This window comes from Homo sapiens, chromosome 15 (assembly GCF_000001405.40).
Source record: "Homo sapiens chromosome 15, GRCh38.p14 Primary Assembly".
Lineage (NCBI taxonomy): Eukaryota > Metazoa > Chordata > Mammalia > Primates > Hominidae > Homo > Homo sapiens.
Genome location: NC_000015.10, coordinates 24088494 through 24662934, shown reverse-complemented (window position 1 = coordinate 24662934; position 574441 = coordinate 24088494). Strand labels below are relative to the sequence as shown.

General features: G+C 38.7%; 7 long non-coding RNA genes across 10 annotated transcripts, besides 3 other annotated features; 4 read left to right on the top strand and 3 right to left on the bottom strand.

Annotated features, from left to right (window-relative positions):
* Positions 30186 to 30692: an enhancer, noted in NCBI's record as "NANOG hESC enhancer chr15:24877390-24877896 (GRCh37/hg19 assembly coordinates)". NCBI's record gives its function as "activates a minimal SCP1, AML or CMV promoter by ChIP-STARR-seq in naive H9 embryonic stem cells {active_cell/tissue: H9 hESC(naive)}" and the evidence as "EXISTENCE:reporter gene assay evidence [ECO:0000049][PMID:30033119]".
* Positions 75155 to 104778, bottom strand: PWRN1 (Prader-Willi region non-protein coding RNA 1). The gene is made up of 9 exons (NR_026646.1): positions 104614 to 104778; positions 96135 to 96279; positions 94753 to 95038; positions 93126 to 93152; positions 92807 to 92903; positions 88122 to 88425; positions 87932 to 88028; positions 82605 to 82708; positions 75155 to 75368 (listed from the first exon to the last, which is right to left on the bottom strand). It is a non-coding gene; the product is annotated as a Prader-Willi region non-protein coding RNA 1 (long non-coding RNA).
* On the bottom strand, positions 120514 to 561255 carry LOC105370733 (uncharacterized). Of its 4 annotated transcripts, XR_007064539.1 has the most exons (10): positions 561014 to 561255; positions 550646 to 551577; positions 549710 to 549901; positions 548017 to 548158; positions 545938 to 546364; positions 539527 to 539638; positions 538264 to 538360; positions 536304 to 536388; positions 519030 to 519115; positions 512440 to 512480 (listed from the first exon to the last, which is right to left on the bottom strand). It is a non-coding gene; the product is annotated as an uncharacterized LOC105370733 (long non-coding RNA). The 4 variants fall into 4 exon arrangements; XR_007064538.1 differs by lacking the exons at positions 512440 to 512480; positions 519030 to 519115; positions 536304 to 536388; ... (5 more) ...; positions 550646 to 551577; positions 561014 to 561255 and adding exons at positions 286197 to 286720; positions 287090 to 287331; positions 296626 to 296716; ... (4 more) ...; positions 315618 to 316509; positions 319209 to 320036; XR_007064536.1 differs by lacking the exons at positions 512440 to 512480; positions 519030 to 519115; positions 536304 to 536388; ... (5 more) ...; positions 550646 to 551577; positions 561014 to 561255 and adding exons at positions 120514 to 121355; positions 127129 to 127238; positions 128983 to 129240; ... (2 more) ...; positions 171308 to 171469; positions 184362 to 185235.
* Positions 176232 to 176732: an enhancer, noted in NCBI's record as "H3K4me1 hESC enhancer chr15:24731350-24731850 (GRCh37/hg19 assembly coordinates)". NCBI's record gives its function as "activates a minimal SCP1, AML or CMV promoter by ChIP-STARR-seq in naive H9 embryonic stem cells {active_cell/tissue: H9 hESC(naive)}" and the evidence as "EXISTENCE:reporter gene assay evidence [ECO:0000049][PMID:30033119]".
* Positions 184880 to 185379: an enhancer, noted in NCBI's record as "H3K4me1 hESC enhancer chr15:24722703-24723202 (GRCh37/hg19 assembly coordinates)". NCBI's record gives its function as "activates a minimal SCP1, AML or CMV promoter by ChIP-STARR-seq in naive H9 embryonic stem cells {active_cell/tissue: H9 hESC(naive)}" and the evidence as "EXISTENCE:reporter gene assay evidence [ECO:0000049][PMID:30033119]".
* On the bottom strand, positions 214968 to 221808 carry PWRN3 (Prader-Willi region non-protein coding RNA 3). Its single transcript, NR_130780.1, has 4 exons — positions 221735 to 221808; positions 219944 to 220187; positions 218302 to 218442; positions 214968 to 215357 (listed from the first exon to the last, which is right to left on the bottom strand). It is a non-coding gene; the product is annotated as a Prader-Willi region non-protein coding RNA 3 (long non-coding RNA).
* LOC102725165 (uncharacterized) lies at positions 277525 to 286222 on the top strand. Its single transcript, XR_007064541.1, has 3 exons — positions 277525 to 277619; positions 285159 to 285223; positions 286086 to 286222. It is a non-coding gene; the product is annotated as an uncharacterized LOC102725165 (long non-coding RNA).
* LOC102723749 (uncharacterized) lies at positions 319437 to 322180 on the top strand. Its single transcript, XR_007064540.1, has 3 exons — positions 319437 to 319597; positions 321240 to 321304; positions 322045 to 322180. It is a non-coding gene; the product is annotated as an uncharacterized LOC102723749 (long non-coding RNA).
* LOC105370732 (uncharacterized) lies at positions 469265 to 520249 on the top strand. Its single transcript, XR_931993.3, has 3 exons — positions 469265 to 469385; positions 474946 to 475179; positions 520169 to 520249. It is a non-coding gene; the product is annotated as an uncharacterized LOC105370732 (long non-coding RNA).
* PWRN2 (Prader-Willi region non-protein coding RNA 2) lies at positions 492987 to 498158 on the top strand. Its single transcript, NR_152824.1, has 2 exons — positions 492987 to 493162; positions 494040 to 498158. It is a non-coding gene; the product is annotated as a Prader-Willi region non-protein coding RNA 2 (long non-coding RNA).
* Positions 561256 to 574441: the final 13186 nt, after the last annotated feature.

Here is a 574441-nt window from a genome sequence, read left to right as displayed (position 1 = left end):
TTCTTAAAGTCAGGACTAACTTTTATAGCTCTTGTTTTCCCCTCAGTATCTAACTAGAAGATGCCTTCTATCAACATGTGTAGATTTATTTTAAGTAACATAAGTACAAGTGTGTTCCCATTTCTCTCTGGGAAATGAGGCTAAATTCCACAACATTCAAAGATCAAGCCCTTAAATTTCTTTGAACCTAATGATTTACAAATGGGTAGCATATCTTCCCTCCTGCTTCACCACACTCTAAGATGGTTCTTTCTAAATATGGTCATTAATTATTAAGTGCAAAGAAATCATGAGCTAAAAAAAAGAAATTGCTTACCAAAAGAACTTTCATATCTTTCACTTTCACTTCATTGCATACCATATTTAAAAAGCCCACTCAAAATGGATAAAAACTTAAACAAAATACATGGAACTGTAAAGCTAATAGAATAAAACATAGGGGAAAATCTTCATCACATTGGTTTGGGCAATTAGTTTCTGCATATGAGCTCAATAACATGGGTAATAATAGCAAAAATAGACAAATGGAACTGCATCAAACTAAAGACTCTGCACAGCACAGGAAAAAATTAACAGTGAAGAGACAACGTACAGACTGAGACAAGAACAACTCAATAACAAAGAAGGCAAACCAACAAAAAAATTCCAATGATCTGAAAAGACATTTCTCAAAAGAAAACATACAAATGGTGAAAATGAATATTAAAAATTCTCAACAACTCTGATCATCAGGAAAATGCAAATTAAAACCACAATGAGATATCATCTCACACCAGTTATAATGGCTATTTTCAAAAAGACAAATGCTAACCAGTGTTGGCAAGGATGTGGAGAAAAGGGAACACTTGTACACTGTTGCTGGGGAAGTAAATGATATTTGGAAAAATGGTATAGGAGTTCCTCAAAAACTAAATAGTAAAATTACCATATGATCCAACAATCTTACTTCTGGGTATATATCCAAAAGATTTGAAATTGGTACGTGGGAGAGATATCTGCATTCCCACGTTCATTTCCGCATTATTCATAACAGTGAAAACATGGGAGCACCTAAATGTCCATCAATTGAATAAAGAAAATAAAAACTAAACAAAATTTAATAAAGAAATACTATTTTGCCTCTTAAATGAAGGACATTTAGTCATTCATGACAAGGATGGAATTGAAGGATGTTATACTAAGCGAAATATGTCAGGTCCAGGAAAACAAATAATGTATGATGTCATTTATTTGTAGAAACCAATAAAAGCTAATCTCATAGGAACAGAGAGTATAAATAAAGGTGATTACCAGAGGCTGGGGAGTCTGGCAAGGGACAAAGAATGGGGAGATGTTGATCAGAGTGGAATGTTTCAGTTAGACTGGAGAAATAAGTTTTGATGATCTATTGCGCTACATGGTAACCACTATTGATGAAAGTGTATTATATATTCCAAAACTGCCAAAAGCATAGGCTTTTTAATGTTCTCATTGTACTAAAAAATAAGTTGGTGAGGTAATTGAAATGTTATTTAGCTTGTTAAATCTTTCTGCAGTTGTGCATAGATCAGAGCATCACACTGCACTTTATAAATATACACAATTATTTGTCAGTAGAAAAAAAGAAAATGGTGCATACTAGGCATGGGAAGGAAATCTACACAGTTAGCCAGGAGCATCACATAGTGCCAGAAAGTAAGAAAATGCTAATCAACAACACAACCAACCAAACAAAAAAAACTAATTGCAATGGTGTGGATGTTTCCGAATGAAACAGGAGTCTGCTGAAACTCTTTCCAGTGGTCAAACTGGAACAATTCGAGGATGAAAATAAACAAAATAGTATAAGTAAAGTTTAAAATAAATACCCATAATGCAGTGATATAAATAAATGAGTGAATGAATATACAATAAATAGAGGCAGACAAACTGTCCATGCTGCAAGATTCCCAGTAATTTTTATAGATTCTCTGCCTGTGAGGACATAGATGATGACTCCCCACTTATTAACTATGTGCTACCCAGTGACTTCGTTTCAAAAAATGTAACATGGAAAGGGAAAACAGAATAATTTTATAGTGGAGAAGTCTAACAAAGGGATCAAATTAACAATTAGCATGAACAGCAACATGTTCACAGTGTGTGCCCTTATGTGATGTGATGAGAATGGCACTTTCTCTCTGTGATTTTCCTCCCCAGAACCCTTAACTCCAGTCTAATCATGAGGAAAATATTAAATAAATTTCAAACGAGATATGCTAATATTATGAAAAACAAGGAAAGTCTGAGAAACTGTTACAGCCCAAGGAGCCTAAGCAGACATGACATCTAAATGTGATCTTGTATATTGGATGGGAACCCAGAACAGAAAATGGAAAAAAGTGAAAACTAAGAAAATTGGAATGTAGATGTTTGTAAATGATAATGTGTAACATTGGTTTGCTAATTGTGGTAAACGAGACACACTAATGAAAGAAGTTCATATTAAGGGAAATTTGTGTCAAGTATATGGAAATTCTTTGTACTATCTCTGCTACTAGTCTTTAAATCCCAAACCACTCTAAAATAAAAGTTTCTTTTTGTTAAAATCACAGCTGAGATGAATAGATCATTAGCAATGCTGTTTACACTCCATGAATGCATCTCCCTAATTCCATCCTCTTTATACTCTGATGGGAACTAGTGTTTTGAATTCCCTACTTATCATTCCCTTATTTGTCATTATCTTTCTCTATGAGTCTGTATTTCTAAATAATATATCATGTTGGTTTTCTTATTTTCCATCTTAGATAAACATAAGTGTCTAATTTAATCCATATCTCTAGTCTAATCATGAGAAATCATCAAACAAACTTATATTGTGAGAAATTATACAAAATGCCTGACTGGTACTTTTCAAAAAGGTCAAGATCCTGAAAAATAAGTGAAGACTGAAAAACTGTTGCAGATTGGAGAAGACCTGATGTGTCAGGTAGACCCTAGGATGGAGCCTGATTACCCCCACCTCTTCGTGTACACAACCTGGTGTTGTAATCCCCTCCCAGTGACTGTGGTCAGGCAATGTGGCTTGGTTATAAACAGTAGAATACTACAACGTGATGGGATGTCACTTAGGTGATTACGTCACATAGATTGTGGTTTCTATCTTGCTAGTAAACTCTCTCTCTCCCTAACGGCCTTGGTGAAGCATGCTGCCGTGTGAGAGAAGCCGATGGGGAAGGATTGAGCGCAGTCTCTGGCCAATAGCAAGCAAGGAACTGAGGCCTTTGGTGGAACAGCCTGCCCTAGACTTTGCAATATGCATTTACAATGAATCTAAGCCCCCTTTTAAATAACAGTGTATAATTTCACAGATAATGTGATTATAAGAAAATAATCTTATTTCCTTCCTCCAGTCCATTTTGTTATTGCTGTAAAAAACAAGGGCAACAAACAGAAAAGAGGAAAATAAGGTAGATATTAATCTAACTATTTCAATGAGCATTCTAAATGCCAATGGTGTAACTGCAAAATTTAAAATAGAAACTTCCAGAGCAGATGAAAAAAAAAAAAAACATTATATGTTGTATATGATACAAACATATTAAATATAATGACCTATAAATTAAAAGTAAATAGATCTAAAAAACCCTAACAAAACTGTTAATGCTAACAGTAATTAAAAGAAAGCAGGAGTAGCCATATGAATTTCACAACGAGCTGACTTCAAAGCACACCAAGTTATCACAGATGAAGAAGGGCATTACATAAAGATAGATTAATTCTCCAACACGATACAACAAGCCTTAAAATCTAAATGCCTAAAAACAGAGTGTCAAACTATGTGAGGCAGAAACTGATAGAACTGGATGGAAAAATAGATAAAAAATTATTGTTGAAGACTTTGACACTCTTTGTCAGAAATGGCCAAATCCCAAAGGCAGATTTTCAGTAAAGACCTAGTGAAACTGGACAGCACCATCAATCAAGTGGACATAATTGACATCTATAAACTACATCATCCAACAATGGACAGTGTACACATTCTTCTCAAGCCATTAGGGGACATTCAGCAAGATAGACCACATTCTCTTAGATAAAACATACCCTAACAACTTAAAAAGAACAGGAATTATGCAACATCTGCTCTCAGACAACAAAGTAATTAAACTAGAAATCAGTAACAGAAAGGTAACAGAAAAATCCTAACATACAAGGAACTTAAATAATAAAACTTTGGAGTAACCTATGGTCAAAGAAGAAACCTTAGCAAAAAATTAAATATATTTTGAACAAACTTTAAATGAAAACAAAACTTATCAAAATGTATGAAACACAAGAGAATTTAGTGGAAAATTTATGGCATTGAGAGTTATATATTAAAAATAAAGCCAGGCATGGTGGCTCACACCTGCAATCCCAGCACTTTGGGAGGCCAAGGCAGGAGGATCACTTGAAGTCAGGAGTTCAAGACCAGCCTGACCAACATGGCAAAGTCCTGTCTTTACTAAACATACAAAAAATAGCCTGGCATGGTGGCAGGCACCTGTAATTCCAGCTACATGGGAGGCTGAGGAAGGAGAATCATTTGAACCTGGGAGTGGGAGGTTGCAGTGAGCCAAGACTGCACCACTGCACTCCAGTTTGGGAGAAAGAGTGAGACCCCATCTCAAAGACAAAATAAAATAAGTAAAAACAAAGAAATATAAAAATCAATTATCTAAACATCTTACTTACAAACCTGAAAAAAGTACAAATTAAATACAAGGTAAGCAGAACAAAAGATATGATATTTTACAGGTAAAGAACAAAGTAAAAGGTAATGGGACTGAATTTTTCAAATGAATATGTGGCTTAGTTTCCAAAACATAGAAGTTTCCAAAATTAACAGGAAAAACAGAACCCCAAATAAAATCCCTGCTTAAGGACATGAAGTGGTGACTCTCTCCTAAAATGAGGGGATACTAATCTTAAGAAATGATTAACCAAAGACATACAAAGGGGGTAATTTCATTTGCTTAATAAGCCAGCAAATACTTCAACTATGAATAATTCACCAGTAAAAAATGTAGGCAAGTAGGCTCTGTGCCATGGCTCATGCCTATAATCCTAACGCTTTGGAAGTCCAAGGCAGGTGGATGGCTTGAGCCTACGAGTTCGAGACCAGCCTGAGCAACATGGTGAAACCCTGTCTCTACAAAAAAAAAAAAAAAAAAAAAAAAAAAAAAAAATTAGTTGGGTGTGGCACACACTTGTAGTCACAGCTACTTGGGAACCTGAGGTGGGAGAGCCACCTGAGCTTGGAAAGTCAAGGCTTCAGTGAGCCATGATTTTGCCACTGTACTCTAACCTGGGCAACAAGAATGAGACCCTATCTCAAATAAAAAAATAAAAAATAAAGAAATTTAGAAAAATAACTATTACTATATGCAAAATGCAAAAGGGTAGAAAGAATAAAATCAAAATACATGTCACACTCTGAGAAACACAAAAATCATGACGTTTGTATGAGTATGAAAGAAAACATAAGAAGACACACAGACACAGATGTGTGAACAACATGTGTGTTCCTTGAAAATATCTCCCCTGCATTATCACCCAGTCCCTCCATGGTCTGCCCTTTCTGCTCAGACCTTCTCACATATGACTGATCCCAGCAGTCCTTCCAGTCCACCGCCCTCTTCTCATGCCCTGGCCTGTGCATTGATACACCTTTTCCTCTTCCCTTTCCCTCCCCTGTCTGCTGGACTCACTGCTCCTCACTCTCCAGAATTTCCTCCAATGCTTCTCCTTCTAGAGGTCTCCCTTGTCCATCCCATGCCAGGCCTGAAACCTGTCCTTTTCATTCCCAAGGGCAGTTCTTCCACCTGTAGTTTAGATTTCTGTTAAGTTTCCTGAATCCCCACCAGACCAGAATATCAAAGAAAATTGAAACTTTGTCTGTGTTGCTCCCTGTGAGCCCAAAATGTGTGGTGAACAAAGATCAACAGAGAATATTTACCTTTATTTGAAATTTTGCAAATGCATTCATGAATCTCTCAAACTCCTCACCCATATTCTTGTCTACTTTCCAATAAATTCCAAGTCTCTTCCTATCTGAAAAAATTTTGAACTTGAAGATGAGCCTGTTTCTTTTACTCCCTTCTGTTCTCAGGAAAGGATATGAATCCTGACCTCCCCCCGCCCACCTCTTCTTCAGCCTGCCCATCCTTGATCCACTGTAGAGACCCTCTCATGGGCCCAGCTGCTTCTACCTCATCTGAACCTCTTTTTTTCTTTTGAACAGTTTTGTCCCCTTGACTAAGAAAGGTCTTGTTCTTTGAGAGTCAGGTATATTAACATGGCTCAATTGATAAACATTTCCAAATACATTTTAGTTACATACTCAAATTTTACGAACTTTGTATGTAATCTTTAAATTTTTAATCACAATTACTGTTAGTCTGGTGGCAACCAAAACATAGTTTACATTGCACACAGATGAACTAGTCCTGAAATCTTCTGTTGTCACTTTATGTTACATAAGATTACCAGTATAAAAACATGCAGAATGTGTGTCAACAGGAAAGGCGGAAATCACACAGACAATAATGCAGCCTTTTAAAAAACTTTTATTTTAAGTTCAGGGGTACAAGTGCAGGATAGTTACATAGGTAAACTTGTGGTCGTGAATATTTTTTGTACAGATTATTTCATCACCCAGGTATTCAGCCTAGTACCTATTAGATATTTTTTCTGATCCTCTCCCTCCTCCTACCTTCCACCCTCCCATAGGCCTCAGTGTGTGTTGTTCTCCTCTATATGTCCATGTGTTCTCATCACTTAGCTCCTACTCATAAGTGAGAACATGCGGTATTTGTTTTTCTGTTCCTGCATTATTTTGCGAAGGATAATGGCCTCCAGCTCCATCCATGTTCCCGAAAAAGACATGATCTCATTGTTTGTTATGACTGTATAGTATTCTATGGTGTATATGTACCACATTTTCTTCATCCAGTCTATTATTGATGGGCATTTAGATTGATTCCTTGTCTTCGCTATTGTAAATAGTGCTGCAATGAACATGCATGGTCGCAGCCTTTTTAATGAAGAAATGTTTTATTGCCATGAGTCTTCTCGCCTCAGAAGGTAATGTCTTAAGATATTCATATCTCTGTGTCAAAATCTAATTAACAACTAGAATCAGAATGTCAAGATATTTGTGAATTCATTTAGGGATATTTTCAATGTTGCTTTCATCTTTATGTGAATAAAAATCATGCCTTTATAATTCTAGGAGGGTTTTTCAGTAAGTATAAAATGAAGCTATTATGTGTAATAGTCTAATTGACAGTGATATCTTCTTTTCCTTTAGATACATCTAAATTTTTGATTCAATGATATGTAGAGACGTCCTCCATCAAGACTCCTACAGGCACTGTGCATAGATTGATTCTAACTTTACCTTTAGGGTTACAAATGTGAGTTTATTGATTTATCTTTCTCTGTGGGTTCCATTCATAATGTTTCATATTCACCTTAATACTGTCATCTGGAAGCATACAGCCAAGAGTATATCAAGCCATTCTCCACATTCAGTGGTAAAATTGAGAGAGAGTAATCATGCCAGCTCTCATACAGGTGGGGTTGCAATTACTCCACCAACACATAGTTTACAGAACTTCGGAAATACTCCAGAAACAAAAGGCAAAGACCCCAGGAGAACCTATTTGAGTAAACTTGACCTTGAATCCTTCATCTTATTCCTGTCTGCAAAAAGACAGATGCTTTTACATAGCATGGCTGTCTTGCAACAAGCCCAAGGATGAGTGGTCATTCATTAGAGTTGTCAGAAATGACATGTATATATAGACTGAACCACCTCATATGACCCTCTCCTGGGTTTTCTATGTTATTTTGTTATATGTGGCCAATAAACTGAATATAATATGAAATAATGCAAGTAGAGCTTTTTATTTATACGAGAAGAACACAATCATTATCAAAAGAAGAAGATAATGTTAATGTATATCTACTCTGTTTGCTTCCCTGGTAAACATCCAGTTTGCTTTAATTCAAGAATCATCTTGCTTCTGTCCTTCACTATGTACATTCCACAGGCTGTTTTATTTGCATGGAGTATATTGCTCTTCATATTCGGTAAAATTTTGGTTAATGGTGCCTGGTTCTAATGCAATCACAATGTATAGGCAAAACATGTGTTCTTGACCAAGATCTGGCCTTGAAATTATCTTGATACAGTGTTAAATCACAGAACTCCTCATTACAGCTGTAGCTGGCAAAACAAAAGCTACTCTGTTAATTTGGAGTAAAAACATCCATAAACTATCAGTTGTCTTGCTCTATTGGTTTCTAACATCTCATAAATCATGAACAAATGCAGCCACTTGAGTAGAATTTTTAGGCTATTTGATTGAAGATTTTATTATTTGTATAGCATATATATGCTCTTGAGTCTCAGAGACCCCCCTCTGTAGAAATGCTTCATTCAAAAGAAAATATGTGCTTCTCAACACTGTCCTGTTGGCATTAGGGCCCTCCACACTGTGGGCAAATTCTCATCTGCTGTGGAGTCCTGAATTATGTATACCCTCTTCTTGCTGTTGTGTCTTCGTGGTTTCAGGTGAGGAAAACACTGTTCAACTTAGGGCGAGGAATGCCATCTTCACTAGCCAGGACACTCAGCCATCTATTCACATATAGACTGTGTCAGACAAGTGTCAAAGGTCCAGCCTAAGACAATGAACATCAACAGATTGGCTAAAATAATAGGCAGGTGGGTAAATTATTGACTTAGTAAAGGTAAATAAAAAGATAAAAAAGCATAAAAAGTCACAAATTTTAAAATATTATGCTAGTTTATAAGAAAAAAATAAGATTGCAATTCCCTTTCTACAAGACCACATGACAAAAATATTGGCTCTCTGGAAATGGAAGTACACATTTCCTGAGTGGCATTTATTATTTCAGTGAAAGCCAAAAACAATTTTATTAATCACTAATAAAAAAGTAGGAAAATAATACATATGTGTATTATATGTTAACTGTACAAGTAAATGTCATATAGATTTTTTTTAAAATAAGGTATATAGAATCATGGACTTCAGCCAATGTCTATAGCTCTTCAGGAAGAAATAAATCAAATATGGTAAAGTTCATACTTGCATATAATAAAATGGCTGGTCTCTGAATTCAGGATGTGAGTTTTAGTTTTTCTGTAGCCTTTCTCATAATTTTAATTGATTGATTTTGGTTTTTTTTTCTAATATTTGTCTTTTGGTTCGGGGTATATATGCAGGTTGGTTACATGAATAATTGCTTGTCATTGGGTTTGTTGAGCAAATGATTTCATCACCCAGGTAGTCAGCATAGTACTTGATAGTTTTTTTGATTCTCACCCTCTTCCCATCCTCCAACCTCAACTAAGCTCCAATGTCTTAGTTATTCCCTCTTTGTGTCAATGTGTAGTCCATGTTTAGCTCCCAATTATAAGTGACAACATGTGGTATTTGGTTTTCTGTTTCTGCATTAGTTTGCTTAGGATAATGACCTCAAGGTGCATCCATGTTGCTGCAAAGGATATGATCTCCTTCACTTTATGGCTGCATAGTATTCCATGGTGTATACGTACCACATTTTCTTTAACAGGTCCAACATAGATGGGCACCTAGGTTGATTCCATGTCACTGCTATTGTAAATAGTGCTGCAATGAATATAAGCATGCATGTGTCTTTATGGTAGAACTATTTATATTCCTGTGGGTATACAGCCAGTAATGGGATTGTTGGGTCAAATGGTAGTTCTAAGTTCTTTGTGAAATCTGCGAACTGTTTTTCACAGTGGTTAAAATAACTTATATTCCCAGCAGCAGTGTATAAGTGTTTCTTATCCTCCATAGCCTCACCAGCATCTGCAATTTTTGACTTGAATAATAGCCATTCTGACTTGTGTGAGATAGTATTTCATCGTGGTTCTCATTTGCATTTCTCTAACAATTAGTGATGTTGAGCATTTTTTTCATATGCACTTTTCCCTCTTCTTTTTCTCTCCCCTGTTTGCTTGATTCATTCTTCAGAATCTCCTCCATTGTTCCTTTTCCTGGAGGCCTTCCTTGTCCCTTCCATCACAAGTCTGATGCCTGTCCTCTCAGCTCCCAAGGGAAGCTCTTCCACCTATGGTTTAGCTTTCAGTTACGTTTTCTGAACCCTCACCAGACTGAAATATCAGAGAATATGAAAAGGTTGTGTGTGTTGTCCCCCTGTAGTGGACAAATAGCAACACAGAAGATTCACCTTTATATTGAATTACACTGATGAATTAATAAATCTCACAAACTCCTCAACTATATACTTGCCCACTTCCCAATAAACTCTCTATTTCTTTCAATCTGAAGAGGGTTTTAACTCGAAGGTGAACATGTTTCTTTTCTTCCTTTCTGTTGTCAGGGTAGGATGTGAGCCCTGTCTTCCCCTCAGCCTCTTCTCCAGCCTCTTAGCCCTCTCATGGGCCAGGCTACTTCTACATCTGCACTTGTACTATCCCTACAGACAGCATTACCCTCTTTGACAAAATAAAGTATTTTTGTGTTCCAAGTTTCAGTTCTATCAATTTGTCTCTCTGAATAAATATTTTCAAATCTTTATTATTTATTGCATTTTACCTATTTTAATCATGTTTTGTTTTCAAGTTTTACAATTGCTGTTAGCCTGGTAGTAGCCTTGACAGTTTTTAATGTCTACACATGTATGAACTTCACCTGAAATCTGCTTTCATCTTCTGGCAAGATGACCTACATCAAAACTGGCAGAATAAGTGTCAACAGGGAAAGTGGAAATCACACAGACAATGGTATAGCCTCCTTTATTGAGAAATGTTTTATTGCCATTAGTCTTCAAGCCACAGAGGATGATAAGATATCTATGGCTCTGTGAAAAATCTGACCTAGAACAATAAGAATCAGAATTTCAGGATACTGTGAAGTCATTTATGATCTAATTACAATATTGTTTTCATCTGTGTGTGAATAAACTTGTTCCTTTATAATTCTAAAAGGGTTTTTTCAACAAGTGTAAAATAAGTCTATTGTGTGCATAGTAGTATAACTGACAGAGATATTATCCTTTCCATATCAGAGGTACATAAAGGTTATGGAAAGGATTCCATACCCTTTCCATATTGAAGGTACATATTTATGGGATACATGTGAATATTTGGTATATTTGCATAATCAAATCAGTGTAATTAGGATATTCATCACTTTAAATACATTATGTAGTAAGGAGCATATCAGTTGAGACATATACTGTATGTCCCCACAATGAGACTCCTACAGACATTGTGCATTGGTCAATTCCGACCTTCTCTTTAGTATAACACATGACAGTTCCCTTATCTGTCTTTTTCTGTGAGTTTTACCCACAATACTCCTTATTCACCATAATACGGTTAACTAGAAGTATACAGAAAGGGGGAAGAGAAATGACTGAATAGGTGCAGGCAGAATGAATCAAGATGTTGTGGAGGAACTGGTAGGGATTAGATATCCCTCACCCACATGTGAAAACAACAACAAAAAAAATATAGAGACACCTGAGAACTGTCAAACAATGACATGAGCTCTTCTATTGCCTCAAGTTACTACTTCAAGGGAGTTTCCAGGCTGTGGTGTGGCATGGATTTGGAAGACACAATGATAGGAGAAGCTGGATCTGAGAGTCTGGAGAAGATTTCTGATGTAATCAAGCCGTTCTCCATATCCAGTGAACAAATGGGAGAAGCATTTTTGCCATCTTCCATCTGCCATCATTACTGAGAGATGGATCATAGAAATATGGGAATAGATTAGAAGAAAAAGGCAAAGACACAGAAGGAAGCCATTTGGATATACTTGGTTTTCAACACTTTCATTTCATACCAGACTTCAAAAAGACAGAGGCCTTTATATGATACAGCAATCTTGCAACCAGCCCAAGGATAAGTGAACATTCCTTAGAAATTAGATGAATGAAGTGTGTGAGTAGACTGAACCACCCCATGTGACACGAACTTGTCTTTGCTATGTCGTCTTGAGTATGGCGAATAAACTCACTACATTGTGAAATAACGGAAGTAGAGCTTCTATAGGAGTAGAACACAATTAGTTCCAACAAGAGGAAACTGGTAAGGCTTATCTCTTCTATTTGTTGCCTAGAAAACCTTGTTTCTTTTAAATTTGGGAACAATCTTGTCTTTGCTCCTCACTACATAAATGTTACAGTCTATAGATTTTGCAGAGTGTAGGCCTGCTCTTTATATGCAGTGAAATAAAATTAAATGGTGCCAGGCTCTAATATAATTATTTTTTTCAATATTTGCCCTTAAAATTTTCTGTGTACAGTATGGAAGCCCACAGATAGACTGCTGACACACTTGGGAAAACAAATGCCCATCTATTAATGTGCAGTAAAAGTATTACTGTGAAGTATCAATGTCCTGCTCTGTTGGTTGCTCATGTTTCATAAACCTCGAATATCTTTCCAGATATCCCCATTTCCAGAATGAGAAAATTGCATTACTTGCACAGGAATCATATTCTACTGAATCTCAGAGAATCACCCAGGGATGCTTCCTTCACAGGAGAATGTGTTCCTCTGAAGTTAATCATGCTGTCATTAAGACCCCCCAAATTGTAAGCCCTAGTTAAATCATAGTCTGTTTGTTGGAGTTCTGATTTTTTCTGATCTCTTCTTACTTCGTGTCTGTTGGTGGTTTAAGGTGAGACAACCCCTGTTCAACCCAGTTTGAGGAGTCCTATCTTCACTAGCTGGGACACTCAGCCATCTATTCACATATAAAGCAAGTCAGAGGAGTGTCAGAGTTTCAGCCTAGAACAATGGACATCAGTGGATCAGTTAAATAATAGGGAGAAGGATAAATTATAGACTAAGTCAACAAAATGAAAATCTAAAAAGTCAGGAGTGTAAAAATATTTTAAAAGTATTATGCTAGCTGAAAAAAATACAATATTGCAATTCCCCTTTTACAAGCCAATATAAAAATGTCTGCTGACTACAGCACAGGTATGTACACATTTTTAAGGCAGCACTATTTTACATCATTGAGAACTGAAAAAAATTTTAGTAAGCACTCATTAAAGAGTAAGAAGACAAAGCATGTCTACACTGTGGGTGATGAGTACAAAGAAATATCATGTACACAATTATGAAAGTGATGTGGAAGGAATCATGGACTCCAGCCAGTGTCTATAGCTATTGGGAAAGGAGCAAATTAAAAAATAAAACATGAGTGGGCCAGGCACAGTGCCTCACGCCTGTAATCCCAGCACTTTGGGAGGCCGAGGCAGATGGATCACGAGGTCAGGAGATCAAGACCACCCTGGCCAACGTGGTGAAACCCCGTCTCTACTAAAAATACAAAAATTAGCCAGGCGTGGTGGAGTGCACCTGTAGTCCCACCTACTCGGGAGGCTGAGGCAGCAGCACTGCAGAGGCTGCAGTGAGCCAAGATCACGCCACTGCACTCCAGCCTGGGCAACAGAAGAAGACTCCATCTCAAAAAAAAAAAAAAAGCTTTAGCACCATCCCCTTGATGCTGTCCTCACCACAGTGAGTGATTTCCTGAGATATTTGGCTGTTAAAAGAGTGTGGCTCCCGGCTCTCTCTCTCTTGCTCCTACTTTCACCATGTGACAAGCCTGCTCCCTCTTCACCTTCCACTGTGACTGGAAGCTTCCTGAGGCCTCCCTACGAGCTGAGCAGATGTCAGCACCATTTTTACTGTACAGTCTGCAGTTCCGTGAGCCAATTTAACCCTTTTTATTTCCATAAATTACCCAGTCTCTGTTATTTCTTTATAGCAATGCAAGAATGGCCTAATACGAATATAAAAGTGACAGAAGAAAAAATAGGTAAATTTCATTTTATCAGAATTAAAACTTTACTGATTCAAAGTATGGAATCCAGACAACCCAAAGAATGGGAGAAATGTGTGCAAATAATATGAGCGACAGGAGACTATTGTTTGAAGACATAGAACACTTACAGTTTAAAAATAAAAAGGGAAATATCCTAATTAAAAGTTGTGTAAATAAACATTTCCCAAAGAAACTATACAAATGTGTAATAAGAACATAAAACTATTTTCAACACCTTTGGTCCTTAGTCAAATGCAAATCTAAACCATTAAGAGATATACTTCTGAAATCTTAAGCATATTCTTAAGAAATAGAAGCCAGTTAGAAAAAGAGTATATACTGTGTAATTCCATTAATATGATATTATTGAAAAGATGAAGTTATAGAGATATTTAAAAAATAGTAGTACGGTCTTGAGGGAGGAAGGTCAAAGAGGTGAAATACAGATTTTATTTTTAAGCATTAAAATTATTTTCTATGATGCTATAATAGTGTGGTAATGATACTATTCTTCATATCCCGAAGAACTTTACATCAGAAAGAGTGAAACTTTACAAAAACAATAAGCATTATTTAATAACTTGGAGGATCCCAGGGAACAATGCAGACAAAATAATATAATTGTGTAATAAATTTATAAAGATGCCTTATAAAGAGCATGGGGGCAAATGGGACTAACCCAAGAAACCTAGAATATAAGCTTTCCTGTCTAAAGGTCAAAGGATTTGTACATAAGTACTCTAGTTGGTAATGTTCTTTCCCATGAGGGTGTGAATTACCAATTCTGAAACCACATTGCATGTATTTTGGGACTCACTGATTACATAAAGTTGGCCAACTGTCTCACTGTTAGAGTGAGAGGTTACATAGCAAGTAGTGGGAATTGGTGGAAAGATTAATGTTTACTAGATTATATTCAAGTAGTGCTGAAGACATTTGTAGAAATTCATGCTTAATTCTAGCCAGATATATATGGACAAATGTAGAAATACATGTATATATTCAGTACCCTATGAATCAACCTATCTATTCATTCACTTGTGTGTAGCCTAAAACTCTAATGGTGACCAAATTGGTTCTGTTAACTTAATCATACCATCTTTTTGGAATCTTAGTGGTATTTTTGGTGAATGGTATTAGAAATAATATCATATATACATATATATTATACACACACACACATATATGTGTATGTGAGAGAGAGTTACTATATACACATATACATTTCTTTGTTCTCTCAGATGACATATCATAGAATCAATCCATTCCTAGCGGTAAGGAGTATACCCACTGCCCCAAACTTTGTTTCTAATATCGTTCACCAAAAATTCAACTAAGGTTCTTTGGGAACAAAAAGATGGTATGATTAAGTTAACAGAATCAACTTGGTCACTGTTAGAGTTTCAGACTACATACAAATAAATGAATAAGTAGATTGATTGATAAGGTAATGAATTAGATCATGTGGTGCTGGAAGCAATATAAACATATGTTTAATTTCATATAGATATGTATAGATGTGCTGAAATATTTATGCAAACGTGTATATTTATGAGTAAACACAGATATATTTCTTTCCTTTGTCAGCTGACAGGGCCTTAAATCAACAAGATATAACAATGTTTATAGCATATGCACCTAATAACACAGTGTAAACTATAGGAGGCAGAAATTGATAAAACTGCAAGAAGAAAGAGAAGAATGTCAGGAGCAATGAGTATACCCGGTGTCGAGATCTTAGTTTGTGATTTCATTTTCCACTCAAAGAAACTAGAGTTTCATGAAAAAAAGTGAATACTAGGCTTGGGTGGGGAATAAAACACAATGAGCCTGGAGCATCTAGTAGTGCCAGAACTAAAGAAAATGTCAAACCACAACACAAATATCCAAGTAACCAACAGTAAATTAAACGCTAATCATGAGGGTATTTCAAAATGAGAGAATCTAACTGAAAGACATTCCAATGGCCATCATTGAACAATGAGAGCAATAAAACAAATGCATTAGCATAGGTAAAATTAAAAAAAATCCAGGTTTTCATATTAATATGAATAAATTATTGAATATTTAATAAGCAAAGAAGAATAGACACATGCTTATGGTGAGGGTTCTAAATAACTTTTGTAGACACACTGCTCATAAGGAGTGGAGCATGATCCCCCACTTCTTAAGTGTGTGTTGCATATAGTCACTTTTTTAAACATTAAGTATGGAAAGGGAAAAAAAGGTGTTTTTAGAGAAATTTGATAAAAAACTACTCATCCAGGTGATTAAATTAACATAAACCACGATATAGCATGTAGATAGCATGTTGCCTTTGATATAATGTGGGAGAAGGGCACTACCTCTGTGATTCTGCAATCATCAGAGATGATTCACAAATTCAGGGCAATGATCAGAGAAACATCAGAGAAATTCCAAAGTAGGAATGTCAATGTCATCACAAACAAGGAAATGGTGAGAAACTGTCACCATCTCTGTATCTAAGGAGACAGATACTAAATGTGATATGGTACCCTGGATAGAATCCTGGAACAGAAACTGGATATTAAGTGAAAATTGAGAACATCTGAATAAATTGTAAATTGTAGTTAAAGATTATATACTGTATTTTTAGTTTAATTGTGAATACTGTCCTGCACAAATCTAAGAGTTTAATAATAAAAGGAAACTTCATTGAGCATAAGAAAAGTCTCTTTTACTATATTTGCAATTGTTCTGTAAACCTAAAAATATTATCAAATTTAAAAGTTTCTCTGCTTTAATGTTTAGCTTAAAAATCATCACATCAGTAATATTGCTGATGTCCCTTTAATGTATCTCCTTAATTTCATCATCTTTAACCACTGAATGTAACTATTATTGTGAATTCAGTCTTTGGCATTACCTAATTTTCTTTATTATTTTTATCTCTTCGTAATTTGAAAGACTATATTGTTTAGTTTTTCTTGACTTTAAACTTAGATGAATGTGTTTAATTTACTACGCATCACTAGTCTAATCATAAGAAATTATCAGACGAATTTATATTGTGGGTCATTCTACAAAATGCCTGACCAGTACATTTCAGAAGAGCAAAGGTCATGAAAAATAAGTAAGAAACTCTTGCAGAATGGAGAAGACCTAATGTGATGTGCAGATGCTAAAATTTTTCCCAGTGGTCCTCACCTGTAAGTATACATAACCTTGAACTGTAATTCACTGTCTGTGTGTGTGGTCAGAAAACGTGACTTGCCTGCTGTGAAAATCAATTTATTGATTTTCTGCCTGGAAAATTTGCAATGGTGATGGTATGTTACTTGAATGATTATGTTACATTAGATTATAATTTCTGTCCTGCTGGCTGACTCTCCCTTGATGGATTTTTGTTGTTGTTTTGAGACGGAGTTTTGCTCTTTCACCCAGGCTAGAGTGAAGTGGTGCGATCTCAGCTCACTGCACCCTCTGCCTCCTGGGTTCAAGTGATTCTTCTGCCTCAGCCTCCTGAGTAGCTGGGATTATAGGCGCCTGGCACCATGCCTGGCTAATTTTTGTTTTTAGCAGAGATGGGGTTTTGCCATGTTGGCCAGGCTGGTCTCGAACTCCTGATCTCAGGTGATCCAACCGCCTCGGCTTCCCAAAGTGCTAGGATTACAGGCGTGAGCAACCGTGCCCAGCCTTGATGGATTTTATGAAGAATTCTTCCACTTGCAAGAAGCTCACTCGGGAAGGAATTTAGTCAGCCTATTGTCAGTAGCCAGCAAGAAATTGGGGCTTTCTATGCAATAGAATTCCATATAGCTTGCAAAACTACATCTAAAATTGGTCTAAGCTCCGTTCCTGAAAAGATCATACTGCTTCACAGGTAGTGTGAATACAATAAAAAAAAATCCTAATTTCTTTCTCCCTCCCTTTGTTCAAGAAACTGTTATCTGTTAGAATAAACAAATGGAAAATCATTAAAACAACACAAAATAAAACTGATATATAATTTATTTGTATAGCCACCTCTGAATGCCCAATCTGGCTGTAGCAGAGAACAACACTGAGCCCACAATATGACACCATTCTCTGAGGTGATCAGTTAGACACCTGAGGGTAGGTTGATTACATTGGACTGATTCCATCATGGAAGGGACAGAGTTTTGTTCTTACTGAAACAGACACTTACCCTGGACATAGATTTATGTTCCCTGTATGCAAAGTTTCTTCCAAAAATGTCATCCTTGGACTTACAGAATGCCTTATCCACTGTCGTAGTATTCCACACAGCATTCCTTCTGACTAAGGAACTTACTTCAAACTCAAACAAGTGTGACAATGGACTTTTGCTCATGGAATTCACTGGCCTTACCATGCTACTCATAATCTTGATGCACCTGACTTGACTGATTGGTGGAATGGCCTTTTGTTTTTGGGGGTTTTTAAATTTTGTTTTTAGTTTTTAATTTTTGTGGCTACATAGTAGGTGCATATACTCATGAGGTACGTGAGATACTTTGATATTGGCATGCAATATATAATAATCACATCATGGTAAATAGGCTATCCATTCCCTTAAGCATTTATCTTTTGTGTTACAAACAATCTAGTTATATTTTTTTGGTCAGGTTATTTATTTCTTCTTTTTTGATGCAGGTAGTTATATCTATAAATTTCTCTTTTAGTACCACGTTTTCTGTATCCTGTAAGTTTTGGTATGTTGTGTTTTGATTATCACTTGTTTCAAGAAATTTTTCAATTTCCTTCTTCATTTCTTCATTGACTCACTGGTTGTTCAGGAGCATGTAGTTTAATTTCCATATGTTTGTATAGTTTCCAAAATTCCTTATGTTTTTGATTTCAAGTTTTATTTCATTGTGTTCAGAGAAGATGCTTGATATTACTTCATTTATTTGAATATTTTAAGACTTGTATTGTGAACATATGGTCTGTCTATACTGAGGAGAAGAATGTGTATTCTGTAGCCATTGAATAAAATGTTCTGCAAATATCTAGTGAGTTCATTTGTTTTATGGTACAGATTAAGTCTAATATTTCTTTGTTGATTTTATGTCTGGAAGATCTGCCTAATACTAAAAGTAGGGTATCAAAGCCTCTAGCTATTATTATATTGGGATCTGTCTCTCTCTTTAGCTCTAATAATATTTGCTTTATACATCTGTGTGCTCCAAAGCTGGAGATATAGCTATATTTATATTATCTATATATCTATATTTAGACATATATATCTATATAATAGACATATATATCTATATAATAGACACATATATCTATATATAGACATATATCTCTATATAGACATATATATCTATATAATAGACATATATATCTATATATATAGACATATGTATCTATATATATAGATATAGATAGGTATATTTTTACAATTGTCATATCCTCTTGCTGAAGTGGCCCCTTTATTATTATGTAATGTCCTTGTTTGTCTCTTCCCATAGTTTTTTTTTCTTGAAATCTATTTGTCTGATTACCCTAAGTTACTCCTGCTCTTCCTTGGTTTCCATTGGAATAACTTTTTTCCATCCCTTCATTTTCAGTTTATAGGTGAAGTGTGTTTCTTGTATGCAACAGATCACTGGGTCTTCCTTTTTTTTATCCATTAAGCCACTCTTTGTCTTTTCACTGGAGAGTTTAGTCAATCTACATTCAACGTTATTGACAAGTAAAGACTTACTCTTGCCATTTTGCTATTTGTTGTCTGGTTGTTTTGTGTTCTTCTCTTCCTTCTTTTCCTTCCTTCCTGTCTTCCTTTTAGTGAAGGTGATTTTCTCTGGTGGTACGCTTTAATTTCTTGCTTTTTTGTGTATATATCCATCATATGTTTTTCTCAATTTGAGGTTACCATGAGGCTTGCAAATACTATCTTATGACCCATTGTTTTTAAACTGATAGCAGTGATTGCAGAAACAACCTAACAAGCAAAAAGGAAACTAATAAAAACTCTACATTTTAACTTCATACTACACTTTTTAACTTTTGTTATTTTTCTTTATGTCTTACACATGCAGTCTATGTCTTGAAAAATTGCCAAAGTTTTTATTTTGATTGGTTAATCATTTGGTCTTTCTACTTATGAATAATTTACACACCAAAATTACAGTGTTACACTATTCTGTGTTTTTCTGTGAGCTTACTATTACCATTAAGTTTTGTACCTGCAGATAATTTCTTACTGATCATCAGCAGTGTACTGGAAGCTCAGGTGAAACCCTCAGGCTCTTTGTTTCTTCCCCAGACTGAGGAAAGCAAGGGCTGAGCCATTGCTGTGGCACTGGCACGGGGGCTGTCAGTTGCCACTGGGAGTACTTCCCCAGGGAAACACAGAGCCACTACTAGTGGGTATGCTCAACAATGGGTGGGGAAGCTGCTCTGTGGTCCTGAGCCAGGGCCTTGACTGTTGAAGAGTTGGGGGTGGGAACTCGCAGGGAAGAGAAATTGGGCTCCTCTCCATATGGTGGCTACAGTGTGCTGGAGATGCCAGTGTAGTGCTTAGGCCATTTGTTCCTTTCTCTGCCTGAGGGCAGTTAGGGCAGTACCACTGCAGCTGCAATGGCAGAAGGGTTGTGGGCTGTCTCTGGGATTTTCTTCAAAGAGAAATGCAAAGCTGCCAGATGGAGTATTTTTTCTAAGATGGAGTCATTTATGTCAATGGTGTTCTACACAGGACAGGAACCTGCAGGTGGGGTAAAGTGGGGAATTGGAGTAATGGAGAAAGAGAAGTGAACAGGAACATCCAAGTCCATGATACTGTCAGTCAGCCTGCCTAGGGTCCTCTCTGCCTGTCTTCATCCTTGTCCTCCCCACACTCAAAGCCTCCTGATAGTGCTCATGTCTATCCCCAGAGGGCAGCGACCATCCTCAATTGTTCTGTCTTCCTGATGGGCAGACCACATGGGCTAAAGTAACATTTCAAGAAACTAGATCTAGACATTTAAAGTTCCTCTACACAGAATGTATTCCTCTCTGAGTTGCTGCTACATCACTGCCTGAGCTGCCCTCTCTCACTGGCTCAGTCCCTCCATGGTCTGCCCTTCCTGTTCCTGCAATCCTTACATTTCACTGAACCCAGCAGTCTGCTAATACCACTGCCCTCTTCTCACACCCTAGCCTGTGCTACAGACACACTTTTTTCTCTTCTCTTTCCTTTTTCCTGTTTGCTTGCCTCACTTCTCATTCTTCAGAATCTCTTCTATTGTTCCTCTTCCTATAGAATTTTGGTTCAGATTCAGAACTAGAACTTGAGAGAGTTAATAGTGTCTGTCTGCCTCTTGAGATGATGTGAGAATTGAGTGAACTAATATACATAAAATGTGTAGTCTAATCATTGTTCAGTAGTACACATTACATCAGCATTTGCTAATAGTGACTGCTTTTTCCAAGTACTTGCAGGAAGTATCATGTGCATCACGTATAAATACTTCATTATTTTATGTCACAAGCATAAAACCAGTGAAAAACTATAGCACTTATCACTTATAATTATCATTTATCACTTATAATTGCACAAGTAGCCAATGAGTAAAGTGACCACAGTGCCAGAGATGAAGATTATGCGTGTTCACACCAACAGGGACTTTCACTCACCAAGGCCAACCTGGCTACGGCTCCCTCTGACGGCTCCATCTGCCAGCATAATTATCTCATAATTATTGAAAATAACTTTTGAACTTTTATAAATGTGGCTATTTGTCTTAAAACACTCCTATGATCATATGTGATGGAATATAAAAGCAAAATACATGAATGAAAGTATTCCAAAATTTCTCTCAGTCAGGCCAAACTCTTCTGAATCACTTTTTAACTCATCTTGTCCACGAGTATTCCTCCATTATCATCATCTGTTAATTAGGACCTTTGATAATGCTACACTTATGGTGAGGGTCATATCAGACTTGGAAAACCAAGGAATACAATTATGTTAGTTGGTTGTTTCTAATGTTGCTAGGCAAAGTGATGAAGAAAAAACAAATTTTGAGATCCATCTTGACATAAGTAGGCTTAGAGGTTCTAAGTGTGCTCTAAGTGAAAATGTAACCAGCAAAAGGGTCCAGCTGCTCACCACTTACAGAAAAAAGCCAAAACAACAAGAGCAAGCTGTGACAGAAAGAGAGTGGGCTTTATATATGTGCTAGCAAAGGGAAGAGTGGGTGGAATTCTTTCCAAAATTTTCCACTTTTCAATTTGTGGAGGGAATATGGAGTTTTTTAGAGAGAGGGGTTTGGAATGCATGAGAAACAAGGAACTAAGAGGTGTCAGGTGATGTAACCCACTCCAGTGACTTGTCTTGAATTATTGTTCCATCTAGCAAAGGGGCCAGCACCATGGTGGGCTCAACCAAGTTACAAATCAATGGCAGTCACTCTTATAGTTAATGTTTAGCCAGGAGTGGGTTCTGGCCTTGAAGTAATCTTTTGTCAGAAAGGGAATTCCGGAGATGTCTGGTCTGTATCAGGACGCAGCCTCTGAAGCTCCTAAAAAAAATATCAGATGAGAGAGCATGGTATGTGCTTAACGAGCATCTAGGTGAATAAATGTGCATAAGGCTTGGGAGCATAAGCCAAGAAAGGGAAAGGGAGCGGAGGCTCACAGCACATTCTGAGACTGTATGTCAAGACGAAAGAAGACGTATTTCTAGTTTTTCTCAAAGCCACATCTTGAGACTGGGAAGAAAGGAGGAACAAAAACATTCTGAGGCTGTGAAACACATCTGTAGTTTGTCTCAAAGCTACATTTTGGGACTGGAGAGAAAGGAGGAAAGAAAAAAAAGTTTTAAAATGCAGTTTGAAGCTAAGTTGCTCTATTACAAGAATAATCTCTCCTGTAGCCACAGGGCCAAAATTGCTAAAATCCAAAGACAAGCCCAAATCACACAATTGGCTAAATTACAATGAAAGTTGAACTCCTGGTCTAGCAAGGGACCTACTATCAATTGAGGGCATTAGTTGGGAAAGAATGGGATCTTGTAAATTGGAATGGAAACCTCTGAAAACACTGATGAGGCTGGAGACATTGAGCTCTGAAATTCTGATGAGTCTCCAAGATAGCTAAATAGGAACAGCTCCAGTCTACAGCTCCCAGCATGAGTGACACAGAAGACAGGTGATTTCTGCATTTCCAACTGATTTCTGCATTTCCAGGTTCATCTCACTGGGGCTCGTTGGACAGTGGGGGCAGGACAGTGGGTGCAGCCCACTGAGTGTGAGGCAAAGCAGGGCGAGGCAAAGGGAAGGGGTGACAGACGGCACCTGGAAAATCGGGTCACTCCCACCCTAATAATGCGCTTTTCCAACGATCTTAGCAAACGGCACACCAGGAGATTATATCCTGCGCCTGGCTCGGAGGGTCCCATGCCCAAGGAGCTTCGTTCATTGCTAGCACAGCAGTCTTCAGATTGAACTGCAAGGCAGCAGTGAGGCTGGGGGAGGGGCGCCCATCATTGCTGAGGCTTGAGTAGGTAAGCAAAGCAGCTGGGAAGCTCGAACTGGATGGTGCCCACCGCAGCTCAAGGAGGCCTGCTTGCCTCTGTAGACTCTACCTCTGGGGGCAGGGGGTAGCCTAACAAAAGGCAGCAGAAACCACTGCAGACTTAAATGTCCCTGTCTGACAACTTTGAAGAGAGTAGTGGTTCTCCCAGCACGAAGTTTGAGATCTGAGAATGGACAGACTGCCTCCTCACGTGAGTCCCTGACCCCCGAGTAGCCTAACTGGGAGGCACCCCCCAGTAGGGGCAGACTGACATCTCACACGGCCGGGTACCCCTCTGAGACGAAGCTTCCAGAGGAATGATCAGGCAGGAACATTTGCTGTTCAGCAATATTCGCTGTTCTGCAGCCTCTGCTGCTGATACCCAGGCAAACAGGGACTGGAGTGGACCTCCAGCAAACTCCAACAGACCTGCAACTGAGGGTCCTGACTGTTAGAAGGAAAACTAACAAACAGAAAGGACATCCACACCAAAACCCCATCTGTATGTCACCATCATCAAAGACCAAAGGTAGATAAAACCACAAAGATGGGGAAAAAACAGAGCAGAAAAGCTGAAAATTCTAAAAATCAGAGCACTTCTCCTGCTCCAAAGGAACGCAGCTCCTCGCCAGCAAAAGAACAAAGCTGGACAGAGAATGACTTTGAAGCCTTCTTCTCTCAACTCATCAGACGATCAAACTTCTCCGAGCTAAAGGAGAAAGTTCAAACCGATCGCAAAGAAGCTAAAAACCTTGAAAAAAGATTAGATGAATGGCTAACTAGAATAACCAGTGTAGAGAAGTCCTTAAATGACCTGATGGAGCTGAAAACCATGGCATGAGAACTACGTGACGAATGCACAAGCTTCAGTAGCTGATTCGATCAACTGGAAGAAAGAGTATCAGTGACTGAATATCAAAGGAATGAAATGAAGTCGGAAGAGAAGTTTAGAGAAAAAAGGGTAAAAAGAAATGAACAAGGCCTCCAAGAAATATGGGACTATGTGAAAAGACCACATCTACGTCAGATTGGTGTACCTGAAAGTGACAGGGAGAATGGAACCAAGTTGGAAAACACTCTGCAGGATATTATACAGAACTCCCCCAACCTAGCAAGGCAGGCCAACATTCAGATTCGGGAAATACAGAGAATGCCACAAAGATACTCCTCGAGAAGAGCAACTCCAAGACACATAATTGTCAGATTCACCAAAGTTGAAATGAAGGAAAAAATGTTAAGGGAAGCCAGAGAGAAAAGTCGGGTTACCCACAAAGGGAAACCCATCAGACTAACAGCGGATCTCTCGGCAGAAACTCTACAAGCCAGAAGAGAGTGGGGGCCAATATTCAACATTCTTAAAGAAAAGAATTTTCAACCCAGAATTTCATATCCAGCCAAACTAAGCTTCATAAGTGAAGGAGAAATAAAATCCTTTACAGACAAGCAAATGCTGAGAGATTTTGTCACCACCAGGCCTGCCCTACAAGAGCTCCTGAAGGACACACTAAACATGGAAAGGAAAAACTGATACCAGCCACTGCAAAAACATGCCAAATTGTAAAGACCATCGATGGTAGGAAGAAACTGCATCAACTAATGAGCAAAATAACCAGCTAACATCATAATGACAGGATGAAATTCACACATAACAATATTAACCTTAAATGTAAATGGGATAAATGCTCCAATTAAAAGACACAGACTGGCAAATTGGATAAAGAGTCAAGACCCATCAGTGTACTGTATTCAGGAGACCCATCTCACGTGCAGAGACACACATAGGCTCAAAATAAAGGGATGGAGGAAGATCTACCAAGCAAATGGAAAACAAAAAAAGGCAGGAGTTGCAATCCTAGTCTCTGATAAAACAGACTTTAAACCAACAAAGATCAAAAGAGACAAAGAAGGCCATTACACAATGGTAATGGGATCAATTCAACAACAAGAGCTAACTATCTTAAATATATATGCACCCAATACAGGAGCACCCAGATTCATAAAGCAAGTCCTTAGAGATCTACAAAGCGACTTAGACTCCCACACAATAATAGTGGGAGACTTTAACACCCCACTGTCAACATTAGACAGATCCACGAGACAGAAAGTTAACAAGGATATCCAGGAATTGAACTCAGCTCTGCACCAAGTGGACCTAATAGACATCTACAGAACTCTCCACCCCAAATCAACAGAATATACATTCTTCTCAGCACCACATTGCACTTATTCCAAAATTGACCACATAGTTGGAAGTAAAGCACTCCTCAGCAAATGTAAAAGAACAGAAATTATAACAAACTGTCTCTCAGATCACAGTGCAATCAAACTAGAACTCGGGATTAAGAAACTCACTCAAAACCGCTCAACTACATGGAAACTGAACAACCTGCTCCTGAATGACTACTGGGTACATAACAAAATGATGGAAGAAATAAAGATGTTCTTTGAAACCAATGAGAACAAAGACACAACATACCAGAATCTCTGGGACACATTTAAAGCAGTGTGTAGAGGGAAATTTATAGCGCTAAATGCCTACAAGAGAAAGCAGGAAAGATCTAAAATTGACACCCTAACATCACAGTTAAAAGAACTAGAGAAGCAAGAGTAAACACATTTAAAAGCTAGCAGAAGGAAAGAAAAAAACTAAGATCAAAGCAGAACTGAAGGAGATAGAGACACCAAAAACCCTTCAAAAAAATCAATGAATCCAGGAGCTGGTTTTTTGAAAAGATAAACAAAATTGATAAACCACTAGCAAGACTAATAAAGAAGAAAAGAGACAAGAATCAAATAGATGCAATAAAAAATGATAAAGGGGATATCACCACCGATCCCACAGAAATACAAACTACCATCAGAGAATACTATAAACACCTCTAGACAAATAAACTAGAAAATCTAGAAGAAATGGATAAATTCCTGGACACATACACTCTCCCAAGACTAAACCAGGATGAAGTTGAATTCCTGAATAGACCAATAACAGGTTCTGAAATTGAGGCAATAATTAATAGCCTACCAACCAAAAGAAGTCCAGGACCAGACGGATTCACAGCCGAATTCTACCAGAGGTACAAGTAGTAGCTGGTACCATTCCTTTGGAAACTATTCCAATCAATAGAAAAGAGGGAATCCTCCCTAATTCATTTTTATGAGGCCAGCATCATCTTGATACCAAAGCCTGGCAGAGACACAACAAAAAAAGAGAATTTTAGACCAATATCCCTGATGAACATCGATGCAAAAATCCTCAATAAAATACTGGCAAACCGAATCCAGCAACACATCAAAAAGCTTATCCACCATGATCAAGTGGGCTTCATCCCTGGGATGCAAGGCTGGTTCAACATATGCAAATCAATAAACGTAATCCAGCACAGAAACAGAACCAAAGACAAAAACCACGTGATTATCTCAATACATGCAGAAAAAGCCTTTGACAAAATTCAACAGCCCTTCATGCTAAAAACTCTCAATAAATTAGGTATTGATGGGACGTATCTCAAAATAATAAGAGCTATTTATGACAAACGCACAGCCAATATCATACTGAATGGGCAAAAACTGGAAGCATTCCCTTTGAAAACTGGCACAAGACAGGGATGCCCTCTCTCACCACTCCTATTCAACATAGTGTTGGAAGTTCTGGCCAGGGCAATCAGGCAGGAGAAAGAAATAAAGGGTATTCAATTAGGAAAAGAGGAAGTCAAATTGTCCCTGTTTGCAGATGACATGACTGTGTATTTAGAAAACCCCATAGTCTCAGCCCAAAATCTCCGTAAGTGGATAAGCAACATCAGCAAAGTCTCAGGATACAAAAATCAGTGTGCAAAAATCACAAGCATTCTTATACACCAATAACAGACAAACAGAGAGCCAAATCATGAGTGAACTCCCATTCATGATTGCTTCAAAGAGAATAAAATACCTAGGAATCCAACTTACAAGGGACGTGAAGGAACTCTTCAAGGAGAACTACAAACCACTGCTCAATGAAATTAAAGAGGATACAAGCAAATGGAAGAACATTCCATGCTCTTAGATAGGAAGAATCAATATCATGAAAATGGCCATACTGCCCAAGGTAATTTATAGATTCAATGCCATCTCCATCAAGCTACCAATGACTTTCTTCACAGAATTGGAAAAAACTACTTTAAAGTTCATATGGAACCAAAACAGAGCCCGCATTGCCAAGACAATCCTAAGCCAAAAGAACAAAGCTGGAGGCATCATGCTACCTGACTTCAAACTATACTACAAGGCTACAGTAACCAAAGCAGCATGGTACTGGTACCAAAACAGAGATATAGACCAATGGAACAGAACAGAGCCCTCAGAAGTAATACCACACATCTATAACCATCTGATCTTTGACAACCCTGACAAAAACAAGAAATGGCTAAAGGATTCCCTATTTAATAAATGGTGCTGGGAAAACTGGCTAGCCATATGTAGAAAGCTAAAACTGGATCCCTTCTTTACATCTTATACAAAAATTAATTCCAGATGGATTAAAGACTTAAATGTTAGACCTAAAACCATAAAAACGCTAAAAGAAAACCTAGGCAATACCATTCAGGACATAGGCCTGGGCAAGGACTTCATGTCTAAAACACCAAAAACAATGGCAACAAAAGCCAAAATTGACAAATGGGATCTAATTAAACTAAAGAGCTTCTGCACAGCAAAAGAAACTACCATCAGAGTGAACAGGCAACATACAGAATGGGAGAAAAGTTTTGCAATCTACTCATCTGACAAAGGGCTAATATCCAGAATCTACAAAGAAAAACAAGTTTACAAGAAAAAAACAAACAATCCCATCAAAAAGTGGGCGAGGGATATGAACAGACACTTCTCAAAAGAAGACATTTATGCAGCCAACAGACACATGAAAAAATGCTCATCATCACTGGCCATCAGAGAAATGCAAATCAAAACCACAATGAGATACCATCTCACACCAGTTAGAATGATGATCATTAAAAAGTCAGGAAACAACAGGTGCTGGAGAGGAGGTGGAGAAATAGGAACATTTTACACTGTTGGTTGGACTGTAAACTAGTTCAACCATTGTGGAAGACAGTATGGTGATTCTTCAAGGATCTAGAACTAGAAATACCATTTGACCCAGCCATCCCATTACTGGGTATATACCCAAAGGATTATAAATCATGCAGCCATAAAGACACATGCACCCGTATGTCTATTGCAGCACTCTTCAAAATAGCAAAGACTTGGAACCAACCCAAATGTCCATCAATGATAGACTGGATTAAGAAAATGTGACACATATACACCATGGAATATTATGCAGCCATAAAAAAGGATGAGTTCATGTCCTTTGTAGGGACATGGATGAAGCTGGAAACCATCATTCTCAGCAAACTATCGCAAGAACAAAAAGCCAAACACCACCTGTTCTCACTCATAGGTTGGAAGTGAACAGTGAGAACACTTGGTCACAGGAAGGGGAACATCATACACCGGGGCCTGTCATGGGGTGGGGATGGGGGGAGTCGGGAGGGAAAGCATTAGGAGATATACCCAATGTAAAAGACAAGTTAATGGATGCAGCACACCAACATGGCACAAGTATACATACGTAACGAACCTGCACATTGTGCACATGTACCCTAGAACTTAAAGTATAATAAAAATAAAAAATAAAAAAGAAAGAAAGAAATTCTGATGAGTCTTGTTTGTCAGAGGAAGTGGCCTCCCGCACACATCCCCATGGCAGTGGCCTTCCCCCCAACAGTGTATGTATAGGCCCTTTCACCTCTGTCTGGGGAAATTAACGCTGCATTGCATGAGGAAAAAGTAATGAGCTTCCCTGAAGCAGTTGCCAAGGAATACAATGTTGCTTCTCTTCAGGCCCTACTCCAGCCACATTTTTTGCTTCCAGACCTATAAGACTCAAGTCCTAGCAGGCCATAAAGGTAATATATGATGCATGACCCATGAGAAGGTGCACCACACTGAAACAAACTACTTGAGTTTTCTAATTTATATAAGCAGAATCTGGGAACATTTGTGGAAATGGATTTTTAGGGTCAGTGTTGAATACAGTAAGAAATTCTTCTTCAAAGGTTTAGCCTTCTTAAATTTCCTTGTCCTTTTTTCCCTGCTTTCAAAGCCAGACTTCCTTACTCTCTGTGTTCCCCCTGCCCTGGTAAACAACTTTCCTGCTGGTCCTTATCTATAGGGCCCACATTCCACATCTGCTACCCACTCTGTGAATTACCCCTCCCATTGCAACAGCTACATTCGCCGAAACTGATCTTCCCACCTTCCTACTGGTATAACTGCATTCCTGCACTTTTCAAGTTAGCCAATTGGGTTTAGCTTACATTGTGTGATCCAACTCCAGCCAATGGAGGCAGGACACAGTAAACAGGGAATGAGCTGCATTAGAGATAATAAAAACCTCTGCTTTCCTCTGTTTGTGTGTGCTCTCACGGTGACCAGACCTACGAGGGGCACCCTCCTGCAGGAGTAAATTTGCCTTGCTGAGAAAATTTATATGCGAGTGGCGCTATTTTCTTTTATTTTGCAGCACTGAAAAATCTCCTTCTAACAGTCAGAATAATGGTGGAGGGAACATAAAGTTGGATGAGGACAAGTTTATCGATATGAGCTCACTAAGCAAATATTCTGCTTCAAATGTCACAGCTTGGGGATTTAGGAATGGTGTTAGCAGTTTGTTGCAACGTTTGGCTGAATTCTAGTTCTAAGAGTGGTTTACCATGAACAAGTTGGAGATGCTCTATCTCTCTTTGTTTACCTTTGAGGAAGGAATTTAGAAACTCGGGGAGAGTGAAATGCTAGAGTGGATTTGTCACTGACCCACACAGAGAAGGTCCAGAAGACATACTTTTTAATGATACTTTGAGAAATAGATTAGTGTGGGAAGCCCCAGTGTGTCTTAAGAACTCTGTGATCTCTCTTCCCTGTAGGCTAGATCTTATAATGGAAACCACAGACCATCACTTAAAATATTTAAGTGCAATGGAAATGTTGGATCTCAGGGGGCCTTGGGGCCAAGTGACAGCAATCAACCTTCAAAGGCTAGTCGGCATTATTATGTAAATGAGCAGCAAAGGCAAAGCAACAATCAAATTGTTCTGACTCCTATGTATCTGTGATGTTTGCTAGTTAGCCATGGTGTTCTTAAAAAGTAAATAGATAGAAAGCTTTCTAAAGGCTTACTTGGTCTGAAGAAGCAGAAAAAATTCAGCTCAAGTAAGCAAAAGTCTAACTGGAGTCATAAAAAAGCACAGAATCATAGCCCCACATTCAATTCTCACACTTCAGCCAGTTTACAGTCCCAGAACTCCTTGTAAGAAACAGCAGCCAGGTCTCCTCAAAGAAGGATGCAGGTACACTACCTACATTTTATACTGTTAATTTTTCTTCTATCCTTCCTTGAAGAGATCTATTATACAAGTTTGTACCACAGTCTATCCACAAAAAAAGGGAAGAGGCAAAAAAAAGTGAAGACAGTTGTTTCCATGTGAATGTCCACCAATGTGTTATCTCAGCAGAGGACGTCTGCAATAATCAAGTGGATGGGATAATGCATTCTGAGATACTTGTTATCCTCTTTCTCCAGCCACACTTGTCATTGCACCACAGGCTAATGAATAAAGTGACCATGGTGTCAGGGATGATCATGCATGCTCACACCAACAGGACTTTCACTCACCAAGGCCAACCTGGCTGTGGCTCCCTCTGAGTGGTCCATCTGCCAGCTGCACGGACCAACACTGAGTCTCTGATATGACACCATTTCTCAGGGTGATCAGCAAACTACCAGTTTTTGGATGATTATGTTGAGTATCTTTCATCAAGAAAGGGGCAGTGTTTTGCCCTTACTGGAATAGACATTTACTCTAGATGTGGATTTTACTTCCTTGAACACAAGATTTCTGCCAAAACGATAATCTGTGGACTAACAGTATGCTTTACTCATCATCGTTGTATTCCACACAACATTAGCTCTAAGGAACTCAAATCACAGCCAAAGTATTGCAGCAGTGGGCTTATGGTCATGAAGCTCACTGGTCTTACTGTGTTCCCCATAATCCTGAAGGAACTAGCTTGATAAATGGTGGAATAGCCTTTGGGACTCACAGTTGCAGCACCTTCTAGGTAACAATACTTTTCAGGGATGGGGCAAGGTTCTCTAGAATCCTGTATATGCCGTGAATCAGCAACCATTATATAATACTCTTTCTCCCCAAACCAGAATTACAGATTTAGGAATCCAGGGACAAAAATGAGAATGGCACCACTCATATTACTCTTAATGTCTCCCTAGTGAAATATTTACTTTCTGCTCCTGGAACAATATGCTCTGCTGGCCTAGAGGTCTTAATTCTAGAGAGAGGAATGTTGCCACTAAAGACACACCAATTAGTTCATTGAACTGAAGGTTAAGACTGCCATTCAGCCACACTGGGCTCCTCATGTTATGAAATAACAGGTGAAGAAGTGAGTTGTAGTGTTTGTTGGGGTAACTGATCCAGACTACTAGGGGAAAATTGAACTAGTACTCCACAATGAAGGTATGGAAGAATATGTCCAGAATACAGGAGATCTCCTGGCACCTGCTGTGGCTGGAATATTTGTCTTTCACCAGACTCATTTTAAAAGTTAATCCCCAGTGTGGCAGTATCAAGTGGTGGGACCTTTAAGAGGTGATTGGATGGATAATGAGTGTTCTGCTTTCCTAAGTGGATCGTCTGTTAGACTAGGCAGATGGACAAACATGAACAGAAAAGGCGGCCCTGAGAAGTGCAGTCCTGGCAAAGGAAGCCTTCGAAACTTCACTCCACTAGGAACCAGTGCCCACTGTCAATCAGAAGAAAACAATAGCCACTTCTGGACTTGTGGTTAGGCTTATCTGGCCCTAAACTGGGACTTACCTGGACCTAATGGGAGGTAACTTCAGTAGGGACTTTCCCCAGTAGCAAGCATGTGCACTTCCCTCTTGTCACCCTAAAAGTGGCCTTTTGCTCATTATAATAGTAAAAAATACACCCCTGACTGGAGATTTAAGATGCTAATATGACATGCGATGCATGTACGAGCACATTTGGCCACAAGGCATGTGCACCCAGGAGACCACCCAAAACATGCTTGCTAGTAACAGCCCTTTATACACCTTTCATGAATAATCATGTAAGACTCCCCATAAAGCAGCTTCCCCAGTGCTAATATTCGCTGTCTCCTTTTTCTAGCAGCCTGTCCTGACTCAGCTTTCAGAGTGTACTGCCGCTTTAAATACACCTTGTTACTTTTTTTTTTTTTTTTTTTTTTTTTTTTATACAGAGTCTCGCTCTGTTGCCCAGGCTGGAGTGCAGCTGCAGGATCTTGGCTCACTGCAACCTCCGCCTCCTGCTTTCAGGCGATTTTCCTGCCTCAGCCTCCTGAGTAGCTGGGACTACAGGTACACGCCACCATGCCTGGCTGATTTTTGTATTTTTAGTAGAGACAGGGTTTCACCATGTTGGCCAGGATGGTCTTGATCTCCTGACCTCGTGATCCACCTGCCTTGGTCTCCCAAAGTGTTGGTATTACAGGCGTGAGCCATCATGCCCGGCCAAATCTTGTTACTTCTTACCTCTCTTGCCTTAAATTTTTTTCTGTAAAAAGACAGGAAGTGAGGACCCCACACTTCCCAGTAACACATCTATTTATGGATTAATGTGTTAATGGATTAGTGAGTTATCAGGTCAGGGCAACTGGTGGCTTTATAAGAGGAAAAGAGATCGGTCCTACCATGCTCAGCCCTGAGCCAGGTGACACCTGCATGATATGACCTCAGGACTCTTTAGGGAGTCCTCACTACCAAGAGGCTTTCACCAAATGTGGCCCCGCATTTGGTGACTTATTATGAAGACTTATAAGCCTTCATAACTGTAAGAAATACATTTCCTGTTTTCATAAATTACCCAGATTTTGTTGTATTCTATTACATGCAACAGAAAAGAGACTAACACAGAAAACGGGTAATGGGCAGAGGCTGGAAGACTGGAGAAGCAGGCTAGATAAAGCCTACATTGTTGTAAGGGTTAGATACAAGAAGACTAGGAAAAGTTTGGGAGTCCTTATAAATTGGTCAAGTGGTTGTGACAAGACTGCTGTTGACCAAAAAAGTCAAACTCTGTAAAATATTTAGAGAGATTTATTCTGAGCAAAATATGAGTGACCATGGCCCATGACACAGCCCTCAGGAAGTCCTGAGAACATGTGCCCAAGGTGGTTGGGGTACAGCTTGGTTTTATACATTTTAGGGAAGCATGAGACAGCAATCAAATATGTTTAAGGAATACATTGGTTTGTTCCAGAAAGGCAGGACAGCTTGAAGCAGGGTAGGGAGTGGGGGGTGGGGTTACAGGCTATAGATAAATTTAAGCATTTTCTGGTTGACAATTGGTTGAGTTTTTTCCAAGGACCTGGGATCAATAGAAAGGAAATGTTCAGGTTAAGACAAAAGACTTTGGAGACCAAGGTTCTTTTGAAGTCTCATAGCCATTGCACTTAGAGATAATAGATGACAAATGTTGCCTATTCAGACTTTAAAAGGTGCTACACTCTTACCTAATCTATTCAGAATTGGAAGGGCCTGACAGACAAAGGTCGAGGTATAGAGATTATACCTCGATATAGAGGTTAATAGAGATTCTTTACAGATATAGATATAGAGGTTATAGATATAGATTATATTATATTATATATATAGAGGCTAACATATAGATATATATTAACCTCTATAGATATAGAGGCTAATAGAGATTCTTTACAGACGTGAATTTTCCTCCACAAAGGATGGCTTGCAGGACCATTTCAAAATGCAACAAAGAAACATGTTTTTGGAGTAAAATATTTTGATTTTCTTCCTTCTTTTGTAATGTTATGCCACAGTCAGGTTGGAAAGTAAGTCACGATATACAGGGTCAAATAAAACCCATCTGATGAGAATTTATCATTTGTAGGGCATGACTCCCCAGACCTTTTAGATAGGAATTTGGGCAAGATAAAAAAATCAGAGTTTAGTCCTCACTGCTGATAGAAATACTGACATAAGGGCCATTCTGACAAAATGTCAGATGAAACTAAAAAACAAGATATTAGTAACTGCAGTAAAGGCCATCCCTGTTTTGATTGGGTAAAGAACGGCTGACCTGTATCCGTGACCAAGGGCTTTGTGAGAGGCCTAACTACTTAATGATGAACTAGGGAATCTGGAAGAAGAAGTTTCTAAGCAGCAAAGTGTTCAGTCCATCGTGTGTTTACTTCCAAATGCTTCATGTGAACTGATAGAGAAAAGAAAAAAGACAAGAAAACAATTAAAAAATGTTGTAGCCTGCCCATGTGGTAGAGAATAAAAGAGCATTTCCAGGAGAAAAACCCAAGTGTTTGGCAGAGCCACAGCTTGCCAGAGATTAGCGTGGCTAAACGGGAGCCAGGTGTTAATAGTCAAGACAACGGGAAGGAGGTCCCACAGCATTTCAGTCATTTTCAGGCTGCCCTCCCATCACAGGCCCAGGGGTTCTGGAGGACAGGATGGTTTCTGTGGACAAATGAAGGCACTGCCCTGTGCCAAGTCAGGATGCTGCTCCCTGCATTCCAGATGTTTTGGGTAAAGTAGCCTCAGGTGGGGTTTGTGCCCCAGCTCTTGGATGTAAAAGTCCTAAACCTTGGAGATGTCCCTGTGGTGCTAATTCTGTAGGCTTACAGAAAGCAAGAGCTTTGAAGACTTGGCAGCCTCCACAATTTTCTTTCGATTTCTTTGCAAGCCTGGGAACCGAGGCTGAGACTTGTCACAGGGCAGAGCCACTGCAGAAAGCCCCTAATAGAGCAATGCCAAGTGCCAACGTGGGCCTGGAGCTGCTACAAAGAGTTCCCATCAGGGAAATCCCTAGTGAAGCCATGGAAATGAGGTCACCACAGACATTCCTCACTAAGTTAATGATTAGTGGACTAGAGGAAGTAGTACCACTACCAGGACCCCAGAATTGTGAAGTCACCTACACTATGTAATGCCTGTCTGGGAAACCTTTAAGTACAATCAGTAAAAACAGCTGAATGAACTGCACCAAGAAAATCCATAAAGGTGATGCTGCCTGAGACATTGTGGGGTCCAACCTCCACTCCAGTATATTCAGGAGGTAGAACATTAAGTCACCCATTTGGAGATTAGTTTTCAGTTAAGGAAATGATATGGGTGCTGTATTAGTCTATTCTCATCCTGCTAATAAACACATACCTGAGACTGGGTGATTTATAAAGGAAAGAGGTTTAATTGACTCACAGTTCAGCATGGCTGGGGAGGCCTCAGGAAACTTACAATCATGGAAGAAGGGGAAGCAAACACGTCCTTCCTCACATGGTGGCAGGAAAAAGAAGTACTGAGCAAAAGCGGGGAAAGCCCCTTTTAAAACCACCAAATCTCATGGGAACTCACTCACTATCACAAGAAGAGTAGCATTGGGTTAAGTGACATCATGATTCAATTACCTCCCACCAGGTCTCTCCCATGACAGTGGGGATTATGGGAACTACAATTCAAGATGACATTTGGGTGGGGACAAAGCCAAACCATATCTTTCCAGCCTTGGCCCCTCCCAAATTTCATGTCCTCATATTTCAAAACACAATCATGCCTTTTGAACAGTCCCCAAAAGTCTTAGCTCATTCCAGGATTAACCCAAAAGTCCAAGTCCAAAGTCTCATCTGAGACAAGGCAAGTCCCTTCCACCTATGAGCCTGTAAAATCAAAAGCAACTTAGTCACTTCCTAGATACAATGAGCGTACAGGCATTGGATAAATACACCTGTTCCAAGTGGGAGAAGTTGGCCAAAATGAAGGGCCAGTAGCACCTGCAGCATGTGGGAATTATGGGAACTACAATTCAAGATGACTTGGGTGGGGACACAGCCGAACAATATCAGGTGCCAAGTGGAAAAGTGATGGGCTTGGGATGGTTAATTTTATGTATCACACTGACTGGATTAATGAATACCAAGAGAACTGGTAAAACATTACTTCTGAGTCTGTGAGTGAGGAGTTTGGTGTGTGCGTCATTTGACTGAGGGGTAAAGATCCACCACCAAGAAAAACAAGCACCATCCAATCTCCTTGAGGCTAAATACAACCAAAAAGGCAAAATTTTTTTCCTGTCTCTCTCTCCTGGAGGAGGGATATTTCTTTTCCTGTCCTTGGACAACAGAAATCAAAGATGTCTGCCCTTGAAACTCAGGGCTTACTCAGATTTTTAGGCTTTTGGCCTTAAATTGAGAATTACCTCAAGGGCTTCCATGGTTCTGAAGATGTGATGTTGGACTGGGCCACATTACCAGCATCTTAGGGTCCTAAGCTTACAGATGACCTGCCTTGGGACTTTTCAGCCTCTATAATCACATGAGCCCATGCCTAATAAATTGCCTCTATATCTATCTATCTATCTACCTATCTATCTCCATCATCTATTGGTTTTGTATCTCTGAAAAACACAGATTATACACCAATAAATGCTTCAGCCTGCTGGTCCATCATGCATTTTTCTCTCTCTTTGCTCCCCTTGACCCCTGCTGTTTGGGAGTGTTTGTTTCAGAGAGTTCTCCCCTTCCCATTGGCCCTCCAAAGAATGCTGCCCTCTTCTCTCCAGGATCTGTTAGTCATAAACTGAGGGATATTTCATGCCTTTTGTTGTGTTGTCTCTTAGGTGTCTCACTTGACCAACATACTTGGACCTCACGTTTTTGTCCCCCTCAGTACTCTTAAAGAATGTCTACCTTGGTAGGAATAAACTGAACATGGGTCAGAAAGGAGCCATAAGGATGTATTCCAATATAAATGGGTATTCTGTGAGAGAGAAACCTGGTTACAGGTCAGACAATTAGACATTAGGCCATCCACCAGCATAAATAAGCATCCCATGAAAAGCATACCGTGAAAATTCAGTACTAAACCCTCGAGTCCTGTTGGGCAGGGCTATAGTTTATAGCCATGATGCAGAGAGAAACCTCAAAAGCAAACAAGAAATGACAGAAATAAAACAAATATGGTGAGATAATTAGTCTATAGTTCAAGTTATACATTGAGGAGGAAGATAGACATGGCACTGAGTTACATGAAAGTTTGTATTGCTTTCTAAAAACAGAAAAATCTGTAGCAGGAGAATTCCAGTCCTAATCAAATAAATATGAACAATGATACCTAAAAATTACAGTCCAACTCAAATATTTATTTATTTGAGACAGGGTGATGCCATTTTGCCCAGGCTGCAGTGCAATGGCTATTCACAGGTGCAACCATAGCAAACTATGACCTCAAACAGCTGGTCTCAAGTGATCCCTCTGCCTCATGCTTCCTAGCAGCTGGGACCACAGACACGCTACCACGCCTGGCCAGATCCTATTCTTAAATCCAGAAAAGTTGCATAACTATAAATTTTTCTTTCTCAGTTGTCTTTATGATCATATAGATGATAATCATACAAACCACTTTATAAATAGTCAAGGCAAGTGTAGATGCATTATGGTATTCATAAAATATTCTGCTCTGGGCCAGGTGCAGTGGCTCACGCCTGTAATCCCAGCACCTTGGGAGGCCGAGGCAGGTGGATCACGAGGTCAGGAGATTGAGACCAGCCTGGCTAACATGGTGAAATCCCATCTGTACTAAAAAATACAAAAAATTAGCCAGGCATGGTGGCAGGCGCCTGTAGTCCAGCTACTTGGGAGGCTGAGGCAGGCGAATGGCATGAACCCAGGAGGTGGAGCTTGCAGTGAGCCAAGATCATGCCACTGCACTCCAGCCTGGGTGACAGAGTGAGACTCTGTCTCAAAAAAAAAAAAAAAAAAATTTTCTGCTCTGCCCCCTTGTTACTCTGGCAAACTCTAGTTTCGGATAATTGAGAAAATAAACGGGCTTTGGTACTCCTTAAATAATAGAGTAAATGAAAAATAAATTCATATAATTCATAATTTATAATGTTTACTATATTTGCACCCAGAGGTTAAGGTTCCAGGAAGAGTCAATTAAGTTTAGACCAAGTTATGATGTCAGATACTCGAATTATGTCTCTACTCTTTAATTTTGAAATAAATTTATATTTACGGAAAGTTAAAAAATATTATATAGGATTTCATCTACCCTACAACTTCCTTTAATGTTGACAACTTATATAACCATAGATAGAATATGTATGAAAACATGGAAATTGATAAAGGTATAAAACTACTAACTAAAGTACAGACTTTATTCATATTTTACCAGGTTTTCTACTGATGTCATTTTTAAATTTTTGGATTCACTCCAGGATAACACATTACACTTACTGTCAGATGCATTACTTATTTATTGCACCATAGCCAGTTGCCACATAACTCAGAGGCTAAAAAAACCACACATACATATTACTCACAGTTTCTCTGGGTCAGAAATCCAGATGTAGATGTTGCTGAGGACTCACCTGAAGGATCAGCTGGGGAGGGATCATCTTCCAAGCTTATAGTGGTTGTTAGGAGTCAATTGTTGCCCAGGTAGAGAAGACCTCAGTGGTAACTTTCTCTTGACCCATTAAAAACTTAATAATGATCCTTCATTAATTCTTCATAAAAGAAAATAAAAACAACAGAGGAGAGATTACTGCCTAATGCATTCTATGAGGCAGATTACTCTGATATTACAACTAGACAGAGATATTTTAAGAAAGGAAAATTGTAGGCTGGGCATGGTGGCTCACATCTGTAATCCCAATACTTTGGGAGGCTGACGTGGGTGAATCATCTGAGGTCAAGAATTTGGGACCGGCCTGGCCAATATGGTGAAACCCTATCTCTACTGAAAATACAAAAATTAGCTGAGTGTGGTGGCAGGTTCCTGTAATCCCAGCTACTCAGGAGGCTGAAGCAAAAGAATTGCTTGAATCCAGAAGGCGGAATGTGCAGTGAGCCAAGACTATGCCACTGCACTCCATCCATCCTGGGCAACAGAGAGAGACTCCATCTCAAAAATAAATAAATAAATAAAGAAGAAGAAGAAGAAAGGAAAATTATAGACCAATATGTCTTATGAATACTGAGGCAATAATCCTCAAAGAAATAACCAAATAATTCAGGTTCCTAAAACACGTTTATACACTCTGACTAAGGGTACTTATGTCAGGATTGTAAGTTTGATAAAATATATAAAAACAATTAATGTAATACATTTTATTAATAGATGGAAAAACAAAAGCCTCATGATGATCTCCAAGGATATGTAACAAGCATTTGAAAAATCCCAAACCTACTCATGGTAAAAACATGAAAAAATTATGCAGGAAAGGGAATGTTCTTTACTTGAAAACAGACATCCATGAAAAGCTCACATAACAACACATGGTATCAAGAAAGTCTCAGTAATTTTTCCAAGATTAAAAACTCAAAAAGGTTATCCATTACCACCATTCTATTATAAATTGTAATTGAGGATATAGTCAATAAGTTACGCTAGAAAACTAAATATAACACTATCAGAATTAAATGAATCAGGCTGGGTGCGGTTGCTCGTGCCTGTAATCCCAGCACTTTGGGAAGCCAAGGCAGGTGGATCACCTGAGGTTGGAAGTTCCAGACCAGACTGGCATGGTGAAATCCCGTCTCTACTAAAAGAATACAAAAGTTAGCCAGGCATGGTAGTGGGCGCCTATAACCCCAGCTACTCGGGAGGCTGAGGCAGGAAAATCACTTGAACCTAGGAGGTGGAGGTTGCAGTGAGCTGAGATCGTGCCACTGCACTCCAGCCTGGGCAACAGAGCAAAACTCCATATCAAAAACTAAATAAAAGAAATCAAACTGTCTCTATGTGCCAGTAAAATGATCTAGTATATACAAAATCCTAAGGAATCCACTAATATAAGATTAGAACATAAAATTCAGTAATGTTGTAGCATACAAGGTCAATAAAAAACAAATGCATTCTATTATACTGCAAATCAGCTGAAAAATGAACCTCAAAAAACAATTCCACTTAATATAGCTGGGAACCCTGTACAAGGCAACTGTACACTGGGCCTCATTCCTGGCCCCCAGTGATTTCTGAGGAAGGGGTGAGTTGAACAGGCAAGGAGTGATCTACTCTTACTACGGCCATCTGGAATCCTGGCAGCAACCCATGACCACCAAGGACACTTGAGCTTGCAGGAAGAGCTGTTTAGAGAGGTAATAAGGGTAGGACTCCAGCCTGTGTAGAGCCCAGAGGGTTTGTTGCTGGAATGTCTGTAGCGGAGCACAAGAAGGGATGCCCATTACCCAAGGCTCACCGTGCTCCCCTAGGAGACTTCAGTCTTAGGTCAACTGTTGGACTTGAACACAGCAGGGTGATCTTGCCTGTGAGATGGGGCTATTCCAATCTCAGTGACCCCTATCTGCTGGTTTCTCCTAGAGCCCCAGCTTGGCTGCACTCGCTTGTAGTGCAGCCTCACATCCCTAACTAAGCTGCCTCCCAGGGGCCCACATCATACCTGCTTCACTGCAGCCTGTGCTAGACTGTCAGGGAGCTCCAGCAGAGTGTTCCCTGTTGACATACACCCAGTCCACCCACACCCAAGGCTGACTACAGCCTCCCCCATGCCACTTTACTGGCATGCACTTGCCCACAGTCACCTTGCTACCACTTTGCCAGCACATGTGTGCATGTGGGCAGACCTCACCTTCTCTCCTCCACCTGCCCGTGTGTGCACATGCACCTCTCTGGGCCACTGCTGCTGGCATGAGTACACCCCCTGCCTCCCCTGACTGTGTTGCCATTGCTGGTGTGAATGTACCCATGGGGGCCAGCAGTCCAGCAACCACCAGTGCCCTATCCCAGCTGAGGCATGTGCTCTTCAGTGTGCTGCCACTGCTGCTGACATGTGCAAATAAGCATGGATTCTACCATCGCCACCCTGATAGAGTGCTTTAGCCAGCACCACCCATTGGAGTGTTCTGGCCAGTTGTTCGTAAATATCTTGCCCTTCCAGTGCAGCAGGTTCCTAACTTTGACAGGACAGAGAACAAAGCTGGAGGCTGGATATCAGCCTCACAGAGTTAGAGCACACATCCCAGGAGTACTGAACTCAGCCTAAAATCTTCCAGAAATAAAGCCAATTGACTTACCCCACCATATACCACAATCAAATCCCCAGGGGCATCAAAGAAGATAAAAGCAAAATAACTCATCCAAAGGACAATAATTACAAAGACTGAAGGAACATCAGCCCACTTCCCAAATAATGGTTCTTAACCAGGTTGAAATGGCTGAAATGACAGAAATAGAATTCAGAACATGGATAGGAACAAAGATAATCAATATTCAGAAGAAAGTCAAAACCCAATCCAAGGTTTCCAAGGTATAAAATAAAATGATACAAAAGATAAAAGACAAAATTGGCATTTTAAGACATAACAAAACTCATTTGATAGAGCTGAAAAAAATCACTTCAAGAATTTCAGAATATAATGGCCACTATTAACAGGAGAATCAACCAAGCATAGAAAAGAATCTCAGAGGCTGGGCGTGGTGGCTCATGCCTGTAATCCCAGCACTTTGGGAGGCCAAGGTGGGTGTATCACGAGGCCAGGAGATCGAGACCATCCTGACTAACACAGTGAAACCCTGTCTCTGCTAAAAATACAAAAAATTAGCCAGGCATGGTGGCAGGCGCCTGTAGTGCCAGCTACTCAGGAGGTTGAGGCAGGAGAATGGTGTGAACCTGGGAGGCAGAACTTGCAGTGAGCCGAGATCACATCACTGCCCTCCAGCCTGGGTGACAGAGCGAAACTCCATCTCAAAAAATAAAAATAAATAATCTCAGAGCTCAAAGACTGGTTCTCTGAAATACCTCAGATGAAAATTTTTAAAAAGGTGAAAGAATAATATACAAAACCTCCAAGAAATATGAGATTATGTATAGAGACCAAATTATGGCTTATTGGTGTCCCTGAAAGAGAAGGAGTGAAAGAATGCCACTTGGAAAACATTCTAGGATATTATCCAAGAAACTTTTCCCAAACTCGTTAGAGATATCAACATTCAAATTCAGGAAATTCAGAGAAATTCAGTCAGATACTACACAAGACGACCATCCCTAAGACACTTAGTCAACAGATTCTCCAAAGTTGAAATGAAAGAAACAATGTTAAAGGCAACTAGAGAGAAGGTGTAGGTTACCCACAAAAGGGAACATTATCACACTAACAGTGGACCTTTCAGCAGAAACCTTACAAGCCTGAAGAGACTGCAGGAAGTGGGGGTGAGGGGGTGGGGCAGGATGTATATTTAGCATTCTTAAAGAAAAGAATTTCAACCAGGAATTTCACATCCGATCAAACTAAGCTTCATGAGTGAAGGAGAAATGAGATTATTTTCAGACAAGCAAATGCTAAGGTAATTCATTACCACCAGACCTGCCTTACAAGAGACCCGATGGGAGTGCTAAATATGGCAAGGCCATTACCAGTCACTACAGAAACACACTTAAGTACATAAAGCATTAACACTATAAAGTAACCATACAAAAAAGTCTGCATAATAACCAGGTAACACAATCACAGGATTAAATCTATACATATCAATATTAATCTTGAATGTGAACAGGCTAAATTCCCTAATTAAAAAGTACAGAGTGGCAGGTTCAGTACAGAAGCAAGACTCAACTGTATGTTGGCTTCAAGAGACCCACTTCAAGAGACCACACTCAGGCTCAAAGTAAAGGGATGAAGAAAAATCTACCAAGCAAATGGAAAATAGAAAAAAGCAGAGGTTACTATTCTAATTTCAGGCAAAAAAAAAAAAAGACTAAAAAAATAAAGATAAAAAGACAAAGAAAGGGTAAAGGGTTCCATTTAACAAGAAGATCTAACTATGACAAATATATATGCACCTAACACTGAAGCACGCAGATTCATAAAATGAGTTCTTAGAGACCTAGAATACACTTTGATAATCACAAAATAATAGCCACAGAATTCCAAACCCCACTGACAGTATTAGACAGACCATCAACTTGGAAAACTGATGAAGATATTTATGACCTGAAGTTGACACTTAACCAAATAGATCTAATGAACATCTAAGGAACACTTCACCCCAAAACAACAGAATATACATTCTTCTGAACACATGGCACATACCCTAAAATTGAACATACACTCAGTGATAAAACAATCCTCAGCAAATTAAAAAAACTGAAATTATACAAACCACATTCTCAGAATAGAAACCAATACCAAGAAAATTACTCAAAACCATACAGTTACATGGAAATTAAGCAACCTTCTTCTGAATGATTTTTGGTTAAATAAAGAAATTAAGGCAGAAATCAAGAAATTCTTTGAAACTAATGACAGCAAATATACAACATACCAGAATCTGTGGGACACAGATAAAGCAGCATTAAGGGATAAGTTTATAACATCAAACACCCACATCAAAAAGTTAGAAATATCTCAAATTAACAATCTAATATCACTCTTAGAGGGACTAGAGAAACAAGGACAACCAACCCCACAGCTAGGACAAGACAAAAAATAACCAAAATCACAGCTGAACTGAAGGAAGTTGGGATGTGGAAAACCATATGAAAAACCACACAAATTTAGAAGTTGTTTCATGGAAAGAGTAAACAAGATTGTGATATAGTTTGGATATGTAACCTCGCAAAATGTCATGTTGAATTGTAATCCCCAATGATGGAGATGGGAAATGGTTGGAGGTGATTAGATCATGGAGGTGGTTTCTCATGAATGGTTTAGCATCATTCCCTTGGTGCTGTTCTTGTGATAGTGAGTTATCACGAGATATGGAGCATCTCCCCTTCTCTATCCCTTGGTCCTTCTCTGACCATGTATGATGCCTGTTCCTCCTTTGCCTTCTGCCATCATTGGAAGCTTCCTGAAGCCTCCCCAAAAGCAGAAGCCACAACTTGAACCATAAGCCAATTAAACCTCTCTTCTTTATAAATTACCCAGCCTCTTTATATCAATGTGAGAATGAACTAATATAAAAATTGTTACTGGGGAGTGGGACATTGCCATAAAAATACCTGAAAATATGGAAACAGCTTTGGAACTGGGTAATGGGCAAAGGTTGGAAGACTTTAGAGGACTCAGAAGAATACAGAAAAATAAGGGAAAATTGGAAACTTCTTAGAGACTTGAATGATTGTGACCCAAATGCTGATAGTCATATGAACAGAGATGGCCAGGCTAATGAGGTCTCAGGTGGAAATGAATAACTTATTGGGAACTGAAGCAAAAATCACTTTTTTTATGCCTCAGCAAAGAACCTGGCCACATTGTGTCCCAGCCCTAGGGATCTGTGAAACTTTGAACTTAAGAATGACGATTTAATGTATCTGGTGGAATACATTTCTAAGTAGCAAAGCATTCAACATGAGACCTGCCTGCTTCTAACAGCCTGTGCCTATGTGTGTGAGCAAAAAATGACCTAATGTTGGAATTTATATTTAAAGGGGAAGCAGAGTGTAAAAGTTTGGAAAATTTGCGGCCTACTCATACGGTAGAAAAGTAAAGCCCATTTTCAGGGGAGGAATTCAAGAAGGCTGCAGAAATTTACATAAGTAAAAAGGAGCTATGTGCTAATAGCCAAGACAATTGCAAGAAGGCCTTGAACACATTTTAGAGACCTTTGTGGCAGCCCCTCCCATCACAGGCTTGGATGCCTAGGAGGATAGAATGGTTTCATGGGCCAGGTCCAAGGTCCTGCTGCCCTTTGCAACCTCTTGTTACTGCTCCCTGCATCCCAGCTGTTTCAGCTCTAGCCATGGTTTAAATGGGTCTAGGTCCAGTTCAGGCCACTGCTTCACAGGGTGTGAGCTATAAGCCTTGGTGGCTTCCACATGGTGCTAAGCCTGCAGGCACACAGAGTGCAAGAGCTGAGGCTTGGCAGCCTCCACCTAGGTTTCAGAGGATGTATGGAATGTATGGAAAAGTCTGGGTGTCCAGGCAGAAGATTACTGCAGGGGCAGAACCCTCATGGAGAACCACCACTAGGGGGGTGCAGACACAATATGTTGAGTTGGAGTCCACATGCAGAGTCCCTGCCTAGTGGAATCGTGAGAAGGGGGCCACAGTCCTCCCGAATCTGAAATGGTAGGCCCACTGAAGCTTGCACGTTGTGCCTGGAAAAGCCACAGGCACTCAACACCAGTCCACGAGAGCAGCCACAGGGGCTAAACCTTGCAAAGCCATAGGGGCATGGCTGTGAAAGGCCTTGGGAGCTCATCCCTTGTATCAGTGTGCCTTGGATATGGGACCTGGAGTCAAAGGATATTATTTTGGAGCTTTAAGATTTAATGACTACCCTGCTGGGTTGCAGACTTTCATGGGGCCTATACCCTCTTTCTTTTGGCTGATTTCTCCCTTTTGGAACAGGAATGTTTACCAAATGCCTATAGTTCTACTGTATCTTGGAAGTAACTAGCTAGGTTTTTTTGTTTGTTTGTTTGTTTTTTGACACAGTCTCACTCTGTCTGCCCAGGCTGGAGTGCAGTGGCACGATCTTTGTTCACTGCAACCTCTGCCTCCTGGGTTCAAGCAACTCTCATGTCTCAGCCTCCTGAGTAGCTGGGATTACAGGTGTGTGCCACCATGCCTGGCTAATTTTTTTTTTTTTTTTGGTAGAGACAGGGTTTCACTATGTTGACCAGGCTAGTCTCAAACCCCTGACCTCAAGTGATCTGCCCACCTTGGCCTCCCAAAGTGCTGGGATTAGAGACATGAGCCACTATGCCCGGCCTAAATCATTTTTGATTTTACAGGATCATAGGTGAAAGGGACTAGCCTTGTCCCAGAGGAGACTTTGAACTTTGGACTTTGGAGTTAATGCTGGAATGAGTTAAGACTTTGCAGGAATGTTAGGAAGGCAAAATTGTATTTTGCAAAGTGAAAACATGAGACTGGGGGTCCAGGAGTGGAATGATATGGTTTTGATGTGTGTCAACAACAAATCTCATGTCAAATTATAATCCCCAATGTTGGAGGTGGGGCCTGCTCGGAGGTGATTCGATCATGGGGGCAAATTCTCATGAATGCTTTATCACCATCCTTTTGGTGCTGTTCTTGCAATCGTGATGTGAACGTATTAGGTTAGTGGCAAGTAAAGTCAGATTAAATTGAATACTGTTTCAATTATATTAATACCAATGACTAGAAAAAAGCATTGTAGTACCCATTTTGCAGAAAGTGTGGCAACAAATCTAGGTCTAGCAACAATTTGGAATCAGTTTGGTGATTGTGTTTAATTGCAGCTCTCCTCTTTTCCTGCAGTCCAATAAGTATTTGCATGTCCATTGGCCACCATGTCCTCATGGGAGACAGTGGTGTCATTAAGTCTAGTGCTCACTTTGTAAGGTATAACGTTTGTGTCATTTTCTTCCTTATCCTTTAAGAGGCTTAAAGTTATCTGATTAAATTTAGAGTGGAAGTTGTTCTTATTGACTTTCTTGTTGATTTAAATTAAAATGTGTCAGGCTAACAGGCTGTTGAAATGCAATCATTTTATCCAAAGTTTTAAATTATTTTTATAGTAGTCAGTTAAATCTCTCTATATATCCTGCTGCTATGGGATTATAGAGTAGGTGAAAAGTCCATTCTATATCCCATTTATCTGCCAATGCCTGTGCAATTCTTCATGCAAAATGAGTTCCCTTATCACTTTCAATTATTTTAGGATTCCACAGTGAGCTATCATATATTCTAAGGCTGAGATGGTATATTTGGCATATGGATGGCTAACCACTATTATTAGGTTAATCTCTGCATATGTATCAACCATTGTTACTGCATATTTTTATGGCTGGGATAATTTAATGATCCTATAAAATCTATCTGGAAGCACAAGTTGAAGGTGCTAGGTTCGTACCTATCTATGGATGTAGAATAGCTCTACTTTAGATCAGCTTTACACTGCTCACAATTACCTTTGGCCTTTTGAATTTTGGTGCCATCTTGCTTTCAGTTTCTCATGCCCACCTGTACACTGAGCATGCACCTAATCTCTTTTTTCCTTATGTAGTTATAGTTGTGTTTATGGGGTGTCAGCTGCTTTTGTTGTCTGTTTAACTTTAAAGTCATCTCCCTATTTAATTATAATTGTTTGGTACTTGTGGTATTTCCCATTCTTTTCTCATTTTCTTTTGAGTTGAAGATGTACTACTGAATATCATGAGTTTTCTGATTTTTTGTGTAGCTTTAATTGGGGTATGTTTTGTGTGTTAATGGTTATGATTTCTGATAATGCATCTACATGGTTATATGATTTTGTGGTTTCTGAATTATCTTTTTGCTGCACCAATATAAGAATATCATAATTCTGTTTCATAATTCACATAGTTCCTCCCAATAAAATTTGGACCATATACTTTTATAATTATTTTTTACATTATTTTCTTTCCATGTTTGTAACCACCGGATTATGCCATTTGGAACTGTCATGAGTCTGCAAAAATGTAAATTTTATTTTGATTTTCTGATACCGAGTGTCTGACTGCTAGAATACCTGCAATCAGTTCTGCATGCTTTGCAGAGAGTAATTGACCTGCCTCCTTCAGGATTGTGTAGTCCTGGGGTCTGAGTGCTGCTTTTTCCATTGGGTCGGGCCTTGGGTCACAGAGGCTGATCAGTCTGTAAACCAGGTGTTGGGCAAGACATTTAGACAAGACTAGGCCCAATTTTCCTAGATTGGCATGGATTGTCCCTGTGCTTGGAATACATTCTGGCAAGCCTATTTCAGTCTTGACAGTCTCCTCTGTAAGGAGACCTGGTTGACCCTTAAAGACAGTGTCTCCACCTTGGATTTACCATTTCTATGTAAGCAATGTTGATCAATTTTATCCAGTGAAGGAGAGGCATGTGGCATCTAATTGTAATGTTGTTGCCAGTCAGAGGCTCCGTTTCTTAAGGCTTCATGCCTAAGCCATATGTATTTTCCAAATAGGCTGAATTTGTTCTTAGAGTATGGGAATTTTATTGTCCAAAATCCCACTGGTAGGAAGGTTTTAGAACTTGGTTTCTTTTTACATGGTGACCATGGACCGTGTTCTACATTCATCACTCATTAGAATTCCAACCAAGTTGTGAATCAGAAGATGCACAATGCAGAGCTTGGGATGTGGTAATGTAGTCTTTGAGTGATTCAAGTGCTTATGCTTGTTCTTGTCTCTAGGGGAAATTTTGGGATTTTCTAGTTATCTTATATATTGGTTTTAGGATGATGTTTCAAGAAGATATATGTTGTCTCCAATTACCAAATAAACACCTATTATTCTTTGTGCTTCCTGTTTATTGGTGCCCTAAGGGCTTTTATCATTGTGGTCATTATTTTTCTCCCTTCTGACAACCATTGTACTCTTAAAAATTTACGATTAGTGTCTGGGCCTATGGTTTTCTCTATATGAATAGTCCATCTCAGTGATCTTAAGTGTGTTACTAATTGTCATGTTTCCTGTTTAAGATTCTGCTGGTCATTGTTTCAGCATTGTAATGTAATCTATGTATTATATTATTAGTGATCTGTATTTTAATTGGTTTATATGTAATGATAAAATGGAGTGAGCTATTTAAATATCCTTGCATTGAGCTTTTAAATTGGTATTGTTTGCCTTCATAGGTGAAAGTGGTATATTCCTGGCTTTCCTTGTCTATTGGCATGACAAAGAGCATGTCTGAAATATTTATGGTTACATAGTAGTTTCCATTGTACTCAGTGATCTTATTAATGACTTCTTCGACATCTGGTAATTTCCTGTCATTTTAGTTGAGACTTTATTTAAATTTTTCTAGTCAATAGCTACCGTGATTTCAGAACAGGCCATAATGGAAAAGTAATTTGAAATGCCCATTGTAATAATATGTTCTTTGAGGATTTCCAGAATTTTGCTGTTATTTTTTATATCCTCCCTTTAATGGGTATTGTTTAGTATATGTAGCCTGGTGGGTTGTAGACAGTGTTAGAGGTTTCATTTTAGTCTGTGATAGGTTAGAGAATTTTCACTCCTTTAGTTTCTTTTTTTTTTTTTTTTTTTGAGACGGAGTCTCACTCTGTTGCCCAGGCTGGAGTGCAGTGGCGTGATCTCGGCTCACTGCCAGCTCTGCCTCCCAGGTTCATGCCATTCTCCTGCCTCAGCCTCCCAAGTAGCTGGGACTACAGGTGCCCACCACCACGCCCGGCTAATTTTTTGTATTTTTAGTAGAGACAGGGTTTCACTGTGCTAGCCAGGATGGTCTCGATCTCCTGACCTCATGATCAGCCTGCCTCAGCCTTCCAAAGTGTTGGGATTACAGGCGTGAGCCACTGCGTCCAGCCTCCTTTAGTTTCTTAATAGGCTGCCATAGGTTAAAAAGTTTTGGAATCCGATGCATTCCCATTGTGTTTTCTAATTTTGGTGAACAGTATAAAGTGCAAGCAATAAGTTTAGGTAATAGATTGTATAGAAGCAGAAATTTAGGAGCCTCCGGTTTTTTGGTTGTTTCCTCAAAGTACTTTATATGGACGTTTGTGTCAGAGTGTGCTGCATTGTATCTAATAAGGCTTATTTGAAATTTGGTGTCTAAAAGAAATGTGTATATATGTGCATATTTATTTGTATAGCTATTGTATATCTGTTCTGTTATCCTTAGGTTTGAGCGTTTTAGCCCGTACTTGGAGGGATTTCTAGTTGTTTAATTTTGTCTTTTGTTGTTTCTGTTTTTTAAATTTGTTGGTTCAGACTTGGACGATTGGAAGGTTGTTTTTTTTTTTTTTTTTTTTTTTTTGATGGCATTTCTCTCTTGTCCTCCAGGCTGAATTGCAATGGTGCCATTTTGGCTCACTGCAACCTCCACCTCCCAGGTTCAAGCGATTCTCCCACCTCAGCCTCCTGAGTAGCTGGGATTACAGGCGCATGCCACCATGCCTAGCTAATTTTTGTATTTTTAGTAGGGACGGGGCTTCGCCATGTTGGCCAGGCTGGTTTTGAACTCCTGACCTCAGGTGATCTGCCTGCCTCAGCCTCCCAAAGTGTTGTGATTGCAGGCATGAGACACCGCACCTGGCTAGATGTTTGGAAGATCTTTACTCATTATTTTGGCATCTGGGCTGGGCCTTAAATGGCCCTGTTTCCTTGTGTCCTTGGTTGCCAATTATTTTGTTTATGCTGTGAATTATTTTGTCTGGCTTGCAAATTTGTCTGCCTTGGTTTATTTTGCAAAGGTAAGGTAGGTCAATTTTTAATGAGTTTTGAGACTTTTGTATTGAATAAAAAGAATTTCAGTCCCTTCCTGGGTTTATTTCTTGGTGCTTTTATTAAGTTTGCTATAAATATTACCTTAGGGGTTCCTGAAGAATCTGCTAAAATTTGAACATTTCTAGTCTATCTTTTATGGTTCTCAGTGCTGAGACTGTTAATTTAGGAGACTTTCAGGTTAGGTGGTACTCAGAAGTGATCTCTTCACTTGAAGCTACAATTTCAAATGGGTGGCATATTCGTTGTATCTATCACATACCAATTGATGTGTATTGGTAGCCAAAAATGGCGAATTTTCTTGTATTTCTGTGTGCCTCATATCAAATCATTGCATTTGAGCCCATCTCCAAATATTGTTGGGTCTAAATATGGTTGGATGGATCTCCAGGCTAATGTGATTCACTACCAGAGAGACAGGGCATGCCTTGGGTGATTTTTCATCTTTAGAGATGGGTTTTCTGCTAGTGTAGTGATCTGATGCATTTCTGTGCCGGACAGTACTACAGTGTTTGGTCCATTATTCCATAGATGGACTGGCCAGTCTGCATCTGTGGTTTGTCTTTGGCAAGAATCGGTTCTTATTTTTGGAATTCTTCTCTGGTGTATTCTTTGTTCTCACTGATATACTGTGGTCTGTGATTTCCATGGTTACAATCTGTGATTCTTTTTCTAGTTGTTATGGGCCTTGCCACATAATCTCACCAGGAACCACCATAATCTACTGAGTCCTCTGGATGTGGGTGCTTTGATCCCAGGGATTCACCATTAAATGTGATATATGAGAAGAATTTACTTTCCTTAAAATTATATGAGCTATCTCTTTGCCCTTCTGGTGATTCCTGTCAATACACGAGATGTTTACATGAACAGTTCAGGAATTTCTTCCCTTGGGGTATTGCTAATCAAAAGTTTTACATTTTTAGGCTTTCTCATGACTGACCATAGATCCTCAGGGGTTTGTACAGTAAGAGTTTTCCTGGCTTCCAAAACTATTGGGCACTTAGGGTCTTCAATGCTGAGAACTGTGTTTGGCCTATGAGTCCTCTGGCATGCCTGCTCGATTTCTGTCCTAGAGCCCATATTATGCAATATTAGTTGCAAATTTATATAGTTTCTTAATAATAAATACTTTACTTTATCACCTTAACCAACCTCATACGTGGAGGTTATGCAATAATTAACTTTCCTTTCTTTCAACCAAGTAAAAAATTTGTTTTGCCAACCTCTATTGATAAGTTCCTGCTCAGTATGAGCCCTTGGGCTCCACCAGCTTCCTAGCTTAGCATCAGCCAAGACCCTGTCAGATTTTGTATTTGCATGACATGGGTGGGTTCCATCCCATCACCTAAGGTTTTCCTTGGGGAGCCAGGCTTTCAAGACTAAGTGAGATTATATCTCTTTTTAGACAGTGTGGTAGTTTCTTTGGCCAACTGACTCGATTTCTAATTAAGGTTTTATGAGAGTCCTGGCTTTAGAAATCTCCTTAATGTGGCCAATCATAGGTATCTGATTATAAATGCCAGTTTATTTTAGTTTTGGGAATTTGTCTAACTGTGGAAAACAGTTGCTGACTATGTCAATTGTTGTGAGTGGCACAAGGTCAGACATAAGCTGGTCCATGAACATTTGTGTCTTTCCACAAGGTCAGATATTCATTGATGCTGTTCCAATTGTAAAAGCCACAAGCTACATGGAGTTCCTAAGGAGGCAAATCTCCTTACTATTATCTATTAATTCCATAGTCAGAGCCATGAAGTCTCAAGCCAATCCAGAAGTCAGTCAGTATTGCAACCCATACATAGTAGTATACTAAATCAATAAATAGGTGTAATAGATGAAAAATCCCACATAAAATGACACAACATCAAAAGAAAAGAAGATAGAAAAAGGGGTTAACAAATCCATTCAAGAATAGTGACATGAACAAGAAGAGTGTCCTGCACTAATCCAGAAGGTCTTCAATGTCTTGAAAGTAAGAAGACTTGATTTGAGCAGAGGCTTTGTTGGCAGATGTTAGATGCTGATCATGAGTGGAAGCAAGATTGTGTATATGGAAACAACCATGTCCAGATGATTAAGTCCTGCTTTTTAAAAATGGTCCTTGATTCCTCTTGTGTGGACCTATAGTAAAGGGTTGTGCCTTTATTTGGTTGGCTGTAGTCTCTATTGATTAGGTGAACATCTGGTTCTTTCTGGCATGATATGTCTTTTGAAATAAAAGATGGAGTCTTTTTGTAAGATGGAATCACATATGTAAATGGTCCTCTATACCTGACAGGAATCTGTACTTGGTGTGAAGTGGGGGGTTAGAATGACAGAGAAAGGCAGGCAAACAGAAGCATCCAAGTCCATGACACTGCAAGTCGGCCAGCCTAAAAGTCCCTGCCTATCTCCTCCCTTTTCCCTCTTGAGACAAACCAACCCTGGTAATTCTCAGGGACATCCCCAGAGGGCAGTGACCATCCTCAATTGTTCTGATTTTCATCCTAACAGAAAGACCAAGTGGGCTAGAGTAACATTTTAAGAAAATAGATCCAGACATTTAAAATTACTCCACACAGAATGCATTCTTGGAGGAGCTACTCCTGTCTCATTTATTGACCTTCCCTCCCTCCCTGCCCAGTCCTTCCATGGTCTGCCCTTCCTGCTCCTGACTTCTCACACAACTCATCCCAGTAGTCCTTCAAACCCACAGCCCTCTTCTCATGCTCTGGCCTGTGCCATGGACACACTTGTTCATACTTTCATGTTAACAAAATGGCTGGGCTTTGTGTTCCAGAAAGGAACCTCAGTGTACTGTCTACAGGAATCAATGCTGTCTGTGTCTTTCACAATTAGAACAAACTACACCCATAACAGAGACATACAGAGCTCTGTAAGCATGAGATTCTGAGCAACTTTTGTCTCATCATTCCCAGAAAACTCCATTCCTCTCTTTTACAACTAGAGGCAGTTCAGAGAAAATTTCTGAAAAGACTAAAACAGAGAATGTGTAAAATCTTTCTTTACTAAAAGAGTAGTATTCTCATTCAATTTAGAAAAGCATGCTGCATGAAAAGATGAAAATAGTTGAAAATATATTTCGTAATATAATTATGAATGAATCATTAGACACAAGATTAAAGGCATTAACACACAATACAAAAGTAGAAATGTGGCTGTGGATAATGTTTCCACAGTTTTTTTTTTAAATTAATTTTTACAGAAATATTAAAGGTATTTGCATGCAAAACCTAGAACTAAGAACAAATATTTCAAGGAATTGTCTGAAGTAGAAGCTTGTCATTGATCAGAAAGCAGAATGATTGTTAAATGGCCTCAATTTTTATACAAAGGAATGGAAATCCTTAAATAACCTTAGAAGGAAGGAAGAAAGCAGTTGGGCCTGCAGACCCACAGTGAGGCTATGGATTCAGCTCTGCCTTCTCCTCCATCACCCTTGGTGGGCATAGTCTGAAGGAGGAGGATCTCACCTAATAGGTCCTCTGCACTTGCGCAGGAGTCACACAGGGATATCTGTAGACTCCTGCCCTGTTCACTATTGCTGCTTACAAAGAAATTTTCCTAGACTCCGGAAAGCAGAGAAATAAAATCAGGAGGCATGAAGTTGAATGAAATTCATTTAGAATATACTAATAACACAGGGAATGGTGTGGGGGGTTTTCTAAGATGCACAAGGACCTTAGAGACATAAGCATGAACAGCATTGTTTTAGAGTTCTGTTCCACGAAAGGGACATATATGCAAAGAAGCCCCCAAATGCTGAAGGAGCCGAGAAACCAAAGGATGAAGCAAACAATCCAGTTTGTCAATTTTGTACTTTTGCAAGGAAAGGCCTGCAACAATCATGTGGAAGTATCTACAGATATTTCTGTCCCAAGCTTACTGGCAGTGGTCCAACTTAGTCTATCTCCCAGTCCCTCACAGGAGTGGCTGTCTAATGTAGATGTCCAGGTGTATGTGGGAGGCGGTGGGGGTGCAGGCAGGAGCAAACTAAGCCATTTGTTACCATTGCCACTAAATCTGCATAGCATAGGGGCAAGTCCCTTCCCTTTGCTATTTGCCAGCCCACTCATGCACTGTGATGTCCATTGTGTTTATGTACCCAACCAGCTAGCTCAGAAGATTGAGATATAGTGTTCTAATTTTTGCTAGGGTATCAGCTTTCACATTACCTGGGAATGAATCTGACTAGTTTCCTAAAATATGATACACAATTAGGCTTGCAGTGGGTTCTTGTAACCTTTCCCAAATGTCTTTCCACATAGCAGCTCCCCACACGGGTTTTTTTAAAGTCCATGCTATTCACCCAGGGCCTATTCAGCAAGCGAAGTCATAAGACCCTTTAATACTGCCCAACTATCTCTACAGAGAACAGTCAGCCATGGCTCATGAGTACAAGCCAACTGTGCAGCTCAGAGTTTTCCCCATTGACTGCTTTGCTGCATTCCCATCTCAAACCCAACAGTATTTGTCTGCAATTGCACAGTTACTGCCATACATACACAATGGTTACCCTGGCTACATCCATCTAAGTGCCAAGTGTTTTCAGGAATAGGGGCCGTGCCTTTGTGTACCATTAGAGCCATCTCCAGCGGGGGCTCCACAACAGGGGCAGCACTGGTCTCATAGTATCCTGGCCCTAAGAGAGCATGCATCTCCCAAGGGACCCATGGAGAGGACATTGCATTGTTGCAGGTATGCATGCCACTTTTGTGAAGTGGCGCCTTGAGAGATAACTAGTACAGGCTTGAAAAACAACCCTTCCATCCAGCCCTTAATAGAGAGATCTGTTCTCATTGTTACTGGCAAATGATCAGTTACAGGTTCAATATGCTAGAAGGCTTTACACACTCCCAGGACCTGCTGTTTAATTTGAGAACGGTAGGTTTCAGCATACTCCCATAAGGCTGTGACCAGAATCCTAGAAGAACTGCTTTGCTATGCTGAACATGCCAGAGGATCTCTCTTGTCCCTTCAGGATTTATGGTCACACCTAAAGATATTTGTATCCCAGTAAGAAGGAAACCTAAGGCTTGTGCCCAAGCCTCTAATATTTTAGCCTTCTCAAATGCTTCTTCTAGTTCTTTATCCCAGAACCAACTAGATCCCCTCTTAACTAGTGAGTACAGGGGATGCAAACATTGAGCTAAATATGAGATGAAAGCCCACCAGTATCCCAAAAGATCCAGGAAACTTTGTATCCGTTTAACTGTTTTTGGCATGGAAAATTGTTGAATTTTCTCAATGACTAAGCCTGGAATAGGTGTGTCTTACTTGACCAAGTGACCCTGAGGAATTTTGCAGCCAGTTCTGGGCCTTGTATCTTTTGTGGGTCGATGGCCCAACCTCTGGATTGAAGAAGGGTGCACAAAACATCTCGGTGTTGCTGTAGCAATGACAAGTCTTCAGAAGTTAGAATATTATCGATATAATGCCTGTGAGTCAGGATGAAGGGGTGCTAAAGAAGGCAATAGCTAAATCTAACACAGCATGATAAGTGCCTATGTTTTGTATTATTTGCTCAATAACTTGAGTTATATTTGGCACAGCAGTCCAAACCCATTGGTGGAATCCCCCCACAGATGTTTGTAGAGTTCATCCTAAAAGGACATCCATACCCGAGATGTCTTCTGAAATAAGTGAGATAAAGACAGAAGGAGAGTAAGCAAGGAGGGACTCCAGACAAAACTAAGGAGGAGAGGGGTTTGTTTCACTCAGATTTTTTACCCCACAACCATGTATAGCTCCCCACTTGCCAGGGTGTCTCTCTGGATTTCCATGAATTAAGATACAATCTGCACCTGTGCCCACTAAAGCGAAGGTTCTTTTTGTGCTTTTTTGGACTCCGAAAGTCAGCTCCAAATGGGGCCTCTGGTTGCCCCCTATTGCTCTTACACAGAGGCAGCCCTGACCCCACCCACGATCTCCAGGCTGCAGAGGAGTCCACCCCTAAATGCAGAGATTGGTGTTCTTTTACCCAGAATTTCTTCTTTTCATTCTCCCTCTTTTGGTAGGTAATAGGAAGGGGTCTAAACTGTTGATTGGGAGTCAGGACTTTCCAAAGGCCACCAATATGGCATTGGGTTGCCCATGCATATTATCTTTGTCTACCCCAGCTGAAATCAGATCATACCACATTTGTTTCCTACTAATCCTAATGGCCTTTTTGACCTCCCTTTTTCAGTCCAGTAGACTGTTTCTCCCTTTTTCTCATTTCTTCAGTAACCAGTCAGAGCTCATCTCTTTCCTTACTAGTTTCTCCAAAATCACAAATGGCTTTCCCCATATCTTGTCCCCCACAAAAGGGGACATGCTATTCCTAGGGGGCACTTTGTCTTTTTTTTTTAGCTTTACTCCCATTTAGAGAGATACCATTCACACCAGTGTCCCATAGCTGCACCATTCATATACATAAAGCTTTGTCTTGGCAGCTGTTTAAAAGTTTTGGCTGTGTCCAATAATCCTGCCCAGGCCTGTGTGTGTTTGAATTTTGCTTTCCACTGCATGAAGAGTTTCACTCTCAAATGGGAAGAATAATGATCTTCCTATTTTTGAGTTAACCTCTATGTCATCATCTAGTTGGTTCCCAAGAATTCCAGGTATTTGCATCCCAGCATGGTTTGACAAGGACAGCCCATAAATTCAGCTGGCACAGCTTTCTCTCTCCCAGACATACAAAGTGGCGAGGTACGGTTTCCAACTGTGCCTCTTGAGTTTCAAGCTTATCCAGAAAACCAGACATTAATGAAGATGTGGAAGTTCTCACATCCCTTTCTCACTGTGATTCTCTTCCCAGCTTCCCTACACTCGCCTCAGCTGCACCTGTGCTTTTGTGAACACTCACATAGAAAATAACAGTAGCAAACTCACTGCTGTCACTGTGCAGCAACTTTTGTTACCACAGTGAGCCACACTTTTTACTAACAAGCTTTCTAGACCCTGCAGCATTTTAGGGGTACTCCTGTTTTCACAGTAGTCCACAAGCATATAGCAAATGGGTGACACCACCCAACATGAATGAGCAAGGCTACCCCTGAAGTTTCCTCTGTGACTGCTTCTTTTCCCTTGTGTGTACTTTGGTTTCTTGACTGCTCCTTGCTGACCATTTGTTCTGTGAAAGGGCCATATGTACAAAGTGAGCGTTAAACATCAAAGGGGCCGAGAAACCAAACAAGGAGGCAGAAAATCCAGTTTGTCAGTACTGGTTAATTTACTGGGGGAACTTATAGGCAGAAGCACAGCCTTAGGTGGCCACATTACAGGCAGATGTTCACACTGTTACTCTGTAGACCCAGGGCTAATACTCCACAGAGAAAAGGTATACATGCTTCAGCAGGACAATTAAAAGCAACCTTCCAGAACACACAAGGATGCTACATGTGCCATAGCCTAAAATTCATACAATAACATCCAGGTTGACATGATCTTACACTAAACAAATAAATGAGTAATCAGAAGGCATTTATGGGACTGGCATTAATCAGAAGTCAACATGGTGGATTAGTATCCAAGACGGGTCACTTTTGTCTCCATAAGTTCTATAACCTCCTCTTTTTTCAAAATACAACTGGGAATATTGGTGTAGGTGCAAGGCATGGAAGTTTTTACTCTCCTGTCTTCAGTATCACAGTCATGAAGAGAACAGTCTCTGGAGGGAAAATTCTGGGCTCTGGAGAGTGTGAAAGGAATTCTTCAAAAAATGAAAGAGTATAGTATTTGAAGACAGATGTAGAAATCAACTAATGAAAACAACAACAGAGCTGAAAAAATGACACATGCATATATAAACAAAGTCAAAAGTAATGAAAAAAGATGAATTTTAAATATGCATTTCAGGATATTGAATATTCATCTGGAGAAATAAAATTTACTTTTAAACTCATTTTATGCACAAAATCAATTTCAGGTGGCTCATAACCTATATATGAAAAAGAAGAATTCATTACAGTATTCAGAATTTAATTTAGGAAAATAAATTCATTACAATAGGGTAGGTAATCTTAAAAAGCACCTGGAAACTATTTAGCCTATGAGAAATGTTATTCTAACATAGTTGATGTGAGTAAGGACACCGTGTCAAGCTCAAGGTTGTTCTTTTCCTTTCCTGTAGGGATTTAGCTCAGATTCAGAGCTAGAACTTTCAGAAGGTAGTAGTGTCAACCTCTTGAGATGTTGTATGCTATTAGTCTACACATTTTGGGTATTGTGTAAACTAATAGCACATGTGAAAGGAAAATAAAATATAAAGACATCAAACTCACTATGCTCAAGAGAAAATTAGGCTTGGGAACTGAGTCATGCAAACAGACTTCCTTTTGTCCCCAAACAGAGAGCTGTAATTATACATGTTTACTTAATCTTTTGCAAAATGTAGATCTACAGAACATGACATGAACGCATAATTGACTTTCCCTCCACTTCTCTATTTTGAAACATAAAATGTGGATTCAATGGGTGCTAATTAATGCCTCACAAAAAATGTAACCACTTGCCTCACCGCCTACTCGACTTTTTCCTTTTTTCCCCCCTTCCCCTACTGTCTACTTTTTCCCCTTTAAATACTGAAGTCATCAGAACCCACTTGGAAAAAGCACAGGCCACAGACCCTACTGTAACTTGTGTTTCTTTTTCGTGGGTGCATCCTCAACCTTGGCAAAATCAAACTCTAAATTGATTTAGACCTGTCTCAGTCACTATTTCCAGCTTCATCCATGTACCTGCAAAACTCATGAAGTCATCAAGATATAAATTCTCTCTTACTTCACCTAAGAGTTGTCCCTTTAGAAATGCAAAGTTAAGGTCACCTAGCCAACAACTGTGTAGGGCAATGAAATAGGTAGTTGAAAAAGATTGTTCATCTAAAGGAGGTGAAAGAAACTTCAAATACAAACTCTTCATAAATCTCTACGATCTGCTTCTGACTATGCGTATGTCTATGAATTTGTAAGTGTCATATAAATGTGATGATTCACTAGCAAAATATATAAAAGATTTAATTAATTGGCATAAAAAGTGTTTAGCTCCAATATTTTATCAGAAAAATAAAAAATAACTCAAATGTCTTTTAGTTCAAATGACTTTAATAATCTTTAGTAAATAAAGCTAATTTAAAAATTATTGGCACAGAAAAAATTCCGCACACCTACAACCAGATGATCTTCAACAAAGTTGACAAAAACAAGCAATGGAGAAAGAACTCCCACGTTCAATAAATGGTACTAATGTAACTGGCTAGCCACATGTAGAAGATGGACACTAGACCCTTCTTCATACCATATGTTTAATATTAAAATCAATTCAAGATGGAAAAATGACTTAAATATAAAACCCAAAACTATAAAAACCCAGGAAGATAACCTAGGAAAATAAACTATTCTGAACACAGATCTTGGGAAAGATTTCATGATGATGACACCAAAAACAATTACAAAAAAAAAAACCACCACAAAAATTGATGAATGGAATGTAACTAAACTAAAAAGGCTCTGCAGAGCAAAACAAACTATCAACAGAGTAGAATGAGAGAAAATATTTGCAAACTATGCATCCATAAAAAGTGGGCAAACGGTTGAGTGTGGTGGCTCTCACCTATAATGTCAACACTTTGAGAGGCCAAGGGAAGAGGACTGCTTGAGTCCAGAAGTTTGAGAGCAGCCTGAGCAACATAGTGAGACTCCGTCTCTACAGAAAAATAAAATTAGCCAGGTGTGGTGGTGCATAGCTATTCAGGAGGCTGAGGTAGGAGAATCACTTGGGGGCATGGGTGGTTGAAGCTGCAGTGAGTCATGATTGCACCATTGGGTTCCAGCCTAGGTGACAGAGTGAGACTCTATCTCACGCACACATAAAATTTTTTAAAAGTGCAGAGGACATAAACAGACACTTTTCAAAAGAAGACATACCCATAGCCAACAAGCATAGGAAAAAATGCTCAACATCACTAATCATTAGAGAAATGCAAATCAAAAACCACAATAAGATACTATCTCACACCAGTCAAAATGACTATTATTAAGGAGTTAAAAAATAACAGATGCTGGGTGAGGTTGTGGAGAAAGGGGGATGCTTATACACTGTTGGTTGGAATGTTAACTAGTACAGCCACTATGGAAAGCAGTGTGGTGATTTATCAAAGAACTTAAAGCAGAATTGGCATTCGACCCAGCAATCCCATTATTGGGTATACGCCAAAGGAATATAAATCATTCTACCATGAAAACACACGCAGGGTATGTTCATTGCAGCACTATTCACAACAGCAAAGACATAGAATCAACCTAAATACCCATCAATGGAAGACTGGATAAAGAAAATGTGGTATGCATACACCATGGAATACAATGCAGCAATAAAAAGAATAGATCATGTCCTTTGCAGCAACATGGATGGAGCTGGCGGTCATTATCCTCATCAAACTAATATAGGAGCATAAAACCAAATACTGCATGTTCTCACATATTATAAATGAGAGCTAAACATTGAGAACACATGGACACAAAGAAGGGACCAAAAGGCACTACAGCTTACCTGAGGGTAGAAAGTAAGAAGAGAGAGAAGACTGAAAAACTACCTTTTGGGTACCACACTTATTGCCAGGACAATGAAATAATCTGTGCATCACACCTCCATGACGCACGCTTTACCTATAAAACAAACCTACTCACGTACCCCGAACCTAAAATAAAAGGCAAAAACATAAAATTTTTGGTAAAAATAAAATTTAAATGTCTTTAGAATTATTTAAATATTTTGTCTGAATAGTCAAGCAGGTCAGATACTGTTTTAGCTAGATGCTTTAAGGCTGTAAACTGCTCCTGTGATATTGGTAATAATTATTTGACTTGTCTTGCTTGTAGCCATAGTAAGTCCAAGGGATATGTGGAGTTCTTAGCCCAACTGTGCCCTCTGACTGTACTGGGAAGGGTGAGACATTATCTGCATCTCTGCCTTTTGTCCTGGGCTTTGCATCTGATAATAAACAAAAAAAACAATGCTTACTTCTTAGGTTTTTCACTAAAAATCAGAGTTGCTGACAGTTAAAATTACAATTAATATATGTAGTTAAATCTACTAGATACATGCAAAGTTTTAGGGAAAGTAAGATGTATTTTCAGAAAAAAAATTATACGACAGCATGTGAATACGTGTGTGTGTTTTTTTTCACAGAGGGTGTGTTACAGTTGTCTTTAAGCTCTGCTGTCCACGGGTGGCCTAAGTGTTAATAGCTCAGTGGGCCCTCTGCCTTTTCATGTGAGGTGGCTGCCCTCCACCAGCGAGGGCAAAGGGCCAGTGTGACAGCCTTCTGTATACACACTTGAGGCTCCCTAGGTCTTGTGTGGCATCCAGGAAAAATGAGGTTGCACAAACAAATTTAAGGATGCTAAATGTGGGGGATTTTATTGCTAATAAAATGGCTCTCATTGAGAAGGAGAGCTGAAGAGGGAACGGGGAGGCAGGTAATCTTCCCCTGAAGGCTGGCCATCTCCACCTGAATTCTTATCTGAAGTTATGCTATCGAGCTGTCCCTCTGAAGTCAAGCTGCTTCTCTTCTACATCCAGCCATAGTCCCTGATGTCCAGCTGCTTCTCTCTGTTGGCTGAGTCTAGGGTTTTTATAGGCACAGGATGGGGTGGGGTGGGCCATGGGTGGTTTAGGAAAAGGTAACATTCAAGCAGGAAAACAGGTATATAAGTTCGCACTTTGGACCACAGTCTCAGGCTTTTTTGCTTGAGGGTGGGGCTTTACTAGGGACCTCTGTCTGCCTAGAATTTCTCTGCCTTTTGTTGCTATCACAAGCACCTGTAAGTATCATTTGCATCAATTATAAAAATACAACATTATTTTATGTCACAATAAAAACACAAAACCATTGAAAAACTGTAACACAGAAACTTTTTATCACTTAGAAAATACATATATATTGAAAATAACTATTTTGAACTTACATAAATGTGGGTAATGGTCTTATATCACTCCTATGATCACATAAGATAAAAAAAGAAAGGAAAATAGGTAACAAGTGTTTTCTAAAATGTCACATACTTAGATCAAACTCTTCTGAATCACTTTTCAATTCACCTTGTCCATGATTTCTCTTATGTTAGCATCATCTCTGATGACTAGAAGCTTTGCTGATGCCACACTTATTGCGAGAGTACCATAAAACTTTCTGTTAGATTATTTTTCTGATCTACCAATATCACTCTGCAAGTTCTAATGTTTAACGATATCACCAGAATGTGAAAATGGAAGTGTTTTTTACACCAAGTTTATATGTGTGCACAAAAAAGCAATCAAATTATGCCTGTCTTCTGACCAATCGTGTTTTTAACAACATTAATTTTATGATACATCTCTATTTGAAAGATGTACAAATATGCCCTTTAAAACAAATAAAACACACTATTTTTCTTTGTGACTGCCTCTTTCTCAGTATAAAATCATGGTGTCTCATCTTATGTATTCTGGTCTATTACTGAGGAAAAGTTGAACAACTTGATTTAACTTCTACCCCAGGATTAGAGATATCAGTGTTATTAGTGAACTACTCAAATTTCTATTTTAAATATTGCTGTGAATTCTTTTAATTTTATAATGCCTAGTCCTTCATTTTGGATATAGGTTTGACTTGCTAATACCAGAAACGAGGTTTAGAAATCCATGGCGTTTCCATTTTGCACACTCCTCTAAGTCCTCAATGTAGTCATTCCAGATATCGCCTTATAAAACCTCCCCCAGGTGACTACTGCATGTAGAACAGCTGGACACAACCCTTATCTCACCCACACTGACCCCTGTGGGAACTGCACAGATATTCTGCAGTAACCACCTCTCAGGCACAGCATGAGTCTTTGGAAATCATGCTTGCTTGACCTTAACTCACCAATTTGAACCCCTCATGAGAAACCTGCTTAGGTAACACTCCAAAACCCAATTGTGATATTTCGTTTTTGGAGTCAACTAACTGTATTAAGGAATACCTAGAACACTGGCAAAGAATTACTTCTGGGTCTGTGAGGGTTTTATCATAAAAGTCTGATATGTGAGTCAGTGGACAGAGTGGGGAAGATACTGTGATGGATCAGGGACCCCTGTGAGGAGGCTTTGGGTTCCCCAAGCAGGGAAATAAAGGAAAATCTCAAGTTCCTTCAAGGAAAATCCCCGGTACCTAGCTAGCACTAAGAAGTACATGAGGAAAGTGATAAGCAAGAAGGTAATAGTAGCCCAAGGACTTTAGAGTCAGGAGACGTTTGTTTGGTTCCCTGTGGAAACCAAAGATAACATCTTAACATATATTCCTGAGTCATTTTTCATAAACCTAGGCCCCCATCAAATGGATCTGCTGATATGTAGACCTCAAATAAGGGGGACCTGAAGACTGAACTCTGACTGCCATTCTTTTTCCTTAATTTCTTCCTGAGGGGCCTAGAGGGAGTCACATCCATGAGTCACAGCTAACATTTTTTTTTTCTGCTGACCCCAAGTTTTAAAACAAAGCTTCTCTTCTTTAATCAATTGCAAGTTAGAAAATCCTTGAATCTGCCTATGACCTATGAACCTCTGTTTGACCCCTGCTTCAAGATATTCCACCCTTTAAGGCCAAAACCAATGTGTAACCTCCATGTATTGATTTATAATTTTACCAGTAACTTCTACTTTACTGAAATTTACCCTGCTATTAAAAACCCTTATGTACAAGACATTGGGGAGGTAGAAATCTAAGCATTAGCTGCCTGATCCTCCTTGTTTGACACTCTTCAATTGAACACCTCTTTTTCTCCCACCGCAAGTGTCAGTGTAGATATCTGTGTGAACAGACCTGAGTTGGGTTCTGTAACAATCCACCCTCTATGTGGGTAAGCACCATCCAGTGGGATGGGGGCTCAGATGGAACAAAAAAAAAGAAGTGAGAATGATTTTGCATTCCCTCTCCCCTGGAGCTGGTACATTCTCTGCCTCCTGCCCTTGGACACCTTAACTACTGGCTCTCTGTCCTTGGGATTCCAGGACTTACTTCTGCAACCCTTCAGGTTCTCAGGCCTTTGACCTCAGACTGAGAATTACACTGTCAACTTTCCTCATTCTGAGACTTTCAGCCTTAGAATGAGCCATGCTACTACTCCACCATCTGCCAATCTATGTATCTATCCTATTGGTCTGTCTCTCTGGAGGACACTAACACAGATTTTTTTTTTCTTTAAACCATGAATGGCTGTAGAGAGCCAGAATCGTAAGGATGTTTTATTTATTTGTTTTGGGGATTTCTAAAATTGGGTCTCTAACCTGATGATAAGTAAAAATGCTGAAGACTTCTAATAGTATGGAGACCACTGATAGTCCACATCATGAACTGCTTAAGTGACATGCAAACATCTGCCTTTGGCACTCCTAATCAACCATTGGTAACAGGCAAGGCATTTAGTGACTCTTGATAGCATATCTTCAAACATCTATGGAAAACTAAGGACTCTGCTATTAGTGTTGCTGAGCAAAGGGAAAAATAAAAAAGAGAAGCTAAAAGATTCAAATTCAGAATCCAGCTCCACATAAAAAACAGAGCTTCTATCTATGCTCTGAGGTTAGAATTGTATCTCCTGTAGTCACAGGGATGAAAATGCTGAAAATCAAATGCAATCCCATGCCATGCAATTGGCTAAATTACAATGAAAGTTGCACTTTCAGCCTAGCATGGTGTCTACTGTAAATTTAGAGCACTGTTTAGGAAAGAATGGGACCCTGTAAATTGGGTTGGGAACATTTGGGGAGACCATGTTGAGGCTGGAGACATTGGGCTCTGAAATTCTGATGTCTTCTTTGCCAGCAGAAGTGGCCCCTTAAACCCACCCCCTTGGCAGTGGTCTCCCCGTCTTCATTGGTATAAGCAGTTCTGTCTGAAGGGATTAACCCAGGCTTAACTGAGAAAAGGTAATGGACTTCCCGGAGGCAGTTGCCAAGTAATGCAATGATGATTCTCCTCAGGACCCACCTCGTTTTCCTTCTAGACCTATCATTAGTCCTGAGTTCCAGTAGGCCTTTAAAGGTGATACACCTTATATGTGTGACCCATGGGAGGTTCATTACAGTCCAAGAAAACAATTTCAGTTTTCTAATTTGTATAACCAAATCTGTGGGACTCGTGTGGAAAAGAATATTAAGTGTTGGGATAGTGGTGGAGGAAACATAAAGTTGGATCAAGCCAAATTTATTTATATGGGCCCATTATACAAAGATTGTGGTTTTAATGTATGGTAGTTAGAAAGGGCTTTAACAGTTTGTTTGATTGGTTGGTTGAATCATGAATCAAAAGGTGGCCCTCCTTCATCCAGCTGGATATGCCTGATCTCCCTTGACTTAATGTAGAGGAAGAGATTCAAAGGCTTAGAATGAATGGGACTCTAGAGTGCATTTGACATTTGAAATTCTACTCAGCCACACCTGGAGGGGCCAGAAGACACACCTTTCACCAATGCTGTGAGAAACAGATTTGTGAGTGGAGCCCAAGCATCCCTAAAGAACCTCCTGATTGCTCTTCTCTGTAGGCTGAATCTTATAATGAGAACCACAGTCACTCAACAGGAAAATTTAAATGCACTGGGAATAACTGGATCCCAGGGGTCCTGGGTCTATTCGGTAGCTGCCAACCTTCAAAGTCAAGATTGGCATAGTTACCATCATAGTCATCAAAGGTAAGGGAATATTCAGGTTAGTCTGACTCAAGTAGATCTATGGTGTTGGCCACATGGTGTTCTTAGAAATGAAATAGGTAAGAAGCCTAAGACTTTCTTAATCGACCTGAAAAGACTGAAAACATTTAGGTTAAGTGAACAAAAGTCTAATTCAAATCATAAAAGTAGAGAAACATAGCCCATACTCAATCCCAGACTTGAGCCAGCTTACAGTCAAGAATGCCTTGAATGAAGTGGAAACTAGGTCCCCTTGATGAAGGACCAAGGTATACCATGAAAACTTTATACTGTTAGTCTTCTCCTATCCTTCCCCAAAGGAACCTACAACCTTTAACCAGGGTAAATGTGTTTTATGGAAATGAATATAGTAAGAACTTTTAGGGGACTACTAGACACTTGCTCTGAACTTACATTGATTCCAGAAGACCCAAAACATCACTGTGGACCACCCAGTCAGAGTAAGTGATTATGAAGGTTAAGTGATTAATCAAGTTTTAAATCAAATCACAGTGGGGCCAGTGGGTCCCCAAACACTTACTCTGGTGATTTCCCCAGTTCCAGATGCATAGCTGTAATAGACAAACTTAGCTCCTGGCACATTTCCCACACTGGTTCCCTGACCTGTGGAGTGAGGGCTAGTATGGTGAAAGCCTAAATGGAAGGCACTAGAGCTGCCTCTACCTAGGAAAATGGAAAATCACATTCATAACCATATACCTGGAAGGATTGCAGAGATTACCACCACCATCAAGGACTTGAAAGATGCAGGAGTTATAGCCTCCTGGATGAATCCATTCATTCATGGATTTACATATTAATGGATTATCATGTGAGAGCAACTGTTGGCCTTATAAGAGAAAAACAGACCTTCACTAGCATGCTCAGACCCTCAATCAGCTGATACCCTGCATGGCCTAAGGACTCTTCTGAGAGTCCCTACCAGCAAGAGGCCCTCACCAGATGTGGCCCCTAAACCTTAGACTTACCAGCCTCCACAACTGTAAGAAATACTTTTTTTTTCTTTACAAGTTACCCAGTTTTTTTTTGTATTCGTTTACAAGCAACAGAAAAGGGACTAATATGGAAAACTGGTAACAATTAGTGGGGCATTGCTGAAAAAGAATACCTGAAAATGTGAAAGTGGCTTTGAAACTCAGTAATGGGCAGAGACTAGAAGAATCTGGAGAGGCAGAATATAAAAAGCCGGTGTTCTTGTGAGGATTTAGAAGATAAGAAGACTAGGAAAAATTTAGGAGTCCTTAGAGATTGACAAAGTGGTTGTGACCAGACTGCTGATAAAAATATGGAAAGTAAAGGCTATTCTGACAAGATTTCTGATGTAACAAAGAAAAAAGTATTAGTCAAGAACTGGAGTCAAGAACATCTCTGTTAAAAATTGGCAAATAACTTGGCTGAACTGCGTTCATGGCTAAGGGCTTTGCGAAAGGACTAACTTCAGAGTGATGAACTGGGGAATCTGGCAGAAGATATTTTTAAGGTGCAAAGGGTTCAGGCTGTAGTGTGGTTACTTCTAACCACTTAAGGTGAACTGGTAGAGAAAATGTAAGTACAAAAAAAATTGTGGAAAACTGCAGCCTGGCCATGTGGTAGAGAGAATGAAAGAGCATTTGCAGGAGAAAAAATTAAGGGTGTCAGAACCACAACTTGCCAGAGATTAGCATGGCTAAAATGGAGCCAGTTGTTAATAGACAAGACAATGAGAGAGAGGCCACACAGCAGTTCAGTTTTCTTCCAGACAGCCCTTCCCATTACAGGCCCAGTGGCCTAGGAAGACAGAAGGACTTCTGGGGACAGGCTGGCTGGGCCACTGTCCTGTACCACGTCAGGGTGCTAATTCCAGCTGCATTGGCTCAAATGCCCAAGGTGATCTGGCTCTGAAAGGTATAAGGCCCAGACCTTAGAGGTGATCATGTGGTGATAATTATATAGGCTTACAGAAATGAAGAACTGTGGAGTCTTGGCAGCCTCCACAAATTTCAAAGGATTTCTTCAAAAGCCTGGTAGTCTAGAGACTTGTGATAAGGGCAGATCTACTGAAGAGAGCCCTCTATAGAGGGATACCAAACACAAATGTGGAACTGGAACTGCTGCAAAGAGTTCACCAGGGGCCGGGCACGGTGGCTCACGCCTGTAATCCCAGCACTTTGGGAGGCCGAGGCGGGTGGATCATGAGGTCAGGAGATCGAGACCATCCTGGCTAACAAGGTGAAACCCCGTCTCTACTAAAAATACAAAAAATTAGCCGGGCGCGGTGGCGGGCGCCTGTAGTCCCAGCTACTCGGGAGGCTGAGGCAGGAGAATGGCGTGAACCCGGGAAGCGGAGCTTGCAGTGAGCCGAGATTGCGCCACTGCAGTCCGCAGTCCGGCCTGGGCGACAGAGCGAGACTCCGTCTCAAAAAAAAAAAAAAAAAAAAAAGAGTTCACCAGGGCAATGCCAAGCGAAGCCGCGGAAGTGAGGTCCCTGCAGAGAGTCCTCATATGAGTAATGCCTAGTGAAGCAGAGGAAGTGGTACCACTGCCAGAACCCCAGAAGTGTCGAGTCTGCATGCAATGCCTGCCTGGGAAAAACCTGAGGTAGCTGACTGCAACCAGTACAGCACCCATGGGGACTCTACCAAGCAAAGTCATAGAATAACACTGCCTGATGTTTTGTGAGTCCAACCCTCACCCCAGTGTGTTCAGAAGTCAGATACAGAGAATAAAATATATTCCAGGTTTAACATATAATGTTGACCCTGCTGGATTTTGAACTTGCTTGGGACCTGTTACATTTTAAATTTTGTCTATTTCTCTCTTTTGGAACATGTACATTATTCTTATCCTGAAATCACCTTTAAAAAATTATGAGAAAATTATTACACCCAAAGAGATATGACCTAACTGACTCCATCTTGTTTTTAACTTCCAAGCTGCCCTTGTTCATTCCTAGGCAAAGGCCAAACTAACTTTAAGAGGAATTTAGTTTATAGCTTAGCTTTGAAAAAAAGATAATAAAAGCCCCTCAATGAAATAAACCTGCTCATTGCTTGGGGACCAGATGGCCTTTGTAAAACCAAAAAATTAAGCACAAGAATAGAAAGTATGGCTCAGGAGTCACACAGCCAGAGGCGACAAGATTACTAACCTCCCAAATTGTTCCTAGAGATAACAATAATATCGTAAAACCTAAGATTGGTGTTTGCAGTATTTTTCAGACCCAGCATTCTGATGAATCAGCTGGTACTACCCAAACCAGTAACCTGGCTCATCTGGACTTGTGGCCCCCCACCCAGGAACTGACTCAATGCCAAAGGACAGCTGTTGCTCCCTGTGATTTCAACCCTGACCCAACCAGTAAAAATTCTCCATTCTCTAGCCCCCTGCCCACCAAACTCTCTACATAAAACCCTAGCCTCTGAATTTTTGGGGAGGCTGTTTTGAGTAATAAAAAACTGTGGTCTTCCATTAGCCACCTCTATGTGTATTAAATTCTCTCTCTATAGCAATTTCCCCGTCTTGATAAATTGGCTCTATCTGGGCAGCAGCGGAAATGAACCCATGAGGCCATTACAAATTGAGGAGCTCATCTGGGATAGCCCTTGTGGGTACCTGCCCATGGTTCTGCAGCCCCTCACCAGTGGCAGACTGGAGGCCAGCAAGTGTCCGCCTAGGTCTCTTGAACTAAAGACTGCCTCTGGCACACTCTCTACCAGTGAGCTACTGTTGACCATAATGCATGGATCAAATTGCAATGGATAGTTCCTGGAAGACACCTTTTAACCTGGTTTGGTGAGTGTTCCCCTTCTCCTGATTTGTTGGTCCCCTTAGAGGCATTGCAGCTCCATCGTAGAAACTGTCCAACTCTTTCTAAGTTTGTAGAAAGAGTCTCTGTTGACCTTCAAGGCAAAGTAGCCAGGTCAAGGGGACTGTTTATCTCTCGCTAAATTGTAGGAAGAGTCTCGGTTTTGGACGACTTATCCCCCGTTAGATGGAAACGGGGGACTTGTTGGAGGAATACTCTTCTGGTTTGGAATCTAGTCAGATGTGTTGGTTTGGAAGGCCCTCTGTTTTTCTTTATTTCATCATGTGTGTTTGTATATGGGGAGATCTCTGAAGGAACTGCTGATAGCAGTCTTGCTTAGTTTGATCACTCACATTTGGTGAGCCCTTAAGGAATTGTTAGCAGGAGCTGAACAGAACTAACTCAGGGTGACCATCCACACTTTCATCTTGCCTGGAGACCTCCCATTGAAACTCCTGGTCAGAAGTCATCCCTCCCCACTTTGAGTGGATCACAGACGACAGGGGACAATGGGTACAAGTTTGAGCTTCGCCAGGTTAATACCTGGGTGCTAAGTGGAGTGACAAGTGTTTGTATTTTGTCATATGCATTTTGCTCCGGCCAAAATGGAAGATGTTAATTTGGTTCTCCTTGCAGCCCACTGGGTGGCATATTGCAAAATTGAGAGGCTTTTGCCTATGGTTTCATTAAATGAAAACGGATTTTCTTTTGTAACATAGCTTAGCCCCCGCCACAGCTATGGTGCAGCAAACAGGCTCATCAAAAGCATCTCCACTCTCCTGGAAGCTGCAGAGAAAGGGAACCTGGAAAACTGGCAAGGAGGCAAAAAGGGTAAGAATTACTAATTAGCCAGGCATCTGGCCACTCTGTGCAAACCAGTCAAATTAATGGGAAATATCACTGTTTATCTCCTCTGCAAGGTTTGCTTAATAGGGAAAAATATTTTTTTTTTTTTTTTTAGTTTTTTGGTCTTTCTATATCAATCTGTCATGGAGAGAAGTACCACAGGATAGAATGTGGGCCTAGGACTCCCATATGCCTGGTGTTCAAGCTGGCCCTGCAGACAGGTCAGTTACAAACTTTGCTGTGGGTCCCTGATAAAAAAGATGAGATTTCCCTCTTGTCTTTGAGAAGTTGACTTTGTAACCCTTTAAGGGTACTCTTCCTTGGTCTTCCACATACGGAGGGTGGGAATTTTGGGGTTAATGCAGGCAGTTAATCTGAAAGGACACATAGTAGTAATGTCACGGCTAGACTTAAAAATTCTCTGGAAGAGTTAAAATCATTTGCAAGCTCAGAGCTGCCTCTTCTAGATTGTTTCTGGGAAAATGAACAGTATTGCCCCACACTGCAGCCAGTAACTATGGTTTTGCCCTTTTATTGCAGCAGCGTGGGTTTGATTCTCAGGTCAAATAATAAGTCATTTCTGGTGTGATATTTGGAGACTTTTCACCACTTATTGATTATCTTTCTCTGCATGGACATCTTCTGACTTTCTGTCTTGAATTTTTCTCTCTCTGAGCTATCTTTGGGGATATCCTAAATCTTTTAAAAACTGCTTGCCATCTCTTTAAGACACCTCATGCATCCATGGTTAAGTCATAATCTTAGTTAAGGCTTATGGCTTTCACATGGGAAGTTACCTTTGGTAAAGTTCAGAGCCAGAAATACTGCCTGTTTGTTTCAGCTAGAATCTATTAATAGAAGATTTATGACTTTTTGCTTGAAATGCTGATTATTTTTGCTTTGGCTTTCACAGTAAAGAAAATACTTTTCTCTTGAGCTATTTACAGCTTTTAACAATTGAGTAAGGTAAACTCTTGTGAGCAAAATGTGGAGCATCCTTCTTTTTCTCAATCAGATTTCACCAAAATTTGAAAACTATTTGTGTATATTCTTAACATATGCAGATACAGTTTTTACATAAGTGCAATAAGAATCTGTTTATCTGTTTTCTTTCGTAACAGAACACAAGTGGAGACACCAGTTATTTTACCAAAGATATGGTTATATTTTATCAACAGAATGGCATACTTTCAGATATAAACAGAATGCCTTAAGGAATTAAAGTTGATGTATAGAGATGACAAAAGCTCCTTGTGGAAACTGCCCTCATAACTTGTCTACACAGTCCTTGTATGGGGCTCCTGACTGGTGGTAAGTAAAAAATCACTTTTTTAAAATCCTCAATTTATCTTGGAACCTTAAGAAAAGAGGAATTCACTCAATCTATATAGCTATTTGTAGGCACAATATAAATTCATAGGTGGACTCAAGGCTTTTAATCAGCTGGGCGTGGTGGCTCATGCCTGCAATCCCAGCACTTTGGGAGGCCAAGGCGGGTGGATCACCTGAGGTCAGGAATTCAAGACCAGCCTGAAGAACATGACCAAACCCCATCTCTACTAAAAATACAAAAATTAGCCAGGCATGGTTGTGGGCGCTTGTAATCCCAACTACTCAGGAGGCTGAGGCAGGAGAATTGCTTGAACCCGGGAGGTGGAGGTTGAGTGAGCCAAGATCATGCCATTGCACTCCAGCCTGGGGGACAGAGTGAGACTCCGTCTCAAAAAAAAAAAAAAAAAAAAAGTCCAATCAGAGATTCCTTCTAGAACAAGGTTCCAGCAATGCCAAATTAGAAAGAGCCTATATGGCAAATAATTATTCTGGTCGTATTTTATGCAAATAATCAGGCTAAGTATAATAAGACTAAAACTTATTTTGATGGTAATTGTGTCCTACTATAATTTGTCCTAATAAAAATGGGGACGGGTTGGGCTGCAAATTTTCCAGTTTTATGCCTGCTTCCCTTTTAAATGTGTTTCAGTTTCAAGTAATCTCTTTGTTCACGCATAGGAACATAGAATTTTAGCAACAGCCAGGTCACATGTCAAACGCTGCTTAGAAATGTCTTCTGCCAGATACCCTACATCATCTCTCTCAAGTTCAAAGTTCCACAGATCTTTAGGGTGGGGCAAAATGCCACCAGTCGTATAGCAAGAGTGACGTTTTCTCTGGTTCCCAATAAGTTCCTCATCTCCATCTGAGTCCATTCAGCCTGTACTTCACTGTCCATATTACTATCAATATTTTGGTTGTGACAGGAAAATAAATCTTGGCACCCCAAAATGACTAAGGTAAAGGGAAAAGTCACGCTGGGAGCTGCTTAGAGCAAACCTGCCTCCCATTCTATTCAAAGTCATCCCTTTGAGGCTCTCCTGAGACAAATGCATATCTGATTGCTTCCTCTCCACTACTGTTTATGTAAAAATACAGATTCACAGAGCCAGACTAAATTGTGTATTCAGTAGAAGGCTGATCAAGGACTCAAAATAATGCAACCTTTTTGTCTCTTACCTACTTCTAACCTGGAAGCCCACACTTCGAGGTGTCCCACCTTACAGGACCAAACCAATGTACCTTACACATATTGATTGATGTCTCATATCTCCCTAAAATGTATAAAATGTAAAAGCAAGCTGTACTCCAGACCACCTTGGGCACATGTCTCAGGACTTCCTAAGGATGTGTCATGGGTGTGTCCTTAACCTTGGCAAAATAAACTTTCTAAATTGACTGAGACCTGTCTCAGATATTTGGGGTTCACACGGTCAAAACCATTCCACAAGTCTCTATGTTGTTCCAAACTTTCCCACATCTTTCTATCTTCTTCTGAGCCCTCCAAACTTCCAACCTCTGCCTGTTATCCAGTTCAAAAGTTACTTCTACATTTTCAGTTATCTTCATAGCAGTACCCCACTCTCTCAGTAACAATTTTCTGTGTCAGTCCATTTTCACACTGCTGTAAAGAACTACCTGAGACTGGGTAATTTATGAAGAGAAAAGGTGTAATTGACTTACATTTCTGCATGGCTGGGGAGGCCTCAGGAAACTTACAGTCATGATTGAAGGCAAAGGGGAAGTAAGGCACATCTTACATGGCAGCTGGAGAGAGAGGGGTGGAGTTGGGGTGGAAGTGCCACACTTCAAAACCATCCAATCTCATGAGAACTCATTCACTATCAAAAGAACAGCAAGGGGGAATTCTGCCCCCATGATCCATTGACCTCCCACCAGGCCCCTCCTCCAACACATGAGGATTACACTTTGAGATGAGATTTGGGTGAGGACACAGAGCGAAACCATATCACGGCAGCTCTCTAAAAACAGAAAAATCTAGATAATTTCAGCCCTAATCATAGAAATATAAGCAACAATCTCTGAAACTTGTAGTATAAATCCAATTATTTATTTATTTATTTATTTTAGAGATGGGCCTTACTGTATTGTCCAGGCTGGAGTGCAGAGGCTATTCACAGGTACAATTTTGGTGTACTACAGCCTCAAACTCCTCGTGTCAAGTGATCATTCTACCCGCTCTCCCTAGAAGCTGGAACTACAGGTGTGTGCCACCACACTTGCTCAGATACAGTTTCTAAATTCAGAAAGTTGCATTTCTACTTTTTTTCTCTTTCCCATGGTCATTCTAATTATGTGGATAATTATCCTGCAAGTCATTTTATGATTAGTTACTACAAATGTAAATGCATTATAGTTTCCATAAAATCTTCTGTGCTGTTTACTTGTTACTAGACTCAATCCTACTTTTGGATACTACTTGAGAGAATAGATGGGCTTTGGTGTTCCCAGAAGAATAGAGTGAATAAAATAGAAACTAATATTACTTATATTTTATAATAATACTGCATTTGCATCATGAGTTTCAGGTCCCACAAAAGCTCATTTAAGTTAACAGCAAGTCCTGATCTCAAATATATGAGCATGTCTACACTTCCTATTTATTCTAAAATAATTTCAGATTGATAGAGCAGTGCTAAGCTCTTACATAAAGTTTTATATATCCTTCAATTTCCTGTAATATTAATATCATACATAACCACAGAATATCTATGAAAACTCAGAAATTGATAAAGGTACAAAACTATTAACTAAAGTATTGTCTGTCTTCATATTTTACCAGGTTTTCCACTAATTCCATTTTTCTGTTTTTGGATCTAATTCAGAATAACATATTACATTTATCATCAAGTGTATTATTGTTTATTGAAGCATAGCCTATTACCATGTAGCTTAGTGGCTCAAAAGCAGCACACATTACTCATAGTTTCTCCGGGTCAGGAATCCAGATGTAGATGATGGCCTGAGCTGAAGGATCAGCTGGAGAGGGATCATCTTCCAAGCTCACATGACTGCTCAGCTCAAGAAGACTTCGACAGTGAATTATTCCAAACCTTTAAAATATCAATAGCAATTCTTCACTAACTGTTCTCCACGAAAATATAAACCACAGAGAAGAGATCAGTGTGCAGTGCATTCTATGAAGCCGTTTCCTCTGATGCCACAACCAGAAAAAGACAGTCCAAAAAAGGAAAACTATAATATGCTTTATGGATACCCAGGCAATAATCCTAAATGAAATACTTTCAACATAAGTCAGGATCATGAAACAGGATTGTATAGTAATACCAAGGGTATTTATTTACTGAGGATCACAAATTTGGTAAAGCATATAAAAGAATTAGTGTAATACACTACATTAAAAAAAACACTATATGATGAAAGCCTCATCACGTCTAAAGATGCAGAATAAGCACTTGACAAATCCAAGTCCAACACCCACTCACAGTAAAAATACTCATTAAGTTTTGCATAGAAGGGAATGTTCTTTATCTAAAAAGGGCATCTATGAAACTCTCACATAACACCACAAGGTATCAAGTAAGTTTCAGTAATTTCCCCAAGATTAGAAACACAAAACGGTTATTGACTCCTGCGAATTCTATTAAACATTATGCCTGAGGATGTAATTGAGAAAATTAGGCTAGGAAAATAATATAAGTCTTCCAGATTGAAAAGGAAGAAGTCAAACTATCTCTATTGGCCAGTCACATAATCTAGTGTATGGAAAATCTTAAGGAATCCACTAAAATAAGGTTGAAATAACAACAAAAACAAAAAGTTCAGTAATGCATTAGCATGCAAGATCAGTGTAAAAAATTGTGGTCTAACACAATACAAATGAATCAAAAAATAAAACTCAGAAAATGATTTCATTTAATATAGCACCAGAAAGGAAATACATTTGAAAATAAATTTAACATAACAACTGCAAGATATATACAGTGAAAATTTAAAAAGATATTGAAGTATTAAAGAAATTCTAAATAAAAAATAAATTTAACATTACAACTGTAAGATATATACACTGAAAATTTAAAGAGACATTGAAGTATTAAGGAAATCCTAAATAAAGAAATAAATTTAACATAACAACTGCAAGATTTATACACTGAAAATTTAAAAAGATATTGTATTAAAGAAAGAAATCCTAAATAAATGAAAAAACATTAGATTTTCATTGATCAGAATGCTATTAAGTATTAACCAAGATGCTAATACTTTCCAAATGTATCTGCAGATTCAATATAGTCCCTGCGGAAATTCTAGCTCGCACTTTTTCTTTATTTTCTGAAATAATTGGATCACTGATTTAAAAATGCATAGGAAAATGCAATTGATCCAGGACAGCCAAAAGAACATTAAAAATTGTTTAAGAAATACAAATGGTATTTACAAGAGTTCTGCCCTTACAGAGATGGAGGATAATTCTCTACTTCTTAAGTATGTGCTTTTCATAGTGACTTTTTTCAAACAAGTACATCATGAAGAGGGAGAAGAATCATTACTTTTGTAGTAGAGAAAACCAAACTGAACTACTTCATCCAGATAATAAAACTAACATTAGCAGTGATAAAGTGGCTGGGTCACTGTAATCCCAGCACCTTGGGAGGCCAAGGTGAAAGAAATATTTGAAGCCAGGACTTGGAAACCAGGCTGGGAAATAGGGACATTATATCTCTACAAAAAAATAAAAATGTATTAGCCATGTGTGGTGGCACATGCCTGTAGTCCCAGCTACTTGGGAGGCTGAGGCAGGAGGCGGAGGTTGCAGTGAGCCGAGATTGCGCCACTGCACTCCAGCCTGGGCAACAGAGAGAGACTGTGTGGAAAGGAAGAAGGAAGGAAGGAAGGGAGGGAGGGAGGGAAAGAAGAGAGAGAGAGAGAGACAGAGAGAGAGAGACAGAGAGAGAGAGACAGAGGGAGAGAGAGAGAGAGAGAGAGAGAGAGAGAAAGAAAGAAGTAAGTGATACTGCATGCCCATAATATATAACCCTGTTATAATTTCATGAGAATAAAACTTTCCTTTAGTGGTCTTCCTCCACAAACCCCAGAACAGCCATCTAATCATGAGTGAAACATCAGATGAATCCCAAAGGAGGGATTTCAATGACATTAGAAACAAGAAAAATCTGAGAAACTGGCACGCCCAAAAGGAGTACACAATACCTAAATGTGTGGTGTCCTGAACACAATCCTGGAACAGAATATGTATATTACGTGAAAAAAGGACATCTGATTAATCGTGGATGTTAATGAATTATAATATACAATATTGATTCGTTAATTGTGACAAATGTCCCATACTAATGTAAGAATTAAATAAAAGAGAAACTGTGTGTTGGGTATAAATAAACTCACTGTATTTATTTCTAACCATTCTGAAAATCCAAAACTATTCTAAAATAGATTTTTTTAAAGTACACCATTGAGTTTAATAAGTAGAAGATTATCAATATTGTTGCGTCCCATGTATGCATCTCCCATTTCCATCCTCTTCTTTTTATTTTATCCCAGTGAAGGTTACTATTATTTTAATTTTTCATTTTGCCATTCACAAATTGTTCTTTTTAAGTTTTTTTCTCTAACTTTGCATTTGCAAATAATATCTTGTTCGGTGTTTCTTGTTTCACAAGTAGATAATAATGTGTTTCTGTCTGTCTATACTGCTCAACAAAATTATGAGAAAACTTCAGAGAAATCCAGACTGTGATACATTGTACAAAATATGTGACCTGTTCTCACAAAGGCCAAGGTCAGCAAAAGAAGTGAAGATTGAGCGACTGTTACAGATTGGGCAGGACCTAATGTTGGAGGCAGGCTCTAAGATGGTGCGCAGTGATCCTCACGACTTGGTGTACACAACCTGGCATGCTAATCCTTTCCTTGTGAATTTAGGGAGAACCTGAGACTTGCTTTGAGTCAAACGAATACTACAGTGTGATGGATGTCACTTGGATGATCATATTACATAAGACTGTGACTTCTGTCTTGCTGCAAAACCTCTCCCTTGGTGGCTCTGATGGCACATTCTGTCGTGAGGGAGAAGCCAGCATGGGAAGGAACTGAATGCAGCCTCAGGCCAACAGGCAGCAAGGAACTGATGCCCTTGCTTCAGTAGCTTTCCCTGGTGGTTGCAATTTACAGTTGGCACTAATCTAAGCCCCTTTCATTTAGGAGTATATCACTTCAGAATTAGAGTGACAACCTTGTATTAACAGAATACTCCTAATTATTTCCTCCTTTTTCTTGTATTTTTTCTTTTGTCCCTTGTATCTTTCCTTTCATTTCACTTACATGTAAAAAGACTTGTGCATATATGCATGTATATGTATATACATATGTGTATATGTACCTTATGCATATATAATCATATACGTATTTGGTATTTTTATTTTAAACAAGCTGTTATGGCCGGGCATGGTGGCTTACGCCTGTAATCAGATCCCAGCACTTTGGGAGGCCGAGGCGGGCAGATCACGAGGTCAAGAGATCCAGACCATCCTGGCTAACACGGTGAAACCCCATCTCTACTAAAAATACAAAAAATTAGCCAGGCATGGTGGCGGGCGCCTGTAGTCCCAGCTACTCTGGAGGCTGAGGCAGGAGAATGGCGTTAACTCGGGAGGCGGAGTTTGCAGTGAGCCGAGATCGCACCACTGGACTCCAGCCTGGGTGACAGAGTGAGACTCTGTCTCAAAAAAAAAAAAAGAAAAACAAGAAAAAACAAGTGTTATATGTAAGATCAATTAAGAATATACAAAATAAAAGTTTTTATTACCTTGGGTAACCAATAAAATAGTATAAAAGAAATATGTCCTACATGCTAAGAAAGAAAAGATGAAATCATATGAAATGCTGAATGAAAACCACAAAAGGAAGAAAATGACTGGATGACATTTAAAAATAGAAACAAAGGCAGTGCAAGAACTAGAAGATAGTAACAAATACAGTGGATATGATTCCAACTGTATCAATAATCACTTTGAATGTCAGGGTTCTTAAGGTACCAGTTAAAAAACACAGATAGAGTAGATGTAAAAATAAGGCCCACCTACATAAGAAAACTAATTTAAATATAAAGACACATGGATTAACAACGAAGAGATAGAATAAACATAACATACTCCATTAATCAAAGAAAACAAGTGTACATATATTAATTTCCAACAGAGCAGACTTTAAAGCAAATAAAATGATGAAGAAAAAAGACAGGCATAAGTTAAGGATAAAAGGGGTGATTCTCTAAGAAAATATAACTGTCCTCAATAGGTATAAGCCTAAAAATAGTGTGTTAAATTAGGTGATGGGGGAATCTAAGGAAGAAAGAGATGAGTCCACTATTATCGTTGGAGACATCAACACTCTCTATCAAGAATCAACACATACAACAGGTAAAATACAAGCAAGGGCATATTATCACTCAACTATACAATCAGTCAACTCAATATAACTTATATCTTTAAACTACTAACTCCAACAATGTGAATAATATACATATTTCCCCAGCCCATAAGGATGCCTCTGCAAGACTGGCAAGACTGACCATATTATAGGACTTAGAACACCACTTATTAAATTTAAAAGAATAGGACTCACACAATGATTGCTCTCAGACCAAGAGAAAATTAATCTAGAAGTAAGTAACAGAAAGGTAACTGAAATATCCCCAAATACATGGAGATTAAACAACACACTTCGATACACAACATGGCCCAAAGAAGATATCTCAAGATTTATTAAAAATATTTTGACCCAAATAGCAATGAAAAAAACTTAACGAAATTAATGGATGTAACAAGTAGAGTTTAAATGAGATTCTATTGAATACATATGTTTGAAAGAAAGACCAAATTTCATCATCTAAGTTTCCACCATAGGAAAGTAGAACAAGAGAAAATCAAATGGAAAATAAGCAGCAAAAAAGACATACTATTGCAAGGTAAGTAAAAGCAAAGTAAAAGATAAAGCAACAAGATTGTTTAAAAGAATATTGATAGCTTAATAGTTTCCAGAACATAGAAGTATCCAAAATTAATAAAGAAAACACAATAGCCCTCACACAATGCTTGCTTGCAGATGTGACTGTCCCTTAAAAAGAGCAGATACTTTGAAGCATGATCAATAAAGGCATATTAAGTGAAGTAATTTTATTTACTAAGTTTTAAAAGCATAAATGTAAACAATCCACCCCTAAATATTCAGGTTGATAACAATTACTATAAATATGAAAGGGGACTGGACACAGTGACTCATGCCTGTAATCCCAACAGTTTGGGAGGCCAAGGTGGGCAGATCACCTGAGGTCAAGAATTTGAGACCAACCTGGCCAACATGGTGAAACCTGATCTCTACTAAAAATACAAAAATTAGCTGGGCATGGTGGCAGGTGCCTGTAATCCCAGCTACTCAGGAGGCTGAGGTGGGAGAATCCTTTGAACCCAGAAGGTGGATGTTGCAGTGAGCCGAGATTGTACCATTGCACTCCAGCCTGGGCAACAAGAGAGAAACTGTCTCGAAAAAAAAAATATATATGTGTGTGTGTGTGTGTGTGTGTGTGTGTGTGTGTGTGTGTATATGTGTGTGTGTATATACATATGTGTGTATATGTGTGTATATATGTGTATATGTGTGTGTATATGTGTATATATGTGTGTATATATATACACACACACACAAACATATACACACACATATATATTCCCATATATACATATATATGGGAATAAATTCATATATATCACATGTTAGAATCTCAGAGACATGAGGACATCATGAAGTTTGTATGAGAATATCAAAGAACATGTAAGAGAACATGCAGAGACAGGCATGTGAACATGTGTATGTCCAGGGGGAAAAGTTGCCTCTGGATCATTACTAGTCCCTCCGTGATCTGCCCTTCCTGCTCCTGCCTCCTCATTACTGATCCCAGTGGTCCTTCCAATCCACCACCCTTTTCTCATGGCCTGGCCTGTGCCACAAACACATGTTTTTCTCTTCCCTTTCCCTCCCCTGTCTGCTAGACACACTGCACCTCACTCTCAAGCATCTCCTCCAACGATCCTCCTCCTGGAGGCCCCCCTTGTCCCTCCCATCCTAGGCCTGATGCCTGTCCTCTGAGGTCCCAAGGGCAACTACTCCACTTGCAGTTTAGTTTCTGTTAAGTTTTCTGAATCCCCACTAGGTTTAAATATCAGAGATTTTGGAAGCGTTGTCTATTTCATTCCCCTGTGAGCCCCACACATGTAGTGGACAATGAGTAACACAGAAGATTCTCCTTCATATTGAATTTCACCAATGGATTAACGCCTCTCAAACACCTCTCACCTATAATCTTGTCTACTTCCCAAGAAACTCTATCTCTCAATTTGAAGTAGGTTTGAATGTGAAGATGACCATGTTTCTTTTGCTTTCTTCTGTTCTCATGACAGGGTGTGAGCCCTGACTCCTCCCCCACCATCAAGCTTCTTCTCCAGCCTACCCATCCGCAATCCACTCTAGAGACCCTCTCATGGGCCCTGCTCCTCCTGGCTTATCCATACTTCTTTGGTCCTTTTGGACAGTGTTGTGCTCTTAGTTTAAATAAAATATTCTTGTTCACCAAGATTTAGCTCTATTTATAAGGCTCCTTTGGTGAATATTTCAAAATCTTTATTAATTACCATATTTCTTCAATTTTACTATGTGTTACTATGTGTGTGAGTCTTTTTGTTTTGTTTTGTTTTTTGCTTTTCATCACTGTCACTGCTAGGCTTGTGTTAGCCATGACATGATTCAACTTTTCAGCACATGGATGAATACATCCTGAAATTTTATATTGTCACCTTCTCATAAGATCACCATCATCAAAACTACCAGAATGGGTATCAATAAGAAAGGTGCAAATCCCACAATGGTACAGCCTCTTTTTTATGAAAAAGTATGGCTTTCCCATATCTCTTCATGTACACAGGGTGTTGTTAAGGTTTCTATAGCTCTGGGTAAAAAGCTAATTCAGAGTAATCATAATCAGAATACCAAAATATGTGTGACTTAATTTATAAATTAATTTCAATATTACTTTCATTTTTATATGAATAAAACTTGTAAATTCAAAATTCTAAAACGACTTTTTCAGTAAGTATAAGTAAGTCTATTATGTGTATAGTAGTTTGACAGAGATATTATTCTTTTAGATCCTTCTACATCTTTGATTCATCGACATACAGTGAATGTTCCCAACGAGACACTACAGACATTACATATTCACCAATCTGACTTCCCCTTTAGTGATACAAAGGCCAGCTCACTTGTCCATCTTTCTCTGTGAGTGTGATGCACATTGTTCCTTACTCAGTTTCATATGGGCAACGAGATCCATACAGGTGGTGGTACAGTAATGATAGAGTAGTTGCTGGAAGAATGAAACAAAACATTGTGGAAAAATTTATTGGGATTAGATATGGCTTATCACATGTAAAAATGGACAATCTTTCTGGAATGATGGACTGCAAGACAGTGCACATCTAACAATGACATCTGAGAGATGTGAAACAATGATATGAGGGTTACTATTGCCTCAGGTTACTGCCTGGGGAGAATTTCCAGGATATGGTGTAGCACGGACTCTGGAAAACACCCTGAGTTGAGAAGATGGAACTGAGAGTCTGGGGAACAAAGTGGCTGAATTTCATGAAGCCATTCTCCACGTGCAGTGGTAGGAATAGGAGAGAGCACTCATGCCAACACGCATGCAGGCTGGACTATGGTGCCATCATTACTCCACTGAGACACAGTTCACAGGAGTACAGGAGTGGTATAGAAACACAAAGCAAAGATACAAAGAGAAGTAATTTGAATGAACTTCACCTTCACCCTTTCATCTAATTTCCTACTGCAAAAAGACAAAGCTTTTAATGACTCAGTGATCTGGCAACAAGTCCAAAGATGAAGGGATGGCTATTGCTTAGAAATGAAGCAAATGATGTGTTAAGTAGATTCAGTCACCCTACGTGGACACCAACCTGCCTTTCCTATGTTATCCTGTTAGTTGTTGCTCATAAAATCACTGCATTATGAAATAATTAAAATATAGCTATCCACTTACAAGAGTAGAGCATGTTCATCATCTAAAGGAGGAGAAACCAATAAAGCTTTCCACCTCTATTGGTTTTCCTTAAAAATCTCCAGTTTCTTTAACATTTGAACAATATTTTTCTCTGCTTTTCACTACGTACATACCACAGGCTATATAGTATAGGGTTACTCTCTACATGCAGTGAAATTAAGTTAAATTGTAACTGAGTACCCCATTTTTCTAAAAATTATCTTTGTCTTTTTTTCCCCTCTATGTTCACCTGTTACTTAGCTCCTTAGAAATGCAAATGTAACCTTTTTCCCTCCATCCTTTCCACCAGGGAGATAACCAGCAAGCATTGCCAGCTTATCTAAGTATGTGCTTGCTTAGAAATTACAAAATGTTGAACAAAAACAGGCATGCTTCAGAATTCTCCCCCACAAGGAGATTGTCTCAAGACATCAGTTAATCCACAACCCAACTCTGTCTTTAATGATGCTGGCCAGGCTAACAGATGACCCACGATTACAGATAAGTCCTCTAGCAAGTCACGTAGACCCTGCACCTCCATGCCCCTTCTGCATGCCCTGTATACCAAAATTTCTCCTTACAATCCTGCTTTCTGCCCAGAAAACTGAAGTGGTTCCTTGAGATATGAAACTGGCCCTTCCCCTTGCTAAAATCCGGAATAAAGTCACGTTCTTTTTCCAACCCTTTGACTTATTATTTGATTTTACAAGTGGCCACTGCCCAACCTACATTCTGTAGCACAATGGTACCTGACTATAATATAACAGATGAGGGACACTTCTTTCTATTTTTTTAACCAGGATCTGTAAATGAAATTTTCTGTTTATGCTATTAAAGCCCATAGACCCTGACTACAGCCACACCTAGCAGAACAAGTGCCCATCTGTTAATACAGAACAAAAGTCCCGATAGAATATCAATGTTTTTCCTCTGTTGATTGCTCATGTCTCACACGTCTTGAACAAACGTCTCCAATCTTTGCCTAAGTTTTGACTAAGACAACAAAAGTAAAATCTAAAAAATTCACAAGCATGAAAACGTTTTGAGACTATTAAGCCGGATGAAAATGATAATAAATAAAAGATTGAAATTCCTTTTTGTAAGCTAATGGCACAAAAACATTTTCTGATTACAGCACATGAGGTACACATTTTCTAACTGGTATTTTTTACATCTCTGAGAACTAAAAATGAATTTAATAATCACTCATCAAAAATAAGAAAATAATTCATATCTAATAGAATCTAATAGAATGGGTGATCCATACAGAGAACTGTCAAGTACACGTACATGGAGGTGAAGTGGAAGGAATTATGGAGTCCAGTCAATGTCTAAATCTTTTGTACAAGGAGAAAATGAAACATCATGAAGTTCACACCTGCACGGTTAAGAAGAGGTTGCTCCTTGCATTCAGATGTAAAGTCTAACTTTCCTGCCACACAAATCAATACCTTGTTGACCTTTCACATGTACAGCAAACTAAGCCATAGAATAGAAAGTTTGACAGATCTTTTTAAGCATAAGAAGATCTTCTTAATGTGGGACAATTTTGCCTTGTGGCTTACAGAATAGTTTCTGTCCTTCTTTTTAACCAGAGCTATTTAAGAGAAAATTTCTGGAAAATCATAAAATAGAATGTGTATCATCTGTCATTTCTAATAAAGTGATATTAACATTCAATTTATGAAAGAGCAATAGAAGTAAAGATGAAAATAATTGATATGGTTCATTGAAAAATAATTATGAATGCATTTTTAAAATAGAGAAATAAAGGCCTTAAATCTACAATACAAAAATAAATATTTGGTTTTAGATGATATTTACATGACCAAAAAAAGAGAATATTTATACACAAGTGTTTAAGACATTTGCACAACAAATTAAATCAAAATCAAGGAGAAATATCACAACGTAAAATCTAAAGTCTTAAGGTGTCATTGGTAAGCAAGCAGAATCATTTTTGAACAAACTCAGCCTTTTTTAAAAGACTTGAATTCCCTACCTCAACCCACAACCAAGGCAGGGAGCTGCTGTCCTTGTGCATGCAGAGCCCCCAGAGAGGCTCTGAGCTCAGAGGCTCCCCTGTGAACCTGCCTCTGTTGGGCATGGTCTGGAGGGGGACCCTGTTCACAGGATCATCTACAGCAGGGCAGGAGGGAGCCAAGGCTGCCTCTCCAGGTTTTCAACAACATTGGCTGTTGTCAAAGATACTGAATACATAAAGTGGGTAGTGGTGTTGGGAGACTGCCTAAGATTCACAAGGACGTAGAGATTTCAGAGTCAATGGCAACGCTCTAAAGTTGTATATCCACAGCCTCATTCAAGGTACAGCTGAAAGGATTGCTGTAGGTGCAAGGCATGCAGCTCTGAACTTCTTTCACCTCATTATAGAGCAGCTCAGTGGTTAAAAGAACAGGCCCTGGGCCAGGCACAATGGATCATGCTTGCAATTCCTATGCTTTGGGAGACTAAGGAGGGTGGATTGCTTAAGGCCAGGAATTCTAGAGCAGCCTAGGCAACAAAGACAGACCTCCTCTAATAACATCATTATATTATAATTACTGGAAAAAAAGCTGTTTTCAAAACATATATATGTGGATATTTCTCGTCTTTTGTCACTCCTATGATTACATGGGATGGAACATATAAGGAAAATACACCAACAAAGGTTTTCCTAAATTTTCTCCCATTCAGATCCAACTCTCCTGAATCACTCTTCAATTCATCTTGCTCATGGTGTTACCCATGTTATCATCATTTGTGCTAATCTGAAGCTTTGGTGATGCTGCATTTCCTGTGATATTCCTATGTTGCTCCTGCGAGTTTCTATTTTCAACCTTCTGAAACCTCCTATGCAAGATTTGATGCTGATGCTGATGATATCACCCAAAAACGTCGACAGGAGGTTTGCAGACCAAGCTCATACACAGGTAAATGAGGACAATCACTTTATGACTGCCTTCTCATCAATAGTGTTTTAACACTTTCAAATTTAAGATGCATCTGCATTTGATAGATGTGAAAATGTGCACTCTACGATGAATGGAATACACTGTGTTCTCTGTGACTGCTCATTTCTCAGTGTTAAATTATGGTGGCTCATTGGCTATACTCTTGTTTGTTATTGAGGAAATATGCTTAAATCTTATCACATAAATTTATAAACTGCATTTATATTCTACCTGGAAGCTTCACCGCTGTCCTCCATTAGGGAAGTCCAGTTTGTCCACTTCCAATTAAAGTGAGTGTCCAGAGAGGTGTTATAAACTGCATTTATAATTTTAGACACATTAGAGTTGTTAGTGGAGTACTAGAATTCTTATGTCACGTATGGAAATATAGTTCTATGAACCATGGTTTAAGAAATCCATTGAAGACAGAGATGAAAATTGTAAAGAGCTACTTGAAAAATTCACTGGCGTGGTAGCTCTCTAAAGACCTGGAAAAAGCTGTATTTTGAAACTTTAAGCTTTAATCTTAGAAATATGAGCAACGCTTCCTGTAAACTTCATTACAGATTCCATTATTTTAGGTGTAACATTTGTGTATCTTTTTCTTCATTCACATTTGTCCTTTTAATCACATGGCTGGTGATCGTAGAAAGCACCTTATGATTAGTCACTGTAGAAGTGAATGCATAATGGTCTTTATAAGATATTTTGATCCGTCCCCTTGCTACTCTGGTCAACTCTACTTTGGGTACTTGGATATTGGAATTGGTTTCGGTGTCCCCTCATGAGTACACTGAGTGATAAAAAAACTCATACAGTCACAGTTAAGGGGGTTGACTGAAATTTCACCTGGAGTTTTTGACTCCGGGAAGGTTGAATTAAGTAAACACAAAGTCATGTCATTACATATATGAGACATTCCTTCCTTGAACTCAATCTTCTTATCAGGTTAGAGTGTGGAGACAGAGCACTGGGTTTGCCTCATGATGTCGTCTAAAAATGTGGTTTGTTTACAACAGCATCTTTTGTAGACTTGTGGTGTCCAGACCAGCCTCTATACAACTGTTGATTTAGGATACTGTGAGAAATCATATCTTCCATGCAGTTAAAGTTTGTCTAGGGACTCAGTGCTCAGCACTTTGTCATCTGTGCCTGTGACATCCTGCTATTCAAGATTTATGGATGTCAATGGGAGTTCAATATGTAGTTCCATGGCTTTGTAGGCCTTTTAGGCATGGTTCCTGAAAACAACTCTGCTGCTACTAAGAAGAGTGCAATGGCCTCTTAATAGGAAGCTGTGTGGAGAATTAGTGGGCAGCCAGTACACATGCAGAGTCATCAGTCAGCCTGTTTCTGTCTCTCAGATCACTGCATGGAGGGTTGGAGATATGCTATATACTGTTATTTTATTTTATTGTTTTTTTGCCTACTGAGATTTCTCTTCTTGTGCCCAACATGTATGTATCACTCAGTAGCATTCACCTGCAAAAACTCTGTTATAAAGTTTTATTCCCAGGCCTCTGGAAGCAGGGACTGCCCTAAAGCAACTTATTAGAAATATTTTTTGTACTCTGCTTACCTGCTATCTTGATGGCTTTAGGGTTGGCCAAGGGCAATATAATTCCACCATGTGAGTATCAACAGAGTGCACAGTCCTGCACAGTTCCTGATGGAGCCTGTAGAATGAAGAGAACTAAATTAGAACAGGTTTTCTGAAAGGTTTGAAGGTAAAGTTGACCTTGGGTTACTTGAAGAAGAAATCCCCGTACCAAGAAAACATGATCCTGAATGCAGAAATATGATTTCTGTTCCCTGTCACTGAAATTTCTTATTCTTGCCTTATATCATCTGGAAGTCATGTCTTCCGAAAAGGTTAGTGGGATCCTGAATACACTCTGCTAAATGCTGTCCTAAAATGAGGCTTTCTGGGATATGTGAAAAACAGGCATCTTCCTTTCAGGAAGTGGATGCTGACGCTCTAATGACTAGGTAGTGGGGAAGGAGAAAGAGGATGAGTCCTTGGAGCTTGATGGTACCTTCCTGAAGGAGTGGCACCTGGGTTTCGAATGTTGCCTAGAAAAGAAAAGAAAAGCCAGTTTACTATTCTCTCCCTACATGCCCACTTGTATCTGGAGGCAAAAGTTTTTTGCTGATGTCTTTACTTGCTTACTTTTCTTAAAAAAATAATAATAATATTAAAAAACATATTTATTTTGAAATAACTGCAGATTTACATAAATGCACATAGGTAAGTACAGACAGTTTCATATACCATTCAGATAACTAGAATGTTAATATATATTGTAACCATAGCATATTCATGAAAACTAAGAATTTAACTGTTTTTCAAGACTATTAACTGATCTACAAACTTCCTTCATATTTTACCAGGTTTTCTAATAATCATATACTTATCTATTCCAGGACCTAATCCAGAATACCACCTAACAATTACTGTCAGGTATATTACTTACTACTTGGTGCATAACAAATTACTACATACCTTAGTGGCTCAGAACCACACACATACTACTCACGGTTTCTCTGGGTCTTCGGTCTAGATGTAGGGGATGGCTCAGGCTGAGGCTCAGCTGGGGAAGGGTCTCCTTCCAAACTCACATGATTGTTCTTAGGATTCACCTCCCTGCCCTCATCAGGAACTCATTGATGTGTTATTAAAATCACTTAAAATTAATACTAATTTATCAAAAATATTTCAAAACAATACAATAATAATAAAGAAGTAGAAAATAGATCACTTCCCATTGTATACTATGAATTAGTTTACCCTGATTGAACAACTACACAAAGACATTTCAAATAAGGAGAATGAAGACCAATATGCCTTATAAATACAGAGACAAAAATCAGCAGCGAGATATTATCAAATGAAATCAGCAACATGTAGAAAGTATTATAAACTATGGCAAAAGGTATTTACCTCAGGAATGCAAATTTGGTTCAACATATGATACAATTAATGTCATACACTATATTAATAAAGAATAAAAACTACACAATCGTCTCAGAAGGTGTGCAACAAGCACTTGAAAATTCCCAGATTCAGTATTATAAAAACATGCAGCAAATTAGGCAGATAAGAGAACTTTCTTCATTTCAAAGGGCATCTATGAAAAGCTCACATATCATCATAAGTAATCTGAAAGGTTCACTAATTTCTCTGATATTAGAAAGAAGTCAAATATTTCCACTGTTGACACTTGTTCGCAACATTGTACTGGAGAATGTAGACAGGGCAATTCATTTAGAAAAATAAATATAACGTTTCTAGTATGGAAAGGAAGTCAAACTCCGACTGTTTGCAAATGACATGATCTCATGTATAAAAAGTCCAAAGGACTCTATCAAATATGTTTAGAATTTAAAGATGAGTTCAAAGAAGTTTGCAGCATATAAAATATATAAAATATTTTAAATTTCTCTATACTAGCAATTAACAATCTAAAAACAAAACTCAGAAAATCGTTCCAATTAAGATCACATCAAAAATACTTAGGAATAACCTTATCAAATTAAGTATAAGATATGTACACTAAAAACTACAGAATGCATATTGTTAGGTTGGCAATATTTTCCAAATGGATCTATAGAATTAATGCAACTTCTCTCAAAACACCAGGTGGCATTACCTTCCCCTAAATTCAGAAGTTTATCCTAAAATTATATATAATATAGATCATGAGCAGCCAAAACACTCTTGAGAAGGACAAAAAGGGTTTGCATAGTAGACATATGCTTCTTGATTGCAAAACTTACTACAAAGTAATAGTAATCAAGATTTGTGGTACTAGTATAGGGATATATGTATTGATCAATGGAGTAGAGAATATAATACTGAAAAATGAATCCCTACATTTATGGTGAAATGCTTTTATACTGTGGCCAAATAAATTAGGTATGAAGCAATATTTTCTTGTCAAATGTTTGTGGGTCAAGTGGATATCCACATGCAAGTTAGACTCTTGCCTCATACCAGAAACATAATTGACTCAAAATGATAATCCATCTAAATATAAGAGCTAAACAGGGCCAACCCATAAAAAGGAACACAGGAATACATCTTTGTGGTCTCTGGTTAAACAATGTTTTAAGATATGACACTGAAAAGCACAAAGGAAAGAAGAAAATATAGAAATATTAAACTTCATTAGAATTAAAATCTTTTGCAATTTAAAGTCCACCATCAAATATAAAGAGGCACCCAAAGAATGGCAGAAAATATGTGAAAATTGCAAATTTTATAGGTGATAATGGTCTATTATCCAGAATATACAATGTCTTACAACTCAAAATTAAAAAGGCAAATATCCCAATCAAAAATGGCAAAATCTTAAATAGCCAACTCTCAAAAGAAAGCCATAGTCATATCCAAAATCACATGAAATTATGCTCAATGTCTTTTGTCATTATGAGGTAGGAGACTGGAAGGACTTGTTTTCTGGTTTCACAACCTTGATGACCAAAATAAGATCTGCTCCAGACAGGATAAAGGGAAAAAACTGACAGAAGCGTGTACATTGTGGTAAATGTGATCCCTGGCAGTCTTCATTTGTCACTCATATGACACTCCTACCAACCACATAACTGTTTACAAATTCCATGGCTACAGCTCAGAAGTTACTGCCCCTTTCCATGGAGACAACCTAGAAGTCACTGCCCCTTTCCTGCCTCAATTTGCATTGATCTGCCCCTCAATTTGCATATAATTAAAAGTGGGTTTGATTGCATATAAACACAGTTGCCAGGAGGCCTATATGTTGCCAACTCTGAACACACTGCTTAAGAGTTAGCCCTGCTCTGCTAGGAGCAGTACCATTCAATAAAATATTGCAGTCTAACATCACCCACTTGCCCTTAAATTCTTTCCTGGACAAAGCTAATAACCCTCTCAGGATAAGCCCCAATTGTGTGACTCACCTGTCCTACAACAATTAGGTGAAGGCAAATCTAAAAACCATGAGGTGTACTTCAAAAATCTAAAAAGCATATTGCTAAAAAATATAAGTTGGAAAAGGTAAAATACTGTGAAAAGGCAAACTTGTGACCTCCTAAATAAGGTTTTTAATTTGCATAAATTAGCTACACTCTTTGTGTTACAAAGTTCTTCAGGATTTGGAAAACATTATGATGTATCCACCGTTACAGTATCAAAGAGGAATTTCACTGCCCAAAAGAAATCTTCGGTAGTTCACTGATGTCACCTATATCTCTCCCAAGCCCCTTGTTACCACTGAACTCTACTATCACTACACTTTTTCCTTTTCTACAGAGTCATATGAATGGAATTACACAGTATTTTGACTGTTTCAACTTGTATTTTTCTACATAGCAATATACCTTGTTCAGGTAGCATGATTAAATTAACAACATCAACTTGCTTGCAGGGAGTGCTAGATTACATACAAATGAGAGAATGAGTGGATCCATTTATATGGTGCTGGATTAGGTCATATGGTGTTGGAAACATTCGTAGAAATTATAAAATTACCAAATTACCCTGGAGCACAATTAAATTCATAGACTGGAGCATATAATAGTGACTGAACAAAAGAAAATGCCAAACAACAACAAAACCAACCAACCACACAACATCAAACTTTAATTATGGAGGTATTTCAAAGTGATACAAGAGACAACTTAAAAACCTTCCAATAGCCAACACTGGAACAATTTGTGCAATTAAAAAAAAAAATAGCGGCCAAGCATGGTGGCTCATGCCTGTAATCCCAGCACTTTGGGAGGCCGAGGAGGGTGGATCATCTGAGGTATGGAGTTTAAGACCAACCTGGCCAACATGGTGAAACCCTGTCTCTACTAAAAACACAAAACTTAGCCAGGTGTAGTGTCTCATGCCTGTAATCCCAGCCAGTCAGGAAACTGAGGCACTAGAATCGCTTGAACCCAGGGGGCAGAGGTTGCGATGAGCTGAGATCGCACCATTGCACTCCAGCCTGGGCAACAGAGAAAGGCTCTGTCTCAAAAAAAAAAAAATAGCACATACGCATTGTAAAATAAATCTCCATATTTAGATAATGATATAAATAAAAGATGCATGTATAAATGAATAAATTAATACACATGAAATAATTGGAAGAGAGTAGGCACATGTTTATGGTGAAGGTTTAAAGGAATTTGTAGACATTCTGCCAATAATGAATGTCTACTCTGGTTGACAGTTTGTACCCTTGTTGAGTTTGTACTCTTGGTACGATATGATGAGAATGGCAGTTTTTGGCAAGGCACAGTGGCTCACACCTGTAATCCCAGACTAGCCTGGGCACCACATTAAGACCCCATCTCTATAACAAAATAAATATCACTTGAGCCCAGGAGTTTGACTCTGGCCTGGGCAACATGGTGAAACCTTGCCTCTACCAAAAATCTAACAAACAACAACAACAACAATAAATTAGTCCAGCATGGTGGCACATACCTGTAGTCTCAGCTACCTTGGAGGTTGAGAGGGAAGGATCCTTAAGCACAGAAGATGGAGGCTGTAGTGAGCCAAGCTCATGACACTGCACTCCAGCCTGGGAGAGAGAGTGAGACACTGTCTCAAAATTAAATAAATAAATAAATAAATAAAAATGACACTTTTCCTCGTGATCTTCCTCCCCTAAACCCACAAATCCAGTCTTATCATTAGAGAAACATCAGACAAATCCCACATTAGTAATATTAATGGCATCAAAAATAAGGAAACTCCGAAAAACTGTGACAGTCAGAGAATTCTAAGGAGACATGACATGTACCTGTGATGAGGTATCCTGGATGAGATTCTGGAATAGAAACAGGACATTAAGTAAAAACTAAAAAAAAGTGAGTAAAGTATAAAGAGTAGTTATAGTGTTATAAAACTGATTGGTTGTGACAAATGTCCTACATTAATGTAAGAATTTCATAAAAATGGAAACTTCGTGGGATATATGGAAATTCTATGTACTACATTTACAACTGTTCTGTAAACCTAAAACCATTCTTAAATTTATAAGCTTTCTTTATCTTTAAAGTCACTGCTGACCTTATAAAACAACATGAGCAATATGTCTGATGGCCCTTAGTGCATCTCCTGAGCTTCACCATCTTCCTTAATCACTGAAAGTAGTTATTACTGTGAATTACTTGTTATCCTCTAGTTTGTGTTTATTATATTTACCTCTATGTTTATATTTCTAATATCTGTAATGTTTATTTTTCTGGTCTTCAAACATACATGCATGGTTTTAATGTATTTATGTCCCTAGTTTAATCATGAGAAATCATGAGACAAATTCATATTGTGGGAAAACCTACAAAATATCTGACCTGTACTTTTCAAAAAAGTCAAGTTCACAAAAAATAAGTGAAGACTGAGAAATCTGCAGATTGGAGAATACTTGATGTGTCAGGTAGACCCTACGATGGTGCCCAGTGAACCTCACCTGTAAGAAATACACTGCTTACGTTATTTCATGTGCTCTATTGAGTGGCCTCCTCTGTGTCTCTCATGACCAACACACCTGAACTTAACATTTTTCCAATTCAGAGTTTTCCTAGAAAGTGGTTGTGTTGATATGAATGTAGTGGTCACGGTTCTGAAAAGTGCCATAAGGGCATCTGACAGTATTTAAAAGGTTACAGTAATCCAACCTCAATGCCCATCAATCAATGAATGGATAAGGAAACTGCGGTATATATATATATATATATAATGGACTACTACTCAACCATAAAAAGGAATGAGTTAATGGCTTTTGCAGCAACCTGGATGAGATTAGAGATTATTATTCTAAGTGAAGTAACTCAGGAATAGAACACCAAACATCGTAGGATCTCACTCATAAGTGGGAGCTAAGTTATGAGGATGCAAAGGCATAAGAATGACACAATGGACTCTGGGAACTCAGGAGAAAAGGGTGGGAAGGGGGTGAGGGATCAAAAACTACAAATAGGGTGCAGTGTATACTGCTCAGGTGATGGGTGCACCAAAATCTCACAAATCACCACTAAACAACTTACTCATGTAACCCAAACCACCTGTTCCCCAATAACCTATGGAAATAAAAACAAATTACAGTAAGAAGGATGCCTGGTCAAGGATTGGACAATTAGACATTGAGTCATCTACCAGGATAAATAAGTATCCTATGAAAGGTGCACTGTCAACATCCAGGACCAATATCCTGGGGTCCTGTTAGACAGCGTTATAATTTGAAGCCATTGTCCCAAGAGAGACCTCAAGAGAATATTAGATACTACAAAAATGAAACACAGAAGTAGAGGTAATTTTATAAATCATGGCTCAAAGATCCCATGGAGAAGGAAGATAGAAGTGGTAAAGTGTTACTTGAAAGTTTACAGAGTTGCAGAGTGCAGCTCTCTCAAGACAGAAATACTTACCTTGAGACTGTTTGCCTTAATCTCAGAAATATAAGCAGAGACTATTCGAAGTTGCTTTCCAAATCCAATTCTTCATTTTGATCAACTACCTATCTTTCTCTCTCTCTCTCCTTTTATTCTTCCTATGTCATAAACGATGGTCATGTGAATCTCACTGTAAGCAGTCGCTGCTGACACAGGCACGTTACAGTCATCATGAAATGCTTTGCTCTGACCACTTGTCACTCTTGTCAACTCCACTTGTTGATACTTGGAAAATCAAACAGGCCTTGGTGTTCCCTGAAGACTGTACTGCATGAAGAAGAAACTCACATAATTTATAATTTAGAATGTTGAGCATATTTGCACTGAGAGTTTCAGCTTCTACGAGGGCTCAGTTCAGTGAACAGAAAGCCCTAATTTCAAATATAGGAGTCATGCACCTTTTAAGCTTTATTCTCCATTCAGGGTACAGGGTGGAGAGGGGTTGGGTTCAGGCCTCATGATGTGGTCAGACAATGAGATGTTTTCAATAGCATCTTTCTGAGAATTCTAGTGGCCAATCCAGCCTCAGTACAATGTGGTCACAGGTGGTTTACTGTCTTGTGAGAAATCATAACTTCCATGCTATGGTGGTAGAGTTTGGGAGCTCGGTGCTCAGCACTGTGTTTGTTCTTTATGCCAGGGATATCACGGTAGCACAGTTTTGTGTCTATCACCTTTCCTATCTTAACCCTGGGCATTCAGAACTCATTGACCCTCTTGCTACCTAGAGATGAGTCTCTCCTTAGACACATCTACTTCCATCTCCTTCATGGCCTGCCACTTGGTGATTTTGTTTTTCCTGAATAGTTTGGTGATGAATGATCTTCACAGTACACATCATAACAGACCATATGTATGCATAGAAATGAAGAGAAAAATGGGATTTGACAAGTCACTTACCTTATAGAAACTCCTCTTATAATGAAATGAAACGAGCAAACTTCCATTTACTAAGATTGTCCATATTTTTTTTTTGAGACACAGTCCTGCTCTGTCCCCCAGGCTGCAGTGCAGTGGCAGGATCTCAGCTCACTGCAAGCTTGGCCTCCTGGGTTCACACCGTTCTCCTGCCTCAGCCTCCTGAGTAGCTGGGACTACAGGTGCCCACCACCACGCCTGGCTAATTTTTTGTATTTTATTAGAGACAGGGTTTCACCGTGTTAGCCAGGATGGTCTCAATCTCCTGACCTTGTGATCCGCCCGCCTCAGCCTCCCAAAGTGCTGGGATTACAGGCGTTAGCAACCGCGCCCGGCCTGAGATTATCAATTTAAATGAGGCTCTCCTTCCTATGGGGTGAATTGTAAGCTCAGAGGGGTAAGAAGGTTTATTGAATTATAAATGTCCCAAATAATAGCACCTGAATTACTGCTACGATCTTCTCGGAAGTAAGAAATATGGTCAAGGGCAGCTGTATCTCTTACTCCACATCTCCTGGATGCAGGAATTTATTTTCTCACTGGAGCTATGAAGCTGGTACGGAGAATGTAGCCCATGATCACGGTCTGAAAAAGCAAAAAGAGTCCTAACTTCGTGGATGTCCTTGGGAGTGTAGCACACAGTCCCATGGCTTAGTAAGCTTTGTGGACATTGTTCCTGGAACAACCCTGGTGCTCTCCCGTAAAGTGGTGTGGCCTGTGAACGGGGAGCTATGTGGGTGATGAGGGGACAGTCCTCCCTGCTGTGGGGATCTTTGTTTAACCAGTACAGATGCAAAGTCAGCACTCAGCCCGTGTCCATCTCTTAGATCACTACATGGTGGGCTGGGCTATGTTGTACTGTGCTCTTCTTCCCTTTTTTCTATTAGGCTATTTCCACCTCTGCACAACACACTCTGTATCACTAACATGCCTCACTTTCATATGCCTGGTGTCTAAAGGTTCATTTCAGGTCTCTGTAAGCAGGAATTAGCCTACAACCCCATGATTAGAAGCTTTTATTTTCATACCTAGTGAACCTTCTACACTATGATATTGTCTATGCTGCAGCTTTTGGGCCTCTCACTGGACAAAAGAAATCCATGATGTTATAGCATCAGGGGACTGTGTGATGCCATGAATTCATGATGAAGTCTGCATAATAAAGAGAACTTAATTATCATAGGGTATTCTCAAAGGCTTTAAAAAACTTTGAAACTTGAACAAAAGAATCTCTGAACTAAGAAAACACTCCTAATGTAGAAATATTATTTATGTTCCCCATCACTGGTGTTTCTCAATCTTGTCTGGAAGTCATGTCTTCCAAAATGTCTCTAGTGAGATCCCACAAAGACACTACCACAAAGTGTCTGAAAATAGGGCCTTCTAACACATGTGGGGCAGGCACCTTTCTTTGAAAAAGTGGTTACTGATGTATGAACTGGTGACTGGGTAATGGAGCATATGATGGGAAAGAAGAAAATGGATGAGAGTCCCTGGAGCTTGATGAGGCGCCTGAAGCCTGAAGCAGGTGCCCTGTGTAGGAATGGGGATAATAAGGCAAGTACTTTGCCTTTCACTCCCTGCATCTCCACTCATCCTCTGATCCAAGGTTTCTTGTTGTTTATGTCCATCTGTGTTGGTATTTTTTTTTGTTCCTAAATAATACATTTTAAGAACATTTTTATTTGAAAATAATTTTAGTTTTACAGAAACTTGCAAAGATAATACAGTTTTACATAATCTACAGCTTCCTGAAATGTTAACAACTTATGTAACCAGAATGTATTTATGAAAACTCAGAAATTGACAGTGGTACAAAACTATTAACTGAAATACAGACTTTCTTAATATTTTGCCAGGTTTTCCACTGATGTCATTTTCTGTTCTAGAATTTAATTACATTTACTGTCAGGCATATTACCTATAGGTCGCTGTATAACATATAACCGAACAGCTTAGATGTTCAAACCCACACATAAATATTATTTAACATTTTCTCTGGGTCAGATGTCCCAGGCTGAGGTTTCAAGTGAAGCCTCCCCTGGGGAAGGATCCCTTTCCCAGCTCATGTTAGTGTTGGTAGGATTCAATTTTTTTCTAGGTTGTGATGACTTCACTGGTGAATTATTCTAACCCCTTTGAGAATTAATAACAATCCCTTATTAACTAATCTTTCAAGAAAAATTATAAAAACAGAGGAGTAGAGAACACTTCCCAATACGCCGCACGAAGCCCGTTTTCCCTGATAGCACAACTGGACAAAGAGATTTCAAGAAAGGAAAATTACAGACAAATACGCCCCATGAAACAGAGGCAAAAATTCTGAAGGAAATACTATCAAAATAAACCTGTAGCCTAATAAAAATATACATTATGAGCAAAGTCATTTGTCCCTGAAATATGTTTTCTTAAACATAAAAAAACTATTAGTGTAATACACTATATTAATAGAATGAAGGACAAAAGCTTCATAATTATCTCTAAAGATACAGAATAAGCAGTTGAAAAATCCAAAACACATTCAAGATAACAAGGCTGAGCAAATTAGGCATGGAAGGAAATTTTCTTAAGTGATAAAGGGCATCTATGAAAAACTCACACAACAACACAACATATGATGAATGTTTCAGTAATTTCTTCAAAAAATTAGCAACAGGACAAGGATGTATGCTCTTGCTACTTTTATTCAGTATTGTACTGGAACATGCAGCCAGGGTAATTAGGCAAGAAACATAAATATAAGACTTCTAGAATGAAAAGGATGAAGTTAAGCTATCTCTATTCATGAATGACATAATCCTGTGTATAGAACATCTTAAGGAATAGTGCCACAATAAATATACGTGTGCATGTGTCTTTATAGCAGCATGATTTATAATCCTTTGGGTATATACCCAGTAATGGGATGGCTGGGTCAAATGGTATTTCTAGTTCTAGATCCTTGAGGAATCACCACACCGACTTCCATAATGGTTGAACTAGTTTACAGTCCCACCAACAGTGTAAAAGTGCTCCCATTTCTCCACATCCTCTTCAGCACCTGTTGTTTCCTGATTTTTTAAAGATCGCCATTCTAACTGGTGTGAGATGGTATCTCATTGTGGTTTTGATTTGCATTTCTCTGATGGCCAGTGATGATGAGCATTTTTTCTTGTGTTTTTTGGCTGCATAAATGTCTTCTTTGGAGAAGTGTCTGTTCACATCCTTCACCCACTTTTTGATGGGGTTGTTTGTTTTTTTCTTGTAAATTTGTTTGAGTTCATTGTGGATTCTGTATACTAGCCCTTTGTCAGATGAGTAGGTTGCAAAAATTTTTTCCCATTCTGTAGGTTGCCTGTTCACTTTGATGCTGGTTTCTCTTTGAGAGATAGCATTGGGAGATATACCTAATGCTAAATGATGAGTTAATAGGTACAGTACACCAGCATGTCTCATGTATACATATGTAACAAACCTGCACGTCGTGCACATGTACCCTGAAACTTAAAGTATAATAATAATAAGAAAAAATCCTAAGGAAATCACTAAAATAAGATTAGAACCAAAAAATGAGTTCACTAACACTTTAGTATACTAGGGCAATAAAAATCAATTCTACTTCTATATATTGTCAGTTAATCTAAAGTAAAACATAGAAAACACTTCCATTTAAAATATTGTCAAAAAGAAATAGACACTTGGGGGCAAGGGGAACAACCTAAGAAATATAAAAATAAGGAGAGATTCTCAGTTTAAATGTCAAAGTATCCGTACATAAATTGTCTTCTTTAGTTAGAAACATTCTTTCCCATGGGGGTATGAATTTACAATTCTAAAACTACTCTACATGTATTTTGGACTCATTGATTATATAAAGGAGGACAACTATCTCACTGTTAGCGTGGGAGGTTACATACAAGTAGTGGGAATGGGGAAATTGATTCATATGGTCTTGAATTAGATCACAGGTGCTGGAAACATTAATAAGAATTCATGCTGAACTTTACATAGGAATAAATGGAGAAATGTTGTAGAAATGCATATACGTATGTGAGTGTGAGTTACATACATACATATAATCCTTTGCTCTGTCAGATGACAAAGCATAGAATTAACAGACGCCTAGCAGAAATGACAACACCATTGCCGAGACCTTTGTTTCTAATGCCATTCACCGAAAAAGGAACTAGGAATTTGCGGGAAAATGGTTAATGGCGTGGCTGGGAAGGGAATCAACACTATTAAGCTTAAGTACCTCGTAGTGCCAGAAAGTAAGAAAAAGTTAAACAACACAACCAACCAACACACTACACAAACCAAATCAAATAGCAATAATATGGGTATTTCAAAGTGGTAAAGCAGCTGACTGAAAGGACTTTCTAATGACCAGCACTAGCGCAATTTGAACAATACAATAAACTAGTCTAATCACAGTGGAAATAAATATTTATTATTTGCCAATATTCCACATAATATAAATAATTGATTAAATAAATGTAAAATAAATGCTGGAGAACAGATACATTGCCTATGGTAATGAAATACAAATGATACTATAGAAGTTCTGCCCTAAGGAGGTGGAGAATAATTCCCCAATGTTAAGTATGCGCTGTGCATGTGACGTTTTTTTCAAAAAGTACGACATCGAAAGGGGGAAAATTAATTTTACCGTGGAGAAACTGGACCCACACTGCCTCATCCAGGTGCTCAAATTAGTATCAATAGTGATAAAAGCATTTTGAGAATATATGCCCATGGTATAATGAGTATTACACTCACCCCTGTCTCTTCTTCCACATCTACAACTTCAGTCTAATTGTTAGTAAAAACAATCATAGAAATCCTAAATGGAGGATGTCAATGCCACGAAAAACATGGAAATTCAGAGAAACTGCAGAGACAAAAAAAGCTTAAGGAGACATGATATCTAAATGTGTTATCCTGGAAGAGATCCTAGAACAGAAAACAAACATTAAGTAGGAAAAAAAGAAATCTGATTAATATGTGGATATCAGTGAATGAGAATGCATAATGTTGGTGTGTTAATTGTGGCAAATACCCATGCTCATATAAGAGGTTAATAATGATGGAAACTCTGTGTTGGTTGCATATTAACTCTCCATGCTGACTATGCAACTGTTCTGTAAGTCCAAAGCTAACATAAAATAGAAAAGTTTTTTTCTTTTTTTAAAAATTAACTGCTGACCTTAACAAACTGAATATTATCAATATTGTCGATGCCCCAAATGTGCAGCTCCCCAGTTTGATGGCATTTTTTACCCCCATGAAGGTTACTATTATTTTCAGTTTCCTCTTTGTCATTTCCTTTTTATATTATTTTTATGTCTAGGTTTATATTTCTAAATAATATGTTGTTGAGTTTTCATTATCTTCAAATTAAGATAAAGGTGTTCAAAACAAGTCTATAATTCTATTCAAATAATGAAAAATCATCAGATGAATCCACATTGTGATGATTCCTATAAAATACCTGACCAGTTCTTTTCTTAGAGGCTCAGATTCTTCAAGATAAACGAAGACTGGGAAACTGTTGCACATCAGACAGGACCTGATGTGGCTGGTAGATCTTAAGATGGTGCCCAATGATCCCCACCTGCCAGGGTGCATGACCTTGTATTGTAATCCTCTCCTTGTGAGTATGGGCATGAAATGTGACTTGCTTTCATACAACACAATAATACAAGAATATTAGATGTCACACGACTGATCATGTCACGTAAAGTTGTGATTTTTTTCTTTTTTGTCTTGCTAGCAAGCTCTTTGCCTTGATGGCTTTGATAGAGCATTCTGCCACGTGGGAGAAGTCCACATGGGAAGAAACTGAATGCAGCCTCTGGTCAACAGCCAGCAAGGAACTGAGGCTGCCCTAGAGTTTGCAATTTAAGTTTCTGACTAATCCAAGCCCCCTTTTAAGTAACAATATATCACATAAGATGTAGTGTGAACACCTTACAGTAACAGAATAACCCACATTCATTCCATCACTTATTGCAGTTATTCATCTTACTTATATAAGCATAAATGCACATAAATATTTGTATGTATATATGTATGCACACACAATGATATATATTTAACCATATCTAATCAAATATATTCATACTACTATTGTTTTTAACAAGCTGTTCTTTGTTAGATTAATTAAGAATAAAATTATTACCTAGATTAGCCATTAAAAAGGTAAAAAAAAAGATACGCTAAGAAATGAGATGAACTGATATAAAGTGCTCAAAACAACAAAAGGTAGAAAATGAGTGAAATACAAAAATAGGAACAAAGACAAACCAACAACTGAAAGATAGTAACAAATTTGGTAGATTTTTAATCCAACTATATCAATAATCAATTTAAATGTCAATGTTCTAAATGCACTACTTAAAGGACAGAATGCATCAATAAAAGAGGGCATGGGATAGAAAGAATAAATTCATGTAACATGTTACAATCTGAGAAACACGAGAACATCAGGAGGTTTGCAGGAGAATATCAAAGAACTTTCAAGAAGTCACGCAGATAGGCCAAGCATGGTGGCCAACACCTGTAATCCCGGCACTATGGGAGGCCGAGGAGGGTGGATCACTTGAGGTTAGGAGTTTGAGACCAACCTGGCCAACATGAGGAAACCCCATCTCTACTAAAGATACAAAAATTAGCTGGGCATGGTGGCACCTGCATGTAATCCTGGCTACTCAGGAGGCTGAGGCAGGAGAATCGCTTGAACTCGGGAGGCAGAGGTTGCAGTGAGCTGAGATGGAGTCACTGCACTCCAGCCTGGGCTACAAGAGCAAAACTCCATCCCAAAAATAAAATAAAATGATAAAATAAAATTAAGACCAAAACTGACAGCTTACAGGTAGGGGATTTTAAAGACACAGAGGCAGGGGTAATACATAGTCATAAATTAATATATTGAGGTTACACATTGGTTTTAGACTAAAAGGATGAAGTATCTTGAAGTGGAAGCTTACAGGTCATAGGGGGATTCAAAGATTTTCTGAGTGTGATTATTCAAGAAAGTAAAATTTGTCAGAAAATTTGGAATCTGCAGAAAAATAATGGTATGTCTGGCTCATAGACATAACATCCTGTAGGCCCCTCAGGAAGAAATTCAGAATAAAGAATGGCAGAGTTCATTTCATAGATCCCCTTTATCTGAGGTCTATGTGCCAGTGGATCCATTTGGTAGAGGCGCAGCTTTCTGAACAACAACTCAGGGACATATGCTAAGCTTTGATTTTTAGTTTCCATAGGGAACCCCATATTCCCATGACTCTCCATTCCTTGCTACTGTTTTAACTTCTTGCTTGTGAAGTGGCTCGTGTACTTCTCAGAGGTAGAGAGGTGCCTGGAATTTCTGTGAAGGGACTCAAGATTTTCCTTTATTTCCATGCTTCGGGTGGTACACAGGCCCCTATAAGGGGTCCCTGCACCTTCTCAGGACCTAAATGAATCCTCATCTGCTTGTGGGACTCCTGAATTTCTTCTACCATTTTCTTGTTTTTGTACGGCTTGCTGCTTTCAGGTAAGAATATTCCTGTTCAACCTTGGAGGATGAATCTCATCTTCACTGGCCAAGACATTTGGATGACTATTCATATATGAATTATGTCAAGAGTGCCAAAGTTCGGTATAAAATAATACACATCAGTTGATCCACTATTATTTAATAGAAGGTGGGTATATACTGACTATGTCAATGAAAATGGAGATACAAATAGTTGCCAGCAGAAAAATATTTTTAAAATATTAAGCTAAATGAGAAAAAATAATAAAATATTTTAACACCCTTCCTAAAACTGATTGTTACAAATATATTTGCTGAATAGAACAAAATTATGTGTACATTTTCTAAGTGGCATTTTAAAAATTTGTCACTGAGACTATTTATTACTGACTCAATTTCAGAGCCATTCTTGGTCTGTTTAGGGATTCAGTTCCTCCCTGGTTCAGTCTTGGGAGGGTGTATTTGTGCAGGAATTTTTCATTCTTTCTAGATTTTCTAGTTTATGTCCATGGAGGTGTTCATTACATTCTCTGATGGTTGTTTATATTTCTGTGGGGTCGGTGGTAATATCACCCTTGTTGTTTTTATCAACAAGGTTTTATCAAATAAAACCAAGATTGCATTTATTTGAATCTTCTCAACGTCACTCATTACTAGAGCAATGCAAATCAAAAACAACATCAAATACAATCTAACACCCGCCAGAATGGCTATATTAAAAAGTCAAATATAAGAAATAACAAATGGTCAAACAAATAACAGAGACTGGCAAGATTGTGGAGAAAAAGGAACACTTATACAATGTTGGTGGGAGTGTAAATTAGTTTAACCACTGTGGAAGACAGTGTGGTGATTCCTAAAAGACCTAAAGACAGAACTTCCATTTGACCCAACAATCCCATTTCTAAGTATATATCCAAAGGAATATAAATCACTCTGTTATAAAGACACCTGAACACATATGTTCACTGCAGCACTATTCACAATAGCAAAAACATGGAATCAATCTCAATTGTCCATCAACAATAGACTGTATAAAGAAAATGTGGCACATATATACCATGGAATACAACGCAGCTATAAAGAAGAACCAGATGATGTCTTTGCAGGGACATGAATGGAGCTGCAGTCCATTATTCTTAGCAAGCTAACACAGGAACAGAAAACCAAATACCTCCATGTTCTCTTATAAGTGGGAGCTAAATGATGAGATCACATGGACACATAGAGGGGAACAACACACTCAGAGTTCCTGAAACCATCGGTCTGGTTTCCAATGAATGGGGCAATCAGACACACAAGCACACCAAGGCTTAACCATCCTGGCCACTGGAAGGGAAAGAAACTACCCAGGAATGCCACCTGCTTCCAACTAGCTGATCCCATGATAGGGGCTCTAGGGAATTTCTCTTTACCTGCCGAGATGTTTTTGTCTTGGGGAACTTCCTTTCTCTTCTTCCCACTGCACCAGCTGCTGACTACACTTCCTTACCACATGGCAAGTGACATCTGAAGAGGCTGACAGACTTCAGAGCTGGGTAAGGCAACCAGAATACCCCTGAACTGCCTCTGCCTGTTCTGTGATGTCACCTGAGCTCTGCTCTGTTTAGATACAGCTGATTGTGACATCATCTGGGCGTGTATGTTATCTGTATCTATGTCAAGACCTGGGCTTTGCTCCACTTGGAGTCAGCTGATTGGCGGGAGGGCATCTGAAATTGAGAGGAGGTTTCAGGACTTTTACCCAGACCTTTAGTGGGGATCTGTCCGGGACTGTGCAGTCTGAATCTGCAACTGTAAAAGTGTACAATATCTACATTTAGGCCCCCATCTCTGTCTCTCTCTCCTCTTCCTTCTTTCCTCTGCAAGGTGATCTGCATAAGCCCCACTCCATCCAGGATCCAGCCCTGGAGGGAAACAGCCTCCACTGCTCTAGCAGGGTCACTCTTTTTAGGGCCCTGGAGCACTTCTCACAACAGTGCCAGTTTTTCTGGGGAAAGGAAGGATGCGAACTATTCCATAGGTTATCTAAAGGGCTTGCCACCATGCTTATGGTGCTTAATGTTGTTTATGTGAAAAAAAGCTTAACAGCATATGGGATAAGTATTTAGGCAGTCCTGACTCCAACCCCTCTGCCCTCTTTGTGTGCCTAATTTACCATTTAATTTGTTGCCATTCAGTTACCCTCTACTAGGGTACTAAGTACAGCAGAACATGGACCTGGGATGAAGTTGATGTGCTGTTGGGGCCGGTCGGGGCGTGGCGGGGCGGTGGTGGGGGAGTGCTGTGCTAGCTGGTGCTAACCACTAGCTGCCCAAGGAGTTTATTCTCTGATCTCTTTGGCTGTCCCAGCTGTGTGGTGAGATTTGCACAAGTGTTCCTTTTAGGACCATGAGTGGTACTAATTGCACTACTTATAAGAAGCTAGAAAAGTCTTTCCAACCCATAGAGCTCTGGTTGAAGGATATGAGCAGTGTAGAACAGAAGACAGACAACAAATAAAAGTTGTCATCACTGTTTCAACAGGAATGAGCAGTATGGATATAGAAACCAAGTCAGGAGGGAAACAAGGTCTCTATCCCCTCTGGGAGGCCCCTGGGGCATACCCTAGCTAAGTGTAGATCCTATAGCTATGAGCCCTTGACTAAGAGAAAAACCGTCTATTATTGCAGTGCTGTTTGGACTGTGGACAAGTTAGGTTATAAATTTTGACCTCTGAACGGACGCAACCAATACTAGTCTTTAATGCAGTTAGACTCATTTTGTCAGAGGTCTGGAAAATCAGAAAAAATACCATATGTCCAAGCCTGCACGCTTTTTGAAAATCAGGATTCATACCATGAGGGAAGACGCCAGCTGCCAGCTGTACCAAGGGACAGAATGGAAAAAGGACTCTTCACAAGCCAGATAGCCAAACTCAGGCAGAAAGCAATGAAGAAGAATTAGGACTTTTAAATGTCCTACACCCAAGCTGTTTTAGCAGCTCCAACCACCACAGCCAGAACGCACCTGGCCTCTGCTCCACCCCTAACAGCTCCCACTGCGGTGGGAGCCCTATGGGGCCCTTAGCATTGGCCTCTGCATTGGCCCGGATTGCCTTGATGCTACCAAGCGAGGCATCAGACCAATAAGAGGGAGCTACTCTGCCACCTCAGTATAATAAGAGAACAGAGATGGCCTCTCCCTCCAGTGCTTGACAGGGAACACGATTTAGCAAGGAAGTGCCATGGCCGGAGCAAGGGAATTACCATTTACAAGGACGGCCATGGGTGGCTTGGATGCGAGTGGGCAACCTGTCAGACATTACTGGACATCCAGCCCATTTTCAACATCTAACTTGTGAAACGGAAAAACTCCACCCCACTTTATAGAATGGATCCCCAGAAAATGACTGCTCTCTATGTGTCTATCTGTGCCACCCACCAGTGTACCTGAGCAGATGTGTAGTCTCTCCTAAATATGCTTCTGGCTGCAGACCAAAGAAGATCCAGAGTCTTGGTGCCTCCATGAAACAAATCCAAATACCCCAAACCTGAAGGCACCATTCTGGATGCAAACCCTAATTGGGGCTCCAATTGATAAGGGGACATGGCCCATCTGGAATATTCACAAACATTCTTCATGTTTGGACTCAGGAAAGGGGTACCAAAACAGGAAGCCTCACTAGGAATGGCCCCTTCCCCACTCAAGAGACAAAGAAACAGAAGTTTCAACCATAAATGTGGAATGAACAAGGAAGGCTCTGCATCAGAAAAATCGAGGCAAGCCTCTGGAACACAGCCAGTGTGCCTAGTGTAAGGAGAAAGGCCACTGAAAGGATGACTGTCCCAAAAGAAAGGACCATGGGGCCAGAAAAAGGAGGAATACGATGAGGAAGAAGCTCACAGTCAAATAATGGAGCAGGGTCACTGCTCTGACCACGGACAGTGATGCCTGGGGGCTCTCCTTAATCCCTCAGAGACAATTAAAATTTCCCCACAGGAACCCTGGGTACAACTGACAGTGAGGAAAAAGTTAATTGATTTCCTGGTTGATACTGGGCAAACTATTCAGTTTTAACACTTTATGAGCAAAAAGCACCAAAATGATCATACCTGTGATAGGAGTTGCAAGAATAATGCAACAAAAGGCTTTCCTACAACCTTTAGAATCCAAACTAGAAAGTTTGGACCTAAGGCACTGCTATTTCTATATGCAAGAATGCCCAATTCTCTTGCTGGGAAAAGACCTATTATGCAAATTAAATATGCAAGTAATTTATCCCCAGAGAAACAACTAATCTGCAGGTCCTGCTAGAGCAAGCACTGCAAGTAACATGTTATTCACTTGCCTTAAGAAGAAACAAGAATTCTCCCTTAGAAGTCTATGAGAGAGTGTGTAATTGTGAATAGGCAGACGGAATCCCAGGAAAAACAAGAAATACATAGTGAGTGCACATAGAAAAAATAGAAGGGGCTACTGTGCCCTGGGTGGCGGGGGGGAGGCGAATAAAAAATCAGTATACATTAAGAAAGGAAGCCTTAGAAGGAATACAGCCTTAGAAGGAATACAAATTTTTGAATACAGTCTTTCAAAAATTTCAGAAGTAGATTGATTCATCCATGCAGATCCCCATATAATAGCCCTATCGTGCCTGTAAGGAAGCTACCCTTCAACAAATATCAATTTGCCTAAGACCTGAGAGCCGTTAATAAAATAGTCTTGGATATTCACCCAATGGTGCCTAACCCATATACTCTACTGACTGCTATATATAGATAGTATGAATGCTTTTCAGTGCTAGATCTGAAAGATGTTTTGTTCTGCATTCCAGTTGAAGAAAAGACCCAGCAATTATTATTACTTTTTTAATGACAGGACCCAGAGACTAAAACAACCTTTCAATACTGTTAGACAGTGGGGCCTCAATGTATTAAAAAAAATGCACCAACAATTTTTGGGGAAATACTGGCAAAAGACTTAGGAGACCTACAACAAGATTAAGAAGCCTGGTTACCACACATAGATAATTAATAGCAGCCACAACTATAGGAAAAGCTTAGCTGACCTCATCTTAGTTCTAAATCACCTGGTACAATATGGATACAAAGTATTCCCAGGAAGCCCCAAGTTAAGTAAGTAGAAAGTAACCTGTCTTGGCTTTAGGTTAAAGCAAGGCCAAAGGAGCCTGGTCTGGTAAAAAAAAAAAAAAAAAAAAAAAAAAAAAAACAAAAAGCAGGCAATAGCAGCCATAAAGCCCCAGAGAACGGGGGCAACCGCGGGGATTCCTAGAAAGGGTTAGCTTCTGCCAGATTCGATTCCTAAGTTTGGACTAATGACTAAAACCCTTTATGAATCCCTAAATGGACTAGACTCAGAGGCCCTTCTCTGGCCATCTAAAGGTCAACAAACATTTTATACCATCAAAGAAAAGCTGATATCAGCCCCCACACTGGGATACCAAATTCCCAAAAGCTGTTCAAATTCTATATCCAAGAGAAACAAAGCATAGGTCTGGGTGTGCTAATCCAAATCCTGGGAGATGCCCCACAATCCATGGCCTATTTCTCTAAACAATTACACCAAAGATTAAGGGATGGCTCCCCTTCCTCTGGGCAAGAGCACACATTGTGAAGTCCTACAGGAAGTAGAACAATTTACTCTGGGACAGCCAGTTACCGTATTTGTGCCCCATCAGGTGCTGACTCTGCTAGAACAAACAGGAGGCTACTGGCTCACTGTGGGGTGAGTGGGCAGATACCAGGCCATCCTCTTACATGATCCAAATATCACCCTACAAACCACCATGGCTCTAAACCCTGCCACACTGCTCTCAGCCACCGAACACAATCCTGGGTTAAAGCATGACTCTAAATCCTTGATGCAGCTTATTCAAGTATGCTGAACCTGTCAAACTAGACAATGAGTGCTCTGGACTTGAACTACACTGATGGGAGCAGCTTAATGAAAGATGTACACAGAGCCAGATGTGCCACCGTGACTACCAAAAGGGTAATAGAAGTCCATACCCTTCCGGCAGCTACCTCTGCACAAAGAGCTGAGTTAATTGCTCTTACTTGAGTCTTTAGAACTGTCCCAGAAAAAGGGATTCTGATTCCATACATGCATTCCTGGTAATGCACGCCCATCGGGTGTTTTGGAAACATAGAGGAGGCTGCTTGAAATGAGAAAATACGGACATTAAACACCCAAAAGAAATTCTGGCCCTAGTAGAGGCAACTGACTTGCCTGCCACTGCATCATGCACTGCCCCACCACCAGAGATAATTCACAACCAAAGGTAACCAGGCAGCTGGCAAAGCTGCAAAATGAGCTGCTCGGGAGGCACAGGTCTGGGACATGAATACTCCATTTGGAATTACTAGGTTTTAAACCCCATTACACCGAACAAGATCCCAAACGTGCCCAAGCCAGGGGTTTGAGAAAAGGGATTCCAACTCCCCCTGGAAAACTGACACTCACAGGATGATGAAACCCCAAGGCCTTGGTTTATCCAATCTCAAAACATCTACATGAAGGAACGTACTATGGGAGTGATGTCCTCGCCAACCTAGTGCAACCACATCTCAGTAGCCCACAATTCCAAGATATCATTCAGAAAATTACACACGGATGCATCTTGTGCACTACAAACAATCCCAAGATGGAATGTAGCCCTCCTAAAAAGGGGATATAGTACAAAGGGCTGAGTCCCTTCAAAGACTGAAAGGTGGGCTTCACTCAGATGTCTACCTGGTTATGTGAGCCAAGGAAAGATCTGAAGTTATTAATAAGAGAAAAAGGAGGAGAGTTAAGCGATACACTTTTATCAACATGAAGTTCTCAATAAATTCTAGAGTAGTAAGTATATACTTGATCTTTGCTGAAACTACCTGCATGGGTGTAGACAGGGGCTTTCCTCCAAAACGAAACAGACTGCTGGGTCTGTGGGGGAGGTACCCCTTTCTCCTCTGCTGACTTGCCATTGCACATCCAAGCAAGCACCTCGAGCACTTGGAGTTATGTTTATACGTAGGACAAGAGTAAGAATTCTCACCCATTTCCCATCTATGACTACAGTACCACTCACCATGAGTGCTCCACTTTTGGGGAAACCTGGAAACATATCTTCCATCTGGCTCATAAGCAGGTTAATATCACCCCCTCTATAGACTATGCTGTACATGACAACATAGGATGGCTGATGATGGTGCAAATTCAGGCAATGGGTCATGCACCTCTACACATCCAAAAACACAAGAGCAACACACCCCACACTAGCAGCCAGGCTAAGGGATGGTTACCTCTTAGTAATGTGGCCAAACCCATCAACTGACTAATCATATGTGGCTAGGATGGCAAAATAGTATCAAGCTACATGGTGGGGCCTATCCTTTCTCCTGGAGTTAGCTATGGGTCTGAGGCAGTCATAGCTGGTCTTACTTACCTTACAGCTGGACCGGCAGATACACCTGGGGTGCCCTTACCTACCAGGACACATCCTGTCCCATCTGGACTCTCTCCCTGACGACTGGGAAAATGTGAAGGACAGACAACACCATCAAAAATGGGCACCCTGTTGGTTCTACTCACTAGCTGTCTTTTCCTCCCAGACAGCAAACATAGATGTAGAATTATAAGTAGATAACCTAAGTATAGAGCTGCTGCCTGTAATAACACCTAACCCAACATTACCCTTCTCACTGAAAACACTCGCAGATTAGACAAGTGGCTGTATAGAACCCCATGGCCTTAGATATCCTAACTGCAGCCCAGTGGGACACTTGTGCATTAAGACTGAATGGTGCATAAATACACCAGATTATTCTCACGATATAATCCAAGCTATGCATGCACTGAATACTCATATTTCTGCTATAAATGTCCTCTCCCAGGATCCCACAATATCATGGTTTAGTCGACTTCCAGGTCCATGGAAGACTCTCATATACAGTATAATTGGTATTCTGCTCCCTGTTCTGTTTGGTTGCTGTAGTTTTTGTCACTTTTCAAGATCTGTATGGAGATGCAGGAAAAACTTTCCCAGAAACTTTTGGTTCCCCACACTATAATGCTCTAACACATTCTCACATTAGTCTGGGAACCCACGAATATTTCCAACTCCAGGTAAACAGATTCCAATCTGATACCCTCTAACTGTGCCCCTTTTCAGCAGGAAGAAGCTAGATGGACTGTGTTGCCACTTTCCTTGGAAATGGAATGGTCTTTTATGGTGAAGGATTGTAATTGAGTCATATAGCTTCAAAATACATTTAAGTTTTTTCTTTCTCCTTTTTTTTCTTCCCAGTCTCAAGATGTAACCTTGAAGCAAACTGCAGAAGCCATTGCTTTAGTCTTCAAGTAGAACCATGAAATATACTTTGGAACCACACCCCCTTCGGTTTCCCACTGTACACGTCCATGCCTTATACACATTTACCTAACTGTATGCTGGCTAAACTCACACCATGCATACTTATCTAACTATATGCCTGTCAAAAAATACCAGAGGCTAATTTAAAATGAACCAAACATAAAGGCCCAGCTGTGGAATTGTCTCTCTCTTAAAGATTGCCTCAGGATGGATATCTACAGCCTGGAACTATCAAGATGGTATCAGTCTGTCTCGAGTAAGACACAGACTCCCTGAATCTGCACATCACCTGCATGCCTCCCATGTAATGCGTCACGCTTCCCTTTCTTTAAACCCCTGCCCTCTGCCCAAAATTTTGAACTGGTCTATAGAGGTGTAATCCAGCCATTTCCCTACTGCTGAATTTGAAAAATAAAGTCACTTTCCTTTGACCCTGCACGTCCTCTTTGTCATTGCTTTTGCATGCATAGAACAGCTGGACCTGCACTCAGTTACATGTGTATCATAAGAGGAATGGAATATGGCATTTTTCTCCCTGACTGCCAATGACTACATGGAAACAGGGGTGCCTCATCTTCTGTATTATGGTATATTATTGAAGAAATAGACTTATACTTTCACATAAGCTGATCAACTCCATTTACCCTCTAGCTAGCAGTGGAGGCAAAAACAACTCAATCTTGAAAGCTAATTCACCATGTTGACTTCTGATTAACCCCTGTTCTGGGACTGCCTCTAAGCTTTCTGTATAAATATTTTTTTCCTTTATATGCACACTGGGGGATAAGATTTCTATTGTGTCTACTGTTCCTTGTGAAAATCATTATTTTTCTCTAAATCCTGCCCTTAGGTCAGAACCACCATGACTATAAATCCTGTGCTTAGATTCACATGGCATTTCTGCCTTTCCCTGACAGGTAGACTTCAGTTTTCCTACACATTCCTTCCCCATGGTATATAAGTCCTGTGTGAGACTCAAATATCTGTTCATAAATCCCTACTAAATGTTTCTTTCTAAGAGACTGGTTATATCAGCCTCTATCTTCAGCTGTTCAGCTTCCTCATGTTTTAGTGGTAGGTTTGCAAAGACCTGCCCTCCATGGACTGCTAACTATTAAAAATGGAGAGCTTTTAGTGGAGTACTGAAATCCCTATTTTATGTATGTAGAAATAATTTAAAAAATGATGGTCCTAGAAATCTGTTGAGGAGGAAGCAGAATTGTAATGAATTAGATGAATGTTTCCCTGACCTAGATTTAACATTTCAGGAAGACTGAATAAAGGGAACATGAAATCATGATCTCAATTATACGAGCCATCCATCCATTGAACTCTGACTTCCAATCAGTCTAAAGTGTGGATGGAGAAAGAGTGTTAGGTACTTGCCTCATGAAGAGGTCTAGGAATTTGGCTTGTTTGCAGTGATAGTTTTTGAAAATTGTAGTGTCCAGGACAGCCACTCTGAAACCTGGTAGCTTAGTATATTATGGGAAATCATAATTTTTGTGCTGTCAGAGAGGTTGTTTGGGAACTTGGAGCACCACACGATGTCATCTGTGCCTGTGACATCATTTAGCACAGCTTTGAATTTAGTGCCTGTTTTCTTTTAAACCTCATCTCTCCAGTCTCCATCTCCCTGATATGCCACATTGAGATGGGTTACACCTTACATGCATCTACTTATATCTAACTTATGGCTTGCCATTCTAGTTTTTTTTTAATTGCTTCCTGGTTTGGTGAAGCACAATCTTCACACTCTTCATCATGATAGATTAGAAAACATGCATTGAAATGAAGATAAAAAGGGATTTGACAAGTTACGTAAGTGAGATAGTATCTCCAGTTCAAATGAAATAAATGGAAACACTCACCATGTTTTAAAATAGGAACCTTAAATGAAGCTGTCATGTCTCAAGTAATAAAGTATGGGCTTAAAGAAGTTAGTTTTCTTCAATCACAAATGCTCAAATAACACCACGTAACAGTTATCCTCATCTAAGAATGAGAAATGACATCCATGAAGCTGAATGTCTCTTCCAACTTTCTAGGTCACAAGAGCTCATTTTCTGACTGTCACTATTACCGTGGTGTGGACAATAGACCTCATGTTTAGAGACCAAAAAACAAGTCAACATTATACATGGCCATGGGTGTGCAGAATGAAGTCTGATGTCTTTGTGGGTTTTTAGGCATGGTCCCTGGAAACAACCCTGGTGCTGTCCAGCAGCGTGTTGAACAGGAAGTTGTGTGTGCGGTGAGTGGAGAGTCCTTCCTGCTGTGGGATTCTTTGTTTAGCCAGCACATATGCAGAATCACTACTCAGCCTCTGTCTATCTCTTAGATCACTGCTGGAGGGTTGGGGATATGTTGTATTTTCTTCCTTCTTATCCTTCCTTCCGTTTTTTCCCTCTTTCCTTCTTTCCCTCTTTTCTCTTTCTCTTTCTCTCTCTCTCTCTCTCTTTCTTTCTTGGGTCTGACTTTATTGCTCAGGCTGCAGTGCAGTCACACACTCATGGCTCACTGCAGCCTTGACCTCTTGGGCTCAATCCAACCACCTGCCTCAGCCTCCTGAGTAACTGGAACCATGGGTGTGTGCCATTATACTCAGCTAATTTTTCTATTTTTTTGTAGAGAAACAATTCTCCATGTTCCCCAGGCTGGTCTTGAACTCCTGGACTCAAGCAATCCACCCACTTTGGCTTTCCAATGTGCTGGCATTACAGGCATAAGCCACCACACCTGGCCTCTTGTTTTGCCTCTATCAGGTTTTCCATGCCTGTGCAAAACCTATTTTGAATCTCACCTGCCAAAAATCTGGTGTGAAAAGATTTTTTTGTCCAGGTCCAGATAAGTAGAAACTGCCAAAACCACCAACCACCATATATATATATATATCTTTTGTATTCCGCTCACCTGCTGTCATGATGATGCCCATTTGGTGACTTTGGGATTGCTGATATAATTCTGGTATTCAACAGAATACAAGGTTCCATAAAATTCCTGATGGAGAATATGGTGTGAAAAGAAATTATCACAGAATTCCAACAAGGCTTGAAGGCAGAATTATCTTTAGAAAACTAAGCCTATATTAAAAAAACCATAATATGAAAATATAATTTATATTTCTTGTCACTAACATTCCTCAATCTTGGTCTTTGGTATCCAGAAACTTTGTTTGCCAAAATATGTTCAGTGGGATCCTGTAGATATGTTCCTAAATGATATCTGGAAATGGGCCTTTCTGGGGTATGTGAGGCATAGGCAAATATCTCTGAAAACAGAGAGGTTACTGACACTCAAACGAGTTACTTGGTAATAAAGAGTGTGATGGGGAGGTCAAATATGGACAAGAGTTCCTTGAGTTTGATAGTGGCTTCCTGAAGTAGATGGATGTATGTATGGAAGGGTAAATTTATGCGGAAATCTGCTTGGCTATTTTTTTTCTATATGTCCATTCACCTTCTGAGGCCAGTTTTTTTTTTTGAGTCTTGGTCTCCCTCTGTTTCCCAAGCTGGAGTGCAGTGACACAATCATGGCTCACTTCAGTTTGGAACTCCTGGGCTCAAGCAATCCTCCCAAGTCAGCCTCCCCAGAAGCTGGGATAACATATGCATGCCTGTCTTTTTTAATTAAAAATAAAAAATCAAAGATTTCATTTTAAAATAATTTTAGATATACATAAAGATGCAAACATAGTACAGCTAGTTTTACATACCCAGGAGTTTACTAGAATGTTAACATCTTATTTATATACCCATAATGTATTTATGAAAACTAATAAACTTACAGTGGCTTAAAATTATTAACTGAACTACAGACTTTCTTCTGAGTTTACCAGGTTTTCTAGTAATGCCATTTTTCTGTTCTAGAATCTAATCCAGGGTAGTATTAGAAATTAAATGTGCTATCTTTTGTATTAGTTATCAGTTGCTGCACAACAAATTGCCACATAGTGTGGTGGCTCAAAATCACACACACATTACTTACAGTTGCTCTGGGTCAGGAATCCAGGTGCAGATGATGTCCAAGGCTGAGGTCTCAACTGAAGGCTCATCTGGAGAAGGATACCCTCAAAGTTCATGTGATAGTTGTTAAGATTCTATTTCCCACTCTGGACAGATCACGGTGGGTCAAACTTGTAATACCAATGCTTTGGTAGGTTCAGGCAGGAGGATTATTTGAGGCTAGCGGTTCAGGACCAGCTTGGGCAACATAGTTAGAACCTGTTTCTACCACACAAAAAAAAAAAAAGAAGGAAGAAAAGAAAAGAAGAAAAAAGACTAGCCAGACATGGTGGCATGTGCCTGTGGCCCCAGCTGCTCAAGAGGCTGAGGCAAAAGGATTGCTTGACCCCAGGAGTACAAGTCTGCAGTGAGCTATAATCATGCCACTGTGCTCCAGCCTGGATGCAGAGTGAGACCATGTCTGTGAAAAAAAAAAAAATTCTGACTTGGTCAAGAAGACATCACCAGTAAATGATTTCACATCTTCAAATAATTAATACCAATTTATCATATATTTTTCAAAAAATAAACAGTAAACCCCAAGCCTGTGGCACCTAGCAGTGAAATGAGGAGCAAGCAACAGAGCCAAGCATTTTGAGATAATGTGGTCTTGTCCCTCCGTTCATCAGCCATCATCACCTGCAATTCAAATTCCACTTCCCAGAGAGGGAGGAAACTGGTGGCAGCCACATGTGCAGCACAGCAGTGTCGGCTCCAGCAACACCGCAGTCCCCAGGGTGTGCCTCTGGCTTCACGGAAGTCACCTGCTGCACTGGTTTGCCAACTGTTTGTTTTTCTAAGTCCTCATCTGGGAATAGGTAACAACTTTAATAATAATATTTAAATCCTTGTTTTGTTCAACTTTTAAGTTTTTAAAAACTCTGATTTTCTATTTTTTATAGATATTTATGAAGGCTCACAAAATGTGTCACTTCAAATGTCTACATGTTAGGTCTCCTAAGCATACAAACTAAATTGACCTTAATGAAATACCAGAATTTAAATCTTATATTTCTTCTAAATAATGAGCACCTGTTTGTCAACCCATATTTTCATCTTTGTCTATACTTGTAGGTAGTGTATTTAAAGAAAGAAATATGCAAAACAATAAAATCATATTAAAAAGAGTAATTTATCACCCACCTTTCTCTCTCCGTTTCCAGTGTATTGTAAATCTCCATCTATGTAGCCCAATTACATATCTTTATTACTCTGATTTGGTTTTATTCACTTATACAATATAATTGTTTGCAAAGTCTGAAAATTATCTTGAAAAAATGTACATTTTTTCTCCTTTTCATGTGTTCCATTCTATTTCTGCTAAATAAATTTAGACCTTTCACATAAAAACAGTAAGAGCAACATGAAGAATAGATCACTTTTCAATGTGAATTATCAGCCTTATACCACAGTTAGACAAAGTTACTGAAGAAAAACTATGATCAATATGACTTATGAACATAAACACAAAAATTAAAGGAAATACTATTAAAACAAATAACAGACATGTAAAAATTTATAAATTTTGACGAAGGTATACATCTTACAAATGCAAATTTGGTTCAACATAGAAAAAGAATTAGTGCCATAAACTATATTAAGAGATAAGGGACATAATACACATGGTCATCTTAAAAGATGAGCAATAAGCACTTGCTAAATTGAAATTTCATTCCTTATAAAATCATGCAACAAGTTAGGCAAATAAGAAAAATTTCCCCATCATGAAAGCACAGAAAACCTCACATGACATCCTAAAAGTTCTGGAAGCTCAAACACTTTCTTGTAAAATTAGAAACAAGAGAAGGATATCACTTTCACAGTTTTAGTCACCACTGTATTGGAGGATGTCCCCAACATAATTGGTGTAGAAAATAAACATAACGCAGTCCGATTGGAAGGAAAGTCAAATTATGTCTCCAAATGACATGATCCTGCCTATAGACATCATAAAAACTCTAATAAAACATAACAAAATATGAAAAAAGGGATAAGCAAGCTTGTAGTACAGCTTAGTACAGGTCAATATACAAAAACAACTATATTTTTATTTATTAGCAATTAACAATCTAAAAACAAAATTTCAAAAACCATTTCATGTAAAATGGCATAAAAGTTAAATACCTATGAATTAATTTGATAAAATAAGTATAAGATACATATACTGAGGACTACAAAACATATCAAAGATATTAATACAATTATAAATTAAATACATTGAGCTTTCACTGATTAGAAAGCTTAGTATCATTAGGTTGCTGATACTTTCCAAATATATCTAATGCAATCCCTAGCTAAATCCTAGGTGACATTTTCTCCCCTAATTGGCAATTTTACTCTAAAATTCATATATAATGAAATAGAATTCCAGAACAGACAAAATAATTTTGAAAAAGAACAAAGTTTGTGTAGTAAAATGCTACTTTCTGATTTCAAAACATACTACAAAAGCAATAGTAATCAAAATTGTGTTAAGGATATGGAACAACAAAATAACCAGAATAGCCATAGCTATCCTAAGCAGAAAGAACAAAACTAGAGGAATTACATTACCTGACTTCCAATTATACTAGAGACCTATAGTAAATGAAACAGCATGGTATTGGAATAAAAATACCCATATAGACCTATGGAACAGAATAGAAAACCAAGGAACAAATCCACAACGCTACAGTTATGTCATTTTCGACAGAGTTGCCAAGAACGTAAACTGGGGAAAAAGCCAGTCTCTTAAATAAATGGTGCAGGGAAAACTGGTTATCCACATGCAGAAGAATGAAACTAGAACTCTGTCTCTCACTGTATGCAAAAAATCAAATCAAAATGGATTAAAGACTTACATTGAAGACCTCCGACTATGAAACTACTATAAGAAAACATTAAGGAAACTCTCCAGTATGTTGGTCTAGGAGAAAATTTCTTGAGCAATATCCCACAAGCAACCAATGCAAAAATGGGCAAATGAGATCATATCAAGTTAAAAGCTCCTGCACAGCATAGGATATAATCAACAAAGTGAAGCAACAACCCACAGAATGGGAAAAAATATCTGCAAACTACCCATCTGATGGATTAATAACTAGAATATATAGGCAGCTCAAACAACCCTATAGGAAAAAAGTCAAATAATCCAACCAAAAAAGGACAAAATATTGGAATAAATGTTTCTCAAAAGACATACAAATGGCAAACAAGCATATGAAAAGGTGCTCAAAATCATTAATCATCAGAGAAATGCCAATCAAAACTACAATGAGATATCATCTCACCCCAGGTAAAATAGCTTTTATCCAAAGGACAGGTAATAACAAATGCTGGTGAGGATGTGGAGAAAAGCAACCCTTGTACACAGTTGGTGGGAATGTAAATTAGCACAACCACTATGGAGAACAGTTTGGAGGTTCCTCAGAAAACTAAAATTGAGCTACCAAATATACCCAGCAGTAGGCTGCTGCATATATATACCCCAAAGAAAGGAAATCAGTATATCAACGAGATATCTGCACTCCTATGCTTGTTGCAGCACTGTTTACAATAGCTAAGATTTGGAAGCAATCTTAAGTGTCCATCAACAGATGATTGGATAAAGAACATATGGTGTATATAAACAGTGGAGTACTATTAAGCCAGAAAAAATAAAGAGACCCAGTCATTTGCAACAACAAGGATAAAACTGGAGATTACTATCTTCAGTGAAATAAACCAGGCACAGAAAGACAAATATCACATGTTGTCACTTATTTGTGGGTTCTAAAAATCAAAACAGTTGAACTCATGGACATAGAGAGTAGAAGGATGGTTAACAGAGGCTGGGAATGGTAGCAGGGGGCTGGGGGAAGGTAGGGATGTTTAATGGTTACAAAACAAATAGAAAGAATGAATAAAACAAACTGATAGCGTAACAGGGTAACTATGAAAGTCAATAATAATTGCATATTTTTACAAAACTTAAAAAGCATAATTGAATTGTTTGTAACTCAAAGGATAAATGCTCATAGAGATAGTTGTCCAATTCTCCATGATGTGTGCTTATTTCACATTACATGCCTGTACCAAAACATATCATGTACCCTGTGTGTGTTTATCTACTATGTGAGAAGGAGAGAGGTTGCGGGAAGTCAGGGACCCCGAACCGAGGGACCGGCTGAAGCCATGGCAGAAGAACGTGGATTGTGAAGATTTCACAGACAATTACTAGTTCCCCAATTTCAGACTTTTATAATTTCTTACTCCTGTCTTTACTGCAATCTCTGAACATAAATTGTGAAGATTTCATGGACACTTATCACTTCCCCAATCAATGCCCTTGTGATTTCCTATGCCTGTCTTTACTTTAATCTCTTAATCCTATCATCTTCATAAGCTGAGGAGGATGTGTGTCGCCTCAGGACCCTGTGATGATTGCGTTAACTGCACAAAGTGTTTGTAGAGCATGTGTGTTTGAACAATATGAAATCTGGGCACCTTGAAAAAAGAACAGGATAACAGCAATGTTCAGGGAACAAGAGAGATAACCTTAAACTCTGACCACCAGTGAGCCGGATGGAACAGAGCCATATTTCTCTTCTTTCAAAAGCAAATGGGAGAAATATCACTGAATTCTTTCTCAGCAAGGAACATCCCTGAGAAAGAGAATGCGATCCTGAGTGTAGGCCTCTAAAATGGCCGCTTCGGGGGCAGCCATCTTTTATGGTCAAAGCTGTAGGGATGAAATAAGCCCTAGTCTCCCATAGCGCTCCTAGGCTTATTAGGATGAGGAAATTCCCGCCTAATAAATTTTGGACAGACTGGTTGTCTGCTCTCAAACCCTGTCTCCTGATAAGATGTTATCAATGAGAATGCGTGCCTATAACTTCATCAGCAATTTTAATTTTGCCCCAGTCCTGTGGTCCTGTGATCTCGCCCTGCCTCCATTTGCCTTGTGATATTCTATTACCTTGTGAAGCACGTGATCTCTGTGACCCACACCCTATTGGTACACTCCCTCCCCTTTTGAAAATCACTAATAAAAACTTGCTGGTTTTACGGCTCGGGGGGCATCACGGAAGGTGCCGACACGTGATGTCTCCCCCGGACACCCAGCTTTAAAATTTATCTCTTTTGTACTCTGTCCCTTTATTTCTCAGACTGGCTGACACTCAGGGAATCTAGAAAAGAACCTACGTGAAATATCGGGGTGGAATTTCGCCTGCTATCTGGCTGAATTTCTCCCGATAGAGAGACATATATATCAATGGAATAAAATCAAATGTCGAAAATTAATTCTTACATGCATGGTAAAACAATTTTACAAGGTTGACAAGTCAATTCAATATAAAGAAATATTTCCTCACACAGTGTTGCTGGGACAAATGGACACTGACATGCAAGTTATTGCCTCCCTAGCACCATATGCATGATTGACTCAAATTAATAATGCATCTAAATATAGGAGCCAAATTGACCAAATCCATAGAAGAGAACATAAGAATACATTTTCATCGCTGAAATAAATTGGATCTTTGTCCCCACCAAATCTCATGTCAAATTGTAATCTGCAGTGTTTGCCGTGGGATCTGGTGGGAGGTGATTGGCTCCTGAGGGTGATTTTCATGAATGGTTTTAGCACCACTGGTGTTGTTCTCCTGATAGTGAGTGAGTTCTCACAAGATCTGGTTGCTTAAAAGTGCGTAGCACTCCAGCCCCTCTCTTCATCCTGCTCTGGCTGTGTGAAGTGCTGGCTCCCCCTTTGCCTTCCACCATGATTGGAAATTTCCTGAGGTCTTCCCAGAAGCAGAAGTCACTATGCTTCCTGTACAGCCTGCAGAACCATGAGCCAATTAAGCCTCTTTTCTTTATAAATTACCCAGTCTCAGTATTTCTGTATACCAATGGGAGAACAGACTAATACAGTAGCCTTGGGTTAAACAATGGTTTCTAAGCTATGACACCTAAAGCAAATGAACATAATTTTAAAAAGACATAAAGAACTTCATCAGAAATCAAGTATTAAAATTAAAAAACAGACATATTGAACTCATTACAAAACAGTATTGTGTGACTCAAAGTACATGGTTAAAAGTAAAAAGGCAACACCAAAGAATGAGAGAAAATCTTTAAAAATCTCATAGCTAATTAGGGTCTGTTATCCAGAATAGATAAAAAGTCTTACTTCTCGAAAATAAAAAGGCAAACATCTTAATCAAAAATGGCAAATAATTTGAAGAGTCATTTTTCCAAAAATAGTTGTAGTCTTGTCCAATAAACACATGAGAATATGCTCAATTTTTTTGTTATTCAAGAAATGCAAATCTAAACAACCATAAGATATACTTTACAAACCTAAACGGCATTTTGATAACTAAATAAAATGAGTTGGAAAAGGCAAAATACTATCTGATGCCATTTATATAACACTCTGAAAAAGAAAAAAGTACAGAGACAGTAAAGTATTCAGTGAGTATGAAGGGATTGGACCACAGAAAATTTGAATCAGTAAAGTACAAGAAATGCCTCTGGGGCTTTGAAATTGTTCTATATGACAACGTGACACTGAATATGTGACACTGTTATTCAAGACCTACAGAACTTCATAACACACAGATGGTAAAATAAAAACCTTATTTAGGCCAGGCGCCATGGCTCACGCCTGTAATCCCAACACTTCGGGAGGCTGAGGTGGAGGGGATCACTTGAAGACAGGAGTTCAAGACCAGCCTGGCCAACATGGAAAAACCCTGCCTCTACTAAAAATACAAAACACAAAAATTAGCCACGCATGGTGGCACATACCTATAATCCCAGCCACTTGGGAGGCTGAGGCAAGAGAAGTCCTTGAACCTGGGAGGCAGAGGTTGAGGTAAGCCAAGATCACACCACTGAACTCTAACCTGGGCAAGAGAGCGAGACTGCATCCAAACAAACAAACAAACAAACCAAACGCCTTATTTAGTTGATAGAGATTGACTAAATATTATAACTGTATAACAAATGTGTGAAATAAGCTCACTAGAGTGAGAAAAGGGGGCTGACCTAAGTAAATTAGGAAATAGAGGGAGATTCTGAGATTCTAAGTCAAAAGGACAAATAATTTGTATATAAGGACTGAGTTTTAGTTGGCAAAGTAGTTTCCCAGGGGTGTATAAATTAACACTTTTGAAAACACTATGCATGTATTTTTGGATGATATCATTAAGTTATTAACAAAGCCAACTAGTTCCATGTTAGAGGCGCAAGCTACATACAAGCGAGTTGGAACAGGTACATAGCTTCATGTGGTACTGGATTAGATCATGTGCTGCCAGAAACATTACATGGAATTCATGGCTAGTTTAATATTGATACATACGCATACATGTTGAAATATTTATACACATGTATATATTTGTAAGTCAGTAAACACATGTGTATTCTTTTGTTCAGTCAGCTGACAAGGCCTCAAGTCATCAGATGCCCTAGGGGCAATGAATATACCACAGTCTCTAGATCTTCATTTCTAATTCCATTTTCCATTCAAAGGAACTAGGGCATTGTGAAGAAACGGTGGATAATAGGGTTAGACAGAGAATAAACACAATCAGCCTGCAGCACCTAGTAGTGCCAGAAGAAAAGAAAATAACAACCAACAATGCAACAAACCAAACAGCACACCACACCAACAAACCATAAGTATGGGGAGATTTCAAAATTATAGACGATCCAACTGAAAGAAAGTCCCAGCCCGGAGCGGTGGCTCACGCCTGTAATCCCAGCACTTTGCGAGGCCAAGGCGAGCGAATCATGAGCTCAGGAGATCGAGACCATCCTGGATAATATGGTGAAACCTTGTCGCTACTAAAAATACAAAAAATTAGCCGGGCATGGTGGTGGGCGCCTGTAGTCCCAGCTACTCAGGAGGCTGAGGCAGGAGAATGGCATGAACCCAGGAAGCAGAGGTTGCACTGAGTCGAGATCGCGCCTCTGCACTCCAGCCTGGGTGACAGAGCAAGACTTCATCTCAAAAATAAAAGAGAAAAAGAAAGTTTCTTGGACAATACTGAAGCAATTTGAGCAACAAGCCAAATAAATTATTTCAAGTGAAGTGTAAAATAAGTACCCATATTTGTCTATGGGTAGAACAATGATGGAATAATATGGAACAATTGAAGAAGAATAGGCATTTGTTCATTGTGATTAATTCCAAATAATTTTTGCAGACACTCTGCCCCTAGGAAGTGGAACATAATTCTTCACTTCTTATTTGTGTGTTGTGTGTAGTGACTTCTTTTTGAAACATACAACATGGAAAGGAGAAGAAAAAAAACAGTAATTTCACAGTACAGAAATTTGATTGGAACTATCTCATTCAGGTGATTAAATTAACATCAAAAGTGATAAAGCTGTTACAGTCTGTACCCTTAACAGGATGTGATGAGAATGGCACTTTCCCTCTGTGGTCTTCCTCCCTGAAACCTACAATCCAGTCTAATCAGGAAAGAAACACCAAAGAAATCCCAAATTAGGAATGCCAATGTCATAGCAATCATGCAAACTTGGAGAAATTGTCACAGTCAAAGTCGATTAAGGAGCATGAATTGTAAATGTAATGAGGTATCCTGGATAGGATCCTGGAACAGAAACTCGACATTAAATGACGACTAAGTCAATCTGAATAAAGTGCAGATGGTTAATAATAGTGTAATATTGGTTGGTTCATTGTGACTAATATCCCACACCAATGTAAGGGGGTTATTAAGGAACATGGTGTATGGAGTCTGTGGAAACTCTATATTATATTTGGAACTGCTCTGTAAATCTAAAACTATTCGTAAAGTTCAAAAGTTTATTTTATTTTAAGCCTTTGCTGAGCTTATACAACAGAAAGAACATTAACAATATCATTGATGCCCCCTGAATGTATCTCCTGAATTTCATCTATGTTAACAGCTGAAGGTAACTATCATTATGGATTATCTCTGTCAGTCTCTAATTTTCTTATATTCATTTTTCCTGTATGTTTGTATATATAAACACTATATTGTTTTGTCTTTTATCTTTAAACTTAAATAAATATAAATATTGAAAATATTGAATTTAATCCATATCCCTAGTCTAATTATGAGAAGACATCTGACAAATTCATACTGTGGGAAATTTTACAATAGAACTGACCAGTCCTTGTCAGAAGGGTCAAGGTAACAGAAAATAAGTGAAGACTGAAAAACTATTTCATAGTGGAGAAGATCAGATATGGCAGTTAGAACCTAAGATGGCACCCAATGACTCCCACCTCTAAGTATAAGTGAAGTTGATAAATAACTTTGTATTTTAATTCCTTCTAATGAATGTAGTCAGAAACTGTGAGTTGCTTAAAATCAACAGAATACTACAATGGTGATGGGTCATTAGTAGGACGATTATGTTACATTAGATTGTGATTCTTGTCTTGCTAGCAAAGTGCCTCCCTTGATGGCTTTGATGGAACATTTGCCATATGGGAGAAGCCAACATGGGAGGAAACTAAATTCAGAAACAGGCCAAAGCCAGCAAAGAACTCAGGCCCTTGGTCCAACACCCTTACCCAGAGTTTGCAATATTACATTTAAAATGAATCCACTTTTTTTCAAAAAGTGTTTTTTGAAAAAACACTGTATCACTCACAGGTAGTGTGACTATCTTAGAATAACAAAATAATCTTAACTCTTTTGTTCTCCCTATTAGTGCTGTCATTCGTTTCACTTATACGTGAGTACACATGCACATATACATGTATATTTATATACATATAACATATAGACATAAGCATGCCTAATCAAATAGATTGGTGCTACTATTATTTTCCAGAAACCATTATCTGTGAGACTAAATTAAGAATATGAAAAATAAAAGTTTTATTCCATAGGGCAACCACTAAAATAGTCAAAAAAAGTTATATAATTGATATGCTAAGAATGGAGAGAAAACAGAATTGCATAAAATTCTCAAATAAAACCACAAAACACAGAAAATAAGTGAAGCACAATAACGGGAAGAAAGAACAAGGGCAACAAATCAAAAAGAGTAACACATATGGTTGATATTAATCCAACTCCATTGGTTGTCAGTAGTCTAAAAGCATCAATCAAAGAACTGAGAATGTCAGCGTAGATCAATAAAGTCAACCCAACTAAATGATGTTAAGTAAAATCTATGAAATATAAAGACATGTATACATTTAAAGTAAATAGATGAAACAAAATAGCCTAGGCCAACACTTATCAAATAAAGGAAGGGTCGCTGCATGAATTACAGACAGAGCAGTCTTCAAGCAAGGAAAGTCACTAAAAATAAAGACGGGCATTACACAAAGATGAAGGGGTCAGTTCTCCAGTACAACATAATAATCCTTAAAGCATTTAAGTGCCTAACAACAGAATGTCAAACTATGTAAGGCCAAAACTGACACAACTGCAAAGAGAAAGAGATTAACTCATTATTATAGTTGGAAACCTCAACACTGTCTGTCAGATAGTATTTGTCTGCAACTGTACAGTTACTGTCATCTATACACAAGGGTTACCTCAGCTTCATCCATCTAAGTGCCAAGCATTTTCAGGAATGGAGATGTGCCTTCGTATATTACTGGAGGCATCTCCTGCAGGGGCTCCACAACAGGCGCAGCACTGGTCTCATAGTGTCTTGGCCCTATGATAGCATGCATCTCCCAAAGGACTCGTGGAGCGGGTGCTACATTGTTGCAGGTATGCATGCCACTTCTGTATAATGGAGACTTGAGAAATAGCTGATATAGGCCTGGAAAACAACCCTTCTATCCAGCCCTTAATGGAGAGATCTGTTCTCATTGTTACTGGCAGATGATCAGTTACAGGCTCAATGTGCTGCATGGCCTTACATGCTCCCAGAACCTGTTGTTCAATTGGAGAACTGTGGGTTTCAGCACATTTCCATAGCTGTGACCAGAATCTTAGAAGAACTGCTTTCCCATGCTGAACGTGCCAGAGGACCTGTTTTGTCCCTTCAGGGTTTACAGTCATATCAAAAGACACTGGTATCCCAGAAGCGGGGAACTAGAGCTTGTGCCTGAGCAATCAATATTTTAGCCTTCTCAAATGCTACCACTTGTTCTTTAGTTCTTTATCCTAGATCTGTTTTTGTTTTTTTGAGACAGGGTTTCTAGCTCTTTCGCCCAAGTTGGAGTGCAGTGGCACGATCTCAGCTTACTAAATACTCCACCTCCCAGGTTCAAGCAACTCTCATGCCTCAGCCACACAAGTAACTGGGATTACAGGTATGCATCACCATGCCTGGCTAATTTCTTGTATTTTTAGTAGAGATGAGGTTTCACCACGTTGCCCATGCTGGTCTTGAACTCCTGGCCTCAAGTGATCTGCCTGCCACGGTCTCCCAAAGTGCTGGGATTACAGGTGTGAGCTACTGTGCCCAGCTGAGATTGCTTCTTTAATAGTCAGTATAGGGGATGCAAACATGGAGGTAAACATGGAATGAAAGCCCACTGGTATCCCAAAAGACCTAGGAAACTTTGTAACTGTTTAACTGTTTTAGGTATGGAAAACTTATATTTTCTCAATGACCAAGCCTGAAGTAAGGTGTCTTACCTGGCCAAGTGATCCATAGGAACTTTGCAGCTGGTTCCAGGCCTTGTACTTTTGTGAGTTGATGGCCCATCCTCTGGATTGAAGAAGGGTGTCAATGCATCTCCGTGTTGCTGTAGCAATGACAAGTCTTCAGAAGTTAGAGTATCATCAATATAATGACTGCAAGTCAGGGTAAAAGGGATGCTAAAGAAGGCATTAGCTAAATCTAACACAGCATGATAAGTGCCTATGTTTTGTATTAATTGCTCAATCACTTGAGTTACATTACATAAAGGAGCATGTATCTTAGAAAGATCAGTAGTGTCCACTTATCTACTGTCATATCCAAGTGCCATCAGATTTTATTATTGGTCACACAGGATGGCTGAAAGGACTCTGGGCTGGCCAGATAATATTAACTTTGGCCAATTTCTCCATGGCGGCTGTGACTTCTTATATTCTACCAGGAAGATGGTATTGTCTCACATTAACAATACATTGTGGGGGAGGGAGGTGTACACCTTCTAATTTTGCCTCCAATCTTAATACAGCCTTTGTCATAGGTGAGATTCCCCCACAGATGTTTGTAAAGTGCATCCTAAGAAGACATCCATATTCAAGATGTTTTCTGCAATAGGTGAGATAAAGACAGGAGAGTAAGCAAAGAGGGAACTCCAGACAAAACTAAGGAGGAGAGGAGTTTGTTTCTCTCAGATTTTTAACCCCTCACAACCATCTATAGCTTCCCACTTACCAGGGTGTCTCTCTGGATTTCCATCAATTAAGACACATTCTGCACCTGTGCCCACTAAAGCTAAGGTTCTCTTAGTGCTGTTTTAGACTCCAATCAATAGTGAGCTCCAAATACGGCCTCTGGTCACCCCCTATTGCTCTTACACAGAAGCAGCCTTGACCCTACCTATGATCTCCAGGCTGGAAAGAAGTGCACCCCTGAATTTTTACCAAAGGTTTCTTCCTGTCTTTCTCCCTCTTCTCATGGGGGGTGGGGGAGGTAATAAGAAGGTGTCTAAACTATTGATCAGGAGTCAGGTCTTTCCATACCCCACTAATATGCCACTGGGTTGCCCATCTATATTCTCTTTGTCAATCCCAGCTGAAATCAGATCATACCACATTTGTTTCCTAGTAACCTTAATTGTGTCTTTTTTAAACTCCTTTTTTCAGTCCAGCAGACTTTGTTTCTCCCTTTTTCCATTTTCCTTTAGCAACCAGTCATACCTAATCTCTTTCCTTTTGAGTTTCTAGGAAATCTGAAATGGCTTTCCCTATAACTTATCCCATAAGGGGGTTATTTCACTTCCGGGGTACTTCTGTCTCAATTTTTCAGGTTCATTCCCTTTTAGGGAGATATCATCCCTACTGGTGTCCCATAGCTGCACCATTCATGTACATAAGGCTTTCTCTTGGCAGCTGTTTTAAAGTTTTTATTATATCCAGTAATCCTACCCAGGCCTCTGTGTGTTGGAATTTTGCTTTCCACTGCATGAACAGTTTCACTCTCAAATGGGAAGGATAATGATCTTCCTCCTCTGAGTTAAACTCTATGTCATCATCTGGCTCACTGGTTGTTTCCCAAGAATTACAGGTATTTGCATCCCAGCCTGCACTGGCAAAGACAGTCCACACATTCAGCTGGCACAGCTTTCTCTCTCTCAGCCACACAAAGTGGCAAGGTACAATTTCCAACTGTGCCTCTTGAGTTTCAAGTTTATCATAAAACCAGACATTAACACAGACATGGAAGTTCTCATCCCTTTCTCACTGCGATTCTTTTCCTAGCTTCCCTCCCCTTGCCTCAGCTGCTACCTGTGCTTTCGTGACCACTCACATAGATAATAACAGCAGCAAACTCACTGTTGTCACTGTTTTGCCACCTTTTTCACCACAGTGAGTCATAGTTTTTAGTAACGTTTTACTAAAAAGCTTTAAACACACATAGTGGTCCACAGACATGTAGCATATGGGCAACACCACCCAAATGGATGAGGAGGGCGCTTGTAAAACTTCCTCCACAGACGCTTCTTTCCCCTTGTCCATACTTTGGTTTCCTGGCTGGCCATTTGCTCCGTTAAAGGACCGTATACACAAAGCAACTCTCAAATGCCAAAGGATCTGAAAAATTAAAGAAGAAGGCAGAAAATCCATTTAGTCAGTACTGGTTAATTTATAGATGGAACTTACACACAGAACCATACCCTTGGATGGTTGCAGGTAGGCAGTTGTTCACACTGTTACTCTCCAGACCCAGGGTTAATACTCCACAGGGAAAAGGTATACATGCTTTAGCAAGGCAATTAAAAGCAACCCTCCAGAATGGACAAGGAGGCTACATGCCTCATAGCATGTAATTTTTGTGGTAACACACTGGTTGACATGATTTTACACTAAGGACAGTAAATAAATGAGAGATCAGAAGGCATTCATGGAACTGGGGCAAATCAGAAGTAACATGGTGGACTAGCATCCAAGATGGGTCATTTTGTCTCCACAGGTTCTATGACCTGCTGTTTTTTCGAAGTACAGCTGGGAATATTCATGTAAGTGCAAGACATGCAAGGTTTTATCCTTCCCTGTCTTCAGTAGCACAGTGATGAAGAGAACAGTCTCTGCAGGGAAATGTCTAGTGTAAAATGAACTCTCCAAAAAATAAGAACATGTAATATTTGAACACAGACAGAAGAATCAATAGGCCGGGCACGGTGGCTCACACCTGTAATCCCAGCACATTGGGAGGCCAAGGCGGATGGTCAGGAGTTTGAGACCAGCCTGACCAACATGGTGAAACCCCATCTCTACTAAAAATAAAACAAAATAAAATAGCCAGGTGTGGGGACGTGTGCCTGTAGTCCCAGCCACTCAGGAGGCTGAGGCAGGACAATTGCTTGAACCCGTGAGGCAGAGGTTGCAGTGAGCCGAGATCACAACATGGCACTCCAGCCTGGGTGACAGAGCGAGACTCTGTCTCAAAAAATTAATGATAATAAAGAAGAATCCATAAAAATAAAAAGAGTTGAAAATCTGATAGATGTCTATATAAACAAATAATCCAAAAGAAAAAGTAATGGAAAAAGGTGAATTTTCTTTTTTTTTTTTTTTGAGACGGAGTCTCACTCTGTCACCCAGACTGGAGAGCAGTGGCGCAATCTTGGCTCACTGCAAGCTCCGCCTCCCAGGTTCACGCCATTCTCCTGCCTCAGCCTCCCAAGTAGCTGGGACTACAGGTGCCTGCCACCATGTCTGGCTAATTTTTTGTATTTTTAGTAGAGATGAGGTTTCACCATGTTAGCCAGGATGGTCTCAATCTCCTGACCTCGTGATCTGCCGCCTCGGCCTCCCAAAGTGCTGGGATTACAGGCGTGAGCCACCGCACCAGGCTGGAAAAAGATGAATTTTCAATAAACATTTCAGTATACTGAATGTCCATCGAGAGAAATAAAATTTACTTTTAAACTCATGCACAAAATCAACTTCAAGTGGATTATAGACCTCCATAGAAAAAAGAATTCAATGGAGTATTTAGAATTTAATATAGGAAAATAATTTCATTACAATAGGGTAGGTGAGGAATTCTTAAAAAGCACCTACAAAGTGTTTACTCTAAGAGAGAAATGCTATTCTAACATAGTTGATATGAGTAGGAACACTGGGTCAAGCTCAAGGTTGTTCTAAGTCTTTTCCTATAGGGCTTTAGCTCAGATTCAGAGCTAGAACTTTCAGAGGGTCACAGTAGTGTCTACCTCTTGAGATGCTGTGACAACTTAATGCACTCATACACAAAATGTGTAGACTAATGGCAGCTTTGAAAGGAAAATAAAATCTCAGGACACTAAATCTCTATGACCAATGGGAAAGTTAGGCTTAGGAACTGTGTCACACTAAAACTGACTTCCTTTTTTTCCCAAATAGATAGCTGTAATTATACATGGTTACTTTATCTTATGCAAAGTGTAGATCCAGCAAACATGAGATGAATGCATAATCAACTTTATCCCCCACTCCTCTATTTGCACATATCAAATGTGGTTTCAGTGAGTGCTAATCAAAGCCTCACGAGAATGCAAACGCTTGCCTCAGTGCCTAGCCCTCTCTGCTTTTTTCCCCCTTCCCCTACTGCTCACTTTTTCCCCTTTAAATGCTGAAGTCATCAAACCTTGCTTTGGAAAAAGCAGATCACAGATCCTGCTGTAATTTGTGTTGCTTTTTCCCATGCACTTTCTCAACGTTGGCAAGATCTAGCTCTAAATTTACTGAGACCTGCCTCAGTCACTTTTCAGTTTATATTTTGGAAACCACAATGAGTTCTGTGCAGAGTTTCGCCCTTTGGCCTGCAGCAACTCTCCTAGCAGGGCCCTGGTACAGCCAACTGGAAGCTTTGTATTGCTCTGACTGATTGGATGATTTGCTGAGGTCTGGGAGCCTCCCCCTACACAGATCCCTGATCTCCCAAACTTTTTGTTTGAGGTCTGAGGTATGTTCTCTTGTAGAACTCCCTCTCTGGGAGTTTGCTGCTTCTGAGGAGGCAGAGCGCAGTCTTGCACTTGGGCCAGCATCTCCAAGTAAGGAGCTGGCTGGGGGTTTTTAAATTGGATTTGGTGGCTTTGAGTCTAGCTTTCTTCTTAGCCAGTTACAAATTCTTAGGTTCAAAGATCTCAACTTATGTAAATTGTGCAATCACTTTTACTTCCTGTTTTGGCAAAAATCTATGTCTGTCTCCTCTACAAAGTTTTGACTGGAGATACATAAAAAAGATTTTAGAGATCTCATATTCTTAATAATACATTAGAATATGAAATTTTACAAATGACTTACAATAGCGTCATGACTATCCTTGAGAATTCTGGCTCTGTACAGTAAAATCTCTTAGCATTGCTTGAAATTCATAAGACATACCCTTGATTAAAGGGCATGGTCAAATATTTAACTTTCTTTGGGTTCAATGTACATACATGTGTTAGTGTGTGTTCCAAAATTGTACATCAAAACTCTGTGACCACAATTTTCCTGTATTACAAACCTGCAAATGTACCCCAAACCTAAAACAAAAAAATTGGTAAAATAAAATAGAAATGTCTTCAGAATTTAACTTAGATATTTGGTCTGAACTGGTCAGGCAACTCAGATACTGTTTTTGCTGGATGTTTTAGGGCCATAAACTGCTCTGTGATATTTTAAATAATTGTTTGATTTGTCTTTCTTACAGCCATAGTAAGTTCAGGGGACATATAGTGTTCTCCCTAGCCCAGCTGTGCCCTCTGACTACATTGGGAAGGGTCAGATGTTATTGGCAGCTGTGTCTTTTGTCCCTGGCTCTGCACCTGACACGTAAGTAAAATTTCTTACTTCCTAGAGTTTTTCAATACAAGTAAGAGTTACTGAGAGGTAACATTACAGTTAACATATATAATTGAATCTACTAGATGCATCCAAAGTATATAATAAAAGTGAGATGTGTTATTAGAAAAAAAATGCTATAGAAAGGTATGAGAAATGTGTTTTCCTTACAAAGGGAAACTAATTTTGTCTACTGTAGAGGTTTTCAAGTTGTCTTTAAATTGAAGACAAACTGACGGATAAAGCTAAATGGCTACAGAAAGTTGGGGCTTGGTGTGGTGGTTCATTCCTGTAATCCCAGCACTTTTGGAGGCCCAAATGGGAGGACTACCTGAAGCCAGCAGTTTGTGACCAGCCTGGGCAACAAAGTGAGACACCATATCTACAAAAAAAAAAAGAGCCAGGCACAGTAGTGTGCGCCTGTTGTCTCAGCTACTCAAGAGGCTAAGGTGGGAGGACTGCTTGAGGCTAGGAATTTGAAGCTATAGTAAGCTATGAGTGTGTCACTGCATTCCAGCCCAGGTGATAGAGGGAGACCTTGTCTCAAAAAAAAAAGGTAAAGGAAGGTTGGAAAGAAATTTTTTGGTTGTTCTAAGATACAATCATGGGATAAAACTGAAAGTTTGACGGAATTGTAGATTTGTAGCAGATTGATTTTACAAAAGAAATACTGTGTGTGACCAAGTGGGCTGAAATTTAAAGGGTATTATTCAGTCTTTCTATAAATTGAACACTAAAAAGCACATTTATGCAAGCCCAGAATCTGGATGTGATTTTTTCAGAGAACTTATCTGCTTCTCAGTAGAAAATAGTAAAAGGTTAACAAGCATTTCTTAAATCATACCTTATGATTAAACTGATTGATATTTGATGAATTCATTTATAAATTTTATTAAAATTGCTTTAGTATTAATACCACGCCACGCAAAGGTAAAGTTGGTTTTCTTTTTTGAACCAGGATTTTGTTTAATATTAAGAGAGAGTAAAAGATTTTTGTTTGCCTTTTGGGCAAACTGCAAAAAAAGAGGAGGGGAGTAAGGTTCACTTGGTTTCATACTATATTTATTAGGTTTTACTGGTTTTTCATTTTTTCGAGGTATTTTTGTTTGTTTTTTTGAGACAGGGTCTCACTCTGTCACCCAGGCTGGAGTGCAGTGGTGTGATCTTGGCTCACTGCAACCTCCATGTCATGGGTTCATGTGATCCTCTTTCCTCAGACTCTGTAGTAGCTAGGACTACACACACCAATACAACCAGATAATTTACAAATTTATTTTCTGTAGAGACGAAGTCTCACTATATTGCCCAGGCTCGTCTTGAACTCCTGGGCTCAAATGATCTTCCCGTGTCGGCCTCCCAAAGCAATGGAATTACAGGCACAAGCCAGTGCACTCAGCCTGATATTAGACCTTATTGTTTAAGAAACTGAATCTCCTTTCTCTATATCAAAGAATAAAGATTTTTGCTTTTTAGAAATATTTAAAATATCATTTTTGGCTTAATGAGTAATTCACTTCATCGTGATTGGTGATTCTATTTTGTAACACTGTTTCAAACCTTTGATATTTGACAAACTTTCCAAATCAAATTTTAATTTAGCCTTAGTGACCTAATTAACTTTTTGAATATTAGGTCACCTGAAGTCCAACAGTGACAAATTAGCCACATTTAACATGTTAAAATCATATAGAAGCATGGTGAAATATTTAACTTTTGAGTTCTATTTACCTAAATATTACCATGTGCTCCAAAATCATATGAGATGCCAATAATTCTGACATGCCTTACTATATGTTATCAGTAATAATTATGATTATTATGTTAAATTGTTGTATGACACAGAAATAACCAAATTTCTTATCAGCTATACCTGTAACTATGACTGTCCTAAGAGTTTTTCATTCACAATTGTTGTTTTACTTTGATTATTCTCAAAAAGTAGTTTATAAAAAACCAGTCGGCCAAAACTTGCTTCTTTAGAAGAGTTGGTGAAAATGACTCTGATAGGTTTTCTTGAATTTAGGTTTCTGATAACTTTGGAGATTGTGCCATTGTACAAACGAAAACAATAACAATAACAACAACAAAACTCCCAGGACTCTAAACAGGCTGACGTGTTCATGAGGATTGCTAAGCCAATACAAAGTAGAACAAGTTAATTATGTGGGACTGATGTAACAGAAGAATGAAACAATTTTTTAGGACTTTTTTATTTGAAACATTGATGACTATATTTGTTTTTCAGAGTAAAGAAAGGTTTATTCTTAGCTATTTATAGTTTTTAACAATTGAATATGGTATACTCTTTAGAGAAAAATTTCAACTATACTTCTTTCTCTTTACCTGATTTCCCCAGAATTTGAAAACTATTTCTGAATATTCTTAATTTATGGTAATATAAGTTATTTGCATATAATCAATAACAATTTTTTTTTTGTAATGGGACACAATTGGAGACACTGGTTACCTTGTCAAGGCTTTGGCTGGAATAGCATATTTTCATCTATGAGCAGATTGCTTTGAGAAATTTAGGTTGAATAATAAAACCAGTAAAATTCCCTTGGAGAGACTGGCCCTGTGCCTTCTTTATGCAGTTTCTTTACAGATTTTCTGATCTGTGGTAAGAAACGCATGTCACTTTCTGACAGGCCTAGGAACTCCAAGTAATCTTGCGACCTCAAGATGAGATGAATTCACCCAGTTCATACAGTTATTTGCAGGCACAATAAATGCTTGTTTGAGCTTGAGGGGCTATTTGAAAAAAATAGTAGACACTTTGTTTAAAAAAAAGTTCCATCAGTGCCAACTTAGAAGAGCCTATATGGAAAAAAAATAGTCTTGCTGCACTTTATGAAAATAATCAGGCCAAGTACAATAAAACTAAAACTTATTTTGGAAATAAATTGGTCTTACTATGATTTTTCTTTAGTAAAAATGGAAGACTGTAGAGAGAAAAAATGTATTTCAAATGAAACTATAGTACATCTTTTATTGGATTCTAGCCCTGTTCATTGTCTTCCAGTTTTATTATTGGTTTACAATTTAGCTAGACTGGATCCTAAATTCTTTGCTGGTTACCAGTCTCCAAACTAAAATTTTCAATGTTTTTTTTTTTTCTTTCCCATTTTTTTCTGACTTCAAATTAGTAGAAATCTGTGCTTTTTGTAAAGCCCTGCAGACTGAAACTAGAAAACTTAAACTTTGGGAGAAATAACAGCATCTTATTTATTTACATAAAATATTTTCATGACCGTCTAGTTATATATGGACTGCTCTGTGATATAGTCTATTGGTTTTCAAGGATTGCTTTCTACTTTATTGCTATAATCCAGCTGTGTCTCTTTTTTCTTATCTTTTCCCTTTATTTCTTATTCCCCCTATTTCTTCACAACCTTCTAGAATGAGTCTCCTTAAAAATGTGGATCCTAACCTTCTAGGAATAAACCATCCTAATGTTGAAAGATTAGGAAAAAATATAACCAAACACACATTTTCTGCTAAAATGCTTTCTCTGAAATATTTTGAAGAACAAGGAAAATAAAATCTTGGGACCCCAAACTCACTATGCCAAAGGAAAAGTCAGGAACTGAGTCATGCTAATACTACCTTCCTTTTGTTCCCAAAGAGACAGCTGTAATTTCACAAGTTTGCCTATCTTATGTAAAATGTAGATCTACCACGCACAAGACAAATGCACAATCAACTTTTTCTCCATTCCTCTGTACACATGCAACATCTGGATGCAGTGAGTGCTAATTCAGGCCTCATTCGGATGTACTTGCCTCACTGTCTTTCCTCCCCTTTCTTTATCCTCCACCTGCTCCTGCCTGGTCTCACCCCTATAAATATGGAAGTCAGCAAAACCCTCTTTGGAAAAAGCACAGGCCACAGAGCCTACTGTGACTTGTGTTTCTTTATCCTTAAACTTGGCAAAATAATTCTCTGAATTGAATGAGATCTGTGTCAGTCATTTTTGGTTTACATAGGTCTACACTAAACACTAAGTTACTATTTGCTACCAGTGACAGCTTTTTTCAAGTAATTGCGAGAAGTATCATATGTATCAATTGTAAAATACATCATTATTTTACATCACAATAAAAGCATAAAACTATTGAAAAACTATGACATCACAAAAATTTTGTCATATATGTTGAAAATAATACTTTTTGTTTGAAATGCCTGTTCCCTGGTGCCATAAAGAAATAGCACTTGAATATAAATTTAATTTCCTCAGCAAGGCCATTTTTATATTTTCTTCAGAAAGGGTACACTCGCCAGCATTTTTGCCATGAGAGTGCACAGAACAAAGGAGACAGGGTCATTTATAACCTGATGCTTCCACCCCACTGCTGTGTCTGGTTTCCATTGGCTGGAACAGGACCTCACATTCCGTATTTGTCCCGACTGGCTAGCAACTTAGAACTTTTTAAAAGAGGCAAAGGCAGAGGAGAACAAAGGAAGGAGGAAGTAACTTTTGGAATCCAGAGAAAGGTAAAAACACCTTCAAATAAGGAAGAGGAACACGCTATGACCTAATGCTTGCTTGGACCAGTATAAGCATGCCAGGGCAAATATTTAGGTTAAATTGTGGGAGCTAAGAACATAAAGTACATTCATTTCTTTATTACGGCTAGCAGATATTTAAGAATGTTAGCACAGGTCTTTGAAAAAATTTTGCTTCTAAGAGAAGTTACTATTTATTTCTAATTAGATGGCGAGGAAAGTCTTCGAAGAGGAACCTCTATTCTACTTTTTACACTTTTGAACTTATATAAATGTGTGTATTGATGTCATATCACTCCTATGATCACATAAGACAGAAAGTGAAAGCAAAATAGGTAATCAAGGTTTTCTAAAATTTCTCATATTTGGATAAAACTCTTCTAAATCACTGTGCAACTCACCTTGTCCATGGATTTTTTCTACACTAGCATCATCTCTGGTAATTAGGAGCTTTGCTGATGCCATATTTGTAGTGAGAGAACTATAATAGTTTCTGTTAGATTATGTTTCTCATCTGCTAACATCCCTCTCCAAGTCATGATGTTAAAGATACCACCAGAATGTGAAAATGGAAGTTTTTTACATCAAGTTCACTTGTGTGCACATGAAGTCCATCACATTATTACTGTCTTCTAACCAATAGCCTTTTAACAATATTATGATTGATCTCTATTTGAAAGATGTAAAAAATATGCCTTTTAAAATAAATGGAACACCTTATTTTTTCTCTGTGACTGCCCCCTTCTCACTATAAAATTTTGTCGGCTCATCATATGTATTCTGGTCTATTATTGAGAAAACATGTTTAACTATAGTTTCAAATTAGTTGAACAACTCAATTTACCTGCTACCTCAGGATTAGAGAGAGAGTTATTATTGGGCTACTAGAATTCCTATTTTAAATGTTGCTGTGAATTGTTTTAATTTTATGTAACCTGGGCATTCATTTTGTACATAGTGTTGACATTCTCATACCAGAAATAGGGTTTAGAAATCCGTGACAGTTTCCAGTTTGTGGCCTCTTCCACATTCCTCAAGGTGGTCATTGAACATAGCCCCTTATAAAACCTGCTCAAGGTGACTACTCCATATAAGACAGCTGAATACCACCTTTATCTCACCTCACTGTCCCCTGTGGGAACTGCACAGATATTCGGCAGTAACCACCTCTCAGTCAAACTTTGACTCTGTGGAAATCATGGTTGCTTCACCTTAACCCAGCAATTTGAACTCCTCATGAGAAACCTGCTTGGGTAACACTCCAAAACCCAATGTAATGTTTAGTTTTAGGAGTCAACTAACTGTATTAACGAATACCTAGAACACTGGCAAAGCATTACTTCTGGATCTGTGAGGTTTCACCAGAAAGGTCTGAAATGTGAGTCGGTAGACAGAGTGGGTAAGATCCTGTGATGGAGCAGGGACCCTTTGTTAGGGGCCTGTAGCTTCCCCAAGCAGGGAAATAAAGGAAAATCGTGAGTCCCTTCAAGGGAAATCCCTGGTACCTAGCTAGCACTGAGAAAGAAATGAGGAACTTGATAAGCAAGAAGGTAATAGTAGCCTAAACAACAGCCAAGGTAGTTACAGTCAGAAGATGTTTGTTTTGTTCTAAAGATCGCATCTTAACATACATTCCTGAGTCATTTTTCATAGAAACCTAGACCCCCACCAAAGGCATCTGCTGACAAGTACACCTCAGATAAGGGGGGCCTGAAAACTGAATTCTGACTGCCATTCTTTGTGCTAAATTTCTTCCTGAGGGGCTAGAGGGAGGCAAATCCATTAGCCAAAGAGCTAATATTTTTTTCTGCCAACCCCCAAATTTTAAAACAACTCTTCTTTTCTTTAACCAATTACAAATCAGAAAACCCTTGAATCTATGTATGGGCTGTAAGCACCTGCTTCAAAATATCACGACTTTTCAGGACAAAACCAATGTGTAACCTCCAGTACTGATTTACAATTTTGCCAGTAACTTCTGCTTTCCTGAAATTTACCCCTGCTTTAAAAAAACCCTTACCTGCAAGCCACTGGGGAAGTGGGAACTTAAGCATTAGCTGACTCATCCGCCTTGCTTCACAATGTCCAGATAAACACCTCCTTTTCTCCCACTGCAAATGTCAGTGTAGGTATCTAGTCTTACTGTACTGGGTGAGCAGACCTGAGTTGAATTCTTTTTTTTTTTTTTTTTTTTTTTTTGAGACGGAGTCTCGCTCTGTCGCCCAGGCCGGACTGCGGACTGCAGTGGCGCAATCTCGGCTCACTGCAAGCTCCGCTTCCCGGGTTCACGCCATTCTCCTGCCTCAGCCTCCCGAGTAGCTGGGACTACAGGCGCCCGCCACCGCGCCCGGCTAATTTTTTGTATTTTTAGTAGAGACGGGGTTTCACCTTGTTAGCCATGATCCTGACCTCATGATCCACCCGCCTCGGCCTCCCAAAGTGCTGGGATTACAGGCGTGAGCCACCGCGCCCGGCCTGAATTCTTTAACAATCCACCCTCTATGTGGGTAGGCACCATCCAGTGGGCTGGGGGTCCCGATAGAATGAAAAAGTAATGAGAATGATTTTGTTCTCCCTCTCTCCTGGAGCTGGTACACTCTCTGCCTCCTGCCCTTGGACATCTTAACTACAGACTCTCTTCCTTGGGACTCCAGGACTTACTTCTGCATCCCTCCACATTCTCAGTCCTTTGGCCTCAGACTGAGAATTACACTGTCCGCTTTCCTCATTCTGAGACTTTCAGCCTTGGAATGAGCCATGCTACTGGTACTCCATGGTTTACAGCTTACAGAAGACCTGTCTTGGCTTCCATAATCATGTGACCCAATTTATCTAATTAATGCTCCCCCATCTATCTATATATGTATCCTATTGGTCCTGTATCTCTGAAGAATGCTAAAACAGGTTTTATTTTTTAAACCATGAATGATTGTAGAGAACCAGAATTTTAGGAATGAGTTTCTTTCATTGGTTTTGGGGTTTCTAAACTTAGATCTCTAAACTGATGATACCTAAAAATGTTAAAGCCTCCATTTCTAATAGTCCAGAAAACATTGCTAGTCCATGTCATAAACTGCTTAAAGGATATGCAAACATCTACCTTTGACACTCCTAATCAACACCGATAAAAGACAAGGAACTTGGTGACTCTGACAGCACATCTTTAAATATCTGTGGAAAATCAAGGACTCTGCTTCTAGAGTTGATGAGTAAAGTGATCAATAAAAAAGATACGCTAAGAGATTCAAATTTCAGAATTCGGCTTCACATAAAAAGCCTTAGAGCTTCTTACAGTGCTCTGAGTGAGAATTATATCTCCTATAGTCACAGGGCTGAAAATGCTAAAAGTCAAACACAAACCTTCACCGTGCAGTTGGCTGAATTACTTTGAAAGTTGAACTTTCAGCCTAGCAAGGTACCTACTGTAAATTTAAAGCACTGTACAGAGAAGAATGGAACTCTGTAGAGTGGGTTGGGAACATTTGGGGAGACCATGTTGAGGCTGGAGACATTGAGCTCTGAAATTCCGACGTCTTCTTTGCCAGTAGACCTGACCCCCTACTGACACCCTCTTGGCAGTAGCCTCTTCACCCACACTGGTATAGGTGGTTCCACCTCCTCTGAGGGGATTACGCCAGCATTGCCTGAGGGAAAGGTAATGGACTGCAATGCAGATTCTCCTAAGGCCCCACACCCACCACTCCTTTTTGCTTCTAGGCCTATAAGTAGACTCAAATCTCAAAATGCCCTTAAAAATGATATACAAAGTTTGGCCCATGGGAGGTTCATGACAGTTCAAGAAAACTATTTGAGTTTATAATTTATACAAGGAGAAATCTGGAGAACATGTGTGGAAAAGGGTATTAAGAGTTAGGATAATAGTGGAGGAAACAAAGTTGGATCACCCAGATTTATTGATATGGACTCATTAAAAAAGATACTGGTTTTAGTTTTGCAGCATGGGAAATTAGAAAGGGCTCTAACAGTTTGGTTGGTTGGCTGAACTATAAATCAAAAGATGGCCCTTATTTAGCCAGTTGGATATGCCTGATCTCCCTTGGCCTCATGTAGAGGAAGAGATTCAAAGGCTTAGAACGAATGGAACTCCAGAGTGCATTTGTCATTTGAAATCTACTCACCCACACTGGGAGGCTCCAGAAGACCAACCTTTCAGCAATACTTTAAGAAACTGATTTCTAAGGGGAGACCAGCATCCTTGAATAACTTTCTCTGTAGCTGGAAGCTTATACTGAGAACCACAGTCACTCAATAGAAAATTTAAATGCATTGGGAATAACTGGATCTCACAGGTCCCAGAGCCATGTGGCAGCTGTCAACCTTCAGAATCAAGATGGACATAGTTACCAAAATGGGCAGCAAAGGTACAGCAACATTCAGATGCATCTGACTCAAGTAGATCTATGGTGTTGGCTAGTTTGACTGTGGTGTTCTCAGAAGTAAAATAGAAAAGAAGCCTAATAAACCCTTAATTGATCTGAAAATACTGAAAACATTTATGTTTACGAAAGCCTAACTCAAATCAAAATAATAGAGAATCACAGCTCCTACTAAAATCCAAGACTAGAGCCAGTTTATAGTCAAGAACTCCTTGAAAAAAGGAGCAGCCAGGTCCCCTTGATGAAGGACCCAGGTATACCACAAAAACTTTATACTGTTCATCTTTCTCCTGTCCTTCCCAAAAGGGAACCTATAACCTTTTAACAGCTGTGTTTTGGGGAAAGGAATATAGTAAGAACTTTTCAGGACTAGTAGACACTGGCTCTGACCTTACATTGATTCCAGAAGACTCAACCCAACTCAAAACATCACTATAGAATGCCAGTCAGAGTGGGGATTTATGGAGGTCAGGTGATTAAATTTTAGTCACATGAAATCACCATGGGTCCAGTGGCCCCAAACACATACTCTGGTCATTTCTCTAGTTGTAGATGCAAAGCTTTAATAGACATAGTTAGCACCTGGCACATTTCCCACATTGGTTCCCTGACCTGTGGAGTGGGCGCTAGTATGGTGGGAATATCTAAATGGAAGGCACTAGAGCTGCCTCTACCTAGGAAAATAGAAAATCAAATTCATAACCACACCTCTGGAGTGACTGTAGAGATTACCACCACCATCAAGGACTGGAAGGATGCAGGGGTAGAGATTCTAACACATCCCTGTCTAACTTGGCCTGTGCAAAAGACAGATGGATCCTGGAGAGTGACAGTGGATTCCCACAAGCTAAACCAAGTGTTCCTTGTAATTGCAACTGCTATATCAGATGTAGTTTTATTGCTTGAGCAAATTAACACATTCCCTGATACCTGGTATGCACCTATTGATCTAATGAAGCTTTTTCTCTATTTCTCTTCATAAGGCCCACCAGAAGTCGTTTAATTTCAGTGTCAATAACTTCTCTGTCCTACCTCAACATAATATCAACTCTCCATAACAAAGTCACAGTTTGCAGGAAGTTGATCACCTTCTCCTTCCACAGGATACTACACTGGTCCAAGGCATTGATAACATTATGCAGATTTAAACTAGTGGATGTGCAGTAACAAGTACTCTGAACACTTATAAGGTATTTTCATTTCAGATAGTGGGAAATTCTCTAACTAGATCTCTTTTACCAAAAGCAAAAAGCAAACAAACAAACAAAAAAAAGGTATTAATGGCCCTATGCCAGAATAAGGGACTACAAGAAAACATGTAAATTGACTTCCACGAGGATAAAAGCCAGAGAAGGCAAGCAAATATTTCCTGAGTTAGACTCTCCCCATGAAGCCATGAAGAGCACTGTGACACCTGGTCTCCCCTGAGACCCAAAGCCTCTTTGACACCAGCAGTCTCTGTAATTGGCACACTGGCTCCCTAGCAGTAATCCCCCTGGGAAGTCTTCTTAAAAAGCAGAGGATATCCAGGATGGTTTGAAATTTCTCACAATTATTTTTTCAAAAATCCATAGCTATCCAGGTAGTTAAGGAGGCCCATGAGAGCTCACATTATGGTAGATAACCCTGTACAATTGGCTCCTTCAAACGATGACCACTCCCAACCTTGGAGACAGTGCAGCAAGTGACCCACAGTTGCTCTCTCTGCCACACTAACAGTCCCCATAACAGATCACCCTCAAGGCCTCATGTTAAGGAGTACAATTTAGGGGAATTTACCCTGGCAAGGACTGGCAAACACACTTTACGGTCATGCTCCAGACCCCCGGGAACTTTAGATACCTTCTAGGTGTGGTTGTTATCTTCCCACGATGGATAAAGGTGATCAACTCGCTCTGATACCACCTCGGAGGTATCATGCCATCTCTTAAAGGATATTTTTCCTGGGTTTGGGCTGCCTAAAACCATGTAGTGGACAAGTTTTTTTTTTTTCTTTTTTTTTTTTTTGAGATGGAGTCTCACCCTGTTGCCCAGGCTGGAGTGCAATGGCGTGATCTCAGCTCACTGCAGCCTCTGCCTAGCGGGTTCAACAAATTCTCCTGCCTCAGCCTCCAGAGTAGCTGGGATTACAGGTGCCCACCACCACGCCTGGCTGTTTTTTTGTATTTTTTAGTAGAGACGGAGTTTCACCATGTTGGCCAGGCTGGTCTCAAACCCCTGACCTTATGATCCGCCTGCCTTGGCCTCCCAAAGTGCTGGCATGAGCCAGCTTTGGCCTCCCAAAGTACAGACATGAGCCACCATGCCCGGCCAGTGGGAAAGCTTTTATATCTTAAATCACTCAAAAGGTAGCCCAAGACCTAGAAATCCCCTGAAAACTCCACACAGCAAGGAGACCCCAGGCCTCAGGAGAAGCAGAAAAAGCCACTTAAAGCTTAACGAGAACGTTGGCTAAACTGTGCTGGGAAACAGAGGAAAACTGACTCACTCTCTTACCATAGCTCTTCTGGACTCTAATCATCCGGTGGATGTGATCATGCATTCTCTGACAGTAGTCAGCCTCTTTTCCCAGGCACCTATGTCATCAGTCACCGGGCTTATGAATAAAGTGGCCACTGTGGTAGGGACTGAGGTTTTGCATACACACAGCAATCTGGAATTCCTTTCACCATGGCCAACCAGGTTACAGACCCCTCTGAGTGTTCCAACTGTCAGCAGCAGAAACTAACACCAAGTCTCTATATGGCACCATTCCCCAGGAAGATCTGCCAATTTCCTTGTGGTAGGTTGATTACATTGGGCAGCTTTCATCAGGGAAGGGGCAGCATTTTGTTCTTCCTGGAATAGTAAGACAGTTACTCCATCTATAAATTTTACTTCCTTGCATGCAAGTATTCTGTGGAAACTACCATCCATGGACTTAATGCCTATCTACCATCATGGTATTCCACACAGCATTGCTTCTGAACAAGGAACTCACGTCACAGACAAAGAAGGGTAGAAATGAGCTCATGCTCAGAAACTTCAGTGAATTCACCATGTTCCCTATAATCCTGAAGCAACTCACTTGAAACAATGGTGGAATGACCTTTGGGAGTTACAGTTCCAGCACCTGCTAGATGACAATATTGTGTAACTGTGGGGCAAGGTTCTCTAGAAGGCAGTATATGCTCTGAACCAGCATGCATTATATGGCGCCATTTCTCCCGAAGCAGTGTGGTCACAAACACTTCATCAGTCTCTAAGGACTCCCAAATATTTCCTATCTTCTAAACCCTCACAAGAATACAGGCTTTTACTAGTCTGCCTCTCCAAGATTCTTTTAGCCTCTGCCCATCACCCAGTTTGAAAGACACTTTCATATTTTCAGGTATTCATTTTCAGCAACAACCTACTTGTCATTACCAGTTTTCTGTATTAGTCCCTTCTTTGTTGCTTAAAACAGAATACAAAATATTGGGTAATTTATAAGGAAAATAAATATATTTCTCACACTTAAGGCATAAATGATGGCTTGGCAGCCTCCACAAATTTCAAAGTATTTTTTTTTTGACAGCCTGGGAGTCCAGAGAGAGAACTGTCACAGGGTCAGATCCACTGCCGAGAGCCCCCAGTAGAAGGATGCCAAACACAAATGTGGGGTTGGAGCTGCTGCAAAGAGTCCCCACCAGGGCAATGCCAAGTGAAGCCACAGAACTGAAGTCACTGCAGAGAGTTCCACATGGGTAATGCCTAGTGGTGCCAATACCAGGATCCCAGGATTGTGAAGTCCCCTGTGGCATTCAATGCCTGCCTGGGAAAATTTCAACCAGTACAAGCACCCACGGGTGATTCACCAAGGAAACCCTTAGGGGTGACACTGCCTAGGGCTTGCCACTCCAACCCTCACCCCAATATGTTAAGGAGTAAAAAACAAAAAAAAAAAGGCTCTCCAGCTTTAAGATGTAATGTTTGCCCTCCTGGACTTCAAATTTACTTAGGGGCTGTTACTGTTTTCTTTGTGTCTATTTCTCTCTTATAGAATGGGAATGTGTACATTATGTTTATCCTGAAATCACCTTTGAAAAAATTCTAACAGTGAGAAAATTATGACTGTAAAAGAGATATGACCTGACTGAATCCATCTTGGCTTTAATCTCAAAGCTGCCCTTGTTTGTTCCTGGACAAAGGGAACATTAACATTATAGCCTAACTTTGAAACAAAGATGACAGCCCTTCCTTGAAACAAATCCCTTAATTGCTTGGGGACCAGACCACCTTTGTAAAACCAACAAATTAACCACAAGATTAGAAAATATGGTTCAAGAGCCATACAGCCAGAGGCCATAACATTACTAACATCCCCAATTGCTCCTAGAGACAGCATTCATACTGTGAACCTAAGGGGCCTAGGATCCCTATAAGCCCACTGTTTGGGCTGGCCCTGCAGACTTGTTAGTTACAAAATTTGCTACACCTCCCTGAAACAAAAAAGTTGAAGTTTCCCTCTTATCTTGTTTTATGTTCTTGAAAACTTGACTTAGTAACCATGTGAGGATGCTGTCCCTTGTTCTCCCACATACACAGAGTTGGAATTTCTGGATTCAGGTCAGGCAGCCAGTCTGAAAGGATACATAATAATGTCACAGCTAGCTTTAAGGATTCTCTTGAGCAGTTAAAATCCTTGAAGCTTGGAGCTGACTGACCTACATTATTTCTGACCAACAGCAACTGCCCCATACTGTAGCTCAGTAACTAAGGTTTTTCCCTTTTACTGCAGCAGCCTGGGTTTGATTCTCACCTCAAGCAGTAAGCCCTTTCTAGTGTGATATTTGGAGACTTTTTGCCATTCATTCGATGATTTTCTTCTCCATGGACATCTTCTCACTTTCTGTCTTAAATTTTCCTTTATAAGCTATCTTTGGGGAAATTCTCAATCTTGCAAAAACTGCTTGCCATCTCTGTGAGACACTTCATGCATCCATGGTTAAGTCATAACCTTAGTTAGGCTTCTGAGTTTCTCATGGGCAGTTACCTTTGGAAAAGTTTAAAGCCAAAAATACTACCTATTTGTCCTGGCTAAAATCTATTAATAAAAGATTTCAGCAGATTTTCTTTTGAGAGCTCTGTAATCAAAAATCAACTTGATTAAGGCTGATATTGAGCTACATGTGCACAGATAGTATTTTAAAGCCTTTGCTCTCCCTCTAAAAGTTTCTCATTCAATGGAATTCTATCTGATCCTCCATTTACTCCTGTCTGTTCCTCCTTCCTCTTGTATCTAACCATTTTGACTTGCAGGGACCTGAAATTACTTTGCATTATGAAAAAAAATTAACCTTGATGTGTAATTGCTAGATAAAAAATATACTTTTTAAAATGACTAATGGTAGTCGCTTATAGTAAGTGATTATTACTACAGGGTGATACTCTTTTATTTGTACATTTAAATAAGAAAGGTGTGCTCTTATGGGCCGATTACAGAGTGGGCTGATGGGCACTGGGTTGTCCAGCAGCCTTGGGGAAATGTCCTTAAAATGAAACACACTGTGAAAGCATTGCACTGTGTCATGCCATATTATTTGCCTCTTTAGGGGACCCAGGATTTGGTATAAAAATAAGATTCCTCATTTAGGGGAATCTGTTTTGCCTTCCAGCTCTGCCTGCTTACTAGGCCCTAGAAACTGCATGCTTTCCTGGTTCTGTTCCTTATAAGGTTCCACTCCAAAGGCAATAATCCCATTTAAAAACTTAACACGTTTAAGAAAATCTCCACATGTAAGAGTGTCTGCTTTTCCTGGCCATCCTGACTGAACTTTTACCCCCACATTTCTCCTTGCTTTAGATAAAATATAAATTCTCTATAATTATTTCACCTAAGAATTATCCCTTTAAAATAAAAGTTTGGAACTGCCTGGTTAAAACCTTTTTAGGGCAGGGAACAGGTAATCAAGAGACTGACGAGCTAAAATGAAAAAGAAAAACTTCAAAAACTGACAAATGACGAATCCGTATAACTCTACCAGATCTGCTTCTCTATGTCTGTGTATTTATATACTTCATATATGTAGTATTTTGCTAACAAACTATATAAAGAGCTCTAATTAATTGGCATATATATGCACTTAAATAAAATATTTTACCAGAAAAATTTTAACTAAACTGCTCTTTGTTCACATGACTCTAATAATCTTTGAATAATAAAGATAGCTTTAAAGATTATTGGTACAATAAAAGTATTTCTTCAACATTTAGACATTTGGTCTAAATTAGGCAGGTCAGATATTCTCTTTGCTGTTTTAGGTTATAAATATCTGTGACTTTTTGTTAGTGTCCAACCTGCCTGCATTAGAGCCAGCAGCTTCTAGGTAAAGCCTGGGGACATGTTGAGTTAGCCATGCCCCCGAGCTATGTTGGAAAGAGTCAGACATTATCTTCATTTCTGTCCTGTGTCCTAGGCTCTGCACTTGGTACGAAATTAAAATTGCTTTCACTAAAAATAAAAGTTGTGAAGATTTAACATTGTAACACATGTGATTGATACTGCTGAGAAAAGATTTACATTCAAGGTATATAAAAATTACAAAATGTGTTTTTGTAAAAAGTTATAAAAAGACCTGAAGATATTGTTTTTGTTTAAAAAAGTAATCTTGTCTAAATTAGAGGTTTTAAAAATTGTCTTAAGTTAAAAAGTAATAGGAGAAAACAGAAGGTTTAAGCAAGTTATACAAGGTTTGTAAAAGATTGGTCTAGTAAAGAAAGTTCTGTGTGTGAGTGTGAGCAACTTGCCAAAACTTGAAGCAGGTTACTTAGTTTTTCTACAGAATGATCATTAATGTAAAAATCACAGTGATACAGGCCCAGAATCTGCCCCCTTATATGTGATCAACAGAGTTTTCATGGAGCATTAATCAGTTGTTTAGTAGAAAATTGTAAACAGTATGCTCAAACTGATTTAGATTGGACAGATTTGTTTATAAGGTTTTATGTAAAAATTGGGTTTGACATTAATAAAACACTAAGGCAAAGGTAAAATTTGGTTTCTCTTTAAACAAGATTTTTGTATAATACTGAGGGATAATAAAATATTTTTATTTGTCTTTTAAATAAACTGAAAAATGTAGGGGAGAGAGAAGACACAGATTCAGATGGCCTCATGCGGTCGTTGCTTGGTCCTGTTGTTTGGGAGCTGAGTCTCCTCTCTACCAATGAATAAAGGCATTTGCCTTATTAAATTTTTGAGCTATCATTTTGGCTAAACAAATGATTTGTGGTTATCTGGGATTCTATTTCGTGATATGAAGTGTTTTAAACCTTTAATATTTGCACACTTTGAAAAATAAAATTATAAACTAAGAATTTTTATTTTAACTCATTAGCCTTTTAAGTATTAGGTCCCCTGAAGTCCAAAAGAGATATGTTTGGCTTATTTGGTATATTAACCTACAGAAAACACTGTCAAATACAAAATCATGTTTAACTTTCTTTGGGTTATATTTATACAAATATGTTATTAGTATGTATTCCAAAATTATATGGTTCCTATAATTCTAATAGGTCTTAGCATATGTTATCAGTAATAATTATGATTATTACATTGAATTGTTATGTGCCACAGAAATGACCAGATTTCTTTGTCGACTGTATCTTTAACAATGGCCTCGTTGGACACAGTGACTCATGCCTGTAATGTCCTCACTGGGCACGGTGGCTCATGTCTGTAATCCTAGAACTTTAGGAGGCTAAGTTGGGAGGATTGTTTGAGCTCAGTTGTTTGAGATCAGCCTGAGCAAGATAGTGAGACCTTATCTCTACAAAAAATTATCAAAAAATTAGTTGGATGTGGTAGCACTTGCCTGTGGTCCCAGCTCCTCTGGAGGCTGAAGAAAGAAGATTGCTTGATCCCAGGAAGGTGAGGCTACAGTGAGCCATAATTGTGCCACTGCACTCCAGCCTGGGTGGCTTGAGACCCTGTCTCAAAAAAATCAAGTAAAATTATTAAAACAATGACTGTCCTGAGATTATTGTCATCCACAGATTATTGTGGTCTTTTCTTCAACTAGTCAAAAGGTGTTTGCTCTTTGAAATGTTCTCTTGAATATAGGTTTCTGATAACTATAGATTGTGGCATTGAAATAGGAAAAAAAAGAAAACAAAACAAACAAACTTTCAGGACTCTCAGAGATAGCTGGTATGTTTATGAGGACTGCAGGCCCAATGTCAGACAAAGTTCACTGCATGGACTGAACTAATACAAGACCACAATAATCATTTTATGACTCGTTACACAAATAATCAGGCTAAGTATAATAATACCAAAACTTATTTTGCAAATAAATGTGACCTACTATGATACGTCTTAAATAAAAATGAGAACTAGAGAGCAAAACATTGTATTTCAGAAAAATACTATAGCACACCTGTTGTTAGATTCTAGTCTTGTCCATTGTTTTTGAGCTTTTTATTGTTTTCTGCATTTTGGACTGAATCCTGAAACCTCTCAGAGCTAAAGTCCTCAAATTAACACATTCACATTTTTCTTCCACTTTTCTGCCCTGGACTCAATGAAATGGCTACGACCTTCTTCCTGAGGCCCCGCAGGCTGAGTTTATCCCTTGAGATACAGATGTGAAATATGTGAGATTTTTATCACTATCCTCCTTTGCAATTTAAAAATGCTTTGAATCTAACATCTGGATGCATTGTGCCCAATATCAACCTTTGTTATTATGTTCTATTTCCATACCAATGCCTGTTATTAAAAATATTTTTGCCTTAATCACATAAGGGGGCCTAGTTCATTTGCAGTGACACCTCCTGGAATGAAACACAGCTAGGATCTATTCTGAGGACTAGGAAACTAACTAAAAAGATATGAGATGGTATATTTAAATTTGCTCTTTCCTGTTTATCCAAATTTGTCTTTCTAACAACCTCTGACCCAAATCTCTCTTGACTATTGACCCCATGTCTGACTGGTCCTTGGGGCTATTCACCCAAATCCCTCAGGGATTTAGATGAAGTATATAAGGACTTCTGAAGCTAGGACTTCCACTCCTTATATTAGGACTCATTATCCTATAGACAGCTGTTCACTTAAGTGCCGTACTAAAACTGTGGATGAGAGCACTAACATCTTGGCCATGCAAGCCTAGGAACCCCAACCAGGCACCTGTGAACACATGCAGGCAGCTGCAAAGCAGCTTCATTCCATTTACTCTGGGGCCAAACCCTATCTCAAGTATACCCTTTGTCAGCAGGAAGAAGTTAGAATGGTCTTTGGCCTTTTCCCAACTCTGTACCTCACCCGTTAAGAATAAGATGCAATGAAACTTGGAAGGGGAAATTGAAATCACATTTGCAAAAACAGTAACAGTGAGAAAATTATGATAGGGAGAGAGACATGACCTAAGTGACTTCATCTTGCATTTAACCTCCAAGTGGCCCTTGCTTATTCCTGGGTAAAAACAAAACTAACTTTGGGAGAAATTTACTTTGTAGCTGAACTTTGAAACAAAGATAATAACAGCTCCTCCCTGAAACAAAACCCCTCATTGTTTGGGGACCACATCAACTTTGTAAAACTAACAAATTAACCACAATATTAGAAAGTATGGCTCAGAAGTCATACCATCAGAGGCCACAAGATTAATAACCTCCCTGATTGCTCCTATCAATAACATTACTATTGTAAAACCTAAGATTGGTGTTTGAGGTATTTTTCATAACTTGCATCCTGACAGATCAGCGGGTGCCACCCAAACCAGTAAACAGGCTCATCTGGATACGTGGCCCACACCCAGGAGCTGAGTCAGCAAAGAAGATGGCTTTGACTTCCTAAGATTTCATCCCTGACCCAACCAATCAGCATGTCCCTTTCTCTAACCCCTGCCCACAAAACTATCTATAAAAACTCTACCCTCTGAATATTTGGGGAAGCAGTTTTGAGTAATACGAAAACTCTGCTCTCTCCTTTAGCCAGCTCTACATGTATAAAATCTTCTCTACAGCAATTCCCCTATCTTGATAAAGTGACTCTATCTGGGCAGCAGCCAACATGAACCCATTGGCCATTAACAACCCAACTGCTGAATTTTGTATGAAGATAACTTGTTTTGATTTCATGGGCTGACAGAGGAGACTTCAGATTTGGGAACTTTCTGCTGGTGCTGGAACAATTTAAGCCTTTGAACGATAGGAATGAAATAAACTTTTTGTAAGTGACAGGGCGTGATTTTTAGAGTCAGAAGTGGAGGCCTGTGGTTGGAATATTGCTTCCCTCCCAAATTTATGCTGAAATTTAATCCCTAACATGGCGGTATTGAATTGTGAGACTTTTAAAAGGTGATTGGATCATGAAGAGTTTGACCCCATAAATGAATTAATCCTTTCATGGATTAATAAATATTTAAAGATTAATAGTCTACTATGAGCGAAGAGTGGCTTATAAGAAGGGAGACATGTTGTTGCATGTCAGCAAGCTCTACTCCATTGCCATACCATACCCTGTAGACTTCAGAACTCTTCAGAGAGTCCCAACCAGCAACATGATCTCACCACATACAACCTCTCAACCTTAGACTTTTCAGCCTCCATAACTGTATGAAATACATGTGTTTTCTTTATCAACTACTCAGTGTCAGGTATTCTGTTATAAATAACAGAAAATGGACTAAAACAAAGTCTTAGTATTACTATGCCCTGTTATTAAGTTCAATGGATTATTACAACCATTCCAGACAAGAATACAAATGCTCCAGATCTTTCAGGAATGAAGGTTTGCATCATCCTGCCAGGTAAAGACCCAGGACCAGCAGAGGGGCTTGCTGAAGACAAAGAGAATACCGAATGGGTAGCAGTAGAAGGGAGTTACAAATACCAGACAGGGCCAGGAGTGGTGCCTCAAGCCTGTAATCCCAGCACTTTGGGAGGCCAAGGCAGGCAGATCACCAGGTCAGGAGATCAAGACCATCCTGGCTAACACAGTGAAACCCCATCTCTACTAAAAATACAAAAAAAATTAGCCAGGCGTGGTGGCGGGCGCCTGTAGTCCCAGCTACTCGGGAGGCTGAGGCAGGAGAATGTGTGAACCTGGGAGGCGGAGCTTGCAGTGAGCCAAGATCATGCCACTGCACTCCAGCCTGGGTGACAGAGCGAGACTCTGTCTCAAAAATGAAAATAAAAATAAAAAAGTAAATAAATAAATACATACATAACCAGACAGGACTAGGTGACCAGTTACAGAAACAAGGATTAAAATTGTCACTATTATTTCCTATCTACTTTGTTAAGAATACATTTGCGTGTTATATATAAATATATTAGGCAAATAACATTGTTTCTATTTCTCTCTTCTTCTGTTGTCACATAACACAATAATGTATTAACTTGATATTAGCAGTTAAGTGTTAGTAATTTGTACTGAAGTTATGGGGTATCAGGAGAAGAGTAAACATCACCCACAAACTTCTACTACTCTTAAGAAAAATAGTATAGTGTGTTCTCATTGCACACAGGATCATTGAATCATGTTACGTAGAACTATTGCCTTGTTATTGTCTATATCTGAAGATTAGTTAGGGCTTAAGGTGATACATATAGGTGCCAACTAGAAAGGTGCTGGACTTGTCATGGTTAATTTAAGGTGCTGACTGGATTACAGAATACCTAGAGAATTGGTAAACCATTACTTCTGGGTGTGTCTGCCAGGGTGTTTCCAGAGGAGACTGATGTATGAGTCAGGGAATTTAGTGGGAAAAATCCACCCTCAATGGGGGAAGGCAGCATACAATCTCCTTGGGGACTAAACAAAACCAAAAATGAAAAATTTTTAAAAAGTTTTCCTGTCTCTCTTCTGGAGAAAGTATACTCCTTTTCCTGCCCTTGGAAAATAGAACTCCATGATATATGGCCTTCAAACTCCAGAACTTATACCAGTAAATGCCCTGGATTCTCAGGCCATTGGTCCCAAACTAAGAATTACACCAAGAGCTTCTGTGATTCTGAAGACTTCAGCTTTGGAATGAGCCACCACGTTACAGCATCCAAGGTCCTTAAACTCGCAGATGGCTGTCTTGGGAATTCTCCATCTCTATAATGTTACATGAGTAAATCCCCAAACAAAATGCTGTTCATCTAACGATTGTCTATCTATCTATCAACTCTCCATCTATGTATCTATCTACCTACCTAACTACCTCCCTGTAGTTCTGTCTCTCTGAAAAAAAATAACTGACAAATACACCCATAAAGACTTCAGCCAAATGGCACAATACTATGTCTTTCTCTAGTTGCTCCTCCACCACCCCTGCTGCTTATGAGTGTATGTCCTGGAGAGCTCTTCTCTGTCCATCAGCACTTCAAGGAATGCTGCCCTCTTCTTACTGGGATTGGTTAGTAATACATTACGCATGTCATTATACACCTTTTGCTGAGTTGCCTCCTCTGTATTTCACTTTATGAACACATATGGACATCACTTTTCTCCCACTTAGCACTCTCCTAAAGAGTGGTTTCCTTGGTAGAATAAACTAGACACAGGTCAGACAGGAGCCACAGGGTGTCTTACAGTATAAACAAGTACTCTGTGAGAAGGATACCTGGATATAAGCTGGACGGTTGGGCTTTAGGCCATCGACCAGGATAAGTAAGCATCCCATGAAAGGCACAGCCAGTACCAAATCCTGAGTCATATTGGGCAAGGCTATAGGTTATAGTCACCATCCAGAGAGGCCTTAAAGCAAACAGAAGTAAGAATAAAACACACGCTGTGAGATAATTTTATGAACTATGGTTCCAGGAGTCCTAGGGAGGGAAACTAAAAATGGCAAGGCATTATTTGAAAGTTTGCACTGGAGTGGTGGCTCTCCAAAGATAAGGAAAAATCTCAGGTTGGGCGTGGTGGCTTACACCTGTAATCCCAGCACTCTGGGAGGCAGACGTGAGCGGATCAGGAGGTCAGGAGATCAGGACCATTCTGGCTAACACTGTGAAACCCTGTCTCTACTAAAAACAAAAAAAAATTAGCTGGGCGTGGTGGCAGGCACCTGTAGTCCCACCTGCTGGGGAGGCTGAGGCAGGAGAATGGCGTGACTCTGGGAGGGGGAGCTTGCAGTGAGCTGAGGTCACGCCACTGCACTCCAGTCTGGGTGACAGAGCGAGACTCCATCTCAAAAAAAAAAAAAAAAATCTCTATCTAGAGGATTTCAGCCCTAATCATAGAAATATAAACAACGACCTCTGTAACTTATTTATTTATTTATTTAATGGGGTTTAACTACGTTGCCCAGGCTGGAATGCACTGGTTATTCACTAACACAATCATAGTACACCATATAGCCTCAAACTCCTGGTATCACATGATCATCCTACCCACCCTCCCTAGCAGTTGGGACTGACTACAGGTTTGTGCCACCACACTTGCACAGATAAAATTTTAAATCAAGAAACTTGCATTTCTTTTTCTTCTTTCCCATAGTAATTCTAATCATGTGAAGAATGATCATACAAATCATTTTATGATTAGTTACTGCAGATGTAGATGCATTATAGCTTCCATACAATCTTTTATGCTGTCCACTTCTTACTTGGATCAACTTTATTTTTGGATACTTGAGAAGAAGAATGGGTCTTAGTGTTCCCTGAAGAAGAGAGTAAAATAGAAACTCATCTGATTTATATTTTAAAACCTTACTGCATTTGTACCATGAGATTTAGTTCCATGAAGGCTCAAATAAGTTAACAGGAAGACATGATCTCAAATATATGAGCCATGTCTACACTTCTATTTATTTTGAAATAATTTTAGATTAACAGAGAGTTGTTAAAATCTTACATAAATTTGTATATAGCCTTCAATTTCCTGTTATATTAATATCATACACATAACCATAGACTATCTATGAAAACTCAGAAACTGATAAAGGCACAAAACTATTAACTAAACTACTGACTGTCTTCATATTTTACCAGGTTTTTCACTAATGCCATTTTTCCTTTTCTTGGATCTAATCAAGGATAACATATTATGTTTATCATCAAGTGTATTATTGTTTATTGCAGAATAGCCAATTACCATGTAGCTTAGTGGCTCAAAAGCACACACAAATTACTCACAGTTTCTCTGGGTCAGGAATCCAGATGTAGATGATGGCCAAGGCTGATGTCTCACCTGAGGATCAGCTGGGGAGGAATCATCTTCTAAGTTCACATGATTGACCAGGTTGAGAAGAATTCACTGATGAATTATTTGAAACCTTTAAAATATCAACAGCAATTTTTTACTAACCGTTCTCCAAAAAAACAAAATAATAGAGAAGAGATCAGTGTGCAATACATTCTATGAGGCAGTTTCCTCTGAGGCCACAATCAAACAAACGCAGTCCAAACAAGGAAAACTATAAACTAATATGCTTTATGGGTACCCAGGCAATAATTCTCAAGGAAATAGCCTGAACACAAACCAGGATTGTAAAACAGAATTAAACACTAATTTATTTATTTATTTACTCAGGGTCACAAGTTTGGTAAAACCTATAAAAAGAATTAGTGTAATAACTATATTAATATAATAAATAACAAAATTTTCATTATCACATCTAAAGATATGGAATAAGCACTTTCCAATTCAAAAACCCACTCACAGTAAAAACACTAAACAAATTTTGCAGAAAGGGAATGTTCTTACCTAACACAGGCACCCATGAAAAATTCACATGACAACACATGGTATCAAGTAGGTCTCAGTAATTTTCCCAAAATTATAAACACAAAAGGTTATCTATTCCCACTAATTCAACTAAATATTCTTGAGGATGTAATTTATAAAATTAGGCTGGAAAAATAAATATAAGACTTCCAAATTGAAAGGGAAGAAGTCAAACATCTATTGGCCAGTGACATAATCTAATGTATAGAAAATCCTTAAAAATCCACTAAAATAAGGTTGGAACAAAAAAAAATTCAGTCATGATCAATGTAATAAATTGCATTTTATACAATAGAAACTAATCAAATAACGAAACAGAAAACAATTTCATTTAACACGGCATCAAAAAGGAAATATATTTGAAAATAAACCTAATATAACTGTAAGATATATATACTGAAAATTACAAATGATGTTGAAGTATTAAAGAAATCCTAAATAAATGAATAAAAGAGTTAGCATAATATACTATATGAACTAGATTTTCATTGATCAGAAAGCTATTAAGTATTAACCAAGATGCTTATACTTTCTAAATGCATCTTCAGATTCAATACAAGCCCTACTAAAATTCTAACTTTAATTTTTTTTCAATTTTAGCAATTCTTGGACCACTGATTCTAGAACACACAGAAAAATGCAATTGATCTAGAACAGCCCAAAGAATGTTAAATTTTTTTTACAGAAACACAAATGACATTTATAGAAGGTCTGTCCATAGGGCAATGGGGCATAATTCCCCACTTTTTATGTATGTGCTGTGCATACTGATGTTTTTTCCAAAAGGTACAACATGAAAAGTGGAATAATATTAATTTTATTGTTGCGGGAAGTCAGGGACCCCAAACGGAGGGACTAGCTGAAGCCATGGTGGAAGAACATAAATTGTGAAGATTTCATGGACATATATTAGTTCCTGAAATTAATACTTTTATAGTTTCTTGTGCCTGTCTTTACTGCAATCTCTGAACATAAGTTATGAAGATTTCATGGACACTTATCACTTCCCCAATCAATACCCTTGTGATTTCCTATGCCTGTCTTTACTTTAATCTCTTAATCCCGTCATCTTTGTAAGCTAAGGATGATGTATGTCGCCTCAGGACACTGTGATGATTGCGTTAACTACACAAATTGTTTATAAAGCATGTGTGTTTGAACAATATGAAATCTGGGCACCTTGAAAAAAGAACAGGATAACAGTAATATTCAGGGAACAAGAGAGATAAGCTTAAATTCTGACTGCCGGTGAGCCAGGTGGAACAGAGCCATATTTCTCTTCTTTCAAAAGCAAATAGGAGAAATATCGCTGAATTCTTTTTCTCAGCAAGGAACATCCCTGAGAGAGAGAATGCGTCCCTGAGGGGAGGCCTCTAAAATGGCCGCTTTGAGGGCAGCTGTCTTTTACGGTTGCAGCTGTCTTTTACGGTTGCAGCTGTCTTTTACGGTTGTAGCTGTGGGATGAAATAAGCTCCGGTCTCCCGTAGTGCTCCCAGACTTATCAGGACAAGGAAATTCCCGCCCAATAAATTTTGGTCAGACCAGTTGTCTGCTCTCAAACCCTGTTTCCCGATGAGATGTTATCAATGACAATGCATGCCCAAAACTTCTTTAGCAATTTTAATTTTGCCCCAGTCCTGTGGTCCTGTGATCTCGCCCTGCCTCCATTTACCTTGTGATATCTTATTAGCTTGTGAAGCATGTGATCTCTGTGACCCACACCCTATTCGTACACTCCCTCCCCTTTTGAAAATCACTAATAAAAACTTGCTGCTTTTATGCTTCAGGGGGCATCATGGAACCTGCCAACATGTGACGTCTCCCCCAGACACCCAGCTTTAAAATTTCTCTCTTTTGTACTCTGTCCCTTTATTTCTCAGACCGGCTGACACTTAGGGAAAATAGAAAAGAACCCACGTGAAATATTGGGGGTGAATTTCGCCCGATATTATAGTGGACAAAACTGAGCTAAACTGCCTCATCCATGTGATCAAATAACATTAACCATGACAAAGCAGCTGGGCACAGTGGCTCACACCTGTAATCCCAGCACTTTGGGAGCCTGAGGTGAGATGATCGCTTGGGGCCAGGACTTAGAGACCAGCCTGGGCAATGTAGTGAGACTCTGCCTCTACAAATGTAAAAGTAAAATTAAATCATCCAGAGTGGTGGCACATGCCTGTAGTCCCATCTACTCAAGAGGATGAGGTGGAGGATCATTCAAGCCCAAGAATTCCAGGCTGCAGCAAGCTTTGTTCACGCCACTGCACTCCGGCCTGAGCAACAGAATGAGACCCTGTCTCAAAAAAAAAAAAAAAAACTGATACAGCATGTTGACACTATGTACTCTTGTTATAATATCATGAGAATAAAAGTTTCCCTCTGTGGGTTTCCTCTGCTAAATTCACAACAGTCATCCAATCATTAGGAAAACACCAGAGACATCCCAAAGGATTTCAACGATATCAGAAATAAGGAAAATCTGAGAAACTGGCACATGATACCTAAATGTGATGTGGTGTCCTGGGCGGAATCCTGGAACAGAATATGGACATTAGGTGAAAACAGAACATCTGATTAATTGTGAATGTTGCTGAATGATAATGTATAATACTGGTTCATCAATTGCGACAAATGTCTGCAATGAATGTAAGAATTTATAAAAGGGAAATTATGTGTTGAACATATATAAACTCTCTGTATGTACTTGTAACTATTCTGCAAATCCAAACTATTCTAAAATAGATTTAAAAATAAATAAAATATATATATTTTAAAAATTACACTATTGAGCTTACTAAGCAGAACATTGTCGATCTCGTAGTGTCCCAGGTGCTCACCTCCCCATTCCCACCCTTCTTGTTACCTTGGTGAACATTACTATTATGTTTAATTTTCCTTTTCCCATTCACAAATTTTTCTTTCTTAGTTTTGGTCTCTAAATTTGTATTTGTAAATAATGTCCTGTTTGCTGTTTCTTGTCTTCACAAATAGATAATTACATGTCTCTATCTATACTGCTCAGTAAAATTATGAGAAACATTCAGAGAAATCAAAATTTTGATACATTTTACAAAATATGTGACCTGCTTTCTCACAAAGTGAGGACTGAGAACCTGTCCCAGATTAAGCAAGACCTGACGTTGGCAGGTGAACTCTAAGATGGTGCACAATGATCCTCACAGCTTAATTAGAATATCTAATCCTTTCCTTGTGACTTTGGGGAGAACCTGAAACTTGCTATGATACATCAGAAGACTACAACCTGACAGGATGTCACTTGGGTCATCATGTTACCTAAGATTATGATACCTGTCTTGCTGCAAGCTCTCTGTCATGGTGGTTTTCATGACACATTCTGCCATGGGAGAGAAGCCAACATGGGAAATAACTGAATGCAGCTTCTGGCCACAGACAGCAAAAACCTGAGGCTCCTCATCCAGTATCCTGCCCTAGAGGTGGCAATTTATATTTACAACTAATCTAAGCTCCTTTCACATAAAAGTATACAGCCTCAGAAGTAGTGTATCCATCTTATAAAAGAATAGTCCTATTTCTTCCTTTTTCCTGTATTTTTCCTTTTGTCCCTCTTTCCTATCTTTCATTTTACTTATATGTATATATATATATACACATATCTATATATATCTTATGCTTATGAAAATATAATTAAATAATGGCTGCTTTTTTGTTGTTGTTGAAACAGAGTCTTGCTCATCAATTTACTCTTAATAAAATTACAATAAATTTTAATTTTCTATTCTATAATCTACTTTTTTTGAAAACTTCTGAGATTCATATCTCAAATGTTCAATTGTTGTCTTGCTGCTATCAGCTTTTTCTCCCTTTGATGTGGCCTGGGATGATAACTCTATCCTTCAGCTTCTTGTCAGCTCCTGCAACTTTTCTCCTTACTTCTAAATGTTGTTGTGGCTGATGCTGAAATATTTTATCTTAGAGGTCTATAAAAGAAATGTTTTCCTCCAGGATAACCTGATTCTATGCTCTTGGGTTTTTTTTTTTTGGTTGTTGTTTTTGGTGTGTCTAAATTTTCACTGTAATCAGGAAACTTATCATGCAGCTACTAAGAGTCATGTATTCCCCAGTTCTATTCAAAACCTTGTACACACTCTTCCCATGTTTGATTAAATTCAAGCGCTTTTTATCTTAAGTTGTACTTCCAGATTATCTAAATGGGCTTTCTTCTAAGGAGAGGCAGTCACACTAAAAAAGGTTTTCCTTTGACTTTTTGGTAACTGGCTTAAGAAACAAGATTTTACGTTTTATCAAGATAGTTCCTATGCTGCCTTTATTAAGTGTTTAATTGCTTTTTAAAATCTCCTGAAATTTGAAAGGAGTAAGGATTTTATACCCGTGTAACTTTTTCTATTGCCTTTAAAGTCTTTCAGTGATCACTTTGGTTAAATGAATAACTATTGATTTACAAGGACCTGTGGTTCAGTTTTGATCAAATATTTTAAGCTTTCTCACATCTTTCACAGACATCTCCAAAATTGAATCCTAAATTAAGTCTCTGACTTCTTGCTGGGGCTTATCAAAGCTAAAAAATATTAATCACTGTGAAGTGTGTCACCACCTCCAACACCCTGAAAAAGTTCTTATCAGGTGCTATTAAGTAATCTTTGTGGTGTTAAGGTTCAAGGAATTGACTCCTGGATACATGTAGCTCCTCTAAAGAAGACACAGACTCCTGCCAGCATCTAACACCAAACTCAACTTAACCAAAGCCTCATCTTTAGACTCAAGCAAAGGCAATAAAGTACACTGCTTTCATGCAACACAGGGACAGGCCTGTATTAAACTTTATTTAATAATTTTCCTTCTATCTGAAATAGAAATATATGAAATATAATTTATTCTGTGCCTTAATATTAAATAACTGAAATGTTTATCTATCTATAGGCTTCCTTTCCTGTCACTCATTCTTTTTTTTTGAGATGGAGTCTCCCTCTCTTGCGCAGGCTGGAGTGCAGTGGCACGATCTTGGCTCACTGCAATCTCTGCCTCCCGGGTTCAAGCAATTTCCCTGTCTCAGCTTACCGAGTAGCTAGGACTACAGGCACCCACCATCACACCCAGCTATTTTTTTGTATTTTAGTAGAGACGGGGTTTTACCGTGTTGGCCGGGATGGTCTCGATCTCCTGACCTCGTGATCTGCCCATCTCAGTCCTGTCACTCTTAAAACAAGACAAGGCTTACAGCATTTTTGCTTAAAATGTTGTTAATGGTGAATATTTTGTTTTATTAATATATCCAGAACTTAAAACTGTTCAGTTTCTCCAGACCCAGGGACTATCATGGAATATACGAATGCATGAGATTGTAAGGGCTGGTTCTTGTGGAATAAAATTAATTCAGACCCCCCAAATAAAGGATGGGCATACAGATGCCTAAACAGCTAAATAAAATACTTATGTTTTGTATAGCTATAGTTCCTATAAGCCAAGATTACAACAGCTCAATGCATAAAATTCAGAGACAATGCAGTTATATAACCTTACCTTTTGACTTTTAGTTTTTGGCTCTTACATTGCTTAAAAGGGGTTTTAAGGACTAATGTCTGCCTGCCCACATTCATTCCAGTCTGGCCTACAGACTGGAATTGGATATAATTGGATATAAGACTTTTGATTCTAAGTCCCTTGGCCATAGTGGTCCCACTAAGGAACATGATGGACACAGGTCAGGTAGCACGCCGCTCTGCCATTGACATGAGAGAAAATAAAAGTGTGGCTACCCATACTGCCTCTGGCATACCTTGACAAAAAAGGAGAATATAAACTACAAAATAAAGTCCTAAGCCCCCATCAACTTAATGGACACTCCCTACCCCCATGTTAGCCAAGGCAATCTAAAAAACTAATTCAGGCCATGACAACCAGAGGGGTGATGAACAGGCTTCACTATACCTTGCTCCCATCGTGGGAATTTATGCACAACTGATCAGCATTAACATTACAATAAAAACTGTAAAACAGACTATAACAATAAAATACCAAATTATGAACAGGACTTAAGAACATGCCAGGCAAGAGTTAAGTCTCACATCCCTACAGTTTAAAAAAAGCAGACTATGTTTACAGCTGCCACAAGGTTTGTGTTTCTCTAGCAGCCAAGCAAGCACTAGCCTCAAGATAAGCTGACTGACTGACCCCAGCCACGTTCCACCAGCCATAACTACAGATTGAAGTAGACAAGAGACCAATTTCAGTAATTTTCTCCTGATAAAAGATCACTCACCATAAGCTAGTTTTGGCCGGTTTACAGTAAATGCACACTTGCATGCCTTTGTCTTCAAAAGAACTTTTGAAATATAGGGCATAATTATAATACATTTAAAAGTTAAGTCCCTGCCCCAAAATAAATGAGTTGCATGTTCCATGGATATTTGTTAATAAACATAGGTCAGCACCACCTTCATGAATATTTGCAACTCCTCCTGTAGCCTGTTAAGTATGTATAGTTAACCGACTTGTCCTCATACCTCCACAGGAGCTCTGGGTACAACTGGCATTTGGGGCTTTGCACTATAATTAAGACTAAATGCTGTGTGGACTTCCTGGATAATTCTAGAAACATATCCTCAGCCCTAAAAGACATGCACAAGCAAACTAATGCTATGTCTAATCTCAGGATGTCTTTAAATCATATGGCTTTAGATATCTTCACTGTAGCCCAGGGTGGCACTTGTGCATTCATTAAGACTGACCATTTTATACACATACACACACACACACACACACACCAGATTATTCTCACAATATAACCCAAGCTATGCATGTAGATACCCATATTTCTGTTAAAGATGCCCTCTCTCAGGACTCTATGACTTCATGATTTAGTCGGCTTCTTGGTGCATCAAATACTTTTATATATATTATTAATACTGCTAAATGCCCTCTTCAGCTGCTATGAATTTTATTGCTGTTGTACACTCTGCATGGAGATGCAGGAAATCATTCTCAGAAATTCTTGGATCCTCACACCATACATGCACAGTAAGTTCCTGCTGAAAACTCAAGAATATTTCCAACTCCAAGTAAACAGATTTCATTCTAATGCTCTATAACTATGCCCCCTTTCAGTAGGAAGCAGACCAAGTGAGTATGATGCTCCAATTGAATAAAAATAAAGTGGAATGTGACAGTGGGGTGTTGTAACCAAGTACTTCATTTTCCTTAAAAAATATGTACTTTTTCTCTTTTTCCTGTGTGTTCATGTCTTACTTAGCTCCTTAGAAATGCAAATTCAAACTTTTCCGTCCTTCTTTTCCACCAGCCAAACCACCAGCACGCACTGTCAGCTTAGCTAAGTATATGTTTGCTTACAAATTACCAAATCTTGAACCAAAACAAGCATCCGCCAGAATTCTCCTCCATACAGAGATGGTCTCAAGACCTCAGTTAATCCACAACCTGACTCTTTCCCCAGTGATGCTGGGCAGGCTAACGAATCACCCAAGACTAGAGATAAGTCATCCAGCAAGTCATATAGGTCCTGCACCTCCACACCCCTTCTGCATGCCCTGCTTGCCAATATTTCTTCTTAAAATCCTGTTTTCTGCCCAGAAAACTTATATGGTTCCTTTAGATATGAATCCCGCCCTTCCACATTGCTAAGCTCGGGAATAAAGTGACTTTCTTTTTGTTTTTTGGAGACGGAGTCTCGCTCTGTCCCCCAGTAGCTGGGATTACAGGCACATGCCACTGTGCTCGGCTAATTTATGTATTTTTAGTACAGAGAGGGTTTCGCCATGTTGGCCAGGCTGGTCTTGAAATGCTGACCTCAGGTGATCATCCCGCCTCGGCCTCCCAAAGTGCTGGGATTACAGATGTGAGCCACCGCGCCCGGCCAGTGACTTTCTTTTTACTACCCTTCTGTTACTTGATTTTGGAAGTGGCCATGGCCAAACCTGGGTTTCGTAACAAAATGGTGCCAGGCTGTGATACGATAGATGAGGGGCACTTTTTTCCTTAAAGCAGGATCTGTCAATTCTGTGTACAGCACTGAAGCCCACAGACCCTGACTGCTGCCATACCTAGCAGGGCAAGTGCCCATCTATTATTACATATTCCCATAAAATACCAGTATTTTTCTCTGTTGATTGCTCATGTCTCACACATCTTGAACAAGTATTCCCAACCCTCGCATGTTTTTTGACTAAGACAACAAAAATTAAAATTAAAAAAGAGCATAAGCATGAAAGCTTTTTGAGAATATTAAGGTAGAGGAAAATGACAATAAATAAAAAATTGAAATTCCCTTTTTACAAGTCAATGGCACAAAAGTATTTTCTGATTACAGCACTCAATGTACACATTTTCTAAGTGGTATTTTTTATATCTCTGAGAACTAAAACCAAATTTAATAATCACTCATGAAAAATAAGAAAAATTAATATCTAATAGAATAGGTGATCTGTAAAAAGAAATGTCATGTAGACATTTATGGAAGTGAGGTGGAAGGAATTATGGAGTCCAGCCATTGTCTAAATCTTTGTATAAGGAGAAGATAAAGCAACATCATGAAGTTCACACCTGCACAGTTAAGAAATGGTTGCTCCTTGTATTCAGACGTGACTGCTACACAAATCAATGCCTTGTTAACCTTCCACATGTACAGCAAACTAAGCCATATAATGGAAAGTTTTACACATCTTTTTAAGCATAAGGATCTGAGCCAATTTTGCCTTGTGGCTTCCAGAACAGTTTCTGTCCTTCTCCTTTTCAACCAGAGATATTTCAGAGAAAATTTGCACAAAAACATAGAGAATGTGTAACATCTGTCTTTTCTAATAAAAGTGATATTCACATTCAGTTTAGGAGAGAGAAATACGAGAAAAGATTAAAATATTTAAAAGTGTTCATTGAAAAATAATTGTGAATGCATTTTTAAAACAGAGGACTAAAGACCTTAAACACACAACACAAAAATAAAAATTTGGTTTTAGATAATGTTTATGAGAACAAAAAAAGAAAAAAAATATACCCAAGTGTTAAACACATTTGCACAACAAATCATATCAAAACCAGGATAAATATTACAATGCAAGAAATAAAGTCTTAAGGTATCACTCGTCAGCCAGCAGAATCAGTATTGAATAAACTCAGCCTTATTCAAAAGAACTGAATTCCCCACCTCACCAACAGAAAGGACAGGGAGCTGCTGCCCTTGTGCATGGAGACCCCATACAGTGGCTCTGAGCTCAGAGGCTCCCATGTGGCTTTGACTTTGGTGGGCATGGTCTGGAGGAGAAACAACCTGTCACAGGGGAATCTACACCAGTGCAGGAGGTTACTATGGGTGCATCTCAAGGTTTTCAATATTACTGGCTGTTGTTGAAAGTATTTATACATAAAGTGGGGAGTGGTGTTGGGGGATTGTCTCAGATTCACAAGGATATTAAGGGATTTAAGAGTCTACAGCAACGTTCTAAGTTCTAAACCAGCCGGGTGCAGTGGCTCCCGCCTGTAATCCCAGCACTTCAGGAGGCTGAGGTGGGTGAATTGCTTGAAATTGGGAATTGGAGATCAGCCTGGGCAACAAGGTGAAACCCCATCTCTACAAAAAATACAACAACAAAAAAAATCTAACTGGGCATGGAGTTGTGCACCTGTGATCCTAGCTACTTGGGAAAGTGAGGTGGGAGGATCGCTTAAGCCCAGAAGTCGAGGCTCCAGTGAGCCAAGATCTTGCCACTGTACTCCAGCCCAGGTGTAAGAGCAAGATCCTGTCAAAAAAAAAATTAAAATTTATTTTTTTTAAAAAAGTTCTACACCTACAGCTTTATTTAAGGTACAGCTGAAAGTATTGGTGTAGGTGCAAGACATGCAGGTTGTTACATTTTTTACTTCATTATAGAGAAGTACCATGGCTAAAAGAAGAGGCTCTGGGCCAGGCACAGTGGCTTATGTAAAGTATAAAATAAATATCCATGTTTAGATGATGACATAAATAATTTATGTATAAATGAATAAATGTGTAGTAGAATAGACACGCTTACAGTTGAGAGTTCAAATAAATTTGTAGACATTCTGCCAATAAAAAGGTAGATCGTGAATCCCCACTTTTTTTTTTTTTTTTGAGATGGAGTCTGGAGTCTCGCTCTGTTGCCCAGGCTGGAGTGCAGTGGCGTGATCTCAGCTCACTGCAAACTCTGCCTCCCAAGTTCAAGTGATTTTCCTGCCTCAGCCTCCCGAGTAGCTGGGAGTACAGGCGTGTGCACTGTGCCTAGCTAATTTTTGCATTTTTAATAGACACGAGCTTTCGCCATGTTGGCCAGACTGGTCTCGAACTCCTGACCTCAGATGATCTGCCTGTCTCAGCCTCCCACAGTGCTGGGATTACAGGCGTGAGCCATCATGCTTAGCCCATGACTCCCCACTTCTTAAATGTGTGTTGTGTTAGTGACTTTGTTCTGAAACATTCTATGGGGAAAGGGAAAAATAATAATTTCACCGTGTGTGACAATTTGATAAAAATGACCTCATCTAGGTGATCAAATTAACATTAACAGTGATAAAGCCTGTTGAGAGCCTGTGCCCTTGGTATGATGTGAGGAGAATGGCACCTTTCCTCTGTCATCTTCCTCCCCTAAACCCACAAATCTAGTCTCATCATGAAAAAAAACCTAAAAAGAAATCCCACATTAGGAATGTCAATGCCATCAAAAACTAGGAAACGCTAAGAAACTGCAACAGTCAGAGAAATCTAAGGAGACGTGATATTTAACTGTGCTGAGGTATCTTGGACAAGGTCCTGGAATAGAAATTAGACATTAAGTGAAAACTAAGAAAATCTGAATAAAGTATGAAGAGTGGATAATGATACTGTTTAAAATTGGTTAATTGTGACAAATGTCCTACATTAAGAAGTTAATAAAAAGAGCAACTGTAGTGGGATATATGGAAAGTCTATGTTATATATTTAAAACAATTCTGTAAATCCTAAACGATTCTTAAATGTATAAAGTTTCTTTTTATTTAAAGTCACTGCTGACCTCATAAAATAGAACATGAGCAATATGTTGATAGCCATTAATGGATCTCCTTAGCTTCATCATCTTCCTTAATCACTGAAGGTAACTATTACTGTGAATTTATTTGTTATCCTCTAATTTGTGCTTGTTATATTTATCTCTATGTTTATATTTCTAATATCTATGATGTTTAGTTTTTCTTGTCTTCAAACTTAGATGACATGTGTTTAATGTATACATGTCCCTAATTTAATCATGAGAAATCATGAGACAAATCCATACTGTGGGATATCTTACAAAATATCTGACCTGTACATTTCAACAGGGTCAAGGTCAAGAAAAAGAAGTGAAGACTATGAAACTTGCAGATTGGAGAAGACCTAATGTGTCAGTTAGACCCTGCAATGGTGCCCAACGATCCCCACCTGCAAGAAATACCTGTGCTTTGTTGAGTTGCCTCCTCCGTGGCTCACATGACCAACACATGTGAGCTCAACTTTTCTCGAACTCAGAGCTCTCCTAGACAGTGGCTACATTGGTGGGAATGGAGTGGACACAGGTCGAACAAGTGCCACAAGGGTGTCTGACAGTATAAACAAATATCCTGTGAGAAGGATGCTGGGTCAAAGATTGTACACTTATGCTTTGGGGTATCCATCAGGATAAATAAGTATCCCAGGAGAGGCACACTGTAAACATCCAGGACACAGTTTCCTGGAGTCCTGTTGGGCAGGGTGATAATTTATAGTCACTGTCCCTAGAGAGACCTCAAGAGATTATTAGACATAACAAAAATACAAGAGATGTAGAGGTGATTTTATAAATTATGGCTCAAAGATCCCATGGAGAAGGAAGATAGAAATGGGTCGCTGGGTCAGATGCCTGGCAGAGATTTCAAGGGAAGGCTCATCTGGGGAAGGATCCCCTTCCAAGCTCCTGGGATTCTTGGGAGGATTCAATTTCTGTCCAGGTCAAGAAGACTTCACTGGTGAGTTATTCAAAGCCTTTTGGGAATTAATAACAATCAATAAAAACAGACGAGTAGAGAACTTTTCCTAATGCAATGTATGAAGCCAGTGTTCCCTGACACCACAGCTAGACAAAGACATTTCAAGAAAAGAAAATTATAGACCAATGTGAAACAGGTAAAAAGTATCAAGGAAATATTATCAAAATTAATTAGTAACATATAAAAAGGAGTATACACTAGGAACAAAACTATTTATCCCTGCAATGTAAGTCTGGTTAAACATATAAAAACAATTGGTGTTATAAACTATACTAATAGAATTTTTTAAAAAGACTCATGGTCGGTCACCTCTAAAGATACAGAATAAGCATTTGACAAATTCCAAACCCATTCATGATAAAAGCTCTGGGAAAATTAGGCATAGAAGAAAACTTTCTAAACCTACAAAGAGCATCCATGGAAAACTCACATAACATGAGGAAAGACATATAAGCCAACAGAATAGAGTTGAGCACCCCAAAATCAATCTTTATATATAGGGCAAACTTATTTTCAAGGTTGAAAAATTAATTCAACATGAAAAAATAGTTTTTCAACAAATGTTGCTGGGAGAAAGGGATATCCACAGCAAGTTAAACTGTTTCCTGCACCATATATGTATTTGACTCAGAATATGTGGCTAAATGTAAGAGCTAAAACTAAAAATCCCACAGAAGAGAACATAAAAATAGATTTTCATGGCCTTACATGAAACAATGGATTCTAACATGTGACACAAAAGTAAAAGTGACAGAAAAAAAAATAGATACATTGAACTTCATGTGGATCAATACCTTTTAAGATGCAACGTACACCATCAAGACAACTGAAATAATGGAAGAAGATATTCTCAAGTCATATAACTGTTAGGAGACTATTATCCAGAATATATGAAACATTCAGGCATGCACCACCACACCCGGCTAATTTCTGTATTTTTAGTAGAGATAGGGTTTCACCATGTTACTTAGGCTGGGCTCAAACTCCTGGCCTCAAGTGATCTACCCACCTGAGCTTCCCAAATTGCTGGGATTACAGGCATGAGCCACCATGCCCAGCCTCACTCTTCATTATTATTTTCTATATTTGTATTTCTAAATAATATATTGTGCAGGTATTTTTTTGTCTTCAACATTAGACAAATACGTGTATAAATTAATGTTTATTCTTACTCAAATTATGAAAAAAAAATAACAAATCCATATTGTGATACATCCTATGGAACACCTGACAAGTTCTTTTCACTAAGATCAAGGGCAAAAAAATAAGTGAAGACCCAGAAACTGATACAGATTAGACAGGGCCTGATGTGGCAGGTAGGTTCTAAGATGCTTCCCAATGATCCACACCTCTAGATATGAAGAACCCAATTCTAATATCCTCACTGTGAGGTTTAGACATGTCATAACACATGTATAAACAAACACAAAAGAGGCAAAGTGTATGGAACAATGATTTGTAAGAGAGAATATATAAAACAGTGAAGGACAGTGATACCTGAGACATACAATAGCGTGACATGAGCTCTACCATTGCCTGAATATACCACCTTGGGAGATGTTCCAGGCTGTGGTGTGGCACGGACTTTGGAAGACACTGTGAGTTGAGAAGATGGAACTGACAGTCGAGTACAGACTGGCTGGATTGCATCTAGCATTTCTTCCCATCCAGTGGTAAGAATGGGAGACAGCATCCATGTCAGCATCCATGCAGGCTGGACTGCTAGTGTCATCATTACTCACTGAAATATGGTTCACAGAAGTACAGGAGCAACGCAGATACATAGGCAAAGAAACAAAGAAAAGTCACTTGAATGAAGATTTAATATTGCAAAAAGATGGACACCTTTACATGTTGTAGCAAAACCAAGGCTTAAAAAATAACCATTCGAGATAAAGTAAATGATGTGTATAAGTCGAATGAACCAACCAAGTGGACACATACCTACTCTTACTATACAATTTTCATACAGGTGGCTGATAAACTCACTATATTATAAAATAATGAAAGTGCAGCTTTCTATTTATAAGAGCAGAACACAATTATCAGAAAAATAAGGATTAAAATATTTTTACCCCCATTTATTTCCCTATAAAACCTTAAGTTTGCTTTATATTTGGAAAATAATTTGTCACTTTCTTCACTACATAAATTCCACTGCCATTCTAGTTTGCATGGAGTATAGGATTGCTATTTTTATGCAGTAAAATTAAGTTAAATGGTGCCAGGCTGCAATATAAAAATGAGGGGTTGTTATTATTGTTATTTTAATCAAGATCTGTCATTGAAATTCTCTGTGTATAGTATTGAAGCTAAGAGACCCTGACTGCAGCCCTAACTGGAAAATCAAATGCCCATCTACTGATTTGGAGCACTTGTTAAATATCAGTGTTCACGCTCTCTTGGTTGCTCACATCTCATAAATCTTGGACAAATGTCCCCTATGTCCCCAGAATAATTTTAGAGCATTATATTGATTATTACCTTTCTTGTACAGTAGGCATATGTTATTGAGTTTCAACGACTCATTCTGTATGAATGCTTCACTCACAAGAGGATGTGTTGTCAACATAGTCGTGTTGGAATTAAGGCACTCCTCACTGCAAGCTCTCAATAAATTCTGGTCTGTTTGTTGGAGTCCTGCTAAATTATATCTGAAAATGGGGCTTTTTGAGACATGCGAGTAATAGGCATCTGTCTTTCAAAAACTGGTTACGTAGTTAGCACCAGATGCTAAAACTGGTGAGTGAAAAATGCGGAATATGATGAAGAAGATGAAAGAGGATGAGTCTCTGGAACTTGGGGGGATCTTCCTGAAGCAAGTGTACCTGTGTTCGAGTTGGTAAATCAATATGGAAAGATGCTTTGCTATTCTCTCTCTACGTGCCCTTTCATCTCCTGAGCTGAAGGTATTCTGTTTGTGCTTTGAGATTATTTTCATATCACATTTAATGCTTTTTTCAAAAACATTTTTTCTTTGAAATAATTTTAAATACACAGAAATATGCAAAGATACTACAGAAAGCTTTAGATATCTTTGAATTACATGCAATGTAATAGATTATGTAACCATGAGCCCTAAAAAACAGTTGGCACAAAACTATTTATTGAAGTATAGGCTTTTTCCATATTTTACTAGGCTTTTAAGTAATGTCATTTTTCTGTCCAGGATACCACATTGCATTGACTGTCAGGTGTATTATTTACTGCTGAATAATAAATTCTCACACACTGAGTGGCTCTTACTCACAGTTTCTCTGTATCATGAATCCAGATGTAGAGGATGGCCAAGGACGAGGTCTCAAGCGAAGGTTCAGTTGGGGAAGGCTCCTCTTCCAAGTTCGTGTGATTGTTGTTAGGAGTCAAGGCCCTGTGCTGGTTGAGATGACTTCACTGGTGAACTATTCTAAACCTGAAAATAATTAATAACAATCTATCACAAACTCTTCATAAAAACTTAAACAACAGTAAAAGTGGAGAAGAGATCACTTCCTGATGTATACTATTAGTTTACACTGATATTAAAACTAAAGCAAGACATCTCAAGAAAGAAAAATTAAGACCAATATCTTTTATAAATAGAGGGTAAATGTCTTCAATAAAATGCTAGCAATACAAATCAGCAAATGTAAAAAGAATTATACACCATCACCAATGGTATTTGTCCCAGGAATGCAAATTTGGTTCAACATACAAAATAATTAGTGTCATGACCTATAAGAATAAAATAAAAAACAAAAGCCATATGATCATCTCAAAAGATGCAGGAAAGGCACCTGACAAATCTAAAATCCATTTTTGATAACAGTATACAACAAATTAAGCCTATAAGGAAAGTTTCTTTATTTTAAAGGGCATCCATGAAAAACTCAGTATCATCATAATTTAATTTAAAGGCTCAATAATAGCATAAACTTGGACATACAGATCAAAGGAATATGGTAGAATTGAATGTCCAAAAATTAATCTTTACCTTTATAGTCAAATGATTTTATAAGTCTGCCAAGCCAATTCAATATGGAAAAATATATTTTAACAAATGTTGCTAGGACAATTGAATATCCACAAGGAAGTTGAACTTCTCACTCACACCATATACATAATTGGCTCAAAGTAATCATATATCCAAATGTAAGAGCTAAATAGACCAAACCCTTAGAAGATAATATAGAAATACATAATTTGGGTCTTAGCTTAAACAATAACTCCTATAATTTCTAAGATATGATACTTAAAGCCCAAGAAAAGGAAATTAAAAAATGAATATATTTAACTTTGTAAGAATTAAAAATTTCTGAGATTCAAAGTACATAATTAAAAGTGAAAAGATAACACAAAGAATAGAAGAAAATCTTCACAATCACATAGCAGAAAAGAATATATTAGCCACAATATATAAAATATTTTACAACTCAAAATAAAAAGGCAAATATCACAATCAAATTGGTGAACTATCTGAATAGACATGTATCCAAAGATACTATAGTCACATCTAGTAAGCACATGATATGAGGCCTAAGTCTTTTGTCATTAGGAAAATGCAACTCTAAACAACCATGAGATACATTTCACAAATCTAAAGGGTATATTGCAAAAAAAAAGTAAATTTAAAAAGGCAAAATACTTTGTGTGGTTTCGGTTATGTGACACTCTGCAATGTGAAAAAGCATAGAGATAATAAAATGTTTGGTATTTACTAGGAGCTTGGAAAAGAGGCAGGCCAAATTGGTGAGGTACAGCAGATTTGCTCTAGGCAGTGAAATTATTCTGGTATCATACTGTAATGATAAATACGTGATTATATTTTACAAATCCTAAATAACTTTGTAATACAAAAAGTGAACTTAAAATATAGAAATTAAAACCCTTCTACAGTAGGTAGCAGATAGCATGGGGCTATACACATAATAGAATTAAATAACACATCAGTGAAATAACCTCACTGAATGGAGGGGGGAAAGCAGCTGACCCAAGGAACGTAGCAAGTAAGTGGATATTCTGAGTCTAAAGGGTAAAGATTTATCCCTAAAAACTTTAGTTGGTAAAGTTCTTTCTCATGGCCATATACATTTCTAATTCTGAAACCACTTATACAAGTCTTTTGGATTATGTGATTAAATAACAGAAGCATCTTTATCACTGTTAGTGTGGTAGGCTACACACAAGTAAGCGGGAATAGGTGCAGTGATTCACGTGGTACTGGATTAGATCATGGGGTGCTGGAGGATTATTAGGAATTCATGTTTAACTTAAAGATACAGATATATGAGAAAATATTTGTGTGTGTGTGTGTGTTTCTGTGTGTGTGTGTGTGAATCAGTGTACATAGATGTATTTGCTCTGTCAGCACACAAGATCACGAATCAACAGATGCCCCAGGAGCAATGAATATGTCAAGAGCCCAGATCTCCATTTCTCATTCAATTTTCCAATAAGAAGAACTAGGGCTCTGTGGAAAAAATGGTTAATACCAGGCTTGTGAGGAAATCCACACAATTAGCTTAAGCACCTAGTAGTGCCAGAAAAAATAAAACGCCAAACAACAGAGCAAACAACTAACCAACCACATAACAATAGCAAAGCTTCATTATGGTAGTGTTTCAAAATGACAAACGATCCAACTGAAAGACCTTCCAATAGCCAACACTGCAACAATTTAAACAAATAAATGAAGTAGTAGAAGGAAAGAGTAAAACAAATATCCATGTTTGCATACTGACAAAAATGACTGCATAAATATAACGATTATTGGAGGAGAATAGACACTTTCAGGATGAAAGGTCCAAATAACTTTTGGTAAACATTCTGCTCATAAAGTGGAGCATTTTTTGTTTTGTTTGTTTTTTTTTTTCAAGATGGCAGATTGGAGACTTTGTTAGTGTGCCTCACCTGCTTAGAAAGAGCAAAATAGTGTCTAGAGATTCACACTGTGAATTTGTATCCAACAATCACAGGAACTCAACAGAAGAAGTGAAAGAACCTTTGGATACTTTGAAAGGAGCAGCAGGCAGCAACTTGCACCATGTGTCAGATGGGAAATTGAGGCTTCAGAGTGCGAAAGGGGGAGACTCTCTCTGTGATACATTCCCACTGGGGAACCAGGCAGTCCAGGTCACAGGGAAGTGCCTTAACCCTGCCCAGCACTGGAGCTGACTTACAGAGGAGGGGACCATGAAAGAAGGAGTGGCACCTGGGTGTGCTGCGTGTGCACTCCCAGATCCCAGCAGGCACAGAAGGAAGATATTCCTGACCCTGATTCATAGAAGATCTTGCAGAAATCAGCGAAGTAACCCAGGCAGCAGTCACGCACTGAAAGAAGCTCCCAACTGAGGGAGAAGCTGACCAACTAAGATTTGTATTTGATCTAATATTGAGCAGCGGATGAACCCCTTAAGGCCCGAACCAAGGGGCATGCAGGAAGCTTTCTTGTGCCAGGGTCATGGGAGCTGGGTACTGCTGCTTCACATGTCAAATCAAGGGGTGTGGCCTCAGAGCTACCGTTTCAGTTTCAGTCTCCAGTGGGAAGTCTTGCAGCCTGGGGCAGGTTTGTGTTCTCAGCCTAGACTGCCTGGGACTTAGCTGGCTATTGTGGGTGTTTGCCAGCAGAGGTCTGCATGTGTAAGACCTTCTGTGTCAAGGTCATGGGAATTGACCTGCCACTTGCTACCCCTCTCTCCGTACAGACTCTCATGTGGCAGAGGGTGTTCTCCTCCCTGGAACACTATCCCAGTGGTCAGGGAACTGTCCACTGACCCCCATTGTGGCTTCTGCTTACACTCACACTTGGAGAGGCAGAGTATGGACTGTCCTGACCCAGCCCACACTCGGCTTTGCCCCTCTACCTGTCCTAGTAGCAGAATAGGAACAGGGACTTCTTAGAATTCCGTGTCACTTCCCATCAGCTGACTACTTCCCCTGGGTAACAAAGGTTAAGCATAAATCCCACCACCATGACTGCATCTGGCTCTCTCCTGCAATTGCCACCTTCTGGTCCAAGGTCAATCAACACAGTCCATTACAACATCTGCCGGCATATTAACATGATACTGGTATAAATGTAGACATACAGACCAGAGGAACAGAACAGAGACCCCAGAAATGAAGCCAAATACTTACGATTAACTGATTTTCAACAGAACAGACAAAAACATAACTGATGAATGAACACCCCATTCAACAAAAGGTGCTGGGAAAATAAGATAGCCACATGCGGAAGAATGAAACTGGATCCATATCTGTCACCATATATAAAAATTAACTCAAGATGGATTAAAGACTTAAATGTAAGACATGAAACCGTAAAGACATTGGCCTAGACAAACCTAAGACCCCGAAAGCAACTACAACATAAACAAAAACAAATAAATGGGACTTAGCGAAACTGAAAAGCTTCTGCACAGCAAAAGAAATAATCGACGGAATAAAGAAACAACCTACAGAATGGGAGAAAATATTTGGAAACTGTCCATCCAACAAAGGACTAACCCAGAATCTACAAGAAACACAAACAAATCAGCAAGAAAAAAATAAATAACCCCATTAAAAAGTGGGGAGATGACATGAACAGGCAAAAGAAGATACACAAATGGCCAGCAAACATATGAAAAAAAAATGCTCAACATCACTGATCATCAGGGAATGCAAATTAACACCATAATGCGATACCAATCTTACCCTAGTCAGAAGGACCATTATGAAAAAGTCAATAAATGATAGACATTGGTGTGGATGAGGTGAAAAGGGAATGCTTAGACACCCTTGGTGGGAATGTAAATTAGTACAACCTGTATGGTAAACAGTATGGAGATTTCTCAATGAACTTTTAAAAGCAGAGCTACCATTCAATCTAGCAATCCCACCACTGGGCATGGACCCAAATGAAAAGAAGTCATTCTATCAGTCCCCACCTCCAGTCTTCCTGGACCCTGCAATTCGGGGGTTTCAGGCTCGGGACAAGTGCAGGGTTCTCCATAAAGGCAGCCTCGGTGGTGGACCCGACCCCTTGCAGCCCCACAGAGAGGGAGCGGAGGGGCGCGTTCTGCAGCCTGCTGCACAGGATAAAAGGTAAATTCCACCTGGTGAGCAGAAGGCGCCTGTGGCAGCTCCGCTGGGGCTGGGGGAGTACAGGCGAGAGTGGCTGGCGGCCTGGCACACAAGTGTATGCAGAGCACATGCTCAGAAAACTGGGGCAGACAGGCAAAGGTGGTGGTCGCAGAGACTTTGGTTCAGGGGCTCAACACGCCGGCCAGGGATGTGGCCCATCACCTAGTCTCTGGAAGCACTTTATGCTCCTCACTCGGCTTCCTGTTACAAATCGTGACAATATATTTCAGAGGACCTGGGGGAAATTCGCCCTCTTGGCACCATCAGGTCGGTTCTCTGTGGCGTTCCGCTGGGGAAGGGAGGAAGTCCCCACAGATGGTGTGAAGGAGGGGTGCCCGACCTCAGGCTTGGCACATGGGTGAGCTCCACTTCCCGGCCCCAAAGCCCTTATTGCATCTGCTGCAGACTCCGTCAGACTGGGCACGGTGATCCAAGAGTTCACCCAAGTGAGAAATCCGGGTTAAGGTAGGTGTTGCTGCCCAGCGGGAGACCAGAGCCTGCCTTCTTCCTGGGCCTGAGGGAAGTGACATGGCCATTGCCAGGGCTGGGGTCCAGAGAAGGCTGTTTCTGGTGTCACTGTGCTCTGTGCCAAGTAGGGAGAAATGTTTTTAAGGAGTTGACAACAACTCCTGAGAAAGCATTTCAGTGGTTACTGGAGGACTTGCACTCTGGAAATGCAGAGAACCCAGGACTGCTGCCAGGAATAACTAGGTGATTACACACGAGACGGCAGACAGAGCCTGGCTCATTTCAGTACTCTGCATGGGTTAGTTGCCACCATCAGCTGTGATGGGAACATGTGGTGATTGCTTCACAAGATGACAGTGGCCCTGAGGAGTCTGGAGACTGGGAGGTCCCAGATCAAGGCGCCAGCAGGTTTGGTGTCTGGAGACAGCCCACTTCCTGGCTTACAGTCAGTGGGCTTCTCTTGTGCTGGCATCTCTCTCACTCCTAGGCCAGGCTCCTTCTGCAACCAATCGTTAGCTGCCAACCCCTAAGGGCCAGACAATACATTTACAAATTACAACCTGGCACATCCAAGGTAGCAGGAGGAGAAAGAGCAACTTTTTGTCTTGGAAGCCAAGCTTCGTTGTTGGCTGGCACCCAATGTGCATTTCAGGTTTTTACGGTTCCTTGTCTGAGGTTATTGTAGCTGATTCCCAGGGTATCCTAATCTAAGAAGCAGTGAGTGAGCAGTGAGTTGGAAGCAGTCAGTGAGCCTGAACTTTGCTAACTGGAAGGACTGGCTGTCCCCTCCCCTTACCTTCCAGTCTCTCTCCCTGACTGCCCTGTACAAGACAGCCCCACCTGAAATAACTGAAGGCACTTCAGTTCTGTGTTGCTTTTCCTTGCAAAACATGGGTAAGATCTTAAAAAGATCCTGGAAGTGTGTCTCTGTGGCATGCATCGAGGTACGTATCCTTCCTTGAGGTGTGTTAGTTTCATCTTTCAGTACTCAGAGTTGTCTGCATATTGCCAGGGAGGGAGGAGGTGCCAAACCCTGTGCTCAGCCAGGATGCCCTGGCCTGGCCACGCCTTCTGAGGCTTCCACAGACCTAAGAGGGACTAAGAGCTGGGGTCAAAATGTTCCTGTCACTGACGCCCTGCTTCCAGAAAAGAGATCCAGAAGGAAAAAGAAAAGATGTTGGGACCTTTTTTTTTTCTTTTCCTAGCCACATCTTTTGGGGGTTGGGGTGGGACAAAATAAACCTATGTTCAAGAAGACAGTCTATGCTGAAAATGACACACAGTGTAACCACCCAATGGATTCACCTTGCCTGCTGCCTAAAAGAGTTGATTTATCAAGACAGGAAAATTGCAATAGACAAAGAGTAATTCACAGAAAGCCAACTGTGTAGGAGACTGGAGGAGTTTTATTATTACTCAAATCAGTCTCCCAGGACATTCAGGTATCAGTGTTTTAAAGGATAATTTGGTGGGTGGGGGAAGGCCAGTGAGTTTGGAGTTCTGATTGGTCACATCATAGATGGAATCACAGGGAGTCCAAGCTGTCCTCGTATGCTGACTCAGTTCCTAGGTGGAGGCCACAAGATCAGATCAGGCAGTTTATCCACCAGGGTTGTGCCAGCTGATCCATCAAGTGCAGGGGCTGCAAAATACCTCAAGCACTGATCTTTGGAGCAGTTTAGGGAGGGTCAGAATCTTGTAGCCTCCAGCTGCATGACTCCTAAGCCATAATTTCTAATCATGTGGCTAATTTGTTAGTCATACAAAGGCAGTATAGGCCCTAGGTAAGAAAGAGGTTTGAGAAAGGACTGTTATTGTCTTTGTTTTAAACTATAAGCTGTAAAGTAAGTTCCTCCCAAAGTTAGTTTAACTTTGCCCAGGAAGGAACAAGGGCTGCTTAAAAGGTTAGAAGCAAGACGGAGTCGGTTAGGTTAGATCTCTTTCACTGTCTCAGTGCAGGTGGATCACTTGAGCCCAGGAGTTCCAGACCAGCCTGGCCAACAAGGCAAAACCCCATTTTTACTAAAAATACAAAAATTAGCCAGGTGTGTCACACCTGCAGTCCCAGCTCCTCAGCGGCTGAGGCACAAGAATTCCTTGAACCCAGGAGGCAGTGGTTGCAGTGAGATGAGATTGGGCCACTGCTCTCCAGCCTGTAGGACAAAGTGAGACCCTGTCTCTCTCTCTCTCTCTCTCTCTCTCTCTCTCACACACACACACACACACACACACACACACACACAGTCATTCTATCAAAAAGACACTTACACTTCTAGGTTTATCACAGCACAATTCACAATTGCAAAAATACGAAATCAATCTAAGTGCCCATCAACCAATTAGTGGATAAAGAAAATGTGTGTGTGTGTGTGTGTGTGTGTGTGTGTGTGTGTATGTATGTATGTATATTACAGAATACTACTCAGCCATATAAAAGAACAAAATAATGTTTTTTCAAAGCAATTTTGCCATTATCACAATTGAAATAACTCAGGAGCAGAAAACCAAATACCGCAGGTTCTCACTTACAAGTTTGGGGTAAGCAATGGATATGCAGGAGCATGCAGAGGGGGATCATGGACATTAAAGATTCTGAAAGGAGGAGGGTTGGAGGTGAGTGAGGGATAAAAAATTACCTATGAGGTAAAATGTACACTATTCGGGTGACAGGTATGCTAAAAGCCCCAGACTTCACCACTGTACAATTCATGCATTTAACCAAAAACTACATGTAATCCCAAAGCTATTGAAATTTTAATAAATTTATTTCAAAGAAAAAGCAGTGGTGTATGATTCTCCAAGTACTGAGTGTTTGTTGTATATAGTGACTTTTCTTTATGCACACAACATGAAAAGGGAGAAAAAGAATAATTTTACGGAAGAGATTTTTAGAATGAAAAGATTTTTATCCAGGTGATCAAATTAACATCAACAGTGATAAAGCCTGTTGACAGCTTGTGCCCTGGATATTATGTGATAGGAATGGTACTTTTCATCTATATTCTTCCTCCCTTAAGCCCAGAAGTCCAGTCTCATCATGAGAGAAACAGCAGAGAAATCCCAAATTAGAAACGTCAATGGCATGAAAAACAAGGAAACGCTGAGAAACTATCACATTCAATGGAGCCTATGAAGCCATAATATCTAAATGTGACGACTTATCCTAGAAGAGATCCTAAAACATAATCTTAACATTAAGCAAAAACTAAAAAATGAGAATAAAGTATGTATAGTACTCAATGACAATACATGAGATTGGTTGGTTAATTCTGACAAATGTTTCACGCTATGAGATTAATAATAAAGGACACTGTGCATGGAGTATATGGAAACTCTCTACTAGATTTGCAACTATTCTGTAAATGTAAAACCATAGAACCGTTTTTTGTTGTTGTTTTTGTTTTTTGTTTTTTTTTTGAGACAGAGTCTCCCTCTGTTGCCAGGCTGGAGTGCAGTGGCATGATCTCAGCTTACTACAATCCCCGCCTCCTGGGGTCAAGTGATTCTCCTGTCTCAGACTCCTGAGTAGCTGGGATTACAATCGTCCACCACCATGCCAGGCTAATTTTTTGTATTTTTACTAGAGACAGGGTTTTGCCATGTTGGTCTCGAACTCCTGACCTCAGGTAATCTGCCCGCCTCAGTCTCCTAAAGTGCTGGGATTACAGGCGTGAGCCACTGTGCCTGGCCTTGGAAAACCATTGTTTAAAACTTGTTATTTTTGTTGTTGTTAATGTCACTCCCAAGCTTAAAAAAACCAATGATTAGCAATATTGTTGATACCTCCTTTGTGCATCTCCTTAATTTCTCAGTTTTCCTTAAGCACTGAACTTAACTATATTGTGAATTGTCATTCCATACTTTAAAAATAGTTTTTCCTCTTTGAGTATTTCTGAATACTATATTCTTTAGGGCTTTTTTGTCTTCAGATTTAAGTGAAGTTATTTCATTCATTAATATTCCTAGTTTAATCATGAGAAAACATCAGCTGAAACCATATCGTGGGACATCCTATTAAATACCTGACTGGTACTTTTCAAAAGGGTCAAGGTCATGAAAAAGAAGTGAAGGCCAGGAAACTGTTTCATATAGGAGAATACCTGATGTGTCAGGTAGACTCTAAGTTGGTGCCCATTTATCCCCACCTTCTCATATACACAACCTTCTACTGTAATCCCATCCAAGTGACTCTAAGCAGGAATTGAGACTTGCTTCGAAACAATAGAATAGTGCAAAGGTATAGAAGTGTCACTGGGATTCTTATATATGATTATGATTTTGGTCTTGCTAGAGATGTCTCTCTTGATGGATTTTATGAAGCCATGTGAGAGAAGCCCCCTTGGCAAGGCACTTTATTTAGCCAATGGCCAACAGCCAGGAAGGTAAGAGGCTTTTTGTGCAATGCACTGTTCTACAGTTGGAAACATTATATTTAAAACTAACCATACTGCCCAAAGAAGTTTACAGATTAAATGCCGTTCCTACCAAACTACTAAGGACATTCTTCACAGAACTAGAAAAAAACTGTGTTAAAACTCATATGGAACCAAAAGAGAGCCCCAATAGCCAAGGCAATCATAAACAAAAAGAACAAAGGTGGAGGCATCATGTTATCTAACTTCAAACTATACTACAGGGATAAAGTAACCAAACAGCATGGTGCTGCTATAACAGCAGGCACATAGACCACCTGAACAGAATAGAGAGCCTAGAAATAAGGCCGCACACTTATGACCATCTGACCTTTGACAAAGCTAACAAAAACAAGCAATGGGGAAAAGACTCTCTAATCAATGAACGGTACTGGGAGAACTAGCTAGCCATATGCAGAAGACTGAAACTGGACCCCTTCCTTACACCATATACAAAAATTAACTCAAGATGGATTAAAGACTTAAATGTAAAACCCTAAATTATAAAAACCCTGGAAGACAACCTAGGCAATACCATCCTGGATATAGGAATAGGCAAAGATTTCATAATAAAAACTCTGAAAGCAATCACAACAAAAGCAAATATTGGCAAATGTGATCCAATTAAACTGAAGAGCTTTGCACAGCAAAAGAAATTATCATCAGAGTGAACAGACAAACTACAGAATGGGAGAAAATATTTGCAGACTATGCATCTGATGAAAGTATAATATCCAGCATCTATAAAAAACTTAAACAAATTTACGAGAGAAAAACAAACAACCGCATTAAAAAGTAGGCAAAGCACCGGGCGCATTGGCTCACGCATGTAATCCCAGCACTTTGGGAGGCCAGGTTGGGCGGATCATGAGGTCAGTAGATCGAGACCATCCTGGCTAACATGGTGAAACCTCGTCTTTACTAAAAATATAAAAAATCAGCCAGGTGTGATGGCATGTACCTGTAGTCCCAGCCACTTGGGAGGGGGAGACAGGAGAATCGCTTGAACCCGGGAGGCGGAGGTTGCAGTGAGCCGAGATTGCACCACTGCACTCCAGCTTGGGCAACAGAGTGAGACCCGGTCCCAGAAAAGAAAAAAAATAGTGGCAAAGAATAAGAACAGACAATTTTCAAAACAGGACACACATGCGGCCAACAAGCATATGAATAAAAGCTCAATATCATTGATCATTAGAGAAATGCAAATCAAAACCACAATGAGATACCATCTCACACCAGTCAGAATGGCTATTATTAAAAAGTCAAAATAACAGATGCTGGTGAGGTTGCAGATAAAAAGGATCACTTACACACTGTTGGTAGGAGTGTAAGTTCATTCAACCATTGTGGAAAGCAATATGTCAATTCCTCAAAGAGCTAAAATCAGAACTACCATTCAACTCTGCAATCCCATTACAGGGTATACACCCAGAGGAATAGAAATCATTCTTCCAAAAAGACACATCCACATGAATGTTCACTGGAGCACTACTTACAAGAAAAAAGACATGGAATCAACTTAAATGCCCATCAATGACAGGATGGATAAAGAAAATGTGATACATATATATCATGGAATACTATGTAGCTGAAAAAAAAATGAGATCATGTCTTTTACAGGAACATGAATGGAGCTAGAAGGTATTATCCTTAGCAAACTAACACAGGAGCAGAATACCAAATTATCACATATTCTCACTTTTAAGTGGGAGCTAAATGATGAGAACTCATGAACACAAAGAACAGAACAAAGGTCACTGGGGCCAACTTGTAAGTGAAGGGTAGAAGGAGGGAGAGGAGCAGAAAAAGTAAATATTGGGTAGTAGGCTTAGTACCTGGGTAATAAAATGATCTGTACAATAAACCTCCATTACACAAGATTACCTATATAACAAAACTATACATGTATCCACAAACCTAAATTTAAATATATACAGTTAAAAAAATCAAAATCATATAAAAACTATAAAAAATAAAAAAAACTAAACTGACCTACTTTTCAAGTAAAGTTATATTGCTTAACAGTTACTGTATCTTATAACAAATAATCCTAATTCCTTTCTCCTGTCCTTTGCATTATTGCTGATATCCACTTCATATATATATGTGTGTATATATATACATATACACGCACACATACAAACACACATGCACATGTGCATATATCCGTACACATATATACTTATACATAAGCTATATCCATAGGCTTATATTATTTAATAATTTTTCTATTATTTTCAAGAAATTGTTTTCTCTTATAATTAGCTAAGATTATAAAAATGTTAAACCAAGAAAAAGTTAAAATTATATATAACTCATATTTTTAGAAATGCGAGAGACGGAAAAATATAAAATGCTCAATGAGAACCACGAAAGGCATAAAATGAATGGAAGATGAAAATAGGAAGAAGGAACAAGGACAACAAATCGAAAATATTGACAAATATGATAAATATTAATCCAACTATATCGCTTACCACTTTGAATGTCAGTGGTCTAACTGCACCAAGTAAAAGACACAGATTTACAAAATGAATCAAAAAACAAGACACAACTGTTATTTATAAGCCCAACCCAAATATAAAGACAAATAAAAGTAAATGAATGGAACAAAATGTACGATGCTAACTCTAATCAAAGTAAACAAGAGGAGCTATATGAATTACAGGCAGAGCAGACTTCAAAGCAAGAAAAGTTATCAGGAATAAAGAAGGGCATTACATAGAGATGAAGAGCCATTCTTCCAAGAAGATGTCATAATTCTTAAAGCCTATGAGCCTGATAACAGAGCATAAACTATGAGGCAGAAATCAACAGAACCACAAGGAAAAAGATGAATTCAGTATTATAGTTGGAAACGTTAACACCCTATATCAGATACGGACAGATCTAGCAGGCAGTAATTCAGGAGGGAAAAGCTGAACTCAACAGCACCAACAAGCAACTGGGCATAACTGACACCTACAGTCTCCTTCCCTCAACTACTCCAGAGGACACATTCTTCTTAAGCTCACATGGAATATTCAGCAAAATGTGCCACATTCTGGGACAAAAAATACCCCAACAATTTTTAAAAAGTAAATCATACAATGTCACCTGTCAGACCACAGTGGAATTAAAATAGAAATCAAAGGATGACTGGAATGATAACTGTAATATCCCAAAATGCATTGAGATTAAACAACACACTTCCATATAACATATTGGTCAAAGAAGATATCTCCAGCGAAATTTTTTTAAATTAACTAAATGAAAATAAAAGCACAATTTATCAAAATTTGTAGGATGAAAGGAAAGCAGAACATATAGGCAAATAAATACCATTGAACACATATATAGGAAATGACGAAAAGACCAAAAATCTGTCATCTGTGTTTCCACCTTTGGAACCTAGAAAAGGAAGAATATATTAAATCTAAAGTCAGTAAAAGAAAAGCGATAACGTTGTTAACAGACTAAAACAAAGGAAAAGTTAAAGCAACTGGATTTTTCAAACACATATTATCTTAATAGTTCTCAGAACACAGAGGCACCCAAAATTAACAGGGCAAACAAAGCACCCCAACACCCCCCTTGCTTACGGGTATGCAGCCATGACCCCCTCAGAAATGGGAACCTCAGGATTTAGAAATGATCAGTCTCGGGCTACTGAGGCCGGGCAGTATCATTTCCTCCGAAGTCACGCTGTACATTTTAGAATAGCTAAATAATAGATTTTTAGTGTTCTCACCATAAAGTATTAGCTGGTGAGTTGATGCCCATGTTAATTAGCTTGATTGAATCTTCCCCAATGAATACAAGAATCAAAATATCACACTGTTATCCATAAATATACGCAATGTGTCAACTAAGTTTTGGTAAAATCTGTATCTATGAATAATTCACAAATAGGAAACGTAGGTAAGTAACAATTGTTATGTCCATAATATAAAAGGGCATATGTGACAGAAAGCAAGGTTTTTAAATGTACGTTACGGTCTGGGAAACACGGAGAAATCCTGAGGTTTGAAGAAGAACAAACAGGGACGACGACACAGGCAGGCACCGCCGCAGGAACAAGCGCGCGTTCGCAGAGAAGCGACCAGAAAGCCCAACGCGCACCCGGCAGACATCCGCCCTGAGTTCTCCTGTAGATCTCACCGCCCTCTCCCCCTGTCAGCCGCGCCCTCTGATCACCGCCCTCCACCTTCCTCCCTCACTCCCTGTCAGCCTCGCCCTCCACCCGCGGCCCTCACGCCCCACGTGGGCCTGGCTCCCGCCCCCAAGCCCAGCCTGCGCGGCAGCCTCCGGTTCCCCTCACTGCGCAGCTGCGACCCCCGCACCGGCACTTCCCTTCAGGCTGCTCCCACCATCACCTGTGTGGGCGCCAGGTGGAGAGGAGCCTGCAGATCCGAGTTTTCTCCTCCATGGATCCCACCCTACACCTGCAAAAGGACTGAGGGGGCAGAAACCTGCCCTGGCGGGGAAGTGAGGGTCTGAGCGATGGAGAAAAGGCGGCGAACAAGAGCAGCCCCATGAGCCCTGCAGTCAGGCAGCCGGGGGTCCTCTTTGCTCTTCTCCACCCTCCTTTCTCCCAGACACACGCCCCCCTGGCCCCGCCCAGGAGCCTCCCCGGGGGACAGGGCCCACTCACTCCTCAACGTCCTTCCCATAGGCTGAGCTCATGGGCTGGGGTAACATCTCAGGGAAACAAACCCAGACATTCGAATCCCTCCCCACAGAGCGCAGTCCTCAGGGAGCGGCCCTCCCTGCCTCCCCTGCCCAGTCCCTCCGTGGTCTGCCCTTCCTGCTCCTGCTTCCTCACCAATTACTCATCCCAGCGCTCCTTCCAATCCACTGACCTCTTCTCATGGCCTGGCCTGTGCCAGGCACACACGTTTTCCTCCTCGCTTTCCCTCCCCTGTCTCCTGGACCCACTGCGCCTCACTCTCCAGCATCTCCTCCAATGTTCCTCCTCCTGGAGGCTTCCCCTGTCCATCCCACCCCAGGCCTGAAACCTGTCCTCTCAGTTCCCAAGGGTAGCTCTTCCACCTTATAGTTTAATTTTTGTCAAGTTTTCTGAAACCCTATTGGACAGAAGCATCACAGAACATGGCAACTTTGTCTATGGTGTCTCTGAGCCCCACACATGTCCTGGACAGAAAGCAACTCTGAAAATTCTCTGGTAATCTATAAAAGTATAAATCAGTTTTAAAAGATTATTATCTGATAGAAGAAAATAAACTGAAGTTCCCATTTCTTTTCTACAGACGATAATCGGAAAACATTTGCTGTGTGCAGTTGTATGCACAGATTTTCGGAGTGGCTTTTTTTTTTTTTTTAACTGAAGAAGCAGTTTTGGTATTTACTCATCAAAGAGTAAGAGAAGAATACACACCTATATTATGAGCCATAAGTATAAGGAAATGTCTTGCAGACGTTTACAAATACTATGTAGAAGGAATCAGAGATTCAAGCCAGTATCTATAAATTTCAGGTAAAAGAAAAACAATATGCTGAAGTTTATTTGTGCTTATTAACAAAATAACTGGTCTTTGTGTGCTGGAAGGGAGTCTTGATATTCCATCTATTCAAATTAATGCTTTTGAACCTTGCAAATTAGAACAAACTAAGCCATATACGAAACCCTTTTTAAGTATGAGTCTCTAGCAAATTTTGTCTTGTGGTTCCTAGCAAACTTTCTGCACCTCTTCAACTAGGAGTATTTCAGATGAAATTTGTGGAAAACAATTATAGACAATGGGTGATATTTCCATTAATTTAATGAAGAGTGATAAAATATAAAAATAAAGATATTTTGAAAAATGATTATGAATAATTAAACAAAATAAAAGGCATTAATACACACTACAAAAATTTAAATTTGGTCATACATGATGTTTATGTGATGATTAAAAAGTACGTTGACACAGAAAGGGTCAAAGGCCTTTGCACACCAAAACAAACACTGTTTCATTTGTTCAAAACAAATACTGTGTCATTTGTTTTCAGACAGCAAACAGAATGATTCTTTGACACACTCAATCTTTCCCAGAAATAACCGAATTCCCCAACCAACACCAGAGTAGAGCAAGAAAATGTTGGTGTTTCCCATGAAGACACCACAGAGACAGACTCAACTCTCCTGCATCTACCTAGGCACTGTCTTGGATAGACGTGGTCTGGAGGAGGTAAATCTTGCCTAGTGAGTTGTCTGTGTCTGTGCAGGAAGCACCCAAGGATGTTTGTTTTGGAAAAATACAAAAGTATAAATTTGGTTGTACATGATGGCTATGTGACCAAGAAAAGAGTGTTTCCTTGTGTTTAACACACAAGTTTTAAACACATTTGTACACAAAACCAAAAACCAAGATGTAACATTACAGTGCCAGGACTGAAGGGGAAATGTGCCATGGGTCAGAAAGAAGAATGATTATTTAACAAATTCATGCTCATACAAAATAACTGAATTCGCCACCCCACCCAACAGGGGCTCCTCCCCTTGTGCATGCAGACCCCACAGAGAGGTTCTGATCTCAGGGCTCCCTGCTGGTCCTGCCTTTGATGTGCATCGTCTGGAGGAGGAGCCCCATGTCCACAGCATCATCTACAGCAAGGCAGGAGGCACCCGGGGCTGCATCTCCAGGTTTTCCCACCACCTGCTGTTGTTGAAGGTATGAAATACATAAACTGAGGAGTGGTGTTCACAGATCTTATAAGATTAACAACGATAGACTGGATTAAGAAAATGTGGCACATATACACCAAGGAATACTATGCAGCCATAAAAAATGATGAGTTCATGTCCTTTGTAGGGACATGGATGAAACTGGAAACCATCATTCTTAGCAAACTATCGCAAGGACAAAAACCAAACACCACATGTTCTCACTCATAGGTGGGAATTGAACAATGAGAACACATGGACACAGGAAGGGGAACATCACACACCGGGGACTGCTATGGGGTGGGAGGAGGGGGGAGGGATAGCATTAGGAGATATACCTAATGCTAAATGACGAGTTAATGGGTACAGCACACCAACATGGCACATGTATACATATGTAACAAACCTGCATGTTGTGCACATGTACCCTAAAACTTAATGTACAATAATAATAAAATTAAAAAATAAATAAATAAATAATAAAAAAGAAAACAAAAAAAAGATTAACAAAGACATTACAGACATAAGAGACAACAATGATATTCTAAAACTCTAAAGCCACTGATTGATTCAAAGTCCAGCTGAAAGTATTGGTGTAGGTGAAAGGCATGTAGATTTTTAATCTTCTTTCACTTCATTATGGAAAGGCACAGTCATTAAGAGAATGGTCACTAAATTATTGTATTAAATGAAGTCTGTTAGCAACTAAGAAACTGTTGCATTTGCACAGAGACAGAGGAATAAACCAATGAAAAAATAAAACATCATAAATAGAGACGTGTATATGTGAACAAATCATTTGTAAGTCAATTAATGGGGACAGATTAATTTTTCTAAAACTATTCAAAAAACTGAATATTTATAAGGGAATTAAAATCTGACCTTTAACTTCATTTTACACACAAAATCAGGTGGATCACAGACATATATATATATATTTAGTACAGTATATATATATATATTTAGTACAATATGTAGAACACATAAGAAAATATCTTTGGGACTATGTGGTAGGGTAGGGTACCTGAAACTAGACCTAGAAAGCACTAATTCTACAAGAAAATATTCTACATATTCTACATAGTTGACTTGAGCAACGACTTTGGAGACAGAATGAATCAAACTCAAAGCACTTTTAATCCTTTCATGTAGTGCTTAGTGTCAGATTCAGAACTGGCCCGTGGCAGTGGTAACAGTGCTCACCTCTGGAAATGTCAGGTGGGTTTGTATAAAATAATATATAAAGCATGTAGTATAATATCACGTCTATACATATCATTAAGACTAATTTTTATAATAAGTTGTGAGATTTATCTTTTAGATTTATATATCAGAATGAAATAATAAAACCACTAATAAATAATGGAGCAAATATTTCTAATTCAAGTTTTATAATTATTTTAAATTTATATTATTTTAAATTTATATTATGTATAATTATTTTAAAAACTTTTCTCAACTAACATGTTTATATTTGTTTTATATCATTCCTGTGATTACATGAGACAGAACATATATGCAAAATACATTTACAAAGGTATTGCTAACACTTACTTCATTCAGAACAAACTCTCTGAATCACTTTCAACTCATCTTGTCCATGATTTTCCCCACAATATCATCTGTGCTAATCACAAGCACTGATAGTGCTGCATTTCTCATGGGACTCCTATGCTACTCTATGTAAGTTTATCTTTCCAGTCTCCTGACACCCTTCTGTAAGTTTTGATGCTTGATATAATTACCCAAAGATGTCTTTGGGGAGGTTTAGACCAAGTTCTTGTGTGTGTGCCAACGGACAACCACATCATGACTGCTTTCTGGCAATAATGTTATAACCCTTTCAAATAGAAGATGCATCTCTCCTTAAAAGATGTTCCCCTTCCTGTGTCCAACCAGTTAATGGGTGCAGTACACCAACATGGCACATGTATACATGTGTAATAAATCTGCACATTGTGCACATGTACCCTAAAAATTAAAGTACAATAATAATAAAATTAAAAAAAGAAAAAAAAAGATGTTAAATTGTGTACCAAAGAATTGTTTACACACTTTTTCTCTGTGACTGCCCACTTCTCAGTGTTAAATGGTGGTGGCTGAGGCAGGAGAATCACTTGAACCCCGGGGGCGGAGGTTGCAGTGAGGGGAGATCTCGCCACTTCACTCCAGCCTGGGCGAAACAGCAAACTCCAACTCAAAAAGAAAAAGAAAAAATCATGGTGGCTAATCTGCTATATTTTAGTCTGTTATTAAGTAAACATTGTTGTATATATTTTCACATTAATTTAACAATTCTATTTACATTCTACTTAGTTATTAGAAATATTAGACTTATTAGTAAAGTGCTGTAATTGTTTTATAAACTATGGTTCAAGAAATCTGTTGATGAGGAAGATATAAATTGTAGAGAGACACTTGAAATTTTTCCTGAAGTGCTAGTTTTCTAAAGACTAAGGAAAATCTATATTAAAAAAATTGTGTCCTAAAGTTAGTAATATAAGCAATGATCCCTGCAAGCTACATTACAAATTCAATTCTTTAATCTATAACATTCTTGATCTCTGTTTTTCTTCATTCTCATTCACCCTTTTAATCACACAAATGGTGATAATACATAGGCACTGTAGAAGCAGATGCATTGTGATCTTCATAAAATGCTTTGTTCTGCCCCCTTGCTACTCTGGCAAACTCTACTTTTGGACACTTGGATATTGAAATTAGTTTTCCTGTTTCCCTGGGAAAATATTAAGTGAAGAAGAAACTCATACAATTCATAATTTAGGACTTTGACTGAAATTTCACCTATAGTTTTAGACTGCAGGAAGGTTGAATTGCATGAACATGAAGTAATGATGTTAAATATATGGGCCATTCATCCACTGAACTACAACTCCTAATCAGGCTAGAGTGTGGAGACAGCATGTTGGGATGTTTGTCTTATATTGTGGTCTAAGACTTGGGTTTGTTTGCAGTGACATCTTTTTTTAGAATTGTGGTGGCCTTTGTGAATTTAGTGGCTTAGTATATTGTGGGAAATCATGCCTTCCATGCTGTTAAAGCACTTGTTTGGGCACTCAGTGCTCAGCACTCTGTCCTTTGTGTCCATGATAATATGTCAGTAGAGTTTTGTGTATAGTGCCTGTTTTCCTTTAAATTTGAGAACTCAGATCTCAATTATTGTGACCACCATGTGGTAGTCCTCATAACTCATGTCCAGGTCTAACTGTGGCTCATATGTGTCACTCTGGCCATTTTTTGGTCCATTTATTGGTGGGCAGAATATTCACAGTATGCATCATAATAGATCAAAAAGTATGCATTAAAATGAAGAGGAACAGAAGATCTGTCATTTAAGTACTGTACTATAGTATCTTCAGTTAAAATTTAAAAAATGGAATAAACCTCCTTTAAGATGTCAAATTTAAAAGAGGAGTCATGTCTTAAAGAGTAAAGTATATGGAACTTGGAAGACGTGGAAGGTTTCTTAAAGTACAGATGCTCAAATAACAGCACCTAAATCACTTCTATGCTGATATCAGAAGTGAAAAATGTGGTCGAGGTCAGTCATATCTCCCACTCTAGGTCTCCAGGCTGCAAGATCTCATTTTCTCATATAAGCTATCAATGTGCTATAGAGAATATGCCCCATGTTTACAGACCATCATAAAGGCAATAGTCTTGGCTTTGTCTATGTCTGTGTGAGTGCAGCATGCAGACTCATGGCTTGGGAGGCTTTGTAGGCATGGTTCTTTGGCACAACCCTGATGCTAACACCGCAGAGTGCCGTGAACTATGAGCAGGGACCTATGTGGGGGACAGCTGGACAGTTCTTCCTGCTGTGAGATTCTTTGTTTAGCCAGAACACGTGCAGAGTCACCATTTAGCCTGGGTCCATCTCTTAGATCACTGCATGGTGGGGGGAGATCTGTTACACACTGCTTTTTCTTGTATCTACTCAGCTTTCTCCAGCCATACACAGCATATACTGAATCACTCACATGACTTCACCTGCCAAAAACCAGTTGTCCACAGATTCATATCGAGGTCTTAGTAAGCAAGCATTGTCATCAACCACCATATTTAGAAGCATTGTTTGTGTGCCCTACTCACCTGCTGCCAGGATGACATTTATTCTGTGGTCTTTGACCTTGGAAATGGACAATATAATTCCAAGATGTGAAGAGCAACAGAATATATGGTCCCAAATAATTCATGACAAGAGAAATAGAAATTATCACAGTGATCTGATAATCAGTTGAAGAACAAATCTCTGTACCAAGGGAATTAAAACACTCTCCTGATTGTAGAAATACAATTTGTGTTCCCTGTCACTGACATTTTGCAATATCGGCTTCTAAGGTCCAGCAGTCATTTTTTCCAGAAAGGCTTTACTGGAATTATGTGAATAAACTGCCAGACAATGCCTGAAAATGGGGCATCCTGGGATATATGAGGAACAGGCACCTCTCTCTGAAGAAGTGGTTACTGACACTTGAAATGTTCGTGGATAATGAGTAGCATGATTTCAAAGACAAAAATGGATGAGAGTCCCCAGAGCTAACTGTGTTTAACTGAAGCAGGTGCACCTGGGTTCCGAATGGTGGATAGATTAGGAAAGCTGCACTGCTGTTCTTTCCCTACTTGCCCACCCCATCTCCTGAAACCAAGCTAATGTTCTTGTGTCTTTTTGTTGGTTTTTGTTTTGCACCAAAATATTATTTTAAAATTATTTTGAAATCATATTTGACTTACAGAAGGAGGTATATATAGTGCAGAGAGTTTCATATACCTTTCAGCTTAAAGGAATGTTAACACATTATATAACCATAGACTATTCATGAAAACTGAGAAATTGACAGTGTTATAAAACCATCAATGGAACTACAGACTTTCTTCATAGTTCTCCTCAGGTTTCCAATAATGTCACTTTTCTATTCCAGTATCTAATCTAGGATACCACATTACATTCAATGCCAGGTGTGTTACTTAGCTATTGTTGTATAACAAATTCCCACACAGCTGAGTGGCTGAAAAGCACATACACATTACTCACAGCTTCTCTTGGTCAGGAATCTAGATGTAGAAGATGGCCAAGGCTGAAGTCTCCCCTGAAGGCTCACGTGGGGAAGGATCCTCCCCAGGCTCACATGATTGTTGTTAGGATTTAATTCTGGTTCCATGTTAAGATGACTTCAATAGGAAATTATTTCATACCTTTAAAGAATTAATACAAATTCATTATGAATTCTCTAAAAACATTAAATAACAGCAATGACAGTGGTGAAGAGATCACTTCCCAATGCACACTATGAGGTATTTCATCCTCATACCACAATTAGACCAAAACATTTCAAGAAAGGAAAATTAAGACCAATATGCCTTATGAATAAAGAGGCAAAAATCCTTAAGGAAATAATAGCAAAACAAGTCAGCAACATGCAAAAAGTATTATACACTATGGCTAAGGGTATTTCCTCAGGAATGCAAATTTTGTTCAGCATACAATTCATGCACTGTATTAATGGAATAAAGCACAGAACCTGCACGATCATCTCAAAGACACAGAATAAGCACTAGACAAATCAAAAATGCATTCCGATAAAGATACGCAGCAAATAAGAACTGTAAAGAAGCTGTCTTCACTTTAAAGCATCCAAAAAAATAAAAACCCTCACATGATATAAAAGTTTTCTGAAAGGCTCAATACTTTCTCCAAGATTAGAAATAAGACAAGGAATTTCATTCTGGCCACATTTTTCCCCCACATTATGCTAGAGGATGTAGCAAGGACAATTAGTCTAGAAAAATGAATATAAGACATCTAGTATAAAAGAAAGTAAAACTCTGTTGGCAATTGACATGATTTTTGTATAGAACATCAAAATGACTCTAATAAAATAGAATGCAAATTAAAATATAAGTTCAATACAGTTCCAGTACACAGTCAGTATATAGAAACATGTACTTCTATATACTAGAAATTAACAAACTAAACAAAAAACTCAGAAACCCATGCTATTTTAAATAGCATCAAAAAGGAAAAAAACATAAGAATAAATTTAACAAAATACACGTACCATATGTATATTGAAAACTGTAAAATACATTGAATGTAATTAATAAAATTCTATAAAAATGGATAAATATTGAATGATCATTGATTAAAAGGCTTGATATTATTAAGTTGACAATACTTTTTATATGGCTCTATAGATTTAATGCAATTTCCATGAAAATCCCAGGTGACCGTTTTTTCACTAACTTGTCAAACAGATTTTAAACTGTATATATAATGCAATAGAGAAGAGATAAAATAATTTTGAAAAAAAAACAGAATTTGTAAAATAGACTCATACTTTCTGATTTTAAAACTAAAGACAAAGCCATACTAATTAATATGTGTGGTGTAGACATACAGATTGAATATCAAAAAGTTAACCTTTACATTTACGGTCAAATAATTTTACAAGGGCTCCAAATAAATTCAATATGGAAAAGTATTTTTTTCATTAACGGATTCTGGGACAAGTCAACATCATCAACATCAACAGGCAAGTTAAATTCCTCCCTCACAGCATATGCATAAATAGTTCAAATTAGTCACTGATATGGTTTGGACTTGTGTCCCTGCCCAAATCTCATGCCACATTATAATCCCCAATGTTACAGGAGGGGCCTGGTGGGAGGTGATTGGATAACGGGAGAAGACTTCCCCTTGCTGTTCTCATGACAGTAAGTGAATTTTCATGAGATACCGTTATTTAAAAGTATGTAGGACCTCACCCTTCTTTCTCTTCTTCCTTCTCAGGCCATAAAAGATGTGCCTGCTTTCCCTTCTCCTTCTGTCATGATTGTAAGTTTCCTGAGGCCTCCCCAGGCATGTTTCCTCTACAGCCTGCAGAACTATGAGTCAATTAAACCTCTTTGCTTTATAAATTACCCAGTTTCAGGTAGTTCTTTATAGCCGTGCAAGAACAGGCTAATACAGAAAATTGCTACTGGGAGTGGGGCATTGCTATAAAGATACTTGAAAATGTGGAAGTGACTTTGAAACCGGGTAATGAGCAGAGGTTGGAACAGTCTAGAGGGGTCAGAAGAAGATAGGAATATGAGGAGAACTTTGGAACTCTCCAGAGACTGGTTAAATTGTTGTGACCACAATGCTGATAGTGACATGGGCTATGAAGTCCAGGCTGAGGTGGTCTCAGATGGAGATGAGGAACTTATTGGGAACTAGAGTAAGGGTCACTCTTGCTATGTTAGCACAGAGACTGGTGGCATTGTGCCCCTGCTCTAGGGATTTGTGGAACTTTGAATTTGAGACTGATGATTTAGGGCATCTTGTGGAAGAAACTGCTAAGCGCCAAAGCATTCAAGATGTGGCCTGGCTGCTTCTAAGAGTGTATTGTCATAGTGCGAGCAAAGTGATGCTATGAAACTAAAACTTATATTTAAAAAACAGGCAGAGCATAAAAGTTTAGAAAATTTGCAGTCCAGCCATTTTGTAAAAAAGAAAAACCTGTCCAGGTGCTGTGGCTCATGCCTGTAATCCCAGCACTTTGGGAAGCTGCGGCGGACAGATCACAAGGTCAGGAGTTCCAGAGCAGCCCAGCCAATATGGTGAAACCTCGCCTCTACTAAAAATACAAAAATTAGCTGGGCATGGTGGCACATGCCTGTAGTCCCAGCTACTCAGGAGGCTGAGGCAGAAGAATTACTTGAACCTGGGAGGTGGAGGTTGCAAGGTTGCAGTGAGCTGAGACCGCACCACTGCAATCCAGCCTGGGCAACAGAGTGAGACTCCATCTCAAAGAAAAAAAAAAAAAAGAAAAGAAAAACAAAAAAAGAAGAATCCATTTTCTGGGGAGGAATTCAAGCCAGCTGCAGAAATTCGCATAAGAGGAGCCAAATTAGCCGGGCGCGGTGGCTCAAGCCTGTAATACCAGCACTTTGGGAGGCTGAGACGGGTGGATCATGAGGTCAGGAGATCGAGACCATCCTGGCTAACAAGGTGAAACTCTGTCTCTACTAAAAAATACAAAAAATTAGCCCAGCATGGTGGCCTCATACTGAGGGTTTAACCAAGGTTTTCTCTGGTTTGAGCATTTTGGACTTAGACCATGGTACCCAACATGCATCCCAGGATCTCCAACTTTACATGGCATGTGGTAGAAATGGTCAGCCTCCATAATCATGTGATTCAGTTCCCCTAAAAATCTCTATCTATCTATCTGTCTATCTATCTATCTATCTATCTATCTATCTATCTATCTATCGCTAACTAGCTAGTTCCTATGTATCTATCCTATTCGTTCTGTTGCTCTAGAAAACCCTGACTAGTGTAGATTTTGGTAGTAAGAACGGTTCTATAGGAAGAGAATTTTAAGGATGAGTGTCCTTAATCAAATTTGGGGTTTCTAGAATTGGCTTTCTAATCTGATTGCACCTAAATTCTAAGAACTGTACTTCTAACAGTAGAAAGAGCAATGACAGTCAATGACATGAACTGTTTTTAGAGATCCCCAAAATATCTGCACTTGATACTCTTGAAACACTGATAAGAGGCAAGGTACTTGTTTACTCTGTATGTGATACAGACATTTGCGTAAAACCATGGAACACAATGATGATGGGTTTGTTGCTTCTAATTCACTGGGAAATTTGATGAAAGACAATAATGAGCTTAGGGATTCAATTTTGCAGAACCAGCTCCACATAAACAGCCTAAGAGTTTCTACCTGTGCTCTGAGCCAGAAAACTCTCTTGTAGCCACAGGGAAGTATTTGCTAAAAGTCAAACACAAGCCCTTATCATGCCACTGGCTGAATTACAAGAAACGTTGAACTCCTCAGTCTGGCAGGGTGTCTACTGTTGAAGTGGAAATTGAGAAAGAATAGCATCCTGTAACTTGGGATGAGGATGGATGGGAAGACTGATGTGGCTGGGGACACTGATCTCCTAAATTCTAATGAGTTTTTATTGCCAGCAGAAGTGGCCTCCTTACAGCCACCCCCTTGGCAATGGCCTTCCCACACAAGGTGATGTAGGCCTTTCCATATGTGTCTGAGTAGCTTACATCTACAATGCCTAAGGAAACGGTAATGGCTTCCCCTGAAGCAGCTGTCAAACAATACACTGCTGATTATCTTCAAGACCCACCCCTGACAGCTGTGTTTCTTCTAGACTCATGGTGAGACTAAAGTTACAACAGGCCCCTAAAGCTGATGGATAGTATTTCCCATGAGGAGATGTGATCTATGTCAAAAAAGCAACCTGAGTTTTCTAACTAATGCAAACAGAAATCTGAAGACCCTATGTGGAAATAAAGATTATGGCTGTGGATAGCTGGGTGTGGTGGCTTGTACCTGTAGTCCCGGCTACACGGGAGGCTGAAGTGGGATGAATGCTGGAACCCAGGTGTTTGAAGCTGCAGTGAGTCACGACTGTACCACTGCACTCCAGCCTGGCCAAAAGAACAAGACCTCATCTGTAAGAAACCAAAACAAGAAAAAAAAAAAGCGTTGATAACAGTAGAAGGAATATAAACTTGAATCAGTCCAAATTTAATGATATGGGGCCATTAAGCAGATATTCTGGTTTAATGTTGCAGCTTCGGTATTTAAGGATGGTATTAGTGGTGTTATGACTGGTTGGCTGAAATATAGTTCAACAGATGTATGACCATGAGCAAGTCGGTGACTCCCCCATCTTCCCTGTATTATGTTGGATGAAGGAATTCATAGGCCTGGGGAGATAGGAATGCTAGAATGGATTTGCCATTTAAAAGCCACTTACAGCAGGGCATAGTGGCTCATGCCTGTAATCCCAGCACTTTCGGAAGCCGAGACAGGTCCATCAGTTCAGGTCAGGAGTTTAAGACCAGCCTTGCCAACATGGTGAAACCCCATCTCTACAAAAAACTACAAAAATTAGCCAGACATGGTGGCACACACCTGTTGCCCCGGCTACTCAGGAGGCTGAGGCAGGAGGATGGTTTGAATCCAGGAGGCAGAGGTTGCAGTGAGCTGAGATCATGCCATTGCACTCCAGCCTGGGCAATAAAAGTGAGACTGTCTCTAAATAAATAAATAAATAAATAAATGCAACTTATCCATATCGATAGACTCCAGAAAACATACACTTTATCAGGACTTTGTTAGGTGGATTTGTGAGGGGAGGCTGGGCACAACTGAAGAGCTCCCTGATCTCTCTTCTCTGTAGACCAGACCTTAATACAGAAACCACAGTATACCAACTGGAAAATCAAAATGCAATGGGAATAACCCGGTTTCAGGGAATCTTGGGAGCAAGTAGCAACACTCAGTCTTCAAAGACCAGGTTGGCATAGTTATGTCAATGGACGACAAAGGCAAAGCAACAATCAGGTTCATCGATTCCTATAGATTTATGTTGCTGGCTAGTTTATAATAGTGTTCTTGGAATTGAAGTACACAGGTAGCCTACTAAGTGCTTACTTGATTTGAAGAAGCAGAAAATCTTTAGATCAAATGAACAAGATTCTGCCTCAAATCCTAAAAACCAGAGACTCATAGAACCTCACTCAATTCTCACAATTGAGCCAGTATAGAAGAAATTTTGTATGCAATTAAGTTAGCCATAATTTAAAAGGAATTGTTAATAATACTCTTTCTAAAGAATGGTCCCCTATGTTAAATCAAGATTTTTTTAAGGTATCAATGTACTCTTAATAAAATTACAATAAATTTTGATTTTATATTCTATAATATACCTCTTTTGAAAACTTCTGAGATTCATATCTCAAATGTTCAATTGTTGTCTTGCTGCTATCAGCTTTTTCTCCCTTTGATGTGGCCTCGGATGATAACTCTATCCTTCAGCTTCTTGTCAGCTCCTGTAACTTTTCTCCTTAGTTCTAAATGTTGTTGTGGCTGATGCTGAAATATTTTATCTTAGAGGTCTATAAAAGAAATATTTTCCTGCAGGATAACCTGATTCTATATTCTTGGGTTTTTGTTGTTGTTGTTTTTGGTGTGTCTAAATTTTCACTGTAATCAGGAAACTTATCATGCAGCTACTAAGAGTCATGTATTCCCCAGTTCTATTCAAAACCTTGTACACACTCTTCCCATGTTTGATTAAATTCAAGCACTTTTTATCTTAAGTTGTACTTCCAGATTATCTACACAGGCTTTCCTCTAAGGAGAGGCAGTCACACTGAAAAAGGTTTTCCTTTGACTTTCTGGTAACTGGCTTAAGAAACAAGATTTTACGTTTTATCAAGATAGTTCCTATGCTGCCTTTATTAAGCGTCTAATTGTTTTTAAAAAACCCCCGAAATTTGAAAGGAGTAAGGATTTTATACCCGTGTAACTTTTTCTATTGCCTTTAAAGTCTTTCAGTGATCACTTTGTTAAATGAATAACTATTGTTTTACAAGGACCTGTGGTTTAGTTTTGATGAAATATTTTAAGCTTTCTCACATCTTTCACAGACATCTCCAAAATTGAATCCTAAATTAAGTCTCTGACTTCTTGCTGGGGCTTATCAAAGCTAAAAAACATTAATCACTGTGAAGTTTATCACCAACTCCAACACTCTGAAAAAGTTCTTATTAGGTGCTATTAAGTAATCTTTGTGGTGTTAAGGTACAAGGAATTGACTCCTGGATACATGTAGGTCCTCTCAAGAAGACACAGACTCCTGCCAGCATCTAACATCAAACTCGACTTAACCAAAGCCTCATCTTTAGACTCAAGCAAAGGCAATAATCAAAGTACACTGCTTTCATGCAACACAGGGACAGGCATGTATTATACTTTAATAATTTTCCTTCTATCTGAAATAGAAATATATGAAATATAATTTATTCTGTACCTTAATACTAAATAATTTAAATGTTTATCTACCTATAGGCTTCCTTTCCCGTCACTCATTCTTTTTTTTTGAGACGGAGTCTTGCTCTGTTGCCCAGGCTGGAGTGCAGTGGCGTGATCTTGGCTCACTGCAATCTCTGCCTCCCGGGTTCAAGCAATTCCCCTGCCTCAGCCTCCTGAGTAGCTGGGACTACAGGCACACACCACCATGCCCAGCCATTTTTTTTGTATTTTAGTAGAGACGGGGTTTTACCATGTTGGCCAGGATGGTCTCGATTTCCTGACCTCGTGATCCACCCGCCTCAGTCCTGTTTCTCTTGGAACAAGACAGGGCTTACGGCATTTTTGCTTAAAACGTTATTAATGGTGAATATTTTGTTTTATTAATATATCCAGGATTTAAAACTCTTCAATTTCTCCAGACCCAGGGACTATCATGGAAGGTATGAATGCATGAGATTGTAAGGGCCAGTTCTTGTGGAATAAAATTAATTCACACCCCCCAAATAAAGGATGGGCATACAGATGCCTAAACAGCTAAATAAAATATTATGTTTTCTATAGCTATGGTTCCTATAAGCCAAGATTACAACAGCTCAATGCATAAAATTCAGAGAAAATTCAGTTATATAACCTTACCTTTTGACTTTTAGTTTTGGCTCTTACATTGCTGAAATGGGATTTTAAGGATTAATGACAGCCTGCCGCATTCATTCCAGTCTGGCCTACAGACTGGAATTGGATATAATTGGATATAAGACTTCTGGTTCTAAGTCCCTTGGCCATAGTGGTCGCCCCAAGGAACATGATGGACACAGGTCAGGTAGCACGCCGCTCTGCCATTGACATGAGAGAAAATAAAAGTGTGGCTACCCATACTGCCTCTGGCATATCTTGACAAAAAAGGAGAATATAAACTATAAAATAAAGTCCTAAGCCCCCACCAACTTAATGGACACTCCCTACACCCATGTTAGCCAAAGCAACCTGAAAAACTAATTCAGGCCATGACAACAAGAGGGGTGTTGAACAAGCTTCACTACACCTTCCTCCCATTATGGGAATTTAGGCACAACTGATCAGCATTAACATTACAATAAAAACTGTAAAACAGACTCTTTATAACAATAAAATACCAAATTATGAACAGGACTTAAAAACATGCCAGGCAAGGGTTAAGTCTCACATTCCTACACTTTAAAAAAGCAGACTATGTTTACAACCGCCACAAGGTTTCTGTGTTTCTCTAGCAGCCAAGCAAGCACTAGCCTCAAGATAAGCTGACTGATCCCAGCCACTGTTCAACCAGCCATAACTACAGATTGAAGTAGACTAGAGACTAATTTCAGTAAGTATCTCCTGATAAACGATCACTCACCATAAACTAGTTTTGGCCGGTTTACAGTAAATGCACACTTTTGTGCCTTTGTCCTCAGAAGAACTTTTGAAATATAGGGTATAATTATAATACATTTAAAAGTTAAGTCTCTGCTCCAAAATAAATAAGTCATATGTTCCATGGATATTTGTTAATACACATGGGTCAGGACCACCTTCACGAACATTTACAACTCCTCCTGTAGCCTGTTAAGTATGTATAGTTAACCAACTTGTCTTCGTATCTCCACAGGAGCTCTGGGTACAACTGACATTTGGGGCTTTGCACTATAATTAAGACTAAATGCTGTGTGTACTTCCTGGGTAACTCCAGAAACATATCCTCAGCCCTAAAAGACATGCACAAGCAAACTAATGCTATGTCTAATCTCATGATGTCTTTAAACCATATGGCTTTAGATATCTTCACCGCAGCCAAGGGTGGCACTTGTGCATTCATTAAGGCTGACCATTTTATACACACACACACACACACACACACACACACACACACACCAGATTATTCTCACAATATAACCCAAGCTATACATGTAGATACCCATATTTCTGTTATAGATGCCCTCTCCCAGGACTCTATGGCACCATGATTTAGTTGGCTTCCTGGTGCATAAAATACTTTTATATATATTATTAATACTGTTAAGTGCCCTCTTCAGCTGCTATGAATTTTATTGCTGTTGTACACTCTGCATGGAGATGCAGGAAATCATTCTAATAAATTCTTGGATCCTCACACCATATATGCACAGTAAGTTCCTGCTGAAAACTCAAGAATATTTCCAACTCTAGGTAAACAGATTCCATTCTGATGCTCTATAACTATGCCCCCTTTCAGTAGGAAGCAGACCAAATGAAGATGATGCTCCAATTGAATAAAAATAAGTAGAATTTGACAGTGGGGTGTTGTAACCAAGTACTTCATTTTCCTTAAAAAATATTTAGTTTTTCTTTTTCCTGTGTGTTCATGTCTTACCTAGCTCCTTAGAAATGCAAATTCAAACTTTTCCCTCCTTCCTTTCCACCAGCCAAACCACCAGCAAGCACTGTCAGCTTAGCTAAGTATATGTTTGTTTAGAAATTACCAAATCTTGAACGAAAATAAGCATCCCCCAGAATTCTCCTCCATAGAGAGATTGTCTCAATACATCAGTTAATCCTCAACCTGACTCTGTCCCCAGTGATGCTGGGCAGGCTAAGGAATGACCCAAGACTAGAGATAAGTCATCCAGCAAGTCATGTAGATCCTACACCTCCACACCCCTTCTGCATGCCCTGATTGCCAATATTTCTTCTTAAAACCCTGTTTTCTCCCCAGAAACTTATATGGTTCCTTTAGATACGAATCCAGCCCTTCCACATTGCTAAGCTCTGGAAATAAAGTGACTTTCTCTTTTTTTTTTGGAGACGGAGTCTCGCTCTGTGCCCCAGTAGCTGGGATTACAGGCGCACAGTACTGTGCCCGGCTAATTTTTATATTTTTAGTAGAGACAGGGTTTTACCATATTGGCCAGCCTGGTCTTGAACTCCTGACCTCAGGTGATCATCCCGCCTCGGCCTCCCAAAGTGCTGGGATTACAGATGTGAGCCACCGCGCCCGTCCAGTGACTTTCTTTTTACTACCCTTCTGTTACTTGATTTTGGAAGTGGCCATGGCCAAACCTGGGTTTGGTAACAAAATGGTGCCAGGCTGTCGTACGACAGATGAGGGGCACTTTTTTCCTTAAAGCAGGATCTGTCAATTCTGTATACAGCACTGAAGCCCACAGACCCTGACTGCTGCCATACCTAGCAGGGCAAGTGCCCATCTATTATTACATATTCCCATAAAATACCAGTGTTTTTGCTCTGTTGATTGCTCATGTCTCACACATCTTGAACAAGTGTTTCCAACCCTCGCATGTTTTTTGACTAAGACAACAAAAATTAAAATCTAAAAGGAGCATAATCATGAAAGCCTTTTGAGAATATTAAGGTAGGTGAAAATGACAATAAACAAAAAAATTGAAATTCCCTTTTTACAAGTCAATGGCACAAAAGTATTTTCTGATTACAGCACTCAATGTACACATTTTCTAAGCTGTATTTTTTATATCTCTGAGAACTAAAACCAAATTTAATAATCACTCATCAAAACTAAGAAAAAATAATTTCTAATAGAATAGGTGATCTGTACAAAGAAATGTCATGTACACATTTATGGAAGTGAGGTGGAAGGAATTATGGAGTCCAGGCATTGTCTAAATATTTGTATAAGGAGAAGATAAAGCAACATCATGAAGTTCACACCTGCACAGTTAGGAAGTGGTTGTTCCTTCTATTCAGACGTGAAGTGTTACTGTACCGCTACACAAATCAATACTTTGTTAACCTTCCACACGTACAGCAAACTAAGCCATATAATGGAAAGTTTCACACATCTTTTTAAGCATGAGGATCTGAGCCAATTTTGCCTTGTGGCTTCCAGAACAGTTTCTGTCCTTCTCCTTTTCAACCAGAGACATTTCAGAGAAAATTTGTACAAAAACATAAAACAGAGAATGTGTAACATCTGTCTTTTCTAATAAAAGTGATATTCACATTCAGTTTAGGAGAAATATGAGAAAAGATTAAAATAATTAAAAGTGTTCATTGAAAAATAATTGTGAATGCATTTTTAAAAGAGGAATAAAGACCTTAAATACACAACACAAAAATAAAAATTTTTAGATGATGTTTATGAGAACAAAAAAAGAAAAAATTACATCCAAGTGTTAAACACATTTGCACAACAAATCATATCAAAACCAGGATAAACACTACAATGCAAGAAATAAAGTCTTAAGGTATCACTGGTCAGCCAGCAGAATCAGTACTGAATAAACTCAGCCTTATTCAAAAGAACTGAATTCCCCACCTCACCAACAGAAAGGACAGGGAGCTGCTGCCCTTGTGCATGGAGACCCCAGACAGTGTCTCTGAGCTCAGAGGCTCCCATGTGGCTTTGATTTTGGTGGACATGGTCCGGAGGAGAAACAATCTGTCACAGGGGCATCTACACCAGTGCAGGAGGTTACTATGGGTGCATCTCAAGGTTTTCAGTACTACTGGCTGTTGCTGAAAGTATACATAAAGTGGGGAGTGGTGTTGGGGGATTGTCTAAGATTCACAAGGATATTAAGGGATTTAAGAGTCTACAGCAATGTTCTAAGTTCTAAACCAGCCGGGTGTGGTGGCTCACACCTGTAATCCCAGCACTTCAGGAGGCTGAGGTGGGTGGATTGCTTGAACTCGGGAATTCGAGATCAGCCTGGGCAACAAGGTGAAACCCCATCTCTACAAAAAATACAAAAAAAAAAAATTTAACTGGACATGGAGTTGTGCACCTGTGGTCCTAGCTACTTGGGAAAGTGAGGTGGGAGGATTGCTTGAGTCCAGAAGTCGAGGCTCCAGTGAGCCAAGATCTTGCCACTGTACTCCAGCCCAGGTGTAAGAGCCAGATCCTGTCTCAAAAAAAAAATTAAAATTTATTCTTTTTTTAAAAAAAGTTCTAAACCTACAGCTTTACTCAAGGTACAGCTGAAAGTATTGGTGTAGGTGCAAGACATGCAGGTTGTTACATTTTTTACTTCATTATAGAGAAGTACCGTGGCTAAAAGAAGAGGCTCTGGGACAGGCACAGTGGCTTACACCTGTAATCTTAGCACCCTGGGAGACAAAGCAGGGAGGATTGCTTGTGGCTAAGAGTTCTACACTAGCATGGGAAACACAGGAAGACCTGGTGTCTACCAAAAAAAAAAAATTAATTAACCAGGCATGGTGGCTTGTGCCTGTAGTCCTAGCTATTCAGGAGGCTGAGAGGGGAGTATCATTTGATCCCAGTAGTTCGAACACAGAATCTGCTCTACGATTGAGCCACTATACCCTCACTGGACAACAGGATGAAATCTTCTCTCTCTCTTAGAAAAGAAAATATATAAAGCAACCTCTGGAGAAAAAATTATTGTTCTAAATAGACTCTCTTAATAATAAGACAGTGTGGGCTAGGTGCAGTGACTCACACTTGTAATCCCAGCATGTTGGGAGGCCGAGGCGGGCAGATCACCTGAGATCAGGAGTTCGAGACCAGCCTACCCAACATGGTGAAGCTCCATCTCTAATAAAAATAAAAAACAATTAGCCGGGTGTGGTGGTGCACACTTATAATCCATTACTCGGGAGGCTGAGGCACAAGAATCGTTGAACCCTGGAGGAGGAGGTTGCAGTGAGCCAGGATTGCACCATAGCACTCCAACCTGGGCAACAGAGTGACTCTGTATCAAAAAATATATATATAATAATAATGATAATAATAAGACAGTGTGGAATTTGCACAAAGATAGAAGAAACAACCAGTAACTTAAAAAATAAAAACAGAGCTAGAATGCACACATATACATATACAAAAATTAATTTATACATTGATGCATGGGGGAAAGACCAATTTTTATTAAAGTGTTCCAGGAAATTGAATATCCACAGGGAATAACCAAGATCTGAACTTTGACCTCACATACACACAAAATCAATTCTAGTTGGTTCATAGGCTGAAATATAAAAATAATATTCAGAAAACAATTTAGGAAAATATCTTCATGACAGAGGGTAGGCTGAGCTGTCTAACGAGACCTGAAAATTATTTACCATGTAATACAAGACACATTCTACATAGTCAAAGTGAGCAAAGACTCTGGGGCAGACAGTATCAAACTCAAGGTTCCTTTATACCTTTCCTGCAGAAAGTCAGCTCAGACTCCAAAATGGACCACAGATGTGAAAATCATGCTTACTTCTTGAGATGTCAGTGTGGATTGTATGAAATGATAACATATAAAGCTTGTAGTGTATTATCAACCCTATACTAACCCCTAAAAATTAATTTTCTAATAAATTGTGAGATATATCATTTGTGTATTGTAACATGTCATTATTTCATACACCAGAATGGAAGAACAAAACCACTAACAAATGAAGAAACTAGTACTTTTATCACTTATAAATAAATCACATAGTAATAACATAAATACATTACAATTACTGGAAAAAATATTTTCAATGTGCATACATGTGGATATTTGTCTTGTGTCATTCCTACATGGGATGGAACATACAAGAAAAATACATTGACAAAGGTTTTCCTAAATTTTCTCTCATTGAGATGTAACTCTCCTGAATCACTCTTCAACTCATCTGCTCATGATTTTCCCCATATTATTATCACCTGTGCTAATCTGACGCTTTGGTGATGCTGCACTTCTTGCGAGATTCCTATGTTGCTCCTGTGAGTTTATCTTTCCAACCGTCTGAAACCCCCTATGCAAGACATGATGTTGATGATATGACCTGAAGATGTCAATGGAAGGTTTATAGACCAAGCTCATGTATATGTAAATGAGGACAATCACGTTATGGTCACCTTCTCGTCAATAATGTTTTAACACTAATAAATTTAAGGTGCATCTGTGCTTCATAAAAGTGAAAATGTGCCCTCTACGATGAATGGAATACACTGTCCTCTGTGACTGCCCATTTCTCAGTGTTAGATTATGGTGGCTCATCAACTGTATTCTTATCTGTTATTGAAGAAACATGCTTAAATCTTATCACATAAGTTTACCAAGTGTATTTACATTCTACATAGCTATTAGAGACATTACAGTTATTAGTGGAATTCTATAATTCTTCGGTTATGCATGGAAATGTAGTTTTATGAATTATGGTTTAAGAAATCCATTGAGGAAGAAGATAGAAATTATAAAGAGTTACTTGAAAAATTCACTCGAGTGATAGCTTTCTAAAGACCTAGAAAAAGCTGTATCTTGAAACTTCCCACTGCAATCTTAGGAATTTGACCAATGACCCTTGTAAGCTTCATTATAAATTCCATGCTTTCAGCTATAACATTTATGTAACTCTTTTTTCTTCATTCCCATTTGCTGTTTTAACCATATGGTCGGTGATCATAGAAATCACTTGGTAATTAGTCACTGCAGAAGTAGATGCATAATGGTCTTTATAAAATGTTTTAATCTGCCCCCTTGCTACTTTGCTCAACCCTAATTTGGGTACTTGGATTTGAGGATTGCTTTTGGTTTTCCCTCAGGAATATACTGATTGAAGAAGAAACACATAAAGTATGAATTTCTATATACCCAAAATGCAGTCAACCTCCTAAACTATGGGAGTTTCTTTATGTGTATGCAGAAACTCACATACAAAAACAAAAACTCACATAATTTAGGAGGTTGACTGAATTTTGCCCTACAGTTTTAAATTCCAGCAAGGCTAAATTAAATAAAGATAAAGTCATGCTCTCAAATATCCAAGACATTCTTCCATTGAACTCCAACTTCTAATCAGGTTAGAGCGTGGAAACAAAGTGTTGGGTGTTTGCCTCATGATCTGGTCTAGAATTTGGTTTCTCTTAAATGGTATCTCTTTTAGAATTGTGGTGTCCAGGCCAGCCTCTAAGGAACTGTTGGTTTAAGATATTGTGGGAAATCACATCTTCCATGCAGCTAGAGTTTGTCTGGAGACTCATTGCTCAGCACTTTGTCAGCTGCTTTCTCCACTTACTAGCATCCAACTGCAAAAAATCTGTTGTGTAAAAGATTCATATACAGGTCTCTGCAAGTAGGGACTGGCCCAAACCAATTTATTAGAAACATTTGTTGTATTCTGCTTACCTGCTACCTTGGTGGCTTTAGGGTTGGCAGTGGGCAACTTAATTCCACAAAGTGAGTGTCAACAGAATGCACAGTCCCAAGTGATTCCTGATAGAGTCTGTAGAATCAAAATAGCTAAATTAGAACATATTTTTCTGAAATGTTTGAAGGTACAGTTGTCTTTTGATTACTTGAAGAAGAAATCCCTGTACCAAGAAAACATTATCCTGAATGCAGAAATATGATTTATGTTCCCTGTCACTGAAATTTCTTATTCTTGCCTTCTAATATCTGAGAGTCATATCTCCCAAAAATGCTTCAGTGGGATCCTGAATATACACTGCGAAGTGATGTCTACACATGGGGATTTCCGGGATATGTGAAGGAAAGGCAACTTTATCTGAATAAGTGGTTTCTGACACTCTAACTGCTAAGTGCGTAACGGAGAAGGAGAAAAAGGATGACAGTCCCTGGAGCTTGATGGTGCCTTCTTGAAGCAGGTTCACCTGGGTTTGGAAAGGCAACTAGATAAAAAAGGCTAGATTGCTTTTCTCTCTGTATGTGCCCATTTGTCTCTGGAAGCCAAAGTTTTTTGCTTGTGTCTTTGTTTTCTTTTAAAAAATATAATAATTTTAGAAAACAAATTTATTTTGAAATAATTGCAGATTTACAAAAAGATACACAGGTAGAACAGACAGTTCCATATACCCTTCAGCTAACTAGAATGTACTATTCTAACCATAGTATATTCATGAAAACTAAGAATTTCACTGTTTCAAAACTATTAACTGATCTACAGACTTCCTTCATATTTTACCAGAATTTCTTTTTGTTATATTTTGTTTTGTTTTTGAGACAGAGTCATGCTCTGTCACCCAGGCTGGAGTGCAGTGGCGCGATCTTCGCACACTGCAACCTCCACCTCCCGGGTTCTGGCCATTCTCCTGCCTCAGCCTCCTGAGTAGCTGGGACTACAGGCACCCGCCACCACACTTGGCTAAATTTTTGTATTTTTATTAGAGAGGGGGTTTCACCATGTTAGCCAGGATGGTCTCAATCTCCTGAACTGATTATCCACCCGCCTCTGCCTCCCAAAGTGCTGGGATTACAGGCATGAGCCACCACACCCAGCCTCAGAATTTCTAATAATGATATATTTATCTGTTCAAAGACCTAACCCAGAATACCACATTGCAATTACTTTCAAGTATATTACTTATGACTTGGTGCATAACAAATTCCTACACATCTTAGTGGTTCAAAACCACACACATATTACTCACTGTTTCTCTAGGTCTTCAGTCCAGATGTAGGTGATGGTCCAGGCTAAGGCTCAGCTGGGGAAGGGTCTCCTTCCAAGCTCATGTAACTGTTCTTAGGATTAACCTCTCTGACCTCATCAAGAAGAATTCATTAGTGAATTATTAGAATGACTTAAAAAATTAATACTAATTTATTACAAATTATTTCAAAAAAGTGGAGAAGGCATGATTTCCCATTATATACAGAGTTAGTTTACTCTGATACCACAACTAGACAAAGACATTTCAAATATGGAAAATGAAGAACACTATACCTTATGAATACAGGGGCAAAAATCATCAAGGAAATATTAGTAAAACAAACCAGAAACATGTAAAAAGTATTATACAGTATGTCAAGGGTATTTACCTCAGGAAAGCAAAATTTGGTTCAACATACAACTAGCGTTATGCACTATATTCATATAATAAAGAACAAAAACCACATAATCATCTCAGAAGACGCATAGGCACTTCAGAATTCTCAAAATCCCTGAGAAAGACATGCAGCAAATGAGGCAGATAAGGGAACTGTCTTCCTTTTAAAGAGGATCCATGAAAAACCAACATACCATCATAAGTTATCTGAAAGGTTCACTAATTTCTCCAAGATTAGAAACAAGACAAGGATTTCCACTCTTGACACTTGTTTTCAACATTCTACTGGAGGATATAGACATGGCAATTAGTCTAGAAAAATAAATGTAAGGCTTCCAGTATGGAAAGGAAGTCAAACTATGTCTGCTGGCATATGACCTGATCTTATGTATAAAATTTCCAAAGGGCTTTAATCAAATATGGTTAGAATTTAGAAATGAGTTCAACAAACTTACAGTATATAAGGTCAATACATATAAAATCCTCTGAATTTCTATATGCTAGCAATTAAATTCAGAATGTTCCATTCTAAAACAATGTTCAATGTTCCATTCTAAAACAAATTCAGAATGTTCCATTTGAGACGGCATCAAAAATGAGTTTATCAAGTTAAGTATATGATATATACACAAAAACTATAGAAAACATTTTGAAAAAAATGGAAAAAAACCTTTGACTATTCATTGCTTATAAAGGTTAATGTTGTTAGCCTGGCAATATTTTCCAAATGGATCTATAGATTTAATGCAACCTCTATCAAAATCCCAGGTGACATTTCCTTTTTCTAAATTCACAAAGTTTATCTAAAATTCATATATAATGCAATAGACACAGAGCAGCCTAAATAATTTTGAGAAAGAAGAAAAAAGGTTGGCATGGGAGATACATACTTCCTGACTTCAAAACTCACTGCAAAGTAATAGTAATCAAGATTTATGGTACTAGTATAAGAATATAGATGTTGATCAATGTAATAGAATATAATGTTCAAAAATGAATACTCACATTTATAGCGAAATAATTTTATAATGTCACCAAATAAATTATATATGGATAAATATTTTTAATAAAATATTTCTGAAACAAGTGCATATTCCATGGAAGTCGAACTCCTGCCTCACACTGAAATTGACTCAAAATCATCATATATCTATATATAATAGCTAAACAGGCCCAAAATATAGAAAATATCACAGGAATGCATCTTCGTGGTCTTAGGTTAAACACTCTTTTCTAAGATATGATGCTGAAAGCAAAAGGGAAGAAGAAAAAACAGGTATATTAAACCTCATTAGAATTTGAAACTTTTGTGATTCATGCTACACCATCAAAAATAAAGACACCCAAAGAATGAGAGTAAATATTTGCAAACAAAAGCAAAAATTGGCAAATGAAATCTAATTAAACTTAACAGCTTCTGCACAGTAAAAGAAAACTATCAACAGAATGAACAGACAACCTACAGAATGGGAGAAAAGTTTTGCAAACTATGCATCTGACCAAGGTCTAATATCCAGCATCTATAAGAAACTTAAACAAATGTTCAAGAAAAAAAACCAACCCCATAAAAAACAGGGCAAAGGACATCAACAGACACTTTCAACAGACGATATATATGCGGCTAACAATCATATGAAGAAAAGCTCAACCTCACTGATCCTTAAAGAAATGCAAATCAAAACCACAATGTGATACCATCTAACACCAGTCAGAATGGCTATTATTAAAAAGTCAAGAATTAACAGATGCTGGCAAGGTTGCGGAACAAAGAAATTACTTACACACCGTTGGTGGACGTCCAAATTAGTTCAACCATTGTGGAAGGCAGTGTGGAGATTCCACAAAGACCTAAAAACAGAAATATCATTTAACCCAGCAATCCCATTACTGAGCATATACCCTAAGAAATAAAAAGTGTTCTACGAAGAAGACACATGCATGCATATGTTCATTGCAGCACTATTCACAATAGCAAGAATATGGAATCAGCCTAAATGCCCATCAATGGTGGACTGCATAAAGAAAATGTGGTACATATACACCATGGAACATTACGTAGACATAAACAAGAATATCATGTCCTTTACAGGAAAATGGATGGAGCTGGAGGCTATTATCCTTAGCAAACTAATGCAGAAACAGAAAACCAAATACCGTATTTTTTCCCTTGTAAGTGGGAGGTAAATGACGAGAACACATAAACATACAGCAGGGAACAACACAAGCTGAGGCCTATCAGATGGTGGAGAGTGGGCGGCGAGAAAGCATCAGAAAAAATAACTAATGGGCACTAGGCTTAGTACATTGGTGATGAAAATAATCTACATCAAACCACCATAACACAAGTTTACCTATGTAACAAACGTGCACATGTACCCTGAAAATTAAAATAAAAGTTAAATTAAAAACGAAATATTTGCAAATTTTATAGGTGATAATGGTCTACTGTTAATAATATATGACAACATCCTAGAGCTCAAAAATAAAAAGGCAAATGTCTCAATCAAAAATGGAAATTATTCAAATACCCAATTCTCCAGAAAAGCTATGGTCATATCCAAATCACATGAAAAGACACTCAATGTCTTTTGCCATTATGAGGTAGGACACCGGCAAGTTGTTTCCTAGTCACAACCCTGCTGATCAAAACAAGATCTGGTCCAGACAGCATACAGTGAAGAAACTGGCAAAAAGAGACACAGGGATTCCTGGTTGTCCTCATTGCTCACTGGCATGAGACATTCCCTCCAGCGCCATGATTGTTTACAAATTCCATGCCAGCAACCCAGAATTTACCACCTCTTTCCATGGCAACAACCCAGAAATTACCACTCCTGTCCTGGAAAGTTCTGAATAACCTGCCCATCAAGTTTCATTGATCCACCCCTCAATTTACATGTAATTGAAAGTGGGTGTACCTTAGTGTAAAGATAGTTGACAAGGGCCCATAGGTTACCAACCGATGCAATGTCTATGAATTAGCCCTGCTCTTTAAGAAGCAGTCCTGTTCAATAAACCATTTCTGTCCATCACCACTGGCTTGCCCTTAAATACTTTCCCAGGCAAAGCCAAGAACCCTTCACTGAAGCCCCAAATTTGGGGATCACCTGTCCTGCAACAATAGGGGAAGGGAAGTCTAAAAAAACATGATACATACTTCAAAAATCTAAAAGGTATCTTGCTATGTGACAAAATATAAGTTGGAAAAGGCAAAATACTGTGTAATTCCACCTACATGACTCTCTAGAAAAGAAAAAAAAGTATAGTGATAGCAAAGAGTTCAGTGGTAACGAGGAGCTTGGGAAAGAGAAGGTGGGATGCGTGAAATACAGGAGGTTTCTTTGGGGCAGTGAAATTACTCTCTCTGATATTGTAATGGTGGATAAATAATAATGTTTTCTGAATCCTGAAGAACTTTATAACACAAACAGTGCATTTAAATTATGCAAATTTAAAACCTTATTTAGTAGGTAGAGGGTTTCCAAGGAGGAATGCCCAAAAAAATAATATAACTATGTAATGAATGTATGGAATAGCCTCACTAAAGAAAGTAGAGGAAAGCAATGGACCTAAGTAATTTGGGAAATAAGTGGACATTCTGAGGCTAAAAGCCAAAGTATTTATACCTAAGTACTGTACTTTACTTGGTAAAATTGTCTCCCATTGGGGTATAAGTTACCAGTTCTGAAACCACTCTGCATGGATGTTCAGGTAGTACGATTAAGTGAACAGCATCAACTTCTTCACAGGGAGAGTAAGAGACTACATACATCATTCACATGGTGCTGGATTAGATCATATGGTATTGGAAACATTAGTAGAAATTATACAATCATACAATTAGCCTGCAGTACAATTAAATGCACAGTTAGCCTGGAGCACCTAGTAGTGGTTAAAGAAAAGAAAATGCTAAACAACAACAAAACCAACCAACCATACAACATTGAACCTTAATTATGTGGGTATTTCAAAATTATACCAGAGACAACTAAAAAACCTTCCAATAGCCAACCATGGAACAATTTGAGCAATCAAATAAATTAGCATATGTAAAGTGTAAAATAAACATCCATGTTGAGATGATGATATAAATAATTTATGTATAAATGAATAAATATGTAATGGAATAGACACATGTTTATGGTTGAGGGTTCAAATATATTTGTAGACATTCTGCCAATAAGAAGGTAGATCATGAATACCCACTTTTTTTTTTTTGAGATGGAATCTGGAGTCTCGCTCTGTTGCCCAGGCTGCAGGGCAGTGGTGTGATCTCAGCTCACTGCAACCTCTGCCTCCCAGGTCCAAGTGATTCTCCTGCCTCAGCCTCCCGAGTAGCTGGGAGTACAGGCACGAGCACTGTGCCTAGCTAATCTTTGTATTTTTAGTAGAGACAAGGTTTCGCCATGTTGGCCAGGCTGGTCTCAAACTCCTGAACTCAGGTGATCTGCCTGCCTCAGCCTCCAACAGTGCTGGGAGTACAGGCGTGAGCCATCGTGCTTGGCCCATGACCCCCACTTCTTGAATGCGTGTTGTTTTAGTGACTTTGTTTGGAAACATTCTATGGGGAAAGGGAAAAATAATAATAATTTCACAGTGTTTGATAATTTGATAAAAACAACCTCATCTAGGTGATCAAATTAACATTAACAATGATAAAGCCTGTTGAGAGCCTGTGCCCTTGGTATGATGTGAGGAGAATGGCACCTTTCCTCTGTCATCTTCCTCTCCTAAACCCACACATCTAGTCTTAACATGAAAAAAACCTCAGAGAAATCCCACATTAGGAATGTCAATGTCATCAAAAACTAGGAAACTCTAAGAAACTGCAACAGTCAGAGAAGTCTAAGAAGACATGATACCTAACTGTGCTGAGGTATCCTGGATGGGATCCTGGAATAGAAATTAGACATTAAGTGAAAACTAAGAAAATGTGAATAAACTATGAAGAGTGGATAATGATACTGTTTAAAATTGGTTAATTGTGACAAATGTCCTAAATTAAGAAGTTAATAAAAAGAGCATCTGTAGTGGGAAATATGGAAAGTCTATGTACTGTATTTAAAACAATTCTGTAAAACCTAAATGATTCTTAAATGTATAAAGTTTCTTTTTATTTAAAGTCACTGCTGATCTTATAAAATAGAACATGAGCAATATGTTGATGGCCATTCATGGATCTCCTTAGCTTCATCACCTTCCTTAATCACTGAAGGTCGCTATTACTGTGAATTTATTTATCCTCTAATTTGTGTTTGTTATATTTATCTCTATGTTTATATTTCTAATATCCATAATGTTTAGTTTTTCTTGTCTTCAAACTTAGATGACATGTGTTTAATGTATACATGTCCCTAGTTTAATCATGAGAAATCATGAGACAAATCCATATTGTGGGACATCTTACAAAATATCTGACCTGTACACTTCAACAGGGTCAAGGTCAAGAAAAAGAAGTGAAGACTATGAACTTGCAGATTGGAGAAGACCTAATGTGTCAGTTAGACCCTGCAATGGTACCCAACGATCCCCAACTGCAAGAAATACCTGTGCTTTGTTGAGTTGCCTCCTCTGTGTCTCACACGAGCAACACATGTGAACTCAACTGTTTTCGAACTCAGAGCTCTCCTAGATAGTGGCTACCTTGGTGGGAATGGAGTGGACACAGGTCCGACAAGTGCAACAAGGGTGTCTGACGGTATAAACAAATATCCTGTGAGAAGGATGCTGGGTCAAAGATTGTACACTTATGCTTTGGGGTATCCACCAGGATAAATAAGTATCCCATGAAAGGCACACTGTAAACATCCAGGACACAGTTTCCTGAAGTCCTGTTGGGCAGGGTGATAATTTATAGTCACTGTCCCTAGAGAGACCTCAAGTGGTTATTAAACATAACAAAAATACAAGAGATGTAGAGGTGATTTTATAAATTATGGCTCAAAGATCCCATGGAGAAGGAAGATAGAAATGGTGAAGTGTTACTTGAAAGTTTGCAGCGGAGTGTAGCTCTCTGAAGACAGAAAATCCTGTATCTTGAGACTTTTTGCCTTAATCTTAGAAATATAAGCAGAGATTATTCTAAGTTGCTTTCAAATCCGATTCTTCATCCAGATCAACTACATATTTTTTTCTCCCTCCCCTTTTATCCTTCGTATCCCATGAACGATGGTCATGTGAATCTCACTGTAAGCAGGGACTGCAGACACCTGTGCATTGCTGTTTTCACGAAATGCCTTGCTCTGACCACTTGTTACTCTTGTCAGCCCCGCTTGTCGATACTTAGAAAATGAAACAGGCTTTGATGTTCCCCAAATAGTGTACTGAATGAAGAGGAAACTCTTATAATTTATAATTTAGAATGTTGAGCATATTTGTACCGAGAGTTTCAGCTTCTACTAGGGCTCAATTCAGTGAACAAGAAGCCCTAATCTCAAGTGTAGGAGTCATGCACCCTTTAAACTTGATTCAGTATTCAGACTAGAGGGCAGAGACAGCACTGGGTTCTTGCCTAAGGATGTGGTCAGATGATGGGGTGTTTTCAATGGCATCTTTCTGAGAATTCTGGTGGCCAATCCAGATTCAGCCAATCCAGACTCATGGTAATGTTTAGGAGCTTAGTGCTCAGCACTGTGTCCTCTGTGCCTGGGACATTATGGTAGCAGAGTTTCATGTCTAATCACTTTTCCAGTCTTAAACCTGAGCACTCAGAGCTCCTCAACCCTCTTGCCACCTAGAGATGAGTCTGTCCTTCTACAAATCTACTTCTGTCTCCTTCATGGCCTGCCACTTGGTGATTTTTTTTTCCTGAAGAATTTGGTCATGGATGATCTTAACAGTACACATCATAATAGACCATATGTATGCATTGAAATAAAGAGGAAAACGGGATTGTACAAGTCACTTACCTTACAGAAACTCCTGTTATAATGAAATAAAAAGAGCAAACCTCCATGACTTAAGATTGCCAATTTAAATGAAACTATCCTTTCCTATGGGGTGAATTGTAAGATTAGAGGGGTAAGAAGGTTTACTGAATTATAAATGCCCCAAATAATAGCACCTGAATTACTGCTACAATCTTCTCAGAAGTGAGAAATACGGTCAAGGTCAGCTGTGTCTCTCATTCTAGGTCTCCAGGACTCAGGAGTTTGTTTTCCCACTGAAGATATGAACATGGTATGGAGAATGCAGTCCATGATCATGGTCTGAAAAAGCAAGAGTCTTGACTTTGTGGATGTCCTTGGGAGTGTAGTATGCAGTCCCATGGCTTAGTAAGCTTTGTGGGCATGGTTCCTGGAACATCCCTGGTGTTCCTCTGTAAAGTGGTGTGGCCTGTGAACAAGGAGCTGTGTTGGGGAAGGGGAACAGTCCTCCCTGCCGTGGGGATCTTTGTTTAGCCCGCACATATGCACAGTCAGCACTCGGCCTCTGTCCATCTCTTAGATCACTACATGGTGGGCTGGGGTACGTTATACTTTCTTTCCTTTTTTCTATTAGGCTATTTCCACCTCTGCACAACACAATCTGTATTACTAACATGCCTCACCTTCATATATCTGATGTCTGTCTAAAGGTTCATTTCCACGTCTTTTTGAGCAGGAATGAACCTACAACTCCATGATTATAAACTTTTTTCATATCTAGTTAACTTTCCTCCATGATAATGTCTATTCTGTGGCTTTTGGGTTTATCACTTGAAATGGTTTGGCTGTGTCTCCACCCAAATCTCACCTTGAATTGTAACAATCCCCATGTGTCAAGGGCAGGGCCAGGTGGACAAAACTGAATCATGGGGGCAGTTTCCCTCATACTATTCTCATGGTAGTAAATAAGTCTCACAAGATTTGATGGTTTTATAAATGGGAGTTCCCCTGCACAAGTTTTCTTGTCTGCCACTATGTAGGATGTGACTTTGCTCCTCATTTCCCTTCTGCCATGATTGTGAGGCCTCCCCAGCCATGTGCAACTGTGAGCCAGTTAAACCTCTTTCCTTTATAAATTACCCAGTCTTAGGTAAGTCTTTATCAGCAACATGAGAACAGATTAATATACCACAGGACAATATAGATCCATGATGTGAGTGTCAAGAGAATGTGTGGTCCCATAAATCCATAATGGAGTCTGCATGATGAAGAAAACTGAATTATTACAGTATTTTCTCAAAGGCTTAAGGCATCCTCTTCCTTTAAAACTTGGGGAATAAAAGGAATCCCTGTACTAAGAAAACACTCTTAATTCAGAACTATTTATGTTCACCATCACTGGTGTTTCTCAATCTTTTCTTCTAATATCTGGAAGTCATGTCTTCTAAAATGTCTTTATAGTGAGATCCTACAAAGACACTGACAGAAAGTGCCTGAAAACAGGGCCTTCTAACATATGTGAGAAAGGCGTCTTTCCTTGAAAAAGTGGTTATGAACACAGGAATTGATAACTGGGTAATGGGAAGTGTGATGGGAAAGAGGAAAGTGGATGAGTGTCCCTGGAGCTTGATGGTGTCTTTCTGAAGCAGGTGCCCTGTGTAGGAATGGGGGATAATAAGGCAAGCTACTTTGCCATAGTCTCCCTATATCTCCATTTGTCCTCTGATCTGTGGTTTTATTGTGGTTTAAATCTGTCTTTGTTATTGTTGTTTTATTTTCTGGTACCTGAATATTACATTTTAAGAAATATTTTTATTTTATCATAGTTTTAGTTTTACAGAAAGTAGTAAAGATAATAGAGTTTCATATATCCTACAGCTTTCTGAAATGTTAACACCTTATATCACCATAGCATATTTATGAAAACTCAGAAATTGACAGTGGTACAAAACTATTAACTGGAAAAGATTTTCTTCATATTTTACCAGCTTTTCCACTAGTGTCATTTTTCTGTTCTAGGATCTAATCCAAGATACCACATTACATTTACTGTCAGGCATATAACTGACCGATTGTTGTATAACATATTACTACATAGTTTAGACTTTCCAACCCAGCCCTACATAGTACTTACAGTTTCTCTGGGTCAGATGCCTGGCAGAGATTTCAAGGGAAGGCTCATCTGGGGAAGGATCACCTACCCAGCTCCTGGGATTCTCGGGAGGATTCAATTTCTGTCCAGGTCAAGATGACTTCACTGGTGAGTTATTCAAACCTTTTTGGGAATTAATAACAATCAATAAAAACAAACAAGTAGAGAACTTTTCCTAATGCAATGTATGAATCCAGTGTTCCCTGACACCACAGCTAGACAAAGACATTTCAAGAAAAGAAAATTACAGACCAGTGTGAAACAGGTAAAAAGTATCAAGGAAATACTATCAAAATTAACTAGTAATATATAAAAAGGAGTATACATTAGGAGCAAAACTATTTATCCCTGCAATGTAAGTCTGGTTAAACATACAAAAACAACTGGTGTTATAAAATATACTAATAGAATTTTTTAAAAAGACTCATGGTCACCTCTAAAGACACAGAATAGGCATTTGACAAATTCCAAACCCATTCATGATAAGAGCTCTGGGAAAGTTAGGCATAGAAGAAAACTTTCTAAACCTACAAAGAGCATCCATGGAAAACTCACATAACATGAGGAAAGACATATAAGCCAACCGAATAGAGTTGAGCACCCCAAAATCAATCTTTATATATAGGGCAAACTTATTTTCAAGGTTGAAAAATTAATTCAAGATGAGAAAGTAGTTTTTCAGCAAATGTTGCTGGGAGAAAGGGATATCCACATGCAAGTTAAACTGTTTCCTGCACCATATATGTATTTGACTCAAAATAGAATATGTGGCTAAATATAAGAGCTAAAACTAAAAATCCCACAGAAGAGAACATAAAAATAGATTTTCATGGCCTTACATGAAACAATGGATTCTAACATGTGACACAAAAGTACAAGTGACAGAAAAAAAAATAGATACATTGAACTTCATGTGGATCAATACCTCTTAAGATGCAAAGTACACCATCAAGACAACTGAAATAATGGAAGAAGATATTCTCAAGTCATATAACTGTTAGGAGACTATTATCCAGAATATATGAAACATTCAGGCATGCACCACCACACCCAGCTAATTTCTGTATTTTTAGTAGAGATGGGGTTTCGCCATGTTACTTAGGCTGGGCTCAAACTCCTGGCCTCAAGTGATCCACCCACCTGAGCTTCCCAAATTGCTGGGATTACAGGCATGAGCCACTGTGCCAAGCCTCGTTCTTCATTATTATTTTCTAAATTTGTATTTCTAAATAATATATTGTTCAGGTATTTTTTGTCTTCAACATTAGATAAATACGTGTATAAATTAATGTTTAATCTTACTCAAATTATAAAAAAATAACAAATCCATATTGTGATACATCCTATGGAACACCTGACAAGTTCTTTTCACTAAGATCAAGGGCAAAAAAATAAGTGAAGACCCAGAAACTGATACAGATTAGACAGGACCTGATGGGGCAGGTAGGTTCTAAGATGTTTCCCAATGATCCACACCTCTAAATATGCAGAACCCTATTCTAATATCCTCACTGTGAGGTTTAGACATGCCATACCACATGTATAAACAAACACAAAAGGGGCAAAGTGTATGGAACAATGGTTTGTAAGAGAGATTATATCAAACAGTGAAGGACAGCGATACCTGAGACATACAATACTGTGACATGAGCTCTACCATTGCATCAAGATACCACTTTGGGAGATGTTCCAGGCTGTGGTGTGGCACGGACTTTGGAAGACAATGTCAGTTGAGAAGATGGAACTGAGAGTCGAGAACACAATGGCTGGATTGCATCTATCATTTCTTCCCATCCAGTGGTAAGAATGGGAGACAGCATCCACGTCAGCATCCATGCACACTGGACTGCTATTGTCATCATTACTCACTGAAATATGGTTCACAGAAGTACAGGAGCAACGCAGAAACAAAGGCAAAGACACAAAGAAAAGTTACTTGAATGAAGATTTAATATTGCACAAAGACTGACGCCTTTACATGTTGTACAAAAACCAAGGCTTTGGTTTTATCTCAAAATAACCATTTTATCTTATAATAACCATTTGAGATAAAGTAAATGATGTATATAAGTCGAATGAACCAACCAAGTGGACACAAACCTACTTTTACTATGCAATTTTCATACATGTGGCTGATAAACTCACTACATTATGAAATAATGAAAGTGGAGCTTTCTATTTATAAGAGCAGAACAGAATTATCAGAAAAATAAGGATAAAAATATTCTTACCTCCATTTGTTTCCCTATAAAACCTTAAGTTTGCTTTATATTTGGAAAATAATTTGTCACTTTCTTCACTACATCAATTCCACTGCCATTCTAGTTTGCATGGAGTATAGGGTTGCTATTTATATGCAGTAAAATTAAGTTAAATGGTGCCAGGCTGCAATATCATAGATGAGGGGTTGTTATTATTTTTGTTATTTTAACCAAGATCTGTCAATGAAATTCTCCGTGTACAGTATTGAAGCCAAGAGACCCTGACTGCAGCCCTAACTGGAAAATCAAATGCCCATCTACTGATTTGGAGCACTTGTAAAATATCAGTGTTCACGCTCTCTTGGTTGCTCACATCTCATAAATCTTGGACACATGTCCCCTATGTCCCCAGAATAATTTTAGAGCATTATATTGATTAGTACCCTTCTTGTACAGTAGGCATATGTTATTGAGTTTCAGCGACTGATTCTGTATGAATGCTTCACTCACAAGAGGATGTGTTGTCAACATAGTCGTGTTGGCATTAAGACACTCCTCACTGCAAGCTCTGAATAAATTCTGGTCTGTTTGTTGGAGTCCTGCTAAATAATATCTGAAAATGGGCCGTTTTGAGACATGCAAGTAACAGGCATCTGTCTTTCAAAAAGTGGTTACATAATTAGCACCAGATGCTAAAACTGGTGACTGAAAAATGCAGAATATGATGAAGAAGATGAAAGAGGATTAGTCTCTGGAACTTGAGGGGGATCTGCCTGAAGCAAGTGTACCTGTGTTGGAGTTGGTAAATTGATATGGAAGTATGCTTTGCTATTCTCTCTCTATGTGCCCTTTCATCTCCTGAGCTGAAGGTATTCTGTTTGTGCTTTGGAATTATTTTCATATCACATTTTATACTTTTTTCAAACACATTTTTTCTTTGAAATAATTTTAAATACACAGAAATATGCAAAGATACTACAGAAAGCTTTATATATCTTTGAATTACATGCAATGTAATAGATTATGTAACCATGAGCCCTAAAAAATAGGTGGCACAAAACTATTTATTGAAGTATAGGCTTTTTCCATATTTTACTAGGCTTTTAAGTAAAAAATGTCATTTTTCTGTCCAGGATACCACATTGCATTGACTGTCAGGTGTATTATTTATTGCTGAATAATAAACTGTCACACACTAAGTGGCTCTTACTCACAGTTTCTCTGTATCATGAATCCAGATGTAGAGGATGGCCAAGGACGAGGTCTCAAGTGAAGGTTCAGGTGGGGAAGGCTCCTCTTCCAAGTTCGTGTGATTGTTGTTAGGAGTCAAGGCCCTGTGCTGGTTGAGATGACTTCACTGGTGAACTATTCCAAACCTGAAAATAATTAATAAATATCTATCACAAACTCTTCATAAAAACTTAACAGTAAAAGTGGAGAAGATATCACTTCCTGATGTATACTATTAGTTAGTTTACACTGACATTACAACTAAAGCAAGACATTTCACGAAAGAAAAATTAAGGCCAATATGTTTTATAAATAAAGGGTAAATGTCTTCAATAAAATGCTAGCAATACAAATCAGCAAATGTAAAAAGAATTATACACCATCAAAAAGGGTATTTGTCGCAGAAATGCAAATTTGGTTCAACATATAAAATAATTAGTGTCATGACCTATAAGAATAAAATAAAAAACAAAAGCCATATGATCATCTCAAAAGATGCAGGAAAGGCACCTGACAAATCCAAAATCCATTTCTGATAACAGTATACAACAAATTAAGCCTATAAGAAAAGTTTCTTTATTTCAAAGGGCATCCATGAAAAACTCAGTATCATCATAATTTAATTTAAAGGCTCAATAATAGCATAAACTTGGACATACAGATCAAAGGAATATAGTAGAACTGAATGTCCAAAAATTAATCTTTACCTTTATAGTCAAATGATTTTATAAGGTTGCCAAGCCAATTCAATACGGAAAAATATATTTGTAACAAATGTTGCTAGGACAATTGAATATCCACAAGCAAGTTGAACTTCTCACTCACATCTTATACATAATTGGCTCAAATTAATCATATATCCAAATGTAAGAGCTAAATAGACCAAACCCTTAGAAGATAATACAGAAATACATAATTTGGGTCTTAGCTTAAACAATAACTCCTATAATTTCTAAGTTATGATACTTAAAGCCGAAGAAAAGGAAATAAAAAAATGAATATATTTAACTTTGTGAGAATTAAAATCTTCTGAGACTCAAAGTACATAATTAAAATTAAAAAGATAATGCAAAGAATAGAAGAAAATCTTCACAATCACATAGCAGAAAAGAATCTATTAGCCACAATATATAAAATATTTTACAACTCAAAATAAAAAGGCAAATATCACAATCAAATTGGTGAACTATCTGAATAGACATGTATCCAAAGATACTATAGTCATGTCTAGTAAGCACATGATATGAGGCCTAAGCCTTTTGTCATTAGGAAAATGCAACTCTAAACAACCATGAGACACACTTCACAAATCTAAAGGGTATATTGCAAAAAAAAGTAAATTTAAAAAGGCAAAATACTTTGTGTGATTTTGGTCATGTGACACTCTGCAATGTGAAAAAGTAGAGAGATAATAAAATGTTTGGTATTTACTGGGAGCTTGGAAAAGAGGCAGGTCAAACTGGTGAGGTACAGCAGATTTGCTCTAGGCAGTGAAATTATTCTGGCATCATACTGTAATGATAAATACATGATTATATTTTCCAAATCCTAAATAACTTTATAATACAAAAAATGAACTTAAAATATACAAATTGAAAACCTTCTACAGTAGGTAGCAGATAGCATGGGGCTATACACATAATAGAATTAAATAACACATCAGTGAAATAACCTCACTGAATGGAGGGGGGAAAGCAGCTGACCCAAGGAACATAGCAAGTAAGTGGATATTCTGAGTCTAAAGGGTAAAGATTTATCCCTAAAAACTTTAGTTGGTAAAGTTCTTTCTCATGGCCATATACATTTCTAATTCTGAAACCACTTACACAAGTCTTCCGGATTATGTGATTAAATAACAGAAGCATCTTTATCACTGTTAGTGTGGTAGGCTATATACAAGTAAGCGGGAATAGGTGCACTGATTCACATGGTACTGGATTAGATCATGGGGTGCTGGAGGATTATTAGGAATTCATATTTAACTTAAAGATACAGATACATGATAAAATATTTATGTGTGCGTGTGTCTCTGTGTGTGTGTGTGTGAATCAGCATACACAGATGTATTTGCTCTGTCACCACACAAAATCACAAATCAACAGATGCCCCAGGAGCAATGAATATGTCAAGGGCCCAGATCTCCATTTCTAATTCAATTTTCCAATATAAAGAACTAGGTCTCTGTGAAAAAAAAAGTGGTTAATACCAGGCTTGTTAGGAAATCCACACAATTAGCTTAAGTACCTAGTAGTGCCAGAAAAAATAAAATGCCAAACAACAGTGCAAACAACTAACCAACCACATAACAACAGCGAAGCTTCATTATGGTAGTGTTTCAAAATGACAAACGATCCAACTGAAAGACCTTCCAATAGCCAACACTGCAACAATTTAAACAAATAAATGAAGTAGTAGAAGGAAAGAGTAAAACAAATATCCATGTTTGCATACTGACAAAAATGACTGCATAAATATAACGATTATTGGAGGAGAATAGACACTTTCAGGATGAAAGGTCCAAATAACTTTTGGTAAACATTCTGCTCATAAAGTGGAGCATTTTTTGTTTTGTTTGTTTTTTTTTTTTCAAGATGGCAGATTGGAGACTTTGTTAGTGTGCCTCACCTGCTTAGAAAGAGCAAAATAGTGTCTAGAGATTCACACTGTGAATTTGTATCCAACAATCACAGGAACTCAGCAGAAGAAGTGAAAGAACCTTTGGATACTTTGAAAGGAGCAGCAGGCAGCAACTTGCACCATGTGTCAGATGGACAACTGAGCCTTCAGAGTGCAAAAGGGGGAGACTCTGTGATACATTCCCACTGGGGTACCAGGCAATCGAGGTCACAGGGAAGCACCTTAACCCTGCCCAGCACTGGAGCTGACTTAGAGAGGAGGGGACCATGAAAGAAGGAGTGGCACCTGGGTGTGCTGCGTGTGCACTCCCAGATCCCAGCAGGGACAGAAGGAAGCTATTCCTGACCCTAACTCACAGAAGATCTTGCAGAAATCAGCGAAGTAACCCAGGCAGCAGTCATGCACTGGAAGAAGCTCCCAACTGAGGGAGAAGCTGACCAACTAAGATTTGTATTTGATCTAATATTGAGCAGAGGATGAACCCCTTAAGGCCTGAACCAAGGGGCATGCAGGAAGCTTTCTTGTGCCAGGGTCATGGGAGTTGGGTAGTGCTGCTTCACATGTCAAATCAAGGGGTGTGGCCTCAGAGCTACCGTTTCAGTTTCAGTCTCCAGTGGGAAGTCTTGCAGCCTGGGGCAGGTTTGTGTTCTCAGCCTAGACTGCCTGAGACTTAGCTGGCTATTGTGGGTGTTTGCCAGCAGAAGTCTGCATGTGTAAGACCTTCTGTGTCAAGGTTGTGGGAATTGACCTGCCTCTTGCTACCCCTCTCTCCATGTACAGACTCTCATGTGGCAGAGGGTGTTCTCCTCCCTGGAACACTATCCCAGTGGTCAGGGAACTGTCCACTGATCCCCATTGTGGCTGCTGCTTACACCCACACTTGGAGAGGCAGAGTATGGACTTTCCTGACCCAGCCCACACTCGGCTTTGCCCCTCTACCTGTCCTAGTAGCAGAACAGGGACTTTTCAGAGTTCCATGTCACTTCCCATCAGCTGACTACTTCCCCTGGGTAACAAAGGTTAAGCATAAATCCCACTACCGTGACTGCAGCTGGCTCTCTCCTGCAAGTGCCACCTTCTGGCCCACGGTCAACCAACACAGTCCATTACAACATCTGCTGGCACACTAACATGATACTGGTATAAATGTAGACATACAGACCAGAGGAACAGAACAGAGACCCCAGAAATGAAGCCAAATACTTACGATTAACTGATTTTCAACAGAACAGACAAAAACATACACTGAGGAATGAACACCCCATTCAATAAAACGTGCTGGGAAATAAGATAGCCACATGCAGAAGAATGAAACTGGATCCTTATCTGTCACCATATATAAAAATTAACTCAAGATGGATTAAAGACTTAAATGTAAATCACGAAACTATAAAGATTCTAGAAGAAAAACTAGGAAAAAATCTTCTGGACATTGGCCTAGGCAAAGAATGTTTGACTAAGACCCTGAAAGCAACTACAACATAAACAAAAACAAATAAATGGGACTTAGCGAAACTGAAAAGCTTCTGCACAGCAAAAGAAATAATCGACAGAGTAAAGAAACAACCTACAGAATGGGAGAAAATATTTGGAAACTGTCCATCCAACAAAGGACTAATTCAGAATCTACAAGAAACACAAACAAATCAGCAAGAAAAAAATAAATAACCCCATTAAAAAGTGGGGAGATGACATGAACAGGCAAAAGAAGATACACAGATGGCCAGCAAACATATGAAAAAAAAATGCTCAACATCACTAATCATCAGGAAATGCAAATTAACACCACAATGCGATACCAATCTTACCCTAGTCAGAAGGACCGTTATGAAAAAGTCAATAAATGATAGATATTGGTGTGGATGAAGTGAAAAGAGAATGCTTAGACACCCTTGGTGGGAATGTAAATAAGTACAACCTATATGGTAAACAGTATGGAGATTTCTCAATGAACTTTTAAAAGCAGAGCTACCATTCAATCTAGCAATCCCACCACTGGGCATGGACCCAAATGAAAGGAAGTCATTCTATCAGGCGCCACCTCCAGTCTTCCTGGACCCTGCAATTCGGGGGTTTCAGGCTCGGGACAAGTGCAGGGTTCTCCATAAAGGCAGCCTCGGTGGTGGACCCGACCCCTTGCAGTCCCACATGGAGGGAGCGGAGGGGCGCGTTCTGCAGCCTGCTGCACAGGATAAAAGGTAAATTCCACCTGGTGAGCAGAAGGCGCCTGTGGCAGCTCCGCTGGGGCTGGGGGAGTACAGGCAAGAGTGGCTGGTGGCCTGGGGCACAAGAGTCTGCGGAGCACATGCTTAGAAACCTGGGGCAGACAGGCAAAGGTGGTGGTCGCAGAGACTTTGGTTCAGGGGCTCAACACATCGGCCAGGGATGTGGCCCATCACCTAGTCTCTGGAAGCACTTTGTGCTCCTCACTCTGCTTCCTGTTACAAATCATGACAACATATTTCAGAGGACTTGGGGGAAATTCGCCCTCTTGGCACCGTCAGGTCGGTTCTCAGTGGCGTTCCCCCGGGGAAGGGAGGAAGTCCCCACAGATGGTGTGAAGGAGGGGTGCCCAATCTCGGGCTTGGCACCTGGATGAGCTCCACTTCCAGGCCCCAAAGCCCTTATTGCATCTGCTGCAGACTCCGTCAGACTGGGCATGGTGATCCAAGAGTTCACCCAAGTGAGAAATCTGGGTTAAGTTAGGTGTTGCTGCCCAGCGGGAGACCAGAGCCTGCCTTCTTCCTGGGCCTGAGTGACATGGCCACTGCCAGGGTTGGGGTCCAGGGAAGCCTGTTTCTGGTGTCACTGTGCTCTGTGCCAAGTAAGGAGAAATGTTTTTAAGGAGTTGACAACAACTCCTGAGAAAGCATTTCAGTGGTTACTGGAGGACTTGCACTCTGGAAATGCAGAGAACCCAGGACTGCTGCCAGGATTAACTGGGTGACTACACATGAGAGGGCAGACAGAGCCTGGCTCATTTCAGTACTCTGCATGGGTTAATTGCCACCATCAGCTGTGATGGGAACATGTGGTGATTGCTTCACAAGATGACAGTGGCCCTGAGGAGTCTGGAGACTGGGAGGTCCCAGATCAAGGCGCCAGCAGGTTTGGTGTCTGGTGACAGCCCACTTCCTGGCTCATAGTCAGTGGGTTTCTCTTGTGCTGGCATCTCTCTCACTCCTAGGCCAGGCTCCTTCTGCAACCAATCGTTAGCTGCCAACCCTTAAGGGCCAGGCAATACATTTGCAAATTACAACCTGGAACATCCAAGGTAGCAGGAAGAGAAAGAGCAACTTTTGTCTTGGCAGCCAAGCTTCATTGTTGGCTGGCACCCAATGTGCATTTCAGGTTTTTATGGTTCCTTGTCTGAGGTTATTGTAGCTGATTCCCAGGGTATTCTAATCTAAGAAGCAGTGAGTGAGCAGTGACTTAGAAGCAGTCAGTGAGCCTGAACTTTGCTAACTGGAAGGACTGGCTGTCCCCTCCCCTTACCTTCCAGTCTCTCTCCCTGACTGCCCTGTACAAGACAGCCCCACCTGAAATAACTGAAGGCACTTCAGTTCTGTGTTGCTTTTCCTTGCAAAACATGGGTAAGGTCTTAAAAAGATCCTGGAAGTGTGTCTCTGTGGCATGCATCGAGGTACGTATCCTTCCTTGAGGTGTGTTAGTTTCATCTTTCAGTACTCAGAGTTGTCTGCATAGTGCCAGGGAGGGAGGAGGTGCCAAACCCTGTGCTCAGCCAGGATGCCCTGGCCTGGCCACGCCTTCTGAGGCTTCCACAGACCTAAGAGGGACTAAGAGCTGGGGTCAAAATGTTCCTGTCACTGACGCCCTGCTTCCGGAAAGGAGATCCAGAAGGAAAAAGAAAAGATGTTGGGACCTTTTTTTTTTTCTTCTTTTCCTAGCCACATCCTTTGGGGGTTGGGATGGGACAAAATAAATGTATGTTCAAGAAGACAGTCTATGCTGAAAATGACATACAGTATAACCACCCAATGGATTCACCTTGCCTGCTGCCTAAAAGAGTGGATTTATCAAGACAGGAGAATTGCAATAGAGAAAGAGTAATTCACAGAAAGCCAACTGTGTAGGAGACTGGAGGAGTTTTATTATTACTCAAATCAGTCTCCCAGGACATTCAGGTATCAGTGTTTTAAAGGATAATTTGGTGGGTGGGGGAAGGCCAGTGAGTTGGGAGTTCTGATTGGTCAGATCAGAGATGGAATCACAGGGAGTCCAAGCTGTCCTCGTATGCTGACTCAGTTCCTAGGTGGAGGCCACAAGATCAGATCAGGCAGTTTATCCACCAGGGTTGTGCCAGCTGATCCATCAAGTGCAGGGGCTGCAAAATACCTCAAGCACTGATCTTTGGAGCAGTTTAGGGAGGGTCAGAATCTTGTAGCCTCCAGCTGCATGACTCCTAAGCCATAATTTCTAATCATGTGGCTAATTTCTTAGTCCTACAAACGCAGTCTAGTCTCCAGGTAAGAAAGAGGTTTGTTTTGAGAAAGTACTGTTACTGTCTTTGTTTTAAACTATAAGCTGTAAAGTAAGTTCCTCCCAAAGTTAGTTTAACTTTGCCCAGGAAGGAACAAGGACTGCTTAAAAGGTTAGAAGCAAGATGGAGTCGGTTAGGTTAGATCTCTTTCACTGTCTCAGTCATAATTTTGCAAAGGCAGTTTCAGCCAGGTGCAGAGGCTCACAGCTGTAATTCCAGTACTTTGGGAGGCAGAGGCAGATGGATCACTTGAGGGCAGGAGTTCCAGACCAGCCTGGCCAACAAGGCAAAATCCCATCTCTACTAAAAATACAAAAATTAACCAGGTGTGTCATGCCTGCAGTCCCAGCTCCTCCAGCGGCTGAGGCACAAGAATTCCTTGAATCCAGGAGGCAGAGGTTGCAGTGAGATGAGATTGGTCCACTGCATTCCAGCCTGTAGGACAAAGTGAGACCCTGTCTCTCTCTCTCTCTCTCTCTCTCTCTCTCTCTCTCTCTCTCTCTCTCTCTCACACACACACACACACACACACACACACACACACACACACAGTCATTCTATCAAAAAGACACTTACACTTCTAGGTTTATCACAGCACAATTCACAACTGCAAAAATATGAAATCAATCTAAGTGCCCATCAACCAATTAGTGGATAAAGAAAATGTGTGTGTGTGTGTGTGTGTGTGTGTGTATTACAGAATACTACTCAGCCATAGAAAAGAACAAAATAGTGTTTTTCAAAGCAATTTGGCCATTATCATAATTGAAGTAACTCAGGAGCAGAAAACCAAATACCACATGTTCTCACTTACAAGTTTGGGGTAAGCAATGGATATGCAGGAGCATGCAGAGGGGGATCATGGACATTAAAGATTCTGAAAGGAGGAGGGTTGGAGGTGAGTGAGGGATAAAAAATTACCTATGAGGTAAAATGTACACTTTTGATGTGACAGGTACACTAAAAGCCCCAGACTTCACCACCATACAATTCATGCATGTAACCAAAAACTACATGTAATCCCAAAGCCATTGAAATTTTAACAAATTTATTTCAAAGAAAAAGCAGTGGTGTATGATTCTCCCAGTATTGAGTGTGCATTGTATATAGTGACTTTTTTAATACACACAACATAAAAAGGGAGAAAAAGAATAATTTTACAGAAGAGATTTTTAGAACTAAAAGATTTTTATCCAGGTGATCAAATTAACATCAACAGTGATAGAGCCTGTTGACAGCTTGTGCCCTGGATATTATGTGATAGGAATAGTACTTTTCATCTGTATTCTTCCTCCCTTAAGCCCAGAAGTCCAGTCTCATCATGAGAGAAACATCAGAGAAATCCCAAATTAGAAACATCAACGGCATCAAAAACAAGGAAACTCTTAGAAACTATCACATTCAATGGAGCCTATGAAGCAATAATATCTAAATGTGATGACATATCCTAGAAGAGATCCTAAAACATAAACTTAAGATTAAGCAAAAACTAAAAAATCCGAATAAAGTATGTATAGTACTCAGTGACAATACATGATATTGGTTGCTTAATTTTGACAAATGTTTCACACTATGAGACTAATAATAAAGGACACTGTGCATGGAGTAAATGGAAACTCTATACTAGATTTGCAACTATTCTTAAAACCATAGAACATTTTTTTGTTGGTTTTTGTTTTTTCTTTTTTGTTTTTTTTCTGAGACAGAGTCTCCCTCTGTTGCCCAGGCTGGAGTGCAGTGGCATGATCTCGGCTTACTGGAACCTCCGCCTCCTGGGGTCAAGCGATTCTGCTGTCTCAGCCTCCCAAGTAGCTGGGATTACAATCGTCCACCACCGTGCCAGGCTAATTTTTTGTATTTTTATTAGAGACAGGGTTTTGCCATGTTGGTCTTGAACTCCTGACCTAAGGTGATCTGCCCGCCTCAGTCTCCTAAAGTGCTGGGATTATAGGTGTGAGCCACTGTGCCCGGCTTTGGAAAACCATTCTTTAAAACTTGTTTTTTTTTTTTTGTTGTTGTTGTTGTTGTTAATGTCACTCCCAAGCTTAAAAAAAACCAATGATTAGCAATATTGTTGATACCTCCTTTGTGCATCTCCTTAATTTCTCAGTTTTCCTTAAGCACTGAACTTAACTATATTGTGAATTGTCATTCCATACTTTAAAAATAGTTTTTCCTCTTTGAGTATTTCTGAATACTATATTCTTTAGGGCTTTTTTGTCTTCAGATTTAAGTGAAGTTATTTCATTCATTAATATTCCTAGTTTAATCATGAGAAAATATCAGCTAACACCATATCGTGTGACATCCTATTAAATACCTGACTGGTACCTTTCAAAAGGGTCAAGGTCATGAAAAAGAAGTGAAGGCCAGGAAACTGTTTCATATAGGAGAATACCTGATGTGTCAGGTAGACTCTAAGTTGGTGCCCATTTATCCCCACCTTCTCATATACACGACCTTCGACTGTAAACCCATCCAAGTGAGTCTAAGCAGGAATTGTGACTTGCTTTGAAACAATAGAATAGTGCAAAGGTATAGAAGTGTCACTTGGATTCTTATATATGATTATGATTTTGGTCTTGCTAGAAATGTCTCTCTCGATGGATTTTATGAAGCCATGTGACAGAAGCCCCCTTGGCAAGGCACTTTATTTAGCCAATGGCCAACAGCCAGGAAGGTAAGAGGCTTTTTGTGCAATAGACTGTTCTACAGTTGGAAATATTATATTTAAAACTAACCACACTGCCCAAAGAAGTTTACAGACTAAATGCCATTCCTACCAAACTACTAATGACATTCTTCGCAGAACTAGAAGAAAACTGTGTTAAAATTCATATGGAACCAAAAAACAGCCGCAATAGCCAAGGTAATCATAAACAAAAAGAACAAAGCTGGAGGCATCATGTTACCTGACTTCAAACTATACTACAAGGATAAAGTAACCAAAAAGCATGGTGCTGGTACAACAGCAGGCACATAGACCAGCTGAACAGAATAGAGAGCCTATGACCATCTGACCTTTGACAAAGCTGACAAAAACAAGCAATGGGGAAAAGACTCTCTATTCCATAAACAGTGCTGGGAGAACTGGCTAGCCATATGTAGAAGACTGAAACTGGACCCCTTCCTTACACCATATAAAAAATTAACTCAAGATGGATTAAAGGCTTAAATGTAAAACCCTAAATTATAAAAACCCTGGAAGACAACCTAGGCAATACCATCCTGGATATAGGAATAGGCAAAGATTTCATAACAAAAACTCTGAAAGCAATTGCAACAAAAGCAAAAATTGGCAAATGTGATCCAATTAAACTTAACAGCTTTGCGCAGCAAAAGAAACTATCAGAGTGAACAGACAAAGTATAGACTGGGAGAAAATATTTGCAAACTATGCATCTGATGGAAGTATAATATCCAGCATCTATAAAAAACTTAAACAAATTTACGAGAGAAAAACAAACAACCGCATTAAAAAGTAGGCAAAGCACCGGGCGCGGTGGCTCACGCCTGTAATCCCAGCACTTTGGGAGGCCAAGGCGGGCGGATCACAAGGTCAGGAGATCGAGACCATCCTGGCTAACATGGTGAAACCTCGTCTCTACTAAAAATACAAAAAATCAGCCAGGTGTGGTGGCAGGTGCCTGTAGTCCCAGCTACTTGGGAGGGGACAGGAGAATCGCTTGAACCCGGGAGGCGGAGGTTGCAGTGAGCCGAGATCGCGCCACTGCACTCCAGCTTGGGCAACAGAACAAGACCCGGTCTCAAAAAAAAAAAAAAAGAAAAGAAAAGAAAAGTAGCAAAGGATAAGAACAGACAATTTCCAAACAGGAGATACATGCGGCCAACAAGCATATGAATAAAAGCTCAATATCATTGATCATTACAGAAACGCAAATCAAAACCACAATGAGATACCATCTCATACCAGTCAGAATGGCTATTACTAAAAAGTCAAAATAACAGATGCTGGTGAGGTTGCAGATAAAAAGGATCACTTACACACTGTTGGTAGGAGTGTAAGTTCATTCAACCATTGTGGAAAGCAATATGTCATTTCCTCAAAGAGCTAAAATCAGAACTACCATTCAACTCAGCAATCCCATTACAGGGTATACACCCAGAGGAATAGAAATCATTCTTCCAAAAAGACACATTCACATGAATGTTCACTGGAGCACTACTTACAAGAAAAAAGACATGGAATCAACTTAAATGCTTATCAATGACAGGATGGATAAAGAAAATGTGGTACATATATATCATGGAATACTATGTAGCTGAAAAAAAACAGAGTCATGTCTTTTACAGGAACATGAATGGAGCTAGAAGCTATTATCCTTAGCAAACTAACACAGGAGCAGAATACCAAATTATCACATATTCTCACTTTTAAGTGGGAGCTAAATGATGAGAACTCATGAACACAAAGAACGGAACAAAGGTCACTGGGGCCTACTTGTAAGTGAAGGGTAGAAGGAGGGAGAGGAGCAGAAAAAGTAAATATTGGGTAGTAGGCTTAGTACCTGGGTGAAAAAATGATCTGTACAATAAACCTCCATTACACAAGGTTACCTATATAACAAAACCATACCTGTATCCACAAACCTAAATTTAAAGATATAAAGTTAAAAAATCAAAATCATATAAAAACTATAAAAAATACTAAACTAAGCTACTTTCAAATAAAGTTATATTGTTCACAGTTACTGTATCTTATAATAACAAATAATCCTAATTCCTTTCTCCTGTCCTTTGCATTATTGCTGATATCCACTTCATATATATATGTGTATATATATATACATATACACACACACAAACACACATGCACATGTGCATATATCTGTACACATATATACTTATACATAAGATATATGCATAGGCATATATTATTTAATAATTTTTCTATTTTCAAGAAATTGTTTTTTCTTATAATAAACTAAGGATATAAAAATGTTAAACCAACAGAAAGATAAAATTATATATAACTCATATTTTAAGGAATGTGAGAGATGGAAAAATATAAAATGCTCAATGAGAATCACAAAAGGCAGAAAATGAATGGAAGATGAAAATAGGAAGAAGGAACAAGGACAACAAATCAAAAGCATTGACAAATATGATAAATATTAATCCAACTGTATCACTTACCACTTTGAATGTCAATGGTCTAACTGCACCAAGTAAAAGACACAGATTTACAAAATGAATCAAAAAACAAGACACAACTGTTATTTATAAGCCCAACCCAAATATAAAGACAAATAAACGTAAATGAATGGAACAAAATGTACGATGCTAACTCTAATCAAAGTAAACAAGAAGAGCTATATGAATTACAGGCAGAGCAGACTTCAAAGCAAGAAAAGTCATCAGGAATAAAGAAGGGCATTACATAGAGATGAAGAGCCATTCTTCCAAGAAGATGTCCTAATTCTTAAAGCCTATGAGCCTGATAACAGAGCGTAAACTATGAGGCAGAAATCAACAGAACCACAAGGAAAAAGATGAATTCAGTATTATAGTTGGAAACGTTAACACCCTATATCAGATACGGACAGATCTAGCAGGCAGTAATTCAGGAGGGAAAAGCTGAACTCAACAGCACCAACAAGCAACTGGGCATAACTGACACCTACAGTCTCCTTCCCTCAACTACTCCAGAGGACACATTCTTCTTAAGCTCACATGGAATATTCAGCAAAATGTGCCACATTCTGAGACAAAAAATACCCCAACAATTTTTAAAAAGTAAATCATACAATGTCAGCTCTAAGACCACAGTGGAATTAAAATAGAAATCAAAGGATGAATGGAATGATAACTGTAATATCCCAAAATGCATTGAGATTAAACAACACACTTCCATATAATATATGGGTCAAAGAAGATATCACCAGAGAAATTTTTTAAATTAACTAAATGAAAATAAAAACACAATTTATCAAAATTTGTAGGATGAAAGGAAAGCAGAACATATAGGCAAATAAATACCATTAAACACATACATAGGAAATGACGAAAAGACCAAAAATCTGTCATCTGTGTTTCCACCTTTGGAACCTAGAAAAGGAAGAATATATTAAATCTAAAGTCAGTAAAAGAAAAGCGATAACGTTGTTAACAGACTAAAACAAAGGAAAAGTTAAAGCAACTGGATTTCTCAAACACCTATTATCTTAATAGTTCTCAGAACACAGAGGCACCCAAAATTAACAGGGCAAACAAAGCACCCCAACACCCCCCTTGCTTACGGGCATGCAGCCATGACCCCCTCAGAAATGGGAACCTCAAGATTTAGAAATGATCAGTCTCGGGCTACTGAGGCCGGGCAGTATCATTTCCTCCGAAGTCACGCTGTACATTTTAGAATAGCTAAATAAAAGATTTTTAGTGTTCTCACCATAAAGTATTAGCTGGTGAGTTGATGCCCATGTTAATTAGCTTGATTGAATCTTCCCCAATGAATACAAGAATCAAAATATCACACTGTTATCCATAAATATACGCAATGTGTCAACTAAAAATAAAAGTTTTGGTAAATTCTTTATCTATGAATAATTCACAAATAGGAAACGTAGGTAAGTAACAATTGTTATGTCCATAATATAAAAGGGCATATGTGACAGAAAGCAAGCTTTTTAAATGTACGTTACGGTCTGGGAAACACGGAGAAATCCTGACGTTTGAAGAACAAACAGGGACGACGACACAGGCAGGCACCGCCTCAGGAACAAGCGCGCGTTCCGGGCGAAGCCACCGGAAAGCCCAGCGCAGACCCCTCAGACATCCGCCCTGAGTTCTCCTGTAGATCTCACCGCCCTCTCCCCCTGTCAGCCGCGCCCTCTGATCACCGCCCTCCACCTTCCTCCCTCACTCCCTGTCAGCCTTGCCCTGCACCCGCGGCCCTCACGCCCCACCTGGGCCTGGCTCCCGCCCCCAAGCCCAGCCTGCGTGGCAGCCTCCGGTTCCCCTCACTGCGCAGCTGCGACCCCCGCACCCGCACTTCCCTTCAGGCTGCTCCCAGCCTCACCTGTGTGGGCGCCAGGTGGAGAGGAGTCCGCAGATCTGAGTTTTCTCCTCCATGGATCCCACCACCTGCAAAAGCACTGAGGTGGCAGAAACCTGCCCTGGCGGGGAAGCGAGGGTCTGAGCGATAGAGAAAAGGCCAGGAACAAGGGCAGCCCCATGAGCCCTGCAGTCAGGCAGCCGGGGGTCCTCTTTGCTCTTCTCCACCCTCCTTTCTCCCAGACCCACGCCCCCCTGGCCCAGCCCAGGAGCCTCCCCAGGGGACAGGGCCCACTCACTCCTCAACGTCCTTCCCATAGGCTGAGCTCATGGGCTGGGGTAACATCTCAGGGAACCAAACCCAGACATTCGAATCCCTCCCCACAGAGCGCAGTCCTCAGGGAGCGGCCCTCCCTGCCTCCCCTGCCCAGTCCCTCCGTGGTCTGCCCTTCCTGCTCCTGCGTCCTCACCAATTACTCATCCCAGCGCTCCTTCCAATCCACCGCCCTCTTCTCATGGCCTGGCCTGTGCCAGGCACACAGGTTTTCCTCCTCGCTTTCCCTCCCCTGTCTCCTGGACCCACTGCGCCTCACTCTCCAGCATCTCCTCCAATGTTCCTCCTCCTGGAGGCTTCCCCTGTCCATCCCATCCCAGGCCTGAAACCTGTCCTCTCAGTTCCCAAGGGCAGCTCTTCCACCTTACAGTTTAATTTTTGTCAAGTTTTCTGAAACCCTGTTGGACAGAAGCATCACAGAACATGGCAACTTTGTCTATGGTGTCTCTGAGCCCCACACATGTCCTGGACAGAAAGCAACTCTGAAAATTCTCTGGTAATCTATAAAAGTATAAATCACTTTTAAAAGATTATTATCTGATACAAGAAAATAAATTGAAGTTCCCATTTCTTTTCTACAGACGATAATCGGAAAACATTTGCTGTGTGCAGTTGTATGCACAGATTTTCGGAGTGGCTTTTTTTTTTTTTTAACTGAAGAAGCAATTTTGGTATTTACTCATCAAAGAGAAAGAGAAGAATACACACCTATATTATGAGCCATAAGTATAAGGAAATGTCTTGCAGACGTTTACAAATACTATGTAGAAGGAATCAGAGATTCAAGCCAGTATCTATAAATTTCAGGTAAAAGAAAAACAATATGCTGAAGTTTATTCGTGCATATTAACAAAATAACTGGTCTTTGTGTGCTGGAAGGGAGTCTTGGTATTCCATGTATTCAAATCAATGCTTTTGAACCTTGCAAATTAGAACAAACTAAGCCATATACAAAACCCGTTTTAAGTATGAGTCTCTAGCAAATTTTGTCTTGTGGTTCCTAGCAAACTTTCTGCACCTTTTCAACTAGAAGTATTTCAGAGGAAATTTGTGGAAAACAATTATAGAGAATGGGTGACATTTCCATTAATTTAATAAAAAGTGATAAAATATAAGAATAAAGATATTTTGAAAAATGATTATGAATAACTAAACAAAATAAAAGGCATTAATACACACTACAAAAATTTAAATTTGGTTATACATGATGTTTATGTGATGATAAAAAAGTACATTGACACAGAAAGGGTCAAAGGCCTTTGCACACCAAAACAAACACTGTTTCATTTGTTCAAAACAAATACTGTGTCATTTGTTTTCAGACAGCAAACAGAATGATTCTTTGACACACTCAGTCTTTCCAAGAAATAACCGAATTCCCCAACCAACACCAGAAGTAGAGCAAGAAAATGTTGGTGTTTCCCATGAAGATACCACAGAGACAGGCTCAACTCTCCTGCCTCTACTTAGGCACTGTCTTGGATAGGCGTGGTCTGGAGGAGGTAAACCTTGTCTAGTGAGTTGTCTGTGTGTGTGCACGAAACACCCAGGGATGTTTGTTTTGGAAAAATACAAAAGTATAAATTTGGTTGTACATGATGGCTATGTGACCAACAAAAGAGTGTTTCCTTGTGTTTAATACACAGTGTTAAACACATTTGTACACAAAACCAAAAACCAAGATGTAACATTACAGTGCCAGGACTGAAGGGGAAATGTGCCATTGGTCAGAAAGAAGAATGATTATTTAACAAATTCATGCTTATATAAAATAACTGAATTCCCCACCCCACCCAACAGGGAGCTCCTCCCCTTGTGCATGCAGACCCCACAGAGAGGTTCTGATCTCAGGGCTCCCTGCTGGTCCTGCCTTTGATGTGCATTGTCTGGAGGAGGAGACCCATGTCCACAGCATCTTCTACAGCAAGGCAGGAGGCACCCGGGGCTGCATCTCCAGGTTTTCCCACCACTTGCTGTTGTTGAAGGTATGAAATACACAAACTGAAGAGTGGTGTTCATGGATCTTATAAGATTAACAAAGACATTACAGACATAAGAGACAACAATGATATTCTGAAACTCTAAAGCCACTGATTGATTCAAAGACCAGCTGAGAGTATCGGTGTACGTGAAAGGCATGGAGATTTTTAATCTTTTTTCACTTCATTATGGAAAAGCACAGTCATTAGGAGAATGGTCACAAAATATGGTATTAAATGAAGTCTGTTAGCAACTAAGAAAGTGTTGCATTTGCACAGAGACAGAGGAATAAACCAATGAAAAAAGAAAACAGCATAAATACAGACGTGTATATATGAACAAATCATTTGTAAGTCAATAAATGGGGACAGATTAATTTTTCTAAAACTATTCAAAAAACTGAATATTCACAAGGGAATTAAAATCTGACCTTTAACTTCATTTTACACACAAAATCAGGTGGATCACAGACATATATATATATTTAGTACACTAGGTAGAACACATAAGAAAATATCTTCAGGACTATGTGGTAGGGTAAGATACCTGAAACTGGACCTAAAAAGCACTAATTATATAAATAAACTATTCTACATATTCTACATAGTTGACTTCAGCAATGACTTTGGAGACAGACTGAATCAAACTCAAAGCACTTTTAATCCTTTCATGTAGTGCTTAGTCTCAGATTCAGAACTGGCCCGTGGCAGTGGTAACAGTGCTCACTTCTTGAGATGTCAGGTGGGTTTGTATAAAATAATATATAAAGCATGTAGTATAGTATCACATCTATACATATCATTAAGACTAATTTTTATAATAAATTGTGAGATTTATCTTTTAGATTTACATATCAGAATGAAATAATAAAACCACTAATAAATAATGGAGCAAATATTTCTAATTAGAGTTTTATAATTATTTTAAAAACTTTTTTTGACTAACACGTTTATATTTGTCTTATATCATTCCTATCATTACATGAGACAGAACATATATGCAAAATACATTTACAAAGGTATTGCTAACACTTATTTCATTCAGAACAAACTCTCTGAATCACTTTCAACTCATCTTGTCCATGATTTTCCCCACAATATCATCATCTGTGCTAATCACAAGCACTGATAGTGCTGCATTTCTCATGGGACTCCTATGCTACTCTATGTAAGTTTACCTTTCCAGTCTCCTGACAACCCTTCTGTAAGTTTTGATGCTTGATATAATTACCCAACGATGTCTTTGGGGAGGTTTAGACCAAGTTCGTGTGTGTGTGCCCGAGGACAACCACATCATGACTGCTTTCTGGCAATAATGTTATAACCCTTTCAAATAGAAGATGCATCTCTCTTTAAAAGATGTTAAAATGTGTACCAAAGAATTGTTTACACACTTTTTCTCTGTGACTGCCCACTTCTCAGTGTTAAATCATGGTGGCTGAGGCAGGAGAATCGCTTAAACCCTGGTGGTGGAGTTTGCAGTGAGCCGAGATCGCACCACTTCACTCCAGCCTGGGCGAAAAAGCGAACTCCGTCTCCGTCTCCAAAAAAAAAAAAAAAAAAAAAAACATGGTGGCAAGTCTGCTATGTTTTAGTCTGTAATTAACATTCTTGTATATATGTTCACATTAATTTATCAACTCTATTTACATTCTACCTAGTTATTAGAGATATTAGACTTATTAGTGAATTGCTGTAATTGTTTTATAAACTATGGTTCAAGAAATCTATTGATGAGGAAGATATAAATTGTAGAGAGACACTTGAAATTTTTCCTGAAGTGTTAGCTTTCTAAAGACTAAGCAAAATCTATATTTAAAAAATTTGTGTCCTAAAATTAGAAATATTAGCAATGATCCTTGCAAGCTACATTACAAATTCAATTCTTTAATCCATTACAAATTCAATTCTTTAATCTATAACATTCTTGATCTGTGTTTTTCTTCATTCTCATTCACCCTTTTAATTACACAAATAGTGATAACACATAGTCACTGTAGAAGCAAATGCATTGTGATCCTCATAAAATGCTTTGTTCTGTCCCCTTGCTACTCTGGCAAACTCTACTTTTGGACACTAGGATATTGAAATTAGTTTTCCTGTTTCCCTGGGAAAATATTAAGTGAAGAAGAAACTCATACAATTCATAATTTAGGACTTTGACTGAAATTTCACCTATAGTTTTAAACTGCAGGAAGGTTGAATTGCATGAACATGAAGTAATGATGTTAAATATATGAGCCATTCATCCATTGAACTACAACTCCTAATCAGGCTAGAGTGTGGAGACAGCATGTTGGGATGTTTGTCTTATATTGTGGTCTAACACTTGGGTTTGTTTGCAATGACATCTTTTTTTAGAATTGTGGTGGCCTTTGTGAATTTAGTGGCTTAGTATATTGTGGGAAATCATGCCTTCCATGCTGTTAAAGCACTTGTTGGGCACTCAGTGCTCAGCACTCTGTCCTTTGTGTCCATGATAATATGGCAGTAGAGTTTTGTGTATAGTGCCTGTTTTCCTTTAAACTTGAGAACTCAGAGCTCAATTATTGTGACCACCATGTGGTAGTCCTCATAACTCATGTCCAGGTCTAACTGTGGCTCATATGTGTCACTCTGGCCATTTTTGAGTCATTTATTGGTGGGCAGAATATTCACAGTATGCATCATAATAGATCAAAAAGTATGCATTAAAATGAAGAGAAACAGAAGATCTGTCATTTAAGTATTGTACTATAGTATCTTCAGTTAAAATTTAAAAAATGGAATAAACCTCCTTTAAGATGTCAAATTTAAAAGAGGAGTCATGTCTTAAAGAGTAAAGTATATGGAACTTGGAAGACTTGGAAGGTTTCTTTAAGTACAGATGCTCAAATAACAGCACCTAAATCACTTCTATGCTGATATCAGAAGTGAAAAATGTGGTCGAGGTCAGTCATATCTCCCACTCTAGGTCCCAAGGCTGCAAGATCTCATTTTCTCATATAAGCTATCAATGTGCTATAGAGAATATGCCCCATGTTTACAGACCATCATAAAGGCAATAGTCTTGGCTTTGTCTATGTCTGTGTGAGTGCAGCATGCAGACTCATGGCTTGGGAGGCTTTGTAGGCATGGTTCTTTGGCACAACCCTGATGCTAACACCGCAGAGTGCTGTGAACTATCAACAGGGACCTATGTGGGGGACAGCTGGACAGTTCTTCCTGCTGTGAGATTCTTTGTTTAGCCAGAACACGTGCAGAGTCATCATTTAGCCTGGGTCCATCTCTTAGATCACTGCATGGTGGGGGGAGATCTGTTACATACTGTTTTTTCTTGTATCTACTCAGCTTTCTCCAGCCATACAAAGCATATACTGACTCACTCACATGACTTCACCTGCCAAAAACCAGTTGTCTACAGACTCATATCGAGGTCTTAGTAAGCAAGCACTGTCATCAACCACCATATTTAGAAGCATTGTTTGTGTGCCCTACTCACCTGCTGCCAGGATGACATTTATTCTGTGGTCTTTGACCTTGGAAATGGACAATATAATTCCAAGATGTGAAGAGCAACAGAATATATGGTCCCAAATAATTCATGACGAGAGAAATAGAAATTATCACAGTGATCTGATAACCAGTTGAAGAACAAATCCCTGTACCAAGGGAAATAAAACACTCTCCTGATTGTAGAAATACAATTTGTGTTCCCTGTCACTGACATTTTGCAATATCAGCTTCTAATGTCTAGCAGTCATTTTTTCCCGAAAGGCTTTAGTGGAATTATGTGAATAAACTGCCAGACAATGCCTGAAAATGGGGCATTCTGGGATATATGAGGAAAAGGCGCCTCTCTCTGAAGAAGTGGTTACTGACACTTAAAATGTTCCTGGATAATGAGTAGCATGATTTCAAAGACAAAAATGGATGAGAGTCCCCAGAGCTAACTGTGTTTAACTGAAGCAGGTGCACCTGGGTTCCGAATGGTGGATAGATTAGGAAAGCTGCACTGCTGACCTTTCCCTACTTGCCCAATGCATCTCCTGAAACCAAGTTAATGTGCTTATGTCTTTTTGTTGGCTTTTGTTTTGCACCAAAATATTATTTTAAAATTATTTTGAAATCATATTTGACTTACAGAAGGAGGTATATATAGTGCAGAGAGTTTCATATACCTTTCAGCTTAAAGGAATGTTAACACATTATATAACCATAGACTATTCATGAAAACTGAGAAATTGACAGTGTTATAAAACTATCAATGGAACTACAGACTTTCTTAATAGTTTTCTTCAGGTTTCTAATAATATCACTTTTCTATTCCAGTATCTAATCTAGGATACCACATTACATTTAATGCCAGGTGTATTACTTAGTTATTGTTGTGTAACAAATTCCCACACAGCTGAGTGGCTGAAAAGCACATACACATTACTCACAGCTTCTCTTGGTCAGGAATCTAGATGTAGAAGATGGCCAAGGCTGAAGTCTCCCCTGAAGGCTCACGTGGGGAAGGATCCTCCCCAGGCTCACATGATTGTTGTTAGGATTTAATTCCCATTCCATGTTAAGATGACTTCACTAGGAAATTATTTCATACGTTTAAAGAAATAATACAAATTCATTATGAATTCTCTAAAAACATTAAACAACAGCAATGACAGTGGTGAAGAGATCACTTCCCAATGCACACTATGAGGTACTTTATCCTTGTACCACAATTAGACCAAAACATTTCAAGAAAGTAAAATTAAGAACAATATGCCTTATGAATAAAGAGGCAAAAAACAACCCCATCAAAAAGTGGGCTAAGGATATGAAGAGACATTTGTCAAAAGAAGACATTTATGCAGCCAAAAGACACACGAAAAAATGCTCACCATCACTGGCCATCAGAGAAATGCAAATCAAAACCACAATGAGATACTATCTCACACCAGTTAGAATGCGATCATTAAAAAGTCAGGAAACAACAGGTGCTGGAGAGGATGTGGAGAAATAGGAACACTTTTACACTGTTGGTGGGACTGTAAACTAGTTCAACCATTGTGGAAGTCAGTGTGGTGATTCCTCAGGGATCTAGAACTAGAAATACCATTTGGCCCAGCAATCCCATTACTGGGTATATACCCAAAGGATTATAAATCATGCTGCTATAAAGACACATGAACATGTATGTTTATTGTGGCACTATTCAAAATAGCAAAGACTTGGAACCAAGCCAAATGTCCAACAATGATAGACTGGATTAAGAAAATGTGGCACATATATACCATGGAATACTATGCAGCCATAAAAAAGGATGAGTTCATGTCCTTTGTAGGGACATGGATGAAGCTGGAAACCACCATTCTCAGCAAACTATCACAAGGACAAAAAATCAAACACAGCATGTTCTCACTCATAGGTGGGAATTGAACAATGAGAACACATGGACACAGGAAGGGGAACATCACACACCGGGGCTGTTGTGGGGTGGGGGGAGGGGGAGGGATAGCATTAGGAGATATACCTAATGTAAATGACGAGTTACTGGGTGCAGCACACCAACATGGCACACGTATACATATGTAACTAACCTGCACGTTGAGCACACGTACCCTAAAACTTAATGTATAATATAAAAATAAGAAAAAAAACACTTAGAAAAATTAAAAAAAAGAGGCAAAATTCCTTTAGGAAATAATAGCAAAACAAATCAGCAACACGCAAAGACTATTATAAACTATGGCTAAGGGTATTTCCTCAGGAATGCAAATTTTGTTCAATATACAATTCATGCACTGTATTAATGGAATAAAGCACAGAACCTACACAATCATCTCAAAGACACCTAATAAGCACTTGACAAATCAAAAACACATTCATGATAAAGATATGCAGCAAATTAGGACTATAAAGAAAATGTCTTCACTTTAAAGCATCCAAAAAAAAAAAACCCTCACATGATATAAAAGTTTTCTGAAAGGCTCAATACTTTCTCCAAGATTAGAAATAAGACAAGGAATTTCATTCTGGCCACAATTCTTCCCCACATTATGCTAGAGGATGTAGCAAGGACAATTAGTCTAGAAAAATGAATATAAGATATCTAGTATAAAAGAAAGTAAAACTCCGTTGGCAATTGACATGATTTGTGTATAGAACATCAAAATGACTCTAATAAAATAGAATGCAAATTAAAATATAAGTTCAATACAGTCCCAGTACACAAGGTCAATATATAGAAATATGTACTTCTATATACTAGAAATTAACAAATTAAAGAAAAAACTCAGAAACCCATGCTATTTAAAATAGCATCCAAAAGGAAAAATACATAAGAATAAATTTAACAAAATACACGTACGACATGTATATTGAAAACTGTAAAATATATTAAATGTAATTAATAAACTTCTATAAAAACAGACAATATTGAATGATCATTGATTAAAAGGCTTGATATTATTAAGTTGACAATACTTTTTATCTGGCTCTATATATTTAATGCAATTTCCATGAAAATCCCAGGTGACCGTTTTTTCACTAACTTGTCAAACAGATTTTAAACTGTATATATAATGCAATAGAGAAGAGATAAAATAATTTTGAAAAAAAAACAGAATTTGTAAAATAGACTCATACTTTCTGATTTTAAAACTAAAGACAAAGCCATACTAATTAAGATGTGTGGTGTAGACATACGGATAAATAGAATAAAATTGAATATCAAAAAGTTAACCTTTACATTTATGGTCAAATAATTTTACAAGGGGTCCAAGTAAATTCAATATGGAAAAGTACTTTTTTAAATAAATGGATTCTGGGACAAGTTGACATCATCGACATCAACAGGCAAGTTAAACTCCTCCCTCACAGTATATGCATAAATAGTTCAAATTAGTCACTGATATGGTTTGGACTTGTGTTCCTGCCCAAATTTCATGCCACATTGTAATCCCCAATGTTATAGGAGGGGCCTGGTGGGAGGTGATTGGATAATGGGGGAAGATTTCCCCTTGCTGTTCTCATGACAGTAAGAAAATTTTCATGAGATATCGTTATTTAAAAGTGTGTAGGACCTCACCCTTCTTTCTCTTCTTCCTTCTCAGGCCATAAAAGATGTGTCTGCTTTCCCTTCTCCTTCTGTCATGATTGTAAGTTTCCTGAGGCCTCCCCAGCCATATTTCCTCTACAGCCTGCAGAACTATGAGTCAATTAAACCTCTTTGCTTTATAAATTACCCAGTTTCAGTTAGTTCTTTATAGCAATGCAAGAACAGGCTAATACAGAAAATTGCTACTGGGAGTGGGGCATTGCTATAAAGATACTTGAAAACATGGAAGTGACTTTGAAACCGGGTAATGAGCAGAGGTTGGAACAGTCTGGAGGGGTCAGAAAAAGAGAGGAATATGAGGAGAAGTTGCAAACTTTCCAGAGATTGGTTATATTGTTGTGACCACAATGCTGATAGTGACATGAAGTCCAGGCTGAGGTGGTCTCAGATGGAGATGAGGAACTTATTGGGAACTAGAGTAAGGGTCAACTCTTCCGTTATGTTAGCACAGAGACTGGTGGCATTGTGCCCCTGCTCTAGGGATCTGTGGAACTTTGAATTTGAGACTGATGATTTAGGGTATGTTGTGGAAGAAATTGCTAAGCAGCAAAGTGTTCAAGATGTCATCTCGCTGCTTCTAACAGTGTATTGTCATAGTGTGAGCAAAGGGATGCTATGAAACTAAAACTTATATTTAAAAAACAGGCAGAGCATAAAAGTTTAGAAAATTTGCAGTCCAGCCATTTCGTAAAAAAGAAAAACCTGACCAGGTGCTGTGGCTCATGCCTGTAATCCCAGCACTTTGGGGAGCTGAGGTGGGTGGATCACAAGGTCAGGAGTTCAACACCAGCCTGACCAATATGGTGAAACCGTGTCTCTACTAAAAATACAAAAATTATCCACGCATGGTGGCACATGCCAGTAGTCCCAGCTACTCAGGAGGCTGAGGCAGAAGAATTACTTGAACCTGGGAGGTGGAGGTTGTAGTGAACTCAGATTGCACCACTGCACTCCAGCTTGGGCAACAGAGTGAGACTCCATCTCAAAAGAAAAAAATAGAAAGAAAAGGAAAACAAAAAAAAGAAGAATCCATTTTCTGGGGAGGAACTCAAGCCAGCTGCAGAAGTTCGCATAAGAGAAGCCGAATTTTCATAGCCAAGACAATAAGGAAAATCCCTCAAAGCCACTTCAGAAACCTTCCCAACAGCCCCTCACATCATAGGCACAAAAGCCTAGGAGAAAATAATGGTTTCAAGGACCAAGCCGAAGGCTTTGGTGCCCTGTGCAACCTTGGGCAACTGCTCCCTGTGTCCCAGATCCTCCAGCTCCAGCTATGACTAAAAGGTCCCCAGACACATATCAGGCCACTGCTCCAGGAGGTGCAAGCCATAATCCTTGGCCGTTTCTCCACATGGTGTTAAGCCTGAAGGTACAAAGAGGGAAAGAGTTGAGACTTGGGAGCCTCTGCCTAGATTTCAGAGAATGCATGGAAATGCCTTGATGCCCAGGCAGAAGTCTGCTGCAGTGATGGAGCCCTTAGGGAAAACCTGTACTAGGACAGTGCAGAGAAGAAGTATAGAGTTGGAGCCCCCACAAAGAGTCTCCACTGCGGGCCTAGTGGAACTGTGAGAAGAGGGCCACTGTCCTCCAGAACCCAGAGTGGTATATCCACCAACAGCTTGCACTATGTGCCTGGAAAAGCCACAGGCACTCAATGCCAGCCCTTGAGAGCAGCCGTGGTAGCTGAGCCCTGCCAAGCCAGAGGGGCAGAGCTGCCCAAGGCCTTGAAAGCCCATCCTTTGCATCAGTGTGGCCTGGATGTGAGATGCAGACTCAAAGGAGATCATTTTGGAGCTTTAAGATTTAATGACTGCCCTGCTGGGTTTCAAACTTGCATGGGGCCTGTTGCCCCTCTCTCTGTTCTAGCTGATTTATAACTTTTGGAATGAGGGTATTTACCCAATGCCTGTACTCCCATTGTATATTGAAAGTAATGACTTTGCTTTTGATTTTACAGGCTCATGGGTAGAAGGGACTTGCCTTATCTCTGATGAGACTTTGGACTGTGGACTTTTGAGTTAATGCTGTAATGAGTTAAGATATGGGTGACTATTGAGAAGGAATGATTGTATTTTGCAATATGAGAAAAACATGATATTTAGGAGGGGCCAGGGGCAGGATGATATGGTTTAGATTTGTGTCACCTCCCAATCTCATGGTAAACTGTAATCTCCAATGTTGGAGGAGGGGCCTGGTGGGAGGCGACTGACTCATGAGGGTCGATTCCCCCTTGCTGTTCTTGTGATAGTGAGTTATCACAAAATGTGGTTGTTTAAAACTGTGTGGAAATCCCTCTTCTATCTATTCCTCCTTCTCCATCCATGTAAGATGTGCTTGCTTCCCCTTTGCCTTTCACCATGATTGTAAGTCTCCCCAGTCATGCCTCTTATACAGCCTGTAGAACTGTGGATATATTATACCACTGTTCTTTATTAATTACCCAGTCTCAGGTAGTTCTTTATAGCAGTTTGAGAACAGACTAATACAATCGTACACCTAAATAGCCAAAACTAAAAACAAAAACAAATTGTTTAACAAAGGTTAAACAATGGTTTCTAAGATATGACAACTAATGCACAAGAGGAAGGAGAAAATAGATATATTGAAACATCACTAATAAAATATATCATAATTGAAAGTACATAATAAAAGAATAAAAACAATTTAAAAATGGGAGAAAAGTCTTTGTATGTCAAATAGCCAGTAAGAATAGCCAATTCTAGGGTATGTCAAATACCCTGAAAATCCCTAGCTAGTATATTATATTACATTATATTATATCATATTATAATCCAGAATATATTACAACATCTTACAACTCAAAAATCCAAAGACTAATGCTCCAATCAAAAATATGAAATTTGAACAGCCATATCTCCAAAGAAGCTATAGTAATGTTTAATAAGCATATGGAAAGATGCTCAATGCCTCTGTCATTAGGGAAATCCAAATCCCAACCGTAAGATATCCTTTACTAATCCAAAAGGCATATTACTAAGTCCAAAAAGCAATTTGGAAAAAGCAAAATACTTTTTTTTTAATATATGACAATCTAGAAAAAGCATAAGTATAGAGACAGTAAAGAGTTTATTGGTTACCAGGGTCTGAGCCAAAAGAAAAGACAAATCTGTAAAGATAGAAAATTTCTTTTTGTATATTATTATGTATGCTACTGTAATGTGGATAAAAGATACAGGTTTTCAACTCCCACAAAACTATATAACACAGAGTGAAACTAAAAGTATGTAAATTAACGAAAAAACTTATTTAGTAGATAGGAACAGCTCAGGAAGAAATGCAGAGAAAATACTTTAGCTGCACACAAATCTATGAAATAATCCACTGAAGGAGGGGGAAAAAGAAACTGACCTAAGCAACTGACATAATAAGTGCAGATTCTGTCTAAAGGCTAAAGGATTTATACATAAGCAGTTGGTATACATAAACAGGTGGTAAGGGTGTTTCTCATGGGGTTGTATGTTTCTTATTCTGAAACCACTATGCGTGCATTTTCAGGTGGTTAAATATTACAGTGGTAGGCTACATACAGATTAGTGAGATGGGTAGACAAATTCACATGGTGCTGAATAAGATCATGTGGGACTGAGGACGTTGTAGGAATTCATGTTTAATTTAATGTGGATATACAGGGAGACTTGTAGAAATTTGTAAACATATGTGTATATTTACTCTTTACTCTGTTAGCTAGCAAGGCCTCCAATCAACACATTCCCCAGTAACAATGTGTAAAACCAGTGAGTGCCCAAATCTTCATTTTTAATTTCATTTTCCAACAAAGAAGGTAGGGATCTGTGAGAAAAAGGTCAATAACAGACTTGAACAGGGACTAAATACAATCAGCCTGCAGTATCTAGTGGTGATCAAACAAGAGAAAATGCTCAACAACAATGCAACCAATGAATCAGCCACATAACAATGTCAAATCGTAACTATGGTGGTATTTCAAAATGACAGGGGACTCAATTGAAAGACTTTCTGATGGCATTCAGCCTCATACTGAGGGTTTAACCAAGGTTTTCTCTGGTTTGAGCATTTTGGACTTAGACTATGGTACCCAACAAGCATCCTAGGATCTCCAGCTTTACATGGCATGTGGTGGAAACACTCAGCCTCCATAATCATGTGATTCACTTCCCCTAGAAATCCCTATCTATCTATCTATCTATCTATCTATCTATCTATCTATCTATGTATCTATGTATCTGTCTGTCTGTCTGTCTATCGCTAGCTAGCTGCTACGTATCTATCCTAATGGTTCTGTTGCTATAGATAACCCTGACTAGTATAGATTTTGGTAGTAAGAACGGTTCTACAGGAAGAGAATTTTAAGGATGAATGTCCTTAATCAAATTTGGGGTTTATAGAATAGGCTTTCTAATCTGATTGGACCTAAATTCTAAGAACTGTACTTCTAACAGTAGAAAGAGCAATGACAGTCAATGACATGAACTGTTTTTAGAGATCCCCAAAATATCTGCACTTGATACTCTTAATTAAACACTGATAAGAGGCAAGGTACTTGTTTAGTCTGTATGTGATACAGACATTTGCGTAAAACCATGGAACATAATGATGACGGGTTTGTTGCTTCTAATTCACTGGGAAATTTGATGAAAGACAATAATGAGCTTAGGGATTCAATTTTGCAGAACCAGCTCCACATAAACAGCCTAAGAGTTTCTACCTGTGCTCTGAGCCAGAAAACTCTCTTGTAGCCACAGGGAAGTATTTGCTAAAAGTCAAACACAAGCCCTTATCATGCCTCTGGCTGAATGACAGGAAACATTTAACTCCTCAGCCTGGCAGGGTGTCTACTGTTGAAGTGGAAGTTGAGAAAGAATAGCATCCTGTAACTTGGGATGAGGATGGATGGGAAGACTGATGTGGCTGGGGACACTGATCTCCTAAATTCTAATGAGTTTTTATTGCCAGCAGAAGTGGCCTCCTCACAGCCACCCCCTTGGCAATGGCCTTCCCACACAAAGTGATGTAGGCCTTTCCATATGTGTCTGAGTAGCTTACATCTACAATGCCTAAGGAAACGGTAATGGCTTCCCCTGAAGCAGCTGTCAAGCAATACATTGCTGATTATCTTCAAGACCCACCCCTGACAGCTGTGTTTCTTCTAGACTCACGGTGAGACTAAAGTTACAACAGGCCCCTAAAGCTGATGGATAGTATTTCCCATGAGGAGGTGTGATCTATGTCAAAAAAGCTACCTGAGTTTTCTAACTAATGCAAACAGAAATCTGAAGACCCTATGTGGAAATAAAGATTATGGCTGTGGATAGCTGGGTGTGGTGGCTTGTACCTGTAGTCCCGGCTACACGGGAGGCTGAAGTGGGATGAATGCTGGAACCCAGGTGTTTGAAGCTGCAGTGAGTCACGACTGTACCACTGCACTCCAGCCTGGCCAAAAGAACAAGACCTCATCTGTAAGAAACCAAAACAAGAAAAAAAAAGTGTTGATAACAGTAGAAGGAATATAAACTTGAATCAGTCCAAATTTAATGATATGGGGCCATTAAGCAGATATTCCGGTTTAATGTTGCAGCTTGGGTATTTAAGGATGGTATTAGTAGTGTTATGACTGGTTGGCTGAAATATACTTCAACAGATGTATGACCATGAGCAAGTCGGTGACTCCCCCATCTTCCCTGTATTATGTTGGATGAAGGAATTCATAGGCCTGGGGAGATAGGAATGCTAGAATGGATTTGCCATTTAAAAGCCACTTACAGCAGGGCATGGTGGCTCATGCCTGTAATCCCACCACTTTCGGAAGCACAGACAGGTCCATCAGTTCAGGTCAGGAGTTTAAGACCAGCCTTGCCAACATGGTGAAACTCCACCTCTACAAAAAACTACAAAAATTAGCCAGACATGGTGGCACACACCTGTTGCCCCGGCTACTCAGGAGGCTGAGGCAGGAGGATGGTTTCAATCGAGGAGGCAGAGGTTGCAGTGAGCTGAGATCATGCCACTGCACTCCAGGCTGGGCAATAAAAGTGAGACTGTCTCTAAATAAATAAATAAATAAATGCAACTTACCCATATTGATAGACTCAGAAAACATACTGTTTATCAGGACTTTGTTAGGTGGATTTGTGTGGGGAGGCTGGGTACAACTGAAGAGCTCCCTGATCTCTCTTCTCTGTAGGCCAGACCTTAATATAGAAACCACAGTACACCAATTGGAAAATCAAAATGCAATGGGAATAACTGGGTTTCAGGGAATCTTGGGAGCAAGTAGCAACACTCAATCTTCAAAGGCAAGGTTGGCATAGCTATGTCAATGGACAGCAAAGGCAAAGCAACAATCAGTTTCATCTGATTCCTATAGATTTATGTTGCTAGCTAGTTTATAACAGTGTTCTTGGAATTGAAGTACACAGGTAACCTACTAAATGCTTACTGGATTTGAAGAAGCAGAAAATCTTTAGATCAAATGAACAAGATTCTGCCTCAAATCCTAAAAACCAGAGACTCATAGAACCTCACTCAATTCTCACAACTGAGCCAGTATAGAAGAAATTTTGTATGCAATTAAGTTAGCCATAATTTAAAAGGAATTGTTAATAATAGCCTTTCTAAAGAATGATCCCCTAGTTTAAATCGAGATTTTATTAAGGTATCAATTTACTCTTAATTACAATAAATTTAGATTTTCTATTCTAAAATCCACTTCTTTTGAAAACTTCTGAGATTCATATCTCAAATGTTCAATTGTTGTCTTGCTGCTATCAGCTTTTTCTCCCTTTGATGTGGCCTGGGATGATAACTCTATCCTTCAGCTTCTTGTCAGTTCCTGTAACTTTTCTCCTTACTTCTAAATGTTGTTGTGGCTGATGCTGAAATATTTTATCTTAGAGGTCTATAAAAGAAATGTGTTCCTCCAGGATAACCTGATTCTATACCTTTGGGGTTTTTTGTTGTTGTTGTTTTTGGTGTGTCTAAATTTTCACTGTAATCAGGAAACTTATCATGCAGCTACTAAGAGTCATGTATTCCCCAGTTCTATTCAAAACCTTGTACACACTCTTCCCATGTTTGATTAAATTCAAACACTTTTTATCTTAAGTTGTACTTCCAGATTATCTAAATGGGCTTTCTTCTAAAGAGAGGCAGACACACTAAAAAAGGTTTTCCTTTGACTTTTTGTCAACTGGCTTAAGAAGCAAGATTTTATATTTTATCAAGATAGTTCCTATGCTGCCTTTATTAAGTTTTTAATTGCTTTTAAAAAAAACCCTGAAATTTGAGAGGAGTAAGGATTTTATACCCGTGTAACTTTTTCTATTGCCTTTAAAGTCTTTCAACGATCACTTTGGTTAAATGAATAACTATTGTTTTACAAGGTCCTGTGGTTTAGTTTTGATCAAATATTTTAAGCTTTCTAACATCTTTCACAGACATCTCCAAAACTGAATCCTAAATTAAGTCTCTGACTTATTGCTGGGGCTTATCAAAGCTAAAAAACATTAATCACTGTGAAGTGTATCACCACCTCCAACACCCCTGAAGAAGTTCTTATCAGGTGCTATTAACTAATCTTTGTGGTGTTAAGGTACAAGGAATTGACTCCTGGATACATGTAGCTCCTCTAAAGAAGACACAGACTCCTGCCACCATGTAACATCAAACTCAACTTAACCAAAGCCTCATCTTTAGACTCAAGCAAAGGCAATAATCAAAGTACACTGCTTTCATGCAACACAGGGACACGCCTGTATTATACTTTATTTAATAATTTTCCTTCTATCTGAAATAGAAATATATGAAATATAATTTATTCTGTGCTTTAATACTAAATAATTTAAATGTTTATCTACCTATAGGATTCCTTTCCTGTCACTCATTCTTTTTGTTTGAGACAGAGTCTCACCCTGTTGGCGAGCCTGGAGTGCAGTGGCGTGATCTTGGCTCACTGCAATCTCTGCCTCCCGGATTCAAGCAATTCGCCTGCCTCAGTCTCTCGCGTAGCTGGGACTACAGGCACGCACCACCACACCCAGCTATTTTTTTGTATTTTAGTAGAGACGGGGTTTTACCATGTTGGCCAGGATGGTCTCGATCTCCTGACCTCGTGATCTGCCCGTCTCAGTCCTGTCACTCTTAGGACAAGACAAGGCTTATGGCATTTTTGCTTACAATGTTGTTAACGGTGAATATTTTGTTTTATTAATATATCCAGAATTTACAACGGTTCAATTTCTCCAGACCAAGGGACTATCATGGAAGATACGAATGCATGAGATTGTAAGGGCCAGTTCTTGTGGAATAAAATTAATTCAGACCCCCCAAATAAAGGATGGGCATACAGATGCCTAAACAGCTAAATAAAATACTTATGTTTTGTATAGCTATAGTTCCTATAAGCCAAGATTACAACAGCTCAATGCATAAAATTCAGAGACAATTCAGTTATATAAACTTACCTTTTGACTTTTAGTTTTTGGCTCTTACATTGCTTAAAAGGGGTTTTAAGGATTAATGACTGCCTGCCCACATTCATTCCAGTCTGGCCTACAACATTTAATTGGATATAAGGCTTTTGATTCTAAGTCCCTTGGCCATAGTGGTCGCACCAAGGAACATGATGGACACAGGTCAGGTAGCACGCCGCTCTGCCATTGACATGAGAGAAAATAAAAGTGTGGCTACCCATACTGCCACTGGCATACCTTGACAAAAAACGAGAATATAAACTATAAAATAAAGTCCTAAGCCCCCACCAACTTCATGGACACTCCCTACACCCATGTTAGCCAAAGCAACCTGAAAAACTAATTCAGGCCATGACAACAAGAGGGGTGTTGAACAAGCTTCACTACACCTTCCTCCCATTATGGGAATTTAGGCACAACTGATCAGCATTAATGTTATAATAAAAACTGTAAAACAGACTCTTTATAACAATAAAATACCAAATTATGAACAGGACCTAAGAACATGCCAGGCAAGAGTTAAGACACACATTCCTACACTTTAAAAAAAGCAGACTATGTTTACAACTGCCACAAGGTTTCTGTGTTTCTCTAGTAGCCAAGCAAGCACTAGCCTCAAGATAAGCTGACTGACTGACCCCAGCCACTGTTCAACCAGCCATAACTACAGATTGAAGTAGACAAGAGACCAATTTCGGTAAGTTACCCTGATAAAAGATCACTCACCATAAAGTAGTTTTGGCCGGTTTACAGTAAATGGACACTTGTATGTCTTTGTCCTCAAAAGAACTTTTTAAATACAGAGCATAATTATAACACATTTAAAAGTTAAGTCTCTGCTCCAAAATAAATATGTTATCTGTTGCATGGATATTTGTTAAGACACATGGGTCAGGACCACCTTCATGAATATTTACAACTTCTCCTGTGGCCTATTAAGTACGTATAGTTAACCAACTTGTCCTCATATCTCCACAGGAGCTCTGGGTACAACTGACATTTGGGGCTTTGCACTATAATTAAGACTAAATGCTGTGTGTACTTCCTGGATAACTCCAGAAACATCCTCAGCCCTAAAAGACATGCACAAGCAAACTAATGCTATGTCTAATCTCATGATGTCTTTAAATCATATGGCTTTAGATATCTTCACCGCAGCCCAGGGTGGCACTTCTGCATTCATTAAGGCTGACCATTTTACACACATACACACACACACACACACACAGAGACACACACACCAGATTCTTCTCACATTATAACCCAAGCTATGCATGTAGATACCCATATTTCTGCTATAGATGCCCTCTGTCAGGACTCTATGGCACCATGATTTAGTCGGCTTCCTGGTGCATAAAATACTTTTATATATATTATTAATACTGTTAAATGCCCTCTTCAGCTGCTATGAACTTTATTTCTCTTGTTCATTCTGCATGGAGATGCAGGAAATCATTCTCAGAAATTCTTGGATCCTCACACCATATATGCACAGTAAGTTCCTGCTGAAAACTCAAGAATATTTCCAACTTCAGGTACACAGATTCCATTCTAATGCTCTATAACAAGACCCCTTTCAGTAGGAAGCAGACCAAATGAATATGATGCTCCAATTGAATAAAAATAAAGTGGAATTTGACAGTGGGGTGTTGTAAACAAGTACTTCATTTTCCTTTAAAAATATTTAGTTTTTCTTTTTCCTGTGTGTTCATGTCTTACTTAGCTCCTTAGAAATGCAAATTCAAACTTTTCCCTCCTTCCTTTCCACCAGCCAAACCACCAGCAAGCACTGTCAGCTTAGCTAAATATATGTTTGTTTAGAAATTACCAAATCTTGAACGAAAATAAGCATCCACCAGAATTCTCCTCCATAGAGAGATTGTCTCAAGACATCAGTTAATCCACAACCTGACTCTTTCCCCAGTGATGCTGGGCAGGCTAACGAATGACCCAAGACTAGAGATAAGTCATCCAGCAAGTAATGTAGATCCTACACCTCCAGAACCCTTCTGCGTGCCCTGCTTGCCAATATTTCTTCTTAAAATCCTGTTTTCTGCCCAGAAAACATATATGGTTCCTTTAGATATGAATCCAGCCCTTCCACATTGCTAAGCTCTGGAAATAAAGTGACTTTTTTTTTTTTTGGAGAAGGAGTCTCTCTCTCTCCCCAGTAGCTGGGATTACAGGCACACGAGAGTGTGCCCAGCTAATTTTTGTACTTTTAGTAGAGACAGGGTTTTGCCATATTGCCCAGGCTGGTCTTGAACTCCTGTACTCAGGTGATCATCCTGCCTCGGCCTCCCAAAGTGCTGGGATTACAGATGTGAGCCACCACGCCCGGCCAGTGACTTTCTTTTTACTACCCTTCTGTTATTTGATTTTGGAAGTAGCCATGGCCAAACCTGGGTTTGGTAACAAAATGGTGCCAGGCTGTAATACGACAGATGAGGGGCACTTTTTTCCTTAAAGCAGGATCTGTCAATTCTGTTTACAGCACTGAATCCCACAGACACTGACTGCTGCCACACCTAGCAGGGCAAGTGCCCATCTATTATTACATATTCCCATGAAATACCAATGTTTTGCTGTGTTGATTGCTTATGTCTCACACATCTTGAACAAATGTCTCCAATCTTTGTCTAAGTTTTGACTAAGACAACAAAGTAAAATCTAAAAAATTCAGAAGCATGAAAACCTTTTGAGACTATTAAACCAGATGAAAATGATAATAAATAAAAGATTGAAATTCCTTTTTGTAAGCTAATGGCACAAAAATATTTTCTGATTACAGCACATGATGTACACATTTTCTAACTGGTATTTTTTATATGTCTGAGAACTAAAAACGAGTTTAATCATCACTCATCAAAAATAAGAAAATACTTCATATCTAATAGAATGGGTGATCCATACAGAGAACTGTCATGTACACGTACACGGAGGTGAGGTGGAAGGAATTATGGAGTCCAGTCAATGTCTACATCTTTTGTACAAGGAGAAAATGAAACAACATCATGAAGTTCACACCTGCATGGTTAAGGAGAGGTTACTCCTTGCATTCATATGTGAAGTCTAACTTTCCTGCCACACAAATCAATAACTTGTTAACCTTTCACATGTACAGCAAACAGCCAAAGAATAGAAAGTTTGACAGATCTTTTTAAGCATAAGAAGATCTTTTTATTGTGGGACAATTTTGCCTTGTGGCTTACAGAATAGTTTCTGTCCTTCTTTGTAACCAGAGCTATGTAAGAGGAAATTTCTGGAAAATCATAAAACAGAATGTGTAACGTCTGCCACTTCTAATAAAAGTGATATTAACGTTCAATTTATGAAAGAGAAATAGGAGTAAAGATGAAAATAATTGATACGGTTCACTGAAAAATAATTATGAATGCATTTTTAAAATAGAGAAATAAAGGCCTTAAAACTATGATACAAAAATAAATATTTGGTTTTAGATGATGTTTACATGACCAAAAAAAAGAGAATACTTATACACAAGTGTTTAAGACATTTGCACAACAAATTAAATCAAAATCAAGGAGAAATATCACAATGTAAAATCTAAAGTCTTAAGGTGTCATTGGTCAGGAAGCAGAATCATTTTTGAACAAACTCAGCCTTTTTTAAAAGACTTAAATTCCCTACCTCACCCCACAACTAAGGCAGGGAGCTGCTGTCCTTGTGCATGCAGAGCCCCCAGAGAGGCTCTGAGCTCAGAGGCTCCCCTGTGAACCTGCCTCTGTTGGGCATGGTCTGGAGGGGGACTCTGTTTACAGAATCATCTACAGCAGGGCAGGAGGGAGCCAAGGCTGCCTCTCCAGGTTTTCAACAACATTGGCTGTTGTCTAAGATACTGAATACATAAAGTGGGTAGTGGTGTTGGGAGACTGCCTAAGATTCACAAGGACGTAGAGATTTCAGAGTCAATAGCAACGTTCTAAAGTTGTATATCCACAGCCTCATTCAAGGTACAGCTGAAAGGATTGCTGTAGGTGCAAGGCATGCACGTCTGAACTTCTTTCACCTCATTATAGAGCAGCTCAGTGGTTAAAAGAACAGGCCCTGGGCCAGGCACAATGGATCACGCTTGCAATTCCTACGCTTTGGGAGACTAAGGAGGGTGGATTGCTTAAGGCCAGGAGTTCTAGATCAGTCTGGGCAACAGAGAGAGACCTCCTCTCCATTAAAAAGAATTAAAAATTAGCCGGGCATGGTGGCTTGCACCTGTAGTCCCAGCTACTCAGGAGGCTGAGCGGGGAGGATCACTTGAGTCCAGCAGCTCACACACAGAATGTGTTCCATGTTTGTGCCACTGTACCCCAGTTGGTGTGACAGAACAAAATTATCTCTTAAAAAAGAAGGAAAAGAACGATCTCTAGAGAGAAAATTCTTGAATAGACTCTCTTAATAATAAGAGTGTGGTATTTGCACAGAGACAGAATAAACAATCAATAACTTAAAAAAACAGACATATGCATATATAAGCATATATTTAAGTTGCTGCATGGGGGAAACTTGGATTTTTATTAAAATGTTCCAGGGTATTGAATATCCACAGGGAGAAATTAGAATCTGACCTATGACCTGACATTACACACAAAATTAATTATACTTGGTTCATAGACATAAATATAAAAATATTTAGTAGAATATACAGAACACAATTCAGGAAAATAACTTCAAGACCACGAGGTAGGCTAAGCTGCCTGAAACTAGACCTGAAAAGCATTTACCATGTAAGACAAAACATATTCTATGTAGTTGATGTGAGCAAAGACTGTGGGGCATATAGAATCAAACTCAAGGTTCCTTTAGGCCTCTCCTTTCGAGAGTTAGCTCAGACTTGGAAATGGACCAGAGGAGCAGGAGTAGTGCTTACTTCCTGAGATGGCAGGTGGACTGTATGAAATGATAACATATAAATCATGTAGTATATTACTAAGCCTACACTAAGCCCAAAAATAAATATTCTAATAAATTGTGAGATGTATCAATTGCATCAGTTGTAACATGTCATTATTTCCTATATCAGAATGAAAGAACAAAACCACTAACAACGGAACTAATACTTTCATCATGTGGAAATACACTGTATAATAATAACATCATTATATTATAATTAGTGGAAAAAAGCTGTTTTCAAGACATATATATGTGGATATTTGTCTTGTCTTTTGTCACTCCTATGATTACATGGGATGGAACATATAAGGAAAATACACCAACAAAGGTTTTCCTAAATTTTCTCCTATTCAAATCCAACTCTCCTGAATCACTCTTCAATTCATCTTGCTCATGATGTTCCCCATGTTATCATCATTGGTGCTAATCTGAAGCTTTGGTGATGCTGCATTTCCTGTGATATTCCTACGTTGCTTCTGCGAGGTTATATTTTCAACTTTCTGAAACTTCCTGTGCAAGATTTGATGCTGATGTTGATGAAATCACCCAAAAACATCGACAGGAGGTTTGCAGACCAAGCTCATATACAGGTAAATGAGGACAATCACATTATGACTGCCTTCCCGTCAACAGTGTTTTAACGCTTTCAAATTTAAGATGCATCTGTATTTGATAGATGTGAAAATGTGCACTCTACGATGAATGGAATACACTGTTTTCTCTGTGACTGCTCATTTGTCAGTGTTAAATTATGGTGGCTCATTGGCTACACTCTTGTTTGTTATTGAGGAAATATGCTTAAATCTTATCACATAAATTTATACACTGTATTTATATTCTACCTGGGAGCTTCACCACTGTCCTCCATTAGGGAAGTCCAGTCTGTCCACTTCTCATTAAAGTGAGTGTCCAGAGAGGTGTTATAAACTGCATTTATAATTTTAGACACATTAGAGTTATTAGTGGAGTACTAGAATTCTTATGTCACATATGGAAATATAGTTCTATGAACCATGGTTTAAGAAATCCATTGAAGACAAAGATGAAAATTGTAAAGAGCTACTTGAAAAATTCACTGGCATGGTAGCTCTCTAAAGACCTGGAAAAAGCTGTAGTTTGAAACTTTAAACTGTAATCTTAGAAATATGAGCAACGCTTCCTGTAAACTTCATTACAGATTCCATTCTTTCAGCTGTAACATTTGTATATCTTTTTCTTCATTCACATTTGTCCTTTTAATCACATGGCTGGTGATCGTAGAAATCACCTTATGATTAGTCACTGCAGAAGTGAATGCATAATGGTCTTTATAAGATATTTTGATCCGTCCCCTTGCTACTCTGGTCAACTCTACTTTGGGTACTGGGATATTGGAATTGGTTTCGGTGTCCCCTCATGAGTACACTGAGTAACGAAAAAACTCATACAGTCAGAGTTAAGGGAGTTGACTGAAATTTCACCTGAGTTTTAGACTCCGGGAAGGTTGAATTAAGTAAACACAAAGCCATGCCATTACATATGTGAGACATTCCTTCCTTGAACTCAATCTTCTTATCAGGTTAGAGTGTGGAGACAGAGCACTCGGTTTGCCTCATGATGTCGTCTAAAAATGTGGTTTGTTTGCAATAGCATCTTTTGTAGACTTGTGGTGTCCAGACCAGCCTCTATACAACTGTTGATTTAGGATACTGTGCAAAATCATATTTTCCATGCAGTGAAAGTTTGTCTGGGGACTCAGTGCTCAGCACTTTGTCGTCTGTGCCTGTGACATCATGCTATTCAAGATTTATGGATGTCAATGGGAGTTTAATATGTACCTCCATGGCTTTGTAGGCCTTTTAGGCATGGTTCCTGAAAACAACTCTGCTGCTACTAAGAAGAGTGCAATGGCCTCTTAATAGGAAGCTGTAAGGAGAATTAGTGGGCAGCCAGTACACATGCAGAGTCATCAGTCAGCCTGTTTCTGTCTCTCAGATCACTGCATGGAGGGTTGGAGATATGCTGTATACTGGTTTTTTTTGTTTTGTTTTGTTTTGTTTTGTTTTCCTACTGAGATTTCTCTTCTTGTGCACAACATATATATATCACTCAGTATCATTCACCTGCAAAAACTCTGTTTTAAATATTTATTCCCAGGCCTCTGGAAGCAGGGAGTGCCCTAAACCAACCTATTAGAAATATTTTTTGTACTCTGCTTACCTGCTATCTTGATGGCTTTAGGGTTGGCCAAGGGCAATATAATTCCACCATGTGAGTATCAACAGAGGGCACAGTCCTGCACAGTTCCTGATGGAGCCTGTAGAATGAAGAGAACTAAATTAGAACAGGTTTTCTGAAAGGTTTGAAGGTAAAGTTGTCTTTGGATTACTTGAAGAAGAAATCCCTGTAGCAAGAAAACATGATCCTGAATGCAGAAATATGATTTCTGTTCCCTGTCACTGAAATTTCTTATTCTTGCCTTATATCATCTGGAAGTCATGTCTTCCAAAAAGGTTAGTGGGATCCTGAATATACTCTGCTAAATGCTGTCCTAAAATGGGGCTTTCTGGGATATGTGAAAAACAGGCATCTTCCTTTCAAGAAGTGGATGCTGACGCTCTAATGACTAGGTAGTGGGGAAGGAGAAAGAGGATAAGAGTCCTTGGAGCTTGATGGTACCTTCCTGAAGGAGTGGCACCTGGGTTTCGAATGTTGCCTAGAAAAGAAAAGCCAGTTTACTATTCTCTCCCTACATGCCCACTTGTATCTGGAGGCAAAAGTTTTCTGCTGGTGTCTTTACTTGCTTTCTTTTTAAAAAAAAACAAAATAATAATATTTAAAAACATACTTATTTTGAAATAACTGCAGATTTACATAAATGCACATAGGTAAGTACAGACAGTTTCATATACCATTCAGCTAACTAGACTATGAATATCTATTATAACCATAGCATATTCATGAAAACTAAGAATTTAACTGTTTTTCAAGACTATTAACTGATCTACAAACTTCCTTCATATTTTACCAGGTTTTCTAATAATCATATACTTATCTATTCCAGGACCTAATCCAGAATACCACCTTACAATTACTGTCAGGTATATTACTTACTACTTGGTGCATAACAAATTAGTACATACCTTAGTGGCTCAGAACCACACACATATTACTCACGGTTTCTCTGGGTCTTCGGTCTAGATGTAGGTGATGGCTCAGGCTGAGGCTCAGCTGGGGAAGGGTCTCCTTCCAAACTCACATGATTGTTCTTAGGATTCACTTCCCTGCCCTCATCAGGAACTCATTGATGTGTTATTAAAATCACAGAAAATTAATACTAATTTATCAAAAATATTTCAAAACAATACAATAATAATAAAGAAGTAGAAAATAGATTACTTCCCATTGTATACTATGAATTCGTTTCCCCTGATTGAACAACTACACAAAGATATTTCAAATAAGGAAAATGAAGACCAATATGCCTTATAAATACAGAGACAAAAATCACCAGGGAGATATTATCAAATGAAATCAGCAACATGTAGAAAGTATCAGACACTATGGCAAAGGGTATTTACCTCAGGAATGCAAATTTTGTTCAACAAATGATATAGTTAATGTCATACACTATATTAATAAAGAATAAAAACTACACAATCATCTCAGGAGGTGTGCAACAAGCACTTGAAAATTCCCAGATTCAGTATTAGAAAAACATGCAGCAAATCAGGCAGATAAGAGAACTTTCTTCATTTCAAAGGGCATCTATGAAAAGCTCACATATCATCATAAGTAATCTGAAAGGTTCACTAATTTCTCTGATATTAGAAACAAGTCAAATATTTCCACTGTTGACATTTGTTTGCAACATTGTACTGGAGAATGTAGACAGGGCAATTCGTTTAGAAAAATAAATATAATGTTTCTAGTATGGAAAGGAAGTCAAACTCTGACTATTTGCAAAGGACATGATCTTATGTATAAAAAGTCCAAAGGACTTTAATCAAATATGTTTAGAATTTCAAGATGAGTTCAAAGAAGTTTGCAGTATATAAAATATATAAAATATTTTAAATTTCTCTGTACTAGCAATGAACAATCTAAAAACAAAACTCAGAAAACCGTTGCAATTGAGATCGAATCAAAAATACTCAGGAATAAGCTTATCAAATTAAGTATAACATATGTACACTAAAAACTATAGAACATATATTGAACAAAATTAATAGAAAATCTTTGAATGCTCATTGTTTAGAAGGGTTAATATTGTTAGGTTGGCAATATTTTCCAAATGGATCTATAGAATTAATGTGACTTCTCTCAAAACCACAGGTGGCATTACCTTCCCCTAAATTCAGAAGGTTATCCTAAAATTATATATAATATAGATACTGAGCAGCCGAAATACTCTTGAGAAGGACAAAAAGGGTTTGCATAGTAGACATATGCTTCCTGATTTCAAAACTTACTACAAAGTAATAGTAATCAAGATTTGTGGTACTAATATAGGGATATATGTATTGATCAATGGAGTAGAATATAATACTCAAAAATGAATCCTTACATTTATGGTGAAATGCTTTTATAATGTGGCCAAATAAATTAGGTATGAAGCAATATTTTCTTGTCAAATGTTTCTGGGTCAAGTGGATATCCACATACAAGTTAGACTCTTGCCTCATACCAGAAACATAATTGACTCAAAATGATAATCCATCTAAATATAAGAGCTAAACAGGGCCAACCCATAAAAAGGAACACAGAAATACATCTTTGTAGTCTTTAGTTAAACAATGTTTTAAGATATGACACTGAAAAGCACAAAGGAAAGAAGAAAATATAGAAATATTAAACTTCATTAGAATTAAAATCTTTTGCAATTTAAAGTCCACCATCAAATACAAATAGGCACCCAAAGAACGGCAGAAAATATTTCAAAATTGCAAATTTTATAGGTGATAATGGTCTGTTATCCAGAATATGCAATGTCTTACAACTCAAAATTAAAAAGGCAAATATCCCAATCAAAAATGGCAAAATCTTAAATAGCCAGTTCTCAAAGTCATATCCAAAATCACATGAAAATATGCTCTATATCTTGTCATTATGAGGTAGGAGACTGGAAGGACTTGTTTTCTGGTTTCACAACCTTGATGACCAAAATAAGATCTGCTCCAGACAGGATAAAGTGAAAAAACTGGCAGAAGCCTGTACATTGTGGAAAATGTGATCCCTGGCAGTCTTCATTTGTCACTCACATAAGACCCTCCTACCAACCACATAACTGTTTACAAATTACATGGCCACAATTCAGAAGTTACTGCCCCTTTCCATGGAGACAGCCTAGAAGTCACTGCCCCTTTCCTGCCTCAATTTGCATTGACCTGCCCCTCAATTTGTGTATAATTAAAAGTGGGGTTGATTGAATATAAATACAGTTGCCAAGAGGCCTATATGTTGCCAACTCTGAACACACTGCTTAAGAGTTAGCCCTGCTCTGCAAGGAGCAGTACCATTCAATAAAATATTGCAGTCTAACATCACCCACTTGCCCTTAAATTCTTTCCTGGACAAAGCTAATAACCCTCTCAGGATAAGCCCCAATTGTGTGACTCACCTGTCCTACAAAAATTAGGTGAAGGCAAATCTAAAAACCATGAGGTGTACTTCAAAAATCTAAAAAGCATATTGCTAAAAAATATAAGTTGGAAAAGGTAAAATACTGTGAAAAGGCAAACTTGTGACCTACTAAATAAGGTTTTTAATTTGCGTAATTTAGCTACACTCTTTGTGTTACAAAGTTCTTCAGGATTTGGAAAACATTATTATGTACCCACTATTACAGTATCAAAGAGAGGAATTTCACTGCCCAAAAGAAATCTTTGGTAGTTCACCGTTTACACCTTTCTGTCTTCCAAGCCCCTTGTTACCACTGAACTCTACTATCACTACACTTTTTCCTTTTCTAGAGAGTCATATAAATGGAATTACACAGTATTTTGACTGTTTCAACTTCTATTTTTTTACATAGCAATATACCTTGTTCAGGTAGTGTGATTAAATTAACAACATCAACTTGCTTGCAGGGAGTGCTAGATTACATACAAATGAGAATGAGTGGATCCATTTATATGGTGCTGGATTAGGTCATATGGTGTTAGAAACATTAGTAGAAATTATAAAATTACCAAATTACCCTGGAGCACAATTAAATTCACAGACTGGAGCATATAATAGTGACTGAACAAAAGAAAATGCCAAACAACAACAAAACCAACCAACCACACAACATTAAACTTTAGTTATGGAGGTATTTCAAAATGATACAAGAGACAACTTAAAAATCTTCCAATAGCCAACACTGGAACACTTTGTGCAATTAAAAAAAAATAGTGGCCAAGCATGGTGGCTCATGCCTGTAATCCCAGCACTTTGGGAGGCCAAGGAGGGTGGATCGTCTGAGGTATGGAGTTTGAGACCAAACTGGCCAACATGGTGAAACCCTGTCTCTACTGAAAATACAAAACTTAGCCAGGTGTAGTGTCTCATGCCTGTAATCCCAGCCAGTTGAGAGGCTGAGGCACGAGAATCGCTTGAACCCAGGAGGCAGAGGTTGCAATGAGCTGAGATCGCACCATTGCACTCCAGGCTGGGCAACACAGAAAGGCTCTGTCTCAAAAAAAAAAAAAAATAGCACATATGCATTGTAAAATAAATATCCATATTTAGATAATGATATAAATAAAAGATGCATGTATAAGTAAATACATTAATACACATGAAATAATTGGAAAAGAATAGGCACATGTTTATGGTGAAGGTTTAAAGGAATTTGTAGACATTCTGCCAATAATGAATGTCTACTCTTGTTGACAGTTTGTACACTTGGTATGATATGATGAGAATGGCACTTTTTGGCCAGGCACAGTGGCTCACGCCTGTAATCCCAGACCAGCCTGGCCAGCACATAAAGACCCCATCTCTATAACAAAATAAATATCACTTGAGCCCAGGAGTTTGACCCTCGCCTGGGTAACATGGTGAAACCTTGCCTCTACCAAAAAAACTAACAAACAACAACAACAATAAATTAGCCCAGCATGGTGGCACATACCTGCAGTCTCAGCTACCCTGGAGGCTGAGAGGGAAGGATCCTTAAGCACAGAAGATGGAGGCTGTAGTGAGCCAAGCTCATGACACTGCACTCCAGCCTGGGCGAGAGAGTGAGACACTGTCTCAAAATTAAATCAATAAAAATGATAGTTTTCCTCATGATCTTCCTCCCCTAAACCCACGAATCCAGTCTTATCATTAGAGAAACATCAGAGGAATCCCACATTAGTAATATTAATGTCATCAAAAATAAGGAAACTCCGAGAAACTGTGAAAGTCAGAGAATTCTAAGGAGACATGACATGTACCTGTGATGAGGTATCCTGGATGAGATTCTGGAATAGAAACAGGACATTAAGTAAAAACTAAAAAAAATGAATAAAGTATGAAGAGTAGTTATAGTGTTATAAAACTGATTGCTTGTGACAAATGTCCTACATTAATGTAAGAATTTCATAAAAATGGAAACTTCGTGGGATATATGGATATTCTATGTACTACATTTACAACTGTTCTGTAAACCTAAAACCATTCTTAAATTTATAAGGTTTCTTTATCTTTAAAGTCACTGCTGACCTTATAAAACAACATGAGCAATATGTTTGATGGCCCTTAGTGCATCTCCTGAGCTTCACCATCTTCCTCAATCACTGAAAGTAGCTATTACTGTGAATTATTTGTTATCCTCTAATTTGTGTTTATTATATTTACCTCTATCTTTATATTTCTAATATCTATAATGTTTATTTTTCTGGTCTTCAAACATACATGCATGGTTTTAATGTATTTATGTCCCTAGTTTAATCGTGAGAAATCATGAGACAAATTCATATTGTGGGAAAACCTACAAAATATCTGACCTGTACTTTTCAAAAAAGTCAAGTTCACAAAAAATAAGTGAAGACTGAGAAATCTGCAGACTGGAGAATACTTGCTGTGTCAGGTAGAGCCTGCGATGGTGCCCGTGAACCTCACCTGTAAGAAATACACCGCTTACGTTATTTCATGTGCTCTGTTGAGTGGCCTCCTCCGTGTCTCACATGACCAACACACCTGAACTCAACATTTTTCCAATTCAGAGTTCTCCTAGAAAGTGGTTGTCTTGATATGAATGTAGTGGTCACAGGTCTGAAAAGTTCCGTACGGGCATCTGACAATAATTAGAAGTTTACAGTAATCCAAACCAAATGCCCATCAATCAATGAGTGGATAAGGAAACTGTGATATATATGTATACGTATACATATATATGTATATATATGTATACGTATACATATATATGTATACGTATACATATACGTATACATATATATGTATACGTATACGTATACGTATACATATATATGTATATATATACGTATACATATACATATATATACATATATATGTATATGTATACGTATACATATATATATACGTACACATATATATATATACACACACACACACACACACACACATATATATATATATACATGTAATGGACTACTACTCAACCATAAAAAGGAATGAGTTAATTGCTTTTGCAGCAACCTGGATGAGATTAGAGATTATTATTCTAAGTGAAGTAACTCAGGAATAGAACACCAAACATTGTAGGATCTCACTCATAAGTTGGAGCTAAGTTATGAGGATGCAAAGGCATAAGAATGACAAAATGGACTCTGGGGACTCAGGAGAAAAGGGTGGGAAGGGGGTGAGGGATCAAAAACTACAAACAGGGTGCAGTGTATACTGCTTGGGTGATGGGTGCACCAAAATCTCACAAATCACCACTAAAAAACTTACTCCTGTAACCCAAACCACCTGTTCCCCAATAACCTATGGAAATAAAAACAAATTACAGTAAGAAGGATGCCTGGTCAAGGATTGGACAATTAGGCATTGAGTCATCTGCAAGGATAAATAAGTATCCCATGAAAGGTGAACTGTAAACATCCAGGACCAATTTCCTGGAGTCCTGGTGGGCAGCGTTATAATTGGAAGCCATTGTCCCAAGAAAGACCTCAAGAGAACATCAGATACTACAAAAATACAACAAAGATGTAGAGGTAATTTTATAAATCATGGCTCTAAGTTTCCATGGAGAGGAAGATAGAAATGGTAAAGTGTTACTTGAAAGTTTACAGAGTTGCAGAGTGCAGCTCTCTCAAGACAGAAATACTTATCTTGAGACTGTTTGCCTTAATCTCAGAAATATAAGCAGAGACTATTCGAAGTTGCTTTCCAAATCCAATTCTTCATTTCAATCAACTACCTATCTTTTTCTCCTCTCCTTTTATTCTTCCTATCTCATAAACGATGGTCATGTGAATCTCACTGTAAGCAGTCGCTGCTGATGCAGGCACATTACAGTTATCATGAAATGCTTTGCTCTGACCATTTGTCACTCCTGTCAACTCCACTTTTTGATACTTGAAAATGAAACAGGTCTTGGTGTTCCCTGAAGACTGTACTGCATGAAGAGGAAACTCATATAATTTATCATTTAGAATGTTGACCATATTTGCACTGAGAGTTTCATCTTCTACAAGGGCTCATTTCAGTGAACAGAAAGCCCTAATTTCAAATATAGGAGTTATGCACCTTTTAAGCTTCATTCTCTATTCAGGGTAGAGGGTGGAGACAGGGTTGGGTTCAGGCCTCAAGATGTGGTCAGACAATGAGATGTTTTCAATAGCATCTTTCTGAGAATTCTGGTGGCCAATCCAGCCTCAGTACAATGTGGTCACAGGTGGTTTACTGTCTTGTGAGAAATCTTAACTTCCATGCTATGGTGGTAGAGTTTGGGAGCTCAGTGCTCAGCACTGTGTTTGTTCTCTGTGCCAGGGATATCACGGTAGCACAGTTTTGTGTCTATCACCTTTCCTATCTTAACCCTGAGCACTCAGAACTCATTGACCCTCTTGCTACCTAGAGATGAGTCTCTCCTTATGCACGTCTACTTCCATCTCCTTCATGGCCTGCCACTTGGTGATTTTTTTTTTTCCTGAATAGTTTGGTCATGAATGATCTTCACAGTACACATCATAACCATATGTATGCATTGAAATGAAGAGAAAAATGGGATTTGACAAGTCACTTAGCTTATAGAAACTCCTCTTATAATGAAATGAAAAGAGAAAACATTCATGTACTAAGATTCTCTCTCTTTTTTTTTTTTTTGAGATGGTGTCTTGCTCTGTCCCCCAGGCTGCAGTGCAGTGGCATGATCTTGGCTCACTGCAAGCTCCGCCTTATGGTTTCATGCAGTTCTCCTGCCTCAGCCTCCTCAGTAGCTGGGACTGCAGCTGCCCGCCATGACGCCCGGCTAATTTTTTGTATTTTATTAGAGACAGGGTTTCACCGTGTTAGCCAGGATGGTCTCAATCTCCTGACCTTGTGATCCACCTGCCTCGGCCTCAGAAAGTGCTGGGGTTACAGGTGTGAGCCACCGCGCTTGGCCTAAGATTATCAATTTAAATGAGGCTCTCCTTCCTATGGGGTGAATTGTAAGCTCAGAGGGGTAAGAAGGTTTATCGAATTATAAATGTCCCAAATAATAGCACCTGAATTACTGCTACAATCTTCTCGGAAGTAAGAAATATGGTCAAGGGCAGCTGTATCTCTTACTCCACGTCTCCTGGGTGCAGGAATTTATTTTCTCACTGGAGCTATGAAGCTGGTATGGAGAATGTAGCCCATGATCACGGTCTGAAAAAGCAAAAAGAGTCCTAACTTCGTGGATGTCCTTGGGAGTGCAGCACACAGTCCCATGGCTTAGTAAGCTTTATGGACATCGTTCCTGGAACAACCCTGGTGCCCTCCCATAAAGTGGTGTGGCCTGTGAACTGGGAGCTGTGTGGGGGATGAGGGGACAATCCTCCCCGCTGTGGAGATCTTTGTTTAACCAGCACAGATGCAGAATCAGCACTCAGCGTGTGTCCATCTCTTAGATCACTGCATGGTGGGCTGGGCTATGTTGTACTGTGCTCTTCTTTCCTTTTTTCTATTAGGCTATTTCCACCTCTGCACAACACACTCTGTATCACTAACATGCCTCACTTTTATATGCCTGGTGTCTAAAGGTTCATTTCAGGTCTCTGTAAGCAGGAATCAGCCTACAACCCCATGATTAGAAGGTTTTATTTTCATACCTAGTTAAACTTCTACACTATGATATTGTCTGTGCTGCAGCTTTTGGGCCTCTCACTGGACAAAAGAAATCCATGATGTTATAGCATCAGGGGACTGTGTGGTGCCATGAATTCATGATGGAGTCTGCATAATAAAGAGAACTTAATTATCATAGGGTATTCTCAAAGGCTTTAAAAAACTTTAAAACTTGAACAAGAGAATCTCTGAACTAAGAAAACACTCCTAATGTAGAAATATTATGTTCCCCATCACTGGTGTTTCTCAATCTTGTCTGGAAGTCATGTCTTCCAAAATGTCTTTAGTGAGAACCTACAAAGACACTACCACAAAGTGCCCGAAAATAGGGCCTTCTAACATATGTGGGGCAGGCACCTTTCTTTGAAAAAGTGGTTACTGATGTATGAACTGGTGACTGGGTAATGGAGCATATGATGGAAAAGAAGAAAATGGATGAGAGTCCCTGGAGCTTCAGGCGCCTGAAGCCTGAAGCAGGTGCCCTGTGTAGGAATGGGGATAAAAAGGCAAGTACTTTGCCTTTCACTCCCTGCATCTCCACTCATCCTCTGGTCCAAGGTTTCTTCTTGTTTATGTCCATCTGTGTTGGTATTTTTTTGTTCCTAAATAATACATTTTAAGAGTAATTTTATCTGAAAATAACTTAAGTTTTACAGAAAGTTGCAAAGATAATACAGTTTTACATAATCTACAGCTTCCTGAAATGTTAACAACTTATGTAACCAGAATGTATTTATGAAAACTCAGAAATTGACAGTGGTACAAAACTATTACCTGAAATACAGTTAATAGTTTTGAAGCATTAACTGAAAGGCAGACTTTCTTAATATTTTGCCAGGTTTTCCACTGATGTCATTTTCTCTTCTAGAATCTAATTACATTTACTCTCAGGTATATTACCTACAGGTCGCTGTATAACATATAACCGCACAGCTTAGATGTTCAAACCCACACATAACTATTACTTAACATTTTCTCTGGGTCAGATGACCCAGGCTGAGGTTTCAAGTGAAGCCTCCCCTGGGGAAGGATCCCTTTCTCAGCTCATGTTAGTGTTGGTAGGATTCAATTTTTTTCTAGGTTGAGATGACTTCACCGGTGAATTATTCTAACCCTTTTGAGAATTAATAACAATCCTTTATTAACAAATCTTTCAAGAAAATAAATAAAAACAGAGGAGTAGAGAACACTTCCCAATACGCAGCATGAAGCCCGTTTTCCCTGATAGCACAGCTGGACAAAGAGATTTCAAGAAAGGAAAATTACAGACAAATATGCCCCATGAAACAGAGGCAAAAATTCTGAAGGAAATACTATCAAATTAAACCAGTAACCTAATAAGAATACACATTATGAGCAAAGTCATTTGTCCCTGAAATATGTTTTGTTAAACATACAAAAACTATTAGTGTAATACACTATATTAATAGAATGAAGGACAAAAGCTTCATAATTATCTCTAAAGATACAGAATAAGCAGTTGAAAAATCCAAAACACATTCATGATAAAAAGGCCGAGCAAATTAGGCATAGAAAGAAATTTTGTTAAGTGATAGAGGACATCTATGAAAAACTCAAAAAACAACATGCCATATTATGAATGTTTCAGTAATTTCTTCAAAAAATTAGCAACAGGACAAGGATGTATGCTCTTGCTACTTTTATTCAGTATTGTATTGGAACATGTAGCCAGGGTAATTAGGCAAGAAACATAAATATAAGGCTTCTAGAATGAAAAGGATGAAGTTAAGCTATCTCTATTCATAAATGACATAATCCTGTGTATAGAAAATCCTAAGAAAATCACTAAAATAAGATTAGAACCAAAAAATGAGTTCAGTAACACTTTAGTATACTAGGGCAATAAAAACCAATTGTATTTCTATATATTGTCAATTAATCTAAAATAAAACATAGAAAACAATTCCATTTAAAATATTGTCAGCACACCAGCATGGCACATGTATACATATGTAACTAATCTGCACACTGTGCACATGTACCATAAAACTTAAAGTGTAATAATAATAAAAAATAAAATAAAATAAAATAAATTGTCAAAAAGATATAGACATTTGGTGGCAAGGGGAATAATCTAAGAAATATAAAAATAAGGAGAGATTCTTAGTTTAAATGTCAAAGTATCTGTACATAAATTCTCTTTAGTTAGAAACATTCTTTCCCATGGGGGTATGAATTACCAATTCTAAAACTACTCTGCATGTATTTTGGACTCATTGATTATATAAAGGAGGACAACTATCTCACTGTTAGCATCGGAGGTTACATACAAGTAGTGGGAATGGGGAAATTGATTCATGTGGTCTTGAATTAGACCACAGGTGCTGGAAACATTAATAAGAATTCATGCTGAACTTTACTTAGGAATAAATGGAGAAATGTTGTAGAAATACATATACATACGTGAGTGTGAGTTACATACATACATATAATCCTTTGCTCTGTCAGATGACAAAGCATAGAATTAACAGACGCCTAGCAGAAATGACAACACCATTGCCGAGACCTTTGTTTCTAATGTCATTCACCAAAAAAGGAACCAGGAATTTGGGGGAAAATGGTAAATGGCAGGGTTGGGAAGGGAATCAACACTATTAAGCTTAAGTACCTTGTAGTGCCAGAAAGTAAGAAAAAGTTAAACAACACAACCAACCAACACACTACACAAACCAAATCAAATAGCAATAATATGGGTATTTCAAAGTGGTAAAGCAGCTGACTGAAAGGCTTCTAATGACCAGCACGAGAGCAATTTGAACAATACAATAAACTAGTCTAATCACAGTGGAAATAAATATTTATTATTTGCCAATATTCCATATAATATAAATAATTGATTAAATAAATGTAAAATAAATGCTGGAGAACAGATACATTGCCTATGGTAATGAAATACAAACGATACTATAGAGGTTCTGCCTTAAGGAGGTGAAGAATAATTCCCCACTTGTTAAGTATGCGCTGTGCATAGTGACTTTTTTTCAAAAAGTACGACATGGAAAGGGGGAAAATTAATTTTACAGTGGAGAAACTGGACCCACACTGCCTCATCCAGGTGCTCAAATTAGTATCAATAGTGATAAAAAGCATTTTGAGAATATATGCCCATGGTATAATGAATATTACACTCACCCCTGTCTCTTCTTCCACATCTACAACTTCAGTCTAATTGTTACTAAAAACAATCATAGAAATCCTAAATGGAGGATGTCAATGCCACGAAAAACATGGAAATTCAGAGAAACTGCAGAGACAAAAAAAGCTTAAGCAGACAAGATATCTAAATGTGTTATCCTGGAAGACATCGTAGAACAGAAAACAAACATTAAGTAGGAGAAAAACAAATCTGATTAATATGTGGATATCAGTGAATGAGAATGCATAATGTTGGTGTGTTAATTGTGGCAAATACCCATGCTCATATAAGAGGTTAATAATGATGGAAACTCTGTGTTGGTTGCATATTAACTCTCCATGCTGACTATGCAACTGTTCTGTAAGTCCAAAGCTAACGTAAAATAGAAAAGCTTTTTTCTTTCTTTAAAAATTTACTGCTGACCTTAACAAACTGAATATTATCAATATTGTTGATGCTCTAAATGTGCAGCTCCCCAATTTCATGGCATTTTTTACCCCCATGAAGGTTACTATTATTTTCAGTTTCCTATTTGTCATTGCCATTTTATATTATTTTTATGTCTAGGTTTATATTTCTAAATAATATGTTGTTCAGTTTTTATTGTCTTCACATTAAGATAAAGGTGTTCAAAATAAGTCTATAATTCTATTCAAATAATGAGAAATCATCAGATGAATCCACATTGTGATGCTTCCTATAAAGTACCTCACCAGTTCTTCTCTTAGGGGCCAAGATTCTTCAAGATAAACAAAGACTGGGAAACTGTTGCACATCAGACAGGACCTGATGTGGCTGGTAGACCCTAAGATGGTGCCCAATGATCCCCACCTGCCAGGGTGCATGACCTTGTATTGTAATCCTCTCCCTGTGGGTATAGGCATGAAATTTGACTTGTTTTCGTACAACACAATAATACAAGAATATTAGATGTCACATGACTGATCATGATACATAAAGTTGTGATTTTTTTTTTTTTTGTCTTGCTAGCAAGTTCTTTGCCTTGATGGCTTTGATAGAGCATTCTGCTACTTGGGAGAAGTCCACATGGGAAGAAACTGAATACAGCCTCTGGTCAACAGCCAGCAAGGAACTGAGGCTGCCCTACAGTTTGCAATTTAAATTTCTGACTAATCCAAGCCCCCTTTTAAGTAACAATATATCACTTAAGATGTAGTGTGAACACATTACAGTAACAGAATAACCCACATTCTTTCCTTCTATCACTTATTGCAGTTATTCATCTCACTTATATAAGCATAAATGCACATAAATGTTTGCATGTATATATATATACATACACAATGATATATATTTAACCATATCTAATCAAATATTAGTCATACTACTGTTTTTAACAAGCTGTTCTTCGTTAGATTAATTAAGCATAAAATTATTACTTAGATTAGCCACTAAAAAGGTAAAAAAAACCAGATATGCTAAGAAATGAGATGAACAGATATAAAGTGCTCAAAACAACGAAAGGTAGAAAATGAGTGAAATACAAAAATAGGAACAAAGACAAATCAACAACTGAAAAATGGTAACAAATTTGGTAGATTTTTAATCCAACTATATCAATAATCACTTTAAATGTCAATGTTCTAAATGCACTACTTAAAGGACAGAATGCATCAATAAAAAGAAGCATGGGATAGAAAGAATAAATTCATGTAACACGTTACAATCGGAGAAACACGAGAACATCATGAGGTTTGCAGGAGAATGTCAAAGAACATTTAAGAAGTCACGCAGACAGGCCAAGCATGGTGGCCAACACCTGTAATCCCGGCACTATGGGAGGCCGAGGAGGGTGGATCACTTGAGGTTAGGAGTTTGAGACCAACGTGGCCAACATGGGGAAACCCCATCTCTACTAAAAATACAAAAATTAGCTGGGCGTGGTGGCACCTGCCTGTAATCCTGGCTACTCAGGAGGCTGAGGCAGGAAAATCGCTTGAACTTGGGAGGCAGAGGTTGCAGTGAGCTGAGATGGAGTCACTGCACACCAGCCTGGGTTACAAGAGCAAAACTCTGTCCCAAAAATAAAATAAAAAAATAGAATAAAATAAAGACCAAAACTATCAGACAGCTTACAGGTAGGGGATTTTAAAGACACAGAGGCAGAGGTAATACACAGTTATAAATTAATATATTGAGGTTACACATTGGTTTTAGCCTAAAATGATGAAGTATCTTGAAGGGAAGAAGTGGAAGCTTACAGGTCATAGGGGGATTCAAAGATTTACTGATTTGTGATTATTTAAGAAAGTAAAATTTGTCAGAAAATTTGGGATCAGCAGAAAATAATGGTACTTCTGGCTCATAGACATAACATCCTGTAGGCCCCTCAGGAAGAAATTCAGAATAAAGAATGGCAGAGTTCATTTCATAGATCCCCTTTATCTGAGGTCTATGTGCCAGTGGATCCATTTGGTAGAGGGGCAGCTTTCTGAACAACAACTCAGGGACATATGCTAAGCTTTGATTTTTAGTTTCCATAGGGAACCCCATATTCCCATGACTCTCCATTCCTTGCTACTGTTTTAACTTCTTGCTTGTGAAGTGGCTCATGAACTTCTCAGAGGTAGAGAGGTGCCTGGAATTTCTGTGAAGGGACTCAAGATTTTCCTTTATTTCCATGCTTCGGGTGGTACACAGGCCCCTATGAGGGGTCCCTGCACCTTCTCAGGCCCTAAATAAATCCTCATCTGCTTGTGGGACTCCTGAATTTCTTCTACCATGTTCTTGCTTTTGTATTGCTTGCTGCTTTCAGGTGAGAAAATTCCTGTTCAACCTTGGTGGATGAATCTCATCGTTACTGGCCAAGACATTTGGATGACTATTCATATATGAATTATGTCAAGAGTGCCAAAGTTCAGTATAAAATAATACACATCAGTTGATCCACTATTATTTAATAGAAAGGTGGGTAAATTATTGACTATGTCAATGAAAATGGAGATATAAATAGTTGCCAGCAGAAAAATATTTTTAAAATATTAAGCTAAATGAGAAAAAATAATAAAATATCTTAACACCCTTCCTAAAAGTGATTGTTACAAATATATTTGCTGCATAGAGCAAAATTATGTGTACATTTTCTAAGTGGCATTTTAAAAATTTGTCACTGAGACTATTTATTACTGCCTCAATTTCAGAGCCATTCTTGGTCTGTTCAGGGATTCAGTTCCTCCCTGGTTCAGTCTTGGGAGGGTGTATTTGTGCAGGAATTTTTCATTCTTTCTAGATTTTCTAGTTTATGTCCATGGAGGTGTTCATAATATTCTCTGATGGTTGTTTATATTTCTGTGGGGTCGGTGGTAATATCACCCTTGTTGTTTCTGATTGCATTTATTTGAATCTTCTCAACATCGCTCATTATTAGAGTAGTGCAAATCAAAACCAAAATGAAATACCATCTAACACCAGTCAGAATGGGTATATTAAAAAGTCAAAAAATAACAAATAACAAATAATCAAACAAATACCAGAAGCTGGCAAGATTGTGGAGAAAAAGGAACACATACACTGTTGGTGGCAGTGTAAATTAGGCTAACCATTGTGGAAGACAGTGTGGTGATTCCTAAAAGACCTAAAGACAGAACTTCCATTTGACCCAACAATCCCATTTCTAAGTATATATCCAAAGGAATATAAGTCATTTTGTTATAAAGACACATGAACACATATGTTCACTGCAGCACTATTCACAATAGCAAAAACATGGAATCAATCTCAATTGTCCATCAATGATAGACTGTATAAAGAAAATGTGGCACATATACACCATGGAATATAATGCAGCTATAAAGAAGAACCAGATGATGTCCCCCTTTGCAGGGGCATGAACGGAGCTACAGTCCATTATTCTTAGCAAGCTAACACAGGAACAGAAAACCAAATACCTCCATGTTCTCACTTATAAGTGGGAGCTAAATGATGAGAACACATGGACACATAGAGGGGAACAACACACTCAGAGTTCCTGAAACCATCGGTCTGGATTCCGATGAATGGGGCAATCAGACACACAAGCACACCAAGGCTTAACCATTCTGGCCACTGGAAGGGAAAGAAACTACCCAGGAATGCCACCTGCTTCCAACTAGCTGGTCCCTTGATTGGGGCTCTAGGGAATTTCTCTTTACCTGCTGAGATGTTTCTGTCTTGGGGAACTTCCTTTCTCTTCTTGCCACTGCACCAGCTGCCAACTACACTTCCTTACCACAGGGCAAGTGACATCTGAAGAGGCTGACAGACTTCAGAGCTGGGTAAGGCAACCAGAATACCCCCTGAACTGCCTCTGCCTGTTCTGTGATGTCACCTGACCTCTGCTCTGTTTACATATAGCTGATTGTGACATCATCTGGGTGTGTATGTTATCTGCATCTATGTCAACACCTGGGCTTTGCTCCACTTGGAGTCAGCTGATTGGCGGGAGGGCATCTGAAATTGAGAGGAGGTTTCAGGACGTTTACCCAGCCCTTTAGTGGGGATCTGTCTGGGACTGTGCAGTCTGAATCTGCAACTGTAAAAGGTACAATATCTACATTTAGGCCCTCATCTCTTTCTCTCTCTCCTCCTCCTTCTTTCCTCTGCAAGGTGATCTGCATAAGCCCCACTCCATCCAGGATCCAGCCCTGGAGGGAAACAGCCTCCAGTGCCCTAGCAGGGTCACTCTTTTTAGGGCCCTGGAGTACTTCTCACAGCTGTGCCAGTTTTTATGGGGAAAGGAAGGATGTGAGCTATTCCATAGGTTATCTAAAGGGCTTGCCACCATGCTTATGGTGCTTAATGTTGTTTATGTGAAAAAAAAGCTTAACAGCATATGGGATAAGTATTTAGGCAGTCCTGACTCCAACCCCTGTGCCCTTTTTGTCTGCTAATTTACCATTTAATTTGTTGCCATTCGGTTACCCTCTACTAGGGTACTAAGGACAGCAGAACATGGACTTGGGATGAAGTTGATGTGCTGGTGGGCCCGGGGCGGGGGGTGGAGGGGGGGCGGTGGTAGGGGAGTGCTGTGCTAGCTGGTGCTAATCACTAGCCTGCCCAAGTAGTTTATTCTCTGGTCTCTTTGGCTGTCCCAACTCTGTGGTGACATTGGCACAAGTGTTCCTTTAGGACCATGAGTGGTATAAATTGCACTGCTTATATGAAGCTTGAAAAGTCTTTCCAACCCATAGAGGTCTGGTTGAAGGATATGAGCAGTGCAGAACAGAAGAGAGACAACAAATAAAAGTTGTCATCACTGTTTCACAGGGATGAGCAGTATGGACATATAAACCAAGTCAGGAGGGGAAACAAGGTCTCTATCACCTCTGAAAGGCCCCTGGGGCATACCCTAGCTAAGTGTAGATCCTATAGCTATAAGCCCATGACTAAGAGAAAAATGGTCTATTATTGCAGTGCTGTTTGGACTGTGGACAAGTTATGTTATAAATTTTGACCTCTGAAAGGACGCAACCAATACTAGCCTTTAATGCAGTTAGACTCATTTTGTCAGAGGTCGGGAAAATTAGAAAAAATACAATATGTCCAAACCTTCATCCTTTTTGAAAATCAGGATTCATACCATGAGGGAAGATGTACCAAAGGACAGAATGGAAAAAAGGCTCTTCACAAGCCAGAGAGCCAAATTCAGGCAGAAAGCAATGAAGAAGAATTAGGACTTTTAAATGTCCTACACCCAAGCTGTTTTAGCAGCTCCAGCCGCCACAGCCAGAACGCACCTGGCCTCTGCTCCACCCCAACAGCTCCCACTGCAGTACTGCCATACCGGGCCCTTAGCACTGGCCTCTGCGTTGGCCCAAATTGCCTTCATGCTACCAAGTGAGGCATCAGACCAATAAGAGGGAGCTACTCTGCCACCTCAGTATAATGAGAGAACAGAGACGGCCTCTCCTTCCAGTGCTTGACAGGGTACACGATTTAGCAAGGAAGTGCCATGGCCAGAGCAAGGGAATTCCCATTTATAAGGATGGCCATGGGTGGCTTGGATGCGAGTGGGCAACCTGTCAGACATTACTGGACATCCAGCCCATTTTCAACAACTAACTTGTGAAACGGAAAAACTCCACCCCACTTTATAGAATGGATCCCCAGAAAATGACTGCTCTCTATGTGTCTATCTGTGCCACCCACCAGTGTACCTGAGCAGATGTGTAGCCTCTCCTAAATATGCTTCTGGCTGCAGACCAAAGAAGATCCAGAGTCTTGGTGTCTCCATGAAACAAATCCAAATACCCCAAACCTGAAGGAACCATTCTGGATGCAAACCCTAATTGGGGCTCCAATTGATAAGGGGACATGGCCCATCTGGAATATTCACAAACATTCTTCATGTTTGGACTCAGGAAAGGGGTGCCAAAACAGGAAGCCTCACTAGGAATGACCCCTTCCCTGCTCCAGAGACAAAGAAACAGAAGTTTCAACCATAAATGTGGAATGAACAAGGAAGGCTCTGCATCAGAAAAATCGAGGCAAGCCTCTGGAACACAGCCAGCGTGCCTAGTGTAAGGAGAAAGGCCACTGAAAGGATGACTGTCCCAAAAGAAAGGACCAAGGGGCCAGAAAAAGGAGGAATATGACTAGGAAAAAGCCCACAGTCAAATCATGGAGCAGGGTCACTGCTCTGACCACAGACAGTGATGCCTGGGGACTCTCCTTAATCACTTAGAGACAATTAAAATTTCCCCACAGGAACCCTGGGTACAACTGACAGTGAGGAAAAAGTTAATTGATTTCCTGGTTGATACTGGGCAAACTATTCAGTTTTAACACTTTACGAGCAAAAAGCACCAAAATGATCATACCTGTGATAGGAGTTGCAAGAATAATGCAACAAAAGGCTTTCCTACAACCTTTAGAATGCAAACTAGAAAGTTTGGACCTAAGGCATTGCTATTTCTATATGCAAGAATGCCCAATTCCCTTGCTGGGAAAAGACCCATTATGCAAATTAAATACTCAAGTAATTTATCCCCAGAGAAACAACTACAGCTGCAGGTCCTGCTAGAGCAAGCACTGCAAGTAACATGTTATTCACTTGCCTTAAGAAGAAACAAGAATTCTCCCTTAGAAGTCTATGAGAGAGTGTGTAATTGTGAATAGGCAGACGGAATCCCAGGAAAAACAAGAAATACACAGTGAGTGCACATGGAAAAAATAGAAGGGGCTACTGTGACCTGGGCGGCGGGGGGGAGGCGAATAAAAAAAATCAGTATACATTAAGAAAGGAAGCCTTAGAAGGAATACAGCCTGTCTTTCAAAAATTTGAGAAGTGGACTGATTCATCCTTGCAGATCCCCATATAATAGCCCTATCGTGCCTGTAAGGAAGCTACACATCTACAAATATCAATTTGCCCAAGACCTGAGAGCTGTTAATAAAATAGTCTTGGATATTCACCCAATGGTGCCTAACCCATATACTCTACTGACTGCTATATATAGATAGTATGAATGCTTTTCAGTGCTAGATCTAAAAGATGTTTTGTTCTGCATTCCAATTAAAGAAAAGACCCAGCAATTATTATTATTATTTTTAATGACAGGACCCAGAGACTAAAACAGTCTTTCAATACTGTTGGACAGTGGGGCCTCAATGTGTTGAAAAATGCACCATCGATTTTTGGGGAAATACTGGCAAAAGACTTAGGAGACCTACAACAAGATTAAGAAGCCTGGCTAACCACACGTAGATAATTAATACCAGCCACAACTATAGGAAATGCTTAGCTGAGGTCATCTTAGTTTTAAATCACCTGGTACAATATGGATACAAAGTATTCCCAAGAAGCCCCAAATACAAAAGTAGAAAGTAACCTGTCTTGGCTTTAGGTTAAAGCAAGGCCAAACGAGCCTGGTCTGGTCAAAAACAGGCAATGGCAGCCATAAAGTCCCAGAGAATGGGGGCAACTGCGGGGATTCTTAGAAAGGGTTAGCTTCTCCCAGATTTGGATTCCTAAATTTGGACTAATGACCAAAACCCTTTATGAATCCCTAAAGGGACTAGACTCAGAGGCCCTTCTCTGGCCATCTAAAGGTCAACAAACATTTTATACCATCAAAGAAAAGCTGATATCACCCTCTGCACTGGGATACCAAATTCCCAAAAGCTGTTCAAATTCTATATCCAGAAGAAACAAACCATAGGTGTGGGTTGTGCTAATCCAAATGCTGGGAGTTGTCCCACATTCCATGGCCCATTTCTCTAAACAATTAGGCCACAGGTTAAGGGATGCCCCCGCCTTCCTCTGGGCAAAAGCACCCACTGTGAAGTCCTACAGGAAGTAGAACAATTTACTCTGGGACAGCCAGTTACTGTGTTTGTGCCCCATCAGGTGCTGACTCTGCTAGAATGAAAGGGAGGCTACTGGCTCACTGTGGGGTGAGTGGGCAGATACCAGGCCATCCTCTTACATGATCCAAATATCACCCTACAAACCACCATGGCTCTAAACCCTGCCACACTGCTCTCAGCCACTGAACACAATCCTGGGTTAAAGCATGACTGTAAATCCTTGATGCAGCTTATTCAAGCATGCTGAACCTGTCAAACTAGACAATGAGTGCTCTGGACTTGAACTACACTGATGGGAGCAGCTTAATGAAAGATGTGCACAGAGCCGGATATGCCACCGTGACTGCCAAAAGGGTAATAGTAGTCCATACCCTTCCTGCAGCTACCTCCGCACAAAGTGCTGAGTTAATTGCTCTTACCTGAGTCTTTAGAACTGTCCCAGGAAAAGGGAGTAAACATTTATTCTTATTCCATAAATGCATTCCTGGAAATGCACGCCAATTGGGTGATCTGGAAACATAGAGGAGGTTACTTATAATCAGAAAATACAGATATTAAACACTCAGGAGAAATTCTGGCCTTAGTAAAGGCAATTGCCTTGCCTGCCCAGGCTTCCATCATTCACTTCCCCAACACCAGAGAGACAATTCACAACCAAAAGTAAGCAGGCAGCTGGCAAAGCTGCATAATGAGCTGCTTGGGAGGCACAGGTCCTGGGACATGAATACTCCATTTGGAATTACTAGATTTTAAACCTCATTACACTGAACAAGATCCCAAATGTGCCCGAGCCAGGGGTTTGAGAAAAGAGATTCCAATTCCCCTGGAAAACTGACACCTACAGGATGATGAAACCACAAGGCCTTGGTTTATCCAATCTCAAAACATCTACATAAAGGAACGCACTATGGGAGTGATGTCCTCGCCAACCTAGTGCAACCACATCTCAGTAGCCCACACTTCCAAAATATCACTCGGAAAATTACAGAAGGATGCATCTTGTGCACTACAAACAATCCCAAGACAGCATGTAGTCCTCCTAAAAAGGAAATACAGTACAAAGGGCTGAGTCCCTTCAAAGCCTGAAAGGTGGGCTTCACTCAGATGCCTGCCTGGTTATGTGAGCTAAAGTAAGATGTGAAGCTATTAATAAGAGAAAAAGCAGGAGAGATAACCAATATACTTTTGTTAACATGAAGTTCTCAGTTAATTCTAGAGTAATAAGTACATACTTGATCTTTGCTGAAACTACCTGAATGGGTGTAGACAGTGGCTTTCCTCCAAAACAAAATAGACTGCTGGGTCTCTGGGGGAGGTACCCCTTTCTCCACTGCTGACTTGCCATTGCACATCCAAGCAACCACCTCGAGCACTTGGAGTTATGTTTATACGTAGGACAAAAGTAAAAATTCTCACCCATTTCCCATCTATGATTACAGTACCACTCACCATGAGTGCTCCACTTTTGGGGAAACCTGGAAACATATCTTCCATCTGGCTCATAAGCAGGTTAACATCACCCCCTCTATAGACTATGCTGTACATGACAACATAGGATGGCTGATGATGGTGCAAATTCAGGCAATGGGTCAGGCACCTCTACGCAACCAAAAACACAAGAGCAACACACCCCACACTAGCAGCCAGGCTAAGGGATGGTTACCTCTTAGCAATGTGGCCAAACCCATCAACTGAATAATAATATGTGGCTAGGATGGCAAAATAGTATCAAGCTACATGGTGGGGCCTATCCATTCTCCTGGAGATAGCTATAGGCCTGAAGCAGTCATAGCTGGTCTTACTTACCTTACAGCTGGACTGGCAGAAACACCTGGGGGTGCCCTTACCTACCAGGACACATCCTGTCCCATCTGGACTGTCTCCCTGACAACTGGGAAAATGTGAAGGACAGACAACACCATCAAAAATGGGCACCCTGTTGGTTCTACTCACCAGCTGCCTTTTCCTCCCAGATAGCAAACACAGATGTAGAATTATAAGTAGAGACCCTAAGTATAGAGCTGCTGCCAGTAATAACACCTAACCCAACATTACCCTTCCCACTGAAAAATCATGCAGATTAGGCAAGTGACCCTACAGAACCCTATGGCCTTAGATATCCTAACTGCAGCCTAGTGGGACACTTGTGCATTAAGACTGAATGGTGCATATATACACCAGATTATTCTCACGATATAATCCAGGCTATGCACGCACTGAATACTCATATTTCTGCTATAAATGTCCTCTCCCAGGATCCCACAATATCATGGTTTAGTCGACTTCCAGGTCCATGGAAGACTCTCATATACTGTATAATTGGTATTCTACTCCCCGTTCTGTTTGGTTGCTGTAGTTTTTGTTGCTTTTCAAGATCTGTACGGAGATGCAGGATAAACTTTCCCAGAAATTTTTGGGTCCCCACACTATAATGCTCCAACACATTCTCACATTAGTCTGGGAACCCACGAATAATTCCAACTCCAGGTAAACAGATTCCAATCTGATAACCTCTAACTGTGCCCCTTCCCCATGGTATATAAGCCCTATGTGAGACTCAAATATCTGCTCATAAATCCCTACTAAATGTTTCTTTCTAAGAGACTGGTTATATCAGCCTCTATCTTCAGCTATTCAGCTTCCTCATATTTTGGTGGTAGGTTTGCAAAGAACTGCCTTCCATGGACTGCTAACTATTAAAAATGGAGAGCTTTTAGTGGAGTACTGAAATCCCTATCTTACATATGTAGAAATAATTTTAAAAATGATGGTCCTAGAAATCTGTTGAGGAGGAAGCAGAATTGTAATGAGTTAGATGAATGTTTCCCTGACCTGGATTTAAGGCTTCAGGAAGACTGAATAAAGGGAACATGAAATCATGGTCTCAATTATATTAGCCACCCTTCCATTGAACTCTAACTTCCAATCAGTCTAAAGTGTGGATGGAGAAAGAGTGTTAGGTACTTGCCTCATGAAGAGGTCTAGGAATTTGGCTTGTTTGCAATGATAGTTTTTGAAAATTGTAGTGTCCAGGACAGCCACTCTGAAACCTGGTAGCTTAGTATATTATGAGAAATCATAATTTTTGTGCTGTCAGAGAGGTTGTTTGGGAACTTGGAGCACCACACGATGTCATCTGTGCCTGTGACATCATTTAGCACAGCTTTGAATTTAGTGCCTGTTTTCTTTTAAACCTCAGCTCTCCAGTCTCCATCTCCCTGATATGCCACATTGAGATGGGTTACAGCTTGTATGCATTTACTTATGTCTAACTTATGGCTTGCCATTCGAGCTTTTTTTTTAATTGCTTCCTGGTTTGGTGAAGCACAATCTTCACACTCTTCATCATGATAGATTAGAAAACATGCATTGAAATCAAGATAAAAAGGGATTTGACAAGTCACGAAAGTATGATAGTATCTCCAGTTCAAATGAAATAAATGGAAACACCCACCATGTTTTAAAATAGGAACCTTAAATGAAGCTGTCATGTCTCAAGTAATAAAGTATGAGCCTAAAGAAGTTAGTTTTCTTGAATTACAAATGCTCAAATAACACCACGTAACAGTTATCCTCATCTAAGAATGAGGAATGACTTCCATGAAGCTGAATGTCTCTTCCAAGTTTCTAGGTCACAGGAGCTCATTTCTCACTGTCACTATTACCATGGTGTAGACAATAGACCCTATGTTTATAGACGAAAAAAACAAGTCAACATTATACATGACCATGGGTGTGCAGAATGAAGTCTGATGTCTTTGTGGGTTTTTAGGCATGGTCCCTGGAAACAACCCTGGTGCTGTCCAGCAGCGTGTTGAACAGGAAGTTGTGTGTGTGGTGAGTGGAGAGTCCTTCCTGCTGTGGGATTCTTTGTTTAGCCAGCACATATGCAGAATCACCACTCAGCCTCTGTCTATCTCTTAAATCACTGCTGGAGGGTTGGGGATATGTTGTATTTTCTTCCTTCCTATCCTTCCTTCCCTTTCTTCCCTCTTTCCTTCTTTCCTCTCTCTCTCTCTCTCTCTTTCTTTCTTGGGTCTGACTTTTTTGCTCAGGCTGTAGTGCAGTCACACAATCATGGCTCACTGCAGCCTTGACCTCCTGGGCTCAATCCATCCACCTGCTTCAGCCTCCTGAGTAGCTGGGACCACCTGTGTGTGCCATTGTACTCAGCTACATTTTCTATTTTTTTTTTTTTTTTTGTAGAGACAGAGTTTCTCCATGTTGCCCAGGCTGGTCTTGAACTCCTGGACTCAAGCAATCCACCCACTTTGGCATCCCAATATGCTGGCATTACAGGCATGAGCCACCACACCTCGCCTGTTGTTTAGCCACTATCAGGTTTTCCATGCCCTTGAAAAACCTGTTTTGAATCTCAGCTGCCAAAAATCTGGTATGAAAAGATTTTTTTGTCCAGGCCCAGATAAGTAGAAACTGCCAAAACCACCAACCACCATATATACATATATATATACACACACACACACACACACACACACATACATACACACACATACACACATATATATATCTACACACACATACATATACATACATATATATACACACATACATACATATATATATATTTTTTTTGTTTTGTTTTGTTTTTTGAATTCCACCCACCTGCTGTCATAATGATGCCCATCCGGTGACTTTGGGGCTTGGGGATTGCTGATGTAATTCTGGTATTCAACAGAATACAAGGTTCCATAAAATTCCTGATGGAGATCGTGGAGTGAAAAGACATTATCACAGAATTCCAACAAGGCTTGAAGGCAGAATTATCTTTAGAAAACTAAGCCTGTATTAATAAAAAAAAATATGAAAATATAATTTATATTTCTTCTCACTAACATTCCTCAATCTTGGTCTTTGGCATCCAGAAACTTTGTCTGCCAAAATATGTTCAGTGGGATCATGTAGATATGTTCCTAAATGATATCTGAAAATGGGCCTTTCTGGGATTTGTGAGGCATAGGCAAATATCTCTGAAAACAGAGAGGTTACTGACACTCAAACGAGTTACTTGGTAATAAAGAGTGTGATGGGGAGGTCAAATATGGACAAGAGTTCCTTGAGTTTGATAGTGGCTTCCTGAAGTAGATGGATGTATGTATGGAAGGGTAAATGTATGCGGAAATCTGCTTGGCTATTTTTTTTCTCCATGTCCATTCATCTTCTGAGGCCAATTTTTTTTTGAGTCTTGATCTCCCTCTGTTTCCCAAGCTGGAGTGCAGTGACACAATCATGGCTCACTTCAGTTTGGAACTCCTGGGCTCAAGCAATCCTCCCAAGTCAGCCTCCCCGGAAGCTGGTATAATATACGCATGCCTGTCTTTTTAATTAAAAATAAAAAATCAAAGATTTCATTTTAAAATAGTTTTAGATATACATAAAGATGCAAACATAGTACAGCTAGTTTTACATACCCAGAAGTTTACTAGAATGTTACATCTTATTTATATACCCATAATGTATTTATGAAAACTAATAAACTTACACTGGTTTAAAACTATTAACTGAACTACAGACTTTCTTCTGAGTTTACCAGGTTTTCTAGTAATGCCATTTTTCTGTTCCAGAATCTAATCCAGGGTAGTATTAGAAATTAAATGTGCTATCTTTTGTATTAGTTATCAGTTGCTGCACAACAAATTGCCACATAGTGTGGTGGCTCAAAATCACACACACATTACTTACAGTTGCTCTGGGTCAGGAATCCAGATGTAGATGATGTCCAAGGCTGAGGTCTCAACTGAAGGCTCATCTGGAGAAGGATTCCCTCAAAGCTCACGTGACAGTTGTTAAGATTCCATTTCCTACCCTGGACTGATCATGGTGGGTCAAACTTGTAATCCCAATGCTTTGGTAGGTTGAGGCAGGAGGATTACTTGAGGCTAGGAGTTCAGGACCAGCTTGGGCAACATACTTAGAACCTGTTTCTACCACACACAAAAAAGAAAAAGGAAGGAAGAAAAGAAAAGAAGAAAAAAGATTAGCCAGATATGGTGGCATGTGCCTGTGGCCCCAGCTACTCAAGTGGCTGAGGCAAAAGGATTGCTTGACCCCCCCAGGAGTTCAAGTCTGCAGTGAGCTACATTCATGCCACTGTGCTCCAGCCGGGATGCAGAGTGAGACCATGTCTGTGAAAAAAAAAAAAATCCTGACTTGGTCAAGAAGACTTCACCAGTGAATGATTTTACATCTTCAAATAATTAATACCAATTTATCATATATTTTTCAAAAAATAAACAGTAAACCCCAAGCCTGTGGCACCTAGCAGTGAAATGAGGAGCAAGCAACAGAGCCAAGCATTTTGAGATAATGTGGTCTTGTCCCTCCGTCCATCAGCCATCAGCACCTGCAATTCAAATTCCACTTCCCAGAGAGGGAGGAAACTGGTGGCAGCCACATGTGCAGCACAGCAGTGTCAGCTCCAGCAACACCGCAGTCCCCAGGGTGTGCCTCCGGCTTCACGGAAGTCACCTGCTGCACTGGTTTGCCAACTGTTTGTTTTTCTAAGTCCTCATCTGGGAATAGGTAACAACTTTAATAATAATATTTAAATCCTTCTTTTGTTCAACTTTTAAGTTTCTAAAACTGTGATATTCCATTTTTTATAGATATTTATGAAGGCTCACAAAATGTGTCACATCAAATGTCTACATGTTAGGTCTCCTGAGCATACAAACTAAATTGACCTTAATGAAATACCAGAATTTAAATCTTGTATTTCTTCTAAATAATAAGTACCTGTTTGTCAACCCATATTTTCATGTTTGTCTATACTTGTAGGTAGTGTAAAGAAAGAAATATGCAAAACAATGAAATCATATTAAAAAGAGTAATTTATCACCCACCTTTCTCTCTCCCTTTCTAGTGTTTTCTAAATCTCCATCTATGTAGCCCAATTACATCTTTTTACTACTCTGATTTGGTTTTATTCACTTACACAATATAATTGTTTGCAAAGTCTGAAAATTACCTTGAAAAAATGTACATTTTTTCTCCTTTTCATGTGTTCCATTCTATTTGTGCTAAATAAATTTAGACCTTTCACATAAAAAACAGTAAGAGCAACATGAAGAATAGATCACTTTCCAATGTGAATTATCAGCCTTATACCACAGCTAGACAAAGTTACTGAAGAAAAACTATGATCATATTGATCATATGACTTATGAACATAAACACAAAAATTAAAGGAAATACTATCAAAGCAAATAACTGACATGTAAAAATTTATAAATTTTGACGAAGGTATACATCTTACGAATGCAAATTTGGTTCAACATACGAAAAGAATTAGTGCCATAAACTATATTAAGAGATAAGGGACACAATACACATGGTCATCTTAAAAGATGAGCAATAAGCACCTGCTAAAGTGAAATTTCATTCCTTATAAAACCATGCAACAAGTTAGGCAAATAAGAAAAGTTTCCTCACCATGAAAGCACAGAAAACCTCACATGACATCCTAAATCTTCTGAGAAGCTCAAGAACTTTCTTGTAAAATTAGAAACAAGAGAAGGCTATCACTTTCACAGTTTTATTCAACACTGTATTGGAGGATATGAACAAGGTAATTGGTATAGAAAATAAATATAAAAAAGTCAGATTTGAAGGAAAGTCAAATTATGTCTCCAAATGACATGATCCTGCCTACAGACATCATAAAATCTCTAATAAAACATAACAAAATATGAAAAAAGGGTTAAGCAAGCTTGTAGTACAGCTTAGTACAGGTCAATATGCAAAATCAACTGTATTTTTATTTATTAGCAATTAACAATCTAAAAACAAAATTTCAAAAACCATTTCATGTAAAATGGCATAAAAATTAAATACCTATGAATTAATTTAATAAAATAAGTATAAGATACATATACTGAGGACTAGAAAACATATCAAAGAAATTAATACAATTATAAATTAAATACATTGAGCTTAAATAAATTAAATACACTGCACTCCAGCCTGTAGGACAAAGTGAGACCCTGTCTCTGTCTCTCTCTCTCTCTCACACACACACACACACACACACACACACACACACACACACAGTCATTCTATCAAAAAGACACTTACACTTCTAGGTTCATCACAGCACAATCCACAATTGCAAAAATATGAAATCAATCTAAGTGCCCATCAACCAATTAGTGGATAAAGAAAATGTGGTGTGTGTGTGTGTGTGTGTGTGTGTGTGTGTGTGTGTGTGTATGTATATTACAGAATACTACTCAGCCATAGAAAAGAACAAAATAGTGTTTTTCAAAGCAATTTGGCCATTATCATTAGTGAAGTAACTCAGGAGCAGAAAACCAAATACCACATGTTCTCACTTATAAGTTTGGGGTAAGCAATGGATATGCAGGAGCATGCAGAGGGGGATCATGGACATTAAAGATTCCGAAAGGAGGAGGGTTGGAGGCTAGTGAGGGATAAAAAATTACCTATGAGGTAAAATGTACACTATTCAGGTGACAGGTACACTAAAAGCCCCAGACTTCACCACCATACAATTCATGCATGTAACCAAAAACTACATGTAATCCCAAAGCTATTGAAATTTTAATAAATTTATTTCAAAGAAAAAGCAGTGGTGTATGATTCTCCAAGTACTGAGTGTGTGTTGTATATAGTGACTTTTTTTATACACACAACATGAAAAGGAAGAAAAAGAAAAATTTTACAGAAGAGATTTTTAGAACTAAAAGATTTTTATCCAGGTGATCAAATTAACATCAACAGTGATAAAGCCTGTTGACAGCTTGTGCCCTGGATATTATGTGATAGGAATGGTACTTTTCGTCTGTATTCTTCCTCCCCAGAAGTCCAGTCTCATCATGAGAGAAACATCAGAGTAATCCTAAATTAGAAACGTCAATGGCATCAAAAACAAGGAAATTCTGAGAAACTATCACATTCAATGGAGCCTGTAAAGCCATAATATCTAAATGTGATGACGTATCCTGGAAGAGATCCTAAAACATAAACTTAACATTAAGCAAAAACTAAAAAATCAGAATAAAGTATGTATAGTACTCAATGACAATACATGATATTGGTTGGTTAATTTTGACAAAGGTTTCACACTATGAGATTAATAATAAAGGACACTGTGCATGGAGTATATGGAAACTCTCTACTAGATTTGCAACTGTTCTGTAAATGTAAAACCACAGAACTGTTTTTTGTTTTTGTTTTTGTTTTTTGGTTTTTTTTTTGAGACACTCTCCCTCTGTTGCCCAGGCTGGAGTACAGTGGCGTGATCTCGGCTTACTGCAACCTCCGCCTCCTGGAGTCAAGCGATTCTCCTGTCTGAGCCTCCCGAGTAGCTGGGATTACAATCATCCACCACCATGCCAGGCTAATTTTTTGTATTTTTACTAAAGACAGAGTTTTGCCATGTTGCTCTAGGACTCCTGACCTCAGGTGATCTGCCCGCCTTAGTCTCCTAAAGTGCTGGGATTATAGATGTGAGCCACTATGCCCAGCCTTGGAAAACCATTCTTTAAAACTTGTTTTTTTTTTGTTGTTGTTGTTGTTAATGTCACTCCCAAGCTTAAAAAAAAATCATTAGCAATATTGTTGATACCTCCTTTGTGCATCTCCTTAATTTCTCAGTTTTCCTTAAGCACTGAACTTAATTATATTGTGAATTGTCATTCCATACTTTAAAAATAGTTTTTCCTCTTTGAGTATTTCTTAATACTATATTCTTTAGGTCTTTTTCGTCTTCAGATTTAAGTGAAGGTGTTTAATTCATTGATATTCCTAGTTTAATCATGAGAAAACATCAGCTAAAACCATATCGTGGGACATCCTATTAAATACCTGACTGGTACTTTTCAAAAGGGTCAAGGTCAAGAAAAAGAAGTGAAGGCCAGGAAACTGTTTCATAAACGAGAATACCTGATGTGTCAGGTAGACTCTAAGTTGGTGCCCATTTATCCGCACCTTCTCATATACACAACCTTCTACTGTAATCCCATCCAAGTGAGTCTAAGTAGGAATTGTGACTTGCTTTGAAACAATAGAATAGTGCAAAGGTATAGAAGTGTCACTTGGATTCTTACATATGATTATGATTTTGGTCTTGCTAGAAATGTCTCTCTTGATGGATTTTATGAAGTGTGAGAAGCCCCCTTGGCAAGGCACTTTATTTAGCCAATGGCCAACAGCCAGGAAGATAAGAGGTTTTTTGTGCAATAGACTGTTCTACAGTTGGAAATATTATATTTAAAACTAACCATACTGCCCAAAGAAGTTTACAGATTAAATGCCGTTCCTATGAAACTACTAATGACATTCTTCACAGAACTAGAAAAAAATTGTGTTAAAATTCATACGGAACCAAAAAAGAGCCCCAATAGACAAGGCAATCATAAACAAAAAGAACAAAGCTGGAGGCATCATGTTACCTGACTTCAAACTACACTACAGGGATAAAGTAACCAAACAGCATGGTGCTGCTACAACAGCAGGCACATAGACCACTTGAACAGAATAGAGAGCCTAGAAATAAAGCCACACACCTATGACCATCTGATCTTTGGCAAAGCTGACAAAAGCAAGCAATGGGGAAAAGACTCTCTATTCAATAAATGGTGCTGGGAGGACTGGCTAGCCATATGCAGAAGACTGAAACTGGACCCCTTCCTTACACCATATACAAAAATTAACTCAAGATGGATTAAAGACTTAAATGTAAAACCCTAAATTATAAAAACCCTGGAGGACAATGTAGGCAATTCCATCCTGGATATAGGAATAGGCAAAGATTTCATAATAAAAACTCTGAAAGCAATCACAACAAAAGCAAAAATTGGCAAATGCGATCCAATTAAACTTAAGAGCTTTGTACAGCAAAAGAAACTATCATCAGAGTGAACAGACAAACTATAGAATGGCAGAAAATATTTGCAACTATGCATCTGATGAAAGTATAATATCCAGCATCTATAAAAAACTTAAACAAATTTACAAGAGAAAAACAAACAACCCCATTAATAAGCAGGCAAAGCGCTGGGCGCGGTTGCTCATGCCTGTAATCCCAGCACTTTGGGAGGCCGAGGCGGGCGGATGATGAGGTCAGGAGATCGAGACCATCCTGGCTAACATGGTGAAACCCGTCTCTACTGAAAATACAAAAAATCAGCCGGGTGTGATGATACGCTCATGTACTCCCAGCTACTTGGGAGGGCGAGACAGGAGAATCGCTTGAACCCGGGAGGTGGAGGTTGCAGTGAGCCGAGATCGCGCCACTGCACTCCAGCTTGGCCAACAGAGTGACACACGGTCTTAAAAAAAAAAAGTAGGCAAAGGATAAGAACAGAACATTTTCAAAACAGGATATACATGTGGCCAACTAGCATATGAACTAAAGCTCAATATCACTGATCATTAGAGAAATGCAAATCAAAACCACATGAGATACCATCTCACACCAGTCAGAATGGCTATTATTAAAAAGTCAAAATAACAGATGCTGGTGAGGTTGCAGATAAAAAGGATCACTTACACACTGTTGGTAGGAGTGTAAGTTCATTCAACCATTGTGCAAAGCAATATGTCAATTCCTCAAAGAGCTAAAATCAGAACTACCATTCAACTCAGCAATCCCATTACAGGGTATACACCCAGAGGAATAGAAATCATTCTCCCAAAAAGACACATCCACATGAATGTTCATTGGAGCACTACTTACAAGAAAAAAGACATGGAATCAACTTAAATGCCCATCAATCACAGGATGGATAAAGAAAATGTGGTACATATATATCATGGAATACTATATAGCTGGAAAAAAAGAATGAAATCATGTCTTCTACAGGAACATGAATGGAACTAGAAGGTATTATCCTTAAGCAAACTAACACAGGAGCAGAATACCAAATTATCACATATTCTCACTTTTAAGTAGGAGCTAAATGATGAGAACTCATGAACACAAAGAACGGAACAAAGGACACTGGGGCCTACTTGTAAGTGAAGGGTAGAAGGAGGGAGAGGAGCAGAAAAAGTAAATATTGGGTAGTAGGCTTAGTACCTGGGTGATAAAATGATCTGTACAATAAACCTCCATTACACAAGGTTACCTATATAACAAATGTATCCACAAACCTAAATTCAAATATATAAAGTTAAAAAACATCAAAATAATATAAAAACTATAAAAAATAAAAAATACTAAACTGAGCTACTTTTCTAATAAAGTTATATTGCTTCACAGTTACTGTATCTTATAATAACAAATAATCCTAATTCCTTTCTCCTGTCCTTTGCATTATTGCTGATATCCACTTCATATATATATATGTGTATATATATATACATATACATGCACACATACAAACACACATGCACATGTGCATATATCTGTACACATATATACTTATACATAAGATATATGCATAGGCATATATTATTTAATAATTTTTCTATTATTTTCAAGAAATTGTTTTCTCTTATAATAAACTAAGAATATAAAAATGTTAAACCAAGAAAAAGTTAAAATTATATATAACTGATATTTTTAGAAATGCGAGAGATGGAAAAATATAAAATGCTCAATGAGAACCACAAAAGGCAGAAAATGAATGGAAGATGAAAATAGGAAGAAGGAACAAGGACAACAAATCGAAAACATTGACAAATATGATAAATATTAATCCAACTGTATCGCTTACCACTTTGAATGTCAATGGTCTAACTGCACCAAGTAAAAGACACAGATTTACAAACTGAATCAAAAAACAAGATACAACTGTTATTTATAAGCCCAACCCAAATATAAAGACAAATAAAAGTACATGAATGGAACAAAATGTACGATGCTAACTCTAATCAAAGTAAACAAGAGGACCTATATGAATTACAGGCAGAGCAGACTTCAAAGCAAGAAAAGTTATCAGGAATAAAGAAGGGCATTACATAGAGATGAAGAGCCATTCTTCCAAGAAGATGTCCTAATTCTTAAAGCCTATGAGCCTGATAACAGAGCATAAACTATGAGGCAGAAATCAAGAGAACCACAAGGAAAAAGATGAATTCAGTATTATAGTTGGAAACATTAACACGCTATAACAGATACAGACAGATCTAGCAGGCAGTAATTCAGGAGGGAAAAACTGAACTCAATAGCACCAACAAGCAACTAGGCATAACCGACACCTACAGTCTCCTTCCCTCAACTACTGCAGATGACACATTCTTCTTAAGCTCACATGGAATATTCAGCAAAATGTGCCACATTCTGGGACAAAAAATACCCTAACAACTTTTAAAAAGTAAATCATACAATGTCAGCTCTAAGACCACAGTGGAATTAAAATAGAAATCAAAGGATGAATGGAATGATAACTGTAATATCCCAAAATGCATTGAGATTAAACAACACACTTCGGTATAATATATGGGTCAAAGAAGATATCTCCAGAGAAATTTTTTTAAATTAACTAAATGAAAATAAAAACACAATTTATCAAAATTTGTAGGATGAAAGGAAAGCAGAACATAAAGGCAAATAAATACCATTGAACACATACATAGGAAACAATGAAAAGACCAAAAATCTGTCATCTGTGTTTACACCTTTGGAAACTAGAAAAAGAAGAATATATTAAATCTAAAGTCAGTAAAAGAAAAGCGATAATTTTGTTAACAGACTAAAACAAAGGAAAAGTTAAAGCAACTGGATTTTTCAAACAAATATTATCTTAATAGTTCACAGAGCACAGAGGGATCCAAAATTAACAGGGCAAACAAAGCACCCACAACACCCCCCTTGCTTACGGGCATGCAGCCATGACCCCCTCAGAAATGGGGACCCCGCACTTCAGAAATGATCAGTTTAGTCTGTTATTAAGTAAACATTCTTGTATATATTTTCATATTAATTTACCAACTCTATTTACAATCTACTTAGTTATTAGAAATATTAGACTTATTAGTGACGTGCTGTAATTGTTTTATAAACTACGGTTCAAGAAATCTATTGACGAGGAAGATATAAATTGTAGAGAGACACTTGAAATTTTTCCTGAAGTGTTAGTTTTCTAAAGACTAAGGAAAATCTATATTAAAAAAATTGTGTCCTAAAGTTAGAAATATAAGCAATGATCCCTGCAAGCCATATTACAAATTCAATTCTTTAATCTATAACATTCTTGATCTCTGTTTTTCTTCATTCTCATTCACCCTTTTAATCACACAAATGGTGATAATACATAGTCACTGTAGAAGTAGATGCATTGTGATCTTCATAAAATGCTTTGTTCTGCCCCCTTGCTACTCTGGCAAACTCTACTTTTGGACACTTGGATATTGAAATTAGTTTTCCTGTATCCTTGGGAAAATACTAAGTGAAGAAGAAACTCATACAATTCATAATTTAGGACTTTGAAATTTCACCAATAGTTTTACACTCCAGGAAGGTTGAATTACATGAATATGAAGTAATGATGTTAAATATATGAGCCATTCATCCATTGAACTACAACTCCTAATCAGGCTACAGTGTGGAGACAGCATGTTGGAATGTTTGTCTCATATTGTGGTCTAAGACTTGGGTTTGTTTGCAATGACATCTTTTTTTAGAATTGTGGTGGCCTTTGTGAATTTAGTTGCTTAGTATATTGTGGGAAATCATGCCTTCCATGCTGTTAAAGCACTTGTTTGGGCACTCAGTGCTCAGCACTCTGTCCTTTCCATGCCAATATGGCAGTAGAGTTTTGTGTATATTGCCTGTTTTCCTTTAAACTTGAGAACTCAGAACCACCATAAAGGCAATAGTCTTGGCTTTGTCTATGTCTGTGTGAGTGCAGCATGCAGACTCACGGCTTGGTAGGCTTTGTAGGCATGGTTCTTTGACACAACCCTGGTGTTAACACCGCAGAGTGCTGTGAACTATGAACAGGGACCTATGTGGGGGATAGCTGGATATTTCTTCCTGCTGTGAGATTCTTTGTTTAGCCAGAACATGTGCAGAGTCACCATTTAGCCTGGGTCCATCTCTTAGATCACTGCATGGTGGGGGGAGATCTGTTACACACTGCTTTTTCTTGTATCTACTGAGCTTTCTCCAGCCATACAAAGCATATACTGAATCACTCACATGACTTCACCTGCCAAAAACCAGTTGTCCACAGATTCATATCGGGGTCTTAGTAAGCAAGCATTGTCATCAACCACCATATTTAGAAGCATTGTTTGTGTGCCCTACTCACCTGCTGCCAGGATGACATTTATTCTGTGGTCTTTGACCCTGGAAATGGACAATATAATTCCAAGATGTGAAGAGCAACAGAATATATGGTCCTAAATAATTCATGACGAGAGAAATAGAAATTATCCCAGTGATCTGATAACCAGTTGAAGAACAAATCCCTGTACCAAGGGAAATAAAACACTCTCCTGATTGTAGAAATACAATTTGTGTTCCCTGTCACTGACATTTTGCAATATCGGCTTCTAATGTCCAGCAGTCATTTTTTCCAGAAAGGCTTTAGTGGAATTATGTGAATAAACTTCCAGACAATGTCTGAAAATGGGGCGTCCTGGGATATATGAGGAAAAGGCACCTCTCTCTGAAGAAGTGGTTACTGACACTTAAAATGTTCCTGGATAATGGGTAGCACGATTTCAAAGGCAAAAATGGATGAGAGTCCCTGGAGCTAACTGTGTTTAACTGAAGCAGGTGCACCTGCGTTCAGAATGGTGGCTAAATTAGGAAAGCTGTGCTGCTGTTCTTTCCCGACTTGCCCACCCGATCTCCTGAAAACAAGTTAATGTGCTTATGTCTTTTTGTTGGTTTTTGCTTTCCACCAAAATATTATTTTAAAATTATTTTGAAATCATATTTGACTTACAGAAGGAGGTATAATATATATAATATATAATATATATAATGCAGAGAGTTTCATATACCTTTCAGCTTAAAGGAATATTAACACGTTATATAACCATAGACTATTCATGAAAACTGAGAAATTGACAGTGTTGTAGAACTATCAATGGAACTACAGACTTTATTCATAGTTTTCTTCAGGTTTCCAATAATGTCACTTTTCTATTCCAGTATCTAATCTAGGATACCACATTACATTCAATGCCAGGTGTATTACTTAGTTATTGTTGCATAACAAATTCCCACACATCTTGGTGGCTGAAAAGCACATACACATTACTCACAGTTTCTCTTGGTCAGGAATCTAGATGGAGAAGATGGCCAAGGCTGAAGTCTCCCCTGAAGGCTCACGTGGGGAAGGATCCTCCCCAGGCTCACATGATTGTTGTTAGGATTTAATTCTGGTTCCATGTTAAGATGACTTCAATAGGAAATTATTTCATACCTTTAAAGAATACAACTTCATTATGAATTCTCTAAAAACATTAAACAACAGCAATGACAGCGGTGAAGAGATCACTCCCTATGCACACTATGAGGTATTTTATCCTCATACCACAATTAGACCAAAACATTTCAAGAAAGGAAAATTAAGACCAATATGCCTTATGAATAAAGAGGCAAAAATCCTTAAGGAAATAATAGCAAAACAAATCAGCAACATGCAAAAATATTATACACTATTGCTAAGGGTATTTCCTCAGGAATGCAAATTTTGTTCAATATACAATTCATGCACTGTATTAATGGAATAAAGCACGGAACCTATACGATCATCTCAAAGACAAAGAATAAGCACTTGACAAATCAAAAACACATTCATGATAAAGATATGCAGCAAATTAGGACTGTAAAGAAACTGTCTTCACTTTAAAGCATCCAAAAAAATAAAAACCCTCACATGATATAAAAGTTTTCTGAAAGGCTCAATACTTTCTCCAAGATTAGAAATAAGACAAAGAATTTCATTCTGGCCACAATTCTTCCCCACATTATGCTAGAGGATGTAGCAAGGACAATTAGTAGAGAAAAATGAATATAAGACATCTGGCATAAAAGAAAGTAAAACTCTGTTGGCAATTGACATAATTTGTTTACAGAACATCAAAATGACTCTAATAAAATAGAATGCAAATTAAAATATAAGTTCAATACAGTTCCAGTACACAAGGTTAGTATACAGAAATATGTACTTCTATATAGTAGAAATTAACAAACTAAACAAAAATCTCAGAAACCCATGCTATTTAAAATAGCACCAAAAAGGAAAAACACATAACAATAAATTTAACAAAATACGCATATGACATGTATATTAAAACTGTAAAATATATTAAATGTAATTAATAAAATTCTATAAAAATGGACAAATGTTGAATGATCATTGATTAAAAGGCTTGATATTATTAAGTTGACAATACTTTTTCTATGACTGTATAGATTTAATGCAATTTCCATGAAAATCCCAGGTGACCTTTTTTCACTAACTTATCAAACAGATTTTAAATTGTATATATAATGCAATAGAGAATTGTTAAAATAATTTTGAAAAAAAAAATGGAATTTGTAAAATAGACTCATACTTCCTGATTTTAAAATTAAAGACAAAGCCATACTAATTAACATGTGTGGTGTAGACATACAGATAAATAGAATAAAATTGAATATCAAAAAGTTAACCTTTACATTTACGGTCAAATAATTTTACAAGGGCTCCAAGTAAATTCAATACGGAAAAGTATTTTTTTCATCAACGGATTCTGGGACAAGTCAACATTATCAACATTATCAACAGGCAAGTTAAACTCCTCCCTCACAGTATATGCATAAATAGTACAAATTAGTCACTAATATGGTTTGGACTTGTGTCCCTGCCCAAATCTCATGCCACATAGTAATCCCCAATGTTACAGGAGGGGCCTGGTGGGAGGTGATTGGATAATGGGGGAAGATTTCCCCTTGCTGTTCTCATGACTGTAAGTGAATGAGATATCGTTATTTAAGTGTGTAGGACCTCACCCTTCTTTCTCTTCTTCCTTCTCAGGCCATAAAAGATGTGTCTGCTTTCCCTTCTCCTTCTGCCATGATTGTAAGTTCCTGAGGCCTCCCCAGCCATGTTTCCTCTACAGCCTGCAGAACTATATGAGTCAATTAAACCTCTTTGCTTTATAAATTACCCAGTTTCAGATAGTTCTTTATAGCAATGCAAGAAGGCTAATACAGAAAATTGCTACTGGGAGTGGGGCATTGCTATAAAGATACTTGAAAAGTGGAGGTGACTTTGATACCGGGTAATGAGCAGAGGTTGGAACAGTCTGGAGGGGGTCAGAAAAAGACAGGAATATGAGGAGAAGTTTGGAACTTTCCAGAGACTGGTTAAATTTTTGTGACCACAATGCTGATAGTGACATGGACTATGAAGTCCAGGCTGAGGTGGTCTCAGATGGAGATGAGGAACTTATTGGGAACTAGAGTAAGGGTCACTCTTGTTATGTTAGCACAGAGACTGGTGGCATTGTGCCCCTGCTCTAGGGATCTGTGGAACTTTGAATTGGAGACTGATGATTTAGGGTATCTTGTGGAAGAAATTGCTAAGCAGCAAAGTGTTCAAGATGTGGCCTGGCTGCTTCTAACAGTGTATTGTCATAGTGTGAGCAAAGGGATGCTATGAAACTAAAACTTATATTTAAAAAACAGGCAGAGCATAAAAGTTTAGAAAATTTGCAGTCCAGCCATTTTGTAAAAAAGAAAAACCTGACGAGGTACTGTGGCTCATGCCTGTAATCCCAGCACCTTAGGAAGCTGAGGTGGGTGGATCATAAGGTCAGGAGTTCAAGACCAGCCTGGCCAATATGGTGAAACCTCGTCTCTACTAAAAATACAAAATTTAGCTGGGCGTGGTGGCACATGCCTGTAGTCCCAGCTACTCAGGAGGCTGAGGCAGAAGAATTACTTGAACCCGGGAGGTGGAGGTTGCAGTGAGCTGAGATCGCACCACTGCACTCCAGCCTGGGCAACAGAGTAAGACTTGTCTCAAAAAAAAAAAAAAAAAGTAAAACAATAAAAGACGAATCCATTTTCTGGGGAGGAATTCAAGCCAGCTGTAGAAATTCGCATAAGAGGAGCCAAATTAGCCAGGCATGGTGGCTCACGCCTGTAATCCCAGCACTTTGGGAGGCTGAGATGGGTGGATCACGAGGTCAGGAGATTGAGACCATCCTGCCTAACAAGGTGAAATTCCAACTCTATTATAAAATACAAAAAATTAGCCGGGCATGGTGGTGGGTGCCTGTAGTCCCAGCTGCTCGGGAGGCAGAGGCAGGAGAATGGTGTAAACCTGGGAGGATGGAGCTTGCAGTGAGCTGAGATCGCACCACTGCACTCCAGCCTGGGTGACAGAGCGAGACTTGTCCATCTAAAAAAAAAACAAAACAAAACAAAAAGAAAGAGAAACTGAATTTTAATACCCAAGACAATAAGGAAAATGCCTCAAAGCCACTTCAGAAACCTTCCCATCAGCCCCTCCCATCATAGGCACAAAAGCCTAGGAGAAAATAATTGTTTCAAGGACCAAGCTCAAGGCCTTGGTGCCCTGTGCAACCTTGGGCCACTGCTCCCTGTGCCCCAGCTGCTCCAGCTCCAGGTATGATTAAAAGGTCCCCAGATACTTATCAGTCCATGCTCCAGGAGGTGCAAGCCATAATCCTTGGCAGTTTCCACGTGGTGTTAAGCCTGAAGGTACACAGAGGGAAAGAGTTGAGGCTTGGGAGCCTCTGCCTAGGTTTCAGAGAATGTATGGAAATGCCTCGATGCCCAGGCAGAAGTCTGCTGCAGTGATGGAGCCCTTAGGGAAAACCTGTACTAGGACAGCACAGAGAAGTATAGAGTTGGAGCGTCGAGAAACAGTCTCCACTGGGGGCCTAGTGGAACTGTGAGAAGAGGGCCACTGTCCTCCAGAACCCAGAGTGGTATATCCACCAACAGCTTGCACTATGTGCCTGGAAAAGCCACAGGCACTCAATGCCAGCCCTTGAGAGCAGCCACAATAGATGAGCTCTGCCAAGCCAGAGAGGCAGAGCTGCCCAAGGCCTTGAAAGCCCTTACCTTGCATCAGTGAGGCCTGGATGTGAGATGCAGATTCAAAGGAGATCATTTTGGAGCTTTAAGATTTAATGACTGCCCTACTGGGTTTCAAACTTGCATGGGGCCTGTTGTCCCTCCTTTCCAGCTGATTTATAACTTTTGGAATGAGTGTATTTACCCAATGCCTGTACCCCCATTGTATATTGAATGTAATGACTTTGCTTTTGATTTTACAGGCTCATGGGTAGAAGGGACTTGCCTTATCTCTGATGAAACTTTGGACTGTGGACTTTTGAGTTAATGCTGAAATGAGTTAAGAGTTGGGTGACTATTGAGAAGGAATGATTGTATTTTGCAATATGAGAAAAAAACATGATATTTAGGAGGGGCCAGGGGCAGGATGATATGGTTTAGATTTGTGTCACCTCCCAATCTCATGGCAAATTGTAATCTCCAATGTTGGAGGAGGGGCCTGGTGCGAGGCGACTAACTCATGGGGGTAGATTCCCCCTTTCTGTTCTTATGATAGTGAGTTATCACAAACTGTGGTTGCTTAAAACTGTGTGGCACTTCCTTCTTCTATCTATTCCTCTTTCTCCAGCCATGTAAGATGTGCTTGCTTCCCCTTTTCCTTCCACCATGATTGTAAGTCTCCCCAGTCATGCCTCCTGTACAGTCTGTAGAATTGTGGATATAGTAAACCACTGTTCTTTATTACTTACCCAGTCTCAGGTAGTTCTTTATAGCAGTGTGGGAACAGACTAATACAATCATACACCTAAAAAGCCAAAACTAAAAACAAAAACAAATTGTTTAACAAAGGTTAAACAATGATTTCTAAGATATGACAACTAATGCACAAGAGGAAGGAGAAAATAGATATATTGAAACATCACTAATAACATACATCATAATGTAAAGTACATAACAAAAGAAACAATTTAAAAATGGGAGAAAAGTCTTTGTATGTCAAATATCCAATAAGAATTTATAATCCAGAATATATTACATCTTAAAACGCAAAAATCCAAAGGCAAATGCTCCAATCAAAAATAGAAAATTTGAACAGTCATGTCTCCAAAGAAGCTATAGTAATGTTTAATAAGCATATGGAAAAATGCTCAATGCCTCTGTCATTAGGGAAATGCAAATCCCAACCATAAGATATCCTTTACTAATCCTAAAGGCATATGAGTAAGTCCAAAAAGCAATTTGGAAAAAGCAAAATACTTTTTTTTAACATAATATATGACACTCTAGAAAAGGCACAAGGATAGAGAAAGTAAAGAGTTTATTGGTTACCACGGTCTCAGCCAAAAGGAAAGACAAATCTGTAAAGATAGAAAATTTCCTTTTGTATATTATTATGTATGCTACTGTAATGTGGATAAAAGATACAGGTTTTCAACTCCCACAAAACTTTATAACACAAAGAGTGAACCTGAAAGTATGTAAATTAACAAAAAAAACTTATTTAGTAGATAGGAACAGCCCAGGAAGAAATGCAGAGAAAATACTTTATACAAATCTATGAAATAATCCACTGAAGGAAGGGGAAAAAGAAGCTGACCTAAGCAACTGACATAATAAGTGCAGATTCTGTCTAAAGGCTAAAGGATTTATACATAAGCAGTTGGTATACATAAACAGGTGGTAAGGGTGTTTCTCATGGGGTTGTATGTTTCTTATTCTGAAACCACTATGCCTGCATTTTCAGGTGGTTAAATATTACAGTGGTAGGCTACATACAGATTAGTGAGATGGGTAGACAAATTCACATAGTGCTGAATAAGACTGTGTGGGACGGAGGAGGCTGTAGGAATTCATGTTTAATTTAATGCAGATACATATGGAGACTTGTAGAAATTTGTAAACATATGTGTATATTTACTCTTTGCTCTGTTAGCTAACAAGGCCTCCAATCAACACATTCCCCAGTAACAATGTGTACAACCAATGAGTGTCCAAATCTTTTTTAATTTCATTCTCCAACAAAAAAGATAGGGACCTGTGAGAAAAAGCTCAATAATAGACTTGAACAGGGACTAAATACAATTAGCCTGGAGTATCTAGTGGTGATCAAACAACAAAATGCTCAAAAACAATGCAACCAATGAATCAGCCACATAACAATGTTAAATTTTAAATATGGTGGTATTTCAAAATGACAGGGGACTCAATTGAAAGACTTTCTGATGGCATTCAGCCTTATACTGAGGGTTTAACCAAGGTTTTCTCTGGTTTGAGCATTTTGGACTTAGACTATGGTACCCAACAAGCATCCTAGGATCTCCAGCTTTACATGGCATGTGGTGGAAACGGTCAGCCTCCATAATCATGTGATTCAGTTCCCCTAAAAATCCCTATCTATCTATCTATCTATCTATCTATCTATCTACCGCTAGCTCCTACGTGTCTATCCTATTGGTTCCATTGCTCTCGATAACCCTGACTAGTATAGACTTTGGTAGTATGAACGGTTCTATACAAAGAGAATTTTAAGCATGAGTGTCCTTAATCAAATTTGGGGTTTCTAGAATTGGCTTTCTAATCTGATTGGACCTAAATTCTAAGAACTGTACTTTTAACAGTAGAAAGAGCAATGACAGTCAATGACATGAACTGTTTTTAGAGATCCCCAAAATATCTGCATTTGATACTCTTAATTAAACACTGATAAGAGGCAAGGTACTTGTTTACTCTGTATGTGATACAGACATTTGTTTAAAACCATGGCACATAATGATGACGGGTTTCTTGCTTCTAATTTCACTGGGAAATTTGATGAAAGACAATAATGAGCTTAGGGATTCAATTTTGCAGAACCAGCTCCACATAAACAGCCTAAGAGTTTCTACCTGTGCTCTGAGCCAGAAAACTCTCTTGTAGCCACAGGGAAGTATTTGCTAAAGGTCAAACACAAGCCCATATCATGCCACTGGCTGAATTACAAGAAACATTGAACTGAGTCTGGCAGGGTGTCTACTGTTGAAGTGGAAGTTGATAAGGAATAGCATCCTGTAACTTGGGATGACGATGTATGGGAAGACTGATGTGGCTGGGGACATTGATCTCCTAAATTCTAATGAGTTTTTATTGCCAGCAGAAGTGGCCTCCTCACAGCCACCCCCTTGGCAATGGCCTTCCCACACAAGGTGATGTAGGCCTTTCCATATACGTCTGAGTAGCTTACAGCTACAATGCCTAAGGAAACGGTAATGGCTTCCCCTGAAGCAGCTGTCAAGCAATACATTGCTGATTATCTTCAAGACCCACCCCTGACAGCTGTGTTTCTTCTAGACTCATGGTGAGACTAAAGTTACAACAGGCCCCTAAAGCTGATGGATAGTATTTCCCATGAGGAGGTGTGATCTATGTCAAAAAAGCTACCTGAGTTTTCTAACTAATGCAAACAGAAATCTGAAGACCCTATGTGGAAATAAAGATTATGGCTGTGGATAGCTGGGTGTGGTGGCTTGTACCTGTAGTCCCGGCTACACGGGAGGCTGAAGTGGGATGAATGCTGGAACCCAGGTGTTTGAAGCTGCAGTGAGTCACGACTGTACCACTGCACTCCAGCCTGGCCAAAAGAACAAGACCTCATCTGTAAGAAACCAAAACAAGAAAAAAAAAGTGTTGATAACAGTAGAAGGAATATAAACTTGAATCAGTCCAAATTTAATGATATGGGGCCATTAAGCAGATATTCCGGTTTAATGTTGCAGCTTCGGTATTTAAGGATGGTAGTAGTAGTGTTATGACTGGTTGGCTGAAATATAGTTCAACAGATGTATGACCATGAGCAAGTCAGTGATTCCCGCATCTTCCCTGCATTATGTTGGATGAAGGAATTCATAGGCCTGGAGAGACAGGAATGCTAGAATGGATTTCCCACTTAAAAGCAACTTACAGCAGGGCATAGTGGCTCATGCCTGTAATCCCAGCACTTTTGGAAGCCGAGACAGGTCCATCACTTGAGGTCAGGAGTTTAAGACCAGCCTTGCCAACACAGTGAAACCCCATCTCTACAATAAAACTACAAAAATTAGCCAGACATGAGGCACACACCTGTTGCCCCAGCTACTCAGGAGGCTGAGGCAGGAGGATGGTTTCAATCGAGGAGGCAGAGGTTGCAGTGAGCTGAGATCATGCCATTGCGCTCCAGCCTGGGCAAAAAAGGTGAGACTCTGTCTCTAAATAAATAAATGCAACTTACCAGTATTGATAGACTCCAGAAAACAGACTGTTTATCGGGACTTTGTTAGGTAGATTTGTGTGGGGAGCTGGGAACAGCTGAAGAGCTCTTTGATCTCTCTTCTCGGTAGACCAGACCTTAATATAGAAACCAGAGTACACCAATTGGAAAATCAAAATGCAATGGGAATAACTGGGTTACAGGGAAACCTGGGAGCAAGTAGCAACACTCAGTCTTCAAAGACAAGGTTGGCATAGTTATCTCAATGGACAGCAAAGGCGAAGCAACAATCAGGTTCATCTGATTCCTATAGATTTATGTTGCTGGCTAGTTTATAATAGTGTCCTTGGAATTCAAGTACACAGGTAGCCTACTAAATGCTTACTGGATTTGAAAAAGCAGAAAATCTTTAGATCAAATGAACAAGATTCTGCCTCAAATCCTAAGAACCAGAGACTCACAGAACCTCACTCAATTCTCACAACTGAGCCAGTATAGAAGAAATTTTGTATGCAATTAACTAAGCCATAATTAAAAAGGAACTGTTAATAATAGTCTTTCTAAAGAATGGTCCCCTATGTTAAATCAAGATTTTCTTAAGATATCAATTTACTCTTAATAAAATTACAGTAAACTTTGATTTTCTGTTCTATAATCTACTTCTTTTGAAAACTTCTGAGATTCATATCTCAAATGTTCAATTGTTGTCTTGCTACTATCAGCTTTTTCTCCCTTTGATGTGGCCTGGGATGATAACTCTATCCTTCAGCTTCTTGTCAGCTCCTGTAACTTTTCTCCTTACTTCTAAATGTTGTTGTGGCTGATGCTGAAATATTTTATCTTAGAGGTCTATAAAAGAAATGTTTTCCTCCAGGATAACCTGATTGTATACTCTTGATTTTTTTCTTGTTGTTGTTTTTGGTGTGTCTAAATTTTCACTGTAATCAGGAAACTTATCATGCAGCTACTAAGAGTCATGTATTCCCCAGTTCTACTCAAAACCTTGTACACACTCTTCCCATGTTTGATTAAATTCAAGCACTTGTTATCTTAAGTTGTACTTCCAGATTATCTAAATGGGCTTTCTTCTAAGGAGAGGCAGTCACACTAAAAAAGGTTTTCCTTTGACTTTTTGGTAACTGGCTTAAGAAACAAGATTTTACATTTTATCAAGATAGTTCCTATGCTGCCTTTATTAAGTGTTTAATTGCTTTTAAAAAACCCCTGAAATTTGAGAGGAGTAAGGATTTTATACCCGTGTAACTTTTTCTATTGCCTTTAAAGTCTTTCAAAGATCACTTTGGTTAAATGAATAACTATTCATTTACAAGGAACTGTGGTTCAGTTTTGATCAAATATTTTAAGCTTTCTCACATCTTTCACAGACATCTCCAAAACTGAATCCTAAATTAAGTCTCTGACTTCTTGCTGTCACTTATCAAAGCTAAAAAACATTAATCACTATGCAGTGTATCACCACCTCCAATACCCTGAAAAAGTTCTTATCAGGTGCTATTAACTAATCATTGTCATGCTAAGGTACAAGGAACTGACTCCTGGATACATGTAGCTCCTCTAAAGAAGACACAGACTCCTGCCAGCATCTAAGATCAAACTCAACTTAACCAAAGCCTCATCTTTAGACTCAAGCAAAGGCAATAATCAAAGTACACTGCTTTCATGCAACACAGGGACAGGCATGTATTAAACTTTATTTAATAATTTACCTTCTATCTGAAATAGAAATACAAGAAATATAATTTATTCTGTGCCTTAATACTAAATAATTTAAATGTTTATCTACCTATAGGATTCCTTTCCCGTCACTCATTCTTTTTTTTTGAGACGGACTCTTGCTCTGTTGCCCAGGCTGGAGTGCAGTGGCGTGATCTTGGCTCACTGCAATCTCTGCCTCCCGGGTTCAAGCAATTTCCCTGCCTCAGCCTCCTGAGTAGCTGGGACTACAGGCGTGCACCACCACGCCAAGCTATTTTTTTGTCTTTAAGTAGAAACGGGGTTTTACCATGTTGGCCAGGATGGTCTCGATCTCCTGACCTCGTATGCCTGTCTCAGTCCTGTCACTCTTGGAACAAGACAAGGCTTATGGCATTTTTTGCTAAAATGTTGTTAATGGTGAATATTTTGTTTCATTAATATATCCAGAATTTAAAACGGTTCAATTTCTCCAGACCCAGGGACTATCATGGAAGATACGAATGCATGAGTTTGTAAGGGCTGGTTCTTGTGGAATAAAATTAATTCAGACCCCCCAAATAAAGGATGGGCATACAGATGCCTAAACAGCTAAATAAAATACTTATGTTTTCTATAGCTATGGTTCCTATAAGCCAAGATTACAACAGCTCAATGCATAAAGTTCAGAGACAATTCAGTTACATAACCTTACCTTTTGACTTTTAGTTTTTGGCTCTTACATTGCTTAAAAGGGGTTTTAAGGATTAATGACAGCCTGCCGCATTCATTCCAGTCTGGCCTACAGACTGGAATTGGATATAATTGGATATAAGACTTACGATTCTAAGTCCCTTGGCCATAGTGGTAGCACCAAGAAACATGATGGACACAGGTCAGGTAGCATGCTGCTCTGCCATTGACATGAGAGAAAATAAAAGTGTGGCTACCAATACTGTCTCTGGCATACCTTGACAAAAAACGAGAATATAAACTATAAAAGAAAGTCCTAAGCCCCCACCAACTTAATGGACAAACCCTACCCCCATGTTACCCAAAGCAACCTGAAAAACTAATTCAGGCCATGACAACAAGAGGTGTGATGAACAAGCTTCACTACACCTTCCTCCCATTATGGGAATTTGGGCACAACTGATCAGCATTAACGTTACAATAAAAACTGTAAAACAGACTCTTTATAACAATAAAATACTAAACTATGAACAGGACTTAAGAACGTGCCAGGCAAGAGTTAAGTCTCACATTCCTACACTTTAAAAAAAGCAGACTATGTTTACAACTGCCACAAGGTTTCTGTGTTTCTCTAGCAGCCAAGCAAGCATTAGCCTCAAGATAAGGTGACTGACTGACCCCAGACACTGTTCCACCAGCCATAACTACAGATTGAAGTAGACAAGGGACCAATTTCGGTAATTTTCTCCTGATAAAAGATCACTCACCATAAACTAGTTTTGGCCGGTTTACAGTAAATACACACTTGCATGCCTTTGTCTAAAAAGAACTTTTGAAATATAGGGCATAATTATAATACATTTAAAAGTTAAGTCTCTGCCCCAAAATCAATGAGTCATATGTTCCATGGATATTTGTTAATACATAGGTCAGCACCACCTTCATGAACATTTACAACTCCTCCTGTAGCCTGTTAAGTATGTATAGTTAACCAACTTGTCCTCATATCTCCACAGGAGCTCTGGGTAAACTGACATTTGGGGATTTGCACTATAATTAAGACTAAATGCTGTGTGTACTTCCTGGGTAACTCCAGAAACATATCCTCAGCCCTAAAAGACATGCACAAGCAAACTAATGCTATGTCTAATCTCATGATGTCTTTAAATCATATGGCTTTAGATATCTTCACTGCAGCCCAGGGTGGCACTTCTGCATTCATTAAGGCTGACCATTTTACACACATACACACACACACACACACACACACACACAAGATTATTCTCACAATATAACCCAAGCTATGCATGTAGATACCCATATTTCTGCTATAGATGCCCTCTCTCAGGACTCTATGGCATCATGATTTAGTCGGCTTCCTGGTGCATAAAATACTTTTATATATATTATTAATACTGCTAAACGCCCTCTTCAGCTGCTATGAATTTTATTGCTGCTGTACACTCTGCATGGAGATGCAGGAAATCATTCTCAGAAATTCTTGGATCCACACACCATACATGCATAGTAAGTTCCTGCTGAAAACTCAAGAATATTTCCAACTCCAGGTACACAGATTCCATTCTAATGCTCTATAACTAGACCACTTTCAGTAGCAAGCAGACCAAATGAATATGATGCTCCAATTGAATAAAAATAAAGTGGAATTTGACAGTGGGGTGTTGTAAACAAGTACTTCATTTTCCTTAAAAAATATTTACTTTTTCTTTTTCCTGTGTGTTCATGTCTTACTTAGCTCCTTAGAAATGCAAATTCAAACTTTTCCCTCCTTCCTTTCCACCAGCCAAATCACAAGCAAGCACTGTCAGCTTAGCTAAGTATACGTTTGTTTAGAAATTACCAAATCTTGAACGAAAATAAGCATCCACCAGAATTCTCCTCCACAAGAGAGATTGTCTCAAGACATCAGTTAATCCACAACCTGACTCTGTCCCCAGTGATGCTGGGCAGGCTAACGAATGACTCATGACTAGAGATAAGTCATCCATCGAGTCATGCAGATCCTACACCTCCACACCCCTTCTGCGTGCCCTGCTTGCCAATTTTTCTTCTTAAAGCTCTGTTTTCTGCCCAGAAAACTTACATGGTTCCTTTAGATATGAATCCAGCCCTTCCACATTGCTAAGCTCGGGAATAAAGTGACTTTCTTTTTTTTTTTTTTTTTTTTGGAGACGGAGTCTCGCTCTGTCCCCCAGTAGCTGGGATTACAGGCACACGCCACTGTGCTTGGCTAAATTTTGTATTTTTAGTACAGACAGGGTTTCGCCATGTTGGCCAGGCTGGTCTTGAACTCCTGACCTCAGGTGATCATCCCGCCTCGGCCTCCCAAAGTGCTGGGATTACAGGTGTGAGCCACCGCGCCCGGCCAGTGACTTTCTTTTTACTACCCTTCTGTTACTTGATTTTGGAAGTGGCCATGGCCAAACCTGGGTTTCGTAACAAAATGGTGCCAGGCTGTCGTACAACAGATGAGGGGTACATTTTCCTTCAAGCAGGATCTGTCAATTCTGTGTACAGCACTGAAGCCCACAGACCCAGACTGCTGCCATATCTAGCAGGGCAAGTGCCCATCTATTATTACATATTCCCATAAAATACCAGTGTTTTGCTGTGTTGATTGCTTATGTCTCACACATCTTGAACAAATGTCTCCAAACTTGCCTCAGTTTTGACTAAGAAAACAAAAGTAAAATCTAAAAAATTCACAAGCATGAAAACCTTTTGAGACTATTAAACCGGATGAAAATGACAATAAATAAAATATTGAAATTCATTTTTGTAAGCTAATGGCACAAAAATATTTTCTGATCACAGCACATGAGGTACACATTTTCTAACTGGTATTTTTTCTATCACTGAGAACTAAAATCGAATTTAATCATCAGTCATCAAAAATAAGAAAATAATTCATATCTAATAGAATGGGTGATCCATACAGAGAACTGTCATGTACACGTACACGGAGGTGAGGTGGAAGGAATTATGGAGTCCAGTCAATGTCTACATCTTTTGTACAAGGAGAATATGAAACAACATCATGAAGTTCACACCAGCATGGTTAAGAAGACGTTGCTCCTTGCATTCAGATGTGAAGTCTAACTTTCCTGCCACACAAATCAATACCTTGTTAACCTTTCACATGTACAGCAAACTAAGCCATAGAATAGAAAGTTTGACAGATCTTTTTAAGCATAAGAAGATCTTTTTAATGTGGGACAATTTTGCCTTGTGGCTTACAGAATAGTTTCTGTCCTTCTATTTAACCAGAGCTATTTAAGGGGAAATTTCTGGAAAATCATAAAACAGAATGTGTAACGTCTGTCGCTTCTAATAAAAATGATATTAACGTTCAATTTATGAAAGGGAAATAGGAGTAAAGATGAAAATAATTGATATGGTTCATTGAAAAATAATTATGAATGCATTTTTAAAATAGACAAATAACGGCCTTAAATCTATGATACAAAAAAAACATTTGGTTTTAGATGATATTTATATGACCAACAAAAGAGAATATTTATACAAAAGCGTTTAAGACATTTGCACAACAAATTAAATCAAAATCAAGGAGAAATATCACAATGTAAAATCTAAAGTCTTAAGGTGTCATTGGTCAGCAAGCAGAATCATTTTTGAACAAACTCAGCCTTTTTTTTTTTTTTTTTTTTTTTTTTTGAGACGGAGTCTCGCTCTGTCGCCCAGGCTGGAGTGCAGTGGCGCGATCTCGGCTCACTGCAAGCTCCGCCTCCCGGGTTCACGCCATTCTCCTGCCTCAGCCTCCCGAGTAGCTGGGACTACAGGCGCCCGCTACCACGCCTGGCTAATTTTTTGTATTTTTAGTAGAGACGGGGTTTCACCGTGTTAGCCAGGATGGTCTCGATCTCCTGACCTCGTGATCCGCCCGCCTCGGCCTCCCAAAGTGCTGGGATTACAGGCGTGAGCCACCGCGCCCGGCCTCAGCCTTTTTTAAAAGACTTGAATTCCCTACCTCACCCCACAACCAAGGCAGGGAGGCGCTGTCCTTGTGCATGCAGAGCCCCCAGAGAGGCTCTGAGCTCAGAGGCTCCCCTGTGAACCTGTCTTTGTTGGGCATGGTCTGGAGGGGGACTCTGTTCACAGAATCATCTACAGCAGGGCAGTAGGCAGCCAGGGCTGCCTCTCCAGGTTTTCAACAACATTGGCTGTTGTCTAAGATACTAAATACATAAAGTGGATAGTGGTGTTGGGAGACTGCCTAAGATTCACAAGGACGTAGAGATTTCAGAGTCAATAGCAACGTTCTAAAGTTGTATATCCACAGCCTCATTCAAGGTACAGCTGAAAGGATTGCTGTAGGTGCAAGGCATGCACGTCTGAACTTCTTTCACCTCATTATAGAGCAGCTCAGTGATTAAAAGAACAGGCCCTGGGCCAGGCACAATGGATCACGCTTGCAATTCCTATGCTTTGGGAGACTAAGGAGGGTGGATTGCTTAAGGCCAGGAGTTCTAGATCAGCCTGGGCAACAAAGAGAGACCTCCTCTCCATTAAAAAGAATTAAAAATTAGCCGGGCATGGGGGCTTGCACCTGTAGTCCCAGCTACTCAGGAGGCTGAGCGGGGAGGATCACTTGAGTCCAGCAGCTCACACACAGAATGTGTTCCATGTTTGTGCCACTGTACCCCAGTTGGTGTGACAGAACAAAATTATCTCTTAAAAAAGAAGAAAAAGAACAATCTCTAGAGAGAAAATTCTTGAATAGACTCTCTTAATAATAAGAGTGTGGTACTTGCACAGAGATAGAATAAACAACCAATAACTTAAAAATCAGACATATGCATATATAAGCATATATTTAAGTTGCTGCATGGGGGAAACTTGGATTTTTATTAAAATGTTCCAGGGTATTGAATATCCACAGGGAGAAATTAGAATCTGACCTATGACCTGACATTACACACAAAATTAATTATACTTGGTTCATAGACATAAATATAAAAATATTTAGTAGAGTATACAGAACACAATTCAGGAAAATAACTTCAAGACCACGAGGTAGGCTAAGCTGTCTGAAACTAGACCTGAAAAGCATTTACCATGTAAGACAAAACATAATCTATGTAGTTGATGTGAGCAAAGACTGTGGGGCATATAGAATCAAACTCAAGGTTCCTTTAGGCCTCTCCTTTCGAGAGTTAGCTCAGACTTGGAAATGGACCAGAGGAGCGGGAATAGTGCTTACTTCCTGAGATGGCAGGTGGATTGTATGAAATGATAACATATAAACCACGTAGTATCTTACTAAGCCTACACTAACCCCAAAAAACAAATATTCTAATAAATTGTGAGATGTATCAATTGCATCAGTTGTAATGTGTCATTATTTCCTATATCAGAATGAAAGAACAAAATCACTAACAATGAAACTAATACTTTTATCATGTGGAAATACACTGTATAATAATAACATCATTATATTATAATTATTGGAAAAAAAGCTGTTTTCAAGACATATATCTGTGGATATTTGTCTTGTCTTTTGTCACTCCTATGATTACATGGGATGGAACATATAAGGAAAATACACCAACAAAGGTTTTCCTAAATTTCCTCCCATTCAGATCCAACTCTCCTAAATCACTCTTCAATTCATCTTGCTCATGGTGTTCCCCATGTTATCATCATTTGTGCTAATCTGAGGATTTGGTGATGCTGCATTTCCTGTGAGATTCCTACCTTGCTCCTGCGAGTCTCTATTTTCAACCTTCTGAAACCTCCTGTGCAAGATTTGATGCTGATGTTGATGACATCACCCAAAAACATCAACAGGAGGTTTGCAGACAAAGCTCATATACAGGTAAATGAGGACAATCACATTATGACTGCCTTCCCGTCAACAGTGTTTTAACGCTTTCAAATTTAAGATGCATCTGTATTTGATAGATGTGAAAATGTGCACTCTACGATGAATGGAATACACTGTTTTCTCTGTGACTGCTTGTTTCTCACTGTTAAATTATGGTGGCTCATTGGCTATATTCTTGTTTGTTATTGAGGAAATATGCTTAAATCTTACCATATAAATTTATAAACTGCATTTATATTCTACCTGGAAGCTTCACCACTGCCCTCCATTAGGGAAGTCCAGTTTGTCCACTTCTCATTAAAGTGAGTGTCCAGAGAGGTGTTATAAACTGCATTTATAATTTTAGACACATTAGAGTTATTAGTGGAGTGCTAGAATTCTTATGTCACATATGGAAATATAGTTCTATGAACCATGGTTTAAGAAATCCATTGAAGACAAAGATGAAAATTGTAAAGAGTTACTTGAAAAATTTACTGGAGTGCTAGCTCTCTAAAGACGTGGGAAAATCCTGTATTTTGAAACTTTAAACTGTAATCTTAGAAATATGAGCAACGCTTCCTGTAAACTTCATTACAGATTCCATTCTTTCAGCTGTAACATTTGTATATCTTTTTCTTCATTCACATTTGTCCTTTTAATCACATGGCTGGTGATCGTAGAAATCACCTTATGATTAGTCACTGCAGAAGTGAATGCATAATGGTCTTTATAAGATATTCTGATCTGCCCCCTTGCTTCTCTGGTCAACTCTACTTTGGGTAATTGGATATTGGAATCGGTTTCGATGTCCCCTCATGAGTACACTGAGTGATGAAAAAACTCATACAGTCAGAGTTAAGGGGGCTGACTGAAATTTCACCTAGAGTTTTAGACTCCGGGAAGGTTGAATTAAGTAAACACAAAGCCATGCCATTACATATATGAGACATTCCTTCCTTGAACTCAATCTTCTTATCAGGTTAGAGTGTGGAGACAGAGCACTGGGTTTGCCTCATGATGTCGTCTAAAAATGTGGTTTGTTTGCAATAGCATCTTCTGTAGACTTGTGGTGTCCAGACCAGCCTCTATACAACTGTTGATTTAGGATACTGTGCGAAATCATATCTTCCATGCAGTGAAAGTTTGTCTGGGGACTCAGTGCTCAGCACTTTGTCATCTGTGCCTGTGACATCCTGCTATTCAAGATTTATGGATGTCAATGGGAGTTTAATATGTACCTCCATGGCTTTGTAGGCCTTTTAGGCATGGTTCCTGAAAACAACTCTGCTGCTACTAAGAAGAGTGCAATGGCCTCTTAATAGGAAGCTGTGTGGAGAATTAGTGGGCAGCGAGTACACATGCAGAGTCATCAGTCACCCTGTTTCTGTCTCTCAGATCACTGCATGGAGGGTTGGAGATATGCTGTATACTGGTTTTTTTGTTTGTTTGTTTTTTTGTCTACTGAGATTTCTCTTCTTGTGCACAACATGTATATATCACTCAGTATCATTCACCTGCAAAAACTCTGTTGTAAAGTTTTATTCCCAGGCCTCTGGAAGCAGGGACTGCCCTGCACCAACTTATGAGAAATATTTTTTGTACTCTGCTTACCTGCTATCTTGATGGCTTTAGGGTTGGCCAAAGGCAATATAATTCCACCATGTGAGTATCAACAGAGTGCACAGTCCTGCACAGTTCCTGATGGAGCCTGTAGAAAGAAGCAAAGTAAATTAGAACAGGTTTTCTGAAAGGTTTGAAGGTAAAGTTGACCTTGGGTTACTTGAAGAAGAAATCCCCGTACCAAGAAAACATGATCCTGAATGCAGAAATATGATTTCTGTTCCCTGTCACTGAAATTTCTTATTCTTGCCTTATATCATCTGGAAGTCATGTCTTCCAAAAAGGTTAGTGGGATCCTGAATATACTCTGCTAAATGCTGTCCTAAAATGGGGTTTTCTGGGATATGTGAAAAACAGGCATCTTCCTTTCAAGAAGTGGATGCTGACGCTCTAATGACTAGGTAGTGGGGAAGGAGAAAGAGGATAAGAGTCCTTGGAGCTTGATGGTACCTTCCTGAAGGAGTGGCACCTGGGTTTCGAATGTTGCCTAGAAAAGAAAAGCCAGTTTACTATTCTCTCCCTACATGCCCACTTGTATCTGGAGGCAAAAGTTTTTTGCTGATGTCTTTACTTGCTTACTTTTCTTAAAAAAATAATAATAATATTAAAAAACATATTTATTTTGAAATAACTGCAGATTTACATAAATGCACATAGGTAAGTACAGACAGTTTCATATACCATTCAGCTAACTAGAATGTTAATATATATTATAACCATAGCATATTCATGAAAACTAAGAATTTAACTGTTTTTCGAGATTATTAACTGATCTACAAACTTCCTTCATATTTTACCAGGTTTTTTAATAATCATATACTTATCTATTCCAGGACCTAATCCAGAATACCACCTTACAATTACTGTCAAGTATATTACTTACTACTTGGTGCATAACAAATTAGTACGTACCTTAGTGGCTCAGAACCACACACATATTACTCACGGTTTCTCTGGGTCTTCGGTCTAGATGTAGGTGATGGCTCAGGCTGAGGCTCAGCTGGGGAAGGGTCTCCTTCCAAACTCACATGATTGTTCTTAGGATTCACTTCCCTTCCCTCATCAGGAACTCACTGATGTGTTATTAAAATCACAGAAAATTAATACTAATTTATCAAAAATATTTCAAAACAATACAATAATAATAAAGAAGTAGAAAATAGATTACTTCCCATTGTATACTATGAATTCGTTTACCCTGATTGAACAACTACACAAATATATTTCAAATAAGGAGAATGAAGACCAATATGCCTTATAAATACAGAGACAAAAATCACCAGGGAGACATTATCAAATGAAATCAGCAACATGTAGAAAGTATTATAAACTATGGCAAAAGGTATTTACCTCAGGAATGCAAGTTTGGTTCAACATATGATACAATTAATGTCATACACTATATTAATAAAGAATAAAAACTACACAATCATCTCAGAAGGTGTGCAACAAGCACTTGAAAATTCCCAGATTCAGTATTATAAAAACATGCAGCAAATTAGGCAGATAAGAGAACTTTCTTCATTTCAAAGGGCATCTATGAAAAGCTCACATATCATCATAAGTAATCTGAAAGGTTCACTAATTTCTCTGATATTAGAAACAAGTCACCTATTTCCACTGTTCACACTTGTTTGCAACATTGTACTGGAGAATGTAGACAGGGCAAATCATTTAGAAAAATATAATATTTCTAATATGGAAAGGAAGTCAAACTCTCACTGTTTGCAAATGACATGATCTCATGTATAAAAAGTCCAAAGGACTCTAATCAAACATGTTTAGAATTTAAAGATGAGTTCAAAGAAGTTTGCAGTATATAAAATATATAAAATATTTTAAATTTCTCTATACTAGCAATTAACAATCTAAAAACAAAACTCAGAAAATCGTTGCAATTGAGATCACATCAAAAATACTTAGGAATAAGCTTATCAAATTAAGTATAAGATATGTACACTAAAAACGATAGAACGCATATTGAACAAAATTAATAGAAAATCTTTGAATGCTCATTGTTTAGAAGGGTTAATATTGTTAGGTAGGCAATATTTTCCAAACGGATCTATAGAATTAATGCAACTTCTCTCAAAACCCCAGGTGGCATTACCTTCCCCTAAATTCAGAAGCTTATCCTAAAATTATATATAATATAGATACTGAGCAGCCAAAACACTCTTGAGAAGGACAAAAAGGGTTTGCATAGTAGACATATGCTTCCTGATTTCAAAACTTACTACAAAGTAATAGTAATCAAGATTTGTGGTACTAATATAGGGATATATGTATTGATCAATGGAGTAGAATATAATACTCAAAAATGAATCCTTACATTTATGGTGAAATGCTTTTATAATGTGGCCAAATAAATTAGGTATGAAGCAATATTTTCTTGTCAAATGTTTCTGGGTCAAGTGGATATCCACATGCAAGTTAGACTCTTGCCTCATACCAGAAACATAATTGACTCAAAATGATAATCCATCTAAACATAAGAGCTAAACAGACCAAACCCATAAAAAGGAACACAGGAATACATCTTTGTGGTCTTTGGTTAAACAATGTTTTAAGATATGACACTGAAAAATTACAAAGAAAAGTAGAAAATATAGAAATGATAAACCTCATTAGAATTAAAACCTTTTGCAATTTAAAGTCCACCATCAAATACAAAGAGGCACCCAAAGAATGGCAGAAAATATTTGAAAATTGCAAATTTTATAGGTGGTAATGGTCTATTATCCAGAATACGCAATGTCTTACAACTCAAAATTAAAAAGGCAAATATCCCAATCAAAAATGGCAAAATCTTACATAGCCAATTCTCAAAAAGCCATAGTCGTATCCAAAATCACATGAAAATATGCTCAATGTCTTTTGTCACTATGAGGTAAGAGACTGGAAGGACTTGTTTTCTGGTTTCACAGCCTTGATGACCAAAATAAGATCTGCTCCAGATAGGATAAAGTGAAAAAACTGGCAGAAGCCTGTACATTGTGGCAAATGTCACCCTGGCAGTCTTCATTTGTCACTCACATAAGACACTCCTACCAACCACATAACTCTTTACAAATTCCATGGCCACAACTCAGAAGTTACTGCCCTTTCCATGGAGACAACCTAGAAGTCACTGCCCCTTTCCTGCCTCAATTTGCATTGACTGCCCCTCAATTTGCATGTAATTAAAAGTGGGTTTCATTGCATATAAATACAGTTGCCAAGAGGCCTATATGTTGCCACCTCTGAATACACTGCTTAAGAGTTAACCCTGCTCCGCTAGGAGCACTACCATTCAATAAAATATTGCAGTCTAACATCACCCACTTGCCCTTAAATTCTTTCCTGGACAAAGCTAATAACAAAGTAATTGTCCATCAACGATAGACTGTATAAAGAAAATGTGGCACATATACACCATGGAATACAACGCAGCTATAAAGAAGAACCAGATGATGTCCTTTGCAGGGACAGGAATGGAGCTGCCAGTCCATTATTCTTAGCAAGCTAACACAGGAACAGAAAACCAAATACCTCCATGTTCACTTATAAGTGGGAGCTAAATGATGAGAACACATGGACACATAGAGGGGAACAACACACTCAGAGTTCCTGAAACCATTGGTCTGGATTCCGATGAATGGGGCAATCAGACACACAAGCACACCAAGGCTTAACCATTCTGGCCACTGGAAGGGAAAGAAACTACCCAGGAATGCCACCTGCTTCCAACTAGCTGGTCCCATGATTGGGGCTCTAGGGAATTTCTCTTTACCTGCTGAGATGTTTCTGTCTTGGGGAACTTCCTTTCTCTTCTTGCCACTGCACCAGGTGCTGACTACACTTCCTTACCACAGGGCAAGTGACATCTGAAGAGGCTGACAGACTTCAGAGCTGGGTAAGGCAACCAGAATACCCCCTGAACTGCCTCTGCCTGTTCTGTGATGTCACCTGACCTCTGCTCTGTTTACATATAGCTGCTTGTGACATCATCTGGGCATGTATGGTATCTGTATCTATGTCAAGACCTGGGCTTTGCTCCACTTGGAGTCAGCTGATTGGCAGGAGGGCATCTGAAATTGAGAGGAGGTTTCAGGCCGTTTACCCAGCCCTTTAGTGGGGATCTGTCCGGGACTCTGCAGTCTGAACCTGCAACTGTAAAAGGTACAATATCTACATTTAGGCCCTCATCTCTGTCTCTCTCTCCTCCTCCTCCTTTCCTCTGCAGGGTGATCTGCATAAGCCCCACTCCATCCAGGATCCAGCCCTGGAGGGAAATAGCCTCCACTGCCCTAGCAGGGTCACTCTTTTTGGGGCCCTGGAGTACTTCTCACAACTGTGCCAGTTTTTATGGGGAAAGGAAGGATGTGAACTATTCCATAGGTTATCTAAAGGGCTTGCCACCATGCTTACGGTGCTTAATGTTGTTTATGTGAAAAAAAGCTTAACAGCATATGGGTTAAGTGTTTAGGCAGTCCTGACTCCAACCCCTCTGCCCTTTTTATCTGCCTAATTTACCATTTAATTTGTTGCCATTCGGTTACCCTCTACTAGGGTACTAAGTACAGCAGAACATGGACCTGGGATGAAGTTGATGTGCTGTTGGGGCTGGGCGGGGGGCGGAGTGGGGGTGGTGGTGGGGGAGTGCTGTGCTAGCTGGTGCTAATCAGTAGCCTGCCCAAGGAATTTATTCTCTGATCTCTTTGGCTGTCCCAGCTGTGTGGTGTGATTTGCACAAGTGTTCCTTTAGGACCATGAGTGCTATTACTGCACTACTTATATGAAGCTAGAAAAGTCTTTCCAACCCACAGAGGTCTGGTTGAAGGACATGAGCAGTGCAGAACAGAAGAGAGACAACAAATAAAAGTGGTCATCACTGTTTCAACTGGGAAGAGCAGTATGGATATAGAAACCAAGTCAGGAGGGGAAACAAGGTCTCTATCCCCTCTGGGAGCCCCTGGGGCATACCCTAGCTAAGTGTAGATCCTATACCTATGAGCCCTTGACTAAGAGAAAAACGGTCTATTATTGCAGTGCTGTTTGGACTGTGGACAAGTTAGGTTATAAATTTTGACCTCTGACTGGACGTAACCAATACTAGTCTTTAATGCAGTTAGACTCATTTTGTCAGAGGTCTGGAAAATTAGAAAAAATACCATATGTCCAAGCCTTCATGCTTTTTGAAAATCAGGATTCATACCATGAGGGAAGACGCCAGCTGCCAGCTGTACCAAGGGACAGAATGGAAAAAGGACTCTTCACAAGCCAGATAGCCAAACTCAGGCAGAAAGCAATGAAGAAGAATTAGGACTTTTAAATGTCCTACACCCAAGCTGTTTTAGCAGCTCCAACCACCACAGCCAGAACGCACCTGGCCTCTGCTCCACCCCAACAGCTCCCACTGCGGTACCGCCATACGGGGCCCTTAGCGCCGGCCTCTGCGTTGGCCCGGATTGCCTTGATGCTACCAAGTGAGGCATCAGACCAATAAGAGGGAGCTACTCTGCCTCCTCAGTATAATGAGATAACAGAGATGGCCTCTCCCTCCAGTGCTTGACAGGGTACACAATTAAGCAAGGAAGTGCCATTTCAGGAATGCTAAGAATCCTCATCTCAGAATGAGGAATGACTTCCATGAAGCTGAATGTCTCTTCCAAGTTTCTAGGTCACAGGAGCTCATTTTCTCACTGTCACTATTACCATGGTGTAGAAAATAGACCCCATGTTTATAAACCAAAAAACAAGTCAACATTATACATGGCCATTGGTGTGCAGAATGAAGTCTGATGTCTTTGTGGGTTTTTAGGCATGGTCCCTGGAAACAACCCTGGTGCTGTCCAGCAGCGTGTTGAACAGGAAGTTGTGTGTGCGGTGAGTGGAGAATCCTTCCTGCTCTGGGATTCTCTGTTTAGCCAGCACATATGCAGAATCACCACTCAGCCTCTGTCTATCTCTTAGATCACTGCTGGAGGGTTGAGGATATGTTGTATTTTCTTCCTTCCTATCCTTCCTTCCCTTTTTTGCCTCTTTCCTTCTTTCTCTCTTTCCTCTCTCTCTCTCTCTCTCTTTCTTTCTTGGGTCTGACTTTATTGCTCAGGCTGCAGTGCAGTCACACAATCACGGCTCACTGCAGCCTTGACCTCTTGGGCTCAATCCATCCACCTGCCTCAGCCTCCTGAGTAACTGGGACCACCAGGGTGTGCCATTATACTCAGCTAATTTTACTATTTTTTTGTAGAGAAACAGTTTTTCCATGTTGCCCAGGCTGGTCTTGAACTCCTGGACTCAAGCCATCCACCCACTTTGGCCTTCCAATGCGCTGGCATTACAGGCATAAGCCACCACACCTGGCCTGTTGTTTTGCCTCTATCAGGTTTTCCATGCCTGTGCAAAAGCTATTTTGAATCTCAGCTGCCAAAAATCTGGTGTGAAAAGATTTTTTTGTCCAGGTCCAGATAAGTAGAAACTGCCAAAACCACCAACAACCATATATATATATATATATATATATACATATATATCTTTGTATTCCACTCACCTGCTGTCATGATGATGCCCATTTGGTGACTTTGGGGCTTGGGGATTGCTGATATAATTCTGGTATTCAACAGAATACAAGGTTCCATAAAATTCCTGATGGAGATCGTGGAGTGAAAAGAAATTATCACAGAATTCCAACAAGGCTTGAAGGCAGAATTATCTTTAGAAAACTAAGCCTGTATTAATAAAAAAAACATAATATGAAAATATAATTTATATTTCTTGTCACTAACATTCCTCAATCTTGGTCTTTGGCATCCAGAAACTTTGTCTGCCAAAATATGTTCAGTGGGATCCTGTAGATATGTTCCTAAATGATATCTGAAAATGGGCCTTTCTGGGGTATGTGAGGCATAGGCAAATATCTCTGAAAACAGAGAGGTTACTGACACTCAAACGAGTTACTTGGTAATAAAGAGTGTGATGGGGAGGTCAAATATGGACAAGAGTTCCTTGAGTTTGATAGTGGCTTCCTGAAGTAGATGGATGTATGTATGGAAGGGTAAATGTATGCGAAAATCTGCTTGGCTATTTTTTTTCTGTATGTCCATTCATCTTCTGAGGCCAATTTTTTGTTTGAGTCTTGATCTCCCTCTGTTTCCCAAGCTGGAGTGCAGTGACACAATCATGGCTCACTTCAGTTTGGAACTCCTGGGCTCAAGCAATCCTCCCAAGTCAGCCTCCCCAGAAGCTGGGATAACATATGCATGCCTGTCTTTTTTAATTAAAAATAAAAAATCAAAGATTTCATTTTAAAATAATTTTAGATACACATAAAGATGCAAACATAGTATAGCTAGTTTTACATACCCAGGAGTTTACTAGAATGTTACATCTTATTTATATACCCATAATGTATTTATGAAAACTAATAAACTTACAGTGGCTTAAAACTATTAACTGAACTACAGACTTTCTTCTGAGTTTACCAGGTTTTCTAGTAATGCCATTTTTCTGTTCCAGAATCTAATCCAGGGTAGTATTAGAAATTAAATGTGCTATCTTTTGTATTAGTTATCAGTTGCTGCACAACAAATTGCCACATAGTGTGATGGCTCAAAATCACACACACATTACTTACAGTTGCTCTGGGCCAGGAATCCAGATGTAGATGATGTCCACGGCTGAGGTCTCAACTGAAGGCTCATCTGGAGAAGGATTCCCTCAAAGCTCATGTGATAGTTGCTAAGATTCCATTTCCTACCCTGGACTGATCACGGTGGGTCAAACTTGTAATCCCAATGCTTTGGTAGGTTGAGGCAGGAGGATTACTTGAGGCTAGGGGTTCAGGACCAGCTTGGGCAACATACTTAGAACCTGTTTCTACCACACAAAAAAAAGGAAGGAAGAAAAGAAGAAAAAAGATTAGCCAGACATGGTGGCATGTGCCTGTGGCCCCAGCTACTCAAGTGGCTGAGGCAAAAGGATTGCTTGACCCCAGGAGTTCAAGTCTGCAGTGAGCTACATTCATGCCACTGTGCTCCAGCCTGGATGCAGAGTGAGACCCTGTTTGTGAAAAAAAAAAAATTTCCTGACTTGGTCAAGAAGACATCACCAGTGAATGATTTTACATCTTCAAATAATTAATACCAATTTATCATATATTTTTCAAAAAATAAACAGTAAACCCCAAGCCTGTGGCACCTAGCAGTGAAATGAGGAGCAAGCAACAGAGCCAAGCATTTTGAGATAATGTGGTCTTGTCCCTCCGTCCATCAGCCATAATCACTTGCAATTCAAATTCCACTTCCCAGAGAGGGAGGAAACTGGTGGCAGCCACATGTGCAGCACAGCAGTGTCAGCTCCAGCAACACCGCAGTCCCCAGGGTGTGCCTGCGGCTTCACGGATGTCACCTGCTGCACTGGTTTGCCAACTGTTTGTTTTTCTAAGTCCTCATCTTGGAATAGGTAACAACTTTAATAATAATATTTAAATCCTTGTTTTGCTCAACTTTTAAGTTTTTAAAAACTGTGATATTCCATTTTTTATAGATATTTATGAAGGCTCACAAAATGTGTCACTTCAAATGTCTACATGTTAGGTCTCCTGAGCATACAAACTAAATTGACCTTAATGAAATACCAGAATTAAATCTGATATTTCTTTTAAATAATGAGGACCTGTTAACCCACATTTTCATCTTTGTCTATACTTGTAGGTAATGTATTTAAAGAAAGAAATATGCAAAACAATGAAATCATATTAAAAAGAGTAATTTATCACCCACCTTTCTCTCTCCCTTTCTAGTGTTTTCTAAATCTCCATCTATGTAGCCCAATTACATCTTTTTACTACTCTGATTTGGTTTTATTCACTTATACAATATAATTGTTTGCAAAGTCTGAAAATTATCTTGAAAAAATGTACATTTTTTCTCCTTTTCATGTGTTCAATTCTATTTGTGCTAGATCAATTTAGACCTTTCACATAAAAAACAGTAAGAGCAACACGAAGAATAGATCACTTTCCAATCTGAGTTATCAGCCTTATACCACAGCTAGACAAAGTTACTGAAGAAAAACTATGATCAATATGACTTATGAACATAAAAACAAAAATTAAAGGGAATACTATCAAAGCAAATAACTGGCATGTAAAAATTTATAAATTTTGATGAAGGTATACATCTTACGAATGCAAATTTAGTTCAACATACGAAAAGAATTGGTGCCATAAACTATATTAAGAGATAAGGGACACAATACACATGGTCATCTTAAAAGATGAGCAATAAGCACCTGCTAAAGTGAAATTTCATTCCTTATAAAACCATGCAAAAAGTTAGGCAAATAAGAAAAGTTTCCTTATCATGAAAGCACAGAAAACCTCACATGACATCCTAAATCTTCTGAGAAGCTCAAGAACTTTCTTGTAAAATTAGAAACAAGAGAAGGATATCACTTTCACAGTATTAGTCGCCACTGTACTGGAGGATGTGGCCAAGGTAATTGGTGTAGAAAATAAACATAACGCAGTCCGATTGGAAGGAAAGTCAAATTATGTCTCCAAATGACATGATCCTGTCTATAGACATCATAAAATCTCTAATAAAACATAACAAAATATGAAAAAAGGGATAAGCAGGCTTGTAGTACAGCTTAGTACAGGTCAATATACAAAATCAACTGTATTTTTATTTATTAGCAATTAACAATCTAAAAACAAAATTTCAAAAACCATTTCATGTAAAATGGCATAAAAGTTAAATACCTATGAATTAATTTAATAAAATAAGTATAAGATACATATACTGAGGACTACAAAACATATCAAACAAATTAATACTATTATAAATTAAATACATTGAGCTTTCACTGATTAGAAAGCTTAGTATCATTAGCTTGCTGGTACTTTCCAAATATATCTAATGCAATCCCTAGCTAAATCCTAGGTGACATTTTCTCCCCTAATTGACAATTTTACTCTAAAATTCATATATAATGCAATAGAATTCCAGAACAGACAAAATAATTTTGAAAAAGAACAAAGTTTGTGTAGTAAAATGCTACTTTCTGATTTCAAAACATACCACAAAAGCAATAGTAATCAAAATTGTGTTAAGGATATGGAACAACAAAAGACCCAGAATAGCCATAGCTATCCTAAGCAGAAAGAACAAAACTAGAGGAATTACATTACCTGACTTCCAATTATACTAGAGAGCTATAGTAAATGAAACAGCAAGGTATTGGAATAAAAATACCCATATAGACCTATGGAACAGAATAGAAAACCAAGGAACAAATCCACAACCCTACAGTTATGTCATTTTTGACAAAGTTGCCAAGAAGGTACACTGGGGAAAAAGCCAGTCTCTTAAATAAATGGTGCTGGGAAAACTGGTTATCCATATGCAGAAGAATGAAACTAGAACTCTGTCTCTCACTGTATGCAAAAAATCAAGTCAAAATGGATTAAAGACTTAAATTGAAGACCTCCAACTACGAAAGTACTACAAGAAAACATTAAGGAAACTCTCCAGTATGTTGGTCTAGGAGAAAATTTCTTGAGCAATATCCCACAAGCATACGCAACCAATGCAAAAATGGGCAAATGAGATCATATCAAGTTAAAAGCTCCCGTACAGCATAGGATATAATCAACAAAGTGAAGCGACAATCCACAGAATGGGAAAAAATATTTGCAAACTACCCATCTGATGGATTAATAACTAGAATATATAGGCAGCTCAAACAACCCTATAGGAAAAAAGTCAAATAATCCAACCAAAAAAGGACAAAATATTGGAATAAGTATTTCTCAAAAGACATACAAATGGCAAACAAGCATATGAAAAGGTGCTCAAAATCATTAATCATCAGAGAAATGCAAATCAAAACTACAATGAGATATCATCTCACCCCAGGTAAAATAGCTTTTATCCAAAAGACAGGTAATAACAAATGCTGGTGAGGATGTGGAGAAAAGCAACCCTTGTACACAGTTGGTGGGAATGTAAATTAGCACAACCACTATGGAGAACAGTTTGGAGGTTCCTCAGAAAACTAAAATTGAGCTACCAAATATACCCAGCAGTAGGCTGCTGGATATATACCCCAAAGAAAGGAAATCAGTATATCAACGAGATATCTGCACTCCTATGCTTGTTGCAGCACTGTTTACAACAGCTAAGATTTGGAAGCAATCTAAGTGTCCATCAACAGATGACTGGATAAAGAACATATGGTGCATATAAACAGTGGAGTACTATTAAGCCATAAAAAATAAAGAGACCCAGTCATTTGTAACAACAGGGATAAAACTGGAGATCACTATCTTCAGTGAAATAAACCAGGCACAGAAAGACAAATATCACATGTTGTCACTTATTTGTGGGTTCTAAAAATCAAAACAGTTGAACTCATGGATACAGAGAGTAGAAGGATGGTTAACAGAGGCTGGAAATGGTAGCAGTGGGCTGGGGGAAGGTAGGGATGTTTAATGGTTACAAAACAAATAGAAAGAATGAATAAAACAAACTGTTTGATGGCATAACAGGGTAACTATGAAAGTCAATAATAATTGTATATTTTTACAAAACTTAAAAAGCATAATTGAATTGTTTGTAACTCAAAGGATAAATGCTCATAGAGATAGTTGTCCAATTCTCCATGATGTGTGCTTATTTCACATTACATGCCTGTACCAAAACATATCATGTACCGTGTGTGTGTATATCTACTACGTGAGAAGGAGAGATGTTGTGGGAAGTCAGAGACCCGGAACCGAGGGACTGGCTGAAGCCATGGCAGAAGAACGTGGATTGTGAAGATTTCATGGACATTTACTAGTTCCCCAAATTCAGACTTTTATAATTTCTTACTCCTGTCTTTACTGCAATCTCTGAACATAAATTGTGAAGATTTCATGGACACTTATCACTTCCCCAATCAATGCCCTTGTGATTTCCTATGCCTGTCTTTACTTTAATCTCTTAATCCCATCATCTTCGTAAACTGAGGAGGATGTGTGTCGCCTCAGGACCCTGTGATGATTGCATTAACTGCACAAAGTGTTTGTAGAGCATGTGTGTTTGAACAATATGAAATCTGGGCACCTTGAAAAAAGAACAGGATAACAGCAATGTTCAGGGAACAAGAGAGATAACATTAAACTCTGACCGCCAGTGAGCTGGGCAGAACAGAGCCATATTTCTCTTCTTTCAAAAGCAAATGGGAGAAATATCACTGAATTCTTTTTCTCAGCAAGGAACATCCCTGAGAAAGAGAATGCGATCCTGAGTGTAGGCCTCTAAAATGGCCACTTCGGGGGCAGCCATCTTTTATGGTCAAAGATGTATGGATGAAATAAGCCCTAGTCTCCCATAGCGCTCCTAGGCTTATTAGGATGAAGAAATTCCCGCCTAATAAATTTTGGACAGACTGGTTGTCTGCTCTCAAATGCTGTTTCCTGATAAGATGTTATCAATGACAATGCATGCCTGAAACTTCATTAGCAATTTTAATTTTGCCTCAGTCCTGTGGTCCTGTGATCTCGCCCTGCCTCCATTTGCCTTGTGATATTCTATTACCTTGTGAAGCACGTGATCTCTGTGACCCACACCCTATTCGTACACTCCCTCCCCTTTTGAAAATCACTAATAAAAACTTGCTGGTTTTACGGCTCGGGGGGCATCACGGAATCTGCCGACCTGTGATGTCTCCCCCAGACACCCAGCTTTAAAATTTCTCTCTTTTGTACTCTGTCCCTTTATTTCTCAGACCCGCCGACACTCAGGGAATCTAGAAAAGAACGTACGTGAAATATCGGGGGTGAATTTCGCCTGATATCTGGCTGAATTTCCCCCAATAGTGAGACATATATATCAATGGAATAAAATCAAATGTCGAAAATTAATTCTTACATGCATGGTAAAACAATTTTACAAGGTTGACAGGTCAATTCAATATAAAGAAATATTTCCTCACACAGTGTTGCTGGGACAAATGGACATTTACATGGAAGTTATCTCCTCCCTAGCACCATATGCATAATTGACTCAAATTAATTATGCATCTAAATATAGGGGCCAAATAGACCAATTCCATAGAACATAAGAATACATTTTCATCGCTGAAATAAATTGGATCTTTGTCCCCACCAAATCTCATGTCAAATTGTAATCTGCAGTGTTTGCCATGGGATCTGGTGGGAGGTGATTGGCTCCTGAGGGTGATTTTCATGAATGGTTTTAGCACCACTGGTGTTGTTCTCCTGATAGTGGGTGAGTTCTCACAAGATCTGGTTGCTTAAAAGTGTGTAGCACTCCAGCCCCTCTCTTCATCCTGCTCTGGCCGTGTGAAGTGCTGGCTCCCCCTTTGCCTTCCACCATGATTGGAAATTTCCTGAGGCCTTCCCAGAAGCAGAAGTCACTATGCTTCCTGTACAGCCTGCAGAACCATGAGCCAATTAAGCCTCTTTTCTATATAAATTACCCAGTCTCAGTATTTCTTTATACCAATGGGAGAACAGACTAATACAGTAGCCTTGGGTTAAACAATGGTTTCTAAGCTATGACACCTAAAGCAAATGAACATAATTTTAAAAAGACATAAAGAACTTCATCAGAAATCAAGTATTAAAATTAAAAAACAGACATATTGAACTCATTACAAAAAAGTATTGTGTGACTCAAAGTACATGGTTAAAAGTAAAAAGGCAACACCAAAGAATGAGAGAAAATCTTCAAAAATCTCATAGCTAATTAGGGTCTGTTATCCAGAATAGATAAAAAGTCTTACTTCTCGAAAATAAAAAGGCAAACATCTTAATCAAAAATGGCAAATAATTTGAAGAGTCATTTTTCCAAAAATGTTGTAGTTTTGTCCAATAAACACGAGAACATGCTCAATTCTTTTGTTATTCAAGAAATGCAAATCTAAACAACCATAAGATATACTTTACAAACCTAAACAGCATTTTGATAACTAAATAAAACGAGTTGGAAAAGGCAAAATACTATCTGATGCCATTTATATAACACTCTGAAAAAGAAAAAAGTACAGAGACAGTAAAGTATTCGGTGAGTATGAAGGGATTGGACCACAGAAAATTTGAATCAGTAAAGTACAAGAAATGTCTCTGGGGCTGTGAAATTGTTCTATACGACAACGTGACACTGAATATGTGACACTGTTATTCAAGACCTACAGAACTTCATAACACACAGATGGTAAAATAAAAACCTTATTTAGGCCAGGCGCCATGGCTCACACCTGTAATCCCAGCACTTCGGGAGGCTGAGGTGGAGGGGATCACTTGAAGACAGTTGTTTGACACCAGCCTGGCCAACATGGCAAAACCCTGCCTCTACTAAAAATACAAAACACAAAAATCAGGCATGCATGGTGGCACATGCCTATAATCCCAGCTACTTGGGAGGCTGAGGCAGGAGAAGTCCTTGAACCTGGGAGGCAGAGGTTGAGGTAAGCCAAGATCACACCACCGAACTCTAACCTGGGCAACAGAGCGAGACTGTATCCAACAAAAAAAAAAAAAAAAAAAAGCCTTATTTAGTTGATAGAGAGAGATTAACTAAATATTATAACTGTATAACAAATGTGTGAAATAAGCTCACTAGAGTGGGAAAAGGGGGCTAACCTAAGTAAATTAGGAAATAGAGGGAAATTCTGAGATTCTAAGTCAAAAGGACAAATAATTTGTATATAAGGACTTAGTTTTAGTTGGTAAAGTAGTTTCCCAGGGGTGTATAAATTACTACTTTTGAAAACACTATGCATGTTTTTTTGGATGATATCATTATGTTAATAAAGCCAACTAGTTCCATGTTAGAGGTGCAAGCTACATACAAGCGAGTTGGAACAGGTAGACAGCTTCATGTGGTACTGAATTAGATCATGTGCTGCCAGAAACATTACGTGGAACTCATGGTTAGTTTAATATAGATACCTATGCATACATGTTGAAGTATTTATACACTTGTATATATTTGTAAGTCAGTAAACACATGGGTATTCTTTTGCTCAGTCAGCTGACACGGCCTCAAGTCATCAGATGCCCTAGGGGCAATGAATATACCACAGTCTCTAGATCTTCATTTCTAATCCCATTTTCCATTCAAAGGAACTAGGGCATTGTGAAGAAACGGTGGATAAAATAGGGTTAGACAGCGAATAAACACAATCAGCCTGCAGCACCTAGTAGTGCCAGAAGAAAAGAAAATGCCAACCAACGATGCAACAAACCAAACAGCCACACAACACCAACAAACCATAATTATGGGGAGATTTCAAAATTATAGACGATCCAACTGAAAGAAAGTCCCAGCCGGGAGCGGTGGCTCACGCCTGTAATCCCAGCACTTTGGAAGACCAAGGCGAGCAGATCATGAGGTCAAGAGATCAAGACCATCCTGGATAACATGGTGAAACCTTGTCTCTACTAAAAATACAAAAAATTACCTGGGCATGGTGGCAAGCGCCTGTAGTCCTAGCTACTCAGGAGGCTGAGGCAGGAGACTGGTGTGAACCCAGGAAGCAGAGGTTGCACTGAGTCGAGATCGCGCCTGTGCACTCCAGACTGCGTGACAGAGCGAGACTTCATCTCAAAAAAAAAAAAAAAGGAAAAAAAAAGAAAAAGAAAGTTTCTTGGACAATACTGAAGCAATTTGAGCAATAAGCCAAATAAATTATTTCAAGTGAAGTGTAAAATAAGTACCCATATTTGTCTATGGGTAGAACAATGATGGAATAATATGGAACAATTGAAGAAGAATAGGCATTTGTTCATTGTGATTAATTCCAAATAATTTTTGCAGACACTCTGCCCCTAGGAAGTGGAACATAAGTCTTCACTTCTTATTTGTGTGTTGTGTGTAGTGACTTCTTTTTGAAACATACAACATGGAAAGGAGAAGAAAAAAACAGTAATTTCACAGTGCAGAAATTTGATTGGAACTATCTCATTCAGGTGATTAAATTAACATCAAAAGTGATAAAGCTGTTGCAGTCTGTACCCTTAACAGGATGTGATGAGAATGGCAATTTCCCTCTGTGGTCTTCCTCCCTGAAACCTACAATCCATTCTAATCATGAAAGAAACACCAAAGAAATCCCAAATTAGGAATGCCAATGTCATAGCAATCATGCAAACTTGGAGAAATTGTCACAGTCAAAGTCGATTAAGGAGCATGAATTGTAAATGTAATGAGGTATCCTGGATAGGATCCTGGAACAGAAACTCGACATTAAATGATGACTAAATCAATCTGAATAAAGCGCGGATGGTTAATAATAGTGTAATATTGGTTGGTTCATTGTGACTAATATCCCACACTAATGTAAGGGGGTTATTAAGGAACATGGTGTATGGAGTCTGTGGAAACTCTATATTATATTTGGAACTGCTCTGTAAATCTAAAACTATTCTTAAATTTCAAAAGTTTATTTTATTTTAAGCCTTTGCTGAGCTTATAAAACAGAAAGAACATTAACAATATTATTGATGTCCCCTGAATGTATCTCCTGAATTTCATCATCTATGTTAACAGCTGAAGGTAACTATTATTATGGATTATCTTTGTCAGTCTCTAATTTTCTGATATTCATTTTTCCTGTATGTTTGTATATATAAATATTATATTGTTTTGTCTCATCTTTAAATTTAAATAAATATAAATATTGAAAATATTGAATTTAATCCATATCCCTAGTCTAATTATGAGAAGACATCTGACAAATTCATACTGTGGGAAATTTTACAATAGAACTGACCAGTCCTTGTCAAAAGGGTCAAGGTAATAGAAAATAAGTGAAGACTGAAAAACTATCTCATATTGGAGAAGATCAGATGTGGTAGGTAGAACCTAAGATGGCACCCAACGACTCCCACCTCTAAGTATAAGTGAAGTTGATAAGTAACTTCATATTTTAATTCCTTCTAATGAATGTAGTCAGAAACTGTGAGTTGCTTAAAATCAACAGAATACTACAATGGTGATGGGACATTAGCAGGATGATTATATTATGTTAGATTGTGATTCTTGTCTTGCTAGCAAAGTCCCTCCCTTGATGGCTTTGATGGAACATTTGCCATATGGGAGAAGCCAACATGGGAGGAAACTAAATTCAGAAACAGGCCAAAGCAAGCAAAGAACTGAGGCCCTTGGTCCAAAACCCTTACCCAGAGTTTGCAATATTACATTTAAAATGAATCCAAGATACTTCTCAAAAAGTGTTTTTTGAAAAAACACTGTATCACTCACAGGTAGTGTGAATATCTTAGAATAACAAAATAATCTTAACTCTTTTGTTCTCCCTATTAGTGCTGTCATTCCTTTCACTTATACATGAGTACACATGCACATATACATGTATATTTATATACATATAACATATAGACATAAGCATGCCTAATCAAATAGATTGGTGCTACTATTATTTTCCAGAAACCATTATCTGTGAGACTAAATTAAGAATATGAAAAATGAAAGTTTTATTCCATAGGGCAACCATTAAAATAGTCAAAAAAAAGTTATATAATTGATATGCTAAGAATGGAGAGAAAACAGAATTGCATAAAATTCTCAATTAAAACCACAAAACACAGAAAATAAATGAAGTACAATAAAGGGAAGAAAGAACAAGGGCAACAAATCAAAAAGAGTAACACATATGGTTGATATTAATCCAACTCCATTGGTTGTCAGTAATCTAAAAGCATCAATCAAAGAACTGAGAATGTCAGTGTAGATCAATAAAGTCAACCCAACTAAATGATGTTAAGTAAAATCTATGAAATATAAAGACATGTATACATTTAAAGGAAATAGATGAAACAAAATAGCCTAGGCTAACACTTATCAAATAAAGGAAGAGTTGCTGCATGAATTACAGAGAAGTCCTCAAGCAAGGAAAGTCACTAAAAATAAACACGGGCATTACACAAAGATGAAGGGGTCAGTTCTCCAGTACAACGTAATAATCCTTAAAGCATTTAAGTGCCTAACAACAGAATGTCAAACTATGTAACGCCAAAACTCATATAACTGCAAACAGAAAGAGATTAACTCATTATTATAGTTGGAAACCTCAACAATCTCTGTCAGACAGTATTTGTCTGCAACTGTACAGTTACTGTCATCTATACACAAGGGTTACCTCAGCTCCATCCATCTAAGTGCCAGGCATTTTCAGGAATGGAGATGTGCCTTCGTATATTACCAGAGGCATCTCCTGCAGGGGCTCCACAACAGGGGCAGCACTGGTCTCATAGTGTCTTGGCCCTATGATAGCATGCATCTCCCAAAGGACTCGTGGAGAGGGCGCTACATTCTTGCAGGTATGCATGCCACTTTTGTATAATGGAGACTTGAGAAATAGCTGATATTGGCCTGGAAAACAACCCTTCTATCTAGCCCTTAATGGAGAGATCTGTTCTCATTGTTACTGGCAGATGATCAGTTACAGGCTCAATGTGCTGCATGGCCTTACATGCTCCCAGAACCTGTTGTTCAATTGGAGAACTGTGGGTTTCAGCACATTTCCATAGCTGTGACCAGAATCTTAGAAGAACTGCTTTCCCATGCTGAACGTGCCAGAGGACCTGTTTTGTCCCTTCAGGGTTTACAGTCATATCAAAAGACACTGGTATCCCAGAAGCGGGGAACTAGAGCTTGTGCCTGAGCAATCAATATTTTAGCCTTCTCAAATGCTACCACTTGTTCTTTAGTTCTTTATCCTAGATCTGTTTTTTTGCTTTGACACAGGGTTTCTAGTTCTTTTGCCCAAGTTGGAGTGCAGTGGCACGATCTCAGCTCACTAAATACTCCACCTCCCAGGTTCAAGCAACTCTCATGTCTCAGCCACACAAGTAACTGGGATTACAGGTACACATCACCATGCCTGGCTAATTTCTTGCATTTTTAGTAGAGATGAGGTTTCACCACGTTGCCCATGCTGGTCTCGAACTCCTGGCCTCAAGTGATCTGCCTGCCACGGTCTCCCAAAGTGCTGGGATTACAGGTGTGAGCTACTGTGCCCAGCTGAGATTGCTTCTTTAATAGTCAGTATGGGGATGCAAACATGGAGGTAAACATGGAATGAAAGCCCACTGGTATCCCAAAAGACCTAGGAAACTTTGTAACTGTTTAACTGTTTTAGGTATGGAAAACTGTTATATTTTCTCAATGACCAAGCCTGAAGTAAGGTGTGTCTTACTTGGCCAAGTGATCCATAGGAACTTTGCAGCTGGTTCCAGGCCTTGTACTTTTGTGAGTTGATGGCCCATCCTCTGGATTGAAGAACGGTGTCAATGCATATCCATGTTGCTGTAGCAATGACAAGTCTTCAGAAGTTAGAGTAACATCAATATAATGACTGCAAGTCAAGGTAAAAGGGATGCTAAAGAAGGCATTAGCTAAATCTAACACAGCATGATAAGTGCCTATGTTTTGTATTAATTGCTCAATCACTTGAGTTATATTACATAAAGGAGCATATATCTTAGAAAGATCAGTAGTGTCCACTCATCTACTGTCATATCCAAGTGCCATCAGATTTTCTTATTGGTCACACAGGATGGTTGAAAGGACTCTGGGCTGGCCAGATAATATTAACTTTGGCCAATTTCTCCACGGTGGCTGTGATTTCTTGTATTCTACCAGGAAGATGGTATTGTCTCACATTAACAATACATTGTGGGGGAGGGAGGTGTACACCTTCTAATTTTGCCTCCCATCTTAATATAGCCTTTGTCATAGGTGAGATTCCCCCACAGATGTTTGTAAAGTGCATCCTAAGAAGACATCCATACTCAAGATGTTTTCTGCAATACGTGAGATAAAGACAGGAGAGTAAGCAAAGGGGGAACTCCAGACAAAACTAAGGAGGAGAGGAGTTTGTTTCTCTCAGATTTTTAACCCCTCACAACCATCTATAGCTTCCCACTTACCAGGGTGTCTCTCTGGATTTCCATCAATTAAGACACATTCTGCACCTGTGCCCACTAAAGCTAAGGTTCTCTTAGTGCTGTTTAAGACTCCAATCAATAGTGAGCTCCAAATACGGCCTCTGGTCACCCCCTATTGCTCTTGCACAGAAGCAGCCTTGACCCTACCTATGATCTCCAGGCTGGAAAGAAGTCCACCCCTGAATTTTTACCAAAGGTTTCTTCCTGTCTTTCTCCCTCTTCTCATGGGGGGTGGGGGAGGTAATAAGAAGGTGTCTAAACTATTGATCAGGAGTCAGGTCTTTCCATACCCCACTAATATGCCACTGGGTTGCCCATCTATATTCTCTTTGTCAATCCCAGCTGAAATCAGATCATACCACATTTGTTTCCTAGTAACCTTAATTGTGCCTTTTTAAACTCATTTTTCCAGTCCAGCAGACTTTGTTTCTCCCTTTTTCCATTTTCCTTTAGCAACCAGTCAGACCTAATCTCTTCCCTTTTGAGTTTCTAGGAAATCTGAAATGGCTTTCCCTATATCTTGTCCCATAAAGGGGTTATTTCACTTCCGGGGGTACTTCTGTCTCAATTTTTCAGGTTCATTCCCTTTTAGGGAGATATCATCCCTACTGGTGTCCCATAGCTGCACCATTCATGTACATAAGGCTTTCTCTTGGCAGCTGTTTAAAAGTTTTTGTTATATCCAGTAATCCTACCCAGGCCTCTGTGTGTTGGAATTTTGCTTTCCACTGCATGAACAGTTTCACTCTCAAATGGGAAGGATAATAATCTTCCTCCTCTGAGTTAAACTCTATGTCATCATCTGGCTCACTGGTTGTTTGCCAAGAATTACAAGTATTTGCATCCCAGCCTCCACTGGCAAAGACAGTCCACACATTCAGCTAGCACATTTTTCTCTCTCTCAGCCACACAAAGTGGCAAGGTACAATTTCCAACTGTGCCTCTTGAGTTTCAAGTTTATCATAAAACCAGACATTAACACAGACATGGAAGTTCTCATCCCTTTCTCACTGCGATTCTTTTCCTAGCTTCCCTACCCTTGCCTCAGCTGCTACCTGTGCTTTTGTGACCACTCACATAGATAATAACAGCAGCAAACTTACTGTTGTCACTGTTTTCCCACCTTTTTCACCACAGTGAGTCATAGTTTTTAGTAACGTTTTACTAAAAAGCTTTAAACACACATAGTGGCCCACAGACATGTAGCATATGGGAACGCCACCCACATGGATGAGGAGGGTCGCTTGTAAAACTTCCTCCACAGATGCTTCTTTCCCCTTGTCCATACTTTGGTTTCCTGGCTGGCCATTTGCTCCATTAAAGGGCCGTATACACAAAGCAACTCTCAAATGCCAAAGGATCTGAAAAATTAAAGAAGAAGGCAGAAAATCCAGGAGGACTACCTGTCTCATAGCCTGTAATTTTTGTGGTAACACCCAGGTTGACATGATTTTACACTAAGGACAGTAAATAAATGAGAGATCAGAAGGCATTCATTGAACAGGGGCAAATCAGAAGTAACATGGTGGACTAGCATCCAAGATGGGTCATTTTGTCTCCACAGGTGTTCTATAACCTGCTTTTTTTTTCGAGGTACAGCTGGGAATATTAATGTAAGTGCAAGACATGCAAGGTTTTATCCTTCCCTGTCTTCAGTAGCACAGTGATGAAGAGAACAGTCTCTGCAGGGAAATGTCTAGTGTGAAATGAACTCTCCAAAATATAAGAACATGTAATATTTGACCACAGACAGAAGAATCAATAGGCTGGGCACGGTGGCTCACACCTGTAATCTCAGCACTTTGGGAGGCCAAGGCGTATGGTCAGGAGTTTGAGACCAGCCTGACCAACATGGTGAAACCCCATCTCTACTAAAAATAAAATAAAATAAAATAGCCAGGTGTGGGGACGTGTGCCTGTAGTCCCAGCCACTCAGGAGGCTGAGGGAGGAGAATTGCTTGAACCCTTGAGGCAGAGGTTGCAGTGAGCCGAGATCGCAACATTGCACTCCAGCCTGGGTGACAGAGCGAGACTGTGTCTCAAAAAATTAATAATAATAAAATAAAGAATCAATAAAAATAAAAAAAGAGTTGAAAATCTGATAGATGCCTATATAAACAAATAATCCAAAAGAAAAAGTAATGGAAAAAGGTGAATTTTCTTATTTTTTCTTTTTTTTTTTTTTGAGACGGAGTCTTACTCTGTCACCCAGACTGGAGTGCAGTGGGGCCATCTTGGCTGACTGCAAGCTCCGCCTCCCAGGTTCACGCCATTCTCCTGCCTCAGCCTCCCAAGTAGCTGGGACTACAGGTGCCCGCCACCACCCCTGGCTAATTTTTTGTATTTTTAGTAGAGATGAGGTTTCACCGTGTTAGCCAGGATGGTCTCGATCTCCTGACCTCATGATCCACCACCTCAGCCTCCCAAAGTGCCGGGATTACAGGCATGAGCCACCGTGCCAGGCTGGAAAAAGATGAATTTTCAATAAATATTTCAGTATACCTAATGTCCATCGGGAGAAATAAAATTTACTTTTAAACTCATGCACAAAATCAACTTCAGGTGGATTATAGACCTCCATAGAAAAAAGAATTCAATGGAGTATTTAGAATTTAATATAGGAAAATAATTTCATTACAATAGGGTAGGTGAGGAATTCTTAAAAAGCACCTACAAAGTGTTTATTCTAAGAGAGAAATGCTATTCTAACATAGTTGATGTGAGTAGGAACACTGGGTCAAACTCAAAGTTGTTCTAAGTCTTTTCCTATAGGGCTTTAGCTCAGATTCAGAGTTAGAACTTTCAGAAGGTCACAGTAGTGTCTACCTCTTGAGATGCTGTAACAACTTAATGCACTCATACACAAAATGTGTAGACTAATAGCAGCTTTGAAAGGAAAATAAAATCTCAGGACACTAAATCACTATGCCCAGTGGGAAAGTTAGGCTTGGGAACTGTGTCACACTAAAACTGACTTCCTTTTTTTCTCAAGTAGACAGCTGTAATTATACATGGTTACTTTATCTTATGCAAAATGTAGATCCAGCAAACACGAGATGAATTCATACTCAACTTTATCCCCCACTCCTCTATTTGCACATATCAAATGTGGTTTCAGTGAGTGCTAATCAAAGCCTCACGAGAATGCAAACGCTTGCCTCAGTGCCTAGCCCTCTTTGCTTTTTTCCCCCTTCCCCTACTGCTCACTTTTTCCCCTTTAAATGCTGAAGTCATCAAAACTTGCTTTGGAAAAAGCACAGATCACAGATCCTGCTGTAATTTGTGTTGCTTTTTCCCATGCACTTTCTCAACGTTGGCAAGATCTAGCTCTAAATTTACTGAGACCTGCCTCAGTCACTTTTCAGTTTATATTTTGGAAAGCACAATGAGTTCTGTGCAGAGTTTCGCCCTTTGGCCTGCAGCAACTCTCCTAGAAGGGCCCTGGTACAGCCAACTGGAAGCTTTGTATTGCTCTGACTGATTGGATGATTTGCTGAGGTCTGGGAGCCTCCCCCTACACAGATCCCTGATCTCCCAAACTTTTTGCTGGAGGTCTGAGGTATGTTCTCTTGTAGAACTCCCTCTCTGGGAGTTTGCTGCTTCTGAGGAGGCAGAGCGCAGTCTTCCACTTGGGCCAGCATCTCCAAGTAAGGAGCTGGCTGGGGGTTTTTAAATGGGATTTGGTGGCTTTGAGTCTAGCTTTCTTCTTAGCCAGTTACAAATTCTTAGGTTCAAAGATCTCAACTTACGTAAACTGTGCAATCACTTTTTCTTACTGTTTTGGTAAAAATCACTGTTTGTCTCCTCTACAAAGTTTTGACTGGAGATACATAAAAAAGATTTTAGAGATCTCATATTCTTAATAATCGATTAGAGAATCAAATTTTACAAATGACTTACAATAGCGTCATGACTATCCTTGAGAATTCTGGCTCTGTACATTAAAATCTATTAGCATTGCTTTAAATTCAGAAGACATACCCTTGATTAAAGTCCATGGTCAAATATTTAACTTTCTTTGGGTTCAGTGCACATACATGTGTTAGTGTGTGTTCCAAAATTGTACACCAAAACTCTGTGACCACAATTTTCCTGTATTACAAACCTGCAAATGTACCCCTGAGCCTAAAACAACACAATTGGTAAAATAAAATAGAAATATCTTCAGAATTTAATTTAGATATTTGGTCTGAACTGGTCAGGCAAGTCAGATACTGTTTTTGCTGGATGTTTTAGGGCCATAAACTGCTCTGTGATATTTTAAATAATTGTTTGATTTGTCTTTCTTACAGCCATAGTAAGTTCAGGGGACATATAGTGTTCTCCCTAGCCCAACTGTGCCCTCTGACTACACTGGGAAGGGTCAGACGTTATTGGCAGCTCTGTCTTTTGTCCCTGGCTCTGCACCTGATACACAAGTAAAATTTCTTACTTCCTAGAGTTTTTCAATGCAAGTAAGAGTTACTGAGAGGTAACATTACAATTAACATATATAATTGAATCTACTAGATACATCCAAAGTGCATAATAAAAGTGAGATGTGTTTTTAGAAAAAAAAAAATGCTATAGAAAGGTATGAGAAATGTGTTTTCCTTATAAAGGGAAAGTAATTTTGTCTACTGTAGAGGTTTTCAAGTTGTCTTTAAACTGAAGACAAACTGACAGATAAAGCTAAATGGATACAGAAAGTTGGGGCTTGGTGTGGTGGTTCATTCCTGTAATCCCAGCACTTTTGGAGGCCCAAATGGGAGGACTACATGAAGCCAGCAGTTTGTGACCAGCCTGGGCAACAAAGTGAGACACCATATCTACCAAAAAAAAAAAAAAAGAGCCAGGCACAGTAGTGTGTGCCTGTTGTCTCAGCTACTGAAGAGGCTAAGGTGGGAGGACTGCTTGAGGCTAGGAATTTGAAGCTGTAGTAAGCTATGATTGTGTCACTACATTCCAGCCCAGGTGATAGAGTGAGACCTTGTCTCAAAAGAAAGGTAAAGGAAGCTTGGAAGGAAATTTTTTTTTTTTGTTCTAAGGTAAAATCGTAGGACAAAACTGAAAGTTTGACGGAATTGTAGATTTGTAGCAGATTGATTTTACAAAAGAAATATTGTGTGTGACCAAGTGGGCTGAAATTTAAAGGGTATTATTCAGTCTTTCTATAAATTGAACATTAAAAAACACATTTATGCAAGCCCAGGATCTGGACATCATTTTTTCAGAGAATTTATCTGCTTCTCAGTAGAAAATAGTAAAAGGTTAACAAGCATTTCTTAAATCGTACCTTATGATTAAACTGATTGATATTTGATGAATTCATTTATAAAATTTTATTAAAATTGCTTTAGTATTAATACCATGCCATGCAAAGGTAAAGTTGGTTTTCTTTTTTGAACCAGGATCTTGTTTAATATTAAGAGAGACTAAAAGATTTTTGTTTGCCTTTTGGGCCAACTGCAAAAAAAGAGGAGGGGAGTAAGGTTCACTTGGTTTCATACTATATTTATTAGGTTTTACTGGTTTTTCATTTTTTCAGGGTATTTTTGTTTGTTTGTTTGAGACAGGGTCTCACTCTGTCACACAGGCTGGAGTGCAGTGGTGTGATCTCGGCTCACTGCAATCTCCACGTCATGGGTTCAAGTGATCCTCTTTCCTCAGACTCTGTAGTAGCTAGGACTACATGTACACACCAATACAACCAGAAAATTTACAAATTTATTTTCTGTAGAGACGAAGTCTCACTATATTGCCCAGGCTCGTCTTGAACTCCTGAGCTCAAATGATCTTCCCGTGTCGGCCTCCCAAAGCAATGGAATTACAGGCACAAGCCAGTGCACTCAGCCTGATATTAGACCTTATTGTTTAAGAAACTGTATCTCCTTTCTCTATATCAAAGAATAAAGATTTTTGCTTTTTAGAAATATTTAAAATATCATTTTTGACTTAATGAGTAATTCATTTAATCGTGATTGGTGATTCTATTTTGTAACACTGTTTCAATCCTTTGATATTTGACAAACTTTCCAAATCAAATTCTAATTTACCCTTAGTGACCTAATTAACTTTTTGAATATTAGGTCACCTGAAGTCCAACAGTGACAAATTAGCCACATTTAACATGTTAAAATCATACAGAAGCATGGTGAAATATTTAACTTTTGAGTTCTACTTACCCAAATATTAGCATGTGCTCCAAAATCATATGAGATGCCAATAATTCTGACATGCCTTACTATATGTTATCAGTAATAATTATATTATGTTAAATTGTTGTATGACACAGAAAAAAACAAATTTCTTATCAACTATGCCTGTAACTACAACCGTCCTAAGAGTTTTTCATTCACAATTGTTGTTTTACTTTGATTATTCTCAAAAAGTAGTTTATAAAAAACCAGTTGGCCAAAACTTGCTTCTTTAGAAGAGTTGGTGAAAATGACTCTGATAGGTTTTCTTGAATTTAGGTTTCTGATAACTTTGGAGATTGTGCCATTGTACGAATGAAAACAACAACAATACAAACAACAAAACTCCCAGGACTCTAATTAACAGGCTGATGTGTTCATGAGGATTGCTAAGCCAATATAAAGTAGAACAAGTTAATTATGTGGGACTGACGTAACAGAAGAACGAAACAAATTTTTAGGACTCTTTTATTTGAAACATTGATGACTATTTTTGTTTTTCAGAGTAAAGAAAGGTTTTTTCTTAGCTATTTATAGTTTTTAACAATTGAATATGGTACACTCTTTAGAGAAAAATTTCAAGTATACTTCTTTCTCTTTACCTGATTTCCCCAGAATTTGAAAACTATTTCTGAATATTCTTAATTTATGGTAATATAAGTTATTTGCATATGATCAATAACAATTTTTTTTTGTAATGGGACACAATTGGAGACACTGGTTACCTTGCCAAGGCTTTGGCTGGAATTGCATATTTTCATCAATGAGCAGATTGCTTTAAGAAATTTAGGTTGAATAACAGAACTAGTAAAATTCCCTTGGAGAGACTGGCCCTGTGCCTTCCGTATGCAGTTTCTTTACAGATTTTCTGATCTGTGGTAAGAAACGCATGTCACTTTCTGACAGGCCTAGGAACTCCAAGTAATCTTGCGACCTCAAGATGACAGTAATTCACCCAGTTCATACAGTTATTTGCAGGCACAATAAATGCTTGTTTGAGCTTGAGGGGCTATTTGAAAAGTCAAATAGTAGACACTTTGTTTAAAAAAAAGTTCCATCAATGCCAACTTAGAAGAGCCTATATGGAAAAAAAATAGTCTTGCTGCACTTTATGAAAATAATCAGGCCAAGTACAATAAAACTAAAACTTATTTTGGAAATAAATTGGTCTTACTATGATTTTTCTTTAGTAAAAACGGAAGACTGTAGAGAGAAAAAATGTATTTCAAATGAAACTATAGTACATCTTTTATTGGATTCTAGCCCTGTTCTTTGTCTTCCAGTTTTATTATTGGTTTACAATTTAGCTAGACTGGATCCTAAATTCTTTGCTGGTTACAAGTCTCCAAACTAACATTTTCAATGTCTTTTTTTTTTTCTTTCCCATTTTTTTCTGACTTGGAATTAGTAGAAAACTGTGCTTTTTGTAAAGCCCTGCACACTGAAACTAGAAAACTTAAACTTTGGGAGAAATAACAGCATCTTATTTATTTACATAAAACATTTCATGACTGTCTAGTTATATATGGACTGCTCTGTAATATAGTCCATCGGTTTTCAAGGATTGCTTTCTACTTTGTTGCTATAATCCAGCTGTGTCTCTTTTTCCTTCTTTTTTCCCTTTATTTCTTCTTCCCCCTATTTCTTCACAACCTTCTAGAATGAGTCTCCTTAAAAATGTGGATCCTAACCTTCTAGGAATAAACTATCCTAATGTTGAAAGATTAGGGAAAAAATATAACCAAACACTCATTTTCTTCTAAAATGCTTTCTCTGAAATATTTTGAAGAACAAGGAAAATAAAATCTTAGGATCCAAAACTCACTATGCCAAAGGAAAAGTCAGGAACTGAGTCATGCTAATACTACCTTCCTTTTGTTCCCAAAGAGACAGCTGTAATTTCACAAGTTTGCCTATCTTAGGTAAAATGTAGATCTACCACGCACAAGACAAATGCACAATCAACTTTTTCTCCATTCCTCTTTACACATGCAACATCTGGATGCAGTGAGTGCTAATCCAGGCCTCATAAGGATGTACTTCCCTCACTGTCTTTCCTCCCCTTTCTTTATCCTCCATCTACTCCTGCCTGGTCTCACCCCTATAAATATGGGAGTCAGCAAAACCCTCTTTGAAAAAAGCACAGGCCACAGAGCCTACTGTGACTTGTGTTTCTTTATCCTTAAACTTGGCAAAATAATTCTCTGAAATGAATGCCATCTGTGTGAGTCATTTTTGGTTTACATAGGTCTAACCTAAACACTAAGTTAGTATTTGCTACTGGTGACAGCTTTTTTCAAGTAATTGCAAGAAGTATCATATGTATAAATTGTAAAATACATCATTATTTTACATCACAATAAAAGCATAAAACTATTGAAAAACTATGACATCACAAAAATTTTATGTCATATATGTTGAAAATAATACTTTTTGTTTGAAATGCCTGCTCCCTGGTGCCATAAAGAAATAGCAGTTGAATATAAATTTAATTTCCTCAGCAATGCCATTTTTATATTTTCTTCAGAAAAGGTACACTCGCCAGCATTTTTGCCATGAGAGTACACTAAACAAAGGAGACAGGGTCATTTATAACCTGATGCTTCCACCCTACTGCTGTGTCCGGTTTCCACTGGCTGGAACAGGACCTCACATTCTGTATTTGTCCCGACTGGCTAGCAACTTAGAACTTTTTAAAAGAGGCAAAGGCAGAGGAGAACAAAGGAAGGAGGAAGTAACTTTTGGAATCTGGAGAAAGGTAAAAACACCTTGAAATAAGGAAGAGGAACAGGCTATGACCTAATGCTTGCTTGGACCAGTATAAGCATGCCAGGGCAAATATTTAGGTTAAATTGTGGGAGCTAAGGACATAAAGTACATTCATTTCTTTATTACGGCTAGCAGATATTTAAGAATGTTAACACAGGTCTTTGAAAAAATTTTGCTTCTAAGAGAGGTTACTATTTATTCCTAATGAGATTGGGAGGAAAGTCTTTGAAGAGGAACCTCTATTTTACTTTTTACACTTTTGAACTTATATAAATGTGTGTATTGATGTCATATCACTCCTATGATCACATGAGACAGAAAGTGAAAGCAAAATAGGTAATCAAGGTTTTCTAAAATTTCTCATATTTGGATAAAACTCTTCTAAATCACTGTGCAACTCACCTTGTCCATGGATTTTTTCTACACTAGCATCATCTCTGGTAATTAGGAGTTTTGCTGATGCCATATTTGTAGTGAGAGAACTATAAGAGTTTCTGATAGATTATGTTTCTCATCTACTAACGTCCCTCTCCAAGTCATGATATTAAAGATACCACCAGAATGTGAAAATGGAAGTTTTTTACATCAAGTTCACTTGTGTGCACACAAAGTCCATCACATTATGACTGTCTTCTAACCAATAGCCTTTTAACAATATTATGATTGATCTCTATTTGAAAGATGTAAAAAATATGCCTTTTAAAATAAATGGAACACACTATTTTTTCTCTGTGACTGCCCCCTCTCAGTATAAAATTTTGTCGGCTCATCATATGTATTCTGGTCTATTATTGCGAAAACATGCTTATCTATAGTTTCAAATTAGTTGAACAACTTATTTACCTGCTACCTCAGGATTAGAGAGAGAGTTATTATTGGGCTACTAGAATTCCTATTTTAAATGTTGCTATGAATTGTTTTAATTTTATATAACCTGGGTATTCATTTTGTACATAGTTTTGACATTCTCATACCAGAAATAGGGTTTAGAAATCCGTGACAGTTTCCAGTTTGTGGCCTCCTCCACATTCCTCAAGGTGGTCATTGAACATAGACCCTTATAAAACCTGCTCAAGGTGACTACTCCATATAAGACAGATGAATACCACCTTTATCTCACCTCACTGTCCCCTGTGGGAACTGCACAGATATTCGGCAGTAACCACCTCTCAGTCAAACTCTGACTCTGGGAAATCATGGTTGCTTCACCTTAACCCAGCAATTTGAACTCCTCATGAGAAACCTGCTTGGGTAACACTCCAAAACCCAATGTGATGTTTACTTTTAGGAGTCAACTAACTGTATTAAGGAACACCTAGAACACTGGCAAAGCTTTACTTCTGGGTCTGTGAGGTTTCACCAGAAAGGTCTGAAATGTGAGTCGGTAGACAGAGTGGGTAAGATCCTGTGATGGAACAGGGACCCTTTGTTAGGGGCCTGTAGCTTCCCCAAACAGGGAAATAAAGGAAAATCGTGAGTCCCTTCAAGGGAAATCCCTGGTACCTAGCTAGCACTGAGAAAGAAATGAGGAACTTGATAAGCAAGAAGGTAATAGTAGCCTAAACAACAGCCAAGGTAGTTACAGTCAGAAGATGTTTGCTTTGTTCTAAAGATCGCATCTTAACATACATTCCTGAGTCATTTTTCATAAACCTAGACCCCCACCAAAGGCATCTGCTGACAAGTACACCTCAGATAAGGGGGGCCTGAAAACTGAATTCTGACTGCCATTCTTTGTGCTAAATTTCTTCCTGAGGGGCTAGAGGGAGGCAAATCCATTAGCCAAAGAGCTAACATTTTTTTCTGCCAACCCCCAAATTTTAAAACAACTCTTCTTTTCTTTAACCAATTACAAATCAGAAAACCCTTGAATCTATGTATGGGCTGTAAGCCCCTGCTTCAAAATATCACGACTTTTCAGGACAAAACCAATGTGTAACCTCCACTACTGATTTATAATTTTGCCAGTAACTTCTGCTTTCCTGAAATTTACCCCTGCTTTAAAAAAACCCTTACCTGCAAGCCACTGGGGAAGGCGGAACTTAAGCATTAGCTGACTCATCCGCCTTGCTTCACAATGTCCAGATAAACACCTCCTTTTCTCCCACTGCAAATGTCAGTGTAGATGTCTAGTCTTACTGCACTGGGTGAGCAGACCTGAGTTGAATTCTTTAACAATCCACCCTCTATGTGGGTAGGCACCACCCAGTGGGCTAGGGGTCCTGATAGAATGAAAAAGTAATGAGAATGATTTTGCTCTCCCTCTCTCCTGGAGCTGGTACACTCTCTGCCTCCTGCCCTTGGACATCTTAACTACAGACTCTCTTCCTTGGGACTCCAGAACTTACTTCTGCATCCCTCCACATTCTCAGGCCTTTGGCCTCAGACTGAGAATTACACTGTCAGCTTTCCTCATTCTCATACTTTCAGCCTTGGAATGAGCCATGCTACTGGTACTCCATGGTTTATAGCTTACAGAAGACCTGTCTTGGCTTCCATAATCATGTGACCCAATTTATCTAATTAATGCCCCCCCCATCTATCTATATATGTATCCTATTGGTCCTGTATCTCTGAAGAATGCTAAAACAGGTTTTATTTTTTAAACCATGAATGATTGTAGAGAACCAGAATTTTAGGAATGAGTTTCTTTCATTGGTTTTGGGGTTTCTAAACTTAGATCTCTAAACTGATGATACCTAAAAATGCTAAAGACTCCATTTCTAATAGTCCAGAAAACATTGCTAGTCCATGTCATAAACTGCTTAAGGGATATGCAAACATCTACCTCTGACACTCCTAATCAACACTGATAAAAGACAAGGAACTTGGTGACTCTGACAGCACATCTTTAAATATCTGTGGAAAATCAAGGATTCTGCTTCTAGCGTTGATGAGTAAAGTGATCAATAAAAAAGATAAGAGAGATTCAAATTTCAGAATTCGGCTTCACATAAAAAGCCTTAGAGCTTCTTACAGTGCTCTGAGTGAGAATTATATCTCCTATAGTCACAGGGCTGAAAATGCTAAAAGTCAAACACAAACCTTCACCGTGCAGTTGGCTGAGTTACTATGAAAGTTGAACTTTCAGCCTAGCAAGGTACCTACTGTAAATTTACAGCACTGTACAGAGAAGAATGGAACTCTGTAGAGTGGGTTGGGAACATTTGGGGAGACCATGTTGAGGCTGGAGACATTGAGCTCTGAAATTCCGATGTCTTCTTTGCCAGCAGACCTGACCCCCTACTGACACCCTCTTGGCAGTAGCCTCTTCACCCACACTGGTAAAGGTGGTTCCACCTCCTCTGAGGGGATTACGCCAGCATTGCCTGAGGGAAAGGTAATGGACTGCAATGCAGATTCTCCTAAGGCCCCACACCCACCACTCCTTTTTGCTTCTAGGCCTATAAGTAGACTCAAATCTCAAAATGCCCTTAAAAATGATATACAAAGTTTGGCCCATGGGAGGTTCATGACAGTTCAAGAAAACTATTTGACTTTATAATTTATACAAGGAGAAATCTGGAGAACATGTGTGGAAAAGGGTATTAAGAGTTAGGATAATAGTGGAGGAAACAAAGTTGGATCACCCAGATTTATTGATATGGACTCATTAAAAAAGATACTGGTTTTAGTTTTGCAGCATGGGAAATTAGAAAGGGCCCTAACAGTTTGGTTGGTTGGCTGAACTATAAATCAAAAGATGGCCCTTATTTAGCCAGTTGGATATGCCTGATCTCCCTTGGCCTCATGTAGAGGAAGAGATTCAAAGGCTTAGAACGAATGGAACTCCAGAGTGCATTTGTCATTTGAAATCTACTCACCCACACTGGGAGGCTCCAGAAGACCAACCTTTCAGCAATACTTTAAGAAACTGATTTCTAAGGGGAGACCAGCATCCTTGAATAACTTTCTCTGTAGGTGGAAGCTTATACTGAGAACCACAGTCACTCAATAGAACATTTAAATGCATTGGGAATAACTGGATCTCACAGGTCCCAGAGCCATGTGGCAGCTGTCAACCTTCAGAGTCAAGATGGACATAGTTACCAAAATGGGCAGCAAAGGTACAGCAACATTCAGATGCATCTGACTCAAGTAGATCTATGGTGTTGGCTAGTTTGACTGTGGTGTTCTCAGAAGTAAAATAGAAAAGAAGCCTAATAAACCCTTAATTGATCTGAAAATACTGAAAACATTTATGTTTACCAAAGTCTAACTCAAATCAAAATACTAGAGAATCACAGCTCCTACTAAAGTCCAAGACTAGAGCCAGTTTATAGTCAAGAAATCCTTGAAAAAAGGAGCAGCCAGGTCCCCTTGATGAAGGACCCAGGTATACCACAAAAACTTTATACTGTTCATCTTTCTCCTGTCCTTCCCAAAAGGGAACCTATAACCTTTTAACAGCTGTGTTTTGGGGAAAGGAATATAGTAAGAACTTTTCAGGACTAGTAGACACTGGCTCTGACCTTACATTGATTCCAGAAGACTCAACCCAACTCAAAACATCACTATAGAATGCCAGTCAGAGTGGGGATTTATGGAGGTCAGGTGATTAAATTTTAGTCACATGAAATCACCATGGGTCCAGTGGCCCCAAACACATACTCTGGTCATTTCTCTAGTTGTAGATGCAAAGCTTTAATAGACCTAGTTAGCACCTGGCACATTTCCCACATTGGTTCCCTGACCTGTGGAGTGGGCGCTAGTATGGTGGGAATATCTAAATGGAAGGCACTAGAGCTGCCTCTACCTAGGAAAATAGAAAATCAAATTCATAACCACACCTCTGGAGTGACTGTAGAGATTACCACCACCATCAAGGACTGGAAGGATGCAGGGGTGGAGATTCCAACACATCCCTGTCTAATTTGGCCTGTGCAAAAGACAGATGGATCCTGGAGAGTGACAGTGGATTCCCACAAGCTAAACCAAGTGTTCCTTGTAATTGCAACTGCTGTATCAGATGTGGTTTTATTGCTTGAGCAAATTAACACATTCCCTGATACCTGGTATGCACCTATTGATCTAATGAAGCTTTTTCTCTATTTCTCTTCATAAGGCCCACCAGAAGTCATTTAATTTCAGTGTCAATAACTTCTCTGTCCTACCTCAACATAATATCAACTCTCCATAACTAAGTCACAGTTTGCAGGAAGTTGATCACCTTCTCCTTCCACAAGATACTACACTGGTCCATGGCATTGATAACATTATGCAGATTTAAATTAGTGGATGTGCAGTAACAAGTACTCTGGACACTTATAAGGTATTTTCATTTCAGATAGTGGGAAATTCTCTAACTAGACCTCTTTTACCAAAAGCAAAAAGCAAACAAACAAAAAAAAGGTATTAATGTCCCTATGCCAGAATAAGGGACTACAAGAAAACATGTAAATTGACTTCCACAAGGATAAAAGCCAGAGAAGCCAAGCAAATATTTCCTGAGTTAGACTCTCCCCATGAAGCCATGAAGAGCCTTGTGACACCTGGTCTCCCCTGAGACCCAAAGCCTCTTTGACACCAGCAGTCTCTGTAATTGGCACACTGGCTCCCTAGCAGTAATCCCCCTGGAAAGTCTTCTTAAAAAGCAGAGGATATCCAGGATGGTTTGAAAATTCTCAAGGCAACTATTTTTTCAAAAATCCATAGCTATCCAGGTAGTTAAGGATGCCCATGAGAGCTCACATTATGGTAGATAACCCTGTACAGTTGGCTCCTTCAAATGATGACCACTCCCAACCTTGGAGACAGTGCAGCAAGTGACCCACAGTTGCTCTCTCTGCCACACTAACAGTCCCCATAACAGATCACCCACAAGGCCTCATGTTAAGGAGTACAATTTAGGGGAATTTAGCCTGGCAAGGACTGGCAAACACACTTTACGGTCATGCTCCAGACCCCCGGGAACTTTAGATACCTTCTAGGTGTGGTTGTTATCTTCCCACGATGGATAAAGGTGATCAACTCGCTCTGATACCACCTCGGAGGTATCATGCCATCTCTTAAAGGATATTTTCCTAGGTTTGGGCTGCCTAAAACCATGTAGTGGACAAGTTTTTTTTTTGTTTTTTTTTTTTGAGATGGAGTCTCACCCTGTTGCCCAGGCTGGAGCGCAATGGCGTGATCTCAGCTCTCTGCAACCTCTCCCTCCCGGGTTCAACCAATTCTCCTGCCTCAGCCTCCAGAGTAGCTGGGATTACAGGTGCCCACCACCACGCCTGGCTGTTTTTTTGTATTTTTTAGTGGAGATGGAGTTTCACCATGTTGGCCAGGCTGGTCTAAAACCCCTGACCTTATGATCTGCCTGCCTTGGTCTCCCAAAGTGCTAGCATGAGCCAGCTTTGGCCTCCCAAAGTATAGGCATGAGCCACCGTGCCCGGCCAGTGGGAGAGGTTTTATAACTTAAATTACTCAAAAGGTAGCCCAAGGCCTAGAAATTCCCTGAAAACTCCACACAGCAAGGAGACCCCAGTCCTCAGAAGCAGAAAAAGCCACTTAAAGCTTAAAGAGAACGTTGGCTAAACTGTGCTGGGAAACAGAGGAAAACTGACTCACTCTCTTACCATAGCTCTTCTGGACTCTAATCATCCGGTGGATGTGATCATACATTCTCTGACAGTAGTCAGCCTCTTTTCCCAGGCACCTATGTCATCAATCACCGGGCTTATGAATAAAGTGGCCACAGTGGTAGGGACTGAGGTTTTGCATACACACAGCAATCTGGAATTCCTTTCACCATGGCCAACCAGGTTACAGACCCCTCTGAGTGTTCCAACTGTCAGCAGCAGAAACTAACACTGAGCCCCTATATGGCACCATTCCCCAGGAAGATCTGCCAATTTCCTTGTGGTAGGTTGATTAACTGGGCAGCTTTCATCAGGGAAGGGGCAGCATTTTGTTCTTCCTGGAACAGTAAGAGAGTTACTCCATCTATAAATTTTACTTCCTTGCATGCAAGTATTCTGTGGAAACTACCATCCATGGACTTAATGCCTATCTACCATCATGGTATTCCACACAGCATTGCTTCTGAACAAGGAACTCACTTCACAGACAAAGAAGGGCAGAAACGAGTTCATGCTCAGAAACTTCAGTGAATTCACCATGTTCCCTATAATCCTGAAGCAACTCACTTGAAACAATGGTGGAATGACCTTTGGGAGTCACAGTTCCAGCACCTGCTAGATGACAATACTGTGTAACTGTGGGGCAAGGTTCTCTAGAAGGCTGTATATGCTCTGAACCAGCATGCATTATATGGCGCCATTTCCCCCGAAGCAGTGTGGTCACAAACACTTCATCAATCTCCAAGGACTCCCAAATATTTCCTGTCTTCTAAACCCTCACAAGAATATAGGCTTTTACTAGTCTCCCTCTCCAAGATTCTTTTAGCCTCTGCCCATCACCCAATTTGAAAGACACTTTCATATTTTCAGGTATTCATTTTCAGCAACAACCTACTTGTCATTACCAGTTTTCTGTATTAGTCCCTTCTTTGTTGCTTAAAACAGAATACAAATTATTGGGTAATTTATAAGGAAAATAAATGTATTTCTTACACTTAAGGCATAAATGATGGCTTGGCAGCCTCCACAAATTTTGAAGTATTTTTTTTTGACAGCCTGGGAGCCCAGAGAGAGAGTTGTCACAGGGCCAGATCCACTGCAGAGAGCCCCCAGTAGAAGGATGCCAAACACAAATGTGGGGTTGGAGCTGCTGCAAAGAGTCCCCACCAGGGCAATGCCAAGTGAAGCCACAGCAGTGAAGTCACTACAGAGAGCTCCACATGGGTAATGCCTAGTGGTGCCAATACCAGGATCCCAGGATTGTGAAGTCCCCTGTGGCATTCAAAGCCTGCCTGGGAAAATTTCAACCAGTACAAGCACCCACGGGTGATTCACCAAGTAAAACCTTAGGGGTGACACTGACTAGGGCTTGCCACTCCAACCCTTATCTCAGTGTGTTAAGGGGTAAAACTAAAAAGGCTTTCCAGCATTAAGACGTAATGTTTGCCCTCCTGGACTTCAAATTTACTTAGGGGCTGTTACTGTTTTCTTTGTGTCTATTTCTCTCTTATAGAATGGGAATGTGTACATTATGTTTATCCTGAAATCACCTTTGAAAAAATTCTAACAGTGAGAAAATTATGACTGTAAAAGAGAGATGACCTGACTGAATCCATCTTGCCTTTAATCTCCAAGCTTCCCTTGTTTGTTCCTGGACAAAGGGAACATTAATATTATAGCCTATCTTTCAAACAAAGATGACAGCCCTTCCTTGAAACAAATCCCTTAATTGCTTGGAGACCAGACCACCTTTGTAAAACCAACAAATTAACCACAAGATTAGAAAATATGGTTCAAGAGCCATACAGCCAGAGGCCATAACATTACTAACATCCTCAATTGCTCCTAGAGACAGCATTCATACTGTGAACCTAAGGGGCCTAGGATCCCTATAAGCCCACTGTTTGGGCTGGCCCTGCAGACTTGTCAGTTAACAAAATTTGCTACACCTCCCTGAAACAAAAAAGTTGAAGTTTCCCTCTTATCTTGTTTTATGTCCTTGAAAACTTGACTTCGTAACCATGTGAGGGTGCTGTCCCTTGTTCTCCCACATACAGAGGGTTGGAATTTCTGGATTCAGGTCAGGCAGCCAGTCTGAAAGGATACATGATAATGTCACAGCTAGCTTTAAGGATTCTCTTGAGCAGTTACAATCCTTGAAGCTTGGAGCTGACTGACCTACATTATTTCTGACCAACAGCAACTGCCCCATGCTGTAGCTCAGTAACTAAGGTTTTTCCCTTTTACTGCAGCAGCCTGGGTTTGATTCTCACCTCAAACAGTAAGCCCTTTCTAGTGTGATATTTGGAGACTGTTTGCCATTCATTCGATGATTTTCTTCTCCATGGACATCTTCTCACTTTCTGTCTTAAATTTTCCTTTCTAAGCTATCTTTGGGGAAATTCTCAATCTTGCAAAAACTGCTTGCCATCTCTGTGAGACACCTCATGCATCCATGGTTAAGTCATAACCTTAGTTAGACTTATAAGTTTCCCATGGGCAGTTACCTTTGGAAAAGTTTAAAGCCAAAAATACTACCTATTTGTCTTGGCTAAAATCTATTAATAAAAGATTTCAGCAGATTTTCTTTTGAGAACTCTGTAATCAAAAATCAACTTGATTAAGGCTGATATTGAGCTACATGTGTACAGATACTATTTTAAAGCCTTTGCTCTCCCTCTGTAAAAGTTTCTCATTCAGTGGAATTCTTTCTGATCCTCCATTTACTCCTGTCTGTTCCTCCTTCCTCTTGTATCTAACCTTTTTGACTTGCAGGGACCTGAAATTACTTTGCATTATGAAAAAAAATTAACCTTGATGTGTAATTGCTAGATAAAAAATATACTTTTTAAAATGACTAATGGTAGTCACTTATAGTAAGTGATTATTACTACAGGGTGATACTCTTTTATTTGTACATTTAAATAAGAAGGATGTGCTCTTATGGGCCGATTACAGAGTGGGCTGATGGGCGCTGGGTTTTCCAGCAGCCTTGAGGAAATGTCCTTACAATGAAACACACTGTGGAAGCATTGCACTGTGTCATGCCATATTGTTTGCCTCTTTAGGGGACCCAGGATTTGGTATAAAAATAAGATTCATCATTTAGGGGAATCTGTTTTGACTTCCACCTCTGCCTGATTACTAGGACCTAGAAACTGCATGCTTTCCTGGTTCTGTTCCTTAAAAGGTTCCACCCCAAAGGCAATAATCCCATTTAAAAACTTAACAACTTTAAGAAAATCTCCACATGTAAGAGTGTCTGCTTTTCCTGGCCATCCTGACTGAACTTTTACCCCCACATTTTTCCTTGCTTTAGATAAAATATAAATTCTCTATAATTATTTCACCTAAGAATTATCCCTTTAAAATAAAAGTGTGGAACTGCCTGGTTAAAAACTTTTTAGGGCAGGGAACAGGTAATCAAGAGACTGATGATCTAAAATGAAAAAGAAAAACTTAAAAAACTGACAAATGAAGAATCCATATAACTCTACCAGATCTGCTTCTCTATGTCTGTGTATTTATATACTTCATATATGTAATATTTTGCTAACAAACTATATAAAAGAGCTCTAATTAATTGGCATATATATATATGCACTTAAATAAAATATTTTACCAGAAAAAATTTAACTAAAATGCTTTTTGTTCACACTACTCTAATAATCTTTGAATAATAAAGATAGCTTTAAAGATTATTGGTACAATAAAATTATTTCTTCAACATTTAGACATTTGGTCTAAATTAGGCAGGTCAGATATTCTCTTTGCTGTTTTAAGGTTATAAATATCTATGACTTTTTGTAAGTGTCCAACCTGCCTGCATAAGAGCCAGCAGCTTCTAGGTAAAGCCTGGGGACATGTTGAGTTAGCCACGCCCCTGAGCTATGTTGGAAAGAATCATACATTATCTTCATTTTTGTCCCGTGTCCTAGGCTCTGCACTTGATACGAAATTAAAATTGCTTTCACTAAAAATAAAAGTTGTGAAGATTTAACATTGTAACACATGTGATTGACACTGCTGAGAAAAGACTGACATTCAAGGTATATAAAAATTATAAAATGTGCTTTTGTAAAAAGTTATAAAAAAGACCTAAGATATTGTCTTTGTTTAGAAAAGTAATCTCGTCTAAATTAGAGGTTTTAAAAATTGTCTTAAGTTAAAAAATAATAGGAGAAAACAGAAGGTTTAAGCAGGTTATAAAAGGTTTGTAAAAGATTGGTCTAGTAAAGAAAGTTCTGTGTGTGAGTGTGAGCAACTTGCCAAAACTTGAAGCAGGTTACTTAGTTTTTCTACAGAATGATCATTAATGTAAAAATCACAGTGATACAGGCCCAGAATCTGCCCCCTTAGGTATGATCAACAGAGTTTTCATGGAGCATTAATCAGTTGTTTAGTAGAAAATTGTAAACAGTATGCTCAAACTGATTTAGATTGGACAGATCTGTTTATAAGGTTTTATGTAAAAATTGGGTTTGACATTAATAAAACACTAAGGCAAAGGTAAAATTTGGTTTCTCTTTAAACAAGATTTTTGTATAATACTGAGGGATAATAAAATATTTTTATTTGTCTTTTAAATAAACTGAAAAATGTAGGGGAGAGAGAAGACACAGATTCAGATGGCCTCATGCGGTCGTTGCTTGGTCCTGTTGTTTGGGAGCTGAGTCTCCTCTCTACCAATGAATAAAGGCATTTGCCTTTTTAAATTTTTGAGCTATCATTTTGGCTAAACAAATGATTTGTGGTTATCTGGGATTCTATTTTGTGATTTGAACTGTTTCAAACCTTTAATATTTGCACACTTTGAAAAATAAAATTATAAACTAAGAATTTTTATTTTAACTCATTAGCCTTTTAAGCATTAGGTCCCCTGAAATCCAAAAGAGATATATTTGGCTTATTTGGTATATTAACCTACAGAAAACACTGTCAAATACAAAATCATGTTTAACTTTCTTTGGGTTATACTTATATAAATATGTTATTAGTATGTATTCCAAAATTATATGGTTCCTATAATTCTAATATGTCTCAGTATATGTTATCAGTCATAATTATGATTATTACATTGAATTGTTATGTGCCACAGAAATGACCAGATTTCTTTGTCGACTGTGTCTTTAACAATGGCCTCGTTGGACACAGTGACTCATGCCTGTAATGTCCTCACTGGGCACGGTGGCTCATGCCTGTAATCCTAGAACTTTAGGAGGCTAAGTTGGGAGGACTGTTTGAGCTCAGGTGTTTGAGATCAGCCTGAGCAAGATAGTGAGATCTTATCTCTACAAAAAAAAATCAAAAAATTAGTTAGATGTGGTAGCACTTGCATGCAGTCCCAGCTCCTCTGGAGGCTGCAGAAAGAGGATTGCTTGATCCCAGGAAGGTGAGGCTACAGTGAGCCATAATTGTGCCACTGCACTCCAGCCTGGGTGGCTTGAGACCCTGTCTCAAAAAAATCAAAGTAAAATTATTAAAACAATGACTGTCCTGAGATTATTGTCATCCACAGATTATTGTGGTCTTTTCTTTAACTAGTCAAAAGGTGTTTGCTCTTTGAAATGTTTTCTTGAATACAGGTTTCTGATAACTAAAGATTGTGGCATTGAAATAGGAAAACAAAACAAAACAAAACAAACAAACTTTCAGGACTCTCAGAGATAGCTGGTATGTTTATGAGGACTGCAGGCCCAATGTCAGACAAAGTTCACTGCATGGACTGAACTAATACAAGACCACAGTAATCGTTTTATGACTTGTTGCTTGAAATGTTGCTGATCCTTTTTGTTGTTTTTCAGAGTCAAGACCACATTTTTCTTTTCAGCTATTTACAGCTTTTCATGATTCAGTAAAGTGTATTCCTGTGAACAAAAGATGAAGGATATTTCATTTTCTCTACTTGATTTCTCCAGAATTTGAAAACTATTTATGAGTATTCTATACTATGGAAATATAGTTATTGACTAAGTACAATAAGAATCTGATTTCTTTTGTAACAGAACACAATTGGAGACACTGATTATTTTATCAAAGACATGGTTATTTTACCAGTGGAATGGCCTACTTTCAGATACAAACAGACAGGCTTGAGGAATTAAAGTTGACTAACAGAGATCATAAAATCCCCTTAAGAAAGTGACCTCATAACTGCCTACACAGGCCTTGTACAGGGTTCCTGACCTGTGGTTAGTAAAAAAATGTCACATTCTGACATGCCTATGATTCCCAAATTATCTTTGGAGCTGAAGAAGAGAGAATTTCAAGCAATCTGTACAAGTATTTGCAGGCACAGATAGATCCCTTCAAGGCTTTAAAAAAGTCCAATCCGAGATTCCTTAGGGAACAAAGTTCCAGCAAACCCAATTTAGAAAGAGCTAATATGGCAAATAATTATTCTTGCTGAAGTTTACACAAATAATCAGGCTAAGTATAATAATACCAAAACTTATTTTGCAAATAAATATGACCTACTATGATACGTCTTAAATAAAAATGAGAACTAGAGAGCAAAACATTGTATTTCAGAAAAATACTATAGCACACCTGTTGTTAGATTCTAGTCTTGTCCATTGTTTTAGAGCTTTTTATTGTTTTCTGCATTTTGGACTGAATCCTGAAATCTCTCAGAGCTAAAGTCCTCAAACTAACACATTCACATTTTTCTTCCACTTTTCTGACCTGGACTCAATGAAATGGCTACGACCTTCTTCCTGAGGCCCCAAAGGCTGAAGTTTATCCCTTGAGATACAGATGTGAAATATGTGAGATTGTCATCACTATCCTCCTTTGCAACTTAAAAATGCTTTGAATCTAACATCCAGATGCATTGTGCCCAATATCAATCTTTGTTATTATTTTCTATTTCCATACCAATGCCTGTTATTAAAAATATTTTTTGCCTTAATCACATAAGGAGGCCTAGTTCATTTGCAGTGACGCCTCCTGGAATGAAACACTGCTAGGATCTATTCCAAGGACTAGGAAACTAACTAAAAAGATATGACATGGTATATTTAAATTTGCTCTTTCCTGTTTATCCCAATTTGTCTTTCTAACAACCTCTGACCCAAATCTCTCTTGACTATTGACCCCATGTCTGACTGGTTCTTGGGGTCATTCACCCGAATCCCTAAAGGATTTAGATGAATTATATAAGTACTTCTGAAGCTAGGACTTCCACTCCTTACATTAGGACTCATTATCCTATAGTCAGCTGTTCACTTAAGTGCTGTACTAAAACTGTGGATGAGAGTACTAACATCTTGGTCATGCAATTCTAGGAACCCCAACCAGGCACCTGTGAATATACTCAAGCAGCTGCAAAGCAGTTTCATTCCATTTACTCTGGGGCCAAACCCTATCTCAAGTATACCCCTTGTCAGCAGGAAGAAGTTAGAATGGTCTTTGGCCTTTTCCCAACTCTGTACCTCACCCATTAAGAATAAGATGCAATGAAACTTGGAAGGGGAAATTGAAATCACATTTGCAAAGACAGTAACAGTGAGAAAATTATGACAGGGAGAGAGATATGACCTAAGAGACTTCATCTTGCATTTAACCTCCAAGCAGCCCTTGCTTATTCCTGGGTAAAAACAAAACTAACTTTGGGAGAAATTTACTTTGTAGTTGAATTTTGAAACAAAGATAATAACAGCTCCTCCCTGAAACAAAACCCCTCATTGTTTGGGGACAACATCAACTTTGTAAAACTAACAAATTAACCACAATATTAGAAAGTATGGCTCAGAAGTCATACCATCAGAGGCCACAAGATTAATAACCTCCCTGATTGCTCCTATCAATAACATTACTATTGTAAAACCTAAGATTGGTGTTTGAGGTATTTTTCATAACTTGCATCCTGACAGATCAGCGGGTGCCACCCAAACCAGTAAACTGGCTCATCTGGATACGTGGCCCACACCCAGGAGCTGAGTCAGTAAAGAAGATGGCTTTGACTTCCTAAGATTTCATCCCTGACCCAACCAATCAGCATGTCCCTTTCTCTAACCCCTGCCCACAAAACTATCTATAAAAACTCTAGCCTCTGAATATTTGGGGAAGCAGTTTTGAGTAATAGGAAAACTCTGCTCTCTCCTTTAGCCAGCTCTACATGTATAAAATTTTCTCTACAGCAATTCCCCTATCTTGGTAAAGTGGCTCTAACTGGGCAGCAGCCAACATGAACCCATTGGCCATTAACAACCCAACTGCTGAATTTTGTATGAAGATAACTTGTTTTGATTTCATGGGCTGACAGAGGAGACTTTAGATTTGGGAACTTTCTGTTGGTGCTGGAACAATTTAAGCCTTTGAACGATAGGAATGAAATAAACTTTTTTAAGTGACAGGGCGTGATTTTTAGAGTCAGAAGTGGAGCCCTGTGGTTGGAATACTGCTTCCCTCCCAAATTTATGCTGAAATTTCATCCCTAACATGGCAGTATTGAATTGTGAGACCTTTAAAAGGTGATTGGATCATGAAGAGTTTGACCCCATAAATGAATTAATCCTTTCATGGATTAATAAATTAATATATAAAAATTAATAGCCTATTATGAGAGAAGAGTGACTTATAGGAAGGGAGACATGATCTTGCATGTCAGCAAGCTCTACTCCATTGCCATACGATACCCTGTAGGCTTCAGAACTCTTCACAGAGTCCCAACCAGCAACATGATCTCACCACATACAACCTCTCAACCTTAGACTTTTCAGCCTCCATAACTGTAAGAAATACATGTGTTTTCTTTATCAACTACTCAGTTTCAGGTATTCTGTTGTAAGTAACAGAAAATGGACTAAAAAAAGTCTTCACATTACTATGCCCCGTTATTAAGTTCAATGGATTATTACAACCATTCCAGACAAGAATACAAATGCTCCAGATCTTTCAGGAATGAAGGTTTGCATTATCCTGCCAGGTAAAGACCCAGGACCAGCAGAGGGGCTTGCTGAAGACAAAGAGAATACAGAATGTGTAGCAGTAGAAGGGAGTTACAAATACCAGATAGGGCCAGGCGTGGTGCCTCAAGCCTGTAATCCCAGCACTTTGGGAGGCCAAGGCAGGCAGATCACCAGATCAGGAGATCAAGACTATCCTGGCTAACACGGTGAAACCCCATCTCTATTAAAAATACAAAAAATAAGCCGGGCGTGGTGGCGGGCGCCTGTAGTCGCAGCTACTTGGGAGGCTGAGGCAGGAGAATGTGTGAACCTGGGAGGCGGAGCTTGCAGTGAGCCAAGATCATGCCACTGCACTCCAGCCTGGGTGACAGAGCGAGACTCTGTCTCAAAAATAAAAATAAAAAAGTAAATAAATAAATACATACATAACCAGACAGGACCAGGTGACCAGTTACAGAAACAAGGATTAAAATTGTCACTATTATTTCCTATCTACTTTGTTAAGAATACATTTGCGTGTTATATATAAATATATTAGGCAAATAACATTGTTTTTATTTCTCTCTTCTTCTTTTGTCACATAACACAATAATGTATTACCTTGATATTAGCAGTTAAGTGTTAGTAATTTAACATTTGTACTGAAGTTATGGGGTATCAGGAGAAGAGTAAACATCACCCACAAACTTCTACCACTCTTAAGAAAAATAGTATAGTGTGTTCTGGTTGCACACAGGATCATTGAATCATGTTACGTAGAACTATTGCCTTGTTATTGACTGTATCTGAAGATTAGTTATGGCTTAAGGTGACACATATAGGTGCCAACTAGAAAGGTGTTGGACTTGTCATGGTTAATTTAAGGTGCTGACTGGATTACAGAATACCTAGAGAATTGGTAAACCATTACTTCTGGGTGTGTCTGCCAGGAAGTTTCCAGAGGAGACTGATGTATGAGTCAGGGAATTTAGTGGGAAAAATCCACCCTCAATGGGGGAAGGCAGCATACAATCTCCTTGGGGACTAAACAAAACCAAAAATGAAAAATTTTAAAAAAGTCTTCCTGTCTCTCTCCTGGAGAAAGTATATTCCTTTTCCTGCCCTTGGAAAACAGAACTCCATGATCTATGGCCTTCAAACTCCAGAATTTATACCAGTAAATGCCCTGGATTCTCAGGCCATTGGTCCCAAACTAAGAATTACACCAAGAGCTTCTGTGATTCTGAAGACTTCAGCTTTGGAATGAGCCACCACGTTACAGCATCCAAGGTCCTTAAACTCGCAGATGGCTGTCTTGGGAATTCTCCGTCTCTATAATGTTACATGAGTAAATCCCCAAACAAAATGCTGTTCATCTAACTATTGTCTATCTATCTATCAACTCTCCATCTATGTATCTATCTACCTAAAAAACTACCTCCCTGTAGTTCTGTCTCTCTGAAAAAAAATAACTGACAAATACACCCATAAAGACTTCAGCCAAATGGTGCAATACTATGTCTTTCTCTAGTTGCTCCTGCACCACCCCTGCTGCTTATGAGTGTATGTCCTGGAGAGCTCTTCTCTGTCCATCAGCACTTCAAGGAATGCTGCCCTCTTCTTACTGGGATTGGTTAGTAATACATTACGCATGTCATTATACACATTTTGCTGAGTTGCCACCTCTGTATTTCACTTTACGAACACACATGGACATCACTTTTCTCCCACTTAGCACTCTCCTAGAGAGCGGTTTCCTTGGTAGAATAAACTAGACACAGGTCAGACAGGAGCCACAGGGTGTCTTACAGTATAAACAAGTACTCTGTGAGAAGGATACCTGGATGTAAGCTGGACAGTTGGGCTTTAGGCCATCGACCAGGATAAGAAAGCATCCCATGAAAGGCACAGCCAGTACCAAACCCTGAGTCGTAGTGGGCAAGGCTATAGGTTATAGCCACCATCCAGAGAGGACTTAAAGCAAACAGAAGTAAAAATAAAACACACGCTGTGAGATAATTTTATGAACTATGGTTCCAGGAATCCTAGGGAGGGAAACTAAAAATGGCAAGGCATTATTTGAAAGTTTGCACTGGAGTGGTGGCTCCCCAAAGATAAAGAAATATCTCAGGTTGGGCGTGGTGGCTTACACCTGTAATCCCAGCACTTTAGGAGGCAGACGTGAGCGGATCACGAGGTCAGGAGATTGGGACCATCCTGGCTAACACCGTGAAACCCTGTCTCTACTAAAAAGAAAAAAAAATTAGCTGGGTGTGGTGGCAGGCACCTGTAGTCCCACCTGCAGGGGTGGCTGAGGCAGGAGAATGGCATGACTCTGGGAGGCAGAGCTTGCAGTGAGCTGAGGACACGCCACTGCACTCCAGCCTGGGTGACAGAGCGACACTCTATCTCAAAAAAAAAAAAAAAATCTCTATCTAGAGGATTTCAGCCCTAGTCATAGAAATATAAACAACGACCTCTGTAACTTATTTATTTATTTATTTAATGGGGTTTAACTACATTGCCCAGACTGGAATGCACTGGTTATTCACTAACACAATCATAGTACACTACATAGCCTCAAACTCCTGGTATCACATGATCATCCTACCCACCCTCCCTAGCAGTTGGGACTGACTACAGGTGTGTGCCACCACACTTGCACAGATAAAATTTTAAATCAAGAAAGTTGCATTTCTTTTTCTTCTTTCCCATAGTAATTCTAATCATGTGAAGAATGATCATACAAATCATTTTATGATTAGTTACTGCAGATGTAGATGCATTATAGTTTCCATACAATCTTTTATGCTGTCCACTTGTTACTTGGAGCAACTTTATTTCTGGATACTTGAGAGGAAGAATGGGCCTTAGTGTTCCCTGAAGAAGAGAGTAAAATAGAAACTCATCTGATTTATATTTTATAACCTTACTGCATTTGTACCATGAGATTTAGTTCCATGAAGGCTCAATTAAGTTAACAGGGAGACCTGATCTCAAATATATGAGCCATGTCTACACTTCTATTTATTTTGAAATAATTTTAGATTAACAGAGAGTTGTTAAAATCTTACATAAAGTTGTATATAGCTTTCAATTTCCTGTTATATTAATATCATACACATAACCATAGACTATCTATGAAAACTCAGAAACTGATAAAGGCACAAAACTATTAACTAAAGTACTGACTGTCTTTATATTTTACCAGGTTTTTCACTAATGCCATTTTTCCTTTTCTTGGATCTAATCAAGGATAACATATTATGTTTACCATCAAGTGTATTATTGTTTATTGCAGCATAGCCAATTACCATGTAGCTTAGTGGCTCAAAAGCACATACAAATTACTCACAGTTTCTCTGGGTCAGGAATCCAGATATAGATGATGGCCAAGGCTGAGGTCTCACCTGAGGATCAGCTGGGGAGGAATCATCTTCTAAGTTCACATGATTGACCAGGTTGAGGAGAATTCACTGATGAATTATTTGAAACCTTTAAAATATCAACAGCAATTTTTTACTAACTGTTCTCCAAAAAAATAAAATAATAGAGAAGAGATCAGTGTGCAATACATTCTATGAGGCAGTTTCCTCTGAGGCCACAACCAAACAAACGCAGTCCAAACAAGGAAAACTATAAACTAATATGCTTTATGGGTACCCAGGCAATAATTCTCAAGGAAATAGTCTGAACACAAACCAGGATTGTAAAACAGAATTAAACACTAATTTATTTATTTATTTACTCAGGGTCACAAGTTTGGTAAAACACAGAAGAAGAATTAGTGTAATAACTATATTAATATAATAAATAACAAAATTTTCATTATGACATCTAAAGATATGGAATAAGCACTTTCCAATTCAAAAACCCACTCACAGTAAAAACACTAAACAAATTTTGCAGAAAGGGAATGTTCTTACCTAACACAGACACCCATGAAAAATTCACATGACAACACATGGTATCAAGTAGGTCTCAGTAATTTTCCCAAAATTACAAACACAAAAGGTTATCTATTCCCACTAATTCAACTAAATATTCTTGAGGATGTAATTTATAAAATTAGGCTGGAAAAATAAATATAAGACTTCCAAATTGAAAGGGAAGAAGTCAAACATCTATTGGCCAGTGACATAATCTAATGTATAGAAAATCCTAAAAAATCCACTAAAATAAGGTTGGAACAAAAAAAAATTCAGTCATGATCAATGTAATAAATTGCATTCTTATACAATAGAAACTAATCAAATAACAAAACAGAAAACAATTTCATTTAACACGGCATCAAAAAGGAAATATATTTGAAAATAAACCTAATATAACTGCAATATATATATACTAAAAATTACAAATGATATTGAAGTATTAAAGAAATCCTAAATAAATGCCTAAAAGAGTTAGCATAATATACTATATGAACTAGATTTTCATTGATCAGAAAGCTATTAAGTATTAACCAACATGATTATACTTTCTAAATGCATCTTCAGATTCAATACAAGCCCTACTAAAATTCTAACTTTAATTTTTTTCATTTTTAGCAATTCTTGGACCACTGATTCTAGAACACACAGAAAAATGCAATTGATCTAGAACAGCCCAAAGAATGTTAAATATTTTTTACAGAAACACAAATGACATTTATAGAAGGTCTGTCCATAGGGTAATGGGGCATAATTCCCCACTTTTTATATATGTGCTCTGCATATTGATGTTTTTTCCAAAAGGAACAACATGAAAAGGGGAATAATATTAATTTTATTGTTGCAGGAAGTCAGCGACCCCAAACGGAGGGACCAGCTGAAGCCATGGCAGAAGAACATAAATTGTGAAGATTTCATGGACATATATTAGTTCCCCAAATTAAGACTTTTATAATTTCTCGTGCCTGTCTTTACTGCAATCTCTGAAGCCACGGCAGAAGAACATAAATTTTGCAGTTTTCATGGACATATATTAGTTCCCCAAATTAAGACTTTTATAATTTCTTGTGCCTGTCTTTACTGCAATCTCTGAACATAAGTTGTGAAGATTTCATGGACATTTATCACTTCCCCAGTCAATACCCTTGTGAATGCCTGTCTTTACTTTAATCTCTTAATCCCGTCATCTTTGTAAGCTGAGGAGGATGTATGTCACATCAGGACCCTGTGATGATTGCGTCAACTACACAAATTGTTTATAGAGCATGTGTGTTTGAACAATATGAAACCTGGGCACCTTGAAAAAACAACAGGATAACAGTAATATTCATGGAACAAGAGAGATAAGCTTAAACTCTGACTGCCGGTGAGCCAGGTGGATCAGAGCCATGTTTCTCTTCTTTCAAAAGCCAATAGGAGAAATATCGCTGAATTCTTTTTCTCAGCAAGGAACATCCCTGAGAGAGAGAATGCGTCCCTGAGGGGAGGCCTCTAAAATGGCCGCTTTGAGGGCAGCTGTCTTTTACGGTTGCCGCTGTCTTTTACAGTCGTGGCTGTGGGATGAAATAAGCTCTGGTCTCCCATAGTGCTCCCAGACTTATTAGGACAAGGAAATTCCCGCCTAATAAATTTTGGTCAGACCAGTTGTCTGCTCTCAAACCCTGTTTCCTGATAAGATGTTATCAATGACAATGCATGTCCAAAACTTCATTAGCAATTTTAATTTCGCCCCAGTCCTGTGGTCCTGTGATCTCGCCCTGCCTCCATTTACCTTGTGATATCTTATTACCTTGTGAAGCATATGATCTCTGTGACCCACACCCTATTCGTACACTCCCTCCCCTTTTGAAAATCACTAATAAAAATTTGCTGGTTTTATGGCTCAGGGGGCATCATGGAACCTGCTGACATGTGACGTCTCCCCCAGACACCCAGCTTTAAAATTTCTCTCTTTTGTACTCTGTCCCTTTATTTCTCAGACCAGCTGACACTTAGGGAAAATAGAAAAGAACCTATGTGAAATATTGGGGGTGAATTTCGCCCGATATTATAGTGGACAAAACTGAGCTAAACTGCCTCATCCATGTGATCAAATAACATTAACGATGGCAAAGCAGCTGGGCACACTGGCTCACACCTATAATCCCAGCACTTTGGGAGCCTGAGGTGAGAGGATCACTTGGGGCCAAGACTTAGAGAACAGCCTGGGCAATGTAGTGAGACTCTGCCTCTACAAATGTAAAAGTAAAATTAAATCACCCAGATGTGGTGGCACATGCCTGTAGTCCCATCTACTCAAGAGACTGAGGTGGAGGATCATTCAAGCCCAAGAATTCCAGGCTGCAGCAAGCTTTGTTCACGCCACTGCACTCCGGCCTGAGCAACAGAATGAGACCCTGTCTCAAAAAAAAAAAACAAAAAACTGATACAGCATGTTGACACTATGTACTCTTGTTATAATATCATGAGAATAAAAGTTTCCCTCTGTGGGTTTCCTCTGCTAAATCCACAACAGTCATCCAATCATTAGGAAAACACCAGAGACATCCCAAAGGATTTCAATGATATCAGAAATAAGGAAAATCTGAGAAACTGGCACACGATACCTAAATGTGATGTGGTGTCCTGGGCGGAATCCTGGAACAGAATATGGACATTAGGTGAAAACAGAACATCTGATTAATTGTGAATGTTGGTGAATGATAATGTATAATATTGGTTCATCAATTGCGACAAATGTCTCAAATGAATGTAAGAATTTATGAAAGGGAAATTATGTGCTAAACATATATAAACTCTCTGTATGTACTTCTAACTATTCTGTAAATCCAAACTATTCTAACATAGATTTAAAAAATAAATAATATAAATATATATTTAAAAAATTAAGCTATTGAGCTTACTAAGCAGAACACTGTCGATCTCGTAGCGTCCCAGGTGCTCACCTCCCCATTCCCACCCTTCTTGTTACCCTGGTGAACATTATTATTATTTTTAATTTTCCTTTTCCCATTCGCAAATTTTTCTTTCTTAGTTTTGGTCTCTAAATTTGTATTTGTAAATAATGTCCTGTTTGCTGTTTCTTGTCTTCACAAATAGATAATTACATGTCTCTATCTATATTGCTCAGTAAAATTATGAGAAACATTCAGAGAAATCAAGATTTTGATACATTTTGCAAAATATGTGACCTGCTTTCTCACAAAGTGAGGACTGAGAACCTGTCCCAGATTAAGCAAGACCTGATGTTGGCAGGTGAACTCCAAGATGGTGCAGAATGATCCTCACAGCTTAATTAGAATATCTAATCCTTTCCTTGTGACTTTGGGGAGAACCTGAAACTTGCTATGATACATCAGAAGACTACAACCTGATAGGATGTCACTTGGATCATCATGTTACCTAAGATTATGATACCTGTCTTGCTGCAAGCTCTCTGTCATGGTGGCTTTGATGACACATTCTGCCATGGGAGAGAAGCCAACATGGGAAATAACTGAATGCAGCTTCTGGCCACAGACAGCAAAAAACTGAGGCTCCTGGTCCAGTATCCTGCCCTAGAGGTGGCAATTTATATTTACAACTAATCTAAGCTCCTTTCACATAAAAGTATACAGCCTCAGAAGTAGTGTATCCATCTTATAAAAGAATAGTCCTATTTCTTCCTTTTTCCTGTATTTTTCCTTTTGTCCCTCTTTCCTAACTTTCATTTTACTCATATGTATTATATATATATATATATATATACACACATATCTATATATATATATATACACATATCTATATATATATATATACACATATCTATATATATATATATATACACATATCTATATATATATATCTTATGCTTATGAAAATATAATTACATTAATGGTGCTTTTTTGTTGTTGTTGAAACAGTCTTGCTCATCAATTTACTCTTAATAAAATTACAATAAATTTTAATTTTCTATTCTATAATATACTTTTTTTGAAAACTTCTGAGATTCATATCTCAAATGTTCAATTGTTGTCTTGCTGCTATCAGCTTTTTCTCCCTTTGATGTGGCCTGGGATGATAACTCTATCCTTCAGCTTCTTGTCAGCTCCTGTAACTTTTCTCCTTACTTCTAAATGTTGTTGTGGCTGATGCTGAAATATTTTATCTTAGAGGTCTATAAAAGAAATGTTTTCCTCCAGGATAACCTGATACTATGCTCTTGGGTTTTTTTGTTGTTGTTGTTTTTGGTGTGTCTAAATTTTCACTGTAATCAGGAAATTTATCATGCAGCTACTAAGAGTCATGTATTCCCCAGTTCTATTCAAAACCTTGTACACACTCTTCCCATGTTTCATTAAATTCAAGCACTTTTTATCTTAAGTTGTACTTCCAGATTATCTAAATGGGCTTTCTTCTAAAGAGAGGCAGACACACTAAAAAAGGTTTTCCTTTGACTTTTTGGTAACTGGCTTAAGAAACAAGATTTTACATTTTATCAAGATAGTTCCTATGCTGCCTTTATTAAGTGTTTAATTGCTTTTTAAAATCTCCTGAAATTTGAAAGGGGTAAGGATTTTAAACCCGTGTAACTTTTTCTATTGCCTTTAAAGTCTTTCAATGATCACTTTGGTTAAATGAATAACTATTGATTTACAAGGACCTGTGGTTCAGTTTTGATCAAATATTTTACGCTTTCTCACATCTTTCACAGACATCTCCCAAATTGAATCCTAAATTAAGTCTCTGCCTTATTGCTGGGGCTTATCAAAGCTAAAAAACATTAATCACTGTGAAGTGTATCACCACCTCCAACACCCTGAAAAAGTTCTTATCAGGTGCTATTAAGTAATCTTTGTGGTGTTAAGGTTCAAGGAATTGACTCCTGGATACATGTAGCTCCCCTAAAGGAGAAACAGACTCCTGCCAGCATCTAAGATCAAACTCAACTTAACCAAAGCCTCATCTTTAGACTCAAGCAAAGGCAATAATCAAAGTACACTGCTTTCATGCAACACAGGGACAGGCCTGTATTATACTTTATTTAATAATTTTCCTTCTAACTGAAATAGAAATATATGGAATATAATTTATTCTGTGCCTTAATATTAAATAACTGAAATGTTTATCTACCTATAGGCTTCCTTTCCTGTCACTCATTCTTTTTTTTTGAGATGGAGTCTAGCTCTGTTGCCCAGGCTGGAGTGCACTGGTGCGATCTTGGCTCACTGCAATCTCTGCCTCCAGGGTTCAAGCAATTCCCCTGCCTCAGCCTCCCAAGTAGCTAGGACTACAGGCACACACCATCACACCCAGCTATTTTTTTTTTGCATTTTAGTAGAGACGGGGTTTTACCATGTTGGCCAGGATGGTCTCGATCTCCTGACCTTGTGATCTGCCTGTCTCAGTCCTGTCACTCTTAGGACAAGACAAGGCTTATGGCATTTTTGCTTAAAATGTTCTTAATGGTGAATATTTTGTTTTATTAATATAACCAGAATTTAAAACTGTTCAGTTTCTCCAGACCCAGGGACTATCATGGAAGATACAAATGCATGAGATTGTAAGGGCCGGTTCTTGTGGAATAAAATTAATTCAGATCCCCCAAATAAAGGATGGGAATACAGATGCCTAAACAGCTAAATAAAATACTTATGTTTTGTATAGCTATAGTTCCTATAAGCCAAGATTACAACAGCTCAATGCATAAAATTCAGAGACAATTCAGTTATGCAACCTTATCTTTTGACTTTTAGTTTTTGACTCTTACATTGCTTAAAAGGGGTTTTAAGGATTAATGACTGCCTGCCGCATTCATTCCAGTCTGGCCTACAGACTGGAATTGGATATAATTGGATATAAGACTTTTGATTCTAAGTACCTTGGCCATAGTGGTACAAATAAATATACATAATTAAAAAAATAATAAAAATACAAAAGTATTTTCTGATTACAGTACTCAATGTACACATTTTCTAATTGGTATTTTTTATCTGTCTGAGAACTAAAACCAAATTTAATAATCACTCACCAAAAATAAGAAAAATTAATATCTAATAGAATAGGTGATCTGTACAACGAAATGTCATGTAGACATTTATGGAAGTGAGGTGGAAGGAATTATGGAGTCCAGCCATTGTTTAAATATTTGTATAAGGAGAAGATAAAGCAACATCATGAAGTTCACACCTGCACAGTTATGAAATGATTGCTCCTTCTATTCAGACGTGACTGCTACACAAATCAATGCCTTGTTAACCTTCCACTTGTACAGCAAACTAAGTCATATACAGGAAAGTTTCACACATTTTTTTAAGCATAAGGATCTGAGCCAATTTTGCCTTTTGGTTTCCAGAACAGTTTCTGTCCTTCTCCTTTTCAACCAGAGATATTTCAGAGAAAATTTGCACAAAAACATAAAACAGAGAATATGTAACGTCTGTCTTTTCTAATAAAAGTGATATTCACATTCAATTTAGGAGAGAGAAATATGAGAAAAGATTAAAATAATTAAAAGTGTTCATTGAAAAATAATTGTGAATGCATTTTTAAAACAGAGGACTGAAGACCTTAAACACACAACACAAAAATAAAAATTTGGTTTTAGATGATGTTTATGACAACAAAAAAAGAAAAAAAATATACCCAAGAGTTAAACACATTTGCACAACAAATCATATCAAAACCAGGATAAATATTACAATGCAAGAAATAAAGTCTTAAGGTATCACTGGTCAGCCAGCAGAATCAGTATTGAATAAACTCAGCCTTATTCAAAAGAACTGAATTCCCCACCTCACCAACAGAAAGGACAGGGAGCTGCTGCCCTTGTGCATGGAGACCCCATACAGTGGCTCTGAGCTCAGAGGCTCCCATGTGGCTTTGACTTTGGTGGGCATGGTCTGGAGGAGAAACAACCTGTCACAGGGGCATCTACACCAGTGCAGGAGGTTACTATGGGTGCATCTCAAGGTTTTCACTACTACTGGCTGTTGTTGAAAGTATGTATACATAAACTGGGGAGTGGTGTTGGGGGATTGTCTAAGATTCACAAGGATATTAAGGGATTTAAGAGTCTACAGCAATGTTCTAAGTTCTAAACCAGCCGGGTGCGGTGGCTAACACCTGTAATCCCAGCACTTCAGGAGGCTGAGGTGGGTGGATTGCTTGAAATCGGGAATTCGAGATCAGCCTGGGCAACAAGGTGAAACCCCATCTCTACAAAAAATACAAAAAAAATAATTTAACTGGGCATGGAGTTGTGCACCTGTGATCCTAGCTACTTGGGAAAGTGAGGTGGGAGGATCACTTGTGCCCAGAAGTCGAGGCTCCAGTGAGCCAAGATCTTGCCACTGCACTCCAGCCCAGGTGTAAGAACGAGATCCTGTCTCAAAAAACAATTAAAATTTTTTTTTTAAAAGAAGTTCTAAACCTACAGCTTTACTCAAGGTACAGCTGAAAGTATTGGTGTAGGTGCAAGACATGCAGGTTGTTACATTTTTTACTTCATTATAGAGAAGTACCGTGGCTAAAAGAAGAGGCGCTGGGCCAGGCACAGTGGCTTACACCTGTAATCTTAGCACCCTGGGAGACAAAGCAGGGAGGATTGCTTGTGGCTAAGAGTTCTACACTAGCATGGGAAACACAGGAAGACCTGGTCTCTACCAAAACAAACAAACAAAAATTAATTAACCAGGCATGGTGGCTTGTGCCTGTAGTCCTAGCTATTCAGGAGGCTGAGGGGAGCATCATTTGATCCCAGTAGTTCGAACACAGAATCTGCTCTAGGATTGAGCCACTATACCCTAGCTGGACAACAGGATGAAATCTTCTCTCTCTCTTAAAAAAGAAAAAATACAAAACAATCTCTGGAGAAAAAATTATTGTTCTAGACTCTCTTAATAATAAGACAGTGTGGGCTAGGTGCAGTGACTCACACTTGTAATCCCAGTATGTTGGGAGGCCGAGGCGGACAGATCACCTGAGGTCAGGAGTTCCAGACCAGCCTACTCAACGTGGTGAAACTCCATCTCTACTGAAAATACAAAACAATTAGTCGGGTGTGCTGGCAAACACCTGTAATCCATTACTCAGGAGGCTGAGGCACAAGAATCGCTTGAACCTGGGAGGAGGAGGTTGCAGTGAGCCAGGATTGTGCCATAGCACCCCAGCCTGGGCAACACAGTGACTCTGTATCAAAAAAAAAAAAAGATAATAATAATGATAAGACAGTGTGGAATTTGCACAAAGATAGAAGAAACAACCAGTAACTTAAAAAATAAAAACAGAGCTAGAATGCAGACATATACATATATAAAAATTAATTTATACATTGATGCATTTGGGAAAGATCAATTTTTATTAAAGTGTTCCAGGAAATTGAATATCCATAGGGAACAACCAAGATCTGACCTTTGACCTCACATACACACAAAATCAATTCTAGTTGGTTCATAGGCTTAAATATAAAAATAATAGTGTATTCAGAAAACAATTTAGGAAAATAGCTTCATGACAGAGGGTAAGTTGAGCTGTCTAACTAGACCTGAAAATTATTTACCATGTAAAAGAAGACACATTCTACATAGTCAAAGTGAGCAAAGACTCTGGGGCAGACAGTATCAAACTCAAGGTTCCTTTATACCTGTCCTGTAGAAAGTCAGCTCAGACTCTGAAATGGACCACAGACGTGAAAATCATGCTTACTTCTTGAGATGTCAGTGTGGATTGTATGAAATGGTAACATATAAAGCTTGTAGTATATTATCAACCCTATACTAACCCCTAAAAATTAATTTTCTAATAAATTGCGAGATATATCATTTGCGTCAATTGTAACATGTCATTATTTCATGCACCAGAATGGAAGAACAAAACCACTAACAAATGAAGAAACTAGTACTTTTATCACTTATAAATAAATCACATAGTAATAACATAAATACATTACAATTACTGGAAAAAATATTTTCAATGTGCATACATGTGGATATTTGTCTTGTGTCATTCCTACATGGGATGGAACATACAAGAAAAATACATTGACAAAGGTTTTCCTAAATTTTCTCTCATTGAGATGTAACTCTCCTGAATCACTCTTCAACTCATCTGCTCATGATTTTCCCCATATTATTATCACCTGTGCTAATCTGACGCTTTGGTGATGCGGCACTTCTTGCGAGATTCCTATGTTGCTCCTGTGAGTTTATCTTTCCAACCGTCTGAAACCCCCTACGCAAGACATGATGTTGATGATATGACCTGAAGATGTCAATGGAAGGTTTATAGACCAAGCTCATGTATATGTAAATGAGGACAATCACGTTATGGTCGCCTTCTCGTCAATAATGTTTTAACACTATCAAATTTAAGGTGCATCTGTGGTTCATAAAAGTGAAAATGTGCCCTCTATGATGAATGGAATACACTGTCCTCTGTGACTGCCCATTTCTCAGTGTTAGATTATGATGGCTCATCAACTGTATTCTTATCTGTTATTGAAGAAACATGCTTAAATCTTATCATGTAAGTTTACCAAGTGCATTTACATTCTACATAGCTATTAGAGACATTACAGTTATTAGTGGAATACTATAATTATTCTGTTATGCATGGAAATGTAGTTTTATGAACTATGGTTTAAGAAATCCATTGAGGAAGAAGATAGAAATTATAAAGAGTTACTTGAAAAATTCACTCGAGTGATAGCTTTCTAAAGACCTAGAAAAAGCTGTAAGTTGAAACTTCCCACTGCAATCTTAGGAATTTGACCAATGACCCTTGTAAGCTTCATTATAAATTCCATGCTTTCAGCTATAACATTTATGTAACTCTTTTTTCTTCATTCCCATTTGCTGTTTTAACCATATGGTCGGTGATCATAGAAATCACTTGATAATTAGTCACTGCAGAAGTAGATGCATAATGGTCTTTATAAAATGTTTTAATCTGCCCCCTTGCTACTCTGCTCAACCCTAATTTGGGTACTTGGATTTGAGGATTGGTATTGGTTTTCCCTCAGGAATATACTGATTGAAGGAGAAACACATAAAGTATGAGTTTCTGTACACCCAAAATTCAGTCAACCTCCTAAACTATGGGAGTTTCTTTATGTGTATGCAGAAACTCACATACAAAAACAAAAACTCACATAATTTAGGAGGTTGACTGAATTTTGCCCTACAGTTTTAAATTCCAGCAAGGCTAAATTAAATAAAGATAAAGTCATGCTCTCAAATATCCAAGACATTCTTCCATTGAACTCCAACTTCTAATCAGGTTAGAATGTGGAGACAAAGAGTTGGATGTCTGCCTCATGATCTGGTCTAGAATTTGGTTTCTTTTAAATGGCATCTCTTTTAGAATTGTGGTGTCCAGGCCAGCCTCTAAGGAACAGTTGGTTTAAGATATTGTGGGAAATCACATCTTCCATGCAGTTAGTTTGTCTGAGGACTCATTGCTCAGCACTTCATCAGCTGCTTTCTCCACACACTAGCATCCAACTGCAAAAATTCTGTTGTGTAAAAGATTCATATCCAGGTCTCTGTAAGTAGAGACTGGCCTAAACCAATTTATTAGAAACATTTGTTGTACTCTGCTTACCTGCTACCTTGGTGGCTTTAGGGTTGGCAGTGGGCAACATAATTACACAATGTGAGTGTCAACAGAACCCACGGTCCCAAACGATTCCTGATGGAGTCTGTAGAATGAAAAGAACTAAATTAGAACATATTTTTCTGAATGGTTTGAAGGTACAGTTGTCTTTTGATTACTTGAAGAAGAAATCCCTGTACCAAGAAAACATTATCCTGAATGCAGAAATATGATTTATGTTCCCTGTCACTGAAATTTCTTATTCCTGGCTTCTAATATCTGAGAGTCATATCTCCCAAAAATGCTTCAGTGGGATCCTGAATATACACTGCTAAATGATGTCTACACATGGGGCTTTCTGGGATATGTGAAGGAAAGGCAGCTTTTTCTGAATAGATGGTTGCTGACACTCCAACTGCTGACTGGGTAATGGAGAAGGAGAAAAAGGATGACAGTCCCTGGAGCTTGATGGAGCCCTCTTGAAGCAGGTGCACCTGGGTTTTGAAAGGTGACTAGATAAAAAGAGTGCTACTTTGCTATTCTCTCCCTATGTGCCCATTCATCTCTGGAAGCCAGTTTTTTTATGTCTTTGTTTTCTTTTAAAAAATATAATAATTTTAGCAAACAAATTTATTTTGAAATAATTGCAGATTTACAAAAAGATACACAGGTAGAACAGACAGTTTCATATACCCTTCAGCTAACTAAAATGTTACTATTATAACCATAGTATATTCATGAAAACTAAGAATTTCACTATGTTTCAAAACTATTAATTGATCTACAGACTTCCTTCATATTTTACCAGAATTTCTAATAATGATATATTCATCTGTTCCAAGACTAATCTAGAATACCACATTGCAATTACTGTCAGGTATATTACTTAAGACTTGGTGCATAACAAATTACTATACATCTGAGTGGTTCAAAACCACACACATATTACTCACAGTTTCTCTGGTTCTTCAGTCCAGATGTAGGTGATGGCCCAGGCTATGGCCCATCTGGGGAAAGGTCTCCTTCCAAGCTTATGTAACTGTTCTTAGGATTAACCTCTCTGACCTCATCAAGAAGAATTCATTAGTGAATTATTGGAATCACTTAAACAATTAATACTAATTTATTACAAATTATTCCCATAATGTGGAGAAGGCATGATTTCCCATTGTATACTGATTTAGTTTACTCTGATACCACAACTAGACAAAGACATTTCAAATATGGAAAATGAAGAGCAATATACCTTATGAATACAGGGGCAAAAATCATCAAGGAAATATTAGTAAAACAAACCAGAAACATGTAAAAAGTATTATACACTATGTCAAGGGTATTTACCTCAGAAAAGCAAAATTTAGTTCAACATACAATACAATTAGTGCTATGCACTATATTCATATAATAAAGAAAAAAACCACATAATCATCTCAGAAGTTGCATAGGCACTTGAAAATTCTCAAATTCTCTATGAGAAAAATATGCAGCAAATGAGGCAGATAAGGGAACTCTCTTCCTTTTAAAGAGGATCCATGAAAAACTAACATGTCATCATAGGTTATCTGAAAGGTTCACTAACTTCTCCAAGATTAGAAACAAGACAAGGATTTCCACTCTTGACACTTGTTTTCAACATTGTACTGGAGGATATAGACATGGCAATTAGTCTAGAAAAATAAATATAAGGCGTCCAGTATGGAAAGGAAGTCAAACTATGTCTGTTGGCATATGACCTGATCTTATGTATAAAATTTCCAAAGGGCTCTAATCAAGTATGTTTAGAATTTAGAAATGAGTTCAACAAACTTGCAGTATATAAGGTCAATATATAAAATCCTCTGAATTTCTATATGCTAGCAATTAACAATCTAAAATAAAAACTCAGAATGTTCCATTTAAGATGACATCAAAAATAAGTTTATCAAATTAAGTATAAGATATATACACAAAACTATAGAAAATATTTTCATAAAAAATAAATGGAAAAAAAACTTTGACTATTCATTGCTTATAATGGTTATTGTTGTTAGGCTGGCAATATTTTCCAAATGGTTCTATAGATTTAATGCAACCTCTATCAAAATCCCATGTGACATATCCTTTCTCTAAATTCACAAAGTTTATCTAAAATTCATATATAATGCAATAGACCCAGAGCAGCCTAAATACTTTTGAGAAAGAAGAAAAAATGTTGGCATGGGAGATACATAATTCCTGACTTCAAAACTCACTACAAAGTAAGAGTAATCAAGATTTACGGTACTAGTATAAGAATATAGATGTTGATCAATGTAATAGAATATAATGCTCAAAAATGAATACTTATATTTGTAGTGAAATAATTTTATAATGTCACCAAATAAATTATATATGGATAAATATTTTTACTCAAATATTTCTGAAACAAGTGCATATTCCGTGTAAGTTGAACTGCCTCACACTGAAAATGTAAATGACTCAGAATGATCATATATCTCCATATAATAGCTAAACAATTCCAAAATACAGAAAATAGCACAAGAATACATCTTCGTGGTCTTAGATTAAAAAATCTTTCCTAAGATATGATGCTGAAAGCAAAAGGGAAGAAGAAAAAACAGGTATATTAAATCTCATTAGAATTTGAAACTTTTGTGATTCACGCTACACCATCAAAAATAAAGACGCCCAAAGAATGGGACTAAATATTTGCAAACAAAAGCAAAAACTGGCAAATTAAATCCAATAAAACTTAAGAGCTTGTGCACAGCAGAAGAAAACTATCAACAGAATATACAGACAACTTACAGAATGGGAGAAAAGTTTTGCAACCTATGCGTCTGACCAAGGTCTAATATCTAGCATCTATAAGGAACTGAAACAAATGTTCAAGAAAAAAAAAAACCAACCCTAAAAAAAAGAGGGCAAAGGACATGAACAGACACTTTCAACAGAAGATACATATGTAGCTAACAATCATATGAGAAAACCTCAACCTCACTGATCCTTAAAGAAATGCAAATCAAAACCTCAATGTGACACCATCTAACACCAGCCATCTAACTAATTGGTGGATGTCTCCATTAGTTCAACCATTGTGGAACTAATGCAGTGTGGAGATTCCACAAAGACCTAAAAACAGAAATATCATGTAACCCAGCAATCCCATTACTGAGCATATACCCAAAGAAATAAAAAGTGCTCTATTAAGAAGGCACATGCATGCATATGTTCATTGCAGCCCTACTCACAATAGCAAGAACATGGAATCAGCCTAAATGCCCATCAATGGTGGACTGCATAAAGAAAATGTGGTACATATACAGCACGGAACACTACGCAGCCATAAAAAAGAATATCATGTCCTTTACAGGAAAATGAATGGAGCTGGAGGCTATTATCCTTACCAAACTAACGCAATAACAGAAAACCAAATACCATATTTTTCCCCTTATAAGTCGGAGGTAAATGACGAGAACACATAAACATACAGTGGGGAACAACACACACTGAGGCCTATTGAAGGGTGGAGGGTGGGAGGCGAGAGAGGATCAGAAAAAATAACTAATGGGTACTAGGCTTAGTACATTGGTGATGAAATAATCTACAACAAACCACCATAACACAAGTTTACCTATGTAACAAATGTGCACATCTACCCTGAAACTTAAAAGTTAAATTAAAAACCAAATATTTGCAAATTTTATAGGTGATAATGGTCTATTGTTAACCATATATGACAACATCTTAGAGCTCAAAAATAAAAAGGCAAATATCGCAATCAAAAATGGAAATTATTCAAATACCCAATTCTCTAAAAAAGCTACAGTCATACCCAAATCACACGAAAAGACACTCAATGCCTTTTGCCATTATGAGGTAGGAGACCGGCAGGCGGTTTTCTGGTCACAACCCTGCTGATCAAAACAAGATCTGGTCCAGACAGCATACAGTGAAGAAACAGGCAAACAGACACACAGGGATCCCTGGTTGTCTTCACTGCTCACTGGCATGAGACATTCCCTCCAGCACCATGACTGTTTATAAATTCCATGCCAACAACCTGGAATTTAACCACCTCTTTCCATGGCAACAACCCAGAAGTTACTGCTCCTCTCCTAGAAAGTTCTGAATAACCTGCCCATCAAGTTTCATTGATCCACTCCTCAATTTACATGTAATTGAAAGTGAGTTTGCCTTAGTGTAAAGATAGTTGACAAGAGCCCATAGGTTACCAACCGATGCGATGCCTATGAGTTAGCCCTGCTCTTTAAGGAGCAGTACTGTTCAATAAAAGATTGCTGTCTATCACCACTGTCTTGCCCTTAAATACTTTCCTGGGCAAAGCCAAGAACCCTGCCAGCTGAAGCCCCAAATTTGGGGCTTACCTGTCCTGCAACAATAGGGGAAGGGAAGTCTAAAAAAACATGATACGTACTTCAAAAATCTAAAAGGTATATTGCTATGTGAAAAAATATAAGTTGGAAAAGGCAAAATACTGTGTAATTCCACCTATATGATTCTCTGGAAAAGGAGAAAAGTATAGTGATAGCAAAGAGCTCAGTGGTAACGAGGAGCTTGGGAGAGAGAAGGTGGGATGCGTGAAATACAGGAGGTTTCTTTGGGGCAGTGAAATTACTCTCTCTTATACTGTAATGTTGGATACATAATAATGTTTTCCGAATCCTGAAGAACTTTATAACACAAACAGTGTATCTAAATTATGCAAGTTTAAAACCTTATTTAGTAGGTAGAGGGTTTCCAAGGAGGAATGCCCAAAAAAATAATATAACTATGTAATGAATGTATGGAATAGCCTCACTAAAGAAAGTGGAGGAAAGCAATGGACCTAAGTAATTTGGGAAATAAGTGGACATTCTGAGGGTAAAGGCCAAAGTATTTATACTTAAGTACTGTACTTTGCTTGGTAAAATTGTCTCCCATTGGGGTATAAGTTACCAGTTCTGAAACCACTCTGCATGGATGTTCAGGTAGTACGATTAAGTGAACAGCATCAACTTCTTCACAGGGAGAGTAAGAGACTACATACATCATTCATATGGTGCTGGATTAGATCATATGGTATTGGAAACATTAGTAGAAATTATACAATCATACAATTAGCCTGCAGTACAATTAAATACACAGTTAGCCTGGAGCACCTAGTAGTGGTTAAAGAAAAGAAAATGCTAAACAACAACAAAACCAACCAATCATACAACATTGAACCTTAATTATGTGGGTATTTCAAAATTATACCAGAGACAACTAAAAAACCTTCCAATAGCCAACCATGAAACAATCTGAGCAATCAAATAAATTAGCATATATAAAGTACAAAATAAATATCCATGTTTAGATGATGATATAAATAATTTATGTATAAATGAATAAATTTGTAGTAGAATAGACATGCTTACGGTTGAGAGTTCAAATAAATTTGTAGACATTCTGCCAATAAAAAGGTAGATCGTGAATCCCCACTTTTTTTTTTTTTTTGAGATGGAGTCTGGAGTCTCGCTCTGTTGCCCAGGCTGGAGTGCAGTGGCGTGATCTCAGCTCACTGCAAACTCTGCCTCCCAGGTTCAAGTGATTCTCCTGCCTCAGCCTCCCGAGTAGCTGGGAGTACAGGCATGTGCACTGTGCCTATCTAATTTTTGTATTTTTAATAGAGATGAGCTTTCCCCATGTTGGCCAGACTGGTCTCGAACTCCTGACCTCAGATGATCAGCCTGTCTCAGCCACCAACAGTGCTGGGATTACAGGCGAGAGCCATCGTGCTTAGCCCATGACTCCCCACTTCTTAAATGCATGTTGTGTTAGTGACTTTGTTCTGAAACATTCTGTGGGGAAAGGGAAAAATAATAATTTCACCATGTGTGATAATTTGATAAAAATGACCTCATCTAGGTGATCAAATTAACATTAACAGTGATAAAGCCTGTTGAGAGCCTATGCCCTTGGTATGATGTGAGGAGAATGGCACCTTTCCTCTGTCATCTTCCTCTCCTAAACCCACACATCTTATGATGAAAAAAACCTCAAGAGAAATCCCACATTAGGAATGTCAATATCATCAAAAACTAGGAAACGCTAAGAAACTGCAATAGTCAGAGAAATCTAAGGAGACATGATATTTAACTGTGCTGAGGTATCCTGGAGGAGATCCTGGAATAGAAATTAGACATTAAGTGAAAACTAAGAAAATCTGAATAAAGCATGAAGAGTAGTTAATGATACTGTTTAAAATTGGTTAATTGTGACAAATGTCTGAAATTAAGAAGTTAATAAAAAGAGCAACTGTAGTGGGATATATGGAAAGTCTATGTATTGTATTTAAAACAATTCTGTAAATCCTAAATGACTCTTAAATGTATAAAGTTTCTTTTTATTTAAAGTCACTGCTGACTTTATAAAATAGAACATGAGGAATATGTTGATAGCTGTTAATGGAACTCCTTAGCTTCATCATCTTCCTTAATCACTGAAGGTAACTATTACTGTGAATTTGTTATCCTCTAATTTGTGTTTGTTATATTTATCTCTATGTTTATATTTCTAATATCCATAATGTTTAGTTTTTCTTGTCTTCAAACTTAGATGACATGTGTTTAATGTATACATGTCCCTAGTTTAATCATGAGAAATCATGAGACAAATCCATACTGTGGGACATCTTACAAAATATCTGACCTGTACATTTCAAAAGGGTCAAGGTCAAGAAAAATAAGTGAAGACTATGAAACTTGCAGATTGGAGAGGACCTAACGTGTCAGTTAGACCCTGCAATGGTGCCCAACGATCCCCACCTGCAAGAAATACCTGTGCTTTGTTGAGTTGCCTCCTCCGTGGCTCACATGACCAACACATGTGAGCTCAACTTTTTTCGAACTCAGAGCTCTCCTAGATAGCGGCTACATTGGTGGGAATGGAGTGGACACAGGTCGAACAAGTGCCACAAGGGTGTCTGACAGTATAAACAAATATCCTGTGAGAAGGATGCTGGGTCAAAGATTGTACACTTATGCTTTGGGGTATCCACCAGGATAAATAAGTATCCCATGAAAGGCACACTGTAAACATCCAGGACACAGTTTCCTGGAGTCCTGTTGGGCAGGGTGATAATTTATAGTCACTGTCCCTAGAGAGACCTCAAGAGATTATTAGACATAACAAAAATACAAGAGATGTAGAGGTGATTTTATAAATTGTGGCTCAAAGATCCCATAAGAAGGAAGATAGAAATGGTAAAGTGTTACTTCAAAGTTTGCAGCAGAGTGCAACTCTCTGAAGACAGAAAATCCTGTATCTTGAGATTTAATCTTAGAAATATAAGCAGAGTTTATTCTAAGTTGCTTTCCAAATCCGATTCTTCATCCAGATCAACTGCATATTTTTTTCCTCCCTCCCCTTTTATCCTTCGTATCCCATGAACGACGGTCATGTGAATCTCACTGTAAGCAGGGACTGCAGATGCCTGTGCATTGCTGTTTTCACGAAATGCCTTGCTCTGACCTCTTGTTACTCTTGTCAGCCCCACTTGCCGATACTTAGAAAATGAAACAGGCTTTGGTGTTCCCTAAAGAGTTTACTGAATGAAGAGGAAACTCATATAACGTATAATTTAGAATGTTGAGCATATTTGCACTGAGAGTTTCAGCTTCTACAAGGGCTCAATTCAGTGAACATGAAGCCCTAATCTCAAGTTTAGGAGTCATGCACCCTTTAAATTTTATTCACTATTCAGACTAGAGGGCGGAGACAGAGTTGGGTTCTTGCCTAAGGACGTGGTCAGATGATGAGGTGTTTTCAATGGCATCTTTCTGAGAATTCTGGTGGCCAATCCAGACTCAGTACAAATCATATTTTCCAAGCTATCATGCTAATGTTTGGGAGCTGAGTGCTCAGCACTGTGTCCTCTGTGACTGGGACATCATGGTAGCAGAGTTTTATGTGTAATCACTTTTCCAGTCTTAACCCTGAGCACTCAGAGCTCATTGACCCCCTTTGCCACCTAGAGATGAGTCTGTCCTTCTACACATCTACTTCTGTCTACTTCATGGCCTGCCACTGGATTTCTTTCTTCTTTTTTTTTTTTTTGCTGAAGAATTTACTCATGGATGATCTTCACAGTACACATCATAATAGACCACATGTATGCATTGAAATGAAGAGGAAAATGGGATTGTACAAGTCACTTACCTTATAGAAACTCCTGTTATAATGAAAGAAAAAGAGCAAACCCCCATGACTTAAGATTGCCAATTTAAATGAAACCATCCTTTCTGATGGGGTGAACTGTAAGATTAGAGGGGTAAGAAGGTTTACTGAAATATAAATGCCCCAAATAATAGCACCTGAATTACTGCTACAGTCTTCTGAGAAGTAAGAAATATGGTCAAGGTCAGCTGTGTCTCTCATTGTAGGTCTCCAGGATGCAGGAGTTTGTTTTTTCACTGTAGATATGAACATGGTATGGAGAATGTAGCCCATGATCACAGTCTGAAAACGCAAGAGTCTTGACTTTGTGGATGTCCTTGGGAGTGTAGTATGCAGTCCCATGGCTTAGTAAGCTTTGTGGGCATGGTTCCTGGAACATCCCTGGTGTTCCTCTGTAAAGTGGTGTGGCCTGTGAACAGGGAGCTGTGTTGGGGAAGAGGGGACAGTCCTCCCCGCTGTGGGGATCTTTGTTTAACCAGCACATTTGAAGAGTCAGCACTCGGCCTGTGTCCATCTCTTAGATCACTGCATGGTGGGCTGGTGTATGTTGTACTGTGCTGTTCGTTCCTTTTTTCTATTAGGCTATTTCCACCTCTGCACAACACACCCTGTATCACTAACATGCCTCACTTTCATACATCTGATGTCTAAAGGTTCATTTCCACATCTTTTTGAGCAGGAATTAACCTACAACTCCATGATTATAATTTTTCTTCATATCTAGTTAACTTTCTTCCATGATAATGTTATTCTGTGGCTTTTGGGCTTGTCGCTTGAAATGGTTTGGCTGTGTCTCCACCCAAATCTCACCTTCAATTGTAATAATCCCCATGTGTCAATGGCAGGGCCAGGTGGACAAAACTGAATCATGGGGGCAGTTTCCCCCATACTATTCTCATGGTAGTAAACAAGTCTCACAAGATTTGATGGTTTTATAAATGGGAGTTCCCCTGCACAAGTTCTCTTGTCTGCCACTATGTAGGATGTGACTTTGCTCCTCATTTCCCTTCTGCCATGATTGTGAGGCCTCCCCAGCCATGTGCAACTGTGAGCCAGTTAAACCTCTTTCTTTTATAAATTACCCAGTCTTAGATATGTCTTTATTAGCATCATGAGAACAGATCAATATACCACAGGACAATATAGATCCATGATGTGAGTGTCAAGAGAATGTCTGGTCCCATAAAATCGTTATGGAGTGTGCATGACGAAGAAAACTGAATTATTACAGTGTTTTCTCAAAGGCTTAAGGCATCCTTTTCCTTTAAAACTTGGGGAATAAAAGGAATCCCTGTACTAAGAAAACACTCTTAATTCAGAACTATTTATGTTCACCATCACTGGCGTTTCTCAATCTTCTCTTCTAATGTCTGGAAGTCATATCTTCTAAAATGTCTTTATAGTGAGATCCTACAAAGACACTGCCAGAAAGTGCCTGAATACAGGGCCTTCTAACATATGTGAGAAAGGCGTCTTTCCTTGAAAAAGTGGTTATGAACACAATTGATAACTGGGTAATGGGAAGTGTGATGGGAAAGAAGAAAGTGGATGAGTGTCCCTGGAGCTTGATGGTGTCTTTCTGAAGCAGGTGCCCTGTGTAGGAACGGGGGATAATAAGGCAAGCTACTTTGCCATAGTCTCCTATATCTCCATTCATCCTCTGATCTGTGGTTTTATTGTGGTTTAAATCTGTCTTTGTTATTGTTGTTTTATTTTCTGGTACCTGAATATTACATTTCAAGAAATATTTTTATTTTATCATAGTTTTAGTTTTATAGAAAGTAGTAAAGATAATAGAGTTTCGTATATCCTACAGCTTCCTGAAATGTTAACACCTTATATCACCATAGCATATTTATGAAAACTCAGAAATTGACAGTGGTACAAAACTATTAACTGGAAAAGATTTTCTTTATATTTTACCAGCTTTTCCACTAGTGTCATTTTTCTGTTCTAGGGTCTAATCCAAGATACCACATTACATTTACTGTCAGGCATATAACTGACCGATTGTTGTATAATATATTACTACATAGTTTAGACTTTCCAACCCAGCCCTACACAGTACTTACAGTTTCTCTGGGTCAGATGCCTGGCAGAGATTTCAAGGGAAGGCTCATCTGGGGAAGGATCCCCTTCCAAGCTCCTGGGATTCTTGGGAGGATTCAATTTCTGTCCAGGTCAAGATGACTTCACTGGTGAGTTATTCAAAGCCTTTTGGGAATTAATAACAATCAATAAAAACAGACTAGTAAAGAACCTTTCCTAATGCAATGTATGAAGCCAGTGTTCCCTGACACCACAGCTAGACAAAGACATTTCAAGAAAAGAAAATTACAGACCAATGTGAAACAGGTAAAAAGTATCAAGGAAATATTATCAAAATTAACTAGTAACATATAAAAAGGAGTATACACTAGGAGCAAAACTATTTATCCCTGCAATGTAAGTCTGGTTAAACATACAAAAACAACTGGTGTTATAAAATATACTAATAGAATTTTTTAAAAAGACTCATGGTCACCTCTAAAGACACAGAATAGGCATTTGACAAATTCCAAACCCATTCATGATAAAAGCTCTGGGAAAATTAGGCATAGAAGAAAACTTTCTAAATCTACAAAGAGCATCCATGGAAAACTCACATAACATGAGGAAAGACATATAAGCCAACAGAATAGAGTTGAGCACCCCAAATCAATCTTTATATATAGGGCAAACTTATTTTCAAGGTTGAAAAATTAATTCAAGATGAAAAAATAGTTTTTCAACAAAAGTTGCTGGGAGAAAGGGATATCCACATGCAAGTTAAACTGTTTCCTGCACCATATATGTATTTGACTCAAAATAGAATATGTGGCTAAATGTAAGAGCTAAAACTAAAAATCCCACAGAAGAGAACATAAAAATAGATTTTCATGGCCTTACGTGAAACAATGGATTCTAACATGTGACACAAAAGTACAAGTGACAGAAAAAAAAATAGATACATTGAACTTCATGTGGATCAATACCTTTTAAGATGCAAAGTACACCATCAAGACAACTGAAATAACGGAAGAAGATATTCTCAAGTCATATAACTGTTAGGAGACTATTATCCAGAATATATGAAACATTCAGGCATGCACCACCACCCCTGGCTAATTTTTGTATTTTTAGTAGAGATGGGGTTTCGCCATGTTACTTAGGCTGGGCTCAAACTCCTGGCCTCAAGTGATCCACCCACCTGAGCTTCCCAAATTGCTGGGATTACAGGCATGAGCCACTGTGCCAAGCCTCGTTCTTCATTATTATTTTCTAAATTTGTATTTCTAAATAATATATTGTTCAGATATTTTTTATCTTCTACTTTAGATAAATACGTGTATAAATGAATGTTTAATCTTACTCAAATTATGAAAAAATATAACAAATCCATATTGTGATACATCCTATGGAACACCTGACAAGTTCTTTTCACTAAGATCAAGGGCAAAAAAATAAGTGAAGACCCAGAAACTGATACAGATTAGACAGGGCCTGATGTGGCAGGTAGGTTCTAAGATGCTTTCCAATGATCCACACCTCTAGATATGCAGAACCCTATTCTAATATCCTCACTGTGAGGTTTAGACATGCCATACCACATGTATAAACAAACACAAAAGGGGCAAAGTGTATGGAACAATGGTTTGTAGAGAGATTATATCAAAGAGTGAAGGACAGTGATACCTGAGGCATACAATACTGTGACATGAGCTCTACCATTGCCTCAAGATACCACCTTGGGAGATCTTCCAGGCTGTGGTGTGGCATGGACTTTGGAAGACACTGTGAGTTGAGAAGATGGAACTGAGAGTCGAGTACAGACTGGCTGGATCGCATCTAGCAGTTCTTGACATCCAGTGGTAAGAATGGGAGACAGCATCCATGTCAGCATCCATGCAGGCTGGACTGCTATTGTCATCATTACTCACTGAAATATGGTTCACAGAAGTACAGGAGCAACGCAGAAACAAAGGCAAAGACACAAAGAAAAGTTACTTGAATGAAGATTTAATATTGTACAAAGACTGACGCCTTTACATGTTGTACCAAAACCAAGGCTTAAAAAATAACCATTCGAGATAAAGTAAATGATGTGTATAAGTCGAATAAACCAACCAAGTGGACACATACCTACTCTTACTATACAATTTTCATACATGTGGCTGATAAACTCACTATATTATAAAATAATGAAAGTGGAGCTTTCTATTTATAAGAGCAGAACAAAATTATCAGAAAAATAAAGATTAAAAATATTTTTACCTCCATTTGTTTTCCTATAAAACCTTAAGTTTGCTTTATATTTGGAAAATAATTTGTCACTTTCTTCACTACATCAATTGCACTGCCATTCTAGTTTGCATGGAGTATAGGGTTGCTATTTATATGCAGTAAAATTAAGTTAAATGGTGCCAGGCTGCAATATCATAGATGAGGGGTTGTTATTATTTTTGTTATTTTAACCAAGATCTGTCATTGAAACTCTCCATGGACAGTATTGAAGCCAAGAGACCCTGACTGCAGCCCTAACTGGAAAATCAAATGCCCATCTACTGATTTGGAGCACTTGTAAAATATCAGTGTTCACGCTCTCTTGGCTGCTCACATCTCATAAATCTTGGACACATGTCCCCTATGTCCCCAGAATAATTTTAGAGCATTATATTGACTATTACCTTTCTTGTACAGTAGACATGTGTTATTGAGTTTCAGCGACTCATTCTGTATGAATGCTTCACTCACAAGAGGATGTGTTGTCAACATAGTCGTGTTGGAATTAAGGCACTCCTCAGTGCAAGCTCTCAATAAATTCTGGTCTGTTTGTTGGAGTCCTGCTAAATAATATCTGAAAATGGGGCTTTTTGAGACATGCAAGTAATAGGCATCTGTCTTTCAAAAACTGGTTACGTAGTTAGCACCAGATGCTAAAACTGGTGACTGAAAAATGCAGAATATGATGAAGAAGATGAAAGAGGACGAGTCTCTGGATCTTGGGGGGGATCTTCCTGAAGCAAGTGTACCTGTGTTCCAGTTGGTAAATCGATATGGAAAGATGCTTTGCTATTCTCTCTCTACGTGCCCTTTCATCTCCTGAGCTGAAGGTATTCTGTTTGTGCCTTGGAGTTATTTTCATAACACATTTAATGCTTTCTTCAAAAACATTTTTTCTTTGAAATAATTTTAAATACACAGAAATATGCACAGATAGTAGAGAAAGCTTAGATATCTTTGGATTACATGCAATGTAATAGATTATGTATCCATGAGCCCTAAAAAATAGTTGGCACAAAACTATTTATTGAAGTATAGGCTTTTTCCATATTTTACTCGGCTTTTAAGTAATGTCATTTTTCTGTCCAGGATAACACATTGCATTGACTGCCAGGTGTATTATTTATTACTGAATAATAAATTCTCACATACTAAGTGGCTCTTACTCACAGTTTCTCTGTATCATGAATCCAGATGTCGATGATGGCCAATGAGAAGGTCTCAAGTGAAGTTTCAGCTGGGGAAGGATCCTCTTCCAAGTTCGTGTGATTGTTGTTAGGAGTCAAGGCCCTGTGCTGGTTGAGATGACTTCACTGGTGAACTATTCCAAACCTGAAAATAATTAATAACAATCTATCACAAACTCTTCATAAACACTTAAACAACAGTAAAAGTGGAGAAGAGATCACTTTCTGATGTATACTATTAGTTGGTTTACACTGATATTACAACCAAAGCAAGACCTTTCAAGAAAGAAAAATTAAGACCAATATGTTTTATAAATAAAGGGTAAATGTCTTCAATAAAATGCTAGCAATACAAATCAGCAAATGTAAAAAGAATTATACACCATCAAAAAGGGTATTTGTCTCAGGAATGCAAATTTGGTTTAACATACAAAATAATTAGTATCATACCTTATAACAATAAAATAAAAAACAAAAGCCATATGATCATCTCAAAAGATGCAGGAAAGGCACCTGACAAATCCAAAATCCATTTTTGATAACAGTATACAACAAATTAAGCCTATAAGAAAAGTTTCTTTATTTTAAAGGGCATCCATGAAAAAATTAGTATCATCATAATTTAATTTAAAGGCTCAATAATAGTATAAACTTGGACATACAGATCAAAGGAATATAGTAGAATTGAATGTCCAAAAATTAATCTTTACCTTTATAGTCAAATGATTTTATAAAGTTGCCAAGCCAATTCAATATGGAAAAATATATTTGTAACAAATGTTGCTAGGACAATTGAATATCCACAAGGAAGTTGAACTTCTCACTCACACCATATACATAATTGGCTCAAAATAATCATATACCCAAATGTAAGATCTAAATAGACCAAACCCTTAGAAGATAATATAGAAATACATAATTTGGGTCTTAGGTTAAACAATAACTCCTATAATTTCTAAGATAGGATACTTAAAGCCCAAGAAAAGGAAATAAAAAACATGAATATATTTAACTTTATAAGAATTAAAATCTTCTGAGATTCAAAGTACATGATTAAAGGTAAAAAGATAATGCAAAGAATAGAAGAAAATCTTCACAATCACATAGCAGAAAAGAATATATTAGCCACAATATATAAAATATTTTACAACTCAAAATAAAAAGTTAAATATCACAATCAAATTGGTGAACTATCTGAATAGACATGTATCCAAAGATACTATAGTCACGTCTAGTAAGCACATGATATGAGGCCTAAGCCTTTTGTCATTAGGAAAATGCAAGTCTAAACAACCATGAGATACACTTCACAAATCTAAAGGGTATATTGCAAAAAAAAGTAAATTTAAAAAGGCAAAATACTTTGTGTGATTTCAGTTATGTGACACTCTGCAATGTGAAAAAGTAGAGAGATACTAAAATGTTTGGTATTTACTAGGAGCTTGGAAAAGAGGCAGGTCAAACTGGTGAGGTACAGCAGATTTGCTCTAGGCAGTGAAATTATTCTGGTATCATATACTGTAATGATAAATACATGATTATATTTTCCAAATCCTAAATAATTTTATAATACAAAAGGTGAACTTAAAATATACAAATTAAAAACTTTCTACAGTAGGTAGCAGATAGCATGGGGCTATACACATAATGGAATGAAATAACACATCAGTGAAATAACCTCACTGAATGGAGTGGGGGAAAAGCAGCTGACCCAAGGAACGTAGCAAGTAAGTGGATATTCTGAGTCTAAAGGGTAAAGATTTATCCCTAAAAACTTTAGTTGGTAAAGTTCTTTCTCATGGCCATATACATTTCTAATTCTGAAACCACTTACACAAGTCTTCCGGATTATGTGATTAAATAACAGAAGCATCTTTATCACTGTTAGTGTGGTAGGCTACATACAAGTAAGCGGGAATAGGTGCGCTGATTCATGTGGTACTGGATTAGATCATGGGGTGCTGGAGGATTATTAGGAATTCATGTTTAACTTAAAGATACAGATATATGAGAAAATATTTGTGTGTGTGTGTGTTTCTGTGTGTGTGTGTGTGAATCAGTGTACATAGATGTATTTGCTCTGTCAGCACACAAGATCACGAATCAACAGATGCCCCAGGAGCAATGAATATGCCAAGAGCCCAGATCTCCATTTCTAATTCAATTTTCCAATAAGAAGAACTAGGGCTCTGTGGAAAAAATGGTTAATACCAGGCTTGTGAGGAAATCCACACAATTAGCTTAAGTACCTAGTAGTGCCAGAAAAAATAAAGCACCAAACAACAGAGCAAACAACTAACCAACCACATAACAACAGCAAAGCTTCATTATGGTAGTGTTTCAAAATGACAAACGATCCAACTGAAAGACCTTCCAATAGCCAACACTGCAACAATTTAAACAAATAAATGAAGTAGTAGAAGGAAAGAGTAAAAGAAATATCCATGTTTGCATACTGATAAAAATGATTGCACAAATATAACGATTATTGGAGGAGAATAGACACTTTCAGGATGAAAGTTCCAAATAACTTTTGGTAAACATTCTGCTCATAAAGTGGAGCATTTTTTGTTTTGTTTTGTTTTTTGTTTTTCAAAATGGAACATTCGAGACTTTGTTAGTGTGCCTCACCTGCTTAGAAAGAGCAAAACAATATCTAGAGATTCACACTGTGAATTTGTATCCAACAATCACAGGAACTCAACAGAAAAAGTGAAAGAATCTTTGGATACTTTGAAAGGAGCAGCAGGCAGCAACTTGCACCATGTGTCAGATGGGAAATTGAGGCTTCAGAGTGCAAAAGGAGGAGACTCTCTCTGTGATACATTCCCACTGGGGAACCAGGCAGTCCAGGTCACAGGGAAGCACCTTAACCCTGCCCAGCGCTGGAGCTGACTTAGAGAGGAGGGGACCATGAAAGAAGGAGTGGCACCTGGGTGTGCTGCGTGTGCACTCCCAGATCCCAGCAGGGACAGAAGGAAGATATTCCTGACCCTGATTCATAGAAGATCTTGCAGAAATCAGCCAAGTAACCCAGGCAGCAGTCATGCACTGGAAGAAGCTCCCAACTGAGGGAGAAGCTGACCAACTAAGATTTGCATTTGATCTAATATTGAGCAGAGGATCAACCCCTTAAGGCCTGAACCAAGGGGCATGCAGGAAGCGTTCTTGTGCCAGGGTCATGGGAGTTGGGTACTGCTGCTTCACAGGTCAAATCAAGGGGTGTGGCCTCAGAGCTACTGTTTCAGTTTCAGTCTCCAGTGGGAAGTCTTGCAGCCTGGGGCAGGTTTGTGTTCTCAGCCTAGACTGCCTGAGACTTAGCTGACTGTCGTGGGTGTTTGCCAGCAGAAGTCTGCATGTGTAAGACCTTCTGTGTCAAGGTCGTGGGAATTGACCTGCCACTTGCTACCCCTCTCTCCATGTACAGACTCTCATGTGGCAGAGGGTGTTCTCCTTCCTGGAACATTATCCCAGTGGTCAGGGAACTGTACACTGACCCCCATTAAGGCTTCTGCTTACACCCACACTTGGAGAGGCAGAGTATGGACTTTCCTGACCCAGCCCACACTCGGCTTTGCCCCTCTACCTGTCCTAGTAGCAGAACAGGAACAGGGACTTTTCAGACTTCCGTGTCACTTCCCATCAGCTGACTACTTCCCCTGGGTAACAAAGGTTAAGCATAAATCCCACCACCATGACTGCAGCTGGCTCTCTCCTGCAAGTGCCACCTTCTGGCCCATGGTCAACCAACACAGTCCATTACAACATCTGCTGGCACACTAACATGATACTGGTATAAATGTAGACATACAGACCAGAGGAACAGAACAGAGACCCCAGAAATGAAGCCAAATACTTACGATTAACTGATTTTCAACAGAACAGACAAAAACATACACTGAGGAATGAACACCCCATTCAATAAAAGGTGCTGGGAAATAAGCCACATGCAGAAGAATGAAACTGGATCCTTATCTGTCACCATAAATAAAAATTAACTCAAGATGGATTAAAGACTTAAATGTAAGACATGAAACCGTAAAGACATTGGCCTAGGCAAACCTAAGACCCCGAAAGCAACTACAACATCAACAAAAACAAATTAATGGGACTTAGCGAAACTGAAAAGCTTCTGCACAGCAAAAGAAATAATCGACAGAATAAAGAAACAACCTACAGAATGGGAGAAAATACTTGGAAACTGTCCATCCAACAAAGGACTAATTCAGAATCTACAAGAAACACAAACAAATCAGCAAGAAAAAAATAACTAACCCCATTAAAAAGTGGGGAGATGACATGAACAGGCAAAAGAAGACATACAAATGGCCAGAAAACATATGAAAAAAAAATGCTCAACATCACTGATCATCAGGGAATGCAAATTAACATCACAATGCGATACCAATCTTACCCCAGTCAGAAGGACCATTATGAAAAAGTCAATAAATGATAGACATTGGTGTGGATGAGGTGAAAAGGGAATGCTTAGACACCCTTGGTTGGAATGTAAATTAGTACAACCTATATGGTAAACAGTATGGAGATTTCTCAATGAACTTTTAAAAGCAGAGCTACCATTCAATCTAGCAATCCCACCACTGGGCATGGACCCAAATGAAAAGAAGTCATTCTATCAGGTGCCACTTCCAGTCTTCCTGACCCCGCAATTCGGGGGTTTCAGGCTCGGGACAAGTGCAGGGTTCTCCATAAAGGCAGCCTCGGTGGTGGACCCGACCCCTTGCAGCCCCACACAGAGGGAGCGGAGGGGCGCGTTCTGCAGCCTGCTGCACAAGATAAAAGGCAAATTCCACCTGGTGAGCAAGAGGCCCATGTGGCAGCTCCGCTGGGGCTGGGGGAGTACAGGCGAGAGTGGCTGGCGGCCTGGCGCATATGTGTCAGTGGAGCACATGCTCAGAAAACTGGGGCAGACAGGCAAAGGTGTTGGTCGCACAGACTTTGGTTCAGGGGGTCAACACACTGGCCAGGGATGTGGCCCATCACCTAGTCTCTGGAAGCACTTTGTGCTCCTCGCTCGGCTTCCTGTTACAAATCATGACAACATATTTCAGAGGACTTTGGGGAAATTCGCCCTCTTGGCACCGTCAGGTTGGTTCTTGGTGGCATTCCGCCGGGGAAGGGAGGAAGTGAGAAATCCGGGTTAAGTTAGGTGTTGCTGCCCAGCGGGAGACCCGAGTCTGCCTTCTTCCTGGGCCTGAGTGAAGTGACATGGCCATTGCCAGGGCTGGGGTCCAGGGAAACCTGTTTCTGGTGTCACTGTGCTCTGCACCAAGTAGAGAGAAATGTTTTTAAGGAGTTGACAACTCCTGAGAAAGCATTTCAGTGGTTACTGGAGGACTTGCACTCTGGAAATGCAGAGAACCCAGGACTGCTGCCAGGATTAACTAGGTGACTACACACGAGAGGGCAGACAGAGCCTGGCTCATTTCAGTACTCTGCATGGGTTATTTGCCACCATCAGCTGTGATGGGAACATGTGGTGATTGCTTCAGGAGATGACAGTGGCCCTGACGAGTCTGAGAATGGGAGGTCCCAGATCAAGGCGCCAGCAGGTTTGGTGTCTGGTGACAGCCCACTTCCTGGCTCATAGTCAGCGGGTTTCTCTTGTGCTGGCATCTCTCTCACTCCTAGGCTAGGCTCCTTCTGCAAACAATTGTTAGCTGCCAACCCCTAAGGGCCAGACAATACATTTGCAAATTACAACCTGGCACACCCAAGGTAGCAGGAGGAGAAAGAGCAACTTTTTGTCTTGGAAGCCAAGCTTCGTTGTTGGCTGGCACCCAATGTGCATTTCAGGTTTTTATGGTTCCTTGTCTGAGGTTATTGTAGCTGATTCCCAGGGTATTCTAATCTAAGAAGCAGTGAGTGAGCAGTGACTTAGAAGCAGTCAGTGAGCCTGAACTTTGCTAACTGGAAGGACTGGCTGTTCCCTTCCCTTGCCTTCCAGTCTCTCTCCCTGACTGCCGTGTACAAGACAGCCCCACCTGAAATAACTGAAGGCACTTCAGTTCTGTGTTGCTTTTCCTTGGAAAACATGGGTAAGATCTTAAAAAGATCCTGGAAGTGTGTCTCTGTGGCATGCATCGAGGTACGTATCCTTCCTTGAGGTGTGTTAGTTTCATCTTTCAGTACTCAGAGTTGTCTCCATAGTGCCAGGGAGGGAGGAGGTGCCAAACCCTGTGCTCAGCCAGGATGCCCTGGCCTGGCCACGCCTTCTGAGGCTTCCACAGACCTAAGAGGGACTAACAGCTGGAGTCAAAATGTTCCTGTCACTGACGCCCTGCTTCCGGAAAGGAGATCCAGAAGGAAAAAGAAAATATGTTGGGACATTTTTTTTTTTTTCTTAGCCACATCCTTTGGGGGTTGGGGTGGGACAAAATAAACGTATGTTCAAGAAGACAGTCTATGCTGAAAATGACACACAGTGTAACCACCTAGTGGGTTCACCTTGCCTGCTGCCTAAAAGAGTTGATTTATCAAGACAGGAAAATTGCAATATAAAAAGAGTAATTCACGGAGAGCCAGCTGTGCAGGACACTGGAGGAGTTTTATTATTACTCAAATCAGTCTCCCAGGACATTCAGGTATCAGTGTTTTTAAGGATAATTTGGTGGGTGGGGGAAGGCTAGTGAGTTGGGAGTTCTGATTGGTCAGATCAGAGATGGAATCACAGGGAGTCCAAGCTGTCCTCTTATGCTGAGTCAGTTCCTAGGTGGAGGCCACAAGATCAGATCAGGCAGTTTATCCACCAGGGTTGTGCCAGCTGATCCATCAAGTGCAGGGGCTGCAAAATACCTCAAGCACTGATCTTTGGAGCAGTTTAGGGAGGGTCAGAATCTTGTAGCCTCCAGCTGCATGACTCCTAAGCCATAATTTCTAATCATGTGGCTAATTTGTTAGTCCTACAAACACAGTCTAGTCTCCAGGTAAGAAAGAGGTTTGTGTTGAGAAAGGGCTGTTACTGTCTTTGTTTTAAACTATAAACTGTAGAGTAAGTTCCTCCAAAAGTTAGTTTAGCTTATGCCCAGGAAGGAACAAGGACTGCTTAAAAGTTTAGAAGCAAGACAGAGTCATTTAGGCAGCCAGGTGCAGAGGCTCACACCTGTAATTCCAGTACTTTGGGAGGCAGAGGCAGGTGGATCACTGGAGGCCAGGAGTTCTAGACCAGCCTGGCTAACAAGGCAAAACACCATCTCTACTAAAAATACAAAAATTAGCCAGGTGTGTCACGCCTGCAGTCCCAGCTCCTCCAGCGACTGAGGCACAAGAATTCCTTGAACCCAGGAGGCAGAGGTTGCAGTGAGATGAGATTGGTCCACTGCACTCCAGCCTGTAGGACAAAGTGAGACCCTGTCTCTCTCTCTCTCTCTCTCTCTCTCTCTCTCTCTCTCACACACACACACACACACACACACACACACACACACACAGTCATTCTACCAAAAAGGCACTTACACTTCTAGGTTTATCACAGCACAATTCACAATTGCAAAAATATGAAATCAATCTAAGTGCCCATCAACCAATTAGTGGATAAAGAAAATGTGGTGTGTGTGTGTGTGTGTGTGTGTGTGTGTGTGTATGTATATTACAGAATACTACTCAGCCATAGAAAAGAACAAAATTATGTTTTTCAAAGCAATTTGGCCATTATCATAATTGAAGTAACTCAGGAGCAGAAAACCAAATACTGCAGGTTCTCACTTACAAGTTTGGGGTAAGCAATGGATATGCAGGAGCATGCAGAGGGGGATCATGGACATTAAAGATTCTGAAAGGAGGAGGGTTGGAGGCTAGTGAGGGGTAAAAAATTACCTATGAGGTAAAACGTACACTATTCAGGTGACAGGTACACTAAAAGCCCCAGACTTCACCACCATACAATTCATGCATGTAACCAAAAACTACATGTAATCCCAAAGCTATTGAAATTTTAATAAATTTATTTCAAAGAAAAAGCAGTGGTGTATGATTCTCCCAGTATTGAGTGTGTGTTGTATATACTGACTTTTTTTAATACACACAACATGAAAAGGGAGAAAAAGAATAATTTTACAGAAGAGATTTTTAGAACGAAAAGATTTTTATCCAGGTGATCAAATTAACATCAACAGTGATAAAGCCTGTTGACAGCTTGTGCCCTGGATATTATGTGATAGGAATGGTACTTTTCATCTATATTCTTCCTCCCTTAAGCCCAGAAGTCCAGTCTCATCATGAGAAACATCAGAGTAATCCTAAATTAGAAATGTCAATGGCATCAAAAACAAGGAAACTCTGAGAAACTATCACATTCAATGGAGCCTATGAAGCCAAAATATCTAAATGTGATGACGTATCCTGGAAGAGATCCTAAAACATAAACTTAACATTAAGCAAAAACCAAAAAATCAGAATAAAGTATGTATAGTACTCAATGACAATACATGAGATTGGTTGGTTAATTTTGACAAAGGTTTCACGCTATGAGATTAATAATAAAGGACACTGTGCATGGAGTATATGGAAACTCTCTACTAGATTTGCAACTATTCTGTAAATGTAAAACCATAGAACCATTTTTTGTTGTTGTTTTTGTTTTTTGTTTTTTTTCTGAGACAGAGTCTCCCTCTGTTGCCCAGGCTGGAGTGCAGTGGCATGATCTCGGCTTACTGCAACCTCCGCCTCCTGGGGTCAAGCGATTCTGCTGTCTCAGCCTCCAGAGTAGCTGGGATTACAATCGTCCACCACCATGCCAGGCTAATTTTTTGTATTTTTATTAGAGACAGGGTTTTGACATGTTGGTCTCGAACTCCTGACCTCAGGTGATCTGCCCGCCTCAGTCTCCTAAAGTGCTGGGATTATAGGCGTGAGCCACTATGCCCGGCTTTGGAAAACCATTCTTTAAAACTTGTTTTTGTTGTTGTTGTTGTTGTTGTTGTTGTTAATGTCACTCCCAAGCTTAAAAAAACAAATCATTAGCAATATTGTTGATACCTCCTTTGTGCATCTCCTTAATTTCTCAGTTTTCCTTAAGCACTGAACTTAACTATATTGTGAATTGTCATTCCATACTTTAAAAATAGTTTTTCCTCTTTGAGTATTTCTGAATACTATATTCTTCAGGTCATTTTGTCTTCAGATTTAAGTGAAGGTGTTTAATTCATTAATATTCCTAGTTTAATCATGAGAAAACATCAGCTGAAACCACATCATGGGACATCCTATTAAATACCTGACTGGTGCTTTTCAAAAGGGTCAAGGTCGTGAAAAAGAAGTGAAGGCCAGGAAACTGTTTCATATAGGAGAATACCTGATGTGTCAGGTAGACTCTAAGTTGGTGCCCATTTATCCCCACCTTCTCACATACAGAACCTTCTACTGTAATCCCATCCAAGTGAGTCTAAGCAGGAATTGAGACTTGCTTTGAAACAACAGAATAGTGCAAAGGTATAGAAGTGTCACTGGGATTCTTATATATGATTATGATTTTGGTCTTCCTAGAAATGTCTCTCTCGATGGATTTTATGAAGCCATGTGAGAGAAGCCCCCTTGGCAAGGCACTTTATTTAGCCAATGGCCAACAGCCAAGAAAGTAAGAGGCTTTTGTACAATAGACTGTTCTACAGTTGGAAATACTATATTTTAAACTAACCATACTGCCCAAAGAAGTTTACAGATTAAATGCCGTTCCTACGAAACTACTAATGACATTCTTCACAGAACTAGAAAAAAAGTGTGTTAAAACTCATATGGAACCAAAAAAGAGCCCCAATAGACAAGGCAATCATAAACAAAAAGAACAAAGCTGGAGGCATCATGTTACCTGACTTCAAACTATACTACAGGGATAAAGTAACCAAACAGCATGGTGCTGCTACAACAGCAGGCACATAGACCACCTGAACAGAATAGAGAGCCTAGAAATAAGGCCGCACACCTATCACCAACTGATCTTTGACAAAGCTGACCAAAACAAGCAATGGGGAAAAGACTCTCTAATCAATAAACGGTGCTGGGAGAACTGGCTAGCCATATGCAGAAGACTGAAACTGGACCCCTTCCTTACATCATATACAAAAATTAACTCAAGATGGATTAAAGACTTAAATGTAAAACCCTAAATTATAAAAACCCTGGAAGACAACCTAAGCAATACCATCCTGGATATAGGAATAGGCAAACATTTCATAATAAAAACTCTGAAAGCAATGGCAACAAAAGCAAAGATTGGCAAATGTGATCCAATTAAACTCAAGAGCTTTGCAGAGCAAAAGAAATTATCATCAGAGTGAACAGACAAACTATAGAATGGGAGAAAATATTTGCAAACTATGCATCTGATGAAAGTATAATATCCAGCATCTATAAAAACTTAAACAAATTTACGAGAGAAAAACAAACAACCCCATTAAAAAGTAGGCAAAGCACTGGGCGGGGTGGCTCATGCCTGTAATCCCAGCACTTTGGGAGGCCAACGTGGGCGGATGATGAGGTCAGGAGATCGAGATCATCCTGGCTAACATGGTGAAACCCTGTCTCTACTAAAAATACAAAAAATCAGGCAGGTGTGGTGGCATGCACCTGTAGTCCCAGCTACTAGAGAGGGGAAGACAGGAGAATTGCTTGAACCCAGGAGGCAGAGGTTACAGTGAGCCGAGATCGTGCCACTACACTCCAGCTTGGGTGACAGAGCGAGACCCAGTCTCAGAAAAGAAAAAAAAAAAGTAGCAAAGGAGAAGAACAGATAATTTTCAAAAGAGGACACACATGCGGCCAACAAGCATATGAATAAAAGCTCAATATCATTGATCATTAGAGAAATGCAAATCAAAACCACAATGAGATACCATCTCACACCAGTCAGAATGGCTATTATTAAAAAGTCAAAATAACAGATGCCGGTGAGGTTGCAGATAAAAAGGATCACTTACACACTGTTGGTAGGAGTGTAAGTTCATTCAACCATTGTGGAAAGCAATATGTCAATTCCTCAAAGAGCTAAAATCAGAACTACCATTCAACTCAGCAATCCCATTACAGGGTATACACCCAGAGGAATACAAATCATTCTTCCAAAAAGACACATCCACATGAATGTTCATTGGAGCACTACTTACAAGAAAAAAGACATGGAATCAACTTAAATGCCCATCAATGACAGGATGGATAAAGAAAATGTGGTACATGTGTATCATGGAATACTATGTAGCTGAAAAAAAAGAATGAGATCATGTCTTTCACAGGAACATGAATGGAGCTAGAAGGTATTATCCTTAGCAAACTAACACAGGAGCAGAATACCAAATTATCACATATTCTCACTTTTAAGTGGGAGCTAAATGATGAGAACTCATGAACACAAAGAACAGAACAAAGGACACTGGGGCCTACTTGTAAGTGAAGGGTAGAAGGAGGGAGAGGAGCAGAAAAAGTAAATATTGGGTAGTAGGCTTAGTACCTGGGTGATAAAATGATCTGTACAATAAACCTCCATTACACAAGATTACCTATATAACAAAACTATATGTGTATCCACAAACCTAAATTTAAAGATATAAAGTTAAAAAAATCAAAATCATATAAAAACTATAAAAAATAAAAAAACTAAACTGAGCTACCTTTCAAATAAAGTTATATTGCTTCACAGTTACTGTATCTTATAATAACAAATAGTCCTAATTCCTTTCTCCTGTCCTTTGCATTATTGCTGATATCCACTTCATATATATGTGTATATATATACATGTATACACACACATACAAACACACATGCACATGTGCATATATCTGTACACATATATACTTAAGATATGTACATAAGATATATACATAGGCATATATTATTTAACAATTTTTCAATTTTTTCAAGAAACTGTTTTCTCTTATAATAAACTAAGTATAAAAATGTTACACCAATAAAAAGTTAAAATTATATATAACTGATATTTTTAGAAATACGAGAGATGGAAAAATGTAAAATGCTTAATGAGAACCACAAAAGGCAGAAAATGAATGGAAGATGAAAATAGGAAGAACGAACAAGGACAACAAATCGAAAACATTGACAAATATGATAAATATTAATCCAACTGCATCGCTTACCACTCTGAATGTCAGTGGTCTAACTGCACCAAGTAAAAGACACAGATTTACAAAATGAATCAAAAAACAAGACACAACTGTTATTTATAAGCCCAACCCAAATATAAAGACAAATAAAAGTAAATGAATGGAACAAAATGTACAATGCTAACTCTAATCAAAGTAAACAAGAGGAGCTATATGAATTACAGGCAGAGCAGACTTCAAAGCAAGAAAAGTTATCAGGAATAAAGAAGGGCATTACATAGAGATGAAGAGCCATTCTTCCAAGAAGATGTCCTAATTCTTAAAGCCTATGAGCCTGATAACAGAGCATAAACTATGAGGCAGAAATCAACAGAACCACAAGGAAAAAGATGAATTCGGTATTATAGTTGGAAACATTAACACCCTATATCAGATACGGACAGATCTAGCAGGCAGTAATTCAGGAGCGAAAAGCTGAACTCAACAGCACCAACAAGCAACTGGGCATAACTGACACCTACAGTCTCCTTCCCTCAACTACTCCAGAGGACACATTCTTCTTAAGCTCACATGGAATATTCAGCAAAATGTGCCACATTCTGGGACAAAAAATACCCCAACAATTTTTAAAAAGTAAATCATACAATGTCAGCTCTAAGACCACAGTGGAATTAAAATAGAAATCAAAGGATGACTGGAATGATAACTGTAATATCCCAAAATGCATTGAGATTAAACAACACACTTCCATATAACATATTGGTCAAAGAAGATATCTCCAGCGAAATTTTTTTAAATTAACTAAATGAAAATAAAAGCACAATTTATCAAAATTTGTAGGATGAAAGGAAAGCAGAACATATAGGCAAATAAATACCATTGAACACATATATAGGAAATGACGAAAAGACCAAAAATCTGTCATCTGTGTTTCTACCTTTGGAACCTAGAAAAGGAAGAATATATTAAATCTAAAGTCAGTAAAAGAAAAGCGATAACGTTGTTAACAGACTAAAACAAAGGAAAAGTTAAAGCAACTGGATTTTTCAAACACATATTATCTTAATAGTTCTCAGAACACAGAGGCACCCAAAATTAACAGGGCAAACAAAGCACCCCAACACCCCCCTTGCTTACGGGCATGCAGCCATGACCCCCTCAGAAATGGGAACCTCAGGATTTAGAAATGATCAGTCTCGGGCTACTGAGGCCGGGCAGTATCATTTCCTCCGAAGTCACGCTGTACATTTTAGAATAGCTAAATAATAGATTTTTAGTGTTCTCACCATAAAGTATTAGCTGGTGAGTTGATGCCCATGTTAATTAGCTTGATTGAATCTTCCCCAATGAATACAAGAATCAAAATATCACACTGTTATCCATAAATATACGCAATGTGTCAACTAAAAATAAAAGTTTTGGTAAATTCTTTATCGATGAATAATTCACAAATAGGAAACGTAGGTAAGTAACAATTATGTACATAATATAAAAGGGCATATGTGACAGAAAGAAAGCTTTTTAAATGTACGTTACGGTCTGGGAAACACGGAGAAATCCTGAGGTTTGAAGAAGAACAAACAGGGACGACGACACAGGCAGGCACCGCCTCAGGAACAAGCGCGCTTCGCAGAGAAGCGACCAGAAAGCCCAACGCAGACCCCTCAGACATCCGCCCTGAGTTCTCCTGTAGATCTCACCGCCCTCTCCCCCTGTCAGCCGCGCCTTCTGATCACCGCCCTCCACCTTCCTCCCTCACTCCCTGTCAGCCTCGCCCTCCACCCGCGGCCCTCACGCCCCACGTGGGCCTGGCTCCCGCCCCCAAGCCCAGCCTGCGCGGCAGCCTCCGGTTCCCCTCACTGCGCAGCTGCGACCCCCGCACCGGCACTTCCCTTCAGGCTGCTCCCACCATCACCTGTGTGGGCGCCAGGTGGAGAGGAGCCTGCAGATCCGAGTTTTCTCCTCCATGGATCCCACCTACACCTCCAAAAGGATTGAGGGGGCAGAAACCTGCACTGGCGGGGAAGTGAGGGTCTGAGCGATGGAGAAAAGGCGGCGAACAAGGGCAGCCCCATGAGCCCTGCAGTCAGGCAGCCGGGGGTCCTCTTTGCTCTTCTCCACCCTCGTTTCTCCCAGACCCACACCCCACTGACCTAGCCCAGGAGCCTCCCCAGGGGACAGGGCCCACTCACTCCTCAACGTCCTTCCCATAGGCTGAGCTCATGGCCTGGGGTAACATCTCAGGGAACCAAACCCAGACATTCGAATCCCTCCCCACAGAGCGCAGTCCTCAGGGAGCGGCCCTCCCTGCCTCCCCTGCCCAGTCCCTCCATGGTCTGCCCTTCCTGCTCCTGCGTCCTCACCAATTACTCATCCCAGCGCTCCTTCCAATCCACCGACCTCTTCTCATGGCCTGGCCTGTGCCAGGCACACACATTTTCCTCATCGCTTTCCCTCCCGTCTCCTGGACCCACTGCGCCTCACTCTCCAGCATCTCCTCCAATGTTCCTCCTCCTGGAGGCTTCCCCTGTCCATCCCATCCAAGGCCTGAAACCTGTCCTCTCAGTTCCCAAGGGCAGCTCTTCCACCTTATAGTTTAATTTTTGTCAAGTTTTCTGAAACCCTATTGGACAGAAGCATCACAGAACATGGCAACTTTGTCTATGGTGTCTCTGAGCCCCACACATGTCCTGGACAAAAAGCAACTCTGAAAATTCTCTGGTAATCTATAAAAGTATAAATCAGTTTTAAAAGATTATTATCTGATAAAAGAAAATAAATTGAAGTTCCCACTTCTTTTCTACAGACGATAATCGGAAAACATTTGCTGTGTGGAGTTGTATGCACAAATTTTCGGAGTGGCGTTTTTCTTTTTAACTGAAGAAGCAATTTTGGTATTTACTCATCAAAGAGTAAGAGAAGAATACACACCTATATTATGAGCCATAAGTATAAGGAAATGTCTTGCAGACGTTTACAAATACTATGTAGAAGGAATCAGAGATTCAAGCCAGTATCTATAAATTTCAGGTAAAAGAAAAACAATATGCTGAAGTTTATTCGTGCATATTAACAAAATAACTGGTCTTTGTGTGCTGGAAGGGAGTCTTGATATTCCATCTATTCAAATTAATGCTTTTGAACCTTGCAAATTAGAACAAACTAAGCCATGTACAAAACCCTTTTTAAGTATGAGTCTCTAGCAAATTTTGTCTTGTGGTTCCCAGCAAACTTTCTGCACCTCTTCAACTAGGAGTATTTCAGATGAAATTTGTGGAAAACAATGATAGACAATGGGTGATATTTCCATTAATTTAATAAAGAGTGATAAAATATTAAAACAAAGATATTTTGAAAAATGATTATAATAATTAAACAAAAAAAGGCATTAATACACACTACAAAAATTTAAATTTGGTCATACATGTTTATGTGATGATAAAAGTACGTTGACACAGAAAGTGTCAAAGGCCTTTGCACACCAAAACAAACACTGTTTCATTTGTTGAAAACAAATACTGTTTCATTTGTTGAAAACAAATACTGTGTCATTTGTTTTCAGACAGCAAACAGAATGATTCTTTGACACACTCAGTCTTTCCAAGAAATAACTGAGTTCCCCAACCAACACCAGAAGTAGAGCAAGAAAATGTTCGTGTTTCCCATGAAGACACCACAGAGACAGGCTCAACTCTCCTGCCTCTACTTAGGCACTGTCTTGGATAGGCGTGGTCTGGAGGAGGTAAACCTTGTCTAGTGAGTTGTCTGTGTTTGTGCAGGAAGCACCCAGGGATGTTTGTTTTGTAAAAATACAAAAGTATACATTTGGTTGTACATGATGGCTATGTGACCAAGAAGAGAGTGTTTTCTTTGTGCTTAATACACAAGTTTTAAACACACTTGTACACAAAACCAAAAACCAAGATGTAACATTACAGTGCCAGGACTCAAGGGGAAATGTGCCATTGGTCAGAAAGAAGAATGATTATTTAACAAATTCATGCTTATATAAAATAACTGAATTCCCCACCCCACCCAACAGGGAGCTCCTCCCCTTGTGCATGCAGACCCCACAGAGAGGTTCTGAGCTCAGAGGCTCCCTGCTGGTCCTGCCTTTGATGTGCATCGTCTGGAGGAGGAGACCCATGTCCACAGCATCATCTACAGCAAGGCAGGAGGCACCCGGGGCTGCATCTCCAGGTTTTCCCACCACTTGCTGTTGTTGAAGGTATGAAATACATAAACTGAAGAGTGGTGTTCACGGATCTTATAAGATTAACAAAGACATTACAGACATAAGAGACAACAATGATATTCTGAAACTCTAAAGCCTCTGATTAAAAGTCCAGCTGAGAGTAGTGGTGTAGGTGAAAGGCATGGAGATTTTTAAACTTCTTTCACTTCATTATGGAAAAGCACAGTCATTAAGAGAATGGTCACTAAATTATTGTATTAAATGAAGTCTGTTAGCAACTAAGAAAGTGTTGCATTTGCACAGAGACAGAGGAATAAACCAATGAAAAAAGAAAACAGCATAAATACAGACATGTATATATGAACAAATCATTTGTAAGTCAATAAATGGGGACAGATTAATTTTTCTGAAACTATTAAAAAAACTTAATATTCACAAGGGAATTAAAATCTGACCTTTAACTTCATTTTACACACAAAATCAGGTGGATCACAGACATATATATATATTTAGTACACTAGGTAGAACACATAAGAAAATATCTTCGGGACTATGTGGTAGGTAAGATACCTGAAACTGGACCTAAAAAGCACTAATTATATAATAAACTATTCTACATATTCTACATAGTTGACTTGAGCAATGACTTTGGATACAGACTGAATCAAACTCAAAGCACTTTTAATCCTTTCATGTAGTGCTTAGTCTCAGATTCAGAACTGGCCCGTGGCAGTGGTAAAAGTGCTCACCTCTTGAGATGTCAGTTGGGTTTGTATAAAATAATATATAAAGCATGTAGTATAATATCACATCTATACATATCATTAAGACTAATTTTTATAATAAATTGTGAGATTTATCTTTTAGATTTATATATCAGAATGAAATAATAAAACCACTAATAATGGAGCAAATATTTCTAATTAGATTTTTATAATTATTTTATAAACTTTTCTCGACTAACATGTTTATATTTGTCTTATATCATTCCTGTGATTACATGAGACAGAACATATATGCAAAATACATTTACAAAGGTACTGCTAACACTTATTTCATTCAGAACAAACTCTCTGAATCACTTTCAACTCATCTTGTCCATGATTTTCCCCACAATATCATCATCTGTGCTAATCACAAGCATCAATGTTGCTGCATTTCTCATGGGACTCCTATACTACTCTATGCAAGTTTATCTTTCCAGTCTCCTGACACCCTTCTGTAAGTTTTGATGCTTGATGTAATTGCCCAAAGATGTCTTTGGGGAGGTTTAGACCAAGTTCATGTGTGTGTGCCTGAGGACAACCACATCATGACTGCTTTCTGGCAATAATGTTATAACCCTTTCAAACAGAAGATGCATCTCTCTTTAAAAGATGTTAAAATGTGTACCAAAGAATTGTTTACACACTTTTTCTCTGTGACTGCCTACTTCTCAGTGTTAAATCATGGTGGCTGAGGCAGGAGAATCCCTTGAACCCTGGGGGCGGAGGTTGCAGTGAGCCCACATCGCGCCACTTCACTCCAGCCTGGGCGAAACAGCGAATTCCATCTCAAAAAAAAAAAAAAATCATGGTGGCTAATGTGCTATATTTTAGTTTGTTATTAAGGAAACATTGTTGTATATCTTTTCACATTAATTTACCAATTCCATTCACATTCTACTTAGTTATTAGAAATATTAGACTTATTAGTGAAGTGCTGTAATTGTTTTATAAACTATGGTTCAAGAAATCTATTGATGAGGAAGATATAAATTGTAGAGAGACACTTGAAATTTTTCCTGAAGTGTTAGTTTTCTAAAGACTAAGGAAAATCTATATTAAAAGAATTGTGTCCTAAAGTTAGAAATATAAGCAATGATCCCTGCAAGCTATATTACAAATTCAATTCTTTAATCTATAACATTCTGGATCTCTGTTTTTCTTCATTCTCATTCACCCTTTTAATCACACAAATGGCTAAGGCTGAAGTCTCCCCTGAAGGCTCACCTGGGGAAGGATCCTCCCCAGGCTCACATGATTGTTGTTAGGATTTAATTCCAGTTCCATGTTAAGATGACTTCACTAGGAAATTATTTCATACTTTTAAAGAATTAATACAAATTCATTACGAATTCTCTAAAAATATTAAACAACAGCAATGACAGCGGTGAAGAGATCACGTCCCAATGCACACTATGAGGTACTTTATCCTCATACCACAATTAGACCAAAACATTTCAAGAAAGGAAAATAAGACCAATATGCCTTATGAATAAAGAGGCAAAAATCCTTAAGGAAATAATAGCAAAACAAATTAGCAACATGCAGAAAGTATTATACACTATGACAAAGGGTATTTCCTCAGGAATGCAAATTTTGTTCAACATACAATTCATGCACTGTATTAATGGATTAAAGCACAGAACCTACACGATCATCTCAAAAACACAGAATGAGCACTTGACAAGTCAAAAACACATTCATGATAAAGATATGCAGCAAATTAGAACTGTAAAGAAACTGTCTTCACTTTAAAGCATTGAAAAAAATAAAAACCCTCACATGATATAAAAGTTTTCTGAAAGGCTCAATACTTTCTCCAAGATTAGAAATAAGACAAGGAATTTCATTCTGGCCACATTTTTTCCCCACATTATGCTAGAGGATGTAGCAAGGACAACTAGTCTAGAAAAATGAATATAAGACATCTAGTATAAAAGAAAGTAAAACTCTCTTGGCAATTGACATGATTTGTGTATAGAACATCAAAATGACTCTAATAAAATAGAATGCAAATTAAAATATAAGTTCAATACAGTTCCAGTACACAAGCTCAGTATATAGAAATACATACTTCTATATACTAGAAATTAACAAACTTAACAAAAAACTCAGAAACCCATGCTATTTAAAATAGCATCAAAAAGGAAAAATACATAAGAATAAATTCAACAAAATATGCATACGACATGTATATTGAAAATTGTAAAATACATTAAATGTAATTAATAAAATTATATAAAAACAGACAAATGTTGAATGATCACTGATTAAAAGGCTTGATATTATTAAGTTGAGAATACTTTTTATATAGCTCTACAGATTTAATGCAATTTCCATGAAAATCCCAGGTGACCTTTTTTCACTAACTTGTCAGATTTTAAATTGTATATATAATGCAATAGAGAAGAGTTAAAATAATTTTGAAAAAAAACAGAATTTGTAAAATAGACCCATATTTTCTGATTTTAAAACTAAGACAAACCATACTAATTCATATGTATGGTGTAGACATACAGATAAATAGAATAAAATTGAATATCAAAAAGTTAACCTTTACATTTATGGTCAAATAATTTTACAAGGGCTCCAAGTAAATTCAATATGGAAAAGTATTTTTTTCATCAATGGATTCTGGGACAAGTCGACATCGTCAACATCAACAGGCAAGTTAAACTCCTCCCTCACAGTATATGCATAAATAGTTCAAATTAGTCACTGATATGGTTTGGACTTGTGTCCCTGCCCAAATCTCATGCCACATCGTAATCCCCAATGTTACAGGAGGGGCCTGGTGGGAGGTGATTGGATAATGGGGGAAGATTTCCCCTTGCTGTTCTCATGACAGTATGTGAATTTTCATGAGATATCGTTATTTAAGTGTGTAGGACCTCACCCTTCTTTCTCTTCTTCCTTCTCAGGCCATAAAAGATGTGCCTGCTTTCCCTTCTTCTTCTGCCATGTTTGTAAGCTTCCTGAGGCCTCCCCAGCCATGTTTCCTCTACACCCTCAAGAACTATGAGTCAATTAAACCTCTTTGCTTTATAAATTACCCAGTTTCAGGTAGTTCTTTATAGCAATACAAAAACAGGCTAATACAGAAAATTGCTACTGGGAGTGGGGCATTGCTATAAAGATAGTTGAAAACGTGGAAGTGACTTTGATACTGGGTAATGAGCAGAGGTTGGAACAGTCTGGAGGGGTCAGAAAAAAATAGGAATATGAGGAGAACTTTGGAACTTTCCAGAGACTGGTTAAATTGTTGTGATCACAATGCTGATAGTGACATGGGCTATGAAGTGCAGGCTGAGGTGGTCTCAGGTGGAGATGAGGAACTTATTGGGAACTAGAGTAAGGGTCACTCTTGTTATGTTAGGACAGAGACTGGTGGCACTGTGCCCCTGCTCTAGGGATCTGTGGAACTTTGAATTTCAGACTGATGATTTAGGGTATCTTGTGGAAGAAACTGCTAAGCAGCAAAGCATTCAAGATGTGGCCTGGCTGCTTCTAACAGTGTATTGTCATAGTGTGAGCAAAGTGATGCTATGAAACTAAAACTTATATTTAAAAAACAGGCAGAGCATAAAAGTTTAGAAAATTTGTAGTCCAGCCATTTTGTAAAAAAAGAAAAACCTGACCAGGTGCTGTCGCTCATGCCTGTAATCCCAGCCCTTTGGGTAGCTGAGGTGGGCAGATCACAAGGTCAGGAGTTCAAGAGCAGCCTGGCCAATATGGTGAAACCTTGTCTCTACTAAAAATACAAAAATTAACTGAGCGTGGTGGCACATGCCTGTAGTCCCAGCTACTCAGGAGGCTGAGGCAGAAGAATTACTTGAACCTGGGAGGTGGAGGTTGCCGTGAGCTGAGATCGCACCACTGCACTCCAGCCTGGGCAACAGAGTGAAACTCTGTCTCAAAAAAAAAATAAAAAAAAAAAGAAGGAAAACAAAAAAAGAAGAATCCATTTTCTGGGGAGGAATTCAAGCCAGCTGCAGAAATTCGCTTAAGAGGAGCCAAATTAGCCGGGCGCGGTGGTTCACGACTGTAATCCCAGCACTTTGGGAGTCTGAGAAGGGTGGATCACGAGGTCAGGAGATTGAGACCATCCTGGCTAACACAGTGAAACTCCATCTCTACTAAAAAATACAAAAAATTAGCCTGGCATGGTGGTGGGTGCCTGTAGTCCCAGCTGCTCGGGAGGCTGAGGCAGGAGAATGGCATGAACCCGGGAGGCTGGAGCTTGCAGTGAGCTGAGATCACGCCACTGCACTCCAGTCTGGGCAACAGAGCGAGACTCCATCTCAAAAAAAAAAAAAGAGGAACCGAATTTTAATAGCCAAGACAATAAGGAAAATGCCTCAAAGCCACTTCAGAAGCCTTCCAACAGCCCCTCCCATCATAGGCACAAAAGCCTAGGAGAAAATAATGGTTTCAAGGACCAAGCCCAAGGCCTCAGTGCCCTGTGCAACCTTGGGCCACTGATCCCTGTGCCCCAGCTGCTCCAGCTCCAGCTATGACTAAAAGGTCCCCAGATATGTATCAGGCCACTGCTCCAGGAGGTGCAAGCCATAATCCTTGGCAGTTTCCACGTGGTGTTAAGCCTGAAGGTACACAGAGGGAAAGAGTTGAGGCTTGGGAGCCTCTGCCTAGGTTTCAGAGAATGTATGGAAATGCCTCGATGCCCAGGCAGAAGTCTGCTGCAGTGATGGAGCCCTTAGGGAAAACCTGTACTAGGACAGCGCAGAGAAGAAGTATAGAGTTGGAGTCCCCACAAAGAGTCTCCACTGGGGGCCTAGTGGAACTGTGAGAAGAGGGCCACTGTCCTCCAGAACCCAGAGTGGTATATCCACCAACAGCTTGCATTATGTGCCTGGAAAAGCCACAGGCACTCAATGCCAGCCCTTGAGAGCAGCCATGGTAGCTGAGCCCTGCCAAGCCAGAGAGGCAGAGCTGCCCAAGGCCTTGAAAGCCCATCCTTTGCATCAGTGTGGCCTGGATGTGAGATGCAGACTCAAAGGAGATCATTTTGGAGCTTTAAGATTTAATGACTGCCCTGCTGGGTTTCAGACTTGCATGGGACCTGTTGTCCCTCTGTTCTAGCTGATTTATAACTTTTGGAATGAGTGTATTTACCCAATGCCTGTACCCCCATTGTATATTGAAAGTAACGACTTTGCTTTTGATTTTACAGGCTCATGGGTAGAAGGGACTTGCCTTATCTCTGATGAGACTTTGGACTGTGGACTTTTGAGTTAATGCTGAAATGAGCTAAGAGTTGGGTGACTATTGAGAAGGAATGATTGTATTTTGCAATATGAGAAAAACATGATATTTAGGAGGGGTCAGGGGCAGGATGATATGGTTTAGATTTGTGTCCCCTCCCAATCTCATGGCAAATTATAATCTCCAATGTTGGAGGAGGGGCCTGGTGGGAGTTGACTGACTCATGGGGGGTAGATTCCCCCTTGCTGTTCTTATGACAGTGAGTTATCACAAAATGTGATTGTTTAAAAGTGAGTGACACTTCCTTCTTCTATCTATTCCTCCTTCTCCAGCCATGTAACATATTCTTGCCTCCCCTTTGCCTTCCACCATGATTGTAAGTCTCCCCAGTCATGCCTCCTGTACAGCCTATAGAACTGTGGATATATTAAACCACTGTTCTTTATTAATTACCCAGTCTCAGGTAGTTCTTTATAGCAGTGTGGGAACAGACTAATACAATCATACACCTAAAAAGCCAAAACCAAAAACAAAAACAAATTGTTTAACAAAGGTTAAACAATGGTTTCCAAGATATGAAAACTAATACACAAGAGGAAGGAGAAAATAGATATATTGAAACATCACTAATAAAATATATCATAATTTAAAGTACATAATAAAATAGTAAAAACAATTTTAAAATGGGAGAAAAGTCTTTGTACGTCAAATAGTCAATAAGAATTTATAATCCAGAATATATTACAACATCTTACAACTCCAAAATCCAAAGGCAAATGCTCCAATCAAAAATAGTAAATTTGAACAGTCATGTCTCCAAAGAAGCTATAGTAATATTTAATAAGCATATAGAAAGATGCTCAATGCCTCTGTCATTAGGGAAATGCAAATCCCAACCATAAGATATCCTTTACTGATCCAAGGGGCATATTACTAAGTCCAAAAAGCAATTTTGTAAAAGCAAAATACTTTTTGTTTTAAAAAATGTATGACACTCTAGAAAGGGCATAAGGATGGAGACAGTATAGAGTTTACTGGTTACCAGGGTGTCAGCCAAAAGGAAAGACAAATCTGTAAAGACAGAAAATTTCTTTTTGTATAGCATTATGTATGCTACTGTAATGTGGATAAAAGATACAGTTTTTCAACTCCCACAAAACTTTATATCACAAAGAGTGAACCTAAAAGTATGTAAATTAACAAAAAAACTTATTTAGTAGATAGGAACAGACCAGGAAGAAATGCAGAGAAAATATACAAATCTATGAAATAATCCACTGGAGGAAGGGTAAAAAGAAGCTGACCTAAGCAACTGACATAAGTTATTCAGATTCTGTCTAAAGGCTAAAGGATTTATACATAAGCAGTTGGTATACATAAACAGGTGGTAACGGTGTTTATCATGGGGTTGTATGTTTCTTATTCCAAAACCACTATGCCTGCATTTTCAGGTGGTTAAATATTACACTGGTAGGCTACATACAGATAAGTGAGATGGGTAGACAGATTCACATGGTGCTAAATAAGATCGTGTGGGACTGAGGACGCTGCAGGAATTCATGTTTAATTTAATGTGGATACATATGGAGACTTGTAGAAATTTGTAAACATATGTGTGTATTTACTCTTTGCTCTGTTAGATAACAAGGCCTCCAATCAACACATTCCCCAGTAACAATGGGTACAAACCAGTGAGTGCCCAAATCTTCATTTTTTATTTCATTCTCCAACAAAAAAGGTAGGGGTCTGTGAGAAAAAGGTCAAATATAGACTTGAACAGGGACTAAATACAATTAGCCTGGAGTATCTAGTGGTGATCAAACAAGACAAAATGCTCAACAACAATGCAACCAATGAATCAGCCACATAACAAGCTCAAATCTTAAATATGGTGGTATTTCAAAATGACAAGGGACTCAATTGAAAGACTAAATGCTCTGTGTACATCCTGGATAACTCCAGAAACATATTCTCAGCCCTAAAAGACATGCACAAGCAAACTAATGCTATGTCTAATCTCATGATGTCTTTAAATCATATGGCTTTAGATATCTTCACTGCAGCCCAGGGTGGCACTTGTGCATTCATTAAGGCTGACCATTTTACACACATACACACACACACGCACACACATACACCAAATTATTCTCACAATATAACCCAAGCTATGCATGTAGATACCCATATTTCTGCTATAGATGCCCTCTCTCAGGACTCTATGGCATCATGATTTAGTCAGCTTCCTCGTGCATGAAATACTTTTATATATATTATTAAAACTGTTAAATGCCCTCTTCAGCTGCTATGAATTTTATTGCTGTTGTACACTCTGCATGGAGATGCAGGAAATCATTTTCAGAAATTCGTGGATCCTCACATCATACATGCACAGTAAGTTCCTGCTGAAAACTCAAGAATATTTCCAACTCCAGGTAAACAGATTCCATTCTAATGCTCTATAACTATGCCCCCTTTCAGTAGAAAGCAGACTAAATGAATATGATGCTCCAATTGAATAAAAATAAAGTAGAATTTGACAGTGGGGTGTTGTAACCAAGTACTTCATTTTCCTTAAAAAACATTTACTTTTTCTTTTTCCTGTGTGTTCATGTCTTACTTAGCTCCTTAGAAATGAAAATTCAAACTTTTCCCTCCTTCCTTTCCACCAGCCAAACAACCAGCAAGCACTGTCAGCTTAGCTAAGTATACGTTTGTTTATAAATTACCAAATCTTGAACCAAAGTAAGAATCCACCAGAATTCTCCTCCATAGAGAGATTGTCTCAAGACATCAGTTAATCCACAACCTGACTCTGTCCCCAGTGATGCTGGGCAGGCTAACGAGTGACCCAAGACTAGAGATAAGTCATCCATCGAGTCATGCAGATCCTGCACCTCCACACCCCTTCTGCATGGCCTGCTTCCAATATTTCTTCTTAAAACCCTGTTTTCTTCGTAGAAAACTTATATGGTTCCTTTAGATACGAATCCAGCCCTCCCACATTGCTAAGCTCGGGAATAAAGTGACTTTCTCTTTTTTTTTTTGGAGACGGAGTCTCGCTCTGTGCCCCAGTAGTTGGGATTACAGGCACACGCCACGGTGCTCGGCTAATTTTTGTATTTTTAGTACAGACAGGGTTTCGCCATGTTGGCCAGGCTGGTCTTGAACTCCTGACCTCAGGTGATCATCCCGCCTCGGCCTCCCAAAGTGCTGGGATTACAGGTGTGAGCCAGCGCGCCCGGCCAGTGACTTTCTTTTTACTACCCTTCTGTTACTTGATTCTGCAAGTGGCCATGGCCAAACCTGGGTTTCGTAACAAAATGGTGCCAGGCTGTCGTACGACAGATGAGGGGCACTTTTTCCTTAAAGCAGGATCTGTTGATTCTGTGTACAGCACCGAAGCCCACAGACCCTGACGGCTGCCACACCTAGCAGGGCAAGTGCCCATCTATTATTACACATTCCCATAAAATACCAGTGTTTTGCTGTGTTGATTGCTCATGTCTCACACGTCTTGAACAAATGTCTCCAATCTTTGTCTAAGTTTTGACTAAGACAACAAAAGTAAAATCTAAAAAATTCACAAGTATGAAAACCTTTTGAGACTATTAAACCGGATGAAAATGATAATAAATAAAAGATTGAAATTCCTTTTTGTAAGCTAATAACACAAAAATATTTTCTGATCACAGCACATGATGTACACATTTTCTAACTGGTATTTTTTATATCACTGAGAACTAAAAACGAGTTTAATCATCACTCATCAAAAATAAGAAAATAATCCATATCTAATAGAATGGGTGATCCGTACTGTCATGTACACGTACATGGCGGTGAGGTGGAAGGAATTATGGAGTCCAGTCAATGTCTACATCTTTTGTACAAGGAGAAAATGAAACAACATCATGAAGTTCACACCTGCATGGTTAAGAAGAGGTTGCTCCTTGCATTCAGATGTGAAGTCTAACTTTCCTGCCACACAAATCAATACCTTGTTAACCTTTCACATGTACAGCAAACTAAGCCATAGAATAGAAAGTTTGACAGATCTTTTTAAGCATAAGAAGATCTTTTTAATGTGGGACAATTTTGCTTTGTGGCTTATAGAATAGTTTCTGTCCTTCTTTTTAACCAGAGCTATTTAGGAGGAAATTTCTGGAAAATCATAAAACAGAAATGTGTAACGTCTGTCGCTTCCCATAAAAGTGATATTAACATTCAATTTTTGAAAGAGAAATAGGAGTAAAGATGAAAATAATTGATATGGTTCATTGAAAAATATTTATGAATGCATTTTTAAAATAGAGAAATAAAGGCCTTAAATCTATGATACAAAAATAAATATTTGGTTTTAGATGATGTTTATATGACCAACAAAAGAGAATATTTATACACAAGCATTTAAGACATTTGCACAACAAATTAAATCAAAATCAAGGAGAAATATCACGATGTAAAATCTAAAGTCTTAAGGTGTCATTGTTCAGCAAGCAGAATCATTTTTGAACAAACTCAGCCTTTTTTAAAAGACCTGAATTCCCTACCTCAACCCACAACCAAGGCAGGGAGCTGCTGTCCTTGTGCATGCAGAGCCCCCAGAGAGGCTCTGAGCTCAGAGGCTCCCCTGTGAACCTGCCTTTGTTGGGCATGGTCTGGAGGGGGACCCTGTTCACAGGATCATCTACAGCAGGGCAGGAGGCAGCCAGGGCTGCCTCTCCAGGTTTTCAACAACATTGGCTGTTGTCTAAGATACTAAATACATAAAGTGGGTAGTGGTGTTGGGAGACTCCTAAGATTCACAAGGACATAGAGATTTCAGAGTCAATAGCAACATTCTAAAGTTGTATATCCACAGCCTCATTCAAGGTACAGCTGAAAGGATTGCTGTAGGTGCAAGGCATGCACGTCTGAACTTCTTTCACCTCATTATAGAGCAGCTCAGTGGTTAAAAGCACAGGCCCTGGGCCAGGCACAATGGATCACGCTTGCAATTCCTACGCTTTGGGAGACTAAGGAGGGTGGATTGCTTCAGGCCAGGAGTTCTAGATAAGCCTGGGCAACAATGAGAGACCTCCTCTCCACTAAAAAAAATTAAAAATTAGCCGGGCATGGTGGCTCGCACTTGTAGTTCCAGCTACTGAGGAGGCTGAGCGGGGAGGATCACTTGAGGTCAGGAGTTCGAGACGAACCTGGCCAACATGGGGAAATCCCATCTCTAATAAAAATACAAAAATTAGCTGGGCATGGTGGCACCTGCCTGTAATCCTGGCTACTCAGGAGGCTGAGGCAGGAGAATCGCTTGAACTCGGGAGGCAGAGGTTGCAGTGAGCTGAGATGGAGTCACTGCACTCCAGCCTGGGCTACAAGAGCAAAACTCCATCCCAAAAATAAAATAAAATAATAAAATAAAATAAAGACTAAAACTACCAGACAGCTTACAGCTCAGGGATTTTAAAGACACAGAGGCAGGGGTGATACACAGTCATAAATTAATACATTGAGGTTACACATTGGCTTTAGCCTGAAAGGATGAAGTATCTTGAAGTGGAAGCTTACAGGTCATAGGAGGATTCAAAGATTTTCTGATTTGTGATTTATTTAAGAAAGTAAAATTTGTCAGAAAATTTGGGATCAGCAGAAAATAATGGCACTTCTGGCTCATAGACATAACATCCCGTAGGCCCCTCAGGAAGAAATTGAGAATAAAGAATGGCAGAGTTCATTTCATAGATCCCCTTTATCTGAGGTCTATGTGCCAGTGGATCCATTTAGTAGAGGGGCAGCTTTCTGAACAACAACTCAGGGACATATGCTAAGCTTTGATTTTTAGTTTCCATAGGGAACCCCATATTCCCATGACTCTCAATTCCTTGCTACTGTTTTACCTTCTTGCTTCTCAAGTGGCTCGTGTACTTCTCAGAGGTAGAGAGGTGCCTGGAATTTCTGTGAAGGGACTCAAGATTTTCCTTTATTTCCATGCTTCGGGTGGTACACAGGCCCCTATGAGGGGTCCCTGCACCTTCTCAGGCCCTAAATAAATTCTCATCTGCTTGTGGGACTCCTGAATTTCATCAACCATTTTCTTACTTTTGTATTGCTTGCCGCTTTCAGGTGAGAATATTCCTGTTCAACCTTGGCAGACGAATCTCATCTTCACTGGCCAAGACATTTGGATGACTATTCGTATATGAATTATGTCAAGAGTGCCAAAGTTCAGTATAAAATAATACACATCAGTTGATCCACTATTATTTAATAGAAAGGTGGGTAAATTATTGACTATATCAATGAAAATGGAGATATAAATAGTTGCTACCAGGAAAATATTTTTAAAATATTAAGCTAAATGAGAAAAAATAAAATATTTTAACACCCTTCCTAAAAGTGATTGTTACAAATATATTTGCTGAATACAGCAAAATTATGTGTACATTTTCTAAGTGGCATTTTAAAAATTTGTCACTGAGACTAATTATTACTGCCTCAATTTCAGAGCCATCCTTGGTCTGTTCAGGGATTCAGTTCCTCCCTGGTTCAGTCTTGGGAGGGTGTATTTGTGCAGGAATTCTTCATTCTTTCTAGATTTTCTAGTTTATGTCCATGGAGGTGTTCATAATATTCTCTGATGGTTGTTTATATTTCTGTGGGGTCGGTGGTAATATCACCCTTGTTGTTTCTGATTGCATTTATTTGAATCTTCTCAACATCACTCATTATTAGAGTAACGCAAATCAAAACCAAAATGAAATACCATCTAACACCTGTCGGAATGGCTATATTAAAAAGTCAAAAAATAACAAATAACAAATAATCAAACAAACAACAGAGGCTAGCAAGATTGTGGAGAAAAAGGAACACATACACTGTTGGTGGCAGTGTAAATTAGGTTAACCATTGTGGAAGACAGTGTGGTGATTCCTAAAAGACCTAAAGACAGAACTTCCATTTGACCCAACAATCCCATTTCTAAGTATACATCCAAAGGAATATAAGTCATTCTGTTATAAAGACACATGAACACATATATTCACTGCAGCACTATTCACAATAGCAAAAACATGGAATCAATCTAAATTGTCCATCAACGATAGACTGTATAAAGAAAATGTGGCACATATACACCATGGAATACAACACAGCTGTAAAGAAGAACCAGGTGATGTCTTTGCAGGGACATGAATGGAGCTGCAGTCCATTTTTCTTCGCAAGCTAACACAGGAATAGAAAACCAAATGCTCCATGTTCTCTTATAAGTGGGAGCTAAATGATGAGAACACATGGACACATAGAGGGGAACAACACACTCAGAGTTCCTGAAACCATCGGTCTGGTTTCCGATGAATGGGGCAATCAGACACACAAGCACACCAAGGCTTAACCGCTCTGCTCACTGGAAGGGAAAGAAACTACCCAGGAATGCCACCTGCTTCCAACTAGCTGATCCCATGATTGGGGCTCTAGGGAATTTCTCTTTACCTGCCGAGATGTTTCTGTCTTGGGGAACTTCCTTTCTCTTCTTGCCACTGCACCAGCTGCCAACTACACTTCCTTACCACAGGGCAAGTGACATCTGAAGAGGCTGACAGACTTCAGAGCTGGGTAAGGCAACCAGAATACCCCCTGAACGGCCTCTGCCTGTTCTGTGATGTCACCTGAGCTCTGCTCTGTTTACATATAGCTGCTTGTGACATCATCTGGGTGTGTCTCGTATCTGTATCTACGTCAAGACCTGGGCTTTGCTCCACTTGGAGTCAGCTGATTGGCGGGAGGGCATCTGCAATTGAGAGGAGGTTTCAGGACGTTTACCCAGCCCTTTAGTGGGGATCTGTCTGGGACTGTGCAGTCTGAATCTGCAACTGTAAAAGTGTACAATATCTACATTTAGGCCCTCATCTCTGTCTCTCTCTCCTCCTCCTTCTTTCCTCTGCAGGGTGATCTGCATAAGCCCCACTCCATCCAGGATCCAGCCCTGGAGGGAAACAGCCTCCACTGCCCTAGCAGGGTCACTCTTTTTAGGGCCCTGGAGTACTTCTCACAACTGTGCCAGTTTTTATGGGGAAAGGAAGGATGTGAACTCTTCCATAGGTTATCTAAAGGGCTTGCCACCATGCTTATGGTGCTTAATGTTTTTTATGTGAAAAAAAGCTTAACAGCATATGGGATAAGTATTTAGGCAGTCCTGACTCCAAAGCCTCTGCCCTTTTTGTCTGCCTAATTTACCATTTAATTTGTTGCCATTCAGTTACCCTCTACTAGGGTACTAAGGACAGCAGAACATGGACTTGGGATGAAGTTGATGTGCTGGTGGGCTGGGCCAGTGGGGGACGGGGCGGTGGTAGGGGAGTGCTGTGCTAGCTGGTGCTAATCACTAGCCTGCCCAATGAGTTTATCCTCTGGTCTCTTTGGCTGTCCCAGCTGTGTGGTGAGATTTGCACAAGTGTTCCTTTTAGGACCATGAGTGGTACTAATTGCACTGCTTATAAGAAGCTAGAAAAGTCTTTCCAACCCATAGAGCTCTGGTTGAAGGATATAAGCAGTGCAGAACAGAAGAGAGACAACAAATAAAAGTTGTCATCACTGTTTCAACAGGGATGAGCAGTATGGACATAGAAACCAAGTCAGGAGGGGAAACAAGGTCTCTATCCCCCCTGGGAGGCCCCTGGGGCATACCCTAGCTAACTGTAGAGCCTATAGCTATCAGCGCATGACTAACAGAAAAATGGTCTATTATTGCAGTGCTGTTTGGACTGTGGACAAGTTAGGTTATAAATTTTGACCTCTGAATGGACGCAACCAATACTAGTCTTTAATGCAGTTAGACTCATTTTGTCAGAGGTCTGGAAAATTAGAAAAAATACCGTATGTTCAAGCCTTCATGCTTTTCAAAAATCAAGATTCATACCATGAGGGAAGATGCCAGCTGCTAGCTGTACCAAAGGACAGAATGGAAAAAAGGCTCTTCACAAGCCAGAGAGCCAAACTCAGGCAGAAAGCAATGAAGAAGAATTAGGACTTTTAAATGTCCTACACCCAAGCTGTTTTAGCAGCTCCAACCACCACAGCCAGAATGCACCTGGCCTCTGCTCCACCCCAACAGCTCCCACTGCGGTACTGCCATACGGGACCCTTAGCACTGGCCTCTGCGTTGGCCCAGATTGCCTTGATGTTACCAAGTGGGGCATCAGACCAATAAGAGGGAGCTACTCTGCCGCCTCAGTATAATGAGAGAACAGAGACGGCCTCTCCCTCCAGTGCTTGACAGGGAACACGATTTAGCAAGGAAGTGCCATGGCCGGAACAAGGGAATTACCATTTACAAGGACGGCCACGGGTGGCTTGGATGCCAGTGGGCAACCTGTCAGACATTACTGGACATCCAGGCCATTTTCAACATCTAACTTGTGAAATGGAAAAACTCCACCCCACTTTATAGAATGGATCCCCAGAAAATGACTGATCTCTATGTGTCTATCAGTGCTACCCACCAGTGTACCTGAGCAGATGTGTAGTCTCTCCTAAATATGTTTCTGGCTGCAGACCAAAGAAGATCCAGAGTCTTGGCGCCTCCATGAAACAAATCCAAATGCCCCAAACCTGAAGGGAGCATTCTGGATGCAAACCCTAATTGGGGCTCCAATTGATAAGGGCACATGGCCCATCTGGAATATTCACAAACATTCTTCCTGTTTGGACTCAGGAAAGGGGTACCAAAACAGGAAGCCTCACTAGGAATGACCCCTTCCCCGCTCCAGAGACAAAGAAACAGAAGTTTCAACCATAAACGTGGGATGAACAAGGAAGCCTCTGCATCAGAAAAATCGAGGCAAGCCTCTGGAACACAGCCAGTGTGCCTAGTGTAAGGAGAAAGGCCACTGAAAGGATGACTGTCCCAAAAGAAAGGACCAAGGGGCCAGAAAAAGGAGGAATATGACTAGGAAAAAGCTCACAGTCAAATCATGGAGCAGGGTCACTGCTCTGACCACAGAGAGTGATGCCACAGAGAGTAAGGACCAAGGAGAGTCCTTAATCACTCAGAGACAATTAAAATTTCCCCACAGGAACCCTGGGTACAACTGACAGTGAGGAAAAAGTTAATTGATTTCCTGGTTGATACTGGGCAAACTATTCAGTTTTAACACTTTATGAGCAAAAAGCACCAAAATGATCATACCTGTGATAGGAGTTGCAAGAATAATGCAACAAAAGGCTTTCCTACAAAGTTTAGAATGCAAACTAGAAAGTTTGGACCTAAGGCACTGCTATTTCTATATGTAAGAATGCCCAATTCCCTTGCTGGGAAAAGACCTATTATGCAAATTAAATACTCAAGTAATTTCTCCCAGAGAAACAACTACGGCTGCAGGTCCTGCTACAGAAAGCACTGCAACTAAGATGTTATTCACTTGCCTTAATAAGAAAGAAGAATTCTCCCTCAGAAGTCTATGAGAGAGTGCGTAATTGTGAATAGGCAGAAGGAATCCAAGGAAAAACAAAAAATACCGTGAGTGCATATAGAAAAAATAGAAGGGGCTACTGTGACCTGGGCGGCGGGGAGGAGGCGAATAAAAAAATCAGTATACATTAATAAAGGAAGCCTTAGAAGGAATACAGCCTGTCTTTCAAAAATTTGAGAAGTAGACTGATTCATTCTTGCAGATCCCCATATAATAGCCCTATCGTGCCTGTAAGGAAGCTACACTTCTACAAATATCAATTTGCCCAAGACCTGAGAGCCGTTAATAAAATAGTTTTGGATATTCACCCAATGGTGCCTAACCCATACAATCTACTGACTGCTATATATAGATGTTAAGAATGCTTTTCAGTGCTAGATCTGAAAGATTTTTTTCCTGCATTACAATTGAAAAAAATACCCAGCAATTATTATTATTATTTTAATGACAGGACCCAGAGAGTAAAACAACTTTTCAATACTGTCAGACAGTGGGACCTCAATGTGTTAAAAAAACACACCAACAATTTTTGGGGAAATAGTGGCAAAAGACTTAGGAGACCTACAACAAGATTAAGAAGCCTGGCTACAACACATAGATAATTAATACCAGCCACAACTATAGGAAATGCTTAGCTGACCTCATCTTAGTTCTAAATCACCTGGTACAATATGGATACAAAGTATTCCCAAGAAGCCCCAAATATGTAAGTAGAAAGTAACCTGACTTGGCTTTAGGTTAAAGCAAGGCCAAGGGAGCCTGTTCTGGTAAAAAAACAGGCAATAGCAGCCATAAAGCCCCAGAGAATGGGGGCAATCGTGGGGATTCTTAGAAAGGGTTAGCTTCTGCCAGATTCGGATTCCTAAGTTTGGACTAATGACTAAAACCCTTTATGAGTCCCTACACGGACTAGACTCAGAGGCCCTTTTCTGGACATCTAAAGGTCAACAAACATTTTATACCATCAAAGAAAAGCTGATATCAGCCCCCACACTGGGATACCAAATTCCCAAAAGCTGTTCAAATTCTATATCCAAGAGAAACAAACCATAGGTGTGGGTTGTGCTAATCCAAATGCTGGGAGTTGTCCCACATTCCATGGCCCATTTCTCTAAACAATTAGGCCACAGGTTAAGGGATGCCCCCCACTTCCTCTGGGCAAGAGCACACACTGTGAAGTCCTACAGGAAGCAGAACAATTTACTCTGGGACAGCCAGTTACCGTATTTGTGCCCCATCAGGTGCTGACTCTGCTAGAACAAACGGGAGGCTACTGGCTCACTGTGGGGTGAGTGGGCAGATACCACGCCATCCTCTTACGTGATCCAAATATCACCCTACAAACCACCATGGCTCTAAACCCTGCCACACTGCTCTCAGCCACTGAACACAATCCTGGGTTAAAGCATGACTGTAAATCCTTGATGCAGCTTATTCAAGCATGCTGAACCTGTCAAACTAGACAATGAGTGCTCTGGACTTGAACTACACTGATGGGAGCAGCTTAATGAAAGATGTGCACAGAGCCGGATGTGCCACCATGACTATCAAAAGGATAACAGAAGTCCATATCCTTCCTGCAGCTACCTCCGCACAAAGAGCTGAGTTAATTGCTCTTACTTGAGTCTTTAGAACTGTCCCAGGAAAAGGGATTCTCATTCCATACATGCATTCCTGGTAATGCACACCCATTGGGTGTTTTGGAAACATAGAGGAGGCCGCTTCAAATCAGAAAATACAGACATTAAACACCCAAAAGAAATTCTGGCCCTAGGAGAGGCAATTGCCTTGCCTGCCCAGGCCTCCATCATGCACTGCCCCAACACCAGAGAGATAATTCATAACCAGAGGTAACCAGGCAGCTGGCAAAGCTGCAAAATGAGCTGCTTGGGAGGCACAGGTTCTGGGACATGAATACTCCATTTGGAATTACTAGATTTTAAACCTCATTACACTGAATAAGATCCCAAACGTGCCCGAGCCAGGGGTTTGAGAAAAGAGAGTCCAACTCCCCCTGGAAAACTGACACTTACAGGATGATGATATTCCCCAAGGCCTTGGTTTATCTGATCTCAAAACATCTACATAAAGGAACACACAATGGGAGTGATGTCCTCGCCAACCTAGTGCAACCACATCTCAGTAGCCCACACTTCCAAGATATCATTTGGAAAATTACACAAGGATGCATCTCGTGCACTTGAAACAATCCCAAGATGGAATGTAGCCGTCCTAAAAAGGGGATATAGTACAAAGGGCTGAGTCCCTTCAAAGACTGAAAGGTGGGCTTCACTCAGATGCGTACCTGGTTATGTGTGCAAAGGAAAGTTCTGAAACTATTAATAAGAGAAAAAGGAGGAGATATAAGCAATATACTTTTGTTAACATGAAGTTCTCAATTAGTTCTAGAGTAATAAGTACATACTTGATCTTTGCTGAAACTACCTGAATGGGTGTAAACAGTGGCTTTCCTCCAAAACAAAAGACTGCTGGGTCTGTGGGGGAAATACCCCTTTCTCCACTGCTGACTTGCCGTTGCACATCCAAGCAACCAACTCGAGCACTTGGAGTTATGTTTATACGTGGGACAAGAGTAAGAATTCTCACCCATTTCCCATCTATGATTACAGTACCACTCACCATGAGTGCTCCACTTTTGGGGAAACCTGGAAACAAATCTTCCATCTGGCTCATAAGCAGGTTAATATCACCCCCTCTATAGACTATGCTGTACATGACAACATAGGATGGCTGGTGATGGTGCAAATTCAGGCAATGGGTCAGGCACCTCTACACATCCAAAAACACAAGAGCAACACACCCCACACTAGCAGCCAGGCTAAGGGATGGTTACCTCTTAGCAATGTGGCCAAACCCATCAACTGACTAATCATATGTGGCTAGGATGGCAAAATAGTATCAAGCTACATGGTGGGGCCTATCCTTTCTCCTGGAGTTAGCTATGGGTGTGAGGCAGTCATAGCTGGTCTTACTTACCTTACAGCTGAACCGGCAGATACACCTGGGGGTGCCCTTACCTACCAGGACACATCCTGTCCCATCTGGACTCTCTCCCTGACGACTGGGAAAATGTGAAGGCCAGACAACACCATCAAAAATGGGCACCCTGTTGGTTCTACTCACTAGCTGCCTTTTCCTCGCAGACAGCAAACATAGATGTAGAATTATAAGTAGAGACCCTAAGTATAGAGCTGCTGCCAGTAATAACACCTAACCCAACGTTACCCTTCCCACTGAAAAAACCTGCAGATTAGACAAGTGGCTGTATAGAACCCTATGGCCTTAGATATCCTAACTGCAGCCCAGTGTGATACTTGTGCATTAAGACTGAATGGTGCGTATATACACCAGATTATTCTCACGATATAATCCAGGCTATGCACGCACTGAATACTCATATTTCTGCTATAAATGTCCTCTCCCAGGATCCTACAATGTCATGGTTTAGTCGACTTCCAGGTCCATGGAAGACTCTCATATACAGTATAATTGGTATTCTGCTCCCTGTTCTGTTTGGTTGCAGTAGTTTTTGTTGCTTTTCAAGATCTGTATGGAGATGCAGGAAAAACTTTCCCAGAAACATTTGGGTCCCCACACTATAATGCTCCAACACATTCTCACATTAGTCTGGGAACCCATGAATATTTCCAACTCCAGGTAAACAGATTCCAATATGATACCCTCTAACTGTGCCCCTTCTCAGCAGGAAGAAGTTAGATGGACTGTGTTGCCCATTTTCCTTGGAAATGGAATGGTCATTTATGGTGAAGGATTGTAATTGAGTAATATAGCTTCAAAATAAGTTTCTTCTTGCTCTTTTTTTTTTCTTCCTCCCAGTCTCAAGATGTAACCTTGAAGCAAACTGCAGAAGCCATTGCTTTAGTCTTCAAGTAGAACGCTGAAATATACTTTGGAACCACACCCCATTCAGTTTCCCACTGTACACATCCATTCCTTATACACATTTATCTAACTGTATGCTGGCGAAACTCACACCATGCATACTTATCTAACTATATACCTGTCAAAAAAATACCAGAGGCTAATTTAAAATGAACCAAACACAAAGGCCCAGCTGTGGAATTGTCTCTCTCTTAAAGATTGCCTCAGGATGGATACCTATGGCCTGGCACTATCAAGATGGTATCAGTCTGTGGCTCCAGGTGGACCATAACTCAAGATACACACTGGAGTAAGACACAGACTCCCTGAATCTGCACAACACCTGCATGCCTCCCACGTCATGCATCATGCTTCCCTTTCTTTAAACCCCTGCCCTCAGCCCAAACTTTTGAACTGGTTTATAGAGGTGTAATCCAGCCATTTCCCTACTGCTGGATTTGAAAAATAAAGTCACTTTCCTTTCACCCTGAAAGTCCTCCTTGTCATTGCTTTTGAATGCATAGAACAGCTGGACCTGCACTCAGTTACATGTGTATCATAGGAGGAATGGAATATGGCACTTTTCTCTCTGACTGCCAATGACTACTTGGAAACAAGGGTACCTCATTTTCTGTATTGTGGTATATTATTGAAGAAATAGACTTATACTTTCACATAAGCTGACCAACTCCATTTACCCTCTACCTAGCAGTGGAGGCAAAAACAACTCAATCTTGAAAGCTAATTCACCATGTTGACTTCTGATTAACCCCTGTTCTGGGACTGCCTCTAAGCTTTCTGTATAAATATTTTTTTCCTTTATATGCAAACTAGGGGATAAGATTTCTATTGTGTCTACTGTTCCTTGTGAAAATCATTATTTTTCTGTAAATCCTGCCCTTAGGTCAGAACCACCATGACTATAAATCCTGTGCTTAGATTCCCATGGCATTTCTGCCTTTCCCTGACAGGTAGACTTCAGTTTTCCTACACATTCCTTCCCCATGGTATATAAGTCCTATGTGAGACTCAAATATCTGTTCATAAATCCCTACTAAATGTTTCTTTCTAAGAGACTGGTTATATCAGCCTCTATCTTCAGCTGTTCAGCTTCCTCATATTTTGGTGGTAGGTTTGCAAAGACCTGCCCTCCATGGAATGCTAACTATGAAAAATGGAGAGCTTTTAGTGGAGTAATGAAATCCCTATTTTACGTATGTAGAAATAATTTAAAAAATGATGGTCGTAGAAATCTGTTGAGGAGGAAGCGGAATTGTAATGGTTACATGAATGTTTCCCTGACCGAGATTTAAGGCTTCAGGAAGACTGAATAAAGTGAACGTGAAATCATGTTCTCAATTATATGAGCCACCCATCCATTAAACTCTAACTTCCAATCAGTCTAAAGTGTGGATGGAGAAAGAGTGTTAGGTACTTGCCTCATGAAAGGGTCTAGGAATTTGGCTTGTTTGCAATGATAGTTTTTGAAAATTGCAGTGTCCAGGACAGCCACTCTGAAACCTGGTAGCTTAGTATATTATGGGAAATCATAATTTTTGTGCTGTCAGAGAGGTTGTTTGGGAACTTGGAGCACCACACGATGTCATCTGTGCCTGTGACATCATTTAGCACAGCTTTGAATTTAGTGCCTGTTTTCTTTTAAACCTCATCTCTCCAGTCTCCATCTCCCTGATATGCCACATTAAGGTGGGTTACATCTTGTATGCATTCACTTATGTCTAACTTATGGATTGCCATTCTAGCTTTTTTTTAAATTGCTTCCTGGTTTAGTGAAGCACAATCTTCACACTCTTCATCATGATAGATTAGAAAACATGCATTGAAATCAAGATAAAAAGGGATTTGACAAGTCACGAAAGTATGATAGTATCTCCAGTTCAAATGAAATAAATGGAAACACTCACCATGTTTTAAAATGGGAACCTTAAATGAAAGCTGTCATGTCTCAAGTAATAAAGTATGAGCTTAAAGAAGTTAGTTTTCTTGAATTACAAATGCTCAATTAACACCACCTAAGTAACAGTTATCCTCATCTAAGAATGAGAAATAACATCCATGAAACTGAATGTCTCTTCCAAGTTTCTAGGTCACAGGAGCTCATTTTCTCACTGTCACTATTACTGTGGTGTAGACAATAGACCCCATGTTTATAGACCAAAAAACAAATCAACATTATACATGGCCACGGGTGTGGAGAATGAAGTCTGATGTCTTTGTGGGTTTTTAGGCATGGTCCCTGGAAAGAACCCTGGTGCTGTCCAGCAGCGTGTTGAACAGGAAGTTGTGTGTGGGGTGAATGGAGAGTCCTTCCTGCTGTGGGATTCTCTGTTTAGCCAGCACATATGCAGAATCACCACTCAGCTTGTGTCTATCTCTTAGATCACTGGTGGAGGGTTGGGGTTATGTGGTATTTTCTTCCTTCCTTTTCTTCCTTCCCTCTTTCCTTCTTTCCCTCTTTCCTCTGTCTCTTTCTCACTTTATTTCTCTCTTTCTCTCTCTCTTTCTTTCTTGGGTCTGACTTTATTGCTCAGGCTGCAGTGCAGTCACACAATCATGGCTCACTGCAGCCTTGACCTCTTGGGCTCAATCCGTCCACCTGCCTCAGCCTCCTGAGTACCTGGGACCACCGGTGTGTGCCATTATACTCAGCTAATTTTTCTATTTTTTTTTTTGTAGAGACACAGTTTCTCCATGTTGCCCAGGCTGGTCTTGAACTCCTGGACTCAAGCAATCCACCCACTTTGACCTCCCAATATGCTGGCATTACAGGCATGAGCCACCACACCTGGACTGTTGTTTAGCCTCTATCAAGTTTTCCATGCCTGTGCAAAACCTATTTGGAATCTCAGCTGCCAAAAATCTGGTGTGAAAAGATTTTTTTGTCCAGGTCCAGATAAGTAGAAACTGCCAAAACCACCAACCACCATATATATATATACATATATATATACACACACACACACACACACATATACACACACATATATATACATATATATACATATATATACACATATGTACATATATACACATATGTACATATATATACACACAAACACACACATATATATACACATACATATATATATAGACACACATACATACATATATATATATTTTTTTCTTTTGTATTCCACCCACCTGCTGTCATGATGATGCCCATTTGGTGACTTGGGGATTGCTGATATAATTCTGGTATTCAACAGAATACAAGGTTCCATAAAATTCCTGATGGAGAACGTGGAGTGAAAAGAAATTATCACAGAATTGCAACCAGGCTTGAAGGCAGAATTATCTTTAGAAAACTAAGCCTATATTAATAAAAAAATTATAATATGAAAATATAATTTCTATTTCTTGTCACTAACATTCCTCAATCTTGGTCTTTGGCATCCAGAAACTTTGTCTGCCAAAATACGTTCAGTGGGATCCTGTAGATATGTTCCTAAATGATATCTGAAAATGGGCCTTTCTGGGGTATGTGAGGCATAGGCAAATACCTCTGAAAACAGAGAGGTTACTGACACTCAAACGAGTTACTTGGTAATAAAGAGTGTGATGGGGAGGTCAAATATGGACAAGAGTTCCTTGAGTTTGATGCTGGCTTCCTAAAGTAGATGGATGTATGTATGGAAGGGTAAATGTATGCGGAAATTTGCTTGGCTATTTTTTTCTGTATGTCCATTCATCTTCTGAGGCCAACTTTTTTTTTTGGAGTCATGATCTCACTCTGTTTCCCAAGCTGGAGTGCAGTGACACAATCATGGCTCACTTCAGCCTGGAACTCCTGGGCTCAAGCAATCCTCCCAAGCCAGCCTCCCCAGAAGCTGGGATAACATATGTATGCCTGTCTCTTTTAATTAAAAATAAATAAACAAAGATTTCATTTTAAAATAATTTTGATATACATAAAGATCCAAACATAGTACAGCTAGTTTTACATACCCAAGAGTTTACTAGAATATTAACATCTCATTTATATACCCATAGTGTATTTATGAAAACTAATAAATTTATGGTGGTATAAAACTATTAACTGAACTACAGACTTTCTCGAGAGTTTACCAGGTTTTCTAGTAATGCCATTTTTCTGTTCTAGAATCTAATCCAGGGTAGTATTATAAACTAAACGTATTATCTTTTGTATTAGTTATCAGTTGCTGCACAACAAATTGCCACATAGTGCGGTGGCTCAAAATCACACACACATTACTTACAGTTGCTCTGGGTCAGGAATCCAGATGCAGATGATGTCCAAGGCTGAGGTCGCAACTGAAGGCTCATCTGGAGAAGGATCCCCTCAAAGCTCGTGTGATAGTTGTTAAGATTCCATTTCCTACCCTGGACTGACCATGGTGGGTCAAACTTGTAATCCCAATGCTTTGGTAGGTTGAAGCAGGAGGATTACTTGAGGCTAGGGGTTCAGGACCAGCTTGGGCAACATAGGGAGAACCTGTTTCTACCAAAAAAAAAAAGAAAGAAAAAAAAAGAAGAAAACAGATTAGCCAGATATGGTGGCATGTGCCTGTGGCCCCAGCTACTCAAGTGGCTGAGGCAAAAGGATTGCTTGATCCCAGGAATTCAAGTCTGCAATGAGCTACATTCATGCCACTGTGCTCCAGCCTGGATCTAGAGTGAGACCCTATCTCTGAAAAAAAAAAAAAAAATCCTGACTAGGTCAAGAAGACATCAGCAGTGAATGATTTTACATCTTCAAATAATTAATACCAATTTATCATATATTTTACAATAAATAAACAGTAAACCCAAGCCTGTGGCACCTAGCAGTGAAATGAGGAGCAAGCAACCCAGCCAAGGATTTTGAGATAATGTGGTCTTGTCCCTCCGTCCATCAGCCATCAGCACCTGCAATTCAAATTCCACTTCCCAGAGAGGGAGGAAACTGGTGGCAGCCACATGTGCAGCACAGCAGTGTCGGCTCCAGCAACAGCCCAGTTCCCAGGGTGTGCCTCTGGCTTCACGGAAGTCACCTGCTGCACTGGTTTGCCAACTGTTTGTTTTTCTAAGTCCTCATCTGGGAATAGGTAACAACTTTAATAATAATATTTAAATCCTTGTTTTTTTCAACTTTTAAGTTTTTAAAAACTCTGATATTCTATTTTTTATAGATATTTATAAAGGCTCACAAAATGTGTCACATCAAATGTGTACATGTTAGGTCTCCTGAGCATACAAACTAAATTGGCCTTAATGAAATACCAGAATTTAAATTTTGTATTTCTTCTAATTAATGAGCACCTGTTTGTCAACCCATATTTTCATCTTTCTCTATACTTGTAGGTAGTGTATTTAAAGAAAGAAATATGCAAAATAGTGAAAATCATATTAAAAAGAGTAATTTATCACCCACCTTTCTCTCTCCCTTTCTGGTGTATTGTAAATCTCCATCTATGTAGCCCAATCACATCTCTTTACTACTCTGATTTGGTTTTATTCACTTATACAATATAATTGTTTGCAAAGTCTGAAAATTATCTTGAAAAAATGTACATTTTTTTCTCCTTTTTATGTGTTCAATTCTATTTGTGCTAAATAAATTTAGACCTTTCACATAAAAATCAGTAAGAACACCAGTGAAGAATAGATCACTTTCCAATGTGAATTATCAGCCTCATACCAAAGCTAGAAAAAGTTACTGAAGAAAAACTATGATCAATATGACTTATGAACATAAACACAAAAATTAAAGGAAATACTATCAAAACAAATAACAGACATGTAAAAATTTATAAATTTTGACGAAGGTACACGTCTTACGAATGTAAATTTGGTTCAACATACGAAAAGAATTAGTGCCATAAACTATATTAAGAGATAAGGGACACAATACACATGGTCATCTTAAAAGATGAGCAATAAGCACCTGCTAAATTGAAATTTCATTCCTTATAAAAACATGCAACAAGTTAGGCAAATAAGAAAAATTTCCTCACAATGAAAGCACAGACAACCTCACATGACATCCTAAATGTTCTGAGAAGCTCAAACACTTTCTTGTAAAATTAGAAACAAGAGAAGGATATTACCTTTCATAGTTTTATTCACTACTGTATTGGAGGATGTGGCCAAGGTAATTGGTGTAGAAAATAAATATAAAAAAGTCAGATTGGAAGGAAAGTCAAATTATGTCTCCATATGACATGATCCTGCCTATAGACATCATAAAAACTCTAATAAAACATAACAAAATATGAAAAAAGGGATAAGCAAGCTTGTAGTACAGCTTAGTACAGGTCAATATACAAAATCAACTGTATTTTTATTTATTAGCAATTAACAATCTAAAAACAAAATTTCAAAACCATTTCATGTAAAATGGCATAAAAGTTAAATACCTATGAATTAATTTAATAAAATAAGTATAAGACACATATACTGAGGACTACAAAACATATCAAACAAATTAATACTATTATAAATTAAATACATTGAGCTTTCACTGATTAGAAAGCTTAGTATCATTAGCTTGCTGGTACTTCCCAAATATATCTAATGCAATCCCTAGCTAAATCCTAGGTGACATTTTCTCCCCTAATTGACAATTTTACTCTAAAATTCATATATAATGCAATAGAATTCCAGAACAGACAAAATAATTTTGAAAAAGAACAAAGTTTGTGTAGTAAAATGCTACTTTCTGATTTCAAAACATACTACAAAAGCAATAGTAATCAAAATTGTGTTAAGGATATGGAACAACAAAAGACCCAGAGTAGCCATAGCTATCTTAAGCAGAAAGAACAAAACTAGAGGAATTACATTACCTGACTTCCAATTATACTAGAGAGCTATAGTAAATGAAACAGCAAGGTATTGGAATAAAAATACCCATATAGACCTATGGAACAGAATAGAAAACCAAGGAACAAATCCACAACCCTATAGTTATCTCATTTTCGACAAAGTTGCCAAGAAGGTACACTGGGGAAAAAGCCAGTCTCTTAAATAAATGGTGCTGGGAAAACTGGTTATCCATATGCAGAAGAATGAAACTAGAACTCTGTCTCTCACTGTATGCAAAAAATCAAATCAAAATGGATTAAAGATTTAAATTGAAGACCTCCAACTATGAAAGTACTACAAGAAAACATTAAGGAAACTCTCCAGTATGTTGGTCTAGGAGAAAATTTCTTGAGCAATATCCCACAAGCATACGCAACCAATGCAAAAATGGGCAAATGAGATCATATCAAGTTAAAAGCTCCTGCACAGCATAGGATATAATCAACAAAGTGAAGCGACAATCCACAGAATGGGAAAAAATATCTGCAAACTACCCATCTGATGGATTAATAACTAGAATATATAGGCAGCTCAAACAACCCTATAGGAAAAAAGTCAAATAATCCAACCAAAAAAGGACAAAATATTGGAATAAACATTTCTCAAAAGACATACAAATGGCAAACAAGCATATGAAAAGGTGCTCAAAATCATTAATCATCAGAGAAATGCAAATCGAAACTACAATTTTTTGCATTTCATCTCACCCCATATAAAATAGCTTTTATCCAAAAGACAGGTAATAACAAATGCTGGTGAGGATGTGAAGAAAAGCAACCCTTGTACACTGTTGGTGGGAACATAAATTAGCACAACCACTATGGAGAACAGTTTGGAGGTTCCTCAGAAAACTAAAATCGAGCTACCAAATATATCCAGCAGCCTACTGCTGGATATATACCCCAAAGAAAGGAAATCAGTATGTCAATGAGATATCTGCACTCCTATGCTTGTTGCAGCACTGTTTACAACAGCTAAGATTTGGAAGTAATCTAAGTGTCCATCAACAGATGATTGGATAAAGAACATATGGTGCATATAAACAGTGGAGTAATAGTAAGCCATAAAAAATAAAGAGACCCAGTCATTTGCAACAACAGGGATAAAACTGGAGATGACTATCTTCAGTGAAATAAACCAGGCACAGAAAGACAAATATCACATGTTGTCACTGATTTGTGGGTTCTAAAAATCAAAACAGTTGAACTCATGGACATAGAGAGTAGAAGGATGGTTAACAGAGGCTGGGAATGGTAGCAGGGGGCTGGGGGAAGGTAGGGATGTTTAATGGTTACAAAACAAATAGAAAGAATGAATAAAACAAACTGTTTGACAGCATTAACAGGATAACTATGAAAGTCAATAATAATTGTATATTTTTACAAAACATAAAAAGTATAATTGAACTGTTTGTAACACAAAGGATAAATGCTTATAGAGATAGATGTCCAATTCTCCATGATGTGTGCTTATTTCGTATTACATGCCTGTACCAAAACATATCATGTACCCTGTGTCTGTTTATCTACTATGTGAGAAGGAGAGATGTTGCGGGAAGTCAGGGACCCTGAACCGAGGGACCAGCTGAAGCCATGGCAGAAGAACAGGGATTGTGAAGATTTCATAGATATTTATTAGTTCCCCAAATTCAGACTTTTATAATTTCTTACACCTGTCTTTTCTGAAATCTCTGAACATAAATTGTGAAGATTTCATGGACACTTATCACTTCCCCAATCAATACCCTTGTGATTTCCTATGCCTGTCTTTACTTTAATCTCTTAATCTCATCATATTCCTAAACTGAGGAGGATGTATGTCACCCCAGGACCCTGTGATGATTGCATTAACTGCACAAAGTGTTGGTAGAGCATGTGTGTTTGAACAATATGAAATCTGAGCACCTTGAAAAAAGAACAGGGTAACAGCAATGTTCAGGGAAGAAGAGAGATAACCTTAAACTCTGACTGCCAGTGAGCTGGGTGGAACAGAGCCATATTTCTCTTCTTTTAAAAGCAAATGGGAGAAATATCACTGAATTCTTTTTCTCAGCAAGGAACATCCCTGAGAAAGAGAATGCATCCCTGAGAGTAGGCCTCTAAAATGGCCGCTTCAGGGACGGGCGTCTTTTATGGTTGAAGCTGTAGGGATGAAATAAGCCCCAGTCTCCCACAGTGCTCCTAGGCTTATTAGGAGGAGGAAATTCCCGCCTAATAAATTTTGGTCAGACCGGTTGTCTGCTCTCAAACTCTGTCTCCTGATAAGATGTTATCAATGACAATGCGTGCCTGAAACTTCATTAGCAATTTTAATTTTGCCTCTGTCCTGCGGTCCTGTGATCTCACCCTGCCTCCATTTGCATAAAGCATGTTACAGTCCGTACCGTTAACAGGATGTGATGAGAATGGCACTTTCCCTCTGTGGTCTTCCTCCCTGAAACCTACAATCCAGTCTAATCGGGAAAGAAACACTAGAGAAATCCCAAATTAGGAACACCAATGTCATAGCAATCATGGAAACTTGGAGAAATTGTCACAGTCAAAGTTGATTAAGGAGCATGAATTGTAAATGTAATGAGGTACCCTGGATAGGATCCTGGAATAGAAACTCGACATTAAATGACAACTAAATCAATCTGAATAACGTGTGGATAGCTAATAATAGTGTAATATCGGTTGGTTCATTGTGACTAATATCCCACAATAATGTAAGGGGGTTATTCAGGAACATGGTGTATGGAGTCTGTGGAAACTCTATGTATTATATTTTGAACTGCTCTGTAAATCTAAAACTATTCTTAAATTTCAAAAATCTATTTTATTTTAAGCCTTTGCTGAGCTTATAAAACAAAAAGAACATTAACAATATCATTGATGCCCCCTGAATGTATCTCCTGAATTTCATCATCTTTGTTAACAGCTGAAGGTAACTATTATTATGGATTATCTTTGTCAATCTCTAATTTTCTTATATTCATTTTTCCTGTATGTTTGTATATATAAATACTATATTGTTTAGTCTCTTCTCTTTAAACCTAAATAAATATAAATATTGAAAACATTGAATTTAATCCATATCCCTAGTCTAATTATGAGAAGACATCAGACAAATTCATATTGTGGGAAATTTTACAATAGAACTGACTAGCAGTCCTTGTCAAAAGGGTCAAGGTAATAGAAAATAAGTGAAGACTGAAAAACTATTTCATATTGGAGAAGATCAGATATGGTAGGTAGAACCTAAGATGGCACTCAATGACTCCCACTTCTAAGCATAAGTAAAGTTGATAAGTAACTTTGTATTTTAATTCCTTCTAAAGAATGTAGTCAGAAACTGTGAGTTGCTTAAAATCAACAGAATACTACAATGGTGATTGGACATTAGTAGGATGATTATGTTACATTAGATTGTGATTCTTGTGTTGCTAGCAAAGTCCCTCCCTTGGTGACTTTGATGGAACATTTGCCATAAGGGAGAAGCCAACATGGGAGGAAACTGAATGCAGAAACAGGCCAAAGCCAGCAAGGAACTGAGGCCCTTGGCCCAAAACCCTTACCCAGAGTTTGCAATATTACATTTAAAATGAATCCAAGATACTTTTCAAAAAACACTGTATCGCTCACAGATAGTATGAATATCTTGGAATAACAAAATAATCTTACCTCTTTTGTTCTCCCTATTAGTGCTGTCATTCATTTCACTTTTACGTGAGTACACATACACATATACATGTATATTTATATACACATAACATGCAGATATAACCATGCCTAATCAAATACATCTGTGCTATTATTATTTTCTGGAAACCATTATCTGTGAGACTAAATTAAGAATATGAAAAATAGAAGTTTTACTCCATAAGGCAACCACTAAAATAGTAAAAAAAAAAAAAAAGTTATATAATTGATATGCTAAGAATGGAAAGAAAACAGAATTGCATAAAATTCTCAATTAAAACCACAAAACACAGAAAATAAGTGAAGTACAAAAACGGGAAGAAAGAACAAGGGCAACAAATCAAAAACAGTAACACATATGGTTGATATTAATCCAACTCCATTGGTTGTCAATAGTCTAAAGCATCAATCAAAGAACTGAGAATGTCAGTGTAGATCAATAAAGTCAACCCCCAACTAAATGATGTTAAGTAAAATCTATGAAATCTAAAGACATGTATACACGTAAAGGAAATAGACGAAACAAAATAGCCTAGGCTAACACTTACTTATCAAATAAAGGAAGAGTCGCTGCATGAATTACAGACAGAGAAGTCTTCAAGCAAGGAAAGTCACTAAAAATAAAGACGGGCATTACACAAAGATGAAGGGGTCAGTTCTCCAGTACAACATAATAATTCTTAAAGGATTTAAGTGCCTAACAACAGAATGTCAAACTATGTAAGGCCAAAACTGATACAACTGCAAACAGAAAGAGATTAATTCATTATTATAGTTGGAAACCTCAACACTCTCTGTCAGACAGTATTTGTCTGCAACTGTACAGTTACTGTCATCTACACACAAGGGTTACCTCAGCTCCACCCATCTAAGTGCCAAGCATTTTCAAGAATGGAGATGTGCCTTCGTATATTACTGGCGGCATCTCCTGCAGGGGCTCCACAACAGGGGCAGCACTGGTCTCATAGTGTCCTGTACCTATTAGCATGCATCTCTCAAGGGACTCATGGAAAGGGCACTACATTGTTGCAGGTATGCATACCACTTCTGTATAATGCAGGCTTGAGAAATAGCTGATATAGGCCTGGAAAACAACCCTTCTATCCAGCCCTTAATGGAGAGATCTGTTCTCATTGTTACTGGCAGATGATCAGTTACAGGCTCAATGTGCTGCATGGCCTTACACGCTCCCAGAACCTGTTGTTCAATTGGAGAATACTGGGTTTCAGCACATTTCCATAGCTGTGACCAGAATCTCAGAAGAACTGCTTTCCCATGCTGAACGTGCCAGAGGACCCGTCTTGTCCCTTCAGAGTTTACAGTCACATCTAAAGACACTGGTATCCCGGAAGGGGGGAACTAGAGCTTGTGCCTGAGCCATCAATATTTTAGCTTTCTCAAATTACTACCACTTGTTCTTTATCCTAGATACCTTTTTCTTTCTTTCTTTTTTTTTTTTTTGAGACAGGGTCTCTCTTTCTTGTCACCCAGGTTGGAGTGCAGTGACATGATCTCAGCTCACTAAATCCTCTGCCTCCCAGGTTCAAACAACTCTCATGCCTCAGCCGCACAAGTAACTGGGATTACAGGTATGAATCACCATGCCTGGATAATTTTTTGTATTTTTAATAGAGAGGAGGTTTCACCATGTTGGCCACGCTGGTCTCAAATTACTGGCCTCAAGTGATCTACCCGCCATGGTCTCCCAAAGTGCTGGGATTACAGGTGTGAGCTACCGTGCCCAGCTTAGATTGCTTCTTTAATAGTCAGTATAGGGGAGGCAAACACTGAGATAAATACGAGATGAAAGACCACCAATATCCCAAAAGACCTAGGAAACTTTGAAACTGTTTAACTGCTTTAGGTATGGAAAACTGTTGTATTTTTTCAATGACCAAGCCTAAAGTAAGGTGTGTCTTACCAGGCCAAGTGATCCATAGGAACTTTGCAGCTAGTCCAAGCCTTCCACTTTTGTGCGTTGATGGCCCATCCTCTGGATTGAAGAGTGCCAATGCATCTCGGTGTTGCTGTAGCAATGACAAGTCTTCAGAAGCCAGAATATCATCCACAGAATGCCTGCAAGTCAGGGTAAAAGGGATGCTTAAGAAGGCATTAGCTAAATCTAACACAGCATGATAAGTGCCTATGTTTTGTATTAATTCCTCAATCACTTGAGTTATATTACACACAGTAGCATGTATCTTGGAAAGATTAGTAGTGTCCAGTTGTCTACTGTCATATCCAAGTGCCATCAGATTTTCTTAGTTGTCATACAGGATGGTTGAAAGGACTCTGGGCTGGCTGGATAATATTAACTTTCGCCAGTTTCTCCATGGTGGCTGTGACTTCTTGTATTCTACCAGGAAGATTATATTTTCTCACATTAACAATACATTGTGGGGGAGGGAGGTGTACACCTTCCCATTTTGCTTCCCCTCTTAATATAGCCTTTGTCATGGGTGAAATTCCCCCACAGATGTTTGTAAAGTGCATCCTAAGAAGACATCCATCAAGATGTTTTCTGAAATAGATAAGTTAAAGACAGGAGAGTAAGCAAGGTGGGAACTCCAGACAAAACTAAGGAGGAGAGGAGTTTGTTTCACTCAGATTTTTAAACCCTCACAACCATCTATAGCTTCCCACTTACCAGCGTGTCTCTCGATTTCCATCAATTCAGACACATTCTGCACCTGTGCCCACTAAAGCTAAGGTTCTCCAATCAACAGTGAGCTCCAAATATGGCCTCTGGTCACCCCCTATTGCTCTTACACAGAAGCAGCCTTGACCCTACCTATGATCTCCAGGCTGGAAAGAAGTCCACCCCTGAATTGCAGAGATTGGGATCCTTTTACCAAGGGTTTCTTCTTGTCTTTCTCCCTCTTCTGGTGGAGGGGGGTTACTAAGAAGGGGTCTAAACTACTGATCAGGAGTCAGGTCTTTCCAAACCCCACTAATATGCCACTGGGTTGCCCATCTATATTCTCTTTGTCAATCCCAGCTGAAATCAGATCATACCACATTTGTTTCCTAGTAACACTAATTGCGCCTTTTTTAACTCCTTTTTTCAATCCAGCAAACTTTGTTTCTCCCTTTTTCCATTTTCCTTTAGCAACCAGTCAGACCTAATCTCTTCCCTTTTGAGTTTCTAGGAAATCTGAAATGGCTTTCCCTATAACTTATCCCATAAGGGGATTATTTCACTTCCGGGGGTACTTCTATCTCGATTTTTCAGGTTCATTCCCTTCTAGGGAGATACCATCCCCACTGGTGTCCCATAGCTGCACCACTCATGTACATAAGGCTTTCTCTTGGCAGCTGTTTAAAAGTTTTTGCTATATCCAGTAATCCTAACCATGCCTGTGTGTATTGGAATTTTGCTTTCCACTGCATGAACAGTTTCAACCTCAAATGGGGAGGATAATGATCTTCCTCCTCTGAGTTAAACTCTATGTCATCATCTGGCTCACTGGTTGGTTCCCAAGAATTGCAGGTATTTGCATCCCAGCCTGGCTTGGCAAGGACAGTCCACACATTCAGCTGGCACAGCTTTCTCTCTCTCAGCCACACAAAGTGGCAAGGTACGATTTCCAACTGTGCCTCTTGAGTTTCAAGTTTATCCAAAAAACCAGACATTAGCACAGACATGGAAGTTCTCATCCCTTTCTCACTGCGATTCTTTTCCTAGCTTCCCTACACTTGCCTCAGCTGCTACCTGTGCTTTTGTGACCACTCGCATAGAAAATAACAGTAGCAAACTCACTGCTGGCACTGCTTGGCAACCTTTCTCACCACTGTGAGTCATACTTTTTAGTAGCATTTTACTAACAAGCTTTCTACACCCTCTGTCACTTTTGAGGTGCTCTCAAACACACATAGTGGCCAAAAGACGTGGAGCATATGGGCAACGCCACCCACGTGGATGAGGAGGGCCGCTTGTAAAACTTCCTCCACAGATGCTTCTTTCCCCTTGTCCATACTTTGGTTTCCTGGCTGGCCATTTGCTCTGTTAAAGGGCCGTATACACAAAACAACTCTCAAATGCCAAAGGATCGGAAAATTAAAGAAGGCTGAAAATCCATTTAGTCAGTACTGGTTAATTTATTGATGGAACTTACACACAGAAGCATAACCTTGGATGGCTGCAGGTAGGTAGCTGTTCACACTGTTACTCTCCAGACCCAGGGTTAATACTCCACAGGGAAAGGGTATACTTGCTTTGGCAAGGCAATTAAAAGCAACCCTCCACAATGGAAAAGGAGGCTACATGCATCATAGCCTCTAATTTTTGTGGTAACACCCAGGTTGACATGATTTTACACTAAGGACAGTAAATAATTGAGAGATCAGAAGGCATTCATGGAACTGGGGCAAATCAGAAGTAACATGGTGGACTAGCATCCAAGATGGGTCATTTTGTCTCCACAGGTTCTATGACCTGCTGTTTTTTCGAAGTACAGCTGGGAATATTAATGTAAATGCAAGACATGCAAGGTTTTATCCTTCCTTGTCTTCAGTAGCACAGTGATGAAGAGAACAGTCTCTGGAGGGAAATTTCTAGTGTGAAATGAACTCTCCAAAAAATAAGAAGATGTAATATTTGAGCACAGATAGAGGAATCAATAGGCCAGGCATGGTGGCTTACGCCTGTAATCCCAGCACTTTGGGAGGCCAAGGCAGATGGATCATGAGGTCAGGAGTTCGAGACCAGCCTGACCAACATGGGGAAATCCCATCTCTACTAAAAATACAAACAAAACAAAACAAAACAAAAAACAAAAAACTAGCTGAGTGTGCTGGCATGCATCTGTAATCCTAGCTACTCAGGAGGCTGAGGCATAAGAATTGCTTGAACCCAGGAGGCGGAGGTTGCAGTGAGCGGAGATCACAACATCACACTCCAGCCTGGACAACAGAGTGAAACTCCTTCTCAAAAAAAAAAAAAAAAAAAGAAGAAGAATCAATAAAAATAAAAAAGAGTTGAAAATCTGATAGATGCATGTATAAACAAATAATCCAAAAGAAAAATTAATGGGAAAAAATGAATTTTCAATAAATATTTCAGGACACTGAATATCCATCTGGAAAAATAAAATTTACTTTTAAACTCATGTGCAAAATCAACTTCAGGTAGATTATAGACCTCCATAGAAAAAAGAATTAAATAGAGTATTTAGAATTTAACATAGGAAAAGAATTTCATTATAATAGTGTACGTGAGGAATTCTTAAAAAGCACCTAGAAAGTGTTTACTCTAAGAGAGAAATGCTATTCTAACATAGTTGATATGAGTAGGGACACTGGGTCAAGCTCAAGGTTGTTCTAAGTCTTTTCCTGTAGGGCTTTAGCTCAGATTCAGAGTTAGAACTTTCAGAAGGTCACAGTAGTGTGTACCTCTTGAGATGCTGTGACAACTTAATGCACTCATACACAAAATGTGTAGACTAATAGCAGGTTTGAAAGGAAAATAAAATCTCAGGACACTAAATCACTATGCCCAATGGGAAAGTTAGGCTTGGGAATCGGGTCACACAAAAACTGACTTCCCTTTTTTCCCAAATAGATAGCTGTAATTATACATGGTCACTTTATCTTATGCAAAATGTAGATCCAGTAAACATGAGATGAATGCATAATCAACTTTATCCCCCACTCCTCTATTTGCACATATCAAATGTGGTTTCAGTCAGTGCTAATCAAAGCCTCACCAGAATGCAAACGCTTGCCTCAGTGCCTAGCCCTTTTTGCTTCTTTTTCGCTCCTCCCTGTACTGCTCACTTTTCCTCCTTTAAATGCTTAAGCCATCAAAACTCTCTTTGGAAAAAGCACAGATCACAGATCCTGCTGTAACTTTTGTTTCTTTTTCCCATGAACATCCTCAACGTTGGCAAGATCTAGCTCTAAATTTATTGAGACCTGCCTCAGTCACTTTTTGGTTTACATTTTGGAAACCACAATGAATTCTGTGCAGAGTTTGGCCCTTTGGCCTGCAGCAACTCTCCTAGCAGGGCCCTGGTACAGCCAACTGGAAGCTTTGTATTGCTCTGACTGATTGGATGATTTGCTGAGGTCTGGGAGCCTCCCCCTACAGAGATCCCTGATCTCCCAAACTTTTTACTGGAGGTCTGAGGTATGTTCTCTTGTAGAACTCCCTCTCTGGGAGTTTGCTGCTTCTGAGGAGGCAGAGCGCAGTCTTCCACTTGGGCCAGCATCTCCAAGTAAGGAGCTGGCTGGGGGTTTTTAAATTGGATTTGGTGGCTTTGAGTCTAGCTTTCTTCTTAGCCAGTTACAAATTCTTAGGTTCAAAGATCTCAACTTATGTAAATTGTGCAATCACTTTTTGTTACTGTTTTGGTAAAAATCACTGTTTGTCTCCTCTACAAAGTTTTGATTGGAGATACATAAAAAAGATTTTAGAGACCTCATATTCTTAATAATTGATTAGAAAATAAAATTTTACAAATGACTTACAATAGCATCATGACTGTCCTTGAGAATTCTGGCTCTGTACATTAAAATCTATTAGCATTGCTTTAAATTCAGAAGACATACCCTTGATTAAAGTCCATGGTCAAATATTTAACTTTCTTTGGGTTCAATGCACATACATGTGTTAGTGTGTGTTCCAAAATTGTACACCAAACCTCTTGACACACAATTTACCTGTATTACAAACCTGCAAATGTACCTCAAACCTAAAACAAAATAATTGGTAAAATAAAATAGAAATGTTTTCAGAATTTAATTTAGATATTTGGTCTGAAATGGTCGGGCAAGTCAGATACTGTTTTTGCTGGATGTTTTAGGGCCATAAACTGCTGTGATATTTTAAATAATTGTTTGACTTGTCTTTCTTATAGCCATAGTAAGTCAGGGGACATACAGTGTTCTCCCTAACCTAGCTGTGCCCTCTGACTACACTGGGAAGGGTCAGACGTTATTGGCAGCTGTGTCTTTTGTCCCTGGCTCTGTACCTGATACATAAGGAAAATTTCTTACTTCCTAGATTTTTTCACTAAAAATAAGAGTTACTGAGGGGTAACATTACAATTAACATATATAATTAAATCTACTAGATGCATCCAAAGTGTATAATAAAATTGAGATGTGTTTTTAGAAAAAAAATTGCTATAGAAAGGTATGAGAAATGTGTTTTCCTTACAAAGCGAAAGTCATTTTGTCTACTGTAGAGGTTTTCAAATTGTCTTTAAATTGAAGACAAATTGATGGATAAAGCTAAATGGATACAGAAAGTTGGGGCTTCGTGTGGTGGTTCTTTCCTGTAATCCCAGCATTTTTGGAGGCCAAAATGGGAGGACTACATGAAGCCAGCAGTTTGTGACCAGCCTGGGCAACAAAGTGAGACACCATATCTACAAAAAAAACAGAAAAAAAAATGAGCCAGGCACAGTAGTGTGTGCCTGTTGTCTCAGCTACTCAAGAGGCTGAGGTGGGAGGACTGCTTGAGGCTAGGAATTTGAAGCTATAGTAAGCTATGATTGTGTCACTGCATTCCAGCCCAGGTGATAGAGGGAGACCTTGTCTCAAAAAAAAAAAAGGTAAAGGAAACTTGGAAAGAAATTTTTTGGTTGTTCTAAGGGAAAATGATAGAAAACTGAAAGTTCGATGGAATTGTAGATTTGTAGCAGATTGATCTTACAAAAGAAATATTGTGTGTGACCAAGTGGGTTGAAATTTAAAGGGTATTATTTAGTCTTTCTATAAATTGAACATTAAAAAGCACACTTATGCAAGCCCAGTATCTGGACATGATTTTCTCAGAGAACTTATCTGCTCCTCAGTAGAAAATAGTAAAATATTAACAAGCATTTCTTAAATTGTACCTTATGATTAAACTGATTCAGATTTGATGAATACATCTATAAAATTTTATTAAAATTGCTTTAGTATTAATACCACACCATGCAAAGGTAAAGTTGGTTTTCTTTTTTGAACCAGGATTTTGCTTAATATTAAGAGAGACTGAAAGATTTTTGTTTGCCTTTTGGGCAAATTGCAAAAAAAGAAGAGGGGAGTAAGTTCAGTTGGTCTCACACTGTATTTATTAGTTCTTACTGGATTTTCATTTTTTCAGGGTAGTTTTGTTTGTTTTTCTGAGACAGGGTCTCACTCTGTCACCCAGGCTGGAGTGCAGTGGTGTGATCTTGGCTCACTGCAACCTCCACTTCATGGGTTCAAGTGACCCTCTTTCCTCAGACTCTGTAGTAGCTAGGACCACAGGCACACACCAATACAACCAGATAATTTACAGATTTCTTTTTTGTAGAGACGAGGTCTCACTATATTGCCCAGGCTCGTCTTGAACTCCTGGGCTCAAATGATCTTCCCATGTTGGCCTCCCAAAGCAATGGAATTACAGGCACAAGCAGTGCACTCAGCCTGATATTAGACCTTATTATTTGAGAAACTGAATCTCCTTTCTCTATATCAAAGAAAAAGGTTTTTTGCTTTTTAGAAATATTTAAAATATCATTTTGGCATAATGAGTAATTTATTTCATCGTGATTGGTGATTTTATTTTGTAACATCAAGTGTTTCAAACCTTTGATATTTGACAAACTTTCCAAATCAAATTCTAATTCAGCCTTAGTGACCTAATTTTTTGAATATTAGGTCACCTGAAGTCCAACAGGGACACATTAGCCATATTTAATATGTTAAAATCATACAGGAAGCATGGATGAATATTTAACTTTCTTTGAGTTGTATTTACCTAAATATTAGCATGTGCTCCAAAATCATATGAGATGCCAATAATTCTGACATGCCTTACTATATGTTATCAGTAATAATTATGATTATTATGTCAAATTGTTGTATGACACTGAAATATCCAAATTTCTTGTTGACTGTACCTGTAACTATGACTGTCCTAAGAGTTTTTCATTCACAATTGTTGTTTTCCTTTGAGTATTCTCAATACATAGTTTATAAAAAACCAGTGGCGCAAAACATGCTTCTTTAGGGGAGTTCATGAAAATGATTCTGATAGGTTTTCTTGAATTTAGGTTTCTGATAACTTTGGAGATTGTGCCATTGTACTAATGAAAACAACAACAATAAAAACAACAAAACTCCCAGGATTCTAATTAACAGGCTGATGTGTTCATGAGGATTGCTAAGCCCATATAAAGTAGAACAAGGTAATTATGTGGGACTGAAGTAACTGAACACTGAAACAATTTTTTAGGACTTTTTGTCTGAAACATTGATGACTATTTTTCTTTCCTTTTTCAGAGTAAAGAAAACTTTTTTCTTAGATATTTATAGTTTTTAACAATTGAATATGGTATACTCTTTAGAGAAAAATTTTAAGTATACTTCTTTCTCTTACCTGATTTCCCCAGAATTTGAAAACTATTTCTGAATATTCTTAATTTATGGTACTATAAGTTATTTGCATATCATCAATAAGATTTTTTTTTTTTTTTGGATCGGGACACAATTGGAGACACTAGTTACCTTGCCAAGGCTTTCGCTGGAATAGCATATTTTCATCTATGAGCAGATTGCTTTGAGAAATTTAGGTTGAATAATACAGCCAATAAAATTCCCTTGGAGAGACTGGCCTTGTACCTTCTCTATGCATTTTCCTTACAGATTTTCTAACCTGTGGTAAGAAAAGCATGTTACTTTCTGACAGGCCTAGGAACTCCAAGTAATCTTGCGACCTCAAGGTGAGAGGAATTCACCCAGTTCATACAGTTATTTGCAAGCACAATAAATCCTTGTTTGAGCTTGAGGGGTTTTTTGAAAAGTCAAATCTTAGACACTTTGTTTAAAAAAAGGTTCCATCAATGCCAAATTAAAACAGCCTATAAGGAAAAAAAATACTGTTGCTGCACTCTGTGAAAATAATCAGGCCAAGTACAATAAAATGAAAACTTATTTTGGAAATAAATTGGTCTTATTATGATTTTTCTTTAGTAAAAATGGAAGACTATAAAAAGAAAAATGTATTTCAAATGAAACTATAGTACATCTTTTACTGGATTCTCACCCTGTTCATTGCTTTCCAGTTTTATCATTTGTCTACAATTTAGCTAGACTGGATCCTAAATTCTTTGCCGCTTACAAGTCTCCAAACTAACATTTTCAATGTTTTATTTTTTTTTCTTTTCCATTTTTTTCTGACTTGGAATTAGTAGAAATTAAAACTGTGCTTTTTGTAAAGCCCTGCACACTGAAACTAGAAAACTTAAACTTTGGGAGAAATAACAGCATCTCATTTATTTACATAAAACATTTCATGACTGTCTAGTTATATATGGACTGCTCTGTAATACAGTCTATCGGTTTTCAAGGATTGGTTTCTACCTTGTTGCTATAATCCAGCTGTGTCTCTTTTTTCTTATCTTTTCCCTTTATTTCTTATTCCCCCTATTTCTTCACAACCTTCTAGAATGAGTCTCCTTAAAAATGTGGATCCTAACTTTCTAGGAATAAACCATCCTAATGTTTAAGATTAGGGAAAAAATATAACCAAACACTCATTTTCTTCTAAAATGCTTTCTCTGAAATATTTTGAAGAACAAGGAAAACAAAATTTTGGAACCCCAAATTCACTATGACAAAGGAAATGTTGGGAACTGAGTCATGCTAATACTACCTTCCTTTTGTTCCCAAAGAGTCAGCTGTAATTTCACAAGGTTGCCTATCTTATGTAAAATGTATATCTACCACGCACAAGACAAATGCACAATCAACTTTTTCTCCATTCCTCTTTACACATGCAACATCTGGATGCAGTGAGTGATAATCCAGGCCTCGTAAGGATGTAACACTTGCCTCACTGTCTTTCCCCCCTTTCTTTATCCTCCATCCACTCCTCCCTGGTCTCGCCCCTATAAATATGGAAGTCAGCAAAACCTTCTTTGGAAAAAGCACAGGCCACAGAGCCTACTGTGACTTGTGTTTCTTTATCCTTAAACTTGGCAAAGTAATTCTCTGAACTGAATGAGATCTGTGTCAGTCATTTTTGTTTTACGTGGGTCTACACTAAACACTAAGTCAGTATTTGCTACTAGTGACAGCTTTTTCCAAGTAATTGCAAATAGTATCATATGTATCAACTGTAAAATACATCATTATTTTACATCACAGCAAAAGCATATAACTATTGAAAAAATATGACATCACAAAAATTTTATCTCATATATGTTGAAAATAATATATCTTATTTGAAACGCCTGTTCCTTGGTGCCATAAAGAAATAGCACTTGAATATAATTTCCTCAGCAAGGCCATTTTAATATTTTCTGCAGAAAGGGTACACTCACCAGCAGTTTTGCAATGAGAGTACACCGAACAAAGGAGACATGGTCGTTTATAACCTGATGCTTCCACCCTACTGCTGTGTCCAGTTTCCATTGGCTGGAACAGGACCTCACATTCTATATTTGTCCCGACTGGCTAGCAACTTAGAACTTTTTAAAAGAGGCAAAGGCAGAAGAGAACAAAGGAAGGAGGAAGTAACTTCTGGAATGCTGAGAAAAGTAAAAACACCTTCAAATAAGGAAGAGGAACAGGCTATGACCTAATGCTTGCTTGGACCAGTATAAGCATGCCAGGGGAAATATTTAGGCTAAATTGTGGGAGCTAAGAACATAAAGTACATTCATTTCTTTATTATGGCTAGCAGATATTTAAGAATGTTAGCACAGGTCTTTGAATAAATTTTGCTTCTAAGAGAAGTTACTATTTATTCCTAATGAGATAGGGAGGAAAGTCTTTGAAGAGGAACCTCTGTTTTACTTTTTACACTTTTGAACTTACATAAATGTGTGTATTTATGTTTTATCACTTCTATGATCACATGAGATAGAAAGTGAAAGCAAAATAGGTAATCAAGGTTTTCTAAAATTTCTCATATTTGGATAAAACTCTTCTAAATCACTGTGCAACTCACCTTGTCCATGGATTTTTTCTACACTAGCATCATCTCTGGTAATTAGGAGCTTTGCTGTTGCCATATTTGTAGTGAGAGAACTATAAGAGTTTCTGTTAGATTATGTGTCTCATCTACTAACGTCCCTCTCCAAGTTATGATGTTAAAGATACCACCAGAATGTGAAAATGGAAGTTTTTTACATCAAGTTCACTTGTGTGCACACAAAGTCAATCACATTATGACTGTCTTCTAACCAATAGTCTTTTACAATATTATGATTCATCTGTATTTGCAAGATGTAAAAAATATGCCTTTTAAAATAAATGGAACACACTATTTTTCCTCTGTGACTGCCGCCTTCTCAGTACAAAATTTTGTCGGCTCATCATATGTATTCTGGTCTCTTATTGTGAAAACATGCTTAACTATAGTTTCAAATTAGTTGAACAACTCGATTTACCTGCTACCTCAGGATTAGAGAGAGAGTTATTATTGGGTGACTAGAATTCCTATTTTAAATGTTCCTATGAATTGTTTTAATTTTATATCATCTGGGCATTTATTTTCTACATAGTATTGACATTCTCATACCAGAAATAGAGTTTAGAAACCCATGACAGTTTTCAGTTTCTGGCTGCCTCCACGTTCCTCAAGGTGGTCATTGAACATAGACCCTTATGAAACCTGCTCAAGGTGACTACTCCATATAAGACAGCTGAATACCACCTTTATCTCACCTCACTGTCCCCTGTGGGAACTGCACAGATATTCAGCAGTAACTACCTCTCAGTCAAACTTTGACTCTGTGGAAATCATGGTTGCTTTTCCTTAACTCAGCAATTTGAACTCCTCATGAGAAACCTGCTTGGGTAACACTGCAAAATCCAATGTGATGTTTACTTTTAGGAGTCAACTAACTGTATTAAGGAATACCTAGAACACTGGCAAAGCTTTACTTCTGGGTCGGTGAGGTTTCACCAGAAAGGTCTGAAATGTGAGTCAGTAGACAGAGTGGGTAAGATCCTGTGATGGAGCAGGGACCCTTTGTTAGGGGCCTGTAGCTTCCCCAAGCAGGGAAATAAAGGAAAATCATGAGTCCCTTCAAGGGAAATCCCTGGTACCTAGCTAGCGCTGAGAAAGAAATGAGGAACTTGATAAGCAAGAAGGTGATAGTAGCCTAAACAATCACCAAGGAAGTTACAGTCAGAAGATGTTTGTTTTGTTCTAAAGATCACATCTTAACATACATTCCTCAATCATTTTTCATAAACCTAGACCCCCACCAAAGGCATCTGCTGACAAGTACACCTTAGATAAGGGGGCCTGAAAACTGAATTCTGACTGCCATTCTTTGTACTAAATTTCTTCCTGAGGGGCCTAGAGGGAGGCAAATCCATTAGCCAAAGAGCTAACATTTTTTTTCTGCCGACCCCCAAATTTTAAACCAAACCTTCTTTTCTTTAACCAATTACAAATCAGAAAACCCTTGAATCTATGTATGGCCTGTAAGCCCCTGCTTCAAAATATCGTGACTTTTCAGGACAAAACCAATGTGTAAACTCCATGTACTGATTTATAATTTTGCCAGTAACTTCTGCTTTCCTGAAATTTACCCCTGCTTTAAAAAAACCCTTACCTGCAAGCCACTGGGGAAGTGGGAACTTAAGCATTAGCTGCCTCATCCGCCTTGCTTCACAATGTCCAGATAAACACCTCCTTTTCTCCCACTGCAAATGTCAGTGTAGGTATCTAGTCTTACTGTACTGGGTGAGCAGACCTGAGCTGAATTCTATAACAATCCACCCTCTATGTGGGTAGGCACGATCCAGTGGGCTGGGAGTACTGATAGAATGAAAAAGTAATGAGAATGATTTTGCTCTCCCTCTCTCCTGGAGCTGATACACTCTCTGCCTCCTGCCCTTGGACATCTTAACCACAGACTCTCTTCCTTGGGACTCCAGGACTTACTTCTGCATCCCTCCACATTCTCAGGCCTTTGGCCTCAGACTGAGAATTACACTGTCAGCTTTCCTCATTCTCATACTTTCAGCCTTGGAATGAGCCATGCTACTGGTACTCCATGGTTTACAGCTTACAGAAGACCTGTCTTGGCTTCCATCATAATGTGACCCAATTTATCTAATTAATGCCCCCCCCATCTGTCTACCTATATATGTATCCTATTGGTCCTGTATCTCTGAAGAATGCTAAAACAGGTTTTATTTTTTAAACCATGAATGATTGCAGAGAACTGGAATTTTAGGAACGAGTTTCTTTCATTGGTTTTGGGGTTTCTAAACTTAGGTCTCTAAACTGATGATACCTAAAAATGCTAAAGACTCCATTTCTAATAGTCCAGAAAACATTGCTAGTCCATGTCATAAACAGCTTAAGAGATATGCAAACATCTAGCTTTGACACTCCTAATCAACACTGATAAAAGACAGGGAACTTGGTGACTCTGACATCACATCTTTAAACGTCTGTGGAAAATCAAGGCCTCTGCTTCTAGCATTGATGAGTAAAGTGATCGATAAAAAAGATAAGCTAAGAGATTCACATTTCAGAATTTCAAAATTCGGCTTCACATAAAAAGCCTTAGAGCTTCTTACAGCGCTCTGAGTGAGAATTATATCTCCTATAGTCACGGGGCTGAAAACGCTAGAAGTCAAACACAAACCCTCACTGTGAAGTTGGCTGAGTTACTATGAAAGTTGAACTTTCAGCCTGGCAAGGTACCTACTGTAAATTTACAGCACTGTACCGAGAAGAATGGAACTCTGTAGAGTGGGTTGGGAACATTTTGAGAGACCATGTTGAGGCTGGAGACATTGAGCTCTGAAATTCCGACGTCTTCTTTGCCAGTAGACCTGACCCCCTACTGACACCCTCTTGGCAGTAGCCTCTTCACCCACACTGGTAAAGGTGGTTCCACCTCTGTCTGAAGGGATTACGCCAGCATTGCCTGAGGGAAAGGTAATGGACTGCAATGCAGATTCTCCTAAGGCCCCACACCCACCACTCCTTTTTGCTTCTAGGCCTATAAGTAGACTCAAATCTCAAAATGCCCTTAAAAATGATATACAAAGTTTGGCCCACGGGAGGTTCATGACAGTTCAAGAAAACTATTTGACTTTATAATTTATACAAGCAGAAATCTGGAGAACATGTGTGGAAAAGGGTATTAAGAGTTAGGATAATAGTGGAGGAAACATAAAGTTGGATCACCCAGATTTACTGATATGGACTCATTAAAAAAGATACTGCTTGTAGTTTTGCAGCATGGGAAATTAGAAAGGGCCCTAACGGTTGGTTGGCTGAACCATGAATCAAAAGATGGCCCTTATTTAGCCAGTTGGATATGCCTGATCTCCCTTGGACTAACATACAGGCAGAGATTTAAAGGCTTAGAACAAATGGAACTCCAGAGTGCATTTGTCTCTTGACCCGTGCCTGGCCAATGGGAGAGCTTTTACATCTTAAATCACTCAAAAGGTAGCCCAAGGCCTAGAAATCCCCTTAAAACTCCACACAGCAGGGAGACCCCAGGCCTCAGGAGAAGCAGAAAAAGCCACTTAAAGCTTAAAGAGAACATTGGGTAAACTGTGCTGGGAAACAGAGGAAAACTGACTCACTCTCTTACCATAGCTCTTCTGGACTGTAATCATCCGGTGGATGTGATCATGCATTCTCTGACAGTAGTCAGCCTCTTTTCCCAGGCACCTATGTCATCAGTCACCGGGCTTATGAATAAAGTGGCCACTGTGGTAGGGACTGAGGTTTTGCATACACACAGCAATCTGGAATTCCTTTCACCATGGCCAACCAGGTTACAGACCCCTCTGAGTGTTCCAACTGTCAGCAGCAGAAACTAACACCGAGCCCCTATATGGCACCATTCCCCAGGAAGATCTGCCAATTTCCTTGTGGTAGGTTGTTTACATTGGGCAGCTTTCGTCAGGGAAGGGGCAGCATTTAGTTCTTCCTGGAATAGTAAGACAGTTACTCTGTCTATAAATTTTACTTCCTTGCATGCAAGTATTCTGTGGAAACTACCACCCATGGACTTAATGCCTATCTACCATCATGGTATTCCACGTTGCCTTGCTTCTGAACAAGTAACTCACTTCACACACAAAGAAGGGCAGAAATGAGCTCATGCTCAGAAACTTCAGTGAATTCACCATGTTCCCTATAATCCTGAAGCAACTCACTTGAAACAATGGTGGAATGACCTTTGGGAGTTACAGTTCCAGCACCTGCTAGATGACAATACTGTGTTAACTGTGGGGCAAGGTTCTCTAGAAGGCTGTATATGCTCTGAACCAGCATGCATTATATGGCGCCATTTCTCCCGAAGCAGTGTGGTCACAAACACTTCATCAATCTCTAAGGACTCCCAAATATTTCCTATCTTCTAAACCCTCACAAGAATACAGGCTTTTACTAGTCTGCCTCTCCAAGATTCTTTTAGCCTCTGCCCATCACCCAGTTTGAAAGACACTTTCATATTTTCAGGTATTCATTTTCAGCAACAACCTACTTGTCATTACCAGTTTTCTGTATTAGTCCCTTCTTTGTTGCTTAAAACAGAATACAAAATATTGGGTAATTTATAAAGAAAATAAATGTATTTCTTACACTTAAGGCACAAATGATGGCTTGGCAGCCTCCACAAATTTCAAAGTATTTTTTTTGACAGCCTGGGAGTCCAGAGAGAGAGTTGTCACACGGCTAGATCCACTGCAGAGAGACCCCAGTAGAAGGATGCCAAACACAAATGTGGGGTTGGAGCTGCTGCAAAGAGTCCCCACCAGGGCAATGCCAAGTGAAGCCACAGCAGTGAAATCACTGCAGAGAGTTCCACATGGGTAATGCCTAGTGGTGCCAATACCAGGATCCCAGGATTGTGAAGTCCCCTGTGGCATTCAATGCCTGCCTGGGAAAATTTCAACCAGTACAAGCACCCACAGGTGATTCACCAAGGGGAACCGTAGGGGTGACACTGCCTAGGGCTTGCCACTCCAACCCTCACCTCAGTGTGTTAAGGAGTTAAAAAAAAAATAGGCTCTCCAGCTTTAAGATGTAATGTTTGCCCTCCTGGACTTCAAATTTACTTAGGGGCTGTTACTGTTTTCTTTGTGTCTATTTCTCTCTTATAGAATGGGAATGTGTACATTATGTTTATCCTGAAATCACCTTTGAAAAAATTCTAACAGTGAGAAAATTATGACTGTAAAAGAGAGATGACCTGACTGAATACATCTTGCCTTTAATCTCCAAGCTGCCCATGTTTGTTCCTGGACAAAGGGAATATTAAAATTATAGCCTAACTTTGAAACAAAGATGACAGCCCCTCCTTGAAACAAATCCCTTAATTGCTTGGAGACCAGATCACCTTTGTAAAACCAACAAATTAACCACAAGATTAGAAAATATGGTTCAAGAGCCATACAGCCAGAGGCCATAAGATTACTAACATCCTCAATTGTTCCTAGAGACAGCATTCATACTGTGAACCTAAGGGGCCTAGGATCCCTATAAGCCCACTGTTTGGGCTGGCCCTGCAGACTTGTTAGTTACAAAATTTGCTACACCTCCCTGAAACAAAAAAGTTGAAGTTTCCCTCTTATCTTGTTTTATGTCCTTGAAAACTTGACTTAGTAACCATGTGAGGATGCTGTCCCTTGTTCTCCCACATACACAGGGTTGGAATTTCTGGATTCAGTTCAGGCAGCCAGTCTGAAAGGATACATAATAATGTCACAGCTAGCTTTAAGGATTCTCTTGAGCAGTTACAATCCTTGAAGCTTGGAGCTGACTGACCTACATTATTTCTGACCAACAGCAACTGCCCCATGCTGTAGCTCAGTAACTAAGGTTTTTCCCTTTTACTGCAGCAGCCTGGGTTTGATTTTCAACTCAAGCACTAAGCCCTTTCTAGTGTGATATTTGGAGACTGTTTGCCATTCATTCGATGATTTTCTTCTCCATGGACATCTTCTCACTTTCTGTCTTAAATTTTCCTTTCTAAGCTATCTTTGGGGAAATTCTCAATCTTGCAAAAACTGCTTGCCATCTCTGTGAGACACCTCATGCATCCATGGTTAAGTCATAACCTTAGTTAGGCTTATAAGTTTCTCATGGGAAGTTACCTCTGGAAAAGTTTAAAGCCAAAAATACTACCTATTTGTCCTGGCTAAAATCTATTAATAAAAGATTTCAGCAGATTTTCTTTGGAGATCTCTGTAATCAAAAATCAACTTGATTAAGGCTGATATTGAGCTACATGTGTACAGATACTATTTTAAAGCCTTTGCTCTCCCTCTGTAAAAGTTTCTCATTCAGTGGAATTCTTTCTGATCCTCCATTTACTCCTGTCTGTTCCTCCTTCCTCTTGTATCTAACCTTTTTGACTTGCAGAGACCTGAAATTACTTTGCATTATGAAAAAAAACTTAACCTTGATGTGTAATAACTAGATGAAAAATATACTTTTTGAAATGACTAATGGTAGTTGCTTATAGTAAGTGATTATTACTACAGGGTGATACTCTTTTATTTGTACATTTAAATAAGAAGGATGTGCTCTTATGAGCTGATTACAGAGTGGGCTGATGCGTGCTGGGTTGTCCAGCGGCCTTGAGGAAATGTCCTTACAATGAAATACACTGTGGAAGCATTGCACTGTGTCATGCCATAGAATGCCATATTGTTTGCCTCTTTAGGGGACCCAGGATTCAGTACAAAAATAAGATTCATCATTTAGGGGAATCTGTTTTGCCTTCCACCTCTGCCTGATTACTAGGACCTAGAAACTGCATGCTTTCCTGGTTCTTTTCCTTAAGAGGTTCCACCCCAAAGGCAATAATCCCATTTAAAAACTTAACAACTTTAAGAAAATCTCCACATGTAAGAGTGTCTGCTTTTCCTGGCCATCCTCACTGAACTTTTACCCCCACATTTTTCCTTGCTTTAGATAAAATATAAATTCTCTATAATTATTTCACCTAAGAATTATCCCTTTAAAATAAAAGTGTGGAACTGCCTGGTTAAAAACTTTTTAGGGCAGGGAACAGGTAATCAAGAGACTGATGATCTAAAATGAAAAAGAAAAACTTAAAAACTGACAAATGAAGAATCCATATAACTCTACCAGATCTGCTTCTCTATGTCTGTGTATTTATATGCTCCATATATGCAATATTTTGCTGACAAACTATATAAAAGAGCTCTAATAAATGGGCGTATATATGCACTTAAATAAAATATTTTATCAGAAAAAATTTAACTAAACTGCTTTTTGTTCACATGACTCTAATAATCTTTGAATGATAAAGATAGCTTTAAAGATTATTGGTACAATAAAATTATTTCTTCAACATTTAGACATTTGGTCTAAATTAGGCAGGTCAGATATTCTCTTTGCTGTTTTAAGGTTACAAATATCTATGACTTTTTGTAAGTGTCCAACCTGCCTGCATTAGAGCCAGCAGCTTCTAGGTAAAGCCTGGGGACATGCTGAGTTAGCCACGCCCCCGAGCTATGTTGGAAACAGTCAGACATTATCTTCATTTCTGTCCTGTGTCCTAGGCTCTGCACTTGGTACGAAATTAAAATTACTTTCACTAAAAATAAAAGTTGTGAAGATTTAACATTGTAACACATGTGATTGACACTGCTGAGAAAAGATTGACATTCAAGGTATATAAAAATTATAAAATGTGTTTTTGTAAAAAGTTATAAAAAGACCTGAAGATATTGTTTTTGTTTAAAAAAGTAATCTTGTCTAAATTAGAGGTTTTAAAAATTGTCTTAAGTTAAAAAATAATAGGAGAAAACGGAAGGTTTAAGCAGGTTATAAAAGGTTTGTAAAAGATTGGTCTAGTAAAGAAAGTTCTGTGTGTGAGTGTGAGCAACTTGCCAAAACTTGAAGCAGGTTACTTAGTTTTTCTACAGAATGATCATTAATGTAAAAATCACAGTGATACAGGCCCAGAATCTGCCCCCTTAGGTGTGATCAACAGAGTTTTCATGGAGCATTAATCAGTTGTTTAGTAGAAAATTGTAAACAGTTATGGTCTAACTGATTTAGATTGGATAGATTTGTTTATAAGGTTTTATGAAAAATTGTGTTTGACATTAATAAAACACTAATTAATAAAACACTAATAAAACATTAATAAAAGGTAAAATTTGGTTTTCTCTTTAAACAATATTTTTGTATAATACTGACAGATAATAAAATGTTTTTTATTTGTCTTTTAAATAAACTGAAAAAAGTAGGGGAGAGAGAAGACACAGATTCAGATGGCCTCATGCAGTCGTTACTTGGTCCTGTTGTTTGGGAGCTGAGTCTCCTCTCTACCAATGAATAAAGGCTTTTGCCTTTTTAAATTTTTGAGCTATCATTTTGGCTAAACAAATGATTTGTGGTTATCTGGGATTCTATTTTGTGATATGAAGTGTTTTAAAACTTTAATATTTGCACACTTTGAAAAATAAAATTATAAACTAAGAATTTTTATTTTAACTCATTAGCCTTTTAAATATTACGTCCCCTGAAGTCCAAAAGAGATATATTTGGCTTATTTGGTATATTAACCTACAGAAAACACTGTCAAATATAAAATCATGTTTAACTTTCTTTGGGTTATATTTATATAAATATGTTATTAGTATGTATTCCAAAATTATATGGTTCCTATAATTCTAATATGTCTTAGTATATGTTATCAGTCATAATTATTATTATTATGCTGAATTGTTATGTGCCACAGAAATGAACAGATTTCTTTGTCGATTGTGTCTTTAACAATGGCCTCATTGGACACAGCGACTCATGCCTGTAATGTCCTCACTGGGCACGGTGGCTCATGTCTGTAATCCTAGAACTTTAGGTGGCTAAGTTGGGAGGATTGCTTGAGCTCAGGTGTTTGAGATCAGCCTGAGGAAGATAGTGAGACCTTTTCTCTACAAAAAAATCAAAAAATTAGTTGGATGTGGTAGCACTTGCCTGTGGTCCCAGCTCCTCTGGAGGCTGAAGAAAGAGGATTGCTTGATCCCAGGAAGGTGAGGCTACAGTGAGCCATAATTGTGCCACTGCACTCCAGCCTGCATGGCTTCAGACCCTGTCTCAACAAAATCAAAGTAAAATTAATAAAACAATGACTGTCCTGAGATTATTGTCATCCACAGATTATTGTGCTCTTTTTTTTTAAACTATTCAAAAGGTGTTTGCTCTTTGAAATGTTCTCTTGAATACAGGTTTCTGATAACCAAAGATTGTGGCATTGAAATAGGAAAAAAACAAAACCAAACAAACAAACCTCCAGGACTGTCAGAGATAGCTGGTATGTTTATGGGGACTGCAGGTCCAATGTCAGACAAAGTTCACTGCATGGACTGAACTAATAGAAGACCACAATAATCATTTTATGACTTGTTGCTTGAAATGCTGCTGATCCTTTTTGTTGTTTTTCAGAGTCAAGACCACATTTTTCTTTTTTCTTTTTTATTTTTGTTTTTGAGATTGAGTCTCGATGTCACCCAGGCTGGAGTGCAGTGGCGCGATCTGGGCTCACTGCAGGCTCCACCCCCTGGGGTTCATGCCATTCTCTTGGCTCAGCCTCCCGAGTAGCTGGGACTACAGGCGCCTGCCACCTCTCCTGGCTAATTTTTTGTATTTTTAGTAGAGACGGGGTTTCACCGTGTTAGCCAGGATGGTCTCGATCTCCTGACCTCGTGATCCACCTGCCTCGGCCTCCCAAAGTGCTGGGATTACAGGCGTGAGCCACCGTGCCCGACCTCAAGACCACATTTTTCTTTTCAGCTATTTACAGCTTTTCATGGTTGAGTAAAGTATATTCCTGTGAACAAAAGATGAAGGATATTTCATTTTCTCTACTTGATTTCTCCAGAATTTGAAAACTATTTATGAGTATTCCATGCTATGGCGATATAGTTATTTACATAAGTACAATAAGAATCTGATTTCTTTTGTAACAGAACACAATTAGAGACACTGATTATTTTACCAAAGCTGTGGTTATGTTACCAGTCGAATGACCTACTTTCAGATACAAACAGACAAGCTGGAGGAATTAAAGTTGACTAACAGAGTTGATAAAAGCCCCTTAAGAAACTGACCTCCTAACTGTCTACACAGGCCTTGTACAGGGTTCTTGACCTGTGGTTAGTAAAAAATGTCACATTCTGACAGGCCTATGATTCCTAAATTATCTTGGGAGCTGAAGAAGAGAGAAATTCAAGCAATCTGTACAAGTATTTGCAGGCACAGATACATCCCTTGAAGGCTTTAAAAAAGTCCAATCCAAGATTCCTTAGGGAACAAAGTTCCAGCAAACCCAATTTAGAAAGGGCTAATACGGCAAATAATTACTCTTGCTGAACTTTACACAAATAGTCAGGCTAAGTATAATAATAACAAAATGTATTTTGCAAATACATGTGTCCTACTATCATATGTCTTAAAAAAATGAGAACTAGAGAGCAAAAGATTGTATGTCAGAAAAATACTATAGCACACTTATTGTTACATTCTAGTCTTGTCTATTGTTTTTGAGCTTTTTATTGTTTTCTGCACTTTGGACTGAATCCTGAAACCTCTCAGAGCTAAAGTCCTCAAACTAACACATTCACATTTTTCTTCCACTTTTCTGACCTGGACTCAATGAAATGGCTACGAACTTCTTCCTGAGGCCCTGCAGGCTGAAGCTTATCCCTTGAGATACAGATGCGAAATATGTGAGATTGTCATCACTATCCTCCTTTGCAACTTAAAAATGCTTTGAATCTAACATCTGGATGCATTGTGCCCAAGATCAACCTTTGTTATTATTTTCTATTTCCATACAAATGCCTGTTATTAAAAATATTTTTTGCCTTAATCACATAAGGGGGCCTAGTTCATTTGCAGTGACACCTCCTGGAATGAAACACAGCTAGGATCTATTCTGAGGACTAGGAAACTAACTAAAAAGATATGAGATGGTATATTTAAATTTGCTCTTTCCTGTTTATCCAAATTTGTCTTTCTAACAATCTCTCACCCATATCTCTCTTGACCATTGACCCCATGTCTGACTGGTTCTTGGCGCTATGCACCCGAATCGCTCAGGGATTTAGACAAATTATATAAGGACTTCTGAAGCTAGGACTTCCACTCCTTATATTAGGATTCATTATCCTATAGTCAGCTGTTCACTTAAGTGCTGTACTAAAACTGTGGATGAGAGTACTAACGTCTTGGTCATGCAAGCCTAGGAACCCCAACCAGGCACCTGTGAATACATGCAGGCAGCTGCAAAGCAGTTTCATTCCATTTACTCTGGGGCCAAACCCTATCCCAAGTATACCCCTTGTCAGCAGGAAGAAGTTAGAATGGTCTTTGGCCTTTTCCCAACTCTGTACCTCACCCATTAAGAATAAGATGCAATGAAACTTGCAAGGGGAAATTGGAATCACGTTTGCAAAAACAGTAACAGTAAGAAAATTATGATAGGGAGAGAGATATGACCTAAGTGACTTCATCTTGCATTTAACCTCCAAGAGGCCCTTGCTGATTCCTGGGCAAAAACAAACTAACTTCGGGAGAAATTTACTTTGTAGCTTAACTTTGAAACAAAGATAATAACAGCTCCCCCCTGAAACAAAACCCCTCATTGTTTGGGGACCACATCAACTTTGTAAAACTAACAAATTAACCACAATATTAGAAAGTATGGCTCAGGAGTCATACAATCAGAGGCCACAATATTAATAACCTCCCCAATGGCTCCTATAAATAACATTACTATTGTAAAACCTAAGATTGGTGTTTGAGGTATTTTTCATAACTTGCATCCTGACAGATCAGCGGGTGCCACCCAAACCAGTAAACTGGCTCATCTGGATACGTGGCCCACACCCAGGAGCTGAGTCAGAAAAGAAGATGGCTTTGACTTCCTAAGATTTCATCCCTGACCCAACCAATCAGCATGTCCCTTTCTCTAACCCCTGCCCACAAAACTATCTATAAAAACTCTAGCCTCTGAATATTTGGAGAAGCAGTTTTGAGTAATAGGAAAACTCTGCTCTCTCCTTTAGCCAGCTCTACATGTATAAAATTTTCTCTACAGCAATTCCCCTATCTTGGTGAAGTGGCTCTATCTGGGCAGCAGCCAACATGAACCCATTGGCCATTAACAACCCAACTGCTGAATTTTGTATGAAGATAACTTGTTTTGATTTCATGGGCTGACAGAGGAGACTTTAGCTGTGGGAACTTTCTGTTGGTGCTGGAACAATCTAAGCCTTTGAACGATAGGAATGAAATAAACTTTTTGTAAGTGACAGGACGAGATTTTTAGAGTCAGAAGTGGAGCCCTGTGGTTGGAATATTGCTTCCCTCCAAAATTTATGCTGAAATTTCATCCCTAACGTGGTAGTACTGAATTGTGAGACCTTTAAAAGGTGACTGGATCATGAAGAGTTTGACCCATAAATGAATTAATCCTTTCATGGATTAATAAATTAATATTTAAAGATTAATAGTCTACTATGAGAGAAGAGTGGCTTATAAGAAGGGAGACATGATGTTGCATGTCAGCAAGCTCTACTCCATTGCCATATGATACCCTGTAGGCTTCAGAACTCTTCAGAGAGTCCCAACCAGCAACAGGATCTCGCCACATACAACCTCTCAACCTCAGCCTTTTCAGCCTCCATAACTGTATGAAATGCATGTGTTTTCTTTATCAACTACTCAGTTTCAGGTATTCTGTTATAAGTAACAGAAAATGGACTAAAACAAAGTCTTAGTATTACTATGACCTGTTATTAAGTTCAATGGATTATTACAACCATTCCAGACAAGAATACAAATGATCCAGACCTTTCAGGAATGAAGGTTTGCATCACCCTGCCAGGTAAAGACCCAGGACCAGCAGAGGGGCTTGCTGAAGACAAAGAGAATACTGAATGGGTAGCAGTAGAAGGGAGTTACAAATAGCAGACAGGACCAGGTGACCAGTTACAGAAACAAGGATTAAAATTGTCACTAGTATTTCCTATCAACTTTAAGAATACATTTTCATGTTATATATAAATATATTAGACAAATAACATTGTTTTTATTTCTCTCTTCTTCTTTTGTCACATAACACAAGAATGTATTAACTTGATATTAGCAGTTAAGTGTTAGTAGTTTAACATATTTCTGTTGAAGTTATGGGGTATCAGGAGAAGAGTAACCATCACCCACAAACTTCTACTACTCTTAGGAAAAATAGTATAGTGTGTTCTCGTTGCACACAGGATCGTTGCATCATGTTAGGTAGAACTATTGCCTTGTTATTGTCTGTATCTGAAGATTAGTTAGGGCTTAAGGTGATACATATAGGTGCCAACTAGAAAGGTGCTGGACTTGTCATGGTTAATTTAAGATGCTGACTGGATTAAAGAATACCTACAGAATTGGTGAAGCATTACTTCTGGGTGTGTCTGCCAGGGTGTTTCCAGAGGAGATTGGTGTATGAGTCAGGTAATTTAGTGGGAAAAATCCACCCTCAATGGGGGAAGGCAGCATACAATCTCCTTGGGGACCAAATAGAACCAAAAATTAAAAATTTTTTTCAAGTCTTCCTGTCTCTCTCCTGAAGAAGTTATACTCCTTTTTCTGCCCTCTCTCCTGAAGAAGTTATACTCCTTTTCCTGCCCTTGGAAAACAGAACTCCATGATCTATGGCCTTGAAACTCCAGAACTTATACCAGTAAATGCCCTGGATTCTCAGGCCATTGGTCCCAAACTGAGAATTACACCAAGGGCTTCCCTGGTTCTGAAGATTTCAGCTTTGGACTGAGCCACCACGCTACAGCATCCAAGGTCCTTAAACTCACAGATGGCTGTCTTGGGAATGCTCTGTCTCTACAATGTTACATGAGTAAATCCCCAAACAAAATGCCTTTCATCTAACTATTGTCTATCTATCTATCAACTCTCCATCTATGTATCTATCTATCTACCTACCTACCTATCTACCTCCCTGTAGTTCTGTCTCTCTGAAAAAAAAATGACAAATACACCCATAAAGACTTCAGCCAAATGGTGCAATACTATGTCTTTCTCTAGTTGCTCCTCCACCACCCCTGCTGCTTATGAGTGTATGTCCTGGAGAGCTCTTCTCTTTCCATCTGCACTTCAAGGAATGCTGCCCTCTTCTTACTGGGATTGGTTAGTAATACATGACTCATGCCATTATACACATTTTGTTGAGTTGCCTCCTCTGTATTTCACTTTACAAACACACATGGACATCACTTTTCTCCCACTTAGCACTCTCCTAGAGAGTGGTTACCTTGGTAGAAATAAACTAGACACAGGTCAGACAGGAGCCACAGGGTGTCTTACAGTATAAACAAGTACTCTGTGAGAAGGATACCTGGATGTAAGCTGGACAGTTGGGCTTTAGGCCATCGACCAGGATAAGTAAGCATCCCATGAAAGGCACAGCCAGTACCAAACCCTGAGTCATATTGGGCAAGGCTATAGGTTATAGCCACCATCCAGAGGGGCCTTAACAGCAAACAGAAGTAAAAATAAAACACATGCTGTGAGATAATTTTAGAAACTATAGTTTCAGGAATCCTTGAGAGGGAAAGTAAAACTGGCAAGGCATTATTTGAAAGTTTGCACTGGGGTGGCAGCTCTCCAACGATAAAGAAAAATCTCAGGCCAGGAGCGGTGGCTCACACCTGTAATCCCAGCACTTTGGGAGGCCGAGGCGGGTGGATCACAAGCTCAGGAGATTGAGACCATCCTGGCTAACACGGTGAAACCCCGTCTCTACTAAAACCACAAAAAAATTAGCTGGGCATGGTGGCGGGCGCCTGTAGTCCCAGCTGCTGGGGAGGCTGAGGCAGGAGAATGGCGTGAACCTGGGAGGCAGAGCTTGCAGTGAGCTGAGATCACGCCACTGCACTCCAGCCTGGGTTACAAAGTGAGACGCTGTCTCAAAAAAAAAAAAAAAACTTTATCTAGAGGATTTCAGCCCTAATGATAGAGATACAAAGAATGATCTCTATAACTTATTTATTTATTTATTTATTTATTTATTTATTTATTTATTTATTTATTCATTCATTCAATGGCGTTTCACTACATTGCCCAGGCTGGAGTGCACTGGTTATTCACTGGCACAAGCACAGCACACTACACAGCCTCAAATTCCTGGTACCACATGTTCATCCTACCCACCCTCCCTAGCAGCTGGGACTGACTATAGGTGTGTGCCACCACACTTGCACAGATACAATTTTTATTTTATGTTTTTTTTTTGGCTTTTAAAGTCAAATTTATTACATTGTTTTGTACAGCAAAATTCACCCTTTTACATGAACTATTTTATTCATTTGGACAATGAATACAGGAATATAAACATCACTGCTGTCAAGATTCAAAAAATCTTACCATTGCCCCAGAAAGGTGCTTCATGCCCCTTAGATACAATTTTTAAATCAAGAAAGTTGCATTTCTTTTTCTTCTTTCCCATAGTCATCATAATCATGTGAAGAATGATCATACAAATCATTTTATGATTAGTTACTGCAGATGTAGATGCATTATAGTTTCCATACAATCTTTTATGCTGTCCACTTGTTACTTGGATCAACTTTATTTCTGGTTACTTGAGAGGAAGAATGGGCTTTAGTGTTCCCTGAAGAAGAGAGTAAAATAGAAACTCATCTGATTTATATTTTATAATATTATTGCATTTGTACCATGAGATTTAGGTTCCATGTAGGCTCAATTAAGTTAACAGGGAGACCTGATCTCAAATATATGAGCCATGTCTACACTTCTATTTATTTTGAAATAATTTTAGATTAACAGAGAGTTGTTAAAATCTTACATAAAGTTGTATATACCCTTCAATTTCCTGTTATATTAATATCACACACAGAACCACAGACTATCTATGAAAACTCAGAAACTGATAAAGGCACTAAACTATTAACCAAAGTACTGACTGTCTTTATATTTTACAAGGTTTTCCACTAATGCCATTTTTCCTTTTTTTGGATCTAATCAAGGATAACATATTATGTTTACATAAAGTGTATTATTGTTTATTGCAGCATAGCGAATAACTACATAGCTTAGTGGCTCAAAAGCACATACAAATTACTCACAGTTTCTCTGAGTCAGGAATCCAGATGTAGATGATGGCCAAGGCTGAGGTCTCACCTGAGGATCAGCTGGGGAGGAATCATCTTCTAAGTTCTCGTGATTGACCTGGTTGAGAAGACTTCACTGATGAATTATTCGAAACCTTTAAAATATCAACAGCAATTTCTTACTAACTGTTCTCCAAAAAATAAAATAATAGAGAAGAGATCAGTGTGCAATACATTCTATGAGGCAGTTTCCTCTGAGGCCACAACCAAACAGAGACAGTCCAAAAAAGTAAAACTATAAACTAATATGCTTTATGGATACCCAAGCAATAATTCTCGAGCAAACAGTCTGAACAAAGATCAGGATCGTAAAACATAATTAAACACTAACTTATTTATTTATTTATTTATCCAGGATCACAAGTTTGGTAAAACATATAAAAAGAATTAGTGTAATCACTATATTAATATAATAAATGACAAAATTTTCTTTATCACATCTAAAGATATGGAATAAACACTTTCCAATTCAAAAACCCACTCGCAGTAAAAACACCAAACAAATTTTGCATAAAGGGAATGTTCTTACTAACACAGGCACCTATGAAAAATTCATATGACAACACATGGTATCAAGTAGGTCTCAGTAATTTTCCCAAAATTATAAACACAAAAGGTTATCTATTCCACTAATTCAACTAAACATTATGCTTGAGGATGTAATTTATAAAATTAGGCTGGAAAAATAAATATAAGACTTCCAAATTGAAAGGGAAGAAGTCAAACATCTATTGGCCAGTGACATAATCTAATGTATAGAAAATCCTAAAAAATTCACTAAAATAAGGTTGGAACAAAAAAAAATTCAGTATGCATGATCAATGTAATAAATTGCATTCTTATACAATAGAAACTAATCAAATAATGAAACTCAGAAAATAATTTCATTTAACATGGCATCAAAAAGGAAATATATTTGAAAATAAACAATATAACTGCAAGATATATATACTGAAAATTACAAATAATATTGAAGTATTAAAGAAATCCTAAATAAATGAATAAAAGAATTAGTGTAATATACTATATGAACTACATTTTCATTGATTAGAAAGTTATTAAGTATTAACCAAGATGCTTATACTTTCTAAATGCATCTTCAGATTCAATACAAGCCCTACTAAAGTTCTAACTTTAATTTTTTCTCATTTTTAGCAGTTCTTGGACCACTGATCCTAAAATGCACAGAAAAACACAATTGATCCAGAACAGCCCAAGGAATGTTAAATATTTTTTACAGAAACACAAATGACATTTATAGAAGGTCCATCCATAGGGGAAAGAGGCATAATTCCCCACTTTTTATGTATGTGCTGTGCATAGTGATGTTTTTTCCAAAAGGTATAACATGAAAAGGGGAATAATATTAATTTTATAGTGGAGAAAACTGAGCTAAACTGCCTCATCCATGTGATCAAATAACATTAACCATGATAAAGCAGCTGGGCACAGTGGCTCACACCTGTAATCCCAGCACTTTGGGAGCCTGAGGTGAGAGGATCGCTTGGGGCCAGGACTTACAGACCAGCCTGAGCAATGTCGTGAGACTCTGCCTCTACAAAAGTACAAGTAAAATTAAATCACCCAGATGTGGTGGCACATGCCTGTAGTCCCATCTACTCAAGAGGATGAGGTGGAGGATCATTCAAGCCCAGGAGTTCGAGGCTGCAGCGAGCTTTGTTCATGCCACTGCACTCCGGCCTGAGCAACAGAGTGAGACCCTGTCTCAAAAAAAAAAAAAAAAAAAAAAAAGTGATACAGCATGTTGACACTATGTACTCTTGTTATAACATCATGAGAATAAAAGTTTCCCTCTGTAGGTTTCCTCTGCTAAATTCACAACAGCCATCCAATCATTAGGAAAACACCAGAGACATCCCAAAGGATTTCAATGATATCAGAAATAAGGAAAATCTGAGAAACTGGCACACGATACCTAAACGTGATGTGGTGTCCTGGGCGGAATCCTGGAACAGAATATGGACATTAGGTGAAAACAGAACATCTGATTAATTGTGAATGTTGCTGAATGATAATGTATAATACTGGTTCATCAATTGCGACAAATGTCTCAAATGAATGTAAGAATTTATGAAAGGGAAATTATGTGTTGAATATATATAAACTCTCTGTATGTACTTCTAACTATTCTGTAAATCCAAACTATTCTAACATAGATTTAAAAAATAAATAAAATATATATTTAAAAAAAATTACACTATTGAGCTTACTAAGCAGAACATTGTCGATCTCGTAGCGTCCCAGGTGCTCACCTCCCCATTCCCACCCTTTTTGTTACCCTGGCGAACATTATTATTATTTTTAATTTTCCTTTTCCCATTCGCAAACTTTTCTTTCTTAGTTTTGGTCTCTAAATTTGTATTTGTAAATAATGTCCTGTTTGCTGTTTCTTGTCTTCACAAATAGATAATTACATGTCTCTATCTATATTGCTCAGTAAAATTATGAGAAACATTCAGAGAAATCCAGATTTTGATACATTTTACAAACTATGTGACCTGTTTTCTCACAAAGTGAGGACTGAGAACCTGTCCCAGATTAAGCAAGACCTGACATTGGCAGGTGATCTCTAAGATGGTGCACGATGATCCTCAGAGCTTAATTAGAATATCTAATCTTTTTTCTTGTGACGTTGGGGAGAAACTGAGACTTGCTTTGATACATCAGAAGACTACAACCTGATAGGATGTCACTTGGGTAATCATGTTACCTAAGATTATGATACCTGTCTTGCTGCAAGCTCTCTGTCATGGTGGTTTTGATGACACATTCTGCCATGGGAGAGAAGCCAACATGGGAAATAACTGAATGCAGCCTCTGGCCACAGACAGCAAAAAACTGAGGCTCCTGGTCCAGTATCCTGCCCTAGAGGTGGCAATTTATATTTACAACTAATCTAAGCTCCTTTCATATAAAAGTATACTGCCTCAGAAGTAGTGTAACCATCTTATAAAATAATAGTTCTATTTCTTCCTTTTTCCTGTATTTTTCCTTTTGTCCCTCTTTTCGTACCTTTCATTTTACTTATATGTATATCTATACCCATATCTATATAGATCTTATACTTATGAAAATATAGTTAAATTAATTGCTGCTTTTTTTTTTTTTGAAACAGAGTCTTGCTCTGTCACCCAGGCTGGAGTGCAGTGGCGCGTTCTGAGCTCACTGTAACCTCTGCCTCCCGCATTCAAGCTATTCTCCTGCCTCAGCCTCCTGAGTAGCTAGGATTACAGACATGCGTCACAAACCCAGCTAATCTTTGTATTTTTTTTTTTTAGTAGAGATGGGGTTTCACCATGCTGGCGAGACTGGTCTCAAACTCCCGAACTCAGGTCATCCACCCACCTTGGCCTCCCAAACTGCTGTGATTACAGGCCTGAGCCACCGGGTTCGGCATTCCTACTATTTTTTTGAAAGGCACCTGTCTGCTATTGAATATAATTATTTTAAATAAGCTGTTATATGTAAGATCAATTAAGAATATGGAAATTAAAAGTTTTTATTATCTTGAGAAACCAATAAAAAAGTATTAAAAAGTCTGAGATGCTAAGAAAGAAGATTGAATTTTTTAAATGCTGAATAAAAACCACAAAAAAAGGAAAATGAATGGAAGACAAAAATGGAAACAGAGGCAGCGCAAAAACTAAAAGATAGTAACAAGCATGGTGGATATTCATCCAACTATATCAATCATCACTTTGAAAAAGTGTCAACACCTAATTCAGAACAATCATAATCAGAATACCAAGATACGTGTGAATTTATGAATTAATTTCAATATTGCTTTCATTTTTATATGAATAAAGTGTAAATTTAAAATTCTAGAAGGACTTTTTCAATAAGGGTAAATAAGTCTATTATGTGTATAAGGGTTGAGAGAGAGATATTATTCTTTCTTTGAGATTCTTCTTAAGTCTTTGATTCATTGACATACTGTGGATGTCCCCAACAAGACTACTACAGACATTACATATTTACCAATCTGAGCTTCCCTTTAGTGATATAAAGGCCAGCTCGCTTGTCTTTCTCTGTGAGTTTGGCGCACATTGTTCCTTACCCAGCTTCACATTGACAGGTACATCCATATAGGCGGTGGTATAGTAATGATCGAGTAATTGCAGGAAGAATGAAACAAAATGTTGTGGAAAAACTTATGGCAATTGGACATGGCTTATCACAGGTAAAAATGGATGATTTATCTGGAAGGATGGATTGCAAGAGAGTGCACATCAAACAATGAAGGACAGTGACATCTGAGAGACGTGAAACAATGAGGGCTACTGTTGCCTCAGGTTACTGCTTGGGGAGAGTTTCCAGGCTGTGGTGTGGCACGGACTCTGGAAGATACTTGGAGTTGAGAAGATGGAACTGACAGTCTGGACAAAGAGGTGGCTGAATTTCATAAAGCCATTCTCCATGGCTGCAGGAGGAGGGAGCATGCATGCCAACAGCCATGCAGGCTGGACTGTGGTGCCATCATTACTCCACTGAGACATGGTTCACAGGAGTACTGGAGCAGTACAGAAACAAAAAGCAAAGATACAAAGAAAAGTAATTTAAATGATTTCTTTAATAAAGAGTAATTCACCTTTATGCTTTCGCCTAATTTCTGACTACAAAAAGACAAAGTTTTCCATGACTCAGTGATCTTGCATCCAACCCAAGAATGAAGGAATACACACTGTTTAGAAACAAAGTAAATGGTGTGTTAGGTAGATTCAGTCACCCTGTGTGGACACCAACCTGCCTTTCCTATGTTATCCTGTTAGTTGTGGCTGGTAAAATCACTACATTACGAAATAATTAAAGTATAGTTTTCTACTTATAGGAGAACAATACATTTGTCACCAAAAGGAGAAGCCAATAAAGGTTTCTTCCTTCATTGATTTTCCTTAAAAAAATCTCCAGTTTCCTTTGCATCTTAAAAATATTTTTTCTCTGTTCTTCACCACATGAATGCCCCAGGCTATGCAGTTTGCATGAAGTATAGGGTTGCTCTTTAGACACAGTGAAATTAAGTTAAGTTGTAACCCAGTATACTATTTTCCTAAAAATTACCTTTGCATTTTTTCTTTTTCTCAGTGTTCACCTCTTGCTTAGCTCCTCAGAAATGCAAATGTAACCTTTTCCTTCCTTCGTTTCCACCAGTGAAACAACCTGCAAGTATTGCCAGCTTATCTAAGTATATGTTTCCTTAGAAATTCTAAGGACCAAATGTTGAACCAAAGCAGGCAACATCCAGAATTCTCCCTCACAGGGAGACTGTCTCAAGACAATAGTTAATCCACATTCCGACTCTTTCCTCAATGACACTGGTCAGACTAACAGATGACCCCTTAGCTAAGTTTTACAGCAAGTCACATAGACCCCGCACCTCCATGTTCCTTCTGCATACCCTGCACAAGAAAGTTTCTCTTCTTAAAACCCTGCTTTCTTCCCGGAAAACTGAAGCGGCTCCTTTAGATATGAACCTGGTTCTTCTCCATTGCTAAGCTGTGAAATAAAGTCACTTTCTTTTTACCACCCTCTTGCTTGTTATTTGATACGGTAAGTGACAAGTGGCCAAACCTGTGTTTGGTAACAAATTTGGTGGCCTGTATGGGGAGCATTATGTGCTCTGGGCAACCCAAGCCTGTGAGCCTGGTTTTGCTACCAAGGTGGAGGGTTGCCTGTGAGCACCAGCAGCTGAAGGCCAGCAGACCCCATGGCAGGAATGTTAGGGAACTTCCAAGCAGCTGCTGAAAATCTTTCATTTCCTAGACCCTCCCTTTCACTTCCTTGCACAACTTCTGCAGCCATCAACACTTTGCTGGTACAAAGAATGTGACCTCTGAAGAAGCTGGCAGCCCTTGCAACCAAGTGAGCTAGTAGAGTGCACCCGGCTTTCCTGTGTCTTCTGGGGTGTTGCTGGGGCTCTGCTGTTTCGTCTGGTCCACTAATGGGACTATCATCTGAGTGTTTTACGGATTTGTATTTGTGGCACTACTGGGCATGGCTCCATTTGGTCTCAGACACCCATGGAGCTGTTTTGAACAGAGGAGAGAAATTCAGGATTCTACTCAGCCCCTTAACTGGTGTTTGTTTGGAAGCTCACCATTTGTTTGTAAGTGTGAGTGTATAAGACCTTTGAGTGTGGGCCCTGATCTCTTCCTATCCTTTTCACTTCCAACTTCATCTTCTTGACTGTCTTGGAAGCCACCTACAGCCTTAATCATCTCAGTCAAAGGTACCCTTAGCTCTCTCCAGCTGTAAACAGTTTCCTTCCCCCATGATGGCAGAGGTGGGAGGGATTCATCTCACACTGTGCATGTCTAGGGTAGTGGGGCTCTCCCTGATGGGATGTAAGCAAGAGTGGTGGGGGTGCCAACCCTATACCATGCAGCGCTAGAAGGTTCACAAACCTCCTTTTCTTTCTTTTTCTTTCCTTCCTTTTAAAAGGCCTGGCAGGAACTTCATATTCTCATTCTCTTTGGGATTTCAGCTGGTTACTTATTAAGACCTACTTTTGTGAATATTTTAAACAGATAGGCAAATTCTAGCAAGAAAACTTTAGAGCTCAAATGGTTAACTGCAACTATTAAGTTAAGCAGAGTCATCAAAACCTCTCTTTCTTCCTCTGTTTTCTTTTCTGCCTGCTTCAAATTGGATGTTACTAAGCTGTTGGTGCTGTGATAAGACTCATTATTTATGGACTAACTAGAAAGTAAACATAGGAAACTTGTTTAAAACTGAAGGAAAGAAAGGAAAAAGATGCTTTTTTAAAAACAAAACTGCCATAAAGATTGCTTTACCCAAATTTTGGTTCACAGCTTTCATTGTATTATATATTGGAGAAAACAAAATTTAACCATGGAAACAGGTTTCAGTTTTGTCAGACAATAATGTGTATCCAGCTATTTTTATAAAATACTGAGTGTGTACTGTTATTTTATGGATAGAATCCCAAGGTAAAAGCTATTAGACCTTTGCTTGTGTGTATATACATATTTAGTTAGATATGTTTGTGTGTATGTATGTGTATTATGTGTTATGTCTAGCCTGTTACCAAATTGACTTACAAGTAAATAAGTGCTCATAAATTAAGTCAGGATGCTTTTCAAGTTCACATAAATTTAGTAATTCTTGACAAATAAAATTGGTTTTAAGATTATTCGTGACGTAATATTGGAAATATCTTCAAAATGATCAGCATATATTTTTATCTGAGTTTACTGAACAAATGATTTTGTATTTATCTCTGTCTATATCATCAGGTGTCAGGATATGACATAAAGGTTATAAGACCATAAACCCAGCCAAAAACAGAATCATTTTTGTTTGTGTGATTTTACAGATGAGTTAGACTAATTTAATATTACTAGTTCAGTGAAAACAGTTAAATCTTCTGTGCTATTGACAAAATGCCCATATATTGAACTTTAAGGTTCTTACTTAGGTAAAACACCTAATGTCCACAGACTTTAAAAATGGGTCATAGGGACATAAATAAATAATTACTACTTTGATGTAATATCCCAGTTTTCAAAAGTACTCTAGGTAAACTGGTAAAATGGAAAAGCTGAGTACACATAAATGAGATCAATGTTTCTAAGTGAAATTTTTGTATAATTTAAAATCTTAAAATCATTTTGGATGCTTACTAGATGTCTAGGTCATTTCCAATTAAGAAAGGGTTATTATATAGAGAAAACTGTTCTAAAAATTGTGAAATGGTTCTCATCTATACAATACTAATATCTGATAGTTCAGGATTTCTTTTTTCCTAGGTTTCTATCAAATGTGCCAAAGAAGAGGTGTCCTTATTGAGAAAAAGAATTATTTTGTCTAATTCCAAAGTTATATAAAAGTTTATTCAAATTACGGGTTTGAAAAGGTTATTTATGAAACAAGCTGGGAAGGAAGCAGTAAGTGGTGAACAGAGTTGTGAAGAAAGATACAGAAAGGAACATATACTTTTGGTAAGGAAGGTTATAAAGGAAAAAGAGTAATTTTCTATGAGAAAGAATCTTGTATGGGAAATTATTCTCCTAAAGTAAAATGACTGGTTATTTAAGCAACAGATTCTTATTACAAAGTTAATCTAGAAAAAGAAAATTGAAAAAAAATTAAAAAAGAAACAGGTACTACAGGACAAGTATACAGTCCAAGCATGTGACAGATGGTCTGTGTAAGTCATGATAAGGCTCATGAAGAGGAATTTATAAAAGAAATTTTGTATGCAATTAAGCTAGCCATAATTAAAAAGGAGAATAGTCTTTCTAAAGAATGGTCCCCTATGTTAAATCAAGATTTTCTTAAGGTATCAATTTACTCTTAATAAAATTACAATAAATTTTGATTTTCTATTCTATAATCTACTTCTTTTGAAAACTTCTGAGATTCATATCTCAAATGTTCAATTGTTGTCTTGTTGCTATCAGCTTTTTCTCCCTTTGATGTGGCCTGGGATGATAAATCTATCCTTCAGCTTCTTGTCAGCTCCTGTAACTTGTCTCCTTACTTCTAAATGTTGTTGTGGCTGATGCTGAAATATTTTATCTTAGAGGTCTATAAAAGAAAAGTTTTCCTCCAGGATAACCTGATTCTATACTCTTGGGGGTTTTTTTGTTGTTGTTATTTTGTGTCTAAATTTTCACTGTAATCAGGAAAATTATCATGCAGCTACTAAGAGTCATGTATTCCCCAGTTCTACTCATAACCTTGTACACACTCTTTCCATGTTTGATTAAATTCAAACACTTTTTATCTTAAATTGTACTTCCAGATTATCTAAATGGGCTTTCTTCTAAGGAGAGGCAGTCACACTAAAAAAGGTTTTCCTTTGACTTTTTGGTAACTGGCTTAAGAAACAAGATTTTACATTTTATCAAGATAGTTCCTATGCTGCCTTTATTAAGTGTTTAATTGCTTTTAAAAAAAAAACCCGAAATTTGAAAGGAGTAAGGTTTTTAGACCTGAGTAACTTTTTATATTGCCTTTAACGTCTTTCAATGATCACTTTGGTTAAATGAATAACTATTGTTTTACAAGGACCTGTGGTTTAGTTTTGATGAAATATTTTAAGCTTTCTAACATCTTTCACAGACATCTCCCAAATTGAATCCTAAATTAAGTCTCTGACTTATTGCTGGGGCTTATCAAAGCTAAAAAACATTAATCACTGTGAAGTGTATCACCACCTCCAACACCCTGAAGAAGTTCTTATCAGGTGCTATTAACTAATTTTTGTGGTGTTAAGGTACAAGGAATTGACTCCTGGATACATGTAGCTCCTCTAAAGGAGAAACAGACTTCTGCCAGCATCTAACATCAAACTCAACTTAACCAAAGCCTCATCTTTAGACTCAAGCAAAGGCAATAATCAAAGTACACTGCTTTCAAGCAACACAGGGACAGGCCTGTATTATACTTTATTTAATAATTTTGCCTCTATCTGAAATAGGAATATATGAAATATAATTTATTCTGTGCCTTAATCCTAAATTATTTAAATGTTTATCTACCTAACCTTTGACATGTACAGCAAACTAAGCCATAGAATAGAAAGTTTGACAGATCTTTTTAAACATAAGAAGATCTTTTTAATGTGGGACAATTTTGCCTTGTGGCTTATAGAATAGTTTCTGTCCTTCTTTTTAACCAGAGCTATTTAAGAGGAAATCTCTGGAAAATCATAAAACAGAATGTGTAACGTCTGTCGCTTCTAATAAAAGTGATATTAACGTTCAATTTATGAAAGAGAAATAGGAGTAAAGATGAAAATAATTGATACGGTTCACTGAAAAATAATTATGAATGCATATTTAAAATAGAGAAATAAAGGCCTTAAATCTATGATACAAAAATAAATATTTGGTTTTAGATGATGTTTATATGACCAACAAAAGAGAATATTTATACACAAGCATTTAAGACATTTGCACAACAAATTAAATCAAAATCAAGGAGAAATATCACGATGTAAAATCTAAAGTCTTAAGGTGTCATTGGTCAGCAAACAGAATCATTTTTGAACAAACTGAGCCTTTTTTAAAAGACTTGAATTCCCTACCTCACCCCACAACCAAGGCAGGGAGGTGCTGTCCTTGTGCATGCAGAGCCCCCAGAGAGGCTCTGAGCTCAGAGGCTCCCCTGTGAACCTGCCTCTGTTGGGCATGGTCTGGAGGGGGACCCTGTTCACAGGATCATCTACAGCAGGGCAGAAGGGAGCCAGGGTTGCCTCTCTAGGTTTTCAACAACCTTGGCTGTTGTCAAAGATACTAAATACATAAGGTGGGCAGTGGTGTTGGGAGACTGCCTAAGATTCACAAGGACGTAGAGATTTCAGAGTCAATGGCAACGTTCTAAAGTTGTATATCCACAGCCTCATTCAAGGTACAGCTGAAAGGATTGGTGTAAGTGCAAGGCATGCAGGTCTGAACTTCTTTCACCTCATTATAGAGCAGCTCAGTGGTTAAAAAGAACAGGCCCTGGGCCAGGCACAATGGATCACGCTTGCAATTCCTACACTTTGGGAGACTAAGGAGGGTGGATTGCTTAAGGCCAGGAGTTCTAGATCAGCCTGGGCAACAAAGAGAGACCTCCTCTCCACTAAAAAAGTTAAAAATTAGCCGGGCATGGTGGCTTGCACCTGTAGTGCCAGCTACTCAGGAGACTGCGTGGGGAGGATCACTTGAGTCCAGCAGCTCACACACAGAATGTGTTCTGTGTTTGTGCCACTGTACCCCAGTTGGTGTGACAGAACAAAATTATCTCTTAAAAAAGAAGAGAAAGAACAATCTCTAGAGAGAAAATTCTTGAATAGACTCTCTTAATAATAAGAGTGTGGTATTTGCACAGAGATAGAATAAACAGCCAATAACTTAAAAAACAGACGTATGCATATATAAGCATATATTTAAGTTGCTGAATGGGGGAAAATTGGATTTTTATTAAAATATTCCAGGGTATTGAATATCCACAGGGAGAAACTAAAATCTGACCTATGACCTGACATTACACACAAAATTAATTATAGTCAGTTCATAGACATAAATACAAAAATATGTAGTAGAGTATACAGAACACAATTCAGGAAAATAACTTCAAGACCATGAGGTAGGCTAAGCTGTCTGAAACTAGACCTGAAAAGCATTTAACATATAAGACAAAACATATTCTATGTAGTTGATGTCAGCAAAGACTCTAGGGCATATAGAATCAAACTCAAGGTTCTGTTAGGCCTCTCCTGTGGAGATTTAGCTCAGACTTAGAAATGGACCAGAGGAGCAGGAATAGTCCTTACTTTCTGAGATGGCAGGTGGATTGTATGAAATGGTAACATATAAACCATGCAGTATATTACTAAGCCTACACTAACCCCGAGAAATCAATATTCTAGTAAATTGTGAGATGTATCAATTGCATCAGTTGTAACATGTCATTATTTTCTGTATCAGAATGAAAGAACAAAACCACCAACAATGAAACTAATACTTTTATCATGTGGAAATACATTGTATAATAATAACATCATTATATTATAATTATTGGAAAAAAAGCTATTTTCAAGACATATATATGTGGATATTTCTCTTGTCTTTTGTCACTCCTATGATTACATGGGATGGAACACATAAGGAAAATACACCGACAAAGGTTTTCCTAAATTTTCTCCCATTCAGATCCAACTCTCCTAAATCAATCTTCAATTCATCTTGCTCATGGTGTTCCCCATGTTATCATCATTTGTGCTAATCTGAGGATTTGGTGATGCTGCATTTCCTGTGATATTCCTACGTTGCTCCTGCGAGTTTATATTTTCAACCTTCTGAAACCTCCCGTGCAAGATTTGATGCTGATGTTGATGACATCACCCAAAAACATTGACAGGAGGTTTGCAGACCAAGTTTATACAGGTAAATGAGGACAATCACATTATGACTGCCTTCTCGTCAATAGTGTTTTAACGCTTTCAAATTTAAGATGCATCTGTATTTGATAGATGTGAAAATGTGCACTCTACAATGAATGGAATACACTGTTTTCTCTGTGACTGCTCTTTTCTCAGTGTTAAATTATGGTGGCTCATTGGCTATATTCTTGTTTGTTATTGAGGAAATATGCTTAAATCTTATCACATAAATTTATAAACTGCATTTATATTCTACCTGGGAGCTTCACCGCTGTCCTCCATTAGGGAAGTCCAGTTTGTTCACTTCTCATTAAAGTGAGTGTCCAGAGAGGTGTTATAAACTGCATTTATAATTTTAGACACATTAGAGTTATTAGTGGAGTACTAGAATTCTTATGTCACGTATGGAAATATAGTTCTATGAACCATGGTTTAAGAAATCCATTGAAGACGGAGATGAAAATTGTAAAGAGCTACTTGAAAAATTCACTGGCGTGGTAGCTCTCTAAAGACCTGGAAAAAAGTATTTTGAAACTTTAAACTGTAATCTTAGAAATATGAGCAATCCTTCCTGTAAACTTCCTTACAGATTCCATTCTTTCGGATGTAACATTTGTGTATCTTTTTCTTCATTCACATTTGTCCTTTTAATCACATGGCTGGTGATCGTAGAAATCACCTCATGATTAGTCACTGCAGAAGTGAATGCATAATGGTCTTTATAAGATATTTTGATCTGGCCCCTTGCTACTCTGGTCAACTCTACTTTGGGTACTTGGATATTGGAATCGGTTTCGGTATCCCCTCATGAGTACACTGAGTGATAAAAAAACTCATACAGTCACAGTTAAGGAGGTTGACTGAAATTTCACCTAGAGTTTTAGACTCCAGGAAGGTTGAATTAAGTAAACACAAAGTCATGTCATTACATATATGAGACATTCCTTCCTTGAACTCAATCTTCTTATCAGGTTAGAGTGTGGAGACAGAGCATTGGGTTTGCCTCATGATGTGGTCTAAAAATGTAGTTTGTTTGCAATAGCATCTGTTGTAGACTTGTGTCCAGACCAGCCTCTATACAACAGTTGATTTAGGATACTGTGCAAAATCATATCTTCCATGCAGTGAAAGTTTGTCTAGGGACTCAGTGCTCAGCACTTTGTCATCTGTGCCTGTGACATCATGCTATTCAAGATTTATGGAAGTCAATGGGAGTTGACATACGTAGTTCCATATATGTAGTTCCATGGCTTTGTAGGCCTTTTAGGCATGGTTCCTGAAAACAACTCTGCTGCTACTAAGAAGGGTGCAATGGCCTCTTAATAGGAAGCTGTGTGGAGAATTAGTGGGCAGCCAGTACACATGCAGAAACAAACACAGCCTGTTTCTGTCTCTCAGATCACTGCATGGAGGGTTGGAGATATGCTGTATATTGTTTTCTTTTTTTGTTTGTTTTTCACCTAATGAGATTTCTCTTTTTGTGCACAACATGTATATATCACTCAGTAGCATTCACCTGCAAAAACCCTGTTGTAAAGATTTATTCCCAGGCCTCTGGAAGCAGGGACTGCCCTAAAGCAACTTATTAGAAATATTTTTTGTACTCTGTTTACCTGCTATCTTGATGGCTTTAGGGTTGGCCAAGGGCAATATAATTCCACCATGTGAGTATCAACAGAGTGCATGGTCCTGAACAGTTCCTGATGGAGCCTGTAGAATGAAGCAAAGTAAATTAGAACAGGTTTTCTGAAAGGTTTGAAAGTAAAGTTGTCTTTGGATTACTTGAAGAAGAAATCCCTGTACCAAGAAAACGTGATCCTGAATGCAGAAATATGATTTATGTTCCCTGACACTGAAATTTCTTATTCTTGCCTTATATCATCTGGAATTCATGTCTTCCGAAAAGGTTAGTGGGATCTTGAATATACTCTGCTAAATGCTGTCCTAAAATGGGGCTTTCTGGGATATGTGAAAAACAGGCATCTTCCTTTCAAGAAGTGGATGCTGACACTCTAATGACTAGGTAGTGGGGAAGGAGAAAGAGGATAAGAGTCCTTGGAGCTTGAAGGTACCTTCCTGAAGCAGTGGCTCCTGGGTTTCAAATGTTGCCTAGAAAAGAAAAGCTAGTTTACTGTTCTCTCCCTACATGCCCACTTGTATTTGGAGGCAAAAGTTTTTTGCTGATGTCTTTACTTGCTTACTTTTTAAAAAAAAACAAAATAATAATATTAAAAAAATATTTATTTTGAAATAACTGCAGATTTACATAAATGCACATAGGTAAGTACAGACAGTTTCATATACCATTCAGATAACTAGAATGTTAGTATCTATTATAACCATAGCATATTCATGAAAACTAAGAATTTAACTGTTTTTCAAGACTATTAACTGATCTACAAACTTCCTTCATATTTTACCAGGTTTTCTAATAATGATATACTTATCTATTCCAGGACCTAATCCAGAATACCACCTTACAATTACTGTCAGGTATATTACTTACTACTTGGTGCATAACAAATTACCACATACCTTAGTGGCTCAAAACCACACACATACTACTCACAGTTTCTCTGGGTCTTCGGTCTAGATGTAGGTGATGGCTCAGGCTGAGGCTCAGCTGGGGAAGGGTCTCCTTCCAAACTCACATGATTGTTCTTAGGATTCACCTCCCTGCCCTCATCAGGAACTCATTGATGTGTTATTAAAATCACATAAAATTAATACTAATTTATCAAAAATATTTCAAAACAATACAATAATAATAAAGAAGTAGAAAATAGATCACTTCCCATTGTATACTATGAATTAGTTTACCCTGATTGAACAACTACACAAAGACATTTCAAATAAGGAAAATGAAGACCAATATGCCTTATAAATACAGAGACAAAAATCACCAGCGAGATATTATCAAATGAAATCAGCAACATGTAGAAAGTATTATACACTATGGTAAAGGGTATTTACCTCAGGAATGCAAATTTGGTTCAATATAGGATACAACTAAAGTCATACACTATATTAATAAAGAATAAAAACTACACAATCATCTCAGAAGGTATGCAACAAGCACTTGAAAATTCCCAGATTCCATATTATAAAAACATGCAGCAAATTAGGCAGATAAGAGAACTTTCTGCATTTCAAAGGGCATCTATGAAAAGCTCACATATCATCATAAGTAATCTGAAAGGTTCACTAATTTCTCTGATATTAGAAACAAGTCAAATATTTCCACTGTTGACACTAGTTTGCAACATTGTACTGGAGAATGTAGACAGGGCAATTGGCTTAGAAAAATAAATATAATGTTTCTAATATGGAAAGGAAGTCAAACTCTGACTGTTTGCAAATGACATGATCGTATGTACAAAACGTCCAAAGAATTCTAATCAAATATGTTTAGAATTTAAAGACGAGTTCAAAGAAATTTGCAGTATATAAAATATATAAAATATTTTAAATTTCTCTATACTAGCAATTAACAATCTAAAAACAAAACTCAGAAAACCGTTCCAATTGAGATCGAATCAAAAATACTTAGGAATAAGCTTATCAAATTAAGTATAAGATATGTACACTAAAAACTATATAACACATATTGAACAAAATTAATAGAAAATCTTTGAATGCTCATTGTTTACAAGGGTTAATATTGTTAGGTTGGCAATATTTTCCAAATGGATCTATAGAATTAATGCAACTTCTCTCAAAACATTCCCCTAAATTCAGAAGGTTATCCTCAAATTTATATATAATATAGATCCTGAGCAGCCAAAATACTCTTGAGAAAGACAAAAAGGGTTTGCATAGTAGACATATGCTTCCTGATTTCAAAACTTACTACAAAGTAATAGTAATCAAGATTTGTGGTACTAGTGTAGGGATATATGTATTGATCAATGGAGTAGAATATAATACTCAAAAATGAATCCTTACATTTATGGTGAAATGCTTTTATATTGTGGCCAAATAAATTAGTTATGAAGCAATATTTTCTTGTCAAATGTTTCTGGGTCAAGTGGATATCCACATGCAAGTTAGATTCTTGCCTCATACCAGAAACATAATTGACTCAAAATGACAATCTATCTAAATATAAGAGCTAAACAGAGCCAACCCATAAAAAGAAACACAGGAATACATCTTTGTGGTCTTTGGTTAAACAATGTTTTAAGATATGACACTGAAAAACACAAAGGAAAGAAGAAAATATAGAAATATTAAACTTCATTAGAATTAAAACCTTTTGCAATTTAAAGTCCACCATCAAATATAAAGAGGCACCCAAAGAATGGCAGAAAATATGTGAAAATTGCAAATTTTATAGGTGATAATGGTCTATTATCCAGAATATGCAATGTCTTACAACTCAAAATTTAAAAGGCAAATATCCCAATCAAAAATGGCAAAATCTTAAATAGCCAATTCTCAAAAGAAAGCCATAGTCATATCCAAAATCACATGAAAATATGCTCAATGTCTTTTGTCATTATGAGGTAGGAGACTGGAAGGATTTGTTTTCTGGTTTCACAACCTTGATGACCAAAATAAGATCTGCTCCAGACAGGATAAAGTGAAAAAACTGGCAGAAGCCTGTACGTTGCGGTAAATGTGATCCCTGGCAGTCTTCATTTGTCACTCACATAAGACACTCCTACCAACCACATAAGTGTTTACAAATTCCATGGCCACAACTCAGAAGTTACTGCCCTTTCCATGGAGACAACCTAGAAGTCACTGCCCCTGTCCTGCCTCAATTTGCCTTGACTTGCCCCTCAATTTGCATATAATTAAAAGTGGGTTTGATTGCATATAAATACAGTTGCCAAGAGGCCTATATGTTGCCAACTCTGAACACACTGCTTAAGAGTTAGCCCTGCTCTGCTAGGAGCAGTACCATTCAATAAAATATTGCAGTCTAACATCACCCACTAGCCCTTAAATTCTTTCTTGGACAAAGCTAATAACCCTCTCAGGATAAGCCAAAATTCTGTGACTCACCTGTCCTACAAAAATTGGGTGAAGGCAAATCTAAAAACCATGAGGTGTACTTCAAAAATCTAAAAAGCATATTGCTAAAAAATATAAGTTGGAAAAGGTAAAATACTGTGAAAAGGCAAACTTGTTACCTACTAAATAAGCTTTTAAATTTGCATAATTTAGCTACACTCTTTGTGTTACAAAGTTCTTCAGGATTTGGAAAACATTATGATGTATCCACCATTACAGTATCAAAGAGGAATTTCACTGCCCCAAAGAAATCTTCGGTAGTTCACTGATGTCACCTATATCTCTCCCAAGCCCCTTGTTACCACTGAACTCTTTACTATCACTACACTTTTTCCTTTTCTAGAGAGTCATATAAATGGAATTACACAGTATTTTGACTGTTTCAACTTCTATTTTTCTACATAGCCATATACCTTGTTCAGGTAGCATGATTAAATTAACAACATCAACTTGCTTGCAGGGAGTGCTAGATCACATACAAATGAGAATGAGTGGATCCATTTATATGGTCCTGGATTAGGTCATATGGTGTTGGAAACATTAGCAGAAAGTATAAAATTACCAAATTACCCTGAAGCAGAATTAAATTCACAGACTGGAGCATATAATAGTGACTGAACAAAAGAAAATGCCAAACAACAACAAAACCAACCAACCACACAACATCAAACTTTAATTATGCAGGTATTTCAAAGTGATAGAAGGGACAACTTAAAAACCTTCCAATAGCCAACACTGGAACAATTTGTGCAATTAAAAAAAAAATAGCAGCCGAGCATGGTGGCTCATGCCTGTAATCCCAGCACTTTGGGAGGCCGAGGAGGGTGGATCATCTGAGGTATGGAGTTTGAGACCAACCTGGCCAACATGGTGAAACTCAGTCTCTACTAAAAATACAAAACTTAGCCAGGTGTAGTGTCTCATGCCTGTAATCCCAGCCACTCAGGAGATTGAGGCACGAGAATCGCTTGAACCCAGGGGGCAGAGGTTGCAATGAGCTGAGATCGCACCATTGCACTCCAGCCTTGGCAACACAGAAAGGCTCTGTCTCAAAAAAAAAAATAGCACATATGCATTGTAAAATAAATCTCCATATTTAGATAATGATATAAATAAAAGATGCATGTTTAAGTGAATAAATTAATACACATGAAATAATTGGAAGAGAATAGGCACATGTTTACGGTGAAGGTTTAAAGGAATTTGTAGACATTCTGCCAATAATGACTGTCTACCCTTGTTGACAGTTTTTACTCTTGGTATGATATGATGAGAATGGCACTTTTTGGCCAGGCACAGTGGCTCACGCCTGTAATCCCAGACCAGCCTGGACACCACATTAAGACCCCATCTCTATAACAAAATAAATATCACTTGAGCCCATGAGTTTGACCCCGGCCTGGGCAACATGGTGAAACCTTGCCTCTACCAAAAAAAATAACAAACAACAACAACAATAAATTAGTCCAGCCTGGTGGCACATACCTGTAGTCTCAGCTACCCTGGAGGTTGAGAGGGAAGGATCCTTAAGCTCAGAAGATGGAGGCTGTAGTGAGCCAAGCTCATGACACTGCACTCCAGGCTAGGCGAGAGAGTGAGACACTGTCTCAAAATTAAATAAATAAATAAAAATGACACTTTTCCTCGTGATCTTCCTCCCCTAAACCCACAAATCCAGTCTTATCATTAGAGAAACATCAGACAAATCCCACATTAGTAATATTAATGGCATCAAAAATAAGGAAACTCTGAGAAACTGTGACAGTCAGAGAATTCTAAGGAGACATGACATGTACCTGTGATGAGGTATCCTGGATGAAATCCTGGAATAGAAACAGGACATTAAGTCAAAACTAAAAAAAAATGAATAAAGTATGAAGAGTAGTTATAGTGTTATAAAACTGATTGCTTGTGACAAATGTCCTACATTAATGTAAGAATTTCATAAAAATGGAAACTTCGTAGGATATGTGGAAATTCTATGTACTACAACTGTTCTGTAAACCTAAAACTATTCTTAAATTTATAAGGTTTCTTTATCTTTAAAGTCACTGTTGACCTTATAAAACAACATGAGCAATATGTTTGATGGCCCATAGTGCATCTCCTGAGCTTCACCATCTTCCTTAATCACTGAAAATAGCTATTACTGTGAATTATTTGTTATCCTCTAATTTGTGTTTATTACATTTACCTCTATGTTTATATTTCTAATATCTATAATGTTTATTTTTCTTGTCTTCAAACACACATGCATGGTTTTAATGTATTTATGTCCCAGTTTAATCATGAGAAATCATGAGACAAATTCATATTGTGGGAAAACCTACATAATATCTGACCTGTGTTTTCAAAAAAGTCAAGTTCACAAAAAATAAGTGAAGACTGAGAAATCTGCAGATTAGAGAATACTTGATGTGTCAGGTAGACCCTACGATGGTGCCCAGTGAACCTCACCTGTAAGAAATACACCGCTTACATTATCTCATGTGCTCTGTTGAGTGGCCTCCTCTGTGTCTCACATGACCAACACACCTGAACTTAACATTTTTCCAATTCAGAGTTTTCCTAGAAAGTGGTTGTCTTGATATGAATGTAGTGGTCACAGTTCTGCAAAGTGCCATAAGGGCATCTGACAGTATTTAAAAGTTTACAGTAATCCAACCCCAATGCCCATCAATCAATGAGTGGATAAGGAAACTGCGGTATATATATATATATAATGGACTACTATTCAACCATAAAAAGGAATGAGTTAATGGCTTTTGCAGCAACCTGGATGAGATTAGAGATTATTATTCTAAGTGAAGTAACTCAGGAATAGAACACCAAACATCGTAGGATCTCACTCATAAGTGGGAACTAAGTTATGATGCAAAGGCCTAAGAATGATACAATGGACTCTGGGAACTCAGGAGAAAAGGGTGGGAAGGGGGTGAGGGATCAAAAACTACAAATAGGGTGCAGTGTATATTGCTCGGGTGATGGGTGCACCAAAATCTCACAAATCACCACTAAAGAACTTACTCATGTAACCCAAACCACCTGTTCCCGAATAACGTATGGAAATTAAAAAAAATTACAGTAAGAAGGATGCCTGGTAAAGGACTGGACAATTAGGCATTGTGTCATCTGCAAGGATAAATAAGTATCCTATGAAAGGTGCACTGTCAACATCCAGGACCAATTTCCTGGAGTCCTGTTGGACATCGTTATAATTTGAAGCCATTGTCCCAAGAGAGACCTCAAGAGAATATCAGATACTACAAAAATACAACATAGATGTATAGGTAATTTTACAAATCATGGCTCGAAGATCCCATGGAGAAGGAAGATAGAAATGGTAAAGTGTTACTTGAAAGTTTACAGAGTTGCAGAGTGCAGCTCTCTCAAGACAGAAATACTCATCTTGAGACTGTTTGCCTTAATCTCAGAAATATAGGCAGAGACTATTCGAAGTTGCTTTCCAAATCCAGTTCTTCATTTCGATCAACTACCTATCTTTTTCTCCTCTCCTTTTATTCTTCCTATGTCATAAACGATGGTCATGTGAATCTCACTGTAAGCAGTCGCTGCTGACGCAGGCACGTTACAGTCATCATGAAATGCTTTGCTCTGACCATTTGTCACTCTTGTCAACTCCACTTGTTGATACTTGGAAAATCAAACAGGCCTTGGTGTTCCCTGAAGACTGCACTGCATGAAGAAGAAACTCATATAATTTATAATTTAGAATGTTGAGCATATTTGCACTGAGAGTTTCAGCTTCTATGAGGGCTCAGTTCAGTGAACAGAAAGCCCTAATTTCAAATATAGGAGTCATGCACCTTTTAAGCTTTATTCTCCATTCAGGGTAGAGGGTGGAGAGGGGTTGGGTTCAGGCCTCATGATGTGGTCAGACAATGAGATGTTTTCAATAGCATCTTTCTGAGAATTCTGGTGGCCAATCCAGCCTCAGTACAACGTGGTCACAGGTGGTTTACTGTCTTGTGAGAAATCATAACTTCCATGCTATGGTGGTAGAGTTTCGGAGCTCGGTGCTCAGCACTGTGTTTGTTCTCTGTGCCAGGGACATCACGGTAGCACAGTTTTGTGTCTATCACATTTCCTATCTTAACCCTGGGCACTCAGAACTCATTGACCCTCTTGCTACCTAGAGATGAGTCTCTCCTTAGACAAATCTACTTCCATCTCCTTCATGGCCTGCCACTTGGTGATTTTGTTTTTCCTGAACAGTTTGGTCATGAATGATCTTCACAGTACACATCATAACAGACCATATGTATGCATAGAAATGAAGAGAAAAATGGGATTTGACAAGTCACTTACCTTATAGAAACTCCTCTTATAATGAAATGAAAAGAGCAAACTTCCATTTACTAAGATTGTCCTTTTTTTTTTTTTTTTGAGACACAGTATTGCTCTGTCCCCCAGGCTGCAGGGCAGTGGCATGATCTCGGCTCACTGCAAGCTCCGCCTCCTGGGTTCACACCGTTCTCCTGCCTCAGCCTCCCGAGTAGCTGGGACTACAGGCACCCGCCACCATGTCTGGCTAATTTTTTGTATTTTATTAGAGACAGGGTTTCACCGTGTTAGCCAGGATGGTCTCAATCTCCTGACCTCGAGATCCACCCGCCTCGGCCTCCCAAACTGCTGGGATTACAGGCGTGAACAACCACGCCCAGTTTAAGATTATCAATTTAAATGAGGCTCTCCTTCCTATGGGGTGAATTGTAAGCTCAGAGGGGTAAGCAGGTTTATTGAATTATAAATGTCCCAAATAGTAGCACCTGAATTATTGCTACAATCTTCTTGGAAGTAAGAAATGTGGTCAAGGTCAGCTGTATCTCTTACTCCACGTCTCCTGGGTGCAGGAATTTATTTTCTCACTGGAGCTATGAAGCTGGTATGGAGAATGTAGCCCATGATCACGGTCTGAAAAAGCAAAAAGAGTCCTAACTTCATGGATGTCCTTGGGAGTGCAGCACACAGTCCCATGGCTTAGTAAGCTTTGTGGACATCGTTCCTGGAACAACCCTGGTGCCCTCCCATAAAGTGGTGTGGCCTGTGAACGGGGAGCTGTGTGGGGGATGAGGGGACAATCCTCCCTGCTGTGGAGAACTTTGTTTAAGCAGCACAGATGCAGAGTCTGCACTGAGCCTGTGTCCATCTCTTAGATCACTGCATGGTGGGCTGGGCTATGTTGTACTGTGCTCTTCTTTCCTTTTTTCTATTAGGCTATTTCCACCTCTGCACAACACACTCTGTATCACTAACATGCCTCGCTTTCATATGCCTGGTGTCTGAAGGTTCATTTCAGGTCTCTGTAAGCAGGAATCAGCCTACAACCCCATGATTAGAAGCTTTTATTTTCATAGCTAGTGAACCTTCTACACTATGATATTGTCTGTGCTGCAGCTTTTGGGCCTCTCACTGGACAAAAGAAATCCATGATATTATAGCATCAGGGGACTGTGTGGTGCCATGAATTCATGATGGAGTCTGCATAATAAAAAGAACTTAATTATCATAGGGTATTCTCAAAGGCTTTAAAAACTTTAAAACTTGAACAAGAGAATCTCTGAACTAAGAAAACACTCCTAATGTAGAAATATTATTTATGTTCCCCATCACTGGTGTTTCTCAATCTTGTCTGGAAGTCATGTCTTTCAAAATGTCTTTAGTGAGATCCTACAAAGACACTACCACAAAGTGCCTGAAAATAGGGCCTTCTAACACATGTGGGGCAGGCACCTTTCTTTGAAAAAGTGGTTACTGATGTATGAACTGGTGACTGGGTAATGGAGCATATGATGGGAAAGAAGAAAATGGATGAGAGTCCCTGGAGCTTGATGAGGTGCCTGAAGCCTGAAGCAGGTGCCCTGTGTAGGAATGGGGATAATAAGGCAAGTACTTTGCCTTTCACTCCCTGCATCTCCACTCATCCTCTGGTCCAAGGTTTCTTGTTGTTTATGTCCATCTGTGTTGGTATTTTTTTTTGTTCCTAAATAATATATTTTAAGAATATTTTTATTTGAAAATAATTTTAGTTTTACAGAAAGTTTCAAAGATAATGCAGTTTTACATAATCTACAGCTTTCTGAAATGTTAACAACTCATGTAACCAGAATGTATTTATGAAAACTCAGAAATTGACAGTGGTACAAAACTATTACCTGAAATACAGTTAATAGTTTTGAAGCATTAACTGAAAGACAGACTTTCTTAATATTTTGCCAGGTTTTCCACTGATGTCATTTTCTCTTCTAGAATCTAATTACATTTACTCTCAGGTATATTACCTACAGGTCGCTGTATAACATATAACTGAACAGCTTAGATGTTCAAACCCACACGTAACTATTACTTAACCTTTTCTCTGGATCAGATGACCCAGGCTGAGGTTTCAAGCGAAGCATCCCCTGAGGAAGGATCCCTTTCCCAGCTCATGTTAGTGTTGGTAGGATTCAATTTTTTTCTAGGTTGTGATGACTTCACTGGTGAATTATTCTAACCCCTTTGAAAATTAATAACAATCTTTATTAACTAATCTTTCAAGAAAAAAAAATAAAAACAGAGGAGTAGAGAACACTTCCCAATATGCCGCATGAAGCCCGTTTTCCCTGATAGCACAACTGGACAAAGAGATTTCAAGAAAGGAAAATTACAGACAAATATGCCCCATGAAACAGAGGCAAAAATTCTGAAGGAAATACTATCAAAATAAACCAGTAACCTAATAAAAATAGACATTATGAGCAAAGTCATTTGTCCCTGAAATATGTTTTGTTAAACATACAAAAACTATTACTGTAATACGCTATATTGTCAGAGTGAAGGACAAAAGCTTCATAATTATCTCTAAAGATACAGAATAAGCAGTTGAAAAATCCAAAACACATTCATGATAACAATGCCGAGCAAATTAGGCATAAAAGGAAATTTTCTTAAGTGATAAAAGGCATCTATGAAAAACTCACACAACAACACACCATATTATGAATGTTTCAGTAATTTCTTCAAAAAATTAGCAACAGGACAAGGATGTATGCTCTTGCTACTTTTATTAAGTATTGTATTGGAACATGTAGCCAGGGTAATTAGGCAAGAAACATAAATATAAGACTTCTAGAATGAAAAGGATGAAGTTAAGCTTTCTCTATTCATAAATGACATAATCCTATGTATAGAAAATCCTAAGGAAATTACTAAAAGAAGATTAGAAACAAAAAATGAGTTCAGTAACACTTTAGTATACTAGAGTAATAAAAATCAATTGCATTTCTATATATTGTCAATTAATCTAAAATAAAACATAGAAAACAATTCCATTTAAAATATTGTGAAAAAGAAACAGACATTTGGGGGCAAAGGGGACCAACCTAAGAAATATAAAAATAAGGAGAGATTCTTAGTTTAAATGTCAAAGTATCTGTACATAAATTCTCTTCTTTAGTTAGAAACATTCTTTCCCATGGGTGTATGAATTACCAATTCTAAAACTACTCTGCATGTATTTTGGACTCATTGATTATATAAAGGAGGCCAACTATCTCACTGTTAGCGTGGGAGGTTACATACAAGTAGTGGGAATGGGGAAACTGATTTATGTAGTCTTGAATTAGATCATGGGTGCTGGAAACATTAATAAGAATTCATGCTGAACTTTACATAGGAATAAATGGAGAAATGTTGTAGAAATGCATATACATATGTGAGTGTGAATTACATACATACATATAATCCTTTGTTCTGTCAGATGACAAAACATAGAATTAACAGACGCCTGGCAGAAATGACAACACCATTGCCGAGACCTTTGTTTCTAATGCCATTCACCAAAAAAGGAACTAGGAATTTGGGGGAAAATGGTAAATGGCATGGCTGGGAAGGGAATCAACACTATTAAGCTTAAGTACCTTGTAGAGCCAGAAAGTAAGAAAAAGTTAAACAACACAACCAAACAACACACCACACAAACCAAATCAAATAGCAATAATATGGGTATTTCAAAGTGGTAAAGCAGCTGACTGAAAGGCCTTCTAATGACCAGCACTAGCACAATTTGAACAATACAATAAACTAGTCTAATCACAGGGGAAATAAATATTTTTTATTTGCCAATATTCCATATAATATAAATAATTGACTAAATAAATGCTGGAGAAGAGATACATTGCCTATGATAATGAAATACAAACGATACTATACAAGTTCTGCCCTAAGGAGGTGAAGAATAATTCCCCAATATTAAGTATGCGCTGTGCATAGTGACGTTTTTTTCAAAAAGTACGACGTGGATAGGGGGAAAATTAATTTTACAGTGGAGAAACTGGACACACACTGCCTCATCCAGGTGCTCAAATTAGTATCAATAGTGATAAAAGCATTTTGAGAATATATGCCCATGGTATAATGAGTATTACACTCACTCCTGTCTCTTCTTCTTCCACATCTACAAATTCAGTCTAATTGTTAGTAAAAACAATCATAGAAATCCTAAATGGAGGATGTCAATGCCACGAAAAACATGGAAATTCAGAGAAACTGCAGAGACAAAAAAAGCTTAAGGAGACATGATATCTAAAGGTGTTATCCTGGAAGAGATCCTAGAACAGAAAACAAACAGTAATTAGGAAGAAAAGAAATCTGATTAATATGTGGATATCAGTGAATGAGAATGCATAATGTTGGTGTGTTAATTGTGACAAATACCCATGCTCATATAAGAGGTTAATAATGATGGAAACTCTGTGTTGGTTGCATATTAACTCTCCATGCTGACTATGCAACTGTTATGTAAGTCCAAAGCTAACGTAAAATAGAAAAGCTTTTTTTCTTTCTTTAAAAATTCACTGCTGACCTTAACAAACTGAATATTATCAATATTGTTGATGCTCTAAATGTGCAGCTCCCCAATTTCATGGCATTTTTTACCCCCATGAAGGTTACTATTATTTTCAGTTTCCTATTTGTCATTTCCTTTTTGTATTATTTTTATGTCTATGTTTATATTTCTAAATAATATATTCAGTTTTTATTGTCTTCAAATTAAGATAAAGGTGTTCAAAATAAGTCTATAATTCTATTCAAATAATGAGAAATCATCAGATGAATCCACATTGTGATGCTTCCTATAAAATACCTCACCAGTTCTTTTCTTAGCAGCTGAGAGTCTTCAAGATAAACGAAGACTGGGAAACTGTTGCACATCAGACAGGACCTGATGTGGCTGGTAGACCTTAAGATGGTGCCCAATGATCCCCACCTGCCAGGGTGCATGACCTTGTATTGTAATCCTCTCCCTGTGAGTATGGGCATGAAATGTGACTTGCTTTCACACAACACAATAATACAAGAATATTAGATGTCACACGACTGATCATGTTACGTAAAGTTGTGATTTTTTTTTTTTTTTTTGGTCTTGCTAGCAAGCTCTTTGCCTTGATGGCTTTGATAGAGCATTCTGCCACATGGGAGAAGTCAACATGGGAAGAAACTGAATGCAGCCTCTAGTCAACAGCCAGCAAGGAACTGAAGCTGCCCTACAGTTTGCAATTTAAAATTCTGGCTAATCCAAGCCCCCTTTCAAGTAACAATATATCACTTAAGATGTGGTGTGAACACCTTACAGTAACAGAATAACCCACATTCTTTCCTTCTATCACCTATTGCAGTTATTCATCTCACTTACATAAGAATAAATGCACATAAATGTTTGTATGTATACATATACACACACAATGATATATATTTAACCATATCTAATCAAATATATTCAAACTAATGTTTTTAACAAGCTGTTATTTGTTAGATTAATTAAGCATAAAATTATTACCTAGACTAGTCACTAAAAAGGTAAAAAAATAGAGATATGCTAAGAAATGAGATGAACTGATATAAAGTGCTCAAAACAACAAAAGGTAGAAAATGAGTGAAATACAAAAATAAGAACAAAGACAAATCAACAACTGAAAAATGGTAACAAATTTGGTAGATTTTTAATCCAACTATATCAATAATCACTTTAAATGTCAATGTTCTAAATGCACTACTTAAAGGACAGAATGCATCAATAAAAGGAAGCATGGGATAGAAAGAATAAATTCATGTAACACGTTACAATCTGAGAAACAAGAGAACATCATGAGGTTTGCAGGAGAATATCAAAGAACATTTAAGAAGTCACACAGACAGGCCGGGCATGGTGGCCAACACCTGTAATCCCGGCACCATGGGAGGCCGAGGAGGGCGGATCGCTTGAGGTTAGGAGTTCGAGACGAACCTGGCCAACTTGGGGAAACCCCATCTCTACTAAAAATACAAAAATTAGCTGGGCATGGTGGCACCTGCCTGTAATCCTGGCTACTCAGGAGGCTGAGGCAGGAAAATCGCTTGAACTCAGGAGGCAAAGGTTTCAGTGAGCTGAGATGGAGTCACTGCACTCCAGCCTGGGCTACGAGAGCAAACCTCCATCCCCAAAATAAAATAAAATAATAAAATAAAATAAAGACTAAAACTACCAGACAGCTTACAGGTAGGGGATTTTAAAGACACAGAGGGGAGGGGTAATACACAGTCATAAATTAATATATTGAGGTTACACATTGGTTTTAGACTAAAAGGATGAAGTATCTTGAAGTGGAAGCTTACAGGTCATAGGGGGATTCAGAGATTTTCTGATGTGTGATTATTTAAGAAAGTAAAATTTGTCAGAAAATTTGGGATCAGCAGAAAGTAATGGTACTTTTGGCTCATAGACGTAACATTCCATAGGCCACTCAGGAAGAAATTGAGAATAAAGAATGGCAGAGTTCATTTCATAGATCCCCTTTATCTGAGGTCTATGTGCCAGTGGATCCATTTAGTAGAGGGGCAGCTTTCTGAACAACAACTCAGGGACATATGCTAAGCTTTGATTTTTAGTTTCCATAGGGAACCCCATATTCCCATGACTCTCCATTCCTTGCTACTGTTTTACCTTCTTGCTTGTCCAGTGGCTCGTGTACTTCTCAGAGGTAGAGAGGTGCCTGGAATTTCTGTGAAGGGACTCAAGATTTTCCTTTATTTCCATGCTTGGGGTGGTACACAGGCCCCTATGAGGGGTCCCTGCACCTTCTCAGGCCCTAAATGAATCCTCATCTGCTTGTGGGACTCCTGAATTTCATCTACCATGTTCTTGCTTTTGTACTGCTTGCCGCTTTCAGGTAGGAAAACTCCTGTTCAACCTTGGCAGACAAATCTCATCTTCACTGGCCAAGACATTTGGATGACTATTCGTATATGAATTATGTCAAGAGTGCCAAAGTTCAGTATAAAATAATGCACATCAGTTGATCCACTATTATTTAATAGAAAGGTGGGTAAATTATTGACTATGTCAATGAAAATGGAGATATAAATAGTTGCCAGCAGAAAAGTATTTTTAAAATGTTAAGCTAAATGAGAAAAAATAATAAAATATTTTAACACCTTTCCTAAAAGTGATTGTTACAGATATATTTGCTGAATAGAGCAAAATTATGTGTACATTTTCTAAGTGGCATTTTAAAAATTTGTCACTGAGACTATTTATTACTGCCTCAATTTCAGAGCCATTCTTGGTCTGTTCAGGGATTCAGTTCCTCTCTGGTTCAGTCTTGGGAGGGTGTATTTGTGCAGGAATTCTTCATTCTTTCTAGATTTTCTAATTTATGTCCATGGAGGTGTTCATAATATTCTCTGATGGTTGTTTATATTTCTGTGGGGTCAGTGGTAATATCACCCTTGTTGTTTCTGATTGCATTTATTTGAATCTTCTCAACATCGCTCATTATTAGAGTAACGCAAATCAAAACCAAAATGAAATACCATCTAACACCAGTCAGAACGTATATATTAAAAAGTCAAAAAATAACAAATAACAAATAATCAAACAAATAACAGAGGCTGGCAAGATTGTGGAGAAAAAGGAACACTTATACAATGTTGGTGGGAGTGTAAATTAGGTTAACCATTGTGGAAGACAGTGTGATGATTCCTAAAAGACCTAATGACAGAACTTCCATTTGACCCAACAATCCCATTTCTAAGTATATATCCAAAGGAATATAAATCATTCTGTTATAAAGACACATGAACACATATGTCCACTGCAGCAATATACACAATAGCAAAAACATGGAATCAATCTAAATTGTCCATCAACGATAGACTGTATAAAGAAAATGTGGCACATATACACCATGGAATACAATGCAGCTATAAGGAACAACCAGATGATGTCCTTTGCAGGGACGTGAATGGAGCTGCAGTCCATTATTCTTAGCAAGCTAACACAGGAATAGAAAACCAAATATCTCCATGTTCTCTTATAAGTGGGAGCTAAATGATAAGAACACATGGACACATAGAGGGGAAGAACACACTCAGAGTTCCTGAAACCATTGGTCTGGTTTCCAATGAGTGGGGCAATCAGACACACAAGCACACCAAGGCTTAACCGCTCTGCTCACTGGAAGGGAAAGAAACTACCCAGGAATGCCACCTGCTTCCAACTAGCTGATCCCATGATTGAGGCTCTAGGGAATTTCTCTTTACCTGCTGAGATATTTCTGTCTTGGGGAACCTCCTTTCTCTTCTTGCCACTGCACCAGCTGCCAACTACACTTCCTTACCACAGGGCAAGTGACATCTGAAGAGGCTGACAGACTTCAGAGCTGGGTAAGGCAACCAGAATACCCCCTGAACTGCCTCTGCCTGTTCTGTGATGTCACCTGACCTCTGCTCTGTTTACATATAGCTGCTTGTGACATCATCTGGGCATGTATGGTATCTGTATCTACGTCAAGACCTGGGCTTTGCTCCACTTGGAGTCAGCTGATTGACAGGAGGGCATCTGAAATTGAGAGGAGATTTCAGGACGTTTACCCAGCCCTTTAGTGGGGATCTGTCCGGGACTGTGCAGTCTGAACCTGCAACTGTAAAAGGTACAATATCTACATTTAGGCCCTCATCTCTGTCTCTCTCTCCTCCTCCTCCTTTCCTCTGCAGGGTGATCTGCATAAGCCCCACTCCATCCAGGATCCGGCCCTGGAGGGAAACAGCCTCCACTGCCCTAGCAGGGTCACTCTTTTTAGGGCCCTGGAGTACTTCTCACAGCTGTGCCAGTTTTTATGGGGAAAGGAAGGATGTGAACAATTCCATAGGTTATCTAAAGGGCTTGCCACCATGCTTATGGTGCTTAATGTTGTTTATGTGAAAAAAAGCTTAACAGCATATGGGATAAGTATTTAGGCAGTCCTGACTCCAACCCCTCTGCCCTTTTTATCTGCCTAATTTACCATTTAATTTGTTGCCATTCGGTTACCATCTACTAGGGTACTAAGGACAGCAGAACATGGACTTGGGATGAAGTTGATGTGCTGGTGGGCCGGGGCAGGGGGTGGAGCGGGGGCAGGGTGGTGGTGGGGGAGTGCTGTGCTAGCTGGTGCTAATCACTAGCCTGCCCAACTAGTTTATTCTCTGGTCTCTTTGGCTGTCCCAGCTGTGTGGTGAGATTTCCACAAGTCTTCCTTTTAGGACCATGAGTGGTATTAATTGCACTGCTTATATGAAGCTAGAAACGTCTTTCCAACCCATAGAGGTCTGGTTGAAGGATATGAGCAGTGCAGAACAGAAGAGAGACAACAAATAAAAGTTGTCATCACTGTTTCACAGGGATGAGCAGTATGGACATAGAAACCACGTCAGGAGGGGAAACAAGGTCTCTATCACCTCTGGGAGGCCCCTGGGGCATACCCTAGCTAACTGTAGAGCCTATAGCTATCAGCCCATGACTAACAGAAAAATGGTCTATTATTGCAGTGCTGTTTGGACTGTGGACAAGTTAGGTTATAAATTTTGACCTCTGAATGGACGCAACCAATATTAGCCTTTAATGCAGTTAGACTCATTTTGTCAGAGGTCTGGAAAATTAGGAAAAACTACCATATGTCCAAGCCTTCATGCTTTTCGAAAATCAGGATTCATACCATGAGGGAAGATGCCAGCTGCTAGCTATACCAAAGGACAGAATGGAAAAAAGGCTCTTCACAAGCCAGAGAGCCAAACTCAGGCAGAAAGCAATGAAGAAGAATTAGGACTTTTAAATGTCCTACACCCAAGCTGTTTTAGCAGCTCCAACCACCACAGCCAGAACGCACCTGGCCTCTGCTCCACCTCAACAGCTCCCACTGCAGTACCACCATACGGGGCCCTTAGCACTGGCCTCTGCGTTGGACCGGATTGCCTTGATGCTACCAAGTGAGGCATCAGACCAATAAGAGGGAGCTACTCTGCCGCCTCAGTATAATGAGAGAACAGAGACGGCCTCTCCCTCCAGTGCTTGACAGGGAACATGATTTAGCAAGGAATTGCCATGGCCGGAGCAAAGGAATTACCGTTTACAGGGATGGCCATGGGTGGCTTGGATGAGAGTGGGCAACCTGTCAGACATTACTGGACATCCAGCCCATTTTCAACATCTAACTTGTGAAATGGAAAAACTCCACCCCACTTTATACAATGGATCCCCAGAAAATGACTGATCTCTATGTGTCTATCTGTGCTACCCACCAGCGTACCTGAGCAGATGTGTAGTCTCTCCTAAATATGTTTCTGACTGCAGACCAAAGAAGGTCCAGAGTCTTGGTGCCTCCATGAAACAAATCCAAATACCCCAAACCTGAAGGGACCATTCTGGATGCAAACCCTAATTGGGGCTCCAATTGATAAGGGGACATGGCCCATCTGGAATATTCACAAACATTCTTCCTGTTTGGACTCAGGAAAGGGGTACCAAAACAGGAAGCCTCACTAGGAATGACCCCTTCCCCGCTCCAGAGACAAAGAAACAGAAGTTTCAACCATAAACGTGGAATGAACAAGGAAGCCTCTGCATCAGAAAAATCGAGGCAAGCCTCTGGAACACAGCCAGTGTGCCTAGTGTAAGGAGAAAGGCCACTGAAAGGATGACTGTCCCAAAAGAAAGGACCAAGGGGCCAGAAAAAGGAGGAATATGATGAGGAAAAAGCTCAAAGTCAAATCATGGAGCAGGGTCACTGCTCTGACCACAGAGAGTGATGCCTGGGGACTCTCCTTAATCACTCAGAGACAATTAAAATTTCCCCACAGGAACCCTGGGTACAACTGACAGTGAGGAAAAAGTTAATTGATTTCCTGGTTGATACTGGGCAAACTATTCAGTTTTAACACTTTATGAGCAAAAAGCACCAAAATGATTGTACCTGTGATAGGAGTTGCAAGAATAATGCAACAAAAGGCTTTCCTACAACCTTTAGAATGCAAACTAGAAAGTTTGGACCTAAGGCACTGCTATTTCTATATGTAAGAATGCCCAATTCCCTTGCTGGGAAAAGACCCATTATGCAAATTAAATACTCAAGTAATTTATCCCCAGAGAAACAACTATGGCTGCAGGTCCTGCTAAAGCAAGCACTGCAACTAAGATGTTACTCACTTGCCTTAAGAAGAAACAAGAATTCTCCCTCAGAAGTCTATGAGAGAGTGCGTAATTGTGAATAGGCAGAAGGAATCCCAGGAAAAACAAGAAATATACAGTGAGTGCATATAGAAAAAATAGAAGGGGCTACTGTGACCTGGGCGGCGGGGAGGAGGCGAATAAAAAAATCAGTATACATTAAGAAAGGAAGCCTTAGAAGGAATACAGCCTGTCTTTCAAAAATTTGAGAAGTGGACTGATTCATCCTTGCAGATCCCCATATAATAGCCCTATCGTGCCTGTAAGGAAGCTACACTTCTACAAATATCAATTTGCCCAAGACCTGAGAACCGTTAATAAAATAGTCTTGGATATTCACCCAGTGGTGCCTAACCCAGATACTCTACTGACTGCTATATATAGACATTATGAATGCTTTTCAGTGCTAGATCTGAAAGATGTTTTCTTCTGCATTCCAATTGAAGAAAAGACCCAACAATTATCATTATTATTTTTAATGACAGGACCGAGAGACTAAAACAACCTTTCAATACTGTTAGACAGTGGGGTCTCAATGTGTTAAAAAATGCACCAACAATTTTTGGGGAAATACTGGCAAAAGACTTAGGAGACCTACAACAAGATTAAGAAGCCTGGCTACAACACATAGATAATTAATAGCCAGCCACAACTATAGGAAATGCTTAGCTGATGTCATTTTAGTTCTAAATCACCTGGTACAATATGGATACAAAGTATTCCCAAGAAGCCCCAAATATGTAAGTAGAAAGTAACCTGTCTTGGCTTTAGGTTAAAGCAAGGCCAAAGGAGCCTGGTCTGGTAAAAAAAAAAAACAAAAAACAGGCAATAGCAGCCATAAAGCTCCAGAGAATGGGGGCAACCATGGGGATTCTTAGAAAGGGTTAGCTTCTGCCAGATTTGATTCCTAAGTTTGGACTAATGACTAAAACACTTTATGAATCCTTAAAGGATTCACTAGACTCAGAGGCCCTTCTCTGGACATCTAAAGGTCAACAAACATTTTATACCATCAAAGAAAAGCTGATATCACCCCCTGCACTGGGATACCAAATTCCCAAAAGCTGTTCAAACTCTATATCCAAGAGAAACAAAGCATAGGTGTGGGTTGTGCTAATGCAAATGCTGGGAGATGCCCCACAATCCATGGCCTATTTCTCTAAACAATTACACCAAAGATTAAGGGATGGCTCCCCTTCCTCTGGGCAAGAGCACCCACTGTGAAGTCCTACAGGAAGTAGAACAATTTACTCTGGGACAGCCAGTTACCTTGTTTGTACCCCATCAGGTGCTGACTCTGCTAGAACAAACGGGAGGCTACTGGCTCACTGTGGGGTGAGTGGGCAGATACCAGGCCATCCTCTTATATGATCCAAATATCACCCTACAAACCACCATGGCTCTAAACCCTGCCACACTGCTCTCAGCCACTGAACACAATCCTGGGTTAAAGCATGACTGTAAATCCTTGATGCAGCTTATTCAAGCATGCTGAACCTGTCAAACTAGACAATGAGTGCTCTGGACTTGAACTACACTGATGGGAGCAGCTTAATGAAAGATGTGCACAGAGCCGGATGTGCCACTGTGACTACCAAAAGGGTAATAGTAGTCCATACCCTTCCTGCAGCTACCTCCGCACAAAGAGCTGAGTTAATTGCTCTTACCTGAGTCTTTAGAACTGTCCCAGGAAATGGGAGTAAAGATTTATTCTGATTCCATATATGCATTCCTGGAAATGCACGCCAATTGGGTGATCTGGAAACATAGAGGAGGTTGCTTGAAATCAGAAAATACAGACATTAAACACCCAAGAGAAATTCTGGACCTAGTAAAGGCAATTGCCTTGCCTGCCCAGGCTTCCATCATGCACTTCCCCAACACCAGAGACATAATTCACAACCGAAGGTAACCAGGCAGCTGGCAAAGCTGCAAAATGAGCTGCTTGGGAGGCACAGGTCCTGGGACATGAATACTCCATTTGGAATTACTAGATTTTAAACCTCATTACACTGAACAAGATCCCAAACGTGCCCAAGCCAGGGGTTTGAGAAAAGAGATTCCAATTCCCCTAGAAAACTGACACCTATAAGATAACGCCTACAGGATGATGAAACCCCAAGGCCTTGGTTTATCCAATCTCAAAACATCTACATAAAGGAATGCACTATGGGAGTGATGTCCTCGCCAACCTAGTACAACCACACCTCAGTAGACCACACTTTCAAAACATCACTCGGAAAATTACACAGGGATGCATCTTGTGCACTACAAACAAACAATCCCAAGATGGAATGTAGTCCTCCTAAAAAGGAGATATAGTACAAAGAGCTGAGTCCCTTCAAAGACTGAAAGGCGGGCTTCACTCAGATGCCTACCTGGTTATGTGCGCCAAGGAAAGATCTGAAGTTATTAATAAAAGAAAAAGAAGGAGATATAAGCAATATACTTTTGTTAACATGAAGTTCTCAATTAGTTCTAGAGTAATAAGTACATACTTGATCTTTGCTGAAACTACACGAATGGGTGTAGACAGTGGTTTTCCTCCAAAACAAAACAGACTGCTGGGTCTGTGGGGGAGATACCCCTTTCTCCACTGCTGACTTGCCATGGCACATCCAAGCTACCACCTCGAGCACTTGGAGTTATGTTTATACATAGGACAAGAGTAAAAATTCTCACCCATTTCCCATCTATGATTACAGTACCACTCACCATGAGTGCTCCACTTTTGGAGAAACCTGGAAACATTTCTTCCATGTGGCTTGTAAGCAGGTTAATATCACCCCCTCTATAGACTATGCTGTACATGACAACATAGGATGGCTGATGATGGTGCAAATTCAGGCAATGGGTCAGGCACCTCTACGCATCCAAAAACACAAGAGCAACACACCCCACACTAGCAGCCAGGCTAAGGGATGGTTACCTCTTAGTAATGTGGCCAAACCCATCAACTGAATAATAATATGTGGCTAGGATGGCAAAATAGTATCAAGCTACATGATGGGGCCTATCCTTTCTCCTGGAGTTAGCTATGGGTGTGAGGCAGTCATAGCTGGTCTTACTTACCTTACAGCTGGATTGGCAGGTACACCTGGGGGTGCCCTTACCTACCAGGACACATCCTGTCCCATCTGGACTCTCTCCCTGACCACTGGGAAAATGTGAAAGACAGACAACACCATCAAAAATGGGCACCCTGTTGGTTCTACTCACTAGCTGCCTTTTCCTCGCAGACAGCAAACATAGATGTAGAATTATAAGTAGAGACCTTAAGTATAGAGCTGCTGCCTGTAATAACACCTAACCCAACATTACCCTTCCCACTGAAAGAACTCGTAGATTAGACAAGTGACCCTGTAGAACCCTATGGCCTTAGATATCCTAACTGCAGCCCAGTGTGACACCAGTGCATTAAGACTGAATGGTGCGTATATACACCAGATTACTCTCACGATATAATCCAAGGTATGCATGCACTGAATACTCATATTTCTGCTATAAATGTCCTCTCCCAGGATCCCACAATGTCATGGTTTAGTCGACTTCCATGTCCATGGAAGACTCTCATATATGGTATAATTGGTATTCTGCTCCCCGTTCTGTTTGGTTGCTGTAGTTTTTGTTGCTTTTCAAGATCTGTATGGAGATGCAGGAAAAACTTTCCCAGAAACTTTTGGGTCCCCACACTATAATGCTCCAAAACATTCTCACATTATTCTGGGAACCCACGAATATTTCCAACTCCAGGTAAACAGATTCCAATCTGATACCCTCTAACTGTGCCCCTTCTCAGCAGGAAGAAACTAGATGGACTGTGTTGCCCACGTTCCTTGGAAATGCTATGGTCTTTTATGGTGCAGGATTGTAATTGAGTCATGTTGCTTCAAAATACACTTAAGTTTTTCCTTTCTCTTTTTTTTCCTTCCTCCCAGTCTCAGGATGTAACCTTGAAGCAAACTGCAGAAACCATTGCCTCAGTCTTCAAGTAGAACCTTGAAATATACTTTGGAACCACACCCCATTCAGTTTCCCACTGTACATGTCCATGCCTTATACACATTTATCTAACTGTATGCTGGCGAAACTCACACAATGCATAATTATCTAACTATATGCCTGTCAAAAAATACCAGAGGCTAATTTAAAATGAATCAAACATACAGGCCCAGCTGTGGTATTGTCTCTCTCTTAAAGATTGCCTCTGGATGGATACCTATGGTCTGGCACTATCAAGATGGTATCAGTCTGTGGCTCCAGGTGGACCATAACTCAAGATACACATGGGAGTAAGACACAGACTCCCTGAATCTGCACACCTCCTGCATGCCTCCCATGTTATGCATTATGCTTCCCTTTCTTTAAAAACCTGCCCTCAGTCCAACCTTGTGAACTGGTTTATACAGGTGTCATCCAGCCATTTCCCTACTGCTGGATTTGAAAAATAAAGTCACTTTCCTTTCACCCTGCAAGTCCTCCTTGTCATTGCTTTTGAATGCATAGAACAGCCGGACCTGCACTCAGTTACATGTGTATCATAAGAGGAATGGAATATGGCACTTTTCTCCTTGACTGGCAATGACTACTTGGAAAAAGGGGTACCTCATCTTCTGTATTACAGTATATTATTGAAGAAATAGACTTCTACTTTCACATAAGCTGACCAACTGCATTTACCCTCTAGCTAGCAGTGGAGGCAAAAACAACTCAATCTTGAAAGCTAATTCATCATGTTGACTTCTGATTAACCCCCGTTTGGAGACTGCCTCTAAGCTTTTGGTATAAATATTTTTTTCCTTTATATGCAAACTAGGGGATAAGATTTCTATTGTGTCTACTGTTCCTTGTGAAAATCATTATTTTTCTGTAAATCCTGCCCTTAGGTCAGAACCACCATGACTATAAATCCTGTGCTTAGATTCACATGGCATTTCTGCCTTTCCCTGACAGGTAGACTTCAGTTTTCCTACACATTCCTTCCCCATGGTATATAAGTCCTATGTGAGACTCAAATATCTGTTCATAAATCCCTACTAAATGTTTCTTTCTAAGGGACTGGTTATATCAGCCTCTATCTTCAGCTGTTCAGCTTCCTCATATTTTGGTGGTAGGTTTACAAAGACCTGCCCTCCATGGAATGCTAATTATTAAAAATGGAGAGCTTTTAGTGGAGTAATGAAATCCCTATTTTGCGTATGTAGAAATAATTTTAAAAATGATGGTCCTAGAAATCTGTTGAGGAGGAAGTAGAATTGTAATGAGTTACATGAATGTTTCCCTGACAGAGATTTAAGGCTTCAGGAAGACTGAATAAAGTGAACATGAAATCATGGTCTCAATTGTACGAGCCACCCATCCATTAAACTCTAACTTCCAATCAGTCTAAAGTGTGGATGGAGAAAGAGTGTTATGTACTTGCCTTGTGAAGAGGTCTAAGAATTCGGCTTGTTTGCAATGATTCAGGACAGCCACTCTGAAACCTGGTAGCTTAGTATATTATGGGAAATCATAATTTTTGTGCTGTCAGAGAGGTTGTTTGGGAACTTGGAGCACAACATGATGTCATCTGTGCCTGTGACTTCAGTTAGCACAGCTTTCAGTTTAGTGCCTGTTTTCTTTTAAACCTCATCTCTCCAGTCTCCATCTCCCTGATATGCCACATTGAGATGGGTTACACCTTGAATGCATTTACTTATGTCTATATTATGGTTTGCCATTCTAGCTTTTTTTTTTTTACTTGCTTCCTTGTTTGGTGAAGGACAATCTTCACACTCTTCATCATGATAGATTAGAAAACATACATTGAAATGAAGAACAAAAGGGATTTGACAAGTCACCTAAGTATGATAGTATCTCCAGTTCAAATGAAATAAATGGAAACACTCACCATGTTTTAAAATGGGAACCTTAAATGAAGCTGTCATGTCTCAAGTAATAAAGTATGAGCTTAAAGAAGTTAGTTTTCTTGAATTACAAATGCTCAATTAACACCACCTAAGTAACAGTTATCCTCATCTAAGAATGAGAAATGACATCCATGAAGCTGAATGTGTCTTCCAATTTTCTAGGTCACAAGAGCTCATTTTCTCACTGTCACTATTACTGTGGTGTAGACAATAGTCCCCATGTTTATAGACCAAAAAACAAGTCATTATACATGGCCATGGGTGTGCAGAATGAAGTCTGATGTCTTTGTGGGTTTTTAGGCATGGTCCCTGGAAACAACCCTGGTGCTGTCCAGCAGCGTGTTGAACAGGAAGTTGTGTGTGGGGTGAGTGGAGAGTCCTTCCTGCTGTGGGATTCTTTGTTTAGCCAGCACATATGTAGAATCACCACTCAGCCTGTGTATATCTCTTAGATCACTGCTGGAGGGTTGGGGATATGTTGTATTTTCTTCCTTCCTTTCCTTCCTTCCCTCTTTCCTTCTTTCCCTGTTTCCTCTCTTTCTCTCTCTCTTTTTGTCTCTCTTTCTTTCTCTCTCTCTCGATCTCTCTCTCTCTCTTTCTTTCTTGGGTCTGACTTTATTGATCAGGCTGCAGTGCAGTCACACAATCATGGCTCACTGCAGCCTTGACCTCTTGGGCTCAATCCATCCACCTGCCTCAGCCTCCTGAGTAGCTGGGACCACAGGTGTGTGCCATTATACTGAGCTAAATTTCCTATTCTTTTTTTTGTAGAGACACAGTTTCTCCATGTTGCCCAGGCTGGTCTTGAACTCCTGGACTCAAGCAGTCCACCCACTCTGGCCTCCCAATATGCTGGCATTACAGGCATGAGCCACCACACCTGGCCTGTTGATTAGCCTGCATCAGGTTTTCCATGCCTGTGCAAAACCTATTTTGAATCTCAGCTGCCAAAAATCTGGTGTGAAAAGATTTTTTTGTCCAGGTCCAGATAGGTAGAAACTGCCAAAACCACCAACCATCATATATACATATATATGTATGTTGTATTCCACCCACCTGCTGTCATGATGATGCCCATTTGGTGACTTTGGGATTGCTGATATAATTCTGTTACTCAACAGAATACAAGGTTCCATAAAATTCCTGATGGAGAACGTGGAGTGAAAAGAAATTATCACAGAATTCCAACAGGGCTTGACGGCAGAATTATCTTTAGAAAACTAAGCCTGTATTAATAAAAAATCATAATATGAAAATATAACTTACATTTCTTGTCACTAACATTCCTCAATCTTGGTCTTTGGCATCCAGAAACTTTGTCTGCCAAAATATGTTCAGTGGGAACCCGTAGATATGTTCCTAAATGATATCTGAAAATGGGCCTTTCTGGGGTATGCGAGGCATAGGCAAATATCTCTGAAAAGAGAGAGGTTACTGACACTCAAACGAGTTACTTGGTAATAAAGAGTGTGATGGGGAGGTCAAATGTGGACAAGAGTTCCTTGAGTTTGATGCTGGCTTCCTGAAGTAGATGGATGTATGTATGGAAGGTAAATAAATGCGGAAATCTGCTTGGCAATTTTTTTCCTATATGTCCATTCATCTCCTGAGGCCAATTTTTTTTTTGAATCATGATCTCACTCTGTTTCCCAAGCTGGAGTGCAGTGACACAATCATGGCTCACTTCAGCCTGGAACTCCTGGGCTCAAGCAATCCTCCCAAGTCAGCCTCCCCGGAAGCTGGGATAACATATGCATGCCTGTCTTTTTTAATTAAAAATAAACAATCAAAGATTTCATTTTAAAATAACTTTGATATACATAAAGATGCAAACATAGTACAGCTAGTTTTACATACCCAGGAGTTTACTAGAATGTTAACATCTTATTCATATACCCATAGTGTATTTATGAAAACTAATAAATTTATAGTGGTATAAAACTATTAACTGAACTACAGACTTTCTTCTGAGTTTACCAGGTTTTCTAGTAATGCCATTTTTCTGTTCCAGAATCTAATCCAGGGTAGTAGTATAAATTAAAGGTACTATCTTTTGTATTAGTTATCAGTTGCTGCACAACAAATTGCCACATAGTGCGGTGGCTCACAACCACACATACATTACTTACAGTTGCTCTGGGTCAGGAATCCAGATGTAGATGATGTCCAAGGCTGAGGTCTCAACTGAAGGCTCATCCAGAGAAGGATCCCCTCAAAGTTCATGTGATAGTTGTTAAGATTCCATTTCCTACCCTGGACTGATCACGGTGGGTCAAACTTGTAATACCAATGCTTTGGTAGGTTGAGGCAGGAGGATTACTTGAGGCTAGGGGTTCAGGACCAGCTTGGGCAACATAGTGAGAACCTGTTTCTACCAAAATAAAAAGAAAAGAAAACAAGAAAAAAGATTAGCCAGACATGGTGGCATGTGCCTGTGGCCCCAGCTACTCAAGTGGCTGAGGCAAAAGGATTGCTTGACCCCAGGAGTTCAAGTCTGCAATGAGCTACATTCATGCTACTGTGCTCAATCCTGGATGGAGTGAGACCCTGTCTCTGAAAAAAAAAAAAAATTCCTGACTTGGTCAAGAAGACATCACCAGTGAATGATTTTACATCTTCAAATAATTAATACCAATTTATCATATATTTTTCAACAAATAAACAGTAAACCCCAAGCCTGTGGCATCTAGCAGTGAAATGAGGAGCAAGCAACCCAGCCAAGGATTTTGAGATAATGTGTTCTTGTCCCTCCATCCATCAGCCATCAGCACCTGCATTTCAAATTCCAGTTCCCAGAGAGGGAGGAAACTGGTGGCAGCCACATGTGCAGCACAGCAGTGTCGGCTCCAGCAACAGCCCAGTTCCCAGGGTGTGCCTCTGGCTTCATGGAAGTCACCTGCTGCACTGGTTTGCCAACTGTTTGTTTTTCTAAGTCCTCATCTGGGAATAGGTAACAACTTTAATAGTAATATTTAAATCCTTGTTTTGTTCAATTTTTAAGTTTTTAGAAACTCTGATTTTCTATTTTTTATAGATATTTATGAAGGCTCACAAAATGTGTCACATCAAATGTCTACAGGTTAGGTCTCCTAAGCATACAAACTAAATTGGCCTTAATGAAATACCAGAATTTAAATCTTGTATTTCTTCTAATTAATGAGCACCTGTTTGTCAACCCATATTTTCATCTTTCTCTATACTTGTAGGTAGTGTATTTAAAGAAAGAAATATGCAAAATAGTGAAAATCATATTAAAAAGAGTAATTTATCATCCACCTTTCTCTCTCCCTTTCTAGTGTATTGTAAATCTCCATCTATGTAGCCCAATCACATCTCTTTACTACTCTCATTTGGTTTTATTCACTTATACAATATAATTGTTTGCAAAGTCTGAAAATTAGCTTGAAAAAGTGTACTTTTTTCTCCTTTTTATGTGTTCAATTCTATTTGTGCTAAATAAATTTAGACCTTTCACATAAAAAACAGTAAGAACAACAGTGAAGAATGGATCAATTTCCAATGTGAATTATCAGCCTTATACCATAGATAGACAAAATTACTGAAGAAAAACTATGATCAATATGACTTATGAACATAAACACAAAAATTAAAGGAAATACTATCAAAGCAAATAACAGACATGTAAAAATTCATAAATTTTGACGAAGGTATACATCTTACAAAGGCAAATTTGGTTCAACATACGAAAAGAATTAGTGCCATAAACTATATTAAGAGACAAGGGACACAATACACATGGCCATCTTAAAAGATGAGCAATAAGCACCTGCTAAAGTGAAATGTCATTCATTATAAAAACATGCAACAAGTTAGGCAAATAAGAAAAATTTCCTCATCATGAAAGCACAGAAAACCTCACATGACATCCTAAATGTTCTGAGAAGCTCAAACACTTTCTTGTAAAATTAGAAACAAGAGAAGGATATCACTTTCACAGTTTTATTCACCACTGTATTGGAGGATGTGGCCAAGGTAATTGGTGTAGAAAATAAATATAAAAAAGTCAGAGAAGTAGGCTTCAGAAGATCAAACTACTCCGAGCTAAAGGAGGAAGTTCGAACCAATGGCAAAGAAGTTAAAAACTTTGAAAAAAAATTAGAGGAATGGATAACTAGAATAACCAATGCAGAGAAGTCCTTAAAGGACCTGATGGAGCTGAAAACCATGGCATGAGAACTATGTGACGAATGCACAAGCCTCAGTAACTGATGTGATCAACTGGAAGAAAGGGTATCAGTGATGGAAGATGAAATGAATGAAATGAAGCTTGAAGAGAAGTTCAGAGAAAAAAGAATAAAAAGAAATGAACAAAGCCTCCAAGAAATATGAGACTGTGTGAAAAGACCAAATCTACGTCTAATTGGTGTACCTGAAAGTGATGGGGAGAATGGAACCAAGTTGGAAAACACTCTGCAGGATATTATCCAGGAGAACTTCCCCAATCTAGCAAGGCAGGCCAACATTCAAACTCAGGAAATAGAGAGAACGCCACAAAGACACTCCTCAAGAAGAGCAACTCCATGACACATAATTGTCAGATTCACCGAAGTTGAAATGAAGGCAAAAATGTTAAGGGCAGCCAGAGAGAAAGGTCGGGTTACCTACAAAAGGAAGCCCATCAGACTAACAGCTGATCTCTCGGCAGAAACTCTACAAGCCAGAAGAGAGTGGGGGCCAATATTCAACATTCTTAAAGAAAACAATTTTCAACCCAGAATTTCATATCCAGCCAAACTAAGCTTCATAAGTGAAGGAGAAATAAAATACTTTACAGACAAGCAAATGCTGAGAGATTTTCTCACCACCAGGCCTGCCCTAAAAGAGCTCCTGAAGGAAGCACTAAACATGGAAAGGAACAACCGGTACCAGCCACTGCAAAAACATGCCAAATTGTAAAGGCCATCAAGGCTGGGAAGAAACTGCATCAACTAACGAGCAAAATAAGGAGCTAACATCATAATGACAGGATCAAATTCACACATAACAATACTAATCTTAAATGTAAATGGGATAAATGCTCCAATTAAAAGACAGACTGGCAAATTGGATAAAGAGTCAAGACCCATCAGTGTGCTATATTCAGGAAATCCATCTCATGTGCAGATACACACATAGGCTCAAAATAAAGGGATGGAGGAAGATCTGCCAAGCAAATGGAAAACAAAAAAAGGCAGGAGTTGCAATCCTAATCCTAGTCTCGGATAAAACAGACTTTAAACCAACAAAGATCAAAAGAGACAAAGAAGGCCACTACATAATGGTAAAGGGATCAATTCAACAAGAAGAACTAACTATCCTAAATATATATGCACCCAATACAGGAGCACCCAGACTCACAAAGCAAGTCCTTAGTGACTTACAAAGAGACTTAGACTCCCACACAATAATAATGGGAGACTCTAACACCCCACTGTCAACATTAGACAGATCCACGAGACAGAAAGTTAACAAGGATATCCAGGAATTGAACTCAGCTCTGCACCAAGCAGACATAATAGACATCTACAGAACTCTCCACCCCAAATCAACAGAATATACATTCTTTTCAGCACCACACCACACCTATTCTAAAACTGACCACATACTTGGAAGTAAAGCACTCCTCAGGAAATGTAAAAGAACAGAAATTATAACAAAATGTCTCTCAGACCACAGTGCAATCAAACTAGAACTCAGGATTAAGAAACTCACTCAAAACCGCTCAACTACAAGGAAACTCAACAACCTGCTCCTGAATGACTACTGGGTACATAACAAAATGAAGGCAGAAATACAGATGTTCTTTGAAACCAACGAGAACAAAGACACAATATACCAGAATCTCTGGGACACATTCAAAGCAGTGTGTAGAGGGAACTTTATAGCACTAAATGCCCACAAGAGAAAGCAGGAAAGATCCAAAATTGACACCCTAACATCACAATTAAAAGAACTAGAAAAGCAAGAGCAAACACATTCAAAAGCTATCAGAAGGCAAGAAATAACTAAAATCAGAGCAGAACTGAAGGAAATAGAGACACAAAAAAACCTTCAAAAAATTAATGAATCCAGGAGCTGGTTTTTTGAAAGGATCAACAAAATTGATAGACCGCTAGCAAGACTAATAAAGAAGAAAAGAGAGAAGAATCAAATAGATGCAATAAAAAATAATAAAGGGGATATCACCACCGATCCCACAGAAATACAAACTACCATCAGAGAATACTACAAACACCTCTACGCAAATAAACTAGAAAATCTAGAAGAAATGGATAAATTCCTCGACACATACACCCTCCTAAGACTAAACCAGGAAGAAGTTGAATCTCTGAATAGACCAATAACAGGCTCTGAAATTGTGGCAATAATCAATAGCTTACCAACCAAAAAGAGTCCAGGACCAGATGGATTCACAGCCGAATTCTACCAGAGGTACAAGGAGTAACTGGTACCATTCCTTCTGAAAAAAGGAGGTTTGTTTTAAAATTTGGGGGTCAGGAGAAAAAAATGTTAGCTCTTTGGCTAATGGATTTGCCTCCCTCTAGGCCCCTCAGAAGAAATTTAGTACAAAGAATGGCAGTCAGAATTCAGTTTTCAGGCCCCCCTTATCTGAGGTGTACTTGTCAGCAGATGCCTTTGGTGGGGGTCTAGGTTTATGAAAAATGACTCAGGAATGCATGTTAAGATGTGATCTTTGGAACAAAACAAACATCTTCTGACTGTAACTTCCTTGGCGATTGTTTAGGCTACTATTACCTTCTTGCTTATCAAGTTCCTCATTTCTTTCTCAGTGCTAGCTAGGTACAAGGGATTTCCCTTGAAGGGACTCATGATTTTCCTTTATTTCCCTGCTTGGGGAAGCTACAGGCCCCTAACAAAGGGTCCCTGCTCCATCACAGGATCTTACCCACTCTGTCTACCGACTCACATTTCAGACCTTTCTGGTGAAACCTCACAAACCAGAAGTAAAGCTTTGCCAGTGTTCTAGGTATTCCTTAATACAGTTAGTTGACTCCTAAAACTAAACATCACATTGGGTTTTGGAGTGTCACCCAAGCAGGTTTCTCATGAGGAGTTCAAATTGCTGGGTTAAGGTGAAGCAACCATGATTTCCATAGAGTCAAACTGTGACTGAGAGGTGGTTACTGCCGAATATCTGTGCAGTTCCCACAGGGGACAGTGAGATGAGATAAAGGTGGTATTCAGCTGTCTTATATGGACAGCTTATATGGACAGCTTATAAAACCTTGAGCAGGTTTTATAAGGGGCTATGTTCAATGACCACCTTGAGGAACATGGAGGAGGCCACAAACTGGAAAATGTCATGGATTTCTAAACCCTATTTCTGGTATGAGAATGTCAAAACTATGTAGAAAATGAATGCCCAGGTTACATCAAATTAAAACAATTCACAGCAACATTTAAAATAGGAATTCTAGTAGCCCAATAATAACTCTCTCTCTAATCCTGAGGTAGCAGGTAAATCTAGTTGTTCAACTAATTTGAAACTATAGTTAAGCATGTTTTTGCAGTAATAGACCAGAATATATATGATGAGCCAACAAAATTTTATACTGAGAAGGGGGCAGTCACAGAGAAAAAATAGTGTGTTCCATTCATTTTATAAGGCATATTTTTACATCTTCCAAATAGAGATGGATCATAATATTCTGAAAAGACTATTGGTTAGAAGACAGTCATAATGTGATCAACTTTCTGTGCACACACGTGAACTTGATGTAAAAAACTTCCATTTTCACATTCTGGTGGTATCTTTAACATCATAATTTGGAGAGGGACGTTAGTAGATGAGAAACAATCTAACATAAACTCTTATAGTTCTCTCACTACAAATATGGCATCTGCAAAGCTCCTAATTAGCAGAGATGATGCTAATGTAGGAAGAATCCATGGACAAGGTGAGACGCACAGTGATTTAGAAGAGTTTTATCCAAATATGAGAAATTTTAGAAAACCTTGATTACCTATTTTGCTTTTACTTTCTATCTCATATGATCATAGGAGTGATAAAACATAAATACACACATTTATATTCAAAAGTGTAAAAAGTAAAGTAGAGATTCCTCTTCAAAGACTTTCCTCCCCATCTCATTAGGAATACATAGTAACTTCTCTTAGAAGCAAAATTTATTCAAAGACCTGTGCTAACATTCTTAAATATCTGCTAGCCGTAATAAAGAAATGAATGTACTTTATGTTCTTAGTTCCCACAATTTAGCCTAAATATTTCCCCTGGCATGCTTATACTGGTCCAAGCAAGCATTAGGTCATAGCCTGTTCCTCTTCCTTATTTGAAGGTGTTTTTACCTTTCTCCAGATTCCAAAAGTTACTTCCTCCTTCCTTTGTTCTCCTCTGCCTTTGCCTCTTTTAAAAAGTTCTAAGTTGCTAGCCAGTTGGGACAAATATAGAATGTGAGGTCCTGTTCCAGCCAATGGAAACCGGACACAGCAGTAGGGTGGAAGCATCAGGTTATAAATGACCCTGTCTCCTTTGTTCGGTGTACTCTCATTGCAAAACTGCTGGCAAGTGTACCCTTTCTGCAGAAAATATAAAAATGGCCTTGCTGAGGAAATGATATTCAAGTGGTATTTCTTTATGGCACCAAGGAACAGGCATTTCAAACAAAAAGTGTTATTTGCAACATATATGAGATAAAATTTTTGTGATGTCATAGTTTTTCAATAGTTTTATGCTTTTATTGTGATGTAAAATAATGATGTATTTTACAGTTGATACATACGATACTTCTTGCAATTACTTGGAAAAAGCTGTCACTAGTAGCAAATATTGACTTAGTGTTTAGTGCAGAACTATGTAAAACAAAAATGACTGACACAGATCTCATTCAATTCAGAGAATTATTTTGCCATGTTTAAGGATAAAGAAACACAAGTCACAGTAGGCTCTGTGGCCTGTGCTTTTTCCAAAGAAGGTTTTGCTGACTTCCATATTTATAGAGGTGAGACCAGGGAGGAGTGGATGGAGGATAAAGAAATGGGGGAAAGACAGCGAGGCAAGTGTTACATCCAAATTAGCACTCACTGCATCCAGAGGTTGCATGTGTAAAGAGGAATGGGGTAAAAGTTAATTGTGCATTTGTCTTGTGCGTGGTAGATCTACATTTTACATAAGATAGGCAAACTTGTGAAATTACAGCTGACTCTTTGGGAACAAAAGGAAGGTAGTATTAGCATGACTCAGTTTCCAACTTTTCCTTTGGCACAGTGAGTTTGGGGTCCCAAAATTTTATTTTCCTTGTTCTTCAAAATATTTCAGAGAAAGCATTTTAGAAGAAAATGAGTGTTTGGTTATATTTTTTCCCTAATCTTTCAACATTAGGATGGTTTATTCCTAGAAAGTTAGGATCTACATTTTTAAGGAGACTCATTCTAGAAGGTTGTGAAGAAATAGGGGGAATAAAAAATAAAGGGAAAAGATAAGAAAAAAGAGACACAGCTGGATTATAGCAACAAAGTAGAAAGCAATCCTTGAAAACTGATAGACTATATTACAGAGCAGTCCATATATAACTAGATAGTCCTGAAATCTTTTATGTAAATAAATAAGATGCTGTTGTTTCTCCCAAAGTTTAAGTTTTCTAGTTTCAGTGTGCAGGGCTTTACACAAAGCACAGTTTTAATTTCTACTAATTCCAAGTCAGAAAAAAATGGGAAAAAAAAATAAAACATTGAAAATGTTAGTTTGGAGACTTGTAACCGGCAAAGAATTTAGGATCCAGTCTAGCTAAATTGTAGGCAAATAATAAAACTGGAAAGCAATGAACAGGGCTAGAATCCAATAAAGGATGTACTATAGTTTCATTTGAAATACATTTTTCTTTCTATAGTCTTCCATTTTTACTAAAGAAAAATCATAGTAAGACCAACTTATTTCCAAAGTAAGTTTTCGTTTTATTGTACTTGGCCTGATTATTTTCACAAAGTGCAGCAAGGATATTTTTTTTTCCATATAGGCTCTTTTAATTTGGCATTGATGGAACTTTTTTTTTAAACAAAGTGTCTAAGATTTGACTTTTCAAAAAGCCCCTCAAGCTCAAACAAGGATTTATTGTGCCTGCAAATAACTTATGAACTGGGTGAATTCCTCTCATCTTGAGGTCGCAAGATTACTTGGAGTTCCTAGGCCTGTCAGAAGGTAACATGCTTTTCTTACCACAGGTTAGAAAATCTGTAGAGAAGGTACAAGGCCAGTCTCTCCAAGGGAATTTTATTGGCTCTATTATTCAACCTAAATTTGTCAAAGCAATCTGCTCATAGATGAAAATATGCTATTCCAGCCAAAGCCTTGGCAAGGTAACTACTGTCTCCAATTGTATCATGATACAAAAAAAAATATCATATCGATCATATGCAAATAACTTATAATACCATAAATTAAGAATATTCAGAAATAATTCTAATATGTCTTAGTATATGTTATCAGTAATAATTATGATTATTACGCTGAATTGTTATGTGTCACAGAAATGACCAGATTTCTTTGTTGACTGTGTCTTTAACAATGGCCTCATTGGACACAGTGACTCATGCCTGTAATGTCCTCACTGGGCACAGTGGCTCATACCTGTAATCCCAGAACTTTAGGAGGCTAAGTTGGGAGGATTGCTTGAGCTCAGGTGTTTGAGATCAGCCTGAGCAAGATAGTGAGAACTTTTCTCTACAAAAAAGTCAAAAAATTAGTTGGATGTGGTAGCACTTGCCTGTGGTCCCAGCTCCTCTGGAGGCTGAAGAAAGAGGATTGCTTGATTCCAGGAAGGTGAGACTACAGTGAGCCATAATTGTGCCACTGCACTCCAGCCTGCGTGGCTTCAGACCCTGTCTCAACAAAATCAAAGTAAAATTAATAAAACAATGGCTGTCCTGAGATTACTGTCACCCACAGATTATTGTGCTCTTTTTTTTTTAAACTATTCAAAATGTGTTTGCTCTTTGAAATGTTCTCTTGAATACAGGTTTCTGATAACTAAAGATTGTGGCATTGAAATAGGAAAAAAACAAAACCAAACAAACAAACTTCCAGGACTGTCAGAGATAGCTGGTATGTTTATGAGGACTGCAGGCCTAATGTCAGACAAAGTTAACTGCATGGACTGAACTAATAGAAGAAATAGAACACCACAATAATCCTTTTATGACTTGTTGCTTGAAATGTTGCTGATCTTTTTTGTTGTTTTTCAGAGTCAAGACAACATTTTTTCTTCTCAGCTATTTACAGCTTTTCATGATTGAGTAAAGTATATTCCTGTGAACAAAAGATGAAGGATATTTCATTTTCTCTACTTGATTTCTCCAGAATTTGAAAACTATTTATTTATGAGTATTCTATACTATGGAGATATAGTTATTGACATAAGTAAAATAAGAATCTGATTTCTTTTGTAAGAGAACACAATTGGAGACACTGATTATTTTACCAAAGATGTGATGATGTTACCAGTGGAATGGCCTACTTTCAGATACAAACAGACAGGCTTGAGGAATTAAAGTTGACTAACAGACATGATAAAAGCCCCTTAAGAAACTGACCTCATAACTGTCTACACAGGCCTTGTACAGGGTTCCTGACCTGTGGTTAGTAAAAAATGTCACATTCTGACAGGCCTATGATTCCTAAATTATCTTGGGAGCTGAAGAAGAGAGAATTTCAAGCAATCTGTACAAGTATTTGCAGGCACAGATACATCCCTTGAAGGCTTTAAAAAAGTCCAATCCGAGATTCCTTAGGGAACAAAGTTCCAGCAAACCCAATTTAGAAAGAGCTAATATGGCAAATAATTATTCTTGCTGAACTTTACGCAAATAATCAGGCTAAGTATAATAATACCAAAACTTATTTTGCAAATAAATGTGTCCTACTATGATATGTCTTTAAAAAATGAGAACTAGAGAGCGAAACATTGTATTTCAGAAAAATACTATAGCACACCTGTTGTTACATTCTAGTCTTGTCTATTGTTTTTAAGCTTTTTATTGTTTTCTGCATTTTGTACTGAATCCTGAAATCTCTCAGAGCTAAAGTGCTCAAACTAACACATTCACATTTTTCTTCCCCTTTTCTGACCTGGACTCAATGAAATGGCTACGAACTTCTTCCCAAGGCCCTGCAGGCTGAAGCTTATCCCTTGAGATACAGATGCGAAATATGTGAGATTGTCATCACTATCCTCCTTTGCAACTTAAAAATGCTTTGAATCTAACATCTGGATGCATTGTGCCCAATATAAATCTTTGTTATTATTTTCTATTTCCATACAAATGCCTGTTATTAAAAATGTTTTTTGCCTTAATCACATAAGGGGGCCTAGTTCATTTGCAGTGACGCCTCCTGGAATGAAACACTGCTGGGATCTATTCTGAGGACTAGGAAACTAACTAAAAAGATATGAGATGGTATATTTAAATTTGCTCTTTCCTGTTTATCCAAATTTGTCTTTCTAACAACCTCTGACCCATATCTCTCTTGACTATTGACCCCATGTCTGACTGGTTCTTGGCGCTATTCACCCAAATCGCTCAGGGATTTAGATGAATTATATAAGGACTTCTGAAGCTAGGACTTCCACTCCTTATATTAGGACTCATTATCCTATAGTCAGCTGTTCACTTAAGTGCTGTACTAAAACTGTGGATGAGAGCACTAACATCTTGGTCATGCAAGCCTAGGAACCCCAACCAGGCACCTGTGAATACATGCAGGCAGCTGCAAAGCAGTTTCATTCCATTTACTCTGGGCCAAACCCTATCCCAAGTATACCCCTTGTCAGCAGGAAGAAGTTAGAATGGTCTTTGGCCTTTTCCCAACTCTGTACCTCACCCATTAAGAATAAGATGCAATGAAACTTGCAAAGGGAAATTGGAATCACGTTTGCAAAAACAGTAACAGTAAGAAAATTATGATAGGGAGAGAGATATGACCTAAGTGACTTCATCTTGCATTTAACCTCCAAGAGGCCTTTGCTGATTCCTGGGCAAAAACAAACTAACTTCGGGAGAAATTTACTTTGTAGCTTAACTTTGAAACAAAGATAATGACAGCTCCTCCCTGAAACAAAACCCCTCATTGTTTGGGGACCACATCAACTTTGTAAAACTAACAAATTAACCACAATATTAGAAAGTATGGCTCAGGAGTCATACAATCAGAGGCCACAATATTAATAACCTCCCCGATTGCTCCTATAAATAGCATTACTATTGTAAAACCTAAGATTGGTGTTTGAGGTATTTTTCATAACTTGCATTCTGACAGATCAGTGGGTGCCACCTAAACCCATAAACTGGCTCATCTGGATACGTGGCCCACACTCAGGAGCTGAAGTCAGTAAAGAAGATGGCTTTGACTTCCTAAGATTTCATCCCTGACCCAACCAATCAGCATGTCCCTTTCTCTAACCCCTGCCCACAAAACTATCTATAAAAACTCTAGCCTCTGAATATTTGGGGAAGCAGTTTTGAGTAATACGAAAACTGCTCTCTCCTTTAGCTGGCTCTACATGTATAAAATCTTCTCTACAGCAATTCCCCTATCTTGATAAAGTGACTCTATCTGGGCAGCAGCCAACATGAACCCATTGACCATTAACAACCCAACTGCTGAATTTTGTATGAAGATAACTTGTTTTGATTTCATGGGCTGACAGAGGAGACTTTAGATTTGGGAACTTCCTGCTGGTGCTAGAACAATTTAAGCCTTTGAACGATAGGAATTAAATAAACTTTTTGTAAGTGACAGGGCTTTATTTTTAGAGTCAGAAGTGGAGTCCTGTGGTTGGAATATTGCTTCCCTCCAAAATTTATGCTGAAATTTCATCCCTAACATGGCAGTACTGAATTGTGAGACCTTTAAAATGTGACTGGATCATGAAGAGTTTGACCCCATAAATGAATTAATCCTTTCATGGATTAATAAATTAATATTTAAAGATTAATAGTCTACTATGAGAGAAGAGTGGCTTATAAGAAGGGAGACATGATCTTGCATGTCAGCAAGCTCTACTCCATTGCCATACGCTACCCTGTAGGCTTCAGAACTCTTCAGAGAGTTCCAACCAGGAACAGGATCTCGCCACATACAACGTCTCAACCTTGGACTTTTCAGCCTCCATAACTGTATGAAACACATGTGTTTTCTTTATCAACTACCCAGTTTCAGGTATTCTGTTATAAGTAACAGAAAATGGACTAAAACAAAGTCTTAGTATTACTATGCCCTGTTATTAAGTTCAATGGAATATTACAACCATTCCAGACAAGAATACAAATGATCCAGATCTTTCAGGAATGAAGGTTTGCATCACCCTGCCAGGTAAAGACCCAGGACCAGCAGAGGGGCTTGCTGAAGACAAAGAGAATACTGAATGGGTAGCAGTAGAAGGGAGTTACAAATAGCAGACAGGACCAGGTGACCAGTTAAAGAAACAAGGATTAAAATTGTCACTAGTATTTCCTATCTACTTTAAGAATACATTTGCATGTTATATATACATTTATTAGCCAAATAACATTGTTTTTATTTCTCTCTTCTTTTATCACATAACACAAGAATGCATTAACTTGATATTAGCAGTTAAGTGTTAGTAATTTAATATATTTGTATTGAAGTTATGGGGTATCAGAAGAGTAAACATCACCCACAAACTTCTACTACTCTTAAGAAAAATAGTATAGTGTGTTCTGGTTGCACACAGGATCGTTGCATAATGTTAGGTAGAACTATTGCCTTGTTATTGTCTGTATTTGAAGATTAGTTATGGCTTAAGGTGACACATATAGGTGCCAACTAGAAAGGTGCTGGATTTGTCATGGTTAATTTAAGACGCTGACTGGATTACAGAATACCTACAGAATTGGTGAAGCATTACTTCTAGGTGTGTCTGCCAGGGTGTTTCCAGAGGAGATTGGTGTATGACTCAGGGAATTTAGTGGAAAAAAATCCACCCTCAATGGGGGAAGGCAGCATACAATCTCCTTGGGGACCAAATAGAACCAAAAATGAAAAATTTTTAAAAAGTCTTCCTGTCTCTCTCTCCTGAAGAAGGTATACTCCTTTTCCTGCCCTTGGAAAACAGAATTCCATGATCTATGGCCTTGAAACTCCAGAAGTTACACCAGTAAATGCCCTGGATTCTCAGGCCATTGGTCCCAAACTGAGAATTACACCAAGGGCTTCCCTGATTCTGAAGATTTCAGCTTTGGACTGAGCCACCAACGCTACAGCATCCAAGGTCCTTAAACTCACAGATGGCTGTCTCGGGAATGCTCCGTCTCTACAATGTTACATGAGTAAATCCCCAAACAAAATGCCGCTCATTGAACTATTATCTATCTATCAACTCTCCATCTATATATGTATCTATCTACCTACCTATCTACCTCCCTGTCTCTCTGGAAAAAAAAAACAACTGACAAATACACCCATAAAGACTTCAGCCAAATGGTGCAATACTATGTCTGTCTCTAGTTGCTCCTCCACCACCCCTGCTGCTTATGAGTGTATGTCCTGGAGAGCTCTTCTCTTTCCATCTGCACTTCAAGGAATGCTGCCCTCTTCTTACTGGGATTGGTTAGTAATACATGACTCATGCCATTATACACATTTTGTTGAGTTGCCTCCTCTGTATTTCACTTTACGAACACACATGGACATCACTTTTCTCCCACTTAGCACTCTCCTAGAGAGTGGTTACCTTGGTAGAAATAAACTAGACACAGGTCAGACAGGAGCCACAGGGTGTCTTACAGTATAAAGAAGTACTCTGTGAGAGGGATACCTGGATGTAAGCTGGACGGTTGGGCTTTAGGCCATCGACCAGGATAAGTAAGCATCCCATGAAAGGCACAGCCAGTACCAAACCCTGAGTCGTATTGGGCAAGGTTATAGGTTATAGTCACCATCCAGAGAGGCCTTAACAGCAAACAGAAGTAAAAATAAAACACATGCTGTGAAATAACACACATGCTGCGAGATAATTTTATAAACTATAGTTCCAGGAATCCTTGAGAGGGAAAGTAAAACTGGCAAGGCATTATTTGAAAGTTTGCACTGGAGTGGTAGCTCTCCAAAGATAAACAAAAATCTCAGGCCAGGTGCGGCGGCTCACACCTGTATTCCCAGCACTTTCGGAGGCTGAGGCGGGCGGATCATGAGGTCAGGAGATCCAGATCATCCTGTCTAACATGGTGAAACCCTGCCTCTCCTAAAAACACAAAAAAATTAGCTGGGCATGGTGGCGGGCGCCTGTAGTCCCAGCTGCTGGGGAGGCTGAGCCAGGAGAATGGCGTGAACCTGGGAGGAGGCGCTTGCAGGGAGAAGATCACGCCACTGCACTCCAGCCTGGGTGACAAAGTGAGACTCCGTCTCAAAAAACAAAACAACAAAAAATCTCTATCTAGAGGATTTCAGACCTAATCATAGAAATATAAACAATGATCTCTGTAACTTATTCATTTATTTATTTAATGGGGTTTCACTATGTTGCCCAGGCCGGAGTGCACTGGTTATTCACTGGCACAAGCATAGCACGCTACACAGCCTCAAAATCCTGGTACCACATGTTCATCCTACCCACCCACCCTAGCAGCTGGGACTGACTACAGGTGTGTGCCACCACACTTGCACGGATACAATTTTTAAATCAAGAAAGTTGCACTTCTTTTTCTTCTTTCCCATAGTCATTCTAATCATGTGAAGAATGATCATACAAATCATTTTATGATTAGTTACTGCAGATGTAGATGCATTATAGTTTCCATACAATCTTTTATGCTGTCCACTTGTTACTTGGATCAACTTTGTTTTTGAATACTTGAGAAGAAGAATGGGCTTTAGCGTTCCCTGAAGAAGAGAGTAAAATAGAAACTCATCTGATTTATATTTTATAATATTATTGCATTTGTGCCATGAGATTTAGGTTCCATGAAGGCTCAATTAAGTTAACAGGGAGACCTGATCTCAAATATATGAGCCATGTCTACACTTCTATTTATTTTGAAATAATTTTAGATTAACAGAGAGTTGTTAAAACCTTACATAAAGTTGTATATACCCTTCAATTTCCTATTATATTAATATCACAACAGAACCATAGACTATCTATGAAAACTCAAGAACTGATAAAGGCGCAAAACTATTAACTAAAGTACTGACTGTCTTCATATTTTACCAGGTTTTCCACTAATGCCATTTTTCCTTTTTTTGGATCTAATCAAGGATAACATATTATGTTTACCGTTAAGTGTATTATTGTTTATTGCAGCATAGCCAATAACCACATAACTTAGTGGCTCAAAAGCACATACAAATTACTCACAGTTTCTCTGAGTCAGGAATTCAGATGTAGATGATGGCCAAGGCTGAGGTCTCACCTGAGGATCAGCTGGGGAGGAATCATCTTCTAAGTTCTCGTGATTGACCTGGTTGAGAAGACTTCACTGATGATTTATATGAAACCCTTAAAATATTAACAGCAATTTTTTACTAACTGTTCTCCAAAAAGATAAAATAATAGAGAAGAGATCAGTGTGCAATACATTCTATGAGGCAGTTTCCTCTGAGGCCACTACCAAACAAAAACAGTCCAAAAAAGGAAAACTATAAACTCATATGCTTTATGGATACCCAAGCAATAATTCTCGAGGAAATAGTCTGAACACAGATCAGGATCGTAAAACAGAATTAAACACTAATTTATTTATTTATTTTCTCAGGATCACAAGTTTGGTAAAACATATAAAAAGAATTAGTGTAATCACTATATTAATATAATAAATGACAAAATTTTCTTTATCACATCTAAAGATATGGAATAAGCACTTTCCAATTCAAAAAACCACTCACAGTAAAAACACTAAACAAATTTTGCATAAAGGGAATGTTCTTACCTAACACAGGCACCCATGAAAAATTCACATGACAACACATGGTATCAAGTAGGTCTCAGTAATTTTCCCAAAATTACAAACACAAAAGGTTATCTATTCCACTAATTCAACTAAACATTATGCCTGAGGATGTAATTTATAAAATTAGGCTGGAAAAATAAATATAAGACTTCCAAATTGAAAGGGAAGAAGTCAAACATCTATTGGCCAGTGACATAATCTAATGTATAGAAAATCCTAAAAAATTCACTAAAATAAGGTTGGAACAAAAAAAAATTCAGTATGCATGATCGATGTAATAAATTGCATTCTTATACAATAGAAACTAATCAAATAATGAAACTCAGAAAGTAATTTCATTTAACATGGCATCCAAAAGGAAATATATTTGAAAATAATATAACTGCAAGATATATATACTGAAAATTACAAATGATATTGAAGTATTAAAGAAATCCTAAATAAATGAATAAAAGAATTAGTGTAATATACTATATGAACTAGATTTTCATTGATCAGAAAGCTATTAAGTATTAACCAAGATGCTTATACTTTCTAAATGCATCTTCAGATTCAATACAAGCCCTACTAAAATTCTAACTTTAATTTTTTTTCATTTTTAGCAACTCTTGGACCACTGACTCTAAAACGCACAGAAAAATGCAATTGATCCAGAACAGCCCAAGGAATGTTAAATATTTTTTACAGAAACACAAATGACATTTATAGAAGTATGTATGTGCTGTGCATAGTGATGTTTTTTCCAAAAGGTACAACATGAGAAGGGGAATAATATTAATTTTATAGTGGAGAAAACTGAGCTAAACTGCCTCATCCGTGTGATCAAATAACATTAACCATGATAAAGCAGCTGGGCACAGTGGCTCACACCTGTAATTCCAGCACTTGGGAGCCTGAGGTGAGAGGATCGCTTAGGGCCAGGACTTAGAGACCAGCCTGAGCAATGTCGTGAGACTCTGCCTCTACAAAAGTACAAGTAAAATTAAATCACCCAGATGTGGTGGCACATGCCTGTAGTCCCATCTACTCAAGAGGATGAGGTGGAGGATCATTCAAGCCCAGGAGTTCGAGGCTGCAGCGAGCTTTGTTCATGCCACTGCACTCCGGCCTGAGCAACAGAGTGAGACCCTGTCTCAAAAAAAAAAAAAAAAAAAAAAAAAACTGATACAGCATGTTGACACTATGTACTCTTGTTATAATATCATGAGAATAAAAGTTTCCCTCTGTGGGTTTCCTCTGCTAAATCCACAACAGCCATCCAATCATTAAGAAAACACCAGAGACATCCCAAAGGAAGGATTTCAATGATATCAGAAATAAGGAAAATCTGAGAAACTGGCACACGATACCTAAATGTGATGTGGTGTCCTGGGTGGAATCCTGGAACAGAATATGGACATTAGGTGAGAACAGAACATCTGATTAATTGTGAATGTTGCTGAATGATAATGTATAATATTGGTTCATCAATTGCAACAAATGTCTCAAATGAATGTAAGAATTTATAAAAGGGAAATTATGTGTTGAATATATATAAACTCTCTGTATGTACTTCTAACTATTCTGTAAATCCAAGCTATTCTAACACAGACTTAAAAAATAAATAAAATATATATATTTTAAAAATTACACTATTGAGCTTACTAAGCAGAACACTGTCGATCTCGTAGCGTCCCAGGTGCTCACCTCCCCATTCCCACGCTTTTTGTTACCCTGGTGAACATTACCATTATTTTTAATTTTCCTTTTCCCATTCGCAAACTTTTCTTTCTTAGTTTTGGTCTCTAAATTTGTATTTGTTAATAATGTCCTGTTTGCTGTTTCTTCTCTTCACAAATAGATAATTACATGTCTCTCTCTATATTGCTCAGTAAAATTATGAGAAACATTCAGAGAAATCTGGATTTTGATACATTTTACAAACTATGTGACCTGTTTTCTCACAAAGTGAGGACTGAGAACCTGTCCCAGATTAAGCAAGACCTGACGTTGGCAGGTGAACTCTCAGATGGTGCACAATGATCCTCAGAGCTTAATTAGAATATCTAATCCTTTCCTTGTGACTTTGGGGAGAAACTGAAACTTGCTTTGATATATCAGAAGACTACAACCTGATAGGATGTCACTTGGGTAATCATGTTACCTAAGATTATGATACCTGTCTTGCTGCAAGCTCTCTGTCATGGTGGCTTTGATGACACATTCTGCCATGGGAGAGAAGCCAACATGGGAAATAACTGCATGCAGCCTCTGGCCACAGACAGCAAAAAACTGAGGCTCCTCATCCAGTGTCCTCCCCTAGAGGTTGCAATTTATATTTACTACTAATCTAAGCTCCTGTCATATAAAAGTATACAGCCTCAGAAGTAGTGTAACCATCTTATAAAAGAATAGTTCTAACTATTTCTTCCTTTTTCCTGTATTTTTTCTTTTCTCCCTTTTTTCCTTTCATTTTACTTATATGTATATATATACACACATATCTATATATATCTTATACTTAGGAAAATATAATTAAATTAATTGCTGCTTTGTTTTTTTTTTGAAACAGAGTCTTGCTCTGTCACCCAGGCTGGAGTGCAGTGGCACGTTCTGAGCTCACTGCAACCTCTGCCTCCCGCATTCAAGCTATTCTCCTGCGTCAGCCTCCTGAGTAGCTAGGATTACAGACATACATCACAATGCCCAGCTATTCTTTGTATTTTTTCTTTTTTAGTAGAGATGGGGTTTCACCATGCTGGCGACGCTGGTCTCAAACTCCGGAACTCAGGTGATCCACCAACCTCGGCCTCCCAAACTGCTGAGATGTTATAGGCCTGAGCCACTGGGCCTGGCCTTGCTACTATTTTTTTTGAAAGGCACCTGTCTGCTATTGAATATAATTATATTAAATAAGCTCTTATATGTAAGATCAATTAAGAATATGAAAATTAAAAGTTTTTATCTTGAGTAACCAATAAAAAAGTATAAAAAAGTCTGAGATGCTAAGAAAGAAGATTGAATTATATGAAATGCTGAATAAAAACCACAAAAAAAGGAAAATGAATGGAAGACAAAAATGGAAACAGGGAAGCGCAAAAACTAGAAGATTCTAACAAACATGGTGGATATTCATCCAACTATATCAATCATCACTTTGAAAAAGTGTCAACACCTAATTCAGAACAATCACAATCAGAATACCAAGATACGTGTGAATTTATGAATTAATTTCAATATTGCTTTCATTTTTATATGAATAAAGTGTAAATTTAAAATTCTAGAAGGACTTTTTCAATAAGGGTAAATAAGTCTGTTATGTGTATAAGAGTTGAGACAGAGATATTATTCTTTTTTTGAGATCCTTCTTCAGTCTTTGATTCATTAACATACTGTGGATGTCCCCAACGAGACTACTACAGACATTACATATTTACCAATCTGAGCTTCCCTTTAGTGATACAAAGGCCTGCTCGCTTGTCCATCTTTGTCTGTGAGTTTGGTGAACGTTGTTCCTTACTCAGCTTCACATTGACAAGTATATCCATATAGGCGGTGGTACAGTAATGATTGCGTAATTGCAGGAAGAATGAAACAAAATGTTGTGGAAAAACTTATGGCAATTGGACATGGCTTATCACAGGTAAAAATGGACGATTTATCTGGAAGGATGGATTGCAAGACAGCGCACATCAAACAATGAAGGACAGTGACATCTGAGAGACGTGAAACAATGAGGGCTACTGTTGCCTCAGGTTACTGCTTGGGGAGAGTTTCCAGGCTGTGGTGTGGCACGGACTCTGGAAGACCCTCAGAGTTGAGAAGATGGAACTGACAGTCTGGAGAAAGAGGTGGCTGAATTTCATGAAGCCATTCTCCATGGCTGCACGAGGAGGGAGCACGCATGCCAACAGCCATGCAGGCCGGACTGTGGTGCCATCATTACTCCACTGAGACATGGTTCACAGGAGTACTGGCGCAGTACAGAAACAAAAAGCAAAGATTGAAAGTAAAGTAATTTAAATGAATTATTTAATAAACAGTAATTCCCCTTTATGCTTTCATCTAATTTCTGACTACAAAAAGACAAAGTTTTCCATGACTCAGTGATCTTGCATCCAACCCAAGAATGAAGGAATACACACTGTTTAGAAACAAAGTAAATGGTGTGTTAGGTAGATTCAGTCACCCTGTGTGGACACCAACCTGCCTTTCCTATGTTATCCTGTTAGTTGTGGCTGGTAAAATCACTACATTACGAAATAATTAAAGTATAGTTTTCTACTTATAAGAGAACAATACATTTGTCACCAAAAGGAGAAGCCAATAAAGGTTTCTTCCTTCATTGATTTTCCTTAAAAAAATCTCCAGTTTCCTTTGCATCTTAAAAATATTTTTTCTCTTTTGGGTGATCATGATGTGTCAATGTAGGTTCATCAATTGTGTAACAGTGGTATCACATTGTTGTTTTAACTTGCATTTCCCAAATGACATACAAGGTAGAGCATCTTTTTGTATGCTTATTTGCTATCTGAATATCTTCTTTGGAGAGGCATCAGTTAAGGCCTTTGGCACATTTAAAAAATCAGGCTGTGTGCTTTCTTATTGTTGAGTTTTTTTTTTTTTTTTTTTTTTTATTATACTCTAAGTTTTAGGGTACATGTGCACATTGTGCAGGTTAGTTACATATGTATACATGTGCCATGCTGGTGCGCTGCACCCACTAATGTGTCATCTAGCATTAGGTATATCTCCCAGTGCTATCCCTCCCCCCTCCCCCGACCCCACCACAGTCCCCAGAGTGTGATATTCCCCTTCCTGTGTCCATGTGATCTCATTGTTCAATTCCCACCTATGAGTGAGAATATGCGGTGTTTGGTTTTTTGTTCTTGCGATAGTTTACTGAGAATGATGGTTTCCAATTTCATCCATGTCCCTACAAAGGATATGAACTCATCATTTTTTATGGCTGCATAGTATTCCATGGTGTATATGTGCCACATTTTCTTAATCCAGTCTATCATTGTTGGACATTTGGGTTGGTTCCAAGTCTTTGCTATTGTGAATAGTGCCGCAATAAACATACGTGTGCATGTGTCTTTATAGCAGCATGATTTATAGTCCTTTGGGTATATACCCAGTAATGGGATGGCTGGGTCAAATGGTATTTCTAGTTCTAGATCCCTGAGGAATCGCCACACTGACTTCCACAATGGTTGAACTAGTTTACAGTCCCACCAACAGTGTAAAAGTGTTCCTATTTCTCCACATCCTCTCCAGCACCTGTTGTTTCCTGACTTTTTAATGATTGCCATTCTAACTGGTGTGAGATGATATCTCATAGTGGTTTTGATTTGCATTTCTCTGATGGCCAGTGATGATGAGCATTTCTTCATGTGTTTTTTGGCTGCATAAATGTCTTCTTTTGAGAAGTGTCTGTTCATGTCCTTCGCCCACTTTTTGATGGGGTTGTTTGTTTTTTTCTTGTAAATTTGTCTTGAGTTCATTGACACATCATGATCACCCAAAAGTGAGCAGAAAGGTAAACAAAGCCTCTTTCTTGTGAATGTGAAGAAATGAGAGTAGGATAAAGAGTGTAAAAGTATTAAGAAAAGAATTACTAAAACAAATCAAGCTTTCCCTGGATCACTTCCTATGAAGACATATACAATTCCTCTTTTTAAAAGAAAATTTACCTAAAACCACAATGCATGTATAGTTACCACTTTCCATGGCAGTTCTGATGACATATAAAAATACATTTGAATTGGATTCTGTAAAGCATGTAATTTAAACATTGGTACAACGCTCTAAGTGGGTTTATAGAATCCATGGGTCTAACATATAGGTGAAATCATGTTACGATGGAATTCTTTCAATTATTCAGGTAATTTTATCCCAAACCATGCTCTGCTTACTATAATACTAAGGTGCTGTTATTCAGTGAAATGCTGTTTCTCACTGCTTTTTGTTATTTTCATTGTAAATAAATTCAAGAGCACTACAACTAAAAAAAAAAAAAAAAAAAAAAAAAAAAAAATATTTTTTCTCTGTTCTTCACCACATGAATGCCCCAGGCTATGTAGTTTGCATGAAGTATAGGGTTGCTCTTTAGACACAGTGAAATTAAGTTAAGTTGTAACCCAGTATACTATTTTCCTAAAAATTACCTTTGCATTTTTTCTTTTTCTCAGTGTTCACCTCTTGCTTAGCTCCTCAGAAATGCAAATGTAACCTTTTCTTTCCTTCGTTTCCACCAGTGAAACAACCTGCAAGTATTGCCAGCTTATCTAAGTATATGTTTCCTTAGAAATTCTAAGGACCAAATGTTGAACCAAAGCAGGCAACATCCAGAATTCTCCCTCACAAGGACACTGTCTCAAGACAATAGTTAATCCACATTCTGACTCTTTCCTCAATGACACTGGTCAGACTAACAGATGACCCCTTAGCTAAGTTTTACAGCAAGTCACATAGACCCCACACCTCCATGTTCCTTCTGCATACCCTGCACAAGAAAGTTTCTCTTCTTAAAACCCTGCTTTCTTCCCGGAAAACTGAAGCGGCTCCTTTAGATATGAACCTGGTTCTTCTCCATTGCTAAGCTGTGAAATAAAGTCACTTTCTTTTTACCACCCTCTTGCTTGTTATTTAATATTGTAAGTGACAAGTGGCCAAACCTGTGTTTGGTAACAAATTTGGTGGCCCGTATGGGCAGCATTATGTGCTCTGAGCAACCCAAGCCTGTGAGCCTGGTTTTTCTACCAAGGCGGAGGGTTGCCTGTGAGCACCAGCAGCTGAAGGCTAGCAGACCCCATGGCAGGAATGTTAGGGAACTTCCAAGCAGCTGCTGAAAATCTTTCATTTCCTAGACCCTCCCTTTCACTTCCTTGCACAACTTCTGCAGCCATCAACACTTTGCTGGTACAAAGAATGTGACCTCTGAAGAAGCTGGCAGCCCATGCAACCAAGTGAGCTAGTAGAGTGCACCCCGCTTTCCTGTGTCTTCTGGGGTGTTGCTGGGGCTTTGCTGTTTCATCTGGTCCACTAATGGGACTATCATTTGAGTGTTTTACGGATTTGTATTGGTGGCACTACTGGACATTGCTCGATTTGGTCTCAGACACCCATGGAGCTGTTTTGAACAGAGGAGAGAAATTCAGGATTCTACTCAGCCCCTTAACTGGGGTTTGTTTGGAAGCTCACCATTTGTTTGTAAGTGTGAGTGTATGACCTTTGAGTGTGGGCCCTGATCTCTTCCTATCCTTTTCACTTCCAACTTCATCTTACTGACTATCTTGGAAGCCACCTACAGCCTTACTCATTTCAGTCAAAGGTACCCTTAGCTCTCTCCAGCTGTAAACAGTTTCCTTCCCCCATGATGGCAGAGGTGGGAGGGATTCGTCTCACACTGTGCATGTCTAGGGTAGCGGGGCTCTCCCTGATGGGATGTAAGCAAGAGTGGTGGGGGTACCAACCCTATACCATGCAGCGCTAGAAGGTTCACAAACCTCCTTTTCTTTCTTTTTCTTTCCCTCCTTTTAAAAGGCCTGGCAGGAACTTCATATTCTCATTCTCTTTGGGATTTCAGCTGGTTACTTATTAAGACCTACTTTTGTGAACATTTTAAACAGATAGGCAAATTCTAGCAAGAAAACTTTAGAGCTCAAATGGTTAACTGCAACTATTAAGTTAAGCAGAGTCATCAAAACCTCTCTTCCTTCCTCTGTTTTCTTTTCTGCCTGCTTCAAATTGGATGTTACTAAGCTGCCGGTGCTAAGACTCATTATTTATGGACTAACTAGAAAGTAAACACAAGAAACTTGTTTAAAACTAAAGGAAATAAAAGGGAAAAGATGCTTTTTTAAAAACAAAACTGCCATAAAGATTGCTTTACCCAAATTTTGGTTCACAGCTTTCATGGGATTATGTATTGCAGAAAACAAAATTTAGCCATGGAAACAGGTTTCAGTTTTGTCAGACAATAACGTGTATCCAGCTATCTTTATAAAATACTGAGTGTGTACTGTTATTTTATGGTTAGAATCCCAAGGTAAAAGCTATTAGAACTTTACTTCTGTGTGTATACATATTTAGATATGTTTGTGTGTATGTATGTGTATTATGTGTTATGTCTAGCCTGCTACCAAATTGACTTACAAGTAAATAAGTGCTCATAAATTAAGTCAGGATGCTTTTCAAGTTCACGTAAATTTAGTAATCCTTGAGAAATAAAATTGGTTTTAAGATTATTCGTGACATAATATTGGAAATATCTTCAAAATGATCAGCATATATTTTTATCTGAGTTTACTGAACAAATGATTTTGTATTTATCTCTGTCTATATCATCAGGTGTCAGGATATGACATAAAGGTTATAAGACCATAAACCCAGCCAAAAACAGAATCATTTTTGTTTGTGTGATTTTACAGATGAGTTAGACTAATTTAATATTACTAGTTCAGTGAAAACAGTTAAATCTTCTGTGCTATTGACAAAATGCCCATATATTGAACTTTAAGGTTCTTACTTAGGTAAAACACCTAATGTCCACAGACTTTAAAAATGGGTCATAGGGACATAAATAAATAATTACTACTTTGATGTAATATCCCAGTTTTCAAAAGTACTCTAGGTAAACTGGTAAAATGGAAAAGCTGAGTACACATAAATGAGATCAATGTTTCTAAGTGAAATTTTTGTATAATTTAAAATCTTAAAATCATTTTGGATGCTTACTAGATGTCTAGGTCATTTCCAATTAAGAAAGGGTTATTATATAGAGAAAACTGTTCTAAAAATTGTGAAATGGTTCTCATCTATACAATACTAATATCTGATAGTTCAGGATTTCTTTTTTCCTAGGTTTCTATCAAATGTGCCAAAGAAGAGGTGTCCTTATTGAGAAAAAGAATTATTTTGTCTAATTCCAAAGTTATATAAAAGTTTATTCAAATTACGGGTTTGAAAAGGTTATTTATGAAACAAGCTGGGAAGGAAGCAGTAAGTGGTGAACAGAGTTGTGAAGAAAGATACAGAAAGGAACATATACTTTTGGTAAGGAAGGTTATAAAGGAAAAAGAGTAATTTTCTATGAGAAAGAATCTTGTATGGGAAATTATTCTCCTAAAGTAAAATGACTGGTTATTTAAGCAACAGATTCTTATTACAAAGTTAATCTAGAAAAAGAAAATTGAAAAAAAATTAAAAAAGAAACAGGTACTACAGGACAAGTATACAGTCCAAGCATGTGACAGATGGTCTGTGTAAGTCATGATAAGGCTTGTGAAGGGGAATTTATAAAAGAAATTTTGTATGCAATTAAGTTAGCCATAATTAAAAAGGAATTAATAAGTCTTTCTAAAGAATGGTCCCCTATGTTAAATCAAGATTTTCTTAAGGTATCAATTTACTCTTAATAAAATTACAGTAAATTTTGATTTTCTGTTCTATAATCTACTTCTTTTGAAAACTTCTGAGATTCATATCTCAAATGTTCAATTGTTGTCTTGCTGCTATCAGCTTTCTCTCCCTTTGATGTGGCCTGGGATGATAACTCTATCCTTCAGCTTCTTGTCAGCTCCTATAACTTTTTTCCTTAGTTCTAAATGTTGTTGTGGCTGATGCTGAAATATTTTATTTTAGAGGTCTATAAAAGAAATGTTTTCCTCCAGGATAACCTGATTCTATACTCTTGGGTTTTTTTGTTGTTGTTGTTTTTGGTGTGTCTAAATTTTCACTGTAATCAGGAAACTTATCATGCAGCTACTAAGAGTCATGTATTCCCCAGTTCTACTCAAAATCTTGTACACACTCTTCCCATGTTTGATTAAATTCAAGCACTTTTTATCTTAAGTTGTACTTCCAGATTATGTAAACGGGCTTTCTTCTAAGGAGAGGCACTCACACTAAGAAAGGTTTTCCTTTGACTTTTTGGTAACTGGCTTAAGAAACAAGATTTTACATTTTATCAAGATAGTTCCTATGCTGCCTTTGTTAAGTGTTTAATGCTTTTCAGAAACCCCTGAAATTTGAGAGGAGTACGGTTTTTACACCCTTGTAACTTTTTCTATTGCCTTTAAATCACTTTGGTTAAATGAATAACTATTGTTTCACAAGGACCTGTGGTTTAGTTTTGATCAAGTATTTTAAGCTTTCTCACATCTTTCACAGACATCTCTCAAATTGAATCCTAAATTAAGTCTCTGACTTATTTCTGGGGCTTATCAAAGGTAAAAAACTTTAATCACTGTGAAGTGTATCACCACCTCCAACACCCTGAAAAAGTTCTTATCAGGTGCTATTAACTAATCTTTCTGGTGTTAAGGTACAAAGAATTGACTCCAGGATACATGTAGCTCCTCTAAAGAAGACACAGAATCCTGCCAGCATCTAACATATATAATTTATTCTGTGACTTAATATTAAATAATTTAAATGTTTATCTATCTATAGGCTTCCTTTCCTGTCACTCATTCTTTTTTTTTCAGACGGAGTCTCACTCTGCTGCCCAGGCTGGAGTGCAGTGGCATGATCTTGGCTCGCTGCAATCTCTGCCTCCCAGGTTCAAGCAATTCCCCTTCCTCAGCCTCCCGAGTAGCTGGGACTACAGGTGCGCACCACCACGCCCAGCTATTTTTTTGTATTTTAGTAGAGACGGGGTTTTACCATGTTGGCCAGGATGGTCTCGATCTCCTGACCTCGTGATCCACCCATCTCAGTCCTGTCACTCTTAGGAAAAGACAAGACTTATGGCATTTTTGCTTAAAATGTTGTTAATGGTGAATATTTTGTTTTATTAATATATCCAGAATTTAAAACTGTTCAATTCCTGCAGACCCAGGGACTATCATGGAAGGTATGAATGCATGAGATTGTAAGGGCCGGTTCTTGTGGAATAAAATTAATTCAGACCCCCAAATAAAGGATGGGCACATGGATGCCTAAACAGCTAAATAAAATACTTATGTTTTGTATAGCTATATTTCCTATAAGCCAAGATTACAACAGCTCAATGCATAAAATTCAGAGACAATTCAGTTATATAACCTTACCTTTTGACTTTTAGTTTTTGGCTCTTACATTGCTTAAAAGAGGTTTTAAGGATTAAAGACTGCCTGCCCATGTTCATTCCAGTCTGGCCTACAACATTTAATTGGATATAAGACCTTTGATTCTAAGTCCCTTGGACATAGTGGTCTCACCAAGGAACATGATGGACACAGGTCAGGTAGCACGCCGCTCTGGCATTGACATGAGGGAAAATAGAAGCGTGGCTACCAATACTGCCTCTGGCATACCTTGACAAAAAAGGAGAATATAAACTACAAAATAAAGTCCTAAGCCCCCACCAACTTAATGGAGACTCCCTACCCGCATGTTAGCCAAAGCAACCTGAAAAACTAATTCAGGCCATGACAACAAGAGGGGTGTTGAACATGCTTCACTATACCTTCCTCCCATTATGGGAATTTAGGCACAACTGATCAGCATTAACGTTACAATAAAAACTGTAAAACAGACTCTTTATAACAATAAAATACCAAATTATGAACAGGACTTAAAAACATGCCAGGCAAGCGTTAAGTCTCACATTCCTACACTTTAAAAAAGCAGACTATGTTTACAACTGCCACAAGGTTTCTGTGTTTCTCTAGCAGCCAAGCAAGCACTAGCCTCAAGATAAGCTGACTGACTGACCTCAGACACTGTTCCACCAGCCATAACTACAGATTGAAGTAGACAAGGGACCAATTTCGGTAATTTTCTCCTGATAAAAGATCACTCACCATAAACTAGTTTTGGCCGGTTTACAGTAAATGCACACTTGTATGCCTTTGTCCTCAGAAGAACTTTTGAAATATAGGGCATAATTATAATATATTGAAAAGTTAAGTCTCTGCCCCAAAATAAATGAGTTGTGTGTTCCATGGATATTTGTTAATACACATGGGTGAGGACCACCTTCATGAACATTTACAACTCCTCCTGTAGCCTGTTAAGTATGTATAGTTAACCAACTTGTCCTCATATCTCCACTGGAGCTCTGGGTACAACTGACATTTGGGGCTTTGCACTATAATTAAGACTAAATGCTGTGTATACTTCCTGGATAACTCCAGAAACATATCCTCAGCCCTAAAAGACATGCACAAGCAAACTAATCCTATCTCCAATCTCATGATGTCTTTAAATCATATGGCTTTAGATATGTTAACTGCAGCCCAGGGTGGCACTTGTGCATTCATTAAGGCTGACCATTTTACACACATACAGACACACACACACACACACACACCAGATTATTCTCACAATATAACCCAAGCTATACATGTAGATACCCATATTTCTACTATAGATGCCCTCTGTCAGGACTCTATGACATCATGATTTAGTTGGCTTCCTGATGCATAAAATACTTTTATAGATATTATTAATACTGTTAAATGCCCTCTTCAGCTGCAATGAATTTTATTGCTGTTGTACACTCTACATGGAGATGCAGGAAATCATTCTCAGAAATTCTTGGATCCTCACACCATACATGCACAGTAAGTTCCTGCTGAAAACTCAAGAATATTTCCAACTCCAGGTAAACAGATTCCATTCTAATGCTCTGTAACTATGCTCCCTTTCAGTAGGAAGCACACCAAATGTGTATGATGCTCCAATCGCATAAAAATAAAGTGGAATTTGACAGTGGGGTGTTGTAAACAAGTACTTCATTTTCCTTAAAAAATATTTACTTTTTCTCTTTTTCCTGTGTGTTCATGTCTTACTTAGCTCCTTAGAAATGAAAATTCAAACTTTTCCCTCCTTCCTTTCCACCAGCCAAACAACCAGCAAGCACTGTCAGCTTATCTAAGTACATGTTTGCTTACAAATTACCAAATCTTGAACGAAAATAAGCATCCACCAGAATTCTCCTCCACAGAGAGATTGTCTCAAGACATCAGTTAATCCACAACCTGACTCTGTCCCCAGTGATGCTGGGCAGGCTAACGAATGACCCATGACTAGAGATAAGTCATCCATCGAGTCATGCAGATCCTACACCTCCACACCCCTTCTGCGTGCCCTGCTTGCCAATTTTTCTTCTTAAAACTCTGTTTTCTGCCCAGAAAACTTATATGGTTCCTTTAGATATGAATCCAGCCCTTCCACATTGCTAAGCTCGGGAATAAAGTGACTTTCTTTTTTTTTTTTGGAGAAGGAGTCTCTCTCTCTCCCCAGTAGTTGGGATTACAGGCACACGCCACGGTGCTCGGCTAATTTTTGTATTTTTAGTAGAGACAGGGTTTCGCCATGTTGGCCAGGCTGGTCTTGAACTCCTGACCTCAGGTGATCATCCCGCCTCGGCCTCCCAAAGTGCTGGGATCACAGGTGTGAGCCAGCACGCCCGGCCAGTGACTTTCTTTTTACTACCCTTCTGTTACTTGATTTTGGAAGTGGCCATGGCCAAACCTGGGTTTCGTAACAAAATGGTGCCAGGCTGTCGTACGACAGATGAGGGGCACTTTTTCCTTCAAGCAGGATCTGTCGATTCTGTGTACAGCACCGAAGCCCACAGACCCTGACGGCTGCCACACCTAGCAGGGCAAGTGCCCATCTCTTATTACATATTCCCATAAAATACCAGTGTTTTTGCTCTGTTGATTGCTCATGTCTCACACATCTTGAACAAGTGTGTCCAACCCTCACATGTTTTTTGACTAAGACAACAAAAATTAAAATCTAAAAAGAGCATAAGCATGAAAGCCTTTTGAGCATATTAAGGTAGATGAAAATGACAATAAATAAAAAATTGAAATTCCCTTTTTACAAGTCAATGGCACAAAAGTATTTTCTGATTACAGCACTCAATGTACACATTTTCTAAGTGGTATTTTTTATATCTCTGAGAACTAAAACCAAATTTAATAATCACTCATCAAAAATAAGAAAAATTATTATCTAATAGACTAGGTGATCTGTACAAAGAAATGTCATGCACACATTTATGGAAGTGAGGTGGAAGGAATTACGGAGTCCAGCCATTGTCTAAATCTTTGTATAAGCGGAAGATAAAGCAACATCATGAAGTTCACACCTGCACAGTTAGGAAGTGGTTGCTCCTTGTATTCAGACGTGAAGTGTTACTGTACTGCTACACAAATCAATACCTTGTTAACCTTCCACACGTACAGCAAACTAAGCCATATAATAGAAAGTTTCACACATCTTTTTAAGCATAAGGATCTGAGCCAATTTTTTTTTTTTTTTTTGAGACAGAGTCTCGGTGTTGCCCAGGCTGGAGTGCAGTGGCGCGACCTCGGCTCACTGCAGGCTCCGCCCCCTGGGGTTCACACCATTCTCCTGCCTCAGCCTCCCCAGTAGCTGGGACTAGAGGCGCCCGCCAGCTCGCCCGGCTAATTTTTTGTATTTTTAGGAATCTGAGCCAATTTTGCCTTTTGGCTTCCAGAACAGTTTCTGTCCTTCTCCTTTTCAACCAGAGATATTTCAGAGAAAATTTGCACAAAAACATAAAACAGAGAATGTGTAACATCTATCTTTTCTAATAAAAGTGATATTCACATTCAATTTAGGAGAGAGAAATATGAGAAAAGATTAAAAAAATTAAAAGTGTTCATTGAAAAATAATTGTGAATGCATTTTTAAAACAGAGGACTAAAGACCTTAAACACACAACACAAAAATAAAAATTTGATTTTAGATGACGTTTATGACAACAAAAAAAGAAAAAAATTATACCCAAGAGTTAAACACATTTGCACAACAAATCATATCAAAACCAGGATAAATATTACAATGCAAGAAATAAAGTCTTAAGGTATCACTGGTCAGCCAGCAGAATCAGTATTGAATAAACTCAGCCTTATTCAAAAGAACTGAATTCCCCACCTCACCAACAGAAAGGACAGGGAGCTGCTGCCCTTGTGCATGGAGACCCCAAACAGTGTCTCTGAGCTCAGAGGCTCCCATGTGGCTGTGACTTTGGTGGGCATGGTCTGGAGAAGAAGCAACCTGTCACGGGGTCATCTACACCAGTGCAGGAGGTTACTATGGGTGCATCTCAAGGTTTTCAATACTACTGGCTGTTGTTGAAAGTATGTATACATAAACTGGGGAGTGGTGTTGGGGGATTGTCTCAGATTCACAAGCATATTAAGGGATTTAAGAGTCTACAGCAACGTTCTAAGTTCTAAACCAGCCGGGTGCGGTGGCTCACACCTGTAATCCCAGCACTTCAGGAGGCTGAGGTGGGTGGATTGCTTGAAATCGGGAATTCGAGATCAGCCTGGGCAACAAGGTGAAACCCCATCTCTACAAAAAATACAAAAATAAAAAAATTTAACTGGGCATGGAGTTGTGCACCTGTGATCCTAGCTACTTGGGAAAGTGAGGTGGGAGGATTGCTTGAGCCCAGAAGTCGAGGCTCCAGTGAGCCAAGATCTTGCCACTGCACTCCAGCCCAGGTGTAAGAGCGAGATCCTGTCTCAAAAAACAATTAAATTTTTTTTTTAAAAAAAGTTCTAAACCTACTGCTTTATTCAAGGTACAGCTGAAAGTATTGGTGTAGGTGCAAGACATGCAGGTTGTTACATTTTTTACTTCATTATAGAGAAGTACCGTGGCTAAAAGAAGAGGCTCTGGGCCAGGCACAGTGGCTTACACCTGTAATCTTAGCACCCTGGGAGACAAAGCAGGGAGGATTGCTTGTGGCTAAGAGTTCTACACTAGCATGGGAAACACAGGAAGACCTGGTGTCTACCAAAAAAAAAAAAATTAATTAACCAGGCATGGTGGCTTGTGCCTGTAGTCCTACCTATTCAGGATGCTGAGAGGGGAGGATCACTTGATCCCAGTAGTTTGAACACATAATCTGTTCTACGACTGAGCCACTATACCCTAGCTGGACAACCGGATGAAATCTTCTATCTCTCTTAAAAAAGAAAAAATATAAAAAAATCTCTGGAGAGAAAATTATTGTTCTAAATAGACTCTCTTAATAATAAGACAGTGTGGAATAGGTGCAGTGACTCACACTTGTAATCCCAGCATGCTGGGAGGCTGAGGCGGGTAGATCACCTGAGGTCAGGAGCTCGAGACCAGCCTAGCCAACATGGTGAAACTCCATCTGTACTAAAAATACAAAACAATTAGCCTGGTGTGGTGGCGCACACCTATAATCCATTACTCGGGAGGCTGATGCACAAGAATCGCTTGAACCCAGGAGGAGGAGGTTGCAGTGAGCCATGATTGCACCATAACACTCCAGCCTGGGCAACAGAGTGACTCTGTATCAAAAAAAAAAGATAATAATAATGATAATAATAAGACAGTGTAGAATTTGCACAAAGATAGAAGAAACAACCAGTAACTTAAAAAATAAAAACAGAGCTAGAATGCAGACATATACATATATAAAAATTGATTTATACATTGATGCATGGGGGAAAGATCAATTTTTATTAAAATGTTCCAGGAAATTGAATATCCACAGGGAATAACCAATATCTGACCTTTGACCTCACATACACACAAAATCAATTCTAGTTGGTTCATAGGCTTAAATATAAAAATAAAAGAGTATTAACAAAACAATTTAGGAAAATATCTTCATGACAGAGGGTAGGCTGAGCTGTCTAACTAGACCTGAAAATTATTTACCATGTAAGAGAAGACACATTCTACATAGTCAAAGTGAGCAAAGACTCTGGGGCAGACAGTATCATACTCAAGGTTCCTTTATACCTGTCCTGTAGAAAGTCAGCTCAGACTCCGAAATGGACCACAGAGGTGAAAATCATGCTTACTTCTTGAGATGTCAGTATGGATTCTATGAAATGATAACATATAAAGATTGTTGTATACTATCAAGCCTATTCTAACCCCTAAAAATTAATTTTCTAATAAATTGCGAGATATATCATTTGCGTCAATTGTAACATGTCATTATTTCATGCACCAGAATGGAAGAACAAAACCACTAACAAATGAAGAAACTAGTACTTTTATCACTTATAAATAAATCACATAGTAATAACATAAATACATTACAATTACTGGAAAAAATATATTCAATGTGCGTACATGTGGATATTTGTCTTGTGTCATTCCTACATGGGATGGAACATACAAGAAAAATACATTGACAAAGGTTTTCCTAAATTTTCTCTCATTGAGATGTAACTCTCCTGAATCACTCTTCAACTCATCTGCTCATGATTTTCCCCATATTATTATCACCTGTGCTAATCTGACACTTTGGTGATGCTGCACTTCTTGCGAGATTCCTATGGTGCTCCTGTGAGTTTATCTTTCCAACCGTCTGAAACCCCCTATGCAAGACATGATGTTGATGGTATGACCTGAAGATGTCAATGGAAGGTTTATAGACCAAGCTCATGTATATGTAAATGAGGACAATCACGTTATGGTCGCCGTCTCGTCAATAATGTTTTAACACTATCAAATTTAAGGTGCATCTGTGTTTCACAAATGTGAAAATGTGCCCCCTATGATGAATGGAATACACTGTCCTCTGTGACTGCCCATTTCTCAGTGTTAGATTATGGTGGCTCATCAACTGTATTCTTATCTGTTATTGAAGAAACATGCTTAAATCTTATCACATAAGTTTACCAAGTGTATTTACATTCTACATAGCTATTAGAGACATTACAGTTATTAGTGGAATTCTATAATTCTTCTGTTATGCATGGAAATGTAGTTCTATGAACTATGGTTTAAGAAATCCACTGAGGAAGAAGATAGAAATTATAAAGAGTTACTTGAAAAATTCACTGGAGTGATAGCTTTCTAAAGACCTAGAAAAAGCTGTAACTTGAAACTTCCCACTGCAATCTTAGGCATTTGACCAATGACCCTTGTGAGCTTCATTATGAACTCCATTCTTTCAGCTATATCATTTATGTAACTCTGTTTTCTTCATTCCCATTTGCTGTTTTAACCATATGGTTGGTGATCATAGAAATCACTTGGTAATTAGTCACTGCAGAAGTAGATGCATAATGGTCTTTATAAAATGTTTTAATCTGCCCCCTTGCTACTCTGCTCAACCCTAATTTGGGTACTTGCATTTGAGGATTGCTTTTGGTTTTCCCTCAGGAATACCCTGATTGAAGAAGCAGCACATAAAGTATGAGTTTCTGTACACCCAAAATTCAGTCAACCTCCTAAACTATAGGAGTTTCTTTATGTGTATGCAGAAACTCACATACAAAAACAAAAACTCACATAATTTAGGAGGTTGACTGAATTTTGCCCTACAGTTTTAAATTCCAGCAAGGCTAAATTAAATAAAGATAAAGTCATGCTCTCAAATATCTAAGACATTCTTTCATTGAACTGCAACTTCTAATCAGGTTAGAATGTGGAGATAAAGTGCTGGGTGTTTGCCTCATGATCTGGTCTAGAATTTGGTTTCTCTTAAATGGTATCTCTTTTAGAATTGTGGTGTCCAGGCCAGCCTCTAAGGAACTGCTGGTTTAAGATATTGTGGGAAATCACATCTTCCATGCAGTTAGAGTTTGTCTGGAGACTCATTGCTCAGCACTTTGTCAGCTGCTTTCTCCACTCACTAGCATCCAACTGCAAAAAATCTGTTGTGTAAAAGATTCATATCCAGGTCTCTGTAAGTAGGGACTGGCCTAAACCAATTTATTAGAAACATTTTTTGTACTCTGCTTACCTGCTACCTTGGTGGCTTTAGGGTTGGCAGTGGGCAACATAATTCCACAAAGTGAGTGTCAACAGAATGCACGGTCCCAAACAATTCCTGATGGAGTCTGTAGAATCAAAAGAACTAAATTAGAACATATTTTTCTGAAAGGTTTGAAGGTACAGTTGTCTTTTGATTACTTGAAAAAGAAATGCCTGTACCAGGAAAACATTATCCTGAATGCAGAAATATGATTTATGTTCCCTGTCACTGAAATTTCTTATTCTTGGCTTCTAATATCTGAGAGTCATATCTCCCAAAAATGCTTCAGTGGGATCCTGAATATACACTGCTAAATGATGTCCACACATGGGGCTTTTTGGGATATGTGAAGGAAACGCAGCTTTTTCTGAATAAGTGGTTGCTGACACTCCAACTGCTGAGTGGGTAACGGAGAAGGAGAGAAAGGATGACAGTCCCTGGAGCTTGATGGTGCCTTCTTGAAGCAGGTGAACTTGGGTTTGGAAAGGCAACTAGATAAAAAACTCTAGATTGCTTTTCTCTCCCTATGTGTCCATGCATCTCTGGAAGCCAAAGTTTTTTGCTTATGTCTTTGTTTTCTTTTAAAAAATATAATAATTTTAGAAAACAAATTTATTTTGAAATAATTGCAGATTTACAAAAAGATACACAGGTAGAACAGACAGTTCCATATACCCTTCAGCTAACTAGAATGTACTATTCTAACCATAGTATATTCATGAAAACTAAGAATTTCACTATTTCAAAACTATTAACTGATCTACAGACTTCCTTCATATTTTACCAGAATTTCTTTTTGTTTTATTTTGTTTTGTTTTTGAGACAGAGTCATGCTCTGTCATCCAGGCTGGAGTGCAGTGGCGCCATCTTGGCTCACTGCAAGCTCCGCCTCCTGGGTTCTGGGCCATTCTCCTGCCTCAGCCTCCTGAGTAGCTGGGACTACAGGCGCCCACCACCATACTCAGCTAAATTTTTCTATTTTTATTAGAGATGGGGTTTCACCATGTTAGCCAGGATGGTCTCGATCTCCTGAACTCGTTATTTGCCCGCCTCAGCCTCCCAAAGTGCTGGGATTACAGGCGTGAGCCACCACACCCAGCCTCAGAATTTCTAATAATGATATATTTATCTGTTCCAAGACCTAACCCAGAATACCACATTGCAATTACTGTCAGGTATATTACTTATGACTTGATGCATAACAAATTCCCACACATCTTAGTGGTTCAAAACCACACACATATTACTCACAGTTTCTCTAGGTCTTCAGTCCAGATGTAGGTGATGGCCCAGGCTAAGGCTCAGCTGGGGAAGGGTCTCCTTCCAAGCTCATGTAAGTGTTCTTAGGATTAACCTCTCTGACCTCATCAGGAAGAATTCATTAGTGAATTATTAGAATCACTTAAAAAATTAATACGAATTTATTAAAAATTATTCCAAAAAAGTGGAGAAGGCATGATTTCCCATTCTACACTGAGTTAGTTTACTCTGATACCACAGCTAGATAAAGACATTTCAAATATGGAAAACGAAGAACACTATACCTTATGAATACAGGGGCAAAAATCATCAAGGAAATATTAGCAAAACAAACCAGAAACATGTAAAAAGTATTACACATTATGTCAAGGGTATTTACCTCAGGAAAGCAAAATTTGGTTCAACATACAACAAGTGCTATGCACTATGTTGATATAATAAAGAACAAAAACCACATAATCATCTCAGAAGATGCATAGGCACTTGAGAATTCTCAAACTCCCTATGAGAAGGACATGCAGCAAATGAGGCAGATAAGGGAACTGTCTTCCTTTTAAAGGGGATCCATAAAAAACCAACCAACATATCATCATAAGTTATCTGAAAGGTTCACTAATTTCTCCAAGATTAGAAACAAGACAAGGATTTCCACTCTTGACACTTGTTTTTAACATTGTACTGGAGGATATAGACATGGCAATTAGTCTAGAAAAATAAATGTAAGGCTTCCAGTATGGAAAGGAAGTCAAACTATGTCTGTTGGCATATGACATGATCTTACGTATAAAATGTCCAAAGGGCTCTAATCAAATATGGTTAGAATTTAGAAATGAGTTCAACAAACTTCCAGTATATAAGGTCAACATATATAAAATCCTCTGAATTTCTATATGCTAGCAATTAACAATCTAAAACAAAAAATTCAGAATGTTCCATCTGAGATGACATCAAAAATAAGTTTATCAAGTTAAGTATAAGATATATACACAAAAACTATAGAAAACATTTTGAAAAAAATGGAAAAAAACCTTTGACTATTCATTGTTTATAAAGGTTAATGTTGTTAGCCTGGCAATATTTTCCAAATGGATCTATAGATTTAATGCAACCTCTATCAAAATCCCAGGTGACATTTCCTTTTTCTAAATTCACAAAGTTTATCTAAAATTCATATATAATGCAATAGACCCAGAGCAGCCTAAACAATTTTGAGAAAGAAGAAAAAAGGCTGGCATGGGAGATACATAATTCCTGCCTTCAAAACTCACTACAAAGTAATAATAATCAAGATTTATGGTACTAGTATAAGAATACAGATGTTGATCAATGTAATAGAATATAGTGTTCAAAAGTGAATACTTACATTTATAGTGAAACAATTTTATAATGTCACCAAATAAATTATATATGGATAAATATTTTTACTCAAATATTTCTGAAACAAGTGCATATTCCATGCAAGTCGAACTCCTGCCTCACACTGAAAATGTAATTGACTCAAAATGATCATATATCTCTATATAATAGCTACAAAGGTCCAAAATATAGAAAATACACAGGAATACATCTTCATGGTCTTAGGTTAAACACTCTTTTCTAAGATACGATGCTGAAAGCAAAAGGGAAGAAGAAAAAACAGATATATTAAACCTCATTAGAGGCCTATCAGATGGTGGAGGGTGGGCGGTGAGAGAGGATCAGAAAAAATAACTAATGGGTTCTAGGCTTAGTACATTGGTGATGAAATAATCTACATCAAACCACCATAACACAAGTTTACCTATGTAACAAATGTGCACTTGTACCCTGAAACTTAAAAGTTAAATTAAAAACCAAATATTTGCAAATTTTATAGGTGATAATGGTCTATTGTTAATCATATATATATGACAACATCTTAGAGCTCAAAAATAAAAAAGGCAAATATCTCAATCAAAAATGGAATTTATTCAAATACCCAATTCTCCAGAAAAGCTACAGTCATACCCAAATCACACGAAAAGACACTCAATGCCTTTTGCCATTATGAGATAGGAGACCGGCAAGTTGTTTTCTAGTCACAACCCTGCTGATCAAAACAAGATCTGGTCCAGACAGCATACAGTGAAGAAACTGGCAAAAAGAGACAAAGGGATCCCTGGTTGTCCTCATTGCTCACTGGCATGAGACATTCCCTCCAGCGCCATGACTGTTTATAAATTCCATGCCAACAACCTGGAATTTAACCACCTCTTTCCATGGCAACAACCCAGAAATTACCACTCCTGTCCTGGAAAGTTCTGAATAACCTGCCCATCAAATTTCATTGATCCACTCCTCAATTTACATGTAATTGAAAGTGGGTTTCCCTTAGTGTAAAGATAGTTGACAAGGGCCCATAGGTTACCAACAAACGCAACGCCTATGAGTTAGCCCTGCTCTTTAAGGAGCAGTACTGTTCAATAAAACATTTCTGTCTATCACCACTGTCTTGCCCTTAAACACTTTCCTAGGCAAAGCCAAGAACCCTGCCAGCTGAAGCCCCAAATTTGGGGCTCACCTGTCCTGCAACAATAGGGGAAGGGAAGTCTAAAAAAACATGATACATACTTCAAAAATCTAAAAGGTATCTTGCTATGTGACAAAATATAAGTTGGAAAAGGCAAAATACTGTGTAATTCCACCTATATGATTCTCTGGAAAAGGAGAAAAGGATAGTGATAGCAAAGAGCTCGGTGGTAACGAGGAGCTTGGGAGAGAGAAGGTGGGATGCGTGAAATACAGGAGGTTTCTTTGGGGCAGTGAAATTACTCTCTCTGATATTGTAATGGTGGATACATAATAATGTTTTCCGAATCCTGAAGAACTTTATAACACAAACAGTGTATCTAAATTATGCAAATTTAAAACCTTATTTAGTAGGTAGAGGGTTTCCAAGGAGGAATGCCCAAAAAAATAATATAACCATGTAATGAATGTATGGAATAACCTCACTAAAGAAAGTGGAGGAAAGCAATGGACCTAAGTAATTTGGGTAATCAGTGGATATTCTGAGGCTAAAAGCCAAAGTATTTATACCTATGTACTGTACTTTGCTTGGTAAAATTGTTTCCCATTGGGGTATAAGTTACCAGTTCTGAAACCACTCTGCATGGATGTTCAGGTAGTACGATTAAGTGAACAGCATCGACTTCTTCACAGGGAGAGTAAGAGACTACATACATCATTCATATGGTGCTGGATTAGATCATATGGTATCGGAAACATTAGTAGAAATTACACAATTATACAACTAGCCTGGAGTACAATTAAATACACAGTTAGCCTGGAGCACCTAGTAGTGGTTAAAGAAAAGACAATGCTAAACAACAAGAAAACCAACCAAGTCTGGAGCACCTACTAGTGGTTAAAGAAAAGAAAATGCTAACCAACAACAAAACCAACCAACCATACAACATTGAACCTTAATTATGTGGGTATTTCAAAATTATACCAGAGACAACTAAAAAACCTTCCAATAGCCAACCATGGAACAATTTGAACAATCAAATAAATTAGCATATGTAAAGTATAAAATAAATATCCATGTTTAGATGATGATATAAATAATTTATATAGAAATGAATAAATATGTAATAGTTAGAATAGACACATGTTTACGGTTGAGGGTTCAAATAAACTTGTAGACATTCTGCCAATAAGAAGGTAGATCATGAATCCCCACTTTTTTTTTTTTGAGATGGAGTCTGCAGTCTCGCTTTGTTGCCCAGGCTGCAGGGCAGTGGTGTGATCTCAGCTCACTGCAACTTCTGCCTCCCAGGTTCAAGTGATTCTCCTGCCTCAGCCTCCCGAGTAGCTGGGAGTACAGGCACGACCACTGTGCCTAGCTAATTTTTGTATTTTTAGTAGAGATGAGGTTTCGCCATGTTGCCCAGACTGGTCTCGAACTCCTGACCTCAGATGATCTGCCTGTCTCAGCCTCCAACAGTGCTGGGATTACAGGCATGAGCCATGGTGCTTGGCCCATGACCCCCACTTCTTGAATGTCTGTTGTGTTAGTGACTTTGTTCTGAAACATTCTATGGGGAAAGGGAAAAATAATAATAATTTCACAGTGTTTGATAATTTGATAAAAACCACCTCATCCAGGGGATCAAATTAACATTAACAGTGATAAAGCCTGTTGAGAGCCTATGCCCTTGGTATAATGTGAAGAGAATGGCACCTTTCCTCTGTCATCTTCCTCTCCTAAACCCACAAATCTAGTCTTATCATAAAAGAAACCTCAGAGAAATCCCACATTAGGAATGTCAATGTCATCAAAAACTAGGAAACTCTAAGAAACTGCAACAGTCAGAGAAGTCTAAGGAGACATGATATCTAACTGTGCTGAGGTATCCTGGATGAAATCCTGGAATAGAAATCAGACATTAAGTGAAAACTGAGAAAATCTGAATAAAGTATGAAGAGTAGTTAATGATACTGTTTAAAATTGGTTAATTGTGACAAATGTCCTAAATTAAGAAGTTAATAAAAAGAGCAACTGTAGTGGGATATATGGAAAGTCTATGTACTGTATTTAAAACAATTCTGTAAATCCTAAATGACTCTAAAATGTATAAAGTTTCTTTTTATTTAAAGTCACTGCTGATCTTATAAAATAGAACATGAGCAATATGTTGATGGCCATTCATGGATCTCCTTAGCTTCATCACCTTCCTTAATCACTGAAGGTTGCAATTACTGTGATTTATCCTCTAATTTGTGTTTGTTATATTTATCTCTATGTTTATATTTCTAATATCCATACTGTTTAGTTTTTCCTGTCTTCAAAATTAGATGACATGTGTTTAATGTATACATGTCCCTAGTTTAATCATGAGAAATCATGAGACAAATCCATATTGTGGGACATCTTACAAAATATCTGACCTGTACATTTCAACAGGGTCAAGGTCAAGAAAAAGAAGTGAAGACTATGAAACTTGCAGATTGGAGAAGACCTAATGTGTCAGTTAGACCCTGCAATGGTGCCCAGTGATCCCCAACTGCAAGAAATTCCTGTACTTTGTTGAGTTGCCTCCTCCATGTCTCACATGACCAACACATGTGAACTCAACTTTTTTTGAACTCAGAGCTCCCCTAGACTGTGGCAACCTTGGTGGGAATGGAGTGGACACAGGTCTGACAAGTGCCACAAGAGTGTCTGACAGTATAAACAAATATCCTGTGAGAAGGATGCTGGGTCAAATATTGTACACTTATGCTTTGGGGTATCCACCAGGATAAATAAGTATCCCATGAAAGGCACACTGTAAACATCCAGGATACAGTTTCCTGGAGTCCTGTTGGGCAGGGTGATAATTTATAGTCACTATCCCTAGAGAGACCTCAAGAGATTATTAGACATAACAAAAATACAAGGGACGTACAGGTGATTTTATAAATTATGGCTCAAAGATCCCATGGAGAAGGAAGATAGAAATGGTGAAGTGTTACTTGAAAGTTTGCAGCAGAGTGCAACTCTCTGAAGACAGAAAATCCTGTATCTTGAGACTTTTTGCCTTAATCTTAGAAATATAAGCAGAGATTATTCTAAGTTGCTTTCAAATCCGATTCTTCATCCAGATCAACTGCATATTTTTTTCTCCCTCCCCTTTTATCCTTCGTATCCCATGAACGATGGTCATGTGAATCTCACTGTAAGCAGGGACTGCAGACGCCTGTGCATTGCTGTTTTCATGAAATGCCTTGCTCTGACCACTTGTTACTCTTGTCAGCTCCACTTGTTGATACTTAGAAAATGAAAAAGGCTTTGGTGTTCCCCAAAGAGTGTACTGAATGAAGAGGAAACTCTTATAATTTATAATTTAGAATGTTGAGCATATTTGTACCGAGAGTTTCAGCTTCTACTAGGGCTCAATTCAGTGAACAAGAAGCCCTAATCTCAAGTGTAGGAGTCATGCACCCTTTAAACTTGATTCAGTATTCAGACTAGAGGGCAGAGACAGCACTGGGTTCTTGCCTAAGGAAGTGGTTGGATGATGGGGTGTTTTCAATGGCATCTTTCTGAGAATTCTGGTGGCCAATCCAGACTCAGCCAATCCAGACTCATGGTAATGTTTAGGAGCTTAGTGCTCAGCACTGTGTCCTCTGTGCCTGGGACATTATGGTAGCAGAGTTTCATGTCTAATCACTTTTCCAGTCTTAACCCTGAGCACTCAGAGCTCCTCAACCCTCTTGCCACCTACGGATGAGTCTGTCCTTCTACACATCTACTTCTGTCTCCCTCATGGCCTGCCACTTGGTGATTTTTTTTTTCCTGAAGAATTTGGTCATGGATGATCTTAACAGTACACATCATAATAGACCATATATATGCATTGAAATGAAGAGGAAAATGGGATTGTACAAGTCACTTACCTTATAGAAACTCCTGTTATAATGAAATAAAAAGAGCAAACCTCCATGACTTAAGATTGCCAATTTAAATGAAACCATCCTTTCCTATGGGGTGAATTGTAAGACTAGAGGAGTAAGAAGGTTTACTGAATTATAAATGCCCCAAATAATAGCACCTGAGTTACTGCTATAATCTTCTCAGAAGTGAGAAATATGTTCAAGGTCAGCTGTGTCTCTCACTGTAGGTCTCCAGGATGCAGGAGTTTGTTTTCTCGCTGAAGCTATGAACATGGTATGGAGAATGTAGCCCATGATCACAGTCTGAAAAAGCAAGAGTCTTGACTTTGTGGATGTCCTTGGGAGTGTAGTATGCAGTCCCATGGCTTAGTAAGCTTTGTGGGCATGGTTCCTGGAAGATCCCTGGTGTTCCTCTGTAAAGTGGTGTGGCCTGTAAACAGGGAGCTGTGTTGGGAAAGATGAAACAGTCCTCCCTGCCGTGGGGATCTTTGTTTATCCAGCACATATCCAGAGTCAGCTCTCAGCCTCTGTCCATCTCTTAGATCACTGCATGGTGGGCTGGGGTACGTTGTACTTTCTTTCCTTTTTTCTATTAGGCTATTTCCACCTCTGCACAACACACTCTGTATCACTAACATGCCTCACCTTCATATATCTGATGTCTGTCTAAAGGCTCATTTCCACGTCTTTTTGAGCAGGAATTAACCTACAACTCCATGATTATAAACTTTTTTCATATCTAGTTAACTTTCCTCCATGATAATGTCTATTCTGTGGCTTTTGGGCTTGTCGCTTGAAATGGTTTGGCTGTGTCTCCACCCAAATCTCACCTTGAAATGTAATAATCCCTAAGTGTCAAGGGCAGGGCCAGGTGGAGAAAAGTAAATCATGGGGGCAGTTTCCTCCATACTATTCTCATGGTAGTAAACAAGTCTCACAAGATTTGATGGTTTTATAAATGGGAGTTCCCCTGCACAAGTTCTCTTGTCTGCCGCTATGTAGGATGTGACTTTGCTCCTCATTTGCCTTCTGCCACGATTGTGAGGCCTCCCCAGCCATGTGAAACTGTGAGCCAATTAAACTGCTTTCCTTTATAAATTACCCAGTCTTAGGTATGTCTTTATTAGCATCATGAGAACAGATTAATATATCACAAGACAATATAGATCCATGATGTGAGTGTCAAGAGAATGTGTGGTCCCATAAATTCGTGATGGAGTCTGCATGACGAAGAAAACTGAATTATCACAGTGTTTTCTCAAAGGCTTAAGGCATCATTTCCTTTTAAAACTTGGGGAATAAAAGTAATCCCTGTACTAAGAAAACACCCTTAATGCACAAGTATTTATGTTCACCATCACTGGCGTTTCTCAATCTTCTCTTCTAATGTCTGGAAGTCATGTCTTCTAAAATGTCTTTATAGTGAGATCCTACAAAGACACTGACAGAAAATGCCTGAAAACAGGGCCTTCTAACATATGTGAGAAAGGCGTCTTTCCTTGGAAAAGTGGTTATGAACACAATTGATAACTGGGTAATGGGAAGTGTGATGGGAAAGAAGAAAGTGGATGAGTGTCCCTGGAGCTTGATGGTGTCTTTCTGAAGCAGGTGCCCTGTGTAGGAATGGGGGATAATAAGGCAAGCTACTTTGCCATAGTCTCCCTATATCTCCATTCATCCTCTGATCTGTGGTTTTATTGTGGTTTAAATCTGTCTTTGTTATTGTTGTTTTATTTTCTGGTACCTGAATATTACATTTCAAGAAATATTTTTATTTTATCATAGTTTTAGTTTTATAGAAAGTAGTAAAGATAATAGAGTTTCATATATCCTACAGCTTCCTGAAATGTTAGCACCTTATATCACCGTAGCATATTTATGAAAACTCAGAAATTGACAGTGGTACAAAACTATTAACTGGAAAAGATTTTCTTCATATTTTATGAGGTTTTCCACTAGTGTCATTTTTCTGTTCTAGGATCTAATCCAAGATACCACATTACATTTACTGTCAGGCATATAACTGACCGATTGTTGTCTACATAGTTTAGACTTTCCAACCCAGCCCTACACAGTACTTACAGTTTCTCTAGGTCAGATGCCTGGCAGAGATTTCAAGGGAAGGCTCATCTGGGGAAGGATCCCCTTCCAAGCTCCTGGGATTCTTGGGAGGATTCAATTTCTGTCCAGGTCAAGATGACTTCACTGGTGTGTTATTCAAAGCCTTTTGGGAATTAATAACAATCAATAAAAACAGACTAGTAAAGAACCTTTCCTAATGCAATGTATGAAGCCAGTGTTCCCTGACACCACAGCTAGACAAAGACATTTCAAGAAAAGAAAATTACAGACCAATGTGAAACAGGCAAAAATTATCAAGGAAATACTATCAAAATTAACTAGTAACATATAAAAAGGAGTATACACTAGGAGCAAAACTATTTATCCCTGCAATGTAAGTCTGGTTAAACATACAAAAACAACTGGTGTTATAAACTATACTAACAGAATTTTTTAAAAAGACTCATGGTCACCTCTAAAGACACAGAATAGGCATTTGACAAATTCCAAACCCATTCATGATAAAAGCTCTGGGAAAATTAGGCATAGAAGAAAACTTTCTAAATCTACAAAGAGCATCCATGGAAAACTCACATAACATGAGGAAAGACATATAAGCCAACAGAATAGAGTTGAGCACCCCAAAATCAATCTTTATATATAGGGCAAACTTATTTTCAAAGTTGAAAAATTAATTCAACATGAAAAAATAGTTTTTCAACAAATGTTGCTGGGAGAAAGGGATATCCACATGCAAGTTAAACTGTTTCCTGCACCATATATGTATTTGACTCAAAATAGAATATGTGGCTAAATGTAAGAGCTAAAACTAAAAATCCCACAGAAGAGAATATAAAAATAGATTTTCATGGCCTTACATGAAACAATGGATTCTAACATGTGACACAAAAGTACAAGTGACAGAAAAAAAAAATAGATACATTGAACTTCATGTGGATCAATACCTTTTAAGATGCAAAGTACACCATCAAGACAACTGAAATAATGGAAGAAGATATTCTCAAGTCATATAACTGTTAGGAGATTATTATCCAGAATATATGAAACATTCAGGCATGCACCACCACACCCGGCTAATTTTTGTATTTTTAGTAGAGATGGGGTTTCGCCATGTTACTTAGGCTGGGCTCAAACTCCTGGCCTCAAGTGATCCACCCACCTGAGCTTCCCAAATTGCTGGGATTACAGGCATGAGCCACCATGCCCAGCCTCATTCTTCATTATTATTTTCTAAATTTGTATTTCCAAATAATATATTGTTCAGGTTTTTTGTCTTCAACATTAGACAAATACGTGTATAAATGAATGTTTAATCTTACTCAAATTATGAAAAAACATAACAAATCCATATTGCGATACATCCTATGGAACACCTGACAAGTTCTTTTCACTAAGATCAAGGGCAAAAAAATAAGTGAAGACCCAGAAACTGATACAGATTAGACAGGACTTCATGTGGCAGGTAGGTTCTAAGATGCTTTCCAATGATCCACACCTCTAAATATGCAGAACCCTATTCTAATATCCTCACTGAGGTTTAGACACGCCATACCACATGTATAAACAAACAGAAAAGGGGCAAAATGTATGGAACAATGGTTTGTAAGAGAGATTATATCAAACAGTGAAGGACAGTGATACCTGAGACATACAATACTGTGACATGAGCTCTACCATTGCCTCAAGATACCACCTTGGGAGATGTTCCAGGCTGTGGTGTGTCATGGACTTTGGAAGTCACTGTGAGTTGAGAAGATGCAATTGAGAGTCGAGTACAGATTGGATGGATTGCATCTAGCATTTCTTCACATCCAGTGGTAAGAATGGGAGACAGCATCCATGTCAGCATCCATGCAGGCTGGACTGCTAGTGTCATCAGTACTCACTGAAATATGGTTCACAGAAGTACAGGAGCAACGCAGAAACAAAGGCAAAGGCACAAAGAAACGTTATTTGAGTGAAGATTTAATATTGCACAAAGACTGACACTTTTACATGTTGTACCAAAACCAAGGCTTAAAAAATAACCATTCGAGATAAAGTAAATGATGCGTGTAAGTCAAATGAACCAACCAAGTCGACACAAACCTACTTTTACTCTACAATTTTCATACATGTGGCTGATAAACTCACTATATTATAAAATAATGAAAGTGGAGCTTTCTATTTATAAGAGCAGAACAGAATTATCAGAAAAATAAGGATAAAAATATTTTTACCTCCATTTGTTTCCCTATAAAACCTGAAGTTTGCTTTATATTTGGAAAATAATTTGTCACTTTCTTCACTACATCAATTCCACTGCCATTCTAGTTTGCGTGGAGTATACGGTTGCTATTTATACGCAGTAAAATTAAGTTAAATGGTGCCAGGCTGCAATATCATAGATGAGGGGTTATTACTGTTGTTATTTTAACCAAGATCTGTCATTGAAATTCTCCGTGTACAGTATTGAAGCCAAGAGACCCTGACTGCAGCCCTAACTGGAAAATCAAATGCCCATCTACTGATTTGGAGCACTTATAAAATATCAGTGTTCACGCTCTCTTGGTTGCTCACATCTCATAAATCTTGGACACATGTCCCCTATGTCCCCAGAATAATTTTAGATCATTATATTGATTGTTACCTTTCTTGTACAGTAGACATGTGTTATTGAGTTTCAGCGACTCATTCTGTATGAATGCTTCACTCACAAGAGGATGTGTTGTCAACATAGTCGTGTTCGAATTAAGACACTCCTCACTGCAAGCTCTCAATAAATTCTGGTCTGTTTGTTGGAGTCCTGCTAAATTATATCTGAAAATGGGGCTTTTTGAGACATGTGAGTAATAGGCATCTGTCTTTCAAAAAATCGTTACGTAGTTAGCACCAGATGCTAAAACTGGTGACTGAAAAATGCGGAATATGATGAAGAAGATGAAAGAGGATGAGTCTCTGGAACTTGGGGGGATCTTCCTGAAGCAAGTGTACCGGTGTTCAAGTTGGTAAATCAATATGGAAGGATGCTTTGCTATTCTCTCTCTACATGCCCTTTCATCTCCTGAGCTGAAGCTATTCTGTCTGTGCTTTGGAATTTTTTTCATATCACATTTAATACTTTTTTCAAAAACATTTTTTCTTTGAAATAATTTTAAATACACAGAAATATGCACAGATAGTACAGAAAGCTTTAGACATCTTTGAATTACATGCAACGTAATAGATTATGTAACCATGAGCCCTAAAAAATAGTTGGCACAAAACTATTTATTGAAGTATAGGCTTTTTCCATATTTTACTAGGCTTTTAAGTAAAAAATGTCATTTTTCTGTCCAGGATACCACATTGCATTGACTGTCAGGTGTATTATTTATTGCTGAATAACAAATTGTCACACACTAAGTGGCTCTTACTCACGGTTTCTCTGTATCATGAATCCAGATGTAGATGATGGCCAAGGATGAGGTCTCAAGTGAAGGTTCAGCTGGGGAAGGCTCCTCTTCCAAGTTCGTGTGATTGTTGTTAGGAGTCAAGGCCCTGTGCTGGTTGAGATGACTTCACTGGTGAACTATTCCAAACCTGAAAATAATTAATAAAAATCTATCACAAACTCTTCATAAAAATTTAAACAACTGTAAAAGTGGAGAAGATATCACTTCCTGATGTATACTATTAGTTAGTTTACACTGACATTACAACTAAAGCAAGACATTTCATGAAAGAAAAATTAAGGCCAATATGTTTTATAAATAAAGGGTAAATGTCTTCAATAAAATGCTAGCAATACAAATCAGCAAATGTAAAAAGAATTATACACCATCATCAAGGGTATTTGTCTCAGGAATGCAAATTTGGTTCAACATATAAAATAATTAGTGTCATGACCTATAAGAATAAAATAAAAAACAAAAGCCATATGATCATCTCAAAAGATGCAGGAAAGGCACCTGACAAATCCAAAATCCATTTTTGATAACAGTATACAACAAATTAAGCCTATAAGGAAAGTTTCTTTATTTTAAAGGGCATCCATGAAAAACTCAGTATCATCATAATTTAATTTAAAGGCTCAATAATAGTATAAACTTGGACATACAGGTCAAAGGAATATAGTAGAATTCAATGTCCAAAAATTAATCTTTACCTTTATAGTCAAATGATTTTATAAGGTTGCCAAGCCAATTCAATATGGAAAAATATATTTGTAACAAATGTTGCTAGGACAATTGAATATCCACAAGCAAGTTGAACTTCTCACTCATACCATATACATAATTGGCTCAAAATAATCATATATCCAAATGTAAGATCTAAATAGACCAAACCCTTAGAAGATAATATAGAAATACATAATTTGGGTCTTAGGTTAAACAATAACTCCTATAATTTCTAAGATATGATACTTAAAGCCCAAGAAAAGGAAATAAAAAATGAATATATTTAACTTTGTGAGAAGTAAAATCTTCTGAGACTCAAAGTACATAATTAAAAGTAAAAAGATAATGCAAAGAATAGAAGAAAATCTTCACAATCACATAGCAGAAAACAATCTATTAGCCACAATATATAAAATATTTTACAACTCAAAAAGGCAAATATCACAATCAAATTGGTGAACTATCTGAACTGACATGTATCCAAAGATACTATAGTCACGTCTAGTAAGCACATCATATGAGGTCTAAGTCTTTTGTCATTAGGAACATGCAACTCTAAACAACCATGAGATACATTTCACAAATCTAAAGGGTATATTGCAAAAAAAAGTAAATTTAAAAAGGCAAAATATTTGTGTGATTTTGGTCGTGTGACACTCTGCAATGTGAAAAAGTATACAGATAATAAAATGTTTGGTATTTACTAGGAGCTTGGAAAAGAGGCAGGTCAAATTGGTGAGGTACAGCAGATTTGCTCTAGGCAGTGAAATTATTCTGGTATCATACTGTAATGATAAATGCATGATTATATTTTAGAAATCCTAAATAACTTTATAATACAAAAAATGAATTTAAAATATACAAATTAAAAACCTCCTAGAGTAGGTGGCAGATAGCATGGGGCTATACACATAATAGAATGAAATAACACATCAGTGAAATAACCTCACTGAATGGAGTGGTGGAAAAGCAACTGACCCAAGGAACGTAGCAAGTAAGTGGATACTCTGAGTCTAAAGGGTAAAGATTTATCCCTAAAAACTTTAGTTGGTAAAGTTATTTCTCATGGCCATATACATTTCTAATTCTGAAACCACTTATACAAGTCTTTCAGATTATGTGATTAAATAACAGAAGCATCTTTATCACTGTTAGTGTGGTAGGCTACATACAAGTAAGCGGGAATAGGTGCAGTGATTCACGTGGTACTGGATTAGATCATGGGGTGCTGGAGGATTATTAGGAATTCATGTTTAACTTAAAGATACAGATACATGATAAAATATTTGTGTGCGTGTGTATGTCTCTGTGTGTGTGTGTGTGTGTGTGTGTGTGTGAATCAGTGTACATAGATGTATTTGCTCTGTCAGCACACAAGATCACGAATCAACAGATGCCCCAGGAGCAATGAATATGCCAAGAGCCCAGATCTCCATTTCTAATTCAATTTTCCCATAAAAAGAACTAGGTCTCTGTGAAAAAAAAAATGTTTAATATCAGGCTTGTGAGGAAATCCACACAATTAGCTTAAGCACCTAGTAGTGCCAGAAAAAATAAAACGCCAAACAACAGTGCAAACAACTAACCAACCACATAACAACAGCGAAGTTTCATTATGGTAGTCTTTCAAAATGACAAACGATCCAACTGAAAGACCTTCCAATAGCCAACAGTGCAAACATCTAACCAACCATATAACAACAGCGAAGTTTCATTATGGTAGTGTTTCAAAATGACAAACGATCCAACTTAAAGACCTTCCAATAGCCAACACTGCAACAATTTAAACAAATAAATGAAGTAGTAGAAGGAAAGAGTAAAACAAATATCCATGTTTGCATACTGATAAAAATGACTGCATAAATACAACGATGATTGGAGGAGAATAGACACTTTCAGGATGAAAGGTCCAAATAACTTTTGGTAAACATTCTGCTCATAAAGTGGAGCATTTTTTGTTTTGTTTTGTTTTTTGTTTTTCAAAATGGCAGATTGGAGACTTTGTTAGTGTGCCTCACCTGCTTAGAAAGAGCAAAATAGTATCTAGAGATTCACACTGTGAATTTGTATGCAACAAACCCAGGAACTCAACAGAAAAAGTGAAAGAACCTGTTGAAAGGAGCAGCAGGCAGCAACTTGCACCATGTGTCAGATGGACAACTGAGCCTTCAGAGTGCAAAAGGAGGAGACTCTCTCTGTGTTACATTCCCACTGGGGAACCAGGCAGTCGAGGACACAGGGAAGTGCCTTAACCCTGCCCAGCACTGGAGCTGACTTACAGAGGAGGGGACCATGAAAGAAGGAGTGGCACCTGGGTGTGCTGCGTGTGCACTCCCAGATCTCAGCAGGGACAGAGGGAAGATATTCCTGACCCTAATTCACAGAAGATCTTGCAGAAATCAGCCAAGTAACCCAGGCAGCAGTCACGCACTGGAAGAAGCTCCCAACTGAGGGAGAAGCTGACCAACTAAGATTTGTATTTGATCTAATACTGAGCAGAGGATGAACCCCCTAAGACCCGAACCAAGGGGCATGCAGGAAGCTTTCTTGTGCCAGGGTCATGGGAGTTGGGTACTGCTACTTCACATGTCAAATCAAGGGGTGTGGCCTCAGAGCTACCGTTTCAGTTTCAATCTCCAGTGGGAAGTCTTGCAGCCTGGGGCAGGTTTGTGTTCTCAGCCTAGACTGCCTGAGACTTAGCTGACTGTCGTGGGTGTTTGCCAGCAGAAGTCTGCATGTGTAAGACCTTCTGTGTCAAGGTCGTGGGAATTGACCTGCCACTTGCTACCCCTCTCTCCATGTACAGACTCTCATGTAGCAGAGGGTGTTCTCCTCCCTGGAACATTATCCCAGTGGTCAGGGAACTGTCCACTGAATCCCACTGTGGCTTCTACTTACACCCACACTTGGAGAGGCAGAGTATGGACTTTCCTGACCCAGTCCACACTCGGCTTTGCCCCTCTACCTGTCCTAGTAGCAGAACAGGAACAGTGACTTTTCAGAGTTCCGCGTCACTTCCCATCAGCTGACTACTTCCCCTGGGTAACAAAGGTTAAGCATAAATCCCACCACCGTGACTGCAGCTGGCTCTCTCCTGCAAGTGCCACCTTCTGGCCCACGGTCAACCAACACAGTCCATTACAACATCTGCTGGCACACTAACATGGTACTGGTATAAATGTAGACATACAGACCAGAGGAACAGAACAGAGACCCCAGAAATGAAGCCAAATACTTACGATTAACTGATTTTCAACAGAACAGACAAAAACATACACTGAGGAATGAACACCCCATTCAATAAAACGTGCTGGGAAATAAGATAGCCACATGCAGAAGAATGAAACTGGATCCTTATCTGTCACCATAAATAAAAATTAACTCAAGATGGATTAAAGACTTAAATGTAAGACACGAAACCATAAAGATTCTAGAAGAAAAACTAGGAAAAAATCTTTTGGACATTAGCCTGGCAAAGAATGTTTGACTAAGACCCCAAAAGCAGCTATAACATAAATAAAAACAAATAAATGGGACTTAGTGAAACTGAAAAGCTTCTGCAGAGCAAAAGAAATAATCGACAGAATAAAGAAACAACCTACAGAATGGGAGAAAATATTTGGAAACTGTCCATCCAACAAAGGACTAATCCAGAATCTTCAAGAAACACAAACAAATCAGCAAGAAAAAAATAAATAACCCCATTAAAAAGTGGGGAGATGACATGAACAGGCAAAAGAAGATACACAAATGGCCAGCAAACATATGAAAAAAAAATGCTCAACATCACTAATCATCAGGAAATGCAAATTAACACCACAATGCGATACCAATCTTACCCTAGTCAGAAGGATCATTATGAAAAAGTCAATAAATGATAGACATTGGTGTGGATGAGGTGAAAAGGGAATGCTTAGACACCCTTGGTGGGAATGGAAATTAGTACAACCTGTATGGTAAACAGTATGGAGATTTCTCAATGAACTTTTAAAAGCAGAGCTACCATTCAATCTAGCAATCCCACCACTGGGCATGGACCCAAATGAAAAGAAGTCATTCTATCAGGCACCACCTCCAGTCTTCCTGGACCCGGCAATTCGGGGGTTTCAGGCTTGGGACAAGTGCAGGGTTCTCCATAAAGGCAGCCTCGGTAGTGCACCCGACCCCTTGCTTAAACAAATTTACAAGAGAAAAACAAACAACCCCATTAAAAAATAGGCAAAGCACCGGGCGGGGTGGCTCACGCCTGTAATCCCAACACTTTGGGAGGCCAAGGCGGGCAGATCACGAGGTCAGGCGATCGAGACCATCCTGGCTAACATGGTGAAACCCCATTTCTACCAAAAATACAAAAAATCAGCCAGGTGTGGTGGCATGCACCTGTAGTCCCAGCTACTTGGGAGGGGGAGACAGGAGAATCGCTCGAATCTGGGAGGTGGAGGTTGCAGTGAGCCGAGATCGCGCCACTGCACTCCAGCTTGGGTGACAGAGTGAGACCCAGTCTCAGAAAAGAAAAAAAAAACTAGCAAAGGAGAAGAACAGACAATTTTCAAAAGACGACACACATGCGGCCAAAAAGCATATGAATAAAAGCTCAGTATCACCGATCATTAGAGAAATGCAAATCAAAACCACAATGAGATACCATCTCACACCAGTCAGAATGGCTATTATTAAAAAGTCAAAATAACAGATGCTGGTGAGGTTGCAGATAAAAAGGATCACTTACACACTGTTGGTAGGAGTGTAAGTTCATTCAACCATTGTGCAAAGCAATATGTCAATTCCTCAAAGAGCTAAAATCAGAACTACCATTCAACTCAGCAATCCCATTACAGGGTATACACCCAGAGGAATACAAATCATTCTTCCAAAAAGACACATCAACATGAATATTCATTGAAGCACTACTTACAAGAAAAAAGACATGGAATCAACTTAAATGCCCATCAATGACAGGATGGATAAAGAAAATGTGGTACATGTGTATCATGGAATACTATGTAGCTGAAAAAAAGAATGAGATCATGTCTTTCACAGGAACATGAATGGAGCTAGAAGGTATTATCCTTAGCAAACTAACACAGGAGCAGAATACCAAATTATCACATATTCTCACTTTTAAGTGGGAGCTAAATGATGAGAACTCATGAACACAAAGAACGGAACAAAGGACACTGGGGCCTACTTGTAAGTGAAGGGTAGAAGGAGGGAGAGGAGCAGAAAAAGTAAATATTGGGCAGTAGGCTTAGTACCTGGGTGAAAAAATGATCTGTGCAATAAACCTCCATTACACAAGATTACCTATATAACAAAACTATACATGTATCCACAAACCTAAATATATAACGTTAAAAAAATCAAAATCATATAAAAACTATAAAAACTAAAAAATACTAAACTGACCTGCTTTTCAAATAAAGTTATATTGCTTGCATATAAACCATAAAACCCTATAAAAACCATAGAAGAAAAACCATAAAAACCATAAAAACCATAAAACCTATAAAAACCATAAAAACCCTAGAAGAAAACCCAGGCTTTACCATTCAGGACGTAGGCATGGGCAAGGACTTCATGTCTAAAACACCAAAAGCAATGGCAACAAAAGACAAAATTGACAAATGGGATCTAATTAAACTAAAGAGCTTCTGCACAGCAAAAGAAACTACCATCAGAGTGAACAGGCAACCTACAAAATGGGAGAAAATTTTCGCAACCTACTCATCTGACAAAGGGCTAATATGCAGAATCTACAATGAACTCAAACAAATTTACAAGAAAAAAACAAACAACCCCATCAAAAAGTGGGAAAAGGACATGAACAGACACTTCTCAAAAGAAGACATTTCCGTCTCTACTAAAAATACAAAAAATTAGCCGGGCGTAGTGGCGGGCGCCTGTAGTCCCAGCTACTTGGGAGGCTGAGGCAGGAGAATGGCGTGAATCCGGGAGGCAGAGCTTGCAGTGAGCCGAGATCCCGCCACTGCACTCCAGCCTGGGCGACAGAGCGAGACTCCGTCTCAAAAAAAAAAAAAAAAAAAAAAAAGAAGACATTTATGCAGCCAAAAACACATGAAAAAATGCTCACCATCACTGGCCATCAGAGAAATGCAAATCAAAACCACAATGAGATACCATCTCACACCAGTTAGAATGGCAATCATTCAAAAGTCAGGAAACAACAGGTGCTGGAGAGGATGTGGAGAAATAGGAACACTTTTACACTGTTGGTGGGACTGTAAACTAGTTCAACCATTGTGGAAGTCAGTGTGGCGATTCCTCAGGGATCTAGAACTAGAAATACCATTTGACCCAGCCATCCCATTACTGGCTATATACCCAAAGGACTATAAATCATGCTGCTATAAAGACACATGCACACGTATGTTTATTGCGGCATTATTCACAATAGCAAAGACTTGGAACCAAGCCAAATGTCCAACAATGATAGACTGGATTCAGAAAATGTGGCACATATACACCATGGAATACTATGGAGCCATAAAAAACGATGAGTTCATGTCCTTTGTAGGGACATGGATGAAATTGGAAATCATCATTCTCAGCAAACTATCGCAAGAACAAAAAACCAAACACCGCATATTCTCATTCATAGGTGGGAATTGAACAATGAGAACACATGGACACAGGAAGGGGAACATCACACTCTGGGGACTGTTGTGGGGTGGGGGGAGGGTGGAGGGTTAGCATTGGGAGATATACCTAATGCTAGATGACGGGTTAGTGGGTGCAGCGCACCAGCATGGCACATGTATACATATGTAACTAACCTGCACATTGTGCACATGTACCCTAAAACTTAAAGTATAATAATAATAATAATAAATAAAATTAAAAAAAAGAAAAAATACTAAACTCAGCTACTTTTCAAATAAGTTATATTGCTTCACAGTTGCTGTATCTTATAACAAATAATCCTAATTCCTTTCTCCTGTCCTTTGCATTATTGCTGATATCCACTTCATATATATATGTGTATATATAAACATGTACACACACATATACAAACACACATGCACATGTGCATATATCTGTACACATATAGACTTATACATAAGATATATACATGGGCATATATTATTTAATAATTTTTCTATTTTTTCATGAAATTGCTTTCTCTTATAATAAACTAAGAATATAAAAATGTTACACCAATAAAAAGTTAAAATTATATATAACTGATATTTTTATAAATACGAGATGGAAAAATGTAAAATGCTCAATGAGAACCACAAAAGCCAGAAAATGAATGGAAGATGAAAATATGAAGAAGGAACAAGGACAACAAATCGAAAACATTGACAAATATGATAAATATTAATCCAACTGCATCGCTTACCACTTTGAATGTCAGTGGTCTAACTGCACCAAGTAAAAGACACAGATTTACAAAGTGAATCAAAAAACAAGACACAACTGTTATTTATAAGCCCAATCTAAATATAAAGACAAATAAAAGTAAATGAATGGAACAAAATGTACGATGCTAACTCTAATCAAAGTAAACAAGAGGAGCTATATGAATTACAGGCAGAGCAGACTTCAAAGCAAGAAAAGTTATCAGGAATAAAGAAGGGCATTACATAGAGATGAAGAGCCATTCTTCCAAGAAGATGTCCTAATTCTTAAAGCCTGTGAGCCTGATAACAGAGCATAAACTATGAGGCAGAAATCAAGAGAACCACAAGGAAAAAGATGAATTCAGTATTATAGTTGGAAACATTAAAACCCTATATCAGATACGGACAGATCTAGCAGGCAGTAATTCAGGAGTGAAAAGCTGAACTCAACAGCACCAACAAGCAACTGGGCATAACTGACACCTACAGTCTCCTTCCCTCAACTACTCCAGAGGACACATTCTTCTTAAGCTCACATGGAATATTCAGCAAAATGTGCCACATTCTGGGACAAAAAATACCCCAACAATTTTTAAAAAGTAAATCATACAATGTCAGCTGTCAGACCACAGTGGAATTAAAATAGAAATCAAAGGATGAATGGAATGATAACTGTAATATCCCAAAACGCATTGAGATTAAACAACACACTTCCATATAATATATGGATCAAAGAAGATATCTCCAGAGAAATTTTTTTAAATTAACTAAATGAAAATAAAAACACAATTTATCAAAATTTGTAGGATGAAAGGAAAGCAGAACATATAGGCAAATAAATACTATTGAACACATATATAGGAAATGACGAAAAGACCAAAAATCTGTCATCTGTGTTTCCACCTTTGGAACCTAGAAAAGGAAGAATATATTAAATCTAAAGTCAGTAAAAGAAAAGCGATAACGTTGTTAACAGACTAAAACAAAGGAAAAGTTAAAGCAACTGGATTTTTCAAACACATATTATCTTAATAGTTCTCAGAACACAGAGGCACCCAAAATTAACAGGGCAAACAAAGCACCCCAACACCCCCCTTGCTTACGGGCATGCAGCCATGACCCCCTCAGAAATGGGAACCTCAGGATTTAGAAATGATCAGTCTCGGGCTACTGAGGCCGGGCAGTATCATTTCCTCCGAAGTCACGCTGTACATTTTAGAATAGCTAAATAATAGATTTTTAGTGTTCTCACCATAAAGTATTAGCTGGTGAGTTGATGCCCATGTTAATTAGCTTGATTGAATCTTCCCCAATGAATACAAGAATCAAAATATCACACTGTTATCCATAAATATACGCAATGTGTCAACTAAAAGTTTTGGTAAATTCTGTATCTATGAATAATTCACAGATAGGAAACGTAGGTAAGTAACAATTGTTATGTCCATAATATAAAAGGGCATATGTGACAGAAAGCAAGCTTTTTAAATGTACGTTACGGTCTGGGAAACACGGAGAAATCCTGACGTTTGAAGAAGAACAAACAGGGACGACGACACAGGCAGGCACCGCCTCAGGAACAAGCGCGCTTCGCGGAGAAGCTACCAGAAAGCCCAACGCGGACCCGGCAGACATCCGCCCTGAGTTCCCCTGTAGATCTCACCGCCCTCTCCCCCTGTCAGCCGCGCCCTCTGATCACCGCCCTCCACCTTCCTCCCTCACTCCCTGTCAGCCTCGCCCTCCACCCGCGGCCCTCACGCCCCACGTGGGCCTGGCTCCCGCCCCCAAGCCCAGCCTGCGCGGCAGCCTCCGGTTCCCCTCACTGCGCAGCTGCGACCCCCGCACCCGCACTTCCCTTCAGGCTGCTCCCAGCCTCACCTGTGTGGGCGCCAGGTGGAGAGGAGACTGCAGATCTGAGTTTTCTGGTCCATGGAGCCCACCTACATCTGCAAAAGGACGGAGGGGGCAGAAACCTGCCCTGGCGGGGAAGTGAGGGTCTGAGCGATGGAGAAAAGGCGGCGAACAAGAGCAGCCCCATGAGCCCTGCAGTCAGGCAGCCGGGGGTCCTCTTTGCTCTTCTCCACCCTCCTTTCTCCCAGACCCACACCCCACTGACTTAGCCCAGGAGCCTCCCCAGGGGACAGGGCCCACTCACTCCTCAATGTCCTTCCCATAGGCTGAGCTCATGGGCTGGGGTAACATCTCAGGGAACCAAACCGACATTCGAATCCCTCCCCACAGAGCGCAGTCCTCAGGGATCAGCCCTCCCTGCCTCCCCTGCCCAGTCCCTCCATGGTCTGCCCTTCCTGCTCCTGCGTCCTCACCAATTACTCATCCCAGTGGTCCTAGAAAATCCACCGTCCTCTTCTCATGGCCTGGCCTGTGCCAGGCACACACGTTTTCCTCCTCGCTTTCCCTCCCCTGTCTCCTGGACCCACTGCGCCTCACTCTCCAGCATCTCCTCCAATGTTCCTCCTCCTGGAGGCTTCCCCTGTCCATCCCACCCCAGGCCTGAAACCTGTCCTCTCAGTTCCCAAGGGCAGCTCTTCCACCTTACAGTTTAATTTTTGTCAAGTTTTCTGAAACCCTATTGGACAGAAGCATCACAGAACATGGCAACTTTGTCTATGGTGTCTCTGAGCCCCACACATGTCCTGGACAAAAAGCAACTCTGAAAATTCTCTGGTAATCTATAAAAGTATAAATCACTTTTAAAATATTATTATCTGATGAAAGAAAATAAATTGAAGTTCCCACTTCTTTTCTACAGACGATAATCGGAAAACATTTGCTGTGTGGAGTTGTATGCACAAATTTTCGGAGTGGCTTTTTTTTTTTTTACTGAAGAAGCAATTTTGGTATTTACTCATCAAAGAGTAAGAGAAGAATACACACCTATATTATGAGCCATAAGTATAAGGAAATGCCTTGCAGACGTTTACAAATACTATGTAGAAGGAATCAGACATTCAAGCCAGTATCTATAAATTTCAGGTAAAAGAAAAACAATATGCTGAAGTTTATTCGTGCATATTAACAAAATAACTGGTCTTTGTGTGCTGGGAGTCTTGATGTACCATCTATTCAAATTAATGCGTTTGAACCTTGCAAATTAGAAGAAACTACGCCACATACACAACCCTTTTTAAATATGAGTCTCTAGCAAATTTTGTCTTGTGGTTCCTAGCAAACTTTCTGCACCTCTTCAACTAGAAGTATTTCAGAGGAAATTTGTGGAAAACAATTATAGAGAATGGGTGATGTTTCCATTAATTTAATGGAGTGATAAATTATTAAAATAAAGATATTTTGAAAAATGATTATGAATAATTAAAATAAAAGGCATTAATATGCAATAAAAAATTTAAATTTGGTCATACATGATGTTTATGTGATGATAAAAAGTACGTTTACACAGAAAGTGTCAAAGGCCTTTGCACACCAAAACAAACACCATTTCATTTGTTCAAAACAAATTCTGTGTCATTTGTTTTCAGACAGCAAACAGAATGATTCTTTGACACACTCAGTCTTTCCAAGAAATAACCAAGTTCCCGAACCAACACCAGAAGTAGAGCAAGAAAATGTTGGTGTTTCCCATGAAGACACCACAGAGACAGACTCAACTCTCCTGCATCTACTTAGGCACTGTCTTGGATAGGCGTGGTGTGGAGGAGGTAAACTTATCTAGTGAGTTGTCTGTGTCTGTGCAGGAAGCACCCAGGGATGTTTGTTTTGGAAAAATACAAAAGTATGCATTTGGTTGTACATGATGGCTATGTGACCAAGAAAAGAGTGTTTTCTTTGTGTTTAATACAAAAGTTTTAAACACACTTGTACACAAAACCAAAAACCAAGATGTAACTTTACAGTGCCAGGACTCAAGGGGAAATGTGCCATTGGTCAGAAAGAAGAATGATTATTTAACAAATTCAAGCTCATACAAAATAACTGAATTCCCCACCCCACCCAACAGGGAGCTCCTCCCCTTGTGCATGCAGACCCCACAGAGAGGTTCTGAGCTCAGAGGCGCCCTGCTGGTCCTGCCTTTGATGTGCATCATCTGGAGGAGGAGACCCATGTCCACAGCATCATCTACAGCAACGCAGGAGGCACCCAGGGCTGCATCTCCAGGTTTTCCCACCACTTGCTGTTGTTGAAAGTATGAAATACATAAACTGAAGAATGGTGTTCATGGATCTTATAAGATTAACCAAGACATTACAGACATAAGAGACAACAGTGATATTCTGAAACTCTAAAGCCACTGATGGATTCAAAGTCCAGCTGAGAGTATTGGTGTAGGTGAAAGGCATGGAGATTTTTAATCTTTCACTTCATTATGGAAAAGCACACTCAATAAGAGAATGGTCACAAAATTATTGTATTAAATGAAGTCTGTTAGCAACTAAGAAACTGTTGCATTTGCACAGAGACAGGGGAATAAACCAATGAAGAAAGAAAACAGCATAAATACAGACGTGTATATATGAACAAATCATTTGTAAGTCAATAAATGGGGACAGATCAATTTTTCTAAAACTATTCAAAAAACTGAATATTCACAAGGGAATTAAAATCTGACCTTTAACTTCATTTTACACACAAAATCAGGTGGATCACAGACATTATATATATATATATATTTAGTACAGTATGTAGAACACGTAAGAAAATATCTTTGGGACTATGTGGTAGGGTAAGATGCCTGAAACTAGACCTAGAAAGCACTAATTATATAAGAAAATATTCTACATATTATACATAGTTGACTTGAGCAACGACTTTGGATACAGACTGAATCAAACTCAAAGCACTTTTAATCCTTTCATGTAGTGCTTAGTCTCAGATTCAGAACTGGCCCGTGGCAGTGGTAACAGTGCTCACTTCTTGAGATGTCAGGTGGGTTTGTATAAAATAATATATAAAGCATGTAGTATAATATCACATCTATACATATCATTAAGACTAATTTTTATAATAAATTGTGAGATTTATCTTTTAGATTTATATATCAGAATGAAATAATAAAACCACTAATAAATAATGGAGCAAATATTTCTAATTAGAGTTTTATAATTATTTTATAAACTTTTCTCGACTAACACGTTTATATTTGTCTTATATCATTCCTGTGATTACATGAGACAGAACATATATGCAAAATACGTTTACAAAGGTACTGCTAACACTTATTTCATTCAGAACAAACTCTCTGAATCACTTTCAACTCATCTTGTCCATGATTTTCCCCACAATATCATCATCTGTGCTAATCACAAGCATCAATGTTGCTACATTTCTCATGGGACTCCTACACTACTCTATGTAAGTTTATCTTTCCAGTCTCCTGACACCCTTCTGTAAGTTTTGATGCTTGATGTAATTACCCAAAGATGTCTTTGGGGAGGTTTAGACCAAGTTCATGTGTGTGTGCCTGAGGACAACCACATCATACGGCTTTCTGGCAATAATGTTATAACCCTTTCAAACAGAAGATGCATCTCTCTTTAAAAGATGTTAAAATGTATACCAAAGAATTGTTTACACACTTTTTCTCTGTGACTGCCCACTTCTCAGTGTTAAATCATGGTGGCTGAGGCAGGAGAATCGCTTGAACCCCGGGGGCAGAGGTTGCAGTGAGCCCAGATCGCGCCAGTTCACTCCAGCCTGGGCAAAACAGCGAACTCCGTCTCAAAAAAAAAAAAAAAAAATCATGGTGGCTAATGTGCTATATTTTAGTCTGTTATTAAGTAAACATTGTTGTATATATTTTCACATTAATTTACCAACTATATTTACATTCTACTTAGTTATTAGAAATTTTAGACTTATTAGTGAAGTGCTGTAATTGTTTTATAAACTATGGTTCAAGAAATCTGTTGATGAGGAAGATATAAATTGTAGAGAGACACTTGAAATTTTTCCTGAAGTGCTAGTTTTCTAAAGACTAAGGAAAATCTATATTTAAAAAATTGTGTCCTAAAGTTAGAAATATAACCAATGATCCCTGCAAGCTATATTACAAATTTAATTCTTTAATCTATAACATTCTTGATCTCTGTTTTTCTTCATTCTCATTCACCCTTTTAATCACACAAATGGTGATAATATATAGTCACTGTAGAAGCAGATGCACTGTGATTGTCATAAAATGCTTTGTTCTGCCCCCTTGCTACTCTGGCAAAGTCTACTTTTGGACACTTGGATATTGAAATTAGTTTTCCTGTTTCCTTGGGAAAATATTAAGTGAAGAAGAAACTCATACAATTCATAATTTAGGACTTTGACTGAAATTTCACCTATAGTTTTAGACTCCAGGAAGGTTGAATTACATGAACATGAAGTAATGATGTTAAATATATGAGCCATTCATCCACTGAACTACAACTCCTAATCAGGCTAGAGTGTGGAGACAGCATATTGGAGCATTTGTCTTAGATTGTGGTCTAACACTTGCGTTTGTTTGCAGTGACATCTTTTTCAGAATTGCAGTGGCCTTTGTGAATTTAGTGGCTTAGTATATTGTGGGAAATCATGCCTTCCATGCTATTAAAGCACTTGTTTGGGCACTCAGTGCTCAGCACTCTGCCTGTGTCCACGCCAATATGGCAGTAGAGTTTTGTGTATATTGCCTGTTTTCCTTTAAACTTGAGAACTCAGAGCTCAATTATTGTGACCACCATGTGGTAGTCCTCATAACTCATGTCCAGGTCTAACTGTGGCTCATGTCTGTTGCTCTGGCCATTTTTGGGTCCATTTACTGGTGGGCACAATATTCACAGTATGCATCATAATAGATCAAAAAGTATGCATTAAAATGAAGATAAACAGAAGATCTGTCATTTAAGTATTGTACTATAGTATCTTCAGTTAAAATTTTAAAAAATTGAATAAACCTCCTTTAAGATGTCAAGTTTAAAAGAGGAATCGTGTCTTAAAGAGTAAAGTACATGGAACTTGTAAGACTTGGAAGGTTTCTTAAAGTACAGATGCTCAAATAACAGCACCTAAATCACTTCTATGCTGATATCAGAAGTGAAAAATGTGGTCAAGGTCAGTCATATCTCTCACTCTAGGTCTCCAGGCTGCAAGATCTCATTTTCTCATATAAACTATGAATGTGCTATAGAGAATATGCCCCATGTTTATGGACCATCATAAAGGCAATAGTCTTGGCTTTGTCTATGTCTGTGTGAGTGCAGCATGCAGATTCATGGCTTGGTATGCTTTGTAGGCATGGGTCTTTGGCACAACCCTGTTCCTAACACCGCAGAGTGCTGTGAACTACGAACAGGGACCTATGTGGGGGACAGCTGGACAGTTCTTCCTGCTGTGAGATTCTTTGTTTAGCCAGAACATGTGCAGAGTCACCATTTAGCCTGGGTCCTTCTCTTAGATCACTGCATGGTGGAGGGAGATCTGTTACATACTGCTTTTTCTTGTATCTACTGAGCTTTCTCCAGCCATACACAGCATATACTGAATCACTCACATGACTTCACCTGCCAAAAACCAGTTGTCCACAGATTCATATGGAGGTCTTAGTAAGCAAGCACTGTCATCAACCACCATATTTAGAAGCATTGTTTGTGTGCCCTACTCACCTGCTGTCATGATGACATTTATTCTGTGGTCTTTGACCTTGGAAATGGACAATATAATTCCAAGATGTGAAGAGCAACAGAATATATGGTTCCAAATAATTCATGACAAGAGAAATAGAAATTATCACAGTGATCTGATAATCAGTTGAAGAACAAATCCCTGTACCAAGGGAATTAAAACACTCTGCTGATTGTAGAAATACAATTTGTGTTCCCTGTCACTGACATTTTGCAATATTGGCTTCTAATGTCCAGCAGTCATTTTTTCCAGAAAGGCTTTAGTGGAATTATGTGAATAAACTGCCAGACAATGTCTGAAAATGGGGCGTCCTGGGATATATGAGGAACAGGCACCTCTCTCTGAAGAAGTGGTTACTGACACTTGAAATGGTCCTGGATAATCAGTAGCATGATTTCAAAGACAAAAATGGATGACAGTCCCTGGAGCTAACTGTGTTTAACTGAAGCAGGTGCACCTGGGTTCGGAATGGTGGCTAGATTATGAAAGCTCTGCTGCTGTTCTTTCCCTACTTGCCCACCCCATCTCCTGAAACCAAGCTAATGTGCTTGTGTCTTTTTGTTGGTTTTTGTTTTGCACCAAAATATTATTTAAAAATTATTTTGAAATCATATTTGACTTACAGAAGGACGTATATATAGTGCAGAGCGTTTCATATACCTTTCAGCTTAAAGGAATGTTAACATGTTATATAACCATAGACTATTCATGAAAACTGAGAAATTGACAGTGATATAAAACTATCAATGGAACTACAGACTTTCTTCATAGTTTTCTTCAGGTTTCCAATAATGTCACTTTTCTATTCCAGTATCTAATCTAGGATACCACATTACATTTAATGCAAGGTGTATTACTTAGCTATTGTTGTATAGCAAATTCCCATACAGCTTAGTGGCTGAAAAGCACATACACATTACTCATAGTTTCTCTTGGTCAGGAATCTAGATGCAGAAGATGGCCAAGGCTGAAGTCTCCCCTGAAGGCTCAGCTGGGGAAGGATCCTCCCCAGGCTCACATGATTGTTGTTAGGATTTAATTCTGGTTCCATGTTAAGATGACTTCACTAGGAAATTATTTCATACTTTTAAAGAATAAATACAAATTCATTATGAATTCTCTAAAAACATTAAACAACAGCAATGACAGTGGTGAACAGATCACTTCCCAATGCACACTATGTGGTATTTCATCCTCATACCACAATTAGACCAAAACACTTCAAGAAAGGAAAATTAAGACCAATATGTCTTATGAATAAAGAGGCAAAAATCCTTAAGGAAATAATAGCAAAACAAGTCAGCAACATGCAAAAAGTATCATACACTATGGCTAAGGGTATTTCCTCAGGAATGCAAATTTTGTTCAGCATACAATTCATGCACTGTGGATGGATTCTGTGACAAGCTGACATCATTGACATCAACAGGCAAGTTAAACTCCTCCCTCACAGTATATGCATAAATAGTTCAAATTAGTCACTGATGTGGTTTGGACTTGTGTTCCTGCCCAAATCTCACGCCATATTGTAATCCCCAATGTTACAGGAGGGGTTTGGGGGGAGGTGATTGGATAATGGGGGAAGATTTCCCCTTGCTGTTCTCATGACAGTAAGTGAATTTTCATGAGATATCATTATTTAAAAGTGTGTAGGACCTCACCCTTCTTTCTCCTCTTCATTCTCAGACCATAAAAGATGTGCCTGCTTTCCCTTCTCCTTCTGCCATGATTGTAAGTATCCTGAGGCCTCCCCAGCCATGTTTCCTCTACAGCCTGCAGAACTATGAGTTAATTAAACCTCTTTGCTTTATAAATTACCCAGTTTCAGGTAGTTCTTTATAGCAATACAAGAACAGGCTAATACAGAAAATTGCTACTGGGAGTGGGGCATTGCTATAAAGATACTTGAAAACGTGGAAGTGACTTTGAAACTGGGTAATGAGCAGAGGTTGGAACAGTCTGGAGGGGTCAGAAAAATACAGGAATATGAGGAGAAGTTGGAACTTTCCAGAGACTGGTTAAATTGTTGTGACCACAATGCTGATAGTGACATGGGCTATGAAGTCCAGGCTGAGGTGGTCTCAGATGGAGATGAGGAACTTACTGGGAACTACAGTAAGGATCACTCTTGTTATGTTAGCACAGAGACTGTTGGCATTGTGCCCTTGCTCTAGGGATCTCTGGAACTTTGAATTGGAGACTGATGATTTAGGGTATCTCGTAGAAGAAATTGCTAAGCACAAAGTGTTCAAGATGTGGCCTGGCTGCTTCTAACAGTGTATTGTCATAGTGTGAGCACAGTGATGCTATGAAACTAAAACTTATATTTAAAAAACAGGCAGAGCATAAAAGTTTAGAAAATTTGCAGTCCAGCCATTTTGTAAAAAAGAAAAACCTGACCAGGTGCTGTGGCTCATGCCTGTAATCCCAGCACTTTGGGAAGCTGAGATGGGTGGATCACAAGGTCAGGAGTTCAAGACCAGCCTGGCCAATATGGTGAAACCTCGTCTCTACTAAAAATACAAAAATTAGCCTGGCATGGTGGCACATGCCTGTAGTCCCAGCTACTCAGGAGGCTGAGGCAGAAGAATTACTTGAACCTGGGAGGTGGAGGTTGCAGTAAGCTGAAATCGCACCACTGCATTGCAGCCTGGGCGACAGAGTGAGACTCCGTCTCAAAAAAAAAAAAAAAAAAAAGAATCCATTTTCTGGGGAGGAATTCAAGCCAGCTGCAGAAATTTGCATAAGAGGAGCCAAATTAGCAGGGCGTGGTGGCTCATGCCTGTAATCCCAGCACTTTGGGAGGCCGAGACAGGCGGATCATGAGGTCAGGAGATTGAGACCATCCTGGCTATCACAGTGAAACTGTGTCTCTACTAAAAAATACAAAAAATTAGCCAGGCTTGGTGGTGGGTGCCTGTAGTCCCAGCTACTCGGGAGGCTGAGGCAGGAGAATGGCGTGAACCCTGGAGGCTGGAGCTTGCAGTGAGCCGAGATCGCACCATTGCACTCCGGCCTGGGCGACAGAGCGAGACTCCGTCTCAAAACAAAAAAAAAAAAAGAGGAACCAAATTTTAATATCCAAGACAATAAGGAAAATGCCTCAAAGCCACTTCAGGAACCTTCCCATCAGCCCCTCCCATAATAGGCACAAAAGCCTAGGAGAAAATAATCATTTCAAGCGCCAAGTCCAAGGCCTTGGTGCCCTGTGCAACCTGGAGCCACTGCTTATCACTGTGCCCCAGCGGCTCTAGCTCCAGCTCTGACTAAAAGGTCCCCAGATACATATCAGGCCACTGCTCCAGGAGGTGCAAGCCATAATCCTTGGCAGTTTCCACTTGGTGTTAAGCCGGAAGGTACACAGAGGGAAAGAGTTGAGGCTTGGGAGCCTCTGCCTAGATTTCAGAGAATGTATGGAAATGCCTTGATGCCCAGGCAGAAGTCTGCTGCAGTGATGGAGCCCTTAGGGAAAACCTGTATTAGGACAGTGCAGAGAAGAAGTACAGAGTTGGAGCCCCCACAAAGCGTCTCCACTGGGGGCCTAGTGGAACTGTGAGAAGAAGGCCACTGTCCTCCAGACCCCAGAGTGGTATATCCACCAACAGCTTGCACTATGTGCCTGGAAAAGCCACAGGCACTCAATGCCAGCCCTTGAGAGCAGCCATGGTAGCTAAGCCCTGCCAAGCCAGAGGGTCAGAGCTGCCCAAGGCCTTGAAAGCTCATCCCTTGCATCAGTGTGGCCTGGATGTGAGATACAGACTCAAAGGAGATCAGTTTGGAGCTTTAAGATTTAATGACTGCCCTGCTGGGTTTCAGACTTGCATGGGGCCTGTTGCCCCTCTGTTCTAGCTGATTTATAACTTTTGGAATGAGGGTATTTACCCAATGCCTGTACCCCCATTGTATATTGAAAGTAATAACTTTGCTTTTGATTTTACAGGCTCATGGGTAGAAGGGACTTGCCTTGTCTCTGATGAGACTTTGGACTGTGGACTTTTGAGTTAATGCTGAAATGAGTTAAGAGTTGGGTGACTATTGAGAAGCAATGATTGTATTTTGCAATATGAGAAAAAACATGTTATTTAGAAGAGGCCAGGGGCAGGATGATATGGTTTAGATTTGTGTCCCCTCCCAATCTCATGGCAAACTGTAATCTCCAATGTTGGAGGAGGGGCCTGGTGGGAGGTGACTGACTCATGGGGGGAGATTCCCCCTTGCTGTTCTGGTGATAGTGAGTTATCACAAAATGTGGTTGTTTAAAAATGTGTGGCACTTCCCTCTTCTATCTATTCCTCCTTCTCTAGCCATGTAAGATGTGCTCACTTCCCCTTTGCCTTCCACCATGATTGTAATTCTCCCCAGTCATGCCTCCTGTACAACCTGTAGAACTGTGGATATATTAAACCACTGTTCCTTATTAACTACGCAGTCTCAGGTAGTTCTTTATAGCAGTGTGGGAACAGACTAATACAATCATACATCTAAATAGCCAAAACTAAAAACAGAAACAAATTGTTTAACAAAAACAATGGTTTCTAAGATATGACAACTAATGCACAAGAGGAAGGAGAAAATAGATATATTGAAAAATCACTAATAAAATATATCATAATTTAAGGTACATAATAAAAGAATAAAAATTTAAAAATGGGAGAAAAGTCTTTGTATGTCAAATAGCCAATAAGAATTTATAATCCAGAATATACTACAACATCTTACAACTCAAAAATCCAAAGACAAATGCTCCAATCAAAAATAGAAAATTTGAACAATCATGTCTCCAAATAAGCTATAGTAATGTTTAATAAGCATATGGAAAGATGCTCAATGCCTCTGTCATTAGGGAAATGTAAATCCCAACCAGAAGATATCCTTTACTAACCCAAAAGGCATATTACTAAGTCCAAAAAGCAATTTGGAAAAAGCAAAATACTTTTTTAAAAAATATATGACACTCTAGAAAAGGCATAAGTATAAAGACAGTAAAGAGTTTATTGGTTACCCGGGTCTCAGCAAAAAGGAAAGACAAATCTGTAAAGATAGAAAATTTCTCTTTGTATATTATTATGTATGCTACTGTAACGTGGATAAAAGGTACAGTTTTTCAACTCCCAGAAAACTTTATAACACAAAGAGTGAAGCTAAAAGTATGTAAATTAACAAAATAACTTATTTAGTAGATAGGAACAGTCCAGGAAGAAATGCAGAGAAAATACTTTATACAAATCTATGAAATAATCCACTGAAGGAAGGGGAAAAATAAGCCTTCCTAAGCAACTTGCATAATAAGTGCAGATTCTGTCTAAAGGCTAAAGGATTTATACATAAGCAGTTGGTATACATAAACAGGTGGTAAGGGTGTTTCTCATGGGGTTGTGTGTTTCTTATTCTGAAACCACTATGCCTGCATTTTCAGGTGGTTAAATATTACAGTGGTAGGCTACATATAGATTAGTGAGATGGGTAGACAGATTCACATGGTGCTGAATAAGATCGTGTGGGACTGAGGACGCTGCAGGAATTCATGTTTAATTTAATGCAGATACATATGGAGACTTGTAGAAATTTGTAAACATATGTGTATATTTACTCTTTGCTCTGTTAGCTAGGAAGGCCTCCAATCAACACGTTCACCAGTAACAATGTGTACAACCAATGAGTGCCCAAATCTTCATTTTAAATTTCATTCTCCAACAAAAAAGGTAGGGATCTGTGAAAAAAAGGTCAATAATTGACTTGAACAGGGACTAAATACAATTAGCCTGGAGTATCTAGTGGTGATCAAACAACAAAATGCTCAACAACAATGCAACCAATGAATCAGCCACATAACAATATTAAATCTTAAATATGGTGGTATTTCAAAATGACAGGAGACTCAATTGAAAGACTTTCTGATGGCATTCAGTCTCATACTGAGTGTTTAAACAAGGTTTTCTCTGGTTTGAGCATTTTGGACTTAGACTATGGTACCCAAAAAGCATCCCAGGATCTCCAGCTTTACATGGCATGTGGTGGAAACGGTCAGCCTCCATAATCCTATGATTCAGTTCCCCTAAAAATCTATCTATCTATCTATCTATCTATCTATCTATCTATCTATCTACCTATCTACCGCTAGCTAGCTAGCTCCTACATATCTATCCTATTGCTTCTGTTGCTCTAGATAACCCTGACTAGTATAGATTTTGGTAGTAAGAACAGTTGTATAGGAAGAGAATTTTAAGGATGAGTGTCCTTAATCAAATTTGGGGTTTCTAGAATTGGCTTTCTAATCTGATTGGACCTAAATTCTAAGAACTGTACTTCTAACAGTAGAAAGAGCAATGACAGTCAATGACATGAACTGTTTTTAGAGATCCCCAAAATGTCTGCATTTGATGCTCTTAATTAAACACTGATAAGAGGCAAGGTACTTGTTTACTCTGTATGTAATACAGACATTTGCATAAAACCATGGAACATAATGATGACGGGTTTGTTGCTTCTAATTTCACTAGGAAATTTGATGAAAGACAATAATGAGCTTAGGGATTCAATTTTGCAGAACCAGCTCCACATACACAGCCTAAGAGTTTCTACCTGTGCTCTGAGCCAGAAAACTCTCTTGTAGCCACAGGGAAGTATTTGCTAAAAGTCAAACACAAGCCCTTATCATGCCACTGGCTGAATTACAAGAAACACTGAACTCCTCAGTCTGGCAGGGTGTCTACTGTTGAAGTGGAAGTTGAGAAAGAATAGCATCCTGTAACTTGGGATGAGGATGGATGGGAAGACTGATGTGGCTGGGGACACTGATCTCCTAAATTCTAATGAGTTTTTATTGCCAGCAGAAGTAGCCTCCTTACAGCCACCCTTGGCAATGGCCTTCTCACACAAAGTGATGTAGGCCTTTCCATATGTGTCTGAGTAGCTTACAGCTACAATGCCTAAGGAAACGGTAATGGCTTCCCCTGAAGCAGCTGTCAAACAATACACTGCTGATTATCTTCAAGACCCACCCCTGACCGCTGTGTTTCTTCTAGACTCATGGTGAGACTAAAGTTACAACATGCCCATGAGGAGGTGTGATATATGTGAAAAAAGCTACCTGAGCTTTCTAACTAATGCAAACAGAAATCTGAAGACCCTATGTGGAAATAAAGATTATGGCTGTGGATAGCTGGGTGTGGTGGCTTGTACCTGTAGTCCCGGCTACACGGGAGGCTGAAGTGGGATGAATGCTGGAACCCAGGTGTTTGAAGCTACAGTGAGTGATGACTGTGCCACTGCACTCCAGCCTGGCCAAAGGAACAA